This window comes from Homo sapiens, chromosome 2 (genome assembly GCF_000001405.40).
Source record: "Homo sapiens chromosome 2, GRCh38.p14 Primary Assembly".
In the NCBI taxonomy this organism is placed as follows: domain Eukaryota; kingdom Metazoa; phylum Chordata; class Mammalia; order Primates; family Hominidae; genus Homo; species Homo sapiens.
Window position 1 is genome coordinate 104,714,595 of NC_000002.12, and position 502,375 is coordinate 105,216,969.

General features: G+C 42.2%; 3 protein-coding genes, 9 long non-coding RNA genes, 1 other non-coding gene and 1 pseudogene across 26 annotated transcripts, besides 31 other annotated features; 7 read left to right on the forward strand and 7 right to left on the reverse strand.

Annotated features, from left to right (window-relative positions):
* The first annotated feature begins 18,639 nt into the window (after positions 1-18,639).
* LOC124900520 (small nucleolar RNA SNORA72) lies at positions 18,640-18,768 on the forward strand. The gene has a single exon (XR_007088711.1). It is a non-coding gene; the product is annotated as a small nucleolar RNA SNORA72 (small nucleolar RNA).
* Positions 31,396-32,595: an enhancer, noted in NCBI's record as "CDK7 strongly-dependent group 2 enhancer chr2:105362448-105363647 (GRCh37/hg19 assembly coordinates)". NCBI's record gives its function as "activates an origin of replication core promoter dependent on BRD2, BRD4, P300/CBP, MED14 and CDK7 cofactors, with strong dependence on CDK7, by STARR-seq in HCT116 cells {active_cell/tissue: HCT116}" and the evidence as "EXISTENCE:reporter gene assay evidence [ECO:0000049][PMID:35650434]".
* Positions 31,396-32,982: a biological region, named in NCBI's record as "CDK7 strongly-dependent group 2 enhancer GRCh37_chr2:105362448-105363647".
* LINC01114 (long intergenic non-protein coding RNA 1114) lies at positions 32,043-43,125 on the reverse strand. The gene is made up of 4 exons (NR_038231.1): positions 41,487-43,125; positions 39,732-39,846; positions 34,728-34,895; positions 32,043-32,557 (listed from the first exon to the last, which is right to left on the reverse strand). It is a non-coding gene; the product is annotated as a long intergenic non-protein coding RNA 1114 (long non-coding RNA).
* Positions 32,463-32,982: an enhancer, noted in NCBI's record as "H3K4me1 hESC enhancer chr2:105363515-105364034 (GRCh37/hg19 assembly coordinates)". NCBI's record gives its function as "activates a minimal SCP1, AML or CMV promoter by ChIP-STARR-seq in naive H9 embryonic stem cells {active_cell/tissue: H9 hESC(naive)}" and the evidence as "EXISTENCE:reporter gene assay evidence [ECO:0000049][PMID:30033119]".
* HMGB3P11 (high mobility group box 3 pseudogene 11) lies at positions 56,642-57,553 on the forward strand (annotated as a pseudogene).
* A 33,277-nt stretch (positions 57,554-90,830) lies between these two features.
* PANTR1 (POU3F3 adjacent non-coding transcript 1) lies at positions 90,831-138,589 on the reverse strand. 4 transcript variants are annotated; one of them, NR_037883.1, is made up of 4 exons: positions 136,718-136,882; positions 98,115-98,218; positions 97,839-98,024; positions 90,831-93,249 (listed from the first exon to the last, which is right to left on the reverse strand). It is a non-coding gene; the product is annotated as a POU3F3 adjacent non-coding transcript 1 (long non-coding RNA). The 4 variants fall into 4 exon arrangements; NR_131233.1 differs by lacking the exon at positions 136,718-136,882 and adding an exon at positions 138,516-138,589 and having other exon boundaries at positions 92,978-93,249; positions 98,115-98,190; NR_131234.1 differs by having other exon boundaries at positions 92,978-93,249; positions 98,115-98,143.
* Positions 129,792-130,316: an enhancer, noted in NCBI's record as "H3K4me1 hESC enhancer chr2:105460844-105461368 (GRCh37/hg19 assembly coordinates)". NCBI's record gives its function as "activates a minimal SCP1, AML or CMV promoter by ChIP-STARR-seq in naive H9 embryonic stem cells {active_cell/tissue: H9 hESC(naive)}" and the evidence as "EXISTENCE:reporter gene assay evidence [ECO:0000049][PMID:30033119]".
* Positions 133,934-136,486: an enhancer, noted in NCBI's record as "VISTA enhancer hs1553". NCBI's record gives its function as "enhancer in: neural tube[5/6] | midbrain (mesencephalon)[5/6] | forebrain[5/6]" and the evidence as "EXISTENCE:transgenic organism evidence [ECO:0001131][PMID:17130149]".
* Positions 137,867-137,916: a silencer, noted in NCBI's record as "silent region_11835". NCBI's record gives its function as "represses an Ori minimal core promoter by ATAC-STARR-seq in GM12878 lymphoblastoid cells {active_cell/tissue: GM12878}" and the evidence as "EXISTENCE:reporter gene assay evidence [ECO:0000049][PMID:35858748]".
* A 92-nt stretch (positions 138,590-138,681) lies between the features above and the next one.
* Positions 138,682-213,179, forward strand: POU3F3 (POU class 3 homeobox 3). 6 transcript variants are annotated; one of them, NR_197434.1, is made up of 4 exons: positions 138,682-138,975; positions 139,179-139,238; positions 175,758-175,820; positions 211,361-213,179. NR_197434.1 is itself a non-coding variant. In NM_001433704.1 (2 exons), exon 2 carries the CDS (start codon positions 140,917-140,919, stop codon positions 142,417-142,419), a length of 1,503 nt encoding a protein of 500 aa, NP_001420633.1. In that variant the 5' UTR covers positions 138,682-138,975; positions 139,179-140,916; the 3' UTR covers positions 142,420-146,534. The 6 variants fall into 6 exon arrangements, 2 of the variants coding, with proteins under 2 accessions (NP_001420633.1, NP_006227.1); NR_197432.1 differs by lacking the exons at positions 139,179-139,238; positions 175,758-175,820 and adding exons at positions 185,154-185,290; positions 187,125-187,232; NR_197433.1 differs by lacking the exon at positions 175,758-175,820.
* Positions 139,125-139,714: an enhancer, noted in NCBI's record as "OCT4-NANOG-H3K4me1 hESC enhancer chr2:105470177-105470766 (GRCh37/hg19 assembly coordinates)". NCBI's record gives its function as "activates a minimal SCP1, AML or CMV promoter by ChIP-STARR-seq in naive and primed H9 embryonic stem cells {active_cell/tissue: H9 hESC(naive and primed)}" and the evidence as "EXISTENCE:reporter gene assay evidence [ECO:0000049][PMID:30033119]".
* Positions 148,647-152,607, reverse strand: LOC124908045 (uncharacterized). Its single transcript, XM_047446880.1, has 2 exons — positions 151,834-152,607; positions 148,647-151,021 (listed from the first exon to the last, which is right to left on the reverse strand). Exon 2 carries the CDS (start codon positions 149,775-149,777, stop codon positions 148,647-148,649), a length of 1,131 nt encoding a protein of 376 aa, XP_047302836.1. The 5' UTR covers positions 149,778-151,021; positions 151,834-152,607.
* Positions 150,903-158,001, reverse strand: LINC01159 (long intergenic non-protein coding RNA 1159). Of its 2 annotated transcripts, none has more exons than NR_110373.1 (2): positions 157,652-158,001; positions 150,903-153,798 (listed from the first exon to the last, which is right to left on the reverse strand). It is a non-coding gene; the product is annotated as a long intergenic non-protein coding RNA 1159 (long non-coding RNA). The 2 variants fall into 2 exon arrangements; NR_110374.1 differs by lacking the exon at positions 150,903-153,798 and adding an exon at positions 154,630-155,356.
* Positions 152,957-153,251: a silencer, noted in NCBI's record as "tiled region #193; K562 Repressive non-DNase unmatched - State 22:ReprW". NCBI's record gives its function as "represses a minimal TATA promoter and a strong SV40 promoter by Sharpr-MPRA in K562 cells {active_cell/tissue: K562}" and the evidence as "EXISTENCE:reporter gene assay evidence [ECO:0000049][PMID:27701403]".
* Positions 157,682-158,407: an enhancer, noted in NCBI's record as "NANOG-H3K4me1 hESC enhancer chr2:105488734-105489459 (GRCh37/hg19 assembly coordinates)". NCBI's record gives its function as "activates a minimal SCP1, AML or CMV promoter by ChIP-STARR-seq in primed H9 embryonic stem cells {active_cell/tissue: H9 hESC(primed)}" and the evidence as "EXISTENCE:reporter gene assay evidence [ECO:0000049][PMID:30033119]".
* Positions 158,713-158,822: a silencer, noted in NCBI's record as "silent region_11836". NCBI's record gives its function as "represses an Ori minimal core promoter by ATAC-STARR-seq in GM12878 lymphoblastoid cells {active_cell/tissue: GM12878}" and the evidence as "EXISTENCE:reporter gene assay evidence [ECO:0000049][PMID:35858748]".
* Positions 185,685-187,438: an enhancer, noted in NCBI's record as "VISTA enhancer hs990". NCBI's record gives its function as "enhancer in: hindbrain (rhombencephalon)[6/11] | other[4/11]" and the evidence as "EXISTENCE:transgenic organism evidence [ECO:0001131][PMID:17130149]".
* On the forward strand, positions 193,136-196,241 carry DALIR (DNMT1-associated long intergenic non-coding RNA). The gene has a single exon (NR_197589.1). It is a non-coding gene; the product is annotated as a DNMT1-associated long intergenic non-coding RNA (long non-coding RNA).
* An 8,467-nt stretch (positions 213,180-221,646) lies between the features above and the next one.
* On the reverse strand, positions 221,647-323,902 carry MRPS9-AS2 (MRPS9 antisense RNA 2). The gene is made up of 3 exons (NR_110603.1): positions 323,860-323,902; positions 230,410-230,483; positions 221,647-222,171 (listed from the first exon to the last, which is right to left on the reverse strand). It is a non-coding gene; the product is annotated as an MRPS9 antisense RNA 2 (long non-coding RNA).
* Positions 254,801-256,000: an enhancer, noted in NCBI's record as "P300/CBP strongly-dependent group 1 enhancer chr2:105585853-105587052 (GRCh37/hg19 assembly coordinates)". NCBI's record gives its function as "activates an origin of replication core promoter dependent on BRD2, BRD4, P300/CBP, MED14 and CDK7 cofactors, with strong dependence on P300/CBP, by STARR-seq in HCT116 cells {active_cell/tissue: HCT116}" and the evidence as "EXISTENCE:reporter gene assay evidence [ECO:0000049][PMID:35650434]".
* Positions 254,835-255,484: an enhancer, noted in NCBI's record as "OCT4-NANOG hESC enhancer chr2:105585887-105586536 (GRCh37/hg19 assembly coordinates)". NCBI's record gives its function as "activates a minimal SCP1, AML or CMV promoter by ChIP-STARR-seq in naive and primed H9 embryonic stem cells {active_cell/tissue: H9 hESC(naive and primed)}" and the evidence as "EXISTENCE:reporter gene assay evidence [ECO:0000049][PMID:30033119]".
* Positions 262,277-262,571: an enhancer, noted in NCBI's record as "tiled region #1600; HepG2 Activating non-DNase unmatched - State 13:Ctcf, and K562 Activating DNase unmatched - State 12:CtcfO". NCBI's record gives its function as "activates a minimal TATA promoter and a strong SV40 promoter by Sharpr-MPRA in HepG2 and K562 cells {active_cell/tissue: HepG2 | K562}" and the evidence as "EXISTENCE:reporter gene assay evidence [ECO:0000049][PMID:27701403]".
* Positions 290,425-291,045: an enhancer, noted in NCBI's record as "OCT4-NANOG hESC enhancer chr2:105621477-105622097 (GRCh37/hg19 assembly coordinates)". NCBI's record gives its function as "activates a minimal SCP1, AML or CMV promoter by ChIP-STARR-seq in naive H9 embryonic stem cells {active_cell/tissue: H9 hESC(naive)}" and the evidence as "EXISTENCE:reporter gene assay evidence [ECO:0000049][PMID:30033119]".
* Positions 290,517-290,811: a silencer, noted in NCBI's record as "tiled region #856; HepG2 Repressive non-DNase unmatched - State 24:Quies". NCBI's record gives its function as "represses a minimal TATA promoter and a strong SV40 promoter by Sharpr-MPRA in HepG2 cells {active_cell/tissue: HepG2}" and the evidence as "EXISTENCE:reporter gene assay evidence [ECO:0000049][PMID:27701403]".
* Positions 322,882-323,091: an enhancer, noted in NCBI's record as "active region_16309". NCBI's record gives its function as "activates an Ori minimal core promoter by ATAC-STARR-seq in GM12878 lymphoblastoid cells {active_cell/tissue: GM12878}" and the evidence as "EXISTENCE:reporter gene assay evidence [ECO:0000049][PMID:35858748]".
* Positions 323,112-323,161: an enhancer, noted in NCBI's record as "active region_16310". NCBI's record gives its function as "activates an Ori minimal core promoter by ATAC-STARR-seq in GM12878 lymphoblastoid cells {active_cell/tissue: GM12878}" and the evidence as "EXISTENCE:reporter gene assay evidence [ECO:0000049][PMID:35858748]".
* Positions 323,212-323,261: an enhancer, noted in NCBI's record as "active region_16311". NCBI's record gives its function as "activates an Ori minimal core promoter by ATAC-STARR-seq in GM12878 lymphoblastoid cells {active_cell/tissue: GM12878}" and the evidence as "EXISTENCE:reporter gene assay evidence [ECO:0000049][PMID:35858748]".
* Positions 323,432-323,761: an enhancer, noted in NCBI's record as "active region_16312". NCBI's record gives its function as "activates an Ori minimal core promoter by ATAC-STARR-seq in GM12878 lymphoblastoid cells {active_cell/tissue: GM12878}" and the evidence as "EXISTENCE:reporter gene assay evidence [ECO:0000049][PMID:35858748]".
* Positions 323,432-324,457: a biological region, named in NCBI's record as "H3K27ac hESC enhancer GRCh37_chr2:105654567-105655509".
* MRPS9 (mitochondrial ribosomal protein S9) lies at positions 323,475-385,366 on the forward strand. Of its 3 annotated transcripts, NM_182640.3 has the most exons (11): positions 323,475-323,633; positions 334,577-334,756; positions 356,719-356,781; positions 356,865-356,895; positions 365,389-365,468; positions 374,390-374,475; positions 375,326-375,401; positions 377,807-377,975; positions 378,936-379,044; positions 382,561-382,730; positions 385,076-385,366. In NM_182640.3, the coding sequence occupies exons 1-11, from the start codon at positions 323,499-323,501 to the stop codon at positions 385,165-385,167; spliced, it is 1,191 nt and encodes a 396-aa protein (NP_872578.1). In that variant the 5' UTR covers positions 323,475-323,498; the 3' UTR covers positions 385,168-385,366. The 3 variants fall into 3 exon arrangements, with proteins under 3 accessions (NP_872578.1, XP_047301489.1, XP_011509946.1); XM_011511644.3 differs by lacking the exons at positions 323,475-323,633; positions 334,577-334,756 and adding an exon at positions 342,843-342,989; XM_047445533.1 differs by lacking the exons at positions 377,807-377,975; positions 378,936-379,044; positions 382,561-382,730; positions 385,076-385,366 and having other exon boundaries at positions 374,817-375,380.
* Positions 323,515-324,457: an enhancer, noted in NCBI's record as "H3K27ac hESC enhancer chr2:105654567-105655509 (GRCh37/hg19 assembly coordinates)". NCBI's record gives its function as "activates a minimal SCP1, AML or CMV promoter by ChIP-STARR-seq in primed H9 embryonic stem cells {active_cell/tissue: H9 hESC(primed)}" and the evidence as "EXISTENCE:reporter gene assay evidence [ECO:0000049][PMID:30033119]".
* Positions 366,159-367,106: an enhancer, noted in NCBI's record as "VISTA enhancer hs868". NCBI's record gives its function as "enhancer in: neural tube[4/4] | hindbrain (rhombencephalon)[4/4]" and the evidence as "EXISTENCE:transgenic organism evidence [ECO:0001131][PMID:17130149]".
* Positions 366,265-366,766: an enhancer, noted in NCBI's record as "NANOG hESC enhancer chr2:105697317-105697818 (GRCh37/hg19 assembly coordinates)". NCBI's record gives its function as "activates a minimal SCP1, AML or CMV promoter by ChIP-STARR-seq in primed H9 embryonic stem cells {active_cell/tissue: H9 hESC(primed)}" and the evidence as "EXISTENCE:reporter gene assay evidence [ECO:0000049][PMID:30033119]".
* MRPS9-AS1 (MRPS9 antisense RNA 1) lies at positions 382,458-388,350 on the reverse strand. Its single transcript, NR_110227.1, has 4 exons — positions 388,242-388,350; positions 384,654-384,706; positions 383,605-383,668; positions 382,458-382,804 (listed from the first exon to the last, which is right to left on the reverse strand). It is a non-coding gene; the product is annotated as an MRPS9 antisense RNA 1 (long non-coding RNA).
* On the forward strand, positions 387,163-390,885 carry LOC105373527 (uncharacterized). Of its 3 annotated transcripts, none has more exons than XR_923138.3 (3): positions 387,163-390,169; positions 390,447-390,613; positions 390,705-390,885. It is a non-coding gene; the product is annotated as an uncharacterized LOC105373527 (long non-coding RNA). The 3 variants fall into 3 exon arrangements; XR_923137.3 differs by having other exon boundaries at positions 387,163-389,938; positions 390,450-390,613; XR_007087166.1 differs by having other exon boundaries at positions 387,163-390,613.
* Positions 388,906-389,767: an enhancer, noted in NCBI's record as "H3K27ac-H3K4me1 hESC enhancer chr2:105719958-105720819 (GRCh37/hg19 assembly coordinates)". NCBI's record gives its function as "activates a minimal SCP1, AML or CMV promoter by ChIP-STARR-seq in naive H9 embryonic stem cells {active_cell/tissue: H9 hESC(naive)}" and the evidence as "EXISTENCE:reporter gene assay evidence [ECO:0000049][PMID:30033119]".
* Positions 389,768-390,628: an enhancer, noted in NCBI's record as "H3K27ac hESC enhancer chr2:105720820-105721680 (GRCh37/hg19 assembly coordinates)". NCBI's record gives its function as "activates a minimal SCP1, AML or CMV promoter by ChIP-STARR-seq in primed H9 embryonic stem cells {active_cell/tissue: H9 hESC(primed)}" and the evidence as "EXISTENCE:reporter gene assay evidence [ECO:0000049][PMID:30033119]".
* Positions 394,289-395,097: an enhancer, noted in NCBI's record as "H3K4me1 hESC enhancer chr2:105725341-105726149 (GRCh37/hg19 assembly coordinates)". NCBI's record gives its function as "activates a minimal SCP1, AML or CMV promoter by ChIP-STARR-seq in primed H9 embryonic stem cells {active_cell/tissue: H9 hESC(primed)}" and the evidence as "EXISTENCE:reporter gene assay evidence [ECO:0000049][PMID:30033119]".
* Positions 404,177-404,678: an enhancer, noted in NCBI's record as "H3K4me1 hESC enhancer chr2:105735229-105735730 (GRCh37/hg19 assembly coordinates)". NCBI's record gives its function as "activates a minimal SCP1, AML or CMV promoter by ChIP-STARR-seq in naive H9 embryonic stem cells {active_cell/tissue: H9 hESC(naive)}" and the evidence as "EXISTENCE:reporter gene assay evidence [ECO:0000049][PMID:30033119]".
* Positions 404,679-405,178: an enhancer, noted in NCBI's record as "H3K4me1 hESC enhancer chr2:105735731-105736230 (GRCh37/hg19 assembly coordinates)". NCBI's record gives its function as "activates a minimal SCP1, AML or CMV promoter by ChIP-STARR-seq in naive H9 embryonic stem cells {active_cell/tissue: H9 hESC(naive)}" and the evidence as "EXISTENCE:reporter gene assay evidence [ECO:0000049][PMID:30033119]".
* On the forward strand, positions 429,519-430,830 carry LINC01918 (long intergenic non-protein coding RNA 1918). The gene is made up of 3 exons (NR_136172.1): positions 429,519-429,581; positions 429,895-430,101; positions 430,657-430,830. It is a non-coding gene; the product is annotated as a long intergenic non-protein coding RNA 1918 (long non-coding RNA).
* Positions 463,356-463,855: an enhancer, noted in NCBI's record as "OCT4-NANOG-H3K4me1 hESC enhancer chr2:105794407-105794906 (GRCh37/hg19 assembly coordinates)". NCBI's record gives its function as "activates a minimal SCP1, AML or CMV promoter by ChIP-STARR-seq in primed H9 embryonic stem cells {active_cell/tissue: H9 hESC(primed)}" and the evidence as "EXISTENCE:reporter gene assay evidence [ECO:0000049][PMID:30033119]".
* Positions 479,624-482,163, reverse strand: LOC105373528 (uncharacterized). The gene is made up of 2 exons (XR_001739624.1): positions 481,635-482,163; positions 479,624-480,050 (listed from the first exon to the last, which is right to left on the reverse strand). It is a non-coding gene; the product is annotated as an uncharacterized LOC105373528 (long non-coding RNA).
* Positions 482,649-483,223: an enhancer, noted in NCBI's record as "NANOG hESC enhancer chr2:105813700-105814274 (GRCh37/hg19 assembly coordinates)". NCBI's record gives its function as "activates a minimal SCP1, AML or CMV promoter by ChIP-STARR-seq in naive H9 embryonic stem cells {active_cell/tissue: H9 hESC(naive)}" and the evidence as "EXISTENCE:reporter gene assay evidence [ECO:0000049][PMID:30033119]".

The window sequence follows — 502,375 nt, forward strand, 5'->3', positions numbered from 1 at the left end:
CATGCCCGGCTAATTTTTGTATTTTTCAGTAGAGACAGGGTTTCATCATGTTGGCCATGCTAGTCTTGAACTCCTGACCTCAGGTGATCCAGCCGCCTCGGCCTCCCAAAGTGCTGGGATTATAGACATGAGCCATCATGTCCGGCCCACTCTGTCTTTTGATTGGAGAGTTTTAGTCCTTTCACATTCAGTGTTATTACTGATAAGTAATGACTTACTCCTGCCATTTTGTTATGTGTTTTCTGGTTGTTTCGTGTCATTTCTTCCTTCTTTCTTTCTTTCCTTTTTTTCTTTTAGTGAAGGGGATTTTCTCAGGTTATATGATTTAGTTTCTTGCTTTTTATTTTTTGTGTACCTGTTATATGTTTTTTGGTGTTAATTACCATGAGGTTTGCCAATACTATCTTGTAACCCATTATTTTAAGCTGATAACAACCAAACACTGTTTGCATAAACAAACATACAAGCAAAAAGAAAAGTATTAATGAAGATTCTATGCCTTAGGTTCGTACCCCTGCTTTTTAACTTTTTGTTGTTTCTATTTATATCTTACTGTACTATGTCTTGAAAAGTTGTTGTAGTTATAATTTTTGATTGGTTCTTTTTTTGTCTTTCTACTTAAGAGTACTTTACACACTATAGTTACAGTGTTATAATATTCAGTGTTTTTCTGTGTGCTTACTATTACCAGTGAGTTTTGCCCCTTCAGATGATTTCTTATTGCTCATTAATGTCTTTTTCTTTCTGACTGAAATACTCCCTTTAGCATTTCTTGTAGGACAGGTCTGGTGTTGATGAAATTCTTCAGCTTTTGTTTGTCTGGGAAAGTCTTCATTTCTTCTTCATGTTTGAAGGATATTTTCACCAGATGTACAATTCTAGGATAAAAAATGTTTCTCTTCAGCACTTTAGATATGTAATGCCACTTTCTCCTGGCCTAAAACAGTTCCACTGAAATGTCTGCTGCCGGATGTATTGGAGTGCCTCTATAGGTTATTTATTTATTTTTTCTTATTGCTTTTAGGATCCTTTCTGCATACTTGACCTTTGGGAGTTTGATTTTTAAATGCCTTTGGGTTAAATCTGCTTGGTGTTCTATAACCGTCTTGCACTGGGACACTGATATCTTTCTCTAAGTTTGGGAAGATTTTCTGTTATTATTCCTTTGAAGAACACCTATCTTTTTCTCTACCTCCCCTTTAAAGCCAAAAGTCTTAGATTTGCCCTTTTCAAGCTTTCTAGGTCCTGTAGACATGCTTTATTTTTTTAACATTCTTTTTCTTTGTCTTTTCTGACTGTGTATTTTCAAATAACCCATCTTCAAGCTCATTTATTTTTTCTTCTGCTTGATCAAGTCTGCTACTAAAAAACTCTGATGCATTCTTCAGTATGCACATTGCATTTTTCAGCTTGAAAATTTCTGCTTGATTCTTTTTAATTATTTCAATCTCTTTGTTAAATTTATCTGATAGAAATCTGAATTCCTTCCCTGTGATACCTTGAATTTAATTGAGTTTTCTCAAAACAGCTATTTTGAATTATCTGTCTGAAAGGTTACTTATTTCAGAGCCCCAGGGCCTTGCGCGAACATAGGCCATAGCCTGGGAGTGGTTACAGCAGGCTCTGGGCGAGACTCAGGGCTGTGCTGGCTTCAAGTGTGACCCAGCATAGTTCTAATGGGGTGGCCACAGGGTGTTTGTGTCCCTCCACCCGCAGCTTCAGGTGACTCAGCACAGAGAGTGAGAGAGAGACTCCATTTGTTTCAGAGAAAGTAAGGGAAGAAAACAAGAGTTTCTTCCTGGTAATCCAGAGAATTCCTTCAGATCTTGTCCAAGATTGGTCTCTGGTGTCTTGTTTAGTTCATTTGGTGAGGTCATGTTTTCCTGGATGGTCTTGATACATGTAGATATTCATCTGGGAATTTGATGAGTTTGGCATTAATTGTAGTCTTCACAGTCTAGGCTTGTTTGAATCTGTCCTTCTTGGAAAGACTTTCCAGATATTCAAAAAGACATGGGTGTTGTGATCTAAGCTATATCTGATTTAGGGGCACCCTAAGCCCAGTAATGCTGTGGTTCTTGCAGACTCGTAGAAGTACCACCTTGATTGTCTTGGACAAGATCTGAAAGAATTCTCTGTATTACCAGGCTGACTCTTCTTCCCTTACTTTCTCCCAACAAATGGAGTCTCTCACTCTCTGTGCTGAGCCACCTGAAGCTGGGGGTGGAGTGAGACCAGCACCTGTGGCCACCACCACTAGAACTATGCTGGGTCACACTTGAAGCCGACACAGCACTGAGTCTTGTCCAGGGCCTGCTATAACCATTCCCAAGCTCAAGGCCCTGGGGCTCTATAATCAACAGGTGGTAAAACCATCCAGGCTTGTGTCTTTCCCTTCAGGCTGGTGAGATCTCGTAGGCCCAGGTGGGTCCAGAGGTGCCACCAGGGAGTCAGGGACTAGAATCAAAACCTTTAGAAATCTATCTGGTGTTCTATTGTACTGCAGTGGAGCTGGCACTGAAACCAGAAGATGCAGTCTTTCTCATTCTTTTCTCCTTCTTCCAAAAGCAAAGGAGTCTCACCCCATAGCCACTGTCATCACAGGCCCACAGGGATACTGCCAGACTACCACAGATGTTCCCTTACGACCCAGAAGCCCTTCAATCAGCTTGTGGTGAATGCTGCCTGGCCTGGAACTCACCCTTCAGGGCAGTGGGCTCCCCTCTGGCCCAGGGCAGGTCCAGAAATGCTGTCCGAGAGTTAAGACCTGGAATCAGAGAACACAAGAGCCTGCTTGGTGCTCCACACCCCTGTGACTGAGTTGGTACCTAAGGTGCAAGACAAGGTCACCTTTACTTTTTCTTCTGCTTTTCTTAAGTTGAAGGAGTCTCGCCCCGTAGCCACCACAGCTGGGAATGTGCTGAGTCTCACCAGAAGCCAGCAAGTCTCTGAGGTTCACCCAAGGCCCTTGACGTAGTACCTGAGTGTCACTGCTGGTTATTCAGGGCCCAAGGGCTCTTCAGTTAACAGGTGATGAATGCTGCCAAGACTAGGTCCTTCCCTTCAAGGCAGTAGGATCTTTTCTGGCCTAGGATGTGTCTACGTGTCTAGAATGTCATCCAGGAGCTAGGGCCTGGAAGGAGGCCTCATGACTCTAACCAGTGCCCTATCTTGCTGTGGCTGAGCTGGTACCCAAGATGCAAGATGAAGTCCTCCTCAATCTTCCCTCTCCTCTCCTCAAGCAAAGGGAAGTGGTATCTTTTGGAGCTATGAGCTGTGCAGCCTGGGGTTAGGGGAACGGTGATGCCAGCATCCCTTAGCTGCCCCAGCTGGTGTCTCAGTAGGTCATGTGCCCCCTAGTCCACTGTCTCTGGACCCAGTTCAGCATGAGAACACTCCTAGATGTTGCAGTCCTTGTGGCCTAGACTGTCTTTCGAGTTTATTTACAGCCACAGAGCCCTTTAGCCCACAGTAGCAAGGCTTGTGGGAACTCAAGTTCAGACCACTGGAATTGGTGATTCCCCTCTGTGTAGGGCTGGTTTCAATGCTTCCTCCATGGGCGGGCATCAGCTGAGTTTGGCCGAGTTTTGTCTTCTGTTATAATAAGGCAGCACTGAGTTTAAGGCCTCACAATTGCTGTGCTCTCCCTCTTCCCAGCACACAGAAACACTCTGCAACATGCTGCTACTGTCAAGAGATGGGGAAAGGGTAGCACTGGTGAATCAAGACTCTTTTCTACCTCTTCAGTGCCTCTTTCAGTAATGGAAAGTTAAAACCAGATACTGTGAGTGTTCACCTGATTTTTGATTCTTATAAAGGAGCTTTATTTTGTAGATAGTTGCTAAGTTGGTGTAATTGCCAGGGAGATGATCAGTGGAGCCTTCTATTCTGCCATCTTGCTCCAACCATTAGCAACTTGAGCTTTTTAACAAAATAATATGATCACTGGAATACAGGAGGCATTCTTCCTTCCCATTGCCACCTTGTAGGATTGCCTATTGCAGAGTTTTAACTGTAAGAAAGTGTTCTGTGGAGACCATAAAAGAGTAGTATTGGAAATGTTTGCTCCCCTCTGAACCAGACAAATGTATCACCATTCTTATTCCTCGATCAAAGGGCAGAATTGAGCTTCATGCATTTATTCTATACCTGTATGCCAGGAACTGTGCTGGGCAGAATCTACATGGGAAGGCAGATATGGGCACACATAAATAAGGTTCAGAATCACCAAGAAGGCAAGTGCAAAATGTTATCAGCATAAGTGAGGGAGTGACTCACACTGCTAGTGACCCCTCTGGAAAGGTTTCTTGTGGGAAGTCGTTTGAGGACAGTCTTCCAGTTGACAGAGAGGTACAAAGATCTGACACCAAGAAGAAATAGCATGTGAAAAGGCACAGAGGAATAAGTATCTTGGAGTATTCAGGAAAGAGCAAGAAGCTTGATGTAGCTGGAAGTCTGTAAAGGTGGGGAAAAAAGAGGCAAATTAGATGCTTTTGAAGAGATATCCAGGTGAAGCCATTTATTTGTTCATGCAAATATGTATCGAACACACACTAGACCCAGGCCCATAGGAGATACATGGCAGTGGAAGAGGTCACACCAGCCCAGGGAACTTGCAGTCCAGTGAAGAAGTAAGGCTTTAAAGAGACAACTAAGCATTGACCAGAATATGGAGTTCTGAATAGTATTATGTTCTATTACTTTCAGGCTTCATAATGTAAGATAGATTAAAACTAGGATTTTCTAAACCAAAAACAGAGACATAATATAATTTATCGAACTTAATCTTATACATCTTTCAAAGTGTGGTGCTTTCTCTGCTATTTAGCACACAACAACAATAACAAAATACCAAGAAGTAAATGTAATGAAGAATGTTCATCACCTGAATGAATGAAGATACAACATTCTACTGTGCGCCTTTGATATAGTTTGGCTCTGTGTCCCCACCCAAATCTCACCTTGAATTGTAATAATCCTTACCTGTTGTGGGAGGGACCTGGTGGGAGGTGATGGAATTATGGGGGCAGGTTTTTCTCATGCTGTTGTCATGATAGCAAATAAGTCTCATGAGTTCTGATGGTTTTATACAGGGGAGTTCCCCTGCACATCCCTCTCTTGCCTGCCACCATGTAAGGCATGACTTTGCTTCTCATTTACCTCCAGCCATGATTGTGAGGCCTCCCCAACCATGTGGAACTGTCAGTTAATTAAGCCTCTTTCTTTTATAAATGACCGAGTCTCAGGTAATTTATTAGCAGTGTGAGAACTAACTAATACAGTAAATTGGTACCTGTAGAATGGGGTGCTACTGTAAAGACACCCAAAAATGTGAAAGTGACTTTGGAACTGGGTAAAGGGCAGAGGATGGAACAGTTTGGAGAGCTCAGAAGAAAGCAGGAAAATGTGGGAAAGTTTGGAACTTCCTAGAGACTTGTTGAATGGCTCTGACCAACATCCTGATAGTGATATGGACAATGAGGTCAAGGCTAAGGAGGTTTCAGATGGAGATGAGGGACTTTTTGGGAACTGGAGTATGTCTTTATTAGCAGCATGAGAACAGACTAATACAGCCTTAAAAAGTAGTATCATCGTCTTCACCAAGAATGTTGGCAGGACATGCTGGTACTACATTTTCAGCCTAAACTTTGCTACAGGTACTCCTCTGAGAGTTTTACAAGTGCCCGTTCATTAATCCTCACCACATCTTTTTAGTAGCTGCAATATTTCTTCCCATGTTACAGATGAAAAAACTAACAATTAAAAAGATGCTGGAAACCATCGTTCTCAGCAAACTGTCGCAAGGACAGAAAACCAAACACCGCATGTTCTTACTCATAGGTGGGAATTGAACAATGAGAACACTTGGACACAGGAAGGGGAACACCACACACCAGGGCCTGTCGTGGGGTGGGTGAGGGGGGAGGGATAGCATTAGGAGATATACCTAATGCAAATGACGAGTTGATGCGTGCAGCACACCAACATGGCACATGTATACATATGTAACAAACCTGCACGTTGTGCACATGAACCCTAGAACTTAAAGTATATATAAAAAAAAAGTGCAGTACTTGCAGGAGACCTCACAGTATAAATCCTGGCAGAGCGGGGGCCCAAACTGATGAGTTTCTCATACAGCTCATACCCTTAATAATCAAGCATTACCACCTCCCATATTCCTAGGAAAGAAGGCATCAAATATGTATGGGTTGATCTACATTCTTTGTTAATTTCCAAATCAAAATACCTATGGAATTTTATAATTCTTGACAAAAATTTCCTAAATTTTATTGACATGAGTTAATGTATTAGTATAACCACAACACATTTTAAAAATAAGAATGCTAAAGTGTGATACGGATCCAGAAACAGAAAGATCAATGGAAGAGAATAGGCAATTTAGACTCAGGTGCATATAGGAATTCAGTATATGATAAAGTAACACCTTCAGTCAGTGATAAGGAATAGATGATCCAAATAGTGTGAGGATGACTGGATTACTATCTGGAAAACACAAAGTTGGACTCTGAATCCATATTATATTCCAAAACACATTACAGATGAATTAATTACTTAATGTAAAAATAAAGCCAAAAACTGCACCCAAAAAATGGTTGAATATTTCCATAATCATGAAGTAGAAAAGAACCTTTAAAATTAAACTCCAAAAGCAGTAGACATGACAGAAAAAAAGGAAAATGTTTGAATATGTAAAAAAAGTTAAACTTTGCCACGACCATCTTTCAAAAAGATAAAATATGTAAAAAGCTTTTATAAATCAATATAGTAGAAATAGACACACCTAACTAGAGAAAATGAACAGAGATTTTTTTCAAGAAAAAATAAGAAACACCAGAATTGGATAAAGCATTCAACTAATAAAGTGCAAGTCAAAATAACAAGAAAATAGCTTCATTAACTAAACTGACCAAAATTAAAAGGATGCTAATATCTAATAAGGTGAAAGTTTGAGGAAACCCTAACTTCCAAACCCATGGTAAAGACTGTTGTTTGTCTCATTCAGTATCCGTGTCAACTCCCTCCTAGTGTTCCTTCCTCTACTGCAGAGGCTGCGAAGCTCAAAGTTGTGTCACCCCTATTCCTTAGAGCTAAGATATGAATGTGATTTAGGATCCACCAATCATATACACTCACCAGGTAAAGACATTAACCTGTGTGGCACCAAGACCTGGCTGTTGAAATAGACATTTCCTGCAACGGCAAAAAAAATTACTTTCTCAATCACAGTGGGAAAATGGTGATCCTAGACCTTACAAATTATTCCTGGGAGCTTAGCTAGAACATCATCCACCACCATTATAATGATTTTGAAAGACTCTTAACACAGTGATAAATATAATACCCTTCTGATTAATTTACTGAGATGGCCTCTTTTGTCTGCAACTAAATGCTAATCTGTTGAGTAACTGGTCCCAACCAAGTACTGAGTAACACTCTGAAAGTGGGAATCTGGGATTAGATCCTGTTAATATCAAAGGACAAGACACTGTAGTTCACAGTATGCAATGACAAAACATTCACATAAATTGTCATCTGTGGTCACCTGGGAAGGCGAAGCCCTGGACAACTGAGTGCCTATTTACACAACCCAGTGCCATCAGAAATAGGAATGCAGGGGCTGTGGGATGATGGACTAGAGCCTTCTAATCAGCTAGAGAGCTTAAAGAAAGACATGCTGCATTCAGGGCATGGTCAGAGGACCCTAAAATAATCTCTTTTCTTGTAGCAGGCCTAGAATAACCCAAAATTGGAGCAGAATCTGGGCCTGATGGTTGTTAAATTATAGTAATTGACAGTCTCACAATGTCTCTTATATAAATGTTAGAGAATTGACTGCAAATGGAGGAATCCCAAGAATCAGCATAGGGAATTTTGGGTGGACTTGAATGACTCCAAGTTACCTCAATCCCGAGAACCCTTGCCAAGAGGTGTAGGTCCTCCTTCACTGTGGAGGGAAGTGGTTCCTGCCTTGATTGAGGACCCTGTAATGACCTCTCCTGGGGTTGTTATTTTGTAAGAAGATGCCAATTCTCCTCATGTCCCTGCCTACTCTCTGTATTCCTTCCAAAGCTGTACGTAGATAATGGAGAAGAGTGGAGATGAGACGGGGAGCATCATCCCACCAAGGAGATGGAAGCTTACATGCCAAATAAATGGAAAAGAGTTAAAGGGTTGCAAGGTTTTCTAACTGAGATGATCAGAAACTTGGGGAAATGTGTGGAAATGAACTGTGAGAGGGCCAGACCATGGAGGGAGAGATATCATTTGATATTGGGCCAGATTTACTAATATAAGTGCACTTGCCAAAGATCCATTGTGCTGTCTCAAGCAGCTGGGCTGGTTGGTTCAGTGGTATACTAGGCAAAAAAAAAAAAAAAAAAAAAAAAAACGATTTTTGGTATACTGTGGAAAGAAATAGAAAGACATAAAAATATGGTAATCATGGAGTGGATTTATTTTGTGAGAATCACCCAGCTCCCCTTTCACTACATTTCCAGAGAAGCCCAGCAGAGTTCCCACGCACAAAGGCATTCAGACACGTATTGCCGAGGGACCTTTCCAAAGCCTTAGAAAATGCCATATTGTAGTGACTGTATCTGTATGCAAGAAAGAAAAGTGAGGGATGCTGCCAATGAAATGGGGTAGCTGATTTCACCAGTCATCTTGAGATCTCAGATTTATAGAGGCCAAGCAACAGCCCTTAACCAATTAAGTAAGGGGCATGGCCACCATGATAACCAAATACAGCCAAGATGACAATCAAATTACTGTGACATGAAGGGTTCTTTGGCAGGAGCTCATAAAGAAGGGGCCCCTCGGGCTGAAATGGATTGGGAGCCCACTATGATCTTACTTAAACTGTATATCACTCACCCCAAGCTCCAATAAAACCCTCTAAATTTGGTTAACAGATGTCCGACTGCAGCAGCAAGATGTGGAGTCACATCAGCTTATTCCACTTCCAGACCTAAATTAGTTCACAAATCAAGAACCCTTGTATGCAGGGAATCTGGATACTCTGTATGCAAGAACCCTTGTATGCAGGGAATCAGGATGAGGAAAGAGCCTATCATTAATACACAAACATATGCTGTATACATTATTCTTGTATCCTTTTGAAGAGCCTATAACTCCTGACTTGGTTGGCTGTGCATCGAGGAAAGAAATATACTCAGGCGGGGTATGGTGGCTCACGCCTGTAATCCCAGCACTTTGGGAGGCTGAAGCAGGCAGATCACCTGAGGTCAGGAGTTTGAGACCAGCCTGGCCGACATGGTGAAACCCCGTCTCTAGTAAAAATACAAAACTTAGCCGGGTGTGGTGGTGCATGCCTGTAATCCCAGCTACTTGGAAGGCTGAGACAGAAGAATCGCTTGAACCTGGCATGCAGAGGTTGCAGTGAACTGAGATTGCACCACTGCACTCTAGCCTGGGTGACAAGGTGAGACTCTGTCTTTAAAAAAGAAAAGAAAAGAAAAGAAAAATACATCTTTCAAGGATTATGAGATACTGGATCTGAGCTAAGATCAATTCCTGGAGATCCAGAACGCCATTGTGGTCCACCAATCAATTGAAGTGTAATGAAGATGAAGTGAAAGTAGATCTTTAAGTCCATCCTGTGGTTAGGATCTCCATTCGCAAGTGTATAGCTGGAATAGATATTCTGGGAAACTGAACCACAGCATAAAGAAGGGCCAGGTGGGAAACTTTGGAACTGTATTCTCAAGCCATGTCTTCATGCAAAATAGCAAACCAAAAGTAATGCTACCACATATGTCAGGTGGAATGATGGAGATAGGACCCACCATTAAAACCCAAAAGATTCAAGAGGGTTTATTCTTATCTCATCCTTATTGAATTCACCTATTTATTCTATGCAAAAGGAAGATAGGCCTTGAAAAATGATGTTGGCTTATTGCAAACTAGATCAGATGGTAATGTCAAATGCTCTTTCTGTTCCTAAAGTAATCTTATTACTGAAGCAAACCAACAGATCCTGGTACCTAGTATACATCTGTCAATCTGACAAACTTTTTCTTTCTCAATAACCATAACTAACCAGAAGCAATTTGCTTTCACCTGGAAGAAGTACACCATCACCATCTGATCTCAGGGTTATGTCTGTTCTCTGACTTTTTCATAATGTATCCCACAGAGACCTTGATCATTTCACCGTGGCATAAGACCAAATGTTGATAGTAGTTGACAGTAGTTACCCTAGATCCCTTGGTAAGACACAGGAGTACCAGAGAATAGGAGATAAAAATCCGAAGACTTGCTCCCATATCCAAAGTTCATCAGCTCTAGTTTTCTGGGACATATCAGGGAAACCTCCCAAGTGCAAGAAAATGTGCTGCATCATGAACCCATTGCCCCGAAGAATGTGACTTCTTTGAACTTTAGAGGCAATAGATACCATATTCATTTGTGCTGCTTCGATCCATTCACCATGTAACTCATAAGGGCACCACCTCTTAGGGAGGGCCAGGATGAGAGAAGGCTCTCGAGATGGCCCAGCAGCTGCAAACATTTGGACCTTCAGATACAGTAGATTCCCATTGTGCTTGAAGTATCTAGGGCAGAGTAGAATATTGGACAGAGCCCATGGCAAACCCTGGTAGGGAAATAAACAGTCAAGGCTCATAGGACTTTGAAGCCAAGTTACATTCCCAAGAACATAATTACTATTCTTTTGAGAAACAGATCTTGGCTTCCTTCTGGATCTTGGTAGACAAAAAACCTGATTATGGGGCAACAAGTAACCATGTGCCCTGAGTTGACCATCCAGAACCAAGTGTTGTCTGAGTCATCACAACATGAAGTTGCATGTGCCCAGCCCTCAGGCATGTCAGGCTCAAGCCTCATGGGGAGTTCAGTATGGACAGTTGGCTAAAAAGAAAATAACAAAAAAGTAACCTGGTTTACGGTCCATTCTATGTGATAATGTAAGTAACAATCCTGAGTCAGCTTTTCAGATCACAACAGCACCCGCCAAAAAATGATGGAAAAGGGAGCCCTCCATTAGGCAGAACTTCAAGTAGCGTTTCTCATTTGGTTTGGTTGGGTTTTGCTTTGTACCTTGTCTAGAAAGAGAAATAACCAAGGGTACAGATCTATACTGATTCATGGGAGATGGTTAATGGTTCGGCCATATGGTCAAAAGTTTGGAAAAACCAAGAGTGATGAATTAGTGACAAGGGAGTTCGGAGAACAGGTATAGGAACGCATACATTACAACAGACTCAGAGTGTGAGAAGTGAATCCTCTTCAAAAGGTCATCTTGAGAAGGACGTTCTCAATAATCTGGAGAATAAGATGAGTATCCTGTGGGTGTCCATCTTGCCTTTCACCAACTACCCTAATGCTTTGCCATGGGTTCATAAATTAAGTAGCCATAGTAGCATGAATGAAGATAACACATGGATTGCCTTTCCCAAGGCTAATCTAGCTGGCCTCATAGCTCAAAGGAGGGGTCCAGCCAGCCACTAGGTAGCAGATCAGTTAGAATTGGATCCCTTCCAAAATGGCAGGAGCAGCAATGACTTCCCTGGCATGGAGACATATGGATCTGAATGTTTACTTTGCTGCCCACTTTGCTTTTGCCAACAACTCTCCATGACTTAATGAATGCAATAGTCACAAACACAGTGTCCAACACAATGCTTCTGATTAAGGACCTGATTTTATAGTAAAGCAAGTGAGACAATGGGATGCCACTTAACAAATACCAGAATGTCCTATTGAAACCTCAGTTGTGGCATTAACTGATAAACAACAACCTTGCATAGTTAAGGTGCTATCCTACCATTGCATTGTGTGCTCTGAACCACCAACCAATATAGGGCGTTCTTTCTTGTTGAAAACATTGCTCCAGAATCCAACGGCAGGAGGTAGAGCTGACATTCTCACTTTTCCACTGAAAAATGCCCCCAGCAAAATCTATCTGCTTCCTGTGCCTGCAGCTTTGTGCTTTACTTTTCCAAAGCCTCTCATATCCAGGAATGAATGCTGCGAGAGGGTAATTTAGCAATTGAATAATGCTGTGGAACTTGAAACTGCTACCTCACTACAACTCCAGGGGCCTCTCTGGACCATCCTCAGTGACCATGACAAGGTATCTGTTTGGTGGTGTCGATTCTAGTGGAAGAAGTTAGGGTTTACTACCAGCAGCCTCCTGATATGGCAGAACTGGCTGCTTGCTTAATCATGGCACAGGTAATGAAATTCCAGGGACTAGTTGTTTCCATAGAAGCTTAGCCTAAAGACAGGTCTTCCAGCCCTCCAACAATTGTAAACGCCAAAGAATTAGTAATAAATTCCTTTCCGTTTAAACTGGCCATGTTGGTTTTGGTTATTTGCAACTGATCAATAACCAAAGGGTGGAAGCACATGTTGGTAATATGTATCAAAAAACCCTTAAAATATGTATGCTCTTTATTGCAGAATTCTCTTCTAGAAATTTATCCAAAGAAAATAAATGGACAAGCACACAAAATTCATAAGCCCAAATGTATCTTTTTCTAATTCCAAAAAAAAGCTGGTCACTAACAAATGGTAATTGATAAATAAACAAGGGTAATCAATATGATCAAAATCATCCCAGAAATGTCAGAATATTTTACCTTTCAATAAAGAAGAAAAATCTCATGGAATGTAGGGTGAATATATGTTTCTCAAAGAAGATGCAATCCATGAAGACATGTAGCTTAGCATTTAACTTTCCATAAATGGTTATTCTTTTGTCTTATATTTGGAGAACAGGAGAAGAAATAGTGAATAGCAAGCAAGACTCTAAAATGCTTTGAATACAGCTTGCCAGATTCCCAATTAGAAAGTGAAATATGCATTTTTTTGCCATTTAAATTAGGAACTAAAATTATAGCACGCATTTTGGTCATTATCTATTTCAAAACCTTTTATTGAGTGCTGGGAAGACCAAGATGGAAAAGACATGGGCCTGTTTTATGGAGAGTAGGAGGGACTGAACTTAATGGTTAAATTTCAAAAGTTGGTCCTAAATACACTGGTGCTCTCCTGCCTCTCATCCTCTCTGCCCAGTGGGCATGTTATAAGGAAGCTGCAGGTGATGTCAGATGTGGTCACAGTTCACCTGTAGCACATGACAAATGTCTTCAATTATTTTCCTCCTGCTACATTTTAGATCTAGAGATGTTGCCACATAAGAACTTGAAATATTTTCCTGGTTTTTATTTATTCATTATTTTTATAGCTCAGGACTTTATTCACATGTTCATAGCCCCAGACCCCCATCTTGTCTCACTCTGGAAGCTGGTTGCCTTGGCACAGAGTAAATGCTAGTGCAATTTGGGCCATGTCCCCAGTTGTGAGCCCTTGGTCCAAGCAAGTTAGTTTCAGCTGCTTGAAGCCTCCAATGCTGTATTCCATGGCATACATCCTCAACTTCCAGGCATGCCTGAAGCTGAGCTGAGAGACATTGAAATCTACCTGTGCATTTGAAGGTGTAGAGGACCACTATAAACAAGGATTTCTTTAACCATTTTTAGGTATTAAAATCTTCCTGGGTCAGATTTCCTCAGTCATTGATTCACAACCAAAGTTTCATGAGATGAAGAAAAGAACTATGTCGTCACTCTGCATTTGAATTTTTTTAAATCAACACTAAACAGTTGGAATGTGATATGGTCTGACTCTTTCATCACCCCAATCTCATCTTGAATTATAGCTCCTCTAATCCCCAGGTGTCATGGGAGGGACCTGGTGGGAGGTAATTGAATCATGGGGGTGGGTTTTTCCCACGCTGTTCTCATGATAGTGAATAAGTCTCCTGAGATCTGATGGTTTTATTAAGAGGAGTTCCTCCGCACACACTCTCTTGCCTGCTGCCATGTTATACGTGCCTTTGCTCCTCGTTCACTTTCCACCATGATTGTGAGGCCTCCCCAGCCATGTGGAACTGTGAGTCTATTAAACCTCTTTTTCCTTTATAAATTATGCAGTCTCAATATGTCTTTATTAGCAGCATGAGAACAGACTAATACAGGATGTATCAGGGAAGAGGCTGGTGCAACCGTCCATATTCTCCTCATAAGAATTTGGGTGCTTCCAGAAATAAAAGTATTTCCTCTACATTCATAGCTCTATTTTTTTTAAAGACAACCAATTAGTATTTATTTTTCACATGGCCTGAACCCTGTCCCATCCAAGACATTATTCCTATGCTCGAAGACATTCTAGCAGCATGAAGAGGATCGAGACACAGATTCTAACATTGCATACAATTATTAAATTCCAGGCTAAGAAGGCTCAATCTAGATGAATCACGGAGATAGAGATGGAGAGATGGGGAGAGAGATCAAGAAATCAATAGGGAATAGAGATAAATGGGCTTGAGGGATAGACAAGGTATAGATAGGCAAAGAGAGGAAAAATGTCCCAGGCAGAGGGAGGCAGCAACCTCAAAGACCCTGAACTGAATGTGATGCAGGGAGCAGGGAAACACATTGAGGAGAGTCTTCATGACTTCCCTCATCCAAGTCCATTATTCAGAAATAGCCAGTATGCTGTAATTATGCCAGTCCCTGTGTTCTGTGCTTTACCCTTTTCCTAATTAATCCTCATAATAACACTCGGAAGTTGGCATTAGTACAAAAGAAAGAAACTGAGGCTCGGAGATGTGAAGCAGTTTAGCCAGAAGAACTGAAATCCAGATGGGTCCCACTTCAAATCCTGGGCTATTTTCCCCTCTCTTCACTGCCTCTCCAGTGGCACCCTAACTTTCCATGCCATAAAACCCAGGTGTGAGAGGAATCTTTCTTGGCTGTCATGGCTGAAATCGGAACCATTCTACTTTCACAGAAAGGTCCGGGTCTGCCCACATGATGAGAGTCTGCCCACTGCCCAGGTTGTCCAAGGGCAGACCTTGCAGGAAACACACATGCTGATAATGGTTTCTAGGGCTAAGCCTTTCTCTCAGAGCTCACTGTGGAAGTTGGAGATGCCTTCCGAGACACCTGCTTCAGTCTCTAAGCTACAAGAGAAGAACCACTTTCACTGCATCTCCCTCAGCACTTCGGGGAGCAAAGGAACCCATTAATGTTCATGGCTATGGTTGATACAGTTGTGGCAGTGCTAGGCACCCAGCTACCACTCTGGGCTCTAATGCTGATGTTTGCTTAGGAACTCCGTGGGCCAAGGGAGCCTTGTCTCTCTCCACACAGACATCAGGAAGGAAAATATTACCACATAGAGGAGATGTAGACAAGTTTAGTTATCTTATCACTCACTTTCAAAAATGGACTCTAGTCCTCACCCTAAAAATCTGCAAAATGAGACAACCTAAAATAAATTGATAGGATTTTTACTTTTAGCTAGGATGGCCATAAGACTTTTCCAAAGCTGGACACTTCTAAGAGTGAAAGAGGGTGGCACTAATAAAACAACAGGTGCAAAATAGTCTTCCTTCTACTTCTCAGGTTCTCTAGGAAAATTACCTGTAAAAAATGTACTCACACCTGTAATCCCAGCAATTTGGGAGGCCGAGGCAGGCAGATCACGAGGTCAGGAGATCGAGACCATCCTGGCTAACACAGCGAAACCCCGTCTCTACTAAAAATACAAAAAATTAGCCAGGCATGGTGGCGGGCACCTGTAGTCCCAGCTACTCAGGAGGCTGAGGCAGGAGAATGGCATGAACCTGGGAGGCGGAACTTGCAGTGAGCTGAGATCGTGCCACTGCACTCCAACCTGGGTGACAGAGCAAGACTCCGTCTCAAAAAAAAAAAAAGTATTAGTTGGCTATCTGGTAACTGCTATTAAATGCATTATAATGTGGCTTAAAAGAAGGAATAGGATTTGGATAAAGGAAATGGAGATAAGAGGATAGTTCAGCCAAGAGAAGCAGCCACACTGAAGTTATAGTTCATGCATAAGTGTGTGCTATGTCTAAACAGTAGTAACATTGACAAGTGCAAGGAACAGAATGCACAGAATAATTGATGGCACAAACAAGTATAATTTTGTCCAGATTCTTTTGCCAAGAGAATTTATTTTCACACGGGATGGTGGTTGCTACACTTCTGGGTCTTCATTATTTGCATGTAATACAGCAGTCAGGTTGCCAACTCTATCAGCAATCTATCGCTGCATAACAAACTGCACCAAACCTTAGTGGCTTAAAACATAAACATCTATTATCACACAGGTCAGGAATTCAGGAGTGGCCCAGCCAGATGGATCTGGCTCAGGGTGTCTCATAAAGTTGCAGCTGAGACATTGGCTGAGGCTGTATCATCTGAAGGTTTGACTGGGGCTGGAGAGATGGTTTCCCATGCCCACTCACACAGCTGTTGACAATGGGCCTTGTTTCTTCCCTACCTGTTCTTCACTATGTGAACTTCATTATAGGACTGCACACAAAATGGCAGCTGATTTCTCCCAGACCCAGTAATCCAAGAGAGAGTGACCTCAATAGGAAATAATGCCTTTCAGAAACCAGTCTCAGAATTGACTACCATCACCTCTGCTATATTCTGTTGTTCACACAGACCAGCCCTTGTACCAATCCTACATCCTCGTGCAAATACCACCATGTAGGGGTCACTGCAGACAATCTTGGAGCCCAACTACCACACCAACTTTTAATTGTGCTAAATTTTTAATCATCATCTGATATAACAATTATAAATAAATATAAATAAAATGTTGATTCTAAAATACTAAGAAAGATATAATGTTGGCATAATGGCAATTTTTTACATTAAAACTCCTATGACTATATAGAAAATATAATACGTTTTCCTTATTTTAAAAATTTCACCGATAATAATTATGTATCTATTTGTTTTATTTACCATTGCTTATCTCCACCAACTAGAACTGACATTTTATCTGTCTCATTGATACCTCCAGTGACAATAGCAGTAACTGACATGAAGTAGGAGACATGTAAATATTTGTAGAATAAATGAATGATGAACACTTCACTTTGGATTGGTAATTAGTAGCAGACTAAGGCTTGGACATAAAGATCTTGGGACCCAATCCTGAAGACATGCTTTTTGTTCAAAATGGCAGAACTGGTCCAGTTGAATGTAAACACTGAGGGCAAAATCATGGCACATAGCCTCTATTTAGAGCAACAAACTGCAGCAGAGGCAGAAAGAAAAGCCACGCATGAGGTAACAAGAAGCAGAAACTTTTCTATGACTTCAAAAGGTCAACCCCCTTAGGAATAACGTTCATGAGATTAGTCTTTAGAAGCAACCAGGGTCAATGACAGGTGGAGATATTGATAATGACAGTTTCTTGTCATTGGCTGAATTTCCATGCCTGATGGTACAATTAAGGCTAGAATGGGTTTCAATCCTTACCCATGGTCACAGAGCTGGATTCCAATGAGGTCAATGGTTTCTCCCCCTCAATGTTCTTTGATAGTCTTCCCCACTGGAATCATTCCCATCCCCACCCCACTCTACTCCCACCTTCATTACTCCCACTCCAAGACAGAAAGGCTCAGCCCAGGACAGCCATGGGCTCCACAGTACATTCAATATCCCCTCGGCCCCACTCCCCAGTGGAAACCCAAGGAAACTCATACCACCAGGACTTCCCTGGCGGCCCTACCTCTTATTCCAGACAGGAAATGGAGCCAGTGCAAACATGAGCTCAGCATTTTTTACTGACTAATTCTTCCTCCCATAAAAAGGCTTGGTAAATATGAGTTCCAGTGTAACCTAAAGACTCGCTTAACCAAGGGGAAAACCCACCAGCATTTCTTAATTCTAACACACCTTGTGTTATGCAACAGGTATGTTTCTTTTTTAAAAAAAATGAACTGATTTTAAGACACACACACTAGTAATTTAAATTCACTAGAGAGTTAGCTATTTAGAGGAACCCTGTTGTAAATCCTTTCACAAACTGAAGAACATTTAAGTAATTACCCTCTAATTCATGTGCTCTGTAAGGTCAACTATTTAAATGTCTGGTTTTCTTAATTTGAGGCATACCCACGTTTAAAGAGGGTCTTTAAAACTCATTATGGCTGACAAATATATTTCTTTGTTTTCTTTAAAAGACAAAACTGTATTTTGGTGAAATAGGCAGAAGATACCTATTATTCTGGAAACTGTTTAAATACTCGTTTATTGCAAAGAGGACTTCTGTGGAGGTGATGGAGAACAGATATGATCAAGAATCAAACTGTCTTATATTTAAGAACATATTGTGAACACATACATGTGAAGCCTTTGTAATTTGTATGCAGTCTTTAAACCTCTGTGATTTATATTCAATCTACTCATAATTTATTTGATGGTTAACCACGTGTTTTTATTTCTCAGTGGACTTAACAAAAGAGCTATCAACTAGTGTAGGTTAATAACAGGAATATTTTTAAATGTTTGAAATATTTTGATATTGGAAACTATTCTTAAAAATATTTAATGAATAAGTTGTCTTTTACATGTTGTTAAGCCAAGATAAAAAGACTCAATGAAAACTTTGCTCCTTATTGGTGACGACATGGATTTGCATGCTTGGTGTTTATTTGGTTGAAGCCAGTGTCCTGGGGAGGCGTATACCAGAATTCACACGCTCAAAAGGAACACACCAGGGGGTCGGAGGAAGCTGCTCCTGAGAATATCTTGCTGTTCTGATTTTGTAATAGGACAGGCTATAAAGATTGGCTATATTAAGGCCACGCACATGTCCCCAGACTTAATTCTTTCCCTAGGTCTGGTTTTATAAACTCTGGTAATAAACCAGGTCAAGAAGAAGGTGTTGGGCTATCAGTGTGAGTAGCTTGGAAAAAATGTCAACAGACATTCTTTGTCTGTTCAACCAAATAAACACCAAGCATGCAAATCCATGTTGTCACCAATAAGGAGCAAAGTTTTCATTGAGTCTTTTAACCTTGGCTTAACAATATGTAAAAGACAACTTATTCATTAAATGTTTTTAAGAATAGTTTCCAGTATCAAAATATTTCAAACATTTAAAAATATTGCTGTTATTAACCTATGCTAGGTTAAGAGGCGGTGCTGCCAAGTTCTGAGAGCAAGGCTGCAAGTGCTGGGAGAGCTCAAATCTCCCGTGTGACCTGGCCAAGGAGCAGAGTCCCAGGCACCAGACCAGGGCCACCACGCATGCCTACAGGAACTGCATTCACCTGGAGTCCAGCACGAATGTCGCCCTCTAGAGCACAGTGCAGGGATGACCTCTCACATAGGTAACCCATGTCCCTGGAGGCCCACCACAGCCCTGCTAGTCCCTCCTCACAGGTTCAGTTCCACAAAACTGTGGTCTAGATACAAGTTGAGGGAAGAGGATTTGCTTGACCCTTCCCAATTCAACCCGGCCATACTTGTTAACATAAAATGCTGGCTACCCTAGACAATGGAACTTTCTAACTCTTCTATGCCACCAGCAACTTCTCCACGCCAAATGTCAGGGCTGCCTGGTAGATGTCACCTTCCAGGGTAAACCCAAGAAGTAGCTGGCAAGGCTAGAGATCATAGAAGGAGCAATAGCCAAAGGCACAGTGCCGTTCACCTGACTCAGGCAAAGCCATATATTTTAAAAGTCTGAACTGTGCAGGGACCAGATTCAAACTAGGAGCTGCCAAAAACCCGCTGATATCAGGGGACATCAGGGGCCCATCAATAATACATGACAGCTTCCTAAGAGAGAGGCAAGCATACTCAGTCTTGTAGATGAATATGCAGATGGTTGCTTGGTTCTTTTTGCTCCATATAATAATAATAATAATATCATCATCATCATCACCATCACCGTCACAGCTGACAGATCTTTACCGGTCACATATATCAGCAGTGTTCTGAGCACTTTACACACATTCATTTTGTGTAAAGCGCAAAATGATTTGCACACCAACCTTGTGCAGGGTACAGCCCTTCATGACAGGCTCTGCTTCATGACTGCTCCTTGCACTTCTTACCTCCTGCCCTGGGGATACCCTGGTGTCACAGGTGAACCCACAGAATCCTGCTCAGCACTCCCACATGCAACTGGGAAGTACAAGGGTATTGTACACTCAAGATGAAAGGTGCACAGTTCTGAGGCATGTATTGTAAGGTCCTGGGCACCAAGCAGCCCAGCCATACACCGTGATCACCTCAGTTAGTCCCTCCCTCCCTGCAGGCTTCTCTTTCCCAGCTCTTTACTCTTATGCCCTAAGATCTCATTCCCATAAATTACTCACATGTTAACCTTTGTCTTGTCCTCTGCTTTCAGATGATCTAAGCTAGGATAGTTGGCGTTATGGAATGAATGTTTTTGTTACCCCAAAATTCAGATATTGAAGTCTTAACCTCCAATGCGACTGCATTTAGTGATACGGCCTTTATAGAGGTAATTAAGGTGAAATGAGGGCATGGGGTGGGGTCCCATCTGATAGGATTAGTGTTCTTATAAAAAGAGACCTCAGAAGGTGAACTCCACTCTCTCTCTCTCTCACTCTCTCCCCTCCCACACACATGCACACAAAGAAGAGTTCATATGAGGACACAGTGAGAAGGCAGCTGTCACAGGAAACCACAAAACACATCAACCCCGGCAGCACCTTGGTCTTGGATCTCCAGCCTCCAGAATGGTCAGAAATACATGTCTGTCGTTTAAGCCACCCAGTCTGTGATATTTTGAATGGCAGCCCTAGGAGACTAAGGCAATTGGTAAAAGGATAGCCCTGGAAATAGTATGCTCAGAATAAAATACTAGAGCGGGGTCACCGACCAATCAATCAGATGGCCATAAAGATGTCACTGCTGGGGTGAGTGGGTTTGTGCAGTCAGTCTCTATGACTCTTATCTGTGATTGATTGGGATGGGGGACAGGTGATGGTGAAGCATCAGGTTAGTGACAATCATTAAAAAGGAAACCACACATGTCATTCATTCTGCATTTATCACACTCATAGAATAAGCAGCATCAACCTTGAACCCTGATGTAAAGTATGGACTTCAGTTCCTACCAACATATCAATATTGGCTCATTCAGTTGTAATGAATGTACCCCCCTAATGTAAGACATTAATAATAAAAGAACTGTGCATGGGGGTAAAGGGAGGGGTACATGGGAACTCTCTGTACTTTCATTTTTCCTGTGAATGCAAAATTACCCTTAAAAAGTCTATTAATTTAATTTTAGTCTTAAAAATTAAGACTTTTAATTTAAAAGATAAAATAAATTTGAATATGAGGAAGTTAATAAAAAAGAAAACAACAGGCTCAGATGAGTCAACTCTCACCTCAATGTAGGCTCAAAATCACAGTCAAGGTCTTATGAAGAGAGGCAGAGGTGCACAGGAGACTGCACGTACAGCCAGGATGGGTCTGCTATGTGGAAATCAGGGCAGTCACAGGAAAGCATAAGTCCCTGAGACTTTGTAGAGGCCAGGCAGGCTGGTGGATGAGCTGAGCCTGAGAATCTTGAAGGTCAGATCCCCTGAACTCTCTGTACCGGCACAAGCAATGCCCTGCTCTGTGATGGAAGAGAGCAGCCTTCCCCACCTGGATCCCTGCAGACATCTCACCTACAGCGTGCTTCTCAGACCACAATGCCTGTCCTCCTCAGGATCTGTTCCCACCCCACCCGCTTTGCCTCAGCAGAGACTGTGTGGGAAAATAAAGTCCTTGATGTGAATGGAAATGACTCACACGCCTCACACGCTGAAAGGATGGCAGGACTTGGTGGACATGCACCAGCAGAAACCAGAACGTAGAGGCACAGGGCAATAGGGTTGTAGGGCTGGTTGGGGAGGAATTGTTGACATGGGCAATCGCTTGTGAGTTCCCATACCTGCTTTTGATGATTCCTTGAGGTTAGAACAAGGTAGGTAGCGACATACAGCAAAAAAAGGGAAAATGACCCAGTGCAGTGGCTCATTCATGCCTATAATCCCAGCACTTTAGGGGGTTGAGAAAGAAGGGTCACTTGAGGCCAGGAATTTGAGACCAACCTGGGCAACGTAAGGAGACCCCAACTCTACAAAAAATAAAATAAAATGAATGAGCTGGGCAGGGGTGGTGCATGCCTGTAGTCCCAGGTACTGCTGCAGCTACTTGGGAGGCTATGCTGGGAGGATGGCTTGGGCCCAGCAGTTCAAGGCTGCAGTAAGCTATGATTGCGCCACTGTACTCCAGCCTGAGTGACAGAGAAAGACTCTGAGAAGAAACAAAGAAAGAAAGAAAGAGAGAGAGAGAGAGAGAGAGGGAGGGAGGGAGGAAGGAAGGAAGGAAGGAAGGAAGGGAGGGAGGGAGGGAGGGAAGGAAGGAAGGAGGGAGGGAGGAAGGGAAGGAAGGAAGAAAGGAAGGAAAGAAAGAGGCTGGCCATGGTGGCTCATGCCTGTAATCACAGCACTTTGGGAGGCCGAGACAGGTGGATCACGAGGTCAGGAGATCGAGACCATCCTGGCTAACACAGTGAAACCCTGTCTCCACTAAAAATACAAAAAAGAAAAAAATTAGCAGGGCGTGGTGGTGGGCGCCTGTAGTCCCAGCTACTCGGGAGGCTGAGGCAGGAGAATGGCATGAACCTGGGAGGCGGAGCTTGCAGTGAGCCAAGATCGCGCCACTGCACTCCAGCCTGGGCAACAGAGAGAGACTCCATCTTAAAAAAAAAAAGAAGAAGAAAAAGACATGAAGACATGGCAGAACATGTGAAAAGGACACAGTGAGAAGGTTATGAAAGACTGATTAAAGTGAACAGCCTGGTGCCAAATGCAGTGTCTTCACAAGACAGATCAAGTCCTCAACATTGGAGCAATATGTCACCCACAGCAGTGGCCATCCTAACACACATCCTTGAGTTGGCCTTCCCTTTGTCCCTGTCCCACCTCCCCTGTCTCTCTCTCCTGCTATCTGGGAGCTCTTTCTAAGATAAGCAACTCAGAAAGATAGATCTCTTTGTTCACACTCCACCGTGGGGAGAACCTGGGCTGTGACAGATTCTGTCATTATCCCCATTTTGCAGATGAAAATCTGTGACACAGAGAAGCTGACTAACTTGACTGAAATCACACAGCTAATGAGTGGCTGAGCAGGGCCGTGACTCCAGGCCACCTGATTTTCAAATCTGTACCTTTCACCATTATGCTTAGTCAAATAAGACAGGACAAGTTGGAGAAACATAGACCTCATTCCTGCATATCCTAACCCATAAATTCTGAAGTCTTGAAACAAGTTTCTCAATCGCCTCAGTCTAAAATTTTTCAACTAATTTTTAAAAAGTGGAATGGAACTTGTTTTAAATCATCCAAATAAGTATTCCTTTGCTTCTCTTCTCTTTGACTTTGTAGATCCGGTTTCTCTTATCTCCATGATACTTTACCACCTTCTCCTCAACAATGACAAAGCCATTAAAATTATTGGTAAAAAATTAGAACTTTAAAGCAGCTTGGAAAAAGTACTATTCAAAGAGGCAGAGCAAGTATTTGGAGCAACTAGACTGTCACAGGTAGCACTGGGTACAAGATACGGGTATTTATTCATCTAAACCAAGCCCTAGGACCAAAGAATAAATTGGTTAATTTTTTTCATTGAATTCCCTTTGAAAACTTCTTATTTCATAAGAAAAATTCTTATAGAAGAAAAATAAGAATTATTCTCATTTCAAAAAAAAACAGCAAAAAATGTAGTAGCAAATATCTGTATCAATTGGAATCTTCTTCCTTGGCTTTGTGATACCACTTTCTCCAGCATTTGCTGCTTCATTATTTTCCTGGACTCTTTTGCTCCCTTAAACTTTCTATGACCATGACCATCCCTCAAATGTGGGTCCACCTTGGGAATCTGACCCCAGTGCTTGTCCTTGTTGTGCTCACTAAGAAGTCTTTCAGCTGGGCGAAGTGACTCACACTTGTAATCCCAGCACTTTGGGAGGCCGAGGCAGGAGGATTGCTTGAGCCCAGGAGTTCAAGACCAGCCTGGGCAACATGGAGAGATTCTGTCTCTACCAAAAATAAAAAAAAAAAATTAGCTAGGCATGGTGATGCACACTTGTGGTGCCAGCTACTTAGGAGGTTGAGGTAGGAGAATTGCTTGAGCCAGGGAGGTTGAAGCTGCAATGAACTATGATCAAACACTGCACTCCAAGCTGCGTGACAGAGTGAGACCCTGTCTCAAAAAAAATTTTTAATTTAAATTTAAAAAAGAGGCCTCCTGTAATCCACAACCCCTCGTCCTGGGCCCCAGCCCCCAACACATACACACACACACACACACACACTCTCTCTCTCTCTCTCTCTCTCACACACACACACACACACCCGCATACACTCATTTCAGCCAAAGCCAACTACTTACTAAGACACCAAACTCCTCCATGTCTCAGTTCTATGCAAGGAAACAAAAAGAGATTTATTTTCCTCTTTCTCTTTAATTCTTATGCATGAGCCCCAAGGTCTACATGCGATTTTAGGGAAAAAGTTCATTTTAAGGACAAAGGTTTTTCATCTCTCATATAGTAGTCCTGCACCTGTATGCTCAAAGCCAGTTGGTCTTCGGCTACTCTGTAGTTCAGCACCAACCACAGGGAAGGCTGTGTGTCAGACCCAGGGCCTAGAAATGTCTCCTGTCCCTTCTGCTCACATTCCACTGGAAGGAACTCAGACACACACCTGCAAGTGGCTCTTGAAACATAGCCGCCAACTGAGAGGTCACATATTGGGCTACAGCTAGCTCATTACCTTGAGAGAATGGGAAGATAGATTCGGTGGGTAGTCAGCCATCTGGCCACTGGGATATGTCTACAATTCTTGGGTTCGTGGTGCAGCAGAAGCTTTAGTCCACTTCCCACAAAAGAAATGAGGAATAAAGGGGAAAAGCAGACCTGATTAATTCAAATAAACAATAAACAAAAAACTATTTTACTATGTACAAGATTGTGAGCCTGAATGTTCCACATATTTTCTTTGGATCTCTGTTTTACTTAGAATAACTTTTCTGAGAATGAAAGGCACAACACCTTTCTAAGCATATGGCCCTGAGACTCATCTAAGAAGAGTAATAATGGATAACAAAAATGTATCTGCATGACACAGAGGGTCAAGGACATACCCAGGATGCCTCCAAATCTGAAAATGATGCCAAGTTTGAAATCAAAACAAAATCTAAGACTCTCCAAGGCAAAACATAAGGGCCTTAGACACACATATGGTTTCCATCTCTAACTGAAAGAGCTGGATCTAAACAGAGTTTCAAAGCACATATGCAGTTTCATAAATAGAATTAGGTATATCAGGATACCTTCCAACCCAGAAGTTTAGCAATGTCCTTTGCACAACTAAAGATCTGCTGTTCTGAAATCTAGTCTTTACTAAAGTCTCCTGGCTGGTCTTGAATCCTCATAAAATTCGGTTTTCACATGTGTTGGGGAAGCTTTAAAGACTTGCTTTGTGAGAAGGCTAATGAGAATGCCAGAATTTTCATTTTGGGGTAAAGAGTATAAACTAAGCCATCCATAATTTGAACATTTGAAAAAGATCTCCAAAGCATGTCTTTTGGGGACTAACCTCTCAATAAAATGTCCTTTCTGTCAAAACAGTTTGACCAATGAGACAGTAATCACAGTTAAAACTAAGCCACTGCTATGGTGAAGAAGAATTTACAAAATCTAGAGTTGTAGCTGTTTCAGATTCCATTGTCAAAATGCAATACCTAGCCTGCATTAAGACCATAAATTTGAAAATATAAAAGAAAATTTAAAAAGTATGAATCTGAAGTGAGAACTTAATTGTTTCTGTTTTCTCCAAATTTATTGAGCCACTGGTCAAGTCTCAAATTTATCAAGGTAATGGCACACACATGGGGAAGGTCCTAGTTGAGAGATTCTGTTTTCAGAAATTTTGTACCCTGCCTATTTCATTTTATAAGATGTGCTATATACACACACTGCTTCCCAATACACCTGTTTGAGGTGGGATGTTGTGATGGTTTACTTTTCAATTACTTTCAGTTTGGGATTGGATGACTTATTTGCTCAAACTCATGATAAAATTATTCTAATTGCTGTGGTCCTAGGGGAAAAAATAAAGTAAAAGAAAGCTGGAATCATGTTTGTCCTTCAAATTGGTCAGTTGATCCAACTTTCATAATTTTTGTAAATTTTTACCCGACAAGCACTAGATAAATAGAATAGTTACTTAAATTATTCATGAAAACAATTCCACTTGAGGTCTCTCAATTTAACTATATAAGCTGTACAAAAAAAAAAAAAAATCCTCCAAGAATTTCCAACCTGCTCCTTTGTTTGACAGTAATTGTCTGGATTAGTTAATCTACTCTGTGAGGAGAAGGCTGGAAGCCAGCCAGTGTGCAAGCCTTGTGGTTAACTTCTTGAAACTGTGTTTTCCATATGAAATCAGGATAGTGCAATTGCTAGGTGAATTCAAAATTCTTTCAGACTCATCTACAAAAATATGGTGAAGGATGTATAAATACCTTTTTGCCAATGTTCATGTTCTCCTCTGGAGCACAGGTTTTCTTAACTTACAGGGTTTGACAGTTGGGAGCATCCTTCATTCACTCTCACTTACAGTTGATGACAATGAGATTAAGAGAGGTGAAGTCACTTGCCCTGTAGGGTTCACAATGCTTTCTGACTCCCATTCCAGTGCTCCTTATCATACAGTCTGCTGCCAAACTCGTCCCAATATTCATCTTGAGGAAAGCTAGTTGTGGGAATCCTGAGATCACATTGCCAATGCCAGAATAACTTTAGTTTGTAGTTAAGCATTTGAAAAGCTGGTAGGAAGTCACAGAAATGGAGAATGTGGCCATCGCAAGACACTAATGAAGGAAGAGGAAATTCTCAAGGGGAACAGGCTCATGCACAGGCTGCTCTTCTTCTGAGTCAAGCTAGCAGGAATTTTTCTGGAGAGCATCCTGGAAAGAAAAGGAAAGATTTCTTTGCTCATTCTTTCCTTTCTCAATAAGACAAGTAAACGTTGGCAACCCACCAACATGGAGAATTGGCATAATAGTTCCAGGACCCCTCACGTATTCACCTGTCAGAGAAGGGTTACTGAACACAGTTGGCAGTGCCTGAAGTTCCTTGTTGAGGGGACAAGTCACGACCAACCTTTCCCTTTCTGAGAGGTTTCAGATGAAGGAGGATCCTCTCAGTCTTTGAAGATGAAGCTCCAAGAATCACAGAAAGGTGGCATTTAGTTAGACAAGACCTCTGGCCCTTTGGTTGGGAGTATTAGAAAGAGGTTTTCTTTTAACAAAGCACATCCTCTTATATCCCAACGCTGGTTTCATGCTGCTTTCTAATAAAGGGGTTTTCTAGAAGCAGCACCTGTAACACACCAGAGCAGGACTTTTCACTTGCATTTTCACAGTTAGTTTGGGTTCTTCAGGAGCCTCCTAGATGTAGAGCTGCTGTTCTGTGACTGGAATGTCCGCACCCACAGGAACTGGATGAAAGAATATGGAAAAGAGGATTAGACTACACACAGCATATGCAGGCTTAGCTGTCCCAGACCTTGCCATGTGTGTGTCAGGTGGTGAGCTGCACTGGATGGCACTAACCACCTCTCTTCATAGCCAGAATCTCCACTGATAACTGATATGTTCAACCTCTTAGCACATGGTCACCATTGGTTCAATAAATATTCACTTTACGCTTTATTAGGCACTCTGTTGGACACTCTTTAAGCTTCCAAGAGTAGAATATGTGAATTCTCTGCTTTCCAAATCTTGTCGGGGGTTTCCTTCCCTTCTTCTTCTTCTCCAACCTCTTGTCCCATTTTACCAATATTATGAACAGATTCAGAGTAGAACAGAATGGACACAAAGTATCTTCCAGGGATTTTTGAGCCTGGTGTGATATATGTTTAACTGTTATGTCTGGTGATTACTAATGGAGACACAGCCTCAGATTCTCTGCTGCTTTGAAAGGCGGAATGGTAGCATATGGATTCCGCACTGCACTCTCCTTTTAACTAACCTGCAGGAGCACCTGTGTCAGGCTGAATTGTTCCAGAACAGCATATCAATTAGGCAAGCAGAGGCTTGAGGGGTTTTTTGCAAACCATCCTACCAAATGCTTCTCTCCAATTTTGTCTGTTGGCACTTCTATTTCAGTACCTCTCACCTTATTACCTAGTCTTTTTGAAATGATGACCACTTAAGAAAAAAACAACAGAAATAAGTAAAGAATACAGAAAATCATCCCTTTCTTCTTCCAAAACACCCCTTAACCAGCAAACCTTTGGAAGCTACTAAATATCCAGAAATATCCCAGGGGCAGAGCTGAGTAAAAGCTATATACATTTCCATATTATCTGTGTTTGTTGGGACACACTCTGCTATGCTACAGTAACAAATAAAGTAGCAGGGGTTCAACCTTATAGAAGATTATATCTTGTTCATGCAAAGTCTGATGCAGGTCAGCAGGGCTCTCCTCCATCTGATGTCTCAGTGATCTAAGGTCTTCCCATTCCGTGCTGCTACCATTTCAACACCTGGCTCCCAGGGATAGAGTGAGCATGGGAGACTCTTAACTGCCTCAGAACAAAAATGATATGCCTTTTTACTCAAAGTCCACTGGGTAGTGCTGGTTAGATGATCTTGAACTACTTTCAGGGCAACTTGAGTCTTCTCATGTGCTCAGGAATGAATACCTGGATGTGGTAAGCACTAAGTATCTCTAGGGCTTCCATCAATGGCCCAACTCATATATTGTGAAGCAGGTGTTTTCATTACAACCATCTTCACAATTGTTAGCAACTGCCACATCTGACAAGTAGCCAGTCCCATTGCTTCAGGGCCAATGACCTCACCATAATCTCAAGGCCCTGCCTCCCAGGCCCACATGAGGGACCAGGGTTTCTCATCACCACTTTCAACAGCATCATGGCATTGCTTTTTGACCTGGAGATTTAGATTAACTTCTGCTCTACCAATACAGTCACCAAAACGTCAAGAGTAACAAGAGAAGGAAACTTAATTCTCCAGGATCTCTTACAGCATAAGAAATCAGGTCTTGGTGAGAAAAATACTTTCATAAATTGGTTGGGTATAAAATTCACAAATGTTGAGGAATCATGTGTTAGACATAAAGCTGAAGTCATCCCAGAGGAGGGAGAGAAAAGGCAAAAACGGTGGGCCTTTTCTAATAAAAGACTGGGGGGATTCCTAGGAGGGGGTCCTATCTCAGAGAATGATTCTCCGATAAAGCTGCTAAACTGAGAAACAGGCTTGAGAATGACCTTCCATGAAAACAGTGGCATGGACTAGGGAGGTGACATTCAGGCAATGAGGCTAAGGGAGGCTGAAGGAAGAAAGCACTAAGGAAAAGAAATTGCAGGAAGGACTCTGAGTTCTTCCAAGGCCACGGAATGAGGATTCCAGTAAAATTTGACCAGATCCTCCTAGGCAGGAGCCCAGCTGACAGCTGGCTCACACAGTAAGGACCTTAACTCGACTGGGTGTGGACTGGTGAAGCCCTACAGCCAAGCCACAGGAAAGGAGGGGTAGCTGGGGCAGAGTAGTTGACTCGTTTCAAGCCACCCTTCAGGTGTCTCAACCTTACATGTCCTGAACATCTGCAGTGAAAGTAACCTCCTTTCACCTCTTAGAAAACATCCCAGTTGGCTTTATATCATATAGGAATTGTGTTTAGCTTCCTCCAGCTCCCCTCCCCTCCGCTTTACACACATGCCTTGAGAACTAGGACCTAGAGAAAGGTGCCTTCTCCCCAGGACTCAGCCCCGTGTCAGGCCTACCATGGAAACTTATTCACCTTCTTCCCTAACCTATAAGATGGGCATGGTGACAGAGATCATACAGGATACAGGAGAGGTAGTGTGGCATAAAGACTGGCAGCAGGGCTAGGGCATAGGATCACACTGGTGTGTACCACGATTTTGATCCTAATTTCCAGGAAGAGCAATCATCTCTTAGAGCTGTGCTAGAGACTACGTGAGAAAAAGAATATAAAACTGAGTGTAAGAGCTGGCATTTAGTGAGCCTCAGTGAATGCTGTCTGTTTGAATAGGTAATGCCCTCTGAGAGGGTGGACAACAGAAAAAAAAATATCTTGGAGGTGAATCACCCGGAAATCAGCTCAGTTGGGCTGGGAAAATATTGGGGGGGAAAAACAAATCAGCACCGGGAACTCTCCAAATGACCTGGAGCAAGAAGGTCTCGGCATGAGAAAGTCCTCTTTGTCTTAGTGAGAGACTTAACAACTGTTGAGAATGCGGGCATCAGCTAAGTGGACTGGGAGATGCGGGAAGGTAGGGGAAGGTAGAGGCACTTCCCAGAAATCTGGAAATTACACAAATGACAGAGATCATTAGTGGTGGCCAGTGTGCTTCCCACTTCTTTCATAGTACTTGTTTTTTGCAGGCACTGGCTGACTGAATAGAGACAGCTAGGTATAGTCCTAGACCAAGGCTCAGCCCATGGGATGTAAGTGAAAGTGTGTGCTGCAGCTTCTGGGAATCTTCTTTAAGAGACAGCAGGTGTCTGCTCTTTGCCACGTCTTCCTCATTCCTCTTTCTTGCTGGCAGGAATGCAGGCGTGATGGGCAGTGCTACAGCAGTCATCTTGGACCTAGAGGTATCCTGGGGGAACAGAAGCCCATGTGGAACCACAAGAAAGAAGAAGCAATGAGCAATGGAGGCCAGACACCCCAGCGTCTAGTGTGTTAGATAAGCAAAGGTGCCCTCACTCCAGAGGACACAGAAAAGAGGGAGGGTGGTGTCCAGATTTTTATGTAAGAAGGAAAGAAACCTCTATCTAGCTAAAGCCACAGTTATTCTGGATCTCATTTTATGCACAGTCCAACTCAATCCTCAAAGGTAGTAACTTACTCTACCTATGTGGCCGTTGATGACATTTCCACTTACCAGCCTTGGCTGTTCATTATATTTCTATTCAATTGTTCTGGGATGCTAGCATTTATTATAACATTAATCTTATTTTAACAGTGTTATAATCTCACTCCCATTTAACTGCTCTTCAAAATGAAGATTGAATGTCAGTTCTACTATTGTCCATCTTGCCTGGATATTGTAACAGTTTTCACATACCTATTTTAAAACAAGTGGGGCTTGGGGGAGCTGAAACGGAGCTTCCCAATTTTGCCCAGAGCTGGCCTAAGGAACACCTTATTCAGCAGTGGGAACACATACAAATAAAATACTATTTTTAAAGGGCTCTGGCCTCCCTTCATCCAAAAGAACTTCATCTCCTAACACGAACTTGGCATTCTCTGTTACTCACCCAATGTAAATTGGTTTTCCTTCTGGGTAAGCATTGATTTGCAGAGATCACCAGGTGCAGGGCAGCTCCTGATCCCAGGCTGCCTTGGCAGTGGCCGCCCTGCACGTTCAGACCGCTCCTCTGCCTCTGCGGACTGGGAGAGACTGCCTGCTGGCTCTCCGGACCATGCTACCGACCCAGGCCGGAGAAGGAGAAAGGAAGGCGGGAGAAGTGATCCCAGCCAGGTGGTGCTCGGCACTGCCACATGCCATCGTCCTCCTGACCGATGGGAGGTCACCTGGTAAGGGACGGGGCCCCCACCCCTCGGCTGTGACTGCTGCTGTCCAGCATGCTTGGGATTCCAACTCATCTATTATTTAGTTGGAAGGGATGTTTTTAACACCTTGTGTGTTTAGGCTGTTTTATTCTTTCACCAGCCTTCACAGGTATGAATCTACGTAATCTTCATAACAACTTTTAGAAACTAGGTATGGAAGATACTGTTCTCAGTATTTCAAATGGAGGAAATCAAGGCTCTGAGAGTCGCCTCCTATAACTTCTGTAGGTGGAGCCCTGCTACCTCTTGCCTGGCCTGAGGACAGCGGCGAAGCTACGACAAGTGCATGGATAGCAGCTGGGAGGGGAGGCTGGCAAGAGGCTCTCGGTTTCCCCCTGCATGCTGCCTTCCCTGGCCCCGCCTCTGCTTGGAGTCCCCAGCAGGCAGTGTCAGCCCCACACAAGACAGAGATCTGGGGCCTCACACCTCACCTTGCCCGCCCCTCCAAGGGCCCAGCAATTACTCGAGAATCTGACTTTGGTGATTTAATTGCTTTTCCCTTAAATATGAGAAATAGGTGTAATTTCTCCTTTTGTTCTTTTACTACAACCGGAGTGGTAAATACTACCTACTGCCAACAAACACGGGCATCCACTCTGTCTTCAATGCCTCTTCCGTGAGACATTTGAACTGAAATAAGAGTTGTATCATCTAGAATGAATAACCAAGGGGGCCAAGAAAGGCCTAGACTGAAGAAATAAGTCAACATGTGCGTTCTCCGGCACAGGCCCCTCCATGGAGCCGGCAGTCGGCTATGCAGCCAGGGGACGCAGATCCACAGCTCTCGGGCTGATTCAGGACTGTGCAAGCACCGCAGAAGCCAGGGAGCTGGTGTCCTGGGCATCCTGGCAGTTCTTTTCACGTTGGCGCAAATGAGCAATGCGCACGAAGCTGCTCCATCTCCTCTGCTGCGATTTCGCTGCCGAAGAGCCGAGGAAGGTTAGGATGCAATTAACAGAGCGGAGTGACCTGCGACGGGGTTAACCTGCGGAACAGAGGCAGCCATAAATCAGCATCCCGGCCTCACGGACGCGCCAGCAGAAGGAAGTCACGCAAGGGGCTTTAAGTCAGCCAAATTGATAGCACCAACAGATCTAGATGGTGTTTTCTTTTCTAGAACCTAGAATAGGTCTTTAGAGACAGATGGACGCTTGGTTTCCGAAAACTGTAAAACAAGGATGCAAGATGCAATATGCACAGAGAATTAATGTCAGTTGTGTTTATGGCTTTTTTTTCTTGCCAAAAAAGAGTGAGATTCCTTATTGTCATGTGGTGAAAGATGTGCTCTGTTTTCTTTAAAATCTAATCATACTTTTGGTAACAAAATGGAAAAATATGAACATTCCTTTTTTTTGAGAATTGATAAAAGCTTATCTATGAACTGACATTAAATAACCATGATGTCAAAAAAACAAGACCATTTTTTGAGTGCTTATTATGTGCCAGGTGTTAACCTACCTTAGCCCTTTTATTTTTTCACGCTTCTCAGAGGTAGGTTTAGTGGGGACCATTTTGCAGGTGATGAAAGTGAGGCCCACACAAATGAAGTACATTTTCTAAAGTCATACCTCTAATTAGTGTAAGAAATAGAATTCCAAAGTTCAAAAGATACAAACTGACAAGTTACTATTTACATTGCAATTTTCATACCACTTCACATCAGTATTGGTAAGAATTTTACACAGGGTAAAGGTGTCATGGTATAAACTACCTAACTGGTTTTTTAGTTGTTTGTTTGTTTTGTGACAGAGCCTCACTCTGTCGCCCAGGCTGGAGTGCAGTGGCACAATCTCAGTTCACTGCAACCTCTGTTTCCTGTGTTCAAGCGATTCTCCTGCCTCAGCCTCCTGAATAGCTGGGAATACAGGTGCCCGCCACCATGCTCAGCTAATTTTTGTACTTTTAGTAGAGATGGGGTTTTGTCACGTTGGCCAGTCTGGTCTTGAACTCCTAGGCTCAAGTGATTCGCCCACCTCGGCCTCCCAAAGTGCTGGGATTACAGGCATGAGCCACCATGCCCGGCCATCCTAACTGTTCTTGAGGACTGATCCTGTGCGGGTTATCTGACTTGCATTGTTTGAGAGAGTCATTGAATCCTCACGGTCAGAACTCAGTGTGTATTGTTCTTGCTACTCCTTCATGAATCCATCTTAACACCCGTGCCGCCTCTATATTTCCATACCCATTGTAGAGGTAAAGAAAGTAAGGCTCAGAGTATGCAATTTTCCCACTATCTCACACAGCAAAGAAGTGCCAGAGCCAGGGACACACTGAAATGCTCTCGAATTCTAACGCCCACATCTCTCCCACTTCTTCACACAGATTCCATCAATAATTAAAGACAGAAGAGAGCCTGTGGCTGTGCCTTCCAGACTCCTTTATTTACTTATTTTAAAATAGAGTTAAGCCGGTCAGTAGCATGCACCTGTAGTCCCAGCTACTCAGGAGGTTGAGACAGCAGGATCGTGTGAACCTAGGAGTTCAAGGCTGTAGTGAGCTATGATCAAATCACTGCACTCTAGCCTGGGAAACAGAGTGAGACCCTGTCTTAAAAATAATAATAATAATAACAACAATAATAATAATAGAGTTGACCAAAGTCAGAAGTAGGTAAGGAAGGAATCAGGCAGGTAGACTCCGGTCTTGTGAATGCCCGGTGGCTGAATGTCCAGAAGTTTCTGCCACAAAGAAGGGAGGCCAATACCTTGGGTGTTGAGGCTGCAAAAGGAATACCATAGCATTTCATGCAGAAAACTACACATGGATTCAGGGAAAGAAGATTTGGATAAAAAAGGATTGGACCTTTGACGTGAAATATGAGCTCCGAAAGGCTCACAAGTGGCCAGGGTTACTAAATAATTAATCAAGAGCAGGTGGGTGGCAGTTTGAAATGTAAATGGGATGGAGGAAGGTGTGATGCTGTCATTCAGGAGAGGCTGATGTGGCTGGAGCTCTGAGCCACTGTACCAGCTCCCGGGAAGGCATGGGCGCAAAGGAGCAGCGAGGCCGTCCGACAAAGGGCCCCAGAATCCCTAATTCTTGCCTTTGACCTGCGGTTCACTTTCATGTCCCTGTCCCTAAAGAGATGTTAAAAAATGATGAAGAACTGGCTAGGCATGAGGGGGGGGAAGTGAAGCCAACTAAAGAAATGTTACCTGTGTCAGGCAGCAGCAGACACACTTGAGAACACCTTCAATTTTCCTTACATTTTCCTGCTTCTTGAAAGAAAAATGCATCTTTTGTCTGTCCTCTCCCCCTTTCTTCCCAAATTCTCTAGAGTTCTTCCTGCAAGTGGTTCTGTGTGACTCAAAGGCAGACAACAGCTGCAAGCAAAGGAACAAAAAAGAAGACTGACAATAGGAAAAGGGGCAGGTGAGAGAGACTGCCTTTACCTTATCAAACCAGAAAATGCCGTGGCTTAAATAGCAAGAAAATAAAGTCTGCAGAAGATGAAATGTCTCTTTTCTGACTAAACAGTGATCAAAAATCTCTGTTCTAGAAAAATATGACTGCTTGGCATTCAAATCACAGTGTCTTAGATCCGGAAGTAACGCTCATGCCTAGCATAGCCTGGTACTTACTTAGTGGGTGCTAGATGTATATTCATTCTTTTTTTGTGTCCCTTTTCTTGTCTATTACACCTTCCTGCACAGGCCAGCCAGCCTCCCCTTAAATTGGCTAGTCTCTCCAAGCTTCAGTGTAAGCTCTGGAAAGCAGAGACAACTCTGGTGCCCACCTGGTAGGGCTGTGCATGTCAAGGGCTGAGCCCATGCCTGGCACGGGCATGAGCTGGTGTAGTGATTGTTGTGTTTGTTATTCCAGACTTAGGAAGCAAGATGTGCACCACTTGGTTTTGTGGGGAAACTGCCAACACTTCTGGGCAGCAAAAGCACAGGGTTCCAGGCAGGGGTGGCAGGAGAGGCAGCTAGTGAGGAGGGTGGGCCAGGGCGTCTGCTGTGTGAGGAGGGACTTGCTGAGGCCTGTGGAGGTTGAAGGGGGGAGGCAAGGGTGGCACAGCTCCCACTGGAGAGCAGGCTCAGGAGGTCCTCACTAGGTACCCTGAGGATAGGCGTGGAGGGAGGGAGTGGAGAATGTAAAGGACCCTGAGGAGTGGGGCCATTTGTGCTCCCCAACACCACCTCACTGCCTAGGCCAGGGGCAAGGGGGCTGGGAGGGGTAGGGGCCACACTGCCAGCTCCTTCAGAGGCTAAGTCTGTGGAGGAGGTTTTTAGCAGCCCGGAGGTAGAACCGGCGTTTTCTGCTTCTTCTCCCTCCTGACAGCTGCTCCCCACCTCCTGCCCCTTTCCTTCCTCTCCATTCCTCTCTCTCCCCGTCTCCCTTTCTCCTCTCCCTTGCTTTAGCTTTCTTACCTTCCCTTGCAGAACAAAATCAGAAACGAGTCCCTCCCCTAGAAGTCTCCACCCACCATATGGGCATTTCCATTCATTTTTCTGACATTTCTGCATTTTGCAGGAGGTTGTGACCATGCAGGCCAGGACCAGGGGCAGGAGCAAGGGCAGCTGAAAGGAGGCAAGGGCAGCTCTGCGTGGTTCTAGGGGGTTCTGCTCCCATCCCACCTCCCTGTCTTCACCCTGCTGCACCCACGCCCGTTACTTCAGATATTGGCCAAATGGAAATCTGTTGACTTGCACAGCTCTGGCTCCTTTCTGAATAGGATCTCATAAAAACACACAAAAGTAATCCGTAATGGAAATAAAAATAGAATAGAGCCAAGTGCTGCAGCTTTTCCTCTTATGTAGTACAAATTGCTATGATGCACACATTGTTTCAAATTTAAAATCCTGGTTCTTAATGCCTTTCCATTCAGGGAGACAATATCACTTAACTCTTAAGTTCACGGACACTTCCTTTCCAAGAATTTATTACATGTGGTGTGTATTTCTTTAGGAAGTTTATCTGCTTCATAATTTTAAGAGTCTATAGGCCAGGACTTCTAAAACTCGGCAATTTAACTATTTCTGCTATAAAATATACATACAGAAATTGTATCAGCTAGAAAAATATTAATTTTGAGAAATCAAAAGCTAAGTTAGATTTGATTTGGGGAATATTTTCCAAACAAAAGAAAATAATCCTAAAGTCAAAACTCTGAGCTTTTTATTATATTGCAAGGAAAGCATATAGAGGAATTGGGTTGTTTAGTGTGTGTGTGTGTGTGTGTGTGTGTGTGTGTGTGTCTTCTCAAAGAACTGTAGATTTACACACAGAGCATTGTAACCAACTTCATCCCCATCTAGTATGCAGTGAGAAGCTTGCAGCTTAACCTTGAGTGAGGAGGATTTAAGTTCAATATCAAAAAAAGAGTTCCTGGCAATAAGGGTTGTAAGGACATTTGTAGAGGTTGCCTAGAGGGACTGGCCCACCCTTCCCTGGAGAGCTGTGCCACTTGTGTAGATTCAGTCTGAGATGACAGCCAGGAGAAAATTTCCCAGGTTATCTTATCCCAAAAACCCTCCCCAGGACCGCCTGGACTTACACGTGGGTTAAAGGGTAGATTGAGTGTACCAAGGCCAAAGGCCAGCCCAGACACTTGCCAGCATGGGATCTTGAGCAAGTCATATGCTCAGAATCAATTTTTCAGCTACAGGAGAAACATGGTAAGAACCGTACATCCCTCCTAGGTTTGTGGTGAGGCTAAAGAGGGTGGAAAAGTGCCTAATAGTGTGGAGCCTCCTACAAGTGTTGGTCACTACTAGGTGCTGCATGAAATTCACAGATGGAAGGTCATGATCCCTTTTTAATCCAAAGGGATTAAAAACCTGCAGAAGTCCAAGAGGAGCAGATCACAAGGTCAGGAGTTCGAGACCAGCCTGGCCAATATGGTGAAACACCATCTCTACCAAAAATACAAAAATTAGCCGGACATGTTGGCGGAAGCCTGTAGTCCCAGCTACTCAGGAGACGGAGGCAGGAGAATAGCTTGAATGAGGCAGAGGTTGCAGTGAGCTGAGATGTTCCATTCCATTCCAGCCTGGGCAACAGAGTGAGACTCCATCTCAAAAACAAAAATGAAAAACCTGCAGAGGTACTAATAAAGTTTGCAAGTCCTTGGTCTAAGTTGCAATTTTTTTCTCCACACCTGAGAAATCTGTTAAGTTGTACAAATAAATAATTCAAAGGCCAAAGTACCACATATCTCATCTTAGGTGATCAACAAGTTCACGCCAAGCCCCAACAGCCCAGCGCTAAGGAAGGCCACAGTGTCCATGTGAGCAGTGACTCCCAGCTAAACTTAGACTCAGTATCTGTCCATACAGAGGATCAAACATCCCAGAGTTCCACCTCGAGGAACTTCCCTGATTGACCCCATGAGTGGACTCCTCGGTAACATTCCCGCTGTGAGAAAGCCTGCCAGACCTATCAGGGTCTTCATGCCAGAAAGGATGCAGCTCCAGGAAGCCCTGGCTCTCGTGGCCAACTCTGAGGTGGCAACCCCTCAAAATCTGACCAGAGAAAAGGCCAGTGCAGCAGTGCAGGCCTCATGAGCAAGCACCACCACCGACTTGCCTTAGGAATGCACTTCCTCTTTCCCCTCAACCTCCCTATCGTTAACTGACTGAAAGCCACACTCACAACGAGAACAATATCTGGGTATCTCTGGTCATCATTTCGCTTTCCTCTGAAGCTGGAATAATTATCCTACAGGTATCAGCTGTGGCAGAAGGTGGCCGGAGTTTGTGCTACAAGAATATTCCCAGGGGTTGCAGTGAACCGAGATCACATCACTGCACTCCAGCCTGGGAGACAGAGCAAGACTCCATCTCAAAAAAATTAAAAATAATAAAAAAAAGAAAGACAAATATCACATGTTCTCATTCATATGTGGGAGCTATAAAGGTGACTTCATGGAGGTAGAGGATAGATGATGGTTACCAGAGGCTGTGGCTGGGAAGGGTAGAGGGGAAGGAGGGATTAAAAATGGGTTGATTAAGGGGTACAAAAACACAATTAGATAGAAGAAATTAGATCTGGTGTTCCATAGCACAATAGGGTGGCTATAGTTAACAATAATTTATTGCATATTTCGAAATAACTAGAAGAGTAGAATTGAATGTTCCTAACACAAGGAAATGATAAATGTTTAAGGTGATAGATATCCCAATTACTATGATTTGATAGTAATTGTATGCTTGTATCAAAATATCACATGTACCCCATAAATATGTACAACTATGATGTATTCATAAAAATTAAATTAAAAAAAAAAGAATATGTCCAGGGATATAACCTCAGAGGTAAGGTAGTATCTGGATGAGAACTTACTGGGCACAATAAGTGCCGCACCCATCTTGAGGATGGAACCGAGGACAAAGCTGGTCTATCTTGTCCCCACTCACCATCCCTTCCCTGTTGCTGGTGTCTTTCTACAACATAAGTCTCAGGCCCCTGAAATGGCAAGAAACCTCCAATTTACAGGAGCCACAGGACCCACCTCCAACACCTGGTAGGATGAGCCCCCGCAATTCCCAGCCCATAGACACAGGGAGGCCTCATCTTCTGGAATCCAAGTACAGTACAACCTACCATCTTCCACCAGAGCCATCTCAGGTGTCTCACTCTCATCACTAAGAATTTAAAATATGATGTCTTTTTTGCATAAAGTAAAATTCAGGAAAAATAAAAATGTTTATGGTCTACATATTTTTAGGAGTTACATGTGAAATATACATATACAGAATGTCTTCAGTACCCAGGAAGGAAGGGTAGCAAAATGCTTTCTTGGTGGCATTGCCTCCTCCAACTACTCACAAAATAGTGAAAAATGAACACCCTGCTAGATCCTTTCCTGAGGATATGTGTGGAAAGGATAGAGGACTATGTCTGTCTCTCAACCTCAATCCAGGACACCAACTGCATGCACATGGCCTCAGATGCCATCTCTCTGGGCCAGCCTCTGTCCGTCCTGGGCTGGTAGATGGTTCCTCAGCCCCAGCCTGGCAGGGTCAGCTCCAGCTGGAGAGACAACTACTGCTCAAACTTAAATGAGGGAGGTTATGTTCAAAGCACTCCACCACCTGAACTGAGGTTTTTGCTCCTGAAATTACTAGATTGATGTTTGCATTCCTAAAGCTTGATGACTGCATATTGCTTATCACTGTTATAGAGAAAAGATATTCCTGACACATGCCGTAACCTACCTGAATGTGAGACATTTCCATTTAGAAAGAGCCCGTGAACTCAGCCCTGGCCCTCTCTCTACCTGGTACCTCTTCCTTGAGCTTCCCCAAAACTCACACTCCTTTGCCAAAGTGCCTAAAAAGAGTAGAAAATGAAATGATTAAAACTGAAGAACTCAGGAGGAGGGCATGGGCCACAATATAACATGTTCTGTACTCAGAATCCAAATATCAGAGTTCAAAAACCACACTCACCCATGACCAGCTGTGCGACCAGGAACCAGCCTTTTTACCTGAGTCCCAATTTTCCATGCTTATAGCACAGAGGTTCCCAAATTCTCTCTGCCTTCCACGGATCTAGAGGTAAGGCTTAGATAAGATAAAGCACTTGACAGTCCCCAGACCAGGTCCTGCCCCCGCACAAAGTGCTCAGTGCAGGTTGATTGTAAAGTACTGAGGGAGCATCTGGTAAAATCACACCACTGATGACAGCAATCAGGGGTTTAACGCTGCTAAAAAGTCTGCACCAACCTGTAAAAGAGATGGCAAGATCCTCGCTCTTCTCTGAAGCCACACCCTTTGCCTGTGCCTGGAGCTTGCTCTCTGCGGGAGAACCTGGAGCTGATCTCCAGAATACAGCTTCTCTCGGCCTTTTAAACCAGGGCCCAGAGAGGCACTACCAGAATACCAGATTACCGGGGAGGCAGGGCAGCCGAGGCTCCAAAATGGAGGAGGAGCCCCTTGCTCACAAACCAGGACCTGCTGCCTGCCTAGAAGGGCTCTAGCAAGAGACGAAACCCCTTAAGCCACAGTCGGGGAAAAGGATCAGACAGTGAGCTCCTCTCCGGCCCAAAGCGCAGTGAGGACAGGGACAACACATGGATAGGAGTGCTCTCCTGTGACCAGGACAGAGCTTGGCACTAGGAGGTGCTCACCAAGTACTGAAGAATGCCTGAATGCCCTAGGCAGAGGAGGTGTCGCATATGCCAGCCCCAGGGCACTGATGGGAGAGCCACAGAAAGCCCCAGGATGCAACTGTCCCACAGCAGTGGGGCTAGAAGTAGAGGGAGGAGGGCCTCCAGGGGAGAGAAGTCGCCAGAGAGCCTCTGTTTGCTTCCTGCCACTGCCCACAGCCAGCCCTGCAGCAGCGTTTTTGGCTCCCTTCCTCAGCCACATTGCGGAACAGGCAGGCCCGGCTGTGGCACAGTCTGAAATGCCCAGGCACAGCACGACTGCTAAATTCTCGCACTCCCTGGACTCAGCTCAGCCCCACACCGCTCATTCTTACTCTCCAGTTCTGGGGACAGATTTTACAGCCCGTTCGCGTCTTCCCAAGCCTCGCTCAGATCTGGGCACGTGGCACAGGAAAAAGCGCCGCTGAGCGGATCTAAAGAACAGCGGGTGTCGGGGAGCCGGAAAGCAGGAATCATCTCAGCAATCCGTCTCTGGATTGGGAGGAAGAACATGTTCCTAAACACATTTGCTCACTGCTAGGGAGGCGGCGCCTCTTCTGAGGGAAGCCACTCCCTCTTCCCACAGCCTGCTCCTGGCTTTATTGCTCCTCTCAGTCACTGTCACTGCCGTCACCTCCTCATCAAAATCTACCCCCTTCTCCCTCTCTTGTTCTCTCCCCTCAGCCCTGCCTATCTTATTAACACTTTCCAAACACGTCTCTAATCCACTCCTCTCCCTCTCCCCAGCTCCAGGACACCCTCACAGCTGCGTCTGTGGACTGCTTCAGTATCCTCCCTGCTGACCCTGTGGCCCACAGCTCACCAGCTTCTGTCCTTCCTTCTAATCCGTACACCAAGATGTCCCAAAATGTTCTTTGTGAAGAGTAAATCTAACAGTGCCTTCCGACGGCTGAAGACCATTTGTGACTCTCCACGGCCTGTTCTCAGCCCAGGCTTCTGTTCCCCTAGCAACACCAAACTATCACCTTCTGAGCACTCAACAAAAACCCTGCTAAGTGCTTTCATGAAACTTCCCATCGAATCCTCACAACGTCACTGGAAAGAGGCATTGCCGTCTGCATTTTACTTGTGAGGAAGCTGAGACTGGAAGGGCTCCATCATTTGTAGACAGCAAGGCAGTAGTCCAGCTGGGATCCTCAGCCAGGCAGGCCCAGGCCTACAGGCACTGGCCCACCCCACCTCCGGTTGCTCCCAGGGCCACTTAGAAGTTTCAAGTCCTCCCCAGCTTCCCAAGGCCAACTGCAAGGAGTTTCTCAATCCCTTCCAGGTGTCCCCATCACTAAAGGATGTGTCCGTCTGCAGCTTAGTTGTACGTCTGTTTTTCTCCCCAGGCTGGATGCCTTGAAGATAAGAATCATCTTGAGTCCCTAATGCTTAGCACAGAGCTGTACTCAGGAGGGTTAATTGAATTAATTAATGGTCAGCAAAATGAATGAGTGGATGAATGAATATCACACATTCAAGTGATCACATTTCCTGTCTCTTCCACAATAAGGCTCAATTGATTGGTTTGGCTATGTTAGGAATGTTGGACATAGGTATACTGGTTACAGAATAGTATCAGAGCAAGGTTAAATTTTCCACATTTAAGGGTGGAATCACCCTCACAATAAACGTGTTGTTTTTGTCAGCATTGTCGCTGTTGTTGTTTACTATGGAATGTCACCATGCTTGAATCTTAAGCAGACGGGCTTGGGCTCCATTCATAATTTTCCTGCTTTAGAAAAAGTTATGATCACAGAAGGGGACCTTAGCGCTTGCCAACTGCCAGAGCCCAACAGCAGCCTTGGTCTCAGCACAGGTGGATGTGATTTTCTTTACCGGTGATCTGTCCACGAGCTGTGCAGTTTGTCCCACTGATGATGTGGGTGAAGGATGAAGCCAGGGCTCACCCTTCTAAGGGGGACATTGAGATTCCTGGGCATTGTACCAATTCAGCCATATGTCACCCCAGAAAGTAACTGCTTTTTCCATATATGATCATAACTAATGTTGCAAAGCCTGTTTTGCCTGGATCCTTTTACAGAACCTATGCAAAATATGCTGTGCGCTTTCACTCCAGATTTCTTTCTTAGGATGAATGGCTCTGCACATACACGGGAACAAGATCTTATTCTTTTCATCAGGAATGATCATTATTCCATAGGCTAATTCCCTGCGCATTAGTTATATGGGGTGAAGTTCTGGCTCATATGCAGGAGCTGATGGAAACAGAGTCCTAGTGGCCAAATACATCCTAATGTTCTCCTTTCAATTCTTTCATTTTTGCTGTCTTTACCTTTTAGAAAATGTTAATGTATTCCTGATGAATTCAGTGTGAAAAAAAATATGTTTATCAGCTTGGGTTTAAAATTTTTATTCATAATAAGAATATAGTAGCACTGCCAAGACCCTCCAAAGCCAATCCTGAGATCTTCGCCAGCTCTTTGGGGGCATCGTAAACAAGCTGACCATGCAGAAGAGTTACAAGAAAGGAGTTCCCATGCCAAAACAATAGCAAGTGTATTTTCATTAGGTATTGATGCTTTGTTCTTGCCACGAGTAGGGTTGAAGGAAGTGTGTTCTGGTAGCAAAAACCCTGCAAGTTGTCATTTGGTAACTGCATAAGTTGTGCCTTTAGCCAGGGCCAAATGGATGATAAACTTGCCACTGTTAACAGTCTCTAGTTATTTGGAGCAATCCACACTTTTTCTTGCAAAATCACACACTCAATTTCTTGACTGCGTTTCCTCATCTATAAAATGGGAGAGAGGGAAGATAAGCTCTGTGGCCCTTTTGCACTCTGCAATCTCTAAGTGCCTTTGCATTTCCATCCAGCCCCGCCCCACCCCACCCCACCCCACCCCACCCCACCCAGGGGATGGATGTCCACAGTCCCCCACCCCAGCCCTGCCAGCATTGCAAAGCCTGCTGAGGATTTGCACAAGTAAACCCACCTCAGCAGCTTCACTGCTCCCCTTAGTAAATAACTGCATACAGAAACCCTGCAGATTCTCAGGCTGCAGCCAGCGCCACAGCTGGGTTCTTTAGTTTGTTGTGAAAAGAATTCCAGCATGACACAGCTCCTCTCAGCACAAAGACATGCTGAAGCACTAGGAAAAAAAATTTTTTAAAGAATGCTTCTGAAAGCCAGGCAGCCAGGAGAGAGGTGTAGGCTCGGGCCAGCCTCCTCCCTGCCGGGGCCTGGACCTGTTGCCTGGGCTCTTCTCCTCTCAACAGTAAACAGAGCGGTTCACGAATCACCAAGGCTCAGAACGGCGGGTCTGGCCACAGGGGTGCCTCAGACGCCTCCCGGGCATCTGCAGCAAACAGTGCCACCTGCACTGTGGTCAGATCAGGGACAACCGGTCCCCCCTGTTGTTTGATTTCTAAACCTGCCTCCACCTCCCCAAGGCCTCTGAGAGCTGAGGGCTTGCAAATCAACACAACATTTAATTAACTGCACATTAAAGTTTCCATCTTTCAAAGAAGGGAATTAGGGACAGTGCACTTTCTGAAGCACTCATTAATGAAAAAATAAATTCTAAAGCCTCCTGAGTTTGGGGTGGTCCTTACCATTCTAGGTGGCTTCCTGCTTTAATGCTCAGGGCTGGGCAAGTTCCCTCAGATGAGCTGCAATCTTCAGGCGTTTTTAACCCTCTGACAGCCAGCCTTGGTTTTGCCCCACACCACGCACCCTGAATAATCCTTAAGAGTTTTCAAGAAATATCCAGAAATGTTTCCAATTATATTGAATTATGAATGCTTTTTTATTAAAAGATATACAGTTGTTACTTTTAAGAGAGGCATGAATAATATAATTAAACAACTGTCTATACTACCTATGGAATGGTTGTAAGCTGCTATTACCCTTGAGAATGACGGAGGCGCATGTACTGCTGGCATGGAGGGACATGGCCATCAGCTTGACAGTGGGGAGTGATAGAGATGGGAAGGAGAGCAAGTGAAAGACAGACCCGGGCCAGGTGTGGTGGCTCATGCCTGTAATCCCAGCATTTTGGGAGGCTGAGGTAGGTGGATCACTTGAAGGCAGGAGTTCGAGACCAGCCTGGCCAACATGGTGAAACCCCATCTCTACTAAAAATACAAAACTTAGCTGGGTATGGTGGCACATGCCTGTAATCCCAGCTACTGGAGAAGCTGAGGCAGGAGAATGGCTTGAACCTGGGAGGTGGAGGTTGCTGTGAACCAAGATCGTGCCACTGCACTCCAGCCTGGGCAAAAGAGCGAGACTCTGCCTCAAAGCAAAAACAAAAACAAAGACCCGAAGAAATCCAGTGCAATTCATCTCAAGCAGGGTAGCTCTCCATGTACCAATTCAGGCTGTGGCTAGATACACACACACACACACACACACACACACACACACAAACTCATCACTTACTCACACATCCTGCCTGGAGGCAAAAAAAAAAAAAAAAAAAAAAAAAAAACAGTGAATGGGAAGAATGTTGCTCATGAGGCCATGGATGCTGCTCCTACTTCTACCACAAATCCACTCCCTGCTTTTTCTACTCATCTGAAAAACCATGGTACCTACCTGTACCTGCATCAAGATCACCTGCAGCTCTTTCTATGAGTTGCATCATTTTTAAAAGGAATTATGTTGCAATGCTTTGTTTTGTTACTTATCTGTGCACATGGCTTTTCCCAATATTATCAAGTTTTGAGAAAAAGGAAGGGATCTGATTTAATTTCGTATTATGCCTTGTGTGTATCTAGTCATGCTACACATTTTACTTCACTTCTATTATGTGCCAGACACTGCACCAAGCATCAAGGATATAGATGCTGGTCCTGCCCTTCTAGAGATGGCAAAGAAATAGCAGATAAATGAATGGATTGTCAATTAGAATTATGGTTAGGTAGGGACAAGGGCCTAAGATAACAAATGATAGAGAAGAAGAGACCAACTTCCAATGAGATGCTTCAGGACAGCCTCTGGAAGGGATGTTCTGGGTCTTCCCGCAGAAGGAAGAGAAAGTGCTAGCTATGCAGCAAGAAGGGAGAGTGGCATCCCTGGTAGAGGTGTCTTGCACATGACAGACACACAGTCACTTGATTTGTTGATAAAAGTTAATATAATACATCTAATAAATTCAAATTACTAATGCAATCTAACCACAGTAGGCTCGTCTATAGAAAAAGCACCCAGTAAATTAATTCTTTGCTATCCAGGAGGTGACAGAGCCTTGTGTAAGCAATGGGCTCCCTCAAGGAGAGGGATCACTTAAGATCACTTAAGATGGGTTCATTTAAGACACCAAAACTAACCAAGCTCAGAGCCCTTGTACCCTCAGCCTTTCCTTTTCCTCTCATCTCAGCTCTCTGGTCAATGCCCAGCATTAATTTATGCAGTAACTGGAACACCAGAGGATTCTAGGTGTTCATCCATAATTCCCTTAAATTCACTATTTCTATCCTGTCTTTGGAGTTTTCTCTCCAGTGTGACATCATGGAAGAGGCGGCATCTCAATTTCTTACACATATTCCTCAAGTAGCCCGCAATGCCATCACACATTGCAAGAACACAGAGCGAGGGTGTGTCCTCATCAGACACCATAGCTTGTGCAGCTGGCTGTGGGTCATTGAAATGTGTGTCCCATCTTGTGATGAGAGAGGGAACTGAATGAGTCCAAACTGCTCAGCCACTTGGTTCTCATGGCACAGGTGCCCCATTTCCCTGGCCTCCCATTAGGCTTTGTCAAAAGGGGAATGTAGGCGGAGATGAGGCAGGAAATAACTAGCGAGGTGAGTTTTCCTGGCTGGACCCTGACAGATACAGCCACCCAGGAGATGAGAGCTCTTCTTATCTTTTCTCATTACTTAATAATTGTTGCCTGTGTGCCCAGGCTGTCATGTTGCCCTTGGCGTGGAAGAAGGAAGGTAGATAAAGACTAAAAAATCTGTATCTGTAGTCACCTGGTGTGCAAAAGCAGCATCTGGCTGGAAGCTGTGCTCACCCACCCCTTGAAACAATCCGATGCTATTGTTCTCCTGTCCCCCACCTTCCTTCCTGTCTGTCACCAACCCTTCCGGGGGCCTTCTCTATGTCAAGCCCTGTGTTATACTGTTAGAACCACACATACGATGATGGACACAGTCCTTACTCTCAAAATTCCAGCCTAGTGAGGATGCATGAGCAGATGACGCGGACAGAGTGCGAACTACTGTGATCGAGGTAGACAAAGGGTATGAAGGGGCACAGGTAGTGGTCTCATTATGCAGCCCAGGGGGAGCTGATGGTGGGCTTCTCTGAGAAGTAGAGGCCAGGGTCAACCTGTGACTGATCAAGAGATAAGACTGACACTGAGTAAACAACAGGAAAATATAAGAGATGCTGCATCAACAGGCACATTACTGAAATGTACGGTCCTTATTGGTTCCCACACAGGCCTGGGGATTGGTGAAATGGATTCTGATGACTGCATCGGAATCAGGGAAGGCCCCCACTCCCATCCACAGAATCTAGTCCAGTGGGTCCATGTTGAAGCTCAAGAATCTATTCACTTGGTTTAAGTCCTAATAGGGGGTGTAGTAGGTACCTGGTTATCTCATACTCGTTAACATTCCTTTGAGAGTCAGGGAACTACTTCTCCCTATTGAAACCATGAGCAGGGATCAGCCAGTACAATGAATATGAGTCATTCACACCCAGGAATAGTATGATTGAACCCCACAAATGGTGGCCAAATGCTTTCTGGTGCAAAATTTTGATGGATGATGCTTCTTTAGCCTGGGCAGAGATTTAATTTGTGTTGCAGTGGAACGCTTTCAATTGTCAACGACAAAAGGTGATATTTCCAATACTCCTTGAGAACAGGCTTCAAAGGCATCAGCTCTTTTTTAAAAAAGCGTTTCAGCTTTATTTTGATGTGGCAGAAAAGTTTTGCATGCATCCTCGCATCTACTGTTGTGACAGCTGCGTTTAATGAGTGCAAAATGATCAGAAAAACATCCTTTGCTGTGGGTTGCCAGTTGGTGACAGGGGAGAGGTGATGCTGTAATCGGAGCAGTAAAGTCAGGTACACATCTGCGGAGGCAGATTTCTGCTATCTGGTCTGTACTGGGCACCTCAATGCATAGCCTCAAATCCAAATAAGACCCGTAGACCCACATCCCATGGTCCCCTTCCTCAAGCAGCAGGGCAAAGACTCAACTGGACCATGTCTGGTTGTTTCTGCTGGAAGTTCATGCAAAGTCAAGTGTTTCTAAATCTTCCACGTACCTTTCCTAAGGAGAGAAGATCTTTCTGGCTACTCTAACATAATTAACAAACTCAGGAGAAAACCAAAAAAGCAGGACGGGGGCAAACTTGAAATAATTCATGTGTAGAGGCCTAAATCAGAAAATAAAGGACTTTCTTTAAATATAGTTATGATAGATTAAATTATTGTTTAACAAATATTCAGTACCCCTCCTGCCCCCAACACAGAAACATACTGGCCTCCAATGGGAAGAGTTTACTTTCTCACCCTACTGATGTTGAGCTTGACTATGGGACTCCTTTGGCCAGTGAAATGTGGGCAGAAATGACCATATGTCAATTTGGAGCCTAGGCCTTAAGGCATTACATGTTTACACATACCACTTTGAGAGCTTCTACTTGCACCTTAGAAAGATTGTAAATCAGATAGCCCTATGCCCTGTGATGATCATTGCAGAATGAGACAGGTGAAACAGACCTGAATACAAACTGTGGCTTGAAGCAGAGTTTTTCCAACTGACCCATGCACTGCAAAGCATACCTGGAGGAGAGGTGCCTAGCTGTGCCCACGTAGATCACCCACACCACAGCTGACCTGCAGCCCAGGAAGCATGAGCATAGATGACAGTTAATTTAAATCACTGAGATTTAGAATTGTTTGTTATTCAGCATCATTGTGTTGCTTCATAAGCTTTTGATAGAGATTACCAACAATGAATGCCTGATTATGTGCCAGAGAAATTTTCCCAGCTGTGCTAAATGCCTCCTACAGCTCTGTCGACGTGGTGGGAGGGTGCTTTGGGTTAAATGCTTGTGTCCCCCCAAATTTTATATGTTGAAGCCTTAACCGCCAATATGATAGTATCAGGAGGTGGAGACTTTGGGAGATGATTTCGGTTAGATGAGGTCATGAAGGTGTCACTGTCACTATGAGATTAATGACCTTATAAGAAGGGAAAGAAACCCAAGATCTCTCTCTCTCTCTCTCTCTCTCTCTCTATCTCTATCTCTCTGTCTCTCTGTCTCTCTCTCTCTCTCTCTCTCTCTCTCTCTGCCATGTGAGGACACAGAGAGAGGACATCCATCTGCAAACCAGGAAGAAAGTCCTCACCAGGAACCTTGATCAGCCAGCATCGTGATCTTGGACATCTCAGCCTGCAGAACTGTGAAAAATAAATCATCGTTTAAGCCCCCACCCTCAGTCTACGGTGTTTGTTATAGCAGCCGAAACTAAGACAGAGGGAAAATAGATAGATGGAGCAAATACTCAAGTCAATCAATCAGATTTACACAAAGCAAGACAGGTAACAACTCCATGTTGAACTACATTTTTCAGCTTTTGGTTCCATTTTGGGGTCATGGAGTCAGTCACACTTTGCAATTAATGGAAGTGTAGCTTCAGGAAGGTTGCCAAGGAAGCTCCTTGGTACCAACATTCTTTACTGGTTATTACCTTCTTGCATCTTATTTTTTTTAAAATATTTTATTTAGAGACAAGCTCTCGCTCGCTCTCACCCAAGCTGGGGTGCAATGGTGCAATCCTGGCTCACTGCAACCTTGACCTCCTGGGCTCAAGAGATCCTCTCAGTTCAGCCTTCTGAGTAGCTGGAACTTCAGGTGCATGCCACTATGATCAGCTAATTTTTTTTTTTTTTTCCGTAGAGACAGGGTCTTGCTATATTGCTCAGGCATGGTGGAGAACTCCTGGCTTCAAGCAATCTTCCCACCTCAGCCACCCAAAGTGCTGGGATTACAGGCGTGAGTCACCATGCCCAGCCCTCCTTCTTACATCTTACAGGTGAAAACTAAAAGTAACTACTTGTGTCCATCTCTTTCCCTTGAGTCTGTTTCATTTCTGTATGGCTTCAATCTTCTCTTTCTTCAGTCATAGGAAGACAACAAAAATAAACTGTCACAGAGAACCATTACAAAAATTTACTCTTGCGGGGAGAATCCTGTGGGTGTCTAAAAGCTTACGCTAAGTTATATTTGCTTCATTTATGCTTCTACTGATGAATAATTAGGGCATCAATTAATTTTAAAATGCAAATGAGCAATGGGTCTCACTGTTTTGTTTTGTTTTAAATATCCTTTGTCCTCAGTTCTATTGGTGTCTTAATGGATTTAGTTTAGCAAAGGAATGAAATTATTTTTTCTAATGCTTTATTTACTTGATTGAATCGGGCTTTTTATCAAATATTGACTACAAATGTTTGTTCAAGATCATATGCCATAAAAGTTAATAGAAATAAAAACCTGGAGTAGAGAACCACCATTTTTACATGTCTTGTGGGTGATCTGTCTGAATGATGATCAGTGACAGTCAGAAGAGGTGATGGCCTTGTGCCTGGCTATCTGAACTAATTGTTGTTTCGTAGTCAAAGGGAAAATTCTTTATCTTTGAAAATGTCTCATAGATATTCTTTGAGAAAACTTTCCAACCATAATAAGTAAAATTATTATTTATTTCTTTTATTTCTTCCATTATTGGAAGGATTGGAAACATCATGAGAAGTCCACTAAATATGCCTTTCATTTGCTCATTCATTCAACATTGACTGACATGTAGTATATGCTAACACTCCACTCTATGCTAGATTTACCGTCTCTGCTTTCAAAGAGTTCATAGTCTACGGCGAAAGTCAAACAAGAAAAACCTCTGTTGTATCTTTGTCATGGCACTTCCTGGCATCATTTCCCATGCACGTCTATCATCTTTCTCCTCACCTGGAATGTCAGCCTCAGGAGGGCAGGAACTGTGTCTGTGTGAGCAGGACCTACCAAAGAAGAGGCACTCAGTAAATATCTGTGGCTGTTGGAAAAAAAAAAAAGTGATATTTTAGATATGTAAATAGGATAAAATGGAAGCTCAAAAGGCAGATACCTTTCTCAGCATAGACTGTGGTGGAAGGCGGGTTGATGGGAAAGGTATCGAGGAGTTGATGAGGCTGGGAGCAGGGAGCCCCATGAGGGGATGTGCAGGAGGTTTCCCAAAGAACAAAGTCTGGAAGCACACAGCAGGTGTGAAGAATCATGGAGGAGTGGGCCATCTGGATGAGATTGGGAATGCTGAGGAAGTTTCACTGGAGCATAGGATGCTGTGGGGAATGGCAGGATCTGGGGCTAGATGGGCAGTGAGGCCTGAAGCAGCAGTCATCTTATACCCAGGTGGAGAAGCTGTTCTCTGTAATCGGTGTTGATTACCAATTGACTGAAACATTTAAATGCCAAATTATTAACTAGTGCGAGCATTTAAGAAAAAAGAGTCTGGGCACAGTGACTCATGTCTGTAATCCCAACACTTTCGGAGGCCAAGGCGGGAGGATCACTCGAGCCCAGGAGTTCGAGACCAGCCTGAACAACATAGTGAGACCATTCCCACCTCTACAAAAAAAAAAAAAAAAAAAAAAAAAAAGCAAGAAAATTAACCAGTCATGGTGGCACAGGGCACACACCTGTAGTCCCAGCTATTCAGGAGGCTGAGGCCGGAGGATCAATTGAGCCCAGAAAGTGGACACTGCAGTGAGTTGTGATTATGCCATTGCATTCCAGCCTGAGTGACAGAGCAAGACTCTGTCTCAAAAAAAAAAAAAAAAAAAAACTGTCCACCTTTGACAGAAATCTGAATCCCTCTTTTATAATAAACCTCTAATGCTCTCCACTGACATAGGACTTAGTTTGAGGGTACAGCCAAGACATCATCCACTTTCCCAAAGAAAGCACTTGGTCACTAATCATGGTCACTAATCATACACATCAGCTGTAGCTGTTTTTGTTCCATTATCTAAATATTTAAAGAGAAACCAGCATTTTGGTCTCAATTATCTGAATAATTCCACAACTCACCATTTGTTTTTAGTAGAGATTCAAGGTTAAAATAATAATAATAGGTATCTTTAAGACTCAACATTATTTATATGAAAGTCTATTTTTAAACAACATCCAAATTATTTGCCTCTGTTTTTCACCCATGTAAGAAAATATTTGATACATCAAGAATGAATAAAAGACCATCACATGGGCTGTTCTTTTTTTTTTTTTTTTTTTTGGATTGCTCATTGTTGTTGTTTCATGGATTTTTCTGTTTTATTAGGAAAAAACAATTAAATGGAGCACATATGCAGATCCAATCACTGCCTCCCTGCTGCAGGTGGAGGTCGTGAGTAAGTGGTGGCAGGCTACTTCTGATTTCATTATGAATTCCTCTCATGTGGACACAGGCTTCAGCCGGGGATGACAAGGATTTTTGAACTTCAAAAAAAAAAAAAAAGAGGAATCATAATAAATATTTTACTGTCTAGTCAACCCAATTTATGAAGCCTGATTATCTAGCTCAGCCTCCGGAGATTGCTACCGGAAATCTCCCCAGATGTTCCCCCTTCTAACCCAACTCTCCACTGTCTGGCAGGAAGGCAGCCGGGCATCTGCATTCCGGAAGCCCAGCTGCTTGGGAAGAGAGAGGGAGCGGCCTGCACGTCACTCAACAGCCCTGCCTGCTAACCAGTTAACCAGTTCTCAGTTGGGTTCACGGACCCATGAGCGACCCAGCTTTCTTCCCCTCAGGTTGATATTGTGCTCCAAGCTGGGGATGCCCGGGGACTATGTGGAGGGAGAGTGCCTGAGGCAGCAGGGAGCTGATCACCCTCACTTCCCAAGTCAACGGGTATCCTGAAATAGTGCTGTTTGAACAACATTGGGCAAGAACATGAAGAGTGCTTCTGGGGTTCTTTGTATAGGCCCAGACACGCTCATTTCTGTTTCTAAATTACACAGCCCCAAGATTTTCAGGAACGATGGGATTCTGTATACTTGTGTTATTTGTTGTTGGTGTAACTTTGAAAATTTAGCTTATAGTATAAATGTCATTATATTATATAAAATATATAGCATAATTATTTTTATATGGGCACTTTTTCTTCCTTTTTTGGAACACACCTGTATATTTTAGTTTGCCCTTTCACCATCTAGTCCTTGGCTGTGATCCCCGTGGCTATACTACAGTATACACTAGGGCCATGAGGAACTTGGACCTAATGTGAAATTCAACAGAACCTATCACCCTTAGGAGGAATCATCTAATCACAAATAGCCCTTGGGAGTCAGACCAACCAAACTAGGATTCTTGAAAGAGTTGTTCCAGAAAAATTCTTGTTTGGGTTTTTTCAAGCCACAAAGCCAAAAGTTTGAAGGTGAATTTGATATGCTTATTGCCTGGCTGCATAAAATAAGTACACAATGAGCTTGTGACAAAGAACATCATCCTTGCAGTGCCTCAGCAGAGTCTCTGAAGGCCATAACTAGAATCTGAAGGGCAGGTAACCTGAGTTCACACTGGAGATCAGAGTCTCAGCAAATTCAGAGGGTTCACATTTGCTTGGCAATCTCTGAAAAGATGGGAATTCGGGGTTGTCCTGCATATTTCATTTTTCTAGCCCAGTTTTCAAAAGATGAGGAGATTCTAGTGCTGTAGGTGATGATATGTCACATATTATATACTGACCAAGGCTTCAAGGTATATTTGTGTCTGCTAATGATCAAGTTTCACCAAAAATAGAATTGAAACGTGAATGAAATATAAATCATTTTATAAGACACTGGATTTCTGTGTGTTTCTCATAAGAAATTCTGCATAGACCCCATAACTTTGAATTATCAAAACCAGAATTTTATAATACTAGTACAAAAACTGAGCTGTTTTACCCACAAAAATAAGAGTGTCAGGCAGACGTTTATGTACTTAGACATTAATGAAAGGGGAAAAAGCTTTTGATTAGCAACAACCAAAAAAACCTTCTCAAAAGAAAAAGGCAGAAAAAGATCCAGTTGCCAATTCACCTAATTAAAAAATGTCCAGGCCGGGCACGGTGGCCCGTGCCTATAATCCCAGCACTTTGGGAGGCCAAGGCGGGCAGATCACCTGAGGTCAGAATTCAAGACCAGCCTGGCCAACATGGTGAAACCTTGTCTCCACTAAAAATACAAAAATTAGCTGGGTGTGGTAGCAGGCACCTATAATCCCAGCTACTCCAGAGGCTGAGACAGGAGAATCGCTTGAACCTGGGAGGCAGAGGTTTCAGTGAGCCCAGATTGTGCCACGGCACTCTAGCTTGGGCAACAAAGCGAGACTCTGTCTCAAAAACAAAAACAAAAAAGAAACAAAAAAAAGTCCCAACTAGAGTTTTGAATTTTTTCAACTAGCATTTATGACCCTCTAATACAAAACTTTATGTAAATTTTTGCTTTTAGACATGTCATTTTCATTAATACCACTGTGATATAGACCTATTAACAGCAAAATGTGATGATGACAGTATTTAGAAAATAACTGTGGTGAGACAGCATTTCGTGGTTGACTTCATGATACTCCTTTCGTGTTGCATGCTTTGTCTCTGCCCACTCACGACCTCTCCAGAAAGCAGAACTTAGGAATCACAAGTATTAGAAAGGACAAGACATTTCTCATGATTTGCATTCTTTCCATTTTGTTCCATGCTGTCTTTCCTTCATTTATTATCTAATTCTTTAGACATTTCTCTCTGAATGGAACTGATTACACCTATAAATAAAGCATTGATAAAATGGCCTGAAGTTTTAAAAATATGATTTGACTTTTAAAATAAAACTGCTACCCTGCCAAGTGTCTCCTAGGTCCAATTATCATTTTGTTCTGTTTTGTTGCTTGACTTTTTTTTTGCACCAGTAACCAAGGATATTCTTACAGCCTGCATCTAAGTTGCATAGGCTCAGAAAATATTCAAGATGAGGAGATGATATTGGCATGCATGAGAATGTTGAGTTCTGGTTACTATTGTTTTAACATTGGCTCACTGTGAGTCATCATACTGAGCAATTTCACAGAAAAGACAAAGGTTTCTGAATAAATTTTCTGGGGAACACACAGGAGGTTACCTAGGAATTCAAGAGGAGATTAAAAATAGGAAAGAGGCAAAAGAGAACTCAGAGAAAAGTTTTATAAAATAAGGGCTGCGTGATCACATTTCTCTGAAACAAGGCTTAGAATGATAGGTGCTGGAAAAATCAAGTCTGTTCCAAAAATTAATATATCACAACATATAAAATATTGATAAAAATCCTTACTGGATAATGAAATTATTGCCAAGGAGCTAAAGATTAGAAGGGAAGATTTAACAGGATTTAGGAACTATACAAAGAATGGCAGAATTGTACCACATTAACAGAATGAAGAACCAAAAAGTTATGATTCTCTTTAATGATGCAGAAAAAGTATTTGACATATTCTATAACTTTTCATGATTAAAAAGATACTCAACAAACTAGGAATATAAGGAAACTACCTCAACATCATAAAGACAATATATGAAAAGCCCACAGCTAATGTCATATTCAGTGGTGAAAAACTGAAGCCTTTTTCCCCTGAGATCAGGAACAAGATAAGGATGACTACTCTTGCTACTTCTCTTCAGTAGTACTGGATGTCCTAGCCAGAGCAATTAGGCAAGAAAAATAAACTAAAAGCACCCAAATTAAAAAGGGAGAATTAAAATTATCTCTATTCACAGATGGCATCATGCTACACATAGAAAACCCTAAAGATAATACCAAAACTTATAACTTTTAGAACTAATAAACAAATTCAGCAGTTGCAGAAGGCAAAATCAACATACAAAAATCAGTTGCATTCCTATACACTAAATGAACAATCTGAAAAGGAAATTAAGTAAACAATTCCATTTACAATAGCATCAGAAAGAATAAAATACTTAGGAATAAATCTAAATAAAAAGGTGAAAGGTTTATACACTGGAAACTACAAAACATTAATGAAAGCAATCAAAGAAGACTTTCAAATAAATGAAATGACACCTCATGTCCGTGGATTGGAAGATTTAATATTGTTAAGATGTCTGTATTACCCAAAGAAATCTATACAGTTGGTGGAATTTCCACCAAAATCCAAATGGCAATTTTTGCAGAAATAGAACAAAAAATTCTAAAATGAAATCTCAAGAAACCTCAAATAGCCAAAACAATTTTTAAAATGAAGAACAAAGTTGTTGTGTTCACATTTCCTGATTTCAAAACATATTACAAAGCTACAGTAATCAAAACAGTGTAGTAATGGCATAATGACAGACATATAAACCAAAATAATAATAATAATAATAATAATAATAATAATAATAATAGAATAAAGATCCCAGAAATAAGCACTTGCCTATATGGTTAAATGATCTTCTGCAAGGATGCCAAGACCACTCAACAAGGAAAGGTCAATCTCTTAAACAAATGGTGCTGGGACAACTGGATGTCTACACACAAAACAAGTAAGTTGGACCCTTATCTTATATCTTATACAAAATTAACTCAAAATGGAGGAAAGACCTAAACATAAGATCCAAAGCTAATAAAACTCCTAGAAGAGAACATAGAGGAAAATCTTCATGGCATCAGACTTGGCAATGATTTCTTGGATATGATGCTAACATCACAGACAACAAAAGCAAAAATAGATAAATAGTATTTTATCCAAACTCAAACAAAAACTTTTATGCACCCAATAATACAATCAACAGAACAAAAAGGTAACATACAGAATGGGAGAAAATATTTGCAAGTCATATATCTGATAATGGCTTAATACCCAGAATACATAAAGAACTCCTACAATTCAACAACAACAAAAAAAAAAATTAAATAACCTGTTTAGAAATAGGCAAAGGAGAGGCTTTCGTGGAGGCAGCTAGCCTGAGTCTGGGGAGCACTGAGCTGCGCGTTGTGCCCTGCACTGCTCAGACTAGTGAGCAATACGGTCAGGATGGCTAAAGGTGACCCCAAGAAACCAAAGGACAAGATGTCTGTATATGCCTTTTTTGTGCAGACGTGCAGAGAAGAACATAAGAAGAAAAACCCAGAGGACCCTGTCAATTTTGCAACATATTCCAAGAAGTGCTCTGAGAGGTGGAAGACAATGTCCGTGCAAGAGAAATCTAAATTTGATGAAATGGTAGAGGCAGATAAAGTGCGCTGATTGGGAAATGAAGGATTGTGGACCAGCTAAGGGAGGCAAGAAGAAGAAGAATCCTAATGCCTTCCAAAGGCCACAGTCTGGATTCTTCCTGTTCTCTTCAGAATTCCGCCCCAAGATCAAATCCACAAACCCTGGCATCTCTATTGGAGACATGGCAAAAAAGCTAGGTGAGATGTGGAATAACTTAAATGACAGTGAAAAGCAGCCTAGCTACATCACTAAGGCGGCAAAGCTGAAGGAGAAGTAGGAGAAGGATGTTGCTGACTATAAGTTGAAAGGAAAGTTTGATGGAGCAAAGCGTCCTGCTAAAGTTGCCCAGAAAAAGGTGAAAGAGGAAGATGAAGAAGACAAGGAGGAAGAGGAGGAGGAGGAAGAGGAGGAGGAGGAGGAATAAAGAAACTGTTTATCTGTCTCCTTGTGAATAACTTAGAGTAGGGGAGCATCGTAATTGACACATCTCTTATTTGAGAAGTACCTGTTGCCCTCATTAGGTTTAATTACAAAATTTGATCACAATCATATTGTAGTTTCTCAAAGTGCTCTAGAAATTGTCAGTGGTTTCTGTCAAATGGCCATGGGTGTCTGGAGCACCCTGAAACTGTATCAAAGTTGTACATATTTCCAAACAGTTTTTAAATGAAAAGGCACTCTCGTGATCTCACTCTGTGCACTTTGCTGTTGGGGTGACAAGGCATTTAAAGATGTTTCTGGCAATTTTTTTTATTTATAAGGTGGGGTTAACTATATGGTTATTGGCTAGAAAACCTGAGTTATCAACTATATATATCTATAGTTTGTGAAAAGAACAAAACAACCAAGACAAACTCTTGATGCTCCTTGCTCGGCATTGAGGCTGTGGGGAAGATGCCTTCTGGAGGGGCTGTAGCTCAGGGTGTGCACTGCGAGGCTGGACCTGTTGAGTCTGCAGTGGACATCCATTTAGCTTCAGGTTGTCTTGTTTCTGTATATAGTGACATAGCATTCTGCTGCCATCTTAGCTGTGGACAAAGGGGGTCAACTGGCATGAGAAGTTTTACTTTGTTTTTGTTCTTAGTTGAGTGCATTAGTTTTTAAACTGTTTGTCTTTAAACAAATTGTAGAACTCTTCATTGTCAGCAAAGTGAAGAGCTACTGCATCAATGAAAGCTCAAGAACCTTCTGTACTTAAACACAATTTGTAACGTTCTGGGTTTTTTTAGTATGTTTAGAATGCTGACATGTTTTTGAAGTTAAATAAATAATATTACATTAAAAAAATAAGCAAAGGACTTGAATACACGTTTCTGCAAAGATGATATACAAATGGCCAGCAAGCATACAAAAAGATGTTCAACATCGCTAATCATCAGAAAGATGTTCACCAAAACCACAATGAGATGTCACTTCACACCCATTAGGATGGCCACTACCAAAAAAAATGGAGGAGGAGAATAACAAGTATTGGGGAGGATATGGGGAAATTAAAAACTGTGTACACTGTCAGTGGGAATGTCAAAAGATACAGCTGCTATGAAAAATAGTATGGAGGTTCCTCAAAAAAGTTAAAAATACAATGAAATATCACTTCACACACGTTAGTATAGTCACTACCAAACAAACAAACAAAGGAAAATAACAAATGTTGAGGAAGAATCACTGGGCACTATTGGTGAGGTTATAAAATGGTGCAACTGCTATAAAAAAAAAAAACTACAGTAGTTCCTCAAAAAAATTAAAAATACAACCACCATATGACACAGCAATTCCACTTCTGGGTATATATCCAAAAGACTGAATTAAAAGCAGGATTTTAAGAGAGAGTTGCACACTCATGTTTATTGCACCATTATTCACAATAGCCAAGAGATGGAAGTATCCCAAATGTTCATCAAAAGATGAATGACTAAAGAAAATATGGCATATACATATGATGAAATATTATCCAGCCTTAAAAAGAAGGAAATCCTGGCACATGCTACAACATGGGTGAACCTTGAAGATATTATGCTAAGTAAAATAATCCAGTCACCAAAGGACAAATATTATATGACTCTACTTCTATGAGGTGCCTAGAGTAGTCAGATTCACAGGGACAGAACATAGTACGGGGATTCCCAGCGGGAGAGAGGTTGTTGTTGTTCAATGGGTGCAGAGTTTCAGGTTTGCAAGACGACAAAGTTCTGGAGAGCTGTCTCACAACAACGTGAATGTAATTAACAGTATGAAACTGTACGCTTAAAAATGACTAAGATGGTCAATTTTTTGTCATGTATTTTTTACCAAAATATTTTTTTTTAATTTTCGAATTTTGTTTTTATAAAAGATGGGTGGCAGTGGGAAGAAACCCAGAGCAAGTGAAAGTTCATTTGTGGCAGCAGGAAGGGGCCCAGAGGAACTAAGATTTTGAGGCAGTAAGAAAAAAGGAAAACTTGTGTCCAGCAATGAAGAAGCACCATGATGGAACAAAGTCCCGGGAAGACTGGACCTCCTGCTGGGGACTAGCAATGCTCGAAGTGTGCTGGATGGAGGAACTGCTAGAAATGGCATGGGGATGTTTTTGTCCAAAAGCTCCAGTTTTCAATTTGAATAAATCAGTGAGACCATACACAAAAGCTGAGCCTTGGCTTCCCTCCATCCCTTCTCCCAGTTTGGAAGAAAAACAACCTGAGTGTGCACTGAAGTGCTATGTCAGATCCCAAAGCAATGGAAGAGGTCCTCTGATTGGTACCAATCCATGACAAAATTTGAGTCATTCATTCATTCAACAAACCTTTCATCCATGCCAGGCACTGCCCTCAGTGCTGGTGTAGGGGTTGGTTGGAAGACTCTCTTCCCCCATGGGACTTGCATCTTAGAGGCACCCATCAGGTGGGCTCCATTCTGTCACACATTTCTGCTGTGCAGGTACACACTGGTTGAGTATCTCTCTCTCCTTGCTTTTCTGTACCTTTAAAGAACTGGAAAAGGCCAGGCACGGTGGCTCACGCCTGTAATCCCAGCACTTTGGGAGGCCGAGGTGGGCTGACCACAAGGTCAGGAGATTGAGACCAGCCTGACCAACACAGTAAAATACAAAAATTAGCCAGGCGTGGTGGCACATGTCTGTAATCCCAGCTACTCAGGAGGCTGAGGCGGGAGAATCGCTTGAACCCGGGAGGTGGAGGTTGCAGTGAGCCGAGATCATGCCACTGCACTCCAGCCTGGTGACATAGTGAGACTCCTTCCCCCACAAAAACCAAATTGAACTGGAAAACTTCTTAAGACCTTGGGCTCATCCTTTAATGACCATTCACTCTTGGCTATAAAAAGCCAGTGTTTGTACAGCTGTGGGCAAAGAAGTCCAAGTCTCAAATGACGGGGGATGCTGTGGAATTCTAAGCAGAGGCTTAGCCCATGAGAGAGAGGAGAAGGGCTGGAACTTCAGGCATCACTTAGGACTTGGTCAGCCAAGTATGAGTTGTAATCAAGAAACAGAGATCACACGAGGGCAAACAGAAGAGCCTGTCAGTGAAGAAAGACATGAAAGAAACAGCAAAAGAAAAAAAATCTTTCAGATTATTTGCAGCATCACCGTATCTCCTGTGGACCTGGTGGGCAGCTAGCTGGACCTGGGCAGATCACCATGGCAGGAAGCCTTGCCCTTGAGGAGAGCCAAAGAGTTTGTAGTGCTCTTGAGACTTTTACAGTTAGACTTACAAAGCCTTCTCCATTTCTAGTCTACTAGTCATCAAATCACCTCAATGAAATGCAGGAAGAAAATATTAGAACTTCTATATATATTTTTTAAATCTCACCTTTTTGAGTTTTTACCTTTGGTATATTTTATAACATATATAATCTACTAATACAATAGAGGGTGCACAACTTATAAATATATAAATACATAATGTATATATGCACCTAGTTGCCAACCTAGTGAAAATGATGGACATTACATACCTTCAAAAATTTTACTTATTTAGTTTTACTAGTTAGAGATACTAAATTTGACATTATAGCAATAAAGACTTGAAACAAATCCATATTTCAGAGCCACGGATTTAAGTATGCATATGTTGGGACTTTGTGATCAAAACATTTTAGTGATAAGGGTGAACCATCAGAAAAGTTTGGCAATCACAGCTCTAGGCAACTTATTCTTTCTCTAATCAGCTTTTGTACCTGTGAGACCAAGAGCAGCCAGCATTTTGAAATACCCATTGCCTTTTGTACCAGACCAGCAGGATGGAAAGAAGGCGGAGGTAAAATGGAGAGGGGGCAGGCAGGCAGGGGCATAGTTAGTGGGTGGAATTGGTTCTGAAGCAGCAGAAGCAGTGGACAAAGGCCCAGGAAGAACAGGAAAGGAAGTGTGATAATTTGCAAAGTGTTTCGTAGTAATTTTAGGGTTTGCTACCGAATAGCAAATTTTATCAGACTTATCTGGTTTCCCTTGGCATCCACATCCTATGCTGTTCCATTCAGAAGACAAAGGGGTCCTACATGTGGAAAGGTTTTATCCTTAGGGAGAGAGAGGTTATATCCTTACTTGCTTTATTAATTACCTGAATCTATCTTAAAAGGAAGCAGTAATTTCTCTAATAGCTGGGGTGTGGCTGCATCTTCAGGTGGATGTTAAGCTCTCCTAGGATGGTATGCTCACACACAGGCACTCACATGTGAACACGCATACAAACATGCACCTGCATGCATGCATATGTGCACATACATATGTGCGGGCACACACAGGTACACATGCACACATGCTCATATATGTGTACACAAACTTAAGTCCATGGCTCTGAAATATGGATTTGTTTCAAATCTCTATTGCTATAATGTAAAACGTAATATATTTAACTAGTAAAACTAAATAAGTCAAATGTTGAAAGTATGTAATGCTGGCCGGGGATGGTGGCTCACGCCTGTAATCCCAGCACTTTGGGAGGCTGAGGCAGGCGGATCACTTGAGGTCAGGAGTTCGAGACCAGCCTGGCCAACATGGTGAAACCCCAGCTCTACTAAAAATACAAAAATTAGCTGGGTGTAGTGGCACACACCTGTAGTCCCAGCTACTCAGGAGGCTGAGGCAGGAGAATCACTGGAACCCGGGAGGTGGAGGTTGCATTGAGCCAAGATTGCACCACTGCACCCCAGCCTGGGCAACAGAATGGGACTCCATCTCAAAAAACAAAAAAAATTGTAATGTCCATCATTTTCACTAAGTTGAAAACTAGGTGTATTATTTTGCATCTTAATGGATCCAGGAAAAGTGTTTCTTAATAAAAGAGAAAGGCAAACATATTCACCAGCCTGATTAAGAACAAGGAAAGTACTTATAATCTATATTAATGTTGAAAATTCTACCTCCTTTGCAATGGCTTCTTTGAGATCCATTGTATGGATATACCACTACTTGTTTTATCAAACCCACTGATAAACATTGAGATGTTTTCCAGGTTCTCACTGCAGCGAAAAACACCTTTATGTTAGTTTTCTGTAGGTTAAATGTCCAGAATGTGAAGCTGTGTGGTCAAAAGTCAAGTACATTTCAAAATGTGATCTCTACTGCCAGATTTCCCTCCAAAAATATTGAATCCAATAATGTTGAAAAAAAAAAAAAAGCCCCTTTCTCCATATCCTTGCCCTCACTGGGGATTCTCAATTTTTTTTTATCATGTCAGTCAAGTCAACAACAATAAAAATGACATCATGTTTAAATTTACAGTACATTTGCATCAGTTATTTCCTAGATTGAATGTTTATAGTATCATGCTTACTGCTCATTTGCAGTAACTGCATTATCGCCAGTTTCCACATTTCCCCCTTAGTTTGCACTCTTCAGAGTCTCATTCACTGAAAAGAGGTTTTTACTGTTGAAGACATTAACTCTTTGCCTACAACATCAACCAAAAAATACTTTTCCCAGGTTCATTTTGTTCTCTTTTAAGTTTTACTTATAGTGCTTTTGCCATACAAAAGTTTTACATTTCAAGAAATTGTATCAAATTGTAGCCATGTTAACAAAATTTTTGCTTTTTATTGTCTTTTTTGTCAAACTTAAAAGCATCTCTTTATACAAGATTATTAAAATAGTCATCAGTATTTTGTTCTGGTGTATTCACAGTTTCGTTTTTAAACATTTACGTATTTTATTCCTCTGAAATTTATTTTGAAGGAGTAGAGTAATCCATATCTTCTCAAATGGTCAGAAACACCACCTCTGTCCTATGTTCCTGTGTGTTTCCCAGCCTTCCCGTCGTTTCTATGACCTGCCTGCCTCAGCACTGGCACCAAATTCTCTCACTTTTATTGGTCCATGACATACTGTACTATCTCATAGGGCAAATCTTCCCCAACCACTCTTTCTTCTTCAAAATTTGTGTAGCATTTCTATCATATGTACTCATCCAGCTGAAGCTTAAAATTATATCGTGATACAAAATAAATGTTTTTGAAACTTTAGAACTTCCACACTTTCATAATAAAGTTCCCCAAAAATATTATTTATGACAGGGATCAGCAAACTTTTTCTGTAAACGCCCAGACAGTGAATATTTTAGTCTTTCTTTGCAGGCTGTTATGATTTGTGCCACAACTACCCAACTCAGCCATTGAAGTGCAAAGGCAGCCATAAATAGCATGTAAGTTAATGAGCATGTCTATATCAAAAAAACTTTATCTACAAAAACAGGGAGAGGTTCAATGGCATATTACTCAGCCACAAAAAGAAAATAAAGTACTGATACATAATATTATGTTGGTGCAAAACCTGCAATTACTTTTTCACCAAGCTAGTATGGTGTGAATGAACCTCAAAAACATTATGTGGAGTGAAAGAGGCCAGATACAAAAGGCCACATGTTGTATGGTTCCATTTATATAAAATATATAGAATTGGTAAATACATACAGATAGAAAGCAGGTTAGTGATTGCCACTGGCTAGAGAGAAGGGAGAATAAGGAGTAATTACTTACTAGGTATTATACAAAATAATTTTCTGGGAGAGGTGATGGTTACATATCATTGTGAATGTACTACTGACTTGTATACTTTAAAATGGTTAATTTTATGTTATATAAAATTCATTTCAATTAAAATAAAAAAGCAGACGGCTGAATGTGGCCCATGGGCCTTACTTTGTCAACGTTGATTTATAGGATAAACAAAATAATAGAATTTAAAAAAGGAAAAGTTTCATAAAGAAGGAACTTGCATTTGCAACATAATCTTGATAATCATGTTTTTTTCTAATTTTTGTCCCATGGAAAATGAAGCCTACCCAAAAAGGAGTTGACAGAAAGTTCCAGGGGAGAGTAGAGGTAGACACAGTTAAATACAAACACCAGGGTGGATTTGTTAGGATAGGATAGGCTAAGTAACAAATAAACCTCCATGCTTTGGTGGCTCAGCACAACAGAAAGTTAGTTCTTGTTCATCTAAGAGTCGTGTAGAGGTATTCAAGTTGGTAGGGCAGTTCTCCACCATGTGGTCATTCAGGAACCCAAATCCTTCCATTTGATAACTACACCATTCTCTAGGACTAGGCTATTTCTTCACAAACTTTAATGTGCATCTTTTTTAAATGAAGATAATGACTCAGTAGGTCTGGGTGGGACCCGAGAGGGTGCATCTCTAACACACTCCTGGGTGATGTGGATGCCTCCGGTCTGGGGACCATACCTGAAGTAACAAGATGACAAAGACATTATTGCCAGCTGCATTCTAACAGCAGCAAAGATAGCAGGAGGACATACCGGCTCTTCTATAAGGCTCATCCTTGAAATGCATGCTGCATTTACCTTTACATTCTGTTGGCCAATCTGCATGATGCCACCTAATAACAAAGCAGGCTGAGCAACATATCCGACAACAGTTCTTTAGTGTGGAAAGAGAAAACTAACTATGGTAAACAGTTAGCAGTCTCTACTCTACACATTGTAAATACATTAAAAGATAATAGGCCGGGCGCAGTGGTTCATGCCTGTAATCCCAGCACTTTGGGAGGCCCAAGCAGGTGGATAACCTGAGGTCAGGAACTGGAGACCAGCCTGACCAATATGGTGAAACCCTGCCTCTACTAAAAATACAAAAATTAGCCAGGCATGGTGGTGCACGCCTGTAATCCCAGCTACTCAGGAGGCTGAGGCGGGATAATCGCTTGAACCCGGGAGGTGGGGGTTGCAGGGAGCCGAAATTGTGCCACTGCACTCCAGCCTGGGCCACAGAGGGAGACCCTGTCTCAAAAAAAAAAAAAAAAGATAATAATGCTGAGATTCAACCAGATTAGCTAGTGCTTCCTATCAAAATACAATGGGTTTTTTGAGTTACAGGATCTTAGAGAAGTGCCAATCAGACCCCTGGCTGTATCAAAAGAACTGGAAATTACATGGTGGAGGAGACACAAACTACAACGAACTAAGGGCTTTAAAATATTTTGTTTTGTTTTGTTTTTTCAAAGAAAAATTGGTTTAGGCAATAACTTAAACAAAAGAGGGTAAATTGATCCACAAGTAAAGGCTTTTAAAATGTGTACATTAAAAGAAAGATCTCAAAACAAAAATGATGAGTAAATAGTAACTGAGTCTCAGAGAGGAAACTGAATAAAAATTTATCCAAGGTTTTTCTGGGCAGAGCCCAAGGGATATCAGTCAGACAGCCAAATTGGCAGGGCAAATGTATCCTGGGAGGGCATGAGTTTTCACCTGTGATAAAAGAAATGCATGTTGGACTCAAAAAGATCCCCTGCTTGACAAGGATACCAAGAGCACACGATGGGAAAGGACAGTCTCCTCAACAAATGGTGATGGGGAAACTGGATATCCACATGCAACAGAATGAAGTTGGGCCCTTACTTTAGACTGTATACAAAAATTAACTCAAAATGGATTAAAGATCAAAATGTACCACCTAAAATTCTAAAACTCCCTGGAAGAAAACAGGGAGAAAGCTTCATGACATTGAATTGAATAATGATTTCTTGGGTATGACACCAACAGCACAGAAAACGAAAGCAAAAATAAAACAAATGGGACTATATCAAACACAAAAACTTCTATGCATCAAAGGAAACAGTCTATAGAGCAAAAAGGAAACACACAGAATTGGCCAGGCACGGTGGCTCACGCCTGTAATCCCAGCACTTTGGGAGACACAGGTGGGCAGATTACAAGGTCAGGAGATTGAGACCATCCTGGCTAACACGGTGAAACCCCATCTCTACTAAAAAATACAAAAAATTAGCCTGGCCTGGTGGCAGGCACCTGTAGTCCCAGCTGCTCGGGAGGCTGAGGCAGGAGAATGGCATGAACCTGGGAGGCAGAGCTTGCAGTGAGCCGAGATTGCGCCACTGCACTCCAGCCTGGGCGACAGAGCGAGACTCCATCTCAAAAAAAAAAAATAATAATAATAATAATAATAATAAAAGAAACATACAGAATGGGAGAAAATATTTGCAAGTAATATATCTGATAAGGAGTTAATATCCAGAATATATAAAGAACTCCTACAACTCAATAATAACAAAAATAAACTCAATTTTAAAATGAGCAAAGGGCTTGAGTAGACATTTCTCCAAAGATTATATACAAATGGCCAATAAACATATTAAAAGATGTTCAACATCACTACTCATCAGAAAAATGCAAATCAAAACCAGAATATCATCTCACAGCCATTAGGATGGCCACTATTAAAAAAAAAACAAAAAAAAAAAAACAGAAAATAAGTGTTGGCAAGAATATGAAGAAATTGGTACCCTTGTGCACTGCTGGTAGGATTGCAAAATGGTGCAGTATGGAGGTTCCTCAAAAAATTAAAAATAGAATTACCATATGATCCAGCAATCTCACTTCTTGGTACATATGCAAAAGAATTGAAAGCAGAATGTCAAAGAGATATTTGCACTCCCATGTTCATTGTAGCATTATTCACAACAGCCAAGGGTGGAAGTAACCCAACTGTCCATCAAAAGATGAATGGATAAACACAATGTGGTATATCTGTACAGTGGAATTTTATGTAGCTTTAAAAAGGAAATAAATTCTGACTCATGCTATGTGGATGAAACTTGAAGTCATTATGCAAGTAAAATAAGCAAATCACAAAAAGGATAGATATTGTATGATTCCACTTATATGAGGTACCTATGAGAAATCAAATTCAGAGGCAGAAAATAGTACAGTGGTTGCCAATGAGGAGTTGTAGCTCAATGAGTATAGAGTGTCAATTTTGCAAAATGAAAACGTTCTAGAGATCTGTTGCATAACAATGTGAATATACTTAACACCACTGAACTCTACACTTAAAAATAGTTAAGATGGCAAATTTTATGTTATGTGTTTCTTTACAACAATTGAAAAGAAGAAAGAGGTTGGGTGTGGTGGCTCACACCTACAATCCCAGCACTTTGGGAGGCCAAGGCAGAAGGATCACTCAAGGCCAGAAATTTGAGACCAGCCTGGGGAAAATAGTAAGACCTCATCTCTACAAAAAAGAAATAAATTATCTGGGCGTGGTGACATGCACCTGTAGTCTCAGCTACTCCAGAGGATGAGGTGGGCAGATTGCTTGAGCCCAGGAGTTGAAGGCTGCAATGAGCTATGATTGCACTCCAGCCTGAGTGACAAAGTGAAACCCTGACTCAAAAAAAAAAAAAAAAAGAAAGAAAGAAAGAAAAAGAAAAAGAAGAAACTCTTCAGGTCTTGGTGGATGAAAAATCTCTCCTAAATCTCGATCATGAATATAAAGTGGACAAAAGAACTTAGGCAGGTACTAGAGCCAGATCTGTGTCCTTGAAAAGGAAAGGCCACAACCCACATTCACTGCTGTGTTGCCTGAGGCCAGAACTGGGGTCTAACGCAGAGATAGAACAAGTCAACCAAGGTCCCCAGTCAATGAAAGGACTGAAGAGCAGGGCACAAGGTAGTGGGAAAGAATCTTCAGGAGAAAAGAAAATATAGCAGGGATTACAAAGAAGAAAACTTCTCTCACCTCTCTGGGGAGCAGCAATGGTGATGGGTTCTCAGCTCCCTACCCCTGCCCACCCTAATCACCAGGGGAGCTCCTGAAACTGCTGCCCAGGCCACAACCCAGAGCAAATCAATCAGCCTCTCTGCCAGTGGGGCCCAGGCTTCAGTATTTGTTAAGGCTGCCTGGTGATTATTATGTTCAGTTACAGTTGCAACCCACCGTGCTGAGGATGGAGATGGATTTATTTTGATGGGAATAAAACATAAGCATCATGTCAGGGTCCCTCACTTGCATGGGTCCCAGGAGTGCTAGCGATTGCCAGGGGTTGGGGCAGCCAGCGTGTGAGCAGGATGTGTCTTTATACATGTGGCTCAGGCCAACTGCTCACTGAGAGCTCTGGAGCAAGGCCTTGGTCTTTGGGGCTCCAGTAACATGGTGTCAACTTTCATTTCATTTTTTATAAATATTCTTTCTCATCTAATTCCGTATTTGGAGTTTTGTATTCTTCTTCATAAAGAAGACCCTCAAAACTATCAGGTTCATGCCTCACAAAACCTGGCTCTCCCTTGGGCAAAAGAGCTATCATTTTGAGCTCTGTGAGGGGCTGGGGGTTACAAGAAACTCATGAGGCATGATGCCTCCAGAGAGGGCTAACCCTCATACAGTGAAGTAAAACTCAAGCTTTCATTCACCCTACACATCACAGTGTCCACAAGACCTCCACAATCTTGCTCTCTTGGGATAAGTAAGCTAGGTTGAAAGGGCTTTTCTTTCCTTGGTCCTGTGATGTACTAAGAACAGCACCTCTCCTAGGTCAAAGTGGGTGTCAACAGGAGAAGAAGAGGGCTGGCATCCATGCAGATGTCCCTCCTGCTCACTGCTGGGAGAGCTTGCTGGGGTCCACCCCTGAGAAGGGCTCTGTGAAGGCTGTGGCAGGAGCCCCCAAGGAGCCCTTGGGATGATTTACAGAAACAAGGGTGAAAAGCATCCTGTCCTCAGTAGCAGCAAAGAAGAGAAATGGGTTTCATGGTTCATATTGAAAGTTACTCCCAAATAAAACTCAGGCTCCAGGCCTATGGTGGCTTCTGAAACTTCGCTGTTTGATGGGATCACCAGGGATTTTTTTAAAAATCCCAATGCCAGGCTCCCACCTTGACATTCTGACTTCATTTGTATACGGTGTGACCTGGGCATCAGGATTTTTTAAGCTGCCTGGATGATTCTAATGTGCAGGCAAGTTAGGAAATCAGTGGTATGCAAACAAGGTGATGAGCATCCCAACTTCTTCCTTGGGCCAGACAAGTCCATGGAAGCAATTCCAGTGGCTCTTAGCCCTGGCTGCACATGGGAGTCACCTGGGGAACAGTCAACATGACCAATGCCTGTCCCGGCCCCAGGTATAGCCTGGACACAGGGATTTTTGAAGCTTCCCAGGTGAACCAAAGGGCAGCTAAGCTGAGTGCCCTGCACAAAACACTATTCCCAAACATTCCTAAAACACAAATCTGCTGGAGCTCTTTTAAAAGAGAGAGAAAGGCCTGAAGGGATTGATTCCTAGTGTTCATCCCAGACCTACCGACTCAGGGAAGAGGGAACTTCATAAGGCCCAAATTATTCTTATCAGTAAAGGTTGGGAAGCCCTGTGCTAAAAATAGTCTACGCTCAAAAAGCAAACATTTCCATTAGTGTGTACGTGTCTGTGAGACAGAAAGAGAGAGAGAAGAGAGCGAGAAAGAACTGCCTCTGTGCTCACACTTGGTAGGGGCCAGGGATTACAAGAGACACATAAGGCAAGATGCCTCCAAAGAGGGCTGACCCTCATACAGCAAAATAAAAACTCAAGCTCTCATTCACCCTACACACTGCAGCATCCACAGGGCCTTCGCCTTCTTGCTCTCCTGTGGCCCAGCTAGGTTGGAAGGGCTTTTCCGACTGCAGAGCTCAGAGCGTGTAATTGACTTGCATTCACTCCCTTAGTTAGTGGGCCAGCCAGAATCACACCCCTGTACTTCACCTCCAGGACCAGTGCTCCCTCCACAAAACTGTGATGTTTCAAGCCACAGTCACTATATGGGACCTGGGCTCCCCTAAAATATTTTGCCATAGTTGAAATAAACATCAAAGAGAAACTTGATGTTCTCTTTGGGGAAAACAAGCATGCACATACAAAGGCTTGAGAGCTGGGGGCTCTTGGTGATGGTCTGAAGTCAGCCTCAGGGCAGAGATGCAGTGGACCCACCATTCTCCCCACCAGCCACTCCCCAGCAGCACTCTGACTGCTGTCCTCCCAACAGCACAGGGCCCAGTGAGGCAAGGGGCCAGTTCAGTAGCCAGAAGCTTCTGATCCAATCAAAAATAAAACAGAAGGCTGCGGATGGCATCTGACCCCGGGATCAGTACTCCTGGCTCACCCCTCTCTCAGAACGCACTCTTGCATTCATTTATGCAAACACAGGGTACCTGTGCACTCTGAGCTGTGCTGTGCTGGGGGACCCTCAGTAAGCAAAACAGGCCAATCATGGGGCTTCACTTAGCTTATAGTCTGAAGCCCGGTTTCTCCAGCCTTGCTACACTACCTGAGAGCTGTTGGAAAGGCAGGATCCAGGCCCCACGCCATACTTACTGAACCAGAATCTGCATTTTAACACAGCTCCAGGAGATCTGAATGCACATTAAAGTTAGGGAGCAGTGATTTCAATGCCCATTTCAATGGGTGAGAATCAGAGCATGAACTCCGAGGAAATGCCATATGAGTTCCCTTCCCTCGGCTTTCAGTGGGAGTGGGTATTGAAGAAAATAACTCTTCAGCTGTTAGGTCTCAAAAAGATCTGAGAGTTCACCTAGTTCAACTTTGTCCTTTTACAGATGACTAAGTCAAAACCCAGAAAGATAATATGGTTTCTAAGGGGAAAAGGTGGGATCGGAACCAAGGATTTTATTCCCGAATTCAATGCTCCCATCACATGCAAAGGCTCCTGCAGACCATCCAAATCTTGGGAAGGCTGAGGATGGTCAGGTAGTAGTGTCTGTGAGAACAAGGAAGACGAGAATGAACCAGGGAAGATGGGGAGTTGCACCGCTGCAGATCCTGAGGGATCCCTCAAAAATGGAGGTGGGCTGGGGGCAGGTCTGCTCTGCAGCCCGTTTTCAAGTTGGCTTTTTCACTCTCAACGTTGGTCCTGATTTTTATTTTTATTTATTTATTATTTATTTATTTATTTATTTATTTATTTATTTTGAGATGGAGTCTCGCTCTGTCCCCCAGGCTGGAGTGCAGTGGCGCAATCTCCACTGCAAACTCCGACTCCCGGGTTCAAGTGATTTTCCTGCCTCAGCCTCCCGAGTAGCTGGGATTATTAGCATGTACCACCATGCCTGGCTAATTTTTGTATTTTTAGTAGAGACAGGGTTTCACCCTGTTGGTCAGGCTGATCTCAAACTACTGACTTTAAGTGATCCACCCACCTTGGCCTCCCAAAGCGCTGGGATTACAGGCATGAGCCTTCACACCCAGCCCCAGATTTTAAAAATACTGATTCCCCTTGGTTTCCCATCGTGAATGTGCTCTGACGTGAAGGAGGGCTTTCCAGCCCCTGAAACCCACAGTGGCACAGCAAGATGACCACTGAGTATCATTCTGCCTGCATTCCTCCAGCTGGGCTGGACCCAAGAGGCCAAGATATACTTTCTAAGGTTCACCCCATGCCTTCAAAATGCTTGGCTAGATCGTTCGAAGCTAAGCAATATCCACTCATTCAGAATGTGTATAAATTATAGCCCAATGTGTTAAGACAAGCTTCCCCACCAAAAGCGCCCCTTTAAGTCTAAGCAATTGAACAGATTGTCAAGGAAGCTGACAACTCTGTTCCTCCTCCTCTCTACTCATTTTAAGTATTCTGCACAGCACCGCTTTAAAACTCAAACTTAAATCAACTTGAAAGATTCTTCCCCAAGAACCAGCACATTTTGTCAAAAACCAGATAGATTTAAAAGGAACACACACGCCCACTATCCCTCAAGTAGTACCAGAGCACAGTTGTCTGAGTCTCGGAGTGAGAGACGGGCAGATGGGGGCCAGGGGTGTGTGATAGGCCGGTCACTTCCTTTTCTTCCCACTCCAATAATAAATAATCAATTTCATAAAGTTGATAGAAAGAGGCAAGAGTAGAAAGTACGCGTGGTACATTTCTAAGATGGATTTTTCCTGGGCTTCTTAAGTACGGTGTCTTGATTTTTCTCAGTTGTATTAAACGTATGAGAGAACACCTGTTTCATGTTACCCACCCACAACTCGGCTGTGTGATTAGATGGAGCACACACTATCAAGAACAAAAAATATTTGTGGGAAAGAATGGCTTGACAAGTTAACAAAATTTTTTATGTTCTTTCCAATTCAGAGAGAGAGAGAGAGAGAGAGAGAGAGAGAGAGAAAGGAGCCAAATTGCCAGAGGATAGAAACACTTTGTTTCTACTTGAACTCTCATAAAAGGCTTCTGAATGAGGTTTTTGACATTGGAACGGAGGGTATTTTTATGATGGATATTTTAACCTTTTCCTCAAAAGCTGAGATTTTGCAATCACAACCCACTGTTTCCCAATGATGATGACTTAAGGAGAAGTAGCATTTCTCAGCCCCACAACCTGATGTTTCCACTGAAGCCAAAGGGGTTAAGGATTTGTTACTTGATCTAATGGCAACGACTTTCCAATAGACATGCACAGAATCATTGATCAATGTGCCCTCTCCTTGTTTGCACTGGAACACTGTTCAATTTACACCAATTAAAGAATGCTTGGTTTGGGTATTGAAGAATAATTAAGAGAGGCAAATCCCCAAGGGCTTCTAAAAATGACATCTGACTAGAATGGTGATTATGGCATGAAGGCGGCATTAGTTTTAAATAGTTTGACTGATATACAAAATCATTACAACGTCTCTCCAGGAAGAGTGACATTAGGTCAATGTATGTACTTGCCTGGTCACCCTAAACAAATTTGACAAGTCTAATTTTAAGTAATTGCTCAGAGTTTAGTGGCAGCCTCTGTCCCCACAAGGGCAGCTGTCCAGACCACATCATGTAATTGAGACGTGTCTTTAAACTATATGTGTCACTCCAACATGCGAATGTGCTCTCACAAAAATGTTAAGGGTTAGTGACACTCCAGTGAATTATTTTCCAGTCGAGTTTCAACTTTACTGTAGCTTTTTGAACTTTACTATAGCTATATGAAAACTTTACTGTAGCTATTTGTTAACTTATCAACAAATTCTACCTCATCCCCCTATAGGAAAGATTGGGTTTTCTAGCTAGATCGAGCTCTAGAGTTCATCCAGGAATCATTTCAAGGTGTGATCCCTGGACCAGCAGCCTCGGCAGTACTTGGGCAGTGGGTAGAAAGGCAAATTCCCTGGCCCCACCCCAGGCCTGCTGAATCAGCAGTTCTGCAGATGAGGTCCCACAGTGATGCTTTAAAAAGTGCTCCCAGTAACTCTGAAGCCCACAGATTCACTATCTGGGTGATTAAATGGATGCCCAAAAGTTTAGGTAATTTGCCTGAACCATGCAGCTCACTTGAGAGTGGAGGCTGGGGCTGATCATGTCGTGTTCAAAATGTTTAATTCCTGAACCTTGGTCCAACTTTTATCTGAAATGCTCATCTTAGATTTGTATTGCAATAAAACTCCAGCCAACTAAGTACGACTGATTTTTATTATTCAGTTAAAGTCTTGAAAATATTTTGCTCGTCTGTTTCTTATTTAACTCCCTGGGTATCCCTGAGAAGGTGTGCAGCATCCGGACTGGTGGCTGGCTGGTTGTCTTCTTTCTCCTGGTCATCAGAGGCTGAGCCTGCGTGCAGGTGTAGTCATTGGATTAGTTGTAAGAGGAAGTATCTCCAGAGCCAGCGATTTGATGACCAGTGTGAGAGCCTCAAGAGGCCCCCTCTTCAGTCCTTGGAGATCTCTATGCATATGTAGAGAGTGGTCCTCCCTTGCTCCAAGGGGCTCCTGCACGACACTGATGAGCAGGGCCCCTGCTGCCCCTTACTGGACATAGAGTGAGAGTGACAGACTTTGGTATATGAAGCCACTGATATTTGGGGAATGTTTGTTACCACTTTACAACCTGGCACATCACAGGATCCTTTGGGACCTCTAGACCATCCCTTTGCACCATTAAAAGTAGGCAATGGGTAGGACAGAAGGTAGGTGGGAAAAAAAACACTTCCCTATGTAGAATACAACTGAAGAGAATGGTATTTCCAAGAGGACAGAAGAAAGTGAACTAAATTTGAGTTACTAACCAAAAGACTTCTAATTTAATTTTCTTTTTTTCATCATCACTGTATCTTTTGCCACCTACCCCAGCCTGACATTCCTTGAGCCACATAGAGCCCGTATTTACCTAACTACAAGTGAGTGAATCAAATCAAAACTGAAAAATAAGAGTGGTCTCATTTGCAGGCTGCACAAGTTCGCCGTTTCCAGTGCCCTGCCAAGCAGCTCAGCCATACAACTAAAGTGTATGAAAAAGGCTTCTTTCCTACTTGCCCAGGCTCCCAACAGATGGAGAAAGTCTATCTTAGATGCCTGTCCCCCTCCCTCTTCCTACTCTCCTTTTCTTCCTGAGCACCCTCACCACCCAGGTGAGCCTGTGGAACCAGCACACCCCCTCTCACCCCCTTTCCTCTCCATCTCTCTCCCTCCGTCCCTCTCTCGGCAGTGATGCTGAGTCGTTCAGCCATTTCATCCCTGGGCTCTCTGTGCAGGGCGAGGGGTAAAATGTGCCTCTGAATGGGGAGGAGTAGACAGAGTGGATTAATGGCAGCAACAGAAGAGTGATACAGCCGAGCAGAACAAAACGAGGGCGACCCGGACAAAACAAAGCGCCACAATAGATCATTTCTGAAAAGTCATCCGGGCAGCTTTGAAACCCAGGGTTGTGTGTTCCAGCGCAGTGTCACATCCACCGGCTTTCAAGAGACATGAATGGAAACGGAACAGTAACTCTTTTTCATGCCTCTTTTCAGGGGTCTTGTCAGCAGAGAAGGATTTACCATTCAATTCCCATACTTTTATGTGGGAAATTAGGAATTTGCCCCTTAAAAAGAAATTGCCTTTTAAACTCATAAATTGTGGCGATTTTATAGATTTACCAAAACTTCTTCCTCCTTTTCCTCTTTCCACTTATATTTCATTTTTAAAAATACTCATAAACACCAATATGCACATACATATACACAATTTCTATCTTCTCCACTTTTCTCAGGAATCTTCTATTCAGAAAATCTTCAGCCAAAGAGCTATTTCATCTTTCTGCTTGATAAAGTACTTGGTTTCTGTCCTTAATGATTTCATTTTACCACATTTCATCATACATCCAACTTCTTTTCAGAATGAAGAGACATACACTAGAAATTATTTATCACTGTGTATCGGAAAGATTGGCATGTGTTGGGCTAAGGTGGTGAAAAGGTCAGAGGCAAAATAAAATAGGACCCTCATTCATTTACTGGTCAGCAGGAGTTAACTAAGTAGTCACTGGTGAAACTTCCTCTGACTAGCCCTGAATACATCCTACTTTTGAATTGTCTAATAAAAATAATCAGGTTTTACTAGAAGAGAGCTGGATAAAACGTCCCCAGCTGGAATGGACGGGCCCGTAGTTTTCCCGTGGACAGCACATATCTGGCCTCTTTCTTCTCAGAAGCGCGCAGTGTTTTGCCATGTTAATCTCATTAACCTTCCCTATCAGTTTCAACGGGACAGAAATGAAGACTTGAGAACGTAGAGTTCCTGGCCGGAGGAGTCAAGCTTTGGCTCGGAGCCAGTACATTTGATCTGACTCCCCAGGCCTCTTCCAGGGGCTTTTTTTGGAGCAGAGGAAGAAAGCACAAACAAGGGAACCTTGCCATAGGAAACCCAGCCATGTGTGATTCCTCGCTGCCCTCTTCCCTCCTCCTGCCCCCAGGAGAGTCCCCATTGCCCTAGAAGGGAGCAGAGCGCAGCTGAGCTGACGGCGGGCCATTCTCCAAGGGCGGTCAAGCATGCCCATATCCCCCGGCCCATTCCCTCCGAGAAGCCTTTGGGGCAGGCAAGAGATAGAAAGGAGGGAGAGGGCAGGGGGAGGGAAGAGAAAAGAAGGTTTTCCTCCTCAGCAGGTCTGTAAGGCGAGACTGGGGAACGCTAACCATTTCCTGATGTGCAAACGCAGAAACTTGGACTTCTTTTCTTGTTAGATTTCTTAGATATGCAAAAACCTAACCCAACAAAAGCAAGTCTCGAAATAGATTTAACTTGGATCGGTTCAGACCCTGGTGTCACTTCTCTGACCAAAAAAAAAAAAAAAAAAAGATAAAAAATCAATTTCCTATTTCTAATGGCAATATTTAAAACCTCAGAAAGAAAACCCCAATACTAACTGTATCAAACTCCGCAAATCTGGGAACAGTGTCATTTCCTTCCCTGTCAATAGTTACGTCAAAAAGAGTCAGGATGTTGCTCTTTAAGAAGCAAATCCCCATTAGGAATTAGTATTTGAAGGAACGGTGGTTCTCAAACACGGACCTCACTTGCTTCAATAACAGAGGCAGCTTTAATGATCTGGGAAGGTTTACTTTATAATTAAAATATTTAACTATATTTCATTTAAATGTATATTTAAACTATAATTAAGTATATATTCAAATTACATTTAAATATTTAATTTAATATTAAAATATTTTCAATTCCTTCTTTGCTATCTCTAAATGAAGAGTAAAAATTCCAAAGACCAGGCTGCTCACAAGCTTTCTAAAGCCCCATGGCAACAACTCTTACTTGCCCCAGAAAGAGCAGTGCCCAGTGCCTCTGGGGAGATGTCCTTTTCAACAGCCTCACCCACAACCAAAAACTACAAATGCTGACAAGATGACAGCACCGCTAACCTCTAAACCAGCGATTCCCAGCCTGTTTGGAATTAGGGCAGCATATTGCTTAAGAAACTCTCTTCCTACTTAACTCTTCAGAAAAACTGGCTTACACTTATTTTTTAAAACTTAAATTGCTTTCAAATATTATTATGTGATTAGAAAAATGTTTTCTGTGATTTTTCTTAAAACCTGTTCCAGCCTCCACTGCCAAGACCAGTATGGCCTGTGACAACTATATAAACTTACTTTTTCCTTGTCCTTTCTCCATCAAGCAGTGAAAGTTATCCTAAAATAATTTAGTGAATTATCCCACCTCCCACCTCCATTGCTGGCTTAAAACTCTTCCACCAGGGAGCTTCCTGATGCATTGAGGGTAACACTAAGACCTGGCTCCCATCTACATTGCCAGTCCTCTGTGGTGCTTCTCTCTCCTCTTCATTCTTGCGTTCAGTTCCTTGGGCTCAACTTCTTTGCTCCAGGACCTTTGCACATGCTCCCCTCTGCTTGGACTGGTGTACTCCCATTCCTGGCATCCCTGGCTTCTTCTCTTCCATTAGGGCTCAACTAAAACACCACCTCTTCACAGGGGCTTGCCCTGACTGTGCTATCTAAAGTAGCCTTCTCTCCCCCATTCATATCTATCCCAGCCCAAGTTTTTGTCCTTTGCAACACATATTCCAGTCTATAGATGTTTTAGTTTTATGTGTGTCTACTTGTTTCTGTCTGCCTCTTCTTACTAGAATGTAGGCTCCATGAGAGAGGAACATGGCTTTTCTGTTTACCATCACCAGCAACTTGCATATTGCCTGGTACAGAGTCGATGCACCATAAATATTTGTGGGAGAAAGGAAAGAAGACAAAATATTGACTTGAAGTCAATGTTCTACTTTCCAGCCTGGATCTATTCTGCATTATTCAGGGTCAAACCTAAGCTTTTATATTAAACAGACCCCAAAATAGAGTAGCTCATAAGGTGGAATTGATTTTTCTTTTTTTCTTTTCTTTTTTTTTTTTTATTTTTTATTTTTTTTGAGATGGAGTCTTGCTCTGTTGCCCAGGCTGGAGTGCAACAGCACGATTTTGGCTCACTGTAACCTCCGCCTTCCAGGTTCAAGCAATTCTCCTGCCTCAGCCTCCAAAATAGCTGGGATTACAGGTGCCTGCTACCATGCCCAGCTAATTTTTGTATTTTTAGTAGAGATGAGGTTTCACCATGCTAGCCAGGGGGGTCTTGAACTCCTGACCTCAAGTGACCCACCCACCTCAGCCTCCCAAAGTGCTGGGATTACGGGGTGAGCCACCGTGCCCAGCCCGAATTGATTTTTCTTTCACATATATTGTGGAGTTGTTTGTTTTAGGCTGGGAGGACGTTCTGTCACACATAATAATTAAGAGATCTAGATTATTTCTCTTGCTCCTCTATCCTGCAGGGCAGTACTCATCTGCTTGGTAGAATGGGATTACCAGCACATCAGGTGCCCACCTATTGGAGGGGAGAAAGAGGGCACGTCCAAGAAGAGTGATTTCCATTTAAGATGGGAAACCGGAGTTGCACATATCGCCTATGCCCACATTACAAAAGCAATAATTTAGTCTGCAAGGGAGGCTGGGAAGTATAGTCTCTAGCCGAATGGCTTCATACCCAGGAAGAAAGGAAAGATGGATTTGGAAGGATGGATTTGGAGGAAACTAGCCATCTGCCACATGTTCCTAGACTTCTCTCTGGGTATAAAACATTCTGTGACCTGCCGTGGAGTAGTGGAGCCTGTGCATAGACTCTGTCCTTAACTAGACAGGGAAGACCTCCACCCAGGATCCCTCTACCACACTGCAGAGCTCATGGGAGCCAGAAAGGCAGCATAACTTAAGGGTGGCAAATGGCTGCAGCCACACTGAATACTGAGACTCCAACTACTCCACCTTTCCCTACCTCTCTTAGCTCTAAGCTTAGAAAATATCCAGATGCATTTTTGTCTTAGCACCTAAATTCTCCCAGTCAGTTCTTCACTTACAGCGTAAGAAGAACATGCAAAATGCAATTGCCCAGAGTGCCAGTGATTTTCATTTGTAAGGAAGAAAATAGATAGGCAGACCTCTTCTCTATCCCCAAAACAATCCCAGCTCAGTGGTTTCCTTCCAGGTGATCTTCAGCAGATTACTGAACGTCCTTAAGACTCAGTTTGCTCACTTCCAAAATGGGAGCCAAAATACATTTGTCATATGGTTATTAAAATGTAAAGTCATGAATGCATGTAAAGTTCTTTGTTTTTTAAAAAGAAATGCACGGCCAGGCTTGGTGACTCATGCCTGTAATCCCAGCACTTTGGGAGGCCAAGGCAGGAGAATTGCTTGAGGACAAGAGTTCAAGACCAGCCTCAGCAACATAATGAGACCCCATCTCTACAAAAAATAAAAATAAAAAAATTAGTTGGGTGTGGTGGCTTGAAACTGTGGTCCTAGCTACTTGGGCAGGAGGCTGAGGTGGGAAGATCACTTCAGGCCAGGAGTCTGAGACTGCAGTGAGCTATGATCGCTCTGCTGCACTCCAGGCTGGGTGTTAGAGTGAGACCCTGTCTCTAAATAAATAAATAAGTAAATAGAAATACCTGACAGATACATATTTTCTTACAACTAGTGGCTTTTCTTTTGCCAATTTCCAGCCAGGTAAACTATCTCTCTTCCTCAAACTAATCAAATTCCTCCGCACTATATTAAATTCCCCTGTTGCCTAAAGTCTTCTCGGAAGTAGTCCAATAGTCCTTGTCTGTCTCTCTTTTCTCAGTTCCTGTCCCATGAGTGTTCACATATTTATGCAATGTCTTGGGCTATCCTCTGATTGTGTCATAAGTATTTATCTCATTGCCAAGACTGCACGCTTTGTGAAAGTAGTAGGAATCATGTTGGTGGGTCTGGTAGCTCCTAGCATCTAACACAATGGGCGCTACATCATAACCATGCAACAGACACCCTGTTGAGTTATTGAAATGGAGACATCAGCAAATTAAAGTTAAGTCTATATGATCCTAGAGAAACAAATTAATTCAGCAGATTATTCCCAAATATTGGTTGATTCGAGATTTCTTTTTTTAAATAGTTAAATCTGCTGCTTATCTGAACTGAATGACTAACTTACTATCCCTGTGTAGAAGAAGCTGAAAATGTTGCCTAAAATTATGTTACACACGGGGACTTCTGGTAACTCATGATACTGCCTTCTGGGTGGTGTTTATTCTATGCCACAAACACCTGAATTACTGAAATTGAAATCCATCCAGGTTCTCTGTTTGGGGTTCCAGCACTTTGTGGACTGGCACATGTGTCTGACAAAAATCCGGGGAATGCTTGGCCTTTCATTCCTCTGAGAATTATGCCATTTTCCAAGAAAAGCTAAATAGCTCATTCATGTTTCACCCTCTGTTCTTCCAGGCTGGTTTCCTGAGGATATTTTTTAGCCAGACTGGTGTGTTTTCTTTTTTTCTTTTTTTTTTTTTAAATAGGCTGCTATACATTGAGAATTTTCAACTTAAACTGATACTGAATGATTCTTAAGTGCATAGTTAAATGACGAATATTATTCTTATTTCTTCGATTACAGATGAAAACAATATACACATTCGTGGTGTCCACTCAGTGACATGTGTTGACAAATTCCCCCAGAGTATAACTCAAATGCACGTGAAATTTCTCAGTACTGCTTCCGAGGGGAGCTAACTAATAAGTACCATCAGGTAACAAAACTGTTATTTTTTCTTTCTGCGTCACTTTTATCATCAAGAGAAGTGAGGAATTTCACATTTCAAGGGCTTTTTGCTCAGGAAATTCTAGTTTGGCCTTAACACAGATTGATGTCTCTAGGGGGGAAGTAATGGAGTAACCTGAAAAACTTGAACAGAGGAGCAAAACTCCTTGACCGGATGTCATCCATCTGGGGCTTCCAGAAGGAAACTGATAAGTCTATATACCACCCGCTAACACGGAGCAAGCTCTAGACCATCTGAATCCTCTTTTCAAAAGGAGGAGACGCATGAACTGCAGAGCTCTGAGCCCAGGTTCACTCCCCAAAGCTAAGCAATAAGCTTAAATGCAGACAAGGAAAATACTGGGTTTGGCTTACCTAGCTGGTTCAGGCCAGTGTGAACTGGACAGGGGAAAGAGCCCAAGAATTTCTAAAAGTTACTTAGAAAACAAAAAGGCACGAGTCAACTGAGGTGGCCTGGTGATACACAGATATGTGTCTCCCAAAGTTAAAGGGAAAGGCCCCCCACTTCTTTGAAATGATGAAACCAGTGAAGGCTTCAGAGAAGAGGACACTTGAACTGGGTCTTTACTCACAGCCAAATAAGAGCACGAGGTGGACTAGGAATGTACAGGTGGCCCCGTGAGCACAGAGCAAGTGCTGGGCTGACAGGGGCAGGAGAGAGAGCTGGGTGGGAAGGGTCTCGGGAAACATGTGAATGTGCTGGGACACCACCTTGTATAGACTGCTGTGAGTTTGTTGAACTAGGCTGTGGATAAATAGGTCTTTGTCTCCCCTCACACTACATGAGGAGCTGAGGATTCACCAAGCATCACAGAACATGGTTGCTGCCTTCAGGGCGCAGGCAATGGAGGTTCCCTTGCTTTAGAACGTACAATGATGGTGAATTGTGTGGCTTATCAGCAAGTAATTGAGCCACAGGACAGCAATGCAACCTGATGCTAGATGACACTTAGTCCAATCGTGGCAGGTAAGAACAAGTAATATTACTGCTGAACTGGGGGAGGGGGGACGAAATGACATCTTTCCGTCGCATTTATCATGGTCTAAGCTACTGTGGCAGTCAGCATCCCTGTGGGAAACAGACGGCTAATTCATATGGTAAACTGGGGTGACACTAATGAAGGATCTGTTTACAGAGGTGGAGTGAGGGTTAAGAACACCAAAACGATGGTGAGCAGTTATGACTCCTAAGCTTGAAGTACCACTGTTAAGGGCCAATTCCCTCAATTGTGGAGATGGAAAGGAACTGGCCCTTCCCAGTGGCACTTCTCCACAATTGGAGAGGGCTGACTTCCTCCACAGGGAAGGGCTGATTCCCACCTTTGGGGAGGGCAAATTTCCACCATTAGGAAATGCTGATTCCCACCATTAAGGAAAACTGACTCTGACCACAAAGGAGGGTTGATTCCCTAAATTGTGGAAGACTCATTCCCTCCATTGGGGAGACCTGATTCTCTCCACTGGCGAGGGCTGATTCCCACCACTGGGGAGAGCTGATTCCCACCATTAGGGAGAGCTGATTCCCACCATTAGGGAGAGCTGATTCCCACCATTAGGGAGGACTGATTCCCACCATTAGGGAGGACTGATTCCCACCACTGGGGAGGGTAAATACCCACCATTAGGGAGAGCTGATTCCCAGTACTGGGGAGAACTGATTCCTACCATAAGGGAGAGCTGATTCCCAACACTGGGGAGGACTAAGTCCCACTATTAAGGAAGACCGATTCCCATCATTGCAGAGGACTTATTCCCAACTCTGGAGAGGGCTGATTCCCACCATTAGGGAGGGCTGACTCTCAACATTGGGGAGGACTGATACGCAACATTTGGGGAGAGCTAATTCCCAACATTAGGGAGGGCTGATTCCCAACACTGGGCAAGGCTGATTCCCACCGTTAGGGAGGACTGATTCCCAACACTGGGGCGCTCTGATTCTCAATATTGGAGTGGGCTGAGTCCCTCCCAAAAAGAAGGCAATTGTGTTACCCTCAGGCCATCAGGAGGGACAGAGGCATCGAGACGCTGAGCTCACTGTTGTACTCTTCAGTCTCAGGTTACTGACCCAGGTGGATTCTGAAAGGCAAGGAAACCATTGATGCCCTCTTTAATGACCTATGCCCCACAGGTTCTCTACAAAGCAGGGCAGAAAAGGGTATGGAGGAGGTATGGGGAGGCAAATGGAAAACGGCCCACCCACAAGCTGTGTACTTTACTTTTAGATGTTCATTGACTACCTTCCCCTATTAGAAAATGAGATTCTGGAGGACAGCGATTTAGCCAGTTTCATTCCCTGCTGTGTCCCAAGTATCTGCAAGCCGTGAGCATGCAAAGGATATTCATTGAAAGACTGAAGAGGAGCAAAGAAGAAAACTGTTTGCCCAATATTTAACAGGAATTAAGTAATAAGAGACTAGCAGTATTTTTTATAATGAAAATATTTCTGAATGGAATGTTTCCCTATGGTATACTGGGTCTTATTTTGGCCATTCTGCCCAAAGCAATATAGCCAAGATATATAAGAAGGAAAATATAACGGGGTACCAAATTTGCTGAAAAGATTATGTTTATGCTTTGCTCGGAGTGAAGAAATGTTGAGACTGAAGTATTTAAAATTGCCTCTTAAAAAAATACAAGACATACATCTTTCTCCCAACTTTTCAGACCTGTGGTCTAAGAATGAGGGATGGTTGCCAGGATTACTAAACAAACTGTGTTCAACGGGAGAAAGATGTCAGGTTGTGGGATTTTCTGCCAGGAGAGGTTTTAGAGACCAACACTGTCTGGATTTGATGACAGGTAATGACATTAACTAATTACAAAACTAATCACATTTGGAGCAGTGGAAGCTGAGATCATGATAAGTGTAATCAAATCCCTGACTTCAGGGCTTTGGGAATCGGAGGATAAGCTTTCTTCTATTGCAAAGCTTGACCAGATGACTTTCAGGGCTGTTGTTCTGAATATTTTGGAAGCTGTAGATACCAATGGAAGTCTGAACAAGGGCACTGAATTGCAGCATTCCGTGGCCTGACTGGCAGTCAGCGAGGGGACTGCACTATAGGGACTCTGTGTGGGTCCCTACTGGCTGAAGATGAGTCCTGACCACTCCGTTGTCAGGAGTTCCATCAAGGTACATTCCTGGCCCCATTTTTTCCCCCTAAAAGCCTGAAGACCTGTACCTCCACACCCATATCTCTGGTTGGGTTGCCTTGAATTAACTACAATCCGCAAGAGGCTCCGTTTCTTCCTCTACAAGTAGAGAGAAAAATATCTTTCCCATTTGCCTCAACACATGGATGTAAGAATCCGGTGAAATGTAGTTTACTTTCCATACTATAAACCTCTCTAAATAGAAAACTTATTGTGAGTCTTAAGCCAAAGTAAAGGCCCAAGCGCCTACATTACGAGTCCCTCAATCACCAAAAAGGTAGGAAACTATTCCAGTTAAGAAGCTGGCTACCTTCTAAAGGTCAGTTCCTCTGCCATGTTGTCCCCTCTTCCTTCTTGTTGACTCTGGCCTCCTGGGAGGAGAGGGATGAGGTCCAGCTCCTTCAAAGCCTTTCCAGCCCTTTAAGGAGACAATAGGGCATGGAGCTGTGCTGTGGAAATGCCCTGGTCATTCTTCCCATCTACTCACATTCCTTCAGCCCCTGGTGTAAAACTTGAAAGGAAATAAAATCCTAAATGTAAACACTATCTTTCAGTCACTTGGAAAATTATCTACCTCTCCTTTCTCTCTCTTACGAATTCACTCACCCTCAATTAAAGCTGTCCTTTGAGTTCAGTCTCACTTTTCAGAAACCAAGCAATCACTTAAGAAAGAGAAAAATATTAAGAGATCCAGATTTCAATTAACTTTGCCATTGATTTTTGTGTAATTCTGGGGGAGGCATCATTCTTCTGGCAAAGTGGGGGCAAAGAACTCAAAGATTAATGAAGGTTCTAATGACAGCAGTGGGCAAGGACTGAGACATTTGCAATCCTGTCCCCCAGGCCCTGCTGAAAAGCAGAGGCAAAACTAGGAGGAAATGGCCTGGAAGTGAGGCCTGTGAATAGCCCACGACAATATCTGCTATTCAGGTGGAAAGCCTTCTGTGGTCAGTGGATACAGTGTTTTCTTTCTTTCTCTCTCTCTCTCTTTTTTGTTTTTGTTTTTTGAGATGGAGTTTTGCTTTTGTTGCCCAGGCTGGAGTGCAATGGCACAATCTAGGCTCACTGCAACTTCTGCCTCCCAGGTACAAGCGATTCTCCTGTCTCAGTGTCCCAAGTAGCTTGGATTACAGGCATGCGCCACCAAGCCCAGCTAACTTTTTGTATTTAGTAGAGACGGGGTTTCACCATGTTAGTCAGGCTGGTTGTGAACTCCTGACTTCAGGTGATCCACCCGCCTCAGCCTCTGAAAGTGCTGGGATTACAGGCATGCGCCACCGTGCCCAGTTGAACACAGTGTTTTCTTGTACTTTTTCATTTTAATGTAATTTGTGTATTTGGTGATTCACATAATTGTGCCTGGGTTTTTTTTTAAAGTGATCAATAAAATACATATATCCAACCTTGCCTTTTTAAAAGCTGCAATTATTTCATAATTTTGAATATATATTGATCATAACCAGGAACCAGTAGGTTAGCACAAAAGAGCACGCATGTACACATACATACACACCGCATAAATACAATAGAGGAAACCACTGATACAGATATAATTTTTAATGTGTTATGTCACTGGATGTCTATCAGAGGAAAAATTCTCTGTGAAAATAGATTTAAAACAACAGGCAGTTTAATCAGATAAGTACACAGCATTCATCTTTGTCTCCTAGCAATATGATTGCAGCATAATGAATGAAGGGTGGGAGCTCATCAGAATATGTCTCTTCTGAGCAATAAAGTGAAACCAACTGTCATCGAGCATCCTTTCCTGTGATGGGAGCTGGAGCAGGATCTGCTGCTGTGATCATCATCATCATCATCAATAGCTAAACTATTAGACTTGAACAAAGAAATAAATGATGCAATTTGGGATTTTATGTTGAAAGGTTTATTCCAACTTTACGCAATGCCCTAATGGGGAATTTAGCGTTGCGACGCAACTCGCCAACTTTTGGAAGCCCCTGCTAGGGTAGAGCAAGGGTTCCCTTCTGTGGGGAGTCAGTGAAGAGAAACTACCTTTCAAGGAAGTGTAAAGGGAGTGAACTGGAGCAAACGTCCTCCTCTCAAACCAAATGCAAAGAGTGAGGCTATTCAATTACAAGGCAGCCTAGGTAAAGCTATAGAATGCACTTGTTGCTTGCTGCTTTTGTGCAAAAAAAAAAAAATGTTAGATTTGTGTCTGGCTCTGCAGCTCAGTCAGAGTAAGGCTGATGGCCGCTGTCTCACAGGGAACAAGAGGGTTGGTGAGAGAACCTGAGGGCGCCAGCACACCCAGTGGCCCATGTGAATGCCCATGCATTTGTTGACTGCCTGCTATGAGCCAGCCCTGTTGAGGGCTTTACCCCTCACATGACCTTGTGACCCTGTGAGGCAGGTCCCGTTATTCCCTCCATTTTCCAGACAATGCAGAGAGACATGAAATGGGTTATTGGGTTTTAAAGACACATTCAAAGCCACACAGCCAGTACTGAGAGTACCAGGTAACCACTATGTAGCTGCTCGAAGGAATTGAATTATTTGAATGAAAAATCAGAGAAGTGGTGGGCTGAAGAGAAGACAGGAAATGATTTGGCTTAGTTGTAATCATCTCCAAAATAAAAACTGATTTGCCCAGCTCCCCCTCCATCTCAGCAGTGTTCAGCAACATTTCCATGGGTGCCACCGACAGACAAGTGTCCTCTCCCTGCCCTGCCTTCCAGAATCTCTTTCTACCACCACACCTCCAGAAGCTACCTGCATGGTAAAACCAGTCCCAGGACTGACACATGCCTCATAGATTGCTGAGAGAATGGGGGCCAGGAATGGAGGTCAGCCAAGACCCTGGAACTGTGAACCCAGCAGCTACACCCCATCACCCGGTCCTCAGGCACTGGTTCTCCCAAACTGCGTTGGACACCCTCTTGTTCCACCCATGTAGCCCTTGCCCTGGTGTCTGGAGATCAAGGACAAGGCTCTTTCTCTCTTGAGACCCCACTATCATGACCATCACTTCCCTGCAGACTTGCCTACTGCCCTGGGTGTGTGCTCTCAAGTGCTTAGCTGGGCTCTGAGGCCTCTTTGCTCCCCTAAGGACTGGGGCTGTTACAAAACAAAACAATGTCTTGGGTAAGGCTTGCCTATGGATGACTATAGCAGAAACCCCAACAACAATGGCTTGACCAATAACATTTATTACAGGACATAAAAATATCTGATGCAGTGATCAAAGACACAAGTAAGGAGCCAGGCTCTTTCCATCTTTCAATCAGGTCAACTGTGCCCTGACCGTTGCCTGCCTCGGGAGCAAGAAGGAGCTGGACCTGGAAGAGCAGCCATGATGGACTGTGGCCTGCGGTTCATGGGGTGTACTATTGTAGGCATCTGAGCACCCCAATTTGTAGGGCAGTTGGGAAAGGGAGCTTTTGGCTTTCCAGCCTCCACAGCAGGAGGCTAGTTAGAGTGGGGATATCTAAATGCCAGTTAGAATGGGGATTGCAGAGGGGATTGAGGGAGTCAACCTAAAGAATATGTCACACTCAGGAGAAGACTCGTTTTCCACATCGTTTCCCTCCCTGAAGCCCCAAGCAGGCAGTGGCCAGTTGCTTGAATAAGGAAGAGATGAAAAGAAATACTGAGTGGTAAAAAGGCAGATAATGCTCATACAATATTATCCCACCTCATGGGTTGAAGAACACTGTCTGGGTAGGCGGCCCAGAGAGAGCTCACAAGCTGTGTGTGGATACACCACAGAACCAGACTGGGAGTAAGACACCAAGACCCCCAATTCCAACCCCTGCCACTCACTCATGGGCAGCATGACCTATACCAAGGGCCTGTGTTTTTCCATTCCGACCCTGGCTTGGCCTAAGAGACCCAACAGGCACTTGGTGAATACGTGCCAAGCCAATGAAGCTCCCATGTTTGTGAATGGAAGAGGCTGGGCCAGAACACTGCAGGGCCTTGCTTCCCTGACATAAATGACTCCAGGAGGCCTAGTCGCCGAGCAGAACCACAGAGGACCAGCCATTCTGTAAAAACTGTGTGCTACTCAGCTCCTTAAGGGGCTCCAGAAGGGTCAGTTCCAGGCTTGGTTCAACTACAGAGATCCAAGGTGCCCTCCAACCCCTTGAGCTCCACGTTCATTCTGGCTGCTAACTGGTGTGGCAGAAAGTCTGACCTGCTGAGCCCATCTCTTTATGTGTAAAATGAAGACAATAATGCCTACCTCACAGGGCTGTGTGAAGATGAGAGATGATGGATGCCTGCCCAGCCAGGCCTTTTAAGCCTGCAGTATTGACTCTTCTCACAGAAGACCCTGGGGACTTGGACTGGACCAAGAACAGAATCCAAATCAGTGCTGACTGCTAGAGATGTGAAAGGGAACGTTCGTTCACACCTGGGTAAATCTACCTCCAGAAGCTGCTCCGGAAGTTGGTTTTTTATGGGGAAGTGTTGGTGGTAGGCAGGGTTGGCTGAGAATGCTCCCCAGGCTGGTATGGCTGATTGGTACCAAACTGTGGGAATCACCTACTGATCTCAATTCAGCCTAAAACTGTGGATGTTGATGTGCCCTGATGTGGCTTGGCATTTTCATCTTTTACCTACAATGTTAGCATTTGCAAATAGATTGACCCTTTTAGGCCCTTTGAGTACCTTTAAGACTATGTGCTTCTATATAGGCATCTATACCAAAGTATAAAAGAGCATTTTTAATCGACACTCAGCGTAGAGCAACTAAAAATGATGTGTTTGCCAAAAATAAATAAAATAAAATAAAATAAAGTCCATCTCTGGCAACATTCTTGAAGTCAAAGTCCTGTGTGTTTGAGCAGACCATACCTGAAGTTTTGGTGTATTCTGTGAGCTGCCTTGTAAGGTGAGAGGAAGGCAAACTACAGCTTGTCCAGAGGAGGGGGCTGGTGTGGCCACCAGCCACAAAAAGAAAACTCCTCCACAAAGCCAAGTTGAAAAAAATAGGACTGTTTTGCCTGGAAAAAAAAAAACAGATAAAGACAATCTTCAAATATTTGGAGAGAGCTTTCATGTATAAGAATGAGCCTTATTTTATGTACATCAAGAAGGAAAGCTACACCTGTAATCCCAGCACTATGGGAGGCCAAGGTGGGCAGATCACTTGAGGTCAGGAGTTCGTGATCAGCCTGGCAAACATGGTGAAACCCCGTCTCTACTAAAAATACAAAAATTAGCTGGTCATGGTGGTGTGCGCCTGTAATCCCAGCTACTAGGGAGGCTGAGGCTGGAGAATCACTTGAGCCTGGGAAGCGGAGGTTGCAGTGAGCTGAGATCACATCACTGCATTCCAGCCTGGGCAACAGAGCAAGACTCTATCTCAAAAAAAAAAAAAAAAGAAGGAAAACTAGTGCCAATCATAGAGCTACAAGAAGACAGGTTTTTACTCCAGTGGGAGACAGAAGTGCAGCCCTGAGGGGCAGCAGGATCCACAAGCTAGCAGTATTCACGACCTTAGGATGAGAGCCTGTTGAAGACATCATATCCCACTGCCTTGTGGAGTTGTGGTGCCAACTAAGGAGACCATTGTCTCAGACCCCTCTGCCAGCTACCTCTCAGGTGCCAACTCAGCCACACTGCCCAGGGTCATTGACTAATTGTTCACCAGAGCTGCCTTGCAATAGACTGTAGAGCACAAGATCCAGTGGAGCCTCTCCTTGGGTACCTTGCCTGGCTTCTCTTCTCCCACCCTGGGGCTTCTCTGTTGCCCCTGAAGCATGAGATATCCCAGCAAAATTCAGTGCACAACCATGCTCATCCCAGAGGTAAGAGGAGGAAATAAAGGAGGATTAATAACCCATGGCAAAAGCCACTTACCAATCAATCAGAGGCTGAAGCTGGCAAACAAATTCTTTTCCCTTCTTCACTCTCCCTCCACCCAATCAGTCTGTCCTGAGACTTAGTCACTCATGCTCTGGGAGGATGGTCCCTGTATTAGTTTCCTGTAGCTGCTGTAACAAATTACCAGTAACTTGGTGGTTAAAAACAATAGAAATGTATTATCTTATGGTTCTGGAGGCTAGAAGTGTGAAATCAGTATCACTGGGCTCACAGCAAGGCATTGGCGGGGGGTGTGCTCCCTCCAGAGGCTCTAGGGGAGAATTCCTTCCTTGCCTACTCTGGCCTCTGGTGGCTGTGGCTTGGCTTATGACCACATCACTCAGATCTCTGTCTCCTTGATCACACTACCCTCTCCTCTTCTGTGTATGAAACCTGCCTTTGCGTCCTTCTTGCAAGGACATTTGTGTTGGGCTGCATGCACCATTCACCCAGAAAACTCAGGGTAATTTTGCATCTCAAGATCCTAAATGGCATCTGCAAAGTCTTTGCCATATAAGGTAACATTCACAGGTTCCAGGGATTAGGATGTGGATATTTCTTTGGGAGCCAATGTTTAGCTTACCACAGCCTCAGGTGATGGAGCAGTCAGCTACATGTCATTTGATGACAGCTACGTGTCATCACATACATCAATAATACACCCTTGTATTTGCTCCTTGCATTTCAGCCGCACTACCTTTTCTTCCAAACTCCTACTACTCTGGGATGAAACTCTCCACGAAAGAGGCAGCACGTGAGATTTTCCTCAAGCTCTACTTTCTGGGAAACCCAGGGTAATATACTTAAGCCATTAAGAACACTGCACACAGTAATGATAGTCACAGTAATAGTGGTAATACAGTATAGTTTTCAAAGAGGTTTAACTTTCTTCCACAGTATTGCTTAATCATTAAAAAACAGACTTACACACTGAGAGAATGGAGGCCTTCTATTGCAGTGGAATTTTACACTTTGTTGAAAAATCTATTTCCCCTCTACAAAATATTGCCAACATGGTGACAATTTTTTCAGTAGAATACCTGCTAAATGAATAGAATTAGAAAAAGAAGTGTATTCCACAGCAAATGGAAGAAAATTCACTCTGTTAGAGGAAAGTTAAATAAATTAATGTTGACAACTTCCTTACTGACAAAATGTCTTATCTGTAGCAACATTAAGTCCTTCTATGAATATGCCTTTTGTATGATGAAACAAATTATGTTCCTTAAAACAGCAGTGTCCTGGGTCCTAGGAATATCTGAGAAGTAGCATACTGCATGGATGAATCACAGAATTGATACTATCACCTCCAAATTCAGTCGGCAAGGCTGTGACTGCCTTTTGTGGGGGAAACGAGGAGAGTAAAGCAGAACTTTCTACTGCACCTCTCAGAGGTCTTTGCAGGTGACAACTGTATAATGGAAGATTCTGGAAGGTTTTTTTTCATTAGGCAGCTTCATTGGCACCTTTGTTTTAGAGAATCATATGACTTTTAGGTTCACCAATAAATCTGATGAGAACAAGTGATATGGTTTAGCTATGTCCCTACCATAGCCCATTGTAGCTCCCATAATCCCCACGTTTCATAGGAGGGACACATGGTGGGAGGCAACTGAATCATGGGAGCAGTTACTCTCATGCTGTTCTCATGATAGTGAGTGAGTTCTCATGAGATCTGATGGTTTTATAAGGGGCTTTTCCAGCCTTTGCTTAGCACTTTTCTCTCCTGCCACCATGTGAAGAAGGACATGCCTGCTTCACTTTCCACCATGATTGTGAGTTTCCTGAGGTCTCCCCAGCCATGCAGAACTGTGAGTCAATTAAAACTCTTTTCTTTATAAATTACTAAGTCTCGAGTATCTCTTCATAGCAGCGTAAGAACGAACTCATACAACAAGTATCCAGTGACACTGAATGAAAGGAAAATATTGGCAAACTTCCCCTACTAAAAGGGCAAATATCAAAATCAGAAACTTTTAAGTACTTCTCTTACTATGACAAGGCAAATCCAATATTTTGGTGGAAGCTGCTTCCTCTAGGCATCATCTCATCTCAAAAATTACAAGACACATAATTGAATAAATATAATCTGAATGAAGAGCTGTATTGAACAGCATGGTAAAATAAGCCTATATCTGGCACACCCATGTTTAATATATGTCACTTAGCTGGGTAATTCATATTTGAAATTTCTTTGATATGGATTCACTTGGACTTTATGTACAAAATCTTAGCTTTCGCATCTCCCAAGCCTGGATCATTTTCATCTTTTAGTTGCTGGTACAATCTGCTATCAACATTTCAGTATCGCTCATTCTCTTTCCTTTCATGGTATGTGCACTCAAGAGACATGCATATGCACACAATGTAAAACAAGATGTCAGGCAACATTTTGTAGAGCAATAGGATTACTCTCCCTCTCCAAGTTCATATACTTTCTCTTTCTCCATAGCACAAATAAAAGCCAACTCCTTGGACAGCACAGAATAAAACAGAAGAAGAATCTATGGACTTCTGGAGGATTCCAGCCACAGGAGTCTAAGAACAAAACAACTGAAGAGTTACAACTCATCTTTAAACAGTCATCACTCCCTGGAAAATTTCAGCTCTTTTTCTAGCTCATACAGGGCTCTTAAATTATGTTAAATAGCAGATGAATGAGTGAACCAATGAACTAAAGGACTGAACATTTCCAAAACTATAGAAAGACACATGATGTAAAGAAGCATTATGGTATACCGGAAAGAGTAGTGACTTAAAGCCAGGAGAAGTAACTGCCAGCTGTTCTACTGGCTTACTATATGATCTTGGGCATGCTACCTAAATCTCATTTCCTCGCATGCCAAATAGGGATGATAATTTATTCTAAAGTTTTATAGATAGCATCTATACCACAAATATAGTACCTATATGGTTTAGAAAACAATTGGATTCACATTCTCTCACTTGATCCTCCCAACCACCAAATGGTGGGAAAGGATGTTCATCATTTGTCCTGGAAGCAGAAGTCCACAATGTTGACCATAATGCCTTGATGTAGTTAATAAAGGTGCACTCCAAGCTAGGAGTTCCAGATATGTGTACACCTTCTTCTCCAGAGAGCAGGCAGAGAAAAAGATGGCTATAATCAGTGATTTACCCCGAGACAATGGCAGAATCTTATCTCTAACCATGACTTCTTACCTTAAATCATTCTTGCTGCTTGCCATCCATATACCTGCTCTGAATACTCATAAAATTAACTCACAGCCAAAGGCCCTGAGCATTTCTTCAAATTAGTACTACATAAAAATACCTACAAATTTATTTATCAGTATGGAGTAGGTATCGAGTAAATGAACAATGAACTGGATGGAGAACATCAGGAATTGGCAAACTTTTCCCGTCAAGAGCCAGAGAGTAAATATCTTAGGCTTTGTCGGCCATATGGTCTCTTCCACAACTGCTCCATGTTGTGGCGCGAAAGCAGCCATAGATAATACAGAAACAAATAAGTGTGTCTGTGAGCCAATAAAACTTTATTTACAAAAGCAGGCGACAAGTCAGACCTAGCCTGATTGGGCCTTGTTTTCCAACCCTTAGACTGCATCCACTTTGAGAAAAGTCTTGTCAAAAGCATCATTTTAGCGCTTTCTTTTAGAGGCAGGGTCCTGACAACTCTTGATTAACACACACATCCAGGCACTTTGTCTCTCTTCCTCCGTTGTCCTTTGATAAACACCAACTGGCAGAGGGGACATGGAGCATTTTTCCTTCAATTGCAGTGATTCTGAAAGACAAAGCCGGGGCAGAGATTAAAACCAGACCCGAGGTCTTTGTGCCATGCTCGGCATATCAAGTGCCCCTCTTCAAATTGTACTGAGCTAGCGGTATACCTTAATAAAGAAAATAGAGCTATTCTTTCACTTAATAGTCTTTTAGTGAGGGTATGGGGGCCAGGTTTACGAAAGCCCTTATAAAATACTGGCTGAAAGGAAATAATGCTCCTTGGCACCACAGAATCTTTTTCATGTGAAGCTACATGATCACTTTTCATTTTGTTTCTCAAGCACTCCATGGCACCCATCCATGTATTAGGCTAATAACTGCATGAATCTAGTTAAAAGGAGCCAAGCAATTATTTTAATTAGAAGAGAACAAAAATAATGCTCCTGGCTTCTGTTTTAAGGGGCAAGAAGGAAGTAGTCAGGGTTCAAAAAGATCCCACAAAATATTTTTGTGAAAGGAAAAATAATTAAGGCCAAATTTAGAATGTACTTGCAATAAATGGGCCAAATAAAATGAATGGCATCACTGTGCAGCTAGAACCCATTCATAGATAAGAGCCCCAGAAAGTCCGTTTCTACGTGATACCATTTTGAGGGTATAGCCAATTTTACAAAGTGAAAGTGAATGTCTAGCAGAGATTTAATGATCCTTGTGAATCTCTCACATGATTTCCTAAAGAGAGTCTGTGTAAACTCTTTTATTAATAAGAGACAGGGGAAGGATATTGGTCAATTTGCTTTTGGGGCAGGATTTTTTTTCATTTACATTCTTAAATTGCTCAAATTTGTTTCTCTGGAAAAATCTATCTTCACAGCAAATCCTTGTTGCTAATCCATTCTATAAAAAGCGGATTCCACCATAAGAGGATTTTAATCAGCTAGACTGAACTCAGTTGTACAGGAAGAGATTGTATCTACAGATCTTCCTGAGCCTTTGCCTTCCTGCCTCCTTCCTGCCTCCCTTCTGGTCATGGCATTTTGACCATTTTATTCCATCTCAGGCTTCCATAAAGAAATGAAATGAAACTCAAAATAGTCAACTAGTCACCATTCTTCCTTCTGTTTGGATCTATCATTGTTTATTGTGCACCTGTTATCTACCAGCAAACAGGAAGTTATGGTTGTACATAGGTAACTAAAGCCCAGACCTTGCCTGCAAAGAGCTTACGGTCCAGTCTGACAGACAGACACATGGGCAGAAAGGAGAGCCAAGCAGCCCAGCTGGGTGGAGGGCAAGGTTACCTAGCCTGAGCTGGCTGTTAAAGAATGGATTATCCAGAAGGATATGGATAGTCTATTCCAGGGAGAAAGGTCAGCACAGGCAAATGCACAGGCACAGAGAACCACAGGGAGCACACATAGTTGGAACCAGAAGATAGAGCTGCAGGAATGTAAAGCCAAAGACTAGAGTGAGACAGGAGAGCAGACTGAAGAGGTGAGCAAGAGCCAGGTGCTATGGTCTGAATGCTGGTATCCTTCCAAAACTCACGTTGGAACCAAATACCTGACAGGATCGTATTAAGAGGTAGGGCCTTTGGGAAGTGATTCAGTCATGGGGGCTCCACCATAATGAGTAGGACTGGTGCCCTTATAAAAGAAGATCCAGGGGGCTTCCTTGCCCCTTCCACCATGTAAGAATGCAGCAACAAGGTGCCATCTATGAAGCCCTACCAGACACCAAATCTGCTGACGCCTGGATCTTGGACTCCCCATCCTCCAGAACTACCAGCGATATATTTCTATTGTTTATAAATTACTCAGTCTAAGATATTTTGTTAAGCAACCTGAATGGACTAAGACATCAGATCATGCAAGAACCTGCACCACATTGATAAACCTGGACTTCATCTTGCAGAGCAATACAGAAATCACCTGGTTTTCAGCAAAGGACTAATGTGGTTAGCTTTCTATTTCAGAGTCAGCATCTGCATGGCTGAGAAGAAGATAAATGGAGAATAGTATCCCATAGACGCCATTGCCCAGGCAAGAGGTGACAAGGCCTTGAACTGGGACAATACTAAGTAGGAAAAGAGAGCTGGGATGAGGAATGATATGCATGCTACTACAGGATATTTTAAAAATAAAAATTAAAAAGTCTTTGGAGCAGTGACAGATAAGGTCAAAAGTCAGAGATTAAATTGGCCTAGAAGATTCTTGGCAGGGATCAGATATTTTATCTGAACACTTGTCATATGTCCAAAAAGGTTTCTCAACTGATGAGCCTTGATTATGGGTTCCAGGATTGAGATGCAGTAACAAATTTCAGCCTTGGGCACATGAACATACTGCTGAGTGCCATATGGAAACTCCTAGAAGATAGTCTAATTCCTATTTACTTTCCCATGCAAAACTCACACAAAACCAGCTTCCTGCTAAAAATCTAAGTTAAAATACACAGAAACATAGAAAGACAGAAAACTGTAGTGAGTCCTTCTCAGGATAAACTACATATATGTTTAATTACTATGTGATATTAGACTCATTTATGTTTTAATTTCTAAAAGACTATATACTTCTCAACTTGTTTTATGAGCCAGTGGAACGTTGATAACACATTTGAGAAAGACATTACAATAAAAGAAAGTTACAGGTAAATTTCACTCATAAACATTTCTATAAAAATTATTTTTGAAAATATGACCAAAGTACATGCAGCAATATGTAAGACAAATATTCCATCACACCCAAGTTGAGTTTAATCCAGAAATGCAAGATTGGTTTAACATTCAAAAACCCATTGAATAACTCACCATGCTAACAGAATAATGGAAAAAAGTAATATGATAATTCTATAAAGAAGTGGGTGCTTAATTTATGACAAAAGTGTCCCTGCAGAGCATTGGAGAAAGGAAGTCTTTTCCATTCATCATGAAGGGTAAGTAGATATCATGGAGTAAAGAACCAAACTTGATCCCAACCTCACACCACATACAAAAATCAATGCCATGTGGATTGTAGATCCAATTGTGAAAGGTGAAACAACACAACTTACAAAAGATAATATGAAAGGATATTATTATGGCCTTGAAATAAGCAAAGCTCTCCTAAATAGGACACAGAAAGCATTAACCACAAAGGGAAATAGACTATATTAACAGTAACATTAAAATCAGCTGGGCACAGTGACTCATGCTTGTAATCCTAGCACTTTGGGAGGCTGAGTTAGGAGGATCACTTGAGTCCAGGAGCTCAAAACCAGCCTGGGCAAGATGGCAAAACCCTGTATCTACAACAACAACAACAGAAATACAAAAATTAGATAGGCATGGTGGCACATGCCTGTAGTCCCAGCTACTAAGAAGGCTGAGGTGAGAGAATCACTTGAGCCCTGGGGGTTGAGGCTGCAATGAGCCATGATCAAGCCACTGCACTCCAGCCTGAGCAACAGTGCAAGACTCCTATCTCAAAAAGCAAAACAAAACAAAAGAAAAAGTTAATATTTTCTATTCATCCAAAGGCACCACAAAGAGAATGAAAAGTCAAGCTCAGGGTGGTACATATTTTTAACATATATAACCAAAAAGCTATATGCAGAATATATATCTCCTACAAATCAATAAGATGAAAAGTCCAATAGAAAAATGGACTTAATAAGACCACTTACAAAAGGGAATATCCAAATAGCCACTATACATGAAAAAGATGCTCAGTGTACTAATAATCCAAGAAAATGGAATTAAAACCACAATGAGACTCTATACATACCACCAGAATGACCAAAATCAAGAAGACTGAGAATGCCAAGTGCTAGCAGGGATGTAGAGCATCACCCACTGCTGGTAAGAGTGGAGACTGACACAATCTCTTTGGAAAACTGTTTGGCATTATTTATTAAAGTTGAGCATAGTCATGTTCTACAATTTGGTAACTTCCCCTTTAGTCTATATATAGACTAAACATAATGCATATACACAAGCATCAAAGACATGCACAAGAAAGTTTCCAGCTGCACTCTCTGAAAGTAGCCTAAAACTCAAAACAATTCAAATGTTCATCAAGGGGAAAATGGATAAACTACCGGGCATGGTGGTGCACTCCTGTAATCCTAGCACTTTGGGAGGCCAAAGCGGGCAGATCACTTGAGTCCAGGAGTTTGAAACCAGCCTGGGCAACATGGCGAAACCCTGTCTCTACAAAAAAAAAAAAAAAAAAAATACAAAAATACAAAAATTAGCCGGGCATGGTGGCATGGGCCTGTAGTCCCAGCTACTCTGGGTCCGAGGATCACTTGAGCCCAGGAGGTCAAGGCTACAGTGAGCCAAGATCATGCCACTGCACTCCAGCCTAGGTGACAGAGGGAGTCCCTGTCTCAAAAAAAAAAAAAAATGATAAATTGTGCTATATTACTGATACAAGGATACAAGGGAAGAAAATATAACAAAGAAAACATACTATTAGTATACCCAACTACATAGACACAAAAATAATGTTGAGAGAATGAAGACAGACAAAAGAACACCTATCCATGTTTAATGTTCTTATCACAATAAAGATGAAATTTAAAAAAGAATACCTACCATATGATTCCATTTACATGAAGTTCAAAAAAGCAAAACAAATGTATGGTGTCAGAAGTCAGGCCAGTGGTTACCTTTGAGGGAAAGGGGCCTTCAGGAGCATTGTTCACATTCTCCGTCTTGTCCTGGGAGGCAGTTAGAGGATGTGGTCACTCCAGAATAATTTATTGAGTCACATACTTCTGCTATTTGCAGTTTTCCATATGTGGAACCCCAATAAAGCTTCCATTTAAAAGTTTCAAATGTTGATTTCCATTTTCCTTGAAATAAATAAAGGGAATAAGAAAATATTATAGAATATCTTCATTAAAATCAATCAATTTTAATTTGCTAACCAAGCTGGCTCTTACCTGTGTTCACGTTGCTCCCCTGATGTCAGCTACAGAGCAGGAAACAGGAAAAACCACGCATATGATTTTCAGGCAGCTGGAGGAAGAGGAAGAGAATGCCTTCCCTGTGAGGGAGAATGAATGAAACTGGGACCCTCTGCAATTTAGCTAAGAGGTGAGTAATGCATAGAGAGGAAAAAGAAAAAAAGAGAGATAGAGAGCTGAAGGTCCAATGTATAAAATAATGACAAAAATAACGGGCCTGCTGGAGGCTCATATATTTCTAGCCTTATATAAAATGGGATTAAAACGTAACAAATTTAGACTGGCTACAAGAAATGCTTTTTTATGAAATGTATAATTAACCTGTAGCCAATGGTTTAGTAAAATCCAACTCCTCCCATCCTCCAAAAAAAATAGCTATTTATAGCAGCCAAACCAACAACATTGACAAGTATTGTATTACAAAGACTCCCCTGCTTCCAGGCAAAAACTGATCACCAGCTGGGGTCAGGAAGAAAATTTTCCCTTTGGTGTAGTATTTCATGGCTCTGTTATCTAATATTGAACAACTCTCCCGGGCTGAGTAGCATTTGCACCTCCATTCACGGCACCTGGCTCTGGGGTCCAGGATGGAATATTGAAATAGGCTATTGTTTTAATCCCCGGATGGCAACACCTGTATGCCTGTATTTAGGCAACACTTTGTGTTTCCAAAAAGAAAACACAATGAATATCATCAAAATTGTTCCTAACACTACTGTTTTTATATCAACAATCTATAAATATATGGAAGAACTCAATATATGTGAGAAATAAACAGAAGGCATGCCTACATTGAGGTAATTCAAAAGATGGCTCTATAATTTACCAGCTTGAATTTCAGTTGTTGCATTTTTAGGTATGAAACGTTATGAAAAAAAGAGATATTATTCATCAAAGTGATTGTCCTGTGCACTTGTATACCTTATATAATTTATTTTTTTCGGGGCTTTTTACTTCAAAGAAATCACTAGCTAATGACATTTCAGACTTTAGAAATTTTTTCTGATAGCACATTGGAATTCCCCCAGGGACAGAATTGTGAATAAGTGGATTTTTTTAAAGATCATTAACAGATATTACAAACCAATTCAAACTGAGCATTTTCTTTGCAAATTACCTTTAACTTTTAAAGCCAATGGAAAAAAAAAAAAAAGACAGTGAGTGATTTAATTTACTTAACCTGTCTACAAATTGCAGCTTTGCGCTCCATCGGCGATTGCATTTTCAACCAAAAAAAAAAAAAAAAAAAAGCAAAAAAGAAAAAAGGTCTCTAACTATCTCTAATAGAGATATTTTTCTAAATTATCATCCCCGATGAGTGATGTTTATTTTTTTTTTTCATTTAGGAAGTTGCCCTGGAATTGAGAATGTTTATTCTATTGCTATGTTTAAAGTAAAAACACAGCCCTACACTGTCTATATCTGTTGCTTAATTAAAACTCTCCAGCAATTAGCAGGTTTATCATCTCCAGAGCAAATGGGTGGTGGTGGTGGAGCTTTGGTGGTGGATTGTGAGTTTTTTGAGGGGAGGGGAGTGCTCTTTTATTTAATGATCAAACCACAGTTTCTGGGCTAAAGAGCTAATATTTGGGGTGAGAAGCACCTTTATTCCTTGCATACATCAGGCCTGATTCTTATTGGCATCAACACCCCGTTGTGTATGTTTTCCATTCAAAGAGTTCCCATGGACTTCAAAGGGAGTTGCCTGCAAAGATGGGATATGTGGGAGTCCTGACAGGCCCCAGAACAGGCCCAGAGCTGGAAGAAACCATGCCAAGAGTACCTCACATTGGAGCCCCCCCAAAAACCATGTCACAAAATTAAAGGGTCTCCCCTGCCTATGCCATCCCACAGCACACGTGGGAAACATCCTCAGGCTTGCCAAGCGCTGCTCTGACTCTGCAGGGTACTAACATATACATATTTGATGAGTAGAGCTCCATTTATAAGAAAGTATGTTAATAAGAATATTCTTTGAGAATGGTGTCCAGTGCAGACTTCAAAAGGGTCATTGTTTGAGGTACCAGAGGTTTCCTTTTTCCCCTTTTAAAGTGCAAAGTCAACTTACTATACACCAAACAAAATAATTGCACATCCCTTTGGATGTCCCATCAACAACAAATGGGTAGGAGTCTATTCTGAAGAATGTTCTATTTTTGGAGTGATTAATTGAATTATTAAGAGTAAAGGGGCAGAGAAACTAATATTTCTTGAGTGTTTCTTATGTGCCAGGTATTTTAATTCCTCTCTTTTAATCCTCACCAATATATTATGAGGTAGATGGTATTATCCCCCATTTAAAAGGTGATAAAAATAGGCTTTAGTGAGATCATGAAAACTATCCACTCCAAAGTCCCATGACAGCAAGTGAAAAGCATGTGGAACCCAGCCCTCCCCATCTCCAAATCCCATGTTTGTCTCTTTACATCACACTAACTCCTCATTGTCTGCTGATTTCAAATGTCAAGTTCACATCTTACGGCAACTGTCATTTTTCTAAATGGCTGGAACTCACAGACTGTGGGTTCTTTCCATTCAAGCTCAGACAAGAGTTACTGTATTCCAAATGCTGATGATTAAGTTGCAAAAGCATCGTTTTGCTCCAAAGAATTACCAGTGGAATCCTGTCAGGAAACATAGAATGGAAGCTGGTTGAAGATCTACACTAGCTATTCTGAATGTCACACGTGTCCCCAAATGCTGACACACCTAAATGAGTCTCACATCATAAGCGGTGATCCTAGTGATCACAGTAGACTCCCTTGGAAACAGGTCTAAGGGGGAGGCTGGGCCAGGGCTTCAGGATGGCAGAGGACCAAGATGTTCATTGGTAGACAGGTAGCATATCCAGAATCATTACAACCACATATATTTAAGTGTAGGGACGGGGGAGACAGCCAGAACTTCCATTGATCTTTTTGGTCCCTGCCCCAACCACAGGACTTCGGAGTCCTAATGAAGTTTAGGATGTGGACACCCAGTGGGCACAGAGTGGGATTAGAGAGGTGGAGTCTCCCATTCACCTGATGAGCAGACACCAACCAAGGGCTTGACCTGTGTGGAAGTGGTAAGAGGAGTGGGGATGGTCTGTCAGGGCCACCCCTAAGCTCCTTCCTGCTCACCACAGACTCCTCCAGCAAAGGCCTCTGAGGCCACAGGTAGAAGCCCAAGCAATTCTGAATGTGGCCACCATTTGCCTTGGGCTCACAGAAAGCTCACCAGAACACAGGCACATGTTCCAGAGACCTTGCCAAGTCTTTTCCATTCTCCCAGGCTCCGCATCCTTATTTTCAAAGTGGAGACAATATGAATACCTGCTCAGTCTAGTGTGTCTGGTGATGACAAAGGGGACGGATTGGTTCGTGAAAGCACTTCATGAGGTCCAGGCAGTGGGAGGGCATCTCAAGCTGCTTCCCTCTAGCTGCAGGCACGTGGCTAAACACCAGACCCCATTCTCCCCACTGTAGCTTGGTCTTGCAGTGAAAACAAATCTAAATGGAAGTGACTTTTTATATAATAGAAATTGAAACCAAAGTTTAAAAATAAAATAAAATGGAATGTTTCTGAGCATGCAACATCCATCTACTGTATTTGTTTTTTGCTCATTCAGCACATTTGTATTAGGCGCTGAGTGGAGGCAGAGGCACTCCATCACTGGATTTCTGAGCACACTACTTAGCCTTTGCACTTGGGAGAAAGTCCAACTCCTGAACAGGAAGCCATCCTCTCACACCGCACCCTAACCCAGCAGCCCAGCTCATGGCTCTGCAGATGAACAGGACACGCATCCCGCTATTCACTGTCAGCCTCTCTGCTTCATCCTCGACTTGCCTGAAATGTCCTGTGCTCAGAAAGACCTGTCAGAGAGCACCTCCGGTCCAAAGCGGTCCTAGCCCTGATCTTCACCCTCATGCCTAGTGGGTTTCCTGCGGAGCCATCATTGCCACGCGTGGCGATACTCTGTTGGTCTGGGATCTCCTGTACCATCTGTCTCCCCAGCTTGACTGTGACCTTCAGAAGAGCAGAGGTCACCTCAGCCTTGTTTCTGCACTTCAAGCCCCGGCACAGTGCCTGGCCCATGAAGGACACAGGAAACAGGGTTTTGCCTCAAAGCAGCTCACCTAATATAAAGCAACACAAAACCCCACGCAGTCAGGGCTTTGTTTCACCTGCTGCAATGGCAGCCCTTGAACTGAAGGAGAAGAAAAGTTTTTCTCTCCTCTACCAAGCTCAAATTCTTTTTTTTTTTTTTTTTTAAGACAGAGTCTCACTCTGTCACCCAGACTGGAGTGCAGTGGCGCGATCTTGGCTCATTGCAACCTCTGCCTCCTGGGTTCAAATGATTCTCCTGCCTCAGCCTCCAAAGGAGCTGGGATTACAGGCACAAACCGCCAAGCTCAGCTGATTTTTGTATTTTTAGTAGAGGTAGGGTTTCGCCATGTTGGCCAGGCTGGTCTCAAACTCCTGACCTCAGGTGATCCATCGGCCTCAGCCTCCCAAAGTGCTGGGATTACAGGCGTGAGCCACTGCGCCTGGTCCCAAGCTCAAATTATTTCCCCTGCAATTAATCTGTGCCTCCTCCCTGCGAGGTGGCCACCCTCACCTGATCTGGCAGGAAGACCTGTGTTTGCTCCCAGCCCACAGAAATGTCCCACCCGTTGGTCAGGGTCCTTCCTGTCAAGGAGGTACGGCTTCCCCTTGTCACCTAAGTGTCCCCTTATCTAAATGTAAGATGGTGATAAGCCTGGTGCCATGAGAGGTGACTGTCAGGTGGTCCCCCTAGGACTCCCCTGCCAGAGTTAGCCTGAGCTCCAGTGACGGCCCAGAAATTTAGCTCCCATTACCTCATGAATTCCCCACCCTGTGTGCTGCAGAGTGGATGATGGCAAGCAACACTCACAGCATAGTTTATATTCGTTTAATTTTTCTTTATTTTCAAACTAGAGAATATGTACTTACTGTAACAAGCAAAACAATACTTAAAAAGGTGAATAAAAGCAAATATAATTATTTCTTCCTATCCCACTTCATTACCACTATCTCAAGAACACCAAGGGCATGCATGCATATGCCTATATCCATGTATAATATATAAAGAATAAGCCAGGCACGGTGGCTCATGCCTGCAATCCCAGCACTTTGGGAGGCCAAGGCGGGCGGATCACCTGAAGTCAGGAGTTTGAGACCATCCTGGCCAACATGGTGAAACCCTGTCTCTACTAAAAATATAAAAATTAGCCGGGCGTGGTGGTGCACGTGCCTGTAATCCCAGCTACTCCGGAGGCTGAGAAGGAAAATCGCTTGAATCTGGGAGGCAGAGGTTGCAGTGAGTTGAGATCATGCCCTTGCACTCCAGCCTGGGTGACAGAGCGAGACTCCACCTCAAAAAAAATTAAAAAGTAAAATAAAATATATCTCTAATATATAGCATATATATTATATATACTACACATACCTTATATATCATTTTACATAAGTGGGATCATATACATGCTGGGGGAATTTTAGTGCCGTATTTTGTCTTTATGTAATTATCTATTTTGCATGCCTTTTGCAGGTGTGGTTCCTCCAGGGACTCATTGGAAAGCGCGGACGTCCTGTGGCCATGGGATCACACCTGTCTTCAGTGGCACTGTTTCCCTGTTTGTTCTTGAACACGCCTGCTGCCTTGGTTACACTGGCCTACTGGTGAGTCTTCAGAGAAGTGGCACTGCTGTTTTTTTCTTTTCTCCGTTGGTGGTTTTGGGACATCTGAGATGTCGCCTACTCCCACTCAGTCTCTTTTATTTTCTGCAGTTCCTCTGGCCTGTCTTGTTCCCTGCTCTTTCTAATTGGCTCTCATTTCCAGCTGCCAGCCCCTGCATTGCTTCTGACCTTGTCTATTTCCAGAGACCTTCCCAAAGTCACAAATCTCTTGACAAAAGGCTCCTTTCCCTTTCTGTATAGAAGCCTCTCCCTATCCCTCCTCAAACAAATCTTACCCAAGCCTTCACCCAGTACTCAGCTCATTTGTCAGTAGAGACCATTCTTCCTGACCCTTCCCCTACCAGGTCACACATTTGATCAATACATTTGTGTATTGCTTTGTAGATTTCAAACACATTCAAATAGATTACTTCAAAAAATTCTTACAACAGCCCTATGAAACAGAAAGGGGTAAGTATATTGCCTCCCCAAATATATAGGTCTTAAAGGACATTAACTGACAATTTGCAAAGAAGACATTAAAATGACCAGACTTCTTAAAAACTCAGTTTCACTATTAGTGAAAGAAATACAAAGTATAAGAACACTGATATACTTTTTGCCTATGAAATTAGCAAATGTTTAAAAGAATGATAATACTCACTGTTCGGCAAAGGAGGATAGTGGTGGTACACTAGATTTTTGCAAATAGGAGTGAAAATTTGTGGTACCTCTTTGATTAATACCTTGCCAACACATATTAAATTAGAAAACCATGGAGCCAGGCAATTCCTCTTATAGAAATTTATCCCAAGGAAATAAACAAAGCTATGTAGAACATTTTAGCTACAAGTATATTTTAATATGCAACTGATTAAGTTGAAGTCCAGTGATGCAATGAAATGCTCTAAAAAATGTTTTAATGATAACGTGGAAGAATATATAATATGTAAAGTATTTTGATATAATGAATAAAAACATTATACAATGATACATACTGTCAAGAGTTCCATATATATATGACAGATATATATAGATATATATATATATGTATCTATATTAAGCACTCCAAAACAGCAAGGACGGTTATCTCTAAGAGATGGTGTTACAGGTGATTTTTATTTTCTAAATTTTGTTCTTCTCTACTTTCTAAATTATTTTCAATAATCACGCATGCTTTTGTAAAAAGAAAAACAAGAAAATTGTAATATTAAAAAAATTATCCTTGTTTAAATGGAACCAGTTCTACATTTGGTTCTTTAATCCACTCACTCATTCATTCAACAAATATTTTTTTAACTCCCACTATACACAAAGCACTCTGCTAGATGAAAGGGATATAGTAATCAAAATTTTAAAAAAATTTTACAAAAAGAACTGGTGTCTGCCCTGGAGAAGGGGTTCTTGGTAACTGGGAGAAAGCCAGTGGAGCTCATTAGACATTACTGTTCCCTAAATGCAAGAAATGGGCTCAGAGGACATCAGTGCATCCAGTCATGCTTGAGTGAGACTTGGCATTGGAACTGGACCTGAAAAAGTGGTTTCTGAGAGAGGGCTGGGAGTGGAAAATGGAGAGAGTACATGAGAACGAGAATCACCCTCACTCTGAGTGCTCCCAGCTACTGGGTCTCCTGGCGGCTTGAGACAAATGGTTGGAGTGGCCTGGCAATGGCAGAAATGGTCCCATGGGTTGCATAACTTCAGATGTTAATCAGAAGGCCCAAAATGATTCCTATTTTAGATAAGTGACTAGCGAAAATTCAACAAAATTCTACTAAAGTGTCCCTCTGAGTCTGCATTTTGAATAAGCATTCAGCCTCCTACTGTTATTAGTTGGCACTCCCCTTTAACTGGTAGGATTGGAACCTCCCACACACGTCAATCAATTTTCCCAGCAAGGAAGCCACCCCCAGGAAGTGTGGCACTTGGCACAGTCTGCAAGAAGTCCTTACAGCCTCTAGGGTACCATTTTGTTACCCCATAGGATCGTTGTCATATTCCAAATTAACTCAAGTCATCTGCTTTGAGTTGTTTTTTCCATAAATGGTGAAAAATTTTGTTGATTCTTTCCCAAAAGGCCATTTGTGACCAGTGGCCATTTGGAGACCTGACTGGGGCTTGGAGGACCACAATGAATGAAGCAGCCCTCTTGGGGACTGAACCCATGACCTCATTAGCACAAGGTTCTAATCAACAGAGCCACCAGGCACATACCTCATTTAAGACACTGAGGCAGTAATTTGCTAAATGTTAATTCTTAGATTAACTACAGATGAGTAGAGTTCCTAGGGGGAAAAAATGAGAGAGATTTGTTCATTCTTGAAAGGAAATTTAGGTCATCAGTTTTTGATCCCTTTGGTTAGTTTTATGGTATAGTTCCAGAATCCTAAGATGATGTCCATCAGGGTCTATGCCCCATGATTTTTTTTAAATCAATATCTTGGTCAGGAGACTTTCAAAGAAAATGCAAATCGTGTCACTTCTGCACTCTTAAAACACCACACGACGATTTTCGATAGATACCTCTACAGTTTCTATTTCTCATGCACAACACAGGTGGCAAAATAAAGAAATGAGATTCATATCTGAGTCAGAGATGGTCCTCCCAGAGCAGGAAGGGCTGGACCCCATTACCACCACCCCTCAAAATCCTAAGTCCTGTGGATGAAAGGTCCCCCTCCATGGGGAAGGGGAGCCCCAACCTCCAGACCTTTCTCAAGGCATGCAGGAACCCAACCCACTCGCCTTCTTACCTTATCCCCCAGGCAGTCCCTGAGAAGCCAGTTTTACAAACAGCAAATATGGTTTGGAACAAAGTTTTGACACTGACTTGGTATCTTGTGCTCATATTACGTTTGTATGAATATTCCACCGACTTTTCAACTCCAAAGAAAAGTTTCCGCTCCAAGGCTACATTCAACATTCAGACTATTTCAACTTCAGTTGCTCCCACCCCAACAGCGATCTTTGAAACTGATATGGCCCTGAAAGAAGCCAGAATAACTTTGTAAAAATGTTAATAATAATGGGCTAGGTTCCCAGTCTTTGTAATCTTGTGGAAGGACCTCTGTGAGAAAGCACCCTGAGAACTGAATTGAGTGTGTGCCCACACTAGCTTTTCCATGGAAAGCCTGCTTGAAACACATGGTTGTTTTGCAGGAGCATTTCTACCAAGTGGAGCAGAATGGGAATGTAGCCTTGCATTTGTCACCTTTCATCCCAGGAGCTTTAAGACCACAGTGAAATACCCAGGCTGCTGCCTGTTGATGGAGAGGTCCCCTACATTTGGCGGCAAGACCCAGCCACACATGTCAGGAGTATGCCATTCTGCCACTGCTGGTTAGGGTCCTATGGGAAAGCTAGGTATCCTCTCTGAGCTGTCAATTTCCTCACCTGCAAAACGATGGCAATTGTAGTTACTACAAAATAGGGTTGCTGTCTCCACACAAAATAACGGACATGAAATCCTTTAGCTTATTGCCTGGAACACAGCACTTACAAAGCACTCATTAAAACTTAACTATTTCTGTTGCTACTTTCTGCCTCCTGAGAAAAACATAGCCATCTCAGTGTAATGGGTTGCATTCCAAATATCCCTTTCTTTATAAATCCAAAATGAAAATTAAATAGGTACCACAAAGAATTTTCTAACCGTAAGCTGAACACAAGCAAGCTTTAATAGTATGCGCTGATAGGAGTAGCTAAGAGGGAACAACCTAAAATGAAAATAGATAGCTAGCCCTCATTTCTAAATAATGCCTTTAAAAATGTTTTCTTATGAAATGCATTGTAAAATGGCATAAGGAACTTTCCAAACTCGCATGACCAAAATATATGATCTTAAAATCACAATGCTCTACAACACAACAAAATTTTAGCCAACCTAGATTCGCAGGAATTTCAAATTCTGAATGGATGTAAAAAAAATCTCCACTAATTCAAATAATCAAACCAAGTACATTTTTATCTAAAAATACAATCTGAGGCAACTCCATTTTATAACCAAGAAACACTCATAGCATTTAGTAAGCTACAATGTTGCAACTTCTATTCAAGTTGAAGTTGACAGTTAGGAGCTAGATAAATAGAAACTAAACTTCTGAATAGTTATCTATCTTGTAGTTACGGGCTCAATTACTTCAATCTCCAGCGGGGACAGCTATTAGTTCGATAAAATAAATATTTTTAATTTCCTCTATGCATTTCCTCAAACCATGCCAATGCACTTATCTATGGCTCACTTAAAGAGTTTGGTTAAGCGGCCTCCACTTACTTAAAAGACAATGTTTGATTTTCCTATGAAATGGAGAAATGGACGTGAGTGCTCGTTGTTTTAATGCACTGAGCCCTTAATCACTTCCAGTTCTGATTCATCAGAAAAGTTGTCCTCTTGAGGGTTTGGGGGGCTTTTTTGGTCACTAAATATTGTCTTCCATTTTGAGATATTTATTCCTTGCCAGAAAATGATACTGTATTTTCCCCTAATGATGAAGGATGAAAGATGGAGCAAATTCCATTTGGTGATTATTGAACCACAGAGAAGTAAACTGACTCAGAAAACAAATCCCCAAAAGAAAAATAAATGTATTATGTGAGGTAGGAGCATGGGATTCTTGGCAAATATTCAATTGGAGCCAGGATTGGTAATTTAATAGCATCCTTGTCTCATTAATATTTGAAGGGGGAAGGGTAAAGCTCTCGGGCTTTTAGCCATGAGCCAGAATCTCCCTATTCTTCACCTCTCCACCGCTACCCCAGCCTGCATGGATGTTAAAGATGCAAATGCCTGGGATGCCTTGCTAAGAGTTGTTAAAAATGCACAGGCCATAAGCAGGGGTCCAAGACGCCATCGCTCCTCACATAAGCCAAAGGAAATAACACAACCTTAACTTCTGCAGCTCAATGGGCAACGCGAATAACCTACAAGCCTACTCTGAACACTGTTCCCAGAGGCCTGGAGCATCAGACCCAAATCAGAGCAGGCAGAGGAGTTCATGAAGTGACATCTCCCAAAGACGATTCTGCCAAATCATGCCAATTTGGTAAATGCGTCACTCTACTTTCAACTGGTCCTTCTAGCTTCCCCTTGCTGATTGGCAGAGTTTGGCAGGGAAAAAAAAAAAAAAGCCCTTCCTTTGGAAATCCTGGCCACATCTGTGCACTAGAAAGGGACACCCCCAAGTGGTATAGATAGGAAAGGGCTTAGAAGTCAGTGCTGTAGTAACACACAGCCCCTTTCTAGGACTGCATGTTATGAAGTGTAGCATTTTTGAGCTTTGGTTCTCTTTCAAGTTAAAGGAGGAGAGAAGGATATTGAAAAACGAAAAAGATGCTGGGCGCGGTGGCTCACGCCTGTAATCCCTGCACTTTGGGAGGCTGAGGTGGGCGGAACATGAGGTCAGGAGTTCTAGAGCAGCCTGTCCAATACGGTGAAACCCTGTCTCTACTAAAAATACAAAAAAAAAAAAATTAGCCGGGTGTGGTAGCACAAGCCTGTAGTCCCAGCTACTCGGGAGGCTGAGGCAGAAGAATCACTTGAAACCTGGGAGGTGGAGGTTGCAGTGAGATGAGATCATGCCACTGCACTCCAGCCTGGGCAACAGAGCAAGACTCCGTCTCAAAAAATAAAACAAAGATGAAAAAGACAAAGAAGGAGAAAGACAAGTTTAGTCCAAACCCAGTCCCCAAGACAGCTCCGAATTGCCAATTTTCTGCCATAAACCTTTTTAATTCTTGGATTATGAAATGTGTAGAAAAAACAAATTTAATTGCTAACAATCTTACCTAATTTTATGGTCTCCATGGGTGTCTGAAAAGAAACATTATATGGGTCACACAACTGTGTGATAGATGGTGGTATTAGTGGTGATGGTGATGGTGATGGTGATGGTGGCAGTAGTGGGGGTAGCAGTGACAGTGGTGATATGCTGGTAGTGGTGGTGATTGTGGTGGTGGTGCTGGTGGTGGTGGTGGTGGTGATGGTGGTAGTGGTGGTGGTGGTGGTGGTGGTGGTAGTGATGGTGGTGATGGTGGTGGTGGTGGTGGTGGTGATGGTGGTGGTGGTGGTGGTGGTGGTAGTGATGGTGGTGATGGTGGTGGTGGTGACGGTGGTGGTGATGATCATGGTGGTGACACTGACAATGATGGTGGTGGCAATGGTAGTGGTGATGTTGGTGGTGGTGATGGGGATAATGGTGGTGATGGCAGTCATGGTGGTGATGGTTGTGATGGTGACAGTGGTGGTGATGGTGAAGGTGATGATGATGTTGATGGTGGTGGTGATGTTGGTAATGATGGTGATGGTAACGGCGATTGCACTCAAATCCCAAAATATGAATTAAAGACTTTAACTGGTATGTTAGATACTTGAGAAATCTACTCTACCTGTCTTCTCTAAGTCTCAATTCCTATCCCTCAAATGTTGATTAATCTGATTACAATGATATTGTTCTTTGATTAAAACCTGAAAGCACATTTGAAAGAAAGTAAAAGAAGTGAAGTTAAAGCAACTGCTTGAGGGATGGATGTATTTCTCTCCATGGATGAGTTTTTAATTCTTTATTATTATTTTCATCACAGTCCTTGTCACAGAAAGGATTTCAAAGTATCAATAGTCCTTTAGGTTGCTGTATTATAAAATTCCAAGGATATAGGAATTTCAATTCATGGAGACTATTGTGAATCTAGGTGACAACACTTTTTTCTACCAATGTAGAAATGTCTGGGGCAGAAAAATTCACACTTGCAGCATTAATTATTATAAACACAGAGAAACCCCTTCCCTGTGCAGTTATGTCTAACAGATGATGGGACATAGGACAGCTTCCCAACTGCTTTGCATTAGGCTTGGTCAAGTGACTTTCTTTGGCCAATAAAATGTGAGTAGAAGGGACAGGTGTCACTGCTGGACAGAGGCTTTAGGAGCCAGGGTGAGCCTCACCATGTTGCCTTCCTCCTGTTATGATCAATGTGGAAGCAGGTGGAGAGGGGGCCTCTATCACCCTATGTTTCTAAGTGTCTATGACAGGCAAACCCCCTCCCAACCCATAATGGACATGCAGTGAGAGCAAAAAATAAACTCCTGTTGTTTTAAGCCACTGCGATTTGGGTGGTTCTTTTCTACCACATCATAACCTACCCTATCCTAATAGATACAGATGGCAAAGAGCCAAAACAAGTAAGTTTGAAGTCAACTGTGGTCACACTGGGGAAAAAGGAATCTACGTATCTCCCCTAATAAACCAAACCCTCAAGGCTTCTTGTTACCCAATCACAAATTCCAAGACATTTAATCGTTCTGCAGTGAAGGTCAATTCTGGACAAAAAGTGCCTAGGAAAAAGGTATTCCATGACCTGCAAGGAACTGAAAGTCACTCACCCACACAAGCTCTGCAATGATTTGGAGATCTCTTTTGGCCAAGTTCTATTTCAGACAATAAACCACCTTCTTACCATTATCCAGGCAGACAGCACAGATCTCCTTATCATTTTCAGAACTGTTCATTTCAAAGCTGCACTGCTGAAGGTATAAGCCTCCTTAAAGAACTCTACTTTTAAGAAAACCAAATCTCATAAAAGTTAGTATATTTCCACATTCAAAGTGGGGCAGCAAATGTGAAAAGCCCATCTGTGCCCACCCTCCCCTCCACCCCACAAACTCTACCACCACCCAGAGCTGTAGCTGGGCATGAAAAATCTAACACATGCAAAGTACAGAGGCTCTTTGAAAATTTGGCCCAGTGTGTCTTATATGTGAGTTGCAGCCTTACAGAGTCTTGCCAAAAACAACAAAGAGGAAAGAAAAGGAAAGGTTTTCTTTTCTCCGGACTTGGGAATGAAACATAAAACTCCTCTTTTCTGCAAGGCTGAATGGCTCCAATTTTCCACACTCAGGATGAGCTCTTACTGGCCATTACCTTCATAATATCCCAGTGGCTTTTTAGTGGGCATTTCTGTCCTCCCAAATGAATGGCGTGGCAGTAGTGGCCCAAAGAGGTGCCCCAGCTCCCTACTGAGAAGCTGTGGCCCTCACACATCCTCAGGGTTGTTGTGAAGATAAAATGAAATGGATGATATGAGTGTGCTTTAAGTGTTACGTTCATGGTATTATTTCTACCATTCCTTGCTTCTGCTGCATCTACTGTGTCTACTGGGTCTAACTTGTACAGTTTTAGCTTTTCTGGGGTCTCTACCCAGGTAAGAACATAGAGGATTAACAGTCACTGGCTCTAAGTGCAAAATTCCATAAAACCCTATGAGGTGAGCACTAGTGAGTCCAGGAATGCAGAGAGGTGCAGAGAATTAAGTGGTTTACCCAGGGTGACACAAACAGTGGTAAGTGGAGAGCCCCTGTTTGATCACTGTCTGAGTGCCCAGAGACACACACGATGCCAACACACACGATGCCAACCTCCCATCTAAGCAGTCTTACTGCTCCCAGACATGTGTGTTCCAAAAAGAATGGCTGTGAAGGTGCCACCTGTTTGGTTGCTGAGAATGTACTAAGCTCCCAGGTTCAGTTGGTGAGGCAGGACTCTCAAGCTAGATTTTCTTAGATGTGACCAAATCCTACCTTACAAAGAAAGAGCAAAATAAGCAAGTGAGGAAGAACAGATGACCTCTGCTTAGGAAGACAAGGCAAGACTGAGCAACTGTGGAAGAGAAATTCAGGATCAACTCCAATTAATAAGATAATGAAAACTGTATTAAAAAAAGTGTTGTTCATCAACATTGGTTCAAAATTTCCAGTAGCTTCCTATAGAAATCTCTATAGGAAGAGCACAAAGTACGATAGTCACAGAAGCAAAGAGAACAGGGAGACACTAGGGCGACATGGACAAAGGACAATCAGTAGAAACTTACGAAATAGGGAGAAGGGGACCGGGAGCGGTGGCTCACACCTGTAATCCTAGCACTTTGGGAGGCCGAGGAGGGCGGATTACAAGGTCAGGAGTTCAAGATCAGCCTGACCAACACGGTGAAACCCTGTCTCTACTAAAAATAATTAATTAATTTTAAAAAATTAGCTGGGCATGGGGCATGTGCCTTTAATCCCAGCTACTCTGCAGGCTAAGGCAGGAGAATTGCTTGAACCTCGGAAGTGGAGGTTTCAGTGAGCCAAGATAATGCCACTGCACTCCAGCCTGGGCGACAGAGCAAGACTCTGACTCGAAAAAAATAAAGAAAGAAAGAAATATGGAGAAGGAAAGTAGATGTGACGTTGAGAAGAAATTCCAGCAGTATCACTGGAAGGAAGGGAATCAAAGAGTGAAGCAAAGAAGAAAAAGCATGGAAATGGGAGATTAGTTTTAAATGCGAAGAGGGAAAAAGGACAAAAGGGAAGAAAATCCAAGGAGCAAAAAGCAATAAACCAAAACTGAGAGACTGGAAGGAGGCAACATTATTTCTGCAAAAAGTAAATAAATACTATCTCCTTAGAAAACAAGTTGAAATTGGCATCAGAGGCACCAGAAGAACCATCAAGGACCAGCTCATCTGACTCAGGTTACGAATGCTGATAAATTTATTAGCTACTTAAAAAAGTGTAACCAAAATAAAAGAAAGGAAAGCCTTTCATTATTCAAAACACATGTAGGTTTCTAAAACATATTTTTGTTGTAAGCCTCCAGATTTTTACTGAAGTCTTTTTCTCCATTTATTTTCCTACTTTATATTCCAAAAAAAGTTACATATTCATCTCAAATAATTACAAAAGATGTTCTGTGACATCTTTGCAAATGGCCTCACAAGAAATTTTTCATTTCGGGGGCTACGTCCATATTCCTTTACAGCAATCTTTGATTTTGATCTATCTACTCGAACGATCCAATTCATTTTTTAAAATTTAGAACTACTTAATTCGTTTACTGAGTTAACTGGTTCACCAACTTAACTGGAATTTATAGCTGAATATATCATTCATTTCAGTCCAAATGGGCCAGCCATTTAAGCATACAGACACATAATGTGCTTTCTTCAATATTAATTAATTTGCACTGCTTCCTCACAGCGGATTATTGGCAAAATGGCTTTTCTTAAGATCTGGATCTACAATATGAACATTCATTATTGCACTCACCAACCCATAAATTCCCAAAGTTAGAGGGATAATTTTGTAGCTCATGTATTTTCTTATGGAGAATTATACCTTTAAGAGAACATTTCCTGATCTCCTTCAGTAATTATTTCCATCAGCAAAATCTTCCTATTGATAATATGATGAAAACAGGAAATTTGAGACAGTGTATAGTACCCTTAGAACAACTAGTGAAAAAAAAGGAATTCTTCCTACAATTTAACATAACATTTTCCAGCCCCAAACAAAAATGCAGTTTACTGAAACTGTATTGGCTCATTTTTGTAATGTTGTGGGTCATATTTTCTAAATAGCATCTGTAGAAGAATCATTTAGAGTTCTAATCTCAGAGATTTTGCTAGAGAGGAGTAAGGTGACAGAACATTTAATTTTTTTTTTCATTCAGACTGGATGTTTCATATTTACTTCATATGTAGCAAAACTGCCCTGGAATTCACATAAATAATGAATTAATGAAATAACTCTCAAAGTTCATGAGACATAAGAAAGTATTCTCTGGGCATATCCCAGAGTAGAAATCTGAGTTTATGGCTCTCAATTCTCACCTATGCAAATACATAACCTCTCCAAAGTAAAGTTCCATCCCCAGTTCTGAATCATAATATTCAACCAAAAAAAAAATCACAATACACAAGTGGTATTTCCAAATTAAAATAATTTAGTTGTGGCCGGGCACGGTGGCTCACACCTGTAATCCCAGCACTTTGGGAGGCTGAGGCGGGTGGATCACGAGGTCAGGAGATCGAGACCATCCTGGCTAACATGGTGAAACACCGTCTCTACTAAAAATACAAAAAAAATTAGCCAAGCGTGGTGGCGGGCGCCTGTAGTCCCAGCTACTCGGGAGGCTGAGGCAGGAGAATGGCGTGAACCCAGGAGGCGGAGCTTGCAAGGAGCTGAGATCACGCCACTGCACTCCAGCCTGGGCGACGGAGCAAGACTCTGTCTCAAAAGATAAATAAACAAAATAAAATAAAATAATTTAGTGCAGCAGGGAATACCAGGGCCTTAGCAAAGGGACTTGGAAAATTTGAATAAGGTGCGTGGCAAAAGAGTGTGTCTGAGATCTTCTTTTGTTCGTTTATTTCTATATTACCTTCCATTTCATGGGATGTCTTATGATCTCCAGCTGTGGCACAGCAACACTGAGTCACGTGAAAGTAACAATAGTTTTGACTTATAAAGCAGTTTTTTCTAAGGAGCTTTTGATAAACTTATTTCATTTCTTCTCCCAAAGTCTTTATGCTGCTGAAGTCAAATGGTATTACCCTCGTTATATATGCATGTGGATAAAGAGATATATTGTTGACTGACAGGGTCATGGTTAAACCTAAGCCAGCTAACATTATTGATAGCATGCCATTCCACTTTATTATGGATGCTTTATCAATGATATGCTCAAAAAGCTTCCCAACCAAAGAACATTCCTAGGTAGAAAGCCGGAGTGTAGTTTACCCAACAACAGATGAGCTGCACACGTGTTGACTGCCAAACAGGAGAAACTCTGCTGGGGTGGCTGGAGAGAAACAAAGAGGAACAGGACCTAGAGCTCTCACGGGACAGGTCATTTCACATCTCTCCTAATGGAGACAAAATGGCATCAAAAGTCAGCATTCTTTTATTGCCTCTCCTACCAAAGATGAAAACACAGTATCATTAGCCAAATTTACTCTGAACTTCCACCTCCTCAGGTTGAGTCAATGTATCTTTCCATCAAGGTCAATAATGTAAGAGGCAGATTGGTAACTGAATTGCTTAAGGAAAAATTCAGGGCAGGATGTATTTCTGGTTTTGACAAGGCTTTGGATCATTAGAAATACGGTCCTTTAGGGAGAAGAAGGTACATACTGGCTGGGTGCGATGGCTCACGCCTGTAATCCCAGCACTTTGGGAGGCCGAAGCGGATGGATCACAAGGTCAAGAGATTGAGGCCATCCTGGCTAACATGGTGAAACCCTGTCTCTACTAAAAATACAAAAATTAGCTGCACGTGGAGGCATTCTCCTGCAGTCCCGGGAGGCTGAGGCAAGAGAATCCCTTGAACCTGGGAGGCATAGGTTGCAGTCAGCTGAGATCGTACCACTGCACTCCAGCCTGGTGACAGAGACAGACTCCATCTCAAAAAAAAAAAAGAAAAGAAAAGAAATAAAAAGAAAAAGGTACATATAAGCTCTGGGGTTTCTTTGTTTTGTTTTTTTGTGACAGTCTCACTCTGTCACCCAGTCTGGAGTACACTGGCACAATCTCATCTCACTGCAACCTCCGCCTCCCAGGTTCAAGTGATTCTCCTGATTCAGCCTCCTGAGTAGCTGGGACTACAGGCACGTGCCACCACACCCAGCTAATTTTTGTATTTTTAGTAGAGATCGGGTTTCACTATGTTGGCCAGGCTGGTCTCGAACTCCTGACCTCAGGTGATCCACTCGCCTTGGCCTCCCAAAGTGCTGGGATTACAGGCATAAGCCACCACACCCAGCCTCATATTAGCTCTTTATTCTGTTTCCTTCCTCACTGAAATTTGGTTTGTGATATTCCAATCCTTAGTCATATTTTTTATCATTGCAATTGGTCATGAAGTTTTGTCGTGTTAGAAATATGAATTGGTAATAAATAAATAGATTAGTAATTTAAAAACTCAGCATCCCCAGGCTCCCAAGGTTCATCAGTATAAATTATAAAATATGTGATTTAAGTTGGACTTCATAGAAAGTTCACGACTGCAAACATCTTAGCCCTATGGGACCCTTTCAGACCTTTCTTTCTGAAAAATAGTCTCTCTGGGGGTTTGAACTCAAAACGGTACCACCCCTTGTTATACTGAAAGAGTTTTGATAAATCTGCAATATAATTAGATATCTGGGGAAAGGGAAAAGGACAGAAAGGTGGGGTGGGACCCTGCCTCTGAAGTTAGAATCGAGTTTGTAGCATGCATGTGAAGTTAGTCCACACGCACAAGTACCACACAGACATGAAGGATTGTAAGGGTGAGAATCTTTTCAATTAATATCTCTCAAGTTAAGAATTTTTGCACAATAGATCATATCAGCATTGGAGGTTGGGTCTATATGGCACCCTAATAACTAAGGTGAAAAACTTAGAAAGCCTTCCAGATGTTGGAGCGACATCATGTCAAACATATGACAATGTAGAAGTATCTCATAGCCTGAGGCCTGCAGGGCCCACCAGAACAATATTCTACTTGTTAAAGGTGGATGCCTCCTGGCTGGCCACATTACCAAAGCCTGCTGAGGTGCTGACACTCCCAGTAGGATAACTGGAGATTCCCTGGCCACCTTTGCTATTCTTCATTTGCCCCTCTGAGGAACTCTCTCTAACCTCTGGGGTTGAAATATCAAGCTGAACCTTTTGGAATGTTCGTAAGCCTGGCATCTGTGCTCAGCAGTAGAGTCTCTGAATTCAAAACAGGACTGTTTCCTGGCTCAGAACTCCAGCTCCAAATTCCTCAGGCTCAGAACTGATGGGAAAACAGATCTTCAGCATTCTTCTGATTTAGAAATCATTCAGATAAGAAATTGACAGATAAGAAATTGACAAGGAGGTACAAAATCCTTAATTTACATAGCTGTCTCTTTTTTTCTTCTCCATGGTAAAGAACAGAGCATGCTTAACCTTGATTTTCTCACTTCTCTCAGTTTAAAGCACAGCCCATAACATTAATTAAAGTGTGTGTGAGATGGAGGGTAGAAGTTATATTTCATATGCCGTACCACATGGCATTCTAGAAGAGCTGTATGATTTTTAGGTGTGCTTTTTTTCCCAACTTGATACCTACGTAGTCCTACAACTATTCGGCATAACATCTCCCATACTCCACCGAGGACCTCCACAGTAACAATTTTAAAATAAATGCAGTCCCAAAGAACAACTGCTAAGGGCACTGGTGGGTTAAGGATTTAGGTAGATGAAGGTAAATTTCTGACTCAGAGCTCCAGAATACTAAAGCTGGGAATCACACTGAGATGGTCAGTTTTTAATACTGGTAATCCACTGAAGTTTAGAGATGAGGCTTACAGAAGGTAGGTGGCTTATGTACTTCAGGGTGAAACAACACATCAGGAGTAACCCCAGGTATTTCTTATAACTCCAAGTTTTAGGGCCATAAACCACTTTGAGATACTGATGTAAGTTAGATATTTTCCAGGAAAAAAAAGTCATATACACATATACATACAATGCTAGCATATAAACTCAGGGGGCTCATAGAACCCCTTAAACACCTTTGGATGTTTAAGGAGTCTCTGATCTCCAGGTTAAGAACTCTTGCACCTGAATAAGCAGCTTTTCTAAATATGAAGTGCTACTTTTAATCCCTTTGAAAACTTACCACCTTTAGCATATAAACTTAGATTTAATGAAGTAATCTATAAAATTCAAAGGAAAAGCAATTCCCACAACTCAAATAGATGATTTAATCCCTAATCAATATTTCCATATTTTTAACGTGTCAAGGAAAAAAATGTGCAAGAGAAATTTAAACCTACGTGTATTTTATCACCAATTTCACATATGGACATGGAATATCTTTTCTCCTAATATGGAGATGGCTCAGCAGTATTTAAATGATTCCTTATTCCAAGTCATATAAATATGCACCAGATGTATCTTTTGTAAATGTTATGTTTTTCAACTTCTCAGCATTTGCAAGTAGTTGAAAGCTATGTCAAGCATGCTTTAATGGGGCATAAAAGTGTATTGTATTCAAAGAGATGGCACAGCTCTGTAATAGGTGAAAATACAAATGTTGTCAATGTATACATTTTCATTTTATTGATTTACACTGCATAATGGAATGCCCTGTATTCTTCTTTACATGCAAGTTCTATAACAATTGAATATAACTAGATATAAAAAATCATGCTTACATTAATAGATTCTCTAGATGACAGAAAATTCAAAACACAGAATTTTATGACCAGAAGGCAACTTAAAGATCAACCAAATCCCACACCCTTATTTTACAGATGAGAAAACTGAAACCAAGAGGGTTATGGGAGGCCACCAAGTCACTAGGCTGGTTGTGGCAGAGGACACATGAATTTTTATACCCCTAAATATAAGGAACCTTTCTGAGATCTTTATATTATCTGCCTCTTGACTACCTAAACAAAAAATAGAGGAGGCAGTAAAACATATATCATTTATTGATTTCCTGGGATTTACTGGAAAGAAGCAGAACATGACCTACATTTTGCAAAGTATCAAAGTAAGTATAGAAAGTAAAATGCCAATTGCTAGCATTAAAGGTTGTCAAAGAATATCATAAAGCCCTTTCTCCAATGTAAAATTCCAACAGACTACAAGATTGGCTTTTTTATTGTGACTACAAAAGATGTAGCAAATTCCCCTATGAACATTTTTCTTCGGGGTTAAAGATATCAAAAATGTTTAGGAAATATTTTCAAGTAACATGTAATTGATAGCCCACCTTGAAAACAGTGTCTTTTTTCTTTTTTTAGATAGAAGTTAACATAGATTAATCGCTTATTGTTAAGCTTTTTTAAATTTTTTCTTTCTTCTTTTTTTTTTTTTTTGGAGTAAACAACACTTGATCTCATGTCATTTTCTGTGGCTTTGGAACATCTCTAAGCACTTAGGCCCTTACAGACATACAGTAATGGATGCTCACTTTACGCTGGCTCCCTTTTCCCAACTTCATTTCTTACCGACATGCATTTTTATAAACTGCCTCACATTCTTCCTTGGAATGAGGCAGAATATTAATTAATTAATTAGGTGAAAGTCATTTTCTAAAAGCCAAGTAACTTTTTCACCTCAACCTTTACGAATAACACTTTGCCCTTTGGGGTCCGGTGGCAGCAACGAATATTTCATTTAAAATAAAATCATTATTGAAGTTTTTTCAAACTTTATGTCACTGTTGCCATGAGTTGAGTACCCGTGTCTCAGAGTTCCCTAGCTGATTATATGTCCTCCTGGACCCAAAGCAAAAGCACAAATTTTTTCTCTTCCCAAGAACCAGCGTTCACATGTTCTGCTTGCTTTCTGGTCAACATGCAGAGCAGCAGTCACCAGAGTCCCAGATCTCCTTCAAGAGGCAGGGCCTGGCTCAGAGTCCGGCCTCCCTGATTGATGCTTGGTGTGCCTGAAACAGCTTCATTGTTTCTCCAACAATGCCAAAGCCAATGAGAACGTTTGGATGGTGGCCCTGCCTGTGTTCAGTGAGGCGTCCACACGGTCCCCTTCTAAGGTGTGCGTGAGCTGAACACAGTGACGAGCAAAAAACCAAACCAGCCTTCTGGGCTTTTCCCCCAGCACTGACTGGGTGTCCCTCACAGCCTTGAAACAGGGATAAGTTCCCGAGTCAATAGTCAACGTCGTGGTTAAAACATTGCTTCCGATTAATAGCTGTTTTCTTCCCCAGGGTGTTCATATACAGAGAAACAGACATACTCCTATACGTATATTTAGCACGAGAGAGTTTAAAGACACACACACATGCACGTTCTGAGTCCCCTCTCATAACACACCGTGCTTCATTGTAAATGGAGCATCCAAACCAAATTGTAATCATCATTTCACGTTACTATGTCCAGCCTTATTCTGTTCTCATCCTCATGAAGGGCTGGGAGATGTGGCAAAGAGTGCAGTCATGGGATGTGAAGAGGCCTTAGGAGCCTTGGCCATCTTTGTTTTCACCGGAGACGGGGTTGGGGAGAGGGCGGGGGATGCATTCACCAAATGTCACAGAACTGCTCTGCAAGCTAGCCCGGACTAGGCCCTAAAGGGGCAATGTTTGGGGGATTCCCAGTAAGGTAGAAAGCAGCAGGTCCAGAGTTTAAGAGACAAGACTCAAGTTCAAAACCTGGTGCCACCATCATGTGACCTTGGGCAGGTGACTCAGCCCCACAGGCCTCAGCGGTCTCATCAACCTAGATAGAAATGATCCTTCAGAGGGCTTTCAGGAGCTTAAATAGGGTAATATAAAACCTGAGGGGCATGTTTGAAGACCTGGTACATGGTAAGTCTTTAGTACAATTTTATCATTATTATTACTTTTGCCATCATCATTGTTGTTATGGAAATTCTCCTTTGAGTTACTACGCTTGGAAATGAGAAAAGATTTGCTTAGAAGAACTCACTTTTTCTCTTCTCCCTACGCTCACAGAGTGAGCACATGCTGCTGAATTCAGGTGGGCAATTCCCCCTCCATCCCATTCAGGGAAGTTCAAAATGGAAAACAGGAGAGAGTGCCCAGGGCCCAAGCTCTAACCCATTTGGAGTCCAGCCACCCGGGCCCCTCCATGGGTTTGGCGCCCTGCTGACAAATCTAGGCAGGGTGTGGGGGAGGTGGGGGGTATCAACAACATTTTCACAGGGAGCTGAGTGAAAATCTCCTGGGAAAATGCTCCCTCTGGTTCCCCTCCTGGTTTATTGTGAAGATAGTGGAATCACTTATGTTTCAGTTCCTGCTAAAGTGATGATAAAGAGTTTTCTGGTGGGGAAAGGGGTAGAATCAGTCCAATCTCATTCCTCTCCAGGGGGTAGCTTCGCATTCCACCCCTATTCTCCACAAAGAACACACCCATGCTGAAACTGATGGCCAGTGACCATGGTTAGTAATGCGGTTGTTTCTTTGAAATATCACCACCAACCCCACCAACTCAGTCCTTGTCTTCGCTAAGTCTTTCCAATGCCTGAAACCCGTTCCTTGCTTTCTCAACCCCCGTTGTACAAAACTGTAACATCCTTAAAGCATAAGGCTTGGCTCAGGAAATTTAAAAATAGAAAACAAATTTATCTTCAATGGTTAATGCACCTATCCCTTAAGAAAACAGATACAAAACTTTTTTTTTTTTCTCCTCTCCACAAAAACCAATTTGGCTGTTACCCAATGCCATTGACCTTCCTAAGACAGCAAGCTAAAATCAGTTCATTGGCACACTGGCCCTGCGCCCAGAGTGCAAGCAAATGTGCTACCAGGGGCCTGTGTGGAGCTCTCTCTGAGTAAGGAACTTTCCTTAACTTGCACAGCGGCTTCCCCCCTCCCACATAAGGAGCTGGAGCTGGGCCTGGTGGGCTGGTTATGTTTAATGTGCTTAACCGAGGAGGGAGCTCTGGAGGGACTGGGAAAAGGGAAAAAGATGGAGACCTGGTCACACCCAAGCTCTCTGAAGGGGTTTTCATGTAGCTGCAACTTATTTCTCCTTGTCCACTGATGTTACTACAAAAGTGTCCCATCACACCGGGTCTAAGAGCCTCACAAGTGGGACCTTTGCTTCTGAATAACGCATGGTTGTTCATGTGCCCAATTCACCAAAGTCAGTATTGGAAAAGAGCATTATTTTCAAGATGCTTTTATATTTATAATAAAGGGTATTTCTTAAGATCATATCACAACTGTTTTGGATGTCTTGTGTTTTTTTGTCTTGTTTTTTTTTTTTTTTCTTTAAAGACTCTGAGTTTTGAGCTAAGGGCAGTTAATAGTAGCCAGTCCTGATTGGCCAACATCTGTTTCTTTAGAGGAACCTTACTTGCCAAGTAGCTGGACAGCAATACTCATTTGGTATTCATGGGAAGTACTTGCCGAACAATAATGACAATAATTGCCTCTGATTCTTGTGTTTACAACACTGCCAAAGTATCATTAGGGCCTTATTTATAGATAATAATGCTTATTAATCACAAGTATTTGAATTTTGGAATGTATTAGATTAATATTCTTTTGTACCTCAGTTCTGTACTAATGCTGTGAAAAGACATTTACTGAATGCAACTCATTGGGAATGCTTATTTTGAGCTGCAAAATAATGTGTGTAATTTGCAGGTGAAAGATAAAGAAATTACATGGCTACCTCTCAACAGCCGCCATCAAGATCAACGGCCAACATGGAGAATTAGACCCTACCTCTAAAACGAGAAAGGAAAAAAGCAAAATAAATATCCCTATAGGTTTTTTTTTTTTTTAGAAAATCTTGTAAATACTTATGCCAAGAGAAATTCCTGATAATAAGTCTATTATTCTGTTTTGCCTTAAATCTTCCATGGATGGCATCGCTTTATTGAAAAGGGTCTGGGGTGAAGAATAATTAGTGATTCTGGAACAATTTCACACTGTATAAGTTTTTTAAGGCTCAATGAAAAAAAAATGGTACAGGATGACTAATAGTCGTAACCAGCAAAATACAATCTTAGGCCTAAATGCCTAGTTGTTTAACATTCTTTATTCACTTATTCACTAATATCTTTGTATATGTTTAATTTCTGTACAAACATTAAAGCTATTAAGTAGTTTTCTATTTTTATGTGCATCTAGAAATAGGAATCATTAAAAATTTCAAATAATTAGCACACTTTTTCTAAGGTTAATCTGGAAATACAGTTTCTGTTAATATAATAAAACAACTTTTTAAATAAATAAAAACTATTACTAACCCACAGGTTTCACTTAGCTACTCTCTCTCGAAATTATAGCAAAAATGAAATCAGCAACTTTTTTTAGTCTAGCACACATTTTTACTTATTCTTGGAATACTCATGCTTTATGTGTTAGAACAATACTTCAGATTATTTAATTAGATGAATATAAAATGAAGTGACATAATTTTCCAGAGATTTTCAAGAAAAGAAGAAAGTTTATTAATATAAAGTCTAGGTGCTCTTTCGAAAGTCATATTTGCAACTAGGTATATTTTTAAATGGCCTGTAATTATTGTTTACTATTGTTCTTTAGATTAAATCCAAATGATGTTCAATCTTATCTTGCTCTACCAAAAACTACTTTAAAATAGTCAACGGGCCTAATTACCACCTACAATTTTTAACCTTGTCCTTTCTTATTCTCTTTTGCCCGCCACAGAAAGTAAAGAGACTGCACCTTTCAAGCCACCAAATTACACTGAGAAAATTGTCCTCCCTAAAAAACTCTTGGAGATTTGTTCAGCAAATGTTTCCAAGTCAGAGCACACAAAGAGAATAAGATCCTAATTCAATAAATGTATAATGCTAACATTTTAATCCATTGCTAAATGTAAATAAACTTTAGTGATCCCAGTTGGACTATTTAACATTAATTTAAAGTATTTTATAATATAGCATTGTCTCCTCTCGTGGGGCAAAGTAGAAAGGTGAAAAATTACCTAATAACTTCTATCAATGTACTCAGCAAAACCTGGCAAGTCATGCCCCTCAACTCCCTTTGTTTAGATTTGGGGTAAATGTCTTAACCCATATAACGACCTCCACTGGAGGCCCATTCAGGTGTGCGCATCCATCTTTGTTAACACCGGTAGAATGAAAAGTCAAGCAACAGCTTATAGGATTAGTTGATATCTTACAAATTTAATCACAGATAGATAGCCAGTCCAAATTGTTCAAATTTCACTTTTTTTTTTTTTTTTTTAGCAGCTAGAAGGGAGAGCAACAACGCCTGGATTATCCAAGTGATTAATTCAATTCTCTATTTTGCCTTCAGTAGACATCGTCTGCCTCTCTTTTTAAAAGACACTGGTAGTTGCATGAGGAAAGGAAATAAATGTGTTTTAAGAGAGCACCAATATACCTCAGTACACTCGATGTGTGTCATTGATAATGTCTAACCACTGAGGCTGAGGACCTTCAATCCCCCTAGGGTGTCTCTCCAAGCCTTTCTAAATAGCCTTGTCCAACTGCTTACAGACTTGGAGATGGGGGGAAGGAAAGAAAGAGGCGAAGGAGGGAGGGAGAGACATGGAGAGAAAGAAAGAACGAGAGAAAGAGAAAGAAAGAGAGAAAGAAAAAGAAAATGGTTAGTCATGAAGCTGGAGTTTAAATTTGAGGGTATTGAAAAAAATAATTAACTACAAAAAATGGTTTGACAGAATAACTTATACTCCACCAATATCCCAGCAGTTTTCTAAGAGCCTAGTTGGATATGAAACTTGAGATCTGTCAACATTTTATAGTTGCCCTGATTTAATAAGCATTTTTCCTTCTTTTCTCTAACTGCCAAATTTTTTAATGAAATTGAATCTTGGATGCCTACATTCTGGGGAGTTTTATTTGCTATATTATAGTTCTGTCTGCTTTTAGGCCACAGAATGCCAAAGTATTTATTCTTACAAATCTTTCTACATATGTAATTTGAGTCTACTAAAATAGTCCTTTACCCACTTCATTAATTAAGTTGACAGAAAAGATTATTTTACAATTTTGTAGCAAATGACTCTTCATCCAAATTTTTGAATCAACGTTGTGCATTTTTATGTTATTTTATAGCCTATGCCTCCTCAAATCACTTCACGCCATCAGATATAAAACTTTCTAACATAAAAGACTAACTTTTGCAGTTGATCTGAAACCTCAACTAGAGTAGAATATTTTTACCTTTTTCCAAGTAATAGTTCTTGGTTTTTGTTTTTTTTTTTTTAATTTTCACTTGCGGTATTTCTATCAATTTAACCTCAAACTTTTTAGGAGATTAAGAAACAAACCTCAAAAAGTAGTTAGGCTAAGCTGATTTCTATTTTCACAAGTTCATCACTAATATTTAGACACCACCAATGAGTCACTAGTCTTTTAAATACTCTGAAATCAACAAGCAATAAATCAAATGTAGGAATAAATGTCATCATAAACATCATATATGTTTTTTGTAAAGAAATATACATTTACATAAACGTGAATAAACAAACAAAATATTTTACAATTCAGTACAAATAACTCTCATTACATGAGAGAGCTCCTTTTATCATGGTCTTGCATAAAACTTCAAAATTTCATCATTTTGATTCCTTTATCAACTAGGACAAATAACACTTAAAGTATAAAATTCTGGTAGATCATTTCTTTCCATTTTCTTAACACAAATGAGCATCTGGACTCTTGCCAATGAATGCCAATGTATTCATTTTAACTGTAGTTCTTATTTTAACCAGAAAAGGCCTCTGAAAATCCAAAGATTCAAAATACCATTTCAAGGAAGCAAATAAGTAACATGGCATCCCATATTATACAAATCAAATATAATATAGGCCTCAAATTCGCTTTTACATTTTGAATTATCACTAGATTACTGAATGTCTTTTAATGCATATAGAGGACCATACGATCAACTAGTTAAAAATGTTTTCTTTACAATAGAGTAGAAAATAAAACTGCTGATCTCTTTCATTGCCTCTAAAATTTAATTTTTGTTCTAAGACAACAGTATGTAATGTGTGAAAAAAAAAGACAAAAAATAGGTACTCAGCTTTAGATGGAATGTTTATATTTTAAATATGCTGTCCATTTTATTTTTTGTAAAACGAGTTATTTAAGTTCATATTTTAGAGGGAGTGTGTATAAAATATTAATACTACGAACCTATTATTTACTGATTTCTGTGGTGCCATCTACAGTTAGCACAATTCAGATTTCAAAACAAATTTTGAATTTTTTTCAATATGAATAAAATTCACTCACTTCTTATTTTAAGACTATCTGTTATAGAACGTATTGTTAATCATAGAAGTTTGCTATATTACACATGGGCATGTTATATGCAAATGTATTCAGTTGGGGTATGTATATATTTTGTTATGTTATGTACATAAACATCTACCCTTGTGCATATGTATATTTACATCATGTATAAATATGTGTAGTATATTACCAAACTGTACTATACTTAAGGAGGAGGAGGAGCTTCCAAGGATTGCCATACAATATTTTAGTTAACTGAGTACTGTTTCCTGTGAAAGTAATTAGGTTGTTTTTTGTTTTTTGCTTTTCACAGTCCCAAAGGTGGGTGTTTACAGACCTGGTTTAGTAATTCGCTGTTTTCCAAAAGGCTAGTTTTAAAATTTTATGTCAACATATGCTTTAAATAAATAAAAGTGATCCCTTCCTCTTCACCTTTCCCTTCTTTTAGGAAGGCCTATGGGCAAACAGCTTGATAAATAATTCAAAGAAAAGCTAAACCTTGATTCTAAAAACAAAAGCTCATCAAGTTAAACACCCACATTTTACCATTAACATTCTTTGTTAAAATTTACCTGCCTATAAATTATCTTTTGAAAAACAGTGATTGAAAGTGTGTCAAGACACTAGCTGGGGAGGGCCTTTGGCAGAAGCTAGTGAGTGTGTCTAAATGTTACTTAGAACCTTTCTCTAGGACAACAGGTCCTATAAAGAATTATGGCTAACAGTAAAACCATCCAATATTAATAAATCCAAGACAGAAAAAATGTATATAACAGGTATTTCCAAATTCGTGAAAATCATTAGATGCAAACAGTAGGGTAACAAGGGGAAAACTAAAAGCGTGTGCTCCTTTTCTTCTTAGAATCCCTCTGAATCTCAGGTTATCAAAAATACATTTTGGCAACTGGGTTCATGGTCTCAGTGAAGGAGAGGAATGTTTAACCTTTCTCTGAATTTTTCTGTCCTGTTTCCCCTTGAGAGTAGAACAAACTTGGTGGGACCAGGGAGGGAGGGAGGCCCTGGTTAATGTTTTAAGAAGGAGGAATTTAATTTGGCCCAAGTTTTCTTCTGCTAGTTGCCTTTTCTCTTATAAAGAGATCCTTGACAGCCCTTGTTTTGTATGAAATTATGGAAATCACAGACTGGGAAAGGGGAGTCATTATTTCAGAATTGAAAAGGTATGAGTGTCTTTACTCGAACCCCCTCCCCCCAAATTTCCCATCACTGGAAAGAAGCCAGTAAGTTGGAAAGGTGCCTAGGAGGGCTACAACTGGTCAGGTAAATAAAGAGAAGCCCCAAAAGTGATTTGCAATTGGTTCCTACCTCCCTCCTATCCCTCCAAAACTAAAAACAGCCACTGCGCAGCAATTTTTAAGGCCAAGACAGAGAGAAAGCAGATACCCAAGTCCCCAAACGCGGCTTCCTGGTGCGTGAAATCCAGCCTAACGAGCAGGCTGGATGATGGACATGCCCTCGGCTAACACTGTCCCTTTCAGCCTGGCTCACGTGGGTCAGGGTGTCCATGAAAATCCCCGGACCACGAGGGGGATCTCTTTGGGAATCAGATTGGGAAGACTCAGGCGAAAGAGGGAGATGCCCGTGTAGAGAACCGAGGAGGGGGGCTGGGGTAGAATAATCAGCTCTAAGGTTGCAGATTTAGATCTCAAGGCTGAAAAGGATAAGCTTCCACCAGAGCATCCTGTAGCGCCTCCTGTCCTGCCCTGCCCTGCCCTGCGCGCGCACCGCACTCACACGTACACCCGGTCCTCGCACGCGCACACACGCACACTGTTCCCCGCCGCTCTACCCTCTAGACTGCAAGGGAAACGGCTCCTCTGGGGCGCGCTCACCGGAGGTGAGGCGACCCAGCCCGGCCCAGGCCAGCCTGGTACCCAGCGCTGGTCGCTGCCCCTGTGGGGAGGCAGCGCGGCCTTCGGGGCTCCAGAGCGCGCGGGCCCGGAACGAGGCGCGCGGCCGCTGGCACATGCGGGGACTGCCCAGCGCGGACTGGAGAAGGGGAGCGAAGGGGTGGGGAGGGGGTGACGCCGGCTGCCCACCCCGCTCCGCGCCTCCCTCTGTGGCCCTCTCTCCCTTCTTCCCCTCCCACCCTGCCGCTCCCAGCCGCGTATGGAACTCGCGTTTGGAAAAGGCACGGAGCAGGCGGGCAGCTGTGCGTGTGCGCGCCGGTGGCCTCGGACGCAGCCAGCGCGAGGACCTCGGCGCGGCGGTAGCGCCCCGGCGGGCCCTCCAAGTGCCGGCCTGCAGGGGGCGCCGGCGCGCTCGCGCCCCGCGGGTTCTCCACCGCCCCGCCTTCGCCCACCGAGGAAGGGTCGGAGGGAGGACCCGGACGGGAGCAGGTTCCCTTCGCGCCTCTCTGGAGGGTCGGCGGGGCCCTCAGGCTGGTGCTCACCCGTAGGACCGGGACGGTGTTGTCACACTTGTCACCAACGACGGCCGGCGTGGCGTCGCAAGTCCGCTTTCCAGTCTCAGCGGCTGGAGGAGGCCTCGGGGCGGCAGGGGGAGTTTGCCTCCCGGCTGGCTAGCTTCGCTAGACTCAGTCATTACTAAGGGGTTGGGAGGGGGAGCTTGTCTCTTCTCTCCTGGCAGAGCCGCGGGAGGCGTCGGAAAGTTTCCTACCACTTGAGGGACGAAGGTGGATGGATCGAGAGCCTTGTTTCCCTGCTGGGATGGCCGAATGTACCAGAAGTCTCGCTGGCGAGCAGCGCCCTCGGCTTCCCCGGCAATCATCCCAAACGCACACCCTTCCCCTGGCCGAAGGAACCCCAGGTTGCCTAGGAAACGGCCCCGCGGACCTGGCGGGCCCTAGGGTGGAGACCCGGGCGGGGTTGGGGGGTACTCGCGAATCTGCTGCGGGCGCAGCGTTGGGGTGTCTGGTCCCTGCCCAGCCGGTAGGCCGCGTCCGCCGTCCCACTCAGTGGGGCTTTGCGCCCCCACCCATGGGAGTTGCCCGTTCCGCAGCAGAGTTCGAAGGGGAAAGTGGGGGCCACGTTCCCAGAGGAACAGAGTTCCAGACCTCTCAGGGCACTGATGGGGACTCCGTCGGACCCACGGGTTCCGCAAACACTCCAGAGGGGTTCCCAGGGCCGAAGATGCCTCCTGAGCAGACCTGAGCTTGTGAAACTCCGAATGGGTGTCCAGCTTCCTTTCTCACTTCAGAAGTTCAGCTGAGCTTCGTGTAGTGTCTGTCCCCCACCCTGACCTGGACCCACCAGCCAAGCCGAGGCCAGAGGTGTGCGGATTTTTTTTAAGACCCACATCTTGTAAATGTGAGATTTTTATCAGTCAGCACAGATGACTTAAAGCGTTCCATTTCTCCGCGATCCAATTTTATTAGGATTTACTCTCATTTGTGCTCCGCTTCTCTGGGGAAATAATGCTTTGATTAATGTAATCCTGGCCCGGGATCCGCCACATGCCCCTCGACCCTCTCCCAAGAGAAGGACCCTATTTGACAAACAATAACAGAGCAGTAACTCTTGCAATCTGCCCACACCTTTGGGGGTGGCTGGGGAGAGGGTGATACACGTTCACACACCGCTTGCTAAATGCAGTGGCGAGAGGAGGGAGCAGCGTCTACATGAAGCGAACTTTTCAAGCGCAGAGCCCTGACTCCCAGGCGCGGGGGCTCACCGGGAGGGGCCCGGGCGAGAGAGCGCGTGGGTGCGTGAGTGCCTGTGTGCGCCCGCCCTTTGCTTGCTCGGGGTGTCCGCCTTTGTCCCCCGCCGCGGGCCTCCACGGTGGGATCTGCGCGCGGCCGGTGGGCAGCCCTCGACCCGGGGCGCGTCCACAGCGCCCACCCGCGGCCCCCAAACACCTCGAGAGCAGATCTTAGGGGTTAACCAGGCACCGACCTGAGGCGCCCTGCAGCTGCCAAAAGCTCGACCGGAAACCTAGAACATGGGACCCAATTCATCGGTTTTCCTCGTCCATACATGCATCCATCCATCCCTGCATGCGTACATGCATGCAATACAAATCCCGGGACGCCGGCACGGAGAGCTGCGCCTCGCCCTTGCTGCGGGCTGAGAGCGGGTACCCCCCCTTCCAGCTCTTCCTCCTCCCGCGCAGCCGCGGCCCCCTCCCCGAAGGAAGAACAGCTCAATTACGAAGAGGAGCCAAGGAACGAAATCCCAGGCTCAGAGGCGCCCGCCGTTGCTCCTCTGTTCCCGGTCCCTGTAGTGCAGTCCCCACCCCCACCGTCCCCAGCTCGGGGAGGGCGGGGACGCGGCGGTGCGAGGGGTCCTGCCCTGCTCCGCCGGAACAAAGCCCGCCGCAGGAGCCCGCGGCCGCGCACCGAATCAGTGACAAAGGCAAGCGGGCGGCGCCGAGCTCCAAGCCGGCGCTCCTACGGCTTGGCGGGAAGGAGGCCCAGAAGATGGGGTGCGATTTGCACCCGGATTTTCCTGGGCTGCAGCATCTCGCTCCTGTGTACCCAATGACCTGTTAGGGTGACTCAGCGTTTATCTCTTCGCCTCCCTGCTGCCCCATCTCCTCTCTTGTCCTCTTCTGTCCCCAGTCTCCTTCACCGCTCCCTGCATGTTTTAATCCACCTCACTCCTTGTACCTTACCCGCTTCTCACTTTGCCCTATTTACCTCTTTCCCTTTTTCTTTCCCATAGAAAAGCAATGCTAATTCGACTTCTGAAGGCCGCTCTAGATGTTCAAATAACAGTCTGAAAGACCTTGCTGGGCAGTGCTCAGAGAGAAAAGGGGAGTAATGGGATCCTTTTAATTTTATTATGCAAACTGTGCCCTAAATAAAATAAAACGCCGTTAGAATGCGATCTAAGGAAGCCGAGCTTAGCCCTGGGGCCCCCAAAATGGCCGGAGATTCGGGAGAAGTCGCTTCTCGTGCCCACAAATCACAGGAATGTTGGGGGTGGGGGTGAGAGGAGGACCTCGCCGCTGTGGAATGGGGACCTCAGCGCTGGAGACTCCAAAGCAAACCTTTCTGGGAAAAGTTCTCATCTTACTTTCTAACCCAGAAAAGGAATTGCTTGCCAGACCCCTCCAATATAATCATAGTATTTTCGAATTTAGGATACTTTAACAGTTAGTGTTTTTCCAAGTGAAGTTTTACTTGTTTGTTTTTGTGATGTGAATTAAAAATGAAGGGAACGCAGCCATTTGAACAATATATGCCTGGACTTCTAGAGGCTCTTTGCACCCTGATTTAATACTAAATTAACATTTGACGTGTATTAAATGGCACTGTAAGCCTGAGCTCCTTCCCTTGGGCTTCACTGAGTAGCCAGGCTCCCTACCGAAATTTTGGGGAGAGAGGTGAGCGTTCAAAGCAACATCAGACAAGTAACTTTTAACTTGAGACTAACAAACTCCAAGCTGCCTGAAGCTACAGTGAGCAAGGTCACTTAGCTCCACCACCAAAGTGTCTGACCAGATACGTTTGTGCTGAAAGTGTATCACTGCAAACCATGGTATTTGTAGTATCAAATATCAACGAATACATTCGGCACCGTATTTTGAAAGTGAACAACAATAAACACACTTTCTTGAAAACACCCCTGAGGCTGGCCATCCAGGGCAGGCACTGGGGTGTCTCAGGGCCGGGGGCGCGGGGGGAAAGAGCGATATAGTGAACTGGGTGTTTCAGCATTCACTGGAGAGAAGAGACCACAGAAGCACAGTTTGAGGGGAATGCCGAAAAGAGCAGCCGTCAGCCTGACGTGCTGCATCTGCACCCAGCTTCTCAGACAATAGCTAAGTTCAAATGTCAAAAAAAAATCTAATAATAATAATAATAAAAACAGAGGTGCCAAACTGCAAGAATTGTTTTCTGGGATGTATGCCACATGAATCTCTTTTCCACCTCCAGACTACCCTGTTCCGACCCAGAAAGGCGATGCTGTATAATAACGTATGAGGAATGTTTGGCGTAAGGAGTGTCCTCAAGACTGAGAGAGCTGTTTGTTCAGTTCTGTTAGGACCACCACAACCTCAAAGAATCAAACCATTTTTCTGATAAAGCTGAATTAATATTTCTGGGCGTTGTTTTTACACACATACAAATACACACAAAACCCACCAAGCTGACCTTGGAATATTTTTCTAGCTAAGAAATGACCAAATTTTGTCAATGAATCATCATCATCATCATCATCATCATCATCATCTCTGGTCAATCAGCCTGGCTCTATGTTACCTAGCCCTGTGAATTTAAATTTGAAAAAGAGCATTGCACTCAGTGGGGAGGCAGGGAGTGTGGTGAGGGGGCAGGCAGGAACAGTCCATCACACTGTGACAGCTCCAGCTTCCCTGGCAATTGGTAGCTTTCATTACCAGACTTGTCAGGTGCACGCCTGCATGCAGCTCGAATGGGCAAACTGTTGGAAATGGGTTGTTTTAAAAGCATTCACTGGATTACCAACTTACTGTGCTTTCTTAGTTTATTTCCCATAATCTGAAATGCCCTGTAGTTTAAAGCTGTCCTATAAGTATCAGAAAGAAAGCTTCTTGCTTTCGGGTGAGAAATCATAATGTCTTTGAATGTATTACTCTTTGAAACCATCTAAAAACCTACGTACTTGCTCCTTTCCTGCAGATCAGACAAATCAGTTATCAAAATGATACAAAGAATTAGGGGAAGAAACACTTCAAAAAACTTAGGAAGACCAAGAAACAACTCATCCACTGCCAAGACGACAAATACTTTTCTCCACCCAAAAGCTACCGTGGAAGAGCTGTCCCCTTTGTATATAACACAGAGTATGGGTTGAGAGTATGCTTAACATTTTAATTTGTAAATGCTAATGGCAAATGTGCTTCTGAACTGCAGCGATACCAGAGCACCTTATCATTCTCAAATGGAAACAAATGAGTAAATACCCACTTTGTGTTTTGTACTTTTGACCCAGGTAATGTTCTTCATTCTCTCATTTGGCAAAAGCAATTTCGCCATCCCCAACAATTAAAAGTCTGTAGCTTTGCCCAGCACTTTGAATCTTAATTCATACCCAGCTTGATCGCTTCCACCCCCAAATCATTATAAAATGCTACTAAAGCCATCTCTATAATATGTCAGTTCTTGTCAAATTAACTTGTTGCTCTACCCAGATTTCTTATTTTCTGTTTCTTTTACATTAAGGAACCTAGGACTATAGATATCATGAGGGGCAAGCATTTTATCTTTTCTGTTTATTGTTTAATTACCTTTTCAAAAAAAGAAAAGTAGCAGCAAGACAGTAACAATCACAGATCTTATGAAAAGTGGCACACAAAAATTATGCTCTAAATATATATAATGATTGCCTCACCAATGTTTTTTGCAGAATGTCAGGCTGATTTGAAAAGTTTCCTTTCTCCTTAATAATTTTTAAATGCATTCAGCAGCCCTGGGCATGCAAAGTAAGCTAGAGCTTTAAGACATTTGCCCACTTCATGTGGATCTGCCCCAGAAGTCTTTTGTCTGAAATGTCCCAAAAGCCAAAGAGAAAGCAATGTTTGGGCTCAAGTTACAATTTTCTCAATTCTCCCTGTTTTATTAGTGCGAACCTGAGAGTACCTTTCCTGACTCTAAATGTGAGAGCTTGGGGTGAAAATCACAGATTAAAATGTGTTTGAGTGTGCCCCTTTTGCTTATACTGTTCCCAGAATCTCTTGACCCTCCTAGAAAACACACCACTTAAATCCAAACTCTGACTTACTAAAGTTAGTGTCAAAGAAAAACTTCTCCTCATTGGAACCTGGTTGACTTGGAGCTGGGTTAGAAAGAATAAGGTGTCTTTTCCTCTCTTGCACAGGAACATGAGAGCGATCACGTAATGTGGCCCTTACTAACAGGCTCTGTGACACATTCACAGGTGTGTTCGGCTACTGAACCATGGAAGCCAGCTTCTCACTTCCAGTCACTCCGGGCTTCCCTTTACTAGTCACACTCTCTGAATCTCCTTGGGAAAATTCTTAATGACAAACTGACTAATTCTGAACCAGTCAGGATCTACCCTTCACTGCTTTAGGAAGTTTTCCACATATCTTTTTCGTCCTTTACCACAATAAAGTTTAGTCTTCATTGGCAGTATGTATATATCTTTGAGGCAGAAACCTTGTGGCTCTACTGAAACTTTTCTTCAACTGGGTTAAGTAATGCACTAAAAAGTTTCAAGCCCACAGTTATCTCTAACCCGTGGCTATTTTGTATTTTCTTTTCTCTGCCAAGCCTTTCAAGGATAAATCCAAAATCTTTCTAAAATCATAAGTGGTAACAAGAATGAAAGTAGCCACTAAATATCAAATGGAGTAAAAGTGATCCTGGGCCAGCGGACTAAATCTCTAGGACCCAGAGATGCATTTAGAAGTCAAAGCATGTATCAGGTTGAAGAACTTTCATTATTTAAACAGATCATACCCTAGGATGCATTTCATTTTCTTGACTGTTAAAACAACAACAACAAAAAACCCTGAAAGGTAGCTTCTTAAGTAGCCTATTAAATCCCCTTAGTAATAATTTTCAAAAACTATTCTTGCTTTCACATCTCATTTCTGTTTTCCAGCCCAGAATACACTTCACTGAAATGGAGGAATAGTTTTTGAACTATATTTCTTTCTGGGCCATTTCACAGACATGGGCGGGTGGGGGATGGGGAAGTCATTGTCTTCATATTTTAAAACCCTGTGTTATGCAATGAATTCACTCCTCGTTGTGAATATGCATAGAAAGGTAGCGGTATTTGTTCCTTTGGCAAGTTTGGAAGAGCAGATTTGCTTTTGAAACAGCTACATTTTACTCAGCACTCGCTAAGACGAGTCAGTGCGCCCCCTGCTGACAAGTCAATAATGCTACTCCTGAGCAAAGTTTATTTTGTTCAGTAAACCGTGTCATATAAAATTAACAACAGCCAATAAAATTAGCTTATATGTTTCAACTGTAAAAGTCCAAAACAAAATAAAGCTAGTTTTAGTGGCACTAGAAATCTCTAGTTTGGCTTCTTCTCTTTGGCTGAACCAAGGTCCTTTTATCTAAAGCCCAGTGCACAAACATATAGCTTAATGTGACTAGTGTTCTTCCTTTTATTTCTTTCTCTATGGCAACCAATATGCTCTGCTCAGAAATGTTCCCCATCAAGGAAACAAATGATCTTCAGGGAGCAGCTCTATATGGCATCTGGTCCAATGGAGCACACAGAGTTAACCCCAGTCAAAAGCAACGCTGCCAAGCACGTAAACAAGGAGTGGAAAACTGGCGATTCTGAGCCCCCTCCCCAACTGAAACCTCTTCCTCCCTCGTTACAAACCGTTTCATTGATTTGGCATCAACTGTTTCCAAATAAATTACCAATTCTAAATTGCAAGGTGTTCTGTGTAAAAAAGTGCAATAAAATTCCAGCCATTGGATTCTCCCCCCTCATCATCACAGACGCAGCTTCCCTTAAAAGAACAAAACCAAGAAGCTTTTAAAATTTTCTCCGGCCTATTTCACTAAGGTAAGGCACTCAAATGGGCCTGGACTTGGCCTAGCTATGTCCTCCGGCCATGTTTATCTAATTAACTGCACCTAGCAATAACTGCACCCTCAATTTTTACAAAACCCAGGAACAGTGGCAAGGAGGGGACAAGTGAGGCTGTCAAAAATAGAAAACAAAGTGAAATCCAGTCTGCGATGCTAAAGCTCCAGCCTCCTTTGGGAATGAAGTGTAGGGATGTCCTGGTTAGTTTTGATTGATCACCCTCTTTCTGATGGGCTTTCACTACCGAGCTGGGAGGCTGCAGCTCCCCGCCTGCTCCCCAGACACAGCATTAACCAGGGGTGCCCTGACTTCCTGCCTCGCTTCCTCCTCCTCCAGCTCTCCGCCTTCCCTTTGCCAAGTCCCCCTCCTCACTCCATCCTCCTGCTCCCAGCATGCGTCCCCCCACCCCAATCCAGGCAGGCACACACAATTCAGGACATCACCACTGGCTACAGAAATAGGGTTTCTTCCCCTCTAGTCCTGATTCTCTGGGAAAAATAAAAAATCCCAATCAAGAAATATTTATATACTGCATGCTTAATAATCACTTCTTTTCCAGGGCTTCTTCCCCCTCCTCCCACCCCACCTTCACGATCAACAATTACAATGAATAGCATTTTCCCCCCACCCCTCCAAAGTAAAGTGGCTTTTGCTGTGTGGGGCTTTGGACTGAGTCCATCTTTTTATGTAATATTTTAGCAGGGTTGGATTTTTTTAACTCCCCCCCAACACATCTTCCCTTCCTTCCTTCCTTCAGACAGTTGCTCTGTGAACCCTCTCTTGTCCCAAGCAATGAAAATAAGCTCCCAAACCTACAAGAACATAAATAAATAAGCCAAAAAGGAGGGGAAAAAGAAGAGGAAAGCAGGGAAAGAAAATGAAAAAACACTTACCGAGCAAACTTCCAGGGTTAGGTTTTTAAATAAAAGGTGTTTTTTAATTTTTTTTCAAATAAGGTGACTGGGTTGGGGGTGGAGGGGAAGGCATATTCTCAACTCTCCAGCACCGATGCGTCCTTAGCCTTCCCTTCACACTGACGCCTCGAAGCCCAGCTCTCCACTAGTCTATTATTTTCACCAAAATATATGAAAATGTATGCAAATGAAAATCAGCACTAACTGTTCTCCCCTTGTTATATACTTTGGATTTTTTTTTTCCAGACAAAACAATCACACTCGCAAAGGGAGGGGGCGGATGGGGTGGGGCAGCGTGGAGGGGGGAGAGAGGCCGGGGAGCGATTCGAGAATTAAGTACGACGAAAGGGGGGGAGGAAGAAGGGGACAGACCTCGGAACAGAAGTGTGTTTCTGTTATCGAGGAGCACAACGTTTTGGGGGGCTTCCCATACGCGCACACACACCCTCTTGAAAAGAAAGAAAGTGGATCTGTTTGCAGAGGCGCTATCACGTTTCATCAGGCCACCTGAGACTGCTTTTGAAAGCGTGTACTGTGAAATTCATAGCAGTAATTTAGACAAAATCCTCACTGTATATTAATGAAAGGCGGCCCCATGGCTCTGTTCCTATCCTCCCCATTCAGTGTAAACAAAACCACGAGACTCTCTCGGTTTTTGAGCCGGATCCAAGCAAAATCGGCAGGAAAGGAAAACACGGGGTGCTGGCACCGACTATTCAAACGTCTGCACCTGGAGATCTCAGATTGATTCAATGAAATCTGTGTTCCATCTTTTATATATACATATACGCATACGTAAATATAAAAAGCAACCTTTGGGGGCCGCAGAGGAAAAAAATCCGTTCTGTTTGGGGTTTGGTTACCACCGCCTTTGGTATCTATACCTTGGCAATAATGGCTTTGCTAAAACCTACCTACGATGGTATCTCACCCGGCAAGCAGGAGCTGGACAAGAGCCTACATAAATTCTACGCGTCTAGTGTTAATCTTGAGATCACGCGGGGGCTGCCTGGCTGCGGCTGGGCAGGAGAACTCCTGCTTTCACTGAGTTCACTTAACTGCGCTCGGCAGAGGCACGATACAGCGGGAGAGAAGGGCAGGCCCGTTCACATTTTAATCGGAGCGCACCGGCGGCCGCTCCTCGGCTGCGTCCTGGGCTGCCGCTCGGGCTCGGGACTGCCAGATGCAGGCTCTGGCTGGGGGCGGCGGGCGCAAGCGGGCGCACCCGCAGCTAGGGGTGCGGGGTGCACGCACACGCACGCTCATTAAGAGCCATGTATTTATTGAATGTCCGAGTTGGGTTAGTTCATTGGAAATCCCCGAGGAGGGCTCAATTTGCCCTTGTTTTCGTTGCCACTTTCTCTTTTTTCTTGGTTCGCTGAGGTTCCTCTGTGCAGCGTTTCCGCTTGGCCGCGTCCCCCCACCCCACCCCACCCCACCCCCGCTTCTCTCGCCTACCGGGTGCACTCCCCCTCCCATCCCCCTTAACTCTTTCAGCTGGGTTAGAGCTGAGAAAGCATTTGTCGCCGCCAGCCCCATCCACCACGCAAATCCATCTGAGACAGAAAGGAAAGAAAAAAAAGCACCACCATGCCTAAGAATAGAGAGCGAGCAAACCCCCCCACCGCTAATCACACACACACACACACACACACACACACACACACACGAGGAAGCGGTGGAGCAGAGAAGGGCGCGGCTAGCCGATCCCGGTTCTTTCGCCCGGCTCCTGCTGCCACAGGGAATTCCTAAAGCCATTGGGGTCGAATACACTTACGATGAATCTATGGGGGAAGGTCGGACTGATTGCTTTTCAAATACATCGCACGGCTCCGCTGACCGGCACCCTCCAAACTCACAAGGGCACGCACGCTACTTGCACGAATCCCAGAGGAGGGAGGAGGGAGGAAGGGAGGGAGAGCGAAGGAGGGAGAGAGGGGGTGGAGGAGCCAGGGAGCGGCGGCAGCGAGCGGTCCGTCTCGCACGCGCGGGCACCGCGCTGGTCCTGGGCTGCAGGTTTCCCAGATGATGGCATCCGAGAACTTAAACAAAGGGGGCTGCCGCCGGCGCGCAACGGCTGCGGAAAGTTGCGGTGGCGGATTTCCAAGGAGCGTGGCCACGACCAGAGCTCTTGGCGATGCGAGCCCCCGCTTCCCACCCCCGCCGATCAGAGAAGGGGGCCGGCTGGTGAAGGGAAGAGGAAACTTTGAAACCACTGGGGACACATCTGTCTATAGGTATTAGCTTGAATGGTACATCCGTGCCGCGCGCTTTACAAATCTCTGGCGGGGCGGGGGTAAGGGGGTGAGCAACCCGACGCGTACTAGGTGGGGTGGGCAGGTTGCTATTTTTCATGTTTCCCCCTTCGTTTTCCTTCTGATTCTCTTCCCCCCTCTCGTCCCTCCCTCCCTTTTATCTCCCCTTTCTTCCCCCCGCCCAGACCTATTGCGAACGCCCAGAGCCGCCGAGGGAACGCCAACGTCTGGGCCGGACACTAAGAGTTAAGATGTGGCGGAGGGGGCGGCGGGGGAGGGGCGGGGAGGGGAAAGTGGTGAGGGGGAGGGAGGCTGGAGGACGACAGATTTCCAGCTTCTACGACGCTCTGCCTAAATTAAAAAGCAACCAATCGGAACGGCCGGAAGGGGGGCCTCGCGTCCTGAGCCAGTCATTCCGAGCCTGCCAATCACCCAGCGGGTAGCCAATCAGCGGGGGCCCTGGTGCTCGACTTCCTTGTATTTGGGAAAGTGTGGTGGTGGGTGCGCGCTCGCGGCGGAGGGTAAACATTCGACAGTCCCCGCTCTGAGAGGGAGGGACAGAGAGCGAACTGTCAGATCGGAGCGAGAGCGGGCGCCCGAGAGAGGGAGAGAGAGAGAGGGAGGGAGAGGAAAAGTGAGAGAGGGAAAGAGAGCGCGAACGAGGGCGCAGAGCGAGCTCCTGCTGCAACTCTGCTCCAGCACGGCCAGCGCCAGCGCCCGCCGTCGGTGCACTCTACGAGCCGTGCAGCGTGCCCACTGGAGTTGTTGTGTATCAAGGATCGATCCCCTATATGCACACACACACCTCCACCTCCACCAATGCACTCTTCTTCCTCCTCCTTCTCCAGACAACTGCTGGGAAAAAAATAAAACACCAACCCCAACCGTCAGCAACAAGGTAACAGAGCGATTCGACATCATTTTTTTTCCTGTTCAATTTTTTCCTTGTTATATTTGTTTCCTAATTTCTGCCCAAAAGGAAAGATGTCGCATCAGACTGTGACTGTTGCGAGGAGAATGAAAAAGGACTCTTGTTTCAGAGGCAACCAAGAGCTCCGGCAATAGCAACTTCAGAGAAATGCACCATCGCAAGAAGTTTTCCTAGGACAGAACAAAACTTGAAACGAGAGGACCAGAGGGGGAGAGCAGGAGCCAGCCTCCCCTCTCCGCACTCGCGAGCAGCCAGCAGCACCACGCCTTCAAGGACGAAAAAGTTTTACTACTCTAAGGGAAAACGAGTGAAATGTGTTCCTGAGGAGGAGAGGAGAGGAGAGGAGAGAGCGGACAAGAGAAGGAGCGGGCCGGTTGCTGGTCATCCGTAATTTGGCTAAGGAAGAAAGGAGCAGCTTCTTTCTTTGTTATCTCCCGTGAAACCTTCACTTAGCAGGTGGACGGAGCCCCGCGACCGGGCAGAGTCCGGGCTCGCCCGAGGACAGGAGGAGGAGCGGGAGCCCGCGCGTCCCGGGAGAGCGCCCCGAGTGCAGGTCCCCGCCCCGCCCGGCGAGCCCCGCTGGAGCGAGCCCAGCGCGCCGGGGCTGGGGGGCGGCCACGACCCCCCCTGAAGGGGGTGGCCACGGAGCGCACCCCGAGAAGCGAGCCCCCCTCCCCAGAGCGCTGCTCCTGCGGCTGCTGCTGCTGCTGGTGACCAAGGCCGGCCGGCGACCCCCGCGCCCTGCCGAGCGGCCTTGCAGCTGCAGCCGGGGGCCGCGGCGGCGGCGGCGGCGGCGGGGGCGGAGGCGGCGGCGGAGGAGGAGGCGGCGAAGGCGGCGGGGCCGGCGGGGGCCCGGGGCGGGGGCGGGGAAGGAGGGGGGGAGGAGGCGGGAGGCGGGGGGCGCGGCGGCGGCGGCGGCGGCGGCGGCCGCGGCTGCTGCTGCGGCGGCGGCGGCGGTGGTGGCGGCGGTGGGGTGGCGGGAGCGGAGCGGCATGGCCACGGCGGCTTCTAACCCCTACCTGCCGGGGAACAGCCTGCTCGCGGCCGGCTCTATTGTGCACTCGGACGCGGCAGGGGCTGGCGGCGGCGGGGGTGGCGGCGGCGGCGGCGGCGGGGGCGGCGCAGGGGGCGGGGGCGGCGGCATGCAGCCGGGCAGCGCCGCCGTGACCTCGGGCGCCTACCGGGGGGACCCGTCCTCTGTCAAGATGGTCCAGAGCGACTTCATGCAGGGGGCCATGGCCGCCAGCAACGGCGGCCATATGCTGAGCCACGCGCACCAGTGGGTCACAGCCCTGCCCCACGCCGCCGCCGCCGCCGCCGCTGCCGCCGCCGCCGCCGTGGAGGCGAGCTCGCCGTGGTCGGGCAGCGCCGTGGGCATGGCTGGCAGCCCCCAGCAGCCACCGCAGCCGCCGCCGCCACCGCCGCAGGGCCCCGACGTGAAGGGCGGCGCCGGGCGCGACGACCTGCACGCGGGCACAGCGCTGCACCACCGCGGGCCGCCGCACCTCGGACCCCCGCCGCCGCCCCCACACCAGGGCCACCCTGGGGGCTGGGGGGCGGCCGCCGCTGCCGCAGCCGCAGCCGCCGCCGCCGCCGCCGCCGCGCACCTCCCGTCCATGGCCGGGGGCCAGCAGCCGCCGCCGCAGAGTCTGCTCTACTCGCAGCCCGGAGGCTTCACGGTGAACGGCATGCTGAGCGCGCCACCGGGGCCCGGCGGCGGCGGCGGCGGCGCGGGCGGTGGAGCCCAGAGCTTGGTGCACCCGGGGCTGGTGCGCGGGGACACGCCAGAGCTGGCCGAGCACCACCACCACCACCACCACCACGCGCATCCTCACCCGCCGCACCCGCACCACGCGCAGGGACCCCCGCACCACGGCGGCGGCGGCGGCGGCGCGGGGCCTGGACTCAACAGCCACGACCCGCACTCGGACGAGGACACGCCGACGTCGGACGACCTGGAGCAGTTCGCCAAGCAGTTCAAGCAGCGGCGCATCAAGCTGGGCTTCACGCAGGCCGACGTGGGGTTGGCGCTGGGCACACTCTACGGCAACGTGTTCTCGCAGACCACCATCTGCCGCTTCGAGGCCCTGCAGCTGAGCTTCAAGAACATGTGCAAGCTCAAGCCGCTGCTGAACAAGTGGCTGGAGGAGGCGGACTCAAGCACCGGCAGCCCCACAAGCATCGACAAGATCGCGGCGCAGGGCCGCAAGCGCAAGAAGCGGACCTCTATCGAGGTGAGCGTCAAGGGCGCGCTGGAGAGCCACTTCCTCAAGTGCCCCAAGCCCTCCGCGCAGGAGATCACCAACCTGGCCGACAGCCTGCAGCTCGAGAAGGAGGTGGTGCGGGTCTGGTTCTGCAATCGGCGCCAAAAGGAGAAGCGCATGACGCCGCCCGGGATCCAACAGCAGACGCCCGACGACGTCTACTCGCAGGTGGGCACCGTGAGCGCCGACACGCCGCCGCCTCACCACGGGCTGCAGACGAGCGTTCAGTGAAGCCAGGGCGCAGAGCGAAGAGGGCCGCCGCCGCCGCCGCCTCCGCAGCCGCCGTCAGCACCGCCGCCGCCCCTGCCGCCGCCGCCGCCGCCGCCGCCGCCGCTGCCGCCGCCGCGCCGACCCTGCACCTGGGCCGCTCCGGGCTCCAGCCCAGGCCCATCCGCCGCCCTCCCCTCCACCCAGAGACAGGCATGCCCGCCCTTGGAGGAGAAAACGCGGGAGAAACGGACCAAGGAGGCATTTTTGCAGTCCAAGGAAGGAGGGGCCAAAAAATAAAAAGCATAATAAACACCCAGACTGTTTTGTATACATATATAACAAACAAAACCGGAAGAGAAAAAGGGGGCGATCATGAGATCTCGTTCATACTGTGGTGGTGTTTCGTTTTTGTTTTTGTTTTTAAAGAAGGGTGAAGATGCCTGACGCACGAAAACTGCACTCGTGAGGTTTTTCCACCCTGAGATGACCTACACGGCAGCGGTGGACAGCACCTGCCTCGTCTTCTCCTCTTTGAAAAAAAGAGAGAGAGAGAGTCCCCTTTCCTTTCACTTTCTCCCTCCAAAACAGCTGCCTAAAGAGATCCACGGAAACTTTATTTCCTGGGAGCGACCTGAGAGAAAACAGAGGCACCAGGTTCCATCAGGGGACGACACCGTGCTCTGGGACCCTGTTTTTCTTGGCCATATTAAAGTCATTTGGAAACAAATCAACTCTGAAATGGGAAGGAGGGGGGAAAAACAGTCTCCAAGAAAAAAATAATTATATTGACAGCTTCTGAAACTAACAGACTGAATAGCAAAGCCAAAAGAAAAGTATCCTCAAAGTAACCTTGGAAATAAAAGGATCGGGAAGGAGCAGAGGGAGAGGGGGAACGTCCGCTGAGGAGTGGCGAGAGGCCCCGGCCGAGTCGGGTCGCGGGCGGGCGGGCGAACTGGGAGCAGAGCGGGGGCCCAGCCAGCGAGGCCGCCGAGCCAGGCCCGGCCGCGTACCCAGGCTTTGACGGCTGCCATTCAGGGTGGACGATGCCTAAAGATTCCACCGCTAATATTTTTTTTATTAATATTTTTTATTTTTTATTTCTGGACTGACTCAGATAAAGGAATTTAGAAAGACTGAGCACCAGCCGCTGCACTTCTCTGGACTTCTCTCCTCAATCCGTTGCCAACTTTGATTGAATGGGTGCTGTGGATGTGATTATATAATACTGCCATTTCCAAGCAGTGTTTTTGGTAGGTTTTAATAAACAGACTTTTCAAAAGACGGCAATATAGAATTGTTAGATCCGTTGTTGATCTAAAAATATTTGCTTTATATTTTCATTAAATGACTTCTTTTAATATTTTATTCAGAATACTTATGAACTGCTGCAAAACGGTAATTTATTTTTCCCCAGATCTTGTATTACGTGTTTTTTTCAGACGAGCACAAATCAAAATGAAATGAAAATATGGACAGTTGTTAGGTAATAAGGGTATCTTTTGATGTGATCATTTGATTGTAATTTAATTTGAGTAGTGATTCCGTAAGAGCTGATCGAGAAAATAAATTTGTTAGAATGAAATAGTCTGTGTCTGATGCGTAAACACTGTGTGGGAAGAAAAGAGTTCTTTAAGAAATATTTTTTTACTAATGAAAATCCCTAAGTAATAGCGTTGAGGAAGTAGAGCCTGCTCCACTTAAGGTACTTTTGGAAATCTAGAGTAAAGCATAGGCATTGCTGAGACAGCTAGTATTTTAACATAGTAGTCACTCCTCGATAATCCATAAATTCACAATATTTTTCTCTCCCTTAATTTTAGTGGATGTCTTTAGTGTTTTCAGGTGAGATTGCCTAAATATTAACCCTTTTCTTGGCGATACCTGTGTTTCTTATCGAAAGATTGAACGATATCACCAGTAAAAATGAGCCAACTGGCTATTAATGGTTAATACAGCCCCTCCCCCCAAGTTCAGCTTCTTTTTTCTTCTCCTGTCCCCCTCCCAACATGTTCCTGTCTCTTTTCTCTTTTTCTCAAGACTATAGTTGTTAGGAGTCGCTTATAAGTCTTATAAAATATTTTGATATCAATTACTTCCCATCAATAACTATATGTAATTAAATTTAAATTATTAAGCTTTTTGGGTTTTTTCCCCCCGTAATAAAAGAATATAGTTCTAAAATCCTGATTATGGTCCACACTGCATACCATCTGTGCAATTACCAACTCAGACTTAAGGTTCTATATTTCTGTGTTTTTGTCTCTCCCCAGTATGATTCTATATCTTCTTTACTGGTGCTGGGGGTTTTAGGTCACCTTTTACATAAACCCTGCAGAGTGGTCACATTGATCAAGTTAATGTTTCAATATTTACAATGTGGGAAAATGAAAGTGTAATGCCTCAGGTTGTGAGTACTTAAGACGCTAAAGGCTCGGCTTAGTTGAGTCCCTATATATTGTACTTAAAAGTATTTAGCAGTGGTAGAGCAACGATTTTATAGACAAATTCCCCCCAATCTCACTTAGCTGTCACTCACTTTTTTTCCTCCTTCTCTCATCTTCACTCCCTCTCCCTGTGATATCAATGCAGGGGTTAAAAAACCCGGAAAACTGTGAGAGCAACAAGGCACAGTTATTTCTCCCAGACAGGCCCTGTGTCACTTTCATAAATCAAACCCAGCCAGATGGCCATGTATTGGGTTGCATTATTTTAAACACCAAATCGTACTAAAAATCACAATCATTTTGATTTGTGAAATCTGAAAAAGGCCACATATATTAAACAGAGAGAAGAAAAAAATGAAGACAAGAAACCACAATTTACTTTTCTTTGCCTTCTTGTTCCCTATTTCTCTTGCTGCTGTAATCCCTATGCCCAGCAAATTTACAACCTGGAGTGGGGGTGGGGGAGAAGTTCACCATTTTGGGGGTGTCTAGAGAGGCAAGCAAAGAAGTCCTCATTGGAAAGCTGAGGACTGGTCAGGTTGTTTTTATGTGGTGGATACTACTGGCACGTGAGATGGAATCTTGTTTTTCCTATGGGAATGGTGGTGGTTGATTAGACAAGTAATAGGTCTATTAAAAAAATTTCAGGAGGTATCTACTTAGTTGATTTAGCTGACAACAAAAGAGCTAACATTAGATTTCACACTGTTTTCTATTAAAAAGCAAACTTTGCTGATTACTTTGGAAGAATCCCTGATTTGGGGGTAGCAGAGTAACTTTTAATTGGAGAAGCTGGGAAAGCAAACCCATTTTGTTTCATTATTTGCATTTTATAAAGTGAGCTAATGCTTGCACTCCATTTTTTTTAATCAACCCTTTCAATGTAATTACAAAATGAAATTCATGGTTGAAAAACAAAAGAGGGCAGATATAACTGAGAGGTTTTGTGCTAAGGCTTATATTGTTACACATGTAAATAATGAAAATATTGTTATATATCACCAGATCTTTTTAATGAATTTGGTCATTGTGTTCCTTTGCAGTGCAAGTGTCTTGTGCTTCGTAAAGTGCCCATTTGTTTCCTCCATTTCAATCCAACCCCCCCTCCCCTTCCAACCCAAAGGAAAGTGACAAAGTTCTGTTCCATCAGCCTTGCTAATCCCAAGCTAGGCCCACTTACAGTTTACAGTCTCCTGTGGCTCTTGATCAGTTGTCCAAGCCTCCGTCGCTCCCACAACCATCTTCCCCTGGCAAGTCTGTGCGATAAATCATTCAAGGTGTATTGAAAATAGTCACTTTGCTATTGTTGCTCTGCCTTTTTTTTTTTTTTTTTTTTTTTTTTTTTAGTACTTAGCCAAGGACTACTTCTTTGTTCCGAAGAGAACTGTTCGTTATTGATCTTAGCGATTCCCTTTGCTGCCCTGTAGCCTCCAGTGTTTGCTCATGACCATGCTCATAATCTGTTTTGTATGAATGGTTTTGAACATTCAGAGAATAATTGGTTCTAATATTAAATGCAGTATATACTATTGATAGTTTTATCGATAAGTGTAATATTTTAAATAATTTTAACAATTAAATTTGTTTTTTAAATTATATATTTGTAAAGTATTTATCCTGTTGAAAGCAACAATATATTGTTGTATTTATTCGTTTATTTTTGTAATAAATGATCAACCTCTTCAAGCTAAATCAAAAATGATACTTTTATATATTTATACAAAAATGTACTTTAAGAGACGGGCATATTTGCACTAATTTGTATGTAAATTGAGTAAAATCCATTAATAACTTGTAGCTTTCAGTACTAAATTGAAGGAAGAAACATTCTCTCCACATGGAGTTTAGTTTGCCCAAGTTCCAGGGTAATTAATCAACTCTAAAATGGATGCAACAAGTATTGGCACTGGATGCAGACTTGAAATTAATTATTTAAAAGGTGGACCTGATTGTTTTTTTAAGGCAGAAAGACAGAAATTAAAGAATTTTCTTCTTTCATGAAATGCACGTGGCTGGCTGCAAGGATTAGAGCAGATGCTATGTTTCAGTGATAACCTAATACCTGACTGTGCTCAGACATCTACGTTGGGAAAGGGAGTTGTAATAAGAGTTGGGAGTTTGAGGTTATCAGTGACCCAGAAACAAGGTGATGTGAAAAAAGAAGAGTTGTGCTAGACTGAAGAAAAAAAATTAGATGATCTATAAAATGACTGTGAGTGGAGAAGCCCTTTGTCCTAGTCCAGCTACTAACAGCATAAGCAATCAGCACAGGTGTTGTTGTCGTTGTTGTTGCTGCTGCTGCTGTTGTTGTTGTTGAGTGACGCATGTGAGAAGCGTGGGGCAACCTCTCAGGCTCTCCAAGTTCTGTAGGTCGGTTGGTCATCTCAGCTCCTCAGGGCTGCTGGTCTGAGGGCCTGAAGTTCACCCATGTGACCTCCTGGGTGCAGGATCCTCACGGTAGGCTTGACGTTGATTTCAATAAGGAAAGCAGAAGCCTCTGCGTTTGCATCCTGAACTTTGCAGCCTAGGAAAGGAAATAGTGCGCAGGCTGGAGGAGCTGGGGGTGGGGGCAGCGGAGATAGCAGGAGGGGTACTTGTGTAATCAGATTCTTTGATTTTGTTAGCCTGGCTCATGGCCTATTAATTAGATTACTCTCTCTTTCATTCTTGATTTCACATCCGTGTTTGTTCCTGTATCCTAAAATGCGGGCGCGAGCTTGGCGAGCAGGAGCCTATGATGTCACTGCCGGCCAGAGGCGGCCGCCTGGCCTTCTGGCGGGCTGTGCGCTGCGTTCTTGATGAGTCCGGTCTTCCTCAAGGAAGAGTTGGCTCTGGAAGTGACCTCAGAGGGGTCTGGGAAGAGGGCAACAGTCATTCTCTTGGCGGCACGATGTGTGCGCTAGTGTGTGCGCGCGCGTGCCGTGTGCATGTGGGTGCGCGTGAGGGGAGGGGGAAGCGGAAATTCGCAGTCTGGACCCCGAAGCCCTAGGGGTACAGGCGACGGGGTCAGGTGTAAGGCCTGCCTCCGGTGAAAACCCCGGATCAGAAGAGGCGGAGGGGGAGGGGGACCCGAGGCAGCCGGGCGTCCAAAGCTCGCTTCTCTCCGGGAGGGAGGGCAGGGCTGGGCGCGGAGGTGGGGCGGTGGCGGTCGCGGTGGGGCGGCCGGGTCCCTGCTCGGCCCGGCACGGCCGGGCGGCCAGACTGTGGCAGCTGCTGTGGGTCCCACAAGTTGTTTTCCTCGTGGCGACCATTCAGCAAAACGCACGAACCTTTCTCAAAGATTTAAATTTCGCGGATGAATTACCATACACCCGTTGCTTAGCAACTAAATTCAAGCAGGGCTAAGAATATGCAAGCTTTTTGTATTCTCATTAATAAAAATGCCACTCTGACACAGCAACCCGACTTTGGATCACTGCAACTTCTGTAAAAGCCGTAGGAGAATACAAACCGATCCTGCCTTTCAATTACAGATCAAAATGGCTTGAAACGCGATGTTTTGTTCATCTATCTTCCTAAAAAGCGATGGAAAAAATAACGGCTTTCAAGAGCAATAGTAAATTCTTTTTTTTTTTAATGGAGTTGTCTATCGGGGTTACTGATAATTGTCAACTGAACCCTTTTGAAACACAGGTTTAAATAAACCTTTTCATAAACATGTCCACTCTCTCCCTCAGTCCCTCCTACCCTCTGATCCTGTTCTTCCCCAGCCTCATAATAACAATTATTATTATTATTATTATTATTATTATTATTATTATTATTATTATTCTGGAAACGCTCAGGCCTGTGGAGCCCTAGAGACTAAAGGGCAGTCAGCAGAGTAATGAGCAAACCTGGGGGCTGGAGAAAGTCCAAGGAATTGAGGAGCGAAGGAAAGGGAAACTTCTGAAAGTTTCCCTGGAAGGTTGAGGGAGTTGCTGGAGGCTGGAGTCGGCTCAGGTTCCAGAGGTTCTGGCGATAACTTTCTGCAGGGCTTGTGGAAGGAAAGGTAGAAATGCCTGTGGGTCTCTGCGCGACGTTTGCGGATTTTCCGTTCTGGGGGTGCAGCCTCCTCCCAGGAGAATTGAGTTGCCGCCCACGCTGCTGACGGTGGAGTTCAGAGGGGCTGAGTTCAAGGCCTGGCTGACCCGGGCTTTCTCTGAAATCCACCTCTCTGCTGCCCAGGGCCCTGGAGCCCTGGAGCGGAGGACAAAGTAAAGACGGATCTGGACCCGTGACCCCTTGGGTCTTCCCGGACTGTGGCCCAGCCCACAGACCAGGGCCCGAAATTGAGGTGGGGGGCGTACTCTGTTTGTCTTCCCGAAGGATGCGGCGCGTGGAAGGAGATGCGCTGACTTGTTCCAACCCATAACCTTTCGCTCGGGTCCCCATGTGCGGGCAGAAGAAGTCAGAGCGGAACAGCCTAGTGCACTGGCAGGGCTCATTGTCTGGGAAGACACCGAGGTCTAGGCAGCTGGGACTGCGGAGTGGAGGCAAGGCCGGAGGCGGCCGGCGGCTTTGTGGAAGTTTCGCGCCGCCAGGCCCTGCGCGCCGCACGGGGCGGTGGAGTTCTTGGGCAGCCCCCGGCGCTTGGCCCACGCCTCCGCTTCCCGCGTGTGGGAAACTCGAGCACCCTACAGGCACCAGGGTAAACTGCCTGTGCCTGGCCCGGTGAGGGTCGCTCCCCCAGGCCCCGTCTCCGCCCGAGGACTGCAGGCCTAGGCCTGCGGGGAGATCCTGAGACCGCGGTGTGCGGGCGCCGGCAGCAGGGCAAGGCAGGGACTGTGCCCAGTCCGCCCGCCAAGGAGATCGCACGCCGGCTTCGCTTCTGAAGCTGCAGACGGAGGCCGTGGTGAGCCTTAGAAAGATCCCGGGACAAAGGCGAAACCCCAGATTAATCCCCATAAGATTCCTAGGAGCCATTCCCCCTTCCCCCCGCACTTTGGCAAACATGAGAACTTTAGAGGTGCCGCGTCCCCAAGTCAGCCTGGACGCTTAAACCCCACAACTGACTCCATGTAACCCGATTTCTTTCTAGTGAGTACCAAGAAACAGTGGAACTGAAACCATAAGTGGAAATATTTGCTGTATTATAACATGCTCAGAGGCATTAGAGTTGGTTTTTTTTCCAGTAAAACATACATAATAAACAGGGAGCCATTTATTTACAAATACAAATGTCCTAGACAAGCCACATTCCATGTATGTAATTCATTAATGGAATTTGTTCATTTTTCTTCCTTTGGAAACAGAATTTTTGCTTTAAAAAATGGCTTGGTCTTGGGGAGGAGGTGGGTGGGAGAGTAGTTTACCTGATCTTTGAAAAGGGAGAAGTGTCCAGCCAATTCCTGTTTCGAAAGAATGCTAAACAATATAAAATAACCTTTTAAAATAGATGGAGAGGCTTTTGTTTTCTTTTTTACTCTTCAGAAAAGAAGTTTGTTAGTTGTAGTTGCTGTCACAGAATTGCCCAGTGGAAATGGACTGTTAATATCACCCTAGTTGACACGTGCGTGTGTGTCTGTGTGCGCGCACATGCGTGTGAACAAAATTGCATTTTAAATGTCTTAAGCTGGATGGGAATCTACCAAAATTGTATCTGTAAAATATACTCAATTGCCACAGTTTTAGAAATGTCTGTGGAAATGTCCCCACCGGCCTGCCTCCTTCCTGAGAGTTTATATCTAGGTAGAGTGTTAGGTGATGACTTCCTAGTCACCGGTATGCCAGGATTAGTTACCTGGCGAAACTGAGTCTGGTCTTTAATTCAAGAAGTTTTCTCTAAGTGAATCTCCTTTCCCTATAAGTTGATAGAGGGGTGTTGTTTGAGGGAGAGTTGTCCAGAGGAAGGTGGAATCAAGTGTGAATCATCTGTGTGACCCAGTGAGCAGTGAATAAATATGAAAAGTGCAGAATACACCTGAGGTATGTCTGGAGCTTTGTAAGGTCCTAACACTAGACATGATTACATAGGACAAAAAGAATGATCACTGCTGCCCATGTTTCTTTATTGTAGCTACAAAATAATGGAATGGACATTGAGATGGAAGCAAAAACTTTTTAAATTTTTTTTCTTTTAAAGAAAAGGGACAAGAGGTGTTCTGATGAGCTTCCTGGGAGACCACACATTAGCTCTGTCCTGCAGGACTGCCTCTCCGCATAAGGCAAGCCCATTAAGTCGGCTGGAACATTGCACACTGAAATAGAATAGATGTTCATTTCAAAGAATTTTCCTTGAGCCAGCAATAAAATAAAAGGTGACAAAACCCACCACGCTCATTGTACCCAGGTTTAGACAGGGAAACTTCCAGGTGTGAGGGGGGCTAGCCAGATTTGTTCCTTTCTGCCCCTATCAAGGTCTCAGAAGGAGGGTGAGTCTGTGTTTCACTTACATTTCCAAGGTTGAAAACTCTCCTGCAGAGTTAAAAATAAATTAAATAGGTCTAATCAGAAAGCACAGTATCACCCAGAAACTAACCAAATGAAATGTCTTAGTAGCTTGGTCTTGAGAATCTTTAGGTGACAATGGTGAAAAAGCCATCACAGAACAAAACAACATCTACAAACTATTTTAAATTACCATTTCATGGGGAGAAATCTTTCAAATTTCAAAATCGCTCAGGCAAGTCTACTGATTCTACTTTGTACGCCTTAAAGACTTATGCCAAGCACAGCTTTAAAAACGTTTCACTCCTGAAAGAAGGTCTTTAACTCTTCCAATAACTATTTAATAGTTGTCCTGAATGTTTTTAACAAGAGACGGGTATTAAGTGAGTGGCCTTGAGTCCCAAGCAGTCTGGGGGAATAGAAGTGGTGGACACTCAAAGGCACGGAGCAGCCTGCACCTGAAACGGGCTTTCTGCTTTTCGGTGAGGAGGGGCGGCCGAGGTCAGCAGTATTTACATATGTACCTGATCCCACGGGCTTTCCTCTATTTATCAAAGAGGAGGGCCTGCAGGTGAAGGGGTGGAAGTGAGGGGAGAGAAAGACCAAAAGAGAGATCAGTTACCTTTCCCCTTTGTTCCTGGGCCTTGAACTGGGGCTTCAAGGAGGGGAATAAAAGCCCCCAGGGAATGAAGCTTCCACCTCCATTTGCATCATCCTGACACCCCCGCCAGAAAACCAAGTGCTGGCTGAGTTGGGGCAAAATGGTAACTTGAGGAATCCCAGTGTGAGTGTGTTACATAACATACAGAATCCTCTGTGGGGAGAAGTGCACTCACTTGATTTTCTCCAAATGACTGTGTGCAGGCGGAAAGCCCTAGAAAGGAGGATTGAAGACCAGTTAAATAGGAAGACTGTGGGGAAATGGGGAAACGTGTAGCCATATATGACAGGGCACATGTAAGCTTGTGTGCAGGTAAAGTCATACCTGCACCATCTGTGTGCCAGAGCATCCTTCAGAGATCCTGCCTAGAGCTGCACGTTGGCTAAGCAGGAGTCCATACTTTACAATGGTGGTATGGTGGGGGCAGTGGTACCCAAGACTACTGGGACCTGGCTGCCCTGTGGGGTAGTAGGAGCCAGGTTAGTTCACAACTGTGTCATCCTCAACCAGCTCTTTTTTGTCAGAACCCTCAAATCCTTAGCCTGGGTGGGCAGATTACCCCCTCCTCTGTGCGCCCTGCTGTGCCCACCGCAGTCGCCCTGCGGTGGCAGGAGAGCTACTCATTCAGCAGTAGCAGCATTGCGCCGCTGCAGCATCCCGAGGTCACATTCAGAAAGCCCGTTCTTCCAGGACAGCATCGCCCCAATACTGCAGGCGGGGCGAACCGTGTTTATCTGCCCCAGGCACGGAGGGGAGATTGTAACCAAAGGAAAAGAATCTCGCAGAAGGGGATCTGGAAGAGGGCAGTTGATCCTGGGCAGATCCCCTGCGCCGGGCCCTCTCCGCTGGGGGCGAGCCCGGAGGGAACCGAGGGGCCCGGGAGGGGGAGCTGCTGAAGGCGCGCAGGCTGACAAAGCTATAACAAAGGCTCCCTACAAAACTAGTACTAAGGATCTTTAAAGGATCACACACCTTGCAGGCGTGTCCCCAGCTCCCGGGACGCAGAGCCCGCTGACTGTTCCCCCGGGCTCCGCAGACGTGCCCGGGTTGTCAGAGGTGTGGGGCTGGAAGTCCAGCGTCTCGGCCTCTGCCCCTGCGCTCCCACAGGCCTGAGCGGGTAGGGGTAGGTGCCCGCGCCTGGGCCCGCGGGGCTTTGGTCATGGCTGTTCCCCGGGAGGCTCAGTTAGGCAGCAGCCTTGCTGGGCAACAGGCCCCGCCCTTGGTTAATCCGGGAAGGTCGCGGGCTGCAATCTGGCCTGACGAGGCAGGCCCTGAAGTCTCCCCGCTGGGCGATCAGAAGAGCGTTCGAGAAGCCGGGAGCTGGTGGGGTTGGCAGGGCGTCTGAGTCACCCGAGCTGCAGAACGGACGCCCCCACGACGCGCTGTGGGCACTCACAGCGGCTAGTTGGGCATTTCCCAGCAGCCAAGGCTGCGCACTCCGCCCCCGCTGAGGTCCCCTTTGGTTCCCGAGGACCCAGCTCCTCCCGCCCCTCTACTCGGCGCCCCCTGCCACCATAGAACTCTGGGGTAACCCTGGGCCCCGACCTCCAGCTGGTGGGTAGGAATTGTTGGGAAAGGATTGGCGCCCCAGCACCGGGAGACTGGAAGAGTTGAAATCAACGCAGGAGAACAATTAGGAAAAAGTAAGAAAAAAATCACCCGGATGACCTCCAACTTCACCCCCACACCCCCATGGGGTTCTGAAGGCTCCGGCGCAGCTCCTACAGGCGTCTAGGAGTTGGTGGGAGAGGCGCTGCTCTGGCACCTCGCGGTCTCAGGAGTGGGGCTCAGCGCAGAGCGGGCGGCAGTGAGGAGCTCAGGGCCCGAGTTCAGGGCTAGGAGCAGGTGCAAGAACAGTGCAGCAGTGCAAGCATCAGGCAGCAGTGTTTCTCCTCCGCCGACAAAGTGGGTGGTGAGAACACAACTCTGGGAAAGGGGTAGGCGTGGATGTAAAATATAGTCAGTGACTGTTCCCCTACTTCTTGGTGTCCCCTTTCTTGAACTCAACTCAGGAGAAGCTCAGAAGCATCGCTGCAGACCTCCAACTTCCAGCTGTGGTCACCCACCGGCCAAGCCTCCCAGAGCCCAGGTCTGCCAAAGTTGGTCCAAGCCCTCAGGCCAGACCTCCAGACACCTTCTCTATCCACCCCGCACCCCTGCTGGACTGGGGTGGGCTAGGGCTTCCACTTCCCAAATGGCTGCTGCCTTGGGGCCTGCTCTGAAATTCCAGCTGGCGGGTCTGGTTTGGGCAGAGGAGGGGGAGGCAATGAGTGACACAAGCCCCCACCCCTGGTTACAAACAGTGCAAATGAGATGCATTTAGGCTGATCACGCTACTGTATTTTATGCAACTGAATGTGTCTATGTCTTGTCAACTCTTCTAGTCAGGAAGAATAGCAGAAAAAAATCTTCAAAGATTTTCTATGTGTGTGTGGTTTCCAACTATAATTCCATATAGGACAGTGGGGTGAGGGTGGGGCAGGGAGACTTGCTGACGTGAACAACATTACATAAACCCTCCAAAAATGCAATCTTAAGCCACAAAGAAAGAACTGAAAACAGGTGGGGATGGTGGTGGTATTACCTTAGACACCTAGGGGTTCAAAAACCTCAGTGGAATGAAATGGGCCTGGGGTATTCTCCCTTTGGTGCCTCCCTAGGGACAAGCCCTTTTGGCCTGGGTTATGGCTGCTAGCGAGAGACCTTGATGAAATTAGGTGGATTCCGGCTGGGAAAAGTTTAAAGCTGTAATATTTCTTTTAAAGAAACAAACTCATTTATATTTATTTTGGTACAGGGGACAGGTTCTGAACAATGTGTAGGCCCACCTAGGGGAATGTCAAGGGTGCCCTAGGAGGGGATAGGTTTTGTGACACAAAGGAGGCCCTGAAGGGGCGATGGAGTGTCTGTTCTTCTCTTTATGTCCATTTTCAAACAAGTTGTGAGTAGAGGAAGTCTGCCTCCAAATCTCACCAGACTCTCCCACCAGGTGTCCTGGGAACTGAGTGATGTGGGTCTCCTGTAAGGTAAGTGGAGGGGGTGCCAGGTTCTAGGAGACAAATAGCTTCTGGTATTGTGCCCCAGTCCTACTTGTGCAGTTCCTCATGCACTTTGGGAGAGCTCTGGAACTCCCTGTAGGACAGCTGGACAGGATCACAGAGTCAATAAACCCAGAGCCAGCACCACCACCAGCCCTTCAGGCTTCTTTGCCTCTGACACCAGAAAGGGGAACAACTGATTGTCTTTTCCCTGTTCAGGGACTCTGCCTCTCCACCGCCCCTCGCTCCCCCCCACCTCCCAGCCAGGCTTGGTGGTGGGCAGATCCCAAGCTGAACTTGTTTGCTGGGAGTCCTTGCTGGGAGTTATAAGATGAGCCTTGTGGCAGCCTCTTGCCCCCTCCTTCAAGGGGTGTCCAGGGTCAGCAGGGAATTTGCTTGAGGGGAGCCTCTGGGTCCTCTGAGTTCTCAGGGTGCCTCTTGGTGCCCTGGAACAGAAAAGAAATTGTTGTGGACACCTCAGGCTCTCCTCTTTAGAACTGCCTCTTGGGTCGACTGTCCACTTACAGAAAGTGACTAGCTTCACCTTCAGGACTCAGGGCCATCATACATAAGCTGCCCACAGTCTAGGCCAGGCCAAAGAGGCTTGTCCCTAGGGAGGCACCAAAGGGAGAATACCCCAGGCCCATTTCATTCCACTGAGGTTTTTGATCCCCTAGGTGTCTAAGGTAATACCACGCCATCCTGTTACATGTGCAGGATTCCTTCCCTGCTGTATTTCTTGGCACTGCCTGAGGTGTGAGCTGCCCCACTGCAGGGCAATTAACTCTGACAAATAGAAATGGGGAGGGGGGCTCATGGCTTCACATCAAGAGAAGAGGCCACCCAGTGCTCAAAAAGTATCAAAACTTTTCGCTGCTTAGCAGAGGAGTGTGCTTGTCACTAGCAGCTCAGGTTTCTGCCATGCAGCCTGGGCATTTCCATACCAGCCCGGTAAACACATCAGAACCAGATGCTGCTGCTGCTGCTGTAGGCTTCTACCTAGGAGGAAGGTGAAGGGGAAATATCCCAAGCCAGGGACTTGAAGTTCATTGTTCCAAACACTCCTTGTGTCCTGAAGAGCTAAACTATGGGACAATGAGCAGAGATGACCTACATCAAGATGAACTGCTGGCTCCTCCAAGTGCCCAGCTGCCTAGCCTGCCTGCTTCATGGTGACTAAAGAATCCCTACTAACTGCCCCCTCCTTTCTTCTCATGGACTGCAGCAGAAATTTATTCCCTTCCTCCCTCCAGGCCTCTTCCTCCTATCCCAGAATGAACAGGGACTTCCATTTGGGATAAGAAGGGGTGTCAATCAAGAGGCAAGGAGGGTTGGCAAATCATCTTCAGTAATAAATAAACCCAGCTACACAGTAGCCTTTACACCAATATACCGTTCTCAGTAACCTTTTCTTTTCAGTCACTTAGCTTATGACAAGCTAAAGGCATTTCAACCCATGAGCAAAAAGAAAATTCAAAACATAGGCCCAATTCCTTCTTTCTCTTTGCTGCCTGGGTTCCCCATTCTTCATTTCCTCACCTTCCAAACATCCCAATAGCCATTACCCCATCTGAAGAATTAAAACACTTGTTCCTTAAAATCGTCTAGGGTCTGCCGGATTATCAGAGTAATTGAAGACAGAAAGCACCCCTGCTCCATCCCAATTCTGCATCCAAACCAAGTACCATATATTGTGTAACCACCATCATCAGTTACACTTTGCGTAACTTGGCAGAGCCAGAAAGGAAGACTCCATTATTTACCAGCAGTAGCAATAAACTTTCTGAGAAAAATAAGTTCAACATTGACCATGAATACCTACTGGAGAACTCTTTGAAAACATTACCTGTTTTTTTTTAACCTCCTATTTTGGGGAAGGAGTGCGGTAAAAATATTAGGTAGCAGAATTTTAAAACAGCTTGATTACCTCATTTGGGTTTGGAGTCCTCAACTCCAGTCATTAGTAATAAAGTCATTAATAGTCATAATTGGTATTTAATTGCTTGATCTGATTGGTGCTTTATTCCTGATTCCATTTAGTTTCATGGAGAGGTACAGGTGGTGCAGTCAGTAAACGGAAGCCAGCCATTTGCAGGCAACTTTTCAAGCATAAGGGAAAGTACTTTTGTTATATTTGCAGACATGTGTCTCACACATTTCCCCCCTGCTTTTGGTAAACTATCTAAGAATAAACATTACAGATCTGGGCTTTAATTTCTCCAGATGGGATCATAAAGTACCTAGGAGGTGTGTGTGTATATATATGTGATATAGAATTGAGGTCACATGGCTGCTGTTCACACTGCAAGTCAAAAAGAAACTCAATGCTCAATGCGAACGCAGAAAGAACTCAACAACTGAACCGCCAGTGGAATCCAGTATCTGGGCAAGTTCACTTTATTCCTTCGCAGGAAGAGGGTCAGCGACGGCCAGCGAAAGTTTCCCCCGCTCTTTGAAGAGGGAGGTGACAAGACCTGCCAGACCTTCCCACGCGCGGGCCGCCTGGGTTCTGGGGCTTTCGTGACGTCTTCCCTCATCGCGCTCCCCACCCCCGAACACACACACACAGACACACACACACACACACTCTTCCTTGCTCGGGAAACTTGGCTTCAACCTGGCTCCCCCTTTCAAAACCCCCTGGAGAACTTCCCCTGCAGGGATGCCCTGCGCCCGCCGGCTGCGCCCTCCCTCTCCTCAGCCCTGCTCCTCCTGTCCGCTCCCCGGCGTTCTGGACTCACCCGGCACGGTCCTTCCATTCCACATACAGACAGGAAACCGGCCTCTTCGGGACAACATTTGAAACCACATTTTATCAACATCATCAAAGACCAGAGCACACACTTCGGGCTCTGAGCTCTGGAGCCCGCTTCTTGCAGAAAACCGGGTATGGGGGAAGGGCTGCAGGGGCGAGAAATCCTGCTTCCAACTGCGATTTCAGCTTTCTTATGGAAATGAACGCGACGGCCCGTTCGCCCCGAGCCTCCCTCCCGTTCCCAGCCCCTCTTCAGCTTACCCTTTCCTCCCGCTAACCCCCGCCCTCCCGGTCCCCGAGTTCCCGCGGCGGCCAGGCTGGTGGGGACGCACTCGCTCTGCGCCCGGGTCTCGGCGCGCGCGGAAACCCAGGCCGCGGGCTCCCCTCCGCCCCGCCGGCCCGCGTGCAGCATTAAATATTCATAGGGATGCTACTTTCTTAAAGGAGAACCTACCGCGCGGGAAAGTTCACAGCCAAGGAGAGGCACAAAAGAAGGTCTCCGCGCTGGTTCTCAAGGGCGAGGAGACGCATCCCTTCTTGACAGTGCGCCTCCAGACTGGCATTAAGGAGAGGACTAGGGAATGGGATCACCTATCGTCAAGTCACTTATTTTAGAGGGGTTTGGAGAAGAGGTGAACTTGGTGGTGGAGAGAAAGCGCGCTCCCTAATCACCTGTTAAACAGTTATTTTAAAATTAGCTGTCGCATCTGACGCCCTAGGGTCCCCAAGGGCCTTTTCATAAGGGAGTCTGTTTAACTTCACTGGCTTTGGGAGCGAGAAAGTTTGCCCTTTGTTTCTGGAAACACGCCCACGCAGTACGCTTAGGTAACCTTACACTGAACAATTTCCTTGGAGCGGCTAAAACCGCAACAACCAAACTTGCACCTGCGCCATTCTCTTAAAAACAGGGCAGCGGCTGTGAGCGCTGGGCCGGTAAGTAAGGGCAGAGAAAGGGGCTGTCGTGTGCGTCCCAGCTCTCCGACCCGCACGTCCGGGACCCCTTTCCGCCCGCGCACCGCGGTCACTTGCAGCCGGCGCTGGCTGCTTGAGCCCGCGGCCGGGTCGCCCGGCTTCTCTCCGGGAGAGTGGCCAGGGCCTAGGCGCTCGCTCAAGAGGGAGAGCGAAGGGAAAAGAAGAAAGTTCTCCGCCGGCCGCGCGCAGCTCCTCCCGTGAGCGCGCCCCAGCCCTGGGCCGGCCCGACCCGACCCGCGACGGGGCCACGCGTAGTGCCAGGCAACTCCTGTGCCCTGTGGCCAGCCCCGCGCGCGCACTCGCACTCACACACACTCATACTCACACCCCACGGTTCTTTTTGTTCCGGGCCAGGAGCACTTTCACAAGTGGTTAGAAAGTCTTGGGCGCCATCTAACGGGAGCAGCAAAAAGTTGACGCTGGGTGGAGGTTAGGCCCGACAGGAGCCCAGGATGGGCGGAGGAGATCCTCTCTCCCACTCTCTGCACTCCTGGGTCTTGACCCCCTGCTTCCCAATTACCACCACCAAAAACATACACACACACTCGAGAACTGAGGGGCCTCCGGAAACCTCCTTGCCCAGGGCCTGAGGGCAGCCCTGACTGCCCGCTCGGGGACCCTCCCCTGAGCCCCAGCCTTGCATGCCTTCGGGCGTTCCCTAAGGCGCACAGAAGAGGAAGGATCGTTTTGCGCCTGTCTTAATACGGACCCGGTGTCATGCAAGCTCTCGCTGGTTTTCCTTTGGCCTGTGATGGAAAGTCCGAAGAGGCCCGAGGCAGGCGCACCTGCTTCTGGAAAGGAACAGCCACGCAATTAAGGAGTCTGCAGCCAGAGGGGCTTTTAGAGGAGAGAGAGGGAGTTCAAAGAGGATAATGGCAAGGAAGCAATTGAGGACTTGGTCCAGCAGTGGCCCCAGGAGAGCTGAAACCTGCGGGTCTCCTGGGAGGAAGGGGTAGTGTCCTGAAGAACTGTCCTGGGGATTGGGAGCTGCTGTTTGGAGGACCATGACCAGTGGTGAAGCCCAGGAGAGACCTCTGGAGAGGACAAAGGAAGTTGGACACAGGACAAAGGCACCGGAGGGACTCACCCATCCAGAGGGACTGGAGCTTGAGGAGGCGCAGGCCTCCCCGCCAGGGTTCCCAGCCACCGTGAGAGCCAGTGGTCATGGGAGGTAATCGGGAACATGCACTCCTGTTGGATTAGGAGAACTGGGTGGAGTCTGAGAAGCTAGCAGAATGGGAGTGCCCCTGGCCAGATGTGAAAGCAGGAGAAGGAGGAGAGGTGCCAGTAAGGCCCAAACCTCTTCTCCTCTGACCCCACAGCTGCCATTGGCCCTGGAGTTGAACAGTGTGGGGGACCTATCTTTATGCCTTCAAGCAAAGGGTGAGGCATCCGGAAGTAGCTGGGCAGGTGGCTGATTGCAGGGGAAGATGATAGATCTCACCAGTCCAGGCTCAAAACTGTTAGAGGACTGAGGCCTTCTATCTGTCTTCCTGTGTTTATACGCAGATTAGAATACCTATTCTTTCTCCGTCACAAATGTTATGGAGGTAGAACACGATGTCAGATGTTCAAAACACTTTTTTATAGTAGTAAAATATGTATGACATATAATTTACCATTTTTACCCTTTTATGTGCATAGTTCAGGGCATTAAGTACATTTACATTGTTGTGCAACCATCACCATCATCCATCTCCAGAAGTTTTTTTATCTTACAGATCTGAAACTCGCTACTCATTAAGTAATAATTATAATTCCCATTTTCCCCTGCCCCCAGCCCTTGGCAACCACCATTCTACTTTCTGTCTCTAGGAATCTGACTACTCTAGGGACCCCATATTAGTGGAATCACACAATACTCATCTTTTTGTGACTGGCTTCTTTCACTTAACATCTTCCAGGTTCATCCATGTTGTAGCATGTAGCAGAATTTCCTTCCCTTTTAGGGCTGAATAAGACCCCATTGTGTGTATTTACTACATTTGGTTTACCCATTCATCTGTCCCCGGACACTTGAGTTACTTCCACCTTTTGGCCATTGTGAATGATGCTGCTGTGAATATGGGAGTGCAAATATCTCTTGAAGTTCTTGCTTTCCATTCTTTTCAGCGTGTACCCAGAAGTAGAATTGCTGAATCATAAGGTAATTTTCTTTTTTGTTTTTTGAGGAACTTCCATAGTTTCCCCCAGAAGCAGCACCATTTTTCATTACCATCAGCTATGCACAGGAGTTTTAATTTCTCCACATTCTCACCAACACACCAACACTTGTTATTTTTTGTTTCTTTAGTAACAGCCATCCCAGTTGGTGTGAAGTGATATCTCATTGTGGTTTTGAAACATTTTTTTTTTAAAGAGCAAATGTACAAATACAATGAAATAAGACTTGGCAAATTAGCTACAAGTTTTAGCAGAATGGAAATATCCCAATACTTATTTTAAATCTCTTTTAACTTTTGTTTTGTTGTGTTGTGTTTTTGTTTTGTTTTGTTTTGTTTTTGAGATGGAGTCTCGCTCTGTCGCCCAGGCTGGAGTGCAGTGGTGCAGTCTCGGCTCATTGCAACCTCTGTCTCCTGGGTTCAAGCAATTCTCCTGCCTCAGCCTTCCAAGTAGCAGGGACTACAGGTGTGCACCACCATGCCCAGCTAATTTTTTGTATTTTTAGTAGAGACAGGGTTTCACCATGTTGGCCAGGCTGGTCAGGAACTCCTGACCTCAGGTGATCCGCCCACCTCAGCCTCCCAAAGTGCTGGGATTACAGGCATGAGCCACCATGCCCAGCCTCTTTTAACTTTTGAATCTAGCTTTAGAAACAGGAGGAAGAGAAATGACAAAAATGGAGAGGTACACAGAACGAACACTATTGGATGATTATGTTTAAGCCCCTGGTTCTAATCAGAAGCTGGAAGTTCAAAGGGCTATATTATTAGTGAGTGCTCTTCCTTTCTTTATTTCTAGAAAGTAACCAGAGAGTCACCCTCTCTTAAGTGTAGAAGACAGAAAAAAAATGTTCCTTGTCTTCTTCCTGGATTCCTTGCTGTATTCAAATTGAAATGGAAAGAAATACTAGTGCCTTAGACATTGGCCATGTGGGTGATTGGTGGAAATCTTTGAAGTCCTTTTTCCTAGAAAAGGGCTGAGTAATAGCCACTGTGCAAGCAGGAAGGCTGTCATTCCATGCCTGGAATTCCCTGGTTTTGGAGCTCTCTCAGGGACAAAGTGCCCCTCTATCTCCTCACATGGCTGTATTTGCCATTACCCCACGCCAGGCTTACTTAGGATTTATGTGTAGTGTATCTACAAAATGTTCTATGATCCTTTTTTCCCCTTTTTTATATTAGTCATTCCTTTTTATAGCCTGGGGAGACAGGTTTGTGTTTTTATTTCCCACATTTTAAGTGAAAGTATCCAGAGTGGGCACAAAATAATAAATGTAAACGACTGTGGAGACGGGGTCGTGGCTGCGGCTCCCAGCTTGAGCTTTGACTTGGCGCATCGAACCACACTGTTTCTTTCATCTGACAGGATGGTTGGCACAGGCCAGAGATGAGAGAAACCAGAGCAGCAAGCCTTGGCAGAGACCTCGACCTCCCTTCTGCCACCAGGCCAGCTTTGCCACTTGCTGAACCGCTAGAGCTCTGTGCTGCTTTCGCTCTTCAGGGTTCAGGGGGCTTGAAGGAAGGGGATTGGGAACACCCAGCACCTCAGTCTGGCCCTCCCCTGTAATTGCTCCATCTGCCCCCAAGGGAGAAGGGTGAACTGCACATCAGGAGTACCATAACTTAAGACAAAAGGAAAAATCATGACTGTGGTATACACACACACACACACACAGAGTCATTGCCTCTTCCCTTGTTAAAGCTACTTCCACAAGAAAGAGAACCACACAAAAGGGTTATGTTTGGGGGCGCTGGGACCCGGAGACCCTCTCAGCTTTCTGAAAGGGCTTTGTAGTGCTTGGATCCAAGCCATTTGTTTCTAGAGAGAATCACGGTGGGTAGGAGCTTGCTTTTTCCATTTGCAATGGCTTATTAAGTATAAGCATCTCTCTTTCTCTCTTCTCTCTGTTTACTGAGCGATTAGCTCTCCCTCCAACTGACCCTGCCAGGGGAGATAGCCAAAGTGTATCCTTAACACACAGCTACCCTGCAAAATGCCCTTTCCATCAACCCAGAGACCACAGGCAGGACTCTGCAGTTCATTTTGGTGTCCTGTTTTTATATCAGTGGAGGATCTCCACTGATGGTGGAGTGTGCGCTAATGCCACCCATATTTACACAGCTCCATTCTAGTCACAGTGCAGAGAGAGTGGGACCTGGCTGAGACAGAGCCAAGAGAGTGATGTGTGCAGTGTGTGTGGCCTGGCTGGGAGGCCACAGTCTCTGGGCTCAATTGCCATCACTGATTCTTTTATTTTCTTTTTTTCTTTTTTTTTTTTTTTTTGAGACGGAGTCTCACTCTGTCGCCAGGCTGGAGTGCAGTGGCACAATCTTGTCTCACTGCAACCTCCGACTCCCGATTCCAGGGATTCTCCTGCCTCAGCCTCCTGAGTAGCTGGGATTACAGGCACACACCACCACGCCCAGCTAATTTTTGTATTTTTAGTAGAGACGGGGTTTCACCATGTTGGCCAGGATGATCTCAATCTCCTGACCTCATGATCCGTCCTCCTCGGCCTCCCAAAGTGTTGGGATTACAGGCGTGAGCCACCACGCCCAGCCACTGATTCTTTTCTAAGCTGTACAATGACCCTTCTTCCCACAGAATACTGTCCTTCCTGTCCTCATGGGAAGAAGGACAGGTTCCTTCACCCTCCTGGATGCTGGCAGTTAAGTAATCTGGGAACTTGTAAGCAGGACAGACTAACCAGAAACTGGCTGATTAGTAGCTGGTTGCCTGGCTGAATTGGCTGGTTTCTAGTAGGTCAGCTTGGTGGAAGGACAGATCAGCTGTGCTAGCAGACCGAGCCTTAATCAGCCAGATTCTAAAGGTCAGAGTGGAAACAAAAATCATGCAATTTACCCAAATTTTAGAGACTGAATTCAATTGTAGGATTTGGTCTGGAAATAAGAATGAATTATTTTCAATGGAGTGGATCCTTTTTTCCTCCCTGCCAGTTTCTCTACTATGCTATAGAGAAAGCCTAAGATATATCATTGATATTGTTATAGAAATATTGTCTACCTGCACGTACTACAGTATAGGCTGTAATGAAATAATTAAATCGAACTACTTTCAACCTTCTGCATATTCTCAATGGAAGCTTGGTGCTTTTATTCCACATTATGCTTTTGTGAAAAGGCTGCACTCTTACTATTCTAGTTAGAATTACTGTGTGACTGTTATATTTATTGTATGAATTTAGTGTTATTTAACACTTGGTAGACTACAAGGCTGGGGCAAATCCTGCATACAGAAGTTGGCATCTTGCCTGAGGGTTGGGATTATTTAATCTGCCAGTCACCCCATCCTTACCACCTCCTGGTGAAGAATAAACTTCTCCGGTGGAATTACTGAGGGGGGTGTTTCTGGGTGGGTGGCAAAGGTAGATTGGAGCTCTGTGCTCTGTTTGGTCCTGAGAGTCACTGCACTATGTCCAGATTTGTGTGTGTTTCACACAATACACAGCACAGCACACAACCCAGCACACAAATGCAACACACACACAGCACACAACACACTCACAACATGCACAAGCACACAAATGCAACACACAAATACAACACATAGCACACTCACACAACACGGCACACACAACACACAACATACACAACACAAAACATATACAGCACACACAACATATACATACAAACCACATACAACACACAGCACACCCAGCACACACTATACACACACACCACACAGAGCACACAACACACTCAAAATCTTCAGTACACACGTAATCTTCAGTACACACACAATACACATGGCACACAACACATGCATACAACGTATGCAGTACACACACCACACACATACAGATGGAGAGAGAGAGAGAGAGAAGAAACCGAGAGAGGAGCCTATGTCTTAAGCCGCGATTGGGCTCTGACCACAGTTCCTTCTCGGGGTGTCCGGGAGACCAGCCCTGGCAGGGGTACGTGAGCTGGTGCTGGGTAAAACAGCTGCACAGTCTTCCGGTCATCTGAGGTAACGTGTGGCTGTCACAGGGGAGGGTACATGGAGAGGGAAGAAAGTTGGTTTTTTATTTTCTTTGTACTTATTTTCCTATTTCTCCTTATTTTTTTCCCAATTTCTTTGAAAAAAAAAATTACCTGTCTCAGCTAGGTTAAGAGAAACCACCAGAAGTAAGTTGCATCCACATTTGGGCTGGGGTGTGTAAAGGTGGCTGGTGATTGAGTCCTCTGGTGAGCAGAATGGGGTGGCCCTGAAGTGGGGTGCCCTGAGGGGCAGGGCACTGGCTGCATTGATCACCCCTCCTTCCTTGCTGTGTGACCTCCTTCTGCCCCTGTGGCCTCTCTCTTTGTTTCAGGAGCAGATCTCCTGTTCCCTAGCTGTGCTTGTGAAATTCATACCTACCAAGAGGTGCAGGGGGTGTATCCAGGTTGCAGAAACCAAGTCACAGAACAAGTGTGGGGTGTCTTCCTGCAGCATCTCTTCACCACGTGGTTCTTTGGGGAACGAGCTAAGTAACTTAACTGAGAACTTCAAACTATACATTTATATTAAAACAATCACAGATCTACTATACGATAGAATACAAAATCATCATACGATTTAAAAACAAAAGCTAAGATTTCGAATGCATTTTGTGACTATAGAGGGTGGCTTTGGGCCAATACCTGCTCGTTCTTATCCAAGCATAAGCAGTTTCTTCTGATATTTCAGTGGAAGTTTTTGGGAGTGCTACCTTAGAGCTTATTCTTTCTCCTTCATGTGGTTCAAATTTAAGTTTCAGGACATTATATTTTCAGATTCATCCTCTCCCCACCCGCCTCCGCCCCCCACCACATAGACAGATTTGGGACCACCTGTTCACTCCACAGCCAGGAGGATGGAAAGATTCCTCGTGCCAGATTCTCCTTCATTCACGTAGTCTGCAACAATGCCCTCTCCAACGTTAGAGGAGGAGAAAACCCTCCCTTGGCTCCATTTCCAAGTTCTGTGCTTGGACAGAGTGCAGTCTGTACAAAGATGAGCTCAGCTGGGGCCAGCTGGAGTGGAGACCGTGAGACCTGTTCTTCTAGGGGAGCAGCCTAGGAGTCCCCACCATGCTCACAAATCCTGCCTGATCCCAGACCTGCCCTGTGCCCAACCATGCTGCAGTGGAGATCCTTGGCCACATTTGTAAGTGTTGCTGGTGACTGCCTCCCTGCAAGTGTCCACATCAGTCCACTCTTATTTTCTCAAGTCCATTCTGATTTGTTTGCCTTTCCGGGCCAATGGATAGGTGCCAGAGCACAGAAAAGAGAAACACCTCTTCACTCCATTTTCCTCTTTTGTCCTAAAGGTCAGGGTGTGTTTTGTTGTCCCAGTCCTCTGGGAGTTCTGTGCTGTCCCTGTGTTCTCTCAGCAATGCCCGAGAGCACCATGTCACGTCTTCTGTGGGCCAAGAGCTTGGGACAGGTTTTCTTTATCCGGGGCAGGGATGGGTTAGGAATGGTGGGCTATTCCACTAGATAAACCCATTGAAGTCTGCCCTGTACCCCTAGGCAGAGGTTGTGGAATTAGACTCAACTTATCGCCTCAATGCTCTAAAGAGTCCATAAGACAAAGACAGTGTATCAAAAATAACTTATTACATTCATAAAGTGAACATATTATTTCTTATAGATTTTAGACCCTTAGAGGGATGAATAACATACAGTTTATTTCACATACAACCTACTTTTATTCATATATATTTTCTCTTTCTTTCTTTATTTCTTACTTTCTTTCTTTCTTTCTTTCTTTCTTTCCTTTCTTTCCTTTCTTTCTTGTTTGAGAGATAAGGTCTCTCTCTGTTGCCCAGGCTGGAGGGAGTGGTGCAATCATGGCTAACTGCAGCTTTGAACTCCTGTGCTCAAGCAGTCCTCTTACCTCCACCCCCTCAGTGACTGGGACCTCAGGTGTACACCACCACACTCACATAACTAAAAAAAGATTTTTTTTTTGTAGAGATGGGGGTATCACTGAGTTGCCTGGGCTGTTCTTGAACTCCTGACCTCAAGCAGTCCTCTTGCCTCAGCCTCCCAAAGTGTTGGGATTACAGGCATGAGCCCCCACACCCATCCTAATCTTTTTCATATGCAATGGTTACACAGACGTTCAATGCATCCTCTCTCTTTCTGTCCTCTCTCTTTCTCTTGCTGTCTCTCTGTCTCCGTCTCTCTCCCTCTCTCTCTACACACATACACACACATAGGTATTATTTCAAATTGGCTTTTCAGTGGATTTTCTTGATTTTCATTAGACATAGACATAGGTGTATCTATAAAAACTAATACATTTACTAAATTCAGGAAAATAATCTTGATTAAAGTTTTAAACAATGGTGATTTGTTGGGAGGGTTCCGATGGAGGGTTCCATGTGGCTCACAGGAACGCATGTGCTTTCCTGCAGCTTGAGCTGGTGCTGCATGAACACGTAGCAGAGTGAGAACTCTCCCTCGGCCTCAGACATGGGCAATCCACCTCTTCTACCGGGATATCTGTCAATAGATGATTATCATCGTTCCCACTCCACCGCATCTCTTGGTTGCTCTTCTTTTCTTCTGTCTTTGAGAATGGAGAAAGAAGGATGAGTAAAACCTGGACTTTAAAGAAAATAATGAAGCAAGTTGTTATTTTGCTTATTGCCCAGTTGGTAGAGTTATTGACTCACTAAAAGATTATTACAGCAGATAAAATCTGTTAAGGAATAGGTTTCTAAAAATATATGCAGAGTGTTTCAAAGTGAAAGGTTGTTTATATGTTTTTCAAGTCTTATCTGAGTTTAAAATTTCAGGTATTGGCCTGACAAAATCAGCTTTCTGATTGGAAAAATCTTTCTGGTTGGAAAGAAAACCTGAATTTTTTTTTTTTTTTTTTTTTGAGATGGGGTCTCACTCCGTCGCCCAGGCTGGAGTGCAGTGGTGTGATCTCGGCTCACTGCACTGCAACCTTCGCCTCCCAGGTTCAAGCAATTCTCCTGTCTCAGCCTCCCAAGTAGCTGGGACTATAGGCGCCTGCCACCATGCCCGGCTAATTTTTGTACTTTTAGTAGAGACGGGGTTTCACCTTGTTGGTCAGGCTGGTCTCGAACACCTGAGCTCAGGTGATCCACCCGCCTCGGCTTCCGAAAGTGCTGGGATTACAGACATGAACCGCTGCACCCTGCATATTTTTAACTGTGCTTTTCTTCCTTCAGCCTCACCTAGGTTCTATATAGAGTGGATATTGGAATTAAATAAATATCCACAGAGTGAATACTGGAATTAAAAGCTGTCCTGACTTTTAAGATCTCAAACATTGATGGTCAGAGTAATCTATGAATTCTATCATCTTCGTATCTGACACTATGTGACTAAAACACTTGAAGTCTGAATTCAGAAACAAATTCACACTCTGTTTCGAGAGTTATGTACACCTTCCCACATGATTATTTTCTTTCCTTTTTAAATTTTAATTTAACTTTCTTCCTCTAAAAAAACCAAGAAATATCACAGAACAAAGTGGAAGCTTTGCAAAGAGTATTAGGATTAGAATTGAATACCAGAACAACAGGTGAAAATGACAGGTGGTAGTAAGAGGAATATTGAATATGAGAAAGTAATAGCCATCTAAATGTAATTCTGCACCTAGGTAGGTCCTAGGAGGAAAGTCATTCCCACAGCAGTTTGCAAGGCAAACTCACCTGGCAGGGAGAAGAGATGACCAGCTTGGTTTCCTTGTGGAAAACTACTCTTTGCTGTGGAGAGTTGCTGGGATTAAAAAGTACTGCAGAAAAGGAGCCTGCATTTCTGATCTGTGTTCAGGGAGAAGCCCACTACAAGTGCCCAGGGCCATTAGCGGGGCAGAGCCATCCTGGTGGGTAACACAGCAGCACAGCATCATGTGTGAGCTACACCCCTCCCCCCAGGCACATCGCAGCCTTGACCTTGGGGCTCCATGAAACAGCTTAAGACCCTGGATTCACTTTGAGCAATAGAAGCCACACAATTACAGTTTTGGTTTTGTTTTGTTTTGTTTTCCCCCTTCTTCTTCAAATTGGCCATGCACACACATTGGTCTCTCATTAGACAGGGCTGAAACCAGCAGGTCTTTCCTCTGTGGGAGCTCTGTGCACAATGTGCTATCATACATGGAGGAGCTGCCCAAGGAAGAGTCAGAGAGATTACACAGCAGCTTTGGACTCTGTCCAGCTCACCATTCTCATCCCATTTCTCTTCTTTTAGCACCTGGGAGACTCTAACAAGTGCAATTCCCGACTCCCAGTACAGAGGGGAAAACATATTTCTAGCACTCTTCCGTAGCCGCTGGTGTGTTTAATGTCAGAAAATCAGCATATTGTGTTCTGAAGTTGCAAACATCCAGAATAAATATCATTATGGTTCTGAATGCTGGGAGGCTATAGAGGGTAGGAGTGAGGGGATGCTTGTAAAAGGCTCCTTCACTGGTAGGAAGACAGCATGTGCTTGGGATAGTGGGGAGGCTGGTTCAGAGAGAGATCCCTTCTCAGAATGGCTGAGCTTGCCAGTAGCTCAAGGACAGAACTAGGAAAGGGCAGGAAATGGGAGGAAGACGGGAAAAAGAATGTTTCTGCAACTCTCACTTCCCTAGGTGAGTTCCCAGTGGTCCCTTTCAAATTGCTGCAGATGAGGTAGAATTGCTCTTACCTGTGGGGACTGATGAGAATAGAGACCATGCTCATTAAGTTAGAGATGACAACAATCTGGCATGATCTGTAGAGTGGACTATGGAAGGGGTGACACGGAAGAGTGTGACTCTACCAGATAGAATGTGATTAGAATTCAGAATTACTTTGGAGTAGTGGTGAAATTCAAAACACATTTGTCTGGGGGTGGTATCAAAAGAAGTCTTTCAGAACAAACACAGGGTAATACTAGAGGTTAGATGCACCCAGCAGCAGAGGATGTCTGGTCAAGTGTAGGATGAGAATTTGTGGAACTGGAGCTACTGGCAGAGGAGCCCTTCCCTCAGCCCTGCACTGATTCTCTAAGAAGGCTGGGCTCACATCGACACCGCAGGGGACCACTGTGATCTCCCCAGGCATCCAACTAATGGCTGTATATCAATTTAAGAAAAGCTTCTCTGTGAGCCTCAAGCCAACTCAAGAAGAAACCTGGAAGCTGGTTTTCTGAGGAAGCCAGAACACACCACTCCACTTCAACACATCTGGCACTGCAGCTAACAGGGATAATTGCAGGGCACCCATGTCTCAGCTGAATTAGGCAAAACCCTCTAGCCCTGTAAAAACCAACAAAGGGTGTGGTGTTGTAAACTTACAAGGACTCTTCTCTAACTCAGAAGGGCCAACAGCAGTCAGCCATGTAGTCTTGTATTGTGGCAGAAGCACCAAGCCCCATTGTGGGATGAGTTAGGCTTGCAGGTTGGACGTCTTAGTGATCGTCTTATTGGGGAGGGACTTCTGTTTTGGAAAACCTAGGTGCTCCAAGCGACAAATAAGGAGAGAAGGAGAGGTTATTTCATAAGGAATGTGGAAGTGTGGGGTCACTGAAAACAGAGCCACTTAAAGGTGTCTGATACGGCTCCTCACACACTTAGTGTGCACTGAGACCTGTTTGGTGGGACGGGCAAGGAGCAGGAGGGCAGCATTCTTACACAAAATGTAGGACACACAACCCAGTCTGTGACAAAAAAATGTGATCATCCATCCTTAACCAGGGTAAGAAGGGGGAAATTGACTTAAACATTAAGCATAAGGATTTTAGGTTAAACTCTGTGTTACTGAAAAAAATGTCTGTCCAATGATCTAAACAGTAGAATACTCTCAGCTGTGCAATCAATCCAAGCATTTTTTTGTGAACACCACAGTTTATATGACTGAAGAAAGTCTGCTGACTTTCCTTCCTGCTACTAATGGTATAAACAGTTGTCAGAGGCGTTTGAACCAGGGTGACTCCATCTTGAATAGAGGCTGGGTAAAGTAAGGCTGAGACCTGCATTGCTGCATTCCCAGAAGGTTAGACATTCTAGGTCACACGATGAAATAGGAGATCAGCACGAGGTACAAGTCACAAAGACCTTGCTCATAAAATGATGCAGTAAAGAAGCCAGCCCAAACCTGCCAAAACCAAGAAGGCGATGAAAGTGACCTCTGGTCCTCCTCACTGCCCGCTATATGCTAATTATAATGCATTCATATGCTAAAAGGCACTCCCACCAGCACCATGACAATTTACAAATGCCATGGCAACCCAAGGAAGTTACCCTATATGGTGTAAAAAGGGAAGGAACCCTTAGTTCTGGGAATTGCTCACCCCTCTCCAGGAAAACTCATGAATGATCCACCCCTTGTTTAGCATATAATCAAGTAATAACCACAAAAATGGGCAACCAGCAGCCCTCAGCTTCTCTGCCCATGAAATAGCCATTCTTTCCTTTCTTTCTTTTTTTTTTTGAGACAAAGTCTCGCTGTTGTCCCCCAGGCTGGAGTGTGATGGCGTAATCTCGGCTCACTGAAACCTCTGCCTCCCAGGTTCAAGTGATTCTCCTGCCTGGCCCCCAGAGTAGCTGGGATTACAGGTGCCTGCAATCACGCCCGGCTAATTTTTGTATTTTTAGTTGAGACGGGGTTTCACCATGTTGGCCAAGCTGGTCTCGAACTCCTGACCTCAGATGATCCACCCGCCTCAGCCTCCCAAAGTGCTGGGATTATAGGCGTGAGCCACCGTGCCTGGCCTGTTCCTTTACTTTCTTAATAGACTTGCTTTCACTTTACTCTAAGGACTCACCCTGAATTCTTTCTTGCACGATGTCCAAGAACCCTCTCTTGGGGTCTGGATCGGGACCCCTTTCCAGTAACACAGTCATGTGATGCGTAACAACATTTTGGTCAATGTCAGGCCACAAATACAGTGGTGATTGTATAAGATGATAGTATATATTTATGGTACTTTTTCTGTGTTTGGATATACGTAGGTAAACTCTTTTGTTGCTATTGCCTACAGTATTCAGTACAGTGACATGTTGTACAGGTCTGCAGCCTAGGAGCAATAGGCCATTCCATAGAGCCTACGTGTGTAACAGGCTATACCATGCAGGTTTGTGTAAGTCCATTCTGTGATGTTTGCACAACAAGAAAATCACATAACTGTTACAGGAAAGGGGTCCCAATCCAGACCCCGAGAGAGTTCTTGGATCTCGCACAAGAAAGAATTCAGGGCAAGTTCGTAAAGTGAAAGCAAGTTTATGAAGAAAGTAAAGGAACAGGCCAGGCGTGGTGGCTCACACCTGTAATCCCAGGACTTTTAGAGGCTGAGGTAGGTGGATCACCTGAGGTCTGGAGTTCGAGACCAGCCTGGCCAACATGGTGAAACCCCATTTCTACTAAAAAATACAAAATTAGCTGGGTGTGATGGTGCATGCCTGTAATCCCAGGTACTCTGGAGGCTGAGGCAGGAGAATCACTTGAACCTGGAAGGCAGAGGTTGCGGTGAGCTGAGATCACGCTATTGCACTCCAGACTGGGTGACAAGAGTGAAACTGTCCCAAAAAATAAAAAATAAAAAAATTTAAAAAATTTTAAAAAAAGAAAGCAAAGGAAAAAAAAGGCTACTCCATAGACAGAGCAGCCCCGAGGGCTGCTGGTTGCCCATTTTTTTGGTTGTTTCTTGATAATATGCTAAACAAGGCATGGATTATCTGTGTCTTCCCTTTTTAGACCATATAGGGTGACTTCCTGACGTTGCCATGGCATTTGTAAACAGTCACGGCACTGGTGGGAGTGTAGCAGAGAGGACAACCAGAGGTCACTCTCATCACCATCTTGGTTTTGGTGGGTTTTAGCCGGCTTCTTTACTGCAATTTGTTTTATCAGCAAGGTCTTTATGACCTGTATCTTGTGCCAACCTTCTATCTCATCCTGTGACTTAAAACACCTCAACCACCTGGGAATGCAGCCCAGTAGGTTTCAGCCTCATTTTACCCAGCCCCTACTCAAGATGGAGTTGTTCTGGTTTACATGCCTCTGACATAACGACACATGTCTTAGAATGCATCTCCATCGTTTGATCAAGACATTACTTCAGTTGCGTAGATAAGGCTTAAAGGAAGAACCATGGAATAGTGCAGGATCTCTGGAAACTTTCTTCCAAGAGGACTTTAAACTTACCCTGGCGTCTACCAGTGTGGGGTGATTTTAGATGTGGAATTGCTGATTGTCCCCAGCCCAGAGCAAGAGACACATGGATGGAATGGTTCTACCTGCCAAAAAAACTTTACATTTCTAAAGTTTGAGCAGAAAATCTTATTCATTTGTGACCTCAAGAGAGCGGTGAAGCATGCCAGCTCATAAGGCCTTTCCTAGTCCCAGGTGCATTCCGAGGAGAGTAGTGCAAGCTGTTCAAGAGCTCCAGAGCCCACGCCCAGCCACAAGGATGGATGCGTCCATGGTCCATGAACTTACAGCAACCCTTTCACATGCAAAAGCATTTTATTTTCAGGCTTTAAATGGAGGTACTAAAAACAGTGTTAAAAGCGGGGAACACTTAAGAAGTGCAACCTTTTATTCTGAATAACAATTAGGAGCAGTTAGCTATTTAAATCATCTAAAATTTTTCTTTTGTAGGAACACTGCAAATGCTATACAGCACGTGCTTTTAAGAAGAGTGATGGGTGGGTACCAACAATAAGGAAGTGCTATCATTCATTATCTTTCAAGAGTGCATCCATTTCAGATATAATGCGCCTGTAGTAACAATGCTGCACTTTAGAAAGACATCTTTCATCTGAAAAACACACACCTCGCTCTTTCTGTAGGCAGCCTTGTTCTGTGTGTGCGAAATGGACATATTTTTACAGGTTCTTGTGGGGCAAACATTAGATACTCTTTAAAGGGTTAACGTTTATTACGAAGGTCTAACATATTAGTTTCTGTTGTGCAAGAAATCGAGAAGCTAGTGTGGGTTTTGAAAAGGGTGCATGTGAAGCTCTGTGTGGTGAGATGAAAACATTTCTGGATAGAAGGGCAGCTGGGACCTCAGGCTGGTGGTAGAGTTTGCCATCTCCTCGTTCTTCATTCTGCCATGCTTTGGAAGGCTTTCAGAACATGGTGAGGACATTTTCTGTTGTTGTTGATCGAGGATCTCTGAATCTTGGAAGGTACCAGCCTTGATTATGGGCAGAAAAAGTGAAATGTCTTTCAAGGCATGGTTTTGTTATCTGGACTCAAGAAAATGCTTATGTAAATCCCACCCCCACGAGAAGGAAGGAAATTGAGGGAGTATCTGTTAAGATGCATCATATGGAGTCCTTGGTTTCAGGCCTGATTTTGCCACTCCTACCCCACCCATCCACCCACCCACTTCCTTCCCCACTCTCAGGAGAGTCACAGTAACCAATTTGGGGTTTGTATTTAACACCTGCAAATCTTGGCTAACAGGCCTCCCTCTTTTCTCCTTCACCACCACCCTCCCTTTCTTCGATCCAAACACTTTAGTCAGTGCTTCCCAAATCATACCACTGAAAAGAGGGGAAACCCTTTTTGCATCCATACTGCAAAGACCTAAAATGTTTGTTTCCAGCTGTCCTACTTGTAACCTTTCAGCAAATCTTGATGATGCTTTTGAAAATAAGCTAAACCTAGCCTCTCACAAATGTGTTGAGGCCTTGCTCTGCACGCATGAGTGGAACTCCATGTAGAAGGCCCACCTCCTTAGCTGTAATAACAATGAGAACCTACTAGGAGCCAGAGGCTGTGCTACTGAATGTTTTCCGTGATGCGATTTAATCTTCAAATGTACTCACAAAAAAAGAGATAGTATTGTAGGATTTTCTCCTTAGTTCAGCTAAGAGCCGGGTCCTTGACACATGGCCATGAAATACTAGGCTCACAGACACTTTGAAGGGTGAGAATAATGGAATTTACAGAGCAGAAAAGAAAAAAGGGAAACAGGGACTCTCTGCAAAGCCAAGGTCCTGCTAGTGCGGCTTCCCACCTCGCAGATTGAATGCCAGGTTCCACCCAGGAAGAGGAGGGGCCAGGCTCCTCCCAGCTGCAAATGGGGAAGTTCCCCATGCTCCACCCTGGTGTGCATTCCTCCCAGTGTGCAGGTCGGTTGCAGGTTCTGCCACGGAGCCCCTCCTACCTGGCTGTCTCAATAGTATTTATATACCTTACAAATGGGAAAACCAAAGGTCAGAGGAACTGAGTAACTCAGCCAAGGTCCCGGAGCTGGCCAGCACCTCCAAAGCGTACTCTTCCCCTCTGATAAGGGCCACCTCTTTAAGATGACACAGAATGTCCAACCCTGAGACCCACAGTGGAAGGGGCACCATCATAGTTAAATTGTCAGGTAACTGTTCTTCATGTTCCTACCTGGCATCGTTCAAGAAGGCACATGGCAAGTGCCAGGCAAACGCTTGTTAACTTGAATCAGTTTACAACTTTCATAAACATTATAAAGTCTGGCATGAGGAAGAAGTTCAACATGCCTAATTAACAGCTGTTTCTGATATATAGCAAATCTATTTTTAAATAATCTTTTCTTGTAAGTTTTTTTTTTCACTCACTGGCTTATCAGAACCCAAAGGGCAAGGAACAAATTGAACCTGGGTAGCCTGCCTGGATGACAGGCAGGCAGCGCACAGCAGTGCCTTTCCTCCCTCACCCTGCAGCTCGCGACCTCAAGGTTTAACCTTTGGTGTCTTACTGTGGTTGACCGTCACGGGACTCTCAGGTCCCAAGCGAGATAGCCAAGTAAAAAGGGCTCCCCAGAGAATCTCTGACCAGCGTGCGCACTGGGAGGACAGGGTGGAGCCACGAGAAGTTTGCACAATTTGCAGTGGGGAGGAGCCTGGCCTCTCCTGTTCCTGGTTGGGGACCTGGGATTCAGTCTGTGAGGTGCAGAGCCTGTTAGCAGGACTCCATCTCACTTTGCTGAATTGTTTTTCCTTTTTCCTTTTTGCCCAATAAATTCTGCTCCTCACCCTTCTAGGTGTCCGCGAGCCTGATCTTTCTCGGTTGTGTGACAAGAACCTGACTTTTCCTGCAGCACAAGGTTTGTCCTTCCTTTATTCTCTTTCCTCTCCATGGCCACAATAACATCTCAGAGGAGAGCGACCTCATTCGCCCACCTCCCTGTGTGGGGAGCAGCCTGCTTCTGATAAGAGAGGGGAAGTGGCATCAAGCATTGCTGTGAACCAGAAAAAATGCCAACCCCTGAATGTTTCGGGTTTTCACTCCTCCTTCTCTGTGGCTATCCTGGGTCTCCTGGCCCCTAAGTCAGTGCTTTTCAGTTAAGGTGGGAGGTGAGGGTCCTATCATGTCAAACCTGCTGGGCCTTAGCAGGCACGCAAGGGCATAGTCAGCCCATCTGATATGTTCCTCCACACTCGGGTAAAAGAGGCAGAAAGATTCCTACCCCACCTGTCCCACCGCGGGCCACATGGGTGCATGTTCATCACGGACGTTTGGAGTTCTGCTTTCTAATCTTGCTGAGTGCACACAGTGGTAGAATTTTCCAGGCAGAGTCGGGATGACTACGGGAACCCTATAAGGGAGCAGTTTCAAGGGAGCAAAAAGGGGTGAAGCCACGGCCTGTGGAACCAGACTGGCCTAGATTGACTTTCAAGCTGCTCTGGCTACTAGCTGTGCAGCCCTGAGCGAGTTCCCTCACTTATCTGAACCTTGAGGCTTCCTATCTGTAAGCTGGAGAAAGTAGGCTCTACCCCCTGAGTTTCTGTGAAGATTGAATGAGATCATTTAGCAAGCAACCGGCACCACACCTAGCACCTACTTCATATTCAGTAAATATTAGCTCCTCTTTCCATCCAGGGTCTTGTAGCTCTTTGAATCAGATCATTTTACTTACCCATATATATTAGCCTTGAGGGATATCATTCAATTCAATATATTTTATATTCTTAATTATACATTCATTTATATCAATGTTTTATTACTACACAACATACAGTAATTATATGTTAATATTTTAGTATATTAAAATTAATACATATTTAATATTGATAGAATATATACCTAATGAATATATATTGGGTGTCTTATGCACAAGTCATGAAATCAGTCTGGCTGTATTTTTTGCAACTCAGGTGACTTAGGCATTTTAACCAAATATTCGGGCTTGTTTATTCAAAATTACAGCAGCCAGATAGCACAAATCAATCGGAAGAGTAATTCTAAAATGTGATAGAAGGGTTTGAAGGCAACTAAATCCTGAAGAGGGGCTTCGGTGGCCAGTTTCCCAGGTGGCAGAGCATGGCCATGAGTTTGGAAATGGGCCTTTGGTTGGTGTGGGGGCAGAGAAGGCACTTCTCTTCCATCACGGAATTTCTGTTCATAGTAATTCAGTGAAACATAAAATATTTATGGGAGAAAACTTTTATAGAAATCTTCTTTCCTCAGAGGATTTTAAAGGCGCAGTCTCCCCGACATCAAACATTCCTGTGAAAAATTAAAAATCCAGTCAATCAACCAGCTGTTTCTAAATATACAAAAATATGGCACAAACCATCTGAGTTTTTGCTTTTTGGTTGGATAAATACATTATTTAGACACAGCCTAAAGCGCATTATGCTTATAGCTCACTAAAGAAGCAACGTTCTTGAGGTATAAACAGGGAGACATTCGTAGCAAAATTTTTCCATCAGGCAACACAAGCGCACACCTGGGCTCCGATCAAACCCCCTGATGATGTGAGCTGGACACAGTGCCTGAGAGGGAGACCTGGAGACCTGAGCAGGATGCCCTGAGCCTTCTGCACACTGCTGGGCCAGGTACCCTTCACCTAGCAAGTGACAGGATGGGACAGAGTGAGGCATACTTTCTAACTCCATGATTTTGTCCTGTGGTGAAGATGGCCCATCACAGAGAGAGCAAGAGCATGGGAATACCTGTTGGCCTCCATGTGGGACAAGGACAGCCAACTGCATTGGCCCAGGATGATGCCCTCAGGCTTATTCACTTCATTAGTGGCAGAATTAGTGAGAATCTGCAGCTTTCAAGCAACCAAGTCACTTTAGTATTTAATAATCTCAGTCATGAACATGAGGCCATGTGAGATATTCATGCTTATTTATTTATTTACTTATGTATGTATTTATTTATTTTGAGACAGAGTCTCACTCTGTCACCCAGGCTGGAGTGCAGTGGTGTGATCACAGCTCACTGCAGCCTCAACCTCCCAGACTCAAGCAATCCTCCTGCCTCAGCCTCCCAAGTAACTGGGACTACAAGTGCATGCAACCACTCCTGGCTGATTTTATATATATATATGTACATATGTGTATATATATACACATATGTGTGTGTGTGTATATATATATGTATATATACACACATATGGAGAGAGAGAGAGAGAGAAAGAGAGAGGGAGTCTCAATTTGTTCCCCTTTGAACTGCCTGGATCGAAACTCCTGGGCTTCAATGATCTTCTGGCCTCAGCCTCCCAAAGTGCTGGGATTACAGACGTGAGCCACTGGGGCTGGCCGATTCATGCTTTAGATTGATAGGAGGGAAGATGAGTGAGAAGACTGAAGAGGACAGCTCTCTTTGAGAGGTTTACCTGTACCAAGGCCTGTACAATTCGACTCAGGGGTTGGCTAAGGGCATTCATGTTATTTCACTAGATTCGAATGGCAGGCTTATTCACAGAAAACCCAAAATGTGTAAGGAGAGGGTGGCTCTGCAAAATTAAATTTTATGGACGATTAGCAACATATAGATATATGTACAACTTTCATGTGCACGAACATAAAGTTAGAATTTCAGAACCCTCCAAGTCACTCAATCACTCAATGGTGTGCTCAGGGCCCCAGCTAACACTCTTCTGAAAACAAAATAAACACAGGTTGACAAAGATGAGTTAGAAACTCTCCGATGGTGAGGATGGTCCCCAGTGTGATGGATCCCTCGTCATTGGACCAGCTTCCTCTTGTGCTCACCCTGGGTCTGGATGTCACCTTGAAAAAGCCTGGGCCAGTGTCCTGAGCAGTGAGCTACTTGGATCAGCTCTTTGGACTTCAGAGAAGGCAAAACCCACCACTGGGTTCTGTGGCCGCACAAGGGAAAGGAAGCAGTCTCTGGGTATCTGCAGAGGGCAATGGTTGACCTACCTAAGGAAAAGAAACGTCTTGGACCAGAACTATCTATACGGATGCTGCATTGTTTTCAGTGAGGATGGTGATTGCATTGACTTCACTGAGTTGGATGATGACTAAAAGATGCAGCTGGGCTCAGTGGCTCACACCTGTAATCCCAGCACCTTGGGAGGCTGAGGCGGGCAGATCACCTGAGGTCAGGAGTTTGAGACCAGCCTGCCCAACATGGCGAAACCCCATGTCTACTAAAAATGCAAAAAATGAGCCGGGCATGGTGGCAGGTGCCTGTAATCCCAGCTACTCAGGAGGCTGAGGCAGGAGAATTGCTTGAACCCTGGAGGCGGAGGTTGCAGTGGGCTGAGATCCCACCACTGCACTCCAGCCTGGGCAACAAGAGCAAAACTCTGTCTCAAAAAAAAAAAAAAAAAAAAAGATGCAGTGCGCGCCAAGGGGTTTGTACTAAGTACAAGTAGGTGCTTCAATCATGTTAGCTCCTATGGCACGGCTATGTACACACCATATTGTATGAAATTGCATAAATATAGGAGGATGGAGGATGAGCCGATGGGCTCCAGAATCTGGCTGTTGCGGTTAAGATCCTTGCTCTGCTAGTCAGCTCCATGGGCTTGGCCCATTCCTCAGCCTCTCTGTGCCTCAGTATCCTTGTGTGTCCAGTGGGGTTTTGTGAAAGTCTCTGTGAGGATCAGATATGCATCGCACATGAGTTGTACCCGGTGCACAGCACATGTTAGGCATTATCACTATTAAATTAAGAATTTTATGTAGAATGGCCTTTTTCTGCATTGACCACACTGACATATCACTTTAATCTAATAGTCTGACTTTAAAAACTGCTTCTACATCATTATATGAAAGGATTAGTTAAGCTTTTTCCTATGATTCCTGTGAGATATACGTTGACAAGAACTTCCATTTATAGGTGAAAAAAACAAGATGGTGAGTTCTGGTGGGTTCCCGGTCACAGCCCCATGGTTGATGGATCTGTGCCTAACAGTTCAGCCCAGGCTTCCTCTTCCTCCCCTGTAGCCTGCCTGCACGAGTGCTGGGTCTGCATCCACCATGGGGTGAGGAAAGGGGATTAGTCCAACTGAGCGGTGTGGTCACCTCCTGACCCAGGTGCCCCATGGAGTCAACTGGTGGCCAGGCTGTGCTTTCAGGACAGAATTCAAAAAACACAGATAGACAGTAAGAGTTCCTTTACCAAGATCTTTGCTATTTCAGTGAAAAGCACACTGTCCAAAAAATCTGCATGGAGATCATTATAAACGACCCTACAATGTAGACATGCTAAGGGGAGCTGGTCTTCCTCCTGCATTGTTCTGGAGACTCAGCCTCAGCCCTGATCCCTGCACCCACAGGGGTGAGAACAAGCAGGGAGCTCCCAGGTCCTAGGGCTGCCTTATCTATTTCTGGGCCTGGTGTTCTCTTTTTTTTCTGTGCATGTGCTCATCTTTTCCTTAACTGTACTATTTTCCTGAGGGATTTTATTTAGAGCTTTACAAAAAATCCAAAAAAATCAAACCTCCGAGCCCAGACTGGGGCATCTTCACCATGTGTGTGCACAGGTGAGTGTGTGTGTGTGTGTGTGTGTGTGTGTGTGTGTATTTTCTCACTGGCCCTATCCCTCAAGCGTCATCCACACTTCACATACAGCTGCACCTTTTTGGGCTGAGCGGTCCTCAAAGCCTTTGCTATGTTTATTTCTCTACAGGGCCCGACAATTTCAAAGCCAATCAAACTTGATGAAAACTCAAAGGGTATTTTTTCTTTTTAAATCTTCACTACCAATTGCCCACATATTTTAGGTAAACAACAAAATACAAGCAGGCGCTATGACTCTCTTCACTTGGTTCAGTTCCTTCGGATGCTGTAATTTACAGGACTTTGCTTTCTACCTTATGGTTGTTTATTTTCCTTAATAGCCTTTTAGGAGGGGCCTTATCAGAAGCTTTCCGAAAAGTACACTAAATTATGTCTACTGGGTCAATTTTGTCTTCAGTTTTATTAATCTAGAAATTATAACTGTAATATTTCCTGAAAGTGTCTGATACTACGGAAGCCACAAATGCAGTAATTAACATGCAATTTGAAAAATTTATTCCCAGAGATCCAAACACAGTGAAAAACAGAAGAGCCACAAGAGACAAACAAATGCAAATGAGAAATAATTCTGCACCCTATTCCTGCTGCTGCTTATGTTACTTTCCACTTCCTATGCCCCTATTTTTCTATTAACCTCAGAGGTAATCATTGGGTCTATTGGATAAAAATATTGAGGGGAAACTTCGTTCATCAGAGGTTTTGAGCATTTCTGTAACTACTTAGGATTTGTTTGCTGGTTCAGAAATGGGCATAATTGAGCAAAGAAGCATCTGACCTGGAAGACCACGGGCTAAAGGCCAGCTAGCCCTGGGGAGTATGAGTTCTCTCCAGGAAGCTTCTAGAGTCACCTCCAAGAAGGGCCAGCACTGCCCTGCAGGTGGGCAGCTGGGGCAGATGAGCAGGGAGTCTGTTTCAGCACACAAGGGCTCGGTAGCTGGGCAGTTAGCACCGGGAAGCCTGAGCGGCAGGGAGCAGGAACTCGAACGTGGATACCAGGATTTAGGATCCAAGAATAAGGCAGGATTGAGTAACAGGATGTGGTGCTGGAAGCTTCCTCCCAGCTCCAAGGAAGCCAGAAGGACTCCATAGTCTCTAGCTGTGTGTTGCTTGGCCCTCTCATCCCCATACCTGTTAGACCTAAACCTGGCTGGGTAGGGGTCCCTGCATGGAACTTCTGCCCTCAGCCCTGTGTCTTGGGGGAATGATGGCCCCAGCCACCTGCACCCCCAGGCCACGTGGTGCAATCCAAAGGACGTGGACTTGAGGCCAGACTGGGATCTAATTCCAGATGGACTAAAGAGCCCTGCAGGATCCTAAGCCAAAAATTCCTGAAACCCCAGAAGCTTGTGAGGGAGGTTCTACGAGATAACACGGCATCTTTCAAAGTTCAGTCCAGTTGTAACACCTGCATTGTTCACCCATACTTTTGTAATAACTCTATTTTAAGTAGGTTTTTAAAATCCCCTCTCAACTTCTTCCACAAGTAGCACATGAGGCATCCTCAGGAAAGGCTGAGGTTGTGCAGCTGAATCATGTGGCTGAGAGCTGGCTTGCAGCCAGACCATCCCCTCTGCTCAGTTTCCTCATGACACTCCACGTCCTGGTCCCTTTCTCCTCCTCATTCTCTCGTCGAACCTTGGTGAAGCCTGAGTGCTGACCCCTGTGCCCCGCCTCTCCTGGAGAAGCCTGTTTGAGTGAAGATGGACTGACGTGGGATCACGATGGTCTCATATCCTGCTGTTGTGTTCCCTTCATGTGTGGGATCTGGATGCCTGCTTGGGACACCAGGTCAGGCCCCTTGACATGAATGCAACACAGATTGGTCCTCGGAGCTTCAAATCAAGGGACTCTGGCTGTTGGATGCCCTTTTTCAGGGGCAGTCCTACACTGGCATTGCACCTTTGAGTCCTTGTCCTAAATAGTCCAGTTTCCTCCTCTCTCCTTGAAAGCTTACGGTTAAAATCCCAGCACACCCGTGTCAGGAATACCTGATAGTCCAGAAGTAGAGGAATTGGGAAGGGGAGTTAACTCCAGATCAGGGGTGAGATGCCAAGGTTGGCATTGCATTTTAGAGTTGAAAGGACCTGACTTTAGAGCTAAAGAAGGAGAAGCCAGCAGCATAAAGTAAGCTGCCTAAGATCACACAGCTACTAAGAGTCAGAATGAAGAACCAGACCCTCAATTATACTGAGTCTTTATTCCTACAGAAGCTGCCCGGAGCTCCTCCACCCAGAACTGGGGACCTGGGTCTCTGCTCCCCAACCCTGGCAGGTGTTTAGGAATTGTTCATTTTGGTAGAACCACACCTGGGAGAAAGGAAAACAGAGCATCCCTTTGCTCATCCATTTTTACCTTCCCACCTGCAATAGTGAGAAGAAGGAAGGGGAAAACCCCCCTCCCCCTACAGCCCACTCAGCCAATCCCCAGGAGCACTGCCAGCCAGCTCACAAGCCCACTTAGTGGTGAGTGGCACAAACACCCACTCCAAGACCCAGGACGAACCCCAGCCCCGCCCATGTGGGGAACACAGATACCCCTGCTCTCAGGCAAAGGAATCATCAGTGCTGGAAAGGAATGGAGAATCAGTCAGCGATGACTCAGAAGTCGATCTTTTTGTCTGCACACTGCTGAAATGTTTAGATAAAAAGTGAGACATCACCTCAAACCAGATGTTTATATGCATTTCAACCAAGGTTTAGATATTTGGAAATGCTGGGTGGATATGACATTTCAGTATCCCTTCAAAGACCAACACATGGAAGCCAAGAAAGGCTTTCTTTCTAGGGCCTTATGAAGATAGATTAAGAGATAAGCTTGGCTAGGTTCAAAACCACAACTCATGTGGCTACTGAAATACCCAAGAAAAAATTGTTTTCCTAAGTTATAAGAGGGACTGAATGTTCTTGTCCCCCCAGAGTTCCTATGTTGAAATCAAATCCCCAAGGTAATGAAATTTGGAAGTGGGGCATTTGGGAGGTGATTAGTCACAAGGGTGGAGCCCTTGTGAGTGTCGTGAATGGGATTAGTGCCCGCTTAAGAAGAGGCCGGAGAGCCAGCTCCATCTCTCTCCACCCACTGAGGACACGTGGAGAGGTAGGCAGTCTGCAGCCTGGAAGGAGCACCTCACCAGGTCCCAGCCATGCTGGTCCTCTGATTTCGGACTTCCAGCTTCCAGAACTGTGAGAAATAAATTTCTGCTGTTCGTACGTCACCCAGTGTATAATGCTTTGTCATAGCGGCCTGAACTAAGATGCTGAAATGAAGATACGTTTTCCTGGGGATATTATTGTTTAGATTAGAGGCATAAAAATATGATTATAGAATAAAATAAAATAAGTCTTCAAACCAGTGTGATCAATTATGCTATCAAGCTTAATGGCAATAATTATTAAGTAAAATTCCCATGTAGAATAGAAATTCTAGTGTCAAAAATGTAAAATATTTGGTACTAGAGTTTCTATTACATATAAAGAGTTAATTAAAGACTGTCGTATTTTATGACTATGAAGTAAAGCATATCATAGTGGTCCTTTGGTAAGCCTTACTAACAAAATGTACAGATAAAAAGTGTTTTTAAAAAATAAGACACTTTGAATTTTTCTGCTTGAATTTTTGAATATTTTCCTTAGATGCTGGCTTTAGAATGAGATCATTTCCCAATCTTTTCGTACCTTTTTCTGCCTGAGTTAAAATGTTCACTAAAAGGTAAGCATTTTGAAGGCTGTTACCCACAGGATAAGGAAAGAATGTATTCCAGTAGTCCACTTTGGGGAATCAACATTTTTTTTACCTGTTAAATTTTTCATGGAATTCCTGCTAATAGTATGACAGGTATCTGACAGCAGAACCAGAAGATAAAATAGATACAGAAAGTTATTCGATTGGTGATTGGAAGGAAGGAGGCCAGAGAGTATTCAGTGACTCCTGAAAATTCTCCCTATACAGTGAATGCCAGTGAGATGAAACCAATAAACTTTGACCAAAGGAAGAAATCTGAATTCTAATCCAAGGAGCATGGTGAGCATGAAGTGCCATGGAGATACTCAAAAGGATGATTCCTCCCTGACACGGGAAAATTCACAGACCCAGCACATAAGCGACGGATCGGCAGTATGGGTTGTGTGTGCCTGCTGTGCCTGGGTTGTGTGTTTCCACACCCACAGAGGAACTCCGGGGCTGCAGCATGAGTGCTGTGTGAGCCCAGAGCAGAGCTTCGGGACAGCCCTGATTCTTTCCTTTCCCCTTTCCGGTAAAGCAGAGAAACTAAAAAGAGACCCATTTTTCTCCTCTGTGCCTGAGTATATGGCATTTCTGGCACAATAGAGAGGATCAGATCCTTAAGCCTGAAACACAGCTCTCTCTATAGAATTTATCTATATGTGGTGTGTCATAGTCTATTATGGGTTTGTGTGGGGCTGGATCAGATTAATACCCTGGATCCAAGTCATCTTTCCAAATGAATCCAAATGAAAATATTGGCTTGGAGAAGATTTCTTGGTAATGAATATAATGCAGAATAATGAACAGTAGCCAAAAAGAGAGAGGATGTAGAACCAATCAAAGGAAGGGCAGATGTTTAAAATGTCTTTTGCTGTTTGAGACTGTGAGCCAACAAAGGTAATTATGTCTGTGCTTTCTCAATTTCCACACAGGAGAGAGGCACTTTGAGGTTTTCCAAGCTCTCGTCCTATCTATGCTTTGGGCGCTGAACAGGGAGGGGACCGTGATGCCATGCATGGCCAACAGCAACGGATGCCAAGCAAGGCTCATGGCATAAGACAGACTCGAGGTGAGGGCACTCCCAACCACGCAGGTGAAATACACACATTCGAAGACTGCCCTTGTGGGTGTGTGTCCAAGTGCAGAAGCACATAGCAGGGAGCCCACTTAAATCCTGCCCTCCAGGATCACAAGAATCACAAGATGCCATAGTTCCAAATTGAAATGGAGATGATGTCAGATAGTTTGTCTACGCACTGAGGGAGGGAGGTGGCCTAGGCCTTTGATGAAAATGGGCAGAGCAGCAGGATAGAGTTTCTAGTGACTCTAGGATGGGAGACTGGGTGACCTCCAATTCTTTTCACCAATGGAGGGCTGGATAAAATAAAAATGCTATGGTTTGAGTGTATCTCAGACAAGGGCCATAAACGATGTACACTGCGCATGGTTAGATGACACTTTAACAACTGACACTTACACATCAAGTGAGGGCGTCCTTCCACTGCACAGCTACATAGAAAAATATGGAATGGTAAAGAAGAAAGAAGAACCGTGAGCAGGAGAACCATTCCATTTTATTCCTTATATGTACAAACATGAATAATTTGACATGATGTTTAGACAGTTTCCCCCTAACTTAAGTCTTTTAATTAAAATGAAAGGAAGAAAATACGCTTTAAATATGAATGCGAGAAGGTGTGAGTTGACAGCCCCCAGCCTTCCTACTCTTCTCTCGCTGTTGTTAGCAAGCACAATAAAATCTCATCTTCCCCTGTCGTCTTTTCATAATGTTTATGGTTGTTTTAGGTAACACGTAAACCATACTGAATGTGATATTCCCCTTATGACATGTCAGGGGCACATATTAAACTAGAGCCTGTCCCTTATTCGGCTATTTACTTTTGTGGCAAATCAATGTATTTTCCTTGACTCACCAGGCAATATTGCAAGGCTGCCCGTGGCCAGGAAGGTAAATGCTAACTTTTCAGCCTGCGCCAAGTGGCACACCCTCGGCTCACTACCGAGTGAATGAGAGCAGTATATTCTGGACTGAAAAATGGGCTCGGATGTTGGCCCTAATAAATTACATGATTATTAAAATGCTGTGCAGTTCCTGCCCATATCACTTTATTTTACCTCTTGCTGTCTCCCCCTGGTTGCCTGCTCCACTTTACCTCTGTTTTCTGTGTGCTTAACTTGTAAAATGCTAAACAAGTTTTGATATTTACCTGTTTATGATTAAATTGCAAAATGATCTGCTTAGTTCTGTTCTAAATTAAGGTCTGCATTAAATGTCATAGCATTTATCTTTCATAAAATGAGACAGCAAGGACACTAATTTCCTAGGTATTCAATCACTGCCCTGTGCCACTGGAGAGACAGCCCAGGAGCAAGCCTGCCCACAGTTCACAGCTCACTGACAGCCCTGAGATGGAATCATAAAAGTCAATTAATCATTAAAAGCTGTTACAAGCACATATTGAACCAGTCTGGCACAAAATGTTAATCAGTCCAATATCAATATAATAAATTCCTGCAAATTGGAGCGATCGATATGTTTTGGGCCTAATGAATCAATTTGAGGGCACTGAGCTGCTCCTTGGGGTCCCCATGACACGGCAGCCGGGTGAGTGCTACATCTCTAGGCGCACTGCCAACAGAGGTCACCTATCCTAACAGGCTGTTCACTTCAGCCGCAGTTACCACGGTGACAGCATGTCACCATTGCCCTAGTGTCCTTCTAGGTAAGGTGGAAACCAATGCATCACTGCCCTTGATGGATTTGTCAATAATACTTAGCAGGGGAGGGGAACTGCTCACATAACACTCGCAGGTCTCCAGTCCCCGAGCAGTTTGGTGTGATTTAATTGTCTGAAGAGGTGTGTGCTTCTGCATATATGCAGGAACTAAGCAGTGGTCACAGGCAGAGGGAGTTAGCAGTGGAGCTGACTGCATTGGAAAGCCTTGGGAAAACAGCACGGAAAATAACAGGCGGCCGGAGCCACGGCCAGGTTGGTGTTCCATTAACCAAGTCGCTGTGTAAGTAAGAAATAACCTGGAGCTTCTCACATTAAGAATTTATTAGCTACAAAATTTTAATACATTACTCATGAGTGGAAATGGAGTTGCGTATTAATGCCCCAAGGCTTAGACTCAGCAGCAACATTTCTAGACACCTGCTTACAGACTGTAGATGTTCACCAGGAAAAGTCCATCAGGGGAAATTTGGGGAGTCAGGAATGATGGGCGAGGCTCCCTCCCTCTTTCTCTCCTCCAACCTCCCTCTCCCTATCTCTCCCTCTCTTCCCTCTCTCGCCCCCTCTCTCATCACTCCCTATTACCTGCAACCTTCTCCTTGCCCAACAGAACCACAACCCCAAAAGTGTGAAGCAAATGGGACACTCAGAAGGGGGATTTTAAGCCAGTCTCTTCATCATCTGTTTTTAAAAACCAGAGTTTTCATGTTTTAAAACATTTTATCTTTTGTTGCACCTATTAAAACTGACCAGTGAAGAGGGAGCCAAGAGCATTTCGGCATTGCAGAGTGGAATGAAGCCTCTTTAGAGATCAAAGAAATCTCAGCTCCCGAGACTCGGGGGAATCACCGTGTTCCAGAACCTTCACTGTCATTTAACATAAAACATAAAGGTTAACATTGAATGAAACAATACCCTGGCTGATTATTTTAATAGTCTCAAAGTTCAACCTTTTCCCCTGGATTGCTGTTATAGACCATGTGGACTGTACAGGCTTTGCAGTTGTTTGCCCCTTTCCTGCTGTACCGATAGGAGAGTAGCGGTCAGTCAAATCCCCAGCAGTGACTGTGTGCATCTCCCTCACAGTCATTCATTCCCTTATAGCAAAAATATGGCAGCTATGGCAATCTGAAGAAATGTTAATTTCTACTAGCTAGTTATGTTTAATGATTTTTTTCTTACCTGAATAAAAGGGAGAAAAAATAATTTTTATAATGGTGGTCTGAATTATAAGAAACATCCAAATAAATTACAAATTCTCCACTAAAGAAATAACTATTCACCACACTGAGACAGGGCAATGTTAAGGGTATGCAGACAAAGGTAATGCAGGGCCTCCGCTTAATTGCCCTGACATCGCGCTTAGTTCCTCCAGCGACACTCTGAGAGCTAAAAATCTCTCATTGTTATTAATTGTATTCCTTTTAGAATGTAATGTCATATCGCTGCAGGCTGAGCTAATGAAACATACCCATATTACCAAAATAGGCATATTTCTTTTTGTTCAACGCGTTCTATCAAAACTGTCTGCTAAAGACATTGTGTTAAAGATCCTTTCATAGTGTAATATAAAGAATATCTCAACTACCTCAACATTTCTATTACACAATTACTAAAATGCCCAGGAGGACTAAACAATATAGTGTGAATTCAGTTATCCTATAAGACTTTAGAAATATTGCTAATTCCTACCTCTGATTTATGTTAATATTAATGCTAGATTACATGCTATGGCTTCTGAACAGCCACTGCATACCAATTGGTACAAAGGCAGGGTGCTCCCATGCACCGGTGCTATATGCCTCTATTATAATGAGAATCTGAATTATTTATCTCTATTTATCCTACAGGAGTTCACCTGACCTCAGTCCCATTTTCTTTTCCTACTGCACATCAATACATGTAAACATGACTTCAGAGCTGCTGCACGCTTTATGTGTGCTGTTCTGTTTCAGCCACAAGGCACAGTAATAGGCAGTAGACAAAATGTTACACCACTAAGAGAATTCATTTAAGCATTTATTTGAGGTAAACTCTCCTAATTAAGTCAACTTTAACACAGACACGCAAATGGCACCAGGCATATGTGTCTGGCGCCTAAACGTTGTCTGGTGAGCCCAAAGGAAGTCAGGCAGTGGCAGGACAAGGAGACGGTTAATAAATTCAGCCTCTCCTTCCTATAACCTTTCTGTTAGAAAAATGTTTGTCTGTGGGGGTTAAGAAGCTCTACGGGTTCTTGCAGGAAGATGGGCTTTTCATTCTTTGGCTTGTACATACATCAGCTACATTAAGATTTGGTTCTGATTTTGCTTTGATAGTTACTCAAGTTGGTCTGCTGAATGACCAGCAAGTTCCTTTCCTTGCTCAAGGAAAGGCCAAGGTGAGTTGAAATGATTGGAAGTCGTAGGTAAGATTCAGATTCTTAGCTGAATGGCCTTAAGCTTTCTGAGATGGGGAAGGTTCCAGAGGGCCTAGAGTATGAAAGAGAACTTTCATGGTAGGTATTGTGGGGATGAAGCATTTGCAAAGCACTACAAAGCCAGAATTTCCATCAGAAGAAGAACAAGTTGCCAGCAATTGGATTTGCAATAATTTAGGTAGCCCAAAGTAGCACATTAAAGTGGCACTCTCTACTCTGCAGCTGTGGGGAACGGTTGGAGGGTCAACTACTTAGAGCTAATTATCAGAGAGTGAACCATTAAAACCCTCTTAGGTGATCAAATGATGTACCTTTAGTTCATCTGAACCTATTACAGTATAGTCTATCATATGTCACCAACAGGGCCACTGTAAAGTGTACATAAAGTAGGAGTGAAATGGGTATAGCAAAAAGTCCTGGAAATGTGAGTTTGTATTTATATAAAAAATCAACCAAAAAAATCAAGAAATAAAGTATTAATGAGTATATACTGCAAAGGGCAATCCAGTGGAACGAATCCAGTTAATAACCAATAACCTGTGAAATGTGAATCTCAAACAAGAATATGAATTTATTTGTTTACTATAAATGTTCCTTACTATAAATGTAAGGAACATTTATAGTGTTCCTTATCTAAATTGTGGTATAATATATGGCATGGCACACACTTCTTTAACACACCTTGTAGAAAGGCAAAGTCAAATGTATACTGAGGTACATCAGTTCCTGTCCTTTACACGTCTCATGTATAGGACGATGTATATCAGTTCCTGTCCTTTACACATTCCAAGCCCTCTAAGACTGAAGCTCTTAAGGCTGTGGTACCTGGGGTGCAAGAGAGGGGCGTGGAGGGGATGAGAACCAGGCAGATGAATAATGCAGTTTGGGAAGAGAAAGGCAGAGAATGAGTCTCTGGGCCCGCTGAATTCCTCAGGCCAGACTTCCCAGTGAGCTCACGAAACATGTAGGAAATGGAGCCATTATTCCAGAGATCCTAGCCAGCCCTAAGACCTGGTATCAACCCCATGGGTATTTAACCAGCACAGACAACTGCCATCGCAGCGACAAGGTCCAACTGGGATGAGCACGGATTTGGAAATGAGCATCTGGACACCTGGAACTCCTAGCTGGCTGGCTGCTCATGTGCCTCCTGGTCTGTTAGCTCAATAACACGACCTTTCATCTCACATGATTGATTTTGTTGGATTCCACTCATAGCATCATGACAGACTTTTACTACCTATTTTCCTTCTTTTAAAATTTCATTCTATTATAAGAGTAATACATGCAATTTTTTAAATAGACCATAGTATTTAGTACATAGACTATTTTACAAACTGCATACTTCCACTTTATGCATATAGTGGAAGTCCCTTTATTCTTACCCTCCAGGGTTAACTACTATAACTGTCTGCTGAATGGTATGTCAGATTTTACTTACATATGTATTAATATGTAACTGAAGAAGAGTTTTGTTTTAACAAAGTTCAGTGTCCTATTAGACATTAATGTGTGTATTAGTTTTCTGTGACTGTTGTAACAAATCACCACAAACTGGGTGGTTTAAAACAACAGAAATGTATTCTGCAAGCCAGAAGTTCAAAATCAAGGTGTCGGCAGGGTCATGCCTCTGAGGTTTTAAGAGGGAATGTGTTCCAGCCCTCTTTTCTAGTTTCTAATGGCTTCCAGCGATCCTCAGCCTCCTTAGCTTATAGCTTCATTGCTCCAATTTCTGCTTTCCTCTGCAGGACGCCATCTTCCCTCTGTGAGTGCCTGTGTCCAAAATATTCTCTTATAAAAACACTGGTTCTTGGATTAGGGCCCACTCTAATTCAGTATGACCATCTTAACTTGATTGCATCTGCAAACATCCTGTTTCCAAATATGGTCACATTCTCAGGTTTTGGGGGTTTGAACTTGAACACACCTTTTGAGGGGACACAATTCAACCCACAGCAATGGGAACATATTTGGCTGGTGATAGCCTTTGAAAGTCATGAACAAATAGATGGGAGAGTTTTTGGTTGGCTTGCTTGCTTGCTTCATTGGCATACAAACAATTTTCTATATTCATGTAGTTCCAGTTGGCAATCATTCCTCACACAGCTTCTAATTTTTGTTTGATGCATAGAAAGGTCTTCCTCACTTTAAGATTATAGAAATAGAGCATATTCATTTTTTTCCTGTTGCATCTTTGATCCATTTGAATTTATTTTGATGAGAAGTAAAACAGAGATCCAGCTTTATTTTTTCAAAGAGCTAGTTGACTAGTTCGCAATCTGCATGTAATACCCCAGCTTTTCTGCATGGAATGCCCTTTTTATAATACAGACAATGGATCAGTAGCTGGGTTTATTTCTAGACTGTCCATTGGATCTATTAATCTGCTTGTTAATTCCTGTCCCAGTACAATGTCTCCCAGTTTTTATTAGTGCAGCTTTCTGTTGCGTTTTAGTGTCTGGTAGAGATTGTTTTCTATTGTTGCTCTTCTTTTCTCCTTCTAGAATTGTCCTGGTTAATCCCAAATAAATGTTTATTCTTCCAGATAAACCTTGGTGTCCTTTTTGTCATGTTAAAAAAGGAACTTCTATTGGGATTGTACTGGGAAGGACTGACTTCTTCAACCTGTCGATATCTGCCCTGTTCCAGCAAAGTTGTTTCTCCATTATGCGATTTTTTTAAGTCCTTCAGCAGATTTTTATAGTTTTCTCCATATAGATTTTGGACATTGCCTGTGTAATTTATTCTTAGGCATGTTGTGTTTTTGTTTGTTTTTCTATTGTGAATGGAATCTCTGAATTACACCCCATTTCTCCTCCTACTTATTCTCCACATCAGTCTGATAGCAAGTACTGGTAGTTCCTTCCGCATCTGAAATATACGTCTATGCATGTTTCCCTGTTGCCACCTCACCACCATCTCTCTCTTGCCTGGGCCACAGCTTTCCACCAATACTTTCAACAATCTATTTCTGCGTATCTGTCGGGGTTGGCTTTCTCAGCAGTCCACAAAATCATACGAACACCCCTACCTTCCTGCCTTTCAGTGGCATATTGCACGCGAAAAAAGACCCAGCAGGCATCCTGTGGGATCCTGCCCCAGCCCCTCATCGTCATCCTAGCTCCTTCCCCCATCTCTCTAACATGCCAAGCTCCTTTTCCACAGCTCTTTCCCCGTTCCGTTTGTGCTTCCTTCTCTGCCTTCCTCTGGCTCTTTGCATGAGTGGATAATTCTCATCCATCACATCTCAGCTCCTATTCCATCTTCTAGGAGAGGCCTTCCTGGGCCACCCTACAGAATGCAGGACTTTCCTCACCCATCTGTCCCTGACCTCTCTAATTCCAACATCCCATCCCCTTATTCTCCTGAATTCCTTCATAGCACTTGCCACTGCCTAAAAAGCCTTGTGTATCTACTTGGGTATTTGCTTTTTAGTGTATTTTGCTTATTTCCTTTAATTACAAAGCAAGCGACTAGAGAACAACTACTCTCCTATTTTAGCTACGTCCCTAGGGCTTGGCACAAAGCAGCCTCTCAAGTGAAAAAGCATTGAGCAAATAAGTGGATGTTACCTCTGCTTTTTTCTCCTGTCTTATATTTGCAGAATAAGAAGCTACTATTATTATTATTTTTTGAAGTAGCTATCCATTCCTTTTGCTTTTGGCTAAGGCTTGGTTTAATCCTCATGGGATTTTCCAGGTATACAATCCTATTACATTATCTGCAAGTAATAAAAATTTTGCCTCCTTCTTTCCACCATTTATATTTCTTATTTTGTTATTTTAATTACTTTGACTAGTACTTCTAGAACAATTTTAAATAACATTGGTGATAACGGGGCCCCTTGACTTGCTATTGACTTTAGTAGAAACACTTCTCTTGTAGGGTTTTACTATAAAGCATGATACTATGATATGGATACTGGAATGAATGTGTGAGAGTGTGTGTGTATGTGCATGTGTGTGTGTGATTTTATCATGTTAAGAATGTATGCACCTAGACCTATTATAGAAAGGTTTCTAAAAGTCAGGATTGGATATTGTCTTTATTAAGACACATTTCAGTACTTGTTCAGGTTAACAAATGATTAATTTATTAACATGGCGAATTGCATGAATAGATTTCTTAATATTAAACTATTATTTCCTTCTGAGGTGAAGTCCATTTGGTCTTTTTAAAGAGTGCCCTGCCATTTCTATTTACCAATATTTTATTCAGGATCTTTGCAGCAACATGCATGAGTACTCCCAGACATGGATGGTTCACTTTCCAGGGCTGTCATTGATGAAAATGCTTTGGGATGAGTACATCTCTAGAAGCAAAGTTAAAAAAGAAAAGAGAAAAGAAACCAAGATTCAGAACTCATGTCTTCCCACAGGTTTATAACATGGTAAAACAGTGATAATTTTGTAGAAATAGCTGTGGATAAGAAGATGAGAGAGTACAATCATTCTTTAAGAGTAAGAAGTAAAGAATTGTAGAAGAAAGACGAGTGAATTTTCAAGAGCACGTGACCACCTTGTCCAAGGAGAAAGGAGCAACTGAGGAATCTCCCACTGTCCTCACTCATCAAGGAGTCTGCTGTGACCTCATGATCCTCTATGATCTAATGATACATAAGCAGAGTAGGAGAAGCTGAGATCAACTCTATTTGAGCAAGAGTGAGGAAGATTTCCCTGTCTCCCAGCTGAGTAACCACTCAGGTTTATTTAAATCCAGTTTAAATATGGTTTCAGTAATGATTTTCCAATGGTCTACAGCAAAGAATGTAAGAATCAATCCTTAAGCTAGGCAATGCATGGAGACATCAATTATGCTAAAATATTTAAACTATTTCATAAGAGTAGATAATGATGCATAGTAAATTGTGTCCTGCTGATAATATTAGAAAATACTTAGGCAAGATGGACATACATGTATATTTTAAAACAATTCTTTTTCTTTTTTCTTTCTTTCTTACTCTTTTCTTTTTTTAAGTACTTGCACTTTTTAAAGATTCCTAGAGAACCAGATGGGTGATGAAATATCTCAAAATACCAGGTTTCACACGTGATAGTAATATTGGGAGAAAAAAGTGACACTAGAAATTATTTAGTTATTCTGAAATCTGTCACTTCTTGAAAACAGCACCAGAATTAAGAAATAAAATTAATCGTGTAACATTGTGTTCTCACATTTTCAATTCAGCTAGTGAATTATGAGGCCAAAATTCCTTAAGACAATTACCCCAGGGCCTTAGTCGGCTCCCAAGTCTCTGCCTTTCACCTGAGAAAGAATTTCCAAACTGCCTGATGAGGGAGAAAACCATATCCATGGTCCCAGCGGTCTGGAGGATCCCAAGAATCTGGATGGGAAGCCAGAAGATATGCCAGAAAAGACCCACAAATGGTACCCTGGGATACAAAAGGAAGACTCCTTTAACGCCAGCCAAGAGATGTGTGTGTTACTGTAAGAAGCCAGTGTCATGAGCTGAAGCTCTAACTTGCCTGTGATCCATTAGTCTCACCTGGTGCTTGCCGCTGCCCCTGTTCCGGCCGGACATGGCCCTCTGTGTCTGTGCCTGCCAATCAGCCTCTTGCCCATGCCTGGCTGTGCCCTTCACAGCTGCCTCTGCCAGGGCACTGGCTGCGGGCTGGGCCAGGTCAGGCTGCTTCCCAGCTGGGCTCCCCACAGCCACAGTCAACTCCCATTTTGACATGAAGCCATTTAAATGGAAATCCAGTTTTACAAAGCGCAAGTGACTGGTAATGAAGACGTGACTGATGCTTATGCGAATTTTATTTAATTTTAAATCAATTGTGGATTCTAATTCATTAATAAGGGGGAAAAAGCATGCAGGAATGCCTAATCTCTTGTCATTATTCAAATACAAGAGAGTACTTCTTCATATATAATTCTTAGGGAAATTGTCAATTTCCCATTTTCCCTGAAAATCTATTTTTATAGAAAAATGTGGGCCCAACTCACTCTTTAAAAAATTAGATTTGGCTTTATTGGACATTACATAAACAAGGATAAAAAACGTCCAACCAAGCACTTGACTGAATTTTTCACCATTTCGTCATTTTTGTTATTGTATAGATGGTCTAAAAATCACATTATGACCAACCAACAACTTGGCTTTGGTGATAATTAAGTATCTGAGAAAAATATGGTAGCCCTTATGACAGACTCAAGCACTAAAAATGGGCTACAATAGAAGAGTGACTTGGGGTTCTTTATGGGGTTCAAGCTCTTCAGCCCATGTCTTCTTTGGGCTGCTCAACTTTCTCTGGGGTCAAATGAAAGTCAAGTTTGGGCAACAGTGATCGTTACAGCTCTCTTTGGCTCCCCTAAGACTCAGAAGAGCAATATATCTACAAGCGGCTTCTTCTCTACTCTACAAATTAAGTGGAAAGGAAAGAAATGCTGTCTGAATTCTCTTTTCCTCCACTCAATGGGCCCTTGCATTCTCCTTATTCCACCGACAGCCATGCAACTACAGGCAGATCGTGTAAACTCTCCAGGTATTATTTCACTTATCTGTAAAATAACAATACCTACCTCACAGGACTAATGTGAGGGTTAATTGAGAGATGATATATCAACTATTGTGACAGTGAAGTGCTTAGTAGGCTGCTAAAGATATAGTAAGTACTCCAAAAATGTTAGCTAATTCTACTGTTGTACCTGAAGGAGATCATAAAGCTCTCCAAATGGAAGAATGGTTTCGAATTTACTGAGAGTTTTTGCAAAATGAGATTAAGTTGATGTTAAGAAAGAGGATAACTGTATACAGTTGGCCCTGTGTATTCATGGGTTCCACATCCATGGATTAAACGAACTATGGATGTAAAATGCTCAGGAAAAAAAGAAAGAAAAAAGAACAATAAAAAGACAAATACAACAATAAAAACAATAAAAAAATACAAATTTAAAAATATAGTATAACAACAACTTACATAGTATTTACATTGTATTAGGTATTACAAGTAATCTAGAGACGATTTAAAGTATATGGGAGGATGTAAGTAGGTCATATACATATGGCCATTTTATATCAGGGACTTGAGTATTCATGGATTTTGATAGCCCAAGGAGTCCTGGACCCAAATGCCCATAGATACTGAGGGACAACCGTATGGTCAAAATGTGCTACATGGGCCGGGCATGATGGCTTACACCTGTAATCCCAGCACTTTGGGAGGCCAAGGTGTCATGTGAGGTCAGGAGTTCAAGACCAGCCTGGCCAAAATGGCAAAATCCCATCTCTACTAAAAAGTACAAAAAAAAAAATAGCCAGGTGTGGTGGCAGGCACCTGTAATCCCAGCTACTAGGGAGGCTGAGGCAGACAGAATTGCTTGAACCTGGAAGGCAGAGGTTGCAGTGAGCTGAGATCGCACCACTGCACTCCAGCCTGGGCGACAGAGCGAGACTCCGTCTCAAAAAAAAAAAAAAAAAAAAGTGCTACACGGCCACAAACAGTCATAAGACATTGCAAGGGATGTGCTGAAAGGGAGATGCTGCCTGTGATGACCCAGGCAGTGAACAGAGTGGAACATAAGAGAAGTGTGGTGGGAACCATGTCCTGAAAGCCTGGGAGAAGAGCATCTCCCAGCAGGTTCATGGCTGGCTTTGAGGACTTGAAAAGCCCTACATACCCCCTGACACAGAGAAAATAAAAAACATGAATTTATCCATGAGTGTTAAGGTAAGGAGGAGAGTGGAGGAAAAGATGTGGAAGAGAAAGGACAACTACAAAGAGAGGAACCATCCGAGACTGGGAAGCATGAAAAGCTGATTCAGGAAACTCTACCTACCCCAGACCCAAACAAGTGGTCTCGAGAGAGAGAGGGAGAGAGAGAGAGAGATGCGAGAGAGGGGGAGAAGCTGTAAGTGACACAGAAAAGTATGTTGTGTAAATAAATATGCAAATACAAGCTGATATATAATATTATTATATTAAAAACTTAAGAGCCAATTTTCCAAAAGTCTTTATCCTGAAGTCAAGTCTATCAATAAAAGTGTACCTCTGACTGCAGCGCGCCTGTTGATAGCTTTTTGGGTGTGCACGCCACTCACAGGCCCAAGCCCGGAGCCCCACAGGCCGTCTCTGCCTCCAGCACCCAGGGTGCCGTCATGGGAGCCATCCCCTCCAGGGATTCGGAGCAGTGTGTTTGATTGCCGTCACTGCACAGAGCAGTGCCGAGTTTGTTCGTGCTGGTCGGGCAAGCATCAAGCACAGAACCTAGCGCATTGTGGGTGCTTGACAAGTGTTTCTTGAATAAACAAAGGAAGGGGGAAGGAGGGAGTTTGGGGCTGGGGAAGCCTCCATCGTAGCTGAGATCACTCACCGGCATCATTGGCCACTCCGCCCTCACGAAAGCCAGTTCTGCTTCTACTCTTGACTGGTCCTTGCATTCCCACGCCAAAGCTGTTGAGCACCATTTAAAAGCATGCTTAGAAAATCACTATGTGGTGTGGGGGGCCCCCACAGGAGTTACTAACAGATGGGTAAGGATAATCTGCTCAGATTCAATACCTGAGTAGCTTGACTATTTTCTCTTTCACACTTCCAAAGAGCCATTTTTAATCCCTTATCTTTAGGGTTTGAAGAGAAGACTCAAGATGTGTACTTTATTTTCTTATTTTCTCTTATTTTATTTCTATGTAAGGGTGCTCCAAGCCTGAACATTGAGCACGACCCAGGTCATATGCACAACACGACAGGTTGAGCGTCCATGTGTGGCTACTGGGTTTGCTGGGGACACCTCTTGCCTGCCAGGGTGAGCACACGCAGCAGTGAGCAGCCCCGTGTGACCCCACGGGATGAGGATGCCATGATGTCAGCATCCCTTCTGACTTGGAGGTATGTGACATTCATGGTGCCAATGCCACTGTCACCTTGCAGATCAGTCTGGGTTTGCTTCAGACAGAAGATCCTGGAATATGTTCAAGCATTACTCATCTCCAGACTTTTTCAACCCAATAAATTTTCATACTACTTGAATTATTACTCTCAAGATGCGTGTTTTTATTTCATTTACCTAGATTGAAAAGAAAAACATGTAGTGGGCTTTACTGGGTGAATGGCCACGGGATTGCAAACCACTTGGATGTGGGGCAATTGAAACGCAGCTTTGTTGGGCCTTGTTCTCCAGCCCGCAGCCAGAGGCAATGCTTGTGACCGTGACAGGCCATTCAGACTTGGGCCTGTTGGCTTTTTTTTTTTTAAAGAATAGATTCCCTGGCTGGCTTCTTGCAGTAACACACACATTCCTTGGCTGGCATTAAAGGAGTCTTCCTTTTGTATCCCAGGGTACCATCTGTGGGTCTTTTCCAGCATATCTTCTGGATTCCCATCCAGATTCTCAGGGGATCCTCTGGACCCCGTTGGGACCATGGACATGGTTTTCTCCCTCATCAGGCAGTTTGGAAATTCTTTCTCAGGTGAAAGGCAGAGGCTTGGGCACTGACTAAGGCCCTGGGGTAACTGGCTTAATGTTCCTGACATCACCCTCTGTGTCTATCAGAGCTAAAAATGCAGGTACTATCAGAAGACTCAGGTGACCAGTGCTGAAGTCACCACTCAGTCCAGGAATCACACAATCAAAGGCTCTGCTGTGGGATTTAACACCCATCAGAGCACTCAGTAAAACGTATGTGAATAAGGTTGGGTCACCAAGGCCCAGACAAGAGCTACGATCTTCAGCATTGGCATTTTTAAAACCTTTTCACTGAAGTATAACACACATACAGAAAACGTACCTGTACCTATGCACCCTGAACGTAGAGCCTGATACATCTTCACATCGTTATTTTCACATTCTTGTTACTGGGATGAATAGCTCTGTGTATACTTTGAAAATAAACAAAAGCTAAGCACATTTGATTATCTATCATTAAAACGAAAAAAAAAATACCTAGAAGTATACATAGCTTTTGCCTTTTAGCGGAGGCTCATTCACAGTGAATGTCCAGTTTTTGGATCTGGGAAACCCCTGGAAGATACAGAAAAGGCAGCTAGCTTTTCTATTGTCTCTCACATTCTGTTTTCCTTCCAACTCTCTGTCAAAGTCACATACTTATTTATACTCTCTGCATATGTTCTTGGGATATTTCTATTTAGTAAGAAAGCAATATCAGTGAGCATCTCTGTTTTATTAAGTTTGTCAAACAACAGAATATCCGGTCTGTTGGCCAGAATTTGTTAATCTGTTATCACGGCTCCATCCCAATACAACTTGGAGAGGCTGTTTTCCAGCACATTCTTGGGTTCATACTTATAAATGGTGTTAATCCACTCGTTAACAGAGGACTAGTTGTTGATGTAAAATCTTAGTGCCATTTTCTGCAAGTTCTTACATTTATCAGGAAAACATCCTCTCCACCTTCCAGCTCCTCTGATGGGTTGATTTAGGATAGGAGCTGATCATTTCTTCCCAAGCTGCAGAAGCCTAGACTGTGAGACCTAGAGGAAGAAACTGAGGAGTAAGACTTCTTTTTTATGAGGACAGAGTGGGGAGAAAATTCCCTATATTTGCCCAACCAGAACCCTCTTGGACCTGATGTCTTTAAAGTATTGCTATGAAATTACATTAATTAAGTAGCCAAGATCCCAGATGGAGCCTGTCAGTGTCCGTGGTGAGGGTGTGGGTATATCTGGTGTGTCTGGCGATTGGAAGACTGGCTGACTCAGAACCAGACGGCTTAGGGACTTTTGCTTTAGCTGAAGGAGGAGGGAGTTATAGCATGATGTTCCCTGCAGAAGGGGATGTAGAGAGAAAAGGGAAAGAGACAGTGTCTATCTCCTGTCCCTTCTCCCCGCAAGGAGAAGATCTGACCCGGACAGTAGGTTTGCCATTAGCACAAGCTGCAATCTGGAAGAGACTCCCTGAGACCGTGGTAAAAGCAGGGACATTTCAGGGCTAGAGTGACAGAGGGTGACAAAGAGTTGCGGGGAGCAAGGACAGTCTGCTGACCTCTCTGTGGAGCCCTGAAGGCCTCACAGGTGCCTGCAGGACCTATATTCATAGGCAGCAGCAGACACAGCTGGGGATCTGAGGTAGCGCAGGGTCACTCGGAAGGTCACACTTGTGACAAGCTGCAGACCTGCACAAAGGCGTGGCAAGAGCCTGGAGACCTGAGTCACTTCTAGCAAATTGATTCCCATCAGAATTCTCTATCTGGGGAGACCCAGGGCAAATCAGATTAATTAAATAGCAATTGTATTAGTCTTTCTCAGTTTTGACAGAGTGCCCTGTTTCAGGTAGTTGACAATGTGGCCACGGTAAGTCCTGAAGTTCAGGAAGCACCTGCAGATACTTGCTTTTGTGAGCTAGCCTGAGACAACTGAGAAGTTCAACCATGTCAGGTTGTTCAGCTGAATATGAGTAGTGGCCATGGATTGAAGGCAGATAAATGCTATTTGTCTCCTGCCCCGCAACCCTTTGTTACACATAGAGCAAGTCTCTGGCAAAATTATGCCACACAGATATTTATTAGCACAAGGAATGAAAAAAGAATCGTGGAGACCCATTCTGAGAAGTTTAGGGAAGTCCCACTCTGTCTTGCACTCTGAATGAAAGGCTGGCTCTGTGGCCCACAAGTGGTGTCTGTGGCAGCCTGGCAGGCCTCCTCTAGTGGAGACTGGGCCAAAACTACTCCAGTTCCTTACAGACATAAGGGTGGTAGGGATCCCCCAAATCCCTCAAGCCAACCACTGATCTTCAATGCCATTTCTTTCACCAATGAGAGGTTGTTTCTAACATCTCGGATGCAAATCGCTGGACTGTCCAGGACACGTTTCGAGAATGATACTTGAAGCACTTCCTTTGGAGTGTGGGTTCCTGGTGAAAATCTTTCACCTTATAACTCATCACCCCTGAGGTATGGGTTCTGCTTAGGGTCTTTTAGATGCTAATTGCCATTCCTAGGATGTCCTTTACAGCAAAGGTGAACACACACCTCACATCCATGGTTGATTGTGAAGTATTTAAAGTAAACAATATGACATGCTGTGTGCACCTCCAGCAAGGGTGGCCCCTCATAGAAAATAAAACCATCGGTGCCCTCAGATCATTTCTAGAACATATAGCAAACATACATGATGAAACAATTTTAATATTTGTGCCATCCCTTATAGTTTATAAGATACTCTAACACAGAAGACTGTCTAATTCTCATTTAAAGATAAATATAACTCATTTTAATAATAAAGAGCTCAAGATTTACAGAGCCTGAGAGCTTATGATTAGATAATCCATTAATTTATACATTATCTATCTAACTAGATTTATTGACAGCCTACTCTGTGCCAAACATTAGGATAGTTGCTTAGATGTAGTGATGAACAAGTGTATTTGTCATTTCTTGCTGGGTAAGAAATGAACCCAATGCTTAACAGATTATTATCTCATGGTTCCTGTGGTTCAGGGGTCTGGGTGTGGCTTACCTGCGTGCCTCTGATTCAAAATCTCTCATGAGGTTATAGTCAGGCTGTCAGCTGAGGCTCCATTTGTCTCAAAACACAACAAGGGCTGGAGAATCTGCTCTCAAGCTCACCTCTGTGGGCCTCTTTCCACAGGGCCGCCTTATGACATGGTGTTTGACGTCCCCCAGCAGGAGGTATCTAAGAGGTATACCCAAGATAGAAGCCACAACCTTTTCCTTAGTCTCACAAATAACCTCTGATTATCCCTCCCATATTCTAGCACAGCAAGTCAATAAAGTGGGTCCACACTCAAGGGGAGGGGATGGGAGTCCCAGGTAGCAAGGATGATCTGGGGCCATCTTAGAGGCTGCCTAACAGAGAGAGCAAATCCCACACTGCTGCGAAGGTTAATCTTATGGATCAACTTGACTGCACTAAGGGATGCCCAGATAGTTGGTAAAACACCATTTCTGAGTGTGTCTGAGTGTGATCCAAAAGAGATTAGCATTTGGATCAGTAGACTCAGTAAACAAGATCAGCTGTCACCAATGTGGGTGGGCACCATCCAATCTGCCGAAGGCCCAGAAAGAATAAAAAGGCAGCAGAAAGATGATTTCACTCCCTCTCTTCTTGAACAGAGACATCCATCTTCTTCTGCCCTCAGTCACCGGTGCTCCTGGTTCTCAGGCCTTCAGGCTCAAACCAGAACTCACACCACTGGCTCCCCTGGTTGGGATGAGACCCACACCACTAGCTTTCCTAGGCCAGCTTGCAGATGGCAGCTTGTGGGACTTTTCAGCCTCCATAATTGCATAAGCCAGTGTGCAATCTAAATCTCCTCTATAATCTATGCATAGATACGTATGGCTCTATTTATCCTATGGGTTTCGTTTCTTTGGAGAACCCTGACTAATACAACTGCCCTGCTCCCAAGAGCTTGAGATGACTATTGTCATAGAGACAACAACTATGACTATAGAGACAATTGTTAATCAAATAATTCCACTATGTTGACTTAGAATTGATTGATATGCTATAGAGGCAAGGCATAGGATGCTACAAGGGTGTATAAGAGAGGGGCCTGAGCAAGTCTGAAGGTAACAGGTTCTTCTGAAGAAGTGATGTTTGAATGAAATTTGGGGGGATGGGAGTTTGAGAAGGGGGCAGCAGGGAAGAGGAAGTGGGCACAGTCTGTGTAAAGGCTCCAAAGTGCAAAGAAACTTTGCTTTGTAAGGAAGTGAGGGAAGGTCAGTGTCTTCATGAAACTATCCACTTGGTTTCAGGTAACATAGAAGTCATTTTCTCTCCAGGAACACTACATGAATAAGCAGCCCAGTACTAGGGTGGTGATTCAGCTCCACCACCAGAATCCAGGATTCTTCTCTCTTATCCCTCCCTTGCTGGGGGGTTGCCCTTTTCCTCAGAGTTTACATCAGCTGCCCCCACATCTATGTTCTAAGCAGCAGAGTTGGGGAATGGGGCAAGAGAAGGAAGAAAGATATATTATCCTCTTCCTTTCAGTATATGACCTAGAAGGGCACCCTAGCCTGAGTTTAGTTACATAACCAAAGCTAGCTGCAAGACAACCTGGAAATATGGTCTTTATTCTGGGCATCCATGTATCTAGATAAACCTGAAGATTCTGTTCTGATTATAGCATAAGAATAACTTCTGCTATGGCTTGTTCCTTTGTCCCTGCAAAGAGCTGTGCATATCTCCCTTTGGAACACACTCACTGACTTCCCAAGTCGTAAAATCCTAAGCCTACATCTGGATACTGCATCTGGTTCAAAGTCTCAGGATTTCTTGCCAGTAAAATTCTTTCAATTTGGAATTCCCTCCAGCAGGCCCGGATGTAGAATTCTATTCTGGTGACCCGTGAACTAAGAGACAAATTATTTATCCTTGACATACCTATAATACAATGGAAGAGAAGGAATCAAGTGTTATGGGTTGAATTGGGTCTCCCCAAAATTCATATGTTCAAGTTCTAACCTTCAGTCACTCAGAACGTGACCTTATTTGGAAATAGAGTCATTGCAGCTGTAATGAGTTAAGATGAGGCCATACTGGTGGAGGGTGGGCCCTAATGCAAGGTGACTGGTGTCCTTATAACATGAGGACACCTGAACACAGGTACACACAGGGAGAACATCATGTGAACAAGGAAGACAGACATGGTGTGATGCCTCTACAAACCAGGGAGCACCCAAGGTCACCAGCAAACCACCAGAAGCCAGGAGAGAGGCCTGGAGCAGATTCTCTCTCGCAGTCTCTGAAGGAGCCAATCCTGCCAACACCTGGATCTCAGGCTTCCAGCTCCAGAACTGGGAGATGACACTAAGCCACATAGTTTGTGGCACTTTGTTAGGGTAGCCCTACTAGGCTAATACATAGAGTAATTATAACACTCTCCTGCCCCGATCTGCAAAGAGAAAGATGAAAAATTTCCAGTGACCGCTCACTCATGAAAACACTTTTTTTTTTTTTTTGAGATGGAGTTTCAAGCCCAGGCTGGAGTGCAATGGCATGATCTCAGCTCACCCCAACCTCCGCTTCCCAGGTTCAAGCAATTCTCCTGCCTCAGCCTCCCGAGTAGCTGGGATTACAGGCATGCGCCACCACGCCCAGCTAATTTTGTATTTTTAGTAGAGATGGGGTTTCTCTATGTTGGTCAGGCTGGTCTTGAACTCCTGACCTCAGGTGATCCGCCCACCTCGGCCTCCCAAAGTGCTGGGATTACAGGCGTGAGCCACCATGCCTGGTCCATGAAAACATTTTATGCTAGCTTCCTGCCTGTGGAGAACAGTATGTGCTGTGTGTGCATGCACATTAGATCATCTGGTAGCTCCACATCTTGCTCTCTGGGAGGAACTTCCCTGCACATTGTCTTCAGTGTTCCTGGACTTTGCCCTCTGGACTTAATCCATTCCTTCTGTGGCAGCATCTGAGATGAACACTGGTGAGTTTGTCCTTCTTGGCAGCTGTCCAGCTTTCAGAGCCCATTCCTGCCAGCGCCACTTCAGAGGCCCAGGAGTGGCTTTAGGGGTTGAATGTTCACAGGCTTGGGCAGGCCAAACATCCGACTTATTTGGCAATGTAATTGCCTCAAAAACTCAGTCACCTCCTGGCCCATCAATCCCATGTACAAGTAACTTCAGCCAATTAACCAAGTTTTTAAGCCTGCAGCTTCGGTTTTTTTATTTACTGGTCCTGTGTTCTATTTACTTCTCTTTCTCTCAACTGAATGATAGCATTTGGAGACTCCTGAAACAATAGGCTTCAGAAAGGAAGCCACACAATGTATTTGACACTGGACTACCATTTACCCTCTCCTCTTCTTCCCTTTCCCCTCGCCTCTTCTCCTCCCTTGTCTCCTTCCCTTCCCTTCCTTCCTCTCCCCTCCTCCTCTCCTCTTCCTCTTCCCCCTCCTCCTTTCTCTCTCTCTCTTTCTCTCTCATTGTCTGGCTTTGGAAAAATCACACACACACAGAGGCGGCTGAAAAGGACTTTGGATCACAAACTTATCTCTTCCTAAGCATGTAGCTTTATTTACAATGGCTTTATTTCGGGGCACAGGAACAGCTATTTATTTATTTATTCATTTATTTATTTTTTTATTATTATTTGAGATGGAGTCTTGCTCTGTTGCTCAGGCTGGAGTGCACTGGCGCAATCTCAGCCCACTGCAACCTCTACCTCCCGGGTTCAAGGGATTCTCCCGCCTCAGTCACCCGAGCACCTGGAATTACAGGCGCATGCCATCACGCCCAGCTAACTTTTGTATTTTTAGTAGAGATGGGGTCTCACCATGTTGGCCAGACTGGTGTTGAACTCCTGACCTCAGGTGATCCATCCGCCTCAGCCTCCCAAAGTACTGGGATTACAGGCGTGAGCCACCGTGCCCAGCCACAGCTGACTTTTTAAAGCAGTCTCTCAGTCAACCTAGATTTTATGTTACAGACATTGAGTTCTGCCCTTTGAAGCACAAAATCCCCTTCCATCCCTGCTTGCCAACTGACTATCTCCAATGTGAATTTATCTCTCCCTTTTAGGCCTTTTGCAAAAAGCAGCAAGAAGCAGGAAACACCCAACAGAATTTTAAATTGACCCGACCAATTTTCTGTAGAGCTAAGATGTGGTCAGTATGTGATCTGGCTCCCAGGTTATTGCAGAAGATGGTTTTACAAAGCATTTTACCATACCATAAAAAGGGGCCATTGCCTTCCAGCCTGCAATTTCTGAGTCTTTGAAACTGGCTTCCACCTTGAAGTCAATACCACATATTTTAGGCACTTCTAGTATCAGATTCTATTTTATTTGGGTATGCTATACATGTAGCTACATGTAGAAGGGCTCTAAAATAAATGTGACATAAATAGGCATTCATTCTCACTTATATAACTGTCCAACAGTAGGTGATCTGGAGCTGCTATGTAGCTCTGCGCCATTAAGTCATTTGCAGTTGTGTTACAATCTCTAAGGTGTTACTCTCAGCGCTATGATCCAAGAAGTCTCCCCCCACATTCATGTTCCAAGCAGCAGGATCAGGAAGATCCTGATCCACACCTCCTCCCTTTAAGGACTTTATTCAAACTTACATCCATCTTTTTTGCATACATCCTCTAATACTTAGTCCAGGGCCACACCTAGTTGCTAGGGAGGATGAGAAATATCTTTACTCTATGAGATAGGGGCTCAGCTTGAGAGGTCTAGTACTAAGAGAAAGAAGAGGACCACACAATGGGAGCAACCAGCTGTGTATCTGGCCAGCAGTGACAGAGGCGAGGAGGCCATGATATGAGGCTAGTGGTGTACGCTTCATAGCCAGCGTCCAAACTGGATGCTCATGTGCATGAAGGGGGTGCTGTCAAAAATCACACCAGGATTAGACAGAATTCTGGGAAGATGGCAGAGTAGGAAGCCCCAGGAATCTGTCTCCCCACCTAGACAATAATTGCACTGGCAGAATCTGTCTAATGTAACTATTTTGAAACTCTGGAGTACATTTGAAGTCTTGCAATTTCCTGGGGGAAAGCTTGGACAGTAAATTATGGCTAGTTTTGATCAATTTCCACCCATAACATCTACTCAGATCCCAGTCCCAAGTCAGGCAGCCATACATGGGTTCCTGGAGCAGCTTGCCAGCAGCATCAAAGATCCAGGGTGGGCAAAAAGGACCCTTCTCCTCTGACTGAAGCAACTTCCAGGGGATTTAATAGGCCAGTGCCCTCCTCTCACTTCATTTTTCTCATCTTTCCTATTTTGGGAGCCAAGCATTTTAACTCTAGGACATTCAGAAGTGACCACATAGCCAGGCATGGTGGCTCATGCCTGTAATCCCAGCACTCTGGGAAGCTGAGGCAGGTAGATCACGAGGTCAGGAGTTTGACGCCAGCCTGGCCAATATGGTGAAACCCTGTCTCTACTAAAAAATACAAAAATTAGCCAGACATGGTGGCACACACCTGTAGTCCCAGCTACTCAGGAGGCTGAGGCAGGAGAATCACTGGAACCCAGGAGATGGAGGTTGCAGTGAGCTGAGATCACTCCACTGCACTCCAGCCTGGGCAAAAGAATGAGACTCCATCTCAAAGAATGAAAAATGACCACATATTCAGGAATTTAGAAAGTCACAGTGCATGCTCAAGGATAGATGCAGGCCTTTAAAAATACCTGAAAAGACTTTAAGTTTATACCTCATGCTAATCCCTGGTACAGAGACAGCTTACAACAATCACAGGACAAAAACAAAAATAGAAATCAACAAACTCTGAGGAATGGGGAGAATCTGATTACCGGAGTTACTACATTATTAGATTCCAATGTCTTGTTTTCAATTTAATAAAAAATCATAAGGCATACAAAGAAACAGGAAAGTATGGTTCATTCAAAAACAAAAAATAAACCAACAGAAGCCATCCTGGAGAAAGACCAGATGACAGCCTTGCTAGACAAAGACTTTAAAACAATTTTCTTGAAGATGCTCAAAAAAAAAAAAAAAAAAAAGAAAGGAAATCATGTAAAAAGTCAAGAAAATGATGTATGAGCATGATGAAAATATCAATAGAAGAAACCAAAAAGACATTCTGGAGCTGAAAATGCAATAACTAAAATGAAAAATTTACTAGAGGAATTTGAAGGTAGATTTGAGCAGGCGGAAGAAAAAAATCAGTTAACTTGAAGTTAAGACGAATGAAATTATTGAGCTTTAAAAACACAGAGAAAAGTAAACACAGCCTCAGAGACCCATGGGACACTACCAAGTGGGCCAACATACATTGTGGACATTGTGGGAGTTCCAAAAGGAGAAAAGAGAGAGACTGGGGCAAAGAAATTTTTGGAAGAAATAATGACCAAAAACTTTCCAAATTTTATGGAAGACATAAACATCCAAGTAGCTCAATGAACTCCAAGTAGGATGAACTCAATGAGACCCACATCAAGACATATTATAATCAGCTTGACAAAGGCCAAAGACAGAGATAATCTTGAAAGCTACAAGAGAGAAGTAAGGGATCTTCAATAAAATTACCAACAGGTTTCTCATCAGAAATTCTGGAGGCCAGAAGGCAACATGCTGATATATTCAAAGTGCTGAAAGGAAAAAAAACTGTCAAGCAAGAATCCTATATCTAGCAAAACTATTCTTTAAAAGTGAGGACTAAATTAAGACATTCTCAGGTAAACAAGAGCTTAAGGAATTCATTACCACTAGGCCTACCCTGAAAGAACAGCTGAAAGGAGTCCTTAAAGTTGAAATGAAAGGACACTAGAGAGTAACATGAAGCTCTATGATGAAATAAAGAACTCAGTAAAAGTAAATGCATGGGAATTTATAAAAGCTGGTATTACTGTAACTTTGGTTTGTAACTCCAATTTTGTTTTCTACATAATGTAAGACATTAATGCATTTTAAAAATTATTTGTTTGGTTTTGGCCATGCAATATTTAAACATGTAAGTTTGTAACACCAATACCTGAAAGGGGGTAGGGAAGGGACTGTATAGGAGCAGAGTTGTTTTTTAATTGAAATTAAGCTGCTATTAATTCAAATCAGAGTGTTATAACTTTGGGATGTTAAGGGTAATCTTCATGGTAGTTGCGAAAAATATATAGCTGTAGAGTATACACAAAAGGAAATGAGAAGGGAATTTAAACATTTTACTACAAAAAAATCAATTAACACAAAATAGTAATGCAAGAAATGAAGTACAAAAAAGCTATAAGGCATATAGAAAACACATAGCAAAATGACACAAGTAAGTTTCTCCTCATCAATAATTATTTTAAGTGTAAATACTTCAAAATCTCCAATCAAAAGACAAAGATTGGGAGAATCTATTTTTTAAGAAATACATTATTCAACTATGCACAAGAGACTCACTTTAGCTCCAGGGACCAAATAGGTTGAAAGTGAAAGGACGAGAAGATATTCTATACAAATAGTAACCAGAAGAGAGCAGCAGTGGTTATAAACAAGGTAGTCACAAAAAGACAAATACTGTACGGTTCCATTTATATGAGGTGCATAGAGTAGTCAAATTCTGAGAGACAAAGTAGAATGTTGCTTGCCAGTGGTTGGGGAGAGAGAAGAAGGGGGAGTTAGTGTTTAACGGATACAGAGTTTCAGTTTTGCAGGGTAAGAGTTTTAGAGATGGACGATAGTGATAATTGCACAACATAAATGTACTTAATACCACTGAACTATGCACCTAAAAATGGAAAAGATGGTAAATTTCATGTTATGTGTATTTTACAATGATTTTTAAAAGCATGTTATTTAAAAAATCACTCCAGAACAAGAGGCACAAGCCAGACAGTCCCAGGCAAGCCTGGACACAGACCACCTATGGAAAGATGATGTTACAGATTTTGGATTTTTAGAAAGATGAGAAGCTACTGACCAATTCTAACTAAGGAAGGGCATGATTATATTTGAGTTGTTTAGAAAAGCATTTTGACTGCTATGCAGAATCGATGGGGAGGGGAGTAAACTCAAACCCCAGTCTTCTGTCTGCAAAGACAATTGGTTATTTAAGGTTATGGAAAGACCCATTTGCCCCCAACCAGCCCTCCCTTGGCCTACTCTGATGCTTTTGTTCTCATTACTTCGGATTAACTGTAAGATTTGTCTCCAAGAAGCATCACATTTCACAACTTTGGACTCATATTAACAGGATTTTCAACACTATGAAATAATTGTCGATCCTTCTCCTTTATAATCTCTAACCAAAATGGTTTTCGAATTCATTTTCCACTTTCAACTCTTCATAACCTCATCTCTTCATCTTTTGATCTATTCATCCTCTCTTTTTCTGAATTGATTTTATTCTTTGTCTGAAATCTTGCATCTCACTTTTGAACTTCATGTAACTGATGAAATGCAACCTCTGCTGGCTACACTATTCACTAGTTCCATTAACCAGTCCCAAAATTTTGCCAGTTTGTAAAAGGTGATTAGTTTCACTTCTTCCTTTGTGAATCTAGGGTATTATGAAAATGGCCCTGTGTATCTATTAATTGCATCAGATTTCAAAAATAAAGTAGGGAGCATTATAGACATGGCAATTTTTATACTGCAAAGATATCTTAATCCAGCAACTTTCAGTGCAATTTAAAGAATTTGCAATTTAGGTTCTATCATGAAGCCCTTTAATGAGAAATTAATCCTTGGAAAAGTGAATATTCACTCCTAGCCTACCTTGGAGCAATCTAGGGTTTTCTTCTCTGGGTTTTGTACTCATGCCTACAAGTGATTAGAGGAACTGGGAAATCAACTTCTCCACCAGCAATCCTGTCTTCACTTTGGTGGGCATTGTTGGCTATCATTTGTGCCTGGGAAAGGTAGCCCTTTATGTCTTTATTAGAGAACACTTTGTTGATTTGTATGTCAGATCATCACATGAGAATAAGATGAGAAGGGTATTAAATGGGAATGAACATAAAATTGATTCTAGGTTTGGAAGGATGTGCTTGTGAGATTGGAAATAAGAGAAGAAAGAAAATGAGTAGGTAAGAAATTCCCAAGGTTTCCTCTTACTCTCTTGACTCATGTCCCTTAAGTTAAACCTCAGATAGAAGCAAAAGAGGGTGGGGAGGAGGCCACTGGACCAACTAAACAGAATCTCTCTGGATTATGCAGAACTGGGTGCTACAACTGTGAGCCATGCAGAACCTAGAGAAGGTGTAAGAGAAACATCCTCGAATGCAAAAAATAAATTTAAAACTGTAAAAAGTAAGACCACAAATGAAAGCTAAATGATTAGTGATTATTTAGCCTAGAATAAAGGCTAAGGAGAAAAATCTATTAATTTTCCTCAGAGTTAGATAGAAGAATAGCTTCTGGCTGAACTTTCACTCTGACAGAATCAGAGAAAATTAGCCCAGCCATAAAGAACTTAGACTCTGAGGCAAAATTTCCCACTGGGGAGTTATTTTGTGTGTTTGTTTAAGAAACCATTTTGGACGAGTGTCTTAGTCAGTTCATGTTGCTGTAACAAAATACCATAAACTGGGTTGTGTTAACAGCAAATGTTTATTTCTTACAGTTCTGGAGATTTGGAAGTCCAAGATCAAGGTGCTGCCGGATTTGGTTCTTGTCTGGGTTCATAGAAGATTGTCCTCACCATAGGCATGGGCAAAGACTTCATGACAAAAACACAAAAAGCAATTGCAACAAAAGCCAAAATTGACAAATGGGATCTAATTAAACTAAAGAGCTTCTGCACAGCAAAAGAAACTCTCATTGGAGTAAACAGGCAACCTACAGAATGGGAGAAAATTTTTGCCATCTATCTATCTGACAAAGGGCTAATATCCAGAATCTACAAAGAACTTCAACAAATTTACAAGAAAAAAACAAACAACCCCATCAAAAAGTGGGTGAAGGATATGAACAGACACTTCCTAAAAGAAGACATTTATGTGGCCAATAAACATATGAAAAAAAGCTCATCACCATTGATCATTAGAGAAATGCAAATCAAAACCACAATGAGATACCATCTCATGCCAGTTAGAATAGTGATGATTAAAAAGTCAAGAAACAACAGCTGCTTTAGAGGATGTGGATAAACAGGAACACTTTTACACTGTTGGTGGGAGTGTAAATTAGTTCAACCATTGTGGAAGACAGTATGGCAATTCCTCAAGGATCTAGAACCAGAAATACCATTTGACCCAGCAATCCCATTATACCCAAAGGATTATAAATCATTCTGCTATAAAGACACATGCAAATGTATGTTTATTGCAGCACTGTTCACAATAGCAAAGACTTGGAACCAACCCAAATGCCCATCAATGATAGACTAGATAAAGAAAATGTGGCACATATATACCATCGAATACTATGCAGCCATAAAAAAGGATGAGTTCATGTTGTTTGCAGGGACATGGATGAAGCTGGAAACCGTCATTCTCAGCAAACTAACACAAGAACAGAAAACTAAACACTGCATGTTCTCACTCATAAGTGGGAGTTGAACAATGAGAACACATGGACATAGGGACATAGGGAGGGGAACATCACACACTGGGGCCTGTCAGGGGGTGAGGGGCTAGGGGAGGGATAGCATTAGAAGAAACACCTAATGTAGATGATGGGTGGATGGGCGCAACAAACCACCATGGTGTGTGTATACCTATGTAACAAACCTGCACATTCAGTACATGTATCCCAGAACTTAAAATATATGTATATGTATATATAGTCCTCACTGTGCCCTAACATGGTGGGAAAGGCAAGGGATCTCTCTGGCATCTCTTTTATAAGGGCACTAATCCCACTCATGAGGGCTCTGCCTTCAAACCCTAACCACCTCTTAATACCATCATTTTGGGCATTACAATTTCAACACATGGCTTTTGGGGCACACAGACATCCAGTTCATAACAACGAGGTCAGGAATGCTTCCTTTTGGTGGCTTTTTAAAGACACACAAAAACAAAGATGAGAAGGCAGGGAGAAAGAAAAGGGAAAGGGGGTAGAAAGGGGGTAGAGAGAGAAAAGGATGGGGATTTAACTCTCTGATAAATACTAACATGTTTACAATTTTTAAAAAATGGGTCAGGTGCAGTGGCTCATGCCTCTAATCCCAGCACTTTGAGAGGTCAAGGCATTAGAATTGCTTGAGCCAAAGAGTTCGAGATCACGCTGGGCAACACAGTGAGGCATCTATCTCTAGAAAATTTTTTTAAAATTAGTCAGGTGCTGCGGCATGCACCTGTAAGTCTGAAAGCTGGGGCGGGGGATTGTTCAAGCCCAAGAGTTTAAGGCTGCAGTGAATTATAATTGTGCCACTCTACTCTAGCCTGAGTGACAGAGTGAGACCTTGTCTCAAAAAAAAAAAAAAAAAAAAAAAAAAATGTCGAGTTGACAGGACAAGGAGTTAGGGGAGGGAAAGAAGAGCCAAGATTTGCTAACTTTCCCTCACCCTACCCTAGGCCAGAGCTTATATAGTATTCACAACACACTTAGAAGTGGAGAAATGAAAGTAGACATTATGATCCTCCTTTAAAAAAGATATCCAGTGAGGAAATTGCTGCACAAAGAAATTAAGGAACTTCCCTAAGGGCACACAGATCACTGATGAACAGACCAATGTTCAACATCAGGTCTGACTGAGCCCAAATCCTATGTGCTGCCATGCCTGCATTAGGGCATACTGGGGTCAGCAGGGGCCTCTGGGGCCCAGAATTGCTCAGTGGCCCAGGATGTCCCAGTGATACCTTAAGGTGGGCTGTGGGCTCCTCTGTACTTCCTGCACCGCTCCTTCACTTTCACATGCAGTCTTTCAGAATCCTGTACTCCGCTAGTTAATTTAAACATGTATTTCCACTTATGAGTTAATGATTATTGTAATAGGTGATGTAAAAGATATATCCGTGCACAGTAAAAATTCAAATGCTACAGAAAAATATAAAATATAAAAGTTTTCCTTCCTTCTCCCGACCCTCCCTTTCCACAGAGGAAATCACTATTAAGAGTTTTGTGTGCGCCCTTCTTGAAAAATATCCTAAGCGTATAACCAGGTCCATACTTAGTACGTCTAGCTGGGTAGAGGAACTTGTCTTTATTAATTATGAATAAAACAGGAATCTTAATGCCCCTCTTACATTAGAATCTTTCTGATGTTATTATTTTTGAAATGTGTTTCAGGAAAACCTTATGCTTTAACATCTTAAATCAAAGAAGTGATCTATATAATGAGAATTTGAGGCATCATAATAATGAGAAAATAATTTATTTTTGGGTTTTTATTATTTTTTAAATGCAACTAATTAATGATGATTCTTTTGGATTGGGCGATGTAAAAACTTCTTTATATATATCTTTTTTTTTTTTTTTTTTTTTTTTTTTTTTTTTTTTGAGACGGAGTCTCGCTCTGTTGCCAGGCTGAAGTGCAGTGGCGCAATCTCGGCTCACTGCAACCTCTGCCTCCCGGGTTCACGCCATTCTCCTGCTTCAGCCTCCCGAATAGCTGGGACTACAGGAGCCCGCCACCATGCCCGGCTAATTTTTTGTATTTTTAGTAGAGACGGGGTTTCACCATGTTAGATAGATTCTCACTCTGTTGCCCAGGCTGGAGTGCAGTGGCACGATCTCAGCATCTCAGCTCACTGCTTCCTCCGCCTCCCAGGTTCAAGCGATTCTCCTGCCTCAGCCTCTCAAGTAGCTGAGACTAGAGGCGGGCACCACCATGCCTGGCTAATTTTCATATTTTTAGCGGAGACGGGGTTTCTCCATGTTGGCCAGGCTGGTCTTGAACTCCTGATCTCCAGTGAGCCACCCACCTTGGCCTCCAATGTGCTGGGATCACCAGTGTGAGCCACCATGCCCAGCTGAAGATAAGTCTCTTAAAGTCTTACAGCAATACAGGATTAAACCAAGAATTGAACCCGGGCAGCAGGATCTCTGATCCTGCGTTTCTAACCGCAACACAGATCACCATTCATTGCAGAGATGTTACATTCACCTTGGAAAAAAGGAGAAAGGAAGAAAAATGACACTCAGATTATTCACCCAAATAAAAATCATATTCACGTTTACTCTGATCTGTTTCCTACAGTGATTTTCTTTCCAGAACTCCAGATCTAGACATAGACCCCTGTAACTGATGTAGTTGCCTGGTTTATGAACGGATTCACAATAGGTAAGGAATTCAGCCACTGTTGGTTACACAGCAAATAATAAACTCACCTGAAAAAAGGACTGTTGTGAAAAATCCAGAACTTGCTCTGTCACTAAGTGAAGGAGGGGACTGAGTGATGTGTTTGCTCGTGCCTCTCTCCCTAGGGCCAGTTCCAGCAGGGACCTCAAAATGGGGACAGTGGATGAGCCAGTCAGTAATCAGACCTTTGGGAGCTGGGATGGCAGCTGGATGCCAGTGGCCAAGCCTCTTTCAGCCCCTGACAGCCAGCTGACCCTGCCTCGCTCCCAAAAGACAAAGAGTGCTCAGTGACACAGTCACCAACCACCGCCATCTCCTGTTTTGGGTTGACTAAGAACCACAGGGCTGCTGTACAGCTAAATACAATACAGTCATATTTTGAGTCCTTACCAAGAAAAAAATACTTGCTATACCTGAGCATCACTGTGTTTATAATTGAATCGCTATTCAGGTGGGGGTGGCAGCTACAGAAATTGATTTACAAACTGTCTAGTTGGGTCTAGGTATTTGTTTTTATTAATTATGAAGAAAACAGGAATCTTAATATCACTCTTACATTAGAGTCTTACGGATGTTACTGTTTTTTAAATGGGTTTAAGGAAAACTGACTGAAAAGCGTGAGTTGCAAATAGCATCCTGAGAAAGCTGCTAAGCAATACATATTTCATACCACTCCTGAACGTGGTCAGATATAAATAGCAGCACAGACATTTAAGAGCTATTCTCGCTGAAAAAAAAAGTAATTAATTGGTGTTATACACAAAGGACTTCTCTATTTATTTATTTATTTTTTGGGTAACCAGCACAGCTTTAATTACAAGTAATTGTTCTCAAAATCAGGCGGCTCGTAAGTTCTGCATTCTAGACAGTGATTATGCATCAATACCCTAATCTATCACTTTCATTATTTTAGTCATTTGGGTATGTAAATTTGTATTTAATTCAGACAACAAACTCCGCAGTTCCCACTGTTACTTTCTATGAACATACGCCTTTTTAAGGCACAATAGGGTTGGATGATTTAGATTTACATTCATTTACTTTTACCTAGGAAAATAATGGTACATTCTTGTGGGTTTTGCTGACTTCTAGGTAAATACAGTGGCATTAGATGTACAAGGAGGCAGGTTTGTCCCTAGTTAATTAGGAATTTTAGTAGGTGTCTCTATAGAACTGCATTTGTTACTGCATCATAATGAGCTGGAGTTTGCAGAAATTCCCCTGCAGAAATCTCCTAGTGAAGTAATAGGAGCCTATTCTTTACCTCATTCAGAATTTGTACATTTCTTCTCTCCCAAGTTAGACACTAGAAATGTCGCCTGGATTACTCAACTCCAGTACACTGTTTACTCTCTGCCCGGGCTTTGTATATCTGAGTAAATTTCAAAACAAAACTCAAAAGCCTTCCCAGGACATCTGATGGGAACACATTCGCTCCACCTTGTCTTTGTGGATGACACCACTATTTTGTTTCTGATCTCCTATACAGGCAGATATTCTTTATTTCCTATGAAATATGTGTCCTTGAATGCAAAACAAATGGTGAATGCCCTTTGTTCCCTTTCTAACTTGCTTTTTGGTGTGATGGTCTAATTGCTATGCCACAGAGTTTTAAATGAAAAAAAATTTGAATTAAAAATTCTATCCATACTTACAAAAAACAAAACAATAAAATGATACCTTTGGTAATCACTTATTTGGTTGAATAACTCTCATAAAACACACACACCCACAAATGTTTTAAACTACTCAAATATAAAATTTTGTGGAGGAAGAGATTATTTACAATGTTAGAAAACAATGCCATTGCCAGAGACATTTTCTTGGAGTTGCAAGGTAGGTCAGATAAGGGAAAATACATTATATGATGATGAACTATGCTTTATGCATTTCAAAACCTATTTAAAATTAGAAATTTTGAACAAAATTTACATTTAAACGTACTCATTTTCTTTAATTATTTTTTAATAAGCTTCCTTGTTAAATGGGAATAATATAGATTTCAACTAGCTCAGAATTATACTGCGTTGTCTACTCTATCCTATCTTTCTTTTTCAGGAATAGTTTTTTATAGACTTCATGGGAATTTTGCTTAAGCGCAAAACTGCCAGTAATTTTTTATTGAGGGACTTCTGCGATTATATTCAGTGAGTATAGGACTCATGATGAAAAGACAAAAAAATAAGAAAAAGAAGATGATGACGATAAAGGATATGTTCCTGTCCTCCTGAAGGAATTAACAATCCACACAATAACACATGCACACACAATAACACACGCACAAGCACACAGAGCATTTGTTCCAGATAAGTACACGAATATAATGAAACTGAAAAACTAAGATTTTTACAAGCCAAAGGCCCTCTGAAGGTGGAAGGACTAGATTTAAATTGAGATTAATTTGGAGAGTTTCTAGAAATATCACAAAATGAATAATATAGATTGTCATCAGATAAACAAGTCCCAAGTTCGATTAAATATTTTTTTATTTCACGAAGGTTATTTAACCAATGCTTACCAGTGCTTTACTAGAGTTTTTACTTAAATGAAAACCTTAGAAAGTTGTTTGGGAATGAGGTGGAAGAGACTCCGGGGTGACCAAATGACAAGTAAAGTTCCCAGGCCAGAATGAACAAATCTAGAGTGAAAGGAAGCTGAGATTGGTGAGAAGACACAGTGTCTGTCTGAACTAGTGAAAAACAAGGCAGGAAGTTCCAGGAGGAGAAGGGATGGAGGAGGGAGAAACTTGTAAAAGCAGGCAAAATTGTTCCAACAGGCCATAGGGCACTAGGTGTCTCACTGGCATTTTCACGTTGTGATTACTCTCACTTTCCGTATCTTCTTGCTTACATCACTTAAATCCAGTCACCCAAACCAAAGATTAGTAAAAACGAGACATATGATAATATTCGTAATAGGTGTTTAGCCTCTGCCTACAGAACCTCAAAGCACATTAATTTAGAGGAAAATAAGCAGTTATCTGACCTATTTGGGGGTGGGGAACCCAAGCACTTATTTACATTTTTAATTTCCATTCCCCTATTAGTGAATGTTAGTGTGTTGTCTAAAACTGCAGTAATCCAGGGATGATCTGTCTTTGAACACGTAGGGAACCATTAAGGGAAACAGCACCTCAGTTATGGGAGTGGGACGAACTGACTGTGTTTCCAATTATTTACATGAACAAGATGCTGAACACGACCATATCTCCAACTGATGTGCTTTTATGTGTAGCTTTTCTGTCACTGGTGTTGCACATAGTGGGTACTAGGTAAATGATTTTGAATTAAAGAGATTAATTTGCCTGTTTCCAATATGATTTTTACCATATGAAAAAAAAAAAAACCCCAGCGACATATTCGTGAACCGAGAGAGTTAGCGGGTGAAAGCTTTACCTTTCAAGACACACGGAGAGCTAAGGCAGAGGTTTTGATTGCACGGGCAGCCCTAGATCAGCCCTTAGCTGGACTAAACACACTTCTAGATATTGTGTTTGTTGCTATTTTGTTGTAAGCAATAGGAGGTCCCTTTGGTAAAAGTTAAAGAATGATAAGCAAAACAATAAATAGATGTTGTTGGGACTTGGAGAATCTAATTTACAAGTACCCACTTAACGTCTTCAACTACAAAATTCAGATATCCACATTTATTTTTGTGATGGCCATGCAAAATTGTGTGGAAGGAGAGATGATTTACAATGTCAGAAAACAAGGCTGTTGCTAGAGAAATTTTCTTGGGGTTTCAAGATAGGTCACATACTATTTTGGCCATGAAACAAACAACATGTGTAAGGCCTGGCAGACATGAAGCAGCTGAAATAACGATCATACCAAACATAAATGAAAATGATCCATCCTGCATACACAACTCCAGTGCTTTCGGAGAAATGAGGGTTTTACTTCTTTTCCAGATACTGGAAAGTTTTACCCTAATAAAGTCCAGGGACAGTGTGATAGTGAATCAGGAGAATCGGGGGATGGAGGAATCCAAGTCCCCACACTCTCAGTGGATTTTGGGAAGAAAATTCAAGGGGAACTGTGGTGCTGTAAAAGGCATGCTGTCTTTCTGAAGAGGCGTTGTTTTGATCATTCCATAGGTAGACGCTGCTTTGAGCAATACTTTTGGCATTACTTTGAGTCATGCCAAACACGCTTTGCGTCCTTGATTAAGAATTGCACCTATACGCACATTCCTGGGCATGGTCTATTCTGTTTCATTATCATGCACCCAGCAACAGACCAACTTCTGCTGAACAATTAGGAGGTCATAGACCTGATCAGGAAGACTGTGGCCCCCACCTTCAGGAAGCTTACAATCTACTTAGAAACATAACACACACATACACCCATAAAGAGATCATAAACCTTAGCAGGGCGTGGCATGCCGCTGCAGTACCAGCTACTTGGGAGGCCAAGGCGGGGGGACAGCTTGAACCCAGGTGTTCGAGGCTGCTGCACTCTGCATCCAACCTGGGCAACAGAGTGAGACCCTGTCTCTAAAAAAGCTAACAATAAATAATAATAATTTTATAAAACTAAAAAGAGACCATAAACTCACTTTTTAGGTGGCCAAGCATTTCCACATAAGCAATGGAGAGTGCTCACTTTTCAGAGAGCCTCCAGAAAAGGGAGAAAGCTTTCTTCAGACCCAGTGGCCAGGGCGCTTTGCAATAGTGCAGAATTCGACACACAAAGATCGCTATTATGGATGGACAAGGAGCAGCCAAGAGAAGAAAAGGGGCAGATCTGTGACTCAAGCGGCAGCCCTTGCAATGGGAATAATCCTCATCCTCCACGTGTGCTGTGTGTGATACAGGCTTCCCAGGAAGGGCACTGGCCAAGCCCCTGCTCCACCGAAGGGGACTGTAGCTTTGCTTCACTCTCCCTCCCTGCTTAATCACTGGCTCAAATGACAATCCACCCCAGGCAAACGATGCTCACACAGAGAAAAGGACAGCCAGGCCAAGAACAAATTTTTCTAAAAGTTTTCTTTTTTTTTTTCTACATCATCTCAACCTTCCTTTTTAAATAAATGGACTTGCAAATAGACCTAACTTCAAAGATCTCATTGGTCGGCCTTCACTGTTTAGGTATCCGGGCAGGGAACCATTCAAGATATTATTCTTATTTTTTTTAAATCTTCTTTTTCTATCTTTTCAATAGCATCTGGATGATCTTTCCATTCTTGTCTAGTGATAATGAAATCATTAAAAAATGTACCAGAACCCTTTTTGCTTATCTCTGTGCCATTTGGAACATATGTGAATAAATTGAACACCACTTGCTCATTGATTTTCTTTTTTTTCCCTCTTCCCTTGTTTTTAAAAGCCCTGTTTGAAATCAGTCACTGAAAGAGCCGGCATCTGAGTTAACGTCTGACGATGGGAGGTACGCCTCAACGTCGTCCACATGGCCTTGATCTAGACAGCGAGCCACAACCTACCCAGCACATTTTTGTGGCTTAAGTGACCTGGAGTGTGGGGCTTTTCTTTGTTGAAGATTTTCTTTAGGTTTCAAGTTGATTTTACACCATTAATGGTAATTCCAGCTTGGGCATTGCACAAATAGTTCATAGATGACCATGGGGAATCCAGCTATGCTGTTGGGACTAGTAGCTAAACTCTCTTAGAGGGCTTGAGTTAGATCAAAGAGCATCTTTCCTTTTCTTGGAAACCACATTGCCAGCCTTTTCCAGCCAAAGGCCTGCTTGTGTTAAGTGAGAAGAGAGAGACTCATCCCAAAAGAGGCCGCCCTGGAAGAGATGGGAAAGACTTTTCCAGGAGGAGTTTGCTGAAAAGCATAAAAGGGTCAGCCTCCAGCTTATCACTCAAAAAAGTTTTTAAAGCCTTTTTAAGGAAACAATTTTAACCCAGCTGCACTTATTGATCAGTGATTTGATTTTGCTTTGTTAGGAGAGACTCGTAATCTGCTTTTAAATGTCTTTTGTTCCTGGCCTTCTTTGATAGCAAGTTCTGCCTAAGGCTACTTCTCAAAACTCATCACTGGAGTTTTCAAGTCTATGTGAATAACTAGAATAATTTTAATCTGGACCTTTCTTTATCCCCTACTACCTACCCACTCCTGTTTGCAGCAGAAAATGTTAGGTGGTTGTAAGAATTTTTTTTTAATCAAATTCTGCCAAACCTAAAACCTATAAAAAGGAATCATTTGTCCTTTCAAAGAGAGAGAGAAAGCAAGGGAGCAAACTCTATTTACAAAGTCAGAGGGAGTCAATCTGATTTTATTTTCTCAAGTACATTCAGTGAGTCTCAAAAAGAATGCAAGTTCTCAAGTCTTGCCTCTGCTTGGTATCAGCCACAATTAAAAAATAAATTTCAGAAATATATCTGAATCACTGTAGAACATAATTTTTTGGCAACAGATAGGTTTTATAGAAGCTTTTTTACTTGTAACTTTCAAAGGTTGTAATCATGCCTTTCATGACATTGTGAACTATAATTTTGTCTTGCTAAGCTACCATAAAAGAGTGGTTGTTTTATTATTATAGTATGCACTAAAAAACAGAACCTATGCTCCTCATTTAACTAATCACTTCTGATATTTCTCAAGCTAATGGGAACCAAAAACACTTATATCTGTTCGTAGATGTTCTTAATGAAATGCACACTTTTTTTATAATGTAAGCATATGCGTACACATGTATGAACTTTACAAGTTTATTTAGCAAGAAAACAAATATGTGAGGAAAACAGACTTTTCAAGTGGTGCTTTAATTGTCGTTCATGCATGTTCTACAGATCATTACTGAATGTTTACAGGTCCTGCACGGAATGACTTTACACCAAAGAAGAGGGTAACGTATCCTCACTGTTTATAAAAATGACAGCCCCTAATGGACCATATTAGCTTTAACACAAACTATTAAATCTCCTTCATTACTTTTTTCTGTGTTCTGTTTCGGCATCTCGTTAGCTCTGAGAAGTGGGTGCAAACTCCTAAGGAAACATGAGCACACATTGAGACGATTAGAGATCATGGTTATTAGATAAGCCTCAGGAGGATGTTTTTCTTGGGTTGCTCACAAGCATTTTGAAAGAGTCGTGTTCCAGGTTTGAGATCCCATGTTTCTTCCTCTTAAACTATGAGCAGCTGTAGCACATGACCTACTTCTGTAGGGCCCTGTAATGATTTCCTTCCTTCGGAGGCTTCAGGAGTTCTCCTTCTGCCCTGTGAAAAAAAGGGACAAATATTTTAATCCAAGCAAAATGCTGAAGCAGGTTTTGTTGGTTTCAGGGAAGAAACTCAATACAGCTCCAGCACTGAATGTAGGCCTCAAATTGGAACCATCTGGGCCGCAGAAGGGCTCAGAGACCTTTGGGGAAGGCAGAGACAGTCTTGCCTAGGGCCGCAGCCCATACACCTGCAGAGATGGCCGACGTCTGGGCAGGCCCTGGGCTCACCCAGGAACTGGAGCCGCTCCTACTGCGGCAAAGCCCTCACTGCCTGGCATTGCAGTTGGGAATACCATGTAAGAAAAGGTGACAACTGCTTAGAGGACGACTTCCTACATGAATATTCCTCACAGTGAAAGGAAGGCCTCATGATTCTTTGGAACACATTTGACACAAATCAGACATAATTTCCTAACTTTTGCTTTTTAGCAGACAGGGAGGAAAGTCCTCAGGAAACCATAGGTGGGTATACACAATATTTTTAGAGTTATCCTTAACTAGGGGAGAAAAAAAAGGCTTTTACAACCCAATGCATGCCTGTTTGGTGTTCTCCGTATTCTTTTCTTGTTTAAAAGGTTGTTATTATTATCTTTGACTAGTTTTCCTTTTTAACTAAGTGAAAGTGCTTTTCAAGTGTTTTCTAATATCTAAACATAGAAGACTAGGCCAGCTGCTGGAAGGTTATTTTAAATAAAGTATTTTTTAAAATTTTATATTGCAAACTTTCCATGGGTGAGGGATGAGAGTATCAACCCATTTCCAAATATAAAGGGCGAGGACTTTTGCTCAAAGATTAGAAATCTTATCATGTGATTTTAAAACCAGTGCAGAATATGTTTTCTGGAAAGAAAGTGGGACATAAAGAGCAGATAGAAATTGTACAAAAGTTGTGCATTTAATAAGTATATTTTCCAAATATTAGTTGATGAGGAATATATCATTTTCAATTTGGGTTTTAAATTATTTACTGTGGTTAGAAGTGCAATGTGGCCATAATAGAATCCTAAAGAATATGACCAAACTTGACATCCTGAGAGTGGAAGCCCCATGACAATCTCAACACCAAGGTCAGAGGATGATTTATTGAGAAAGGATCAGTCCCTGGAAAAGGTGACAATTCAGAAAAAAATAGAGGTGCTTGAAATTTTGAGCTTAAATTCCTAGAAGTGTGAATTTATCTGGTTTCTTCTAACTAATCTTTTTCAATAAGCCAGTGGACCACAGTTTTTTGCTTATTGTAAGTACATTTATTTGTTTATTATAATTAAATCTATTGACTGATGGAAATTACACAGTGAAGACATATATTATATGTATGATTAAAATGTTTAATATTTTTTAAAGTTAAGAATTGTCAGCAAGAATATATTTTTTTAAATTCCTGAATGGAAAATAAGTCCAAAAAATAGTATTTGGACTGAAGGCTCACAGAATATCTCTCATTTTTAAAAGTTCTAAGGATGTATCTGTTGCAAGGTTTCCCAGCACATTCTTAGGGGTGACATGACTGTACGGTGTTTCGGTTCTGAGCTGTTCTCACATGCACACTTCATCACAAGCCAACTGGGAGGGGTGCGGGAGGGTTGTGTGCGTTGGGCTTACTTTTTTTTGCCCTGTTCCAAATTTATATGCATGAATCTAAATTTTTAACCAAATCTTTGTTCTCTTTCCTCTTGAGGCTGCTTCACACTCCTGCCTACGCACCCAGCTGCACCCAGATAGCTCTTCCTCCCTCCCCACCCTGACAGCCTGCACCGCTGCTCAGCTACAGGGTGAGACTTAATGGAGCTGAGCAGAGCATTTCCTAGCGAGCTTCCTGCAGAGCAGTCAGCCAAGACTGGGAAAGGCCCACCACCAAACACCAGGAGCCAGGGGAAAATCAGAGGGCCAGCCCGCTGCAGGGGCAGCCTCCAGAAAGCGTCTTGCTGTCATTTAAGGGTATTAGTTTGATACCTTTAGGAAGGCTTTGGGTTTCTCTAAAACATGGCCACTGTCTCATTCATATAGCTCTGTGAGGATGCCTATATTCAGTATCTGGGCTAAGCTGACCCACCAACTCCATTGAGTTGCGAATTTCTAGCATGAATGCCTAGCCTCAGAAAAGTAAGAAATTCTGCTGTGTGTCTTCATATGTATTTTTATTTTTACTTTATTACTACTGTTATTATTTTTAGAGACAGTGCCTTGTTCTGTTGCCCCAGCTGGAGTCCTGTGGCAATATCCTAGCTCACTGCAGCCTCAAACTCCTGGGCTCAGGTGATTCTCCCGCCTCAGCCTCCTGAGTAGCTAGGACTACAGGTGTACCACCGTGCCTGGCTGATTTTTCATTATTTTAGAGATAGGGATCTCATTACGTTGGCTAGGCTGGACTCAAACGCCTGGTCCCAAGCGGTCCTCCTGCCTTGGCCTCCAAAAGTGCTGGGGCTACAGGCATGAGCCACTGCACCCACCCTCCCTGAGTATATTTTTAAATACAGGGTTTCATATCTTCAACATAGCCCCTAAATTAAAGCAATGATTATAACAATCGCACAGCAACTAAAGCCAGTGTTCTGATGGTTTTATTTGAAAAGCACCATTCTCTACAAATGGAAGCTGATCAATAAAAAATATACATATATTTGAGAGAAAAGCCCACCCTGTCCTCAGGAAAAGCAACCCGTAGAGAGTGGGCAATTTCAGATTGATTTATGAACTGGGAAAGTATTTCTGATTTTGTTTTAATTTTTTCTTTGGCCAAACTGGTCAGGAGGTGATGAAGACTGACTTCCCAGCCCTTTGCTGCCAAATCTTAACTGCCTGAAAACTTACAGAAATGCTTGATTAAAACTAGAATAAAAATCTCCAGTTGCCTTCAGCAAACCACAGCACAAGGGTGGGAAAACCAGTGCCAGGTTGCAGTTTAAGTATAGTCACTTGGCGCCTGCTGAAAGTACTGCTCCCTTCCTGTTTAATAATTAATTCAACTTTAAAGCCCCAAGGATCTGGACTCAGCACCAGTTTCACAAAGCAGTACAGAAACAAAATGCTTCCAGAACTGGAGGGGGGGATAGAGGAAGAAAGAATCTAACATTTCAAGAAACATCACCACATGGGGCCGGCAAGCAGGGGGTGGGGTTTGGAGGTGGAAAGATCCAGGGTGGAGAAATTCAAAATAAAATAAATACACACAAAAGCAAGGTTATTCACGGCCACTGGCACTAGGACTGGGAGCGGCATGGCGAGCCGGAAGTCATCCATTTGGGAGGCAGGCTGGTGCCTGCAGGCTAGTGGGGCCGAGAGGGTAATGGGCTCAGTCTCTGGAAAAGGAGACCCAGCCTTGCTCTTCAGCAGTGGCCTCTGCTCATTAGTCAGAGCATCGTGCTGGAAAAGGCATCCAAGGTGGGCAGTCATCCTTGCTTTCGCGCTCCTCTCCCTCCACCCCACCCCACCCGCACAATTCACCCTCCAGGGGAAGGGCCGGAGAATGCCCGATGTGAGGGCGAAAAACAAGCAAGTTCCCAGGCTTAAATATTCAGTTACAGAAGTTAACACCCAACATAGCAGCAGATAACTGCAAAAATGTGTCCCCGCATCCAGTGGGGCACCTGCACTGTGCTTTGTGGTTTTTCTAAGTCGTTTGCTTTCTCTAAGCTGGTGAGTCCAGCCAGAAAGGTGATGCACTGCAGATGCTGAAAACAGGCAGAAGCTGCTTAAAAGCTTATCAAATCTCGTATCGCACACAAGATAGGAGGGGGAATGTGTCCAGAACGACTGCAGCAGGCCCACCTCCAACCTCACAATTCAATATGAAACCACATGGACTATTCTTCTGTACTCCAGGAAACCTAAGTATCCCAAAGCATTGCCAAGAGATGGTCTCACCAGAAATGAACAGATTAATTAAACAAAACGAAGGCCCGAGTGGCCAAGGGAAAGAGGAAAGCTATTTAACCCAAATTGTATTTACTTTTTGCTTATTTTTATTATTATAAAGAGTCATGGGATAGAACACTCACACATATCCCCTGAGATTCCAGTTGGGTATTTTGAAATCGACATTCACATAATTAACTGGTTGAGTTGGACAAATAATGACCTGAATATTTTCCGTAATCCTTAAAAATGGATGTTTTTATTACTCTGCAATTGTTAAAACTATATGAATTTTCTTTATATTTTACTTCATACATACATTAGTTATAAAACATTTAAAGTACATTTACTTTGTATGTTTCCCTCCACTGCAGATTGATGGTGTTGCCTTAAAACTGTAACAGCTGTATTTTAAAAATAGGATTTTGTATTCCTCTTGACTGAGTTCTTAAAACTATGCCAAATTCAAGTTTGAAACTAGTTTCCAGTTATTAAACAATTTCAAAACCAGAAGGTCAATATGTTTTTCTCTATTTTTGAGGTAGTGAATGTCTAGCTGCTGCTTTTTATTTTTCAATTTCAAGTTTGGTTTCAAGCTCATGCCCCTGTTTTCTTACAAAGCTCATAGTCCCAGACAGTGAATCCTTCCTCACAGTAACATCTTCCTTTGTGATGAGAATAATTATCTATCAGCGTATCTTTTTAAAATAATAAATTTGGGTATTTCTAGGAGGCAGTGCGTTGTCATGGAAACACCGTTGGACTATGAACCAAGCCAGCCTCTGGGCTGGTCCAGCACTAGCTGTACATCCTGGCAAGTTACAAACCCAAGAACACACCCCTGGGTGTCAGTGTGTACCGCTGCTAAAGGAGGAGTTCTCAGTGCTTCTCTCCCTGCACTGTGTCTGCAGGGAACCCCTTTTCAGGGTTGGGAAAGGAAGACTCACACACACACAGCCCACTCTAAATCGATCCAGACTATGATAAGTGCTGAAATAGAACCATGAATTAAATGAACCAGAAGATTTATAAGGCCTGCCCAGCTCCACAGATCTCTGATTCCATGTGAATCATGGATTCACCAACTGGGTTATGCCCAGTCACTGGCCTCACTCACTCAATGCTCGCCGTGTCCTGCTCACTCCTGTCCAGCCTGGCCTTTTTCATACAATCCACGGGGAATTGGCGCTAGTAGGTAGTAGGTAATTTGGAAGATTAGATTAAATAATTTGGAATATACCCATGGATATACATGAGCCCTAAAAAAGGGAAAAGGTGTGGCCCCATGATGAAAGAGTGGAAATCAAGCTTAACTCTTGGGTAATCAGCGTATGTGTAGGGCAAGTGTATTCTATTCAAGATTTACCCACAAGAGGCAAAAATACTGTGTCAGAAGTTAGCAGATAAAACAGGAATATGAAGAAAATGGCACAACTTTTTTTTCTACCTTTTTGTGATCCTCCCTCCTCATGGTTTGAAATATTTTGTGCTAGTTGTCAAGTGTGGGCCTTATAGGCTGATGGGACAGGGGTCCTCACCTCAGTTTTCTCATCTGAAAAATGGGGATTTCAACGTCAGAAGGTTGCTTTGATGATTATCTGAATTAATATATGTAAATCTCTTGGTAGAATACACGGAATTTACCAAGTTGTAAGTTGATGTCAGCCATTATTATTGAGTTAGGAGAGCTATGTTTTTTGTTATGTTTTGTTTTTGTTTTTGTTTTTGTTTTTTGAGACAGAGTCTCACTCTGTTGGCCAGGCTAGAGTGCAGTGGCATGATCGTGGCTCACTACAACCTCTGTCTCCTAGGCTCAAGCAATTCTCCTGCCCCAGCCTCCTGAGTAGCTGGGATTACAGGCATGCACCACCACACCTGGCTAATTTTTGTATTTTTAGTAGAGATGGTCTTGAACTCCTGACCTGAGGTAATCCTCCCACCTCAGCCTCCCAAAGTGTTGGGATTACAGGTGTGAGCCACCGCGCCTGGCCTAGGAGAGCTATGTTTAACCAAAGAGCTAGTGACTAATAATACATAACTAGTATTACCATACTGAAATTTTTTGCCTCTATATGCATTTGCTAGGGCTGCCATGACAAAGTGCCACAGGCTGAGTGGCTTAAACAACAGAGATTTATTTCCTCACAATTCTGGAGGCTCCGAGTCAGAGATCAAGGTGTGGGCAGGGTTGATTTCCTCTGAGGCCCCTCTCCTTGGCTTGTAGATGCCACCTTCTCCCTATGTCCTCACATGGTCTTCCCTCTGTGCATGTCTGTGCCCTAATCTCTTTTTATGAGGACAACAGTCACATTGGATTAGGGCCCACCCGGATGACAAGCTTTAACCTTAGCTTGTTAAAGACTGTATCCCCAAATATCATCACATTCTGAAGTACTGGGGTTTAGGACTTCAACAAGGGAATTTGGTGAAATACAATTCAGCTTATAACAGCCTCCACATCAGTAGAAGTACGGCTTCCATCAAGAGTTTTAAAATAACAGAAGTTCAGATTTGTATACATGGGTATATAAATGAAAGGGATCAACCTGGAGGACATTATTAAGTGAAATAAGCCAGGCACAGAAAGACAAATATTGCACGATCTCAGTCATAAGTGGAATCTTAAAAAGATGCCTTAATAGAAATAGAGAGTAGAATAGTGGTTATCAGAGCCTGGAGAGGGGAGGGGTAAGGGGAAACAAAAGAGGTTGATCAATAGATACAGAGTTGTAGTTAGGAAGGAAGAATAAATTCCAGTGTTCTATTACATAGTATGGTGACTATAGCAGATAGCAATGTTCTGTGTATTTCAAGATGGCTAGAAGAGAACATTTTGAATGTTATCGCTACAAAAAAAAAATGATAAATGTTTAAAGTGATGAATATGGTAATTACCCTGACTTAGTCATTTATACAATGTATATACATGCATTGAAACATCACACTGTATCCCATAAATATGTTCACTTATTATGTCAATTATACATAAAATGGAATTAATTTAAAAAGAAAAACAAATGGGGAAACAGGCTCTATCCAGACCCTTGAATACTTTCACTGAGATGAAGCTGCATGCTCTGTGACTGTTCCCCAGTACAGAATAGACACTCACAGTCTGTAGACAAGTTAAAATCAAGCAGAGGTGAGGGCTATTATAACACCAGTGGAATTGATCAGTGTAATACATTTGTTGACTCAACTCACGAAGCTTGGATAACATAAACCAACAGAAATCTGCTTGAACCTGGGATCATCCAGGCCAGAGAGGAGGCTGACGAGTTGCCTTGGTCCTTGGGTGACTTGACCTAGCACTGAACTCTGTGACCTATCAATCCATGAAAAGACAGAAGGAAATGTTTCACACACGCAGTTCCACACCGTGCCTCCATGAGCTCAGTGACAGACAGATTCGCCCTTTCCCACTGCCTTCCCTGGGAATCTTCTGTTAAATAGCTAGTCCATAGCTGCTTTTTCGCACCATGGCTATGTCACCCCTGCCCTTGTGCCAGAGCAGATTGAGTTAAATATTTAACTAATTTCTATTTTAAAATGTGTTAACTCAATAAGTTTAGATGCATATTCATGATCCTTTCAAATATTTTCTCTTTTGGGCTTCTTCAGACTCTCATTTTGGGATTTGCTAAATATGTCAGCCCAAGGAAGGTATTTGAGAAGCATATTTTCATTAGATATTGGTCACCACGTCGCTTGAGCATGAAGCTTTCAAAGAAAATTAAAGTGAAAGGAAAAAAAAGGTCTAGTATTGGTTATTAACTCCACCTCAGGGTGACTTCTCTTCAGGGGCAATTAAATAGCAGCTCTGGGCTGCTAAGTTTAGTGGCTTTACTTGTAGGTGGCACACTTTTCTTCAAGGACAACCGCCAGTCAGATCTGCTTTGATTTTTACCTGATGACACTGAGGCTGCCTCTGCAAAACCAGATTTTGTTTGAAATTGTAGATGTGACCACATCTATGTGCTCTGACCTTTCTTCTTTAAGAACCAAGTTTTGCATTACCAGGTAAATGCCCTTTCAGTGGAATTTTCATGGAACACTGGGGACATCCTGTGGTCAGCTTGGTTTAAGGCAGCCAGTCTTTTCAGCAACAATCTCAGGGAATAAAGAAATAAATGTCCCACATGAATCCTAGTTTATTTTGCAAGAACAAGAAGATAAAAGAAAAGAAAAGAGAAAAGAAATACACTCTTGTTCTTAATAATTTTTGCAATATAAACCTCTTTTTTTTTGAGCAACACAGTTTTTCAGTGAACGTGGATGGAGCAATTATTTTTGTCAAGGACAGATATTTTCCGGACACAAAATACAGCTTCAGCAGAATAGAGGAAGCATGACATCAGGCGTTGCTCCGCGATCATACCTGGTTCTTACCATCTGCTATTGTAAGTTCCATGTGCCTTGGCTCAACTTCTGGTCCTCGCAGGAGACAGCCTTCTGCAAAAAAGCACACAGCATGGCTTAAAGGGAAAATAGTGGGTATTTTGGCAGTTTTACACCACAGATAGTGTACCAGTGACACTAAATTGAAGTCATTTAGTTGTAAATGTGATATTACATTTGATGGTTTCCACTGGCAAAGCACTGAGCTGCCCACGTTAAACAGAGGCAAAGAAATGGAACTTGGAGAGCAAAGCCAGTCACCAGAGTAGCAGACCAAAGGGGCTTGTAAAAGCGTTTGTCGAGTCATTTAGAATCATAACTCAGCTCAACACACATGGTACCAGGAACAGCCAGCTCAGTTTCAGCAGTGGAAAGCAGGCAATGGAGTTTATGTTGTTCTTCTGTTTATTAAAGACGGATGGGAGCACTCGACAGAAAAATCAAACTTCTGGTCATGGCTCATTAATCCCTGTTGTATCTGTCAGGGGTATGTGTTTGGAGTTCCAACAAGCCTCTAGAAGGAAGATCACTGCTGAGCTTTGGTATTTTCTCTAATTTTGAATGGAAAGAGACGCCAATCACCTAGAAGGAGAAATAGAATACGAGGTTATTTTTAACTCACCTACTTTAGTGGTCATTAAACATAAATGAGTTGGTTTAAGACAAAAATGATTATGGTTAATAATTTTATTGCCAATTTTTGTCATAGGGCTTTCTTTAGGAGAAGCAGTAAGGTAAAGACAAATGTGGAATAAAGCCAGATATTATGGCTGTTCTAGGAAAAGCTCAGCTTTTGGAGATAGATCTTTGGGTGAACCTGTGCAGACTCTTTGTGTGTGCCTGTGGTCATTGAAGTGCAGCTTCTATCAAATTGTCTCCTGCCTCCTAAGCTGGAGATGGAGATAAGACCCTGGTCTACCCAGACTGTTTACAACAACCCAGAAGACAGGAGCAGCGCTATTCTGATCCCTGTGTTGGAAACAATGGTCCTTTGTGAGACGATGTATGTTTCAAAGCCTCCACTCTGTGCTGGCTGCACCAGCACAGCTGATCAAGACTACAGGACCAGGAGAAATGCGGGTTTTCCTGCTGACTCAGGGCTTGGGCTCTCAGATCCACATTTCTGAATCTCCCAAAGCCTCAGGTTTCTTGTGTGTAAAAGGTGCATCATGACACTCATTTAGCACACACCTCAGAGGATTTCTTAAGGATTAAATGAGGTAATGCACATAAGTAACTTAAACACAGTACGTGGCCCATAGGTGGAAGCACTTGTAAATGTTGTTCTTGGGGTTGCTATTAGTACTATCATCATCTCCATCATCAGAGACAGCGTTGTTTGCTCTAGGTTGTGATCCTCCACACAATAGCCTCAATCCGCTTGTCAGGACTATGTGGGAGGGACAAGGAGAGGTTGGAGAAGGGTCCTATCGGCTCAGCTTGGCCCACTGGTTGGGGCAATGATTGAATTAATACTTTTGGACTCCATTCTGGGCTACGTGCTGTGAATGATACAGTGAAGTTTTAAATGTCGTTTCTGCACTCAATAAAATTTAATCCATGTTAGTGGGTACAGGAAATTATCTGCGCAGGCAATCTTAGGTCAATAGCTTTCAAGTAAAGTAGGTGGAACCCCTAAAGGGAGACCAGTGCTGAGTGGATTGAGAATTCAGGAGTAAGCGGGGAATCAAACTAAGCACCTGCTACACATTTGGGTTCACCCCTGGAAGCTAAGAATTAGCTGGAGTCATGCCTCTGAGGGCTTCCAACAGGGTCCGGGCCTTCATTGCATATTCCTGTTTCTTTTCAAATTTGGTTTTTTGTTTAGAAACACACACCGTTGGCCAGGCGCAGTAGCTCACACCTGTAATCCCAGCACTTTGGGAGGCCGAGGCGGATCACGAGGTCAAGAGATCAAGACCATCCTGGCCAACATGGTGAAACCCCATCTCTATCAAAAATACAAAAATTAGCTGGGCATGGTGGCATGCACCTGTAGTCCCAGCTACTCGGGAGGCTGAGGCAGGAGAATCGCTTCAAACCAGGAGGAGGAGGTTGCAGTGAGCCGAGATCGCGCCACGGCACTCCAGCTTGGCGACAGAGCCAGACCTGTCTCAAAAAAAAAAAAAAAAAAAAGAGAAAGAAAGAAAGAAGAAAGAAAGAAAGAAAGAAAGAAAGAAAGAAAGAAAGAAAGAAAGAAAGAAAGAAAGAAAGAAAAACACACATAGCAGGTCCCTTCCTTTGCCTAATGGCCTAATGTTCCCTACCAATGAAGAACAGAGACCAAACCGTCTGAGCATGGAGCCAGTCTGAGATAGAAGTTAGAAGCTCTAAGAGCCTCTCCCATTATGGTCTTTTCTTCATCCATGACCTAAACTCCAAGGAAATCCTTCTAGAAATAACTTCTGAGCACCTACAATGATGTGTATAAATCATGACACCAGAACTTGCGGGAGATACCCAGAGAGCACGGCTTCTCCATGAGGGAGGCTACATTCCAGGCAGCAAGGAGCTGAGTGTACACAAATGAGTCTGATGTGAGGCAGGAAATGTTAGGTGACGTACATGAAAAACCAGCAAAACAGGACAGGTTTCAGAGCAGGAGAGAGTGCTTCTCTTGAGACCAGTCAGGAAAGCTGTCTGAATTAAGGGATTGTGTTTTAACTGGACCTCGGAAGACAGTAAAGAGCCGGACGTGTGATAGAAATGTTTACCAGAGGGCTTCCAAGTGGAGGAACCAGCAGAGCAGAGGCTTGGCACCACAACGCTATGTGTTAGTGCAAGAAGGAATATTAGGAAACCTACTGAAAGTCCACTGGAAATCTTTGCTTGGTGAGGACAAACAAATATATTTCAAGGAATGCTTTGTTTATTGCGTCCTGCTAATCTTGTCGGAACCATTTCATTCCACGTGAAGAGGTGAATCCACATTTGGGAATCTAATTGACCCTGTGGGTTTCATTTATGTTGTAACTCAAGCCTGATTACCCCCCCGCCAACCCCCCACCCCACTCCCACTCTGCCAGAGCCCGGGAACCTGAGGACTGTGAGAGCAGCAGCGTCCTAAAGGAGCATCTCAGCTGTGAGCCGTATTTTCAATTTTTATTAGCCTTTCTTATTTGCCCACAGCCTGATTTCTTTTAGGCTTGACACAATTTGCATGACTGAGTTAATCCAAGTGTGAAATGCAGTAGGGACCCGATTCAATGGATGGTCAGAAAGGCAGCATTATTAGGACATAAAAGAGATGGGGCAGGGTGATGCCCCCGCAACTCCAGGTGCAAACAGACTGCCACGGGGCACTTGCAGTGATCCGCAGGGCAGGACAGTGCTCCAAAAGAATGAACTGTGTGCACTCAGCACGGGAGATGCATTCTTCAAGGTCCTTCTCACAAAGTATTTATCAGGCCAGGCGCTGTATTTGAGATCGGCAAGCAGACTCCCTCCATGTGGCATCAAAATCTCTCAGCCTAAATCCTCTAACACTCCTCGTAAAAGAAGTATTTGCACATATATATTAAATATATATGTACTTTTTATTTTAAAATACTTTTAGACTTGCACAAGGGCCATACGGAGAATCCCCATTTACCCCCCACCCACCTTCCCATAATGTGAACATCTTACACTGCTATGGTACATTTGTCAAAACGTATAAATTAAAATCAATTCAGTACTATTAACTAAACTGCAGACTTCATTCAGATCTCCCCAGTTTTTTCACTGTCACTGTATTCATTTTGAGAGATGTCACCCTACTCATTTTGGTAATTATCTTTAACCAACAGAAAACATCATTATTGATTTCCTTTTGCAACCTGCTGGCCTTGCTCAACCTCTGGGCTCATCAGGTTACAAAACATGCTCCCCACACAGCCAAGAGGAGACTCAGAGCCCCCGTGTGCACTTCACATCCTTGCTGGAAATCTCTGGGGAGAACAGGCTTTCTGCTCAGCCCTTCCTGGAGCATTGAGAAGTCCCGAAAGCCAGCTCCAGGGAGCAGCTGTAAATTTGCTGGCAGTCAGTAGCTTCTGGCTGTGGAGTGCTAGCTGTCCTCAGATATCTTCATACTAAAAGAAAGACCTCCAAGGGTGGCACCAGTACATCACAGAGTGGGCATTTTGTGAGGATCTTACCAAGCAATGGTCCTTGCCTTTTTCTTTTTTATTCTAAACTCTTTTAATAGTAATAATATAATCCCCTAGATCTTCTTAGTAATTGTTTCAAGTAATTCCACTGTTTTTGGTAAAATTTTGTTTAAAAATTTTATGTCAATGTTACTAAAATGTTGTCTTAGAATTCATGTTTAATAATTCTAAATATTATTGTCTATAAAATATGCCTTATTTGCATCAAGAAATAAATGACATAGCACATTTTATTCCCAATAAAGTCATAAATTAGAAAAAAGAATATTTTGTAGACCAATTTGCTTTAAAATGATATATTGTCTCATCATTGGAGACTGAATGAATGTTAAAACATTACATTCAGTTTTGTTTAATGTATGTTAAAACAAACAACAATTACACATTACTATGTCAAATATACTAAAATACCTTTTTATTCCTTGATATAGAGAAATCTTGCATGTTGCCCTTAAAACATCGGCAGCTTTATTTTTATAACTTTTGCTTTTTTTGTTTCTCAATGACAAAATATGGGAGAAAGTTCATACTGATATTTGTTAAAACTTTGCAACTAACACATTGAGAGTATAGTTTTACATTTTAAATTCCCAATAAGTAATAAGCCACACTGGATACATTTAATCTTTTTCACACTGAATTTGGAAATACTGGTGACATGGCTGTGTGTAGATCAATGCAGACAGCTTTAAGAGGAATTTGCAGACGTTACCATTTTTATGCTCCTTATTAACTACTTTACACCAGTGTCCTTTGTGCTTCTGTCTCTAGCCAAATGGACAAATATAAGTTTAAACTTCACAATATGTAACTAAGAAGAAAAGTAAGTTAAACCGGCACACTGGTGAAAACCACCCAGCGGTGGGGCGTGTCTTGTCATTAGCTCATCCGTGCGACCCAAAACTTCCCCAGACACACTCACTAGATAACTATTGGAGGGCTCACAAACTGTTTAAGGGAAAAAATATTCCAAGAGTTATTTTATCTTTAGACCCACTGAACACTGTGGTATTTCAAATTCTAGACTGGGGGAAGGCCCGCAAAGAGGGACCTTTGGACACCAGGGAAGAAGGAAGGGAAGAAAAGGGAACAGGAGAGACACAAACTGGACGTTTAATCCCTCGTTGCTGATGCACCCTCGTCGATTTCATCACTTTTGACTCCTTTCACTCCTGTGCTTCCTGTGTCTGAACATCCTTGCCCTCTAGATTTACAAAGGTTTTCTACCAAAACTTTCTGACGGATCACTCCATGTGGGGAAGACAGGTGGCCAGGTGGGGTGGAAAAGAGAACAGAGCAAAACTGATGCACTCAGGGAAAAAAAATCATACCATAGTCTCTATTCCAGAAAGAAAAACTATAACCCACTTAGTCTGGTGGGACTAAGGCTGGAACATATGTGGGACTCTGGATGTGGAAGATTACATTATCCCTTGTGATAGATATAATGCTATAACAATAAGCAAGGTTACAGTTTGGCATTTTGATTTTGTTTGTTTTTTTCATTTAATTCACAGAGAAGCCTAGGTTCTTATCTCAGTTCTGCTTTCCTGTTTCCAAAGATACAAATGAATAGTTGATTTTCCAGGTCTTACTGTGATCAAATTGTTAAAAAACCATCTCGCATATTAGCATGTGATACAATTGTTGGCAAAAGGTACAATTTATCTTATAGGAGTTATCTTCAACTTCTGAGGAGAGGAAGTGAATGGAAAAACATGTTTCAGAACAAACTGTAAAAGGAAATTTTTATATTATGCACTGGCTAATTCTCAATAGATGGGTGACTTTGAAAGCTCAGGTCTGATGGTCAATTTCCATCTGGTATTGGAGCTGAGGTTGGGCTGTGGGTAGGAAGACAAGTCATGGGCTGTGTCGGGAGACTGATATGATCTGAACTTCCCAGCACTACCCTGGACTTTTCTATGACCTCCTTACTCCTCCATTACTTTAGGTTTGGGGCTAAACCATTTTTAAGAGAACACAGCCGTTGCCTGTTAGCAGAAAGAACTATTAATAGCAGCAAAGGCTGCACCCTTCGCAAATCGGTCAACTCATAAACTCAGACCTATAAATGCTATTAAAAATTAAAAATTAACAAGAAAGAAGAATATTTCTTTTCTTTTTCAAAAAACTACTTTTATTATGGAAATATAAAATATATACAAAAGTAGAAAGAGGTATAGGATGAGTCCCCATGTACCCATCTCTCAGCTTCAGTGATTGATTATCCATGTAAGGCCAGACATCTGCACCCCACTCACTCATCAGCCCCCCAACCTGCACTGGATTATTATCTTTTAATTGTGACAAAACCACATGTAACATAAAATGTAGCCTAGCAGTGATTTTCAAGTGTACAGGACAATATTGTCAACCACATGCACACTGCTGTGCAACAGATCGCAGAACCCTCCATCTTGTGTCTACACCCATGAACAACACCCCTCCCACCCCGCCTCCTCCCCTTAGCCCTGCAGTCGCATTCCACTCTCTGTTTATGAATTTGAGTCTTTGAGAAACACTCATATCAGTAGAATCTTGAAGGATTTGCCTTTTTGTGTCTGGCTTATTTCACTAAGCCAGTGTCTTCAAGGTTCATCCATGTAGCATGTGACAGAATTTCCTTCTTTTCAAAGGCTCAGTAACATCCCATTGCATGGAATATCACACACACACACACACACACACACACACACACACCATCATTTCTTTATCCATTCATCTGTGTATGGACATTTAGGGTGCTTCCACCTTTCAGCTATTATGAATAATGCTGCAATAAACACGGGTGTGCAAATATGTCTTTGTGTTCCTCCTCCCTTCGATTCTTTTAGGCACATACTCAGAAGTGGGATTTCTGGATCATATGGTAATTCTATTTTTAATTTTTTTAATGTGTCAATAAAATTTTATTTACAAAAACAGGCAGCAACTCCTAACTTAAAATAGACAAAACAATTTTGAAGAAGAACAAAATTGGGTGACTTACACTAACTGATTTCCATATTTGTTATAAAGATGCAATAATCAAGACTGTGATACTGGTGTAATGATGGACATATAGGTCAGTGGAACAAAATAAAGAGTCCAGAAATAAACTCATACAAATGTGATCAACTAATTTTCAATGAAAGTGTCAGTGTGATTCAATGGCAGAAATTATAGAATATCGGCATGCAAAAAAAAAAAACCTCCAATAAACCTCGATCCTTACCTCACATGCATAAAAATAAACATGAGATGGAACATAGACCTAAATATAAGAACAAAAACGGCTGAGCACAGTGGTTCACACCTGTAATCCCAGCACTTTGGGAGCCTGAGGCAGGCAGATCACCTCAGGTTGGAAGTTTGAGACCAGCCTGGCCAATATGGTGAAACCCTAACTCTACTAAAAATACAAAACGTAGCCTGATGTGTGGTGCATGCCTGTAATCCCAGGTACTCGGGAAACTGAGGCAGGAGAATCACTTGAATCCAGGAGGTGGAGGTTGCAGTGAGCCGAGATCGCGCCACTGTACTCCAGCCTGGGTGCGACAGGGTGAGACTCTGTCTCAAAAAAAAAGAACCAAAAAAAAAAAAACCAAAAAACAAAAAACAAAAACAAAAACAAAAAGCAAAAGAACATAAACTATAACTTTCTAGAAGAAAAACACAAGAAAATATATCACTGAAGCATGATCCATAATAGAAAAAATTGATAAATTGTATTTCATCAAAATTAAAAATGTTCCTTTTCAAAAGACACAAGAAAATGAAAAGGTCAGCCATTGGTCAGGAGAAAATATTTGCAAAACATATGTCTGACCAACAATTCGTATCCAGAATATATAACTAACCCTTATAATTCAAATATAAGCGCTCTTTCAAATCAATAATAGAACAAAAAGAGAGGGGTGGTGGAAGATTTGGATAGACATTTGCTGAAGAAGATATGCAAATGGAAAATAAGTACATAAAAAGATGATCACATCATTAGTCATAAAGGAAATGCAAAGTAAAACCACAATGAGCTACCTGTAACACTCACTAGAATAGCTAATATTAAAAAGACTGACAATAGCAAGTGTTGTCAGGGATGTGAAGAAACTGGAACCCTCTTACATGGATGGTAGAAATGTAATATGATACAGCCACTTTGGAAAACTATTTGACAATATCTAAAAGATCGAATGTACGCTTACAATACAACCCATTAATTTTACTCCTAGGCATCTACCTAAAGAGAAGTGAAAATGTATGTGCACACAAAAATTTACACTCAAATGTTCACAGCAGCATTATTTATAATTGTAAAAACTAGAAATAATCCAAATGTCTATCAGCTGGGGAATAGATAAACAAAATGTGGTCTATCAATACAATTTTTTTCTATTATGGATCACACTTTGGTGATATATTTTCTTGTGTTTTTTTCTAGAAATTTATAGTTTTGTTCTTTTTTTAAATTATACTTTAAGTTCTAGGTTACATGTGCACAACATGCAGGTTTGTTACATAGGTATATATGTGCTATGTTGGTTTGCTGCACCCATTAACTCGTCATTTACATTAGGTATATCTCCTAATGCTATCCCTCCCCCTGCCCCCACCCCACGACAGGCCCCAGTGTGTGATGTTCCCTGCCCTGTGTCCAAATGTTCTCATTGTTCAATTCCCACCTATGGGTGAGAACATGTGGTGTTCGGTTTTCTGTCCTTGTGATAGTTTGCTCAGAATGATGGTTTCCAGCTGCATCTATGTCCCTGCAAAGGACATGAACTCATCCTTTGTTATGGCTGCATAGTATTCCACGGTGTATATGTGCCACATTTTCTTAATCCAGTCTATCATTCATGGACATCTGGGTTGGCTCCAAGTCTTTGCTATTGTGAATAGTGCCGCAATAAACATACGTGTGCATGTGTCTTTATAGCAGCATGATTTATAATCCTTTGGGTATACACCCAGTAATAGGAACACTGGGTCAAATGGTATTTCTAGTTCTAGATCCCTGAGGAATTGCCACACTATCTTCCACAATGGTTGAACTAGTTTACTCTCCCACCAACAGCGTAAAAGCGTTCCTACTTCTCCACATCCTCTCCAGCATCTGTTGTTTCCTGTCTTTTTAATTATTGCCATTCTAACTGGTGTGAGATGGTCTCATTGTGGTTTTGATTTGCGTTTTTCTGATGGCCAGTGATGATGAGCATTTTTTCATGTGTCTGTTGGCTGCATAAATGTCTTCTTTTGAGAAGTGTCTGTTCATATCCTTTGCCCACTTTTTGATGGGGTTGTTTATTTTTTTCTTGTAAATTTGTTTAAGTTTTTTGTAGACTCTGGATATTGGCCCTTTGTCAGATGGGTAGATTGCAAAAATTTTCTCCCATTCTGTAGGTTGCTTGTTCACTCTGATGGTAGTTTCTTTTGCTGTGCCGAAGCTCTTTAGTTTAATTAGATCCCATTTGTCTATTTTGGCATTTGTTGCCATTGCTTTTGGTGTTTTAGTCATGAAGTCCTTTCCCATGCCTATGTCCTGAATGGTATTGCCTAGGTTTTCTTCTAGGGTTTTAATGGTTCCAGGTCTAACATTTAAGTCTCTAATCCGTCTTGAATTAATTTTTGTGTAAGGTGTAAGGAAGGGATCCAGTTTCAGCTTTCTACATATGGCTAGCCAGTTTTCCCAGCACCATTTATTAAATAGGGGATCCTTTCCCCATTTCTTGTTTTTGTCAGGTTAGTCAAAGATCAAATGGTTGTAGATGTGTGGTGTTATTTTTGAGGCCTCTGTTCTGTTCCATTGGTCTATATATCTGTTTTGGCACCAGTACCATGCTGTTTTTGTTACTGTAGCCTTGTAGTATAGCTTGATGTCAGGTAGCATGCTGCCTCCAGCTTTGTTCTTTTTGCTTAGGATTGTCTTGGCAATGCAGGCTCTTTTTTTGTTCCATATGTACTTTAGTTTTTTCCAATTCTGTGAAGAAAGTCATTGGTAGATTGATGGGGATGGCATTGAATCTATAAATTACCTTGGGCAGTATGGCCATTTTCATGATATTGATTCTTCCTATCCGTGAGCATGGAATGTTCTCCCACTTGTTTGTGTCCTCTTTTATTTTGTTGAGCAGTGGTTTGTACTTCTCCTTGAAGAAGTCCTTCACATCCCTTGTAAGTTGGATTCCTAGGTATTTTATTCCCTTTGTAGCAATTGTGAATGGGAATTCACTCATGATTTAGCTCTCTGTTTGTCTGTTTTTTGTGTATAGGAATGCTTGTCAGTTTTGTACATTGATTTTGTATCCCGAGACTTTGCTGAAGTGGCTTATCAGCTTAAGGAGATTTTGGGCTGAGACGATGGGGTTTTCTAAATGTACAATCATGTCATCTGCAAACAGGGACAATTTGACTTCTTCTTTTCCTAATTGAATACTCTTTATTTCTTTCTCTTGCCTGATTGCCCTGGCCAGAACTTCCAACACTATGTTGAATAGGAGTGGTGAGAGAGGGCATCCCTGTCTTGTGCCAGTTTTCAAAGGGAATGCTTCCAGTTTTTGCCCATTCAGTATGATACTGGCTGTGGGTTTGTCATAAACAGCTCTTATTATTTTGAGATATGTTCCATTGATACCTAGTTTATTGAGAGTTTTTAGCATGAAGGGCTGTTGAATTTTGTCAAAGGCCTTTTCTGTATCTATTGAGATAATCACGTGGCTTTTGTTGTTGGTTCTGTTTATGTGATGGATTATGTTTATTGATTTGCATATGTTGAACCAGCCTTGCATCCCAGGGATGAAGCAGACTTGATTGTGGTGGATAAGTTTTTTGATGTGCTGCTGGATTCAGTTTGCCAGTATTTTACTGAGGATTTTCACATTGATGTTCATCAGGGATATCGGTCTAAAATTCTCTTTTTTTGTTGTGTCTCAGCCAGGCTTTGGTATCAGGATGATGCTGGCCTCATAAAATGAGTTAGGGAGGATTCTCTCTTTTTCTATTGATTGGAATAGTTTCAGAAGGAATGGTACCAGCTCCTCTTTGTACCTCTGGTAGAATTCGGCTATGAATCTGTCTGCTCCTGGACTTTTTTTTGGTTGGTAGGCTATTAATTATTGCCTCAATTTCAGAGCCTGTTATTGGTCTATTCAGAGATTCAACTTCTTCCTGATTTAGTCTTGGGAGGGTGTATGTGTTCAGGAATTTATCCATTTCTTCTAGGTTTTCTAGTTTATTTGCATAGAGGTGTTTATAGTATTCTCTGATGGTAGTTTGTATTTCTGTGGGATCGGTGGTGATATCCCCTTTATCATTTTTTATTACATCTAATTGATTCTTCTCTCTTTTCTTCTTTATTAGTCTTGCTAGCGGTCTATCAATTTTGTTGATCTTTTCAAAAAACCAGCTCCTGGATTCATTGATTTTTTGAAGGGTTTTTTTGTGTCTCTATCTCTTTTGTTCTGCTCTGATCTTAGTTATTTCTTGCCTTCTGCTAGCTTTTGAATGTATTTGCTCTTGCTTCTCTAATTCTTTTAATTGTGATGTTATGGTGTCAATTTTAGATCTTTCCTGCTTTCTCTTGTGGGCATTTAGTGCTATAAATTTCCCTCTACACACGCTTTAAATGTGTCCCAGAGATTCTGGTATGTTGTGTCTTTATTATTCTCATTGGTTTAAAAGAACATCTTTATTTCTGCATTCATTTCGTTATTTACACAGCAGTCATTCAGGAGCAGGTTGTTCAGTTTCCATGTAGTTGTGCAGTTTTGAGTGGGTTTCTTAATCCTGAGTTCTAATTTGATTGTACTGTGGTCTGAGAGACAGTTTGTTGTGATTTCTGTTCTTTCACATTTGCTGGGGAGTGCTTTACTTCCAACTATGTGGTCAATTTTGGAATAAATGTGATGTGGTGCTGAGAAGAATGTATATTCTGTTGATTTGGGGTGGAGAGTTCTCTAGATGTCTATTAGGTCTGCTTGGTGTAGAGCTGAGTTCAAGTCCTGGATATCCTTGTTAACCTTCTGTCTCACTGATCTGTCTAATATTGACAGGGGGGTGTTAAAGTCTCCCATTATTATTGTGTGGGAGTCTAAGTATCTTTGTAGGTCTCTAAGGACTTGCTTTATGAATCTGGGTGCTCCTGTATTGGGTGCATGTATATTTAGGACAGTTAGCTCTTCTTGTTGAATTGATCCCTTTACCATTATGTAATGGCCTTCTTTGTCTCTTTTGATCTTTGTTGGTTTAAAGTCTGTTTTATCAGAGACTAGGATTGCAACCCCTGCCTTTTTTTGCTTTCCATTTGATTGGTAGATCTTCCTCCATCCTTTATTTTGAGCCTATGTGTGTCTCTGCATGTGAGAGGGGTCTCCTGAATACAGCACACCGATAGGTCTTGACTCCTTATCCAATTTGCCAGTCTGCATCTTTTAATTGGGGCATTTAGCCCATTTACATTTAAGATTAATATTGTTATGTGTGAATTTGATCCTGTCATTATGATATTAGCTGGTTATTTTTGCCCGTTAGTTGATGCAGTTTCTTTCTCGCATCGGTGGTCTTTACAATTTGGTATGTTTTTGCAGTGGCTGGTAAGGGTTTTTCCTTTCCATGTTTAGTGCTTCCTTCAGGAGCTCTTGTAAGGCAGGCCTGGTGGTGACAAAATCTCTCAGCATTTGCTTGTCTGTAAAGGATTTTATTTCACCTTCACTTATGAAGCTTAGTTTGGCTGGATATGAAATTCTGGGTTGAAAATTCTTTTCTTTAAGAATGCTGAATATTGGCCCCCACTCTCTTCTGGCTTGTAGAGTTTCTGCTGAGAGATCCGCTGTTGCTCTGATGGGCTCCCCTTTGTGGGTAACCCAACCTTTCTCTCTGGATGCCCTTATCATTTTTTCCCTCATTTCAACCTTGGTGAATCTGACAATTATGTGCCTTGGGGTTGCTCTTCTCGAGGAGTATCTTTGTGGTGTTCTCTGTATTTCCTGAATTTGAATTCTGGCCTGCCTTGCTAGGTTGGGGAAGTTCTCCTGGATAATAACCTGAAGAGTGTTTTCCAACTTGGTTCCATTTTTCCTGTCACTTTCAGGTACACCAATCAAACATAGATTTGGTCTTTTCACATAGTCCCATATTTCTTGGAGGTTTTGTTCATTTCTTTTTACTCTTTTTTCTCTAAACTTGTCCTCTTGCTTTATTTCATTAATTTGATCTTCAATCACTGATACCCTTTCTTCCACTTGATCAAATCAACTATTGAAGCTTATGCATGCATCACATAGTTCTCGTGCCATGGTTTTCAGCTCCATCAGGTCATTTAATGTCTTCTCTACACTGTTCATTCTAGTTAGCCATTCGTGTAATCTTTTTTCAAGGTTTTTAGCTTCCTTGCAATGGGTTTGAACATCCTCCTTTAGCTTGGAGAAGTTTGTTATTACCGACTTTCTGAAGCCTACTTCTGTCAGCTCGTCAAAGTCATTCTCCATCCAGCTTTGTTCTGTTGCTGGTGAGAAGCTGTGATCCTTTGGAGGAGAAGAGGCACTCTGGTTTTTAGAATTTTCAGCTTTTCTGCTCTGGTTTCTCCCCATCTTCGTGGTTTTATCTACCTTTGGACTTTGATGTTGGTGACCTACAGATGGGGTATTGGTGTGGATGTCCTTTTTGTTGATGTTGATGCTATTCCTTTCTGCTTGTTAGTTTTCCTTCTAACAGTCAGGTCCCTCAACTGCAGGTCTGTTGGAGTTTGCTGGAGATCCACTCCAGACTCTGTTTTCTTGGGTATCACCAGCAGAGGCTGCAGAACAGCAAATATTGCTGCCTGATCCTTCCTCTGGAAGCTTTGTCCCAGAGGGGTATCCGCCTGTATGAGGTGTCAGTCGGCCCCTACTAGGAGGTGCCTCCCAGTTAGGCTACATGGGGTCAGAGACCCACTTGAGGAGGCAGTCTGTCCATTCTGCAAGCTCAAACACTGTGCTGGGAGAACCAATGCTCTCTTCAGAGCTGTAAGACAGGGACTTTTAAGTCTGCAGAAGTTTCTGCTGCCTTTTGTTCAGCTATGCCCTGCCCCCAGAGGTGGAGACTACAGAGGCAGCTGGCCTTGCTGAACTGCGGTGGGTTCCACCCAGTTCGAGCTTCCCCAGCCACTTTGTTTACTAACTCAAGCCTCAGCAATGGTGGATGCCCCTCCCCCTGCCAGGCTGCTGCCTTGCAGGTTGATTTCAGACTGCTGCGCTAGCAGTAAGCAAGGCTCCATGGGCATGGGATCCACCAAACCAGATGCAAGATATAATCTCCTGGTGTGCCATTTGCTAAGACCATTGGAAAAGCACAGTATTTGGGTGGGAGTGTCCCATGTTTCCAGATACCTTCTGTCACAGCTTCCCTTTGCTAGGAAAGGGAAATCCCCAGACCCCTTGCCCTTCCTGGGTGAGGCGATGCCCCGCCCTGCTTTGGCTCGCCCCCCATGGGCTGCACCCACTGTCCAACTAGTCCTAATGAGATGAAGCAGGTACCTTGGTTGGAAATGCAGAAATCACCCATCTTCTGTGTCAATCACGCTGGGAGCTGCAGACCAGAGCTGTTCATATTTGGCCATCTTGGAATGGAATCCTCTATTTTTAATTTCTGATGAAACTCGATGTTGTTTTCCACAGTGACTGCACCATTTTACATTCCCACCAACAGTACATGAGGATTCCAACTTCTCCACATCCTCTCCAACGTGTGTTATTTTCTGTTTTTTTTGTTTGTTTGTTTTAATAGTATCCATCCTAACAGACATAAAGTGATATATCATTGTGGTTTTGATTTACTTTTCCCTTTTAATTAATGATGTTGAACATGTCTTCCATATGCTTCTTGGCCATTTGTATATCTTCTTTGGAGAAATGCCCATTTAGGTTGTTTGCCCATTTTTAAATCAAGTTTTTGGTTGTTATTGGGTTGTCAGAGTTTTTAAAATATATTCCAATTATTATCCCCTTTTCAGATATGTGGTTGGCAAATATTTCCTCCCATTTGCAGGATGACTTTTCATGCTGCGGATTTTTTCCTTTGTTGAGCAGAAATTTTAAAGTTTGATGTAGTCCCATTTATTTTTGCTTCTGTTGCCTGTGTTTTTGATGTCATATTCATGAAATCATTGCCAAATCCAGTGTCATGAAGGTTTCCTCCTATGTTTTCTTCTAAGAATTTTATAGTTTCAGGTCTTATCTCTAGGTTTTTAATTAATTTCAAGTTAATTTTTGTGTATGGTATAAGAAAAGGGCCTAACTTTTTCCTTTTACATATGAATTTTCCTAACCAAATTTGTTAGAGAAATTATCCATTCCCCATTGTGTAGTCTTGGTATCTTTGTCAAGGATCATTTGACCATAGATGTGAAGGGAACATTTCTGGGCTCTCTATTCTGTTATATTGGTCTATATGTCTGTCTTTATGCCAGTACCATACTCTTTTGATTGGTGTAACTTTGTAATATGTTTTGAAAACAGTATGTATGAAGCCTCCAGCTTTGTTCTTCTTTCTCAAGATTATTATGGCTATTCAGGGTGTTTTGCAATTCCATTCAAATTTCAGGATTTTTTTTTTGTTTCTGCAAAAAGTGCCATTGGGATTTAGGTAGGGATTTTCTTTGCTTATGTTTATTCTTGTATGTTTTGCTCTTTTAAATGAAATTGCAAATGTAATTCTTTTCTCATTTTCCTTTTTGGATTGTTCATTGTTAGTGTATAGAAATACAACTAATTTTTGTGTGTTGATTTTGTATTTTGCAGCTTTTCTAAATTTGTTGATCTGTTCTAACAATTTTCGTATGTGTGTATGTGTGTAATCTTTAGAGTTTCTACAAATTTGATCACATCATCTGTGAAGAGAGGTAATTTTGCTTCTTTTTTTCACAATTTGGATGCCTTTTATTTCTTTTTCTTGCCTAATTGCTCTAGCTAAGACTTCTAGCACTATGTTGAATAGAAGTGGTGAGAGTAGGTATCTTTGCCTTGTTCCTAACCTTAAAGGAAAGTTTTCCATGTTTCACCATTGAGTATGATGTCAGCTTTAGTCTTTTCATATATAGTCTTTATTATATTTATATATTTCCTTCTATTCATACATAAGTGTTTTGTCATAAAACAGTGTTGAATTTTGCCAAATGCATTTTCTACATCAATTGAGATCATCATGTGATTTTTATTGTTCATTCTGTTAGTGTAGTATATTACATTGTTTGATTTGGGTATGTTGAACAATCCTTGCATACCAGGGATAAATCCCACATGGTTTTGATGTATAATCCTTTTAATGTGCTGTTAAATTTGGCTTGTAAATATTTTGTTGAGGATCTTGGCAACTATATTCATCAACAATACTGGTCTGCAGCTTTCTTTTCTTGTACTATTTCTGCCTAGCTTTGGTGTCAGGTAATGCTGGCCTCATAAAATGAGTTTAGTAGTGTTCTGTTCTCTTCAATGTTTTTGGAAAAATTTGAGAAGGATTGGTATGAATTTTTCTTTAAGTGTGTGTAGAATTCTCCAGTGAAACCATATGGTCCTCTGCTTTACTTTGTGGGGAGATATTTGATCAATGATTCAATCTTTGTACTAGTTATAGGTCTGTTCAGATTTACTATTACATCATGCTTCAGTCTTGGTCTGTTATATTTTTCTAGGAATTTATTCATTTCTTCTAGGTTATCCAGTTTTGTTGTCATATAATTGTTCATAGTAGTCTCTTACTATCATTTTATTTCTGCAGTATCAGTTGTAATGTCTCTTTCATTTCTGATTTAAATTGGTTGAGTCTTCTCTGTTTTTTCTTACTCTAGCTATGAGCTTGTCAATTTTGTTGATCTTCTCAAAAAACAAACTTTTTTAAATTTTCCTATTGTTATTCTATTCTCTATTTTATTTCTTTCTGCTCTTATCTTTATTATTTCATTTTTTCTTCTAATTTTGGATTTAATTTGTTTGTCTACTTCTAGCTTCTTGAGGTGTAAAGTTAGTTTGTTTATTTGCAAGCTTTGTTCTTTCTTAATGTAGGTGTTTACCACTATAAATTTTCCTGTTAGTACTGCTATTGCTGCATCCCACAAGTTTTAGTATGTTGTGTTTTTTTTTCTTTTTTGAGACGGAGTCTTGCTCTGTCACCCAGAGCTGGAGTGCAGTGGCGCGATCTCCGCTCACTGCAAGCTCTGTCTCCTGGGTTCACACCATTCTCCTGCCTCAGCCTCCCAAGTAGCTGGGACTACAGGCGCCTGCCACCACGCCCGGCTAATTTTTTGTATTTTTAGTAGAGGTAGGGTTTCACCGTGTTAGCCAGGATGGTCTGGATCTCCTGACCTTGTGATCTGCTCGCCTCGGCCTCCCAAAGAGCTGGGATTACAGGTATGACCCACCGCATCTGGCCTGTTGTCTTTTTATTTTTATTTGTTTCAAGATACTTCTAATCTCTCTTGTGATTTCTTATTTGACTCATTGGTTGTTCAAGAGTGTGTTGTTTAATTATCACATATTTGTGAGTTTTCCAGTTTTCCTTTTGCTATTGATTTTTAGTTTCATTCCATTGTGTTTGGAAAAGATACTTGATATGATTTCAGTATTTGTAAATTTCTTAAGGCTTGCTTTGTGACCAAACATGTGATCTATCTGGCAGAATGTCCTATGTGTGCTTGAGAAGAAAGTGTATTCTGGTTCTGGTGGGTGGAATGTCTGTATATGTTTGTTAGGTCCAATCGATCTACAATATTGTTCAAGTCCTCTGCTTCCTTATTGATCTTCTGTCTGGTTGATCTATCCATTATTGAAAGTATGGTATTGAAATGTATAATTATTGTGTTACTGTCTATTTTCTCAAGTCTGTCAATGTTTGCTTCATATATTTGGTTGCTCTGAAGTTAGTTGCATACATATTTGTGATTGCTATATCTTCGTGGAGAATTGACCGTTTTATCATTATATAATATTCTTCTTTGCCTCTTGTGACAAATTTTGACATAAAGTCTATTTTGCCTGATATAAATATGTTCACACTTGCTCTATTTTGGTTACTATTTGCATGGAAATATTTTTTCCACCTTTTCACTTCAGCCAGTGTGTATTCTTAAATGTAAAGTGAATCTCTGTAGAAAATACATAGTGGCATCTTATTTTTTTAATCCATTCAGCCACTCTATGTTTTTTGATTGGAGAACGTAATTCATTTACATATTTTTTTCTTTTGGAGATGGAGTCTCACTCTGTCTCCCAGGCTGGAGTGCAGTGGCGCCATCTTGGCTCACTGCAACCTCCACCTCCCGTGTTCAAGCAATTCTCCTGCCTCAACCTCCCAAGTAATTGAGACTACAGGCGAGTGCCACCACAGCCAGCTGATTTTTTGTATTTTTAGTAGAGATGAGGTTTCACCATGTTAGCCAGGATGGTCTCGATCTCCTGACCTCATGATCCGCCTGCCTCAGCCTCCCAAAATGCTGGGATTACAGGTGTGAGCTACCGCACCCGGCCAGTCCATTCACATTTAAAGTAATTATTGATCGGAATGACTTACTATTTCCATTTTGGCAATTGTCTTTTGTCTGTTTTGTAGTTATTTTGTCTTTTTTTTCTTCTCTTGCTGCTTTCGTTTGTGATTTGTTGATTTTTTTTATGCTTTGATTATTTTCTCGTTTTCTTTTGTGTATCTACCATATGTATTTCCTTTGTGATTACTATGGGGCCCACAAAAAACATCTTACAGTTATCACAATCTATTTTAAGCTGATAACAATTCCAGTTGCATACAAAATCTCAAATCTTTTTCATCCCTCCCAACTTTATGTTGTTGATGACACAAATTAGCACCATCATCCCTCTGCATTTGTGGGTTCCACGTCCATGCATTTAACCAACTGTGGGTCAAAAATACCTCCACAACAATAAAAATAACAATACAACAATAAAAATAATACAGATATTAAAACAATACAATATAGCAACTGTTTACATAGCATTTACATGTATTAGATTTAAGTAATAAGTAATCTATTAATGTATAGGCAATCTAGAGATAACATAAATTACATTGGAGGATGTGCATATGTTATATGCAATACTACACCAGTTTAAATAAGGGATGTGAGCATTTATGGATTTTGATATCTGCAGGGGTTCCTGGACCCAATTTCCTGTGGCTACTATGGGATGACTGTATTTTTATATTTTGTGTTTATTAACATGGTTTATAGTTGTAGTTATTTGTTAAGCTTTCATATTTTAAAGTCTATACCAGAATTTAAAGTGATTTATGTACCACCATTACGGTGTTATAGTATTCTATATTTGTCTCTGTACTTCTTTACTAGCAAGTTTTGTATTTTTGTATGCTTTCATGTTGCTATCTTATGTCCTTTCATTTCAACCTGAAGGATGCTCTTTAGCTTTTCTTATAAGGCAGATCTAGTGATGATGAACTCTCTTGGCTTCTGTTTATCTGAGAAAATCTATTTCTCCTTCATTTTTGAAGGATATTTTTACAGTAAATAGTATTCTTGGTTGACAGTTTTATTCCTTCAGCACTTGGACTATATCATCCTATTCCCTTCTGGCCTCTAAAGTTTCTGCTGGGAAATCCACTGATAATCTTATGGGAGCTCCCTCATATCTAACAAGTCACTTTTCTCTTCCTGCTTGCAAAATTCTCTTTCTGATTTTTGACAGTTTGATCATAATGTGTCTCAGAATAGGCCTCTTTTGTTCATCTTATTTAGAGTCCTTTGAGCTTCTTCAATTTTAATGTCCATTTTTTTCCTTCAGCTTTGGGAAGTTTTCAGCCACTATATTTTAAAATAAGCTCATTGTCTACTTCTCTCTCACTGCTCCTTCTGAAACTCCCATTATTCACATATTTGTCAACTTGATGGTGCGCCATGAGTCCCTTTTGCTTTCTTCAATTTCATTTTGTGTTTTGATCTTCTGGCTCAATAATTTCAAATGGCTTGCCTTCAAGTTTGCTGATTCTTACTTCTGCTTGATCAAGTCTGCTGTTGACTCCCTCTAGTGAATTTTTCAATTCAGTTATCAAATTCTTCACCTCCAGAATTTTATTTATTTATTTATTCATTTATTTATTTATTGAGGCAAGGTCTCACTCTGCCACCCAGACTGGAATGCAGTGGCACAATCACGGTTCACTGCAGTCCCAACCTCCCAGGCTTAGGCAATACTCCACCTCAGCCTCTTGAGTAGCTAGGACTATAGGTGCATGCCACCATGCCTGAATAATTTGTTTTTTAATTTTTTTGTAGAAACGGGGTCTTCCTATGTTGCATAGGCTCAGAATTTCTTCTTGTTTTTTCTTCATAGTTTCCATCACTTTATTAATTTCTCATTTTGTTCATGCATTGTTTTCTTGATTTTGTTTAGTTATCCATCTGTGCTCCCTTTTAATTTATTGAGCATTTTTATGACAATTATTTTAAATTATTCATATATCTCTATTTCTTTTCTTATTAAGTTTTTCTTTTGTTGTTGTTGTTGTTTGTTTGTTTGCTTGTTTTAGATACAGGTTTCACTATGTTGCTACCCAGGCTGGTCTCAAATTCCTGGGCTCAACTTATCCTCCTGCCTCAGCCTCCCAAGTAGCTGGGACTATAAGCATGTACCACTATGCTTGGTTTAGCTCTGTTTCTTTAGGGTCAGTTTCTGGAAGTTTAATTTGCTCCTTTGATTGAGCTGTGTTTCCCTGATCTCTGTATGCCTTGTTATCTTCTGATGAGACCTTGGCATCTGAAAAATCAGCCACCTCTCCTAGTCTATGTGGTCTGGTTTGTACAGGGAAATCTTCCACCATTTGTCCCAGCTAGAGTTTGTAGACATCTTGCAAGTCTTTTCTAGGATATGTTCTTTCTGGGCTTGTGCATGTGTGTCATCTCCTAATTGAAGAGGTTTGCCAGTTTCTACCTGGGAGCTCCTCCTATTGCCTATCTGTGGCAGTGCAGACTCTCATGCTGGACTAAGCCACATTTATTGTCTTTGTTCTCAGTGGTCTCTAACCCAGTGCCTTGTTCCTGTCACCACTTAGATCCAGACAAGACAAAAACCCCTCCAGGCAGTCCCCTCCAAAAGTCAGACTTGTTGGACACATATTCTGCTCTTCTCTTTCTCTCCCTGGGGAGAAGTTGGGATTTGGAAGTTTTCTCCAAATCATACAGTACTGTGTGGAGAGAAGGAACTTTAGTGAGTGAGTGCCACAGATTTTCCTGCCTGGCTTTGATTCAGTTGGCTTCATGTTTTCCTGGAGTTCAGGAGCCTCTTAACTTGTTTCTGGATTTTTCACAAAGGCAGCTGGTGTGTGTGTTGTTGTGTCAGTGTCTCTGTAGAGGAAGGAGGGCCTGGGACTTCACATTCTGCCATATTATTCATGCCACTCTTTTGACCTGAATTATTTGAAAGCAAATCCCAGACATTGTATAATTTCATCCATAAACATTTCAGAATATATCCCTAAAAGAAAATTATTATTGGTATATGCAACAGAATTAACAAAAAGTCCTTAATATAACTATCAAATTTCCAACTACCATGAAAATTTTCCACTTTTTCCACGATTGTTTATTAAAACTTAGTTTATTCAAATCACACTCTAAACAAGGTCTTAATTGCACCTAGATGATATGTCCTTTAAGACTCTTGATCTTTTGGTTCCTCCTGCCTCTCTTTTTTTCTTATAATGTATCTACTGAAGAAATCAAATAGATTATTATGTAAAATTTCTCACATTCTGGATTTTTATTGCACTCCTATGATGTCTTTTAATGTGTTCCTCTGTCCCCTGTATTTTCTATAAACTGTTAGATTTAGAGGCTTGATGAGATTCAGGTTTATGTACTACCTATTATGTCACATCAGGAGATTGAACTATCTGACTACCCCTCTTTTTTGTGATGTTAAGTTTGATTAATAGGTCTAGGCATTGTCAGACAGATCTGTTCATTATAATGTTTCCCATCGGCTACTCATCTGATAGTTTAGCAGACATTAATAATCACTGGCTCCATTGATTGTTTTATTTGGGATTTTTAAATGGCAACATGCTACTCTACCATTCCTTGCAGAAGCACATTTCATAAGAACAAGGTAATATTCTATAAGCGTCCATCATCTCATATAAAATGGGGATGATAACACCTGCCTTACCTTACCTTATACCTTGGATGGATGCATAAAGCATTTGGTAAGCTGAAGTCACTATATAAATGTATGGTAGACACCATAGTTGATCCCCCAAGATGCATGCCGCTTCAGAGGGTGCACAGAAATCAATCATGCTAGTAACTGATCTGAGAATGGGCTTGTGACCCTACCCTCATGGCTGAGTCATGAGGGGATGCTCCTGAGAAGCTCCTGGGAAAAGGTCTTTTCTTGCTAAACAAAGCCATAGAAAGAGACAAATAACTTTTGTTTTCTCTGAATAATGCCATATCTGGAAATGTTACTACCAACCTTGCTACTACACCAAGGAGATACTCAACGACACTAGTAATCTGATGAATCAACTAACTCTAAAGCCCCTCATTTTAAGGAATCTCCTGTTATGAGAGAGAAAATATTCATTGCTGCTAGCTAGTTTGAGTTGGGGTTTCTGTTGCAATGGAAAACATTCTAATCAGTACAAAAAATCAAGAATGATAATGGTGGTAATGGTGATGAATATAGCATTATTTTAAAAACTACCAGGATAGATACTGATATTAGAGGTGTTCAGTAAAATTTGAACTGGTAAACATTTACTGTCAGTCAATCCTTCTTGTGTGTGTACTCTGTATAAAGCATTGCACAAAATGATGAAATTTTGCACAGAGAGCTCTCTAAGAACGAGCTATATATCACTTCTAATTTAAAGCTATCAGTTCTGATTTCTGTGCTGGGAAAAGGTACCAGTTCATAATCTTATGGTCTTTCCTGAGTTTGGTTTTCTCTTTTATGTGGGATAATCTAGAAATTTCTTTGTAGGGTAATAACATTTATGAGTGGAGGAAGCACTGAATTCACTCGCAACTCAGGAAAGTTTACATGACTTCCCAAAATTGTAAGTCCCCATACATGGATTGTAAGACACTGTCAAAAGCATTTTTAAAATGTACAGTGTCTTTCTTATTTGAGGAATATTTTTTGACACACAAAATAATGTGATGCATCCTAAAAACTACATTTAAATCCCAGCAATATCCTGTACGCATGCAATCTTACGTATTTGACGAAACAGCTCCTCATCTTAGATTTGAATAGAAAATTGCATATTTTGAAAAATGTAAGAGAATGAATCAGAAAGTCTTTAAGATAATTCTTAAACCTCTAAAATGCTACTGAGAGGTCTCACTGTTAAGAGCCAGGCTGGATATGGGGAGTGCTAGAAATTACTACCTAGCAGAAAATATTAAAATTCATCTCCTTGTCTGGGGAGGGGAATAGTAGAGACACAGCTCAAATCAAGAGAAAGAGATAAATCAGAAAAGGGCAGTAGATGTAAATGTAGAAAATGGAAAAGAAAGGTGGGAGCGGGAACCAGATCTCGGCTCCAGAGAATGTCAACCTGCAGGGTTGAGAAACAGGTGAAACATTAAAATAGACACTTGGAGTCTCTAGAAAAAAAATCAAACCAAAGACTATGCAAGGCACAGCACCCAAGATACATCAAGAGAGAAGAAAAGCCTTATGTGTGATGCAGGGAGACAGAGGCAAACAGGGCTAACAGGGTTACATAGACAGGGTCGGGGAAACCCAGCTAGGATGAGGAAGTGGCTCTATCATTGGTGTGGATTTTACTTTAAACCAATATGGTGATCCTGGGACACTTAAGGAAATGGCCTTACTTTCCAAAACCCTGGCACTGGGGTGACTTAGAGAAGGTAACGAGTGTAGGAATGGGTGAATCCTAGGATGAATCAAGACTCCCAAAGCATAAAGTCTGCAGACAGAAAGGTGCTGTCTTTCTATTTAAGATGGAATCAAGCCAGTTAGCACGCAGAAATGGGAGTGCTGGAGTCAGGTTCCAGGAGAGCAAGATATCAAACCAATGTTTAATGGCAGAAGGAATGCAGGTAGGGTCAAGAACTCAAATAACCAACTAGAAGTCAGATCCTTGTAAGAGTAATCTTAAGTAAAGGTCCAGGGAAAAATCTCAAGTCAAGGTCATTAAGCACTAACAAGAGAGCAAGGGCCAGTGTTACTTCTCTGTCAGAACAGGTAACGGCTATGGATGGATGTCTACCTGCCAGAGGACCTCCTTTGGAGGCATACCCCACCACGGGTGCCTTCCCGTCAGCCCTAAAGTCCTGGGTGTTGAGAAGAGCAGATAGCATTTTTGACCCCTAAATCATTATGCAAAGAACATACATGGGATTGGCCTTTGAAAACTCTGGCAAATGTGTCAAAGTATCCAGCTAGGACTGGGCAGGGGAATCCTTCATTTTGGCCTCAAGGTCCTCTCCTCTCCTGCCTCGGACCTGCTGGGTGATCAGGGAGGTTGACTGGTATAAATGGCATCCATTGTTCTCTGGCTTCTGGTTGGTTCAGCTATTAAAGGAAGCCAGCAGGAGGGTAAAGAGTGAAGGAAGGGTATTTAATCCGTCAGCAACTTCCCTGCTGAGTCACTGCCTCTACAGAAGGCTACAACCCACATCAGACAACTCATTCAGCCAACTCACACTTGTACTTCCTGTGTGCTCCCCAGCCCACACCTCCTCAACACACACCTGGTCATCACTCCCTCCCCTTGCTCTCATTCAAGTCCAGGTGTGGTCAAGCTCCTGCTGTTAAGAGCCACAGGTACCGCACCATACCTGATGGTTTTTCCTAAACTCTGTCCTCACCTTTGTAAAGAATTCCTTTATTAAGCTCTGTCCAGTTACCCAGCTCTGAATGGGCCATGAGACAGGATTCCGACCGATACACCGACTAAACTCACCATTGGCAGTAAAGTTGTTTTTGTATTTCTTTACTTGCAGGCAGATTTTTAAGAGGAATTGGTGTAGCGGTTTCCTAGCTTGTGATGAAAAAGAAAGGGCAAGATGACCTCCTTGTGGGAGTCAGTGAGCAGCAGGGGTTGAAGGTGGAGCAGAAAACCAGGGCCCTCTGCCTCCACACCCTGCCATGGTGATAACAAGAAAAAGCAGCCTAGGCCAGGTGTGGTGGCTCATGCCTGTAATCCCAGCACTTTGGGAGGCCAAGGCGGGCAGATCACCTGAGGTCGGGAGTTAGAGACCAGCCTGGCCAACATGGTGAAACCCCATCTCTACCAAAGATACAAAAATTAGCTGGGCATGGTGGCGGGTGCCTGCAATCCCAGCTATTCAGGAGGCTGAGGCAGGAGAATCGTTTGAACCTGGGAGGCGGAGGTTGCAGTGAGCCGAGATCGCACCACTACAATCCAGCCTGGACGACAAAACAAGGCTCTGTCTCAAAAAGTAAAAGAAAAAGCAGCCTAGAGACATGGCACAGGCTCGGGAGACTGCCATCTCTCTGCCAGGCAGGCCCACTCCTGCCCCCAACGCCTGTGTCAGTGGCACTGCTGTAGCCGGAACACTGGAGCCCCAGCACTGCTGGAAGTGCAGAAAGCAGCAGCAACTTGAGAATGAACAGAGACGTGTTTTGTTGCTGCTTTTACACAACTTTTACACAACCTGTCAGAGCTACTCTTTGGCAAAACCCTTCTGTTACTGGGAGAGATGGATTTTTTGCTGCCAGCAACCACATGCATTCAGGAAATTAACTCAGTGAAAAAGAACCAGAGGCCAGTAGTGGACTCTGTCTTCTCACAACCGTCTTCACCTTTACATTCCAGAATCTGTATTTCTGCTGAAGCTCGGCACACCCTGACTCCCTGATATTTGGCAAGACTCCCTTGTTTCTCTTCAGTGACTTCCACAAGAAACCTCATTGCTGTACAAGGAGATCAATGACTTGGTGGTGAACATTCATCAGTGAATATTCCTCAAGCTTAGTTATAAGCAACATCTTATGTATGGATCATTCTATAGGCAGCTTGGTTCTCAAAGATCTGCTCTGAGGATTCCTGTCCACCCTTCCTAACCTAAACTTCCCAACCTAAATTATCCAATCTTTTCAGATAGCCCACATCTACTAGCTGACTGTCAGGTTACTTTATACTATATAGACCATTCTTCCATCTATCCATTCATTGATTCATTCATTCAACGAATATGTATAGTTTGCTAAGTACTGGGTCTGTATCCAGTTATAAGAAGAAATAAAGCCACCGATTCCTGACTGGAAGAGCTCCAATCATTTTTGGGAAAAGGACAAGTCAGTAACTGCCTGGAACCCAGGGAGCATTTGAACAAAGGGCTGACAGAGGAGGAAGCAACTGATTCTGCTCGGTTGGGGATGGGGCTGGTGGGGTCAGCAAAGGCTCACATGGAGCCTGGTTGAGACAGTGTGTCAACATTGGAGTGATGCCATTTGAATTGGGTTATGAAAGATGATTGGGATCTTACCAGTCAAAGAAAGGGAAGAAGAACACTAAAGACAACAGGAATAGCATGAGTGAAGGTGTAAAAATATGCTTCACCAACCCACCCCTAGTCCTTTGCTTCCCTAACAGCCTCCAAACATTGGGGCCCTTGGGCCTTGGTCCTGGGTTCCTGTCTGCCTTGCATCACATGTTCTCATTAGTGAACACATCTGATCTTGTGCATTAAGTCTCTGTGCAGGCACCTCCAGAATGCTCCTCTGTGTTCCAGGCTCATATATGCAACTGTTGAGCTGGCATTTCCACTTGGATGTCTATAGGCATCTGAAGATGATCCTCTCAATAAGGGGCCACACAGTTCTGAAGAAATTTGAGTCTTCTTTTGTTCTTCCCTCAATTTACCCGTGGGTCCTGTTGGCAATACTGCCAAAATATGCCTCAAATCCATTCATTTTCCCCACTTTCATTGGCACTCCTCATGTCTAAGCCATCTTCCTATCTTGTCTGGACTACTGGATGAGTATGAAGACTGATGTCGCCAGTTCTGTTTTGTTCTCCATACAGTATGCAGGCTGAAGGTTTTAAAGCATAACTATTTTACTCTCCATCTTAAAACCCTTTAATGACTTCCTATTGTCCTTAAAATACCCCTCAAGCTGGCTTGAGAGGGCTGCAGGATCTCACTCCATCCACCTCTGTCAGGTACCTAGAACCAGGTGCTGCATCTCCTCCTCCAGAGGTCTATCTGGCTGCCTCCTCCTCACCCCTCATGTTTTAACTGTAATGTTTCATCCTCAGAAAGGTTTGACTACGTTGCCTAAAATACTGCCCTGTCCACTGACTGTCCATGATACCTCCTTGTTGATTCCTTTCTAGAACTTATAAGTATCACATGGATTTTTAGCTTAAAACATATGTGTCCCCCTCACTGAAATGTAAGCTCCCCAAGGGTGGGAACCCTAACTGCCTAGTGCTCCATCATATTCCTAGGGACTGGATCAGTGCCTGGCACAAGGCAGGTTGTACATAACTAGGTGTTGGTGAGAAAATGAATAAAATGATGGTTTTCCCTCTCTTGGCTAGCCCTAGATCCTCACCACTGAATCCTTACCCCCTTCCAGGAGCACCGTCCTGTAACTTCAATCCTGCACCAGGTTCCACGCAAACTGACTGAGGCACAAACTGGTTCCTTTCAAGATTCAGATGTGGGACAAACATCACAACATTTGGAGCTCAAAACTCCTCCATTTGCTGCAAATTTAGAAAAGATCTAATGACCATGGGACTGTCTCCTAGATTTTTTTGAATCTAAATTGAAACTTGTCTCCATTTTTCTGCTCTCCAAATCCCCTCTTTCCCATGGACAAGAGTTCATGATGGCTCAGGGCAGTACTGACCTACTGCCCTGGCTTATATTTCTGACAGGTTGGATCAAAGTGCTTTCAATAAGAGAAAAAGAAGGATGAACAAACTGGTGAGTTACCTGCCAACTGAGGAAGGCCACAGCCTGACTCCAGCTCTCACCTGACCCAGCTCAGTAGAAAAGGAAGGCAAAAATAAAGATAAAACATGAGTGAGCAGATAGGACAGGATAACAAATGTTAATATTATTTGCTCCCCTAGCAACACTATGAGTAGCCTTCTGCTGGTTCCATTTCTACTTCCAAATTTTTAAAAATTATTTTTAATTTTCAAAATGATTTGAATAGACTTGAGAAGAGGGAGATAGCTGTTTAGGTAATGTGTCATTCAATACTATGTTCAGTCCAACCATTAGTTGATATTCTACTTTCTCAATTCATGTTCATCACAATCTGTTGACTGTATGTGTGCACAGTATAGTTTATGGTGGTTCATCCTTTTTTTTTTTTTTGAGACAGAGTCTTGCTCTTTAGCCCAGGCTGGAGTGAAGTGGCATGATCTCAGCTCACTGCAACCTCCAACCCCCAGGTTCAAGCAATTCTCCTGCCTCAGCCTCCCAAGTAGCTGGGATTACAGGTGCCTGCCACCATGCCCGGCTAATTTTTTGTATTTTTTTAAGTAGAGATGGGGTTTCGCCATGTCAGCCAGGCTGGTCTTGAACTCCTTACCTCAGGTGATCCACCTGCCTCGGCCTCCCAGAGTGCTAGGATTACAGGCAGGGGGAGCCACCACACCCGGCCTAGTGGTTCATCCTTCACTGGGTATTATTATATGCTGTGTAATAAGCATACCAGGCACAAGGGAAATAAGGATGAATTTGACACCCTATCTGTTTCTAAGGAAGTTCAAAACGCAGGCAAACATGTAAATGATTAATTAAAACAGTATGGTGCCTGCAATGGTAGGAATGTGTGCAAGGAAGAAAAAGGGTGAGTGTATTTTGCACATGAGAGAATTATAAGTAATTTTTGGCCAGAGATCGGACTGAAACACTTTGTAACGTGGTCTCTGAATTCTTTGAGACTTCTCCCATCAAGAGAGCATGTCTGAGTCCCCTGTCCTTGAGCCTGGATCTTGTGACTGATTGACTGATAGAATAAGACAGAAGTGATGCCATGTTGGTTTCTAAGCCTGGGAAGGCCCAAGAAACTGCCAACTTCCAATTCCTGCTTCTTAGGTCACTTGCTCTTGGAAGCCACCACATGCTTGGCGGAAGCCCAAAGTAGCCCACCTGGGGTGAACACACGGTGAAGCTGAGACATCGTGAAGACAGGGATGTGGCCGGTCTCCACCTGCTCCAGCTCCTCACTGTTCCAGCTTCAACCACTGTCTGACTGGGTCCCACCAGGAAGTTCTTCTGCTGGTCTCACTGGGGTGTCTCCTACAAATGCACTTAGTGGATGGCTGGGCTGGAGTCATGTGAAGGCTGGACTGCAACAGAGGGACGGCTGGCTTCTCTCCATCTCCATGCAGCCTCTGTGCCTTCCACGTGGCTACCCCTGCCTTCCTCACAGCATGGAGGTATCAGGGTAATTGGGCTTTTCTCACGATAGCTGGCTTCTCCAAAGTGGAAGTTGCAAAGAACAGGACAGAAGCTGCGAAGTCCCATGCCCTAGACTTGAAAGCCTCTCTGCCAGCCCAGATTCAATGCTGAGGGCACTATTCAAGGGAGTGGCTACCAGAAGACATGGCTCAATGAAAGGGGCATCTTGGAAGACTAAGTGGCAGCTAAGCTATTATCCTGTAGATAATGAGGAGTCATTGAGGCTTTTAAGTAGGAGATGGATTTGATTTCAGTTTTGTTTCAATCATTCTGGGACTAAGTGAACTAGACTGGGAAGGGAATGACCCATTTCCTTTCTGGGCGACACCAAAGATATCTGGGGAGGCTTGGAGACCTCTCAAATGCCTAGAGGGGTTACAGAGCCCACATCTCTGTGGTCCCAAAGCAGTGAGTCTCCATCCATATAGATAGAACAGCAAGTGCTACATCAAGAGAGAAGCTTCACATGATTTAAATTCTCTCGGCCACACTCCAACATAACTCCCTAATGTCCCAGAGGAAGCAAAGAAATGGCAAACTATTCAAAACAGAGTCGGGGCCTGGCGCGGCGGCTCACGCCTGTAATCCCAGCACTCTGGGAGGCCAAGGCGGACGGATCACGAGGTCAGGAGATTGAGACCACCCTGGCTAACACGGTGAAACCCCGTCTCTACTAAAAAAATACAAAAAATTAGCCACGCGTGGTGGCGTGGTCCTGTAGTCCCAGCTACTCGGGAGGCTGAGGCAGGAGAATGGCGTGAACTGGGGAGGCGGAGCTTGCAGGGAGCCAAGATCGCGCCACTGCACTCAGCCTGGAAGACAGAGCAAGACTCTGTCTCAAAAACAACAACAACAACAACAACAACAAAAACAAAACAAAACAGGGTCGGTAGAACGTGAAAGCAGCTACATAAATTGTACACCATGTGTCTTGGCTCTATTTGTTCCATGACAGTGTGGACGTGGTAATGAGGGGAAGTGGAAGGTTGGTGGAGGTGGCACTAAACTAGAAACTAAAAGCAAGAAACAATTGTGACTCCTATCCCATGACAGGAGTCTGCACCTCATTTTCACACCAACCTGGCAGGTTTTGCTTTTGAGGAGTAGTCAGCCCAACTGGGACTTAGGGGTACTTAGGAGTACTTAGCCCAACTGGGACTTAGGGGTAGTTTGGAGTACTTAGCCCAACTGGGACTTAGGGGTACTTAGGAGTACTTAGCCCAACTGGGACTTAAGAGAGCAGACATTGGTGGGAGTGGAAAGGCTGCCCACATCATCACACACCTGTTGGATACCAAGCCCTGGCTCACTTCATTGCAAATATTATTTTGTTTAATTCTCAAAAGAGCTATCCAGGGCAGGAATTATCGTTGTGTTTTTTGAGATGAGGAAGCTGGAACATAACTCCCCCAGATCACCCGCCTTACAGGAACAGAAACGCTGGCTTCTGACCCCACAGGCATGCTATCTCCTACATGGTTTTGTTATAAGCTCCTTTTCAGCATTTTGTTGTCAGAGTGTTTGCAAATGAAGAATAAAAGGACTTTACAGCTGAGGGTAGTTCCCTGACTACCATACTGTCACCCTGGCCACAAGAAGTCTAATGACAGCTTTGAGCTACAGGCATGCAAGCTCAGAACTTAAAATTCTTTTATTTTATCAGCTCTCTTTAGGGAAAGAAATCCTTCTAATCTCCTATAAAGAATTCTCAGTGGACATCAGCTGGAAAAACTGGCAAATGCTACTTTTATGGCTTCGATTTCTCTTGTTTCTCCAAATGTCTCTATTGCATGGGCTTTTGCATAAAACAATGTTTGGCAGGACCAGAGGTTTTCAGCAGTATCAATTGCACTAGGCTATAGTGGGTCTTCATCACCGTGAAACTGGGGCATTTACAGCCCAGCAACACTAAGTCTTGTTTAATGCAGCTCAGAATTCTCAGAGAGGCTGGAAAGTCACACAGGTGTCAGTCATTCATAGTGGCTTCATGGTACCTCGTATATCATTTAGTGTCCAGCCAAGATACTGAAGCCACACCAGCTATTTTAACAGAGACCTTTTAGCATAAAGACCCGTTAACTAGAAATTGAGGAACTGAAAAGGCAAAAAGGGAACACTAAGATATCACAGAGGTAGCAGGAAGCAGCTGCCTCCCCTACGACTAGAGGTAGAGATTATTAAAGCTTAGAAGCTTGAAGAAGAGGCCCCACAGTGCTGGGATGCAGACTTCTGAGGAGGGACACCAGCTGGCTGGTGCAGGCATCTCTCACAGGGTGAGATGAAGCTGGTTCTGAGTGCTGGAAAAGCTGCAAACTAGGTCCGGCTGTTACTACTGCAATGAACTGCTGCTGTCTGCATGAAGAGATGAGGCTGGAGTGACACTGCAGGAACAGGAAGCAAACTGGAAGGAAACAGGAAGGAGCCAGGTCCCCCTTTCCACCTCCAAAGCACAACTTCCCTCTAGCACCGCCTATTGGCAGAGTTGATCAGAGAAGCCACTGGAAAGGTAAAGTGTGGTTTGCAGAGTCCCAGCCCCAGCAACACAAAACCACACAGAAGTGGGTTTGAAGTTGACAGACAATCGCCTAATAACTGGCATCTTTAGCAAGATTTTAAAAATAAATTTGACACCAAAAACAAAAAAAAAATTATAGCAGTAAAAGACACTCATGTGGGAAAATGTTTTGAATTTAACCACTTGCTTTTTATATTAAGCCATTGCTTTGGTATTGGGAGAAGGAAAAGTGTTACATTATTATTGGAAACCCTGAATTCAAGTAATGCAAATCTGTCTTCGAGTTCATTTAACAAAGTGACATTTAAATTACTAAGAAGAATGGAATAAACTCTATGTTATTTGCACTCTCCCAATACACTGGGATGAAATTGTCCTGGGATCAGCAACTGATTAAGCTGATTATATACTTCATACATGGAGGATGTGGTTTTCAACCGGCCACAATCAAAATACAATTTACTTCTGTTAGTATAATAATGTAGATGCTATAAAAGGCATCTCTCGGTAAGTGTTTTTCATGTACATTTCTGCTACTATTAGCAGGGTATTTTCACAGCCTCGCTCTATCTTCTCCTTCCTTTTAACTCCAAACTCTAACCGTAGAATTTTTCAGACTTCTCAGAATAGATACAGCAAGGGAACCCTGACACATGGTGAGGAGGAAGGGGGCCACACTGGGGGCTGCTGGGAAAATAGGCATACATATGCTGGCATGGAAAATGGCACTCAAAGATGGGTGGCTCATGAAAAGGTGTAAGGCAAAAGGTAAGCCAGGCTAACAGAGCAGTTGGAAGCAGTGCCAATAGAAAGGGATCTACCAACAAAATAAAAGGCATTGTCTGTGTGCACCTGTTCTGAAAAGAAATAATCATGAGGGCAATGGTTCCCATGAACAATGGCTTATCCAAAAGGAAGGAGCTTATTTCCTTACTCACTATTTGGATGACCAGACTGATGCCTGGTGTCTCTCCTCTAATTAGCATGCTAGCAATGAATGTACTGCATACCTCCTCAGCCAAATTCTGTAGAGGAGATGCTGCAGGAACTTATGAAGTTCCTGACTCACTTCTATTCTGACTCACTTCTAGTTGGTCATGCCTAAACATATGTGTAGCCCTAAGCCTTCTCTCCATTTCTACAGCAACACCTCCATCCATGCTGTCATGATTCTTGCCTGGACTTCTGCAGTCATCCTTCACCTGGTTGTATTAGTTAGGGTCTTCCAGAGAAACAGAATCAATAGAAGATGTATATATGTCTCTCGCTATATCCATCTGTCTATCTATCTATCTATATGTCTCTCTCTTTGTGTGTGTGCATGTGTGTGTATGTATATATATATATATATATATGGAGAGAGAGAGAGAGGAGATGTTTATCTATTTCTACATATATAGAGAGACATAGAGGATTATATATATATAAAATCAATAGGAGTATAATCAATAGGATATACATATATATAGAGAGAGATATCTCTCTCTCTCTATATATATACAGAGAGGATATATATATATAAAGTCAATAAGAGTATAATCAATAGGATATATATATATATATATATATATATATATATATAGAGAGAGAGAGAGAGAGAGAGAGAGAGAGAGATTTATTGTAAAAGTTTGGATCATGCTATTATGGGGGTTGAGAAGTCCCACGATCTGCCATTTGCAAATTAGAGAACCAGGAAAGCTGGTGGTGCAGTTCCAATTTAAGCCCAAGTCCTGAGAAGCAGGAGAGTCAGTGGTGTAAGCCCCAGTCTGAATCTGAAGGCCCCCAAACCAGGATCTCTTGTTTCTGAGGACAGAAGAAGCTGGATGTCTCACCTCAAAAAAAGAGTGATTTGGAATGTGTTTTTGTTTTGTTCAGGCTCTGAATGGGTTGGATGATGCCCATCCACATTGGTGAGAACAAATCTTTGTTGCTCCGTCTGTGGATTCAAATGCTAATCTCTTCTGGAAACACCCTCACTGGTACACCCCCAAATGATATACTACCAGCTATCTGGCTATTCCTTAGCCCAGTCAAGTGGACACATAAAATTAACCATCATGCTGGTCTTTCCAATCCTATTCCTATCCCCTTTCAATCTATTCTCCAAAAAGCAGGCAGAGTTAGTCTTTAGGAACTCAAATGGGGCCATGCCCTTTCCTTATCGAAAAGCTTTCAGAAGTTTCCATTTCACTTACAGTAAAATAAAAAATTGGTTAGCAAAAATTACAAGGCCCTCTGTGATCTCATCTCTGGGTAGCCCAATAGGTTCAGTTGGTGCCATCCTCCTTGTTCACTCTGCTCTCGCTGGTGCCTGCTGCTCTTTCTTGTTGCCTCTCTCTGAAATGTTCTCTTCCCCATGTCTTGCATATACAACTCCTGCTCATTCTTCATCCCTGGGCTCAGGAGTGAAAGAAAGAAAAGAAAGAAAAGAAAGAAAAGAAAGAAAGAAAGAAAGAAAGAAAGAAAGAAAGAAAGAAAGAAAGAAAGAAAGAAAGAAAGAAAGAAAGAAAGAAAGAAAGAAAGGAAGGAAGGAAGGAAGGAAGGAAGGAAGGAAAGAAAGAAAGAAAAGAAAGAAAAGAAAGAAAGAAAGAAAAACACACATAGCAGGTCCCTTCCTTTGCCTAATGGCCTAATGTTCCCTACCAATGAAGAACGGAGACCAAATCGTCTGAGCATGGAGCCAGTCTGAGATAGAAGTTAGAAGCTCTAAGAGCCTCTCCCATTATGGTCTTTTCTTCATCCATGACCTAAACTCCAAGGAAATCCTTCTAGAAATAACTTCTGAGCACCCACAATGATGTGTATAAATCATGACACCAGAACTTGCGGGAGATACCCAGAGAGCACGGCTTCTCCATCAGGGAGGCTACATTCCAGGCAGCAAGGAGCTGAGTGTACACAAATGAGTCTGATGTGAGGCAGGAAATGTTAGGTGACGTACGTGAAAAACCAGCAAAACAGGACAGGGTTCAGAGCAGGAGAGAGTGCTTCTCTTGAGACCAGTCAGGAAAGCTGTCTGAATTAAGGGATTGTGTTTTAACTGGACCTCGGAAAACAGTAAAGAGCCGGACATGTGATAGAAATGTCTACCAGAGGGCTTCCAAGTGGAGGAACCAGCAGAGCAGAGGCTTGGCACCACAACGCTGTGTGTTAGTGCAAGAAGGAATATTAGGAAACCTACTAAAAGTCCACTGGAAATCTTTGCTTGGTGAGGACAAACAAATATATTTCAAGGAATGCTTTGTTTATTGTGTCCTGCTAATCTTGTCGGAACCATTTCATTCCACGTGAAGAGGTGAATCCACATTTGGGAATGTGGATTCCCAAAGAGCTCAGGGAGATACCTGAGCTCCTGGGCTCAAGAGTCACTTCCTCAGAAGATCCCTGCCTTGCTCTCCCCTTCCCTTTTCCCCAGCCTAGAGAAGGTCCTCACATTGTTCATTTCTTTTCAGATCCTAATCATAACTTAAAATCCAAGTGTGCTTATTTAGTTAATATCCTGCTCCCCTCTAGAAAGTAAGCCCCAGGAAAGTAGGAATATTGGATTTTTCTTTTTGTAACTAGCTGTTGTATTCCTTGTGCCTAACACAGGGCCTGACAAATAATACATACTCAATAAAGGTCTGCTGAATGAATTAGCGGTGCAATAAAATGTTATTAGACATAACTATCCTCAAAAGCCATTGCCATCCCCTGACATTTTTGTTAGCCAATTTTGACCCTTTGGGCCCAATTTGTTGCCATCTTTCAAGCCACTTTCCCTCTCGGGTGCCCTTTTCTCTCTCACTACCTGCTGGCTGCTGACATCCAAAGTCACTAGTTCATCCTCTGCCTCAGATAAGCTTTGCACCGCAGTGGACCCTAAACTAAGCACCAGGCCTGCCTTTCCACACTCTGAAATTCACTGCGGTGATCTGTCAGACTAAGGACTCATTCATCTGGTCTCTACCTTTAACACCATGGGAGGACCTATGTTTGGGCCCAGGTTCCTCCAACACTAGTTTCTATAAGTAAAGAGAATATTGTTTGATTAACGTTCTTTTCCTTTTCCAACCTCCTGAACAATTTTAGAGCCATTAAAATTTTACTTCCCAGCACATATGTGGTCTATGTGTAGTGTGGTCATAGGACAGGGATTTTGTCCCAGAATTGAGAAAAGCTTAGCCACTTTAAGGGGGAGTCATCCAAGTGCCAGATACAATTTTGGCTAACCAGGCATGCCCTGCCCTTGCTGTATGGAGCATGCGTTCCAGCGGATGATGGAATAAGTGGAGGGGCTTCCCTTCCCATGGACTCAATAAACACTGAAATGCTGATTTTCAGCAAATTCATCTCATTGGTTAAGTTCCCAAAATATGCCAAAATATTTTAAAATTCAGGGCTGTAGGCTTTATATTATGAATATTTCATTTCTCATTTTCAAATATTCTAGCTAAGGTAGATGCTGTAGAGAATATTTTACACTAGATAAGGAAGGATTACATTTGCATGCATCATCCTCACTGTCTTAGTCCATTCAGGCTACTAGAGCAAAATAACATAAACTAGGTGGCTTATAAACAACAGGAATTTATTCCTCACAGTCCTGGAGGTGGGGAAGTCTGGGATCAAGGGACTGGCAGTCAGTGTCTGGTGAGGGCCTCCTTCCTGATTTATAGATGGCACCTTCCCTCTGTGTCCCCACATGGTGAAAATGGTAGACAGGCTCTCTTTCGTAAGGGCACTAATCCTATTCATGAGGGCTCCACCCCCGTGATTTTAATCGCCCTCCAAAGGCCCCATCTCCTAATCCCATCACCTTGGGAGTTAGGTTTTCAACATATAAATTTAGGATGGGGGTTAGGATTTTAACATATAAATTTTAGAAGGGAGACACAAAAATTCAGACCATAGCACCCATAAAGAAAAAATACCAAATACGCTCAAGGGAGTCTACATTATCTTGCCAATGATAACAGTTCACCTAGCTCTGAAAAACTGAAAGGAGGTGGCAGGATGACTTTACCTCCAAAAGAAGAGTTTAAAGTACACTGAAAGGTTTTATAAATTAATGGTTTAGGCAGAATTAACATTTCAGTGTGAACCAGTAAAAATCCCTTCAGCAAGAATCAAATTCTGCTTTTTTCTGCCAACCACAATCAGATGAAATCGTCTCAAATTGAAGACACCCCTCCACAGTGACATGAGCAGGCTCCTCCATGGGAAATCTGCGGGCGTGGGAGCTAGATTCTAAATGTAGCACTCAAAATGGCAAAAGCCATCAGGCCTAAAGACAGAGAAAAAATATGCTTTTTTTTTTTTTTTTTTTTTTGAGATGGAGTATTGCTCTTGTCACCCAGGCTGGAGTGCATGGCACGATCTTGGCTCACTGCAACCTCCGCCTCCGGGATTCAGGCAGTTCTCCTGCCTCAGCCTCCCGAGTAGCTGGAACTACAGGTGCCTGCCACCACGCCTGGCTAATTTTTGTACTTTTAATAGGGACAGGGTTTCGCCATGTTGGCCAGGATGGTCTTGAACTACTGACCTCGTGATCTGCCTGCCTTGGACTCCCAAAGTGCTGGGATTACAGGTTTGAGCCACCGTGCCCGGCCAGAATATGCATTATTAAAGCACTATCAGATGGAAATGTTTGACACAACAATGATGGAAAAGCCTGTGAATTTCCACTCTGGCCAACTATAAACAGTTTGTCTTAGTTTTTTAGTTTAAATGATTAAAACAAAATATAATCAAAATAGAACAATCAGACATGGAACTTCCATAAGCACCTTCCCTCTCATAGCTTTTTGCTATTTGATGTAATGAAGGCATTTTTGCTACGTTGAGCTCTAGGTAGGAAGCAGGCACAGAGAGACAACCAGCAATCTATCCCGGGTCATGCGACTGGTGGCCAAGTTTGAGGCAGGTCCTTGGCTTCTCACAGACACCTTGGCCACAGTCACTGCGTCTGCATTCTCCGATCTCCTGCCATTCAGGGAGAAAGGGGGCTTTTCAGGATTAAGCCTAGGAGAGGGCTCCATGGAGTATAGAGACTGGTTGGTTCAGATTCTATAATTTAAAAGAATTTTTAAAAGGTTTTATTAGGGGGATTCTTGATTTAAAGAGGTACTTCAGGAAGTAATCAACTGTTTTACTGTCATATTGAGATAATAGCTACTTCTCAGCCTGTGTAAGCTCAAATAATATTAATACCTCAGCTGAAGCACAGGAGAATGGAACTTGTGAGAACAGACTGAGGTGGGGGCCTTCCCAGCTAAAACCCACAAGACTCTCTCACCGGGATGGAACACATATTGATCAAGGAGGTGAGATGGGGGCAAATTTTATTGACATCAGTTTATTTCTCATTACTTGATAAAGAGAAAGAAAAGCAGAGTGAGTAAATAAAAGGAGGCAAGAGAGAGAAAGAATAACAAAGAATGGGGGTATAAGAAAACCAGCCCACTGGTGTCCAACACAAAACAGATCTTCGTTATTCTGGGACCTCCAGTTAATTCACCCAATTTCCTAAATTAAAAGAAAGTCATTTAAAAGTACTTTTGTGCCTGGGCACGGTGGCTCACGCCTGTAATCTCAACACTTTGGGAGGCCAAGGTGGGTGGATTACCTGAGGTCAGGAGTTTGAGACCAGCCTGGCCAACATGATAAAACCCCATCTCTACTAAAAATACAAAATTAGCTGGGCATGGTGGTGCATGCCTGTAATCCCAGCTACTTGGGAGGCTGAGGCTGGAGAATTGCTTGAACCAGGGAGGCGGAGGTTGCAGTGAGCCAAGATAGCACCACTGCTGCACTCCATCCTGTGTGAGAAGAGTGAAACTCCGTCTCAAAAAAAAAAAAAGTACTTTTGTTATTACGATTCCTTTGCTGATTATTTGATTTTCTATCCATTTCTAAAACCTGTAAAAATATTGAGACCCAGCGTTTGGGCTCTTATGTTCAGTCACTCATTTAAAGCCAGCACTTTAATTTTGAGCCAGATCACTTTGGTGAACCCATTGAGCCATAATAAACACATCACCACTGTCAGCCCCAGCACCACCACCGTCACCACTACCAGCAGGATCACCATCACCACCCACCGCACCATCATCACCACCACCCTCATTATCATCACCGTCACCACCAACACCACCACCAGATCCCAGCCTACCATGACGTCTCTGGACCTTTCTCCCAACTCTCTTCACTGTGTCTTTGGATCCCAGAACAACTTCTACATCTCTAGCAGCCAGAGGACAAATTCTAGGTTTTTTCTACTCTATTATATTCTGTTAAGATAGATTCAACTGCCAGGAAGAAAGAACACCTAATTAAAACTACATGTTGCCTACTTAATCAGAAGTTTGAATATTAAGTTATCTCAGAGTTGGTTCCACAGCTCAACCACATCATGAAAGATCATGGTTATTTCTTCTTTCTAGTCCAACATCCTTAAAGTACTGGCTTTTCACTCTATTATGGGCGGAATGTTTCTGTACCCCCAAAATTCCTGTGTTGAAATCCTAACCCCCTAGGTGACGGTATAGGAGGTGGGACCTTTGGGAGGTAATTAAGTCATGAGGGAGTGGAGCCCTTGTGAATGAGATTAGTAGTCTTGTAAAAGGTACCCCCAAGAATTCTGTCACCCTGCTTCTGCCATATGAGAATAAAATGAGAAGTCAGCAGTGTGGAACCCAGAAGTGGGCCCTCACCAGAACCCAGCCATTCTGGCACTCTGATCTCAGGCTTCCAGCTTCCAGAACTGTGAGAAATAAATTTCTGTATTTTGTAAGCCCCCCAGGCTCTGGCACCTTGTTATCATAGCCCAGGCTTGCTGAGACACACCTTCATGCTGGTGGCCTTCTGTTGCAGGGTGGCTGCTGTGGCTCCAGCCATCTCATCCATGTTTCAGACAGGGAAAGAAGCAGCACCAGGTAACTCTCCTCTTATGCCAATCTTATCATGAAAGGAGAGCTTTCCAGGACATTTTTTATTGGATAGAAAAGGGTCATATGACTCTGGAAAACTGTGTGCCTGAAAAAGGAAAGCAGGATTGTCATAATGGCTCATTTCTGCCCTGAATAAAATATGGATTCTAGTAGCAAAGAAAATAGGAAGTGGGACAATCACCAATGTTTGGCCTAGGGACTATGCCTTCATCATCACAAAGGACAACTGGGGTTTGTACCAGTCAGTACCTTTCATGTTTCCTCCGCCTCTCATTTCCTTCTCCTCTGTGTGTTGCCTTCCTTCGCTCTCACTACTAACCAGCTTCCTCTACCTCATGAAACAAGCTCCCTGATTTTACATCTCATGCTTCTGCCACAGGAGAAAGGGACTGCTCTCCTCAGAACTAAATAAAACAAACAAAACAAAATAACAGGAAGGACTTGGCTTGGGCCAACCCAAGACCAATCAAGTGCCATGGGGGTGGGAGCAGGACTAAGAGTCAACAGCTCAAATTAGGTACATGACCCATTTTGCAGGGGCCTGAGACGTAGGACCATAGAAGAAAGCAGAAGCCCCTGAGATGGGCTTGTGAGAGGGGACCAGTTTCCAGGGGAAGGAGGAGAGAAGGCTGCCAGGAGTCAGCACCCCAGAAATCCATCACAAGCTGCCTCCCACTCCCTTACCCCACAAAAGCAAAGGGAGCCACTGTCAGCACTGCTCAAAATAGTGTCCTGGCCAGGGTTCCCTAGAAAGCAGAGGCTGAGATCAAAACATTTGAGCAGCCACTTTATTAGGAAATACACTCCTAGGGAATTAAGAGGATGGAAAGAGAGCACGAAGAAAGGAAGGTGGAGAGCTTTTCTGAGAGGATGCTGTCAGAACGGACAGCTTCATCTCACAGAAGCATCTTCTGAAAACCCCATGAACTACAGTCTCCAAATGGGAAGGGGAGAGAAGGAGAAGAATGCATCCATAGCTCCTAGCTCCTATCTATCAAGGTTTGGCCCAAGAATGTTAACCACCTGCACTGGACTTTGGTACCACGTGGGTCCTTCCACCTCCCAGGCCTTGGAGGCAGGAGGGGATAAACACAGGGGAGGCAGCATGTGGTCCACCCCTGGGAAGCCTGCAATGTTGGGGCTGCTGGTGGAGCCCCAGCTGAGCTGGTGGACATGGCTGCTGTGAGAGAAAACAAGCTGCAAAGAGTCCTAAAGGTAGTGAGGAGGCTGACAGCATCCGAGGAAGTGCCTAGGAAGGGTCAGAAACAGATACTCATCTCTCTTTCCATTTCAAGTCAATGTTCACTATAAACATGCTGTGTGCACAATGCTCCCCAAGGATGGAAACACCAAGAACAGGACAGTGTTCTTGGCCTCAAAAATGAAAATCTAGTTAGGAAGGTCAGATAGGCACTCAAGCAAAGATAACTAACAATATAGGTTAGCACATGGAAAAGATACATTTATGCAAATAATGAATACAGAAATACTTGCACTTATTCATTTGTACATTCAAAAACATTTATTGAGTGCCTATTGCTTACCAGATAATGGGGGATTTGAAGATACATGGTTTCAGAAATCTTAGAATATAATCGTACTTTCTTTTTTTTTTTTTTCCACAGGGCTAAACCATGTAATGTCTCTTAATTAAGCTGATGGCATCAAATTTCAGTGAAAGAAATTCAAAGGGAATGGAGGAGACCCAGCAGAGGGGGCGAAACAATATAGTACAGTTATATAATCGTACTTTCTAATAACACTTACAATCACAAGATATTTTAAACCATTTCCGTTGGAATTTGTGCATCTGTATAAGATCTATGTTCATTTCTCTTGAAGGGCATGAAAAGGTGATTTTTCAAGAACACCAAATGTTAATTTTTTTCAGATTTTCTTTTTGAAATATTTAAATTTCTGATAGAAAAAAACAGGATAATATTTTATCAATATAAATAGAACTGTAAGGCTGGGCATGGTGGCTCACGCCTGTAATCCCAGCACTTTGGGAGGCCAAGGTGGGCAGATTACCTGAGGTCAGGAGTTTGAAACCAGCCTGGCCAACATGGTAAAACCCCGTCTCTACTAAAAACACAAAAATTAGTCGGGTGTGGTGGCACAGGCCTGTAATCCCAGCTACTTGGGAGGCTGAGGCAGGAGAATTGCTTGAACCTGGGAGGTGGAGGTTGCAGTGAGCCAAGATAGTGCCACTGCACTCCAGTCTGGGCGACAAAGTGAGACTTTATCTCAAAAAATAAAAATAAAAAATAGTACTGTGAATATGCCCCACTCCTGACACCTGAACCACCTTTCAAGAATAATGGGAAGAGAATGGGGGAGGAGTCAAGGGGCCCGATTTAGAATCTCCACTATTCCACTTGCCAGCTATGTGACCTCGCACACATCTCAACCTTGTGAGCCCTCAATATCCTTGTGTAAGATGTGGGAATATGTCATGCCTGCTTTACAGAATTGCATTATGATAGGATCTTACATCTGTGCAAATTACTTACAGTTAAAAATGCCTTCCCAAAATTTAGGCCAACAGATTCTTTATTGCTCTTGATTCTCTCAAGCATGAAAGATATTAATATAACATAAAGTGTTGTGTAAATTTTGAGGTCCATTTTCTATCAAGGAGTTCTTCTAACGTAGAAAAGAATAATTTAATTTAATAATATAATATTATAATATTGTTCTACTATAAAGACATATGTACATATATGTTTATTGCAGCACTATTTACAATAGCAAAGATTTGAAACCACCTGAAATGCCCATCAATGATAGACTGGATAAAGAAAATGTGGCACATATACACCATGGAGTACTATGCAGCCATAAAAAAGAATGAGTTCATGCAGGGACATGGATGAAGCTGGAAACCATCATCCTCAGCAAACTAGCACAGGAACAGAAAACCAAACACTGCATGTTCTCACTCATAAGTAGGAGTTGAACAATGAGAACAGATGGACATAGGGAGTGGGATGGGGGGAAAGGGGAGGGAGAGCATGAGGACAAATACCTAACGCATGCAGGGTTTAAAACCTAGATGATAGGTTGATAGGTGCAGCAAACCACCATGGCACATGGACACCTATGTAACAAACCTGCACGTTCAGCACATGTATCCCAGAACTTAAAGTAAAAAATTTAAAACAAAAAAGAGAAAGTGCATTTAGTCAAAAGAATGGTTGCTATAGTAGATGAACAGTTCAGACATTATAAGTAGTATGTGAAAAAAAGCAAATTGCGGCTTTCCGTATTTTCAAAACTTTTAATTAAACTTCTCTTACTATAAGAAAATAATAATAATATACCTTGCATTTGTATAACAAAATTTTGTAAACTGTACAAATTTGGAGATGGATTCAGGCCTCCCTGTGGACAAGGATGGCACATGGTGGAGACGTTCCCTGCGGAAGTCTTTGATCATTGTGTTCATAATATTAGACCGCAAAAGTACCTTTCCATTCACATGGTGAATATATAATAGCACTTTAAACTTAAACTATGAATTTGGCCAAGCACAGTGGCTCATGCCTGTAATTCCAGCTCTTTGGGTGGCTAAGGCAGAAGGATTTCCTGAGGCTAGGAGTTCAAGACCAGCCTGGGCAACATAGCGAGATCCAGTCTCTACAAAAAGGTAAAAAAAATTAGTTGGGTGTGGTTGCATGTGCCTATAGTCCTAGCTACTTGGGAAGATGAGGCAGAAGGATTCCTTGAGCCCACGAGTTCAAGGCTGCCATGAGCTAGGTGACAGAATGAGACCCCGTTTCTAAAAAATAAAAATAAATACATTGTGAATTCTTCCTCAGATTTTAAAGTACTTTTACCTTAACTGACGTTAGTTTATAAAACATGACAATATTGTTATAAAAGAGTAGTAATTTTTCTTCTTCATATTTTTCAACCTGAAAACAGAAAAGTAATGAGAGTCCCTTGAAATTTCATTGCAAATTATTGGCAAAGGCAGAAGGGGAAAAACCCCAAAAAAAGCAAACAAAAATTCCTTTCCACCAGATCACATTGCTTACCAATTCTTAATAGCATCATTGAAATTCCTTCCAATCTGAATTCAACTCTATACATATGGAGAGCTTTAAAAAATCAAGACACATTTCTTACTAAATTTTAAAACTTCCTCAGTGCAAGGAATTATAAAGCTAAATATTTCAGTTCATTTTTCATTCAGTGAGTAATAAAAGCAGAAGGATGACAAATTGACATAATCAAGACGTTGACTCGAAAATAAGACTTCTCTTGCCTTTCGGGTTCTACAGAGGGCAGGTGCCCTTTCAGTTACCCTTCAGCATCTAGGTAAGTGAGAGTTTAGTGCAAATAAGTCGCTTTCGTTCTGATTAAAATAGTGTTTATTTTACATTTCAAGCTGCAGCATAATACGTTGGCTATATTTACAGCAATAATCCTTTTAGAGATTCTGGCTTAATTTTTTTTTTTAGCTTTGGAAAGGTCTTCAAGAGCAGTTAAATACTTATTCCTCATTTGCATGAGGAAGAACTATCACTTCAGAGGGAATATATGCTTTCATTCACTAATCCATCCATTCATGTATGGGTGGAGTGCCTACCATGTGTTCTAGGCACCGGGGGATACAGCTGCAGGGGTGAAAATCATGTACACTCACAAGTTTCATGCCTTACCTTCTAGCTGGGGGAGAGAGACAATAAACACAACGAATAACTATATTCTAAAAAGGCATCAATACTTTGAAGAAAAATGAAATGATGAGGGAAGATAAACCTTGGGGCTGCCAATTAAATAAATAATGTGACCCAGGAAAGCCTCATTGAGAAGGGAACATTTGAATGCATTCTTTTTTTTAATTTATTTTTTTATTTTTAATTTTTTATTATTATTATTTTTTGAGACGGAGTCTCCCTCTGTCACCCAGGCTGGAGTGTAGTGGCAGGATCTCAGCTCACTGCAACCTCCGCCTCCCGGGTTCAAGCGATCCTGCTGTCTCAGCCTCTCAAGTAGCTGGGACTATAAGCATGCGCCACCATGCCCAGCTCTTTGTATTTTTAGTAGAGATGGGGTTTCACCATGTTGGCCAAGCTGGTCTCAAACTCTTGACCTCATGATCTGCCCGCCTCGGCCTCCCAAAGTGCTGGGATTACAGATGTGAGCCACCTTGCCCAGCCTTGAACACATTCTTGAGGGAATTAGTTGACCGCATGAATATCTGAGGCCAGATGTGAATATCTGGGGTAAGGGGAACACAGAAAGAGGGAGAGGAGACAGCAAAAGCCCTGCACAGAAGCATGTCTGACATATTTCAGAAACAGAACAATAACAACAACAAAAAAACGAGCATGGCTGGAGCAGTGTGAGTAAGGCGGTCCTGGTAGGAGATGAGGTTGGAGGGTAAGTGCAGTTTTGGGGAGATGGGTAGGTTGATCTCGTAGGGTCTTTGTAGATGATTGTAAAGACTTTTCTTTCACTCTGTGTGAGGTGGGTTTTGAGTAGAAGAATGATATGTTCCGACCAACATCTAAGACAGCAAGAGCAGAAGAAGAGCAGTCACTTAGGAGGTGATGGCAACTCTCCAGATGAGAGACAAGAGTGGCTTGAACCAGACTGGTGAGCAGTGGAAGTGATGCAAAAGGAGTGGATTCCCGGTCTACTTTTAAGACAGACTCAACAGGAATTCTTGATGGGCTGGATGTGGGGTGTGAGACAAGGAAGAGGGAGTCAAAGATGACTCCGTGTTTTGGTCTGTGCACTGGAAAGGCAGAGTTGCCATTACTGATAGGAGGAAGAATGAGGGTTCCGCAGGGCTGGGAGAGGGGGCCACAGATCATCAGTTCACTTTGCTTAAGTCAGATATGTCTACTAGGCACCCAAGTGGGGATGGGGGGGCGTGCAGGGAATAAGATTTCCTAGTCTGTAGTTCAGAGGGGTAATCAGGACTGAAGATTTAAATTTGGAATTTGAAGCCACAACAGTGCACGAAATTATCAAGGGGATGAGTGCAGTTTGAAATGAGAGGTTCCACAACTATGCTGTGAGCACTCGAAGATAAAGAAGTGGAGGAGTGCCCAGAGCCTGGGACCTAGTAGTCCTGGGGTTAATTGACATATCATTAACACCCAAAGTTCATAATTTACATTAAAGTTCACTCTTGGTGTTGTACATTCCATGGGTTTTTGAGAAATGTTCTAATAACATTTTTAAATAATTTAAAATTAATTAATGTAATAACTTTTTATGATGGTAAAAACACTTAACATGAGATCTGCTTTCTTAAATTTGTAGGTGCACAATACAATATTGTTAAGAATAAGTACTGGCTGGGTGTGGTGGCTCACACCTGCAATCCCAGCACTTTGGGAGGCTGAGGCAGGCAGACCACATGAGGTCAGGAGTTCGAGACCAGCCTGCCAACGTGGAAAAACCTTGTCTCTACTAAAAATACAAAAATTAGCCAGGCATGGTGGTGGGCACCTGTAATCCCAGCTACTAGGGAGGCTGAGGCAGAAGAATTGCTTGAACCTACGGGGCAGAGGTTGCTGTGAGCCAAGATCGTGCCACTGCACTCTAGCCTGGGCAACAGAGCAAGACTCCATCTCAAAAACAAACAAACAAACAAAAAAGGAATAGGTACTATGTTGAACAGTAGATCTCTAGGAATTATTATTATTCATCTTGCAAACTTATACTTGGTGAACAACTTCCCACATCCTCCTCCACCAGCCTCTGCAACCACCATTCTATTCTCTGTTTCTATGAATTTGACTACAATTTTTAAAAAAATTATAATAAGTATTGGCGAGAATGTGGAGAAATTGGAATCCTTGTGCACTGTTGGGAGTGTAAAACAATGCCACTGCTATGGAGAACAGTATGGGGGTTTCTAAAAAGTTAAAAAGAAAACTACCAGATGATCCAGCAACCCCATTTCTGGGTATATAAAAAATAAAGTAAAATTAGTATGTTGAAGAGATATCTGCACTCTCATGTTCATTGCAGAATTATTCACAATAGCCAAGATGTGGAAACAATTTAATCGTTCATCATTGGATGAATGGATAAAGAAAATACCATGTTTTATTGTGCTTCACTTTATTGTACTTCACAGACATTGCATTTTTTTTTTTCAAATTGAAAGTCTGTGGCAACCCTGAATCTAGCAAGTCTATGGGCGTCATATTCCAAAGGCATATGATCACTTCTTGAATCTGTGTCACATGTAGGTATTTCTTATAATATTTCAAACTTTTTTATTATTATTATGTCAGTTATAGTGATCTGTGATCAGTGATCAGTGTTACTATTGCAATTGTTTTGGAATGCCACAAGTCTCACCCATATAAGATGGCAAACTCAATTGATAAATGTTGTGTGTTTTCTGACTGTTTCAACAATAGGCTGTTCTCTCATCTCTCTCCCTCTCCTTGGGCCTCCCTATTCTCTGAGACACAAGATTGAAATTAGGTCAATTCATAACCCTACAATGACCTCTAAGTGTTTAAGTGAAAGGAAGAGTCACACATCTCTCACTTTAAATCAAAAGCTACAAATGATTAAGCTTAGTGAGGAAGGCATGTTGAAAGTCAATACAGGCCAAGAGCTTGGCATTTTGTGCCAAATAGCTCGCCAAGTTGTGAATGCAAAGGAAAAGTTCTTGAAGAAAGTTAAAAGTGCTACTCCAGTGATCCCAGGAATAAGAAAGCAAAACAGACTTATTGCTGATCTGAAGAAAGTCTTAGTGATCTGCATAGATCAAATCAGATAAACTATTTCCTTAAGCCAAAGCCTAAGTCTTTTCAGCTCTATGAAGGCTGAGAGAGGTGAAGAAGCTGCATAGGGGAACTTTAAAGCTAGCAGCTGTTGGTTCATGAGGGTTAAGGAAAGAAGCCACCTCCACAAAAATGCAAGGTAAAGCAGCAAGTGCTGATGTAGAAGCTGCAGCAAGTTATCCAGAAGATCTAGCTAAGATCACTGATGAAGGTGGTTACACAAAACAGCCTTATTTTGGAAGAAGATGCCATCTAGGACTTTCATAGATGGAGAGAAGAGGTCAATACCTGGCTTCAAAGCTTCAAAGGACAGACCGACTCTCTTGTTAGGGGCTAATTGCCTTTAAGTTGAAGCCAATCTCATTTACCATTCTAAAAATATTAGGGCTCTTAAGAATTATGCTAAATCTACTCTGCCTATGCTCTGTAAGTGGAACAACAAAACCTGGATGACAGCACATCTCTTTACAGCATGGTTTACTGAATATTTTGAGCTCACTGTTGAGACCTACTGCTCAGAAAAAAAAAAAAGATTATTTTCAAAATACTGACCGTGCACCTCAGTAACAGTGTACCTGTCCCCCAAGAGTTCTAATGGAGATGTACAAGGAGATTAACGTTGTTTCCATGCCTGCCAACACAGCATCTATTCTGCAGCCCACAGATCAAGGAATAATTTTGATTTTTTAAGAGATACATATCATAAGGCTATACCAGCCATAGATAGTGATTCCTCTGATGGATCTGGGCAAAGTAAATTTAAAACCTTCTGGAAAGAATTCATCATTCAAATGTCATTAGGGTATAAGGAGGGAGAGGATCAGGAAAAATAACTAACGGTACTAGGCTTAATACCTGGCTGACAAAATAATCTGTACAACATATACCCATGACACAAGTTTACCTATATAACAAACCTGCACAGTACCCCTGAATTTAAAAGTTTTTTTAAAAAAGAACATTTGTGATTCATGAGAGAAGGTCAAAATAGCAACATTAACAGGAGTTTGGGAAAAGCTGATTCCAACCATCTTGAATATCTTTTAGGGATGAAGATTTCAGTGGAAGAAGTAATTGCAGATGTAGTTAAAATAGCAAGAGAACTAGAAGTGGAAGTAGAGCCTGAAGCTGTGACTGAATTAGTGCAATCTCACGGTAAAACTTGAATGGACGAGGAGTTGCTTCTTATGGATGAGTAAAGAAAATGATTTCTTTAAATGGAATCTACTCCTGGTGAGGAGGCTATGAACATTGTTGAAATGACAACAAAGGATTTAGAATATCACATTAACTTACTTGAGAAAGCAGTGACAGAGTTTGAGAGAACTGACTCCAATTTTGAAACAAATTCTATTGTGGGTAAAATGCTATCAAAAATCATCACATACTACAGAAAACTCTTCGTGAAAGGAAGAGTCAATCAATGTGGCAAACTTCATTGTTGTGTTATTTTAAGAAATTGTCACAGCCAACCCAACCTTCAGTGGCCATCATCCCGATCAGTCAGCAGCCGTCGACATGAAGGCATAGATCTCCATTACCATAAAGATTACAAATCACTGAAGACTCAGAAGACCTTTAGAATCTTTTATCAATAAAATATTTTTAAATTAAGGTATGTACTTTTCGTAGACATAACTCTATTGCATACTTAAAAGATGACAGTGTAGGGTAAACAACTTTTATATGCACTGAGAAACCAAAACATTTGTGTGACTTGCTTTATTGTGATATTTGCTTTACTGTGGTGGTCCAGAACTAAATTGACAACATCTTTGAGGTATGCTTGTATATGTGTGTGTGTGTGTGTGTGTGTGTAATGGATGTAATAGATCCATATATATGTAATGGATGTCTTAGTTCAAGCTGCTGTAATAAATTAACATGGACTGAGTGGCTTAAATAACAAACATTTATTTCTCATTGTTAGGGAGGCTGGGAAGTCCAAGACCAAGGTGGTGGCAGATCCAGTGTTTATTGAGGTCCCACTTTTTGGTTGTAGATGGCTGTATTCTTGTTGCAGCCTCACACAGTGGAGAGGAGAGAGAGGCAGAGGAAGTTCTCTGGCCTCTTCTCATAAGGGTACTAATCCCAGTTTCTAAGTGCTCCACCCTCATGACCTAACCACGTCCCAAAGGCCCTACCTTCTAATACTATCACATTAGGGATCAGGGTTCAACATGTGAATTTTGCAGGGGGTTGAGGACATAAAAATTCAGTCCATAACAATGTAATACTATTCAGCCTTTAAAAAAATGAAGAAAATCATACCATATGCGACAACATGGATGAATCTTGAGGACATTATCCTAAGTGAAATAAGCTAGCTACAGAAGGATATAGTATGATTCCACTTGAATGAGATATCTAAAACAGTAACGTTTCCACAGTAGTGGCTATTTTCACGCTGCTGATACATACCTGAGACTGGGAAGAATACATACCCGAGACTGGGAAAAAAAGAGGTTTAATTGGACTTACAGTTCCACATGGCTGGGGAGGCCTCAGAATCATGGTGGTAGGTGAAAGGCACTTCTTACAAGGCAGCAGCAAAAGAAAATGGGCAAGAAGCAAAAGCAGAAACCCCTGATAAATCCATCAGATATCATGAGACTTAATTCACTATCATGAGAATAGCATGAGAAAGACCATTCCTCATGGTTCAATTACCTCCCCCGGGTCCCTCCCACAACACATGGGAATTCTGGGAGATACAATTCAAGTTGAGATTTGGGTGGGGACACAGCCAAACCATATCAGTGGCATTGTTTTACATTCACAACAGTACACAAAGATTCCAATTTCTCCACATTCTCACCAATACTTATTATAATTTTAAAAATATATATAGTCAAACTCATAGAAACAGAATAATTTAAAATAATTTATAAAGTATTAAAAATAATTTAAGATAGTTTTAAAAATAATAATATTTTTAAAATGGTCATATTTCATCAAATATAACCACATGGGCTACTCAGGGTAAAAATTATCAACTGGAGTTGATAATTTCACAAAGCAAAGTAGCAGCCTCCAGCCTCCGAAGGCAATGCTTTCCCCATGACACCATATAGAGAGCAGACAGCTCAGAGCTCAGTCCCCAGTGAGCCCAGCGCATGTCTCCAGCTGAGGTAAGTGCTGCTGGTGAAGCCATGATCAGAAATACGGGTGTGCATTATGGAACATGGAAACTGGTAGAATGTATAAACTAAATGTTTAATAGTAAAAGAAAAATGTAAAGTACATAACTAAAAGATGAACTATAGATATAAACATAGACATGTTCTAACTGTGCAAAGTACAGTTATAACAATATCTATGATTTATAACACACCTACTATCTGCTAAGAAATGTACATACCTTATCACTAATTATTACCAACCACTTGCATAGTTGGGGCTATTGTCTTATGCACACAGAGACAGGGTCATAGAGGTTTGGAACTAAACAGTGGCCGTTACCAAATTGTTGTCATCTGACAGCAGTGCCCACATTTTTTTTCCTTTGCACCTTGATACCTTACAAAAAAAAAACCCACAAATAAGTAGCTTTATGTTTACTATACACAAAAATATTCCTGGGAAAAATGAGTATTGTGCATCTCAAGAACATAATGATACTTAAAAGAAAATGGATAAAGGTAATTCAGAAGTCTGTAGCATTCAATGCATTTTGTTCTTTATGCAGAATATTGAGAAAGCTCAAAAGAAGCCCTAAGAACAGTGGCCAGCAAGAGGAGATGTTCAAATACTTTCTCAACTCAGCTGGTAAGATTGTGGATATTTGAACAGGTCCCTTCTGAGATCACCATGAAATGTTACTACATTGTGGCCAAAACAGCAAGTGTCCTTGTTATATACTTCTCAACAATTTGCACAATTCTGTTCTATACTCAGAGATACAGACACAGACAATACTCAGCAAATTATGAAATCTAAACTGGATGGGTCAAGTTTCCATCACCAACTTATATCACATTCTATTGCTATTTCAGCAATAATGTTAGGAATATATATTAGCTACATGCCTAAATGCTGGCTTGCATGTATAATTTAAATATATATCATACTAAATAGTGTAATTGTGCAAAAGCCAAGAGGTATTCAGTAATTGGTGTTTTCCCCCTTCCTGAAACACAAAGAGGCTCATTCCATTCTCCAGTATGCAGGTGTAACACTGGAAAATGCCTTGAAAATTCCACCCATGCATTTGCCTGAGAAAAATAACTGATTTTTTAAGTTATAAAAATATGCTTTCTCTTCCATCTGAGTGGGTGGATAGATATGGGTAGAAATGTATCCTTTTCAGCTGACATGCTTATGCATTGAAACTTTGAAAACATTTCAACATAAACAGTCATAAATAGTTAGGCTAATTTAAATTTTGCCCCAAAATCTTTGTCATACTTGTTGTTTTGCATTGAACCTTCACTTGTACACATGAAAATTAGCTTAAGTTTATTTCAGTACATCTTGAACTTGTCTTTTCAAAGAGTTGCTTGCTGCAAAGTCAAGAACATCTCAAATATCTTCTTAAACTCTTAAGTGCAATGAATTCATGGCAATAAAGGACTTTTAAAGAACCTGGATGGGAGATGATAATCATACACACACACCTCCCCTACCCACATTGAGTGCCAGATAAACATGGAGTATTATGCAGCATCTGTATGCAGCATCTGTACACGGTAACTGCAGTTGAACTTGAACTTGAACTTCATCGTGTTCACTACTGCAAAATGGTCTCAGTAAACAGGTTGGGTTATTTACAGAAAGCCTATTTCAGTTCCCCTGAAGCCAAGTTAAACAGTCCTAGAATATGGTACTTATAAAGGGAAATTTAAAAGACCTATTTATTTCATATTGTTGACCAGAAAGAAAAGATATAAATGGCATTAATTGCCCATCTTTCTAGTCTTACTCGTCTGCTCCAAAGTGGCAGTGTCTCATTCTCTGAACATTCTTACTCTGCATGGGTGTGGGTGGTCAAAGAAGTGATGTTAATGCTGTCTCTTATAGACTGACATGGTGATTGCCAATCCCCTATTTCCTGTTCCTGGCTTATGCTCTTCGGGGTGTTGAGAAGAAGGTATTTAGGTTTCAAAGCATTATGGTCCATTACTAGAAGTAGGCACACGTTATTTGTAGCTCTTCTCATTTCCCCACCATTTAAATCTGGGATGCCTCATGACCTGCTTTGAATAAGAGAATGCAGGTTCTAATAACCCAAGCTTTCCCCTTTGTTGCTTCAGTACTAGAAGTGTTAGCTGCCTCCTGAAGTTACTATCTCTGGGTTAACTTGGTGATCACTTTTTTTTCTTTGCCCCAGAATCTGTTTAATCAATTTATTATATTAAATTTGCTGTGCTAAAATAACTGGTGGAGTTCTGTTTTCCCAAGTGGACTCTAATATGAAACTCACCATTCTCAGAAGGAAGAAACACATCCTGAAGGGCAAAATTAATAGTGCCTGAGGGCTGGTTGATGGAATTTCCCTGGACTTGGATTGATGGGAAGTTTCTAGAAGCAGGAAGGGTCATGCTGGATAAACCATCACATAGGCAGACAACAAGTGCAGCAGGATGTGCCCTGATGAAGTGGGAGGGAAGGAAGGAGGCTCAGCCCTATGAACCAGCTACGTTCATTGTCCAGGGAGAGGTCACATGTAAAAGAACACCACACAAAGCTCTCTGTTTTTTGTTGCTGCTTTTTGTTTTTTATTTTCATTTTTATTTCAATAGCTTTTGGCATACAGGTGGGTTTTTGGTTACATAAATGAATTATTTAGTGGTAAGTTTAGATTTTAGTGCACCCATCACCTGAGTAGTGCACACTGCACCTAATGTGTAGTTTTCTATCCCTGACTCCCCTGTCGCCTCCTCCTTCTGAGTCTCTAGAGCCCATTATATCACTGTCTGCACAAGCCTCTCTGTTGCAGGAATTCTTGCCAACCTGGAGCATGACCCTGCCTGCTCCCTGCTGTGTACCACCTATAGATAACTGGTCCAGGAAGATCTCATCTTATTTAAAGGAGAACAAAAGTCCAAAGGGAATGTGATATAAATTATATGGAGGTACATGCTATGTCCTAGGTGAGGAAAGAATAACATAAGAATCTATCTGAAATTAGCAAATAAACATGGAATGGAACAGGAAAATTAAGCAGGAGATAAAGAACTCTGAAGCAGAAAAATGTTGCTGCAGAGCAGATGAAAACTGTAACTAAACATTTTTAAATTAGTGATTATATAAAAAATGCATTTTATAATAATATGAAAAGGCAAAGGAAAGTAATATAAGTTCAAGAAGAGACAATATGAGCTGGCAGTTGTCAGAAATTAAATGGAGGGAAAATAAATGAAAACAAAATTGAAAGCAGCACTAAAGAGATTAGACACTGCTTCAAATACAGAGAATAGAAAATAAGACTATAGAAGGGGAGCAAAATGAGACGGAAATTAACAAGGAGATAAACGAATCAGATAAAGATGATAGATTTCATGTTACTAAAAAAATGGGGGAAAGGCTGGACATCATGGCTCACACTTGTAATCCCAGCACTTTGGGAGGCTAAGGTAGGTGGATCACTTGAAGTCAGAAGTTCAAGACCAGCCTGGCCAACATGATGAAACCCTATCTCTATTAAAAATACAAAAATTAGCCAAGTGTGGTAGCGCATGCCTGTAGTCCCAGCTACTCAGGAGACTGAGGTAGGAGAATCACTTGAACCCGAGAGATGGAGGTTGCAGTGAGCCAAGATCATGCCACTGCACTCCAGCCTGGGCAACAAAGTGAGGCTCCATCTCAAAAAAAAAAAAAAAAGAAAGAAATCAAAGACATAATTCAAGAAAACTTTAAACACTTTTTAAAAAGTCAATGAAATCTACAGGTTTAAAAGTTATACAATATCCCTCAAAAAACTAAAAGATTATCAACAAAGAGGCATCCTAGTAGAGTCACTGGACCTAAAAAGAAATAAAAAATATTTTTTGAATTTTTCTGGCAGAAAGGACCAGTCACCTTTAAGCAAAAGAACTTAGTTTCAACTTCTTCACAGCTTCTCTGGAATCGTTGTACTTTGGGACTCCTTGTTTTTGCAGGATAATATATTTTCATCTTTTCTGCGGCCTTGTTTTAGTTACTTGTTTATGTCCTGTGATGCAAAATGACCACATTTCTAAGAATAAATATCCAAAGAATAATAATAAGTAGCCAAAGTTCTTTAAAAATTAGCATATACAATCAAGCAGCATACTTTAAAATGTTGTAAAATAACTAAATTGGATGCCTTCTTGCATTAATAAGGTGCTTCAGCATTCAAAAACTGGAAACATAGTATGTTACATCGATAAATCAAAAATAAAAGCCAAATGGCTGGTGGTGATTGAGTTTTTTCAATAGATACAAAATATTTAATAGAATTCTGTATCCATTATAAAAATGTTTGGTAAAATAAAAATAAAAGAATATTTCTTAAATATTTTAAACACTATTTATCAGAAATTAGTAGTAAACTTTGTGTTAAATTCTAAAATTTAAAAGCGTTCTGACTAAAGCCAGGAACAAGATAAGTATGCTTACTGTCTGTATTACTAAGTACTATTTTGTACAGGCTACAGAATGGAGGAAATATAACAAATAAATGAGGAAAAAATTGAAGAAAAGACAACATTTACCTAAGATATGATTGAAACTGCAAAAATTTAAGAGCTATCACTTTTAAAACTCCATAAATATTTACAAATCAGTATTTTTTCTTCCCAACTACTCATAACTAGTTAGAAATGAAATAAAAAATATAACCTCATTCACAAAAATGGCAACTAAAAAAATTCAACTGCTGGGCATGGTGGCTCACGCCTGTAATCCCAACACTTCAGGAGGCTGAGGCAGGCAGATTGCCTGAGGTCAAGGGTTCGAGACCAGCCTGGCCAACATGGTGAAACCCTGTCTCTACTAAAAATAAAAAAAATTAGCTGGGCATGGTGGTGCATGCCTGTAATCCCAGCTACTCAGGAGGCTGAGGCAGGAGAATCACTTGAACCCAGGAGGCGGAGGTTGCAGTGAGTGGAGATCATGCCATTGCACTCCAGCCTGGGCAACAGAGCAAGACACCATCTCAAAAAAAAAAATCCACCAGAAAAAGGTATGTAAAGGTATAAAGAAAATTAAGCAAATGTACAAACAAGCATAAAATGAGGCCCCAAGTGAATGAGGAAAATACTACCCTCCTAGATAGGAAGGCTCAAATAGCATAAAGAAGTCTATCTTCCCAAAGCAATAGATAAACACGGTGTTTTTTCAATGAGAATATCAAAGGAACTTTGAAGGAATTTAATTGATTTTCAACTTCATCTGGAACAATAATGATTGTTGTCAATTGTCTGTTAATCTGAAACAACAATTATTGTTGTTAATTGCCCCAGGCTCCAGGCCAGCCCCCTTAACTCTAGGCACCAGTCTAATACCTGTGGACCCAAATCCAAACCAGCCCTTGCAGACCTAGACTTCATACTTGCCCCAACACCAGGCTAGTCCAAGGCTCCAGTGGGTCCTGGGTCCAGGGTCCAAGCCCATTCCAATAGACCCCAGCACCAGGCCAGTCTTCATGGACCAAAACTCCAAGAACATACTTGTAGATCCAGGCTGTATGCTGGCCTCCACAAACCAAGGACTAAGGCCCACCCCCAGCACTAGGCTGGCCCATGGACCCAAAAATCAGGCTAGTCCCTGCAGATATAGGCTCCAGGCCTGCCCTGATAGTCTTAGGTCCCACACCCACCCATATAGCCGTCTTATCCAGGCACGTCCCATCAGACCCTAGTTCGAAGCCCACCCCAGTGGACCCAGACTCCAGGCTCAACCCTGCAGACCCAGATGCCATGTCCTGTCCACACACCTGCTGACTCTGACACTGGGCCAGCCTGCCCAAGGACTCCAGTGGCAAGCCTGCTGAAGGATCACAGTAAGCAGCCTGTGTGAATCTCTGATGAAGGGCTTTCCCTGCCTAAGCCCGTCTGTAAAGACTGAAATAAGAGACTACTTCTTCAAATGTGCAGATACCAATGCATGGCCACAAGGATCACAAACAATCAGGGAAACATGACACCACCAAAGGAAAAACATAAAGCACAAGTAACCAAACCTAAAGAAATAGAGATTTATAAACTGCCTGACAAAGAATTCCAAATGGTCATCTTAAAGAAGCTCAGTGAGTTATAAGAGAGTTACAGGAAGACAATTAAACAAAATCAGGAAAACAATACATGGAACAAAATCAGAAGTTCAACAAAGAGGTGGAAACCATAAAAAAGAAACAAACAGAAATTCTGAAATGAAAAAAACACAATGACTGAACTAGAATGGTCCTGGGTTGGTACTGTAACCAGAAATCTGGCAAAAGCAAACACAAATCCTCTCTTAAGAAACGCACCTGTATCACAGATCCCAAGCAAATTCTCCTCCCTTCTCTCCCCTCAAAAATTCAAGGAAAATTAGCAATTCTCAATCAAAACAAAACAACAAAAACAAGCACCATAAGTGAGAGAGATCAACAACAATGGTTAGAAAAGTGAGGTATACGAATACTTATATATTTTTATGTATTTTTATAAATGGTATAGAATGAAGTACAGAGGCATAAAGAAGAGAAAACATTAAACAAGGGTTAAAAGATATGAAGTAGAGACTAAATATATATAGTCCACAATCTATGTAAAGAATTTTATAAAATACCTAAATGATATAATTAATAGAATTGAATTAATGTGTACACATTGAACTCTGTACTCAACAAACAGACATCCAAAGTCACAGAGGCCCTTTCCTGGGCACAATATTGAGGAGGCTACAAGCACTTGAGAGAACTCCAGCTTTGAGCCCATTGCCATCCAACAAAAGATAGGCCATAGCATATAGCAAAGGCTGAAGGTAGAAAGGTAGGCAAGTAAGCCTGCAGCATTGCTAGAAAACAGCAAGAAAAAAAGAAAGTCAGGAAGAATAAGGGCTTATATCCACACCAGAAAGGCAGAAAGCCTAAACGGGTTGTTTAAAACATTGGATTAGACTGAGGCTACTGGGGTTTTTTTATTTTCATTACTTTTAACAAATAAACATGAGAACTATCAAATTTCAATTAGGCTTAAAGGGAAATGACAGACTAAGAGGCTTGGTCTTTTATTATAAGAGAATTTAAGACATATATTTACTAATAAATTGGAGGGTATGGGTTAAAAGTTTTTCATCATAAGCAATCAGTACAAATAGTACTTTCAAACAGTATTATTAATTTACAATATGCAGGCTTCGTTTGCTTTAGAAAGTATATGATTAAAATTAACATCTAATTATAATGAAAAATAAGAAGTCTTATAAAACCAAAAACAGGGTTCTACCTCCTAGACATGAGAAAGAATATCTAACTCAAAACAATGCCAACATCACAAACCATCCAGAGATTACCACTTTCACAAACCACCCAAGAGATTACCATTAAATAAAGAATAGGTCTACAATGGCTGCTATCTGTAGATTATTTACACTCTTCTGAGAGTAAAGCAAAGAAAATACACTAAACAACTCTACCAAATGAATGTATAGATCATGAAAATTTAAAAGAAATTGAGCAGAACTGGTAAATTTTACCTTTGTCTTTGAGGTTCTTCGATTTTACTATACTGTATTTAAATGTAAGATTTTATTATCTATCCTGTGAACTCTTTCAACCTGAGGTCTTTGAACTCTTCTCTCTGAAGTCTTTCATGTTTCCTTCATTCTTGGAAATAGTTTACCATGTTCTAGTTAATACTATGCAAGTATATATATATAAAACAAAACAAAACAAAAAAAACCCAGCAGGGCAGGGTGGCTCACACCTGTAATCCCAACATTTTGGGATGCTGAAGTGTGAGGCTTGCTTGAGGCCAAGAGTTTGAGACAAGCCTGGGTAACATAGGAAGACCTCATCTCTGCAAAAGATTTAAAAATTTAGCCTGTCACAGTGGCAGTGCCTGTAGTCGCAGCTACTTAGGAGGCTGAGGAAGGAGGATTGCTTGAGTCCAGGAATTTGAGGCTGCAGTGAGCTATGATCTCACCACCACACTCCAGCCTGGGCAACAGAGAGAGACCCAGTCTCTAAAAAAAAGAAGGAAAGAAACACAGTAGAGATACTGCTTACAAACTGTAATTACTGAAATAAAGAACTTGGGTTGATGGTATGCACATTAGAATGGATTCCACAGAATGAAGATTTTATGAGCAGAAGAGCAAGTCAAAGAATCTTTCCAGAAAGCATCGGGGGTAATAAGTCGACTTCCAGGTAATAGGAGTGTCAAAAGGAGAGGGGAAAACAAACAGAGGGGAGAAAATACTTGAAAAAAATTCATAATGACTTAAAATTCCTAAAACTTTCAGAGAGAAAAAGCAAATTACAGACAACAGACCAAAAGACATCAGGCTTCTCAACAATATTATTGGCACCAAGAAGACATCAGCGAGACTTGTTTTTTTGTTTGGTTGGTTATTTTTGTTTTTGTTTTAAGCAAGATCTGGCTCAATTGCCCAGGCTGGAGTACAGTGGTGTGTTCATGGCTCACTACAGCCACAACCTCCCAGCCTCAACCAACCCTCCCACCTCAGCCCCCTTGAGTAGCTGGGTTTACAAGCGAGTGCCATTACACCCAGTTAATTTTTTTAATTTTTTGTAGAGACAGGTGTCTCACTATGTTGCCCAGACTGGTCTTGAACTCCTGGGCTCAGGTGATCCTCATGGCCCCACCTCCCAAAGTGCTACAATTACAGACATGAGCCACTGCACCCGGCCCAGCAGTGAAACTTTAAAGAGACCCAAAGAGGCTGGCTAAATGGGTCTGCATAAAACATGGGGAGGAATTTCTTCTTGCTTCTGAGATATAGATAGATCAAACAGATGAAAGAAATGGGGAGAGAAGGTAGTGTTGGAGAGTGAGAAGGTCTGAGGGTGGAGACTTTATGTGGTGAGATACACCCACAAGAAATTTCCCAGTGGTGAAGTAGCCAAAGGAGATTTAAGTATAAAAAAAATTCAAAACTTAATTTAAGGTGATTTATATTGCTACAACATAAACTACTTTCTCATGCTCCCACAAACCTCAGAAACTGATAGTAAAATATTTTGTGCTCCTGAATACTTTCTATGAGTATGTGTAAGAGTGTGTGTGTGTTTGTGTGTGCATAAAATTCATGGAAGGGGTTGAGTGTAACAACTAGGCTGATGTGTCTGGACTAGACGCAGTCTCACCAAAATGAGGAACCTGGAGGCAGAGACAACGGAAAGGATGAAAGCCCAGCATTTGTAGAAATCTTGGGAGGGAGAGGTTAGACTTCCACAGAGTTTTGAGCCAAGCCCATCTGGATAAGCCAGGACCTGGAAAACTTCATTCCAGCTGACACCTGGGTTACAAAGTACTTCCACCTCCAGAACAAAAACATTCTCTCCAGGATGCCTCCTGCACCTTGGGTTCTTTGTGTATGAACTCTCTGACAAATATGCCTCCCTTTCTTCTGGGTTCTCAGACCTCCCCCTCTGCTGCCTTGTATTCAGCCTTTCACCTCCATTAGCATGCCTTGATGCTTTTTCATTGTCAAATCCAACATAAGCTTCCCAAGTACATCTCTTCTGATTTCCCCAGGCCACTGACTCATGGGGTCACCCCCACTACTCTCACAGTTTCATGGTAAGTATACAACACTACCCTGAACTTGAGGCGCCTGAACATCATCAGCAAACTCATGTGCTTGAAAGGAAGGAGCATTTTATTGTAACATTCACTTCATTTCAAACTTTTCAAACTTTTTATGTTATGTTTAGTAACTGTTTTAGATTTTGCAAGCCATACGGCCTCTGTTGCAACTATTCAGCTCTGCCATTACAGCAAGAAAGCAGCATAGATGATATGTAAACAAATGGGCAGAGCTGTGTGCCAGCAACATTTTATTTACAAAAGGCAGTGAGCAGGATGAAGCACACAGGCCTTAGTTTGCCAAAGCCTAATCTAAATAAGCACTTGCCAAGATGAATCTGACTCCCCTAGGTGATTAAGTACAGGTAAGGCCTGTGGGCAGCTGGATCTGGGTAATGTTGACATAACATTCCTGTGAGTGTCCAAATCTCTCCTCAAACTTTTTAAAGATTTTGAGATTTCTTAAAGTGGATTTTAGCTCTAGACTTCTGCTCTGGCCTGGGCTGCCTCTGGTCCATACTTGGTCTACTCTGATTTATGCACGTAAGCTGTGCACTGATTTACACACTTCCTAAACCCCTTTACTACATTTTGGTGAGTGTCTTAGTTGGCTTGGGCTACCCTAACAAAGCACTACAGACTGGGTGGTTTAAGCAGCAGAAAATTATTTCCTCACAATTCTGAAGAATGGAAGTCCACCATCAAGGTGTCAGCAGGGTGGGTTTCTCTGGAGGCCTCTCTCCTTGGCTTGCAGACAGCCACCTTCTCCCTATATCTTCATGAGCGTGTCCTGCTGTGCATGTCCGTGCCCTAATCTCCTCTTCTTATAAGGACAGCAATCATATTGGACTATAGCCCACCCTCATGACCCTATTTTAATCAACTACCTCTTTAAAGACCCTGTCTCCAAATACATTCACATTCTGAGGTACCGGGAGCTAGGATGTCTGTTCAGTACAAATTTGAGAAGAATGCAATTCAGCCCATAACAGTGAGAATTTAAACTTTTATAAAGAGCATGGTTATAGGAAAGAGTTGCCATGCATACCACGAAACAAAACTTTAAAAATTGCTGTTAGCTGTTCTTATTGTTAAAAGCCTTTTTGTACCTGCCACTGTAGTCTCTAATCAGTCTCTATATCCCAAGAAGTATCCAGAGTCCCACCACTTAACCAGCATCCCTCTAATACACCCCTTTTATCAAATCTTTACCTCTGTCCCTCTGGATTGCAGTCACACAGTGTCAGTTTGCTTTAAGACTGAGGTTAAGCACTCAATCAATCCATAATGTCTATGTGATGAAGACCCAATAAAAACTCCGGACACTGAAGCTTGGGGGAGTGTTCATGGTTGGCAATCTTCTATGAACGTTATCACACATTGATGGTGGAGGATGAATGCATCCTGACTACACACAGAGAAGGCAACAGAAGCTCCACATTCCACTTCCTCCTGGACTCTGCCTGGCGTGCTTCTTCCTGGCTGATTTTTATCTATACCCTTTCCCTGTAATAAACTGTAACCATGAGTATAACAGCCTTTTAGTGAGTTTTGTGAATCTCTCTAAGAAATTATTGAACCTGAGAGTGCTATTAGGGACCCTTTTAAATTTGCAATTGATGTCAGACGTGAGGGAGAGCTTGTGTGGACTAAGTTTTTTTGTGTGTAATACCGCTCATATTTCCTTGAGACCCAGCTCAAAAAGAATTTGTTCCAAGTTCTTCAAAAGAAGGCACACAAAATAATGAGAGGGATACCATCAGAAACTGAGATGCAAAACCTTACTGGTACCTCTGAGAGGAGAAGAGAGCCTGCTAACTTCTCTAACCCTCTAACTTCAGAAACAGATTCATCAGTTGCCATGCAACTAGACACTGCAATGCAAAGTAGAACCAATATACAACCCTGAAAGCAAAGTTATTTCTTTCAGAAAATCAATAAGATTGATAAATCACTAGCTAGACTGATCAGGACAAAAAAGAGAAGACAAAAAATCAGTATCAGGAAGGAGAAAGGTGACAATTAATACAGACTCTAAAGGTAGGGAATGATATTAGGTTGGTGCAAAAGTTATTGCGGTTTTTGCCATTACCTTCAATTTAAACTTTGAGCCAATGAATTTGCTAACTTATAGAAAACAGACTGATTTTTGAAAGACATAAACTACAAAAACTCACTCTAGATTTACAAGCTTGTCCAACCTACCTTATTTTTGTAGTTGTTGTCTTTCTGTTTTGTTTTGTTTTGTTTTAGGCTTTTAGCAGCCTGAAGCCATGGTTTTTAGTTTTTGTCTCTAGTGATAAGTGGAAAACAAGGATGAGGAAGGGGCTTCACTGGCCCAACCAGAAACAGAAACTAAGAACCCATGACTATATTCTGTCCCTTGGACATCCCTGCAAAAAAAAGAGATAACCTGAATATCTCTTTATCTATTAAATAAATTACATTTGTAGTGAAAACTCCAGACCCACAGGGCTTCAATGATAATATCCCAAACATTTAAGGACAAAAGTCACCAACTCTAAACAAATTCTTCCAAAAAATTGAAGAGAAAGGAATATTTCTCAATTCATTCTATGAGGCCAGAATCACCCAAATACCAAAACCAGAAAAAGACATTGAAAAAAAAAAACAAACCCTAAAGACCAATATATGCTTTATGATCACAGATTTAAAACTCTTTATACATTTTTAGAAAATCAAATACAACTCTCTCTCTCTCTCTCTCTCAACTAGAGTTCATTCCAAGAAAGCAAGGTTGGTTGAACGTTAAAATCAACCAATAATTCACCAAATTATCCATCTAGAAAGGAAAACTATATTAATATCTCCACAGATTCAGGAAAAGCAATTAAAGAATCCAACATCTATTTCAGATAAATTACAAACTAAAAATAGAAAGAAATGTTCTCAGGCTGATACAATAAGTCTTTGAAAAGTCTCTAGCTAACATTATGAAAGATTGAATGCTTTCACTATAATATCGTAAGCAAGGCAAGACCGTTCACTATCTTCTATTTAACAACATACTGGAGGTTCTAACTGATGCGTAAGTAAAGAAAAAAAAAGACATCCATATTTCAAAGGAAGAATTAAAATTGTTTTTATTCTCAGATGGCATGATCAGATATATAGCTAAGCAGGTGGAATCTACAAAATAGCTTCTAGGATTAATATGTAAGTTTAGCAAGATTGCACCATACAAGATAGATAAACAAAATCAGTTGTAGTTCTACATAATAGCAATGAACAATCATAAATTGAAATTAAAAATAGAAATACCATTTACAATGGCATAAAAAATATAAAATACGGGAGGCAGAGGTGGGCAGATCATGGGGTCAGGAGACCGAGACCATCCTGGCTAACACAGTGAAACCTCGTCTTTACTAAAAATACAAAAACTTAGCTGGGTGTGGTGGTGGGTGCCTGTAGTCCCAGCTACTGGGGAGGCTGAGGCAGGAGAATGGCGCGAACCCAGGAGGCGGAGCTTGCAGTGAGCCAAGATTGCGCCACTGCACTCCAGCCTGGGCGACAGAGCGAAACTCCGTCTCACAAAAAAAAAAAAAAAGGAAGAAAATATATATGTATTTATATGTATATATGTATTTATATATATATATATATATATATATATATATATATATATATATATATATATATATATAAAATACTTGGGAATAATTTGACAAAATATTTCCAAGGCCACTATACTTAATACTACAAAGCATTGCTGATAAAAATGAAAGAATACCTAAACAAATGAAAAAATATATCTTGCTCATAGATAAGAGTTAATATAGTTAAAATATAGAGTCTTCAAACTGGTATGCAAAATCAATGAAATTCCAGTCAAAATTCAACTGCCTTTTTTTATAGAAATTGAAAAAGCTCATTTTAAACTTTATATGGAGGTGCATGGGACCTAGAAGAATCAAAATGATGCTGAAAAAGAATAACAAAGATGAATAACTCAAATATCTGTGTGTAAGCTTTACAATAAAGCTACAATAATCAAAACAGTGTGGTATTGGTGTAAAACTGGACAAACTGATCAATGGGATAGATTCTAGAATATAGACTAACATATGTATGGTAAATTTATTTTCAACAATAGTGCTAAGTTAATTCAGCAGGAAAAGGATAATCTATTCACCAAATAGTTGTTAGAACAATTGGATAGCCATATACAAAAAATAACCATAACCTTTCCTTCACATTTCCATCATATAAAAAATTAGCTTTATTCTGCTGAGCAGTCAAGGGAGGAAAAGAATTAACTTGAAATGGATCATATATGTAAATATAAGAGCAAAAACTTAAAAATATCCAGAATAGAATACAAAACAAAACCATAGTAACCTTGGATTCAGCAAAGAGTTATTTTTGTTGCTGTGTTTCCTTTCTTTCTTTTTTTAGATATGGGGTCTTGCTGTGTTCTGTAGGCTGGGCTTGAACTCCTGGCCTCAAGTGATCCTCCCCACTCGGCCTCCCAAGTAGCTGCAGACTACAGGCACATGTCACCATACCCAGCTAGAATTTGTAAATATGACACAAAATGTATAAACTATAAAAAGAAAAATGAGAACAAGTGGATTTCATCAAAATTTAAAACTTTTGCCCTACAAAAGACAATGTTAAGAAAATTAAAAGGCAAGCCACATACTAGAAGAAATTATTTGAAAAAAGTGTCTTACAAAGAACTTCTATATGGAATACATAAAAAGCTTATGATTCAAAAATAAGAAGACAAACCATGTTTTTAATGGGCAAAAGATTTAAACAGATACTTAGCCAAATAAGGTATACAGATGGTAAATAAGCACATGAAAGGATGTTCAACCTAGTTATCAGGGAATTACTAATTTAAACAATAAGACACCCCTACACACCCACTAGAATGGCTAAAAGTGAAAAGATTGAGTACATCAAATGTTGGCAAGGATCTAGGGCAACTCTCACACACTGCTGTTAGGAATGTAAAATGTCACAATTACTTTGGAAAACAGTTCAACAGTTTCTTAAAAGGTTAAGCATACATTTGCCATATGACCCAGCCATTCCACTCTTAGGTACTTATCTAATTAGGAGTAATGAAAGCTCATGTCTACACAAAAACTTGTACACAAATGTTCTTAGTAGCTTTATTGATAATAACCACAAGCTGGGAACAACCCAAGTGCCCATTAACTATTAAATGGATAAACCAAATGTGGTTAATCCATGCCAAGTAATACTACTCAGTAATAAAAACAAAAAAACTATTGATACAAAAGAATACAGATTAATTTTGAAACAATTGTCTGAGCTAAAGCAACCAGATACCCTCCCTGCCACCACCAAAAATGAGTATGTACCACATAATTTCATTTATATAAAATTTTAGAAAAGGCAAACTAATCCACAGTGAGAGAAAGCAGCCCAGTGATTGCCTGGGATCAGGGCTGGATGGAGGGATTACAAAGGGGTATGAGGAAATTTGGGGGCATGATGGACATATTCATTATCATAATTGTGGTGAGGGTTTCACAGGTGTATTGCATATGTCAACATTTATCAAATCTACACTTTAAACATCTGTAGTTTATGTATGTCAACTATACCTGAATTAACTTATAAAAAAGAACTATGAATTAGTCACTGACGTCAGGTAAAAATGAAAATAAATACGTGTGTCACACACAAAAATAAAAAATATTATAGCTCATTGTCATGGATAATGAAGGAGACTAATTCTGCCTGTGAAAACTTCACGCCCTGCAGGACAGGAGCTCTGTGAGAGAGCAACTAGTGGTCTGGAAGACTGGAGGAAGCCAGAGCCCAGTGAGTGTATTAGAGAAATTCAAAAAAAAAGAGGTCAGTTCAAGGAGGAGAAGGGACACCTCCTCTGAGAATTAGGGAAGACCTTGAGGAAGAAGCAAGATTTTTAATTTTTTTTTTTTAATTTTCATAGGGTTTTGGGGAACAGGTCGTATTTGGTTACATCAGTAAGTTCTTTAGTGGTGATTTGTGAGATTTTGGCCTACCCATCTCCTGAGCAGTATACACTGAACCCAATTTATAGTCTTTTATCCCCAGAGTCAATTGTGTCATTCTTAGGTCTTCACATCCTCATAACTTAGCTCTCACTTATAAGTGAGAACATACGATGTTTGGTTTTCCATTCCTGAGTTATTTAACTCAGAATAATAGTCTCCAATCTCATCCAGGTTGCTGTGAATGGCATAATTCATACCTTTTTATGGCTGAGTAGTATTCCATCATATTTATATACCACAGTTTATCCACTTGTTGACTGATGGGCATTTGGGTAGGTTCCACATTTTTACAATTGTAAATTGTGCTGCTATATACATGAGTGAGCAAGTATCGTTTTCGTATAATGACTTATTTTCCTCTGGATAGACACCCAGTAGTGGGATTGCTGGATCAAATGGTAGCTCTGCTTTCAGTTCTTTAAGGAATCTCCATACTGTTTTCCACAGTAGTTGTACTAGTTTATATTCCCACCAGCAGTGTAAACGTGTTCCCTTTTCACTGGATCCACGCCAATATCTATTATTTTTTGATTTTTTGATTACGGCTATTCTTGCAGGAGTAAGGTGGTATTGCATTGTGGTTTTGATTTGCATTTCCCTGATCATTAGTGATGTTGAGCATCTTTTCATGTTTGTTTGCCACTTGTATATCTTCTTTTGAGAATTGTCTATTCATGTCCTTAGCATGCATTTTGATGTGATTTTTTTTTCTTGCTAATTTGTTTGAATTCATTGTAGATTCTGGATATTAGTCCTTTGTTAGATGTATAGTTTGTGAAGATTTTCTCCCACTCTGTGGGTTGTCTGTTTACTCTGCTGACTGTTCCTTTTGCTGTGCAAAAGCTTTTTAGTTTATTAAGTCCTAGCTATTTAACTTTGTTTTTATTTCATTTGCTTTTGGGTTCTTGGTCATGAAATCCTTGCCTAAGTCAACATCTAGAAGGTTTTTTTCGATGTTATCTTCTAGAATTTTTACAGTTCCCGGTCTTAGATTTAAGTCCTTAATCCACCTTGAGTTGATTTTTGTATAAGGTGAGAGATGAGGATCCATTTTCATTCTTCTATATGTGGTTTGCCAATTATCTCAGCACTATTTGTTGAATAGGGTGTCCCTTTCCCACTTTATGTTTTTGCTTGCTTTGTCGAAGATCAGTTGGCTGTAAGTATATTTGGGTTTATTTCTGGATTCTCTATTCTGTTCCATTGGTCTGTGTGCCTATTTTTATACCAGTACCATGATGTTTTGGTGACTATGGCCTTATGGTATAGTTTGAAATCAGGTAATGTGATGCCTCCAGATTTTTTCCTTTTGGTTAGTTTTGCTCTGGCTCTGTGGGCTCTTTTTTGGTTCCATATCAATTTTAGGATTGTTTTTCCAGCTCTGTGAAGAATGACGGTGGAATTTTGATGGGAATTGCATTGAATTTGTAGATTTCTTTTGGCAGTATGGTCATTTTCACAATATTGATTCTACCCATCCATGAGCATGAGATGTGTTTCCATTTGTGTCATCTGTGGTTTCTTTCAGCAGTGTTTTGTGGTTTTCCTTGCAGAGGTCTTTCACCTCCTTGATTAGGTATATTCCTAAGTATTTTAATTTTTTTGCAGCTATTGTAAAAGGAGTTGAGTTCTTGATTTGATTCTCAGCATGGTCACTATTGGTGTATAGGAGAGCTACTGATTTGTGTACTTTAATTTTGTTTCTTTTGTGTGTGTGTGTGTGTGTGTGTGTGTGTGTGTGTACGTTAATTTTGTATCCTGAAACTTTGCTAAATTCTTTTATCAGTCCTAGGAGCTTTTTGGAGGAGTCTTTAGTGTTTTCTAGGTATACAATCATATTATCAGCAAACAGCAACAGTTTAACTTCCTCTTTACCAATTTGGATGCCCTTTATTTCTTTCTCTTGTCTGATTACTCTGGCTAGTACTTCCAGTACTATGTCGAATAGAAGTGGTGAGAGTGGGCATTCTTGTCTTGTTCCGGTTCTCAGAGGGAATGCTTTCAACTTTTCCCCCTTCAGTATTATGTTGGCTGTTGTTTGTCATAAATGTCTTTAATTATATTGAGGTATGTCCCTTGTATGAGAGTTTTAATCATAAAGGGATGCTGGATTTTGTCAAATGCTTTTTCTGCATCTATTGACATGATAATGTGATTTTTGTTTTTAATTCTGTTTATGTGGTATATCACATTTATTGACTTGCATATGTTAAACCATCCCTGCATTTCTGCATTTCGGCATTCCTGGTATGAAACCCACTTGATCATGGTGGATTATCTTTTTTACATTTTGCTGGATTTGGTTAGCTAGTATTTTGTTAAGGGTTTTTGCATTTATATTTATCAGGGATATTGGCCTATAGTTTTCTTTTTTGGTTATGTTCTTTCCTGGTTTTGGTATTAGGGTGATATTGGGCTTTACAGAATGATTTAGAAAGGATTCCTGCTTTCTCTATCTTGTGGAATAGTGCCAATAGGATTGGTACCAATTCTTCTTTGAATGTCTGGTAGAATTCAGCTGTGAATCCATCTGGTCCTGGATTTTTTTTCTTGGTATTTTCTTTTAATTATCATTTCAATCTTGCTGCTTGTTATTCATCTGTCCAGGGTACCTAATTCTTCTTGATTTAATATAGGAGGTTTGTATCTTTCCAGGAACTTATCCATCTCCTCTAGATTTTCTAGTTTATGTGCATAAAGGTGTTCATAGTAGCCTCGAATAATCTTTTGTATTTCTGTGGTGTCAGTTGTAATATTTCCCATTTCATTTCTAATGTAGCTTATTTGGATTTTCTTTCTTTTTTTCTAGGTTAATCTTGCTAATGGTGTATCAATTTTGTTTATCTTTTCAAATAAGCAGCTTTTTGTTTCACTTATCTTGTGTATTTTTCTTCTTCCAATTTCATTTAGTTCAGCTCTGATCTTGGTTATTTCCTTTCTTCTGCTGGGTTTGAGTTTTGTTTGTTCTTGTTTCTCTATTTCCTTGGGGTGTGACCTTTGATTGTCTACTTGTTCTCTTTCAGACTTTTTGATGGAGGCATTTAGGGCTATGAACTTTCCTCTTAGCATTGCCTTTGCCATATCCCAGAGGTTCTGATAGATTGTGTCAGTATCATCATTCAGTTCGAAGAATTTTTTAATTTCCATCTCGATTTCATTGTAGACCCAATGATCATTCAGGAGCAGGCTATTTATTTATTTATTTATTTACTCACTTATTTATTTTTTATTTTTATTTTTTGAGATGGAGTCTCGCTCTGTCACCCAGGCTGGAGTGCAGTGGTGTGATCTCAGCTCACTGCAAGCCCCGCCTCCCAGGCTCAAGCAATTCTCCTGCCTCAGCCTCCCAAGTAGCTGGGTTTACAAGCATGGGCCACCACACCTGGCTAATTTTTGTATTTTTAGTAGAGATGGGGTTTCATCATGTTGGCCAGGCTGGTCTCAAACCCCTGACCTCAGGTGATCCAACCACCTTGGCCTCCCAAAGTGCTGGGATGACAGGCATGAACCACCATGCTCAGGCAGGAGCAGGTTATTTAACTTCCATGTATTTGCATGGTTTTGAAGGTTCCTTTTGGAGTTGATTTCCAGTTTTATTGCACTGTGGTCTGAAAGAGTACTAGATATAATTTCAATTTTCTTAAATTTATTGAGACTTATTTTGTGGCCTATCATATGGTCTATCTTGGAGAAAGTTCCATGCGCTGGTGAACAGAATGTATATTCTGTGGTTGTTGGGTAGAATGTTCTGTAAATATCTGTTAAGTCCATTTGTTCCAGGGTATAGTTTAAATTCATTGTTTCTTTGTTGACTTTCTGTCTTGATGACCTGTCTAGTGCTGTCAGTGGAGTATTGAAGTCCCCCATTACTATTGTGCTGCTATCTCATTTCTTAGGTCTAGTAGTAATAGTTTTATAAATTTGGGAGCTCCAGTGTTAGGTGCATATATATTTAGCATTATGATATTTTCCCATTGGACAAGGCCTTTTATTGTTATACAGTGTCCCTCTTTGTCTTTTTTAACTGTTGTTGCTTTAAAGTTTGTTTTATCTGATATAAGAATAGCTACTCCTGCTTGCTTTTGGTGTCCATTTGCAAGGAATGTCTTTTTCTACCCCTTTACCTTAAGTTTATGTGAGTCCTTATGTGTTAGATGAGTCTCCTGAAGGCAACAGATACTTGGTTGGTGAATTCTTTTCCATTCTTCAATTTTGTATCTTTTAAGTGGAGCGTTTAGACCATTTATATTCAAACAATCACTAATATTTGTGTGTTTACCTCTAGGATTTTAATGCACTTCTTAATATGGTGGTGATTAAAATACATAAACATTTTTGTGTCCTACTAAGATTATTTTGTATGTACATAAGGGTAATTAATTAGGTGACTAGGTTTATTTCCACTTTATATCTGGGGAATTACATATGCTCACATACACAGGATTTATCAGTGCACTATATCATTAAGAGATCATCACACACCACAATGAGCTATCATCTTTTTTTATTTTTGTGTGTGATATATGTATTTATTTTAATTTTTTACCTGAGATCAGTCTTACATGGATGAGTGTCTAGATGGATAAAGGACAAAAATTAAAGCAGTGTTAGTTACAGACAGCATTTAATATTAAATTATTTAATAGTAACTACATTAATATGCTCATCTAAAATCAGCTAATGGAGAGTTAAGCATTAGCAAGTCCTGTCTGGAGACTTAGCAAGAATTATCAGCTTCCTGATAGTCAACTTTTGGGTTGAAGAGGTTTTTCAATGGAAATGTGTGCATTTGATGAATGCTAATTACATGGTTCAAAATCTTCTTTAGCCAATCCGTTTGCAGCTGTTATCCAAGTTATTTTATAAATGTCTGAAACAGCTGTCAACATTCTGAGGGGAAGCTCTTCAATCAATGAATTGACAGAAATGCAATACTTAGATTTTTCTGAGCAGAAGGCAAGAGAACATAATATACATATCTTTAGTGATGTAGCCAGCAATGAAAGGGAACGATTGATACTGCCATTGTGTTTTAAAGTGTTGAAGAAAATGTTCATGCTCATGGGCATGGAAAAGATATTATAAGACTTGGATGGGAGACCCACAAAGTCAAATGGGGTGTTAGAGTGTCCTAAGGATACAAGCAAAGCAATCTTATTTTCCGTCAATAAGAATGCTTCTAGTGGTGTATAGCAACATTGTAAATCATATTTTAATTAAAATTTTAGTACTTGTTGATGTTATTTGTTTATTGTCTCAATAAAGCATTTTTAACAGATGACATCTGGACATTTTGCTTAATTTCTCTCTCTCTCTTTTTTCTCTATAAAATTCTTTAGTAAATCTAATTGTCGAGAAAGGCACCAGACTGACAGCTCTGGAAAATGAAGCCTTTTATTCAGCTTCAGAATTAGTGTATTCAGAAAAGAACTGCCTTTATGTGGCTATTGGCCTCAATTTCGCACTAGAGAGACTACTTCTTAAAAGAGGGCTTAGGTTACTTTTATTCTTGCTATAGTATTTGCTTCTTGGTTAAGGTTGCAGCCTTAAGTGGAAAAATGAGCAACTGTTAGGGCAATGCTTTCTGGATCCTCATGAATCAGAAATTACATTGAACCCACTATGTCATTCCATCTGCAAGTGATCCCAAAGTGATTCTTGAACCACCATGACCTACTTAAAAGTAACCCAATATTTTCCTTGCAAGAATGGGAGAATACCTTGTCGGCTCACATAAAAGGTATGGCATGCGACGATATGCCTGGAATTATAATGTAAGGATAAATGTGCATGCAGAAATCATGAGCTCTGTCATAAAAGAAAAATATAAAAAAATCTGAGCATCATATGTTGAGTAGCATGCTCACTGCCATCAGAGAAAAAAAGGCATAGAGCAGAGATTCCTATGCCCATTAGAATTACTTGGGAAACATTTAGAAATCCCAAAGCCCAAGTCATACCCCAGATCATTCAACTAGAATCTCTGGGCCTGGGACCACACATGTCTGTTTTCAACATATATCTTTTCAGCCTGTACATGTAGCCAGTGTTAAGAAACTTTGGCATAGAGAACAGTCTCAATATTGATGGCACTTGCAAAAAGATGTAGTTTCTTTCTTAAGATGTCTTTTGTTTATAATCTGGAAAACAAAACATTCTGCCCCTCAATACAATAACATGTTAATAGAAAAATGTCTTGCTTTTGGCAAAAAAAGTCATCCTTTTTTCCCCATTAATATATTACTTGGTATTTATTGAAAAATTATTTAGCTGGTGCAGGGACAAGCTATTAAGAATTTTGTGGAGATTTACATAGAGAATATTTTATTGTTTTGAAATATGAAATAGGAGGTTGCGGTGAGCCAAGATCACACCACTGCACTCCAGCCTGGGTGACAGAGTGAGACTCTATCTCAAAAAAATAAAGAAATAATTAAAAAATGAAAAAGAAAAAAGAAACAAAAATTTACTAGGGGTCGGGCTCAGTGGCTCATGCCAGCAATCCCAGTACTTTGGGAGGCCAAGGTGGGCATATTGCCTCAGTTCAGGAGTTCGAGACCAGCCTAGGCAACATGGTGAGACCCTGTCTCTACTAAAAATACAAAATATTAGCCAGGCATGATAGCTCACGCCTGTAGTCCCAGCTACTCAGGATGCTGAGGCAGGAGAATCACTTGAACCCGGGAGGTAGAGGTTGCAGTGAGCTGGGATTGCACCACTATACTCTAGCCTGAGTGACAGAGCGAGACTCTGTCTCAAAAAAAAAAAAAAAAAAAAAAAAGAATTCACTAGGGATTCAAAGGCAGATTTGAGCAAAAAGAAGAAAGAATAAGTGAACTTGAAGATGACACAATTGAAATTATTGAGTCTGAGCAACATGAAAAAAAAAGAAAAAAAAGATTGAGGAAAACTGAACAGATTCTAAGGGCTCAGTGGGACATCTAGCAGACCAATATATGTATTGTGGGAGTCTAAAAGAAGAAGAGAATGCAGCAGAAAAATTATTCATAGAAATAACGGATGAACTCTTCCTAAAGTTGACACGAATATAAATATTATATTTAGACATGAATATAAATATTCAAGAAACTTGGCAAACTCCAAACAGATGAACAGAGACCCACACCAAGGCAAATTATAATCAACTATAGAAAGCCAAAGGCAAAGAGAATCTTGAAAGCAGCAAAAGAGAATCAATTTGTCACATATTGGTATCCTCAATAAGATGGTCAGCAGATTTCTCATTGGAAACTTTAGAGGCCAGAAGTCAGTGGGCTGATATAGTCAAAGTGCTGAAAGAAAGACTGCCAACACAATCCTATCTTTAACAAAAATGTCCTTCAAAAATGTGGGAGAAATTAAGAGATTTCCAGATAAACAAAAGTGAGAAGTTTGTAATCACTAGACCTGCCCTTCAAGAACTGCTAAAAGGACTACTGCAGGTTGAAATAAAGGACAGTAGACAGGAACTCAAAGCTGTATGAAGAAATAAAGATGTCAGTGAAGGTAAATATGTGGGCAATTATAAAAGTTAGTGTTGTTGTAACACCAGTTTGTAACTCCACTTTTTGTTTTTGTACATGATTTAAGGAACTAATACATATTTTAAAATTATTAGTATAAAAGTTAGTATAATTGTAACTTTGATTTGTAACTTCACACTTTGTTTTCTAAATAATTTAAGAGACTAATGCATAACAACACAATTATCAGTTTGTGTTTTTGAACGCATAGTGTATAAAGATGTAATTTGTTACATCAATAACTATAAAAGGGTAGGGATTGAGCAGTTAAAGGGGAAGAGTTTTATTTGTTATTGAAGTTAACCTGGTATAAATTCAAACTAGTGTATTATAGCTTTAGGATGTTAAATATAATCTACATGGTAACCATAAGGAAAATATCTATAGAATATACAGAAAAGAAAATGAAAGGGCAATTAAAATGTTTCACCACAAAAAATCAATTAAAAACAAAAAAGACAGCAATTTGGGAAATGAGGAACAAAAGAATCTATAAGACATATAGAAAACAGGTTGGGTGCGGTGGCTCACACCTGTAATCCCAGCACTTTGGGAAGGCTGAGGCAGGTGGATCACTTGAGGTCAGGAGTTCAAGACCAGCCTGGCCAACATGGTGAAACCCTGTCTCTACTAAAAAACACAAAAATTAACCAGGTGTGGTGGCAGGCACCTGTAATCCCAGCTACTCAGCAGGCTGAGGCAGGAGAATCGCTTGAACCTGGGAGGCAGAGGTTTCAGTGAGCTGAGATCACACCACTGCACTCCAGCCTAGGTGACAGAGTGAGACTTTGTCTCAGAAAAAAAAAAAAGAAAGAAAACAAAGAAAAATGACAGAAGTCTCTCCTTATCAGTAACTACTTTGAATGTAAATGGATTAATTAAACTCTCCAATCAAAAGATAGAGATTAGCAGAATACAGAAAAAAATAAAATAAAACAATCCAACTACATGCTGTTTACAAGAGACTCACTTTAACTCTAGAGACATGAATAGATTGAAAGTGAAAGGCTGGAAAAAGATTTTTGATGCAAATAGTAACCACATAGCAGCACTATTCACCATAGCCCAAATGTGGAAGCAACCCAAGTGTCCCTCAGTAGATGAATGGATAAAAAATATGTGGCATATCCATACAATGGAATATTACTCATCCCTAAAAAGGAAGGAAATTCTGAAACATGCTACAACATGGATGAACCTTGAGGACATCATGCTAAGCAAACTGAGCCAGTCACAAAAATACAACTACTGTATGATTTCACTTGTATAAGATTCCTTGAGTTGTCAAATTGAAAGAGACACAAAGTAGAATGATAGTTGCCAGGGACTGAGGGGAAAGGTGGAATGGTGAGTTATTGTTTAATGGGCTCAGAGTTTCAGTTTTGTAAAATAAAAAGAGTTCCAGGAGGAACTCTTGGAAGGTGATAATGGTTGCACAACGATATGAAAGCACTTAATAGTACTAAATGTGCACTTCAAGATGGGTAAAGTGGTAAATTTTATGTTTTGTATATTTTACCACAATTTTTTAAAAAGATAAAATTAAAGAGACACCACTATCAAGCTGAGAGAGAAATGGTTTATGTGGAGAGGATAATAAGCCAATCAGGGAAAATGGCAAGGAAATGATGGAATATCCCAGCAAATTGTTTTTTTTTTTTCTAAATCCTCATTTACTCACTCTTGTTCTGAATTTGAAGAATAAACTTGATCCATCTGGCCAAAGGAACATTCCATGAAATGTGGATACCAATCCTTAGGGCAAATTAGTGTTTGTGGTGATGAAATTATTTCAAAAACTTTTAAAGGATTTTCTCATATTATTTAGAGTGCTTTAGATTTTTTTTCTCTCTCTCTCTCTCTCTGTGTGTGTGTGTGTGTGTGTGTGTGTGTGTATGTGGGAAGAACTTAAGAACATCTAAGAAATTTAAGAGATTATTCTGTTTTCTCGACCAATCTAGCTTGATAACATTTTTGTTTTCTTTTGAAGTATTTAATTTTCACGATATGAATAGGTAGCATTTTTTCTCTTTTTTGATGATAAAATAACACCTTTCCATTGTTAACATGTGTTTTTAGTGTTTAAAACATGCAAGCCAGTGCATCCAAACTTAACAGTTTCTGGTATGTTTTAAATCTAATTAGATCATTGTAAGACTCAAGGTAAAATATGAAAAACATAAATTATTGAATAATAAAAGTATGAATTTAGTTCTTAGTTACAAATCTAATTTTGACAAAAAAATCTTACACAGTGGAAGTCTGTAAAATAAAACATGGAGCTGTGTATAATGTGCAAGAAATTCACTTTAGGTGAATCTTAAAGGTGCTGAACTTCGGGTACTTCAATTAAATAATCATTACAATACTTCATTTACAGAAATACACAGCTGCTGGGTCTGCATGAAAAATAAAATGGAGGTTTCTACACATGTCTGAACAGAAAATAAAGCACCAATGAGTTTTTTTTTAGGAGAGGAAAAAAATCGGTTGTTCTTTATAAGTAAAAAATATGTAAGAAAAAAACCCTATTGTGAATATGGTCATAACGGACCATTTGCCAAACAACTGGCACTTCTCCTTGTTTAGCCTTCACCTGATATCTCAGAAACAAAGCTGAATCAAGGACTTGCTGCTCGAAACTGTCATTATGACCATTATAATCCAATTAATCATGCTGTGTTTGCCTTGCTTTTGAGAGCTAAGGTACCATTTTCTAAGGTTAAAAGGAAGGCATCTTCTGTGGGGGTAAAAATATTCAATGATAATTTGCTGTGCAGTAAAAATAGAGATGAACCCATTAGACAACCACACACAGTCACTGTAACAGCCAGTCCTTCCCCGAGTTAACTAAGCACCAAAATAAAGTTAGCTTTCAGTATAGAGAAAGTGCACAAAAACATATAAATTCTCAATTTGTATTGCACACATCCTCAATTAGAAAAAGGAAACTAAATGATAAAATTATAAAAGATAATATTTGGTTTGTGCAAAAGTTATTGTGGTTTTTGCCATTGAAAGTAATGACAAAATATAATATAAATATATTTTGTCATAAATATCTATATGACACCAAAAAAAATGGAAGAATATGAATGTTTACCACTGAAAGATGGTGGAGATAGGAGTAAAAGGCAACTGATGTGTACACAGTCACTCATTTTACCAAGTGTTTATTGATTGCCTTGTATGTGCCAGGCATATTTTGGGTTGGGGATACTATATAAACAAAACAGACATGGATCCTGCCCTCAAAGCATTTGAAAATGACCTCAAATTCCTCCCATCAAAACCATCTAGTAGACATTGAAGACCCCTCTGCAATATCCGCATTAAGTGGTTGTTACAAAAACTGTGGATTAGCTTGCTCAACATCCATTCCAATTCATTCCTTCAAAAACATTTATGTTCCAGGTTCTAGTCACCAGGCACTGTTTGGAAAATTGTTAGGAATTACAGCAATGAGTAAAACAGTTTAAAAAAATAACTTTCCTACTGTACAGTTAATGATGAAAAGTTAAAGACTCTCTTGCGAGCTAGAGTTCTAGACTTGATTTAATTTCTACTGATCAGAGACACTCACATGAGACTTCAATTTGGAACCGAATTAAGTAGGAATAGGTGGGCAGAGAATGAGGCATCCCTTGGCTGGTGCAGTTCATGGCAGAGGCCATGTCATTTCAGGGGCTAGAGGTGTTCCCAAAGTTCAGCTAAGGATTGACCCAGCTTCCCTTACAGTAATTTTATATGGTTAATACCTGGTATAAATTCCTTTCACTGAAACCAGTTAGAGCTCTTTCTGTTGCCTGCAGCTGACCACAATGGATGTGCCGTTTCTGACCCAATGCTTGTGCCTACTGTTTAGCAGAAATCTCTCTCTGCTGCTAGGATGGTGTGTGAATCTAAAATACTGACGATTTTTTGTGTGATTACAACATACACAAGAAACAAAAGATGGCAAAAGCTACAATTCCATTGCTTTTTTAACATTCTCTCTTTCCAATAATGAGCCAAATGTGTGTATATATATATATATTTTTTAATCTAGACGTTATGCTAATTTGTCCTATCAGTTTTAACTTCCCTGCTATAAACTGCATGAGCCTGTTGAATTTCTACATTGAACTCCAATTTTCACAACATAAACATTTTGCCCAACTGGATAAGAAGTTACAGAAAATATGAATATTCGACAAGTGCATGCCCTGAGGTCAGCAATCTATATCTAAATAGTGCTGGACACATAATTTAGATGACAGGAAAACATGGATTTGCCATATAAACAAAAATATTTCTAAGCTTCAAAGGTTATTAAGAAGGTAATGCTAATAGCTTGGTTGGAAAACTGATACGCTTATTTCAGGAAGTCTGTATTTCCCAGCATAAAATGTTCCTTTGAGTCTAAAGTCAAAATAACATCATGCAGGTGTTTACAATTTAATCACAGCAAACTCTGTTCATAAAGAGATGAGATAGTTTAATCACACACTAGGCTGTGATATGCTCATTGAAATTGGACACAATTTTAAATATCAGATATGATACTTGATTTTGGAAAACACTTGGAAAATGGGCCAAGAATGTTTCTCCAGTGGAAATAAGAAAGGTGGCATGCAAATGTTTAAGAATCTTTTAAGGTTACTGAAGAATAATTGTTAATCACATGATTTGATAAATTGAGACAGAAGATTCTACTTTGTAGGTACTATAAAATGGGATGGGTTAATTGCTTTCAGAGAGCATTTAGAAGTGGTTCTGCATAAGAGTAAAAAAATGAATTAGACAGTTTATTTTGATTTGCAACTCTATAAAACATTTAGGAAATAAAACCATCTTGAACCATTTGGCAGGAAGTAATGTTTTCCTTCTTGAACTCCCAACTTACTTTGTAAATTTTTTCATGACTCTATCATGGTCTTCCTAGGATTATCGTATTCATGTAAATATCTGTTCTTTTTCCATAAGCCAATAAGCCTCTCAAAGGCAGGTATCATCTTAACACCTAGATGGTTCTTGACAACACAGCCTTGCAAAGCATGTGTCACTAAATATTGGTTGATAAAGATAAAATCATCTTTGTGTAGATTAAATTCTTACTTTAATTCCTAAAGTACAAAATTTCTACTTTCCAGCAGGGCAGCAAAGTCAGCAGGAATGCTGGGCAGGATTGTCCATGTCTCCAAATTGTGAAATATCCAGTCCCCCAGTTGGCCTTCCTGGAAGAATCCTGGGGGTCTTAGAGCCCCAGCACTCTGATCCCTCATTGAGTAGGCAAAGCCTCAACAATTCTGGGGTTCATGTTTGCATCTGTCAAGTGTGCATGTGTTGAACTCATGATAGGCACTGTAGAAAGCAAGGCTGTCATGTGAACGTGGGAACACACCACGGGTGCTGGGGACATGGTGAAGGGACATTGTGTGATCAATCATAGCATCCAGGTTTAAATTTCACACACACCCCCAAAACACTGTTCAGGTCATAGAAACCATAGCTGAAGGGTTGCCAGATTTTCACTTCTAAAAAGCAACCTAGACAAATATAATCTCATGTCCTTACACAGGAGAAGACGGAGGTGATACCTGTGAGAACAGCGGGCAGAGTTAACCAGTGGGACTTGGGTGCTGAAGTAGGAGGACAAGTGAGCTGGGTCCCTGAAGAGAAGGGCTACATAGAGCAGAGGGCATGGATGAAGGCGAGGATGAGGGGCTAGGACTAGGAGGTGCCTCAGCTTCCTTACATCTAATGCAAGGATACTAACACTACCTTCCTCACAGGGACAGTGTTATGACTAACAGAGATAAAACCTTTAAGGTACTCAGTACAGTGCTCAATTAATGCCATTGAATTTATTTTTATTTTTATTTTTATTTTTATTTTTTTAGACTGAGTTTCACTCTTGTTGACCAGGCTGGAGTTCAATGTCGCAATCTCGGCTCACTGCAACCTCCGCCTCCCGGGTTGAAGTGATTTTCCTGCCTCAGCCTCCTAAGTAGCTGGGATTACAGGAAAGCACCACCACACCAGCTAATTTTGTGTTTTTAGAAGAGACGGTGTTTCACTTTGTTGGCCAGGCTGGTCTTGAACTCCAGACCTCAGGTGATCCACCGACCTCGGCCTCCCAAATTTCTGGGATTACAGACGTGAGCCACCACGCCTGGACACTGAATGTTATATAATGTTCTTGAAAATTTTTAATGTTATATATAATGTGTGTTGTTTATATGCACATATATGTATAATTTATGTTATTCTCTGTTGTATTTCTTAGAATTGCATCCCATGGTCTCTCTCAATCAATACTCTTTCTCTGATGGAGACACAAGAGATATGTCGCTCTTACCTTTGCTTCCTCAAAAGATCAAGAATGAGGCCAGGTGCAGTGGCTCATGCCTGTAATCCCAGCACTTTGGGATACCAAGGCAGGTGGATCACCTAAGGTCAGGAGTTTGAGACCAGCCTGGCCAACATGGGGAAACCCCATCTCTACTAAAAATACAAAAAAAAAAAAAAAAAAAAAAGATTAGATGGGCATGGTGGCGTGTACCTGTAACCCCAGCTACTCGGGAGGCTGAAGCAGGAGAATTGCTTGAACCCTGGAGGTGGAGGTTGCAGCGAGCCAAGATCGCACCACTGCACTCCAGCCTGGGTGACAGAGTGAGGCTCCATCTAAAAATAAAAACAAATAAATAAATTTTAAAAAAAGATTAAGAATGAAAATTGAATTGGCTGGGTGCGGTGGCTCACGCCTGTAATCCCAGCACTTTGGGAGGCCGAGGTGGGCGGATCACCTGAGGTCAGGAGTTCCAGACCAGCCTGGCCAACATGGTGAAACCCAATCTTTATTACAAATACAAAAATTAGGCGGGCGAAGTGGTGGGCGCCTATAACCCCAGCTACTTGGGAGGCTGAGGCAAGAGAATTGCTGAAACCTGGAAGGTGGAGGTTGCAGTGAGCCGAGATCATGCCATTGCACTCCAGCCTGGGCAACGAAAGCGAGACTCCCATCTCAAAAAAAAAAAAAAAAAGAATGAAAATTACCCACTTCAGAATGTTTCTCATTTTTGGGATCTGAATTACCATCTTCTACTGACTTATATTTTCAGGCTGCATCCACTTCTTAGGGACAATGTGATTTTTAAGTTGCCTCCCTGCTGTGTAATGTGGTACTTCCTCTCTTTTATGCTTGAAGCAGCCTCACTTCGGTTCTAGTTTTTGAAATTTGATTAAGTCTTATTCATTTTCACCATGCTCTTAATGATTTTATTGATTTTAGTTATATTCCTTATTCACGTTCATTTCTTTCATTCAGAAAGTCCTGTTATCCTGAATAAATCCAGTCTATAATTGTGGTCATTCAGTTCTCTTTTGCTAGATCTTCTTTACCTCTACTCTGTTCATCACAGGGGAGTCCCGCACTGACTCCAAATCCATGAATGAAAGAGATGTCCATAACACCATAGAAATTGTCTACACACTGTTATTTCAAATAGAGGAAGCACTCACAATCCCATCACCATTTCACAACAACTACTTTCATTGTCTACAAGCACTTTTAGGGGGCTGTTTGTTTGTTTGCTTTTTGAGATGGGATCCCACTATGTTGCCCAGGCTGCTTTCAAACCGCTGGGGTCAAGCCTTCTTAGGTATCTGGAACTACAAACGCACACTACTGTGCCTGGCCTGCACTTTAAAAAATAATAATAATAACAAAGTCTATGTAAAGTAATTACAAACATGGCCAAAGAAACACTGACCTTAAGCATATTGTCTCTGAACCTGGGTATGTTCGAAGTCATTTTCAATGCACAGCAAGTGGTATGATCAATCTACCTTTAGGTTTCATGTAAATTTGTTTTACTTTTGACAGCTAAACTTGGAGAAATGATGCTTCAAGCATCACAACAGCATTGACTGACAGCTCCCTAAGTGTTGTATCTTTTATAGCAAACATAATTGACAGCTCATAGCTAAAGAGCTGCATATGTGTATGGGTTTGGTCCACGCTGAGCACAGTGAAAAAAAATCAAAGAAGATACTTGCTGTATTTGTTTTTTATTAAGATTCAATTAACATGGTAAAATATATGCATCTTGGGATAGATTTACTTGTAGGCTAGGACAGGTTCCATTTTGAATAGTATAGAAGCTTAATATATAGCAATTATATACTAAAATTACCTCTAATAAATACTTTTAAATTTCAGTGAAATTTACATTATTCATTTTCTTACCCCGTATATATTTATTTAGCTGGGAGTGGTCTAGATCAGCAGTTCCCAACCTTTTTGGCACTAGGAACCGGTTTCATGGAAGACAATTTTTCCACCAATGGTGTTTGGCGGAAGGTTTCAGGATGAAACTGTTCCACTTCAGATCATCGGGCATTAGTTAGATTCTCATAAGGAGCACGCAACCCAGGTCCCTCGCATATGCAGTTCACAATAGGGTTCTCACTCCCATGAGAATCTAATGCCACCACTGATCTGATAGGAGGCAAAGCTCAGGCAGTAACGCTGGCTCATCTGCCACTGACCCACTTCTGTGTGGCCCGATTCCTGATAGGCCATGGACCAGTACTGGTCCATGGCCCAGGGGTTGGGGACCTCCGGCCTAGATAATTAGAGAGTTTTCAAGCTGTAGATTTAAATACCACTCAAGCTATCTTTTGTGGGTATCTTGCTGTGAGGATTGAGTTTAAAAATCTGGCCATTTTAAAAACAAGAATTCTGCAATTCCATTTCTAGGTATATACCCCAAAGAACAGAAAGCAGGGGCTTGAACGGATATTTGTACATCTATGTTCATAGCAGCATAACTCGTAATAGCCAAAAGGTGGAAACAACCCCAGTGACTATCAGTGGATGAATGAGTAGACAAATGTGTATATCTATACAATGGAATATTACTCAGGCTTCAAAAGGAAGAAAATTCTGACAAATGCTACAACATGGATGAACCTTGAAAACATTGTGCTAAAAAGAACAAAGCTGGAGGCATCACATTACCTGACTTCAAACTACACTGTAAGGCTACAGTAACCAAAACAACATAGTACTGGTACAAAAACAGACACATAGATCAATGGAACAGAATAGAAAACCCAGAAATGAAACCACACACCTACAATTATCTGATCTTCAACAAAGCTGACAAAAATAAGCAATGGAGAAAGGAATCCCTATTCAAGAAATGGTGCTGGGTTAACTGGCTAGCCATATGCAGAAGAATAAAATTGGACTCCTACCTTTCACCATATAAAAAATTAACTCAAGAGGGATTAAAGATTTAAGTGTAAGACCTCAAACTATAAAAATCCTAGAAGAAAATCTAGAAAATACCATTTTGGACATTGGCCTTAGATAAGAATTTATCTCTAAGTCCTCAAAAGCAATTGCACCAAAGCAAAAATTGACAAGTAGGACCTAATTAAACTAAAGAGCTTCTGTACAGCAAAATAAACTATCAACAGAGTAAACAGACAATTTACAGAATGGGTAAAATTTTCACAAACTGCACTTGACAAAGGACTAATATCCAAAATTTATAAGAAACATATTTCAGCAAGCAAAAAACAAATAACCACATTAAAAAGTGGGCAAAAGCATAACAGGCGCTTCCCAGAAGAAGACATACAACTGGTCAACAAATATATGAAAAAGTGCTCAACATCACTAATCATCAGAGAAATGCAAATCAAAATGACAATGAGATACCATCTCATGCCAGTCAGAATGGCTATTATTAAAAACTCAAAAAATAACAGATGTTGGTGAGGCCGCAGAGAAAAGGGAATGCTTATAACCTGTTGGTGGGAATGTAAATTTGTTTAGCCACTGTGGAAAGTAGTTTAGAGATTTCTCAAAGAACTGAAAATAGAACTATAATCTGACCCAGCACTCCCATTACCGGGTATATGTCAAAAGGAAAAGAAATCATTCTACCAAAAAGACAGTATGTTAATTGCAGTACTTTTTACAATAGCAAAGACATGGAATCAATCTGGATGCCTGCCAACAGTGGAGGGCTAAAGAAAATGTGGTACATATACACATGGAATACTATGCAGCCATAAAAGAGGAACAAAATCATGTCCTTTGCAGCACCATGGATGCAGCTGGAGGCCATTATCCTGAGTGAACTTACGCAGAAACAGAATACCAAATACTTCATGTTCTCACCTATAAGTAGAAGCTAAACGTTGGGTACACATGGACATAAAGTTGGGAACAACAGACACTGGGGACTACTAGAGGGAGGAAAGAGGGAAGGGGGTAAGGACTGAAAAATTACCTGTTAGGAACTATGCTCAGTGCCTGGGTGATGGGATTATTCATACCTCAGGCCTCAGCATCACATAATATATCCATATAACAAACCTGCACATGTACCACCAGATCTAAATAAAAGTTGGAAAAAAATGGCAAAATGAAAAAAAATTATGCATAGTGAAACAAGTCAGATACAAAAGGACAAATATCGTATATGATTCCACTTATATAAGGTACATAAAACAGTCAAACTCATAGAGACAGAAAGTAGAAGGTTGGGTGTCAGGGGCTAGAGAAAGGAGTTTGGGGAGTTAGTGTTTATTTATTATTTTATTATTGTTATTGTTTTTTTTTTTTTTTATCTGGATTTCGGCTCACTGCAACCTCCACCTCCTGGGTTCAAGCAATTCTCCTGCCTCAGCCTCCCGAGAAGCTGGGACTATAGGCACATGCCACCATGCTCAGCTAATTTTTGTATTTTTAGTAGAGATGGGGATTCACCACTTTGACCAGGCTGGTCTCGAACTCCTGACCTCAGGTTATCCGCCCGCCTCAGCCTCCAGAAGTGCTGGGATTACAGGCGTGAGCCACCATGCCCAGCCGGGAGTTAGTGTTTAATAGGTACAGAGTTGCAGTTTGGGAGAATGGAAAAATTCTGGAAATAGATGGTGGCAATGCTTCTACAACAAAGTGAAGGTACTTAACGCCACTGAATTGTATACTCAAAAATGGTTAAAATGGTAAATACTATGTTATATATTTTTATCACAGTAATAATAATAAAAAGTGTACAGGAATCTGCCAGATGAACAAGATGGAAAAGAACATTGCCAGTGAATTAAATATAATGAAATCTGACCTATTAATAAATTAAATATTGTAAACTAAAACAAACAAACCAAAATAAGAATCTTGAATTATTCAAAGGGCTTTGTGCTGGGTCTCACATCCAGAAACAATATGTTTTTATAGTGACCCAAAAATTTGCATTGCTAACAAGTTCCCAGGTATACAAGTTATCTATTGCTGCATAACAAATTGTCCCACATTTTAGAGGCTGACATGGTTCAGATCTGTGTCCGTCCCTGCCCAAATCTCATGTTGCATTGTTATCTCCAATGTTGGAAGTGGGCCTGGTAAAAGGCGACTGGATCATGAGAACAGATTTCTCACAAATGGTTTAGGACCATGAACTTGGTACTGTTCTCACAATAGCGAGTGAGTTCTCAGGAGATCTGGCGGTTTAAACGTGTGTGGCATCTTCCTACTCTCTGTCTTCCTCCTGCTCTGGGTGTCTGTTCCGCCTTCACCTTCTGCCATGATTCTCAGTTTTCTGAGGCCTCCCCAGAAGCCAAGCAGATGCCAGCATCATGCTTCCTGTACAACCTGAGGAACCATGAGCCAATTAGGCTTCTTTTCTTTATAAATTACTCAGTCTCAGGTATTTCTTTATAGCAATGCAAGAACAGCCTAATACAGTGGCTTAAAACAATGTTAATTATCTCACAGTTTCTGTGGTCCAAGTGCCTGAAATCAGTGGTTCTGGCTCAGGATCTCTCACAAGGTGGCAAGCAAGATGTTGACAGAGGCTGCAGTCACAGAAATCTGTGGCTGGGGGACCCACTTCCGAGATGGCTTATTGACATGGCTGTCAGCAAAAGGTTTGAATCCTCACTAGGTAGGCCTCTCATAGGGCTGTCTCGGGCATGACATCTGAGTTCTCCCAGAGTAGTTCCTTCAGCAGAGAAAGAGAGCAAGCAGGAAGCCACAGAACTTTTTGTGACTAGTATCCAAAGTTATACACCAAGACTTCCACTTTCTTCTGTTTTTCAGAGACAGGTTGTTAAATTCAGCTCATGCTCAGGAAAAAAGGTTCTACCTTTTGAAGAGAGAAATATCAAAGAAATTGGTGGATGTAAGAGTTAAAGACAGAGGAAAAGTGGCTCAACAGTCAAAGACAGGTTTATTCTGGAGAATAAACCTGAGAGGGGCTTCTCGCCAGTTTTGATCAGGCATACTCTCTCTTACAGACTAAATGTATTTAAGGGTTCAGGCAGAGAGCTTATCACAGGTTGGAATGTTGCTGTGTGGAGGAGAAGTTTATTGTGGGGTTGGAATGTCTCTGGTCGGAGGGGAGGTTATCTTGGAGCTGACATCTCTCCGACTGGAGGGGAGGTTATTTCAGGGCTGGCATGTCTCTGGTCGGGGAGGGGTTTATTTTAGGGTTGGAATGTTTCTGGTTGGAGATGTCATTTGTGGTTTATGGTCATGCTCACATTAGCTATTAGACTGATGCCCTTTGGGTTGGATTTAGGTGGTTTTTGATCAAGTGGAACTTTAAAATGGCCGTGCTTGTCGAAGATGGCAATGATCCTGCTCTGTCAGTGGACTTTTAAAGCCCATACACTAGATGTATTCCTGAGTCTGCTGTAACAAAGTACCATACACTAAATGGTTTAAACAACAGAGATTTATTGTCTCACATTTCTAGAGGCTAGAGAGCCAAGATCAAGATATCAACAGGATAGATTTCCCGTGAGGCCTGTGAGAGAGAATCTGTTCCAGGTCTCTTTCCCAGCTTATGGTAGCCTTGAGTGATTCTTTGCTTGAGGTTGGCCATCTTTTTCCTGTATCTTCACATTGCTTTCCCTCTCTATGTGTTTGACTTTGTGCCCAAATTTCCTTTTTTGTAAGGATGTGTCCTATTGAATTAGGGCTCATCCTAATCACTCTATATAACATAATTATTTCTGTAAAGACCTTATGTCCAAGTCAAGTCACATTAGGAGGTATAGCAGGTGGGACTCTACCATCTTTTTGTTGGACACAGTTTAACCAGGTAATGCTGATGCTCCTGCTCTGGGAACCACCCTTTGAGAATCACTGGTCTAATCTAACTCCCTGATTACACTGGTGAGAAATGTAGGGTTCCTCTAAGCTAAATGACATGCAAATGTCAGAGTGATTCTGTGGCAGGGTCAGATGAGAACCCTTATTTCTTGGTCCACATTTAAGGCACTTTTCATAAACCACTCAGTGTTTGGTAATCTTTGACCCAATGTTCTCTGAAGATCTCACTTGTCTGTGGAAACCAGTAAGTCTTTGTGTTTTTTTCCTAAGCTTAGATTTTTGTATTGATCCCCAAAGTTCTGCAGCTCCAGGGACACTTTTCAGGAATCCTGTAATGCAGGGCAGAGCAAGGGCATATCAATTTTTTTGAGGACTACATCATTTAGCTATGCTCACTAGGTAGGAAGAGGGGAGGAGGATGGGGAAGAGGTGATAAAGGAGACAGGAATAAGGAAATAAGGTATGAGGAACACAGGAGAAAGAAATTACAATTGTGCCAATTTACATTGGTGCCACAGCCTGCCATACCTTTCAGTGTGAGTCAGAGACAGATGCAAGGTGAAAAACAACTCTTCCTGTCAGAAGTATATAAAACAAGTATGTAGCATTTCAAGAATAATGGTAAGTTGCACACTTATGCATCCACCCGTCATCTAAAGATAAAAAACATTGGCACCTCCTGTACCCTTCTGGAGGCATTCTTCTCCCTTCTCCCAGAGGTATTTACTACCCTGGATTTTGTGTTTATCATTGTCTTGCTTTTCTTTACAGTTTTACTATGTAGGGATAAACCCTTAAACAATATCTTGCTTAGTTTTGCCTATTTTTTGTAAATGGAATCCTACTGTGGCTATGCATATGTGACTTCCTATCTTTTGCTCTACCTCAACCATATTCATATGTATAGTTAAGGTTCATTCATTGCCATTGCTGTATGGTGCTCCTTTATCCATCCATCCTCCTATCAACAGACAAGTTATTTTTGTTGTTACCAAAAAAAAATATTGCTATGAACATCCTAATACATGTCTCCTGATGCACTGTGCAAGACCTTCTGCAGGGTATATATCTAGGAATGTAATCGATGAATTGTTGGGTGTGCTCATCTTAAGTTGAATAGGTTACTAGTTATGTGGTTGATTTCATGAGAGTTGTACCAATTTACACTAGTATCAGCAGCATCTAATAGCTCCTGCTACCCCACATCTCAACAACACTTGGTGTTAGTACAACATTTTGATTTTCCTGATGTTCATTTAACAAGCTGACTTTAGAACAAAACCCTCACATTAGACATGACCCCACTATATTGGATTTTTAGGACCTAGGATTCCCGATGCCTACAATAGGTGCTCCATAAGTGAGAACAAAACGAAAAGAATCTAAGCTTTAGCCATTTGGTAAAGTACATTTTTTTTCTTTTCTTTCTTTTTTTTTTGAGACAGAGTCTCGCTCTGTCGTCCAGGCTGGAGTGCAGTGGTGCGATCTCGGCTCTCTGCAACCTCCGCCTCCCGGGCTCAAGTGATTCTCCTGCCTCAGTCTCCTGAGAAGCTGGGATTACAAGTATGTGCCACCGCTCCCAGCTAATTTTTGTATTTGTAGTAGAGACGGGGTTTCACCATGTTGCCCAGGCTGGTCTTGATCTCCTGACCTCAGGTGATCCACCTGCCTCAGCCTCCCAAAGTGCTGGGATTACAGGCATGAGCCACCACGCCTGGCCCCCTTTTTTCATATTTTAAAGATTAATCAGCACACTTCAATCTTTCCTATGTCTCCAAATTATGAACCTAATGTGAACACATAGCAGTGCATTTGTTCCCAAATTCAAAGGTTACACAGGAAATTTAATGCAGGAGTACAAGTATTGCTCCCAGAGGTGGAAAATATACTACGTTTGCTTTACTGTACGATCATGCATTCTGAGAAATGTGTCATTAGGTGATTTTGTCACTGTGCAAACATCATTGAGTGTAGCCACACAAATCTCAGTGGTGTAGCCTTCTATACATCTTGGCTGTATGGTACAGCCTATTGTTCCCAGGCTACAAATCTGCACAGCATGTTACCGGAATATTGTAGGCAGCTGTAACTCAATGGTAAGTAAATGTGTATCTAAACATAGAAAAGGTACAGTAAAAATACTGTATAAAAGGTAAAAATGGTACATTTGCATAGGACACTTACCATGGACAGAGCTTGCAGGGCTGTAAGTTGGTCTGGGTGAGTCAGTGAGTGAGTGGTAAGTGAATGTGAGGGCCTAGAACATTACTGTTTACTACTGTAGACTTTACAAACACAATACACTTAGGCTACAATAAATTTATTAAAAAATTACCTTTCTTCAATAAGAAATTCACCTTAGCTTATTTTAACTTTATAAACTTTTTGATATTTTTAAAGTTTTTAACTCTTTTGTAATAATACTTAGCTTAAAACATAAGCACACTGTACAGGTGTACAAAAGCATTTTCTTTCTTTATATTCGTTTTCTTATTCCTTATTCTATAAGACTTTTTCATTCTTTAATTTTTTTTTAGCTTGTTAAACATGTCTGTTAAAAACAAAGACACAAACACACACATTATCCTATACAGGGTCAGGATCACCAACATCACTATCTTTTACCTCCACAGTGTGTCCCACTGGAAGGTCTTCAGGAGCAATAAGACGTATGGAGCTCCTATGACAATAATGCCTTCTGGAATATCTCCTGAAGGATCTACCTGAGTTTGTTTTACAGTTAACTTTTTCTTTTTATAAGTAGAAGCAGTAGACTCCAAATTAACAATAAAAACTATGAGGTATAGCCTGGTAAATAAATAAACCAGTAACATAGTTCATTATCATGTATTATGTATTATACATAATTGTATGTCCTTTAATAGGACTGGCAGTGCATAGATTTGTTTACACTATCATCGCGACAAATGGGTAAGCAATGCGTTGTACTATTGTAGCAGGATGAGCCGCAGACAACAACCCCTCAGACACCGAGTTGTAGAAGGAAAGGGCTTTATTCAGCTGGGAGCATTGGCAGACTCACGTCTCCAAAAACCAAGCTCCCCAAGCGAGCAATTTCTGTCCCTTTTAAGGGCTTACAACTCTAAGGGGATCCATATCAGAGGGTCATGATCGATTGAGCAAGCAGGGGGTACCTGAGTGGGGGCTGCATGCACTGGTAATCAGAATGGAACATAACAGGACAGGGATTTTCACAATGCTTTTCCATACAATGTTTGAAATCTACAGATAACACAAGCAGTTAGGTCAGGGGTTGATTTTTAACTACCAGGCCCAGGGCCCAGTGCTGGGCTATCTCCCTGTGGATTCCATTTCTGCCTTTTAGTTTGTACTTCTTTCTTTGGAGGGAGAAATGGGGCATAAGACAATATGAGGGGTGGTATCCTCCCTTACTATGATGTCTTGATGGCTATAAGGTCATTAGGAGATAGGAACTTTTTAGCTCTATTATAATTTTATGGGACCACTGTCTTATGTGAAGGTCACTGTTGACCGAAACTGCATAATGCAGTGCATGACTGCATGCTAGTAAAGGACTGTGACATGAATTTCAAAAAAGGGAAAAATCTCCACCACTCCTAACCTTAATTTTAGTACTTAGTTCTTATATGGTCCAATATCAATAATTTTTTAATAGTATAAATCCTGCTTCCACATACTCACTGTTTTCTACTTGGTTAAATTTCCACAATTAAGATTTTAAAAAATTTTTAAATAATCTCACAATGTGTAGGAACTGCTGTTTAAAGACATCTATTTTAATGAGCTATAAAGTCTTGGTTCTCTGCTGCAAGCGGTGGCTCACGTCTGTAATCCTAGCACTTTGGGAGACCAAGGCGGGCAGATCACCTGAGGTCAGGAGTTCAAGACCAGCCTGGCCAACACGGCGAAACCCTGTCTCTACTAAAAACACAAAAATTAGCTGGGCATGGTGGTGGGCACCTATAATCCCAGCTACTCGGGAGGCTGAGGCAGGAGAATCGCTTGAACCCGGGAGGCAGAAGGTGCAGTGAGCCGAGATCACATCACTGCACTGCAGCCTGGACGACAAGAGCGAACTTCCATCTCAAAATAAATAAAATAAATAAATAAATAAAGTCTTGATTCCCAAATGCTAGTTTATCCATCCGTTGACAAAAAGAGTCGAACTCTGTAAAATATTTTGAAGAGATTTATTCTGAGACAAATATGAGTGATCATGGCCCATGACACAGTCCTCAGCAGGTCCTGAGAATTTGTGCCCAAGGTGGTCAGGGCGCAACTTGATTTTATACATTTTAGGGAGGCATGAGACATCAATCAAACACATTTAAGAAATACATTGGTTTGGTCCAGAAAGACCTGGGACTGATAGAAAGGGAATGTTCAGTTTAAGATAAAGATTGTGGAGACCAAAGTTCTCTGTAAGTCTTACAGTGGCTGCCCTTAGAGACAATGGATGACAAATGTTTCCTATTCAGATCTTAGTTAATCTCTTTAGGATTGGGAGGGTCTGGAAGAAAAAGATCTAGCTATGTTAATACAGATTCTTTACAGATGCATATCCCACCCCTCCAAGGACAGCTTTGCAGGGCCATTTCAAGATATGGCAAAGAAACATGTTTTGGGGTAAAATATTTTGATTTTCTTCCTTGTCTTGTAATGTTATGCCAGAGTCAGGTTGGAAAGTAAGTCACCATATATAGGGTTAAGTAAAACCCATCTAATAAGAATTTATGATTTGTAGGGCATGACTCCCCAAATCCTGTAGATAGGAATCTTGGGCAAGATAAAAAAATCAGAGTTTAGTCCTCCGACCTCTGCCAATTTCTCAAGATATCTTTTGCTAGTCTAAAAGCTAATAACAAAAAGAACAACAGGATGAGCATTTTATACAAGTAAATGTATTCCATTTAAAAGATTTTTCTTTATTGTGAAATTCTGCCATTCTACCTTTTTAATGCTAAAAAGTTCTGTTTCGTGAAATGATGGTGATAGTAGACGGCATTTATTTGCTTGACAACTTTGTATGATCTCAGATTTTCTGTGTGTTTTACTTTTACTGACCCTTCAAATCTAAGTGTGTGTAAACCCTTTTAAAGTGCGTTACTACATCATTTAGTATGTGTTTCGTAGAAAGCAACCTGGGAGTTAACTGCCAGGAGCACGCAAGTTTCAGAAAGCAAGACATACTCATCTCTATTCAACAATTAATCAGTTCTGATTGGGTTTCAAGTAAGGCTTAGTACCAACGCTTAGGGAGGGGCGTGCAAAAACGAGAAAGGTAGTGTTTGACCTTACCGGTTTAAGGTTTATCCTGTGCATTATACAGTTAAGAAACAACGCAGGAGAGTGCCAGGGAACCGAGAGGGGCTTGACAGTTGCTGCAGGAGAGTCTTGACTTGGAACCAGACGAACGTGGAAAGTTAGAGGAGGGGAAAACCCCTACTAGGATAAGGCAGACAGGAATCAAGGCTTGGAGCGCATCTGGGGCCCCGGCCGCCCTGCCCAGGTGGAGGAAGAGCCGGCTCGAGGTGCAGCAAGGGGGCTGGGAAGGAAGGGCTGGCTAAAGCGCCACGTGGATGTGAGTGCCAAAGAGACTAGGAGAGCGTGGAAGTGAGTCCCGAAGAGACTGAGTTCAGGACGTGAAGAGAAAGAGGCCGAGAAAAACGACCCACCAGCGATCCTTCTTGAGGTCGACACCGAGCAGGGGTGGAGTCGGATACGCCCCGCGGACACCATGCACCCAATCAGCGACGAGCTGTCGCGGATCGCGGGACACGCCCCCTGATCCAAAGGCCCGAGAAGCTCTTGCACAGGACAGCCTCTGGAACCCCGCGCCATTAGCGCCTGCGCCGTCTCTAGGCCCCGCCCCCTCACCCCTCCGGTCCTGGAGCTCCCACAGCTAACATGGCGGCGCCCTGTGTGTCCTACGGCGGAGCAGTTTCGTACCGGCTTCTTCTCTGGGGTAGGGGTAGCCTCGCCCGGAAGCAAGGCCTCTGGAAAACCGCGGCCCCTGAGTTGCAAACAAATGTCAGATCCCAGGTAAGGCCTGGGAAGACTGGAAGCGGCTTACCTCTGCCGCGCGAGGATGTGGAGCCAGCGCGGACACCTTCCCCCAGCGTCTCGCGTGCCTTCAGGCAGGGACTCTAGGATCTTAGGTATTTAGTGGAGGTCTGAGGTTGGGGGGGAGGAGGTGGGTATTGGCGTGCAGTAGCCGCTCTAGAGGTTGTTACTTGTTTTTTTGCGGGGTGCAGCGAGGGGAACTTACCTGAAGGTAGAAGTGGAGCGACCTCCTCCTTCATTTGGCTGCTGAGCTAAGTAAGGGTCGGTGCCTAGGTCTGTGTTGGGTCCAGTCCTACCCTGCCCTGCTGTCTAGGGAGGAGGAGGGCCGCGCCAGAGAAGAATGATGGGAATTGGATTCCTGCAGGTGCCTGGAAGACAATGGAGAAAGTCACGTTGTGTAGAGGACAGTGACTTTTTGAAAGTGCCTTCAATATGCGCAATTTCTGGCTTCTTAATTTTCCCGAATCCCCCTCTATGGAAAGATGCAGGCCAGAACTTGTACGTTTCGTTTAATCCAGGGAGAAGTGGGGAGTCAACAGCTGGATGGCTGATGATGCCAGTTTACTGACATGCGATCTCAGAGCAGGAAAAAGATTTGAGAGGGAAGAAACGAGTTTAGTATGGGATTATGTTTTTAGGCATCTGGGATTTCCAGTAGGTCTACGGATAGTCAAGTGTATAGCTCAGGAGGAGAACTGATTTCGAAATGCCCTGTTACCTTGTAAATGGTAACTGAGGCCTTGTAAACAAATTAAATTACCTAGGGAGAGTGTACTGAGGAGTAGGCAGAGGGACAGGGCCCTGAAGGACAAATAAGAAATAAGAGGCCTCAAGAGATTGAGAATGAGGGACCAAAGAAGCAGGAGAGAAACCAGCCAGTGTGGTGTCATGGAAAACAGGTGAATGTTTCAAGGAGGGAGAGTGATAACAAGTACCAATTATTGCAGGAAAGTCAAATACCATACTTTAAAAACTATATTTAAAAAAAAAAACATCTTTTTGTATGTTCTTTCCTTTATATTTTAATCTAGATCAACCAGTCCATTCTATCTATTCATGTGGACATTTGTTTTTTTTTTTTTTCTTACTGGAAAATGTGCTAGAAATTTTTATTTTTTCATGCATCTCTTTGAGTATATCTTTGCTACATACGCATGATTATGAGAGGGACTATATCATACAGAGTATTTTTATTGTTGACATTTAATGTATGTATTGGGGGATGGCTAACTTTCTGTCCCTCCTGGTATCTATTCTTCTATGTTTTTTCCATGTTCTTATAATCATGCATAAACATACATGCACAGGTGTACTTTACAAAAAATGGTACCATATTTGATTGCATTTTACTTTCTGCTTTTCTCTTGTACATATGCAGTATATTGTAAAGTAGAAATCCTTCAGGGTCCCCTATTATGTTTTTAAAAGCATTTTTAACTGCTGCATACTATTCCATGATAAGAATATATCAAAGTTAATGTAACAATTGATGGACATTTGCTTTGTTTCTACTTTCTTTGCACTAATAAAGTTTCAGTAAACATCTGGTCTAGTTCTTAAGTACTGGTTTAGTAAAATGGATGAAGAATGATTTCTCCTGTTACTTTAATTTTCATCTCCTTGACCATTCTTGAAACAACCTCTTTCCCCCATATGGCAAATGTTTACTGAGCACTTTACCTGAGCCAGGCACTGTGAAGTAAACAATTTAAAGTCAAACAATTACAAGATAGTATCCACCCTTAGCACTCTTAAGGGATGGTCCTGAAATGGCTGAATCCCCAGATTCCTGAATACTACTACAGCATATATTTTACCACATTAAGTACAGCTCAGATATAACTGAAACACTTAGCTGACCCCCCTTTAGATTCTTATGATTGCATACATATACCTAAAGACATTGATAAAGCTTTTTTTTTTATCGTGGTGCAGAGCTTATCTGTCTTAAACATTAACATTTTTTCACTTCTGCCTCCAACATTAATAGATAGATTTCTCTTGGTAGCCCATGTTTTATAAAATAATAAAAATTTTAATCACTTAATGAGTGACAAAACACTATACCTGGTCTTTTGTTTGTTCCACTTTTAATTTCCTTAATTACAAAATCTCTTCAGAGGTTACAGAAAACTTGAAGGGTGTGGGAGAATAGAATAATAATAAAGTGCATTTCATGCAGAGTATTTTTGCATTTTGTTTATATATGTAAATGTATACTAGGTGGTGATATAAACAGTAAATATTACAATGGGTCACAGTTTAACAAGTTTGAGAAACACTGTTACAATAAGGAAAAAGAAGCGAGTTTTGTTAAGCTATTCCTAGGTTCTCAGTTGAGACCTTCACTAGCAGACTACCTCTTGCATAGCAATCTTGTGGTATGCATGTTTTGTATTAATGCCTCAATACAATTGCAAATGTCTGAGTGTCCCAAATTTGGGGCAGAAGAGGCAGTCTTATGAATGGCCAAACTTTTCAGATTGTATATCCATGAATATCAGGGATCTATGGTGTACTGTGATATTTACAGAGGTAAATACAGAAGAGCACAGAAGTAATATGCCTGAGTCAGACTAGAGTTGTTGACCAGGTAGAGGATTGTCATGGGCAGCTTCCCAGAGGAGGCAAAGGAAAATAGCGTCTTTAGCAGCAAATAGGAGTTATATGAAAACAGAAAGCTATTCTATTCAAGGAAGATATAATAGGTGCATAAGGGTATAGAGATGTACTGAGTAATAGTGGGCTTTGTCAGCAACAATTGGTTATAGCATAGGGTTTTGGTGAGAGAATGGTGCAGAGACAGGTCTGGAAAGTTTGGCAGGAATCAGTATGATCTGTTTTGCTATGCTAAGGTAGCTGAATTTTTTACCTCTCACAAATGAAAATAGTGTTAGCATTATTATGAGCAGTTGACAGTTTCCTTCCATGCTGTACTACAAAGGTTACCCATGAATTCATAAATCCTCTATCAATATAGCTAATATAGGAATGCTAATTTGGTTTTCTATAATATTTGTGATTTTTATAATAAGGAAAAACAAAAGACCAATTGCTATTTTGAAAAATATTTCTACAAAACACTAATAGGGTGTTTTCTTAATTATTCTCTACTACTGAACACTTTCCTAGTGCTTAAATATTCAGTTTTTGCCAAGCCAAGATGCCTTTGTTGATTTAGACCATCTGCCAGAGAAGTGATCAATGACATTAAATGGCTTGGCCCTTTATATTTTGGTTTCCACTGTAAACACATTCCTGTCTCTGTCTAAAGTATCTGTTTTTTTTTTTTTAATCTCTCATGCTTCTGGAGGTTATAATATCCTGTATTTATCACAGCATTCTATTGATCTGCTTTAGTAGGATCTTAATACATTTTTTTTGACAAATGGCTAAAAAACGCTTTGAAAAACAAATTGTATAATTGACTTGAATTTGTATCAGATGCTCTGTACAGCTCTGTAAATTAGTTATGCCCTACCCCGATAATTTTTGAATATATTTATTTTTAATCCCAGTTTATTAGCAACAGAAAAGCCCTTTGGTAGGATAAACTGTTCCCTTTGAGATCTAATCCTGTCCTTGTAAGGATAGAATTGAGTGTGTTCCTCATTGCTGTAATTAGGAAAAATACCTCTACATTAAAATTTACAGTCTTTATTTGGCAATTTATATGTTTCTTATATAATAAGAGCTTGATAATAAATGCTACTATCATTCTCACCTCTCTTTTCCTTGTAAAACAAGATAACTAAACTTTCTTGTACAATGCTTCATTGTAATTAGGATGATGAACGTATCAGTTATTTATTGCTACATAACAAATTATCCTAAAACCTAGCAGCTTAAACAACAGACATTTGTTATCTACAGTTTCTGTGGGTCAGGGTTCTCCAGGCACACTTTGTTGGGTCCTCTTGCTCAGGGTCTCTGGTAAGGCAAGAGTCCAGGTATTGGCCGGGGCTGCAGTCATCTCAAGGCTCCACTGTGGGTGGGGAGAGTCTGCTTCTAGGCTCACTCAGTGTTGTAGTTAGCAGGATTTAGATTCTTGCAGGCTGTCGGGCTGAAGGCCCCAGGTCCTTGCTGGCTGTTGGCCAGAGCCCTCCCTCAGCTCCTGCCACATGGGCCTCTAGGGCAACTCAGCACATCTGGCTTCCCTCAGGCTGATGAAGAAAAGGTAAGCAAGAGAGAAGAACAGCAGGTGGCAGATTCACTGGGAGCCATCTTGGAAGCTGCCTACAACAGTGGAAGACCCACATATACTTATTTTCTTGTTATCTAAGTGTCTCTCTCATGTATTTAGGTCTTTCTTCTATGGTTCTTATGTGTGGGCATATATGGGTACCTATGTGTGTGCACATGTGGGTACATCTGAACACCTGCTGTATCATTCTTTTTGTCAGATAGGATTATTAGCTTAAACAAAACTGCATCTTTACTATGTTTTGTTTTCTTATCTCATTATAGCAACATTCTCACTTTAACATCACTCATTTCTTCTTTACAATTATTTCTGTTAACATTTAATACAGAGCCTGGTCTATAATAATTGCTCAGATTTGTTAAATGAACTTGTAAAGTAGTTTATTTTTAGAATTTTATTCTGCAAAACCAAGCATATAAAAATAGAATAATATAATGAACTCCACAGATCCATCAACCAGCTTCAACAATTATTAATAATTTCCCAGTCTTGTTTTTATTTCTCCCCTCCCACCCCCCAGAGTCATTTAATGTAAACCCCAGACATTCTGTTATTTTACTTATAGGTACTTGAATATGCATCTCTAACATAAAGGTTTTTTTAAAAAAATAGATTCCTTGCCACCGCCATATCTAACAGAATGAACAGTAATTTCTTATCATCTATTACCTATTTCATGTTCAAATTTCCCTGAATGTCCCAACAGTAGCTTTTTGTATATAGTTGGTTTATTTTAATTGGGAGTTAAACAGGGTTTATGCGTTTTATTTGATTGGTAAGTATGTTAAGTGTCTTAATTTATAACAGATTATAGAATTAATGTAAATGGTAAATTTTGTTTAAGTAAGTGGATTTCTTATTTGTTTAACATAGTATCCGTTTCCCCTTCATAGTAGTATCCCAGTTTCCCCAGGAGGAATTAGTTCTTTTTCGCTGGTTATAGTTGAGAAGACCTAGCTATAGTCCCGAATAATCTGGGGCACCTGACTCAAAGTAATCCTCAGATGTTCCTCCTCCTGAGATCCTGAGCATAGAGGCAGGACAGTTGGAATACCGTTTTGTCTTAATGGACACATTCTGATTGAACCTGCATGGATAACTTTTAGCTGATAGAGATCCCTTGGACCCTGCCTGCTTTCCTTTCTTTTTTCTTTCCTTTTTTTTAGAATTTTTATTTATTTTTATGTTTTATTTTTTGAGACAAGAGTCTTGCTCTGTCACCCGGGCTGGAGTGTGCAGTGGTGCAATCTCGGCTCACTGCAACCTCCGCCTCCTGGGTTCAAGCAGTTCTCCTGCCTCAGCCTCCCAAGTAGCTGGGATTACAGGTGCCCACCACCACACCCAGCTGATTTTTATATTTTTAGTAGTGACAAGGTTTCACTTTGTTGGCCAGGCTGGTCTCAAACTCCTGAGCTTGTGATCGGCCTGCCTTGGCTTCCGGAAGTGCTGGGATTACAGGCGTGAGTCACCACGCCCGGCTGCAATTTTTTTTTTTTTTTCTAAGATGGAGTCTTGCTCTGTTGCCCAGGCTGGAGTGCAGCGGTGTGATTTCGGCTCACTGCAACCTCCGCCTTCTGGGTTCAAGTGAGTCTCCTGCCTCAGCCTCCCAAGTAGCTGGGATTATAGGTGCCTGACACCATGCCCAGCTAATTTTTGTATTTTTAGTAGAGATGGGGTTTCACCATGTTGGCCAGGCTAGTGTCGAACTCCTGACAGTTGATCCGCCCACTTCGGCCTCCCAAAGTGCTGGGATTACAGGCATGAGCCACTGCGCCTGGCTGCAAATTGTTCTTAACAGTGGCAAAGCAAATTCCCTTCAAGAATTCTTGGTGTTTTTAGCTAAAGATCTGTTTTTTTCACACTCTTAGCCTCACCTTATTTAATGGATTGTACCAATGAATAATGGACTCCTTTGAATGTAAATATTTTTGTGTGAATTCATTGCTGGAATAATTCTGGACTTTTAATAAACATATTCAATATCCTGCTACTGATGCTGTGATAACTTTGTAAATTTAATATTATAAATTTCCAGAATGCCATACTCTTAAGCAATGTGTAGAAATGTCTTTGAAAAAGATCCTAAGGACTTTTTATGAAAAATAGCAAATTAGGGCCATTTTTTTAAAGCCCTTTCTAAATGGACAACAATGAAAATGTTTATAAATATGTTTAAACCTCAATTATGTTAAAAGTAGGAAAGCCACCACCTTATGTCACAAACTCTGGAGACTATAGGCAGACACAATTTTAAATCAAGTGAAAAACCAAGTCTTCAATAATCGAGACTCTTTTGCTTGAGAAGATGCTAAAATGTTGTAGGAGCAAAAGGAACAGTGTGGAAGAGACAGCTGAAGAAAATACAAAGGGATATTTACCTAACAAAATGGAAGAATTATTTTACCACAGCTACTTAACACTGTCAAGGACATTTAAAAATCAGTTGAGTGAGGAGGAGCTCTATGAGATGGGATAAGACAAGAAGATATGATTAAAGGAAACTGTTGAGGTAAGAATTTTGAGGATAGACCAATGATATAAAAAGCTAAAAATTCATAGTGGCTGCAGTAAGCAGAATTGACACTGTAGAAAGAGGGAAAAAAACATGGAGTAAAGATTTCAAAATCATACAGAATGCAGAAAAGGGATAAGAAATAAGACTAAGAGAAGCTGATCTAAACTATGGAGAACAGAAGAACAGATAATTGCTGTGGCTGAAAAAGAGCTGAATAAGTCAGTAAGAATTCATTGGATATTTATTTTTGAAGTTGATAGTACATTTAAACATTTTATTCAGAGACACATGTATTGTCACTGGTAAAATGAGAGCAAGCTGTATATGGTCCAAATTGCCAGCTCAAAAGCCAAAAAAAAAAGAAAACCCAATTCTTTTTTTTTTTTCATATAGCAAAAGAAAGAAAATAGGAAGGAAGCATTAAAAAATGTAAAGATTAAATAAGATGAATGACAAGACCGAATAGCTGTTAAACCCCATGTAACTTGGGTATTCTCATCTACTAAAATCTCAGATTGGGTTAAAAAAACAAAACCTAAAAAAAATAGTCTAAAACTTAAATGAAAAAGATGGGCAGTGATATTCCAGGGAAATGTAAATAGGAGGTTGAAAGGGTTGCAATATTATGACCCAACAGAATTGAAGAAAAAAAATATTACATAGGAGTAGAAAACTTTGTAATGCTGAACGGTACAATCTACCCTAAGATGTAACTCTCTGGAACTAAATAGCACATTGAATATACCGATGAAACATACAAAAGAAACCAACCATAGGGAAATAAAATTGACAAAAGATTACAGACATTGTATGGATATAGATTCCTGTCTGGAATTATTCTCCTGGCTCACTAGTAATGAGAATTACCTCTAAGTATGAATGAATACTTAAAATTTTTTTCTCTAATTTCTTTGGGAGACAGAGTCTCCCTCTGTTGCCCAGGCTGGAGTGCAGTGGTGCGATCTTGGCTAACTGCAACCTCCGGCTCCCCGGTTCAAGCGATTCTCCTGCCTCAGCCTCCTGAATGACTGGTATTACAGGCGCACACCACCATGCCCTGCTAATTTTTGTAATTTTTAGTAGAGATGGGGTCTCACAATGTTGGCCAGGCTGGTCTCAAACTCCTGACCTCAAGTGATCCACCTGCCTTGGCCTCCCAAAGTGCTAGAATTACAGGCGTGAGCCACCGCACCCAGACATCTCTAATTTCTTTCTGACAGTTTTTCTGTCTATACTTTACAACCACTGCATCACAGTTCTTTGAATATGAGGTGTTCAGTCTGTTAAACCTACCGCCTTTTGCTCTCAGCAGACAGACCATCTTCTATTTCATAGAGAAAATAGAGGGTGTAAGACATAAGTAACCTTGCCTTTCTGCCTACCTTCCCTCACCTACAAACAATTTGTTTCATTACTAGTAGAAGACATGTTTTTTGTCCTAACGCTAATGCTTGCCATTTTTTCTCCTTCTCTTTTAAGTGTCAACATCATGTCTCAGGTGATTAACAGACCTGTATCTGAAGCTCAGGTCTGTCCATGCTCACACCCACAAAGCCACCTGCCTCCTGGACATCTGTCTTCCTGGGATGTCCATCAACATCTCACACACATTCTCAAATTTGAACGCATCACTTTCCTCCCTGATCTTGCTCCTCCTCTGGAATCCCTTCAGTGAAAGGAGCCATACGCTCCAGGAGGCACATTTCCTGAGGGCTGTGGTTGGTGATTGGCAGGGAGTGTGGTTGTAGTGACCTAAAAGAAAGTCTTTGTGGGTTCACCTGTATTAGGGTTGTTTTAGCTGTGAACAAAAACATTTTGTCATGTTATCTATAAAAACCAGCAGTGTAATCATCCTTTTGGCAATGGAACATTTGGGAGAATTATCTACTATATGATTGCTACTTTTTGGCCCCCAAATCACACCTTTGCTATGATTCTTGGGGTAGAAAGATAATTTCTCTTCACTTTGAATATGTGAAGCAACATTCTCCATTGCCCAAAGAAGACGTAGACTCATAAAGAACAAATTTTAAAATCCCCTGGAAAACAGTAAAAACGTTAAGATGGGAACCACTATGGTAGGGAGTTGGTGCTGGTGGCGCTGGGCTGTGGCAAGGGGAGCAGGGGTGTACAGACAGGCTGTGTCTATAAAAGAGCGGACCATGCATTAGCCAGTTGTGGTCATGCTTTTACTCATTGACAGCAATACTGTATCTTCACAAAGCATTGTGAGAAACGATAATGATTGGTTAGTAATATATTTTAGAAGGATGTGATCTCCTAAGTAAAAATAAACTCAAGTTTCAGAGAATTTTAAATTGCCCTTTTCTTACTCATTAAAAAGTAAGAAGAAACTCTATTTTTACTATCTTAATTTGGAAGAGTTTAAAAACATATATTTTTTTCATTAATTGGGTATTGTTACATTTCTCCTGTATTTTTTCTTATATTTTCTTGTGTAACTTTAGTGACAAATTACTGTAGAGGCATCTGAATTTAGGACTCTTGGAAGGGAAGGGGATGGAGGTAGGAGGGATGGTGCCAGTGAATGATGTCTGTCTGAGAGAGATTTATGTTTATGAAAAAGGAAGTGAGTGGATTCCTAAGATTGTGGTTTTAAGGCCTGAATATTGCTTTAAGAGTGTTTAGAATTGTTGGGGCCAGGATGAAGGTTGAGAACTACAGGTTTGAGATCTTAAGAAAAGCCAGGACCAGAAAGATCTGTTCTAGTTATTTCCAGCTACGGGATGCAGCTGAATGTCATTTGAAAACATTTTTCTCGTTTTTTAGCATCTTTGACTGAAGGCGAAATCTTCATGCCTTGGAGGGAAATTCCTAGTGCCACAGCATAAAAGGACCAGCAGCAGCAAGTGTGATATAATTACTGATGCCTTTAAAAGATATGCGAGCCCTTTGGGTATATACCCAGTAATGGGATGGCTGGGTCAAATAGTATTTCTAGTTCTAGATCACTGAGGAATCGCCACACTGACTTCCACAATGGTTGAACTAGTTTACGGTCCCACCAACAGTGTAAAAGTGTTCCTATTTCTCCACATCCTCTCCATAAAGACACATGCACACGTATGTTTATTGCGGCACTATTCACAATAGCAAAGACTTGGAACCAACCCAAATGTCCAACAATGATAGACTGGATTAAGAAAATGTGGCACATATACACCATGGAATACTATGCAGCCATAAAAAAATGATGAGTTCATGTCCTTTGCAGGGACATGGATGAAATTGGAAATCATCATTCTCAGTAAACTATTGCAAGGACAAAAAACCAAACACCACATGTTCTCACTCATAGGTAGGAATTGAACAATGAGAACACATGGACACAGGAAGGGGAACATCACACTCTGGGGACTGTTGTGGGATGGGGGGAGGGGAGAGGGATAGCGTTAGGAGATATACCTAATGCTAAATGACGAGTTAATGGGTGCAGCACACCAGCATGGCACATGTATACATATGTAACTAACCTGCACATTGTGCACATGTACCCTAAAACTTAAAGTATAATAATAATTTTAAAAAAAAGAAAAATAAAAGATATGCGAGCCCTTATTTCTGCAGTTAGCATGTTGAGCCAAATTAATAAATCTTCTCAATGTTCAGTCAAGCAATTTTTTCTTTTTATCACTTTAATATAAGGACCATGGAATAAAGTCTTAAGCTAAGCCAAAAGATGGTTAAAGATAGGACGTATTTTTACCCACAAATAAGGTGAATACCGACAGTGTAAGGTGCTCTTCCTCAGGCCATGCCGTTTGCTGTCGTGTTTTCTGCTTGCTGGTTTCTGGTGCGTGTGTATTTGCCTCCTTAAGGGAGTAGCCTTTTGCTCTTTATCCCATGTGTCAAATATCAAAACTCACTGACATTGACCAATCATTATCAAAAGTGGATGTTTAAAATAGATCAGGAGGTAGCATACCACTTACAGGTATTTTTGGTTTTAATGTATTGAAATGCTAGTAGCTTAAACTGCATTGTAAGCAAGGCTTTGAGTAGGGGACACATTCTAACAACTTTCTTAGCAGGTCCTTTAAACTTGCTTTTTGGACTCCTGTCACTTGAATACCGTAATAAAAAAAGATAACTACTTGCATATACTATTTTATTTAAGGACAATGGCCTAGAAGATCACAGTTTAATTTATTTTCTTTTCTTTCCATCTATATTTTCTGTTAGATATTAAGGCTAAGACATACTGCATTTGTAATACCAAAGAAAAACGTTCCTACCTCAAAACGTGAAACTTACACAGAGGATTTTATTAAAAAGCAGATTGAAGAGTTCAACATAGGAAAGAGACATTTAGCCAACATGATGGGAGAAGATCCAGAAACTTTCACTCAAGAAGATATTGACGTAAGTACAGTTACTCTGTTGAAAAAGTAATTGCTGTAGAGTTTTAGATATTAAAAGCACTTTTCTTCATGAGCCCCTTAGCTCTGTGTTTTAATCAAGCTGTCAGAATAAGGAAAAATGCTGCTATACATTGTTTAAGTTGGAGCCATGGTTTCAAAGACAAATGTGCAGGATTTACTTAGTATGGTGAGTTTTAGGTGTTACCTAGAAATGAGTCTATAAATGCTCATACACTATTGGGAAATGTTTAACCTGTTGTGTAGTCTTAGACTCAGCTTTCTTACAAAATGATATAACAGATGGTAATGAAAATAGAGTCAAATTTATATCAAGTCCCATAAGTAAACCTTGGCCCAGTGTTTTTGTCAACTTAAATATATATCTGAGGTTTCAAAATGGGGGCGTAGTCTAAGTGATTTGAAAATTAGGATCAGAATTCTATTCACTCTTGAATTATTATATTCCTGATAAAAGCAGTAATTGTCGATAATATTTTTGCTAGACATCCTAGAGTAGCTAGCAAAGGAAGTTGAATTTAACAACTTTGAATCTTGTCCTTATTTTTAAAAAGTAACATCTAATATCCCATGATGTTTTATATTTAATCGAAGAACAACATCTTTGTATAGATAATAACATTCTTATACGATTTTAATATTATTTTTAGTCATTTTATGCACTTTAGTTTAATTTCAATCTTTCTGTATACTTTTCCTATTTATAAATGGTACTGTAGTATCACTTTCAGACCAACATTTTTTATTCAACCAGAAGGATTTTTTTCTTTTCTTTTCTTTTCTTTTTTTTGAGACAGAGTCTTGCTCTGTTGCCCAGGCTAGAGTGCAGTGGCACGATCTTGGCTCACAGCAACCTCTGCCTACTGGCTTCAAGCAGTTCTCCTGCCTCAGCCTCCTGAGTAGCTGGGCTTACAGGCACGCACCACCATACCCAGATAATTTTTGTATTTTTAGTACAGATGGGGTTTTACCATGTTGGTCAGGCTGGTCTTGAACTCCTGACCTCTGGCGATCCACCCATCTCAGCCTCCCAAATTGCTGGGATTACAGGCGTTAGCCACCCGGCCCGGTCCAGAAGGATTTCTTATTGCTCTTCTATGTTAGGTGATTTGTAATTAGGGACTTTGTAGCTGCTGTCCTCTTTTTGAGTTTTATGGTAATCTGGACAGTATTGGGGGATATTTTCCATAAAGAGATGCTATTCTTCAGTTAAGTATAAAATACCATGAGATGTTAGATATTACATTTTAAAAATTAGAACAAGATTCAAAGTTGTTAAATTTAAGCTCCTTTGCTAGCTATCCTGGGGCATTTAGCAAAAAAAATTATTGACCATTATTGCTTTTGTCAGGAATGTAATAATTGAAGAGTGCAACAGGAATAGAATTCAGGTCCTAATTTTCAAATCACCTAGAACATAGACTCTCTAGACTCTAAGTTTGCCTACCCCGGACTTTCATATAAGTAGAGTCATACAGTATTTGGTCTTTAGTGACTGACTTGTTTCACTTAGCACAATGTTTTCATGTTTATCTACATTGTGGCATGTGTCAGTACTTCCTTTTTATTACTGAATAGTTTTCGATTGTATGGATATACCACATTTTAAGAATTCAGTCATCAGTTGATGGGCATTTGGATTTCCATTTTTAGTTCTGATGAATAATACTGCTAAGAATGTGCATGCTATAAAGTTCTTGTGTAGACATATGTTTTTATTTCTCTTATGTGTATACCTTAGAAACCATTGCTAATCCAAGGTCATGAAAATTCACCCTTATATTTTCTTCTTCTAGTTTTGTAGTTTTAGCTCTTACATTTAGGTCTTTGATCCATTTTAACGTAATTTTTGTGTGTGATGTGAGGCAGGGATGTAGCTTTGTTCTTTTACATATGGACATTCAGTTGTTCCGGCATCATTTGTTGGAAAGACTATTTTTTCCCATTGAATTATTTTATCACTTATATTGAATATCAGTGTAACTATGAGGGCTTATTTCTGGACCTTATTTTATTCCATTGATCTATACATTTATCCTTATGCCAGTACCACTTTGTCTTGATTACTGTAGCTTTATAGTAAGTTTTGAAATTGGGAAGTGTAAGTAGTCTTCTTTCCTTCTTGCTTTTAAAGACTATTTTGGTTGTTCTTTGCTCCTCGAATTTTCATATGAAATTTTAGGATCAGCTTGTCAGTTCCTGCAAGGAGCCACCTAAGATTTTGATAGGGATTGTGCTGAATCTCTAGATAGATTTTGAGAGTATTCCCATCTTAATGTTAGTTAAGTCTTCTGATCTCTGAACATGGGGTGTCCCTCTATAGATACAGATCCTTTTTAATTTCTCTCAGTGATGTTTTGTAGTTTTCAGAGTCTAAATTTGGCACTTTTTTGTTAAATTTATTTCTAAGTATTAATGTCTTAACTTCTATTGTAAATAGAATTGTTTTATTTTATAATATTTTTGGGTTTCTTATTGCAAGTGAATACAGTTGATTTTTGTATATTTTTGATTTTGAATCTACATCCTTGCTGAACTTACTAATTCTCATAGTTCTTAGTGGATTCCTTGGGATTTTCTAAATACAGGATATAGCAAGATAGCCCATATATAGAAGGGTATAGCAGGATATCCCATATATTTACGAATCCCAAAGAATCCACTAAAAACTACAAGAATTAGTAGGATATTTCACCTGAAAATGGAAATAGTTTTACTTCATTTTTCCTATTTGGATACCTCTATTTCTTTTTCTTACCTAATTGCCTTGGCTAGAATGTCTAACAATGTTGAGTAGAAATGGCAAGAGTGGATGTCCCAATTTTGTTCCTGATCTTGGGGGAAAGCATTCAGTCATTCACCATTAAATATGATGTTAGCTGTGCGTTTTTCATGGGTGCTCTATCAGATTCAGTAAGTTTTTTTCCATACCTAGTTTGTTGAACTTTTTTGTTGTTGTGGTTAGTGTTTTTGTCACGAAATGGTATTGGATATTGTCAGATGCTTTTCCATTTTGATGATGATTTGGTTTTTGTCTTTTGTTCTGTTGGTATGCTGTATCACACAAATTGATTTTTGTATGTTAAACCAACCTTGTGTTCATGAAATAAATCCCACTTCTTTGGTGTGTATACTCTTTTTTTATATGTTTCTGGATTTGGTTTGCTAGCATTTTCTTGAGGATTTTTATGTCTAATTGATATTGGTCTGTAGTTTTCTTACAATGTTTGTCTGGTTTTGATATTGGTAATACTGGCCTCATCGAATGAGTTAGGAAGTGTTCTCTCCTCTTCTGTTTTTGGAAGAGTTTGTCAAGAATTTGTATTAATTCCTCTTTAAGAATTTGGTTGAATTCACCAGTGAAGCCATCTGGGCCTGGGCTTTTCTTTGTGAGTTGTTGTTGTTGGGTTTTTTTAAATGCTTACTTTTTAAAATGGTCCTACCTCCTTGTGGTCTGTGTGTCCCAGAGTAACTGTTCTTAGCAGGAGGATTTCATTACCCAATTGAGTTTACTACTAAGATGTTTTTGAGCAACTCTTAACTACCTTTTTGGTTTGTCTGTTTGTTTGACTGATAAAGACAAGGTCTTGCTATTTTGTTGGCAGGCTGGTCTGGAACTCTTGGCATCAGGCCATCCTCTGACCTTGGCCTCCCAAAGTGCTGGGAGATTAAAGGCATGAGCCACCACGCCCAGCCCCACTTCACTACCTTTTTGGATGTACATGGGGCATATGTAGCTTATTGAAAAAAGCAGAATCATTCAACAATTTTGTAATTTTATCTGAAGGTATAAGTATTTTCACAGTGTAAGTATTAAACATGAATTTTGTTGTTTGGAGTAGTTTGTTCATTGCTTGGATGTTTACCCAGAATATTAGTTTGGGATGTTAATATTATTTTCATGAGGACTTAATTTATATAGAGTAGCTATGGTCTATAATTTAATTCAATTACATAGTTAAAAGTCTAGGCTCACTATAATTTTCACATAGACAAATTAGGCACCGTTGTATTCAGATTAAGCTATTAGTTATTTTATATATTTTAGAAACTAGTTTTTTCATACTAGTTATCCAATTACTAAAATAATGATCGTGAAGACCATTTATGAATTGCATTTGAGCAAAACATTTAAGATTTAAAACAACCCTTTCATATATTAAAATATCTTTTAAAGTATTTACAACAGATACAAACTGGTGATTCCATCTAGAATACGTTTTTAATAGTTAGAGAAATCTAAAAGGATCCTGTAGCTTAGTGAATACATTCACATTCAATCAGGTAGAAACCAATTTTAAACAATGTATTTAGTTCTGGTTCTCAAAATATAGAATTATTTTCCAGAGAAGAGATACTTAACATCACTATGTAAAGATAAGTGGTGGCAGCTATTCTGTACTTTTAAAACTCTGTGTGTGTATATATGGTAAAAGCAACTTGATGTCATCTTGTGTGATTGTGTTAACAGAATATTATAAAAATCTACCTTTAGATTTAGCCAATTAAGTAATCAAATCATGAATTAATAGGAAAAACATCCAATTGCTTCTTTAAAATATATAGACTCTTCTAAAATGAGGTTGAATTTATTGTGTGGAATATAAATGCAGAACATACAGAAAGCTTTATTAGATTGATTTTTTTCTGTCTTTTTATTAAAAATTCATTGTAGTTGAAATGATCTTGTAGAAAAATACAGGACCTGGGATTTAGAGATTCCTTGTGATGTCACTAACTAGTGTCGTTGAGCAAGTCAGGGCTCTCTGTCACTTGATTTTCTTATCTCTAAAATAATAATACCGACTTGTCTACCTCAGAATATATCTAAAAGGCATGAGATTAATGCAGTGTGTTATTATTCCTGTTACTATTAACAGTAATAAATACCATCTGCCATAACTGGAATCATTCTCCAGTTCTCTGCTTTGTCACACAAGTCTTCCATGCCACCTGAGAATGAGTGCTGGGGAGAATCATCTGAAACACTGTTGGGTACATTGATTTATCACTGATTGACTATACGGGAGGTTGCTTTTGTCTCCTGTAGGTTGATATTGTCTCACCTAGCTTGGTATCTAAAAAGCCCATATGGAAGTGAGTGTTAACCGTTTTCCTTGACACCAGTGACATAATTCTGCTGTGCTAGACTTTGCTGCAAGTGATTGATCGGCTTCGCTGACTCTTGTGGCATTTTATTAAATATAGCGGACCCCTTTTGGTATCGCATTTTATTAAATATAGCGGGCCCCTTTTGGTATCGCATTTTATTAAATATAGCGGGCCCCTTTTGGTATCGCATTTTATTAAATATAGCGGGCCCCTTTTGGTATCGCATTTTATTAAATATAGCGGGCCCCTTTTGGTATCGCATTTTATTAAATATAGCGGGCCCCTTTTGGTATCGCATTTTATTAAATATAGCGGGCCCCTTTTGGTATCGCATTTTATTAAATATAGCGGGCCCCTTTTGGTATCGCATTTTATTAAATATAGCGGGCCCCTTTTGGTATCGCATTTTATTAAATATAGCGGGCCCCTTTTGGTATCGCATTTTATTAAATATAGCGGGCCCCTTTTGGTATCGCATTTTATTAAATATAGCGGGCCCCTTTTGGTATCGCATTTTATTAAATATAGCGGGCCCCTTTTGGTATCGCATTTTATTAAATATAGCGGGCCCCTTTTGGTATCGCATTTTATTAAATATAGCGGGCCCCTTTTGGTATCGCATTTTATTAAATATAGCGGGCCCCTTTTGGTATCGCATTTTATTAAATATAGCGGGCCCCTTTTGGTATCGCATTTTATTAAATATAGCGGGCCCCTTTTGGTATCGCATTTTATTAAATATAGCGGGCCCCTTTTGGTATCGCATTTTATTAAATATAGCGGGCCCCTTTTGGTATCGCATTTTATTAAATATAGCGGGCCCCTTTTGGTATCGCATTTTATTAAATATAGCGGGCCCCTTTTGGTATCGCATTTTATTAAATATAGCGGGCCCCTTTTGGTATCGCATTTTATTAAATATAGCGGGCCCCTTTTGGTATCGCATTTTATTAAATATAGCGGGCCCCTTTTGGTATCGCATTTTATTAAATATAGCGGGCCCCTTTTGGTATCGCATTTTATTAAATATAGCGGGCCCCTTTTGGTATCGCATTTTATTAAATATAGCGGGCCCCTTTTGGTATTGCATTTTATTAAATATAGCGGACCCCTTTTGGTATTGCATTTTATTAAATATAGCGGACCCCCTCCACCTTTGTGGCACCTGAGTAGATGTAAAAGCAAAAGAGGACAGACAGTGACAACCGTTACCAAAGAATTAAAATTATATACTCATATGGTTTTCTGTTTTCATTTATGTTTTTTAAACTATTGTTTTTATAAGTGGCTCAGCAGTATATATCAACTGAAAGAAACACTATGGCTGATGAGTCAGCATTTCCATGCTGCAACAATGGGTTATTCCTGAAAACAAAAATAATTTATCCAAAATCAAGAAAATATTTTAAGCTTCCTTTGCAATTGCTGTTACATATTTAGAAGTTATAATGGTTTTAAAATGTTTGGCTTTTAATATATTAATTAAGACTAGGTGCAGTAGCTTTTCTCTAATTATTTAGTTTGATCAGGAAGTTAGATATTCCACAAAAGTGAATTTTCCAGATAAGGGAAACCTATTTTTAAGTGTTATTTGTAATGAAAACTACTACCACATACTAAAAACCTTCTATGTTATGTGTGAAGTGCCATCTTGGAGCCGGATGTACATTGCCACATTTTATCTTTGTAAAAACCTTATGGGATAGGTATCTTTTTTTTTTTTTTTTTTAACAATACTAAGGCTGTACACTGTTCTTTCTACTCTTTCAGATTAATTTTTTAGGTAACATTTTCTAAAATAAATTTCAGTCTCCCCAACCTTATTTAGTAGGATATAGTGAGTATAATTTAACCTTACAGTGCTTTAGTATTTTCCTTTTTAGTATGTTTGTTAGCCCCTGACTGTGGCTTGTAGAGCACAACTGTCCCTGTGGTGAATGGCTCAGCTATGCTGTATTACTGATTCTTGTCATCTCCCTTGCTGTCAGGATGTCTTATGTCTACGTGTCTGCCTCTAGCCACCCTCACCTGTCTTCCAACCTTCTGGCATAACTAAACTCGTTAAGTGTGTGAATTAAAACTAAAAGCCATTGGACTCTGAATGAGGCCCTACGTGCCCCTCCTAGTAAGTAAAATTCATGAATTTATGTCAGCTATTGCAGTTCTTTATAGGTCTTTTTCATTGATTTCCAGTTTTACAACTTTACTTCAGAGGGTTAAGTTTGAATAGAAATCTGGCCTTGCTGAATACAGCATATATAATTTATGTGTGAAAATTACACCTAGCTAATGTAATATACTAGTGCTTCCTTAATAAGGTTTATTAAAGAGTACAATGTGAGTTGGTAAAAAGGAATAAGATGGATAAAATTTTTTAATAAAAATAATTCTGCTTGTCACTAGTGGTACTTATTTTAAAGTTTTATCACTTAGAAGATTTATCATTATTAAGGCTACAGGATTCTATATATTTCAGAATTTTTTTTTCCAGAATTAGCTCAAATTGGTGCTCGACCTTTTTATTAAGTTTACAAGAAAAATATTATCTTATTGGTGAAAAAGTAAAGTATTATAACTAAAAAGGAATTAGTAATTGGCAGGTATAGAATCTCTTCATTTCAAAGTAGTTTGATTTTTGCCCAGTTTCTTAAATTATATTGAAACAAAATAAACTACCTATTGTTCTTACCCACTGAACCATGATGGTGCTACTGATAACCTTTAGAAGATCTAACAGGAGGAAAAACGGGTAGCCTCTAACAAAATTAGTAGTGTATATGGTGTTATGCTGAAAGTACTTTAAATGCAGGCTAAATATTTAGCAAATAGACCTTAATGCTGTTATCCTCAACTCCTGTTTCATCAGTCTTTCACAGGTTACTGCCAAATGTTGATCAGTGTGTAAAAATTTTTTTTTGGCTGTTAACAGTATACATAACTGTTAGGAGGAATCTGTCAGTTGGAACCTTGAGCTGAGTGAGTCTTGTTGTTTAGTGTAAAGAAAATTTGGTGTGTATGGAAACTGAAGAACTAAGCCCATGAGTGTGTAACAGAGGCAGCAGAAACAGTTTTCCTTATTGACCCCAAGACTAAAGAACAGCTAGGTGAGGAGTGCAGCAAGTGCCAATGGAACTTTATAGACCTTGTAACATCTCCTTGTGCTAGAGCAGACGTGGGGTAACAATGATTGCTAACCTGTTTAGTGAAGTTTCTTAATCCTGTCATGTGTACCATCAAAAATTCTTTTACTCAAAATCATACTGTAAACACCAAAAAGTTGAGGACCACTGATATTTGCATTTTCCTTTTCCATTGAAGCATGTAGTTGTTATAAAGTTTAGTTGGGAGACCTTTCTGTTATATTGAATATTATGAATACAGACTTGCACTTGCGTTTACTAATGTCTTTATTTGGGAATTAAAAGTTAAGTTCTACATTACTATAGAATTTCAGGAAAAAAGCCAGCAAATTGATATATAGCACTCCTGAAGTCTACCAATTACTTTTTAATTGGTATTATAGACCTCATTCTGAAACCAGAATGTTTTATTCTCCTAAGTGTGAATATGCTGTATGAAGTTTCTCTAATTGATTTGCTGTGCCCATTCCATTTGATGTATCATTTTTCACAATATTTCATAATTTGTGCTCACTTCTAATGAACAGAGTCGTTAGGACAGGCATGTCTAAGTACAACTGACAGCTAACATTAGGTGCCAGATGCAGTTTATAGAGCTATGTAGAACTGTAGAGAACAGTTTAAATAAATTAGCACCTGTACATTAGTCTCACTTGCTGGTAATTTATAAGCGAATCAGTAGAGATGACATTTAGGTAAGTCATTGATCAAGTTAACAGCTGCAAACCCACTGCCCAGCTGGGATGCCTAATTAATAGAGATTGCATTCCTGACCCAGTGCTTCTGGGTTGAGTCTGCAATTCTTTCATACTTTGATTTAAGTCTAAGAACATACTCAAATACTTTGCCTTCATTTTAGGGAACTGTTGAATATCAGTATTCTAGTTAAAACCTAAAAATGGAAGAAACATGTTTACTAATGAGGATTACCTTACTCCATTTCTTATTTGGATTAAATTTTTAAAATTTGCATTCTTACTTTTTCTTTCTTTTCTCTCAGCACTTTTTGTTTTGGATTCACATTAAGTATAGATGACATGCTGTAGTTTAATGAGTTTCTTTTTTTTTTTTTTCGAGACAGAGTCTCTCTCTGTTGCCCAGGCAACAGATCGTGCAGTGGCACGATCTTGGCTCACTGCAACCTCCGCCTCCCAGGTTCAAGCAATTCTCCTGCCTCAGCCTCCTGAGTAGCTGGGATTACAGGTGCCCACCACCATGCTCAGCTAATTTTTGTATTTTTAGTAGAGACAGGGTTTCACCATGTTGGTCAGGCTGGTCTCGAACCCCTGACCTTGTGATCCACCCACCTCGGCCTCCCAAAGTGCTGGGATTACAGGCGTGAGCCACTGCGCCCGGCAGTTTAATGAGTTTCTAAAGAGTTCTGTACTTACTAAATATATGCTCCATTTTTTCTTTTGGAAAAAGCATGGTTTTTTGCTTTTGTTCTGTGGGGTTTTTTTTTTTTTTTGGTGACCAACCAACCATTGAACCTAAATTATATGTGTAACAATTTCTTAAAGTGTAACGTTAGTTTGAAACACCTAACAACTTTGCCAAGTTAAATTTCATACCAATTTTAGAATTGAATATGGGAAATTTTAAGCTACCACTTATTTTGGGAAAATGCCTTTTGTTTTCTATTCCTGTGGCAGATTTTCTTCTGAGTGAATTTAAAACTGAAAGATTAGGACATCGGCAACCTTAAAGAGTAAGGTGATGATTTTTGTATGTAGTTGAGCTGTATGGACGTGGATGGTGAGGATGTTTGAATACTAATGTGTTTACTAGAGGCACCACCAAAATCTGGTTCTTAGACTGGGAAAAAGGTATCTTGAAACACTAATGCTAAACCAAATACAAACCCAAATACCTGGCTAGCAGGATTGTTTTGAAGCTTATGGAAAAACCATTAACTGAGTCCCAATTGATACATATGTTTTCATTTTTTGTTTTTTTTGTTTTTTTTTTGTGGAAGGGTTGGGTATTTCTTAGTTTAAATAATAATTTTTCATGAAGGTTGGTTTAGGAGTGAAAAGGTGTTTATTTCAGATAATTATGAAATTTCTGTTAATTCTGTCATGGTTGGTAAACTTGTCCCAGTGGGCCAAACCACAATTTGGATGTGAAATGCCAATTTTCCTTTAATTGTAAGATGCTTGGGGGCCCAAACCACTTGCTGGCACTTTTTTTCTAGTGCCTAGTAAGTGCCACACACGTTCTGGGGCCAATGAACACTGACAGTGAACAGATAGGTTAACATTAACAGAGAGTCTTTTCCTCACCACCTTCCCCCAGTGATTTTCTGGTTGACCTAATTTTACCTTTCATAATATTTAAATTTTGCATTATTTTTCATGCTAATATAGATGTTTCTGAATCACATAACAGGAAAACTGCTAAAAAAAAAAAAAAAAAAAAAAGACCCTGAAGTATTCTAACATTTTATTTGCCTTCATGGTTCTCATTTTCTTTTCTTATATTTCTGAGCCTTCCCCAACCACATCTTTGCCCTAATCTAAAATTTTTTGTGAAGTAGCCCTATTACCCCAACCATTTTTGTTACTTATTCTTTGTAATTATCTTATTTGAAATACCCTCCTTAGTGTTAATTTTATATTAAGCTTAATGCTTTATGTTGGATTGGGAAATTACAATTGTGTGTTTTTGTTTTTATTTTTTTGAGACAGAGTCTTGCTCTGTTGCCCAGGCTGGAGTGTAGTGGTGCAATCTCAGCTCACTGCAGCCTCCGCCTCCTGGGTTCCAGTGGTTCTCCTGCCTCAGCCTCCCAAGTATCTGAGATTACACGTGGCGCCACCGCGCCTGACTAATTTTTATGTCTTTAGTAGAGACGGGGTTTTACCATGTTGGTGAGGCTGGTCTTGAACACTTGACCTCAAGTGATCTGCCCACCTTGGCCTCCCAAAGTGCTGGGATTATAGGCATGAGCCACTGCACCTGGCCGCTATTGTGTGTTTTGGAAAACCCCAAGGACTCAGGAGATCAGCTCATGGAAGACTTTATCTTCAATGAAGTGTTTTCTCAATATGAGGCAAAGGCTTTTGAGTTTGAGGAGTAAGAACAAAGTTGTCTACCATTTGCAATGAGAACTTGGGAAAGTCTCTTGAGGCATTGGCATTTGAGAGAAATAGATAGAGGAAGCCAAAGAGCAAATTACTGGGGGTAAGAGTAAAGATGAAAAGTTAAATATCGTGCCGGGTGCGGTGGCTCACGCCTGTAATCCCAGCACTTTGGGAGGCCGAGGCGGGCAGATCACGAGGTCAGGAGATCGAGACCATCCTGGCTAACACCGTGAAACCCTGTCTCTACTAAAAATACAAAAAATTAGCCGGGCATGGTGGTGAGTGCCTGTAGTCCCAGCTACTCAGGACTTGAGGCAGGAGAATGGCGTGAACCCGGGAGGTGGAACTTGCAGTGAGCCGAGATCGCATCACTGCACTCCAGCCTGGGCGACAGAGCAGGACTCTGTCTCAAAAAAAAAAAAAAAAAAAAAAAAAAAGTTAAATATTGTATTGGAAGGGCTTGAGCAAATGCCTTTCTACTGAAATAAACCTCAAGTTACAATGCCCTAACAGACCAGCTTACAGGCAGTCAAAACTAAAACAGTCGGATGTGTGGCACTGAGCTGGTTTTGCGTAGCCTGGCTTTGAATTAGGTCTGCATAATCGTGGTCAAAGAAGTTGAAATCTTAACATTGGGCCTTGTGGGGTGGGAAGGCAATCTGAGAGGAAGAAAGCTGGAAAGCTGTTGTGCTCCCTGAGTGGGCCTTGCTGCTGCTACAGGGGTAGTATGGGGTGAGCTTCCTCATACCTGCGGCAGAGACTCCAGTGACAAGAGACAGCAGTAACTTCAGCAAGACAGTGCTAGTAAGATTATGCCTGGCGCTGAAATGCAGACTGCGGCAGATGCATTTTGATGTTTTTCTGACACACAGAATTTCCAATAGTGCATCACTACCCGCAGCAGGTTTAGAGAGAAAGGTGATAGTGCCCCATTCCTCCCCACCATCCCTGCTTTTATAATGGTGATGGGGAAGAGTTATTCCAGAACTGGACTGAAAGTTGCACTGCCTGGGGGGAGGAGCATTGGGGACAGTATTCCCTGGAGGGCATGTTGCAAGTAAGATACTGTTCGTATGGGTGCTTAGAGAGGACATTATTCCTTCAGGTGGACCCTCCTAGAACGTAAGATGGAGGTCTGTGCTTGTCATTTTGCTTTGTTGGTTTTTCTTGCTTATGCTTTGTTCTAGGAGAAAGAAACTGCAAAAACAAGCAGAAAAGGTTTTCAGTATTTGTCACAACTTGATATTTATATGTTTTTCTTTCTAGTAGCAAGTTAAAATTAACTATGATTCAAATGAACAACAAAGGATAGGGGGAAAACTGGAGCTGATCCAGTAAGGACCTCTGAATGAATACAGACTACAAGAAGTCTGATTGGGAAAGTGAAGGCTTTTGTAATATTACTCTCATTTTTACTCCATATACACACTTCTGTTACACACACACACACACTCTCTCTGTCTGTCTTTCTCTCTTACATTTTCCTACTCCTTCTTGTTTGTAAATATTTCCACCCACATACCCAACTTTGAAGTCCAGGCTGAATGAAATAGGGTATCTAAACCCAGTTCTCTTACCTTTACTCTTTAAGATAGTAAAGTTAGGCTATCATGCTTAGTAGCAGAGGGCCTCTGTAGTGTTAAGAGATGTCAGGAAACGCAGCCTTACAGATGGTTGTCTTGATACTGAGTTACCCGTCCAAGCCCTCAAGGAATCGAGTCATAGATCTAAGTACTGAAACACTGCTTCCAGCCTTTTCACTTCACAGGAGATAAAGTTAGGAATGGCCGTTATTACCAGCTTTGTCGTAGAAATCCTCTATTTGGAGACTACTTGGTTGTTAATATTCTGTCTTGTAACAATAGATATGTGTTTGTTAATTTAGACCAATAACATTACATTACAGACTTTAACCTTGTAACCATTTAATGAAGTTTAAAAAACCTTGCTGAAATACACCTCAGTAACATTAGTACAGTGCTGAGTTGCATGATTAAAATTAATTGGCAGTAAATAAAATGGAATTGATAGTAAATAAAATGAAAATTTACTTCCTCGGTTGCACCAAGCACATGTCAGTGAGCGTAGTAGCCACATAGGCTACTGGCTGTCATTTTGAACAGCACAGATTATATAGAGTATTTCCATTATCAGAGGAAGTTCTACTGGACATGTTAGGATTGCGCCCTTCATTTCTTCCCAAGTAAGAATTTATAATTTTTGCTTTGCGTTACTTACAAGAAAGATAATACTTGGAAGTATAAGTAATATTTGTTTGCAGTTTGTATTTTGTCTTTCATTGAAACAATTAAAAACACCTGAAGAATTGGCTTCAAAAACAGTTCAAAAATACTACAAAAGAGAAAATAGAAATTTAGAAGTATAGAACATGGTTGCTTCTTTTATCTGAATAAAACAGCAATGGGCAAGGTGCCGTGGCACATGCTGTAGTCTCAGCTCCTTGGGCGTCTGAGGCAGGAGGATTTCTTGAGCCCAGGAGTCAAGGCTGTAGTGCGCCATGATCACATCTGTGAATAGCCACTGCTCTCCTGGGCAACATAGTAAGACCCAGTCTCTAAAAAACAAACAAAAATTTATTAAAACAATCACAAATTATAGAAGAACAAAAGGTTATATGACTTTTATGTGTATATACATATGTATTTATGTATTAACATGTATGTTGCATGGATGTTGGAACCAGAATTGAGAAATATCAAAACACTCTAATCTAATAGCAACAGCAGTAAATACTAATTTGTGTACTTTTTCTTATGAAAACTTTCATTCATACAGAAAAAGAGAATGTCTGTCACCTGGATTAACTTCTTAACATTTTGCTATATTTGCTTCAACTGTATGTTTTTTGGCTGCACTATTTTATTTTAAAGTAAAATACAATTGCAAACATCATGATGCTTCACTCTTAAATACATCTTCAAAAAATTAGGACATCTGCTTATATAACCGCAATATCACTATCACATCTAAGAAAATTAATCTGAATATAGTCTATAGCAGGAGGTAGAAAATTTTATCTATGAGTTTGTATTTACATTTCCCTAGTTGTCTATAGAAGAGTTCTTATAGTTGGTTCTCTCAAGGGCTCTGCAATCCATTTGGTTGTTGATTTATTCTTTGAGTATCTGCTGTGTTCTAATTCTGAAGTGAGAAATTATTGACTAAGACAAGGTCCTTTGCCTTCAAAAACACACCTGCAGACACGACCGAGGTAAAATCAAAGATTTGGCAACAGCACATAGGAGAAAGAAGAACTGGTAGAAAGCAAAATAAGTTATTTGAGGAACAGTTTTGGATGTGCTGTTTGGATACATAAAGGGAAAAATCCCTAAAGCAATTGACAAATAGTTTAGAACTACGGAAATAGATTTGGTCTCTCTCCCTACAGAAATTTGCTAGAAAGGAAGAGAATCAAAGATGGAACTCTGAGGAAGCAGCACTTAAGGGATGAGCAGAGGTGTGTTTAGGAGAGATCAAGAGGAAACTTTCAGAGAGGTAGGAGGGGAATGTGGCTGCAAGAAGGAAGGGAGACAGCGGTCTCATATGGATGAGACCCGAAAGTAGGTCACAGGGTTTGGAAAAAGCCCTCAGTGACCCTTGACAAAGTAATTACAGGACCAGAATTATGGCTAGGCCAGATTGAAATCTGGGGAAGAAAGCAGTGGGTACTTCAGGGAGTGGGTGGATGCTTCTCAGGACAGGAATGTGAGTGAGAATTGAGTTGTTTATGGGCCTAGATGCCACCAGGAGCACAGTCTTGTTTAGATGGATGCTTCACATGATCCTTGAGGTTGCTCACAAATGTGGCATCATTGGTATGGAAAAGAGAAAGGTGGGCCTCACCCCTTTGTGAGTGCTGTGAGCGATGTGGAAGCTGAAGGCAGTGACAAGGATGGGGAGGGAACGGAATGGCCAGATGGTGTGGACCTTGAAAGAGGCTCGTTCTCTGTTTGACTAAGGTGGCACTAAGAGAAGTAATGGAGAGCCCAGTGGAATAGGGAGGACTTCCAGACAAGGCTGCATTTGGTCTACAATCTTGAAAGATCTTGAAAGACAAACAGCAATGTGTTAAGTGGAGAAGTAGAACAACAGTATTCCAGGCAGACAAAACAATTTGCAAAGGCATTTGTTTAGAAAGGAAGAAATGACTGGTAAAAAGAGAAAGATGCAAAGTATCACTGAAAAGAGTAGATGACCACTCTCCTTTGTACCCTCTGTGTAACCTGTAAGTATTTCTATCATAGGTCCTGTGTATATTATTTTTTCATGCCGTTTTATGTGTACTATTACAGCAGCCCCTATATTTGAGACTATGTATACATCTGTCTCCACTGATAGAATGAGGTCAGGAGCCATATCTTAATTTTTATCTTTCTAAACTAGCAGAGTGCCTAGAACTCAGGTGGGATAAATATTTGTTGAGTAAAATGTATTTAGGTAAATAATCTATTTCTTTCTCTTTAAGCACATTTGGCTTTTTCTCCTAATTTTACTACTAAATAGCTGGATATCCTTGATGTCAGTGAAGAAGTGAATCTGTTATCTGAGAGAAGATTGGTTCCCTGGTGTGGACAAAGGAGAGTACATTATGAAATTAAATTTCAGAAGGTTCAGGTTCTGGCTTTGCCATTTACTTCAGTGTAAGCTACTTAACTGCTGCTTCTTGGTCTGTAAAATGGAGCTCATGAATGCATGCTATTTTATGTGAAATAATGTGCTTTACAAAACTGAATATTTTTGTATAGTTAATTAATATTTAGTGAATGACTACTAGTTGTATTTTTATAAATACCTTTTTAAATTCTCACAACAACTAGATAAAATTGATATCCTTGCACATCAGAATCACTGGGAGTGGTAGTATTTGAAAAGTCTTCTTATGGTTATAATAAGACACAGTGAGGATTATGTTATTATTTACACTTTCACCATGTTTTCGTGTTCACTGCTTCCTTTCTTTTGAACTCTGCAATGTTTAGTGGAAGTAAAGATTTTCCTGTTTTATAGCACATAATGGTCTGCCCAAAACATATCTGTAGGCTGTTCAACTCAGTACTAACACTCAAGATTCTCTTGTTATATGTATTTGTTGTTTATCTCAAAAGGATATTCATCTACTTGTGTTTTAACAACTGTGTGGTAACTGAAAGTTAAGCAGACACAGAAAGCAACATAATTTTTTTTCATAGCCAGGTAGTCCTTTGTTTGCTTCAGAATTTGTAAAAGAAAAGAAAAAGAAAGAAAAAGAAAAAAATCTGCATAGAATGCCCATAGGAGATAAATGGAAGTAATAGGTTAGGTCCTGTTAGTACTATTCCATGCATACTAAACAGATGGCAGACAGCGTGCCAGGAATGTGCCTTTTCTGTTTTGTATGTTTTGTTATTTGGTTTTAAAACAACTGGCTTATTTTATTTCCTATTCCCTCTTTTGTTCATTTTTCTTTCATCTTTTGTTTTTCATTGTTTTCACTGAATTTGCAATAGTGCTTTTTATCTGACATGGTATCTTTTGCTCTGTGGACCTTTTCCACAGTATTTGGTACAATACTTAGTATAGTGAGGGATTATAAATTAATAAGTGTGTATTAATTTACTTTTAGCTGAGAAAAATTTTTAAAGGCAAAGACACATTTTCTGATACTTTCAGAAGACTTCTAGCGAATTCTTTGTTGGCTTGTTTTTGTCTTTTTAAAAGAGATATTGCCTGTAAGCCCCAGACATCCTTTGCAATCAATGCTTTCTTTTCAGTTTCCACCAATTAGCTTCCTCATGACTTTTCTGTCTTAGTCTTCATGACAGATCCAACTGTAGGTTGGAATTCTTCAATTTTCATTTCCGTCTAGGATTCTATTCATTGGTCACCTAAATTAACAGTAATTTTCATATTTGGAAATGTTGCCGATGACAGCTTGAAACTCAGTTGAATTGTCTCCTTTGTGGTTGCAGTGTGTTCACCCTAAGTTGAAGAATTATGCTTAGTCTTCCACGCCATCTAGTATTCTGATCCAGGCCCTGGCTTCAGTGGTCCCTTTGCTAAGATGCCAACCAGCCTTGGGCTGCCCTGTATGACTGAGAACGAGGCCTGAGGTCTAGATGGCCCACAAGTGCTGTAGGCTAGTGTTGGCTTTGCTGAGACAGGTTGTGTTTGGGAAAATCTTATTTATTTTTAAATTTTTAACATTTGTCCCACCTTTTTATTTTGAAACTTTTCAAATTTCCAGAAAAGTTGAATATTCATTGAATAAATATAAACGCATACCCCCATCACCTAGATTTGCCAGATTTTCACATTTTGCCACATTTTCTTTATCGCTTTGTATATGTAAAACATTTTTTATTGATCCACTGAAAACTGCACATTATAAACTTAACCCCCAAATACATCAGTATGTACTTAACCCCTAAATGCTTGCATTCTTCATACTGTTATCTCCCACAATATCATTATCACATCTGATACAATTATAATAATTCTATATGCCATATATATAATCTTCGTGAAAATTTCCTCAGTTTTCCCCAGAATGTCTTTGTAGCTGACTAATTGTTTTGTAGAATCCAGGCCACTTGTCTTGTACAGTTGTGTCACATTCTGGCTTTCTGCTTGCTTTCTCGTGATCAGACTTAGAATGTATAAAGGATACTGCTTAGGTGATATTGTATACTTCTCGTTACATCCACGAAGTCTGAGAGGTACATAGTCAGTTTGTCCTGCTGTTGATGATGATGTGACTGATCCCTTGGTTACAGTGATGACCACTAGACCTCTTTATTGTAAAAGTAGCCTTTTCCCTTTGTAACCAGTCTATAGGGTAATATTCTGAGTTCATGCGAATTTTCCATTCTTTAGTAACCTTTCAGCCAGTGGCTTTAGCATTTGTTGGTGATCCTTGCCTGAAATTGATGGTTAATTTGGAAGTTGTAAAATGGTGATTTTCTACTTCTGTCACTCCTTTTACTTTTATAACATATTGTTCTGTAAAGTAGCTTTCTTTTTCTTCTTGCCCCTTCTCCTGAGTGTGTGTGTGTGTGTATGTGTACATGTGTGCGTGTGCATGCACATGAATGTGCATGTCACATATTGAGTGTGTTGTGAAGCATTATCATTATTCTTTTATTTTCAGAGACAGGGTCTTGCTCCATCAACCAGGCTATAGTGTAGTGATGCTGTCATAGCTCACTGCAGACTTGAACTCTTGGGCTCAAGCAATCCTCTCACTTTAGCTTCCTGAGTAGCTGGGACTACAGTCATGTGCCACCACACTTCTTAAAAATTTTTTTTGTAGAGATGGGATCTCAGTATCTCTAAAAAGAGATAGTGAGAATGTCTCAGACTCATTTTGTGCTTTGTCTGCCTTACACCTAGAATCAGCCATTTCTCCAAGGTACTTGGTTCCTTATACTGGGATGTATGTAGAAACCAGTTGACCCTCCCATTGCTCCTAAAGTTCCATTCCTTTATGCTTTTTCAGGGAACAGAACTAGGAAATAATATTTTTTGAATATTACAGGAAATAGTTTTTAAGATAATAGTTTATATTACTTAACATTATAGGGTTTTCCCTTGTACATTTATATCTCTTCTATAATAAAATATCAGTCTCCATAAAATTAATATATTTACTTATTTGCTTTATGCTGCAGTGTACATAAAATATTTCAGAATTATAGTATCAGTGTTATGACTGACTATAAGCCTACCAAGTAAAGATGAAGATTTCTTTGCAATTATTTTGTTGTTGTTATTTGTTTCTGGTTATATTTTTAGAGTTTCTTTGTAAATATTATTCTTTAATACATAAAACATTTACATGCTTCAGGGCTTAACTATACAAGGGAGGCCCAGAGGAGTTTGCCCTTATCCCTATGCCCCTCCCTCTACTCTCACCCAACCCTTGAGAAATCATTTTTATTGGTTTCTACTTAACATTTTTGTGTTTTATGTTTGCAAAAAGAAGCTTATGTGTATTTTCCCCCTGTATTTATACGTCTTTTCTTTTTCTGTTTCTTACACCAAAGCAGCATTCTAGGTACATTTCTTTTGTATCTTGGCTTTTCTGTCTGTTTTACAGCTCTATAGTACTTGATTGCACAGATGTGCCCTCATTTATTCAGCCAGCCTCTTATGCATGGGGATTTGGTTGTTTTCAGTATTTTGTTCTCATAAATCAGTGAATAACACGTGCTTATGTTCTTTTGTATTCATAGGGGTGTATCTTCTGGGTAAATTCATTGAGTCAGATTGCTAGGGAAATATATATGTAATGTTGTTAGAAAGCTCCCACCTTCCCGCTGAAGAGGTTATAGCACTTGGCATTCCCACCAGCAAGGTGGCAGGGTGTTTTTTTATAGCCTCGCCAACAGTGTGCTGTCAGACTTTTGAACTTTTGCTAGTCCTATTAGATAAAATGTGTTCTCTCAGTAGTTTTAATTGCACTTATCTTATTATGAGCCATATACTTCTTTTACAAATATAGTTTAATTGGTCAATCTTTTTTTTTTTTTTTTTTGAGACAGAGTCTCGCCCTGTCACCCAGGCTGGCGTGCAATGGCGCGATCTCAGCTCACTGCAACCTCCGCCTTCCAGGTTCAAACGATTCTCCTGCCTCAGCCTCCCAAGTAGCTGGGATTACAGGCGCCCGCCACCATGCCCAGCTAATTTTTGTATTTTTAGTAGATACGGGGTTTCACCACGTTGGCCAGTCTGGTCTCGAACTCCTGACCTCGTGATCCACCCACCTCAGCCTCTCAAAGTGCTGGGATGACAGGCGTGAGCCACCAGGCCCAGCCTGTCAATCTTTTTTAAAAAGTTACTTATAAATTTTGAGTCATAGTTATGAAAGACTTTTCCATTGCTTAGTTATAAAGGAATTCACTCATGTCATATGTGAGTATTTGTTTTTATTTTGTATGTTTAGCCCTCTCACTCATTTGGAGTTTACTCTGCTGTATATGATGTGAGGTTTGGATTTTGGTTGTATCTTTTTCCAAATGGCAATCAGTTGCAGTATCATTTATTAAGGCTCATGTGTGTAATCCCAATACTGGTAGGCCAAGGCAAGAAGATCATTTGAGCTCAGGAGTTCAAGACCAGCCTGAGCAACATAGTGAGACCCTCATCTCTACAAAAAAAAAAAAAAATTACCTGGGTGTGATGGTGCAAGCCTCTAGCCCCAGCTACTCCTGAGGCTGAGGTGGGAGGATTGCATGAGCCTGGGAGGTCAAGGCTGCAGTGAGCATGATTGTGTCACTGCACTCCAGCCTCAGCGACAGAGTGAGGTTCTGATCTAATAAAAGAAAAAGTCTACCTTTTTTCCCTGCAGCAAAGGAAGGGGGTAGGTGGGGAGGGACCTGGTTAAAACAAAAAAGAGTTTGCTAAAGGGGCACACTGATGTTTGATCTAAGTTTTTTATTTGTTTGTTTATTTTGCACTCCAGCCTGCGTGACAAAGCATGTTGCCCAGGCTGGTTTATAACACCTGGCCTCATCCTCCCACATCAGCCTCCCACAGTACTGGGATTACCAGCATGAGCCACCGTGCCTGACCTAGGTTTTTTGTTTTGTTTTAAGTGTAATTTTGTTCTGAAAAAAGTTGAATAAGAGAATGAAGCTTGATCCAGAGACACAATTAGGCTCCCTAATATGACTGAATTTATACCCCCAAATTATAGACCTCTCCTTTTGGTGGCAGAGTCTGATCCAGCACATTTACTATGCGGGTAGGCAGAGAAGGCCCACTCAGAACAGGCTCTCTAAATGAGCAGAAGTGTATTTAAATGCACTACTGGATCCCAGGCCATAGACTCTTCATCGGCACTGTTCAACAAGAAGGAAAGTGTACATTTTGTTGTTGTGAGGCGGGGCATTGGAGAAGACACTATAAAAGGCTTAAGCTATTGTTCTCAGCTGGGAGGCAGTGCTGCTCCCTAGGACGTAGGGGCATTTGGAAAGGTGTGGGGGTGAGATTTGTCATGAGCACTGGTTATTACTGATGCCGACTGGAAAAAAGCCAGGAATACTAAATGACCTGCAGTATGGAAAAAGGGTGCCTATGATGGAGCTGTCACACCCACAATGCCAGTAGCATCCCTATTGAAAAACAGACATGGAAGAAGAACTTGTTTGGAAAGAGTGTAGTTTAAAAACTCTGGAAAAAGTTGAAAGAACATCTAAAAACATCAGGGGTGTCATGATGGGTGAGACTTAGAGCCTGCTCTTTGCAGCCTGCTCTTTGATATGTGCACGACCAGCTGGGAGCTGGAACAATTGCTCTTAAGCACATTTCCACAGAATCCAGACAGGAGCATCTCTAAGTGATCCCTTAAAAGAGAGATTATTTGTGCTCTCATATTCAAGGAATGACATGTTTAAAGCTGACACTTGAAAATTGTCAATAACCAGTTTAATAGTTAAATTTTTTTCTTTTTGGATTGTGTGTAGTAATTTTATCATCCCATTGAAACATTTATGAAGTAAGATAATGCTTTGAAACTCTAGTTCAATGTCCAGCATATAGAAAGCACTCTATAACTATTAGTTCTAACCTTGTTTATATAACAGTTGTTAACTAACCTTTGTGTATATTTTCAGAGAGCTATTGCTTACCTTTTCCCAAGTGGTTTGTTTGAGAAACGAGCCAGGCCAGTAATGAAGGTAGTTATCTTAATTACTATTTTAAAAATTTCACTTTTATATGTTATGATAATTATCTAATACATTATTAATTTATTTTACAGCATCCTGAACAGATTTTTCCAAGACAAAGAGGTAAGTTTGTTCAAGAATGAGAGAAACAGTTTTTTCTTTACCGTATTCCGGTGTTAGGTTATGTATCAGCGGTTGCTCACATATCGTAGGGTGGCCTTCCTGTGTCACAGTAGTTGTGAAGTAGGTCAAAAAATTTTGTAACAATGAATGAGTGAAGTTTGCAAACCATATCTTTTAAATTAAATACTAAAATTAGATGTGTTTAGAGCTTAGGACTATACCAATGTCATACTAATTATTTGCATTCCAATATGTCCTTTTGAGGGAGAGTTTGGTACAGATCTGCTGGCAACTAATTCAACTTCTGTTTATATGAAAATTTAAAACTTTTCTTGATTTTGGAAGCACATTTTCACTGACTGTAGATTTTCTTTTCTGTTCTTTCAATACTTTAATGATGTAATTCCATTGTCTTGTCTTACATAGTTTCTAATGAGCAATTAGCCATCATTCTAATTGTGTCTCCTGTTTTCTCTGGCTTCTCTTAAGATATTCTCTTTATCTTTTAAATGTGTAAAAAAAAAAAATTGAAGAAAATACACAGCAAGCTTTAAGGTTGTCAAGAAATTGAATAATATATTTACTATACATTAGAAACCTCTTATCCAGTGAGGACCAGTAGTTCTCTGTTAACTTAAAAAGTATTAAAGCTAGAAATCATTTCTTTAAAAAACACTCAAAATGTAACCTGTACTTACCCATCAAGCTTTTGCTGTGACCCTAGAGGTTTGGTGGTTTTGAGTGTGTCTGCTGCTCCCCGTTGCTTTTATGTAACCATGCTGCTGATGCATCATCGCAGTCTTTCAGTTTTGATTTTCTTGCAGTGGAGCAGTGAACTTACACTTCCTAAGAAATCTGAGTGCAGAATATTTTTGTATTTCTACAGATTCTTCCCATCAACCTTACTGAAGTTGACACAACTTTTTTTTTTTTTAGCAACTTGCCTTTCTAGAGCATTCAACCTAGTTTTCTTAGAAGTAGCAACTTTTATGTTTGCACTCATATTTAATTTATTTATGTAATACTTAATTCATGTATTTATAGAAATAAGTACAACTGTAATAAAATAGGCTTGGGAGTAAACATAACTATTAGTAAGCATGAAACTCAGCAGCAAAAATGTGTGGATCTACTTGAGAATAGCTTGGTGGCCACAGGTTCTCAATACGCAGGCCGCTTTATCAGTGTGTTTAGAATTAAATAGAAATTGGTAAGATAGCAGATATTTCTATAGAAGACTTATTTATTTTGCAGTGGTATTTCTGCTAAGTCATATTTTTATTCAAAGCTAGGCATTTATTCTCTTATTCCAGTTCACTCTTGGAAATGATAACTTTTAGTTTGAATCTTATTATAAATGTTTTGAATCTTTTTATAAATATGCTCTATCATTTGTATTCCCTCAGTTCTTAATCATGGTTGATTATAAATTATACCATCGATTTAATAATAGCTTTTGGGGAAATAATAAATGAAGACTATGTTAAAAATGCACATCACTTTTGCAGATACAACTCAGTGTTACAGAAGTAAAACTATGCACAGGGCACAGTAACTTACATTAAACACCTAGTAGCTTTTCGGTAAATGTTTGTAATGACAGTGATTTTTTTTTCTTCTTCTTCTTTACTAACTCTTCTATTTTTTTAAACCTCTCAGGCTCCTCACCTATTTCTCTCTCTCTTTGTTCTTTATATCTCTACTAGTTGCATCTCTTCTTATACATCTGCCCCTCTAAGACTGGTTTGTTCTTTCAAATCATACCAGCTTCTCAGTATTAGAAGTTTATTGTTACTAGCAGCCAGGTTGTGACAACTGAAACTTCTATATATCCCTGCAAAATGCCCATGTGTTATTTTGAAAATATGTCACTCCTGGTAGGATTATCTTAAGTTGTAGTTTACTATATGTAACTGTATGTAAACAGTACTCCTCTAGAATTAGTAAAATTTTTTTGTTGCTTACCTACCTACCTCCCAATTTTGTTGTATTTCATAAATATAGGATAAACTGATTTTTTTGTATGCTAAAAAAGTAACAGTGAATTTTAGATTTGGATAGATTTTGACACTTATAGTGTACTAACACTTTCCTTATTAAAAGATGGAAGCTTCTAGATTGAGTTAACATGAAATCTTGCTCTGTATGTTTTAAAGCAAGTGATAAAAATATTAAGTGAAACAAAGATGACTACTGGGTCAACAGGAGCAAAGAGTAGCACTCATATTAGACAAAATGGAATTCAAGGAGTGTGAGGAATACTTCAACGAAGCAAGAATGTTAATTTATGTTGATAAAACCTAATCTCCATTGAGTAGATTTGATGACCACAAACCTTTTTGCACCAACATTTAGCATCGAAATGTTCAAAACAAAAGCCGTTAACTTAAGGCTATAACGAATTTGAATAACACAGCATGATTTTATAGTTACAGATACAAAGAATACATTTTCTATGCAGAGGCCTATGGACTATTAATAGAATTATGATGTAATTGGACATAAAGAAAACCTAACGAATTCCAAGTAGTAAAAATCATATCATTCGATTTTTCTGAGTTAAGATCAATAGAACCATATGACTGTTGAGTTAAAGAGAAAATCAAAATTGAGGTTACAGACATGACAATGACAACAGTTCCTATTAAATCCTATGGAATATGGACATTGTATTATACAGAGACAAGCATATATTTGTTAGAAATTAAGAAAGACTGAATATAAATGAACTAAATTTTCGGTTCAGGAAGCCAGAAAAAGAAAAATAGAATAGAGGAACATAGCGAAGAAATTGAAAAGAAGGGGTATGATAAACAAAACCATGTCATTCTTTGAAAAAGCTAGTGAAATCAATCAACTTCTAGCAAATCTGGCCAGGGAAAAAAGAGAAAACATAAGAGGACAATATTAAGAATTGTAAATAATAATATTCAGAGGGTAATTTTAAAGTATGCAGTTGTTATGGGTAACTTTATTCTAACTTGAAAAATCTCTCAAGTAAGAATTGTTAGCATTTATTGAAACAGAGTAGGCCAGGCATAGTTCTAAGTGCTTCCTGTGTGTTAACTTACACTCTTCACAACAGGTTTTTTAAGTAGATACTGTAATTTTCCCCACTGCACAAATGTAGGAATTAAAAGCACATGGAGTTTAACTTACCAAGGACGTAACAGCCAGGAAATAGTTGAGCCAGAATGTAGGGAGGCCCAGGCAGTTGTGGCACACACACATATGTATGACCACCAGACTCAACTGACTCTCAGACATGTAGTTGAAAGAATAATATAATTGCCACAGTTGTCTCAATCAGGAGAATAGTGGTTAAACCGGTGGTCCCCAGCCTTTTTGGCGCCAGGGACCAATTTTGTGAAGGACGATTTCACGGACCAGGGGTTGGGGGATGGTTTCGGGATGATTCAAGCTCATTACATTTATTGTGAGCTTTATTTCTATTATTACATTGTAAGATATAATGAAATAATTATACAACTCACCGTAATGTAGAATCAGTGTGAGGCCTGGGCTTGTTTTTCTGCAACTACATTGTCCCATGTGGTGTTGATGGGAGACAGTGACAGATCGTCAGGCCTTAGATTCTCATAAGGAGCATGCAACCTAGATCCCTCGCATGTGCTGTTCACAATAGGGTTCACGCTCCTATGAGAATCTAATCGCACTGTTGATCTGACAGGATGTGGCACTCAGGCGGTAATGTGAGCAATGGGGAATGTCTATAAATACAGATGAAGCTATGCTGGTCTGTGGTCTAGGGGCTGGGGACCCCTACTGTAGAACCAAGTGCTCTTACTGCGAAACACCCACTCTGGTCCCAGTTGACCAGTCATGACAGCAAATACAAATCAATAGAACCTGGTACCTGTCTGTGGCCCAGGGGTTGGGTACCCCTGTGTTAATCTAAAAGCTGCAGAAGTTATAAAGGAGCGCCAAAGGTCTAATGAGAAAGGCCCAGGCCTAGAAGGTTTTGTCGGGAAGCTCTGACATACCTTGAAGGAGGATGTAACTATTGTTATCATTTAAACTTGTAGAGCAGAAGAAAAGAATGAAAGCTTCTAAATTCCCTTCAGAGGGTCACACAATTATCAAATCTGGACATAAATTTCATGAAAAAGAAAGCTATAGTCTGTTGTCACTAAATAAAACACTAGCAAACCAAGTAAAGCTTTATATTAAGAGAGTATACCAGAGGGCCTTTTTTTCTCTCCAGGAAAATAAGGATGATTTATGTAATTCTCTGTGTTAATTGAGTCAAGGTTAAAACATTTCAATAAAAAAGTTAATTAACAAAATTGAGCATTAATTTTTTTGGTAAAAACACAACCTAGAAATAAAAAGAAACTTTCTTAGTTTGAGAAAGCATATCAAGACAAACAGAAACACATCAAATTTAAAAATATATCAATAGATCCCATTAAGTTCAGGAATAAGACAGTTATGTGCATACTCGCCTGTGTTATTTGGCATTGTTTTGGAAGTTTTACCTAGCATGGTTAAAAAAAAAAGTGTGGCTAAAAAAGTATGAATTAGAAAACTGAAAGAAATTAGGAAAATCGATTATTATTCACAGATGTTATGACTGCCTACTTAGAAAATAGAAAACATTCACTAAAAACTATATTAGAATTTCAGCAGACTACCATTATTTGGGTACCTGAATTCAAAACATTTAAACTATGAATTGTTCTGAAAATTTTAAAAATGATACCCTCTTATAAAAGCATGCCACAGTATAGTTACTGGGCGAAATGCTGATCCTGCAGAGATCATATGAGCATCCTGTCAGTTGATGACTCTGTGGCAGCCACATCTACACACAAAGAAATCAGTGTGGAATGGCATGTAATGATGAACTAAATAACATGATGGTCTTACTGGTAGCAAATGAATTGCAATCTTTCACTTCCTTTATGTATTTTGGCAGACAAGAACTGTTTTAAAAACGCTGAATTCCAACTATACAAATACATACCTACATATTCATACAGACACATACATACGTATATACATACATGTACCTCCTTTTTCTCAATTCATTTAATGGAATGCTGAAAAATAGACTATGCAGAAGATAACAGAGTTTGGTCAAGACTTTAAAAATTATTGTGTGTTTTTGGAGTTAAGAAATTCAAACTCTAGAACAGAAATAAGGTGGCTAGTTGAAGAATATACATACAGCTTTCAATACTTTTAAAGTAATAGATATTATGTCCTTAAAATCACAAAAACTAAAGGACAAAGATGACAAATTACTTATGTTGAAGTTAAAAATTTCTCTTTGACAAAGACACTAGGAAATTTGAAACATGCCAGAGGCCTGATACCTAGAATAAATTACTCACAAATTAACAAAAGCAGCTTACTAGAGAAATGAGCAAAGGCAAATAAGCAATTCATAAATAGAAAAAATTAAAGTACCAGTAAGCATTTGAAAATATCAGAGATCAGAAATAACATCTTATGGATGGGCATGGTGGCTCACCCCTGTAATCCCAGCACTTTGGGAGGCCGAGGCAGGTGGATCACAAGGTCAGGAGTTCAAGACCAGCCTGGCCAACATGGGGAAACCCCATCTCTACTAAAAATACAAAATAGCCGGGCGTGGTGGCGCACGCCTGTAGTCCCAGCTACTCGGGAGGCTAAGGCAGGAGAATCACTTGAACCCAGGAGGTGGAGGTTGCAGTGAGCCAAGATTGTGCCACTGCACTCCAGCCTGGGCAATAGAGGGAGACTCCATCTCAAAAAAAAAAAAGAAGAAGAAAAGAAATAACATCTTGTAAAACAATAATGAGAGACAATTATCACAATCATCAGGTTGGAAATTGTAAATATTGTATCAGCAACAAATTGGAAAAAGTCTAAATGTTCATCATAGGGTAGCTAAATAAACTCATGCTGTGGAATAATATACAGGCCGTAAAAAGAGTGAGATAGAGCTAGTTGTGCTAGTAGAGGTGTAACTTTGAGTGGAAAAAGCAAGTAAAAAAATGGTGTATGTAGCATAAATACAGTTTAATACCGTTTATATCTTTAAAAGAACCACACAAACAACCCTATTTCATGCAGGCATACATAGGTAAATGCACAGAGAGTCCAGAACAATAAACTCCCGCCTTGTTCTGGCAACGGAATTTTAACATGTGATCTGGGAAGTATGTGTTACTTGTGTAAAATTATGTTTTTATTATAGATAACTGAATAGGGGAGGGCAGTATCAAGAGAAACAGAAACTAAAATACACAAATAAGACTTGCAAAATATATGAGATTTATATAGAAAATTATGATAACTCAGTTAAAGATCAGAAGTGAAAATCTGAACAGTTGGAAAAATTCCATGGTTCTCTAAGGGAAGACAATATTCCAGAGTTGCTGCTTTCTAAATTATTGATAAATTGAATATAACTTTACTTAAAGTTTTGGCACAACTTTTGGGAGAAACTTGTCAAGTCTAGTTGTGCAAGAAGCAGTGGGAAAAAAAATTGTTTTAAGTAATGAAGTAAGCTCATCATACCTGGTATCAAAACCCAGCAAAAAGCTCTGCTAATTAAAATGGTGGTTACTGACGCAGAGTAGACAGACCAATGAGCAAAGTCCTGGCAGCACGTGTTTGTGCCTTATTCAGTTAATTCTAAGACTTTTTTTTTTTTTTTTTTCAAATTTTAATGTCTGACAGCAGGGAACACTTCACAATTTTTGTAAACTATGATACATATCATGGTTTGACAGTATTTTTTCTCTTTCTTTGTGATATATAAAATACATGATGAGGCATCTTAAAATCTGTGATACCTTAGGTTCGGTGAAGTCAAGTGTGTGTGTGTGTGTGTGTGTGTGTATACATTCACATATGTAATGAAATCAATCCCATGATATGAGACTCAACTCAAGCATCTCTCCAAGCTTACCAGTAGAGTCTTGTCTGCAGCCATGATGTTTGTCATTTTTTATCACTTTCTGACGGACTAACCATACAGTGAAAATCAATTGCATAAGAAAAGAAAAATATTAGAAAATATGCCGGATTTGATTCATGAAGTCTATGACAATGATTTTGGAAAAGTGCTGAAATCAACCATAAGCCATTAGCAAATAAGAATTTGGTTTTTCAAGCTAAATACCCAAGCAAGACTTTCTTTTTAGCATTTATTATGAAAATGTGGTCTTTGTTTCAGAAGAAAGACATCCTACATATAATACAGGTGGTATTTCAATAGAAAAGCATGTACTATTCAAAAAACTGTAGAGAGATAATGACTCTTTACTGAACAAAATAGTTCTTGGATTTCTGCCTCACAAACATAAATTCCAGATAGATTAAATATTTGAACATGAAAATAAAATAAAAATTCCAGAAGAAATACAAGAAAATAGTTTTAGAGAGCCCAAAGCCTTAAAGCATGTTTCCTCAGTGGGGGCAAAGACTGGTTCACGGGGGTGGGGAAACCTAACTGTTACAATGGTTTGTGGCCCTCCAGTGGGCCACAGTATACTTCAGCAGATGTGTAGTGTATCTGTGGTATTAACATTTCATGCGGGGGCGGAAATTAGGGAGAAAATGCCTATAAAGGATTCCTTCATGGGATGAATCATGAAAAAACAAGTCATGCTGCCGTAGAGGAAAAGCGACAGATTTGACTATTTACATATTTTAAACTTCTCGATTATGAAAGGTAACATAAGTAAAAGTAAAAGGCAAGTGACAGCCTGGGGGAAAATAGTTTACAACTTCTGTAATGGACCAGGAAGTATAATCTGCTTCAGAGAAACAACAGAGATAGTATGCGCAAAGGACACAGAGTTAGCATACAACAGAGATAGTATGCGCAAAGGACACAGAGTTAGCATTCGTCTTGTTTCTTAGACTAACACCACTTCTCAGTTTGCTTGGTGGTGGTTAGTTAGATATGAATGCCCATCTGTATTTCAGAAGGAATTACACCCAACACCTTTTTGAGGCTTTTCTGTTGTTGATGTTTTAAACTCTCGGAGGTTGATGACCACTGGGTTGAAACAAATGATGTAGCATAGAAAAATACATTCTTTAGTTTTCATTTGTTTACCTGTTTTAGATTCTCTGAATGCACTGCATTTTTTTACTTTATCAGTTTTCCCTTTTAAAAATATGGGAGGGAGTTATGTTTATGGCCAAACCTAAATTTTTTTATTCTAACAAGATGATTTGGGCTATTTTATAAGCTTTTATTTGAAACAATACAGAAATTCTCATAGTGAAATATTTAGTAATTTTTAAATTAAATGTAAACATTGTTTTATGTTAATGGTATGAAATATTTAATATCCTAAATATTTGCATATAAATATGCTAAACTAAATATTAAAATTCTAAATGTTGGTGATTTTTTTGTATTTTTTATTACTCAATTATAAATGTGTCTCATAACTGTGGTTAAATGCAGCTATTTGGTCTGTCTCTGTGTATATTTTTATTTGCTTTCATCTGGCTTTTTTAAATCAGCAATCCAGTGGGGAGAAGATGGCCGTCCATTTCACTATCTCTTCTATACTGGCAAACAGTCATACTATTCATTAATGCATGTAAGTATATTGCATTTATGATAAATAATATGAGCTGTAAGCTACAAAACTAATTATACTGGATACTGTTCGCAGCTTCAGAATTTACCTAGTATTTTATAATTGACAAAAATAAGACTTCTAGAGGTAGGACAGTGTGTTGATGAAATGATTTATAGTAATTCATTTTTGCTAAAGGTGAACTTTATAGAGTTTATATCAGAATGGTTTGTCTTTAAAATGCTTTTACTTAGAAATTGAAATCATGTTCCAAGATAGATGTTCAACTCAATTATAGTGTGTACATGTGCTTCCAGGGTAAAGAAGGAGGAGGCCAAGTGTATGATGCTGTCGGGGGCTGTGAGGCATTTGCCTTGAAAAAGAATCAAATGGTTATTTCTCATTTTTTGTTGTTTTATATATATATAATTTTTGCCTTTCATAGGTTAATGCAGTGTATGAGCCTAGAATTTGGGCCCCAAAACAACCTAAGAAATTATTTTATTACAGTTTGACTTCCAACTGCATTTAGTATGCTGTGAACAATTTTTGTTTTGTTTTCAGAGCTATAAGTGTCTGATAGTGTGCAAATTTGGAAGAGTTCCCCAGAACTGCTATGGAAAAAAAGGCTGGATGCCAATATTCTGTTTTTATTTTTAGAACATGATATCAAGTTCTATTTTACTCATTATATGATTTTTTAAAGTTTCAAAAATATTTATTGGGCTTCCCCCATCTACAGTCAGATTGCAGTGGCTTGAATCAGTGCACACATTTACTCTGCTTTTTAGAATTATCTGCTGTTTATTTGTGCTCCACAAACCCAAAGGACAAAATTCCCACTTGTCAGGTACATTTATTTCTTGGGGGAAAAAAAAAAACAACCTTCTTTTCGCTTTTTGTTGACCTTGGGCAAATGAGCTTCTTGCCCTGGCAGAAATGAAATGAATGATAAATGTAGAGTGTGTCTTTGCTGAGTAATGGAGCTGCGGCTCCGGCTCGGTAGAGGTTCTCTCCCGCACAGCCTGAGGCTGCCCGGGGACCCCTGCTGTTCATTTAAATAGGTATGTCAAATCTGCCTCCAAACGCCGCCGGTTTGATCTGTGGTAATATTTGTGAAGGTTCCATATGGACTTGAGCCCCCTGCAGTGCTAAGAAATAATGTACAACGCTTCATGGTGCAGACGCAAATTTTCTCTGAAAAGGGATGCAATGCTGCGTTTTAGCTGTCGGAGGGGATGATGGAGCTGACGCGCTAGGCCTGTCAACTTGTTACACGGATGGGTTGCACGCAGCGAAGCTGTGGAAAATCTGTGCCTTTTAACTTTTCTACTTAATCACGGTTGTAGCATTGCCTTTAGACTGTATGCTACATTAATTCTCTTCCTGCCTTCTGCCTTTCATCCCAAGTTTCACGGAAAAAAGTAAAGCATGCAGGTCTTGTAGAGGAGCCTTATCAAACAGCTGTCATCTGACATGCCATTTGCATTTGTTTTGGCTGAAACCGAGCAACCCAAGGGCAAGATATTTTGTTACATTCCATCATAATGAGGAAATTACACATCCTATAAGAGACCTAACTTTTCTAAGTTTGTTTTTATGTTTTAAAAGGTATTGTTCAAGAAACTGATCAGTTTCTAAGTGGATGAAATGTTACCATACTCTCTGACTAAAATGTCAAATGATATCTGATTAATAAACATTCTTTGTTTTTGAGTAATTTAAGTTTTGTTACGTATCTATAGAAGAGTCCTTTGGGCTTTTATATTTTAGTTCAATGCAGTAATTTCTAAGTGTATGCCTTATGCATACATTTCAGCATTATGTATAGCAGGTGTCATTAATTACAGCTGCAGTCACACCAGCCTAGTTTCCCAGATAACACATATCACGATCATCTGCAGGAGATACTGAGACTTTGAAATAGTGACTAAATGTTCATCATTCACCCTACAGAAGCGTTTTTGTAGTGGCCAGGCACTGCGTAGAAAGTCCAGCTATAACACTTGGAGCCATCTCGCCTGTCTGCACTCTCTTTGTTCTGCCTGGCCTTGGTGGTGGGGGGAACCGTCCCCTTCCCACTGTGAGTGATCACAGGATGGCTGTCCCCACTGCAGCACGGGAGGTCGCCCCTGAAGACTGTGGCAAGCTTTAAAGAGTTGGAAATGAATCCTTGTTGCTACCATTTATTTTTGTTGATATAATTTTTTCCCTATGTGGCAGGGTAACAGACACTAAGCCAAACTGTTTTTCCCACGTTATTGCCCAACTGTAATTGTACGAGGCCCAGATGCCATTGGCCAGGAGCTGTGACAGGAAAACACATCTAGTGCCTGTGTGCAGTTATGTGAGGAGACCCTTCTGATGCCGATTAACCTTCTTATCCTCTGTAAAGTTGACAAATCTTTTTAGTATTTGGTGACTGTTTGCATAGGAAGCGTATATATTACGTTATAGCAATTAATAAAAGATGGCCCTGATGCACCTTGCAGTGCATCTTAAGATCTGTGTATGACACTTTAGTGAATCCTGTTTCCAGTTGACCTATATTTAGTCCATCCACTTTCTCTGGAGAAATGGGGAGGTTTTTGAGGAAAAATGGCCATGAAATATAAGGTACAGTTTATTGTTCCTGCCCAGAAATGAAGCGTGATAGGAAAGTATAAAGTGAAGGGGGATTTGCTGATCCGTGATGTTCTCACGTTTTGGAAATGTGCCACACTCCACAGGTTCACTTGCAAGGCACTTGGGGCTCCCATTTTCCTATGGATATAATGATCCACATGTCTTCAGGTTCCTGGGAAAGTCGATTAAAAACTCATTTATTTTACACTAATAAGATGTATGTATATAATGAAAAAGTATAAAACCATAGTAACAAATGATTTCTTAATAAAAAGTAATTTAAATAAGAAGAAATAAGAAACTTCTTGAGTTTCTCAATGCATCATTGAGTACCATGAAGGGATCCCCTGCATGGTGGCACTGGCTTGGCTGGCTTTTTCACCAAAAATGGATGGCTTCTCATTTCCTTAATAGCCATTTAACCAGTATAACTTGTTTGCTTTTCAGACATGATTTAGGGCTTTAGGTTTCAAGAAAGAGAGAAAGAATAAAGTTTCCTGAAACAATTGAGCAAAGGTGTGAAGGAGGGGGAAGAATGTTAAAGAGGATATAGATGGCTGTGTAAAAAATAAAATGCTATACAGCAAGATAACCGAGTTGTGACTAGCCTAGGTGTAGACTGCGGGAAGTGGAGAAAGGACTAGGCCAGAGAGTGGGCTGCCCTTTGGGTCCAAGGCTGTAAACCCCACCAGGGTTACCTCCTTTCCTGCAGCAGCTTGGGCCTGTCCAGGATGACCAAGCTGGTGGCAAAGGGAACGGTGGGCCGCAGCCTTGGTGTTCATGGTTCAGTTTGTGAAGGTCCTTTAATTTTAAGAAAAAAACATTTACCAATACATATGTTTCTGAAAAATTAAAATTCACTAACTAAAAGTAAGTTGAAAATCCTTTAAAACTCATAATGGGAGGGGATTATTTGACGCTGAAGTGGTAACCCTTTTGTAAAACATGGCTCATTAAGTCAAGGCATGTCTGTAACACAGCTCTTCCCAAAGTGCTTTCTGCAGAATACAGACTGTGAAATATTCTTCAGGAAAGAGGCTCTGAAGTGGTGTTAGTTTAGGAATGTTACATATTGTGTACTGGGGAACTCTAATAAGGAGACACTTAGTAGGATCAAAGCTCTGTGAAGTCCTTAAGAAACATGTTGTTTTAACACTCTGCTGCTCAAACCGAGTGGGCTGTAGAACACTTCCTACTCCAAACCCCTTTTAATGTCCCATGAAACCAGTGCTTGGGGAGGACCATAGTACAGAATATTGAAAACTCTATATATTGTCATTGTAGGCATTACTCGCCTTAGATAAATACATTTTCTCAAAAGAGAGGTTAATAAAGTCCTAGTTTTACGACTGATATCAGCCCCAATACCCTAAGCATTTATTGAAGTTTTACAAAAGCTCCCCTCATCCCAGTCTTTAAGGAAAGGAAAGTATGCAACTCTAAACACTGCACTAGGTTTTAGCATTGTGTAGAAACTTCATTTATGTTTTAGAACCAGTTTTACAGTAAACAATTGAGTATTTTCAAAGTATTTCTTTAAATTGAAGGAGTTACATGGCCACAGATGAAATATATACCAAAATATATATATATATATATATATGTAAAATGAAGGGATAAGTAGTAAAGTTTAAAATGTGAGAGAAAACCAGGTAATTCTAATCCTTGTAACGTATGTGTACACAGGGTTCATTTGCCTTGTGAAGGAAGCTCCTGGCGTATTTGGAGAATCTCCAGTTCATTTTAAAGGACTTCAGTAACCTACTCGGTTCTTAAAGCCTGGAACAGCAGCCCCAGAAGTGTGCTGCTTCATTATGTGAAGATTCCAGACTCTTAGCAGAAGTCCTGGGGACGGAGTATCACAGAATTCTTACTTAGTTCAGATGTGTCTAGATCCTCTTTGTGACCTTGCAGAGAATATTTAAAACTCTTGCATGTAGTGCTGTCTTTTAAAAATTAAGATAGTGACCCTTCTCGCAGTGAGGTGTCGTGAAATAACTACAACTATGTAAAGTGCTTATTTTAAAAAAGCTACAAACTGATGCTAAAATATATTTGCATGCTGTTTTAAGACTTTCCTTGACAGCAGGAGTTAATTCAGTAATTAATTCAGCAGTCGAAATTGCTGTTATAGAGGTGTCTTTAATGTATATTTTCCTCCCATATGAATAATTACCATTGTATATCTGGTATGCTCCAAGTGTACCAATTAAGAAAATTAATTTTTTAGAAAAGGATTCAACATATTATTGTCTCTATGTTGGCTTTAATTAGATTACCTCTTTGTAATGGTATAATTACTATAATATATGATGGGCCTTTAATTTGAATAGTAAAAATATATGCTGTCTGAGTTATAAGAACTTTCAGGTCATCACTCCTGGGTGTGGACTTCCCCAGAGTCCTTTTTCATATGTTCCATCTTGAGATGATTTTCTTTGTATGTTGAATGGCATTTACATGATGTACAATCTATATAGTATATTGTATTGTATTCACAAAGTAATAGCAAGAGTCTATAACAGAAGTATGTCACTTGGAACTTGAGATACATAGCGTAAACCTCTTAGTTAATGATAAGTGGATTACATTTTTATTTGTTTGATTTGATTTTGTATATGCCAGTGGCCAAAAAATTGAGGAGAGAATTTAAGAAATTGATTTTCTGTGATTTCTTTAACAAACACAGATTTTAAGTCAGTTACTTTACTATTACCATACTAGTATCTAAGATAATTACTATTAGTTACTATTTATGTTGTGTACCAAAATACAATAGACTTTTTCTATATCACCTCCCCATGAAATGTTACTTGTTTACACTTCCTAAAATTGGAATTTCCACATGATTAATAGAACCAAAACAGATTTCAGAAGGATACTAAAAATCATAGTGCTCATACTCTCAGAAGGGTTTAGTTTAAGCATTTCTTTTCTGCAACCTGAGCATCTGGTATTTTCAAATTAGGCACCTTCTAAATTTGACTCATACATTATGGAAATCTGATGACACGAGGGGTGGATAGGCTTGCTTTGATTTTATGAAATATTAATCATAGCTGTGATTAATGATTCAGCATTTCACATCTGGGTTATTCCTGTCATATTTGAAAATTACACTGTTAAATACAGTATATAAACTTAGTGTAGGTGAGTCATACTAATTCTCTAGTGTCCCTTAAAAATTAAGTGGAAACTTAACAATATACCAGAAGCTACCAGTGGTAATCTGTGATGTTGACAGTTCTTGGCATATTTTATACCCTTAAGGATTTTTTTGATGTAAATTAGCACACATCTCTTCAGGGAGTTGAAGCTATAGAATCTACTTTCCAGAGAACTGTTGTCTCTAACTAACCAAGGTAGAATCTTAAGAGTGGTTTTATTATGCAAAAGAGAAAGAATAAATGGAAATGATGCACCAGTAAAATTGTTTGACTCTTGAAAGCCATACCTCACCCCCGCTATCATTCTTGACCATTACTATAGGTCAGGCACTGTGCTAAGTACGTACTTTACATATATTTTCCTATTTAAAGAAGTGTATGGAGTGGCTTAATGGGCATTATGTGATTTGATGGGTTACAATCATCAAATTGTAAGCATTTGCCACAAATGAATCGAATTCATCGTGTTTGAAATCTGACATGTCTTTTTCATGGGTTGTTTTCTCCTCTTCCACATTTTTTTCTGATAGTTTTACTTGTACCATTTATAAATTATTATAGATCTCAGTACAACAGGAGGAAATGGCATCATAGAAGAATACTTTAAGAAAAATAAGGACTGAGAGTAAAAATTGCTCAAAAGTCATTGGGAAATGACAGCCTATACTTTGACTTAAAACTTACGTACAAGATAGGTTGATTGTTGTTATTTTAGTTGCCTTAATTATTTCAGAAAATTAAGTAAACCCTTGTAAGCGGAGGAGGGTAGTAAATTACTCAGCAATTTACTACTATTGCTGGCATTCTTTTAAGTTCATATATTCTTCGCTAGTTTGAAAGATAGACTTGCACTCTCTGAACCTCAGGACTCTGGACGCGGCAGCTGAGAGCTGTTTTTTAATTGTCAGATACATTCCTCTGCTGCTGCAGGTGATGGATATGTAGTTGGAATGTAGTTTCCTTACCAGAGCACCCCAATGGAGCCACAGTCTGCCTGTGGTCCAGCCTGCTGACAGGCTGTGCTGGGTGCGCAGTGGCATGCTGTTTGCCTGCGTCTGTCCATTTCGTATAAGTGGGGAGCATCCATTTTTTTTGGTGGGGGGAGTTCTTTATTCAGGTCATTTGAGAATTGCTTCTAGAAACAGAGGTGTATTGAAATTTTTCTGATATACTATCCATTTGAAGTCCCAACTCAGTATTGTAGCCTTTAAAAGTGAGTTAAAGGTACCCTAACCACAGTCAGCAAGGCTTACCAATTCTTGGGAGATAAATTGTAAACTTTTACTTTCAGTAGAGTAACAGGGATATATATATGTGGATATATACCCCTGTTTTTCTATATGTGGATGGTTTGTGGTTTTGCTTTAGGGTGGACAGTTGGCTTTTGTTTGTCTTCTAATTGTCAGATACATTCCTCTGCTGCTGCAGGTGATGGATATGTACTTGGGATGTAGTTGTAGGGACATTTCCACTTAATATGAATACTAGGATGAAATTAACTTCATTTGTCCCTCTGCTATTGTGTTGAACTAGATTCTCTGTAGTTCTTAGAGTGTACATTTCTAGCCAGTCTAGGCTTGGATGCTGCTGCTGCTGATGATGATCTAGGGACTGCACTTTTAGAATTGCTGAGCTAGAGTGATGGATTTACTTTCAGTTTTGAGATATTCATGTCTACTGGTAATGTCTAGCTCACCACCAATTTTGTAGCTTCTAGTGCTGTTTCTTCTTTTCTCTCTGCTTCTTTTTTCTTTTCTCTTCTAAACTCTCAATTCTACTACGCTTAATGAAAAACAAAGCAAAAAACACTTACATGAATCTCCCCAGCCAAAAGGAATGAACTTTTACATCCTTATTCACTGAGGAGTCCTACCTGTTGAGTATTATATCGGCTTTTCTCATCTATGTTACAAAAATTCAAAGGCTCAGTCTGTACTTCGTCCCTCCCTCCCTCCCTCCTGCCTTTTTTCCTTCCTTCCTTCCTTCCTTCCTTCCTTCCTTTGATTCCTCAAAACAGGTTGCAGAGTGAAGACCATGCTAAAATGCAAGCACTAGTAAATGTGATGACAGTGGCAAAGGGACATTTCTCCTACACTTAGATAAAACTTTATCAGCAACATTATGTGGTAATATGGCAGTCTAATCAGAGCCCACAAGAAGTTGCCCCTGAAAACTTGAAATTATTAAGACTGTTTGAGATATGGATTGACACATCTCTATCAGTAACAAGGTGTATCTTCTGAGATTTGCTGATACTAGGAGGTATCATGATTAGCAAAAAAAAAAAAAAAAGTAAATTTATGTCATCTCTGGCTCATTCTTTTAAAATGCCTATCTGCTCATTGGGTATTAGTATGGTAGGTTATGTGTAAATTATAAATGAATAAATACAAATGTATTGAGTGTTAGTCTCAAAAAGTTAAGTTTGCTCAGGCAAAAGCTGTACTATTTTGCTTGTTGTAAACTCATTGCCTAGAAAATATATTTCATTGATGATCCTTATTGCTGGATTATTGCTTTTTGCAAGTTTTAACAAAATGGCAAACTTCTACTTCCATTGTAATTTAACAAGTGACATGCATTCACAGATTTTGTTAGGAAGTAAATTAATAGGAGGAAATCAAATAAAAAATATAATAGCTCTTTTTAAGATAAAAACTATATGATAAGGACTTCAATATTATTTAAATATTAAATAAGTAGTAAGTCGTATTAAATAATACGTAAGTATCTATAAATACCATATATTTTACTGGATAATTCTCTAAGTTTAAAGTGCACATTGCCATATAAATTACGATTTTTTCTGAAAGAAAAGGAAAATAGTTAAAGGTTTTTGGTTTTTTTTAACCAACCTCACTGAAGTAGAGTTGTAAAATTTTTATAGAGTTATTTTAAAATCAGCTAAAGTTAAGTGTGCTGTGATGTATGACACTAAATTCTCATTGAAATTACTCTATCATCCTTTAGTTTAAATGAGAAATAGTATTATTAAAAGCATTTTCAGTTTTATTTACTCTGCAGCTTGATTCTCTGAGGAGGAGGACACCTTAGGAAGTACTTACAGGAGAAAACTATAAAATATATCAGAAGTTATAATGTACCATTGCTCTTATTTTTAGCATGTACTGTATATTTTGTTTGCCATAGGATGTATATGGAATGTTACTCAATTTAGAAAAACATCAAAGTCACTTGCAAGCCAAAAGTCTGCTCCCAGAAAAAACTGTAACCAGGTAAGCTCTTTTCTTGCATTAAAATATAAGTAAAATTTGAACTAAAAACATGCCACTCATTGGTATTTTTTTAGACATACCTGAAGCCTAAAATTTGTTCAGTATTTCAGCATTAAGCATTAAGGTTAGGGTTCAAAATAATAGATAGTTTTTGTTTAGGAGGAAGCATGAATTGAAGTTATTTTTATGTTATTTTATCCCAGATTTATATGTGATAGAATATTTAATTACTATACCTGGATATGATGTCCTCAGAATTTTTATGTATATAGCTGCACATTTATTTAGCATTTGCATGCTTTAATTTTTTACATTTTATTTTTATATTTTGGTATTTCAAGGTTTCTGCTTCCATTTGGCAGACAGCGATAAGATCAGATCCATCAAACTGATCAGCCAGTGTTAAATTTTGGCCTATCTATTCAAGATTTCTTCCATAAAGGAAGAACACCTTGTTTAAGTTAAGTTAAATGCACTCCTGTCCCTTTAGTTGACCTTGCTACCACATTAGTCTATTGACAGGTTAACGTTGTATCTATAACATCTTCTTTGAAGTAAGTTATACAGGCACAATTTTAATCTTTAAGAAATCTGGTGGGCTTTTAATACCAAGTGAGTTCCATAGTGGCATATTTAACTCTTAAAACATTTGCTAGAGTAGATACCTTTTCTAGAGTAGATTGAGGAAATGGAATGTATGTCAAAAATAGCTTAGTTGGGTAAAATTACTGCTATATAATATAAAAACTGATTTTCAAATCATAAAATTGCTACTATATGTGGGATCTTTTGTGATATAACTCTAATTGCATGGCTAATTAAAAAGAGAATATATGTGATATTTTAACAGAGACGTGATTGGCAGCAGATGGCTGATTAAGGAGGAACTAGAAGAAATGTTAGTGGAAAAACTGTCAGATCTAGATGTGAGTAATTAATCTTTTTAATTTAAGGGGACCTATGCAATAAGAATACAGACAATTGCTGTATTTAGGATCCTAATAGTAATGTTCCTCAGAGGCAGGTGTTCCTACGATGACTTTTCTTTCTTTCTTTAAAAACAAAACAAAACAAAACAAAAAAACAAAACACATTCATCATTGATTTCTGCCTTGGGAGGACCTTATTTGTGGTCAGGGAGGTGACTTGTCGAGTCTCCAAGTCCTCCTCTTGTAAGTGCCCTCATATCCTGTGCCAGTTGTTTTAGGGAAGCACGGCAGATGTTGTTTCATCTCCTTACGTAAGGCCAGTAGCTAATTTTACAAGCTGATGATAAGTGTAAGGAGTCATTATAGGTTAAGTAGAAAAGGGATGCAGCACATGGTTACCTTCATGCAGTTTACTGCTTACCTTGTGTGCCATATCTGTAAGGTCAGTGGTTTTTATCTTGGGATCTGCAAACCACCTCTGTCGGAATCCCTTGAAATGCTGGTTACAAACTACAGTGTCCTAAGCCTCACCCTAGATCTAGCTCAGAATCTCTAGGGAGTTACCGAGGAATCTTTTTAACCAACTTTCCAGGCGAATCTTATACCCTATAAAGTTTGTGACCCCCTGCTTTAGGTCTTAATTGCATTCTTATTTTGTTAAATGTTCTAATATATCAACATTTTCACAGGACAGTTGATGTCTTAAACATTTTGATGTTCCAAATTTATTACTTTCTGGAAGATTGGGGTGTAGATAAATTTCACAAATTTTTCCAAGATGGAGATTTTCTTTGATGGCGGTGGCTAACATTGTTAGTACTTTGCCACCATATATAGATTTTAAGTCATGTACTTGAATTGTTCTTTTTCTCATTTAATGTATTATAGAAATTAATGATTTGGAAAAGTTGCAGTTTGCTTAAACAAAGTGTCAGACAATTGGTTAGTGGTAGATCCAGAGTTAATTTCTAATATCCTAACTGCCAAGTACTGCTCTACTTGAATCTAACTGAAAAATCTCTTTGCTTCTTCACTGAACAAGTAATTTCATTATTTCCTCTGTTTCTGGCTGCTTTGATTTTTTTTTAATAATTCAGGTATTTTTTCTGCTTTGTAATATCCCACGGACTTTAATACAGGTGTACAGCTATGAAAACAAAAGAAACAAGTTATATATGATACTTTGTACTTTGGGGTACTGGATATCAGAAGAAATCCTAATGTTTATGGCTGGTATCAAGATGAGGGATGTGGAGGTGGTCAGTGACTTCTTGACCTAGTTCAGAAGCAAGGCTGAGTTCCACCCATAGTGCCCCTTTGTAGGTGCAGAAGTCATTGAGAGTCTGTGAGATGCAATCAAGAGAGTAGCTGAGCACAGAACGCCCAGGCCAGTGACTGGAGAGGAGCATGGAGCTCTGCCCACCCAATATCCTAGGTAGCTGAGTATTTCACCCTTACTAGAAGAGTGCCTTCTCTTTCATTACATCATAGGAAGCTGTAGTCAAAGTAGTTCTTTTAATATTAATCTTACTGGTGAGATTTTTAAAAATTTCAAACTATTAATGGCAGATTTTTACAATAAAGGCAGTAGTGACAAAGATGAGTGTGATGTTTAACGCCGACAAAAAACATAAATAAGGTTATAAAAAACTGAGTTTCACAATCCATATTAACTAAGAATCTCAAGCATTAGTTGTTTCCTTCTCCATAAACACTTTAGAGTGATTATTCTGGCTTCTAATTTTAAGGGGTTAATTCCAAGTTGTTTACTTTCTAATCACATGTTCAAGAACTATTAAAAAAAATGCACAGAGGAGCAAGGATAATTTATTTCAAGAGGTTGCCCTTTAAGTCAAGTATCTCTTGAATTTTTAAATAGCTTGATTGTTCGGTTTTAAAGGAAATCATAAACATTAAAGTAACACAGCTTGAACAGCCAAAGATATATTTGCCAAATGTATTATGAAATATAATTTAAGAGGTACATTTTCTCAAAATCAAACTCTTTCCATATTACTATACATAACTTACTTGAAATTATTTATAAAGCTCCCCTTGATACAGTTCTAATAAAAGAGAGCAAATTACACTTGAAGATCATCTAAATACTTTTTGAAAGTGAATTTAAATCTCAATTTCATAAACATAATACAGAGAAATTGATTTTTCTTTGAATGATAAATCTCTTTGTTTCTTGAAAGAAAAGATTTGGCACTAAAGATACGCAGGAAAAGTGATGCATCTGCATGCTGTTTTAAAAGCAGCGTGAAGATGCAGAAGTGTCATCCTGTCAAAATTCATCAGGAAAAGCAACATTGGAAAGATCAAGTATGCAAAAAATAGAAAAAATTTAGCAAATGCAATTACACTTGCACCTTCTAATGAATTTTTATTGTCTGCAGTATATGCAGTTCATTCGGCTGCTAGAAAAGTTATTGACATCGCAGTGTGGTGCTGCTGAGGAAGAATTTGTGCAGAGGTTTCGAAGAAGTGTAACTCTTGAATCAAAAAAACAGCTGATTGAACCTGTACAGTATGATGAGCAAGGAATGGCCTTTAGCAAAAGTGAAGGTAATGACATTCTGTGGAGAGAAAATAAATTCAGTGAAGGTTGAAAAACTACAATTATTTTTATTTGCTATTGCTTTCTGGTATCCATTAGATTTTTTATTTGTTTATTTTTGCTACCGTTACTTTGGATTTCCTAATTTTTAAGATTCTGTTGAAGTTTTTCAAAACTGAACTGTATAATATCCTAAGAAAAAAATGTGGATGCATACCTATACAGTCATATTAACACTTTTTCTTTTCACACATTTATATTGTTGAATCTTTTAATTTTCACATTTTAAGCTGCTAGAATCGGTAAAATATTTATAATAAAGTTTTCTTTGCAAAAAATGAAAATGCTCAATGAATCTGCATATCAAATGCCAAAACTATGTAATGTGAAAACTTCACGTCCTTAACTCACATTTTTCTTGTTCAGAGCCATTAGACGTAGTCCAACTTTTACGACTTGAACTATTAAAATATTTACAACTCTTAAAAGATTTCACGTCATTGTCATTTTTAACTACTGTGGTGTTTTCAAAGAAATGTGACCTTTCCTGAGTATTTTTTTATTTCTACTAGTTATATTTCATCATACTATTTATATATTTCTAAAACTTATGTTGTTAGATATATTCTTACTGTTTATAAAAGAAGAATGCTATGTAAATTGGTTGTGGATTCTCGTAAGGGAAATGAATATAAATTACTTTGTTGGTTGTTCAAACTAATTTAAAATCATTGTAGTGTTTCTAAAATGGAATTGAAGAACAAAATTACCCCACAATGAGCTTTATTGCATCTGTTGTGCTGTAGTTTACCTGCTTTATTTTTGTTTGACTTGAAATAATAGTTATAGGACTTGCTTATGTACAGTGTTGTGTATTATTTTGGGGAAACAAATTTTAATGTAGTTTTACCTGTCTCAAAGCGCAGGTCTTCAAGATATTTACTAATAGGAATTTTATATTTTTGAAGGTAAAAGAAAGACTGCAAAAGCAGAAGCAATTGTTTATAAACATGGAAGTGGAAGAATAAAAGTAAATGGAATTGATTACCAGCTTTACTTCCCGATCACACAGGACAGGTTCGTTTTGGGTTCTGATTTTTTGTTTTTAAAGGAAACATACTTTATAATACATCATGATCATTTAAGAAGGCTTGTGATCTTCTAATTCTGTTTATCTGAATGATTATTTCTCTTTACCAATGTAACATATCAAACTAGCTAATTGAAGCTATTTTTTAAAGCAGCTTCCAGATTTTTTAAAAAGCATCTCTAGAATTCCTCATTAATTGACTCTTCTTCCCCTTTTCATCAGATCCTACTGCAGTTTGAGTAGTCTTAGATGTAGCTTATGTTCTGAAGTGCAGACTGTGCCAAAATGTAAAAAATTTTGATTTAGATTTCCACCTTCTAGTTTGGGGATGGGCGTGCACAAAACAAAACCACCACCACAACAACCAGCCTTGGCACTTAAAACTGACCTAACTCACAAGGCAAAGAAAAGTGCAAGTAATTTCTTGTGGCTTGTGTATGTTTTTCTGATCATAAATATTAGAAAAATTCTGCTTTATCATTTTGGATTTTTTCCTATTCAGAGGAATGTGATTATATATATTGAGCAAGCAAAGAAACCTAGCATTTATGGGTTAAAATAAGAACTCATCAGGCTTTGCTTAGTTCTGGGTGCTAAATATGGCAGTTTTAATTTTTAAACTTTGTATCCTATGGAGAAATAGACATTAATCATAAATAGATACTACAGCTCTTCTAATCTAAATATACTCATCTCAGAACTCTCTCTGACTTGCTATATAAAGGCCTCTTCTTGATATGGTTATTATTTTCCCAGTACTTACTGTCATTATCCACGAGTAACAGAAGTTTGGTATGATTAGTTCCTCCTTTCCTAATCCTTCTCCTGTTTCCTGCATGTGTTACGGTATTTAAGGTCAAAAGGGCTAAAACTCTTTTGATACCAATGCTGATATAGGCAAAAGAGGACCCTCCTAATACAGTGTAAGCTTCTGGACACAATAATTATTTTAGGAAATGTGTGTTTATTTTATTTGTGTGTGCCTGTGTCAACAAGCAGTGCATTCTTAACTCCATTTAAGATGAATTAGTTCTGCTATTATCCTCACAGGACAGGGGATGGAAGAAGCTTTTATTTCCCTTAGGAAAAGCCAGAGAGAAACCCATACCCCAGGGTTTGATAACTTCAACATTGGGAACTATAGGAGGACTGTTCTTTAACCAATAACCTGTCTGTTGATTTGTATTCAGACATAACTCCTGATGATTTAACAGCAAGTCTCAATTCTGGCTTGATCTCATAATGAAATTACATCTTTAGATCTTATTCTTTGGTTTGAATTCAGCAGCTTTTTACTAAGGACATCTATGTCTCCAGTCTTGTTCTGGGCATTGTGAAGATATCAGAGATATTTAAGATATGATTCCTATTGTCAAGAAACTTCCTACATGGTTGGGAAGCCTAAGCCTAGTCTTGGTGGGAATGGGCACCTACAACTATTTTAAAGTAGTTGTAAGGATTTAGGGCAGTCACTTCAGGAACTTACAAATCAGCAGTGAGGTGACCATTGACTAATAGGAAGACTAACCAACCCAGAATCAGGGATCTTGATCGGAATTCTGTCATCACCTAACACACAGTGAAGTGGGTTAGCCACGTAAGTGAAGTTACAAGGGAGGCTTCTGGACAGCCATTTGTTTGGGAGCTTAAACACTTTCCTGGCTTAATTTTTAAAATTTTATGATTCTTTAACAAATGCTTATATAAATAAAAAGAGACTTCAATTAAAATCTAGAAAAATAGATTTCATAATGTAATTACTGGATATATAACTGAGTCATGGAGCCAGATGGTCGAGGTAAATGCAATAGTGGAATTAGATTTTCAGTCTGTACATTTTTTTTTTCTTTTTTTTTTTTTTTTGAGATGGAGTTTCGCTCTTGTTGCCCAGGCTGGAGTACAGTGGTGCAATCTTGGCTCACCACAACCTCCGCCTCCTGGGTTCAAGCAATTCTCCTGCCTCAGCCTCCTGAGTAGCTGGGATTACAGGCATGCACCACCATGCCTGGCTAGTTTTGTATTTTTAGTAGAGACGGCGTTTCTCCATGTTGGTCAGACTGGTCTCAAACTCCCGACCTCAGGTGATCTGCCCGCCTCGGCCTCCCAAAGTGCTGGGATTACAGGCATGAGCCACTGCGCCCAGCCTAAATTTTCTTTTATATTTACTTTTTTTTTTTAAGAGACAAGGTCTCTTTATGTCACCCAGGCTGGACTCAAACTTCTGGACCCAGACTGGACTCAAGCTGCTGGGCTCAAGCAGTCCTCCCACCTCAGCCTCCTGAGTAGCTTGTACTTTAGGTGCTCAGCTTAAATTTTCTTTAGTTATCATAGTATATTAATAGATACTACTTATAATACTGTTTTTATAACTTATGGCTACTTTTCATTTGGTTTCTTGGAAGCATTTGTTCAAAAAGACAGTATAGATTTATGAGTTTTTTGTTGTTGTAGGAGTTATGTCATCCCTACATCGTATTGTTATAAATTCCGATTTGCTATGGCTTTTGAAAGTCATCTTTTGCCCATCTGCTTGTGATTATTTTACTAGTGTGGTATGAAGAATAGCACTTGAATGTCCTGTCCATACCTGTCTCTCAGCTTAACTGTGTTATATAAACTTGATTTTGGGTCTAGAAGCTACAGCATCAAAGAAAGCAAACGCAATATAAGTGAGCTTTTCTGCATAAAAGTGTAGCAAGATATTAAGGCAAAATAGCAAAATCAAAGTGCTTGACAGAGGTAATGGTGAACATCTTACCTGGCGTGAAAATGATATTCAACAAATACTTGTTCAGTTGAGCAGGAGAAAGTCCAGGGCCGTGTTTTGTCTGTGGTGCCTGCCCCAGGATCTTGTAGGCCCTGACCGACCCTGAAAGAGCAGGCCTGACAGGGGTTGTGTAGAATGTCACCTGGCCCCAGGAAGGTAGCAGGACCCTATGATTTAGAGAACTTTAAGAATATTGGGAATAGGTGTTTGGTGTCAGGGAAGTGCAAGGTCGAAAATAGTTTTAGAAACTTTAAAAACTAACCATATCAAGATGAGCATTATACATTATACAGATACACTTATAGTAGACTTTATTTAGTGAATCCAAATGACATGTGATAATTGTTTGGAAAGGCCTATTGATTTTATATCTGATCATTCAATCCAGAGACATTAAATTCAGTTGATTAATGGAGTTCCCCAACTGTAAGACTTCTTTACGAGATTATTTTCAAGCTTTGAAAAGATCTTCTGAGATAAAGGGGATCAGCAAACAGTAAGAGTGTGTTGCTATACCCAAGCAAAAGAAATAAATCTTAATCTCTCAGCAAATCATTCAAAATGTCAGAAATGTTAGTGTTTCTATATCTTGGTAAAATGGATTGATTGAGAAGTATGAAAAGTATAACAGTGGCATGCAGAATATTGTTTTTATGAATATTCAGAATTTCAGTTGTTTACATAATTATGTATCTTTATAGTAAACGTAACCACATTTACTTGTGCTGTGCTTTAGAGAACAGCTGATGTTCCCTTTCCACTTTGTTGACCGGCTGGGAAAGCACGACGTGACCTGCACAGTCTCAGGGGGCGGGAGGTCAGCGCAGGCTGGAGCAATACGACTGGCAATGGCAAAAGCCTTGTGCAGCTTTGTCACCGAGGACGAGGTCGAGTGGATGAGACAAGGTATGAGTCTAGGTGGGACGGGCATGGTGGCCCAATACTGGCTATACATGTTCATCTGCTTCTTGTCCTAGTGCCTGAAGTTCGTAAGAAAATATATAGTTACATATGTAATATTTCACTTCGCTGTCTTCTTTCTTGCTACAGAACCATAACAGTATTTCTCAGATTTGATTTCTACAAGGTGAGCTTGAATTAGAAAAAGGGGAGAACTCCCCACACTGATTATTTGAGCCCTGCTAAAATGTTCAGTTCCAAGGTCAGGGAAAAGTTAATTTTGGCCTTAATGCATAACCTTTTATCCAGCTTAACAAAGTGCTTAGCTTAGTTATATTTAAGAGACAAATTGCTTGTTTTTGTTTTATCATAGAAATGTGTGGGTTTTTTGTTTTTGTTTTTTAAACAGTCTCTCTCTGTCAGCCAGGCTGGAGTGCAGTGGTATTATCATAGCTAGCTGCAGCCTTAAACTTCTGGGCTCGAGCAATCCTCCTGCCTCGGCCTCCCAGGTAGTTAGGACTATGACATACACTCCCAAACCTGGATAATTTTTGTATATTTTGTAGAGACTGCATTTTGCTATGTTGCCCAGGCTGTTCTCGAACTCCTGGCCTCAAACAATCCTGCCTTGGCCTCCCAAAGCACTGACATTACGTAGCATGAGCTACCACACCTGGCCTGTCATAGAAATTTGTAATAATTATTTGGTTAGTGATAAAGTTCTTTGGGTATTTTGTTTTTGTAAGTTATTGGAGGTTTCCATTTTTTCCCATTGTGGTGTTTGAATTTTCTTTTACCCTACTCTGTGTAACCCTGTTACCTGGGCATGAATACAAGAGTCCCTGTGTAATGTGAAAAAGGATGGGCAGTTGATTCTTACCTTAGACTACTGCTTTAGAAGTTGGAATAAATTGGGGAAGTTTGAGCTGAAGACCATCTTCGCACTGTTGATGAGAAGAGGAAAGCACCATGTGTGCTATTGGCGGCTGCATGGTCGTGGGCAAGTCACTTAGCACCTAAGTCTATAAGCTCCTCCTCTGGGCAAGTAGGTTGGTCTCTGTGCACCAGACCTTCTAGTACAAGCCGCTGAGGTTCAATAAAAACACTACCTATGGCTTAGGCTACTTAATTGCTTAAGGCTCTTAAAAATCCATTTGCTTATAAGCAATTTGTCATCATATGGGATTCATATCTAGTCATTGAAGTAATTTGCTAGAATCTTAACAATTTGATGAGTTTGAGCTACTGTGCATATCTGAAAGTAATAAAGCATTCTTACTTACAGTTGAAGCTAGAACTTAGGTCTTTTCTGTATTTTGTCAAATACTGCTGTTTTATTCCATGCATGTCCTTTAAGTACAAGCAAGTGTAAATGTTATGGGTATATCATAAACAAGGTTTTCCTTTGCTCTATGTACATTAAATGGTCCTTAATAAAATACCCAAGCCTTGTATACAGTAGGAGGAGTGCTAACGTTGGAAGAGTGAAAAAGACAAGGAAAAAGTATGGTCCATTTACATATTTATAAAAGCAATGTAAGAGCTTTCCCATCAGTGGTATTCTTGGAATCTATGGTCTTTACTAACTTACTATAGCTCCAGCCACTGCTGGGGCTCTTCCTTATGGGCCATAGCTAAGAGTAACCCCAGCAGTTGCCTAGAAACATAATCACTCCTGATGATTGGGAGAATGAAAGTTTCCCGTTTAAACTGACTTTATTCTTCTAGAAGAAACTGCCTGTGCTGAGAATACAACTCTAAAACTTATTTTTTAGATTCTAAAACAAAAAAACAGGGAATATTATTATGGCATAAATTAAAATAATGAAAGTTTCCTTTTTTAAATGTTTGACAAGTCATATTTGTGTGTATATGCATATTCATGTAAACTGTTAATAGATGGTATCTAAGTACTTTCTCATACTTCACCTTTACAGTAAGTTTTTCTTCTCTGCCTCTTGTCTCCATTAAAACTCTGTCCTCTGCAATAGTAAGTGTGCAGGTTAAGTTCCCTTACAGTGAATAGTGACCGCCCACACAAGAGGAGCTTTATCTCACTTAGGTTGAGCAAGCTTAAAAACCAAAAGGGAGCCATGATTCTTATAATTTAAGGGAAGCAGGTTTAAATAATGTAACTTGTGTTTGTCTCAGAGGTTGGAAAAATATCCTGAAAGAGTGGAAGCAAACTGCCATCATGAGGTTGATACTGGGCTGGTAAATTATTACTGGTCTGGTTGCTTTCCTCTAGTTTTTTTTCTCAGACAACAGTACCTATAAATTTATGAACCTGCTTTTCTTCTGGGCAGCATGCATATTAATGGTTCCTAAAGGCTTCTCTTTTTATGCTGCAGCTGGACTACTTACTACTGATCCACGTGTGAGGGAACGGAAGAAGCCAGGCCAAGAGGGAGCCCGCAGAAAGTTTACGTGGAAGAAACGCTAAGGGTTTGCTCCCAGGAAAGGAGAGGAAGAGCTATATATATGTGCCGACATGTGGCAGACACACAGTAAATAATGGCTGACCAGCATGAGGGCAGTACTGTCAGAAATTTCTTTGAGCTGTGAGATGGATTTATTTTTAAATGCTACTTTGTAAAGGTGACCTTTAAAAAATAAAAGGAAAATAAAGAATGTTAGTTTCATTCTGCCGCTTTATTTTTTTAACTTTTTCAGAATATAGTTTTAAGAAGCATAATTCATAGAATCTGGCATATTAGACCTGAAAGGAATATTCAGCAAAATATAGTCAAGTTACCTCATTTTGCAGACAAGAAGGCTTAGCCCCCCAGATTAAGCAACCAACCAGAGCCATACTGTTGGTACTTTCAATGCTAGAGCTAGACTCATTTCCCCTGATTCTGTTGCTTCCCCACTTGGCAATTGTCACCACGTATTTTTCAAAATGAGAAGTGAGAGTGCTTGCTCAGAAGAATGAAGTAACTTGAGTCGGTCAGGAGCTCAGCAGAGCCAGGGAGCTGAGCTGCCAGGTGTGGGAGGTGCTGGTATACACAACAGCCAAGTGAAAGGCACAGTCAAGCCTGTCTGTGCTCACTCGCTGCAGGAATACGAGCAAGGCTGCGGCAAAGAAGGCACCCCTGCCCCCTATTTTGGATCAGTTTTGTTTTGGGGGTATTTAAAAATCTTTTTATTGTGTATTTTTAAGGTATGCATCAGGATGTTTTGATATACATTTACAGAGTGAAGTGATTACTGCAGTCAAGCAAATCAGCGTAGCTCTCATATAGTTTCCCAGGTGTGGGTGTGTGGAAAGAGCATCTAAGGTCTCTTCTCATTTCCAGCATACAATACAGTATGATTCACTGTTGTCCTCATGTTGTACGTTAGGTCTCTAGACTTACTCATCCTATGTAACTGCAGCTTCGTACCTTTTGACCTGCATCTCACGTTCCTCCACCCCCTACCCCCAGTGATTACATTCTACTCTGTGCTTCTATACATTTGACTTTTAAGACCCCACAGCTAAGTGAGATCTTGCACTACTTATCTTTCTGTTCCTGGCTTACTTCATAGTATCCTCTAGGTTCATCCACGTTGTGGCAAATGGCAGGATCTCCTTTTTCAAGGTTGAATAATATTCCATTGTGTTTATATATGCCACAGTTTCTTTATTGAAACAATTGTGGATTCCATTTTGGATCAGCACAGATATGGAGAAAAGTGGCTTCAAGCTTCCCTTCCCCAGGAAGTCTCAGCTGAGGAGCCTGAGGGAGGACTTGCATGAAAGGAACAGATCCCTCTGAATGAAGGCACCCAGCCAGGAGTGCACATAGCTCTGGAAGAGCACGGGCTGCGGGGAGGTGGGCTGAGTCCTTGACTGTGGCCCCCAGGACCTGTCATGCACTGGCTGTGCACAAGTCAGGTGTGGGGAGTGTAGCTTGCCCCCGTGAGGCCCACCAGGCAGTCTTTATGATTGACCATGGTTTGGCATGAAAGATCACACATAGGTGTTTGGCCAGGAGTGAGACTCTTCAGTCATAGCTAAGCGTTCAATTGAGTTTTGCTCTAGGATTTCTAAAGTACCTTAAAATGAAGAAACTTTGGCATTTTAACTCTAATGCAATTGTGCAGTAGGTTTTTGAGGGAGGAAAGGGGCAGTTGGTAACAGGGGTACTTTAAAACCCATTTTAAGCCAGGTGTGGTGGCTCACGCCTGTAATCCCAGCACTTTGGGAGGCTGAGGCAGGTGGATCACTTGAGGCCAGGAGTTTGAGACCAGCCTGGCCAACATGGTGAAACCCCATCTCTACCAAAAAATACAAAAATTAGCCGGGTGTGGTGGCATGCGCCAATAGTGCCAGCTACTCGGGAGGCTGAGGTGGGAGAATCGCTGGAACCCAGGAGGCAGAGGCTGCAGTAAGTCGAGATTGTGCCACTGCACTCCAGCCTGGGTAACAGTCAGATCCTGTCTCAAAAAAAAAAAAAAAAAATCCATTTCAATGCAGTTATTTTAAGTAAAAATATTGCTTCAAGAATTAGACCCTCAATGCTCAATTATCCTTTATATAAAGAGTTGTATGCCACTGATTTCTTCATAAGTGTCTTTTTAAAATAATCTTGAATAAGTTCTGAGACATGTATATACACATCAAATCCTTTATGAGGTAAAATAAAATAACATGGTGATGAACAAGTGAGAGTGAGTACCCAGTACCCTGCGGTACCCAGTGCCCTTTTCATTTCAGATGAAACTGTAGAAAATACTTTCTGGGGTTTTTTCTGTGTGGCGGTCATTCTCTAGTGAAATTGTCTGTGGCAGGTTTTGGTCGGTGGTGTTGATTTAGCCTGTATCTGTTGGAGTATACTTTTTACCATTTTGACAAGAGAGAAGTGACAAGTGGTTACCCCACGTGGCGTGGGTGTGCTGAGATGGGATGGCGGGCAGCCCTGCCGGCACGGATCGCCCGCTTGCTGAGCTCTTGCCATACCTGGTGTCCTGGGGCAGTGCAGAGCTGCCTGAAGTATATGCCATCTGGCCCTGCATCAGCTACTGTTGGTATCGTGGAGGAGACAAAGTCCTCAAGTCTAACGGGAGACCTGGAGTGCTGCTCGTACAGTGCCAGGAGGAGAGCTGAGGAAGGGGGCCCTGAGGACAGTAGCACTCTGAGGAGGAGGTGGTGGGGAAAAAAGAGGCCATGAAAGGAGAGGGTGGGAGTACAGATGGAGAAAATGGCGAGAAAGGAGGAAGGAAAGTTCAGGAAATGTGCAGGGAGTGAAGCCAGGCGGGCCAGGGCATTGCTGGGGAGGGACGAGGTCCCTGCGGAAACCAGCTGGGAAGGAGGCTGAGGTGGATTTGTGGAGGGTCTGAAATTCATGGTGATGTTCCTGCACTGCCAAAGGGGAATCAGCCTTTTTTTCTCCTTTGAGAGAACAGATGAGGGTTGAAATTAGAACTGTGTTTTTAAACTATATTTTAGCAACCTTTAAAATATATGTATATATATATTAAGTAGAGTCATAGTGCATAATATAACAACAAAATCGGAGCCTTAACTCTCACCTTCTTCTGGGCCTCAGGAACCCCGAGCTCATGGGAAAAGTCTTGAGGATCTCCCCATCAGGAAGGTCACGGAGGGACTGCAGGAGCAGGGAGTTGCTAGAAGGAAGAGACCTGCCAGGCAGCTATTGTACATGGAGGGGATGGGACCCAGTGCAGGGAACAGAAAGGAAGTAGGTGTGAGAAACGTTGCCACTCTCACCTGGACCAAGTGCGATAGCTGATTGGCTGCAGGAGAGCTGGGGGCGGGTATTCGGTATGAGATCCACAGGCTGCTGGGAATGCAAAGAGCCAGGAAGACAGGAAGAAAAGTTGATGGGAGGAGGAGGAGACACCAGAGGGGTCGGCTCGGGTTTCAGGTGTTCGGGGCCACCTCATATGAGATGCTTGAAATAATTGGACTGTGACTCAGGCGACGGGTCAGCCTGCTGACAGATTTGGGAGGCTGCTGCGTGGAAGGGGAATTTGAAACGTGGGCTGGATCAGCACGGAGGATTGGGCAGGGAGAAGGCCAAGGCTCAAGTGGAGAAACAGCCATCAAGTTTAAAGTAGGAAGGAGGGAAGAGCCAGCAAAGGGGGTGGTGAGCGGTGATAGGAAGACAGCAAGCCAGGCACAGCGGTCAGGGACGTCAGTGATGACCAAGAAGCGGCCTCCAGGAGAGGCGAATGTTACAGGTGCCTTTCCCCGTGAGGTCTGGAAGAAATACTGGCTTGTAACCTCGCAGGCCACTGTACCCCTTGAGTCTCAATTTCTTTGAGTCAAATTGGGGTCATTTTCTGCCCTACCAGCCCCATCTGCCCTTGTGTGACGATCAAGTAAGATAAGTGTAAAACCACCGGCCATCTGCTCCATTCCAGCTGTAATAGGAACTAGACTGTGGACAGTGTTGATGTGAGGCCTCCAGGGAAGAGGATTAAAGTATATCGGAGCTCTTGTTCCTTTGTTCAGGCTTGACACAGTCTCCTTTGTCACCAGGTTTGTTAACCACAGGAGCACTGAGCTTCTCAGACATCCCACACCTTTGTGGGAAATACCTGTTGGGAAGTATTTTTGACACACACTGTGTGCATACATTGGGAAGAGCTCTCTAGTGGCTATTTTTTTTTAATAGGCATTTGACAAGATTATTGCCTTAAGGCGACAGTGAGAGCTAATGCTTCTGTAGCTCCTATTCTGTTCCAGATACTGTTCTAAATACAAGTAACGCATTCGATCCTCTCAGCCAACCCTATGAGGTAGATATTGAGAAAATTAGTGCTCAGAGAGGTTCAATAACTTGCCCAAAGTCCTAGAGCTAGTGAGTGCCCAAGCCAGGTTGGAACCTAGAATCCCGGCTCCAGAGCCAGTGCTCTGAACCACTGTGGAAGAATACCAGGCGGGCTATGACGGCATGCAAGCCAGGCACACAGCCTGTGCTAAAACCGTCTGTGAAAGGAGAGAAGACTGCATTGGTACAGTCAGAAGACTTGATGGGAGAGGTGGATGTCAGCCAGATCCTAATGGATGGGTGTTGATTAGTAAGCACTATACTATGCTCTCCAACCAAGCTAGAACCCTCATCTTATTCAGGAAGGCGATGTCATAACCACTCCATCAAGCTGGGATCATTATGAGGACAGTCAGTGGGCCATACGATTGGAGGAAAGCATTCCGGGCAATGTGATGGGAAGAGCTATGAGAGCCCAGGGATGAAGTCAAGGTGACTGTGCCACCTGTTTGCCCAGTGTGGCCCCACCATCCCGCCATCCCAGTGTGACTACTAGATAGTTCCCCCTTTTACTCTCAAGTGTCCCAGTTTGAATGACAAATCATGAGTTTGAGGAAGTCTGCCAAACATTGAAATCATTTGCAGAGTGTCACAGATGTGTGCGTTGTTTCTGGGCATAGGTCCCTTGTTCAGAACATGCCCTAAGGGGGCCATCCCCATGGCGTAAGGAGTTTGGTTTTTGTTTTTTGTTTTTTTAAGGAAAATGAGCCTAGCCTTTGTGTGCAGCACAGAATCCAGTGGGGGAAGTGCAGCAGGTGTTGGTAGGAGGCTCCGGAGATAAGGCCTGTACCAGGTGGGAGGGGAAGGCGGGCCCCCAAGACTGCAGAGGTATTGGTGGTGATGTTTATCTGAAGCTGGGAGGTGGTTGCCTTAGTGTCCACTTTATTATACCTTCCAAATACGACTCACATGCTTATTATGCACTACTGTATCGTAAAAGTAGATGAAAAACCACCTGAAGAAGTATGTACATGGTCCAGAACACGGGCTCTGGAGTTCCTGTGTGACTTTGGACGAGTTGATCACCTTAAACCTCTACTGCTCATTTGTGAAGGAGAGAGAATAGCAACACCTGTCCAAGGATTTCGAGGATTTGCAACAATCCACGTGAGCCACTTAGTCTATAGGAAGAGCTCTATAAACATTGGTTATGATTCTCTTCCCCCCTCAGAAAATCCCTTCTTAACTTCTGTCATAGGGTTCAACAAGGGTGCACAGAGACCCAAGAGTGTGGAAGAGGAAGCCATAGAGTGATGGAATAAATAACTGGTTTCCTTGAAAATGAATGGCAAAGTCATCTGGTACATTTTCCCTCCTTTTTTTAGCACTAAGTTCATTGACCTGACTACTCAGAAAAAATTAAAACATGATGATATCAATGTTGGAGTGATTTGATGTTGTAGACCAGATGTTTTTATGCCAGTTAAAATACCTCAGCTAGTCTCCATTCAGGAAACCCCACAGACATTGAGTGTGTTCAGCCTCTCACAGAACCATCAGAACCATATTAGGTAGCTCCTGCTAAGAACTTATAAATATTTATAAGAAAGGATCAGTATATTGTTTTTATAAATATTGAAGTTTAATAGAAAGGCTATAATGCATCCTCCAAAATTAAGAGGCAAGGAGTAATAATAATAATCAGGCAAACAATTATTGCCACCTTTGCTCAATAACTTTGTAGGCTACAGAAGTGTAGCTTAAGGCTTTCTTCTTATTCTAAGTCTTCGGTTAAAACACTTTAAATGCAATAAACCCATTACTAAAAATTGAAAGTAATCTTTGAACACTAAGCTATAAAAATTACTGAAACTCAACTCAAAATCAAAATGAATACAAAAGCAAAATCTTACAATGAATTTTTCTGTCATTTCACAGAAAATACAGATTAATACTGAGGTATGAAATATTAAAATATATTTTAAAAATAATTCAAGTCATGTTACTGCATTACTTTTCCTTCAATACAGGCCATTAGCCTTTTAAACTAAATAATAAGATTAATGTCATAGCCAAGAAAACAATAGAATTAAGAATTATATTAGAATATGTAACAAACCTGCACGTTGTGCACATTACCCTAAAACTTAAAGTATAATAATAATAATAATAATAATAATAATAATAATAATAAAGAATTATATTAGAATTAGAAGAGAATTAAAGATCATGATTTTTATGGAGCAAAAGCCTGTATTTAACCATGTTTTTCTGATGCTTTGACAGAATTTTGGGGCCTTCCTGACCCTGGAGGGACTGCCCCTCCCAGGGCTGGCCAATGTCTAAAAATAGTAAATTTTCTAGAGATAGTGAAGGACTAGCCTGCAAGTACACCTTTCCTATACAAACCAGCCAATCCAGAGCCACACCCAGCCACCTCCTTTATGGGCTGTCACACCCCAGGCAGAAATTCCCCAGCCCTGATCACCCCAGGGCATCGGAGAATTAAGGACAACCCCCACATGCTAGAGCCTGCTGAAATTAATGCAAGCAGTCAATCCCAAACCCACTGAAATTACTCAAAGTAGCCAATCCTAAACCCACTGAATTTAATGCAAAGTGGCCAATTCCAAAACCCACTGAAATTATGCAAAATAGTTAATCCTAAACCTGCTGAAATGATGCATAGTAGCCAATCCTAAACGCACAGAAATTATTCAAAGTAGCCAATCCTAAACGCACTGAAATTATGCAAAGTAGCCAATCCTAAACCCACTGAAATGATTCAAAGTAGCCAATCCTAAACCCACTGGAGTTACTCAAAGTAGCCAATCCTAAACCCACTGAAATTACGCAAAGTAGCTAATCCTAAAACCACTGAAATGATTCAAAGTAGCCAATCCGAAACCTACTGAAATTATTCAAAGTAGCTAATCCAGTAATTCCATTGGAATTACTCAAAGTAGCTAATCATAAACCAAATGAAATGATTCAAAGTAGCCAATCCTAAGTCCACTCAGCTGCCTACCCTGCCTCTTCTTCCAGGAAAAGCCACAGTCAAGGTTCTTGCCCATACGTACCCTCGCTCCTTCTGCCTCCCCACGTGGTCCTGTACAGCGTGGCTGCCCCCTCCTGGGGTCTATGAATAATAAACTGTCTTTTCGATGGTAGTCGTCTCCTGATCTGTTGACCTCCCCATACGAATAATAATAAAACCCATCTTTTTAAACAAGGCCTCTGTGTCGGGCACTGTTACTACAGCAGTAAAACAGATCAGAGTGTAACTTTCTTGTGTTTGTGTCTTTTTGTATTTGATTTTCATTCACTCAACAAATATTTATCTACTAAGGTGATAAACATCAGCCAGCCAAAGTTCCTGCTAGGAAATTTTTTGAAAAGGAAGAAGGAAGACCCCTTTATTAGAGTGGTGAGTTCATATAACTTTTCATTAAATCACTGCTACGGAAGCGTTAACAAAAGTTACAGCCACTGTTGGATCTTCTATGAAAACTGTTCAGGAGAACTTCAAATTTATTCCTTTTTCATTTTCCCAGGACTTGATTGTACTTTCTAAGAAAGATTGAAACCTCTCCAGGGGAGCCAGGCTCACAGTAAGAGGTCTTTCCCTCCATGTCAGGAATGAAAGATTCATCCCGAACTCTCCATAATTGTATCTAACCTCACGGCAAACCTTCTCCACCAAGGATGCCATCATTACTTTTGCAGAGTAAACTGTTCCCTCACAGTGTCCCCCTCTATTAAGTTGAATCTCTTGTTTGTAATTTCAGAATATTGCTTCTTTGAAGTGAGGGAAGGAAGTGGTGGAGGGAAGGTGTTTTTTCATAGTGGTGTTTAATAGCTAAACTAAAGGACGCTGAGGACTGTATTTCAGTCAGGGGTTGTATTCGGTGACATTAGGACACTCTTGGTTGCAGGCTGCACAAGTCCAACTTGTTCTATCTTTTAATTGAAAGGAGGAAGCTCTTTCAGTTTATTGAGACACTCTTGGGATGTCCAGTGTTCTTGAGAGAAGAGTTGAACAGCTGACCTGCAGGCAGGGCAGTAGCATCTGGGTCTCACAGCTGAAATGCCCCCAAAGTGCCCATCGCCACCGTGTCTGCATTCTTCCCTTCTAGGCAGAACCGCTTCTTCCAAAAGATGTCAGGAAATCACCCACTGGCTTATCTTGAGCTGGCTCTAGGGAGCTGGGATCATGTTGGAATGATGGCAGCTCCAGTGAAGTTTGTGGTTGGAGCAGAAGGAATAATTCCTAGAAGACAGCAGGTCCTCTTCCCAGAAGGCAGTGAGTCGCACAGACAAAAGAGCCATCTTGAAGTTGTCATTTCAGTTTGTAGAATGCAGTCTGAAGCCTCTCTCTGCCACAGGTTATTGGGGGCCCCTCACAAAATGTCTTTCTGCCCCATCTTTTCATTCAGGCTTGTTTCCTCTTCACAGTACCCTCCCACCCGCCATCCCAGATGGCTGAGCCCACACCGGCCCCAGCAACTCCCTGCGCCTCTGCCCACGAGGGAGGCCTGGCCCCTTCCCACCTCCACCCTGCGTCTCCTCATGCCCCGCAGCACCTGCCTGGGGCACTGATGAGGGTGCTTATGGGGGCCAGTCGTGCGTGTGTTCTCCTCCCCCCAGACACACAGGGATCCTGTTCCACCCATCCTTGGTCCCCAGGGCCTGGCACACAGAAAGCACAGAAATCAGTATTTGCCTAGTAGCTGGAGGACCTCATGACCAATGCCTCATAACGGTGTTCAGGTAATTTGGAAGGTGGCCATCTGCCCACCCATCTGCCTTGTGCAGTCTGGATTCTTCTGTCAGTCAATCCATATTTACTAATAACGTCTTTGGGTCCAGCAATCAGGGTTACAAGATACAGTCAAGTCAGAGTTTTTGTCCTGAGAGCTTCGAGTCTAATTACCGAAAAACAACAAACAGAGAAAACAATTAGAAGGCAATTAAGTCCTGGCTGTGAGGTGCTGACTGTGAGTGTCAGGGTAATGACTCAATGCTGAGGGCTTGTCCCTACATGGTGGGGGCATGACCTCACCTGTTGGGTCAGGCTGGGAGCAGGTAACAGCCTTGTGGGGTCTTGGGCTCTCGCTGGGAGAGGCCTAGCATGGTGCCCGGCACATCTTAGGTGCTCAGGTGCCACGCCTCTCTTTGCGTCTTTGTGAGCCTCCGTTTTCCTGCCTGAAAATTGTTGACAAAACCGTACCCTCCAGGGCTCTGGGCCATTCGAGGACTTAGGTGCAACACCAGCAGAGTTTCTGACACAGGATAGACCCTAGGTAAACAGGTGTTACCGCATCAACAGCAAAAGCAAGGCTGTCCCAAGGGGAAAGTGAAGGCTGACTCACAGGTAGCGTTTAGAGAGGCAGGCCTTTCTCCCTGAGAAAAGAATTAATGGGAAAATGATACTTACCTGCTATTGTACTGGATCTGGGAGTCCCAGGCCATGGTTATTTCTCCATCTGTGAGTTGGTTTGGCTTGCATTGGCTGGTTTGGAGTTCATGGTGATGTTCTTTCTTCTGGGGGCCCTGCTTGGTCCTCATCTGTCTCCCTGTACCTTGCCTGCTTCAGCACAGTAGTTACAGGGTGAGCAGCTGCAGCCTGACTCAAAGGTTAGGAGGCCTTCTCAGTAGACATCTTTGCAAACAAAGAACATCAAAGCTAGAGGCCATTGTGCACACAGTCAGCACTTTGGCCTTCTTTCAAAATAAGGTGAATTTAAACGACCCCAGAATTCCATTAAGCCACGTTGGGGTAATGGAGTCAGATGAAAGCAAAGGACTCTCACCCTGGCCAGCAGCATGGACAAGCAATGCTGTATGGCAGCGAGGGGCTCACAGTGCCTCTGACACACACCGTGGGCTGGGGTCCACATACCAGCAGCTTCAGAATTCCTGTTCAGTTCATTACTATGATGGGACACATTCAAAATTTTTATTTATTTTGAGATGTGGTCTCACTCTGTTGCCCAGGCTGGAGTGCAATGATACAGTCCTAGCTCACTGCAGCATCAAACTCCTGGGCTCAAGTGATGCCCCCACCTCAGCCTCCCGAGTAGCTGGGGCTATAGGTGTGTGCCACCATGCCCAGCTAATTTTTTTTAATGTTTTTTAGCTATGGGATCTCTCTATGTTGCCCAGGCTGGTCTCAGACTCCTGGCCTCAAGTGATCCCCCTACCTTGGCCTCTCAATTGTAATTGGGATTGCAGACGTGAGCCACTCTGCCCAGCCTTCAAAATTTTGTAGTCAAATTTTATCACCATTTATTTAGTTTCTGATTTTCTTGCTCCTGCCTTTAAAATACTTGTTTAAAAGGCATCATGGATTAATTTTGATTAATTTTGTACATAATTTCCCTAAACATAAGCCCCAGGTATCTTGTGGTGTGTGATGGGTGTTTCTAGCTGCCTGTGGGGCTTCCCCATGTGGGGACTCTCCTTGCTCAGACTGACTCTCGTTCCCTCCCTAACCTCTGCTCCCAGCCCTCCTGCTTTGCATGTGGGATCTGCAGGGAAGAAGGGGGCTGTGCTGGGCGGGGTGCAGCCCATCACCACAGAGCCGCCTGGGTCTCCACTCGCCACTGCTGAGGCTGCCCTGCTTATCGGTAGAAACCTTTGTGGGTTTCTTGGGTTGAGAAAGCAGCAGGAGAATTTGGTGACCTCTAATAAGCCACCCCAAACTCCAATCAGATCTTGAACTTGCAAACTCAGCTCCCCTGACAGAATGGAACCACTCCTGGGTCACTTAGGAGAGCCACAATGTCCTGTTGTCCAGGGAGTGTGCCTCGATGCTTGTGAAGCTGGAAGGATAACAAGACAAGAGGACAAAAGTGGCTCTGAAGGAAGTGTTGGGTATTTCTCATTTCTTTTCTTTCTTTCTTTCTTTCTTTTTTTTGAGACGGTGTCTCACTCACATTGTTGCCCAGACTGGAGCACAGTGGCACAATCTTGGCTCACTGCAACCCCCGCCTCCTGGGTTCAAGCGATTCTCCTGCCTCAGCCTCCTGAGTAGCTGGGATTACAGGCACCCGCCATCACGCCTGGCTAATTTTTGTATTTTTAGTTGAGACTGCATTTCGCCATGTTGGCCAGGCTGGTCTCGAACTCCTGACCTCAAGTGATCCGCCCGCCTCGGCCTCCCAAAGTGCTGGGATTACAGGCATGAGCCATTGTGCCCAGCCTGGTATTTCTCATTTCTAACACACCTAGTATGTGGCTGTGACCCATTTCATTATATTAATAGCTCTCAAGTCTTTTAGAATAATCTTAAGCTATTTGGTTAACTTCTGAGCTCAATAAGCACACAGTAACTCTTAGATCTGAGTCTCCTTCATATTCTATATTTTTAATTTAACCTCAAAATAGATTCCTAGCCTCCCTGTGAAGGTGTTGGGAGCCTCCAGAAGGGAGCATAGCCTGCCCACACCTGCTATTAGCCCAGCGAGGCTGCACCTCAGGTGTCATCAGATCAGACATCGTGCTGGTTTCAGCCACTAAGCCTGTGGTAATCCATCACAGCAGCCATAGAAGCTGCTACAGGTGTTTATAGAGTAAGAGTTGTTACTTTTATCCTAGAGAGAACGGAGACTGGTGGTTTTATGTTTCAGAACAGATAAAAAGAATGATGAGATCAGGCTGGTGTGACAACTCAAGGTGCCTGGGAGATGTTCCAGATACAAACCAAATAATATGTTTCTTTTCCTCTATGTATGACGAAGCCTCTCACTGGCCGAGTCTTGGGCCTTGCCCATGGATGGGTTAACCGGGTGTGGCAGCCTGGAGCCCTGTGCTGGGAGGACTCAGAATCTGAGATTCACTGGATGGGAAAGAGCCCTGCGGGCCTGGAGGTAACCTCGGCGGGGCAGGGGCTGTGAGAGCGTCTCCCAGGGCCCTCCTGGGCAGTCCAAGCACGCACAGGTGGTGAAGCATGATGCAAGCTGGCAAAAGCATGGGAGTGGGGTTGCCCTCAGTCACGGGCCCCCCACATCAGGGCGCACATGCCCCTAATAAGCATCTGTTTCTTTCATTCATCTAGCAAACGCTTATTGATCACTGCCCCCACGCAGCCCTGTGCTAGGCACTGAGGATGTCCCTGGAGCAGATCAAAAGCCCAGCCCTCATGTTCTTCAAGTTCCAGCTGGGGAAATAAACCTTAAACTGAGCCAAGTACCTGATGTTCTCCCTTGTAGGAAGCACCAGGAAGGAGGGAAGGAGGAATGTGGAGGGGTGCTAGTCCAGGGACCCCACTTTGAGAACCACTTCTCTAGTTTATTAAGAGTTCTCAAGATAGAAGAGGTTGCAACTTAAATAGAGTGATCGCGGGGCCTCGACACCGCAGTGGTGTTTGAGCAGAGGTGTGAAGGCAGCGAGAGGGCAAGCAACGTGCACATATGGGATCCAAGGGCTCTCGGCAGGGAGCTCGGCTAATGCAAAGACCCTGTGGTGGGATGAGGAAGAGGCAAATGCATCTCAAGCAGAGAGAACAGGGGAGTAGTAGGAGATGAGGTCAGAGAGGCCAAAGGGCAGCCTATAAGGCCCTGACGTTATTTAAGGCAGCAGTGTTTCCTGGGGTGAGAGGGAAGCCATGGGAGCCTTCTGAGCGGAGCTGACTGCAGGGGGTGGGAATGGAAGCAGGGAGCCCAGGGCGGTGGCTGCTGCGAGTCAGGTGACAGATGGCAGTGGCTTGGCCCTCGGTGCTAGCAGTGGAGCTGGAGGAAAGGAGCCCGACTCTGGATTTATTGTATTGTGATCAGTTGAATCGCAGTAGCCTAATCTGTGTAGAGATAAGATTGTGAAAATTAGTAGTGGGAGGGTGAAAGATACATGTATAAGAAAGGGGTGATCTCATTGATGTTCTGCATCAGTGGTTCTGGAAGTTATGTGTGCATCACAATCACCTGGAGGGCCCAAGACGTGTGGCTGGTCCCACCCCCAGGTCATTCAGGACACCCGAGAGAAGGCCTCAGAATCTGCATTTCTCACTACTTCACAGTTGATGCTGATCCTGCTGGTCCAGGGACCCCACTTTGAGAACCACTTCTCTAGTTTATTAAATGTTCTCAGGACAGGAACAGCATCAACTCAATGTCTCAAGTGGCGGGGAATTTAGGGATCATTTAATCCCACTGTTGTAAGCCATATGCTTCCCCAGGCAGGCAACAAATGCAGGGAGCATTGTAAGACCCTGGGCACCTTGGAAGCCAGAAGGTCTGCGGGGGGGATTTGGGGTCCACTGGTGTGCAATCTCTGACGCCCGCCCCTCATTGGCTTTAACAGATCAGGAGGCCCAGGCCCAAGGAGACTGTGGTTACCCTAACTGCTATGAAAATACGTAGAGTGAGGACTAAAAATAAAACCCTAAGCCCCCAGCAAGCTGAGTGGACTCCCTCTTGGCCAAGGGGGCCCCAGAGAAACCTTAAAGAAAATTCTGGGCCATAACGGGATGGGAGGTCTGTCTCATTATATAATACCTTCTCCCTTTTGCAGTTTAGACAAAACTGCCCGGCATTAATGTTATAATAGAGACCATAAGACTGACAGAACAAACTCATTATGGTACCAAATTATAAACAAGACCTAAGGCCATGGCAGGGAAGGGTTAAGTCATGCACCCAACATTTAAAGAATAAACTAGGTTCTAACTGCCAGAGGTTGTTCTCTCTAGCAGCTAAACCAGCATTGGCCTTGACATAAGCAATGTTGAACTAGTTGCAGCTCATCCACCACCAGACACTGACTAACTCACCCCCTTTCCACCAGCCATAACTACAGCTTTGATTGGACAAGAGACTGATTTCTGTAACTTTCTCCTGATAAGAGATCACAGGCCATGGACTGGTTCTGGCTGGTTTACAGAGGCCGACCACTTGGGTGTGTTGACGCCCTGCTTCACCTTTTGACATATAGGGCCTAATTATAATGCATTTAAATGTTACGTCTCCACCCCAAGGAGACCCTGGGATGTATATAACATGCATGTTTGCTTATCACACATGTGCAAGACCCCCTTTCATGAATATTCATGGCTCCTCCCATATCCTGTTGAATATGTATACCAGTTAAGCTGAAATTCCTGTCTTCTCCTTCCCTCCCTCCAAGTGCCTGCCTTTATGGCTTTGGCTGGAGGCTACACCTCCCAGCATATCGGAATGCCCACCTTATAGTCTGTAACCCTTTATAAGAAATAAAACTCTCCTGTCCAAAGTTATAGATTTCCTGATTTTTCCATTTACAATAGCAACTAAAAAGTTCAACCTGTTAATTTTATCAAATACTGACCAGCCCTGATTCCTGAATTGTGTTAACATAGTGATTCATTTGAAGTGAAAAAAGGCAAATTGTAACTAGTTCTCATATAAAGCAGTATGCATGTTATGTGCCTGTATTTGCCTAAAAATATATGTCTGTGTGGATAAGTCTAGATAACGAGATTATGGATAATGTTTACTTTCTTCATTTATATATGCTTGGAATTTTTTAAAGCTTGTTCATAATTCTTAAATGGCTTGGATTTCTTAAAACCTATGCATAAGTTTTAAGAGGGGAAAATACAGTGATTTTTGGTTGAAAATAAGAGCATCTTGATCTCTGTTAGTACCCTAGTTTAGCCACAAGATGGAGTAGTTTACAACCGAATAAGCAACTAGGCGCACAGAGACCAGGAGGAAGAGGATGCAATTCCTGCCCCACTCCTGGATTTAATCTAGTGATTCATGCGCATTTTAATGCCTCTTGAAAACATCAGGCATATTAATTATCCTTTCTAATCCATCTTTTGCAGATGAATCTCTAAATTCTGATTTTTTCTTATGCTTACATTGAGCCTATAATTATCTCGCCTATTGCATTGATTCCTTTCAATGAAAGAGGTAAATTATTAGAGAAGACTAGAAGCCAGAGCTAGGGTACTAGAAAAAAGCAGCAGCAGCTTTTTTCTTTCTTTCTTTCTTTCTTTGAGATGGGGTCTCATTCTGTCACTCAGACTGGAGTTCAGTGCTGCCATCACAGCTCACTGTAACCTCGGCTGCTGCTCCCAAGCGATCCTCCAACCTCAGCCTCCCAAGTAGCTGGGACCACAGACATGCACCACTACTTTCAGCTAATTTGTATTTTTTGTAGAGATGGGGTTTCGCCATGTTGCCCAGGCTGGTCTCGAACTCCTGAGCTCCAGTGATCCACCTGCCTTGGCCTCCCAAAGCGCTGGAATTACAGGCATGAGCTACTGCTCCCAGCCAACAGCAGCTTCTTCTAATGAAGGGAAATTCTTGCAGATGGGAGGCTGGGATCCACTTCTTCCACCCCATGTTGCTCTGTCCCTAGCATAGAATGGCTACCATTTGACTTTGAGTTGCCATTTCAAAATGCCTATTTGTATCAATGTTTTGAACCATTCATAAACTCTCTAAATGTTAGTGTACCCAAAAAAGATAAAAATAGAGATAATTTAACTCAAAATAGAAGAAAAATATTAAGAGGCTGAGGCTTAGGACTGCAGTCTATCCTAAGACTTGGGCGCGAGGAAGGTAGGGGTTCTATGACAAGCTGCTAGTGGGCTCCTCCAGGGACATGCCCCAGTAGAATGAAAGCTACGTACCCGTGTGCTGGATACAGGACTGGCAAGGACGGCTGTCTCTGCCCTGCCTGCCATTCGCAACCCATCCCGGCATGGCTCCTGGGCTGGGAATGTTGTTGAAGGTTTAGCGAGCATCTTTTCTATTAGAAGCATCCAAGCACACTTTGGACTGCGGGAAGGAGACACCCATTACCATCGACACTCAATCTCAACATCAGAGGTGAGGAGCTTTGAATGGAATGGCCACACCACATAAAATCCATTCTATTAGGCCTCGATACTATCAGGTAGAGAGGAAAAAATCCAGTGATGTTCTGTTTTAAATAGGGTAATAGCTAATAAGATATAAGGCTACTTTTTCTTCTTGTTGTTTTAATGAGAACTGTAGCATTAGGATTCAAAACAAGCTTTCCAAATAGAAAAAGAAAAAAAAAATGTCAGCCATAATCTTACCATTATCTCCAGCCAACAGCTAGTATCAGTTTAGGGATTCTCTTGTAATGTACTTTCATGGGAAAGCATACTTCACATAGTTGCAATTAGAGTATACATACAATTTTAGGACGGATTTTCCATTTACTATCATAACCATGTTTCTGTGTAGCTATAAGCTTCGTAATTATAACTTTAATGACCTCATAATATTCCATCCATTGAGCATATGTTCCATAATTTACTTAACTCGTTTCCATGCCATTAGCCACATGTGCTTTTTAAAAATAATATTGTAAATAATGTGCCGGGAGCATAATTGTACGGATGCTTTTTCTTTCATTTACCCTTTGGGTAAATTTCCAAAACTAACTTTATATCCATTGCCAAATAACTTCCCAAAAGGACTTTGCCATTTCCGATGTGTGTGTCCCAGCCTCGCTGTGTCAAGATCAGCTTTGAGAGATTGCATTTTCCAAAGGCTGTGGCTTCCCCATGGCCCTGTGCAGTGCCTGCCCAGCCACTCTCCTCTCTGGTCTGAGGCAGCCCTCCTCTACTGAAGGGGAATGCTCGTAAACTTGAGCTCCTCCTCTTGTCCTCTGACCTCCCAGGCCTGGTCCCCCTGACCACCTTTCTGCACTGGTTTTTGTCTCTCTAACTGTGAATGAGCTCAAGATCTTCCATTGGCCTCCCGCAGGCCAGGCCTTAGGAACTACTGCCTGTTCCCCTAGTCCCCGGATGCACACTTCTCCTGACGTCTATACTCCATGTACACCCACACTCTCCTTTATGCCTCAGTCCGGGGCAAGATGGCCCCTGCTCCTACCCTTTCCAAAGAATGTCCCTTTGTAAGGTCACCAGCAATGTTGCCTGCAGAAGTCAGTGGGCACTGTTTTGGTCCCATTTAATTTGATCTCTTTGAGGCATTTGATACCATCCTTCCAGAAATATTTCCCCCACCTTGGCTTCCATATCCTTCTACCCTTCTGATGCTTCCCACCAAATGCCTGCTGTCCCCTCTTTGTTGAACCAGTCCCTAACCATTGGTTTTCCCCCAGAAGGGAGCACAGTGCAGGTTAATGCACGTGTGGCAATGCAGTGGGGCCTCACCCACTCTCTGCTGTCATGTCAGTTCTGAAATTTATAAGCCCTAGTGTGTTCTCACTGCCCCAGCTTTTCAACTCCCCATTCCTGGGTTTCAATTTCCACCTCTTCTTTTCAGTTCCACACACATGATCCATGGACAAGCTCATCTACTTCCAAGATTCCAACTCTCCCCTATGCTAATGACTTCTCAATCTGTGTCTCCAACAAGATCTTTCTGTTGAATTTGATTCATACCATATGAGTTGGGCACCTGTATCCAAATGTCCTGTGGAATCTCAGATTCAGCAGGTACTGGATAGAATCATTCTTTTCCCCTTCCACTACACCTGCCAATTTACCCATGTTCTCTTAGTCAATGGCACCACTCTCCACCTAGGTGATCAAGTTCAAAAGCTGTCTGTCATCCTAGACCCCTCCCCTTCCTCATACCCACAGTCACTCCGGGGAGCTTGTCCATCTCGCTCCCTAAGAATCTCAAGTCTCTGGCCACATGCCTATTCTTTATTGCTTCCTGAGCTCAGTTCACAGCTCTTGTCAGCTCCTGCCTGTATTATTCCCATGGCCCAGCAACAGCCTCCATGCATTATCTCACCCCTCCCAGTCTGCCAGGAGAGGCCATGTGGTACAGTGTGAGTGCCGAGGCTCTGCAAGCTGACTGTCCAGATGCAGTTCCTGGCTCCGTCTTCTGCTGTCTGCAAACCTGGGTAGGTTCCACTGGCTCCTAAGTAAGATGGAGATAATAACAACATCAACCTCAAAAAAGTAGGTGTGAGGATGCGGCGGTTGTGAGGATTAAATGAGTTGATGCACGTCAAGTACTTTGCGCAGCACCTAGCACACATTCAGTATTAGTTGTATTATCATCATCATCATCATCTTCTGCACCAGCAGGGAGCTCTTTCTAAAGGGTTTTTCCAACCACTATCCTGCTCAAAACCCATCCATTTGAACAGATATTTGTACCCGTGTTCTTAGCAGCATTATTCACAACAGCCAAAAGTGAAAACAACCCAATGAGCATCGAGGGATGAGTGGATAAGCAAGACGTGGTGTATCACACAATGGAATGTCATCCAGCCTTTAAAGGGAAGGAGATCTGACACATGCTGCGGCGTGGACAGACCTGGAGGATGCTGTGCTGCGGGAGACAGGCCAGTCACAGAAAGACAAATACTGTGTGATCCTACTCACAGGAAATACCTAGAGTGGACAGTCCATAGAGACAGAAAGTAGAATTGTGATTGCCAGAGGCTGGGGAGAGGGGAGTAGGGAGTTATTGTAGAATGGTTACGTTTAGTTGAATTACAATGGTTGAATTTAGTTGAGGAAGATGGAAAACTTCTGGAGATGGATGGTGGTGATGGTAGTGTGACAATGTGAATGTACTTAATGCCACTGAACTTGTGCTTAAAATGGATAAAAGGGTAAATTTTATGTTATATACATATATATATTTGTGTTATGTATTTATACATATTTATAAATTTATATATATATACATTTATGTTATGTATATTTATATGTTTATGTTTTTATAACATAAAAATATACATTGTATATATTTTTAATACATATAAAATATACAAATTATATATAATTTAAATTATATATAAAATATTGTATATTTTATATTAAATATTTTGTATATAAAATATTTGCATAACAAAATAAAATATGTTATATATAAAACAAAATGTATATATAATGTATGGTATTATATATTAAATATGCATACATATATAGTTTATGTGCATATGTACATATTTTTAAAACCACAATAAGAAAAATTCAATTGAAAAAAATACCCTTCAGTGTCTCCTCTCTGCCTACAGACGCAGCTGAGAGGCCAGGGCATGGGCGGAGCCCTGGGGGATCTGTCTCAGTTCACCTTTCAGGCCTTGTCGCCTGCTCTTCCTGGCTGCAGCGACACAACGCTATTGTGGTCTCTGGGGCCGTGACCTTGGCCAACACCCTGCCTCTGCCCGGCTCTCCCGTGGTCCCCGGCCTGGCCCTCCGCGTCCGTGGGACTGGATCCACAGCGCCGCCTTCAGGAAGCGAGGCCTCCATGCAGCCCCAGGAGGGCCCTGAGCACGCGCACTCACCGCACATGCCCACCCCAATGCGTGGGCATCCACTGCGCGTCTCCCTTACGTGACTCAGTTGTCGTCTCTGCCTCAGCCCAGTCTGTGATGGAGAGTAAAACATCAACTCACATTTGCCAAATGAGGAAATGAAGAAATGAATCTTCTCAAGACAAAGGCTATAGCAAGGCGGTCATATTCCTTGGTTTCATTATGTCCCTTGGCTGTGGAATAAATGGCAGTTTTTAATTTCTCTAAATGCTAATCATAGTAATTATCCTCTAGTCCATCTACTTAAACTTCCTTCTCACCCTAACAACTGCTGACAGTGTTTCACTGTGGAAATGTTTTTGACGAGAGTGTGCTTGCAGGACCATCCTGGCTGCCTCCTCGTCAGGAAGACTGGTTTAGATGAAGCTGACTTGAGAGAAAATTGGGCAAACGTTGCAAGTGCAAGATAATCTGATGCCCCCTCCCCATACCTTGTCTCTCCAGCACTAGTGTATATTTGAAACAATTATAGGCATTACCGTAAATTCAGCAGTAAGCAGAGAAACTGAAGAGCTGTTCACCAGGGAATGCCCCATGTCACTTGTGAAGTGGGCAGCATGTCCTGTGCTATGCCCGAGCTCTCAGACAACCTCAACACAGCTCAGTTCCTACTAATGGGAAGAACCAGGGGCTCGGGATGAATGCAGAGAATTTACACGTCTTCATGCCCTGTTAACTGAAAAAAAGAGCTAACTTCTCTCTCTTTCCAACTTGATTCACCCATAGAGATAAGAAGCAAGACTTTTATAACAGAAATGGCAGAGTCAAAGTGGATGGACTTCAGGGAAAAGCCATTTGTATTTGAAGATCTATGGAGATGTTTGCAGCAGGATTACTGGAGTCCTGTCCCCAATCTCTGAAACCCACACAGATGATGAACACTTCTGTGAGGACACTTGGTTTCATAGAATGAATGGAGCTATCTGACTGTAAATTCCTCTTTTGTAAAATGAATTAGGTTTTCTCTGGGGCATTATTCAACTTTTGAAAGTGTATTTTCACACTCCCTGTAATTCCTACTTTGTGCAGAGCTTTGCTTCAGCTCTGAACGCAGGGCTATCTAACTAAGCATTCACTTCTACCCTTCACTCATTAAACTCAACAGTCAACACAAGTTGACTCCCAAGTTGTGAGGTGAATATACATGTCTACAATGCATAGACTGTAACCTGCCCATATAAAACCTGTTCCTGGAGACCACGTAGAGACCTGAGGCCCCGTGCTTTCCTATATGGGGATGAGGATGGTCTCCAAAATCAGTCTCAAAATCAGAGCTGGACTTGATTTCTAGCCTTGCCAATAGACTTTCACTTGGACAAGCCAGCATATGGCATTGTGGAATGTTAGAAATGATTCTTGTTGAACTCTCATTTAGGGAAGGGGAAATAAGTCATTGAGTCCCCTGAGAACACACAGCAAGTTGGTTGGTGCTGCCAAAACAAGAAGGCAGGTTTCCCACCTCCCAACTCTGAGCTCCTGATACTACGTTTCAGCAACCATAATATTCATGGAAAAGCGAGTCCTGGCCAGGAACAAGGTCAGAGGTCCCAGATAGGCCCCAGGCACCACGGAGTTCCTGGGCTTGTGGGATCCTCCCCACACCTTAGGGCCATGGACAAACTTGTTTATTTGTTGACTCAATCATTCACACATTCTCCAGCCATTTACTCTTTCATTCAACTGGGAGGTAGCACAGCCTGAGTCCAGATCTGAACCGCTTGGCCTGAATCCCGGCTCTGCTACCTACTTGTGTGATCTTGGGCATGTTATTTGCCTCCCCTTGCATCACTTTTCTTAACTGTAAAATGAGAATTACAGTATTATTGACTTCATGAAGTGGTTATAAGAAATAAATTAATTAGCATATATAAACTGCTTAGAACGGTGCCTGGCACATAGCAAGTTGTAGAGAAGTCTCTAATCCAGCACTAAGTTGTAGGAGAAATACCTCCAAGTTCTAGAAGGAATGCATAGGCTGGTCTGTTTGAGGGCGCTCTCTCAGCATCTTTGGCACTGCCAGCAGCAGTGATGATGAAAGCACCTACCTGTCAGTCAGAGAGGCCTAGGTTTCACAGAGCAGATGAATTTAGGGGTCACAGAAGGTTTTGGTTTATCTCAGTCCTCACGTATCTCTGAGCTTGAAATGAACCAAGATAAATGAATATAAGATTTCAAACAATATTTTGATATTATGCACATAAGATAGAAAGGTTTTGTTTAAAAACATTAGCATAAGTAGAATATAAGGTTTATGGGTTTTTCTAATGAGAGAGGCAAGAAATGAAGCCGAGTGCTAATTTCTGCCGATTCATCGAAATGATAAGAGGCGTTAAAATGTTGTTAGGAGGAAGTGTGCTGCTCTCCGCCGGGGTCTGGCAGAGTCTCTGCATTTAAACAGAGAAATTTCTCTCTACTTCTGTTCTCAAAAGGCATTTCGGATGTGAGAGAATCTTCTTGAAAAATTAATAAATTAAATAGAAAACTGCTTATCATAACAAGAACTTTTCCTGATTATCCACTGATTCGCATTATCTACAAAGCAGGAAATAATTTCATAAAAGGCTTTTATTTTTAATTTTGTTAAGTGGGGGGGGCAGTTATTTTTGCAAGTACTGATGAATATGGCTTTTTAAAATTTTTTCTTTAACTTAAAATATTTTTTATTTCAATTTGGGAATGACTAAAGCTGCTATGAGCATCCATGTACCTGTCTGGGAGTGAGCATAGGTCTTCATTTCTCTGGAATAAATGCCCAAGACCACAATTGTGTGGTAATTGCATGTTTAGTTTTGTAAGAAACTACCAAACTGTTCCCCAGTTGGCTGTGCCATTTTATGTTCCCACCAGCAATGTATGAGTGGACCAGTTTCACAGCATCCTCACTAGCCTTTGGTGTCATCACTATTTTTTATTTTAGTCATTCTTCCAGGTCTATATTGATATCTAATTATGGCTTAATTTGCATTTCCCTAGTGGTCAGTGATGTTGAGCATCTTTCCACTTGCCTGTTGGCCATCTGTATCCTCTTCAGTGAAGATGTGTTATGTCTCTGTCCATATCTTTTGCCCATTTTCTAATTGGATTGTTTTTGTTTTTGTTTTGTTGTTGAGTGTTGAGAATTCTATATTCCAGATACTAGTCTTTTATCAGAAGTGGGATTTGCAAATATTTCCTCCCACTCTGTAGCTCATCTTTTCATCCTCTTGCCAGGATCTCTCGCAGAGCAAAAGTTGTTCATTTTGATTAGGTCTATTTTTTCATTTATGGATTGTGTTTTTGGAATCAAGTCTGAGTTCCAACTCCTAGTCTAAGTCCAGAAAATGTTCTATATTTTTCTAAAAGTTTTATAGTTTGACATTTTGCGTTTTTAAAAGCCTGTGATTCATTTTCAGTTGATTTTAGTTGTATAAGTTGCGATGTTTAAGTCAAAATTCATTTTTCTGCCTATGGGTACCAGTAAAAATGAGCACACCAAGCCCCCAATCCCAATTTCTAAAGATTCATATTTATTTTAAAGAAATCCTGACTCCTTGGAGAAGTGGCAGGAGTGTCTAGGTCAGTGACTGTGCAAAGCGAGCATGGTTGTCTTGTGCTAATGTCTTGTAAAGTTAACCACACACTTGCCATATGACCCAGCAATCCCACACCTGTGACAACTATAATATGTCCACACGAACACTGGAAATTTCATAGAAGCTTCATTCTCACAAACCCCAAACTGGAAACAGCCCAAATGTCTATCAACAGGTGAATTAATAAACAAATTTGATATATGTTACAGTGCAGGGCTACTGAGAAAAAACAAGGACTCAACCACAAATATGCACAAAAGTGTAGATAAATCTCAAAAACATTATGCCAATGAAAAAATAACAGACACAAAAGAACACGTACTGTATGATTTAATTGATACGAAAACTGAGAAAGACAAAATGAATCAGTGGTGATGAAAGTAGATTGTGGTGCCAAAACTCACCCAAAAGGGGTACAAGAAAACTGATAGGATGATGGAAATTCTGTGTCTTAATAGTGGTGGGATCATAGAGGTGTTTACCTTTGTCAAAGACTTCTGAACTCCACAGAAGTTAGAATGATTGCATTTTATTTTCTACAAGTAATATTGCACTTAAATTGACGCTTAAAGAAAAGATTAAACTGGGAAGTCAAAAGGACACAGAAGCCACCTTGAAGGGCTTCCTCTGGTCAAATCAGGACAATCTGAGCATTCAAAAAAAAATCATCACTTTAAAATAAGGAAGAGGGGGCTGGGCGTGGTGGCTCAACACTTTGGGAGCCAAGGTGTTCACCTGGGATCATTTGACACAGGAGTTCAAGACCAGCCTGGGCAACACAGTGAGGCCCAGTCTCTCCACACACACACACACACACACACACACACACACACACACACACACACACACGTAATTAGCCAGGTGTGGTGACATGTGCCTGTCGTCCCTGCTACTTGAAGGCTGAGGCAGGAGGACTGTTTGAGCCCAGGAGTTTGAGGCTGCAGTCACCAGTGATCAGGCCACAGCACTCCAGCCTGGGCAACAGAGCAAGACCTTGTCTCTAAAAATGAAAAATAAAAACAAAATAAGGAATAAACAAAAATCTAGGGGACCATAATGAGTGAATGAAGAGAGAAGTGCAGGCAGAGAGAAGCTTGTCTTTAGGGATCCATATCTAGGAAGTAAACATGTAAGAAGAAGGAAGGAGATGGTCGCCAGCAAAGTCAGGGTTGTGGGTGAGGGAGCGAGCACAGGGTGTGATTTTGGGGTGCTGGCAATGCTCTAGTTCTTGATCTAGGTAGTGGATATATCTAGTGTTCCCTTCAGAATTATTAAACTGTGCATGTCTATATGCACGTTGTATTCCACAGTAAAAAGTGCATTCTCTGCATTCAGAGAAGGAAAAATCTAAGTAGCCCCTTTAAAAATATGATTTCAAGCCGTGGATTCCATTTCTCTAATCCAAGCACCTATTAAATTTGACAAGGGGAGATCTGTGTGTAATTAAAAATAGAACTAATTCTTGCATAAATGTTATCAAGAAAGCCTTTTTTACAACTACAGATAGGCCTTCTTGGAGAACCCAAGACGAGAAATATCAAGTTGTCAGAAGAGAAATAGCTTTATAGTAAATTATCTCTCTTCAATGTAGAAGCATTTAAAAATTCCTCAAGCTATAAAATGTCTACTTTTTTCTAAAAATGGAAAGAGGAAACAGAATGGAGAATCTCCTTAATTTGAATGAACATCGAGCCTACTGAGGGTCTTAGGTGGGCTGTTTTCTCAAGCTCCCTCTGAAAATATTAATTAAGTTTATCAAACGAAATTTGATTTTCATAAAAAAAAGAATTTGATTAGGACCTTGAGGAGAACTGATTGGAATCTAATGCGTTCAGAGGTTTGTATCGGGGGCTCCAGCAGCGCCTGCTTGGGGCTAATCGACGAGCACTGTGTGTTCATTTTTGCTTCCTTTCTTCCCCTCCACAATGGCTCCACTCCCCTATCATTACCTTGATAATAAAAAGCTGGATGATAAAAATTGAAAATAACAGGCAGATTCCATCTCTCTGAGCTCAATCTTGGGTGAAAACCTTTTCATCTCCAGAGGTTTCATCTTCTTCTTCTTCTTCTTCATTTTAACACATTTGTTCTGCTTTGCCCAGAAAATTATTTTGGTTTGAGACTACTTTTATTTATTCATTCTTGTGAATGAAAGCAGAGGCCTGGATAATGCAAAATGATACAAATCCAGGAATCTTTTCTATTTGACTTTCAAATGTGGGCTTGTACTTATGTTTCATTATGTGTACGTTTGATATTCTGGGGGCATTCAGTTCAGACAAAATCACATAGTTGCAGTATAAGCATCTACCTGGGAAAATTCTAAGAGGCCACCCTGGGTTCTGAACCTTACTCCTTCACCAGCATCTAGGCTCAGAGGACAGGCAGCCTTACCCCTCAACAGAGGGCAGATTAAAGCCCACCCCCACCCCCAAGCCTACCAACTTTTCACCCTCTTCCCTGAAGCAAGGAAATTCTTCCCAGGGCATCCGGGTTCTCTGTGCACCTAGGCACTGCTCATCATCGTAGATGCAAACACGGCACGTGCTGCTAATATCTGGGAAGGGAGCTTTGCCTTCAAGGAGATGGCTTCTTGAATGTCCAAATATCGCCTTTTCTAGTCTTTCCTTCCAGGCCAATCTTGAGGTTAGTTGTTGGGTGGGTCCCCCTACACTCAAGGGGAGGAGATTAACATGAGGAGGAGGCAGGATCACGGGAGCCCCCTACAGTCCTTCCAATTCAACTGCTGCATTTATAGCCATCTGTCCACCAGAAAAGGCTAATCAGGTGACACAGGCATACAAGCAAGCAAGCGCTCAAGCCGTTTGTAGCAGCCTGCTCAAAGCTAGCATCTCTGGGTCCTCCCTCCTGACCATGTTATACCCCTGCCTCAGGACTGGTTAATTTAGAAAGAGGAAGGAGGAAAAGAGAAAGGAAGGAAGAAAGGGAGGGAAGGAAGGAGAGATGGAGGGAGGAAAGAAGGAAACAAGGGAGGAAGGGAGGGAGGGAGGAGGGAGGGAGGGAGGGAAGGAGAGAAGGAGGGAGGGAGGGAGGGAGGAAGGGAGGGTATTCTGTAGTTGATGGCCTCTGCCCAAAGGATAGAGATGAAATCCTCCCTGTCCTGAGATTTCCTCCAAAGCTGTCTAGAAGTTTCAGGTGGGCATGGACATGGGTGTAGGTGTGGGCGGGTCAACCCCAGGCAGAACCAGCGTCCTCCCCTCCACATCCTGGCCCGCCTTCTCTCCTGTAGTTCCTCCTCCCAACTCCAGAGGGGCTCCCTTTAGTCCCCTCAGTGGGGAATCTCCTTGTACTGCTACTCTGTGTCCTCAGCAAACTGTGCTCAGGACTCCACTTGACTCCTGATGTGCAAAGGAATGCTTTTGAAACATAGAAGGAAATAAAACCAAATGAACCTTTTTCTCACTCCAGCCAGGTTTACAAGAGTACACTCCTGCTATGGATTGAAAATACCTGATTTGTCATCAAACCTGAGCAGGGATCCCTTTTTCTAGGCATTTGCAGTCTTCCTCCCAAGCTCTGACTGCCACGGATTCCATGCAAGGGGAGTCTACATCATCTACCAGAAAGGAAAACACAGCAGCTTAATAGCACAAAAACATTATGCCCGCAGAGTTCTTCAGAAAGATCACTCAGGCTGCAGTACAGGACATGAATTAAACATGCACAAGACAGGAGACAGTGAGGCCATTGAGGATGCTGTTGCAAAAACCCAGGCAAGGCATCGTGGTGAATTTAAATAAGGCGGGGAGGTGGAATCGCAAAGAGGCAAATTAAACAAATATTAATATTTAGGCTGCTCTGCCAATGGAGTAGCCATTAGTTGTTCCTTTACTTTCTTAATAAACTTACTTCCAAAAAATAAAATAAGATAAAGAAATACTTAGTATTGATATTAAGATGTTAAGGCTTCTTCCTCAGTTGTTTGCTCCAGGAGGAGACAGCGTTTATGCTGACTGAAGGAGCAGTGCAGGAGTGTAGATGGGTGCATGATAAGGGTTGTGGACCAGAAGGGAGGACATAGAAGAATAGATCAGGCTAGGTCTGTTAACATCAGGAATCAGTACTTTGCCCGTTGGTTTGGAGTCCCTGGCTGGGTTTTCTAGAAGCAGATGCTGAGATGGAGCTTGGATGCAAGATGTTCATTGGAGATTTAAATGGACAGAATTATGTCTTCCCATTATTCACATGTTGAAGCCCTAACCCCTCGTACCTCAGAATGTGACTGTATTTGCAGATAGGTCTTTAAAGAGATGATTAAGTTAAAACGAGGCCCTTAGGGTGGCCCTTATCCAATAGGACTAGTGTCCTTCCAAGAGGAAAAGGAGATTAGGACACAGACACACTCAGAAGAGAGACCATGTGAGGACACGGCAGGAAGGCGGCCATCTGCAAGCCAAGGAGAGAGGCCTCAGAAGAAACCAACCCTGCTGACACCTTGACGTTGGACTTTCAGCCTCCAGAATTGTTAGAAAATAAATTTACGTTGTTTAAGGCCACAGGCCTGTGGTACTTTGCTGTGCAGTACAAGATGACTAACACAGAGATCAGAACCTGTGAAGGAAAAGGGCAGAGGAAAGAGTGGGCAGCGAGGGAAACTGTACTGTGACATGCACCCCCACAAAGCTGTAGCCAATGTGGCAGGAGGCTTTAGAGCAAGAATGGCTCCCCAGAATCACAAGACACCTGTGCCTTCCTCTTTTTCCTCACTTAGTCTGCGGATGTGAGTGGCCCTTATGTGAGTGTGACTTCAGGCAAGGCAGCTCTCTGCAGCTCGAAGGACCAGAAGGCGCTGGTGAGTGGAGGTGCCTGTGCCTGTGGCCTGTGCTTCCTGCACTGGGCAGGGCAGCGCTGCCTCACAGAAAGTGGCACATCTCCGTGTCTATCCCAGCCCACCCCTCGCCCTGTTCACGTAACTGCATCTTCTGGATCCCAGTAGACCTCCGTCTCTGAGAGAAAACGCGTCTGTAATACAATCAGTGTGTCCACAGTCAGGAACTCGCCGCACACCTCCTTTGCTGTCATTGTAAATTGGTCCTCTAGTCTGAGGCTGTGAGGGGCCCGTTATTTACAATGCAGATTTTGTTATTATGTAGGTATGGTGAGACCAGCAGATCAGGAGATGATTGCCTTTGAAAAGATAGTCTGTTCCTCACAGTTCCCAGGACGAGGCGGGCAGCCACACCATGCAGAGACACATGAGGAAACACCAGGGTCAGTCAGAAGGCAGAGGGATGGATGCTGGCTAGCATGGGCAAGAACATTCTTTGTGGCTTTCACAGGAAGGAATGAGTGAGGCATGGTTTGCAGATTTAGGATTGGCTCGTTTGAATAATTTCAGCAGGCTCTGGGGTGCAGGGGCTTCCCTAGTTATTTGGTACCTGGCCCTGGGGTATGAAGGGCAGGGAAATACTAGCCCAGAGTGTGAGACCTTCATAGAGGAAGTGGTCAGTATGTGGGCTCTGGATTGGTGCATATGAAAAGTACACTCACAGGTTAAGTCATCTACTGTCCCCAGGAATTGGAAAGCCCTAAAAAGGGCAGCTTTGCCAGATGCGGTGGCTCACGCCTGTAATCCCAGCACTTTGGGAGGCTGAGGCAGGCGGATCACCTGAGGTCAGGAGTTCAACACCAGCCTGACCAACCTGGAGAAACCCTGTCTCTACTAAAAATACAAAAAATTAGATGAGCATGGTGGTGGATGCCTATAATCACAGCTACTCAGGAGGCTGAGGCAGGAGAAACTTGAACCTGGGAAGCAGAGGTTGCAGTGAGCCAAGATTGCGCCATTGCACTCCAGCCTGGGCAACAAGAGCGAAACTCTGTCTCAAAAAAAAAAAAAAAAAAAAGAAGGGCAGCTTCCCTATGGTCAACAAGGACCCACATGACAAAGCATCAGAATAAAAAGATATGCATGATACGGGCTCACATGCCAGTGACTCAAACACCATGTAAGCCTATGATGGTGGTGCCAAGGCCGCATGAACGGGAAAGGCAAACTTCGATCCAGAATGTGTATCTTTCCTGTGAAAATGAACCATTGACCCTTCCAGAAAGAAAGACGTCCAGTGTAATCATCTTGCCAACTGACCAACTGGACTCTGAGGAGTGGTACCATATTAGGGCCTATTGTCCGTGTGTGTTGCTGGCAGGTCAGATACCTGGCAGAGATTGTGGCAAGAACAGCCTTGGTAAGTAGGAATCTATGCTATTCTACCCATGTGTACCCTCCATTTCTGCTGCCTTGGCCATTTAATTCATGTGCTCACCATGCCAGCAGTGGAGTGGCTAGTGATAGAGACTGGCTGGCCATCAAATATTTGACTCATTTTGTCTATTTGGTTGTTTAGCACAATGATTCTCAACTGAGACGATTTTGCCCACCCTTCTTTTGAGGGCATTTAGTAATGCCTAAGACATTTTTGGTTGTCACAAGTGGGAGGGTGCTAGTGGTGTCTAGTTGATACAGACCAAAGATGCTGCTAAACATCCTACAATGCACAGGACAGTCCCCACAACAAAGAATTATATGGCCCAAAATATCAGTAATGTTGACAAGTTAGTGTCTCTTCCAAGGTGGATGCACTCTTATGGAAGACAACATGTTTTACAATTATCTTCATTCTTCATGATGCCTCCCACACATCCATCCACATGACTTTACCCTAGACTTCTTTGTACGTGATATTCCAATCTTCTTCCTTTTGGGCTCCTAACCAGTCAACCAGGCCATTCACCATTGCCCAGGAGTCAATATATATTCTAACTCATGCTACTTCCCTTCTCATACAATGTCATTGATAAAGTATACTGCTCAAAGCTCTGGCCTTTGCAAATATTTTCCCTTGCCATTGTCTTTCAAGGTCACCCTTGAAAGTAGTAGTTGTTGCAGCATAGGCTGTAGTGTACTTGATATCCATTTGCAGCTTCCACCCACATACCAAGCCAACCCATTTGCAGCCCCAGCTCAGGCTTTCTCTTCCTCTTTCTTGTGGTTGTAAAGGACCCACACACACACACAGGGCCATAGATGTGAATTGAGATTAGGGGAACTGGTACAACAGAGGTAGATGTCATCGAGGTTTGGAACGTTTGCGCATGCATTCCCTTGAGTCTGGAATGCCTGAATGCATCTAACATCTTACAGAGGATTGCTTATGAGTCCACCCAACCTTATGACTTGGGGAGTCTGCCAGGAACCAGCTCGTGATAGGTAATTCTTCCTGCCTGGTCACTGGTCACTTGCTGTTTTGTGGTCAGGAGACGTGACTCTACCAGGATGTAGTGGCATAGCAGAAGATGCTTGTCAAAAGACAGCATGGCCTCATTACAGAACCTCAGGGTCTTGTGACAAGATTCTTCCATTGGACCCTGTCACAAACTCCACACATCATCTTTTCCTACATTGATATTTCCAATACCGTAAGGTCCAAGTGGCATAAATTTTTGCCCTGAAGCCTAGACCCACTGCAGAGCCATTTCTCATTCTGGGCCCCACTCAAAGCTGGGAGAAATTTATGTTACTAGTACATGGGCAGAAGTGGTATAGAAGATGCCATGACACAGGCCCCCTCCAAAAACTAGAGAGGTCCACCATGCATTATACTTCCTTCTTCACCATGAGAGGTGCAAGATGGAATAATTTGTCTTTCATTTTGAAGGGATGTTCCAGCATGTTTCTGTCCATAGAACCCCTAAAAATGTTACCAATGTGGCCAGTCCTCAAATCTCTGTAGGGGTTTTTCTCCCACCTTCTGGAGCACATGTGCCTTACCAAGGCCTCCAATGTCCTAGCCACCTCCTGCTTATCTAGCCCAGTCAACATGATGTCAGCTATGTAATGGATCAATGCAGATGGTCCAGATAGTGCAGATATCTTCAGACAACATTACAACAGAGAGTGAGTTAACATAACCTCAGGGGAAACTGTATATGTATATTGTTGTCTGTTCCATGTGAAAGTGAACTATTTCTGATCCTCTTTTTCTAATTGTGATAGAAAATAACACATTTGCTGGATCAATGGCTGCATAGCATGTGCCTCATTTTGAATCGCTGCTGTATTCTGGATATTTATGTCTACCCAAAATTCATATGTTGAAACGCTAACACCCAAAGCGATGGCATTAGGAGGTACAGCCATTGGGAGGGGATTAGGTCATGAAGGCAGAGCCCTCATGAATGAGATTAGTTAGTGCCCTAATAAAAGAAGCTTGAGAGAGACTCCTTGCCTCTTCCACAATGTACAGACACAGTGAGAAGCACCATCTATGAACCAGAAAGTGAATCGATACCAAATCTGCCAATGCTTTGATCTCGGACTACTCAGCCTCCAGAACTGTGAGAAATAAATTTCTGTTCTTGCAAGCTACCCAGTTTAAAGTATTTTGTTAAAGCAGCTCAAAGAGACTAAGGCCATCACCCTGCTTTAGCAAAGCCACCTCACCTAATGCAGCAGCTGCAATCAGGGCATGACTTGGTTGAACCTGTGGTATATCTATAGTCTTCCTCCAGGATCCAACCAGTTTAACTGGTGATCAAAAGGAGATATGATAGGGCTTACAATCTCTGTATCCTTTACACTCTTAAAAGTGTCCCTAATATCTGCATTGCCACCACCTCATGCAATATTATTTATGACCAACTATCTTGTCTGGGTGGAAAGGTGGGCAGTTTCAGAGGTTTCCACTTGGCCATTCTCGCAGTACCTCTTACCCCACAGGCCAAGGACCCAAAGTGAGGGCTGCATCAACTGCTAAATATGTTGATCTAATTATATATTTTGGAAATAAAAGTCATCCAAATTGCAAAGGAAGAAGTAAAACTGTCTCTATTTTCAGATAACATAATCCTACATATAGAAAATTCCAAAGAATCTACATGGAAGCTACTAGAGCTAATAAATACATTCAGCAAAGCTTCAGGGTACAAGATCAACACATAAAAATCAGTTTTGTTTCTAAACACTTGCAATGAACAATCCAAAAAGAAAATTAAGAAGATGGTTTCACTTATAATGACCTAAAAGGAATAATATACCAGAGAATAAAATTAACCAAGGAAGTGAAAGACTTGCACACTGAAAACTAAAAAACATGTTGAAAGAAGGGAGATCTAAATAGATGAAAAGACATCCCGTGTTCTAGATGGAAAGACTTAATATTGTTAAGATAATAACACTACCCAAAGCAATCTAGAGATTTAACACCATCCTTGTTCAAATTCCAACAGTGTTCTTTGCAGAACTGGGAAAGCCAACCCTCAAATTTATATGTAATTGCAAGGGACCCCAAATAGCCACACAATCTTGGAAAAAATGAACAAAGGTGGAAGACCCACATCTCCTGATTTCAAAACTTACTATAAAGCTAAAGTAATCAAAGCAATATGGTACTGGCATAAAGATAGACACACTGACCAATGGAATAGAATTGAGAGTCCAGAAATTAATCATACATGTGTGGCCAATTGATTTTTGATAAGGTGCCAACTCTGTCAATGGGGAAAGAATAGTCTCTCCAACAAATGGTGCTGGGACAACTGGATTTCCACATTCAAAAGAATGAAGTTAGACCCCCTACCTCACATATAAATAAAACTTAGCTCAAAAAAGATCAATGATCTAAATATAAGAAAGAAACCTATAAAAATCTTAGAAGAGGCCGGGCGCGGTGGCTCACGCCTGTAATCCCAGCACTTTGGGAGGCCGAGGTGGGCGAATCACGAGGTCAGGAGATCGAGACCATCCTGGCTAACACGGTGAAACCCCGTCTCTACTAAAAATACAAAAAAATTAGCCAGGCATGGTAGCGGGCGCCTGTAGTCCCAGCTACTTGGGAGGCTGAGGCAGGAGAATGGCGTGAACCTGGGAGGCGGAGCTTGCAGTGAGCCAAGATCTCACCACTGCACTCCAGCCTTGGCGACAGCGAGACTCCGTCTCAAAAAAAAAAAAAAAAAAAATCTTAGAAGAAAACATAGGGGTGAGTCTTCATAACCTTGGATTGGGCACTGGGCTTTTAGGGGAGAATCCATTCCTTGTATTCTTCAGCTTCTAGGGGCATCTGCTTTCCTCTGCTCATGACCCTTTCCCAGGAGTGGTATTACTCCAACCTCCACTTCTGTCATCACAGCTCCTTCTCTGACTGACCAAAAGCATAAGTGACAAATGAAAAAATAAATTGGACTTCATCAAACTGTACAACTTTTTCCATCTAAGGATGATTGTTAAGAGGGTAAAAAAACAGCCTATGGAATAGAAGAAAATATTTGGAAATTATTTATCTGATGAGGATTAATATCCTGAATATATAAAGAACTCTTAACACTCAACAATAAAAAGACAAACAACACAATTAAAAAACAGCAAAGGACTTGAATAGACATTTCTCCAAAGAAATATATATATGGCCAATAAGCACATGAAAATATACCTAATATCTTAAGTCATTAGGGAAACACAAATCAAAGCCACAATGAGATACCACTTCATGCCTACAAGGATGACTATAATAACAATAATCAGAATGTAACAAGTGTTGGCAAGGATGTGGAGATATTAGAATTGTTAGTGGTATGGAAAATAGTTTGACACTTCCTTAAAATGCTGAACATATAATCATCATACGACTCAGCAATTTCACTCCTAGGTTTATACCCAAAATAATTCAGAACAAGACTCAAACAGATACTGGTACAGCAATATTCACAGCAGCATTATTTACAATAGCCAAAAGGTGGAAGCAATTCAAGTGTTCATCAATGAATGAATGGATACACAAAATGTGGCATATACACATAGTGGAATGTTATCTGGCCAGAATAAGGAAAGAAGTTCTCACACATGCTACAGTGTGGCTGAACTTTGAAGACACTGTGTTGAATGAAACAAGCCAGACACAAAAGGACAAATATTGTATAATTCCACTTATATGATCTATCTAGATTAGGCAAGCAGAATGTACATTAGAGGTTACCAGCAGCTGCAGGGAGGGGAAGATGGGGAGTTATTGCTTAATGGTTCCAGAATTTTGGTTTAGGATCATGAAAAAGTTCTGGAAATAGGTAGTGATGATGGTTGCAAAACATTGTGAATGGAATTAATGCCACTGAATTTTCTACTTATAAATGGTTAACATACCAAATTTTATGTTTGATTATTTTACCAGAGGTAGATGGCACTGCAGTCACAGTCAGGGACATTGGTGAAAGGAAATCTTCCCAAAACTTCAGGTCATACATCAGCATGTCCACTTGTGTGGATGAAGAGGTCTGGATCTACACTGATTCACAAGCGGTGACTTATGGGATGAAAGAACAAAATTAGAGAGCTGGTGGCAAGGAGCTCTTGGAGAAAGGAATGTGAATAAAGCTCTTGGAATGTGAAGTAATTCACAATCCAAGGGAATCCTCCCAAGAGACCAGAATCAAGGCCCTCATACAATAATCAGGTTCACAAGATGGCATGTCCTGTAGCTGTCAGTCAGCCCGTTTCCCTACCACACTGTACAATTACAAAGTGGCCCTGGGGGCAGGATGAGAGTTGTGCAGGACTGAAAAACGGGGCCTTCTCCCTACTAATATGGATCTGGGTACTTCCAATAGTACGCAGCTGAGTCCCTGATATGGCACCATTCTCCTGGGGAGCTGGAACATACAGTGGGCAACGTGCTACCTCTTGAGGGGTTTATCACGCTGGCCTCTGTCATCATAGAGGAGATAGCAATCTGTCTTCAAAAGGATAAACTCATAATCTAGGTATGAATTTGCCTCTCCTGTCCTCAGGGTTCTGCCAGACCCTCAGAGTGTGGGCTTCAAGAATTCCTGATTCATAGCCAAATAGCCAGGAGACACCATGTATGATGATGAAAGTTCATGAAATGCACTGGTCTTACCCCAAGCCCCAACATCACCTGGAAGCAGCATTCACAGAATGGTAGGATGGTCTGCTGGAGGCTCAGTTATGGTAGCAGATGGGAGGTGGCACCCTCAGAGTTGCTGGAGGCTGTCTAACAACAATCAGCAAATACCTCAAACCAATGGCCAATATTTGGTTGATCTCTCCAGGAGCCAGATACATGGGTCTAAGAATCAAAGGGTTGAGGTGGCTGTGTTTCTGAGCCTGTAATACCTAAAAACTCACTGGAGGAATTTTTGCTTCTCATTCTGTTGTCTTGGAATGGATGATTTTGGAAGTCCCAGAAGGAACACAACCACGGCACTGTGTTAAGTTAGAAGCTGAGATGACCCCTGGCCATTTGGGGTTCCTCAGCTGCTGAACCAAAGGGCCTGGAAAGGGTCACTTAACTGAGATCTTAGTTACCAGGAAAAAAAAAGCTGCATTATTGCTACCCCATGGGGACAGGGAGGATTGCATAGGTAGCCCAGGGATTCTCAGGAGCCGCAGCCTTCTGGTACTTTCTTGCCCAGCAGTCCTCACCCACAGAAAACTGCAGTGAACTGAGGACTCAAACCTGTTTGGATTGGAGGTTTAGGTCAACACCCTACAACAGAGACCTTCGCCCAGCTAAGGGCTGCAGAGAGTAGGAGGAACATGTTATAAAATCAGCTGCAGTTCCCGGGGGGGGCCTCAGAACCAGCTACAGAAGAGGAGACGGCAGCAGATACGTTTGTGTTCATTGTTTTCATTCTTCCTTTTTTCTCATCACCCCTGCTACATTGCATGAAGAGCACTGTTAGGGCTAAAATGTCAAGTTTCACAGGGGCCTATGGCTGAACTGACATCACGTGCCATGATGCAATATCTAGCGAGATTTTGCATGTCCCTCTTTAGAGACCATGAGTATTTTTTAGCTGAACAGAAGACAAGAGGAGAGAGACTCTACAGGATATTTTGTATCAGCCCATCCAGATCCACTTTTCATCCTTCTCCTGCTTCGTGGCTGGGAGGCAGGTTCTCTGGGTGGCATCCACTGGGTTCCTTGCACTCTGGTTTCTGGCTGGGACCAGCCAATGGTGGCACCATTAGGAACCTGAGGTCACCACCCCCACAGTGGGTTTCTCTACTGACAGCTCCTGCCTGCCTGGAGCTGCTCCTCTAGGTTCTGCTAGCAATCCTCTCCCTTGGCCTCTGCAGGGCCATGAGGGGTCACCGCCTACCACCATTGCTAGTCACAGGATTCTGCGCTAGTCTTTGTTTCCTTCCCTAACCCCTGGCCACAGCTTGTCAATATCCCTTCTTTAAACTCTTCTCAATTCCAGTTGGACAGCCTGATTTACTTCCTGCTGGATCTCAGACTTGTCTGAAAACAACAAAATAAAATAAAAGATAAAAAATCCATTGAAACTCTTTTTAAAATTGTGAAATATAATTGACACGAAGAAAAGCGTATATAACATGGATCTAATGTTGAACAGGTCGTTATAAATGGAACACCCATGCTACCACCATCCGAAAATGAAAACTGGACTGTGGTCAGTATTTCCGAAGCCCACACTGACTGTGTATTCCTTTCTCCATTCAGAGACGTGTCCTATGGCTGCTGTCACAATTTACCACAAACTTAGTGGCTTAAAACAACACAAACTTATTATCTTACAGTTCTGGTCATCAAAAGTCTACAAATAAGTTTTGCAGGCTAAAATCCAGGTGTCGGCAGGGCTGTGTTCCTTCCAGGAGCTCTGGGGGAGAATCAGGCTCTTGTCTATTCTGGCCTCTAGAGGTACCTGCATTCCTCTGTTCCTGGCCTTTCCCAACAATGGCACCTCCTCTGACCCTCCTGCTACCCTTTTAGAAGGACCGTTGTGATTACTCTGTGCTCCCCGGGAACCTGTGAATATGTTACCTTACAAGGCAAACAGGGCTTTGACCCTTTCCACCTCAGGATCCTTAACTTACTCACATCTGTAAAGCCCTTTTAACATATAACGTAACATATTCACAAGTTCCGGGGATTAGGTTGTGGACATCTTTGGGGCCATTATTCTGACTGCCATACCGACTGTCTGGATGTTTATGGTAATCATTTCTTTGAATAAAGTTTTTTTTAAATATGAATTGACTAGGCCCATTTATCACTGCTGACTTTCTGTTCAGGCCACTGCCTGGTCACTGGTCAGCCTGTAGTGGGCTGCTTTTCACTCAGCCATCAGCCCTGGCCTCTTCCATTTTAGGAAGACAGAATGCCATGGTACAAGGCAGGCATTCCTCATATGAACAAGGAATGGCTTCTGGCCACTTTTTGTTCATGAGCTTTTCTCTAGTACTATGACCTTGAGAGGTATAATATTATCCCCACCTTACAAATAAGGAGACTGAGGCTTACGGAGCTAAAGTAACGGCTTCCCATTGCTCAGCTAATACATGGCAGAGCTGCAATTCAATGCCAAATTTGGTGGGACTTCAAAACCACTCTACCCCATCACACTGCTACCCTTGAAGAGAAAGCAATTCTCTTCATCTGAGGCCACAGCATTAAGGTGGCCTTAATTAATGTGACACCCCCATGCAAATACACTCTTGACACAGCAGCCTGAGAACAGAAAAAAGTGTTTTGAACTATGAGCCCTGAAAAATCAGGAGCAGCTGTAATTTACATTTCTGTAAAATTTCCACTTTATGTAGCAAAAAAACCCAAACAAACAAACAAACAAACAAAAAACCTGTCCACGAGTTGCCTTAGCAGATACGTGGCTTCTTTCATGTGAGCAGAATGGCGTGTTGGTTAATGGCTCTCATAACAAAATATGTCCTGGGGTCATTATTTATAATAGGCAGCAACAACAAGCAGTAACAAAGCTGGCATGCAGCAATAGGCAGTGTAAAATTTTAATGGGAGGCATTTTCTGGATTTTGATTCTAAATGCCTTGTTGTTACAAAATGAAAACAGCTTTCAAGAAGGATAGGCATCATGTCGGAGGTGAGGAGGTAGAACTCCTCAAGTAAGTTTGCTTAAGACACCAGAGGAAAGAAGCCTGGCCAACTCGCTTCTCCCTGACACTTAAATTACATCATGATCAATAATAACACCAAATTACACACCATCTGAGAACAGCTAACTGCTTAGCACACACATAACATGAACAGGAAAATATAGGTTAGTATTCCCATGCCAAGATCAACTCAGAAGAACCTGTCTGACACCTACTATGTACTGGGTGTGGTACTAGGGACTGTGGAAACAGTAGGAATGCATCTGATATAGCAACCATGACATCAAACAGCTTGACATCCGGCATTACTGCGTGGGACAGACCCACAACTCTGCCAGAACTCAGAACTGTCAGTTGTGCTGGGGAGGCAACAGACTGGCGGTCATGGAGGGGCAGGACTTACAGAAAGTGAAGAAGAGTCAGGCAAACAAGGGCAAAAGCAACACAAAGTTTAGGGCAAGGAATCTGTGTTCATCAGGGTTCTACAGGGAAACAGGACCCATAGACTGTAGAGAGATTTATACAAAGAGAATGCGTATATGGTATTGGCTTACACGATTATGGAGGCTGAGAAGTCCCATGATCTGCCATCTTCGAGCTGGAGGCCCAGGAAAGCTGGTGGTTTGGTTCTAGCCCAAGCCCGAAGGCCTCAGAGTGAGGGTAGCCAATGGTGTAAGTACCAGTCCTAGTCTAAAGGCCCAAGAACCTGGAGCTCTTATGTCCAGGGCTAGGAGAAGATGGATGTCCCAGTTCAAGAAGAGACAGCAAAACTGCCCTTCTCTCTGCTCTTTGTTCTATTTGGGCCCTCATGGGATGGGACAATGCCCACCCATGCTGGTGAGCATGATCTTCTGACTCAATCCACTGATTCAAATGCTCATCTCTTCCAGAAATGCCTCACAGACACACACAGAAACAATGTTTTGCCAGTTATCTGGGCGACTTCTAGCCCAGTCAAGTTGACACATGAGATGGACCATCACAGAAACCATATAAAAATTATTATTTATTGCGTGGGTTTCAAATTGCAGGTTTTGACTCGTTCATGTATTGTGAAATCGATTCAGTGGAGTTTGAAAAGTGCAATGGGACAAGATAGAAAATAGAGTATGTTGCACATAGTAACGTCAAGTATTATAAAAATTTTAATATAGTTTTATATAGGCAGATACATATGTGCATGGTTCACAATGTGAAATGTATTTCTTACTGCAGGTGACAGTCCAGAAAAGATGATAAAACCCTGATTGAAGAGAAGTTGTTGTGAACTCATTATAAAACCCTGGGGCCTGTTAATCAAACCCATTACGTGAATCTACTTTTCTTGAAACACAAATCACCCAGTGATATGGTCAGGGTTCAGCAGCCGTTTCTCCTGCGAGTGCCACAGAATAAGTGTGCCTGGAGCATAATAGTATTAACAATGGGCTGGCACTTATGGAGTACCACCATGTCCCAAGTTCTTCACGTGTATTCTTTCTTCACAAGCCCCCATGCAGGAGGTACTATTATTATGCTTATTTTACAGATGGGGACACTGGGCACAAGAACCAACACCTTCCCAGGGCTGTGCAGCTAGGAAGGGCAGAAAACAGCCTGGAATTCAGCATGATCCCTTCATGTTTAGCTTATTTCACACTGACTCCTGCTAAGACTGTAAGCTTTTTGAAGGCAAAATCTGTCTCATTCCACCTGACATATGTTTGTTTATTGTTTGGTATTCGTGTTATCTCTTGCTGCATAACAACTACCCATACCTAATGGCATTGAACAACCATATTTTATTATGCTCCTGGATTCCCTTGGTCAGGAATTTGGATGGGATACGGAGGGGATGAGTAATCTCTTCTCTACAATGCTGGGGTCACAGCTAGAAAGATTCAAACAGCTGGAGGTAACTTGAAGGCCAGACATTGGAATCACCACATTTATTCATACATCTGGTGCCTGGGCTGAGATGCCTCAAAGGCTGAGACGGTTGACCTGAGCAACTTTCTCTGACCTCTCCCTGTGGCTTGGACCTCTCCCAGGCTGAGTTCCGAGTGGGTGTCTCCCAGGAGGGAATATTGGAAGGTAAGCATTCCAAGTGAGCCAGAGGGTGCATGCCTGTTATGATCTAGTCCCAGGAGACCACGTATTAGCTCTTCCAGCATTCCCCATTGGCAAGTCCATCCAGGGGTCCACAGGGAGGGGACGTGGACCCCACCTCCTGATATTTTAGAACCACCCTATATGACATTCTCAACTTTTTTTTTAGTTTCCAACTAGGATATGAAATTTCCTTGTGAGGACAACTGGATTTCCTCTGATGTGGGAGAGTGAGTGGCTCAAATTCCTTGTGATGCATAGGGCCCTTTGCGGTTAATAATCTGCTGTTGATTAGAATGATCTGTTGTCTCTATAATAGTAAATGGGCTGCAGCCACAGATATATTTACTGCCTTAATTTAGTTGCTAGCACTAGGCTTATTTTAAAGTATTTTCTCTCCATTTGGTCTAAATGTCTTTTATCTAAGCTTATCTTCAGTGTCAATAAGCTTAGCATTCCTCAACAGCTGGAAGCCCAGATATTATACATCTCCCCTTCTATTAATCTTCTGTAAGTTGATCTTTATAGCCATCTAATCCATTCATCACCGCAAGCTGTCCTTTCCACACTTGTATGGTCTTCCATTTAGCTAAACCAAACTCTATTGCTTTATCAAGACTGAAGTTCTTTGTCATTGTCATAGTTTATAGGGTTCTCTCTTAGAGCTGGTTTGAAGTGTCAGATTGTCCACAAAGAACAAATGGGTCCTCATAAAGTTCTTCACTGTGTTTCATCTGAACACATTACTAGACACTTTTGGTAAAAATTATTTCCCAAAAGAATCAGAAGATCTGAGTATCCCCCAAATATTTCATTCTTCAAGAAGACCTACAATTTGACAGTTCTCCCATGTGCAGAACCAGACCCTACATTTCACTTGTTCATCTCATTCCACGAAAGCCTTAGACTCAATTTTACATTATGGCTACATTATGTCTAATTGATACAAAGTACACCAAAAAGTTTCTTTAAAAATCACTATAATCCATATTACAAGAGAGGGAAGGAAAAGAGAGTTGCAAGTGAGGGAATGAAAGTGGTAGACCAAACACTGCATATTCTCACTCATAGGTGGGAATTGAACAATGAGATCACATGGACACAGGAAGGGGAATATCACACTCTGGGGACTGTGGTGGGGTAGGGGGAGGGGGGAGGGATAGCATTGGGAGATATACCTAATGCTAGATGATGAGTTAGTGGGTGCAGTGCACCAGCATGGCACATGTATACATATGTAACTAACCTGCACAATGTGCACATGTACCCTAAAACTTAAAGTATAATAAAAAAAAACAAACAAACAAACAAAAAAAAGAAAGTGGTAGAAAGGTACAAGGAAAAGAGAAAGGTTTATTCTCTTCAGAACAAGGTCACTGAAATCCAGGACCACGCCAGGGCAAGTAACTGCGCTTCCCCTTTTGGGGATGAGAATATACAGCAACCAGGAAGTGAAGATACAAAATCAGAGACTCATCATCGGGGCACTCTAATGTCCCTCACAGAGGCAGGTCTCTTCCTCTCCAGGCCCTGCCCACCCCAGGGAGGTGCTGGCAGGTGAGCAGGTTTGAGTCACCTGGGCTAGTTGCTGGGCTGGCTACAGGACATGGAAATCCTGGCCTGGGCCGAACTCCTTGGGAGGACAGTCTATTATCTGTGTGTATGTTATGTGAAGTATTGTTTGTACCAGTACCAGGTGGGGCAATGGACAGGATGTTATGGGGAACACTGAGACTTGATAACAGTTCCAACTCTCAGCACGTGCACAGTCTAGAGAGGCTGATACAACGCACACAGCAACCAACAGCTCTCATCACAACCAACAGCTCTAATCATGAATGCAGCGCAGGCCCAGGGTCTCAGACTGAAGAGACCTTCCTCAGCCTGAGGTTGTCAGGGACAGATTCACAAGAGGAGGTAAGGCGTGGGGAGGCAGGAGAGGGAACATTATGTTCCATTAACTGAGACCAGTTTGACTGGGGTGAGGGGACAGAGAATAAACCCTTCCCTTCAGCATCCCAAGGATCATTTCCTGGATCCGTGGTAGTAGGGAAACCCACAGTGTCTAGGAATCCCACTGAGGCCGGCAGTAGGCATCCGCACCCACTCTCTGGCCTTTGGCGAGGAGAGAAGAGCCATTTTCTCTTCTGCACATTCTGCTTCTACTGCAGCAGAAAGCAGGCATGGGCCCTGTTTGTCTGCTTAAAGTAAAGCTGTGACTCCTCTGGCAGTCATCCCTCTGGGATTCAGTCACTGTGGTCTCCCATGTAGGGGATAGCAGCAGTGTGAATGCTCCAAGCACCTTGCCAGCCATTTTGTGCCAGACACTGTACACCTATAAATGCCCCTGGCAGCCCCAATACACAGGTTCGATCCACAACCCCAATTTTTCCTGATGAAGTAACTGAGGCACAGAGATGCCAAGTAATTCAGCCAAGGTCACACGGCTAGCAATAGGTGTGGGATTGAAAGCCAAGTGGTCTGAGTCCAGAGCCTGCCTCTTGGCCACTCTGCCCTGCCACCTCTTAACACTGCCCTTCAAGCCACTTACGGACAGCCAGCCTTGGCTCTGCCACTAGGGGAGTTCAGGGAAGCTGACTGTCCAGGTGCCCTTGCCATGGCCTGAGCCGAGCCTCTTCATCTTCTTCAGATGGTCGTCTAAGGTACAGCCAAGCATCCACTTCCAACCCACACCTGCACAGGTCTTAAATACAGAATAAAGCTGGCACACTAACTTCCCTCTCTTGCTGTGCTCCAGCCTCAGGACACCAGGGAAACCAGTGGCAAATGCAGCTCTCCTGCTGGGGGCCAGACCCTGCAGAGCCTTCAGGAGCCCACTCATGGGACTCCAAGGGGCTGCAGGGGACACTTCAGCCCACCTCTGTAGTTTGTAACCTGCACTAGGGTTCAGACAGTTTGTGTGAATTGAATGGAAACTTTTATCATTCAAATCAAAGTTCTATGCATGCATTTTTCTAGAAGGATAGGCTTCAATCAAAATTTTCAAGAAGGCAGGGACGGGGTAATGAGTGTTTGGCCCTTGACTGATCATGTTCTCTAGTTCATGGTCTCTCAGTGACTGCAGGCCAGCAACAGATTTGCAGGACTCTTGTCCACCAGCAGCTTTGGACAAAATTCGGGTCCAACCAAAGCTGAGCAGCACAGTCAAAGTGCTAAACACAGACCTGGAAAATAACTGTTCAATGAATAACTATCAGCTGTTCGGTGATAGTCGGAGGGCATTGGGAATTCTTCTTAATTTTGTAAAGTGGCATAATAATATTGTAATTATGTTTTTTAAAAGTCCTTAGCCTCGTTGATGGGGAAGGGAAGGAGTAGATGAAAGAATGGAAAATCTTGACAATCTTTGAAGCTGAGCACTTGTGGGTTCATTAATACTATTCTACTTTAAATTTTTTAGATTTCGCAATAAAAAGTTTTTTAAATAAAAATAAATCAAAGCTACTCTTTATACCAAGATGCAAACGTCTGAGTCAAGCAAATGACTGAGAATCTTACTTCTCCCAGAAAGGAAGCCTAGGAGTCTCCTCGCAGGCCCAGGCAGGATGGCACATACTTGTCCCACTCCCAGCCTGGACCCATCCCCACGGGTGCTGGGCATCGGGCCCAGGACAGAACAGGTAGCATCTGGGTCCGCCTCTTAAAGGGCTCAGATCCGGCATTCTCCTCTCAGCCTGCCACTCAGTATCCCTGCGTCCTCGGGCATTTCAACTCCCAGGTCTCAGTTTTGCTGCTCATAAAATGGTTGGACCATCCGAAAGCGAGGTGTGCGGGCGGGTGGAAGGAGGAAGGTGAGGGTTCTTCCTAGAGGTGACCAGGTGAGGCCGGGAGTCGAGCATTTTCATAAGATTGCTCGCGGACGCGGGGGTGGGTGGAGAGCATCACGATTAAGAAGGAACACACGCACGCACACACACACCTCCTTCCTCCTTCCCCTCCTCTTCCTCTCACCCCGCCCCCCGGGGGGCGGTACCCTAGTCTCCCGGGGGAGGTTTTGGGGCGGAGGACCGCGGAGGACTGCGCCCAGGAGGGTGGCCGGCCGCGGGAGGAGGACTTGGGGTCGGGCTGCTGCAGCTGGGTGGCCAGCGCCGCGGCGGCCCCTCCCCCGCTCTCCCTGGCCGCCGCCCCCTCCTCCTCCCGTCCTCCTCCTCCTCTCCCTCCTCCCGGTCCCCCATCCTCCTCCCGGCCCCCGGCAGCTGCGGCTCGGGGAGCAGCCGGCGGCGCCGCGGCCGCGCAGCCTTTGTCTCGGGCCGCCGGGCGCGCGGGGCCCAGCGCAGGCGTAAGTGACCGGTGGCCGGGCCGCGGGGGGTCGGCGGGGAGCGGGCTGGGGGTCGCGGGCGCTCCCTGCAGTGGGGAGGCCGGGCCGGCCAGATCCTCCCGCCACGCGTGTCCCGGGATGCTCGGGCGGTGCCGGCGCGCGGGGGCGCGAGGAGAGCCGAGCGGGGCCACCGCCCGGGAGGGCGCGGGACGCAGAGAGGGGCTCGGGGCCCGCCGGGCCGCGGGGTCGGGGGAGGGGGTGCAGGCTCGCGGGGCGCCGCAGCTTGGCGCCCACAGACGTGCGGCTTGGGTGCAAATCCTGTTTCTCTGGGCAGAGGCCACGCGGGGACGGAGGAGGCAGAGAGGACGGGCTGTGATGGAGAAACGGGAGAGGAGCCGGCCAGGCGCCACCGTCACCACCATCACCAACCACCACCACCATCACCATCACTGACTGTCGCCCATCCCAGCTCCCCTGCCTCACCTCCCATCTCATATCCCTGTGCAGTGCCAACTTTATCAGATCATCTCTTTTTCACTGGGTACTACTTTGGAAAAGCGACAGAGTGCGCCAAGTCAGGAATAAGTACATCCGCTGTGGGACATTTATCTTCCCCTTTCTATTTAGCTACCTCAATTTTCTCATCAGGAAAGGGGGCACAATGGCATTTCATTCCTCTAAATCACACTGAGATGGCTGGGTTGCTTCCAGTTTTTCCAGTCCTGGCACTGGACGGTTATACATGCTTGGTGATGATGATGATAAAGTAATGTCTTCATTAAATTGGACAGTTGGGAGTTTTCAGACTTACTCTTCTTTGACTTCTGAGTGTCAGTATACCAGTAGCAAATAGAAACATAAGGAAAGTGAAACTTTGGCTAACATAATACCAAGAATAGATGCAAAACAGGCACTTTTGTAGGGACATCACCCAAGAGACCTGCAGGCAATGGTATTCATCTGCAGTGTAGAAAGCACCCCATCAGTGCCAAGTGGCTGTGGGAGCTCCTCAATCTGGATGCACAGTTTCCCGTGGGGTTTTCACCCTACCTAAAGAATGCTTTAATTGCTGTTTTTCAAAATTGTCTTTCACCAGGCCCCAGGGACGGCTGACCATTCAGAACAAACACAGGGACAGAGCCCCAGGGCTGTTGGGAAGCCCAGCACCAGAGGGCATGAACCTTCTTAGGAGAAGTAAAACTTACAAAAAACAAGCTCTTAAACCCTCCGCCTTTTCCCCTATTGGTTAGAAAGTGAATCTTAAACTGTGTTTTATGTTCTAGTCTAATAAAAGACAGCTAGACAAGCCTACGTTTCTTGACATGCTTGGAAAATCATCTTCCCGAAAAGTCATGCAGCAGGGCTTTTTTTTTTTTTTTTTCGACTGAGTCTCACTCTGCCTCTCAGGCTGGAGTGGAGTGGCATGATCTCAGCTCAGTGCAACCTCTGCCTCCCGGGTTCAAGTGATTCTCCTGCCTCAGCCTCCCGAGTAGCTGGGATTACAGGCGTGGGCCACCATGCTTGGCTAATTTTTGTATTTTTAGTAGAGACAGGGTTTTACCATGTTGGCCAGGCTGGTCTCGAACTCCTAACCTCAGGTGATCCGCCCGCCTCGGCCTCCCGAAGAGTTGGGATTACAGGCGTAAGCCACCACGCCCAGCCAGGGCTCCTTTTTAATAGGGCTATGGAGTCCCCCACCTGGTGGTTTTTTTGCCCTGTGCCCTGTTTTTACAATTCAAGAAGGAAAGTGATCATATTAAAAATAATGTGAACCCAGCTGAGCTGCATTTGTCGTTACCATAGTTTAAGATTTCTCAAATGTTGAAGTATAATTATATGTCATTAACTCAAACCTCTCTAATTTGTGAAGTAGGGTTTTAAATAGGGTATGTAATTCTGTGGAGAATGACTCCGAAATCATTCTGAGGACCTGAAGTTTAAGTAAGGCATAGTCAGTCTAAAACAATGACATTGTCAGAACGAAGACTTAAAGAATTATTTAGCTATGTTTTTAATTCTGGATCTTTAGGAAATAATTAGCATCTCAAGGAAGCTTCATGCCAATGATAGTGTCTTAGTCTTTTGGGTCTGCTATCACAAAATGCCTTAGACTGGGTGATTCTGAACAAGAGAAAGGTATTGCTCACAGTTCTTGAGTCTGGCAAGTCGTGGATCCAGGTGCTGTGGATTCAGTGTCTGGTGAGGGCTAGCTCTCTGCTTCATAGATGGCACCTTCTATGTGTCCTCACATGGTACATGGGGCACACAGGCTCCCTTGGGCCTCTTTTATAAGGGCACTAATCCCATTCATGACATGGGGCGTTCAGAAGCTAATCTCCTAAAGTCCCACCTCTTGATACTGTTGCCTTGGGGATTAGGTTTCAACGTATGAATCTGTGGGGACACCAACATTCAGACTGTGACAGGTTGGCATTGAGTACCAAGTTATATCCAACACGCATTGTTTTAGCCCATACAAATTGTTATAGCCTATACTAATTCTATGTTAATTTAGGAACAATTCATTTGCTTTTGTTGAGATATGATTTACATACATAAAATGCACAACTCTTCAGTGGACAGCTTGATGAATTTTTGCCTATGTGCCCCCTGCAATAAGATACAGCCTATTTCCACAGGCCTAAGGGATCCCCTGATGCCCTTTCTAGTCAGTACCCCCCCAACAGAGCCACTATCCCTTCAATGGAGCCACTATTGGACTTCTATCAACATAGAAAAATAATTTCTTTTAAAATAATTTCTAAGTAATTTATTTTGCACTTCACTCCATTAAATGCAATTGGCCTATTCCTTAAATGCATTTGGCCTATTCCATTTATGACCAAATCTGGGGGCCCTGAGCCCAGTGCTGTGTAGACATGAGACTGTGTAGACCTGAGACATGGTATTATTAATACATAAGGCAAAAACTTCCACAAGCAGAAGCAATACCCTGTATGCAGATACAGAGGGTTAGGGGAACCCACAAGAGTCTGGGTCTAACCCAGTTTTGTTTTGTTTGTGGGGGGAAAGGGAAGGCTTTTTGGAGGATGTGAATTTTAAGTTGAAAATGGAAAACTGAGTAGAAGTGATCCAGCTAAAACGTGGTAGGAGGAAAATGAAAGCCTATTCTAGGTGGAAGGAACATCTTGAATTCCAGCCTCAGAAATAAGACAGCATGGAGTGTTTGAAGAGCAAAGCTAAGCTGAAGATGCTTGGAGTATAGGGCTGTGGGAGAAAAGTGGGAAATAATGCTGGAAAGGCCATAGGGACCCTTTCAGTTTGACACAAAGGCCCTGCTGAGGGGTGGGGCTTGGCTGTAAGAGCTAGGAGAGCTCTAGGACAGGCTTGCGTGGTGGGCATGGCAGGAGGAGACTTGAGGACTCAGCAGGCGGCCTTAGGGTCGGGAGATTACAGGAGGCGCAGGTGGGGGGCCAAGTGGTCATTCAGGTAAGAGACAGTGGTGACCTGGACTATGCAGTGGCAACAGGAATGGGGAGAAATGAATGAAATGGAAAGAGAATTACAAGGTAAAATGAACACAAATTGATGTTTGCTAGGTGAGAATTCAAGGATAGCCCTTAGGTTTCTTGGATCTTACAAAATGGATGGATAATGGTACTCTTGGAGAGATGAGAGAAGAATCTTGTATATATTATATGCTCCTTTGGTATGTTTCTTTCTGTGTGGACTTAGTTTCGGTTGCAAGTTAGTGTGATGCATTCAGGTAGAAATATCTACTGGGGAGTTGTAACTCATACTGACTGAGCACACTCCATATGCCAGGCATGCTCCGTCACTTAGGATGCAGTTGTGAACAAGACGATGAAAACCCTGCCTTTGTGAAACACAGGTGGGAGCTGCAGCCTGGGGACCCACAAGGTTTAAGTGGTGACAGAAGGCTTCAGAGTGAATGAGATGGCTCAGTCAGATTTCAGTGAAAGAGCAGCAGCCCAGGATAAAATCTCAAGAACGCTAAGAGACTAAGAAGGAACAAAGGAGAGATGGCAAGGAAAGCAAGAGAAGTTGGGCTTCACAGGCCTAGGGAGTGATCCCTAGTGTCATACACAACTGTGAAGTTAAGGGAGATGAGGACTAGAGATGATCTACTGCAGTGCTTCTCAAAGTGGGGTCCCCAGACCAGCAGCAGCAGCACCAGGAGCTTGTTGCAATTGCAGTTTCTTGAGATCTACTCCAGACCTGGTGACTCTGGGAGCTCTGAGGGAAGGGCCTAGCAATCTATGTTTTAACAAGGTTTCCCAGTGATCCTGATGCATGCTAATGTTTGAGCACCACAGCTCTATTGTGTTAATTGATAAGTCACTGGTGATGCAGCAACTTGGTGAAAATAACTTCATAAAATTTACACCCTGTTTGGGCAAATTTTAAAAATGTTTCGTGGGACTGTTAAAGTTTTATTCTATTTGTTTAGAAATTTCAAATGTTTTATTTTCTTTTGCAATAAAAATGTTGTTATTTTCTTTTGTACAGTTTGGGTTTTTTTCCCCTCTTTGATTATTCATTGACAGTTGATCCATATTTTTTTCCCATCTGTTCAGATTTTTGAAGTTTCATTCCTATCTCCTTTGAAACACATCACTTTACAGGGTCTCAACATGTTAGGGCACCTGCATCATTGATATTGGTTCATTGCCCAAAACAGAGTGCAATCATAAAGATAAGTGAGTCTCAACTCTGAATGGCAGCCTGAGAAAACACCTAGATGGTTAATTCAGCTCTTCCAAAAAGTTCCAAGACCCTATTAGGGATATATTTCTAATTATTTGAGCTTGTTACTCATGAGAAGTAATTGGAAGTGTGCCCTTTTCATCTCAAGTGATCCAATAACATAACCATAATTATTGTACTTCTGAAGCACTTATAAAGGAAAGAACTCTTACTAACTAGGTCTTTTTCTGGTGCTTTTGTTGCCAGCCTCTCAGGTACTTTATTGCATTTCACGGGAAGAATTAGAGCACAATATTTTGTTTTGCTATCATCAGGGAAAACCTATGGTAAATGAGAAGAAACTGATGCAGATACTACTCTTATAGTTATCCCTGTTTACTGAAAACTTTGCCTTTTATAAGAACAAAAACTGGTAAGTTGTTCCTGTACTCTGTATAGTAACAAGCACAAAGGAGGACCACAAATGTTGAGTGAATGGATGGACAGATGGATGGATGGATGGGTGGGTGGGTAGATGAATGAATCAGTGGGTGGGTAGGAAGATGATAAATGGATAGATATAGATACACATGTAGAGGGCAGACAAAAGAATGGATATGTGGATGGATGGGTGGGTGGATCAATAAACGGATGGATGGATGGATGGATGGATGGATGGATGGATGGATGGATGCATGGATGGATGCATGGATGGACAGATGAGTAGATGGATTAATCATTGGATAGATGGATGGGGTAGATGGATGGGTAAATAAATGGGGAGCTGAAAGAGTGAATGGATAAAAGATGGTGTGAGAGACTTCTACCTAAAGAGGCAAAAACAGTATTTTAAAAAAATATTATTCCACCTGAGGAAGGTACAGTACAATGAGCTGAACTGGGCTGAAGACTTGGATGGCTTAGTGACATTGTCCCTTATTTCTAATGTGATCTTGTTCAAATTCTCTAACATCTCTGAGCTCCTGATGTGAAAGGATAGTATCACCCACCCCACCTGCTGCCAAGTTTGTGGTCAGAACCAAATTATATAATGGCCGTGAATGTGTTGTTAAAATTGTAAAGCGCTAGAGAAGTGTAAATAATCCACGTTCTATGTGATTAGATAATGGATTGTCATTTGGGGTTGCTTTTAAATGTTAGGACTGCAGTTTTACTCTGTTTTGGGGACGTCTCATTCATTTGTGCACACACATTTGTCGTTGGTAAGCTTAATGTATCCAAGCATGGGGTGCATACCTGCCTGACCAACATGGAGAACTAAACTAACATCTCAACTAAAAATACAAAATTAGCCAGGTGTGGTGGCACATGCCTGTAATCCCAGCTACTCGGGAGGCTGAGGCAGGAGAATCGCTTGAACCCGGGAGGCGGAGGTTGCGGTGAGCCGAGATCACGCCATTGCACTCCAGCCTGGGCAACAAGAGTGAAACTCTGTCTAAAAAAAAAAAATAATCTGAAGTTACTTGCTATTGAGAATATATCATGAGTGATTTATATTCCAAGTCAACGGCAAGCCAGTGGCACACAATGAGCTCCTCGTCCTGCCCCTCTGCTGGTGCTAATGATCCTTAGAAATAGGCCAGCTTATCTCTCCATCATTTGCAAGGTGCTCTCACAAACATTTTCAGTGCACACAGATCCTGTTAAGTAGGTGTTGCCACTTTACAGATAAGGAAGAAGGAGAAACATTCCCCAGTGAGACCACTGAGCCAAGACTCCAACTCAAGTGCTCTGGCAAGTCCAGTTCTCTTTTCACCTGAGAACTTCTTAGTCATGAAACTCCCAGCAAAACATGTGTCGTACTTCAGAGGTGTCAGCCTATTGATCTCATCTGAGTGTTGATTCTTTTGAAGACTCATCAGGTGGGTGGAAATGGGATCAGAATTGGCAAGTCGCCAGTAAAGAGCACATAATGTGCACACCACCCAAAGGAAGGTGACTGCCTGCATGTGCTTTTGATCCTGACATAAGCATGGGGGCTTCCTACTCAAGCTCAAGCTCAAGTTGATTGTCTGCAAAGCAGAAGTGAGCTCTGATGGAGCTAGCATACCCCCTGAGCCTCTGGGCTGCATTCAGGGGGTATATCCTTGCATCGGGTACATAAAAAATATAAAGGCAATGGGACTTATAGGAAAGCATTATTGGATGTTCTTAAGGATGCGGGTTATAAGCAGTCTCCATAAAACTGGTCTTTGAACCAATTCACATGAAGAAAATAGATGCATTCTTTCACCATCAGTTTATTCATACATCTTACAAGCATTTATGGAATGCTTACTGTATACAAGAAGCCACGGAAATAAGGAATGTTTTTTTCCAGTTATCTTTTTTCCATCCCTTAACCTTTTACGAAAAAAGGACTGAGATGGAAATTAGGCAATAAAGAAAAAGGAGTTGTGAAATTGTAAGAATATTGATGAGAACATCCTTTTGACTTTCATATTATTACTGGCCTCAAACACTCAACCTGTTTCAAAATTGCTTCACAGCTCTAGGGTCTTTTGTGAGAGCTTCTTTCTTTATGTCATAGAAGTCTTCATAAAGCCTGGTGCTTGAAATTTTATTTGGAAGATGACAAATCATTGTGTATTTTTGGAGACAAAAGACTGTGATCGCTCTTCAAACAAGGTCACAACATGGTATGTAGAAGACTGTCTCTAGTCAGGAGGAATGGGTCAAGGGAAGTGCATGGAAATTGTAAACAGACCAGAAGCTCCCAGAAAAATCATGTTTTTGAGTGCAAAGAGTGCCAATCTGCATTGAAGGCCTGAAGAGGCCTCTTAACATGCTGGTTGACTCCTAGTTCGCCATTTTCCTCTCTGTGCCTCAGTGTCCTATCCGTAAAATGGAGCTTATAATAGACACTTGTAGGGATATTGTAGGGATCAGCTAACACTTGCATTGAAGGCCTCCTGTGCACCATGTGACACATTTCTCCTGCATTATATTATTTAATCCTTATAACAACCTATGAGAGAGGTACCATTATTAGTCCCATTTTACAGATGGGGAAACTAAGTAGGTACAACACTATAGAGTATCTGGAGCATAGTAGATCCTCAGAAAATTTAGCATCTATACGTGCTAAATTAGGTTTCCTCCAGTCAATGAAGACAATAGTACTTGCCCTGCCGGAACATTCAAACAAAAATTTGACTATGAAAGTACTGTGATGGGAACGTGCTCTAGAGACACATACACTCCCAGATGTCAGGTCAGTGGGGCCACTGACTGAACCCATTACTACACTGGACTGGGCACCCAGGGGGGCCCCACTGATAGCCCCAACAGGAAGGCAGAGGCACCCAGGAAAAGGGGTCTTCCACGCGCATGTCCCTGTCCTCAGCTCTGCTTCCCATGCCTGCGTCCCTCGCCACCTCAACATCCTCCTACTCCCATCTTGAAATCTGACTTGGCGTGACTCTGTGAAGTCTGACTTTGACCCCTGACTGCCTTTCAGGGGAGGAGGAAGGTCAAAGTCCAGGAAAGAAAGACTGTTATCTTTGAGGAGCAATTTGCTTCTTAGTGGTGTCTTTATTTCTCTTGGATGTAATGGCGTACACCTTGCTTCTTTAGAGAAGACTTCCAACTGCATTGCTACTTCCTGCAAGTACCCACCTGGTCTGGTGCCTGGCCTTATGACCCCTATTGCTCTTTCCAAAGTGTTGCATGTTCTCATCATAGGCAGAATAGGATTTACACATCCACCTCCTTCAGGTTAGCCTCAGCTCCTAGTGGTGTCAGGGGCATTTTATTGGACAGTTATTGGACAGTGTAGGAAGGAGGAAGAACCTTGACCCCATCCCCTAGGTCTGGCTTTCTGGGATCGAGAAGTAGATGACAGTCAGCAGGGATTAGTGGAAGACATGAGCTCACCCTTTCTCCAGTGACATCAGCCTCTCCCTTTCTACAGGAAGGAGAAGAGAAGAGAGGGCGTGTATAGATGACTTTGACTGTGACTGTGTTTATGTCCAACACACTGTGAAAAATATGGGTAAAACATCTACAAGCTGGAATCTGGTTCCAAGTTGTACCATGAGGACTTTTGGCTTATTTTTTTTTAGGAAGTCCATGTGCCTTCATTACGAAAAGTGTTGACTCTGCCTAAGTTTCTTCCATGTAGTACAGGACTATGAAATGTATGACAGGCACGGTAGCTTACGCCTGTAATCCCAGCACTTTGGGAGACAGAGGTTCTTGGATCACTTGAGGTCAGGAGTTCAAGACCAGCCTGGCCAACATGGTGAAATCTACTCTCTACTAAAAATACAAAAATTAGCCAGGTATGATGACGTGTACCTGTAATCCCAGCTACTCCGGAGGCTGAGGCAGGAGAATCGTTTGAACCTGGGAGGCAGAGGCTGCAGTGAGCCAAGATTGTGCCACTGCACTCCAGCCTGGGTGACAGAGTGAGACTCTGTCTCAAGGGAAAAAAAAGAAAGGACTATGAAATGTAAATATTCATATGAGAAGTTTTATTACTTATTAGATGCTCTTATTGTAATATGAATAAAATCTAACAACATTAAAATTAATTAAAATTAAAATAATCTCAGCAGTTAAACATAATCTTAATTTGCGCATTTGCTAATCTCTCTTCTCTTCTACATCAAATGAACAAAATGGATACAATGAAAAATATTTACTGCTGACAGCTGTTGACATCCAGTGCCATGACATGCAATGAAAAGACAGACAACAGCTTAATCTCACAGAAACATTGTCTCTACTTAGCAAATTTTGTCTAACACAGTTTACTTGCCATGCAGAAAACTTTCTAGTTTTCTAGAAACTGCCTTATGCAGTTTCCCAGAGACAACATCGTGGGTGGGAAAGAATATTGGACATGAGAGAGGAAACATTGCTTTTGTTTTGACTCCACTTCTATCTAAGCATCTGACATTTGCAGGTCATTTAATCTCTCTGAATCTCACTTTCCTCTTTTGTAGAATGGGTATGTAAGGTGCATGACTGCCAGGGTCCCACCCAGCTCTGCAGTGCTATGATTCTATGACTTTATTCATTTGTGTGCTGTTTCTCATCTCTTTTCTCTTACATTCTGAACTCAGCATCCATTAACTATATTCTGTTACCATAATTACCCAATCACTGAACACTGCATGATAGAGACTAAAGTCACTACTGTTTATGTTAAATTGTTTTATTATTTTGGAGGGAGGGCGGGAGAGAGCTCTATGCATGAAGCTCTAATTATAGTAATATAGTGCATTAGATTATAGCTCTCTTTAGCCCTATTTTATTCATGATCATAGCCCAGGAAATCCAAGCCAAGATTTTTCTTTCCATGCTGACATTGACCACATTTCACACATCCAACAAGAGGCAAGTGCTCCCGAATGAAAAAGATGGACTGAGACTGTGAGCCTCAGTTTATGGAAGGTCAGGGAATGGGAGGGCAGGGGCTGCGCCCACCCCACATGACAGTCATGAGTGAGACACGCTTTCTGGTGCTGGCCTGATGGCTGGTCCTGTGCATCTTTGGCTCAAGGCCTGTGGGGATTGTGCACCTCCAATGTATGAATGTGCCACTGAGACTCCACTTGGTGCCAGAGATTCATCAGAGAGGCGTCTTTCTAGAATATAATTTTTTCTTAGATATTTTTCCAGAAGAAATATTAGTCAGATATTAAAACAAACTCAACTTTATCTTGGAGTGGAATGCAAAATTGCACAAGTATTTAACATGTAACAAGAGCCTTAAAAGAAATTTCATGCATATGGAAACTGATTTGAGGCGTTCCTCCAGATCATCCCTAGTATTCCTTTACTGTTCAGGGCCCTTTGATGGAAAATATTGCAAATGGTAATTGCTAACATTTATTGAGTACCATGAACTGTTCTAAGCATTTTTATGTGATTCTTTTTAGGTACTCTAATTATCCACATTTTGCAGATGAGTTACATAAGTTAAGTAATTTGTCCAGAGTTTGCACAGCTGGTAAGATGTAAACCCTAGCAACCCCTCTCTTCCCTCACTCCTCATGATGCCACCCACTCCCTTTACAGAGAAAGCACCTTCAGCTACAGAGGGTGTACTGTCCATATTGCAGACTTGTCATAAATCTAGGAAGGCCAGGGAGCTTTGCTTTAGAGCATCTCCACAGTTGCTTCCAAGACATACATGGTGGACTTATGTCTAAAGCCTCCTTTTCTGGACCTTCAGAGAATCCCAGGGCAGAATAGAATCTCCTGGAACTGGTGGAACTGGTGCACCTTCTAGAAGTAAACAGATGTTTCCACACTATACCTCCTACTCACAAGCAGCCAGCCCAGCCTTGTAGCCATTGATAGGTCTGCTTCTCTCCTAATCCAAGAAGGCCTGATTCTATGCAAGAGGAGAGACCCTGTCAGAACTGTATATTGTGTCTTGTAACTATGACATGGATTATAAGACAGATGTAAGCAAAAGTCTATGGTTGTGGATGGGGAGGAAGCACCAGTTTTGAGTTAGGTAATCAAGGAAGGTTTCCTTGAGACCGACAAGAGCATGAGTGAAGGCCTGGGATGGAAATGCACAGTGTGTGTCCAAGATCTGGAAGTGGATCACTTTGTGTGGGAGCAGAGGAAGATAAGGCTGTAAACAGGGAGGTGAACCATTATGTTAATGGCTTTGAACCCCAAGTAGGAGTTCGAATTTTACTAAGTAGCCAGTAATGAGCTGGTAAAAGTTACAAAGGTCATGTTGTATACCTTGAATATACACAATAAAATTTATTTTAAAAACAAAACTTATGGAGGAAGGAAAGCAAGGGATAAGATTTGTGCTTAAGGAAATAAACCTGGTCATAATCTATAGAACAGGAGAGACTAGAAAAAAGGGAGAGGTTGTCCATTTAGAGACTAGTTAGGAAACCATTGAAATGATCTAAGTGAGAAATAACAAGTTTCCAAAAAGGGCAAAAGCATAGAACATAGAAAGAAGCATACTTTTAGCTTGGGGAGTATTGAGGATGTGAAATCTTTAAATATTGTTCTAATATTGGAAAAGGAAGAAGATATGACTCCTAAAGCAAGGAGAAAGATAGTTCAACTAAAGGAAATATGGATTTTTTTCCTCCAGAAAGATGAAGTAAACATGGGTGTCCTTGTTTTTCCTGCTAAGTCAAACTAAAATCTCTGGACATTGTGTGTAAGATGAACTTAAGAAGACTCTGAAAAGGGGAAGGAAGAAGGCAGACAGACCCACTAGGGATCTCAGGACTTGAAGCATGACATGAAAGTGAGTTCCCTGGGTTTTTTCCTACCTTTTGAACCACAGAATTTCATAATATGTTGAGCAGGAAGATCCAGCTACTAATCCCAAGTGAGGATTTCCACCACATGGAGGACAGCAAGAAGCACAGCAATGCCAATAACCAGAAGAAGGAGCCTACAGACCTTGGCCACTGCATCTGCTGCGATTTCAGAGTTGCCAAGGGGGACTTACACTCAAGGCACTGATTGGGACAATGCTGTACTTACAGAAAGAAGAAAAGATGCAGCAAGATAGCATCTGTAGCGTGTGCTGGTCTCCCATGGCCAGCAGGTGTGGGGCAATGGGTGAAACACACAACCCTCTCTTGCTGCAGGCAAAGACCCTGTTCTTTCCTGGTGGGGACAGATATAATCTTTGGGCTGGCCAAGTGCCATATGATACATGTGTAAGCAGTACAAGGAAGCTTACTGTGTAATCAGAGCAGGAAAATATTTTCTTCTAATAAGTGAGAAGAATCTTCAGCTACACAACAGCTCAGTACCCAGCTTTCATATGGGGGGAAGCTCCAGGCCCAGGGCAGTGATTAGACAATCTCAGGGCAGGTGACAGGTTGCATGATAGCTTCTTCTCCAACATAACCTAATCCCCCAAATGTCCAGACCTCAATAGAAACCACTCATTATACAAAGAATTGGGAAAAATCTCAACTTGAATGAAAAAAATCTAGCAACGGATGTCAACACCAAGATGGTATATTAGAATTATCTGACAAGGATTTTAAAACAGCGATTACATACCCTGAGCATCACAAACACACATGAAACAAATGAAAAAATAGAAAATCTCAGTGTAAAAATAGACAATATAAAGAACTAAGTGGAAATTTTAGGACTGCAAAATACAGTAAGTAAAATAAAAATCTCAGTGGATGAACTTGACAGCAGAGTGGAAGGTAGAGAAGAAAAAAATCAGTGAACTTGAAAATAGAAAAATAGAAACTACCCAATCTGAATAATAGAGAGAAAGTAGACTGAAAAAAAGAAAAAGAAAAGAACAAAAGCTCATGGGCTTGGGGACTATAAAAAAGAAGAAAAAAAAAAAGTGCTAACATTTATGTCACTGGAGTCCAGAAAGAAGAGGATTAAAAGTGCAGGGCTGAAAAAGTACTCAAATAAATAATGGCTGGAAATTTGCCACATTTGACCGAAGAGATAAACCTTTTGTCAAGAAACTGAGCAAACCCCAAACAAGAGAAACCCAAAGAAATACATACCAAGACACATCATCATTAAATTTCTGAAAACTAAATGCAAAGAAAAACTCCAGAACACCACCAGAGAAAAGTGATGCCTTACTTATCAGCAGCAGGGTGGGGGGCTACAATTTGAGTGACAGCAGACTTCTCATCAGAAACCATGAAGCCAAAAAGAAAATGACAAAATATGTTTCAAGTCTTGACACAAAAGAGCTGTCGATCTAAAATTGTATATCCAGTGAAAATATCTCAGTAATAAAGGGAAAATCAAGACCTTTTCAGGCGAAGGAAAAATCACATAATTTGCAGATGTACTGTAAAATAACAGAATATAGAACTATCCTAGAGAATGGCTAAAGGAATTTCTCTAAACAGAAAGAGAAATAAAAAAAAGAAGGAATCATAGAACAATGTGAAAGAAGGAAAAATGTAGTAAGCAAAAATATAGGGAAAAAGAATATGTTTATTTTCTTCCTTTGAGTTTTCTAAATTATATTTGATGATGGAAATAAAAATTATAACATGATATAATGTAGTTCTCAAAGTATGTAGAAGAAATATTGAAGACATTACAAATGAGAAAGAGTAAAGGACCATACAGGGAGGTAAGTTTCTACATTCACTAAAATTGGTACAATGTCAACACCAGTTGAATATGATATGTTGTATATCTATAATGTAATATCTTCAGCAATGACTAAAGAAGTATACAAAGAGATACACTTAAAAACACTATAGAAAAATAAAAATGGAATACTAAAAATGTTCAACTAGCCCACAAGAAGGGAAACAAAAACAGGAATAGAAAAGCAAACAACAGAGAACAAACAGAAAGGAAAAAGCAAAATGGCAGACTTAATCCCTAACATTTTAATAATTACATTAAATATAAATGGTCTAAATATGCCAAATAAAAGACAGATTCCACAAAGAGGATTAATAAACATGATTCTCCTATATGCTGCCTATAAGAAACCCACTTCAAATATAACCATATAAGTAGATTGAAAATAAATTGATGGGAAAAGTTATACCATGGTAATATTTTAAAAAGCAGAAACTGCTATACTAGTATCAGAAAAAGTGGAATGCAGAGCAAAGACTATTCCTAGGGACAGAGGGACATTACATTATGATAAAAGAGTTAATACTCCAAGAATATATAGCAATCCTAAATGTGCATACACCAAACAACAGAGTGTATAAATGTAAAGCAAATACTGATAGAGCTGAACAAAAACTGATAGAGAAATAGACAAATTCACAATCATAGTTGGAGCTTTCAACACTCTCTTAACAACAGATAAAACAATTAGAAAGAAAATCAGTAAGAATACTGAGCTTAATAACACCACCAATCATGGGCCCTAATCAACATTTATAAAACAATCCATCCAACAGCAGCAGAATACACATTATTTTCAAGCACTCATGGAACATGTACCAAGATAAACTATACCTGGGTCATAAAACAAGCCTCAACAAATTTAAAGGAATTAAAATCATACAATGTGATATTCTCTGACCACGTGAAATCAAACTAGAAATCAATAACAGAAAGATAAGAGGAAAATCTTTAAGTACTTGGAAACAAAACAAAACAGTACACTTCTAAGTAATTCATGTGTCAAAAAGGAAGCTTCGAGGGAAATAAAAATACATTAAATTGAATCAAAGTGAAGATACAGCATATCAAAATTTGTGGGACACAGTTAAACCAATACTTAGAGGGAAATTTGTAGCATTAAATGCTTACATTAGAAAATTTGGAAAAATCTCAAATCAATGATCTGAGTCCCCACCTCAAGGAACTAAAAAAAAAAAAAAGCAAAATAAACTCAAAGCAAGCAGAAGGAAGAGAATTATAAAAACACAATCAATCAGAAATCTGTGAATTAGAGCCGGGCACAGTGACTCATGATTGTACTCCCAGCATTTTGGGAAGCTGAGGCAGGAGGATTGCTTGAGCCCAGGAGTGGAAGGCTGCATTGAGCTAGGATCCTGCCACTGCACTCCAGCCTGGACAACAGAGAGAGACATCATCTTAAAAATAATAATAATAAATAATTTAAAAATAAAGAAACCTGTGAATTAGGAAACAAAAGAAGAGAGCGAATTAATGAAACTAGAAGGTGGTTCTTCAAAAAGATTAAAAGAAATTGAGAAACCTTTAGCAAGACTGACAAAGAGAAGACACAATTTCTATTACAAGGAATGAATAGCATATCACTACAGATCACACAGATATCAAAAGGATATAAAAGAATGTTATGAACAACCCTATACACATAAATCTAACAACTTAGATGAAATGAACCAATTACTTAAAAAGCACGAAGTACCACAACTGCCCCAATATGAAACTGATAATTTGAATAGCCCTACAATTTCTAAGAAAATTGAATTCCTAATTTAAAATCTCTTGAAAAAGAAATCTTCAGGTCAAGATGGTTTCACTGTAGAATTCTACTAAAAGTTTACAAAGGAATTGACACCAGTTCTACCCAATGCCTTCCAGAAAAAAGAAGAGGACAGAACACTTCCCAATCCTTCTTATGAAGCCATTATTATCCTATACCCAAACCAGACAATACCAACGAATACAAAAAAAGAAACACTATGAATATAGTTTCAAATTCCTTTATAAAATATTAGCAAATAGAATTCAGCAAGATATAAAAGGAATGACACATTGTAACTTAGTGGGGTTTATTCCAGGTATGCAAAGCTGGTTAAATATATGAAAACTAATCAATGTAATCCACTATAATAACAGGCTAAAAAAGAAAAATCACACAATCATATCAATTGATGCGGAAAAAGCATTTGACAAAATCCAGTGCCATTCATAATTAAAACTATCAGAAAACAAGAAATAGACGAAAGTTTCCTCAACTTGACAAAGAAATCTACAAAAATCCTAGAGCTGACATGACACTTAAATGGTGAAAGACTGGATGCTTTCTAAGATCAGAAACAAGGATGTCCACTCTCACCATTCCCCTTTCAGCATAGTACTGGGAGTTCAAGCCAGTGTAATAAGGTAAGCAAGGGAGATACAAAGCACTCAGATGGAGAATTACATGATTGTCTATGTAGAAAATCCCAAAGAATCTCTAAAAACTCTCCTAGAAATATGTGACATTATAGTATAAAAGATTAATTAACCAAAATAAATTTGTATTTCTGTAAAATAGCCATAAATACTTGGAAACTAAAATACAACACTATTTGTAGTAATTAAAAAATTGAAATAGGTGTAAAAATTTTTTAAACATGTATAAAAATGCTGAAAATTGTAAAACATTGATGAAATAAATCAAAGAAAATCTAAATAAATGGAGAAACATGCAATGTTCATGGATTGGAATACTCAACATAATGAAGATGGCAATTCTATTCAAATTGATGTGCATGTTTAATGCAATTTCTATCAAAATCCCAGGAAGATTTTTTTGTCTATATAAACAGGATTGTCCTAAAATTTATTTTAAAAGGTAAAGGAACTAGAAAAGCTAAAGTAATTTTGTTTTTTAAAAAAGATAAAATGGAATTAATTAATCTACACAATTTCAAGTCTTATTATATAGCTGCAGTATTAAAGCCTGCATGGTCTTGGTGGAAGATAAACACTTGGATCAATGGAACGAAACAGAGAACCCATATAGAAACCCACACAAGTTCGGCAACTGATTCCAAAATCAAACACAAAAGCGCAAAAACAATTCAATGGAAGGATCATCTTTCCAACAAATGGTGCTGGAGCAATTGGACATCCACAGGGAAAAAAATCAAGGTTTAAATAACCTTTCACTTTATACAAATGTTAATATGAATCATAAATTACAATATAAAGCATAACACTGTAAAACTTTTAGAAGAAAACATAGTAGGGCTTGGTGTAGAGTTCTCAGAGATGACACTTGGAAGCACAATCCATAAAAGAAAAAACTCAAAAATTAGACTTCATCAAAATTTAAACTATTTGTTCTGTAAAAGACTTTGTTAAAAAGACTAACAGACAAGCGATAGGCTGGGAGAAAATACTTGCAACCTACATGTCTGACAAAGGATTCTTATCTAGAATATATCAAGAACTCTCCAACGTCAACAGTAAAAAAAAAAAATCTAATATTAAAATGGGCTACATACATGAAGAGCCATGTCAGTGAAAAGGATATATGGAGGGCAAATAAGCAGATGAAAAGATAGCATCATCAACCATCAGGGAAATGCAAATTGAGACCACAGTGAAATGCCACCATACACCTATCAAAGCACATAAATAAAATGTACTGACAATAGCAAATACTGGCAGGGATGTGAAGAAACATCTCATACATTGCCGGTGGGAATCTAAAATGTTACAGTCATTTTTGGAAAATCATCTGGCAGTTTCTCCAAAAAAAGAAAAGAAAAGAAACTAAACATATGCTTGCATTGCCACCCAACTACCTCACGCCTGGGCATTTGTCCCAGAGTAATGAAAACATATGTGCACACAAATACCTTACATACACCATTGTTCATAGCAGCTTTGCAACAGCCAAAAACTGGAAACATCTTTTAACAGATAAATGGTTAAACAAACTGTGGTATATCCATAACATGAAATACGGGATTTCGGATGAACATTGAATAATTGTTTAGTACAGATACGTCCTAATTATTTCATGAGACATACTAAAAAATTACATGTCGCTTATCTTAAATTCAAATTTAACTGGACTCCCTGTAGTTTTATGTGTTAACTCTAGTAACTCTAGTTTTTGTTCATTTGGACTGATATAGTTCCCCTTCTCTAAACCATGGGCAACTGGTTCACATCTCCCAGGTAGCTGATGCAGCTAAAATGAGTGGACAGAGGCCGGGCGCGGTGGCTCACACCTGTAATCCCAGCACTTTGGGAGGCAGAGGTGGGCGGATCACGAGGTCAGGAGATCGAGACCATCCTGGCTAACACGGTGAAACCCCGTCTCTACTAAAAGTACAAAAAAAAAAAAAAGTAGCCGGGCGTAGTGGCTGCTCCTGTAGTCCCAGCTACTCGGGAGGCTGAGGCAGGAGACTGGCCTGGACGCGGGAGGCGGAGCTTGCAGTGAGCCGAGATCGCGCCACTGCACTCCAGCCTGGGTGACAGAGCAAGACTCCGTCTCAAAAAAAAAAAAAAAAAAAAAAAAAAAATGAGTGGACAGGAGTATGCTCTGCAGTGGCATGGAGCTGAAACTCCTGGGAACAAATCATTCCAACTCCAGCTTACCAGATGTGACCAGGGCAAATCATTTAACACCTCTAGTCCTCAGTTTTCTCATCTGTTAAATGGGGAGAAGAAGGGAGGTTAAATGAGTCCCTCTACATGAAAATCCACTGGAACTGGAGAGTGCAATACATGTGATAGCATGTCCTTCTATAAGATTAGCTTGCTGCTGTGGGCCCAGTAGAAAAAGGGCATTGGCACCTGCTGTAGCCTGAAATAGGCCTGAGATGCAAGGATTGGCTTCAGGCTTTTCTTGATCTCGATGCAAGTGTCTGTTGCCATATTATTATCAATCAGCAATTGTCACAATAGTGCTGTGTAACAAATAAGCCTAGACCACAGTGGCTGACAACAGCAAACATTATTCTCATGCTCATGGATTTGCAGGTCCACTGTGGTTCAGCTGACCTAGGATGGGCTCAGATGTGGGACTTTTCTTTATGCTGTGGATCAGCAGGGCTTGGCTTCTGACTTCAGATTGGGTTTGGATCTGCCACACCTCCGTTTATCTGGGGGCCAGACTGAGGGCTGCAGCTACCCAGGGCACATGTTCTCAAGGCAGATCTCTGCAGCATGTTTCAGCTTGCTTGTGTCTGCTAACATTCCCTTGCAGTGCAAGCAACAAGTAATATGTAGGGTAGGGAAATCTGTCCCAACCACAGGAGATGATGGTGAGAAGTGAATATGTGCTCAACAAGAATCCAGTCTTGATGTGGTTTGGGCTTTAGTTTAGGTCAAACTTTGGTTCAAGATGCTTGGAACAGTCTAATCTCACCCACTCAGATTGATGGTAAAATTGTCTTGGCCTCCTCATCAAATCTCAGGCTGCAGTGAGCTAAGCCTGATTCCCCGGGATGGCTCAAAGCTGGAAAAATGTTCAGATTCCCCTTGCATTGGCACTGCCTACTTCCTAGAAGACGGCCTTGCCTTGAGTCGGCTTCCTGGAGTTAGGCTCAGGATGGTCACCTACCTGATGTTTTCTTCATGGGGCGAAACATATTTTATCTGTCTCTCCAAGTCCCCATCCTCATTCCCACCTCCCACCATTTTGCCACTTCCTACCCTTCTGAGTTATATGGACTTATCTGCTTGGATTTGAAGAATCACTAAAGAACTAGCAGAAAATTGTAGTAGGGAGGAGAGCGAGGTTGAGTATATGTTCCCCACAGGGTAACCTTGGTCTAATTGTGGGGTAGCCTTTAGCTGCCTGTAGGACAGCCTTGGACTGACTGTGGGGTAGCCTTGGACTGACTGTGGGGTAACCTTGGTCTGACCGTGTGGTAGCCTTGAGCTGACTGTGGGATAGGCTTGAGCTGACTGTAGGGTAGCCTTGGACTGACTGTGGGGTAGCCTTGGACTGACTGTAGGGTAACCTTGAGCTGACTATGGGTAGCCTTGGATTAACAGAGGGGTATCCTTGGACTGACTATCGGGTAGCCTTGGGCTGACTGTGGGGTAGCCTTGGACTGACTGTGGGGTAGCTTTGGGCCACCTGTAGGGTAGCTTTGAGCTGATTGTGGGGTAGCCTTGGGCTGACTGTGTCCCTCCACCAAAGTCACTGCTCCTCTCATGACAGCCTTTCTTACCATTTTATCTTCCCAAGTTCCAGCATCTACTTCCTTCCTTTAGCCATACAACCTGTGGTGGTAGCAGCTCCACTGTTAGTAGTGTGGGTTTCTGAAGTACTCCCTGTGTGGTTTCCCTACAGCCAGTCCACATCTTCATAAAGAGCTCCTTTATTAAGCCCTCCTCAAGACCAGGCACTGTGGCTCACACCTGTCATCCCAGCGCTTTGGAAGGCCAAGAAGGGAAGATCGCTTGAGGTCAGGAGTTTGAGACTAGCCTGGGCAACATAGCAAGACCCTGTCTCTACAAAAAAAAAAAAATTGCTGGGTGTGGTGGCATGCTCTGGAGGCTGAGGCAGGAGGATCACTTGAGCCTGAGACTAAGGTTGCAGTGAGCCATGATTGGACCACTGCACTCCAGCCTGAGCAACAGAGTGAGACCCTGTCTCTATAAAAATAATAAATAAATAAACGAACCCTCCTCAAATTGCTCTAATTTGAGTGTACCATCTATTTTCTGCTGAGACCTTGATTGATACAACCTTAGATTTCAGATTGGTCCATAGAAAATAAAGGAAAGGACCTTGATATATAGGCCCTTTGTAACTATATTCCAGTTATATATTTTATACGTACATATATATAGATGTATGCACACACACATACACACATATATAGTATGTGTGTCTGTATAATTGTTCTTAGTTTCCCCTAGCATGATAACACCATGAAGAAGTCAGAGGAGCATAGATTTCTACCAGTTTCAATTCATATTTATCGCTATAACCCCAGTGCTCAAGCAAGCACTGGCACACAAGGGAAGTTCAACAAATATTTAAATAATTCTTGAATTGATGAAGATAAATGAACACTACTTCTCACACAGAGCTTGTTTGCCTTTGTTTGAGGGAGAAAAGAATACTGTGTTCTTTATTATAGAAAAGGCTAAAATAACTGAAGTAACTAAGGGAGCACTCTCTCTGACTTGGAGATGTTTTTAAATCGTGATAAAATAGACCTAACATAAAATTTGCCATCTTAGCCATTTTTAAGTGTACAGTTTAGTGGTACATTCACACGGTTAGGCAACCATCACCACTGTCCATCTCCAGAACTTTTTCATCTTCCAAAACTAAAACCCTGTCCGCATTAAACACTCACTCTCCATCCCCCCTCCCACCATCCCCTGCACCACTCTTCTCCTTTCTGCTGCTATGAATTTAACTACTCTAGATACTTCATATATATGGAATCATACGGTATGTTTCTCTCTGTGACAGGCTTCTTTCACTCAGCATAATGTCCTCAAAACTTGAACACGTTATAACGTGTGCCAGAATTTCCTTCCTTTTTAAGACTGAATAATATTCTATTGCATGAATATCCCACATTTGGTTTATCCATTTACCAATTGATGGACATTTGGGCTGCTGCCATCTTTCGGCTACTGTGAACAATACGGCTATGAACATGGGTGTATAGGGAGCTGTTTGAAAACATTTCTGCTTTCAGTTCTTTTGGGTATATGCCCACAAGTGGAATTGTTGGATCATACGGTAATTCTGCGTTGAATTTTTGAGGAGCTGCCGCCCTCTTTTCCACAGCAGTGGTACCGTTTTACATTCCTACCAGCAATGCGCAAGGGTTGCAGTTTCTCCACATCCTCACCAAAACTTTTTATTTTCTGTGTTTTCTTAAAGAGTAACCGCCCTAATAGGCCTGAGGGGTGTCTCATTGTGGTTTTGATTTGTGTTCCCCTAATGATTAATGATGTTGAGTATGTTTTTGTGTACTCATTAGCCTCTTGTACATCTTCTTTAGAGAAATGCCTATTCAAGTCCTCTGCCCATTTTAAATTGGGTTGCTTGTTGTTGTTACTGATTGCAGAAGCTCTTCATATATTCCGGGTGGTATCTCATGTTGGATATACGCATTGCAAATATTTTCTATGGTTTGCCTTTTCACTTTATTTATTTATTTACTTATTTATGTTTTTATTTGTTTGTTTTTTGTTTTTTTCTAAATACAGAGTCTTGCTCTGTCTTCCAGGCTGGAATGCAGTGGCACCATCTTGGCTTACTGCAACCTTCACTTCCTGGGCTCAAGTGATTTTCCTGCCTCAGCCTCCCAAGTAGCTGGGATTGGGATTACAGGTGCCCGCCACCACACTCAGCTAATTTTTTTTTTTTTGTATTTTTGGTAGACCATGTTGGCCAGGCTGGTCTCAAACTCCTGACCTCAGGTGATCCACCCGCCAAGCCTCCCAAAGTGCTGGGATTATAGGCATAAGCCACCAGACCTGGCCGCCTTTTCACTTTGTTAATAGTGTTTTTAGATGCATACAAATTTTTAATGTTGATGAAGTCCAATCTATCTTTTCTTTTGTTGCCTTTATCAGACTTGGAGATTCTTTGGGGCATCATTACAGTGCAAAAATACAATATTCTTTCCTCTCAGAGCCCGTACTCCTGGGTGACCCCCACTCAGACCCCTTCACACACCCAGCAGAGCAGGTGAGGCACAGGATCATATAAATTCTGTTTATTACTCTGTTTCCCACCAGACTGGAAGCTCCCAGATGCAGAGAGTCTCACTTTCCTGTCCATCAAGGGTCCTGGCGAGAGGCTGGCACAGCACAGAGTGGGACTGTGTAAATAGTGAGAAGTAAATGAAGGGGTAACTGAATAAATGGCTTCAGGAAGGAAGAAATTGGCCTCTCAGCAGGGCTGCAAAGCTTCAGCCCTGGTTGTTTGCAGATCTCTTTCTTTCTTTCCTCATTGTCCTGGGAGGTCGCTTCTCAGTGGGACCTGGCTTTTATATAATTGTTTGCAGTGTAACAATACTGCTCTATAGCTCTCAGGCAGTGGCCTAATTTCCCTCCTTTAATAAAAGGTACATGTCTTCTGTGGGAAATCAGTGATTTATTGAGTGACCAAGGACTGTTTCTGTCCATAATAGAAACCAGTACAGACAAGTTAGTTGCTGAAGGTGAGGAAGGAACATGACCAGCTACTCCTGAATAGGAAATTAATTTCATACCCTGGTGTGTCCTCGCTAATTTGGAGCTGGTTTCACCATGATGCTCTCCCTCAGATGGCTGGTCTCAGGGCAGCCAGTCCAGACAGCTTTTTAGTGAACTTTGTGTATATAGCTCCCTCATGAGCCCCTGAGAATCTTGGAACACAAATTCAATATGAAATCAAAATTGGGAGCATTCATTCCACAATAAAAGAACATCTACTGAATAGAGCATGAATGGTTGTTCATTATCCTTTCCTAATTTTTTCATTCCTTTTGGGACTTCTGGTGTCACTATCAGATAAGGGGTGGCAGGCACCACAGCTTAGGAAAAAATAATAGAAGCAAAAACATGAAATTAAGAAAATTCTCTCAGTTAACTTTTGTGCAAATTGGGACGAGGCTATCATTATAAATCATTATTTAATTTCAGCAACAGAACATCCCAATCAAGCTTATAAGCCATTTTTGTCCTGCTGGAGCAAGCTTGAAAAGTCATGACATTCTAGAAAGAGCAGGGCTTTGAACTTAGACAAAGCTGGGTTTCAGTCCTTACAATACTCCTCCACTTCCCTCTTATGATCTTGCACACGTTATATAACCAGCTTCAGCTTCCATTTGCTCATCCGTAAAATAGGGATAATGAACAACGCCTTATAGAGCTGCTGTAAGATTCAATGAAACAGCATTTGTAAAGCATGTCACATACGCTGCGTAAATATCAGCCCCTAACCTCCCCCTTCTGCTGTATGTGGCATTTGTCATGGACACAGCAGTCCAGGGATGAATTATTTGTTAGGTAATTACTAATTATCTACTGATTCCTTCATCAAACATTTGTGAGTCCCTGGAGAAAGGAGCTGTGGTAGTGAAGAATTAAAAACTGGGTTTGTGTCTGGAAGAATGGTCTGGTTTGTAGTTTGCTTTATTTCCATGACTTGTTTCGAAATTGCCCCAGATATTTGGGTTGGTTTGAGTGAGTTGTGATGGCCGCATTGACCAATGTCAGATTTCCCCACGTGGTGTGAACTGCATGGAAGGATGCTTTGGATTTCTTTCATTCATTCATGGCTGCATCTCAGCACCCAGCCCTCCTCCAGGACGGCCCTCAGCACTCATGAGGACCACTCACCTGCATCCAGCAAACAGCTGTTTTTTGGGCCTCATCTAATGCAATATGATTTTCTCATTCCTGAGGCCCACATGAGAAAAGAGACCGAGGCAGGCCATGGGAGAGTTGATGGTTTGGTTTTTATCTATTTCGTTTCATCGGAGCAGGAAGTGAATGGAATGGCTTCCTCCAGGTGCTATTTCTGCCCCCAGGAAAGAGCAAAGGGAAACAGCAATGTGTGAAAAGAAACTTGCAGGGTTAAAGGATTTATAAGAAATTGTAAACAGACTGCACCACGGAGCCCAGAGGCAAGTGAGGAGAATTGGAATCCTGTTCATTAAAGAGATAGGAGGCGCTTCCTTATTTGTTATCACAAATTTCTCCATTTTTGTTCCCTATGGAGAAATCTGTCTCCGCAGATATTTATAGTTCAGACTCCCAGAGGAAGGAAGCCCCCATCCCTGCTGCTCGAAAGTTATCTTCTGCTGACAGAGCACAGTGGAGGCACTGACCCTGTGTCTGCAGGACCACATTCAAGAAGGCAGAGGGTCGCCTGGGGTTTCCAGGAGGAGGAGTGGCTTCCAATTTTTCTTTTGGAAAAACACATTCTCAGCAGAGACATCATCATCTGTTCTCTTCACTTTTAAAGAAGGGTGACAGCCAAGATTGGTATTTTTCTAAAATTGCCCCTAGGTTGGAAAAGTCCCCCCTCTCTGGGCTGACCGCGGGGATCTGCTGACAACCAGGAAGTCCTCCTCCATCTGTGTGATCCCACATCACTTCAGAGTGAGCACATGCTTGCACCTGGTCCACGGCAGAAGCATCGTCACTAGGCTTAGCCTTCTTGTCCTGAAGTCATTCTGTTCACTTATTGAACACTCTCTGTGGCCCAGAACAATGCCCTGCCTCTGGAGACAATATTCAGGGGTCACACTTGCCATCTCCAAGGAGCTCAGGCTCTATAGGGGGATGCAGAAGAAAGCAAATGGATTCAGAACTGTTTGGAGGGTGCCGTCTTCAATGGAGCCCTAAGCACTGTGGGGGTTGATGGGGTTCAAGACCTGCTACCCCAACACCTTGGCGTTTGAGAAAACAGCAGAAGCAGGAAGGTCTCTCTCACCTTCCCCCCAGAGGTAGGTCATGAGACACTCATGTGAGATCTGTCCTTTCTGTACCCAGAGGGAAAGAACATCCTTATCTCTGAAGACACAGGGACACAGAGAAGAATGTGAACAACCAGGCCTTGTTAAGTTCTCCCCATTTTATTGCCATTAGATCAGATGCCCTTTGTCCAAACTTATTTTTATACAACTATCCTCTTCTTCATCAAACCAAGCATAAAAATATATGTGTAACCATTTCTTCAGGTCTTCGTTTCCTCATGAGGGCTCCTGTGTCATGTAAAACTTACATTAAACATATTTGCATGCTTTCCTCTTGTTAATCCGTCTTTTGATATAAGGGTCTCAGCCATGAATTGAGGATGGTTGAGGAAAGACTGCTTTTCCTCCCTGCAGGGTGGGGTGTGAGGCAGGGTCATGGGAAGGCACAGACTTCGGAAGGGCCATGTAGTGAGCAAGGGGGACTGATGGGGAAGGAATGCTGACAGCAGGTGTGAGAAGGTTTGTGAGGCTCAGGGCTGTGAGGAGGCACACATGGCAGCAGCAAAGGGCCTGGCAGAACTGGAGATCCCAATGGGGAGGGAGAGGGACAGGAGTTCAGAGGACAGAGGTCGGGGGTTGAGGGAAGGCCTGAAGTATGTCCTGCCTTACTTGAAGGACTTGGTGCTTGACTCTGAAGGCAGCAGAATTCATCCAGGTTTCCTTGCACACTGGATTTTTGTATTTTTTGGCTTTGAAAGAAATATTTTACCATGGATGAAATGTTAAAATTTCATCCATGAAATGTTAAAATAGACACAGAAGTAGAATAGTTAACACAGAAGTAGAATAGTATAACCAGCCTCTTCATACCTGTTATCCAGGTGCAATAATTATCAGTACATGGCCAATCTTGTTTCATTTCTATTTTCCATTGCTCCACTCCCCCTGATGACTTATTTTAATTAATTCAACCCCCAAGACACTATATTATTTCATTTGTCAGGAGTTCAGGATGTATCTCTAAGACAAAAAGACTATTTTTTAAAACACCATAATCTCATTATTGCACCTTAAAAATGAACAATCATTCTATAATGTCACTAATAATCAGCCAGTTTTCAAGTTTCCCCATTTGGCTCAGAGTGTTTTTGTACAGTGTTGTGTTGGATCCAGACAAGACCCACACATTGCATGTGGCTGGAAAGTCTCTGAATTCTTGTTATATCATAACAATTCCTCCACTCCTCACTACCACCTGCCCCACCTCACAGACCATGCACATTTCTTTGGTTTGGTCATGGAGAGGATTTGAGCAGGTGTGTCATGGGCCGGGGGTGCTGGCTAGAACAATCCCCTGGGGAGGGTATACAGAACAGGGCCAGGTGACCCAGAAACATGGTTGGAAAAGGAAAAGTGTGCAAGGACAAGGCAGTAAAGATGGAAAGGAGGGCACCCACGTCTAAGAAATAGTTAAAGTGAAACTGGAACAATCAGCGACTGATTGGAGGGACAGGGTGAGCAAGAGGAGGAGTCAGCTGGTGGTACCCAGCTTTCTGATTTAAGCAGTAGGAGTACAGGGTGTTATTAGCTAGAAGGAGGGAGTTGGGGTAGGGGGAGGAGCAAAGCATTATTGGGATACAGATTTGGTTGTTTAAACAAAGACCAAAACAAAACATACACACACACGCACACACACACACACAACACACACATGCACAAAGTGACTTAGACAACATTATTTTCTGCCTAAATGTTAAAGCTTAAGCAGCTTACAACCAAGGTGGTGGCTCCATGGTTTTGGGATGCCAGCGCCTTGTACTACTGTATTAGTCCGTTTTGATGCTGCTGATAAAGACATACCTGAGACTGGGAAGAAAAAGAGGTTTAATTGGATTTACAGTTCCACATGGCTGGGGAGGCCTCAGAATCATGGCAGGAGGCGAAAGACACTTCTTACATGGCAGCGGCAAGAGAGAATGAGGAAGAAGCAAAAGTGGAAACCCTTGAAAAACGCATCAGATTTCGCAAGACTTATTCACTATCATGAGAATAGCATGGGAAAGACCAGCCCCCATGACTTAATTATCTCCTGGATCCCTCCCACAACATGTGGGAATTCTGGGAGATACAATTCAAATTGAGATTTGGGTAGGGACACAGTCAAATCATATTAATCCACCCCTGGCCCCTCCAAATCTCATGTCCTCACATTTCAAAATCAATCATGCCTTCCTAACAGTCCCCCAAAGTCTTAATTCATTTCAGCATTATCCCAAAAGTCCACAGTCCAAAGTCTCATCTGAGACAAGGCAAGTCCCTTCTGCCTATGAGCCTGTAAAATCAAAAGCAAGCTAGTTACTTCCTAGATACAATGGGGGTACAGGTATTGGGTAAATACAGCTGTTCCAAATGGGAGAAATTGGCCAAAACAAAGGGGTTACAGGACCCATGCAAGTCCGAAATCCAACAGGGCAGTCAAATTTTTTTTTTTTTTTTGAGATGGAGTCTCACTCTGTTGCCCAGGCTGGAGTGCTGGCATGCAGTGGCACGATCTTGGCTCACTGCAAACTCCACCTCCCAGGTTCATGCCATTCTCCTGCCTCAGCCTCCCAAGTAGCTGGGACTACAGGCACCTGCCACTACGCCCGGCTAATTTTTTGTATTTTTTAGTAGAGACGGGGTTTCACTGTGTTGGCCAGGATGGTCTCGATCTCCTGACCTCAGGATCTGCCTGCTTCAGCCTCCCAGAGTGCTGGAATTACAGGCATGAGCCACTGCACCGGGCCAGCAGTCAAATTTTAAAGCTCCAAAATGATCTCATTTGACTCCAGGTCTCACATCCAGATCACACTAATGTAAGAGTTGGGTTCCCATGGTCTTGGGCAGCTCTGCCCCTGTGGCTTTGCAAGGTGGAGCCCCTCTCCCAGCTGCTTTCATGGGCTTTTGTTGAGTGTCTGCAGCTTCTCCAGGCGCGTGGTAAAAGGTGTCAGTGGATCTACCATTCTGGGGTCTGGAGAATGGTGGCCCTCTTCTCACAGCTCCACTAGGCAGTGCTCCAGTAGGGACTCTGTGTGGGGGCTCCAACCCCACATTTCCCTTGTGTGCTACCCTAGCAGAGGTTCTCCATGAAGGCCCTGCTCCTGCAGCAAACTTTTACCTGAGCATCCAGACGTTTCCATACATTTTCTGAAATCTAGGTGGAAGTTCCCAAACCTCAATTCTTGACTTCTGTGCACCTGCAGGCTCAGCACCATGTGGAAGCTGCCAAGGCTTAGGGATTCTACCCTCTGAAGCCACAGCCCAAGCTGTACATTGGCCCCCTTCAGCCATGGCCCAAGTGGCTGGGACACAGGGCATCAAGTCCCTAGGCTGTACACAGCACAGGGAACTTGGGCCCAGCCTATGAAACCACTTTTTCCTCCTGGGCCTCTGGACCTGTGATGGGAGGGTCTGCTGTGAAGGTCTCGGACGTGGCCTGGAGACATTTTCCCCAGGGTCTTGGGGATTAACATTAGGACTTGCTACTTATGCAAATTTCTGCAGCCAGCTTGAATTTCTCCCCAGAAAATGGGTTTTTCTTTTCTATCACATAGTCAGGCTGCAAATTTTCCAAACTTTTTTGCCCTGCTTCCCTTATAAAACTGAATGCCTTTAGCAGTACCCAAGTCACCTCTTGAATGCTTTGCTGCTTAGAAATTTCTTCCACCAGATATCCTAAATCATCTCTCTCAAGTTCAAAGTTCCATAAATCTCTAGGGCAGGGGCAAAATGCTGCCAGTATCTTTGCTAAAACATAACAAGAGTCACCTTTGCTCCAGTTCCCAACAAGTTCCTCATCTCCATCTCAGACCACCTCAACCTGGATTTCATTGTCAATATCATTATCAGTATTTTTGCCAAAGCCATTCAACAAGTCTCTAGGAAGTTCCAAACTTTCCTATATTTTTCTGTCTTCTTCTGAGCCCTCCAAACTGTTCCAACCTTTGCCTGTTACCCAGGTCCAAAGTCATTTCCACATTTTTGGGTATCTTTTCAGCAATACCCCACTCTATTGGTACCAATTTAATGTATTAGTCCGTTTTCACACTGCTGATACAGACATACCTGAGACTGGGAAGAAAAAGAGGTTTAATTGGACCTACAGTTCCACATGGCTGGGGAGGCCTCAGAATCATAGCAGGAGGTGAAAGGCACTTTGTACATGGTGGTGGCAAGAGAAAAAGAGGAAGAAGCAAAAGCAGAAACCCCTGATAAACTCATCAGATTTCATGAGACGTATTCACTATCACAAGAATATCATGGAAAAGACTGGCCCCCATGATTCAATTATCTCCCCCTGGGTCCTTCCCACAACATATGGGAGTACTAGGTGATACAACTCAAGTGGAAATTTGCGTGGGGACACAGCCAAACCATATCAACTACCTTGTTCCACTATCTACTGGTCCAGCACAGCTCACCACCAGGTACACGTGGCCCAAGTGAAACAGAAGAATAATACGCCTCTCCCCTTGAAAGTTATCACCCACGAGTAGCTCACATCCTTTTGCCTAGAACTTGGTCACACGGCCATGCATAGCTGCAGGGGAAATGGGAAATGGCTTATGCTCAGCTAAGACTGTGGTTCCACAGTAAAGGAAGAAAGGGTGAATAGATGGGGTGGGGAAGTCTTTGCAACAGAAGGTGTGGTACAGTTTGGGACACATTGAGTTTCAGGTGACCACGGTAATTTCCAGTGGAGATATGTGCAACCCAAAAGAGAATTCTTAGGGGGAATGTTGGACTTAGGAATTATGATTGTCATTAGGAAGTCACCAGGGTTTGATCAACGGAGGAACCCAACTGACCTGGAATCTAGGAAGGTGAACGTTGCATGTATGTCTTTTGCAAGATCAGTTGGGAAAAGGCAAGGCTGAAACTGGATCATTTAAGAGCTGCTATCGTGATCTTGAAGACTTTGCAGGGAAATGGCCACAGGACTTAGCAACTGGTTAGATAGGATGGAAGAGGCAGAGGGGGGAGTCCAAGGTGACTCGAGGTGCTCAGCCTGAGCACCTTGGCAGGTGAGATGCAGTTTACAGAAAAAGACAGCCAGAAGGAGGAACAGCTCTCTCACACCATGGTGGATGGGGGCTGGGAGGGAAGGAGGAAGATTAGCCAATTTTTAGATATTTTAACATGAGGTGCCAAGAGCCAGCCAGGTGGCAATGAGATAAAGGCTAGTGCAGAGCTTAGACTCAGTGTCAGAGTTCAAATGCAGGTTCTGCCACTTCTTAGCCATGTGACCTCAGGCAAGTATTTAACACCTCTGCACTTCAGAGTCCTCCTGGGTAAAACAGGAATAATAAGGATTGTGTACATGCGTGTAAAACAGGCATGGAGTAGGTGCTAGATATGTTTGATTTTATGATTACAAGGGATAATAGTAAGTTGTGTCACTGGCAGTTGGAAAAACAAGCCAGTAACTCCAGGCAGGGGTTAGAGGTAAAGATCTGGGAATTTCAGCACGGAGGTGGGAGCGTGTAAGATCCCCAGAGTGGGAGCTGGCAAGTGGCAGCACATGCCTGGGGAACACGCAAGTGTTAGGGGGGCCTCCCCAACACTCCCCCACCAGGCATGGTCTCTGTACCATAGATCTCTCACTTTCACAGCTCCTACCAGCCTCTCCCTCTCCATCATTCAGCTGATTGATGGAAAAGCCCATCTCCCTTAGACGCCATGGGATCAGGCCCCATGCTGAATCCAGCCCAGCCTGCCAAGCCCCACACAGAGTAGGTGCTCAGTAATTTTTTGTTGTTTGAAGGAACCAGGTGCCAGGGGAAGGGGGAGGATTTTCCTGAGGGTTGGGGGAGTCTACAAATATTTGTGTGCCAAACAGAACTTCATGGAGAAGAAAACATTAGGATGATGTTGAGGGGAGAAGGGAGGGTTAATATTGCCAGCACTGCCCACAACTTAACAGCAGCTGTGCTCCACCCTAAGGCTTATTAAGTGTTAAAATGGTTTTGCTGAGGAGGAAATGCGGTCAGCCAAGTGCATCTGATCACATAAGCAAGTGAAAAATATGCAGCCAATGTAGGGAATGGCTGATTAGAAGCCAAAAACACACACACCTGTGGCTTTCCTCGAGGTCTGCTGGTCATCTTCCTGGTGCTTATCCACGAAGCCTCAGGGGGACACCCAATAACTCCGAGCACTTATTTATTTGCAAAGGACTGCCAAGTATTTTACAAACATAATAAATGACTCTGAGGGCAGAGGAATGATCCTGCTTCTCTTCCAAGAAGGAGGAAGGCACAGTTGGGCACTCAGTGTCCTCCTCCAAATAATCCATCCTTGTCAAAGCAAGGGTGGATGCCCCAGCTTCCGGCTCTCCAGCTGTGACTCCACCACTGAGCGAGAGCAGGAAGGGCTCCTAGGCACTGTGGAGGGCTGCAAGTTGGTGCCCCTGAGTTCACAGATTCACATGTTGAAACCTAAGCCCCAGTGTGACGGTGTTACAAGGCAGGGCCAGTGGGAGGGGAACAGGTCACAAGGATGGGGCCCTCAAAAATGGAATTAATGCCTTCATAAAAGAGGCCCCTGGAGAGCTCTTTCTGCCATGTGAGGATACAGTGAGAAGGTGGCTGCCTGCAGCCCCAAAGAGAACCCTGACCAGAATTTGACTATTGCTGACTTCCTGATCTTGGACTTCCAACCTCCAGAGCTGTGAGAAACAGATTTCTGCTGTTTATAAGCTGCCCAGTTTATGGTACTTTGCTATCACACCTCAAATGGACCAAGACAGAGGCCATCCACTCCAACCGCATGCTCTCATCTTAATGATGAGGAAACTGAGGCTGTCAGGGCGATGGGTTGGGCAGAGAGTAAGTTCCACTGAGTACCCACTCTGTGCCTGGCCAGTGCTAGCTGCTCCTTCATATGTCCTGCAGAGAAGCCTCATAAATATTTTCTGTAGCTTGTTGGAAGCATTAATATGCATAGCTCAGTCAGTGAAGGCAAACCTCCATGGCCAGTTATTGGCAGAGCTTTGGCCCAAACCCCAAGTCCGCGCCTGCTGCATCCATCGGGAGGGGCAAGGTGATGCTGCGGAAACAGCCCATAGAGTGACAAGGGGCTGTCTATAGCTCATGCTCTATGTGCACCATGGATTGGCAGGGGCTCTTTTCTCTGCTGTCACCTTCACATAGGAATACGCGAGGGACCCAGACCAGGGGAGGTGCCACCTCTTAAGTGCCAGGAGAGGAGAAGGAAGAGAGTGACTTACGCTGTGCTGGCTTGTAAACATACGCCCAGAAGCACACACTTCACAGTTCACTGGGCACACAAACCATTTGCCACACCCATCCTCAAGGGGAGGGAGAGGGCAAGTTTGCTGCGTGACTGGGAAACACGCAGGAAATACCTGGTGGGCAGTGCGATGGGATCACCACCACGCTTTTTCTTCTGCCCCTCCTGGCCCCCAGAGAAGCACTGAGATGATCCTTGGATGGCAGAGCCCCCACCCCTCCCTGTACATCACTCTGCTTTCCCCATTATCTCCCTCTGCCTGGCTAAAAAATCCCAAAATCTTTATTGTTTCTCCTATGGGAACTGCATATATATGTCGGCAGACATTTACAGACCGTAGACCTGAAAGATGATATAAAAGGATAACTGAAATTACAGGCTACAAAGTCTAATAAAATAGCACTCGGGTTTCCCCAGATTCTTGACATCAGTGTTTATTTTCTGCATAACACTGGAAAGGAATTCTTTTCTAGACTCTCTTTCTCTCTTTCTTTTCTTTTCTTTCTTTCTTTCTTTCTTTCTCTTTATTTCTTTATTTCTTTCCTTTCTTTCCTTCCTTCCCTCTCTCCCTCCCTCCCTTCCTTCTTTCCTTCGCTACTCTCTCTCCCTCCTTCCTTCCTCCTTCTCTCCTTCCTTCCCTCTTTCCTCCCTTCCCTGCTTCCTTTCTTTTGCCTCCAAACTGTATGCAGAACTTTTATATTACTTTAATTTGAAATTAATGTAAGGAAGTAAAGAGAGTTCCTAAATAGTATTTTATAAATTGTACGTGGGTGTATATCATTACGGAAGCATTTTAAACATAGGCAAATGTAGAGTGCATAGTACATGGTTGTTTCAAAATGTGTTCGTGAGTCCTTTGACACATCTCTCATCAAGCAGTGGAGTCTATGTCCCTCTCCCCTTATAGCCGAATGGACCTTGTGACTACCTTGGCCAAAGAATGTGACAGAAATCCTGCTGGAGACTCTGACACAGGTGAGAGAGGGCAGCACAGGGACATACACCTTGGGAGCCTAGGGCCACCATGTGAGGAGTCTGAAAGAGCTGTCACACTGGAGAATCACACACACAGGAGCCCAGGGAGCCTTTGATGTGGGAGTCTCCCCAGCCCAGGTGCCAGACATGTGCCTGAGTGAGCCCTGAGCTGATTCCAGCGCAGCCGACTGTAACTACACGAGAGATGGTCTTAGTCCCTTCAGGCTGCTAAAACAAATCACCGCAGACTGGGCAGCTTGTAAACAACAGAAACTTATGTCTCACAGATCTGAAGGCTGGGCAGTAGGAGGTCAGAATGCCAGCATGGCCGGGGTCTGGTGAGGGCCTCTGCCCGGCTGCAGGCTGCTGACTCCTCCTTGGGTCCTCAGGTATCAGCCAGCGGCAGGCAGCAAGCTCTCTCCGGACTCTCATCCTTATCGCCCGCCAAAGGCCCACCCCTAATCCCATCGCACTGGGGAGTGGTGTTTTAACATAAGAATTTGGGTGGGGGGACACAAACATTTAGTCCATAACAAAAACATCAAAGCAAGAACCACCTAGCAGTGTTTGTTAAATCCCTAGGAGCTTGAGAGAGAATAATAAGATGACAGCAGTAGATTTAAGCCTCAACATCTTAAATGTGATACGTTGCACAACCACAGGTAACCAAAACACATCTGATGAACCCCACGTACCCATGGGCCCACCCGGCAGCTTCAACAGTTATCAGCTAAAGGCCAATCTTGTTACATCTAAACTCACACAGTGGCTCTACTTTATATTATTTTGGAGCAAATCTCATATGTTTCATTATATCGTTTCACCTATACATATTCTAGCATTTATCTAAAAAGGTGATTATAAGTATGTATCACATATATATGTCTATACATATAGACACATATATGTAAAAACACAGCCCCATATGTTGTTGGTTGAATTGGGGGCCCCAAAAAGATATGTCAAAGTCCTAACGTCCAGTACCTGTGAATGTGAACTTATTGGGAAATAAGATCTTTACTGATGTAATGAAGTTAAGATGGGGTTACGTGGGATTAGGGTGGACATAATCAATGACTGATGGGCAGAGAGACCCACAGACAGAAAGAGAGGAGGCCACATGAGGATGGAAGCAGAGGTTGTGCTGATGCATCTACAAGTCAAGGAACCCCAAGAATTGCAGCAACTGGGACTGTCCCCCACACATCAAGGGGTGGCTTCTCAAGCTAGGATGTCTTCTGCTAGGACTTAGAGAAGTTGGGACCCATTTCATGCTTTTCCAGCACGGGATTGGTCCAATTGCAGAGGCTGAGAGAGGGGCCTAGAACAGATTTTCTCTCATTGCCTCTAGAAGGAACCAACCCTGCTCACACCTTGATTTCAAACTTTTAGCCTCCAGAACTGTCAGAGACTCCATTCCCGTTGTTTTAAGACATCCAGTTTGTGGGACGTGTTACAGAGGCCCTGGGAAATGAACACAGCATCCGCGAGCACTCTTTTTTTTTTTTTTTTTTTTTTTGAGAGAGTCTCACTGCAACACCCAGGCTGGAGTGCAATGGCACCATCTCAGCTAACTGCAACCACCACCTCCCGGGTTCTAGCGATTCTCCTGCCTCAGCCTACTGAGTAGCTGGGATTACAGGCACGCACCATCATGCCTGGATAATTTTTGTATTTTTAGTAGAGACGGGGTTTCACCATGTTGGCCAGGCTGGTCTCGAACTCCTGACCTCAGGTGATCCACCCACCTCAACCTCCCAAAGTGCTGGGATGACAGGTGTGAGCCACCGAGCCTGGCCAGGGAGCACTCTGTTTTAAGTTGGAGATTTGGTGTATGCTTTTCCTCTCATGCATTGCTTCTCATCCTTCTCGAGAGTTTTAGAGATTCTAGTCACACATGGAATTATTATTTTGTACATAATAAAAATAAAAGACTGTCAACAGTACTGGGCTTATCATTGTGGTTTCCCTCTCGGTGGAAGGTGTTACAGTCCAATAGAAGTAATCATTGCCTGGACCCAGACAAGAGAAGTCAGTGACCCAGGGATGTTGTGGAAACCCCCGTTTTAGCCAGTGCATGTGGATTTGGGGGAGTTGATTCTTCTGTCAGAGGTTTGTTTACTCGGTTGTTGTTTTTTAGTTGTTGTCTTTTTAATAAGATTAACCCTTTATACGCTAAGGTACTATTGTGGAAGTAAATGAGATGACTCATGAGAACAACTGGGCTGATGGCCAGCAGTTTGGAGCATTGCTTCCGCTTTGAGTGACCAAAGTGGGAAGAGAACCCAGGTTGCTGAGTCTCTTGAGCTCCTCCAAGTGGTGAAACAGCTGCAAGTCTGTGCTGGAAAAGCATGAAATGGGTCCCATCTTCTCTAAGTCCAAGCAGAAAACGTCCTAGCTTGAGAAGCCACCCCTTGATGTATGGGGGACAGAATAGCAGGGCCCGACGAAGTGTGCTTTAGGAGTGTGGGGGAGGGATTCTAAACAAGCGTTCTGAAATTCTGCCATAGGAAAAATTAGTCCTTTTCTCCTGAGCTTTGAATTTGCATCTTCCGAAATATATGCAGTAACCCAAGTGGTTCCCACCACCCTGGAGACAGTTAACTCATTACAGTCCCTCCAGGACTGGAGGGGCCGGATGGCAGGCAGGCATGAGGCAGCCAGAGGAGGGGCCCCTAGAGGCTGCCTTGTCCCTACGGGCTCTGGTGGGGTTGGCTAAAGCACAAGACCAATGCGGCCGGCTGCAGGATTGGGTGTAGGTCCTCCCAGCTCTCCAAATCTTGGAAGTGTAGTTCTTATTCCTGGTTCTTCTGCTGGGCAAGGCATTCTGCCTCCCTGAACTCAGCTTCCTTCCATGTTGAAGGAGGGTGTTGGGCTGGACAGCGCAGAGGCCCCTTCAGGATCCTTTCATCCGTGGCATCACTAACTAGAGCAGCACTCACCGAGGCCAGAGAAAGGGCTGTCTGCTTTTACAGCTGGGTGTTGGCCTGCCTGTTAAGTTGGGCTTCAAGGAAGAGAAAACTGAGTGAATGGTGGCTTTAGCAATAAAGATGCCTGGTCAACAAAGGGAAGCAAAGGCTCTCGATTCAGGGCTGCCGGCTCCGCAGTGCAGCTGCCGCTGGTTTTCAGCCTTGTGTGGCTTCCTAGGTGCCAAATGGCTGGGCCCCCTCCTACACTATTGTGCTTCATACAGGAGCAAAAATCCTTCCGAAGAGCACCCCGGCTGGCTCCCCTTACATCACAATGGCCAGAACTGGGGCCTGCCCACCTGCCTGGATGTCCGGGTGTGTCCGGACCAAAGCTGAGCTCTGTTGGCAGCAGGAAGAGAGACTCCTGTTGAGCAGGCAGCCTGTTGGCCAAGCCAGCCATATCCACGGCTTCTCTGAGGTTCTCAGGTCAGAATCACGACATTAATAGTGTTATTGCCATGGAAAAGAAAATGAGCTTCAGGATAATCTGCTTTACAATGCCACTTCTGGAAAATTCCACTGGCAAAATGTAGGGCTTGCCTCTATTTTACTCCCTCTCCTAGCAAGGGGCACCTTGTTAGGAATCCTGTTTTGACAGAGCCCAGGGTAGGTTTTGTCATGACTCAGAGGGAAGATGGGGCCACCAACTCCCCTCCCTTTATGAGGAGCCTCTGCCTACTTCAAAGCTGGTGTCCTGAGCTCTGCCACAGGTGAGTGAGACAGAGAAATCCACAGAGGTGTCTCCATAGAAACCCCAGGGATTCTGCACTGTGGTCACCCCCACAGAAAAGCATCCACCCTGGCTCCTCGGCCAGGAGCTGGCCTCTGACAGAAGCTGCTTCCTGTTTTCACTGCGTTTCCTCGAAGACTTCAGCTGCTCATCCTGATTTCCTGGTGAAAACAATTTCCCCATCACTAGCCCAGTGTTGACTCCAGAACCCAGGCATGTGGGATGAGACGTCCAGGGGAGGAAGAGGAGGGGTGGAACGCTGCATGACAGTCTACTGGAGAGGAAAGATACGAATGAATGGCAGAGGTGGAGATGGTGTTTTTAAAAAGATAGAATTAAGGCAGAGGGCTCTGCCACAGCCTGCCTGCCGTGTGGACCAAGCATGGGATTTGGAGACCAATAACCCTGGCTCTGACATGTATTAGCTGTGTGATTTTGGGAGCCTCAGTTTCCTTATCTGTGAAATGGAGGTAGCAATGCCTTCTACACAGGGCTACTGTGAGCAATGCGGATACTGTCATTGAAACATTGGGCATGCGATTATTAAAATAACGGAAACATTTTCTGTCTTGAGATACAGTTTAATGTCACTGAAAGAGCATACGCCTTAGGGCCAGTGAGACCTCAGCTACATCCTGTCCTGCTGCTTCCCCTCTCTGGGACCATTGGCAGGTCGCCAGCAAACCTCTCTGAGAGTCTGTAGAATGGGCTAATGCCATCTGCCTTGTAAAGATTAGAGAAGCTATTCTGTTTTAAATATTTATTTTTGTGGGTATATAGTAGGTGTATATATTTATGAGCTGCATGAGATGTTTTGATACAGGTATGCAATGTGTAATAATCACATCAGAGTGAATGGGGTATCCATCCACTTATGTACTTAACCTTTGTCTTACAAACAATCAAATTTATACTCTTTTAATTATTTTAGAATGTACAACTAAATTATCATTGACTATAGTTACCCTGTCATGCTATCAAATACTAGGTCTTATTCATTTTTCTAACTATATTTTTGTATCCATTAACCATTCACACCTCCTCGCTACCTCCCACTACCCTTCCCAGCCTCTGATAACCGTCCTTCTACTCTCTATCTCTATGAGTTCGATTGTTTTAATTTTTAGCTCTTACATAATAAGTGAGAACATGCGACGTTAGCCTTTCTGTGCCTGGCTTATTTCACTTAACATAATGGCCTCCATTCCATCCATGTGGTGCAAATGACTCGATCTCTTCTTTTTTCTGGCTGAGTAGCACTCCATTGTGTATATGTACTACCTTTATCCATTCATCTGTTGATGGACGTTTAGGTTGCTTCCAAATCTTGGCTATTGTGAACAGTGCTGCAATAAAACATGGGAGTGCAGATCTCTCTTTGATGCACTGATTTCCTTTCTTGTGGGTATATATCCAGCAGTGGGATTGTTGGATCATATGGTAGCTCTATTTTTAGTTTTTTGAGGAACCTCCAAATTGTTCTCTATAGTGGTTGTACTAATTTACATTCCCACCAACAGTGTATGAGAGTTCCCTTTTCTCCACATCTTCACCAGCATTTGTTATTACCTAAAGGCCATTTTAACTGGGGTGAGATGATATCTCATTGTAGTTTTGTTTGCGTTTCTCTAATAATCGGTGATGTTGAGCACTTTTTATATGCCTGTTTGCCATTTTATGTCTTCTTTTGAGAAATATCTATTCAGGTCTTTTGCTCCCCCCTTTTTTTTGAGAAAGGGTCTCCCTCTGTTCCCCAGGGCGGAGTGCAGTGTTATGACCATGGCTTACTGTAGCTTTGACCTCCTAGGCTCAACTGATCCCCCATCTCAGCCTCCTGAATAGCTGGGACCACAGGCACATGCCACCACACCTGGCTAATTTTTTGCATTTTTTTTGTAGAGACGAACTCTTGGCATGTTGCTGGTGTTGAACTCCTGGGCTCAAGTGATCCGCCCACCTCAGCCTCTCAAAGGGCTGGTGAGATTGCCTACAGATAGGGTATGCGTGGGAGCTGTAGACAGCAGTGCCATTGATACTGAGATGGGAAGTCTAGGAACACCTGGGTTCCTTGTTACTATTGTTTTGCTCTTGGCAAGGAGGGATTTGGAACCATGAGGCCTGCTTTGAACAAGTTTGAAATGTGCTTAGATACCCAAGTGAGGCTGTCAAGCAGGAAGGTGGGTAGAGGAGTCAGGGGTTTCAGGGAATGATGTGGGCTGAAGGTACCATCCGCACTAAGATGGGATTTACAGCCAAAGTCTGAATGAGCCCTGGGTTGAGCCCAAGGGAGTGAAGAACCTGGAGGGAGGCTCTGCTGATGGAGTTAGATGCCATTTCAGCTGCAATCATGACCCTTGTCTGCCTAGACCTGGAGATAGAAAAATTTTCATTTCCTCTCTGCCAAGCCTCTTTTTCCACTCCTTACCCCACACGGCCACACCCACATCTCAGATCCTGAAAACAAAGATGGTTCTCAGTCTCAAGATAGTCTAGTGCCTCCCAGATCTGGGACTAGAGAGAGGTCAGCGTGCTACTTGCTTCGGGTGCAAAACGAGGGGGTACCAAAACACTCAATAATCAAGATAAGTAATATTTTAATGCAAAATATTTTTAAAAACCAAAATTAGTGCCAAAAAATTCATGATGAACAAAATATCAAAATGTTTTTTTAAAAGACAGCATCATTGACAGTACCTCACCCTATTGAAGCCAGAGGCGAAAGGAAAGATCTGAATTCTGCCCCTATCTTTAGGTAGAAAGTGAAACTCCCCACTTCCCTCAGCCTGGGCCCGGCCTCCACAGCCTCCTCCAGACTCGCCTGCACATTGAAATCAATCATTCTTCTTTTAAGAAAATGCAGGTGGCTGGGCTCCATCCACCACAAGTCACTGCAAAGAGAATGTCAGGGGTGGGACCTGAGCATCCCCAGGTGATTCTATGGCACAGTCCAGACTGAGAATCCCCGAGTTAAAACGCTGCCATACTTAGGTTAATAACAGTCACTGCCGGAGTCCGGAGGACTACTAGAAAGCCAGCCACCCCTCCTCTGGGGCAGAGAGAGGCAGAAGCGAGTAATTATACTTTTATTTTTCCTGCATAGAAACTGGAGAAAAGCCAAAAGTCGGGAATCTCTCTGCCAAGCCCAGATTTATAGGTTCCTGGATAGCCCTTGCAGCCACAGACTGGTGGCTCACTCCTGGCTCACCTGCTCGCTCTCCAGCTGACGGTCCTGAATCCTGCCTTGCCTGTCATGGCAGGTCATTAGGCATCACCAGGATACAGTGTCACCTTCCGCCACAGAAACAGCATATTCCTTTGTAAGGGGATTGTGAGAAGCAAACTCAAAGCAAATGCCGTTCACGGTACCTGGAATGTGCTAAGGCCTCAGCAAAGGGCAACCATTGTTACCACTGTTAATACTTAACTAACTTCAACTTCATAATAACGGCACTGAAGGTGAATATATGTATTCCTTTAGCCGAGTGGACAGATTCTGCAGGTGCGTCGGGTAGATTCACTGTGTTTTCCTCTGGGAACCTATGTTCATGTAGTCTGGGAATAAATATTTATTATTTACCCACTGAGAACTAGGCACTAGGGCCAGGATGGGGGAAAATAAAAGACCAAGCCTCTCCCCTTGTAGTGCTTATGGAGAGACAGAATAAGTCAAAGAACAGGCAAATGTACCATTCAGTGTGAAGTAGAGGAATGTGCTTTGAAGAATAAAGTGAGATAGAAGGACAGAGAGAGCCTGGGGGTGCTATGTAAGCCAGGAACTGGGGGGCACTAGGGCACAGCCATGAATGAGGTAGAGGAGTGAGCCATGACCTCATCTGGAGGAAGCATAGTGCAAAGGCCCTGGGTGGAAATGCTCCTGGCTCTTCCAGGAACCATAGGGGGCCCACACGGCTGCAGTGAAATGGGAGAGGTTGGAGCCTGGCGGGAGAGTAAGGGATTGGGTTCTGGGTTCATATTCTGAATGCGATGGGAAGCCATGGGAAGGTTTGAATGGGGAGAGTGTAGTATGGCTTGATCACTTTTTATACATGTTATCGAGAGATAAAAGAGGCTAATAAATCCTAATGCATTAGCCACGTGGGGCAGTGGGGGAACGGTTGCTGTAGAGGCCTCCAGTGAGGGGATATGGGGCTTTGCCTGCCACGGGAACCTTCTACCTGCCCTAGAGAGCAAACCCTCCCTGAGAACACTTCCTGAACCCTGCCTAAGGCCCAGGGGTGGGCACACCCCTGCAAGACGGGGTTTCAGGAGCAGCTCTTGGTGCCCTGGGCCTTCACAGTGACCCCAGCTCTCACGGCCTTGCTACTGAGGGCCGCCACTGCTCTCTCTCTCCCAACAATTATTCCGTTCTCTCTGTAGAAAGAAAGACAAGAAGGCCAGAGGAGTTAGAAGCAGAATTTCTGCACCCGTGAATGGCTTCTTGAAATAACCTCAGGGTTCAAAGTGTTCACTTCCTTGGGTGCCTGAGCTCTGGTGGACAGGATGTCCCTCCTTCCAGCTGGGGGCTTGATAGCATCTGAGCACTCTCATATGGCCAGGACCTCCTGGCCTCAGTCAGTGCTGGGCTTTTTTCCAGCCTGAAATAAATGCTCAGCTTGCTGCTATTTACCAGTCTGTGTACTTCACAGCAGGCACCTAGGTTAAACCAGGTGAGGCTGCAGCCAGGCTTTGGGGAAGTGGGTGCAGCATCTTGGGAGGCCCTCCTTTGTGCAGGTCAGGAAGGAGGGCTGGAGCCCACAGCAGACGACGTGGGAGAACATCCAACAGGTACATGTGCAGCTCCCACTGTGTGCCAAAGACAATCAGACAATCCCAGGTGCTCAAGGGACACAGCTAACGAAACAGGAAAAGGACCCAGCCTTTGGGGGCTGACAGGCCAGGGGGAGATAGCTCCTCTAGCTGAGCTGCCCCTTCCTTCCCAAGTAAAGTTTCTGCTGTCACTTCTCAGGGATCAAAACTGCTCTACCAATGGCTCTGGCTACAGTCTTCCCCACGTCTCATCTTAGCCTTTACAAAGTCAGTTAGAAAACATCAGTCATGCTAAAATCACTCTTCAGGGCTGGGCGTGGTGGCTCATGCCTGTAATCCCAGCACTTTGGGAGGCTGAGGCGGGTGGATCACGAGGTCAAGAGATGGAGACCATCCTGGCAAACAGGGTGAAACCCAGTCTCTACTAAAAATACAAAACTTAGCTGGGCGTGGTGGCATGCACCTGTAATCCCAACTACTCCAGAGGCTGAGGCAGGAGAATCACTTGAACCCGGGAGGCAGAGGTTGCAGTGAGCTGAGATCACACCACTGCACTCCAGCCTGGGCAACAGAGCGAGACTCCATCTCAAAAAAAAAAAAAAAAACAGAAAAGAAAAGAAAAAGAAAAAAAGAAAAAAAAATCACTCTTCAGTCTGTGGAGATTCATTCCACAGACATGCATGTGCACCTGCTCTGTGCTGGACAGTGTTATGTGCAGAATGTTTATTGCTTGCTGTTCATTTGATTTTTTTTTTAAATCATTGGATCTATATTGAATTTATATTTTTGTTGAATTTTCTGGCAGTATAGGAGCCACACAAATAAAGAGCTTACAGTGTTAAGAAAAAAATATTCAATGACACTCGATAAAGCACAATAGAGCTTACTTTATTCAGGACCATCTTGATAGGTGTAGGGACAATTACAATGGCGTTTTGCAGTGGGGGAGAGATTGGGCTCAACTCCGAATCCAGCAGGGGCAAATGGGAGCAGGGTCAGGGTTAATGGATGGAAATTACTGAGAGGAAACATCAAGCGTATGGGGGATTCTGGCAAAACAAACCTAACAGGCCTGAAAACAGGCCAGGGTGACCGGATATCCCCTGGGGATGGTGGAGGCTGAGGATCCTGATCAAGTATAGAGGATGATTAGATGTTAAGGATAGGAGGTTCTTGCCAAACTGACTTAGCAGGATTCTTTGCTAGGACTGGATTTTACAAGGAAGTGTACAGATGGGCTTAGCAGAAGATTGAAAAGCCTGACTAAAGTTTGGTCAAGCAGAGACTCTTTGTCAACACCGACATGCACATTTGTGCGTATTTAAATCAGAATACAATTAGTGTAACTGAAATCAAGGCAGATCTGTACCTAACTGGAGTCTACCACTGAATTTGAAGAAAGGGCTTGTGAAGAAACTGCAGGCTGAAATGAAGCCGGGGGCAGCAGTTTCCCACCGGGAACACCTTTTATTGCCCTTCAGTCGGACTTTGGGGTGAACTCCTGACTCGGCAAAAGCACATACAACACTGAATCTCCTGTGATACAAAAAACTAGAAGACATCTCTGGTTTGGAGTTTTTTTGCACTGATAAATGTCATCCCCTGAGGGTTCTAAGTGTAGCAGCGTGGAGACCAAATTCCTTACACTTGAGTCACATTCCCTCCTCAGAAGACCTCCTAACCTTGGACTTGTCCATAGTAAGGATTTAATGAATGCATGTAAATGACATTTCACACATTTTGATTTATTTGTTTTTACCAACCGTAAGAGAACTTAGCCTCCTGGGTCTTCCTGGAGAAGCAGCTATTTTCTCTTCAGATACGATATAATCTTCCCTTTTCTGTCCCAATGTATTTCTCCCTTTCCCTCCAGCCTTTTCTATTTGGACCCGTGTCATCTTCTTATTGAGGAAATCAGTCAGAGGTTGCTTTTTATAAGCTTTCTCATTCTGGTTGATTTAGCTATTATTAGACCATTTTGATTTCTTCCTAAAGTATTCATATTTAATTACATGTTTTTCTTCTGCCTTTGGTTCAAGTGTGCTCATTATGTAGTATTTAGTCTGTCTCAAGTTTATTATTAGACTTTTCATTGTTCCTCTATTTGCTAAATTGCAGAGAATTTGTATTTTTAGGATTCTCTCCATTCATGGTGTCATTCCTTGAGGAAAGCCAAAGAAATATTAAAAAGTTGGCTTTGCTCAGTGTTTCCAGCTCCAGGTGTAGAAGAATCCTACATACAGAATTGAAGCTGGTTGATTTTGTCGTCAGCCAGCTTGTGAGCGTTACTTTAACAAAGTCAGCTTGGTACTAGAGCCTTTTCTTACAATGAATGGTTGAAAACCAGGGGAATTGAGATACTGAAATGTTTCATCATCCACTTTTGGTACTTTCAGTGTAGCTCCTGCTATAGAATCTTGCTTTGAAGATGAATATAAAGCTAACCACATGGATGAACGGTGGCCTGGCTCAGAACCTGTGACTCCACCATACCACTGTGGGTTTCTGATATAAGCAGGCAATCAGCCCACAGCTGCTGCTGCAGTGCCCTTTCTTTCAACATCAAGGGAGCCCCATCTACTCGCCTCTGCTTCTTCTTGGCCATTTCACAGCTTATTAGAAGCTATTTCATAGAATGGTGAGGGGCATGACTATTACTACTATTCTCACTTGACTCAGTTGTTCATTCATTCAGTCAGCAGATATCTGCTGAAGGGCTACTATTTTAGGTGCTGAGGATAGAACTGTGTACAAACTAACTAATGTTCCTCTTCTTGTAGAGTTTATATTACATGGCAGGAAATGTACTCTAGCTAGAAACAAATGAAAATGTAATCTGTCAAGTGGTATGGTGAGTTGGTTCCCCAACTCTTTACACCCTGCTCATATTAGAGTTATGCATCACACTTTACCATGTAACAGTGGAGTTTCTCCCCCAGGAGACAGAGTATGTTTTCCTGCCCCTTGTCTTTGGACTTGGCTGTGTGACTCTCTATGGCCTGTGGGATATTTGCGAGCATAATGTGAGCAGAGGCTTGAAATGTGCTTGTAGGGTTTGGCCTGCTTTTTTACTTCTGCAAATACATATTGCCATGAGAACATGCCCTGGGTGGTCTCTGGTCCCAGAATAATGAGATACTTATGGAGCCAACTTGGACCCAACATGCAGCCTGGAGACAAGCCCAGCAGACCTGAAGAAGGAGGAAGAACCACTCAGCTGAACCCAGCCTGAATCAGCCAATCCAGTAGGCCTATAGGTCCATGAGCCTGAGAATAAAGGCTTGCTACTGCAAGCAACTGAGCTTTAGGAGTGATTTGTTATGAAGCATTATCATAGGAAGAGCTGAGTAATGGAGGTGATAGTACTGGCTAAAGGAAAAATAAAGCAAAGTAAGGAACAGAAAGTACTCATTGCAAGAGAAAAGGAGTACTATTTTCTTGTGAATGGCAGAGTAGGCTCTTTGGATATGGTGATATTTGAGCAAAAACTATAGCACTCACCACCATTGTTGAGCAGTTGCTATATGCCAGACACTGAGTTATCTCATTTATTTTTCATGCATTTAATGTGGTACATGCTGCTAATATTGTCATTTCTAAGACAAGGAAATTGAGTTGCAGAGAGGTTTTTGTGATTTGCCCAAAGTCTCACATATAGTAAATAGAAAGGTTGGGATTCTTTTCTGTCTCAACCCCAACTGGATGTACAGCAATGCACTTCTGGTACTAACCATCCAGAGTCAGCATAGTCTCCACAAGACCAAGAGCGTGGTCTCCAAACAAGACCTCCCTTACTTCAGATGCCAGCTGCACTTCAGGAGTCATCAGGCTACTCACAGTTATGACACTTTTCATAATTCAAATCCAAGGGTTCCCACAATTCCTCTGCAACCCAGGTTCAATCATTTACTAGAATAACTTGCAGAACTCAGGAAAGCACTATACTTACAATGACAGTTTTGTGTTTTTTCTTTTCTTTTCTTTTCTTTTTGAGACAGGGTCTCCCTCTTACCCAGGCTGGAGTGCGGTGACATGATCATGGCTCACTGCAGTCTTGACCTCCTGGGATCAAGCAATTCTCCCATCTCAGCCTCCCAAGTACGTAGGACTACAGGCACACACCACCATACCTGGATAATTTTTGTATTTTGTTTGTTTTTCTTTCTTTTTTGTTGTTGTTGTTGTTTGCTTGCTTGTAGAAACAGGGTTTCTTCATTTTGTCCAGGCTGGTCTCAAACTCCTGGGCTCAAGTAATACTTCCACCTCGGCCTACTAAAGCACTGGGATTATAGGCCTGAGCCACTGTGCCTGGTCCAATTACACTTTTAGTATAAAGGATACAATGAGGAGAAACAACCAAATGAAAGACATAGAGTGAGCTCTAAGGAGCACAGAGTTTCCATGCCCTCTGCTCATGGAATCAGGGCATAGCACTCTCCTAGGACATTGATCTGTTCACTGACCAGGAAGCTGGTCCTGAGCTTCAGTGTCCAGAGTTTTTATTGGGGTTCATTATGTACATTATTGATTGAATCATTGATCCCATAATGGACTCAATATCTAGCCCCTATCCCCTCCCTGGAGGTCGGGTGGCTGAAAGTTCCAACCTTCTAATCATGTGGTTGGTTTTTCTGGTGATCAGCCCCATCCCGAAGCTATCTAGAGTCCCACCATGAGTTGTCTCATTAGCAGGAGAAAGACGTCTCTATCATAAATTTCAAGAGTTTTAAAGCTCTGTGCCATGAACATGCAAATAAAAAAGGTGGAAATGGAAACTCCCTAAACAGATTAAATAGCAGAATTGATTCAGCAAAGAAAAACTTTGTAAACTGGAAGAAAACCCTAAAGAAATCACCCAGAATGCACAACCAAAAGATGATGAAATGGAAAATAAGAGAGGTTTGAAGATACAGAGAATAAAGTGAGAACTTCCCTCAAATGCCTAAATAGTGTGACAAAAGGAGAAAAAGGAAGAATGAAAGAAGCAAAATTGGATGACATAATGGTTAAGAATTTCTAGAAATGAAGGGAAAACTTTAGCTTCCTCAGCTTTAGATAGCCTAACTAATGTCATGTAGAATATTTTTTAAAAATCTGGAGCTTCTAGAGAATTGAACACATGGAGGTTCCTGGAGGGTAGTGTGCCCTGAGAGGGCATAGAAACTCCATATCCTCTCTCCCACACCTCATCCTACACATCTCTTCCATCTGGCTGTTCATCTGTATCCTTTGAAATATTCTTTATAATTAACCAGTAAATATTCCTTTTTTCCAAACTTTCTTTTTCTCTAATTATGGAAGAATCTGGGATGCAAGTACCAGCTTCTGCTAGACAAGATCTCTCCTATAGGATTCACTGTGGCTGATAAAGTACACAGTCTATTCTTCCTGGAAATAGATTTTATTGAAATATTGCTGATCCAGCCCACACAGAAGAATGTGCCTATAAAAATTCTCCAGAGCTTTGCCAAATACTTTTTAAATAGAGAGGAGAATGTGGTAGTTTTGTATTACTAAGATAACAGTAGTAGCATCCACAATGATACAGAAAAAAAAGTATTTCTTTAATGGCACTCGAAAGTAAAAATAGGGCCAGATGTGGTGACTCCCACTTGTGATCTCAGCATTTTAGGAGGCTGAGGTGGGAGGATTACTTGAGCACAGGTGTTCAGGACCAGGCTGGGTAACAGAGCCTGTCCCTACTTCATTGATTAATTAAAATAGAAAAAATAAAACAAAGATTAAAAATAAAAAAGACATCTGCAACTGAGCATAACATAGAGAAATTATAGAACACCAAAAATAAAATTTTTAAAGTCATCCAGAGAGGAGAAAAATAAACCCAGCCAGATTAAACACAAAGGAATTACAAGACTGACAGCTGATTTCTCAACCTACAGTGAAGCAAGGAGACAGGGGAATGATGTCTTCAAATGATGAAAACTGCTAACTTACAAAGGACTAGAATGGGTAAAGGATGGTAACTGAGGCTTTTAAAATAAAGTGGAAATGGGAACCAGAAAAATAAAAAATTTTTAAAGAAACTTGGAGGTGCCATCAATTGGGTTTGTGGGTTAGAGAATAGGTAACCTTCAATCACAACTCTAGGGGGTTCATGCTGATTTTCTTGAGTACTGTGTTGCCATCATACTCAAAAGTTGGAAGTCAGAAAGGAGTGAATTGGAGAAAAAGATGATGAAATAGGGATTTTGTTGTTGTTATTACTATTGTCATTTCTGATTATAAGTGTGAAACATGACACATACATAAATATTCATTTTAATAATCTCTTTGATTTTGTCATCTAATAAATGAAAATTAAAACCACAATGAGACACAGTCTTATATCAGTCAGAATGGCTATTGTTGAAAAGTCTAAAAACAACAGATATTGGGCTGGGCACAATGGCTCACGCCTGTAATCCTAGCACTTTGGGAGGCCAAGGTGGGCAGATCAACTGAGGTCAGGAGTTCAAGACCAGTCTGGCCAACATGGTGAAACCCAGTCTCTACTAAAAATACAAAAATTAGCTGGGTGTGGTGGCAGATGCCTGTAATCCTAGGTACTCAGGAAGCTGAGGCAGCAGAATCACTTGAACCTGGGAGGTGGAGATTGCAGTGAGCCAAAATTGTGCCACTGCACTCCAGCCTGGACAACAGAGCAAGACTCCATCTCAAAATTAAAAAAAAAAAAAAAAAAACAGATGTTGGTGAGGATATGGAGAAAAGGGAACACTTATACACTGTTGGTGGGAATGTAAATTAATACAACCCTTATGGAAAACAGTATGGAGATTTCTCAAAGAACTAAAAGTAGAACTACCATTTGTCCCAGCAATCCCACTACTGGGTATACACCCAAAGGGAAAGAAATCATTATATCAAAAAGCTACATGCACTTGTATGTTTATCACAGCACTATTCACAGTAACAAAGATATGGAATCAACCTAAGTGTCCATCAGTGGTGGATTGGATAAAGAAAATGTGGTGTAAATGTATACCATGAAATACTACGTAGCCATAAAAAAGAATGAAATCATGTCTTTTGCAGCAACATGGAAGGAACAAGATGCCATTATCCTGAGTGAAATAACTCAGAAACAGAAGGTCAAATACTGCATATTCTCAATTACAAGTGGGAGCTAAACAATGGACACACATGGATATATATGAGTGTGTGTGTAAGTGTGTGTGTGTATACACACACAGAGAATGTAATAATAGACATTAGAGCCCACTAAAGGCAGGAGGGAGGGAGGAGGGTTGAAAGATTACCTACTGGGTACAGTGTTCACTATTTGGGCGATGGGTTCACTAAAACCCCAGACTTCACCATGATGAATATATGCATGTAAGAAACCTGCACTTGTACTCCTTAAATATATAAAAAAGCTTTTTAGGCCAGGCGCAGTGGCTCATGCCTGTAATCCCAGCACTTTGGGAGGCTGAGGTGGGTGGATCACGAGGTCAGGAGATCAAGACCATCCTGGCTAACACGGTGAAACCCCGTCTCTACTAAAAATACAGAAAATTGCTGGGCGTGGTGGTGGGCGCCTGTAGTCCCAGCTACTCGGGAGGCTGAGGCAGGAGAATGGCATGAACCCGGGAGGTGGAGCTTGCAGTGAGCCGAGATCGCACCACTGCACTCCAGCCTGGACAACAGAGCGAGACTCTGTCTCAAAAAAAAAAAAATGTTTTTTAAATTTTAATGTGGAAAAAAAATCTCTGCAATTTTCTATGGTTAGAAATATTTTATAGGTTTCTTTTTAAAATAAGGTGACACGTATCTGGGGAAGAAAATTAATAAATTGTGAAAATACATGCAAAGAAAACTCTAACCAGTCATTGCTAAAGAGTTAACTCCTGTTAAAACTTTGTGGTTGAGGAGTTTGAATGCCTCAACGTTCTGGTACCAGTAGGATCCTCAGGCAAACCTTTAGAAGCAGGGGACAAGTGCAGATGCTGATTGATTTTTGATGGTTGGCTGAGCATGTGTTTAACCTTTGGTTGAGACGTTTGTACTTCGAGCAGAAGAGGAAAAAAAGCATGAAACGACGTTCTCGGCACTTTCCCCTCATGCTCTATGCCTACCGCAGTGAACTAGGATTGACAAGGCAAACGTTAGTCATGAATGCATTAACCTCGTTTCCTTGGGAACCACCGAATGGAGGGGAGAATGCTGGTCACATTTAGCAGCCTGCTACGTGTAAGGCAATTAGTTCCAGGATTTGTCAGATGACAGTTCTATTTTTGAGCACTTTCTTATCAATTAGGAGAAAAATATCCGACGTGCAGAGATTTCTCAGTAGCTTGGGTTGCGACTTAGTTTACAAGCAACAGGAAGGCAAGTTCAAACTGCCTCATACAAAGATCATTATAATTTGTCCCTCTCAGTGGAGGGTCTTGATGGATCGACTCAGGGTAAGGGTGTAAATGAGGAGTGAAGAGGCTGATGTTTAGCTTGTGCTCCTCAGAATGGAAACAGATCTTGGCAGACATCTGCTTCATCCTCAAAGGCAGCCCACACAGTTCTTCAGTGTTTTTCTCTGGAAATTAATAGTGATGTAGAATATGGAAGTAGTTATTTTATGTTAATCATATGGGTTTGGGGAGGTTTTGAACAAAAATAATAAAAATAATCACCACAACCGCAGCCATGTACTACACGCCAGGCTGTGGGCTAAACATGCACATCCATCGTGTCACCCAAGCAGCCCAGCAAACCCTGGGAGCAGTCAGGAGATGACATATTGGCCTCCAGTGTGAGCTTGAAAAAAGAAAATTAAGAAAGTTGTGAAGAATTCATAAACTAGAAGTTCTGTGGGTGCGGATAGTATCCTTTATCCACCAGCTTACAATGTATTTATGCCCATTTGAAGTTAAGAAAACTGAGGCTTAGCTGGGCATGGTGGCTCACATCTGTAATCCCAGCACTTTGGGAGGATGAGGTGGGAGGATCACTTGAGCCCAGGAGGTCAAGACCAGCTTTGGCCACTAAATGAGACCCCGTCTCTACCAAACATACAAACAAACAGTCTGATGTGGTGTCACACACCTGTAGTCCCAGCTACTCAGCAGGCTGAGGAGGCAGGATTGCCTCGGCCCAGGAGATTGAGGCTGCAGTGAGCCATGTTTGCGCCACTGCACTCCAGCCTGAGTGACAGGGCAAAAAGAAAAAAAAGAAAAGAAAAGAAAGAAAGAAAGAAAAGAGAAAACTGAGGCTTAAAGATCTTAAAGCTGCAGAGTTAAAGTTAGTTAAGAGCAAAGCAGAATTTGAGCCTAGTTATGTCTGTTTGCATGCCACAATCTTATTATGCCTCATTATTCAGAGCATGGATCCCGCCTTGCAGCACAGCCTTCACCTGAGGCTTGGCCTCACCCAGACCTACTGAATTAGATTCTCCATTGTAACTCGACCCCAGGTGGTCCTGAGGAAAGTTTGAGAGACTTGACTCTACACCCATGCAGCGAAGGACAATTGCCATGGGAAATGTGTATCACTGGCCATCACTGAAGTGATATAGACAAAGTGCCAAATGAGTGGGTAGACAGAGAAGACCTAGGATTTTAGAGAAGGAGGCTGGTGTCAAGAACTGGGATGGTAAGGGAAATCTACCCAAAGGGGGTGAACCTAGAGGGAAGAGTTGGGACCCAAGTCCACTAGCACTTGAAAAATATTTTGCAAAACATCCTTCCCACCTAACCACTCCTCTGTCTCCATGCGCAGCGGCTACTGGAGTATCCAAATTGCCCCAGGCACTGTCTTTCCTGAAGTTCATGATTTTGTCTGTAATCTGGTGACTGCCTATGTTGGGAAGCACTACCAAGTTGTGAGGACAGCTCAGGTGAAATGAGAGACTGTCTTCCGGCCGTGATGGCACTGGAGAATGTCTGCCTTGCAGTCTGAGTATGTGTGGTGAGACTAGTCATCCACTAAACCTGCATGTCTTTCAAAGCAATCTTAAATTAGAAATCTATCTCCAAGGAGTGTTTTCTGTATTTAAATTCAAAGATGAAATACACATTTTTAAAAAATACACATATATAGGCATCGTGTTAGTCTATTCTGGCTGCTATAATAGAATAGTATAGACTGGGTGGCTTATAAATAACAGAAATATATCTCTCACCATTCTGGAGGCTCGAAGTCCCAAGATCAAGGCATAGTAAACTTGGTTCTCGATGACAGCCCTCTGCCTGGTTCATAGACAGCACCATCTTGCTGTGTACTCACATGATGGGAAGCGTGAACAAGCTCTCTGGGGTCTTGTCTCATAAGGGCACTAATCACATTCATGAGGGCTCTGCTTTAGTGACCTAATCACCTCCCTAAAATCCCACCTCCTAATACCATCGCCTTGGGGTTAGGATTTCAACATATGCATTATTGGGTGGGAGGGACAGGGTCCAAATTTTCAGATCATAGAAGTCACAGACGATGATTTAAGTCTATCTGAATTTGTTTTAGCGTGTGATTCTTTCTTTACATAGTCCTGCCTGGCATTTGCCTATTTACAAAAGAGACAGAAGATGCCATTACTGATACCAACTAAACATTATTAAAAGGTCAAATCTGAAACTTCACCCTGTTTCCATAGCAGCCACCCTCCATCTGGCCTCCCCCAGCCTCCTGTGTCCTTAAGAAGGTATCACCATGCCCCTGCCACAGCCTCTCCCACCCCAACCAACCCACCCACACAGTCTCCCAGACAAACAGGCCCTCCATCAGCCGCTAGCTCCTGCTAGCCCTGGGTGTGGTCTCCAAAGTGTTTGTGATTCACAGGCATGATGGAGAGCGTTGGCATGTGAGATGGCATTTCTTGTGCCATCCCTAGTTTAAAACTAGTCCAATGTGGCCTGGCGCGGTGGCTCATGCCTATAATCCCAGCACTTTGGGAGGCCTAGGCAGGTGGATCACAAGGTCAGGAGATCAAAACCATCCTGGCTAACACGGTGAAACCCCATCTCTACTGAAAATACAAAAAACTAGCCAGGCATGGTGGCACATGCCTGTAGTCCCAGCTACTTGGGAGGCTGAGGCAGGAGAATGGCGTGAACTCAGGAGGCGGAGCTTGCAATGAGCCGAGATCGCACCACTGCACTCCAGCCTGGGTGACAGAGCAAGGCTCTGTCAAAAAAAAAAAAAAGAGAAAGAAACTAATCCAATGTATGCATCTTGTTCCCATGCTCAGTGCTGATGCTGTAGTTTGAAATTTGCCTGATGGGTTGATCCAGAGGCTAAGATGGGTTGGGATGAGGGAAGATGATAGCTCCTGGCCTCCTAAACTACCCCCTACAGAGATGGCTTACTGCACTGGGATTCCGTCCTGCCTGTGAATCACAAACACTTTGGAGACCACACCCAGGGCTATGACCAATTGGCAGTGTCTGCTGACACCTTGGAATGCCCTTGGACCTAAGCCTTGCAGGAGGTCTTTAGCCAAGCAATCAAGCTAATGCTAGGCCACTTTCCATAATTAAAGTGAGCAGCATAATAATGGATATTTAAGACATCACATAGTGGCATGGGCTAAGAAGAAAAATAAAGCTAGATAAGGAGATAGAGAGTGATGGGGCAGATGCTGGTCAAGAAGGTCCTTTCTGGAAGAAGTCAAATAATCCTTGTTTTCAGATGATACGATTTTATATTTAGGAAAACCTAAAACCACCACCAAAAACTATTAGAATTGATAAATTTAGTAAAGTTGCAGGATACAAAACCAGCGTACAAAAATCACTAGAATTTCTATATGCCAACAGTGAATGATCTGAAAAAGAAATACAAAGTAAACCATTTTTAATAGCCACAAATAAAATGAAATACCAAGGAATAAGCTTACCCAAGGAAGTGAAAGACCTCTACAAAGAAAACTATAATACATTGATGAAAGAAATAGAAGAAGACACAAAAAAATGCAAAGATATTCCATATTCATGGATTGGAAGAATCAATATTGTTAAAATGTCCATACTTCCCAAAGTAATCTATAGATTCAATGCAATCCCTATCAAAATACCAATGGCATTCTTCACATAAATAGAAAAAACCATCCTAAAGTTTCTATGGAACCACAAAAGATGCAGAATAGCCAAAGCTATCTTAAGCAAAAAGAGCAAAACTGGAGGAATCACATTATCTGACCTTATACTACAGAGCTATAGTAACCAAAGCAGCATGGTACTGGCACAAAAAACAGACATATGAAACAATAAAACAGAATAGAGAAACCAGAAACAAATCCACACACCTGCAGCGGACTCATTTTCAACAAAGGTGCCAAGAACAGACATTGGGGAAAGGACAGTCTCTTCAATAAATGATGCTGGGAAAACTGGACATCCATGTGCAGAATGAAACTAGATCCCTGTCTCTTGCCATATCAAAAAGTCAAACCAAAATTGATTGAAGACTTAAATCTAAGACCTCAAACTATGAAACTACTATGAGAAACCACTGGGGAAGCTCTCCAGGCACTGATCTGGGCAAACATTTCTTGAGCACTAGCCCACAAGCGGTACTCCACAGGCAACCAAATCAAAAATGAACAAATGGGATCACATCAATTTCAAAAGGTTTTCCACAGCAAAGAAACAATCAACGAAGTGAAGAGACAACTCACAGAATGGGAGAAAATATTTGCAAACTACCCATCTGACAAGAGATTCATAACCAGAATATGTAAGGAACTCAAACAGCACTATTAGAAAAAACTAATAATCCAATTTTAAAAAATGACAAAATATTTTAATAAACAATTCTCAAAAGAAGACATGCAAATGGCACACAGGTATACAAAAAGGTGCTCAACATCACTGATCATCAGAGAAATGCAAATCAAAATTACAATGAGATATCATTTCACCCCAGTTAAAATGGCTTTTATCCAAAAGACAAGCAATAACAAAGGCTGGCGAGGATGTGAAGAAAAGGGAACCCTCCTACGTTGTTCATGGGAATGTAAATTAGTACAACCACTATAGAGAACAGTTTCGAGGTTCCTCAAAAAACTAAAAATAGAGTTACCATACAATGCAGTGATCCCACTGCTGGATATATACCCAAAAGAAAGGAAATCAGTGTATCAAAGAGACATCCGCACTCTCATGTTTGTTGCAACACTGTTCACAATAGTCAAGATTTGGAAGCAACCTTAAGTGTCCATCAACAGATGAATGGATAAAGAAAATATGGTACATATACACAATGGAGTACTATTCAGCCATAAGAAAGAATGAGACTGAATCATTTGCAAAAGCATGGATGGAACTGAAGGTCATTATGTTAAGTGTAATAAGCCAGGCACAGAAAGACAAACATCACATGTGCTCACTTATCTGTGGGAGCTAAAAATCAAAGCAATTGAACTCATGGAGTTAGAGAGTAAGAATATGGTTATCAGAGGCTGGTAAGGGTAGTGGGGAGATAGGGATGGTTAATGGGTATAAAAAATATAAAAATGAAAAGAATGAATAAGCCCTAGTATTTGATAGCACAACAGGGTGACTGATATGGTTGGCTGTGTCCCCACCCACTCTCATCTTGAATTCCCACATGTTGTGGGAGAGTCCCAGTGGGAGGTAATTGAATCATGGGGGCAAGTCTTTCTCATGCTGTTCTCATGATGGTGAATAAGTCTCATGAGATCTGATGGTCTTAAAAAGGGGAGTTTCCCTGCACAAGCTCTCTTCTCCTGTCTGCCACCATGTGAGATGTGCCTTTCAACTTCCACCATGATTGTGAGACCTCCCCAGCCATGTGTAACTGTAAATCCAATAAACTTCTTTCTTATGTAAATTGCCCAGTCTCGGTATGTCTTTTCCAGCAACATGAACATGGACTAGTACAGTGACTATAGTCAATAATAATTTAATTGTACATTCTAAAATAAAAGAGTATAATTGGATTGTTCGTAACACTAACACAAAGGATAAATGCTTGAGGTGATGGATACCCCATTTTCAATGATGTTATTATTATGGGTTGCATGTCTGTATCAAAACATCTCATGCAACCCATAAATATATATGCCTACTATGTACCCACAAAAATAAAAAATGTTAAAAAAGATGGACCTTTCTGATCACATGATTGTTAAGTAAAAAAATGATGGAGTGAACTTTGTAGGTATCAGGGGAAACAGTGTTCCAGGAAAGAGGGAAAGCTGGTGTAAAGGCCCTGAGACAATAATGTAACTGAGAGTTTTGAGAAGCATTAAGGAAGCAGTGTTGCTGCAGAGAGTGAGCAGGCTAGAGAATGATAGTGGGTAAAAGTACATAGTGGCTGGAGATTTGGATAGTGCTGGATTATTATTAATGGACCTTAAAAGCTTTGGTGAAGGTATTGGAATTTGTTCTGAGTGAGACGGAAAGAGGGTTTTGAGCAAAGGAATAAGTGATCTCCCTTACATTTTGAAATGGCCACCCTTGCTCTCATGTAGAGGAGCAGGAATAGAGATAGGAGGCTACTGCAATAGTCCAAGCAGGTATGATGGTGGCTTGAACAAGAGTGCAGGGGTAAGAGTCAGGTGGTTCTGGATATATTTTGAAGGTGAAGTGAACAGGATTTGCTAATGGGTTAGATGTGGGGTATAAAAGAAAGAGGAGCAAAGGACTAATTCTAAGATTTGATTTAAGCCACAAGAAAACTAAAGTTGCCATCTGCCCAGAGAAAGGACTGGATGCAGAGCTGGATTTGGATGGGGCAAGGAGTGAATTTGAGGCACCAGCAAGACATCCTGGTGGAGGTGTTGAGAACATATTTGTTAAATATAAGTATCCGCAGCCACCACAATGGCTCGCACCTGTAATCCCAGTGCTTTGGGAGGCCAAGGTGGGAGGATCACTTGGGGCCAGTAATTTGAGACTAGTTTGGGCAGCAAAGTGAGACTCCATCTCTACAAATAAAAAATTTTAAAAATTAGCCAGGCTTGGTGGCACACGCCTGTAGTCGCAGCTACTCAGGAGGCATAGGTGGGAGGACTGCTTGAGCTCAGGAGTTAGAGGCTGCATTGAGCTGTGATCACACCACTGCACTCTAGTCTTGGTGACAGAGTGAGATTCCCATCTCTTAAAAATAAAAATATTTGAGTTCAGAGAGGAAGTCTCAACTGGGAGATACAAATTTTCAAGTGTTCAGCACACAGATGCCCTTAAGTGTCTGGAGATTATCGTCTCCAGAGAATTACCAGTTAGTAAGCCTTGGGACTTTAGGAGATCACCTGCAGAGTGAGACATCTGAGGACTGAGCCTTGTGATTTCAGTATTTAGAGGCTGTGAAAATGAGGAGGATCCAATACAGAGACTGAGAAGGAGCAGCTCGAGAAACGGAAGGAAAATCCAGAGGCACTGGGGGACCAGAGGCCGCGTGAAGAAAATGTTTTAAGAAGAAGGAATTGTGTTCAATGCTGTGGCCAGGTCAGCTAGGATGAGGGCTGAGAAGTGACCACTGGGTTTGGCAATGTCGAAGGTGGGCCAGGAGGGGGTCTTTCCCAGGAGTAGGCAATAAGGGGGTATGTTGTCTGGACAGAATTTAAAAATAACAATTAACTGACTAAAAATGAGCCTTCTTATTATCCTCACCATGCAGTGGCAATTCTGAACAATGTAAGTAAAAAAAAATCCTTAATTGGTCTAGTTCTAAACATTGTTGCAGTTGTTATTGGGTTTAAATAACACATGTGAAAGCTTCAAATTAGCACATTTGTGTTACTTTCTCTTAATAAAATGGTACCTCGAGAGAATGACCAGCATATAGTCAGCCCTCCAGATGCATACTCAACTAAATTTTTTGCTTCTAGAGTCATTTGCAACAGTCTAAAATGGTTTGAGCCCAGTTCACCATCTCCAGCCCCCTTGAGACCATATTCCTACATTTAAACAGATTTGCCATGGACAATGACAGCAGAGAGATGGTCCAAACAAACACAGGCCAGCCTGCACAACATAGTAAGACTCCATCTCTACAAAAAAAAAATTAAAAATTAGCCAGACATGGTGATGTCTGCCTGTATTCCTGGCTACTAGGGAGGCCGAGGTGGGAGGATTGCTTGAGCACAGGAGTTCAAGCCTGCACTAAGCCATAATGACACCACTGCGTTCCAGCCTGGGTGAGTTAATCCATTTTTACACTGCTATAAAGAACTGCCTGAGACTGGTTATTTATGAAGAAAAGAGGTTTAATTGACTCACAGTTCTGCAGGCTGTACAGAAGCATGGCTGGGAGGCCTCAGGAAACTTACAATCATGGAGGAAGGCAAAGGGGAAGCCCACACATCTTACCATGGTGAAGCAGGAGAGAGAGGGAGAGAGAGAGAGAGAGAGAGAGAGAGAGCATGAGTGAAGGGGGAAGTGCCCACACTATTAAACCATCAGATCTTATGAGACTCACTCACTATCAGGAGAACAGCAAAGAGGAAATCCACCCCCGTGATCCAATCACCCCCGGCCAGGCCCCTCTCCTGACATGTGGGGATTACAATTCAGCATGAGATTTGAGTAGGGACACAGAGTCAAACCATATCAGTGACAGAGTGAAATCCTGTCTCTAAACAAACAAACAAACATAACTTGAGTTACTTCAATTCTGTCATTTTGTGTAACCAACTGACATTTTTATTTGTGTTTCAAATTTAGGAGAGTAAAATAGAGTGCAAACTGCAAGGTGCAATGTTTTGGTTGCATAAGAGCAAATTTTCATTGTGAAATATACTGAATTTGAATAGCTTTGAAATGGAAATTTACTCTTCTCTAGTTGTGCTTAAACTAGAGAATGAATCAAGAAAACAAAGTTTATTGCTGACTATAATCGTGCTGTGTAGAGGAGAGGCTGTTGAAAATGACCTGGATGGGTGTGAAATATGCTAGGGATGTCTTCTTTGGAGGTCATGGGGTAACGTCAAACAGAGCAGTTTTGTGGAAGTGATGGGAAGAGAACACGATAGGGGTTGAGAGAGAATGGAAAAAGACAAAGAGGAAACAAAGAGCAGAGACAACTCTTTCAAGAAGCTTTGCTGTACAGTGGGTAGCGGGTACTGTGAAATCCAGGGAGGGCTTTCAAAAATGTGAGATGCTATTCTGAGGAACACAGCAAGACCTTGTCTCTACAAAAAAATAGCCAGCCATGATGGTATTCACCTTTAGTCCCAGCTACTTGAAAGGCTGAGGTGGGAGAATTGCTTGAGCCTAGCAGTTCAAGGCCAGCCTGGGCAACATAGCAAAACACTGTCTCTACAAAAATGAAAAATAATAGCCAGGCATGGTGGAACACACCTGAATTCCTAGCTACTTGGGAGGCTGAAGCAGGAGGATCACTTCAGCCCAGGAAGTCGAGGATGTGGTGAGCTATGATCATGCCACTACACTCCAACCTGGGTGACAGAGCAAGATCCTGACTCTGTTAAAAAAAAAAAAAAAAAAGTGAGATGCTGTTGTATATTTGTGCTGTTGTATATTTGTATATTGTGCTTTGTTGGGAGTGAGCCAATAGTGAAGGGAAATGAACAATACAAGAGACAGAAAGGAGATGTACTGGAAGAGTGTCCTTGTTGGGAGGGGATGGCCTCCTAACGACAGTTCAGCCGTGACTGGGAGAGGGCAGATGCAATTATTGTGCTGGGTTTGGGCACAGCCTGTGGCGGCTCTATTCTTGGTGCTTCTGCTGGTTCTGTTAGGCTGGAAGCAAGTCACACAACACAGGGGTATGTGGGAGATGACAAGGGTTGAAGAGAGAGGAAAAGATATGGAAGGGACTTTCTAGGAGAGAGGGAGGCCAAGTTGACCAGAAAAGTGTAGACAGCTGTGATAGTCAGCGGTTCTGTGCGTGGATTTGCAGGGAGAGCAGCCAGTACTCCCAGCACCTGGGATGTAGTCCCAGTTCTACTGCATACCAAGCATGGCACCTGGGGTGAGTTCCTGAACTGCTATGAGCCTCAATTTCCTCATCTGTTTCATGGTGATGAGAGCCCTGATTAATGATTTTTCCTCCGAGAATTAAATGAAATCAGTAAACACCATAACACAGGATCTCACTCACATGAATGCTGCTTTCCATTTCCTTCTCTTTGGTGCACGGGTCTCACAGACGTTGGCATCACTAGAAACTAACCCATTTGTTGCTTCTGGAAACTGGGTTCCTCAGTCCACACTACCTTCCCCAAACCCTCTGCATTAACTTAGAAATATATCCCCTAATAGTCCACAACACCCATCACCCATCCCTGGTTCCAAAATAACTAGCCATGTAGCCTGCCTCCCTGATCAGGAAGCACTCCTCATTGGGAGAAAAAGATGGCTTAGTCCCATGTGAAGGTCAGAAAATGACACCCCACCCTAGCCTCTCTGACTGCCTGAAATATGATACTGGGCTTGGAGTGAGGTCTAATTCCAGCTCAGCCCTTACTAGTTGTATAATTTAGTCAACCTCGTATGCTCCAGTCCACTGACCAGTGTGTGACCCTGGGTACGTTATTTGCCCTCTAAGCTTTAGTTACTTCCTCTGCAAAATGGGTTAACTAATAGTCACTACCCTCGAAGGATGCTTTGTAGTCATTGTAACGATCACATATAATGTTATAAGTAAGAAGCCTGGTTCTGTCCCTGACACATAGTAATCATAAGCAGTAGTCATTTCTTTCTTCAAAAAATTGGAATTCGTGCATTTTTAATTGTAGTTAAAAAGAAAACACATAATCTAAAATTTGCCGTCTTAACCATTTTAAAATGTACAGTTCAGTGGCATTAAGTACATTCACATTGTTGTACAACCAATCTCTGGAACTCTTTTTGTTTTGTAAAACTGTAATTCTATAGCAATTAAACAATAATTCTCTATTTTCTAATTCCCCCAGCCTCTGGTAACCATCCTTTTAGTTTTTCAGTAAATTTGACTAATATAGGTACCTCATGTAAGTGAAATCATACTATATTTTTCTTTTCGTGACTGGATTATTTTACTCAGCATAATATCTCAAAGTTTATTGATGTTGTAACATATATTGGAATTTTCTTCCTTTTTAAGGCTGAATAATATTCTATTGTATAGACAGACCACATTTTCTTTATCCGTTTATCCATCAACAGACACAAGTTGTTTCCACCTCTTGGCTATTATGAATAATGCTGCTATGAGCATGAGTGTACAAATATCTGTTCAAGATCTTGCTTTCGCTTCTTTGGGTATATACTCGGAAGTAGAATTGTTGGATCATAAGGTAATCCTATTTTTAATGTTTTGAGGGACCGCCATACTGTTTTCTGCATCATTTTACACCCCCACCAACAGTGCACAAGGGTTCCAGTTCCCCACACCCTCAACGACTCGTATTATTTTCTAGTTGTTGTTGTTGTTTGTAGTGGTCATCCAAATGGGTGTGAGGTGATACCTTATTGTGGTTTTTTTGTTTTTGTTTTTAGATGAAGTCTTGCTCTGTCGCTCAGATTGGAGTGTAGTGGCTCGATCTCAGCTCACTGCAACCTCTGCCTCCTGGGTTCAAGTGATTCTCCTGCCTCAGCCTCCAAGTAGCTGGGACTGCAGGCACACGCCGCCACACACGGTTAATTTTTGTATTTTTAGTAGAGATGGGGTTCTCTGTGTTGGCCAGGCTGGTCTCGAACTCCTGACCGCAAGTGATCTGCCTGCCTCGGCCTCTCAAAGTGCTAGGATTACAGGTGTCAGCCACTGCACCTGGCCAGTTTCATTTCTTTTATCTTTTTATTTTTATTATACTTTAAGTTTTAGGGTACATGTGCACAATGTGCAGGTTAGTTACATATGTATACATGTGCCATGCTGGTGCGCTGCACCCACTAACTCGTCATCTAGCATTAGGTATATCTCCCAGTGCTATCCCTCCCCCCTCCCCCCACGCCACAACAGTCCCAGAGTGTGATGTTCCCCTTCCTGTGTCCATGTGTTCTCATTGTTCAATTCCCATCTATGAGTGAGCATATGCGGTGTTTGGTTTTTTGTTCTTGCGATACTTTACTGAGAATGATGATTTCCAATTTCATCCATGTCCCTACAAAGGACATCATGAACTCATCGTTTTTTATGGCTGCATAGTATTCCATGGTGTATATGTGCCACATTTTCTTAATCCAGTCTATCATTGTTGGACATTTGGGTTGGTTCCAAGTCTTTGCTATTGTGAATAGTGCCGCAATAAACATACATGTGCATGTGTCTTTATAGCAGCATGATTTATAGTCCTTTAGGGTATATACCCAGTAATGGGATGGCTGGGTCAAATGGTATTTCTAGTTCTAGATCCCTGAGGAATCGCCACACTGACTTCCATAATTGTTGAACTAGTTTACAGTCCCACCAACAGTGTAAAAGTGTTCCTATTTCTCCACATCCTCTCCAGCACCTGTTGTTTCCTGACTTTTTAATGATTGCCATTCTAACTGGTGTGAGATGATATCTCATTGTGGTTTTGATTTGCATTTCTCTGATGGCCAGTGATGGTGAGCATTTTTTCATGTGTTTTTTGGCTGCATAAATGTCTTCTTTTGAGAAGTGTCTGTTCATGTCCTTCACCCACTTGTTGATGGGGTTGTTTGTTTTTTTTTTGTAAATTTGTTTGAGTTCATTGTAGATTCTGGATACTAGCCCTTTGTCAGATGAGTAGGTTGCGAAAATTTTCTCCCATTTTGTGGGTTGCCTGTTCACTCTGATGGTAGTCTCTTTTGCTGTGCAGAAGCTCTTTAGTTTAATTAGATCCCATTTGTCAATTTTGGCTTTTGTTGCCATTGCTTTTTGTGATTTAGACATGAAGTCCTTGCCCATGCCCATGTCCTGAATGGTATTGCCTAGGTTTTCTTCTAGGGTTTTTAGGTTTTAGGTCTAACATTTAAGTCTTTAATCCATCTTGAATTAATTTTTGTATAAGGTGTAAGGAAGGGATCCAGTTTCAGCTTTCTACGTATGGCTAGCCAGTTTTCCCAGCACCATTTATTAAATAGGGAATCCTTTCCCCATTGCTTGTTTTTCTCAGGTTTGTCAAAGACCAGATAGTTGTAGATACACAGCGTTATTTCTGAGCGCTCTGTTCTGTTCCATTGATCTATATCTCTGTTTTGGTACCAGTGCCATGCTGTTTTGGTTGCTGTAGCCTTGTAGTATAGTTTGAAGTCAGGTAGTGTGATGCCTCCAGCTTTGTTCCTTTGGCTTAGGATTGACTTGGTGATGCAGGTTCTTTTTTGGTTCCATATGAACTTTAAAGTAGTTTTTTCCAATTCTGTGAAGAAAGTCATTGGTAGCTTGATGGGGATGGCATTGAATCTATAAATTACCTTGGGCAGTATGGCCATTTTCACAATATTGATTCTTGCTACCCATGATCATGGAATTTTCTTTCATTTGTTTGTATCCTCTTTTATTTCATTGAGCAGTGGTTTGTAGTTCTCCTTGAAGAGGTCCTTCACGTCCCTTGTAAGGTGGATTCCTAGGTATTTTACTCTGTTTGAAGCAATTGTGAATGGGAGTTCACTCATGATTTGGCTCTCTGTCTGTCTGTTATTGGTGTATAAGAATGCTTGTGATTTTTGTACATTGATTTTGTATCCTGAGACTTTGCTGAAGTTGCTTATCAGCTTAAGGAGATTTTGGGCTGGGACAATGGGGTTTTCTAGATATAAAATCGTGTCAACTGCAAACAGGGACAATTTGACTTCCTCTTTTCCTAATTGAATACCCTTTATTTCCTTCTCCTGCCTAATTGCCCTGGCCAGAACTTCCAACACTATGTTGAATAGGAGTGGTGAGAGAGGGCATCCCTGTCTTGTGCCAGTTTTAAAAGGGAATGCTTCCAGTTTTTGCCCATTCAGTATGATATTGGCTGTGGGTTTTTCATAGATAGCTCTTATTATTCTGAGATAAGTCCCATCAATACCTAATTTATTGAGAGTTTTTAGCATGAAGTGTTGTTGAATTTTGTCAAAGGTCTTTTCTGCATCTACTGAGATAATCATATGGTTTTTGTCTTTGGTTCTGTTTATATGCTGGATTCCATTTATTGATTTGCATATATTGAACCAGCCTTGCATCCCAGGGATGAAGCCCACTTGATCATGGTGGATAAGCTTTTTGATGTGCTGCTGGATTCAGTTTGCCAGTATTTTATTGAGGATTTTTGCATCAATGTTCATCAAGGATATTGGTCTAAAATTCTCTTTTTCGGTTGTGTCTCTGCCCGGCTTTGGTATCAGGATGATGCTGGCCTCATAAAATGAGTTAGGGAGGATTCCCTCTTTTTCTGTTGATTGGAATAGTTTCAGAAGGAATGGTACCAGTTCCTCCTTGTACCTCTGGTAGAATCCAGCTGTGAATCCATCTGGTCCTGGACTCTTTTTGGTTGGTAAGCTATTGATTATTGCCACAATTTCAGCTCCTGTTATTGGTCTATTCAGAGATTCAACTTCTTCCTGGTTTAGTCTTGGGAGAGTGTATGTGTCGAGGAATTTATCCATTTCTTCTAGATTTTCTAGTTTATTTGCATAGAGGTGTTTGTAGTAATCTCTGATGGTAGTTTGTATTTCTGTGGGATCAGTGGTGATATCCCCTTTATCATTTTTTATTGCGTCTATTTGATTCTTCTCTCTTTTTCTTTATTAGTCTTGCGAGTGGTCTATCAATTTTGTTGATCCTTTCAAAAAACAAGCTCCTGGATTCATTAATTTTTTGAAGGGTTTTTTGTGTCTCTATTTCCTTCAGTTCTGCTCTGATTTTAGTTATTTCTTGCCTTCTGCTAGCTTTTGAATGTGTTTGCTCTTGCTTTTCTAGTTCTTTTAATTGTGATGTTAGGGTGTCAATTTTGGATCTTTCCTGCTTTCTCTTGTGGGCATTTAGTGCTATAAATTTCCCTCTACACACTGCTTTGAATGTGTCCCAGAGATTCTGGTATGTTATGTCTTTGTTCTTGTTGGTTTCAAAGAACATCTTTATTTCTGCCTTCATTTCATTATGTACCCAGTAGTTATTCAGGAGCAGGTTGTTCAGTTTCCATGTAGTTGAGCGGTTTTGAGTGAGTTTCTTAATCTTGAGTTCTAGTTTGATTGCACTGTGGTCTGAGAGATAGTTTGTTATAATTTCTGTTCTTTTACATTTGCTGAGGAGAGCTTTACTTCCAACTACGTGGTCAATTTTGGAATAGGTGTGGTGTGGTGCTGAAAAGAATGTATATTCTGTTGATTTGGGGTGGAGAGTTCTGTAGATGTCTATTAGGTCCACTTGGTGCAGAGCTGAGTTCAATTCCTGGGTATCCTTGTTAACTTTCTGTCTCATTGATCTGTCTAATGTGGACAGTGGGGTGTTAAAGTCTCCCATTATTAATGTGTGTGAGTCTAAGTCTCTTTTTTTTTTTTTTTTTTTTAATTTATTTTTTTATTGATAATTCTTGGGTGTTTCTCACAGAGGGGGATTTGGCAGGGTCATGGGACAATAGTGGAGGGAAGGTCAGCAGATAAACAAGTGAACAAAGGTCTCTGGTTTTCCTAGGCAGAGGACCCTGCGGCCTTCCGCAGTGTTTGTGTCCCTGATTACTTGAGATTAGGGATTGGTGATGACTCTTTTTTTTTTTTTTTTTTTTTATTGATCATTCTTGGGTGTTTCTCGCAGAGGGGGATTTGGCAGGGTCATAGGACAATAGTGGAGGGAAGGTCAGCAGATAAACAAGTGAACAAAGGTCTCTGGTTTTCCTAGGCAGAGGACCCTGCGGCCTTCCGCAGTGTTTGTGTCCCTGGGTACTTAAGATTAGGGAGTGGTGATGACTCTTAAGGAGCATGCTGCCTTCAAGCATCTGTTTAACAAAGCACATCTTGCACCACCCTTAATCCATTTAACCCTGAGTGGACACAGCACATGTTTCAGAGAGCACAGGGTTGGGGATAAGGTCACAGATCAACAGGATCCCAAGGCAGAAGAATTTTTCTTAGTACAGAACAAAATGAAAAGTCTCCCATGTCTACCTCTATCCACACAGACCCGGCAACCATCTGATTTCTCAATTTTTTCCCCACCCTTCCCGCCTTTCTATTCCACAAAACCGCCATTGTCATCATGGCCCATCCCCAATGAGCCGCTGGGCACACCTCCCAGACGGGTCGTGGCCGGGCAGAGGGGCTCCTCACTTCCCAGTAGGGGCGGCCGGGCAGAAGCGCCCCTCACCTCCCGGATGGGGCGGCTGGCCGGGCGGGGGGCTGACCCCCCCACCATCCTCCCGGACGGGGCGGCTGGCCAGGCAGAGGGGTTCCTCACTTCCCAGTAGGGGCGGCCGGGCAGAGGCGCCCCTCACCTCCTGGATAGGGCGGCTGGCCGGGCGGGGGGCTGACCCCCCCACCTCCCTCCCGGACGGGGTGGCTGGCCGGGCAGAGGGGTCCTCACTTCCCAGTAGGGGCGGCCGGGCAGAGGCCCCCCTCACCTCCCGGATGGGGCGGATGGCCAGGCGGGGGGCTGATCCCCCCACCTCCCTCCCAGATGGGGCGGCTGGCCAGGCGGGGGGCTGACCCCCCCACCTCCCTCCCGGACGGGGCGGCTGGCCGGGCAGAGGGGCTCCTCACTTCCCAGTAGGGGCGGCCGGGCAGAAGCGCCCCTCACCTCCCGGATGGGGCGGCTGGCCATGCGGAGAGCTGATCCCCCCACCTCCCTCCCGGACGGGGCGGCTGGCCCGGGGGGGTCTGAACTCCCCCACCTCCCTCCCGGACGGGGCGGCTGGCCGGGCAGAGGGGACCCCCCCACCTCCCTCCCGGACAGGGCGGCTGGCCGGGCGGGGGGCTGACCCCCCCACCTCCCTCCCGGACGGGGCGGCTGGTCGGGCGGGGGGCTGATCCCCCCACCTCCCTCCCGGACTGGGCGGCTGGCCGGGCGGGGGGCTGACCCCCCCACCTCCCTCCCGGACGGGGCGGCTGGCCGGGCAGAGGGGCTCCTCACTTCCCAGTAGGGGCGGCCGGGCAGAGGCGCCCCTCACCTCCCGGACTGGGCGGCTGGCCGGGCGGGGGGCTGACCCCCCCCCCACCTCCCTCCCGGACGGGGTGGCTGCCGGGCGGAGACGCTCCTCACTTCCCAGACGGGGCGGTTGCCAGGCAGAGGGTTTCCTCACTTCTCAGACGGGGCGGCCGGGCAGAGACGCTCCTCACCTCCCAGACAGGGTTGTGGCCAGCAGAGGCGCTCCTCACATCCCAGACAGGGCGGCGGGGCAGAGGTGCTCCCCACATCTCAGACGATGGGCGGCCGGGCAGAGACGCTTCTCACTTCCTAGATGGGATGGCAGCGGGGAAGAGGCGCTCCTCGCTTCCTAGATGGGATGGCGGCCGGGCGGAGACGCTCCTCACTTTCCAGACTGGGCAGCCAGGCAGAGGCTCCTCATATCCCAGACGATGGGGGGCCAGGCAGAGACGCTCCTCACTTCCCAGACGGGGTGGCGGCTGGGCAGAGGCTGCAATCTCGGCACTTTGGGGGGCCAAGGCAGGCGGCTGGGAGGTGGAGGTTGTAGCGAGCCGAGATCACGCCACTGCACTCCAGCCTGGGCACCATTGAGCACTGAGTGAACGAGACTCCGTCTGCAATCCCAGCACCTCGGGAGGCCGAGGCTGGCGGATCACTCGCGGTTAGGAGCTGGAGACCAGCCCGGCCAACACAGCAAAACCCCGTCTCCACCAAAAAAAAAACGAAAACCAGTCAGGCGTGGCGGCGTGCGCCTGCAATGGCAGGCACTGGGCAGGCTGAGGCAGGAGAATCAGGCAGGGAGGTTGCAGTGAGCCGAGATGGCAGCAGTACCGTCCAGCTTTGGCTCGGCATCAGAGGGAGACCGTGGAAGGAGACCGTGGAGAGAGAGGAGAGGGAGAGGGAGAGGGAGAGGGAGAGGGAGAGGGAGAGCGAGTCTAAGTCTCTTTGTAGGTCACTCAGGACTTGCTTTATGAATCTGGGTGCTCCTGTATTGGGTGCATATATATTTAGGATAGTTAGCTCTTCTTGTTGAATTGATCCCTTGACCATTATGTAATGGCCTTCTTTGTCTCTTTTGATCTTTGTTGGTTTAAAGTCTGTTTTATCAGAGACTAGGATTGCAACCCCTGCCTTTTTTTGTTTTCCATTTGCTTGGTAGATCTTCCTCCATCCTTTTATTTTGAGCCTATGTGTGTCTCTGCATATGAGATGGGTTTCCTGAATACAGCACACTGATGGGTCTTGGCTCTTTATCCAATTTGCCAGTCTGTGTCTTTTAATTGGAGCATTTAGTCCATTTACATTTAAAGTTAATATTGTCATGTGTGAATTTGATCCTGTCATTATGATGTTAGCTGGTGATTTTGCTTGTTAGTTGATGCAGTTTCTTCCTAGTCTCGATGGTCTTTACATTTTGGCATGATTTTGCAGCAGCTGGTACCGGTTGTTCCTTTCCATGTTTAGTGCTTCCTTCAGGAGCTCTTTCAGGGCAGGCCTGGTGGTGACAAAATCTCTCAGCATTTGCTTGTCTGTAAAGTATTTTATTTCTCCCTCACTTATGAAGCTTAGTTTGGCTGGATATGAAATTCTGGGTTGAAAATTCTTTTCTTTAAGAATGTTGAATATTGGCCCCCACTCTCTTCTGGCTTGTAGAGTTTCTGCCAAGAGATCTGCTGTTAGTCTGATGGGCTTCCCTTTGTGGGTAACCCGACCTTTCTCTCTGGCTGCCCTTAACATTTTTTCCTTCATTTCAACTTTGGTGAATCTGACAATTATGTGTCCTGGAGTTGCTCTTCTCAAGGAGTATCTTTGTGGCGTTCTCTGTATTTCCTGAATCTGAATGTTGGCCTGCCTTGCTAAATTGGGGAAGTTCTCCTGTATAATATCCTGCAGAGTGTTTTCCAACTTGGTTCCATTCTCCCAGTCACTTTCAGGTACACCAATCAGACGTAGATTTGGTCTTTTCACATAGTCCCATATTTCCTGGAATCTTTGTTCATTTCTTTATATTCTTTTTTCTCTAAACTTCCCTTCTCGCTTCATTTCATTCATTTCATCTTCCATCGCTGATACCCTTTCTTCCAGTTGATCGCATCGGCTCCTGAGGCTTCTGCATTCTTCACGTAGTTCTCGAGCCTTGGCTTTCAGCTCCATCAGCTCCTTTAAGCACTTCTCTGTATTGGTTATTCTAGTTATACATTGGTCTAAATTTTTTTCAAAGTTTTTAACTTCTTTGCCTTTGGTTTGAATTTCCTCCTGTAGCTCGTAGTTTGATCATCTGAAGCCTTCTTCTCTCAACTCGTCAAAGTCATTCTCCATCCAGCTTTGTTCCATTGCTGGTGAGGAACTGCGTTCCTTTGGAGGAGGAGAGGTGCTCTGCTTTTTAGAGTTTCCAGTTTTTCTGCTCTGTTTTTTCCCCATCTTTGTGGTTTTATCTACTTTTGGTCTTTGATGATGGTGATGTACAGATGGGTTTTTGCTGTGGATGTCCTTTCTGTTTGTTAGTTTTCCTTCTAACAGACAGGACCCTCAGCTGCAGGTCTGTTGGAGTTTGCTAGAGGTCCACTCCAGACCCTGTTTGCCTGGGTATCAGCAGCGGTGTTTGCAGAACAGTGGTTTCTCGTGAACCGCGAATGCTGCTGTCTGATCGTTCCTCTGGAAATTTTGTCTCAGTGGAGTACCCGGCCGCATGAAGTGTCAGTCTGCCCCTGCTGGGGGGTGCCTCCCAGTTAGGCTGCTCAGGGGTCAGGGGTCAGGGACCCACTTAAGGAGGCAGTCTGCCTGTTCTCAGATCTCCAGCTGCGTGCTGGGAGAACCACTGCTCTCTTCAAAGCTGTCAGACAGGGACATTTAAGTCTGCAGAGGTTACTGCTGTCTTTTTGTTTGTGCCCTGCCCCCAGAGTTGGAGCCTACAGAGGCAGGCAGGCCTCCTTGAGCTGTGGTGGGCTCCACCCAGTTCGAGCTTCCCGGCTGCTTTGTTTACCTAAGCAAGCCTGGGCAATGGCAGGCTCCCATCCCCCAGCCTCGCTGCCGCCTTGCAGTTTGATCTCAGACTGCTGTGCTAGCAATCAGCGAGACTCCGTGGGCGTAGGACCGTCTGAGCCATGTGTGGGATATAATCTCCTGGTGCGCCGTTTTTTAAGCCCGTCGGAAAAGCACAGTATTAGGGTGGGAGTGACCCAATTTTCCAGGTGCCATCTGTCACCCCTTTCTTTGACTAGGAAAGGGAACTCCCTGACCCCTTGCACTTCCCAAGTGAGGCAGTGCCTCGCCCTGCTTCGGCTCGCGCACGGTGCGCACACCCACTGTCCTGCGCCCACTGTCTGGCACTCCCTAGTGAGATGAACCGGGTACCTCAGATGGAAATGCAGAAATCACCCATCTTCTGCGTCGCTCACGCTGGGAGCTGTAGACTGGAGCTGTTCCTATTCGGCCATCTTGGCTCCTCCCCCCAGTTTCATTTCTTAGAGTGAAGAGTGTAAGGAATGCATTCAATTTTATCATTTTAAATTTTTTTAAATTTATTTTTATTTTATTTTATTTATTTATTTTGAGACGGGGTCTTTCTTGTCACCGAGGCTGGAGTGCAGTGGCACAATCTTGGCTCACTGCAACCTCCACCTCCCAGGTTCAAGCGATCCTCCTGCCTCAGCCCGCTTAGTAGCTGGGACCACAGGTGCGAGCCACCAGGCCCAGCTAATTTTTGTATTTTTTTGTAGCAATGGGGTTTCACCACGTGGCCCAGACCGGTCTTGAACTCCTGGACTCAAGCGATCTGCCTGCCTAGGCCTTCCAAAGTGCTAGAATTACAGGCATGAGCCACCGTGCCCAGCTTTATTGTGGTTTTGGTTTGCATTTCCTGGCTTTCTAGTGGTGTTGAACGTTGTTCTATCTGCTTATTGGCTACTTACATACCTTCTCTGTAGAGATATCTTTTCAAATTCTTTGCTCATTTTTAAATTAGGTAATTTGATTTTTTTGTTGCTGTGGAGTGGTGATTTATTTATATATTCTGGATATGAACCCCTTATTTGATATAAGATTTGCAAATGTTTTCTCCCATTTCATAGGTTGGCTTTCCACACTATTGACTGTTTTCTTTGCCTGACAGACGTTTTTAAGTTTGATGTAGTCCCATTTATCTGCTTTTCTTTTTGCGGCCTCTGCTTTTGGTGTCATATCCAAGATATCATTACCAAATTCAATGTCATGGAACTTTCCCCTATGCTATCTTTTAGGAGTTTCATAGTGTCAGGTCTGAAGGTTTAAGTCTTTAGGTAGTAGTTAGTATTAATATCATTAGCATTATTATTACTACTTCTGCCACCCAGAAATGCCTCCTGCCATTGATGCAGAAAATTAAGAGCTTACTGCAGTACATTTTAATGTAATAAATAGTAACTGTGTTCACTCACATAAATCTCTCTAATATCTCAGTAGAAGGAATATGAAATAAATAGAAAGACGTGATCCTTTCTCTTAACTAAAGCCTAATCCACGAGATAAAATATTAGTCTTGTGTATTCTCAATGCCACCTCTTTGCTCCCTTGTAGCCTCTGCTCTTACTGGGGTGCAATCATTGTTTCCATTTGCAGTTGTCATTAATACTTTGCTTGTTTCCAACTGGACTTCCTGCATCACCATGTGTGCAAAATACAAGAGAGAGTTGCCACCACATCTCTAGCAATTAAGGGGGAATTTCCCTCAGGCATTCAAGCAAAATGAAAGGGCTCTGGAGAAGACACACACGTTGCAAATGTTGCTAATGCTGTGGTCAACCCTTGCCTTTAGGAAGAGTTACTAACAACAGAGAAGGGTCATCAGCCCCCGCTCAGTGAGTGCAGTCTACAACTTGCCATTGGCAAGGAAAAACTCTTTCAGCTCTTTCAGCTCAGAGCCCCCACTGCCACCAAGCCAGCCCCAGGCACGTCCCCTCTGTTGATTTCTGGAGTCTGCCTGACCAGAGAGACCACAGCTCATGGAGGCCCTAGTTTGTGTGGTTGGAAACCCCAGCCTGTTTTTCCCTCCCATCTGAACTGCAGTTTTAGGCTCTCTCTTTTTCCCGCCCCCTTGACTGACTGGGGTTTTTCTACGTAGGAGGATGGAGACATTACTTATGTCCTAGACTAGAAACCATGCAGACCTGCATGAATCTGAATCAAGGGAGGAGGCAGCCTTCTGGTCTGGACCAACTCAATAAGCAAAGACTCAGGAAGCAGCATCCGGGGGGAAGAGTGCCTGAGCGAGACCGGGCCCCTGGGAGCCCACCTGTGGGGCTTCACAGGCGCATAAGTCTGCTGCTGTGCATATCTTCCCTAAGGGGGAGACCTGAGGAGGGTTGCAGCTGCTCAGAAGCTCTGAAGACACTTCCTCTAGGAATGAGTCTAAGTGCCGGGCATTCCTAAGAACTCGGTGGCCTCACAGGATGCTGTGTGGCCCCTGTACAGAGTTTGAATTTTAGGTGCCTAGTAACTCACTGGCCTCCCTCAGAAAACCTCCTTGAAGGAGGGGTTGTCTCTTTCCTATTGACCTAGCACAGTGTGTGCCACCAAAAAGGGGGCCTTAAGATAAGCAGTCCATTTATCTCTATCCTTTTACTTTCCTCCTCTTCAAATCCTGACTTACCAGTGTATCACCACTTCCCTGCTAGACCTTAAGCTCTAGGAAGGCAGGGCCTGCTTTGCTCACTGCTGCCCCGCAGCACCTAGAGAGAGCCTTAGAATCAAGATTTTGTTACACGAAAGAAGGAATGAATGGACAGATGTGTGACCCTGAACCTTTTAGAACCAGCTTGCTATTTCCTAGCTTGGTGGGGACACAAGAACCATTTATGATTCCTACTACCCCGATGTTAGCCTGACTCCACTCCCCCTCATCAATAAATACCCTCCTCCCCGGCCCCCTTGTCACCCTGACCACCTGGCTTCCTA

Bases quoted from the DNA above. Each gene is read 5' to 3' on its own strand.
- POU3F3 (NM_001433704.1), top strand. From the start codon at position 140,917: ATGGCCACGGCGGCTTCTAACCCCTACCTGCCGGGGAACAGCCTGCTC.
- LOC124908045 (XM_047446880.1), bottom strand. From the start codon at position 149,777: ATGTTTGCCAAAGTGCGGGGGGAAGGGGGAATGGCTCCTAGGAATCTT.
- MRPS9 (NM_182640.3), top strand. From the start codon at position 323,499: ATGGCGGCGCCCTGTGTGTCCTACGGCGGAGCAGTTTCGTACCGGCTT. The intron at 374,476-375,325 runs GTAAGCTCTTTT...ATATTTTAACAG, and splicing joins CCAGAAAAAACTGTAACCAG to AGACGTGATTGGCAGCAGAT. The intron at 382,731-385,075 runs GTATGAGTCTAG...TTTATGCTGCAG, and splicing joins GGTCGAGTGGATGAGACAAG to CTGGACTACTTACTACTGAT.